Source organism: Delphinapterus leucas, chromosome 10 (genome assembly GCF_059928025.1).
Source record: "Delphinapterus leucas isolate spDelLeu-1000000601 "Yukka" chromosome 10, BTC_Dleu_Yukka2, whole genome shotgun sequence".
Classification (NCBI taxonomy): domain Eukaryota; kingdom Metazoa; phylum Chordata; class Mammalia; order Artiodactyla; family Monodontidae; genus Delphinapterus; species Delphinapterus leucas.
In genome coordinates this window covers 102,123,799-102,601,499 of record NC_143138.1, presented here as the reverse complement: position 1 = coordinate 102,601,499, position 477,701 = coordinate 102,123,799, and the positions used below count along the sequence as shown (strand labels likewise).

Genomic DNA, 477,701 nt, shown 5'->3' with positions numbered 1-477,701 from the left:
CATGGGCTTCACACGTGTCAATATCATTTCATCCTCTAAACGATCCTGTGAATTCAGACACTTTATGCCCATTTTGCAAGTGGGAAACACAGGCACTGAAAGCTCGCAGTCCTAAACAGCAAAGCCAGGCTCCGGGCCCCGCCGGCTGGCTCCTGGGCCTGTGTCCTCATCCCCCCGGCTGCGCTGCCTTCCTGAAGGCGGCAAGGCAAGACTGGGCGGGTGAAAAATGACCTCCTTCTCTGTCATCACTCGCCCCCATTACTGGCTGACCTGAAGTAAGGTGAAATCACCCTGACGGAGGTCAGAAACCCCATCAGGCCTCCGTGTCACTCTCCACCTCTCCAGCTCGATGGGGTGACACACCCTTAGGTCAAGTTGCAAGGAGGGTCAAGCACGGCCCTTGGTACTTAGGTGCCCCTTTTACGTGTGTCCTGGCTCTTCTTTCTTTTGTGGGATTGTCAGTCTGAATGTTTCGGACTGACGTGTCTGAGAGGTCCTTCTGCTCAGTGATGCGTTTTCACCAATCCCCTTCATCACCGTCCTCCACCTCCAGACCTCGGGCAAGGCGCGTCCTATTCCAGAGGCCCAGTTTCCTCACCTATCGGATGATGAAATCAACACAAAACATGGATTTTTATGCAAACTAATTGTTCTAACATTTAGTTCTCCTCCCACGCTACACACTGTAGACTTCAGGGTCTAGCAACCCTGAAAAAAAAAGAGTCTAAAAATAGGGGCTCTTAAGTTGAGACTTGGTCCTAGTGATAACAGTTTTTCAAAATCTCAGGAGAGCTGAAATTTTAACCGCATTAACAACGACAAAAACAAAATACCTCTGATTTTTCCTTATGCTTCAAAAGCCAAAGGAACCTAAGATTCAACCAAGTTCTAGAGCGTGTGTCCCCCACTATTACAGTATGAAAAGCATGTTAAAATAACATGCAACAAACGCTGTGTTGAAACGGCCAGCATTCCCAAAGCAACTGCTGTAATATAAGAGCCAAACAAGCACATTAACTCACTGGGGTCTTATCTGTTTGCACAAAAGCCAGTAGAGCCTGAAATCTTATTTCAAGACGCCCAAGTGGCAGAGCCAGCATCCTTAACTCATGGGAAACTGCCCTAAAGGAAGATGCGATGCCAGTCCTTGCTGAAGGGACTTACTGTGGACTATTCTTCTTCAACTCAAACAAATAACTCCCAGGAAACATACTGGGGGACGCACAGTCCATCACCCTGATGCCTGCAGTAGCGGAATCCTGACGCACAGCGAGGTCCGGCTGGGTCATTGTCGGGAAGCTCTGCAGTCAGCCTCTTGCCAGAAAACCCTGGGGGCCCCTGCAAAGGCGTTTGGCACTCAGCACTAACATTTCTTTGAAACCAACAACAATATTTTTTTGTAATCCTTCAAGCCAGTGACTGTGGGGCTGCAAACCAGATAATGAAGCATTATGGGGGAGAATTCATCTTAATGGTTCACCCACTGATCCCGGGAGGTAGAGACAGCTCAGGCCCCAAGTCGGTCCCTGCGTTTCAAAAAGCTTTCAGTGCTCACTCAGCATGAGATGATAAAGAATAAAGTTTGCTCGCCATTAAAGCTCAGTAAAAATATCTAGCGGACCACACTGTGATTTCTTAGGCAGAGAAAATCAGCTCTGCTCTCCACATTTGTTCACTTATCATGTCTACCCTGCCTGCCTCCAAGAAGGGACCGGCCTGTATATTTACACACCATGGTGAGAATGAAATGCACGAAAAATTCCTCTTTCCATCGTTCCTGGATGTTGTAAATGCCGATTACAGGACCATGGAGAGTCAGCATTAAGTCAGAAATTATTGGTAATTGCTGTGTCTTTTCTCTTTTAAGGAAAATTACTCCTCTTGATTTTTTAAAATAAATTTTATTTATTTATTTTTGGCTGCATTGGCTCTTCATTGCTGCGCGTAGGCTTTCTCTAGTTGTGGTGAGCAGGGGCTACTCTTCATCGTGGTGTGCGGGCTTCTCATTGCGGTGGCTTGTCTTTGTTGCGGAGCACGGGCTTTAGGTGTGCGGGCTTCAGTAGTTGTGGCACGTGGGCTCAGTAGTTGTCTTTCGTGGGCTCTAGAGCGCAGGCTCAGTAGTTTTGGTGCACAGGCTTAGTTGCTCCGCAGCATGTGGGATCTTCACGGACCAGGGCTTGAACTCGTGTCCCCTGCATTGGCAGATGGGTTCTTAACCACTGCACCACCAGGGAAGTCCCACTCCTCTTAATTACTTAATAGAACTTGGCATTTTCTCAAATTCATTTTTTTCCCAGTTGTAATTTGTAGGAAAGATAACCAAGTGAAACTCATCTGAGGACCTCATTTTGTATTTTTCCCTGCAATACACTGTAATTAATAGTTGTTTTTTTTTTTTCTTTTTCTTCTTTTCCTGAAGATCCAATATTCTCTCGCTGGCCAGGTTGCAGTATGTAAACTGTATGTGCCCAGCACTGCCTACAAACAGCTCCCGTCCTGGCTGTTGGTTACAAAAGGCCGACAGCAGTGGGTTTTCAGGAAGTCTAGCCAAAGGTGTCAGACATCCCGGTTTGGACTCCAGGTCACAAGGAAAGGGCCATTTGGGGTGCCACTGACTAAGAAATACTCTATAGAATGAAGGCTGGTCCCGCCCAATGTGGATGAGTAAGTACCTCCCCAACTTGGATGCAAAGTCCGGTTAAGCGTATGAATCCAGCTTGTGAGATAAAGCAGCCTTTCATCACCAACACTTTTCCTGTGGAGAGCAGAGATGTTTTTTAAGAGAATAAATGCTCGACATACATCATAGCTGTATTACGCTAGCTCCTTATGGGTGTTAAAGATAATGAGTTTAGCTTGAGTCCATGACATGCAAAATGGGTTTTAACCAGCAAAGTGAGAAGGAAGACCGTGGGGTAAAGGATGGTCTTCAGACCTGAAGTCGATGCAAAGGTATTTCCCCTTTCAAACCTCTCCCTCGTTATGGCTTTGATGCCAGATAAGGCTACAGGATCTACCGGAGGAATACTATTGTGACCGAGCAGGACACTATGGGGTCTTTCTAGAACAGGACCAACACCCATGTCCTCTGCCTGCCTTTTTTTGTCTGTAGAAAAACTTTAGTCAAAGAATACATTTAATCAGAGAAGTGAAAAAATGCAGAAAGAAAAGCAAACAATCAAGCAAGACAAAATAATAACAGTTTAGCCATTAACCAAAGTCAAGGACCTTTAGCTCCTCCTCAATGGCGATAGGTAATATTCTGACTCATGTCCTTTGAGCTGTTTTGCAGCTACTGAAACCCTCATCGGGTGGGAGAAGTTAACTGCCTGCTGCCCGCAAGCCCACAGACCCCAGACCAGCTGGAACCAGAAGGTTGATTATGCCGACTCCCGATTACCTCACCACCAACCAATCAGAAGGATATCCACGAACTGACCACGCCCCACAAACCCCTTCGCTCACCTTGTCTTTATAAACCTTTCCCTGAAAGCCTTTTGGGACTTTGGGCCTTTTAAGCACTAGCTACCTGACTCCTTGCTTGGGGACTGCAATGAACGCTGCACTTTCCTTCACCCCAACCTGGTGTCAGCAGATCCTGCCCCACACAGAGGTCCTAGCCGTTGTCATTACTGTCATCACCCTCAAGGGCAGCCCTCCTGAGGCTCCAAAGGCGTTCACTTCAATGACACTTCATCCAGTCATCACAGATGACAGCCGCTGCATGCCTGGACGGCCAGCATCCTGTTTCCCACGGGATGCACTCAAGCCCAGGCCTCCCCACAAGTAGCTCCCAAATCCCCTCGTCATTGTGGGGCTATCTTCTCGTACCACCCACAGCACCAGTTTTGCATCCGTCAGAGTCCAGGGGACAGAAACCTCAGGGTAATTTGATCAGGGAAGGTTTAATACAAAGACTTTTGAACGATTTAGGGGGGATTCAATACTAAGAAGGGATAGAAAAAGGATTCTCAAAAAAAATACCCTTGAAAGAGACACACTGTGGGGCGTGGGCCCTTCCGAAGACCGCACTTCACGCTCATCGGAGCTCTGCTTGCAGCCGGCTGGGTGCCCTGGGCTCCAAAGGGCCTACAGTCACCAAGTCAAAGGCAGGCGGGGACCTCAGGCAGGAGCAGCAGGCAGGAAACCTCCCACCTGGGGTGGGCGAGGGTGCTGAGGTTTGGGGCAGGGAACCGCTTCCTGGGTCGGCGAGCGGTAAAGCCTGGCCAGATGCGCACAGTGCCAAAAAGTCAGCCGCCAACAGAACCCGGAAGAAAATCCTCCTCCGGCAGCGCCCCCCACGCACCCTCCATCGACAAAGCGACAAAGCGAAGCATCATGCCAGGCGGCAGATGAGGTAGAGTCCAGTCTGGATCACAGAGCTGGGCCAGTGGGGTGCAGCGGGGCCAATATATTGGTAACACCGGAGTGATGTAAGCGCAGAAATGCACACCGTGTGCTGCCTTCTGTGGAGGAAAGGCTGGGAAGAACTCTGTGCATCTTTGCTTAACTCTGTGAAAGGACACACGGGAATGATCAACCTAGAAAGGAACACAAATGGTTACATGGAGCCCCCAGGACGGAGATAAGGATGGAGAGAGCAGTGAGGTGACAATTTCTGAAAATAGCTTTGCTTTTTTTCCTTTTGTCCGTGTAGCTTGAGGGATCTCAGTTCCCTGACCAAGGACTGAACCCGGGCCACGGCAGTGAGAGCGTGGACTCCTAACCACTAGACCACGAGGGAACTCCCCTGAAAACAGTTTCTTACGCGGTTTTGACTTTCAAACTGTGTGTCCAAAAAACAGAATTAAAAAAACAAAAAGCAAACCTTAACCGGTCTCACCATAGATCCACCATCACTAAGGACTAGCTGGTCCACTTCAGAGGTGGAAGGGCTTCCTGAAAACGCAGTTACCACACCCCCGGGGGGCAGCACCCTGAGAGGACAGGTTCTGTATTACAGGGTGCAGGCCACGCTTTGAGCCAGCGTCCACTGTGTGGTGGTGTCACCCCCATGGTCAGCACACACAGGTGCAGAAACGACGGGCGGTGTGGCTCCTCTCACCATTACACCCAAGGGCCTGCGCACAGTTTTTACATCCCATCCCAGCAACTCCGAGCTCTGCGTGTTTGGAGGTCTTAGATCCTGGGCGCGGGGGCGGGGGGCGCTTCCACCGGAGGAAACGGAGCGATGGTCCTGCTCAGAGGGAGGTGGGACGGCCACCTGGCCCCTGGGCTCCCTGCTGCCCCCAAACCACCAGGAAGCAGTAGGGTTTACTCTACTGGCTGGACGGGTGGGTCCAAATGCCCAAGGGGAGCGTGGGCTGTGGCCACCCAGTGGGACAAGAAGGGTTATGTCTGCAACCCACGGGGTCCCCTGCGGCACCTCTTAGTACGTCCATGCGCAACAGCAACAGCTAACGCAAAACTACAGCAACCAAAACAGGGAGGACGCTTGAAGACTCGGACCACTCGGGATGATGGTTTGACTCATTCCCCCAGACACGGAAGCCTGGCTGGGTCATGGAGTACGGCTGACCCCTTAATATCACGGGTTTGAACTGCGAGGGTCCACTCATATGCAGATATTTTTCAGTGGTAAATACTACACACAGGGTGGGGTGGGGAGGGTAAATTAGGAGGTCGGGATTAACACATACACACCACTGTACATAAAACAGATAATCAAAGGACCTGCTGTCCCAGGGCACTCTACTCAGTACTCTGTAAAGGCCTATATGGGAAAAGAATCTGAAAAAGAGTGGATCTACGTATATGTATAACTGAATCACTGTGCTGTACACCGGAAACGAACACAACTTTGTAGGTCAACTATACTCCAATATAAAACGAAATTTAAATTAAAAATTAAAAAAATAAAAACAAACAAAATACTACAGTACAACACAGTCCGAGGTTGGTTGAAACCACAGATGTGGAGGGCCAACTATAAATTATAGGTGGATTAACCCCGACATTGTTTAACGGTCAACTGTATATTAGTTTACATTTATGCGACATTAGACGTTTGCTATTGCTTTATTCGCACTTCTGCTTTGGTTGTCTGTAGTTCTGTATTTATGCAAGCTTTATCAGGTTTAGAAAACGTTGCTAGAGTCACTTCATAAAAAAGAATTTGTAAGTTTTCCTTCCATTGCTGTGATCTGAAACAGTTTAAGTAGCATAGAGATTATCTGAAATGTAAAAGTTTGCAAGAACTCCTCTATGAAAGCAACACGGACCTGGCAAGGTTGATTATTTTTTCTATTTCTCTTATGGATATTTGTCTGTTTAAAATCTCTGTCTCTCCAGGGGTCAGTTTTGGCTAATTATCCATTTTGTCTAGGTTTTTCAGATTTATCTGCATAAAGTTGTTCAAAGTAGCATTGCTTTACATTTTTTTCTTCATTGTAATAGTTTCTTCCCTACTATCATTTCTTATTCTGTGTGTTTGTGCTTTCTTTTCATCCTGATTTGGTTACCTGTAGGTTAGGCAACTTTATTTATCTGATTCTCTGACAGCACCTCGTTCGAATAGGGCCCTTATTTTAGCGGCTCCTTTCTTTCCCTTCGTCACCAGGCCTCCGGGAACCTCCCGTTTCCAGGGTGCTTCCCTCTTCTCCGGAAGCGGGGCTTCTGCACCTCTGGTCTCAGAACTTTCTCAGTCTCTCCCCCTTGATTCCGAAGCGGCCAGTACTCTCACCCACCGGCCCTCACGTTTCCTCTGAGGGTCGGTCTGTCCTTACGGGTGTGAACCCTAGTTGATGACGTTTTCTCTATTCCGTGCAGTCCTCACCTGGATCTACATTCTGGTGTGAGATTCCCTGGCAACTCTGCTAGTCCAAGATGTTTGTTTTCCCACTGACCTCTCATTGAGATTTGTGATCTTTGGTCTTTTTTGGTTACACTGTAGGTCTGGGCTATAGATGGTTTTGTTTGTTCTTTTTCTGAACAGTTCTCAGGATGTGGGAAGAGATTCCGATTTAGGTGGCCTCCATTACCCCCTGGTGGGTTTTTTGTTTTTTTTTTTTTGCGGTATGCGGGCCTCTCACTGTTGTGGCCCCTCCCGTTGGGGAGCACAGGCTCCGGACGCGCAGGCTCAGCGGCCATGGCTCACGGGCCCAGCCGCTCCGCGGCGTGTGGGATCCTCCCGGACCGGGGCACGAACCCGTGTCCCCTGCATCGGCAGGCGGACTCCCAACCACTGCGCCACCAGGGAAGCCCTCCCCCGCTGGTGTTTTTATTTTAGAATGTTTTGTTCCCTATTAACCCCGCGGAAGATGACACCTGAAGAGATTTAGTCCCCATCTTTCAGATTTAGATGGGACTTTTTCCATACAGGACACCGGTCACGTCGTGGAGGTGCAGGTGGACCGTGGTCAGAAGGAATAGAAAGGGGAGAAGGCAGTTCCCTAAAAGGGCCTTAGAAGTCTCAAAGTACACATCAGAAACGGGGAAAGCATCCTTCGCGACACACCTGCGTCGGCAGCCGGTGCATCTTTACTGCAGACCCACTCAGCGCCGAAAGGTGAGGTGAGTTCCCGCGGGAGGGGAGTGCTGAATGAATACACCCAAGGAGAGGCTTCTCAGGTGACGCCGTGGCTGCCCTGGGCCACCAAAGTGGTGTCACTGTTCATCCCAGGAGCTCTGGCCTAAAGTCAGACTCAGGGGTGCCCCACTCCCCCAGGCCCCAGTCCCTACCAGAGTCACCAAATCTGCTCAGAAACTCTATGGTTTCCAACCATCTGTTCCTTATTCACCAAAACAACACCATCTGATGGCAAGCACATCAGAGGCCACCCATACGACGGGCCAGTGCACAAACGTCATCAACTGTTGCATCTTTTATAACATCAGGATATATTAAGGAAAAAAGGAAATACAATTTACACATACAAACTTCAACTAAACGGTATGCTGCAGAACGCAACAGAGTTCCACCGCTACAGACGTCTGGGAAACGTGGCACAGACTATCTTTCGGAGACTTACAACAAATGTCATCTTTCTAAGAGGCTCCTGAAACAGAGCAGGACCCTATGGTCCTTGCCCCCCATGTCCTCAGCCTGAGTCTTGTCTGTAGAAAAACTTTAGCCAAAGAGTAAGTTTAATCAGAGAAGTGAGAAAATGCAGAAACAGAGGAAAACCGCCAAAGGAGACCAAATAACAATAGTTTAGTCATTAAACAAAGTCAAGGACCTTTAGTCCCTCCTCAAGGGTTATAAATAACCTGAGCCATATCCTGCGAGCTGTCTTACAGACACTGAAACCTCCACTAGGTGGAAGAAGTGAACTACATGATGACCAGACCACAGTCATGACATAAGCTGTCACAATTCCTGGAACTGGCCTCAAAGAAATGGGAACAAACCGACCCTGGAACTGAAGACTAGCTGTACTTAAAACAGTCAAGATGATGCCTGACCAGACCACTGCAGGACCGATCTCAACACGACTGTCAGAGCCGACTGTGCTGTCTCTGCCTGGAGCCCCCTCCCTCTGTCTATAAAAGCTCTTCTCCACTGATTGTCACGGGGGAGGGAGTTGACCTTTGGACAGGCGTCTGTCCCCCACCGCCCCCTCCCATGCTGGCCTCCGAAATAAAGCAAACTTTCCTTTCCACTAACCTTGCCTCTTTATTGTCTTTTGAGCTGCGGGCAGCCGGATCCCACTTTTGGTAACACTCTGAGACGTCCTGCAGGACAGAGACAGTTTAACTCTGATCAGACCTGGCGTCTCCTAGATGGCTTCCACTGTGAAACTCTTTCTTCACGAGGGCCACCGAATAACACTTACAGACTGTTTGGGACACACATCAAAGATCCGAACTAATAAAGTTACCATAAAAAGAAAAAAAAATCTGAACTAGGTAACCGAGAAACATGCCCAAAGACAGGGTGGGAAGGAGGGAGACTAAATGCTCAATTATAACTGTTTTGGGGTGGTGGGATTGTGGGTGATTTTTTTTCCCCCTGCTTGTTATGAATCTATTCTTTCCAAATCCTCTGAATGTTAAAAACATATTTGATGAAGTTAGAACACAGTGATTAAAAGCCTCCAGCCATCGCCCAAATTATTCCTTGAATTAACAAGGAAGCGGCAGGACCCAGTCTTTCCCTGCCTCTGGCTCGCGCCGCTTCCCTAGGTCTCTGATCTCACCGTGAACCACCAAAGTGCACTGTGCATTTCAGCACTAAGTCTCCTTCTTCGGGCGTTGGTACTCATCTATTCACCCAACGAACACTGGCTGAAGCCCTCTGTGCCACGTGTTAGGATTACAGCTGTGCAAGGACCTGACCTTGTTGACGCTCTGGCAATGGAACAGTCACATCACTGAATATACAAGTATGCAAACGCATTGCAGAGAGCTGAAATTTGATGCAGGAAATAGAAGCTAACTCAACAAAGATGCAAGGAAGAGCATCCTACCTTCGGGGAACGGCCAGGGTCATACTTGCACAGGCCCGGAGGCAGGGGGAACACGGCTTCCCTGGGCGTCTGAAGGGCTAGTGTGGCTGGAATGAAAGGGGACAGCGAGGGTCAAGGGCCAGAACATGCAGGCCTCACAGCCCACGTCAAGCGTCTTCTGTTATTTTCTTTTTAATGGCTTCAAGCAGGCAGCATCTTAAAAAGACCCTTCTGGTGCCAGTGGAGAACGGGGTCGAGGGACCCACCGTGGAGATCAGGAGCCCAGGTACCGACCGGGTGACAGACAGACAACGGCCTGACAGCAGGTGAGAGATGTGAAGAGGCACAGGTAGATTCAAGAACACACAGGAGGTAAAAATCAAGAGGGCTAGGGACTTCCCCGGTGGTCCAGTGGCTGGGACTCTGCGCTCCCAGCGCAGGGGGCCCGGGTTTGATCCCTGGTCGGGGAACTAGATCCCGCATGCACGCCGCAACTAAAGATCCCACATGCTGCAACGAAGACCAGGCGCAGCCAAAATAAATAAATATTATTAAAAAAAAAAATCAAAAGGGCTTGGTGACAGCACAGACTTGGGGAGTCAGGGAAAGGACAGGTGTTCCAGAACGATTCCTAAATTCTAACTTACACCCCTCACAGGAATGCTATTCATCAATGCGGGGGGCCCAGGGAGGCCCCAGCTCCACCTTGTGTGTCCGTGTGCGACCATGGATTTGGTCCTCCTGGAGAGAGTTGCTACTGAAAGATCCAAGGGATGTGGGTGTTGGGAGCAGAGGTCTGGGCTGGAGATTCGAATTTGGGAATCTCTATAGGAAAACAGAAAGCCAGCCGAAGCTGTGGGCTTGTGTGACGTTGCCGAGAAGTAGGAAGAAAGGAAGAGGGCTTTCTGCGTCCCTGAGTCCAACACGTCATGGCTCCGGGAGGGGTGTCAGCCTGCAAAGGAGACACAGGAGGGGCTCCCCACCTCCTCCCCCGGAGAGGAAGGAGAGAGTGTGCGACCAAAGACACCACATGTTTCACGAAGGGACGTGTGAACAGCGTTGAAAGCTTTGAGAGGTCAAATAAAACGTGGGCTAAAGGACACGGTCAGTGAGCAGGAAACAATCTCGGAGAAGTTTCACTGTGTCACCTGCATCCCCAGCTAGATTCTCGGTGGCAGGCGCAGCAGAGCACCAAGCGAACAACTGTCCACCAGTTTGGGAGGCTGACGATCTACACACGCTCAGATCAGCCAGTGGTTCTGCTGTGACCCCCGCCCCCTTCCAACCACCAATTCGTTTTCGGATGCATCTTGACGGGAGCAGTCCTGTGCTGGCCACCGGACACACAGAAGGGGACCACATGCACCCTTTGCCCCAGGAGCTCGCAGTCTGCTGGGGAGACAAACCCGAAACCCAGAGGACGGTCGCACCGCAGCACTGGCTGAGCGGCTCGGGTGCCCCGAGCGGCAGGTGTCAGCAGCCCCGTGTGTGGTGGCATCGCGCGCTGAAGCGGACCCAAGTATTCCCAGAATTCCGGGAACCGGCTCCCCTCCCTCGGAGGCCCCCGAGGGCTTGGGAGAGGGACGGCCTCCCCACTGCAGAGACCTGAGACCGTCTTCCCACAGGGACCCACTTCTCTGTGAAGGGTGGGCCACAGCCCATTATGGCCGCTGACGTCAACCTCTTTGTGTTTCCCACAAACTAGGTCTACCAGTCTTACTTGGTTTTATGATACGTACTGAAACTTTTAAGGGGTATTCTCTGGAACTGAATCTGGCTCGAGGAAAGGAGAAACAGTACAAGCCAATCACGTCCCCACAGAACGCCTGCTCTCCGCAGCAACAGAATTCCTTCCCTGGCTTCCACATCACGTGATGGGGTCCGGGCCCTTGGGTGCTTCTCTGCCCCCACCAGTCGCTCCCAGCCCACCCGCACACTTTATACGGTCCACCTCCTGTCTCTTTCTAACTCAACGAAAGCACAAAATTTTGTCGAAAGTTGCTAGAAATTATAAATACCTCTGAAATCTTCTACCAGTGCCTACGTTGTGACGTGTACCTTTATCTTAAGCCGTCCATCAGCATCCTCAAGTTAATGTCTTCCCGGAAAGCCGGAGCCCACAGCAGTCACGACAAGGGATGGGCCACCCTGTCACCTGGAGACCTCTGTGTGTGGCCAACAGGGAAACTGCGGGACTTCCCAGAAAAAGTAAGAACTCGAGGGTTTTGAAGCATTTATTTGATTTCTCCAAATGATCACAGCTATGGTTTTACATCAGTAGAGTCTGTTACTACTTACACACAGAACGCATAGGAAAACAAAAGCACTTCTTTCCTCCCCAAAGTTACATCGTGGGTGCCGGGCTTCCTGCGAGCGAGGTGGCCCTTGAGGTCTGAAGAGCCTGCATTCAAGACCTGGTTCTAAGTGTGTGAAACGACTCGAGGTGAATGACAGTGCCCCAGAGGAGATGGTCCCACACACGACCTTGGCATGACCGCAGGCGGGTCACACGGTGACGCCCCCCCACCCCCGCTCGCTGTGCCCGTTCACCACCCTCACCTCACGCCGATTCATTCTGCAACCCGCTTCCTGGATTACTGTTGTTGTATTGAAAATACTTACAGAAGGACTCGTTTTTCAGGCAGGAAGGGTGATGGTATTTTACAACGGACTGTAAGATGCATGCTTACCTGTAGCGACATAGCTTCGTACGGTGCTGAGTCAACACCTAGGGTCATGTTTAACATCTGCTGTCTTTTCAGCTCATCTTAAAGAAAACCAAGAGGTTTCTGCCGCATGCAGTGCGAGATGGAAAAATCGCTCTACACAGGATGACTGAGGATGTTTTTAAGCAAGATGTGCACACCATATTAGGATGAACTTTATTTTTACATTGTTGTGCAATCCATTCATAAACTTAAAAAGAAAAAACAAACATGATTTAATTGTTGTCCCAGAAAAGATGTCTGTGATGGTACCAACTGCTTTCTCTAAGGGTCACCTGCTGAAATAATTTGTGACTTGAGCAAAATGCCCCACGTGTATCTTGACAGCGAGAAAGGATGACACACATCCCGGTGATGCTCAGCCTCCCACCTCCTGTGCCAGGGCGTGAACCACAGGTGCCCACAGCTGCAACCCTGGGACGGGCTGGGATCCCGAGAGCGCAGTCTCAAGAAAGCTACATGGGGCCACAAGCTTTCCAGGAGCATCTGCTTCCCAAACGAGTTCAGGGCAGCCTGGCTCCAGGCTCCTCCAGGGAACAGTGTATCTTTTGGGAACACTTATTCCATGACAAGTTTGGAAACAAAACACAAAGACTGATGAAACCTCACTGACCAGAAGCCAATCCAGCAGAAAGTTGGGAACACAGGGAAAGACTCCCCCCACTTTAGGGACCCAGCCCGGTGACAGTCTGGAGGTGGGGGTCCCGAGTGGCCTGCAGAGAGAGGGCACCCTTCCCACCGGCTCTACCCAGCTTGGCTCTGTTTCCATCAGTGACTGCCCTTCGGGAAGGGCGACCTGGTGTCAATCAGCCTGCCTGCATCTTTTCTGGAACAACCTGGAGTTTACAGTTAGATCCTACGATTGGTACAGAGGGTGAAGAAAAGCCGACATACTTAATATGTTATCACTTTACTTCAACTATTTGTCAACAGTAACACTGAGAGAGTTTGCAAATACACAGAACACAAAGTGTGGCCTCGTGCCTGACGCCAGAGGACATGCAGTACAATTCGATTGTTCCTTGTCATCACAACGCCCTTTAAACCACAAGACAGAGAACGCCTCGGGAGCGGGACTCTGGAGGGAAACCAAGGAGTTTCGGGGTCCGCGGAACCGGGGAGCCTCCCACCAGCCCGGCCTGGACCAAATCAGACACGCCCGTGCTTTTCGTTTCTCTCTTTCTGAGCAGATGAGAGAGAAGGATGACACGGGCGGGAAGATAAAGGCGGGCAGGTTAAAGTCACACTTCTTTCAAAAAAGGAAAAAAAAAAAAAACCAAAAAAGCTAAACTCTAGATTGCTGTACTTGCTCTCTATGGAGATTAACAAAGTGCTCGGTTTGCAGATTTGCTGGTTTGGTGACCTGGATGATGCGACAAAGGGGGCGGTGGGCGGGCAGAGCCCCGGCCGCCGCCAGGGTGGGCCCCCCTCCGTCGTCCCGCTGCCGCCTGTCCAGAGCCCCGCGCCCGCGGAGTCCCGCGCCAGCTTCGCCCTTTCTGGAAGAGCTCCCTGCCCGGCAGGTGCCGGGGGCGATCCTCGGGTCCACGGCTTAGGGGCACAGCACCGGCTGCTGCAGTGGCTCGAAGGGCTGAAACTACAAAGTACGGCCCGTGGGTGACTCAGGCACAGAACCAGGCGCACGCGGCGCCGGCCCCGGGGGAGCGGATGGTGTCGCCACAACATGGAAGCGACAAGAGCACAGCGGAGAGTCATGTGATGCCCCGGCAGCCGCCTGACCGTGAGGAGGTGGCGGGGCCGCACTGGCGGGGCCGGGCACTCGTCGGCTGGGGTCAGATGGGCCACGGCGATGACACGGGGGTCGTGCTAGCACACGGCCACATGGAATCACGATGATCACGGCCACCACTCAGAAAACAAAACGGGAAACACACACACCGCCCTGGGTTGCTAAACGCTAAGAGAAGCCTTCGGGTTCCGGGGCGTCTGCCTGCTGCGGTTGGAAACAGGATGAGGGAGCTATGGTGCTGGGGACACAGGATGAGTTGGTCGTTTTCATGTTGGAGATGAATACCTCGGCCGTGTATGGGGCCCCCCGCAGAGGGCTCTGAATGAGTGCGCATTAAATCAAATGCATACAGAAGAAACATGGATCATGGAAATTCACAGTTATTGCAGCCATTAAAGTGTCTAAGAATCTGTAACCAATAGTCCAAGGCAACCAGTTCTTAACTAGCTGTCTCGAGTTGCTACTGTAGAGTTTACTGCATTTTATCTATTTGCTTACCTGAAATAACAGAGCAGTTATAATACTGATTACTTATGTTAGGCTTCTGTTAATAAAATAAGGATTTATACAAAGCAATATCGGACTTTTAAAACAGTTAGATGCTATGTTACTTGGCACAGTTAGTAATGATCGTGTAAAGATTTCCGCCAGTCCTAGGGGGGCTTCTCTTCTTTTTATGAAAATACGGAAGAATATGAATTTTGTCCCTAGCATTTAAGTTTTTGGTCTACCCTCTCACACGTTTGTCTAAGGTACTGTCTTCCTATCAGGTAAGTGGAGCTCCTTGTAAAGTCTATATTGCTAATTTCGTGGACTGAAACGTTTGCCTTTCACACACAAATACTACCTATACAGTATATATATATATATATTTATATATTTATATATTTATATTATATAAAGTTTACTTACGTATTTTCATCAACCATATCAGGTCTACTTAATTTTTGCCCATTGTCAATAAAAGAGCAATAATGCAGCAAGTTTTGGGTTTTTTGTTTGGTTCTGTCTCTGGTTTTTGTGTCGTCTCTTCTTTTCCTAGGCTGGGCTCTCATCTGCGTGTATAGTGAGGGAGCAGAGAGCTGAGGGCTGCAGGGGGGTCAGGGCGGGGAGCTCAACAGCTGCTTGGCCGGCGGCACTGTTTCAGGGCTGATGGTGGCCGAGGCCCACCTCCCGGGCTGAGGCGGATGGAGCCCGGGGCGCCACCGCTAAATGAAACTGGGGACGGGGTGGGGGGGGGGGTTGTTCCCTGTGACACAAGCCCCGGGGCTTGGGGGGCTCCATCCGGGCCGGGAGCAGACGGGGAGGTGGAAACAGAAAGTGCCCTGGGTCTGGTCTGGGGCTGCCACCCCTGGGCGCGCCTGTGTGGTGTGCACTTGTTCTGAGGGGCCTGGGGCCCCCGCCCAGGCTGTCTACACAATTGTGCTGATGCCGCTGGGTTTGGCCTTGCTGCTGGGGAGGGGTGGCGGGGCAGGGGGCTGCCCGTGGTGGTGCACGGCATGGCCCACGTGGCCCGGGTGGCCGACGTGGGCCGAGGGCAGCGGCGGGTGGCTGTGCGCGTGGGCCCCGTAGGCGGGCTGCCCCCCATGGGGGCCGTGGTGGTACTGGTGTGCGTGCTGGATGTGCTGGGGCGGGTGGTAGTGGTGGTGGTGATGGTAGGGGGGCGGGTTCTGCTGGAGGGGGCAGTACTGGCCGTGATGCCCGTGCACTGGTGCCTGCAAGGGGCCTTCTGTGGGCCCCTGGGGGTGGCCGGGCGAGGGATGAGGCGGGTGGGGGGGCGGCTGGGGAGGGGCTGGGGGCAAGTGGGCCTGGGGAGGGGGCTTCCCTCTCTTACTCCCAAATAAGGAGCCCAGGAGGGAGGAGGAGTTGGGCATGGCCTGGTGTGGGCGAGATGGACAGTCTCGTGTTGATGTAGCTCTCCGGCGCATGTGAGGACTGCTAATGATGGACCCCTAAAAAGGAAATTCATAGAAACCAAAATTAAAAGAGCTTAGAGCACTTACATCAGAATGATTCTTAAGAAATGTCAAAAAAAAGTTCGCCCACTGACTGCTAAGCCTTAGTTCAACTCGCTAGCCGCAGAGGCCGGGCCGTGTGAGTCTGGACTCAGGCGCCACCTCCAGACACTGCCGTGCAGGTCGGCTGGGGGGGCCAGGAGGGGGCCTTCGGGGAGAAAGGTTGGGGGGGGGGGACGCAGCCGCTGCGGGTCAAAGTTGACCTCTGCTCTTGGCCTGATGAGCACCCTGTTGCCGGAGGCGGCCGGAGCTTTGAGATCAGAACCGTGTGTCTGCGGGTGTGTGCTGGGTAGGGCGGGGCGGGCTAGCTGCGTGCAGGGGAAGGGCCAGTCCTGCCACCTCCTGCCCTAAGCTCTCCTGGGTCCTCTCAATGTCCGAGAGCGTGTGCTCTGCCTGTGCCGGTCCCGAGGTTTCTGGGGAGGTGGTGAGGGGGACAGGAGGGGCTGGGCACCGCCCAGGCATTTCACTGCGGCTACCTACTGCAAACCAAACACGGGAAAGGAAGGAAACAGAAAGGTCTGCAAGCTGAGGTTAGATGTGAACAGGGATATCGAGATGGCTGGAGGATGAATGAAATCTCATGAAATCCACACTGAATTCCTCTCGCTCTCATGGCTCTCCTCCCCCGAGCTAACTGAGCAATTCCGTGGTGCCCTGACTGCAGACACACAGCAATCGAACCTCCAGGAAGGAAGCGATGGGGATGGCGGAGCATGGAAGTCCCGAGGTGGCAGAACCCGACAGCGAGGGGGCGGGGGAGGGTGCCCGGCGGCCGCCGCCTCCGGCCCAGGATGAGTGGGAAGCCGGGGTGTTAACCATGCTCGGGACCGCGGGGATGGGTTAGGCGGACACTAAACCACAACATCCAGACCCACCCCCTCCGTTGCAGCGCAAACAAGCGGTGAGGGGCATGGGAACGCCAGGCGGGCGGCATGCGCGGACGAGGCAGGCGGGGGGTCTGAGCCTCTGTGCAGAAGGGGAGGAGGAGGAGCAAAACAAAAAGACACCAGGAGGCGACACACGACAGCCAGCTGGACGGGGGCTTCCGACTTACTTCCACATTGCTCTCTAGCGATCCCGCACTGCTGCGACGCCCTCGCTTCCCTGCCCAGAACATGCAATACCACAGGTTAGACGCGACACGGGGCGGGGCGCTGCCGCCGGATGGCCCGGGGGAGCCGGTGGCAGGGCAGTAATGAGTTAACAAGACAATGGGGTTCTTAAAAAGCAAAAAAAAAAAAAAAAACAAAAAAAACAAAAACTTTTTCAACCAGCCCAACTTTAACCCCCTCTCCGGGACCAGGAGCCTGGGGGGAGGGGCCTCTGGGGGGCTGGGGTGGGCACACAGGCCCGGCTGACCCCGAGGTCCAGGCAGCCTCAGCCGCCTGCCCGCGGGGACGGGCAAGGGCAGCTCCTCCCACAGCTAAGACGAGCTAAGCGTGGTCCTGCCCGGCCTGACCTTCGGTGGATTTCACATACGTATGTATGGACATACGCACGCACACGCACGCACACACGTCTGCCTCCCCGGCTGCTGGTGGGCCTGAGTTAGGAGACTAAACTCCACATCCTCCTTCTCCTGGTGGAGCAGAGGGGCCGCACCCTGGGGCCATGTTTGGTTTGTGCAGTGTCTGGCCAGGGACAGGGATGCTGGGACTTCCTCCCAGCCCAGGGCCTGGAGTCCTCTGTGGTCACGGCCCACTGGGATGCCACACGCGTTCTCCAGTCGTAAGCCCTCACTGCCAACGCCTCTGTGTCCCCCGCACATGGCACGTAGCAGGCATGCAACCTGTGTTGGCTGTGCCAGAGGAGACTGAGTCTTCCTCTTGGTTCTGGACGTCCAGCGCCTGCCCTGGCCCCCGCAGGTCCCCCGGACGACTTCTCCAGGCATTTCTGCAGGACACCAAGGCTGAGGCAGAGAAGAGGCTCCAAGACGTTCTTCCAGTTTCCACCTGTGCAGGCCTGGCCAAGCCCCACAGTGCAGGACGGGTGTCCCGCTGTCCACACCAGGAGGAGACGGAAGCTCTGGCCGATGGACTGACCGGCTCAGTCCTCACAGTGAGCAGGTTCACACCGTGTCTGCCCGTCCACCTGAGGCGGGAAATCTTGGCCACGCTGCCTTCTGAGCTGGACCCGGGCTGGACCCAGGAGCCTGGAAGATGGAAGCTGCTGCCTCGTGCCACCCTGTGGCCCACATCCCGGACCCGCGCTGGGTGGAGAGGGTGTGTCTGGATCCTTCCGGCCTCATGGTGGCAGCTGCGCGTGCCTAGGACAGGCCCTTGGGCCTGGGCTCACAACGGCAGGCTCAGGGGAGCTCCGGTGACTTTGCCTTGCCTGCTGACCCCCAAACCTGAGTTCCAGCTGGGAGCCTGGGGTCCACTGAAGGCCGCGCTGGACCCTGGTCTCAGAGCCCACTCGGAACTGCGCCACACAGTGGATGAGGCTGCTGAAGACCACGGACCACCAGGCGGGAACTGGCCCTCGTTCCCAGCTGAAAATGACCCTTCCCTTCCTCCTCTTTCCGCCGGTATGAGAAGAGGGGTGACCTTTCCTTCCTGCCTTCGGTCCCAACACGGTGGCCCGGGGACATGCAACAGAATTAGAGTCCAGCCTCCAGAAGGGGGGCTCTGCAGCTGGAGGCGTGACCCTACCTGGCACGCCGTCCACTCTTTGCCTCAGTTTCCACATCTGTCCACTAGGCATGGCCCCCGCTCCCTGGGATGGCTATGCTCAGACCTCTGCTGTCCTTGGGGTGTCTCAATCTGCACTCTAGCCCCTATAAGGCTGGGGACACTCCTCTGACTAAGGACCAGGAACAGAGAGGGAAGACAGAGGCCCCGCCGGGCTAGCAGCGCGCTCCAGCCGGCCTGCTTCTCCCGACAGGACTGGGCCAGGCCCGGGGCTGGGGGCTGTGGCTTCATATGCTGCCCCCGCTGGAGCTGAACAGGCCCCCCTCCTGCCCGCCGTGGGCCAAGACTCAGGAGAGCTCTAACTTGGATGTCTTGGAGTGATTCTGAGTTTCTCAGACTTCACCTTTTCAACTTCTCAACTCAGCAGGAGATACGGGATGTCCCCGCAGGAGTCCTCTGCACTCCAGTCCCAGGCACGCCCGTGGACACCTGCCCACAGCAGACGCACGTGTGGGTGTTTGCACACCTGCATACCACCTACTGGCGGAGGAGGAGCCGGGCCAGCTGCTCCCACTCACGTATCCCCACCACTCCTTCCTTGCCTGCCCTGTTTGGGGGTCCCCCCCAGCCATCTCCGGCTCCTGCACAGGCCTCAGGTGAGCCCTGCCTCAGCTGGCGCCTCTCAAGGGCCAGAGCAGGCCCTGCCAGCCCGGCCACGGACAGCTTGGGAGCCACATCCAGACGGGGCGCCCAGTGCGGCTCTTCCCAGCATTCCTGGCTTCTCAGCGTTGGGACAGCAGGCAGACAGGGCTCTGCCCGAGGCCTCGCACCATGGCCCTAGCAACACTGAGGGTGACAACAGCCAGCACGCAGGCCAGGCCCCACCCCCAACGCTCTGCGGGTATTGACTCTCACAGATTCTGGAGGGCAGCGCTAGTCCCGCCTGCATCTGGGGAACCCAGGCCCAGAGGTGTAACTCGACCAGGGCCCGGAGCCAAAGACCCCGGAATCGGCGTGCTGCGCGGCCCTCTGATGGGCTCTGCTTGGGAGGCCACCCCGAGCGTGGCCCCCACCCCAGGAGAGGCAGCCGCTGGCCCACTGGCTGCTACACGTGTGGAGCGCCCATCGTGGGACAGCAGGGGCTGCTTTGGAAACTGGCCGCCAGGAGCCGCCAGCTCTTCCCTAACAGGTGCAGGAGGTGGCAGTCTTCCAGTTGTGCCCCGGGTAACGACAGCAGACCCCGCGGGTCCGGGAGATGTCCTGTCCGTGGGGACTGGTGTTGGGCAGCTCGGCGGGTGAGGGGCTGGGGGCCTCGGGGTCCGTGGACAGTGTCCACTGTGACTGGCTGATCTGCGGCAGGAGCTAAGGCTCAGTAGTCGCACCTGTGTCAGAGGTCCTTGTGGGTCCTTGATCTCAGGCTGGCAGGGCTCTGGTGCCACTGAGGCGAGCAGAGGGCCCAGCTGAAGGAAGACCACGTGGAGACAGGGGGCGAGGCCTCGCAGCTCAGCAGGGGGGCCGGGCTGGGGGCCAGGCACACCCCCCCCCCCACCGCCTCTAGGAAAGTCTGCCGCCCCTCTCTTCCTGGGCCGTCAAACCACGACTGCCTCCCAGATCCCAGAGGCTCGTGCCGGGCCGAGGGCACATCCCCGGGTGCTGTCTCCTGGATGGATGTGTGGTCGCAGGTCTGGGGCAGCTGCTCTGGGAGCGATGACAAGCCGGCTGCTGGGCGTCACTGTCCCGAAGGGAGCGGCTGGCCCTGAGCCTCACCTCTTCCCGACAAGCCCATCTCGGTCGGGGCACGGCGGGTGCGGGAGAGCTTTGCCCCGACCCAGTCCAGCACATTGGGGCACGTCTCCGGCATGTTCCGGCAGGCAGCTGGCATTGGCCCGTCTTCCTCTGGAGGTCGCAGGGGGGCTGTCCCAGCCTGGGGCTTTGGCGGTCATCAGGGCTCAAACACCCACCTTACCGCCTTTGGTGCAGGGGGCACTTTCCCGGGGATTCTCTTCACGGTGGTTTAGGACCTGAGAGGACTCGCTGCCTGGAGTCCTTCTCGGCTCAGAATCCCCAAACAAAAATGGCAACGGTAACGATAAACAGAAATCAGCCAGACCTCGGGGCTCCGCCCTTCACATGGCCATGCGCCCGGGCATGCAGCTCTGTCTGGCCCCTAAGCAGACAGTGGACGGCTGAGGCCACTGCTACCCGAGGGGGCTGGGCAGGACCCAGAGAGGCCAGAACCTGCCCCACTGCACAAACTCAAACACAGGCCCTGGGCCCCCCGCCTGCAGAGGCCCCGAGCAGTCTGGTTACGATTAGCTGGGTGTAACAAGCCACGGGGAAAACCAGTGGTTCTCAACCACAGCAATTCTGCCAACCAGGGGTGGTATTTCTCCCCCAGAGAGCACCTGGCAATTTGGGGGGACATTACTGGTTGTCATGACTGGGGGGTGTTACTGGCATCTAGTGGGCAGAGGCCAGGGATGCTACTAAGCGTCCTGCACAGAGCAGTCCCCACAGCCAGGAATGGTCTGGCACAAGATGTCAGCAGAGCCGGGGTTGAGAAGCCCTGCTTGACTCTCACGCTGGCCATGCAATTCGGATTTTCACTATGGAAAAAAAAAATGACAAGACAGAAACAAAGAAAAAAATCCAACTCAAAAAAAAAAAAAAGAAAAGAAAAACATTCTGGGAAATGAATAAGCTGAAGGGAGGGATGGGGTCATCAGCAGCTTCTCTACGGGGCCCAGAGCTGGTCAAGCGGTGATGCCTGAGGCCGGGGGCGTGGGCGAGGCCCTGGTGGGGAGGGGTCTGCTGGGCCCTGGAGAGGAGGAGGCCGGTCTCAGCCTGAGAGGGTCTTCGCCAGCAGAGCCGCGGTTACGTCAGGCTCCTGCGGCTGGGACAGCTGGGGCCTTGGGGTGGGAGCCTGGGGTCCTGGCACAGCCACGTGCCCCCGTGTCCGGCTCCCTCCGCTCCGCCGCAGCCCCTGAGCTTCCTCATGGGAGAAGCTGCCTGGCTAGATACGCCTAGTGGGGGGCTGAAGAGCCGCCGGCGTGCATCCCCTCACCCCGTGGCTCCTGGCTCCTCCGACTGACAGCGCTGGCAGGCAAAGCAGGCTGCAGCAGCGCTCCCCTCCCCACCCCCCCAGCCGAGGTCAGGCAGGGCCACCAGCAGAAGCTCCCTGCTCACTGATGCTCCACGCACGGCCCCCGCCCCAGGAAACCTGGGCGGCTCGAGGGGTGCTGCTTGCTTGCACGCACACTAAGAGGCTGGCAGCGAATCAGACACACACAGAAACAAAGAAACAACAACGAGAATCACGTTTCCGCCAGGGCTTTCCCCTGACGTCCCAGGGCCAGGTGTGGCCGCGTCTCTGGGCTGGACAGAGGCCCGGGTTTCCCAGGAAGGGAGACCTCTGTGGGGAAAGCAAGACCTGGGACAGTGGGAGACGGGGTCCCAGACACAGCAGCAAGGGCTTCATTCCATCTCATTCATCAGCATGAAGCACGGGGACGGGGCAGCAGAGTGCGGGGGACACACCCGCCAGCGGGGCCCGACGCACTCTGCGTGAGAGCGAACCTCAGAAAACAAATAAGAGAATAAGGTAAATAAGCAAGGGAGACCAGGGATAACCTCCCGGCTGTCCTGCCTGTGACCATTCGGCCCCGTTTCCTTTGGCTTTGGGGGACACCCTCTCCGCGTGGTCACATGCTGCTGTGGTTTGGGGACGGCCACCCAAGTGAGCTCCGTCCGAGCCCCTCCACTGTCCGAGCCTCCAACACAGCCCCTTCCGGCCGACGCAAGCCCCGCCGGCCACGGGCGGCCGAGTCCCGCGTGCGCTGGGTAGGGGGCGGCCCTGGGCCCGGCTCTTACCCGCTTCTGAGAGGTCGCGCAGGGAGCTGCTAAGGGCACTGCGCTTGAGGCCCTCGCCGCTGGCGTAGCTGTCATCCAGGCAGGCCCGACTCAGTGTCCCGCCGCCCGGCTCCTTTTTGAGGCTGGAGCACTGGGACATGCTGGGCCGCACGACGCCCTTCTGCTTCTCGAGCTCCGCTGGAACAGAGCCCGAGGGGCCCAGTGAGGGGAGGATGGCCCCCAGCCAAGGGTGGCTTGGAGAGGGCAAGGGGCTGGGCCCCCCCCGGAGGGCAACGCAGACGACTCGGGGGGCCCTCTGCTTAGGGTGGCACCGGGCTGAGCTGCCACCTCCTTCCAGGGGGCAAGTGAGGGGCAAGGTCGTCTGGGAAAGGGCAGGAGCGACGGCACCTGTGACCAAAGGGGCTGAAAGGAGACCCCGGAAAGGAGGCTGGAGAGGCCAGAGTGCCCGAGGTCTGCAGGAAGGTCAGTCACTTTCCTAGGAGGTGGATTTGCCCACGTCTGGAGAGGAGTTAACGCGGCCTGGCTGTGGATGGAGGCCAGGGGTGGGGGCACCCATGTACCTCCAGGAATGAGGCTTAGAGCCAGGAGAAGCGGGGATATCATCGGCTTTAATGAAAACCAGGGGATGGCCCTAGCCCTGACCCCTCCGGGTGGTCGGGTGCAGAAGACACAAATACCAACCACGGTCAAGTGCAAAGGGCTCAGGTCCAGGGCTCTGGACACGGGGTGACCATGGCTCCGAGAGGCCCCCCCCCCCTCAGGGCACACAATGTAATTCCCCGGGCAGGACAGGCCTGGGCCTTGGAAGCCCGGCTCCCACCCAGAGACCCCTGCCCACCCCTCCTTCCTCTGTGCCGCCTCCCGTGACCTGGGCAGGTGGGCTGCCTGGTCACGTGGCCGTGGGAAGGCCAGAAGAGGCCGAGGGCGTCTCACCTCTGGGCTTACAGAGTCACTGCAGCCTGGCCTCTCACCACTGTCTTGGCCCCCAGATGGGAGGCCACGCCTGCACCCTGCAGGCCCCCGCCAGGCACCCGTGACTTACTCTCTATCCTGTGCTTTTCCATCTCCTGCACCTCCGCGATGGACTCCCGCAGGTCATCAGTGAATTTCTTCCGGTCTTGAGGATTGGGAGCGTTAAAGTTTATTAGCACTTTGATGTCTGCTCCGGGGACGGCGGATGTGAGCCGGATGCCGTTGGGGTAGTCTGCAGAAGGGGAGGAGAGCGCGGGCCTCAGGGCGGGCCCTGCCACCTCCTTTCTGGCTGGCAAAGGACCAGCGGGTCTCCATGCAGCCGGGGTGTGGGAGCACGCTGAGGCCAGGCTCCCAGAGGACGCATCCCTCCAGGGAGGAGAGGCTTCACGGTGCAGCCCGGAGGGACCACCAGGCAGTCTCTGCCTCCTGACCTGGGTCTGTGTTTGCTCCGTGTTCAAGTCGAGGGCAGATCCGACTGATCTGAGGCAAAGCCAGGGCCCTCGTTCTTCCCCACCGGAAGGGCGTGGAGCCTGGACTCTTTAGGTCAGGATCCTTGGTCACTCGGCCAGGCGCCAAGCCTGGGAGGAGGGGGAGGTGGTGTCCCCGCTGGGGGACAGTCTTATCCAGTCACTTCGGACACTTCTCTCCTCTCCCGACTGGTCTCCAGGCCACCAGCTCCCTTGGGGTACACTGTGGGCACCCCACACCCAACAGAGCCTTCTGCTCAGACCTGCCCGGTGCCTCCTCCGTGCTCTCGGGGTCTCTGGGGCTTTGGCATGCCGGCAGCCTCTCTCCTCAGTGGGAATCGCGCATCCACCACTGAGTGTATGAAGGCTCTTGGCCCAAACACCAATCCTACCACGGTTCAGACCTGGGTCAGGGAGGGGACCTCAAACGCCTCGAGGCCTGTGTGGGTTTCCTCAATGCAGGAAGCGGGCAGGGAAAGACTGTGGCTGCTGACTCTGTGGAGGGTGTGCAGCCTGCTACTGCCCGCCATCCACCCAAACCTAGCTTTACAAGACGAGCCACGGATACCTGAGCCTTATGGGGAGATGTTAGTATGAGCTCAACGAATTTAAAATAAAGTTCAAATATAACATAACTGAGCTGCGACCGACCAGGGGCTGCCAGCTTGAGACCCCGGGTGCGAGGCATGTCCTACAGAAGGTCGGGGTCGGCTCTCACTAGCACTGCCTCCAGGGCTGAGGGCTGAGCCCCGGGAACCTGAAAGCGGTCTGGGCGCGGCCTCTGCCTAAGGACTCAGTCTGCCCGGGCCGCTGCTGAGTGGTCACTACCACCGTACCCCTTCCAAGAGGGGCCTGCCGGTCAGGACAGTGCGCATGGCACCAGCCTCCCTGGTGCTGCCTGGGAGAAATCAAGGCAAGCCCGCCCTTCCGGCCTGGGGTGAAGTGATGGCGGGGTCTGCATCCTGAGCTCCTCATAGGCATGTGAGAAAAGAGGAGGAGCTGGCAGGTCCAGTCCCGTTTAGCACAGAGAAGCCCTCAGGCACTGTGTTCTGGGATGGCCCAGCCACGGGTCCCTGGCACGTTTCAACCTGCAGAGGCAAGGCGGATGGGACAGGACCGCAGGACCTTGCTGCTGGACACGCCCCGATGCTCCATTGTGGCGGCCCTTCCCTTGGCTCCTCCGGAACATGGGGGGCAGCAGGACGTCCCCCACCCCACCCCACCCCAGGAGCACTGGCTCAGCCTGCAGTTCGAGGTCCTCCGACAGGGAGGGGACAGAGAGGGAGAGAGGAAAAGGGAAGGGTGTGGGTGGCGGGAAGGAACAAGCCCGAAAGGACCCGTCAGCGGGGTTGCAGGGGCGGCCAGCTCCCCTCCAGGATCCCCAGGCCCAGGACCCACTCACACCCAAAGGCCTGAACAAGCACCGCCCCTGGGCCACGGGTTGTCCTGGCCTTTATGTGAAAGGCCTCATCTCATCCTGAGGCAGGCACTACCATCACCCCATCGATGGACCAAGGGAACCAGGCCGGAGAGGTCCAACAGCCAGAACACATGGCGCTGAAACCTGAGCGGATGGACCAGGGCTCTGCTCGTGACCTCTGCCTGCAGTCTCTCCGGCACGACCCTCACCTGATTGTTTGGCCATATCTGTATATCACCTGTGCCTTTCACTCGATGTTTTCCTATCAACATTTTATCGCTCTGCACTAAACTTAAAAATCTTATCACCTGCAAGAAGTAACGGTAAAAGTAAACCCGGTAAGTCCTACATACGATACTGAATTCTCCCTGGTTACCCCCAGCCAGCAACCTGCCCTCTGTTAGGAAAGTGGGAATTAGAACCCCGGAGAGGCCGCCCTGGGGTCGTCCCTGATGGAGCCAGGAGGAAGAAGAGGGGACGGCGGAGGAGAGCTTCCTCGCTACACGGATGGACCAAGTGAGGCCGCCTCCTGCCACGGGGTGCAGACCATGTGCGGACGGGCCCAGGGACTCACTCACACTGGCTCTCGAAGAGTAGGACCTGCATGCCGCACAGGGAGAAGGACTGTCGGAAGCTGTACGTCACAGAGTTCTTCTTCTTCTGGAAGATCTTGGTGACCTGGGGGCAGCCAGAGACAGAGGCTGAGCCACTGGGCCCGAGCGGCCGGGAGCAGCCCTGGGCGCTCAGGACTCTAAGTGGGCCCTCAGTTCGAGTTCTCCTGTGTGAGGACCCTCCTGCGGTTCCAAGGTCAGGAGGCCCGCGGGGCGGGGGAGGGCCGATACAGGGACGGACACTCACGCCCGACATCCCCATGCACGGCCCAAAGGCACCGTGAAACCCTCTGAGAGATGAGTTCTACAGAGAAGGACACTGAGGCCAGAGGTCTGAAACGATCTGCTCAAGGTCAGGAACTCTGAAAGGACTTGAACCCACACATCTAGATTCCAGCCTCAGGAACCCGAGAAGAGCAGCTGGTCCTCAATCAGGTGGGGAAAGGGAATAGGGTCTTGGGCAAGAAGGGGGCCTGCAGGAGGCAAGAGCTCCAAAGGGCAGGCCCCCTGCTCCCTGCGGGAACATCTACATCTGTGCGACCTGTTTTGGGGCAAGAGCTCAACTTCCCTTTGGGGAGCCCACCTCTGCCACGTTCAGCCCATTAGTCCTGGGGCTGAGACTCAGGCCAGCGAGACAGCACCGCCCCCGCCTGGCCCCAGGGACGGGTTTGGGCAGCAGCGAGACCTCTGCTCAGTCTCGGGAAGAGGATTCCCCCGGCGGCCGAGGGGACAGGATTAGGCCCGGACCTGCGGAGGCTGACTCTCCCTTCCTGGATGAGCCTGCCTGAGGTGGGAGCCCGGGCAGCCGACACTGGGCGCAGCCGGGGCCACTCTCCCAAGCCGTTCTGGGGTCTGCACACCCAGCCCCTCACCCGTGGGGACCACGTACCACCAGGAGGTCATTGAACAGGAAGATTTCTCGCTGGTGCAGCCCAAGCTTCTGGGGCTTATTTGGGTCTGGAACCTCGAAGAGCCGGCAGTAGCAGACCAGGCGCCGGTGCGGCAGCGAGAGCACCTGTGTGGAGGGGCGGCGTCAGCTCCACGCACCCGTGGGGACGAGGGACTCCCCTACCCTGCCCTCCCTCGGGCCTCCGGAGGCCCCTGCTCCAGGGAGACCGCCTTCCGACTCCTCTCAGCACTGAGCTCGTGGAGCCCCCGCCATGAACCACGCGTATCTTCTGAGCCCCCAAAGCACCTGTCATGTGCGCCCCGAGCCACACACATAGGAGGCTGCAGAGCCCGGGCTTCCCCGCCCCCAGGCCCTCCTTCCTGAAGGCTCTCAGCCCCGACAGCTGGGTCTGGAGGAGCCCTGCAGGGTCCCGAGCCGGCAGTCACCACCTCGAGGGGCTGCTCCCTGCCCTCTGCACACGCGGCCGTGGGCACACATGGCCCTACGTGGGGCTGCTCTCCAGGCCCGAGCTCAGCGACCCACAGATGAGAGGGAGGGGACGCGGGCCCAGCCTGGTGCCCTCAGGGGGCAGCGCTGTCCGTAGCAGAGTGTGAGAAAGGAGGGCAGGACGCAGGGCTGGGGAGGTGGGCGAGGGCAGGTCACGGGCGTGCCGGGGGTCTCAGGCCTTCTGCAGGGGCAGCTGACCCGGCTGCCAGGGTGGGGTAAGGAGCAGACCACATGACGGCCAGCAGGCACAATACTGCCAGCCCTGGCGGCGAAAGGGACCCGAGAGGCACAGCGTGGGCTGGGTGGGGAGGGGGAGGCCTCAACGGCACACCAAGGTCACCTGTTCAGGTACAGGGTCTCGGGGCCGAGGGACAAGTGGGATCTCTGAGCTCAACCGGGCCCAGACAAGACGGGAGGGGACCACCTGCTCTGGGCCTGACAGCACAACCCTCCCGCGTGCTCTCAGAGATCTGAAGTGGAGATAACTGAAAATCAAATTTCTTATGGCTCTGGAAATTAACTCATGCAGCCAGAACTGTGGGTCTGGGAGCCACGAGCTGCGGGGGAGTGGGGATCACGGAAGGCGGAAGCCGAGGGGAACTCACACAGCCGAGCCCGTGGTGCAGGGATCCAATCTACAGGGGGAAGCAATGAACAAACAAGAAGAGATGTTAATGTTCCAAATACACATCTGGGCCCTGACAGAGACTCCGGGGTGACACCCCACCCACAGCGCCTCCCAGGGCGCCCCCAGTGGGCTCTGACGGAGAGCCCAGGCCGCCAGGGAGCCACTGCGCAGCCCTGGCCATTGGTTTATTAAGAACCTCAGATTCTCGTCAAAGGGGACCCAGAGAGAAGGGTTGTGACTCCCTTAAAAAGCCCCAAACCTGACATAATCCACCAACCCCACCTGGAAGGGAACAGGTTCCAAAGGCACTGCGGCTACTGGCCAAAGCCGAGCCAGCAGGGCAGCCTGGGGTCGCGGGGCGGGTGGGTCTTGGGCACCCCGGGCCTCACGCGGCACCCCCCATGGGGACGGAGACCACCTACCGGCTTCTTCCCCACGATGAGCTTCTCCACCTTCTGCACCTGCGACACATGGTCCTCGTTGGTCTCCAGCTCCCGCTTCCGGATCCGCTCGTAGATCCCGATCAGCATCTCCCGGGGGATGTCCTCCCCGTCGTCCACGCCTGGTAGGGGACAGCGGCAGGGCTCACCCCAAGGCACCGGCTTCTAAACCAAATCCGGACAGCGGTCCCCCTGCCAGTCCCCAGCTGAACCAAAGGCCTCCAGACCCACCGCAGCTGGCCCTGCCCCATCCACCACACGTGTGCTCGGAGCCCCCGCACCAGGGACCAGGCTGGCACTGCCCCCGGATGAGTGTGGAGGGGCCTGTGCCACCTTGCAGCCACGCCCAGGGGGCTCAGCACACACAGCCCCGCTCAATCCCGGCCGCCGCCCCGTGGGGCAGGCACCACAGTCCCCATTGCACCGACGGGCTGGCAGGGGCCTGGGGATGGGGCTGGGGTGCAGGGAGGCTGTGCGGATGGGGCTGCCCGGCCCGCATCCTCACTTTGCCCCTTGTCGGCCTGACTCATGGTCTCTCTGAGCTACGAGTCCTCTCCTCAGTGACACAGGCCACCAAGAGCATGGTGACTTTACAGGGACCAGGGCAGCTCACGGGGCCACCCTCACACCCCCGACACGAGAGCTCAGGGGGTCTGAGTGGCTGCTGTCCCAGTTCTGGGACTTGAAGCCGGGTCGCTCTGACAACAAGCTTGCGCCCTTTCTGCTGCACGGCCCCAAAAGTGCTGTCAGGAAGTCCCAGCCCCGCTCACACCAGAGACGCGAAGCCCCCCCCCCCCCCCCCCAGTGTGCAGGCTGCTGGCGGTACGTGAGGCAGTGGGACGGCTCAAGCCCTCTGGTGGGCTGTCCGGCACCACCTGCCAGTCAGAAATTCAAACACCCTTGGGCCCACTGAGTGGATCTGGGGGATTTGTCCTGTGGGGCGTGACACTCAACGCAGCGCTGCTTCCAAATCGCAGAAAACGGGAGCTAACCCATTTGCACACTCACAGGGGACTGGCTAAGCGGTCTGCATACGAGGACTCCTGCGACAGGGATTACTGTACACCCGCAGGAACGAGGAAGGCCACGGCAAGCCTTGGCAACAGCCCTTAGATTTACTGAACCAAAGAGTGAGGCGCCGAGCGGAAGAGGGTCAAACCAGCCGTGCACATTTGTACCGGCTCCCACGAGAAGCTCTGTCTGGCACAGCAGGGACTCAAAGCCGATGACCTCCAGGGATGGGAAGGGCCCTGCTGTGCACCTTTTATGCTTTCTGGCTTTTTTCTAATTGGCTATTTTTTCAGAGCAGTTTTAAGGTCATAGCAAAATTCAGGGGAAAGCACAGAGAGCTCCCATATACCCCCAGCTCCCCGACAATCAGCACCCCGACCAGAACGCTGCCTTCGTTACAACTGAAGAACCTACCCAGTCACCAGAGTCCACGGTTCACACGAGGGTTCACTCTTGGTGTTGTCCATCCTATGGGTCTGGACATATGGACGAGGCCATGTGTCTGCCATTATAATACCGTACAGAATTTTCACTGCCCTAAAACCCCCTCTGTGCTTCTCCTTTTCATCCCTCCCCCACGACCACCGGCGACCACTGGTCTCTTGACCGCCTCCGCAGCTTCGCCTCCTGCAGAATGTGGCGCAGCTGGAATCAGGGTGCAGGCTTTCAGATAGGTTGCTTTCACTTAGCGATGTTCCTTTAAGGTTCCCCCGTGTCTTTTCATGACTTGGTAGCTCATTTCTTTCCAGTGCTGAATAATATCCCACTGTCTGTATGGACCAAGGTTTACCCATTCATCTACGGAAGGACAGCTTGGTTGCGTCCTAGTTTTGCTGAATACGAATAAAGCTGCTATAAACATCCGTGTGCAGGTTTCTGTGTGGACGTAAGTTTTCAGCTCATTTGGGTAAATTCCAAGGAGGGCAACTGCTGGGTCATGTTACTTCCTGGTTTTTGAACTATGTGAGGATAGGACCCATTCAAAATATACATTTAAAAAATCTGAAGGCAAATAGCAATAAAAGCAAAATACCGCTTGCCTGGCTTCCAGGGTCCTCCCCTGCCTATCCCTGACCTCCCGGAGGCCCCCCCTGCTGCTGGACCCGCCCGACACACTGAGCGATTCCAGAGAAAATGTGTGTCCGGTGCATGTTGGGGCAGGGGGGCACTCTCTAAAAAGAACAAGCTGGGACGTGTGCTCAGCGCAGAGTGCCGACCTGGCTTTGGGAGGCCAGCGTCCTGCCTCCTCTGACACACACTTGCTGTGTGACCTTGGGCAAGTCCCCTCCCTCTCTGAACCTTCTGAAGCTCAAGGAAGATGGGGCAGAGAACGCTAGAGTCCCTGGCTTGAAGAAAACAGGTGATTGGTGGCAACAGCCCAGGCTCGCAAGAAAGAATCAGTGGCTTCCTCTCCTGGTTCTGGGGTGCTCAGCCCCTGCCCTGGGAACTGGGGCGACAAAGCCCCCCCTCCCCCAGACTGCCGGGATGGCGGATGCAAGATGCGCACAAACCATGAAGCCGCAGATATGAGGGCGGCCGACCGGCAGGTATTTGACCCAGCAGCCCTGTCTTCCCCCGAGCCTCTGTCCACGGGCCTCATTTCTGTCTCATTTCTCACACAGGAGAGGCCCCAGTTACATGGCTGAGCTGCTAAACCAGAGAAAAAAATCAGAGTCCCTTAAGCTCCCCAGGGTCGCCAACAGCACGCAGCTCACGGCCAGCTTTCCCGGCAGCTACACAGCAACCGCCTGCATCCAGGGCCATGGAGACGCCGTGGAGACCAGACCAGACTAGGCCCAGCGAGGAGAGGGGCTTGAGGTGGCAGAGAGGAGGGGAGGGGGTGCAGCCCCCCGGACCATCAGTGTCCACTGACCGCCCTGCTCCCTCACCTGTTCTGGCGACTGGATCTCTTATCAACGAGGTTCCTAGGAACCACAGCTAAGACCTGCCCCTCCCCGGGGCCTACGGAGGGCCGCACGGGGAGGGCCCTGAGCCCAGCTCCCTGCGGGACCGCCTGTCAGGGTGGGGCCCACCCCCAGGGAGCGCCAGCACAGACCCTCCGCTCTGGGGGACGCGACGACGGAGCAGTTTTACAGAAATGAAGGACAAAATGAGAAATTTAAACAGCTCGAAAAGTTGGACTTGATTCAGATCAGTTGTTTCCCTTTTATAAAATTATGATGCCATTTCTAAAGGGACTTCAGTCCCTTACAGCTGTTTCCCAAGGACAGGGACAGTCCCCCAGCCCGGCACTCCACGGACAGGAGGGACCTGCCAGCAGCAAACATGGAGACAGCCGTTCCCTTTTCCATCCCTCTCCTGCCTGGCGACACAGGAGGAAGCCTCCGTCTGGCTGCCCAGCCCCTGGTCACCTGCCCTACATGGGCCCACCTGCCAGGGAGGAGAGGGCAGCCTCGGGCCCTGGGCCCAGCCAGGAACAGCTTGGCTGGAACCCACAGTGGTTTTGCCTTTTCACGGCACTCGTTTTCGTAAATGATGCCCACGTGTGACAAATGCTACCGGTTTCCCGCTTACACTGATGACATAAAATTCCTTTTAAAAATACATACGTTTCATAAGAAGACAAAACCAAAAAGACAAGTCTGTTCCAAGAGAACAACTGAGGGAGGGGTATGGTGGGCGATGCTGTGTGGGCAGCAGTGATGGGGGCAGGACAGTGCCAGCCCCTGCCCGGCCCCCATCCCGTCCCCACCCCCCGTGCTCGGAGGCCCCGGGGCGCCCAGCACCCAGCTTGTGGTCCATCCTCCCTCTGCCCCTGCAACCAGGCCTGGATCCACCGTGTGCGGCCCGGCCCCGGGCGTTGAGCCCAGCTGCGCTCTCAGGCCTCTGCCCTCTGGCGCCCTGGGCCTGCGGAGCCCTGCAGTCCTCTGAGACAACACGCCGCCTCCCCCTCGGAGTGCCCCCACCACAGCATTCAGCACCCTCTACGGGAACTTGCACTGCGTGGGCTCCTTTGGGAAGGAGCCCCACCCCTCCCCACGTGAGGCCGCGCTGCGCGCACCTCTGTCAGGTGCGTGCTGGCGGGGAGGGGGCGGGCGTCCCGCCGCAGCCAGGGCAGCTCACCTCGGAGGTTCTTGACGAAGTCCTCTAACTTCATCTTGCGCTCGGGCTTGACATTGGGGCTGTACATGTCGGTGTTGAGCAGAATGATGGCAAAAGCCAGGATGAAGATGGTGTCTGGGTTCCGGAACTGCCGCACCACCCCGGGGTTGCAGATGCAGTACCGCTGGCTGGGGGACGACGGGGTGGTGCTTCAGCCAGGGCAGGAGGCCAGTCCGCCCCTCACCCATGAGCGGCCCTAAACAGCTGAAGCTGGTCACTGACCTCGGAGCCTCCGTCTTTGGTACACGGGAATGTCGCCTGTCTGGCAGAGCCGGCCCTGACCGTCCACTCACCACCCCCCCACCATGTGAGTTAAGTCCCACCCGCCCGTAGTTCGGCCGGCATGTGGCTGCTCAGGGCCAAGGACCACGTCCCTCGGCCCCCGCGCAGCCACGTGCTAAGTTCTGGCCAATGCGATGTGGGCACCTTCGAGGCTGTGCCTTAAAGGCAGGGGGTGCCCTGCGTGCTCTCTGCCTGCCTGGAACGTGAATGTGATGGGTGTTGAATCTGCTCCCGGGGACCTCAGATGACAGGAGCCCAGGCCTCCTCCACGCCAGCTCAGAGGGCGGCCCACTTCCGGGGCGTTTCAGCCACGGCAGCTGTGGCGGACGTCTTTGCTGCGGCAGCCGAACTAACAGCCTCGCTACAAACTGCCTCACAGAGTCATTTGCTCACATCCTCACTGCCTTGAATACGCCCCACACCCCACACCCCACAGTTCCCTCCACTGGCGACCTTGTGCAGGGGTAGGTGGGTGGGGCAGGGATGGAGAAGAGGAACTGGGTGGGGCACCGTGACCGTGACCAAGGTCCACAACCCGCAGGCAGCAGCCATGGGCGCTTAGACGATGTGGGCTTCAATTTCGTCTTCCCTGTTAAGTGCCGCCCCCTCCAGGAAGCCCTCCTGAATGGAAGTGTCTGAACGCTCCCCTCCCAGGGCCCGGGGTTCCTCCTCCTGCGACCTTGCTCCTCTGTGAACCCACCACCCCTGCTGAGCCCAGAGGGCTGGGTCTCCCACACCCAGCGCAGGGCACGGACTCCCTACACGGCCAGTGTGCACACCATCCCAGCATGGAAGGTGGCGCAAGGACAGCCTGCCTTGACTGCAAGCTCTCTGGGGGGCCAGGCGCTGGGCAGAGTGCACCCACACGGCCTGAGTGGTTTAATCCTTCCACCCCCTCCAGGGTAGGTGCGTTCATCAACCCTTCTCTACTGGCAAGTACGTGAGGCACAGAGAGGTTAAGTAACCAGAGCAAGGTCACACAGTGGTGCAGGTGTCAGAACCACGCCCTCTGCGTCACTGAGGGAGCATCTGCCCCTGTGAATGAGCAGACGAGTGATGACACAGATGGACTCACGAACCAGTGGGGACGAGAGGACCACGAAGACGTTCGAGGCCCTGGCTCCAGCACTGAGCCGCACAGCACGTGTTAGAGGAGGGGCTGCCGCCCCCCGCACCCCCGTCCCCTGATGGCTCATGGCCACCTGACCCTGAAGGGGGGGTCTGCCCTTGAGCCTCGGTCTTTGAGCGGGGACGCTTTTTCTACCTGACACCTGCCCCGCCCCCACCTGAAGGCCTCGATCAGCCGCTCCACCTTCTGGGCCTCCCCCTGGACCCGGATGTGCGCCTGGAACTTCCGGAGAGCCTCGTCCAGCTCCATGGCGGAGAAGTCCATCTCGTCCACCACACAGCTGAAACGAGAGGAGAAGGCCCCGTCAGTGTCCCCTGCCCACCTTCCCGCCGGGTGCAGAGGCAAGCACGGCCCGCGGAGGGCAGAGGGGGCACAAGGGGTCAGCGCAGGGAGGCCCGAGAGGGAGGGCGGCCGGAGTGGGCTCCCTTCTCCACAGGAGGAGATGGAGGTCTGGGCACCCACTGGCCCTGCAGCCACCGCGCCCTGGGCCTGCCCCTCACGTCAACGCTTTCCCGGGCATTTCTGCGGGGCCTCTGGAGGCGCTGTGCTGCCCTCACCTGCCGATCCCACAAGGAGGGCAGAGCTGGGGAGGCTGCAGGTCACAGGTACCTCTTATCACAGCCCCGCCCCCAGCACAGCCTGCTCCTGCCTCTGACCATGACCCCGAACAGTAGATGGGTCTGCAACAGGGACCCTCGCCTGACCACCCCCGGTGGGGCTGCAGAGACCCCGGCCGTGGGCCCCTCTCCCCTGGGGCGACGCTCTGAGCACTCAAGGCTGTTGGGGCAGGGTGAGGGCAGGGGCCCGCAGGACAATTCGTTGACCAGCATCCGAGTAGGGATGCCTGGGGGGGCGGGTCTCGCTGCTTCCTGAGGCCGCTGCTATTTTCTGATCCGAGGAGAACAATGTGCGGATTTCCTACGGACTCACGAGCAGCTCGGAGGGGGTGTGGGGGGAGAGCACGGGTGGCTGCAGGGGAGGGGGCCAGACCACATGGTCTTGGGCCCCATTCACGGAGCAGCTAGCATGCTCTCCTCGGGCGGTTCCTCCCGGATTTCGAAGGGGGAGGGGCACCAGCCACACTATGAGGGCGGGGCCAGAACAGAATGGCAGGGCTGGGAGAGAGCAGCCCAGGCGGGACAGATGCCACAGCCAGCCACAGGCCAGGCACCGCCAGCGGCTCGCTGCCTCTCCGGTGTGTGTGTCTGTGTGACTGAGAGAACACTAGTGTACATATATGTGTGTGCACGTGGGTGTGTCTGTATGGGGGGGCACCCAGGCCAGACCCCCCGCCCCTCCCCGAGCCTGGGTCTGCTCACCTGTGAAACAGAGAGGCCGCAGCCCACGCCCCACTCCTCCCAGGGGCGCCCGGAGGCGGCAGGTGTGTGTGGCCAGGCCACCCTGCCGTTTTTGCTGAGGGTCAGTCTTTACCCTGCTCTGATCCCGTTCCTGGCCCACCGGCTGGGTCACCCATCCGCGTGCAGTGTCTGGGTCGGCAATGTGCCCACGGCAGGCCTGGAGCTGCACCCCCAGGTCCCGACAAAGGGGAGCAGGGCACCTGTTCCAAGCCGGCCTCCTGCTGGCCCTGGCTCCTTGTCTGCGGAAGGGGTTATGGACCCCTGACACCCCCGCGGACGACGTGAGGACACAGCCCGCACGTAGCACCTGCCCAGTGACCACAGGACCCAGGTGTGGTGGCTTTCTACTTGGGACAGTCTGGAGGAGGACCGGGGGTGCAGGGTACGTGTGGGCAGAACTTCTCAAAGCTGTCAGCAGTTCCCAGGGGGCTGGAAACCTGTTCTTCTGCAGGGTTCCAAGTAGCTGAGAGTCTATGGCCGCCAGCCTGGTGGGACGCTCACCCCATCTCCCGCCAGGAGAGGGAGGAGGAGGGGGGCTGAGCCCCCCGGTTCCCCTCCTGCTGCCCCTGCGGGAGGTTGGCAGGGCATCTCCCTGTGTCTGGGAGTCAGAAAGACAAAGGGGAGCGGGGCACCCGCAGCGCCACTCACTCGAGCACGTCGCGGTTGAACTGCTTCTGCCGGTTGCCCAGGAACTCCCCGATCATCTGCCGGCTCAGGCCCTTGCGCTGCAGCAGGAAGTGGGCCACCCCCACCGGCGTGTCAGGCACGAAGCCGCGCTCGATGAGGTACTGGACGCCCTTCTCGGGCTTCCTGGGGGACAAGAGATGGGCTCAGCCGGGCGCTCCCACCCCTCCAGCTCCCCCAGCCCTCATTCCCTCCTCCTCCACGGCACCCTGTCCTGCCCCACCCTCAGCCCACAACGCAGGGGAACCGGGATGGCTTGGGCCCTGCAGGAGGGCTGGGCCAGCGCAGGAACACGGAGGGTGCCGGGGGCTGGGGGGGGGCACAGAAGGGCCCCACCCCTCCCCGCTCCGTGGTCCCCTCTGTGCCGAGCTTCCAGGCAGGCTGGAGGGCCCCGCCCAGCACACGCTGGCCGCCTGTGGCACGTGCTCCGTGCCGTCACCGTCTGAGGACCCTGCACACCAACTCAGTCCCCACACGACTCCCTGGGGTTGGCGCTTGTCACCTGTGCTGCCCGACAGCCATGTGACCTTGCTGGGGACTCGAGTGCCCGTGTCGTGAGACTTGTGTGTTAACACAGTCGGGCGCCTGGAACGCTGCACGCAGTAGGTGAGCAACGCCCGGAACGCTGCACGCAGTAGGTGAGCACCGGGAAGGTTTAGGATAAACCTCAACGGACGGCAGAGGACATGGAGGCGCAGTGCCGGCCCCACCTGCAGTCAGAGGCCTGAGGCGGGGCTGTGCCGGCCCCACGGGGCTGAGCATCCACCCAGACCAGGAGCCCGGGGGCCGGGGCGCCCTCAGGGGCTGAGCAGTGAGCCAGCAGGTCCCTTCTTCCCGTCGGCCTCGGGGCCTGGTACCGGCTCAGCTGACCTCACAGGGAGGCAGTGGTCGAAAGAGACAGGGCAGGGGGAGGCGCCACTGACCCCTCCCTCTGCACCTGTGACCCTCGGAGGGCGGTGTCCTCCTCTGACGAACCCGGAGCTGCGGAGCCCTTGGGTATACCCGGCACCCCACGCCTTGCCCCAGTGGTAGAAGTCAGTGTCCTGCTGACCCCTGGGGGCATGGAGGTGAGGGCCAGGATCCACCTGCCACCACCAGACGTGCGCTGACAGCGGGTCCCGCAGATGCCGTATTTCCACACGCAGGCCGACCTCCAGCCTCAAGATGACCCTGCTATTTTTATCCCAGGTGGCCACACACCCCAACCTTGCGCCCAAGAGCTGGGCAGGGAGCGACTGCCGGCCGCCTGGGTCCTGGCACAGAAGTGGTCACCGAGTGGCCCCGTTCCCCCCACATCCCCGTCCCTCCCGGCAACCCTGGGGTCTCCACCCAAGAACCGCCCCAGCCCCAGGCTCTCCAGGCACTGGGCTACTGGTGCTGATACAGCACCGGGGGTGGGGTTGGGGGTGGGGCGGGTCGCGCTTCCTCACCGCCAGCTCCACAGCGGCCCCCGCAGGACCCCAGCCCATACCTGACCGCCCCCCACTTCCACAGTAGCCCACAGATGTGTTTTCTTCGGCCCACACGACGTTAACAGAATTCCAGTTGGTCGCCAATGTTTAGAAACCGGGAGCTTGGATTTCCGGCTTCTCTTGAGAAGACAGCGTGGCAGCCCCCGGCCTGGCTCCCATGTGAAAGTGACTGGAGAGCCCCCTCTCGGGCGCCCTTGTCACCCACCCGGGCCAGCCTGGCCCACCGAGGCCCTGACACCATGCCTGGTCCAGCCCAGCCTCGTCCTGCCGCCCTGGGGTGGCTGCTCCCCTCTCCGCCCCAGCTGCTCCTGCCTGTGTTCACAGGCCAATGGCATGCAGCCTCACAGCTGCCAGGCCCACCCTCAGGGCCCACAGCCTTGTGGGAGGGGCAGGCTGCGCAGGGGCCGTAGGATGAGGACTCCCCACGGCCTAAGTGCCGCATGCCGACTCTGTGCCGGGCGGCACTCTGGATGACAGCGGCGAGCATGGCTGGCCTCGAACGCCCAGCACGACAGCTGCCACCGCCCAGTCTGAAGGGCAAAGTGGCCGAGCGAGGGTGGGAGGGGTTCTGGCAGGGGAGGCAGAGGCCTTCTCTGAGCAGGTGACACAGTGACAAGAGCGCTCAAGGAGCTTTTTGGTGGAGGCAATGGCGAATGCAAAGGCCCTGAGGTGGGAGTGGGTTTTGTAGGCTCGAGGCCATGAGGCTGCTCCAGGGCTCAGAGTAGGGCCCTGGGGGCGGGGCAGCGGGGTGGACAGGCCGCAGGGGCATCTGGCTCTCCTCTGAGTGGGATGGGAAGCCTGGCATGCTCTGAACAGGGCAGTGGAGGGACCTGGGTGCCCGTTTAAGAAGCCGCCTCTGGCTGTTCTACGGGAGCCCAGGTAGGAGACCCTCGCAGGCACCCCAGCACTGGTGCAGGAGTGGGGGAGGAGTGGCGGGCTCAGGACACCGTCTGGGGGCAGCGATCACAATATATGCTAGTGAACCCGCGTGTGAGCCCGAGGGCTCCAGCTCTCAGCCCGAGGCCAACGGGGCAGGAGCCGCATCCACCTGGCACCCTTCACAAGATGCTGCAGGAGAGGAATGTGGACTGACCAGGCCACGACCAGAGACCAGGGGCTCCCAGCAAACTGAGAGGAAAGGTGCTGCGGCCGGAGGTACAGGCAGGGGTTCGGGCGGGGGCTCCAGGCTCGGGATGCGCGCGGCCGGCAAGGGGAGTGATCTCCCTGACCGTGGAGAGCCAGCACTGATGTGAGTCCCTGGCCCGCAGGATCTTGCTGGCCCCCAGCTGCCCCACGTGTACTCCGTGGGCCCTGCTGGGCAGGGGTCCTGGGTCCACTGGCCCCTCACAGGGCTCTGTGCTGACCGGAGCAGCCCAGATGTCCTGCGTGGGTAAGTCACACACTCGGTCTGCTGCTCACCCACAGCCCTGCCCACCGCCCTGGGGCAGTGAGGGGCACTGGATGGGCTCGGGCCGAGGCAGGAGGGTAGAAGGCACGTCCTGTGGGGCTCCGAGATCCCCCAGAGCACCCAGGGGGCCCCATGGAAAGGAGCCTCTGCCTGCCTTGTCCCTGAGACACTTGATGAGCGCAGCAGGCCTGGCCAACACGCAGCGGACCCGGCGAGTGAACAGAGAAGTGCACTTCGCAGTGACAGAGCCCACCCGACCTGGCAGACGGGCTCGCCGCCACCCCCAGCAGTGGCTCCCCCTTCCCTGCCTGCGAGCTTTAACGCGGCTCCAGGCCCTCGGGACTGAAGAGGCGCAGCCTGGGGCCCTGCTGACTGTGCACCCTCAGGGGCCAGCGGGGGCCCGGCCCACACAGCGCATGTCCGACCAGAGAAACAGAACGTGCTGTGTCTGGGGCTGGGGTCCACGTGGCTCTGGGAGGGGCTGCTTTGGCCCGTGTTCCCAGGACTCTGCCCTAGAACCTTCAGGGCCTCCCAAGCCTGCAGGACAAGTTCTGGCCCCTCGCCCCTCATCCACTTCTCCATTCACCCCAGGCATCCATCCAGCGCCTGCTCTGGCTGGGTGTGGCACCAGCACACCTGTGGTCTAGACAAAGTCCCTGTCCTTGAACACACATCCTCACTGGAGCGCGATGAACTCCCAGGAGAGACACTCACAGGCATGGCTCAGATCCCAGCTCCGCTCTCTGGCTGGGTGACCTAGGGCAAGTTACTTAACCTCCCTGTGCCTCAGCCTCCCCACCTGGGTGGTGGGGACACTGACAGTGCACACAGCAGAGTCACTGTGCAGATTAAATGAGTTAATGCCTCTAAGCCCTTGGAAAACACGCTGGTTTTATGGCTGTTTAAGAAAAGGGTCAGCACTAGGGCAGAGCTAAACCAAGGGGAAGCCGTAGTGACCACAGAAGGCCTGGACTTCAGATGGATGGGGTGAGAAGGCGCGGTCCAGAAAGGCCTCCTCGGGAAGGTGGCGTTGAACCTGGAGCCAGGAAGGAGGTCCCTGGGGGCGGGAACGACCAACGCGAAAGCCTTACTGGACACGTAACAAAACGGGGCACACCAAGGGGGGAAAGTGGTGCGGGGGTGGTGGTGGGATGAACTGGGAGAGTGGGATTGACACGTATACACTAATATGTATAAAATGGATAACTAACAAGAACCTGCTGTATAAAAAAATAAAATTCAAACAAAAAAACGGGGCACAGAAAGGCGGAGTAGCTGTGCACCAGGCTGTCCAGCGAGGGAGAGCCAGGTTCTTACCCCTTTGCTCGTAGAAGCCCGTAAAGTTCCACTCTATGCTCCCAGCCCAGGGCTGCAAATCTGCTCTGCCCACCTCTGCGCAGCCAGCTCTCCCCATCTCTCCGGGTTCCCCTGACGACTCCTTCTCTAGCTTTCTGACCTCCACCCTCCAGGACCAGCATCAACGAGGTGCAGAGGCGACATTTTCACCATCTACACCTGACGCGCTTCTGCATCCCGGGCCCCCGGGCCTCTGCCCCTCACCCCCACTGCCCGTCCGCTGGGCCTGCGAGCAGCCTCTGCTGTCCCCAGGTCCAGCTTTTCTCGTCGACTGTGCCAGGTGAGCACGTGCAGACCACAGTGGTGCTGCCCTCCTCGCACCTCTGTCCTCGAGCCTGAGCCCGGGGCTCTCGGGAGGCGGTTACTACAAGGCCGGGCTCTGCACCTAAGGACCACCCACCTGCCGGAACCCCTCTCCTCCCAGCAGGGTCTGCAGGGGCCACAACGGCTCCTCCTGTCACTTTCACTTGCTATAGCAGCTGAAGAGACATGGACGTGGGCGTCTGCCCGGCACCCTGTTGGCCTCTGGATTTCCCACACCCGCCTCGAGCTCCGCCCCCTGATCCCACGGGCTGCCCGTACTCCCAGCCTGGACGGTCAGAGTGCTGCACCCCGCTGACCACGGCGAGCGGTTCAGAGGGCGCCGGCGGGAGCCTCTCTTCCTGCAGGGCTGCCATGAGGCTGGACCACGAGCCCGGACTACTGGCTGCCCTCCTGCCCTGAGGGCGCGATGGTGGGGCACGGCCAAGAGATGCCCAGTGGCTTTTCAGGTACACGAACCAGTAAGGCCCCCTCTGCTTGAACCAGTTTGATCAGATGCCCATCACTTCCAATGAAGAAGGGCCTGATGCACACTGAGACCAGCACGGGGTCTGCACAGACACCGGCAGCGCCCGAGGATGCCCCGAGGTCGGAGGCCGAGCCGTCCCCGTGCTGTTCTCCCTGGCCGCAGGGGCGAGGGAAGGACTCACCAAGTTCAGCACCCAGAGGCCCTGCGCCCGGACGTGCCCTTCAACTCCGGAATCTAGGCTCGAACCCCTCCGATATCCTGCAGAGAAGCGGCCACCTCCCGTCGGCTCGCACACCGGCACGGCCAGCAAGCCCATCGCCTCCCCGCACTGCCTATTTTATCCAGCTCTGATTTTCACAAAGTTCTTTCTGATATTAGAAACCCAAGCTGAACGTGGCTGCCGGGGTCTTTTTCGCACTCACCCCAGAGACAAGGTGGAAGAATTACCCTCTGGCCCTCATGCACTATTGGTGTGAACGTAAACTGGTACAGCCACTGTGGAAAACAGTATGTAAATTCCTTAAAAAACGAAAAATAGAGCTACTATATGATCCAGCAATCCCACTCCTGGGCATATCCAGACAAAACTGTAATTCGAAAAGATACACGCACCCCTATGTTTGTAGCAGCACTGTTTACGATAGCCAGCACGTGGAAACAACCTAAATGTCCATGGACGGAGGAGTGGATAAAGAAGATGTGGTACAGATATATACAACGGGATGTCGGCCGTAAAAAAGAACGAAACGTTGCCATTTGCAGACCTAGAGCTGATCATACTTCGTGAAGTCAGTCAGACAGAGAAAGAAAAATAGTACATGATATCACTTGTACGAGGAACCTAGGGAGTTCCCCGCTGGTCCAGTGGTTAGGACTCCGTGGTTCCACTGCAAGGGGGCCCGTGTTCGATCTCTGGTCGGGGAACTTAAGATCCTGCAAGCCGTGCAGCGTGGCCAAAAATAAATAAATAAGTGGAACCTAAAAAATCATACAAATGAATCTATATACAGAACAGAAACAAACTCACAGACATACCGTAGAAAACAAACTCATGGTTACTAGGGGGAGGAGAGGGGGGAGGGAGGGACAAATTAGGAGTATAGGATTAGTGGATACTGGGAGTTCCCTGGCAGTCTAGTGGTTAGGACTCAACGTTCTCACTGCCATGGCCCCAGGTTCAATCCCTGGTCGGGGGACTAAGATCCTTCAAGCCGTGCAATGAGGCAAAAAAAAAAAAGAAAAAGAAAAAAGAAAAGGATTAATGGATACAAACTGCTATCCATAAAATAGATAAGCAACAAGGGTTTACTGTAAAGCCCAGGGAATTATATTCAATATCTTGTAACAGCCTATAATGGAATATAATCTGAAAAAAAAAAAACCCAACTAAATCACTTTGCTGTATACCAGCACAATATTATAAATCATCTACACTTCAGTTTAGAAAAAACAGAAGGAACTGGCATGGCTGGAACACCCGTGGGGCCTGCCCCGCACTGCCTCCCTCCCTGAGGCCCTCGGCACCAGCCAGCCCAGACCCGCGACAGCACTCTGAGGGTGGCGTGGGCCGGAGGAGTGGCTCACGTCAAGGGGAATAGGACCCTGATCTGCAAAGACCCAACTCAGAGTGCTCGTCAGAGAGCCACAGTCACCTAAACTGCCAGCACGTCCCGCACCAGCGGACGGCCCGGCACAGCCAGCACTTCTGGTTCTGCAGCCTCGAGCCAGCGCCTGGGGTCCCGCGGCCGGGCTCCCAGCAGCCACGCCTCCCAGGCCACCGTGAGAATTTGGCAAGATGCTGCACACGAACTGCTCGGCACCAGCTGGCAACTTAACACGCATCTACGCAGGCTGGCTGTCACCACTGTCCTCTTCACTGGTCACAACAAACGTAACGCCCAAGGCGCACGGAATCGGGGGCCCAACCCGGGCTTTGCCGCTTACTGGGAGGCTGGCCGATCCCCGAGCCCCGTGGATGTTGGAAGGATGGAACCTCGGAGCACCCCAGCCTCACGGCAGGGCTCTCTGCAGCAGCTCCAGCGGGCAGTGGCCGGAGGAGCAGGCAGGTGGCGGCCCGGTGCTGGGCGGAGAAGACAAGACCCGCCTCCAAACCAAACGCAGGCCCTGGGCGGGGAGGGACCTCGGAGGCCAGGTGAGCAGCTCCCTGCCCGTCAGGAGTCCCGGCACACCAAGTAGTCTCCAAGGCCCGACTTACGTGCTCCTCAGACAAGAGGCCCTCAGTCCCTTCCGACGGCACCATTTCATCAGGGGCGGCTCTGGGGATGAGGACACTCGTCCAGAGTGGGGAGAGGGCTGGCCTGGCCCATGGTCACCTGGGCCCGCGCCCGAGGGCAAGAGGGAGGGGCGTGAAGGAGCGGAGGAGGATGAGGTGAGGGGCACAGGAGCAGGGCCCTCCGTGGGCAAGCAGGTGACAGGCCCGGTGAGGTCCCGCTGGGTGCCCCTCCGGGCTGTGGGGTGCGGACCCCAGCTCCCACCGCTGTGGCGGACACCGCAAATATGAGGCTCCGCCCCCTGGACTCTCAGTGCACACGTGAGGCCCAGTGAGCGGGCGGGGCCACGGAGGCCATGCTCCAGGCCGCAGTCCCTGCACTGGGCTTTACGAGGGTGTGTTCAGGGGCCAGGCGGCGGTGGCGTGAATCCCAGTCTGGCCATCCACCGACCGTGGGACCTCGGGCAAGCTACCTCTGGGCACCTCACCTCACCCAAACTGTAAAGCGGACTAGTGACGGTCCCCTCCCTACGGTCTCCCGTGAGCACGGTGGGCTCGTACAACAGCACCGGGCACGTGTCAGTGCACGCGGGCATCAGCCACTCCCGTGCTCCATGCTGCTCTGTCCGCTAAGCCACCTCCTGGGTCCTCTAAGGCCCGAGCCCCAGGCCCCCTGCACTGGCTCCGGACGCAGGAGCCCCGCGGACCACAACAGCTGCCATCCGCTGCACCCTGGACAGCGGCTCCTGGTTTCACAGTCTCTAACCCTCATTACGCCCTGTGGGGGCAGGAACCTCATGGCCAGTTTCTGGGCGCAGCCAGCAAGGCTCAGGGTGCACGGAGGTGCCGAGTCCCTGCAGCGGATACGCTGAACTGGGGCTGAAACCCTCCTGCCTCGGCTCCCGGCTCCCGGCCCCGGCCCGGTGCCCAGCGCTGTGAGCCGGATGTGCAGTCCTGGAGCCTGGGAGGCGCATCTGGATGCCAGGCAGACTGCGTCAGCCTCCTCTGTGGCCCCGGGGACAGCCCCTCCCCACCACCCTATTTCATTTCTCGGGTTTCATTTGTTTTCCCTCTCTCCTCCCCAGCCGGCTACTCACCCACTTTGGATCCAGCGCTCAGGCCCTCCACATACCCCCTGGAGGGGGCGGGTGTCTGTGCTGGAAAGCTCCCTCCCGGGAGTGGGTGGGACCTGAGAACTGTTTGAAAGGCAGCCTGGGTGTGGGCCTGGGTAGGGGCTGGGGAGGGAGGGAAATGGTGGGGGGAGGGGAGACCCACAGGGAGAGCGTGCAGAACAGAGGTGGGCAGTGGACAGGTGGAGGTGAGAGAAGGGTGCCAGGAAGGGAAAGGACAGAGGCGCTAAGGTCCGGCCTCCGAGGGAGGGGCCCCGGCCTCGGGCAGCAGGCTGCTCAGTGTGCATCCTCGCCCAGCGGCTCCAGGGCCTGCTCAGGGGCATCCGGCTCCCAGCTTCGCTAGCCCCGCACAGGGCCTGGCCCTCTATCTACTCGGGTCGGACCGCCAGCCCTTTCTGGGCCTGGTGAGACTTGGGAGATGGCCGGTGGCCACAGCGCTGTGGTTGCGCCTTCAATCCTCCAAACAACCCCCTAGGTGGACAACCAAGGCCGAGGAGGAGAAGACTGAGGACGGCCGGAGCTTGTAGCTGGCACGACCTCCCAACACCTGCCCCGCACGCCACTCGGAGGAGCCAGCCTGCCACCCGCCCCTCTCTGCATGCGAGACCCGCGTCATCCAACGGCGGGCTCTGCAGCTGGGGGACCATCCTGGACCCGCACTGCCAGGGACGCAGCCGCCAAGCACGTGTGGCCGGTGACCGCCTGCACTGCGGCTTGCCACCGGGGGAGCTGGACGGACTGTGGTTACCTTCAATCTGAACTTAAACACCATCTGTGGCTGGACCTCACCTCTGTCCCTCGACTTGTAAAGGGGCGAGGTCCCCCAAGCTCAAGGGGCTCCAGTGCAAAGTCCACCAGGAGTTTTCATGGTCTTAACGAGCTGACTCTGCAATCCATGTGGAAGAGTAACTACCAACAAGGGCCAAGACCACTTCTTAAAAGAACAAAAGTGTGGTTTCTGTTCTAATACAAAAACATATAAAACTGAAAGTCTGATGTTGGCAAAGGAACACACAGAGCCTCTACCCACTAGCGTGGAGCATCGCAAGGGTCTTTCTTCTGTTCAGGGCTGAGTCCAGGCCCTCTACACAGGGCCTGGCATGCAGCAGGTGTTCAATAAATATGCGCCAAGTGAACGAAAGGATCCAAGCACAGGCCCTGTTCACGTAGGAATTAGATGGGATTTCAAGTCAACAGAGAAAGGACAGACTACTCAGGACACCGTCTGCGGACAACCAGCTAATTTACAAAGAACTATAAAAACAGCACCCCTCACCTTGTACCGTTCTCCAAACCAAACGCCAGGTTGAAGTCCTAAAGGATATAAAACAAAACTAAGAAAGTCCTGAAGAAAATATTTTAAAACTATATTATGACCTGGGGCGGAGCCTTTTAAAATAAAACATAAAAAAACAAAGTAATAAACAAAGAGAACACTGATGAATTGACTACATATCTATAAATATTGAATCATTATGTTGTATGCCTGAAACTATGTTACATGTCAATTCCACCTCGATAAAAAAAACGCAAAAAAAATTAGTAACTTCTGACCAACAAAGCATACACAAAGTTAAAAGATATATAATTAAAACCCACTGAACTGTACACGTTATAAAGGTGAATTTTATGGTCTGTGAATCCTAGTTCAGAAGTTTAAAAAAAAAAAAAAAGGCCAGTGACAGGAAAAAAATATTTGTAATTACAAAGGATTAGTATCCACAATATATAAAGAACCACTTATAAATCAAAATGAGAAATAACATAAAAATGGGCAAAAAATAGAAACAGGCATTTTGTAGAACAAAAAACCCAAATGGCCGAAAGACACACATACGGATGCTGCATCTTAGAAGCAGGCAGAGAAATCCAAATTGAAACAATAGAGACACTATTTCTACGCTTTGATTGGGGTGGGAGACAAGGCTGAGTGCTGTCCACCGTGTGAGGAAATGGGCCCTCCAGGTCCAGCTTCAGGCTCTACGTCAATGGACAACACGCCCACGTGAGCCCCAAACACCGCCTCCTCCAGCTATCCCCTTCCCCAGAGACTCGGGAGCGTGTGGGAGGGGCAGGTCCACGGTCACTGTCATGTGGTTGGTGACTGTGAAAACATGGGAGCGAGTGGCCAGACCACCCTGGACAGCCGCACGTGGACCCCACGTAGCAGCACACAGACCAGGTGGCCCACGGCACCAGTGGGAATGGCCTCCAACAGCAAACCGCGTGGCAGCATCACAGGGGGGCAGTGTGTGTGGCCTGGGCCCAGGTAACGTCAACAGGGGCCACGGGGACAGCAGAGAGGCTCGGACCCAGCTCGCCACACGTCTGGCGCTGCTGAGCATCCTATACACCCGCTCATCTCCAACTCACACTCCGTGAGGTGGACACTATTGGGCTCAGCGCCACCATGCAGATGAAGCTGCCGTGGTAGAGACCGAGCTGCCCAGGGACACAGACAGGAAGTGCAAGGACCGGGGTCTGCACCCAGGCGGCCTGGCCTGGAGCTGCGCTCTGGACCACACATGCACAGAAACCCTAGCTTGAAGGCTTTCAACTTCTACGCAGAGCGGAGAGCGTATTCATGCGTTACAGGTGTAATTAAAAACTAACAGAGCCAGAAAGAACCTACAGAGACCAAGGCTGCTCGGGTGAGGGATGCAACTTTTTCTGGCCTCCACCCGTCCACCCAGCTGGGACTCCCACGTCAGGACACAACGTCTGCCAGGGACGAGGGAACCTTGGGCACTGGGGGAGCCCCCAGGTCATCCCAGCCTCCCCCATGAGGGTCCGAGATGATCAGGGAACTGGCTGTGCCTGGAAGCAGGTGGGGGCAGGCTTTCGGGACCGACCTCAGGATGGGCTTGGCAGCTCACGACCTCCCCGTTCAGCGCGCTGTTCTGGCCACGGACTGCGTGGCAGTGGGACTGGTCCTCACATGCAGATGGAGTCTCAGGAGAGCACCCCTGGCAGATGTGACGGGTCCAAGACTCTTAGTCCTTAGCTGATCGAGGACCAATGACGCCCAGCCCCTAGTGGCTCCTGTGGGACTGCACAGTTCCCCCATGCCCGCCCTTCAGGACAGGTCGCTCTGAGTCCCCCAGCCGGCACTGCCAGTTGCACCAGGGATGGCTCAGAAGTGCCCCCCAAGACTCTCCACCCCCATCTAGCAGAGGAAGCGGGGAGCAGGGAAGCACAGTGGACAGGTGTCAGTAGCCACCAAGCAGGCTGGCCACATCCCCTCCACGTCCCCCTCCCCGGAGGAGCCAGTGCCAGGCCGGCGTCTGGTGACCCCAAATCCAGAGGCCCTGTGGATGGAAGTGAGGAGAAATCCGAGGTTTAACAACCAGAGCCGCCAGTGTCCTCTCCGAGGGACTGCTCAGCCCGCCTGCCCTTCCACTTGCTATTTTCAGCTGTGCTAAGAATAGTGAGCTTTAAATACCAGCCTCCTGCCCCAGACCTGCTCTAAAGGCTGCCCCGACGGCGCCTCGCCAGAATGTGGCGTGGCGGCCATGCCACGGACCCAACGTACAATCTCCCAGAGGGCGTAGGGCCTACCAGTGCCCTGCTCCCGGGTGCGGGCCCGAGTCCAGGCTGCACGGACACGGGCACGGACCTGCACCCGGCCCGCCCCTGCTCAAAGACCCCCGTGCCCGCACCACCCAGGGCCAGACGCGGGCGCCAGTGCAGTACAGCAGGCGCCACACCATGCGCCCCCCACCCCGGCCCCACCCCGGAGCCGCCCCTCATCCCGCCCGGGCCGCCGGCGGCCGGGGACTCACTTGTTGAAGAGGTTGAGGCCGATGCGGTAGTGCCGCCGGCGGATGACGTCGTTGCTGAAGGTGGGCGAGTCCCAGCTGTTGCGGGTCTCCTTGTGGTAGGTCTGCTTGCTGAGTGTCTGCTCGCGCAGGCTGTCGCGGGACGAAGACTCGGAACTGCAGTTGATGGTGTCGTTGGAGTTGGACGTGCTGTTCAGGCTGTCGTTGTCCCCATCCGAGTAGTCCGACTCGGACTTGCTCTGCCTGTTGGCCGAGCCATTGATGGCCAGGTGGCCATCCAGGGGCCTGGGCGCCCGGGCCCGCGGCTCCGGCTCCTCCCGGGGGAGGCCCCTGGGGGGCCCATGGGGGCCGTGCTTGGGGCTGCCCTGCGGCCCGCCCAGGCCGCGCTCGTAGGCGCTCTGCCTCTTAAGCGAGCTGCGGTCCGAGCGGTCGCTGAGGTCCACGGAGCTGTCGCTGGGCGGCTCGATGGTGAGCAGCGGGAGGTGCTCCCCGCGCAGCCGCGGCTCCTGTGGCCCCAGCGAGGGCGTGCTCCGGCAGCTGGTGTCTGTGTCCCCCTTGTCGTCCTTGTGGGCCAGGGCCCAGTAGTCCTGGGCAGCACCCCCGGGCCGCAGCCGCAGGTCCGACTCGGCGCTGGACGGCCGGCGGCCCGCCTGCATCGGGGGCAGGGGTGGTGACAGCTCCTCCTCGTCGATGTACAGGGTGACATCGCTGTACGAGGCGGTCATCTCGTCCAGCTGGCGGTGCTCGGCGCCATGCAGGGCCGGCGAGGGCTCGGCGTCCCGGGTCCGCCCCACGTCGGGCACGGGGGCCCCCTCGGTGTGCAGGCTGCGGCAGTTGAGCGCGTCGTCAATGGACTCGGCCAGCGACTTCACCTGCCGTGAGAAGGCGTCCTCCAGCTCCGTGATGGCATCTGCGAAGTCGCCGGCCGGGGCAGGGGCCTGGAGGGCAGGCGGCGGGCCCAGGTCTCTGCACTCGGCCGGCACCAGGGCCTCCAGCGGGGCACCCTTGTCGGTCACTGAGACCTGCTTGCCCTCGAAGTAGGAGCTGTGCACCTTCTCCGGCCCCTCGAAGGAGAACTGCATCCTCATGTTGGACAGCACGATGCGGCGCGACATGCGGTTCTCGGACATGGAGCTGCGCAGCCGCTCAAAGTTCTTGTTCATCTGGTACTGGCGGAAGGCTGTCTGGATGGTGCGGGCCGCATGGCGGGTCACGAGGCGGCCCCCATACTTCCGTTCTAGCATCTCCACCTGCGGGGGAAGGAGAGGAGCGTGAGGACGGCCCAGGAGGCCCAGCACATCCCAGGGGTCAGACCCAGTTAAAGCAAGTGTTCCCTGCAGGACTTCTCAGAACCTTTAAAGGGTGGTGGTTTCCCAAAGTTCTCTGGCCAGAGTAGCCTTTGGCCCTGGTGTACCTAGGGCATGCAGTTGAATGAGACTTGGAGGTGGTGGAAGAGGTGCAGGCAGCCCCTCCAGAGAGAGGAAGCTCGTGGCAGGTGCAGGTTAAGAGACCGGCCCGAGGGGCTTCGCTGGCGGTCCAGTGGTTAAGAATCCGCCTCCCAATGCAGGGGACGTGGGTTCGATTCCTGGTCAGGGAACTAAGATCCCACACGCCGCAGGGCAACGAAGCCCACGCGCTGCAACTACTGAGCCCGCAGGCCACAACTAGAGAGAAGCCCGTGCGCTGCTACGAGGAGCCTGTGCGCTGCAGCAGAGGACCCCGCACACCGCAAGGAAGATCCCACGTAATGCAACTAAGACCAGATGCAGCCCAAAAAAATAAATGAATGAAAGCGAGAGACGGGCCCGAGACCCGAGCAGGCCCTGGGTGCTGAGCACTGGCCGCAGGCCTCCAGCCCCGCTTCCGCCTGCGGCACTGCCCGAGGGCCTGGGTCTAGTCCTGGCCCTGCCCTTGGCAGTGGAGTGACTCTGAGAAGCCTTGGACCCTGCGGTTGCTCAGTCCCATCAGACGGACCTCGCAGGGCAGCGGTGGGCACAGGTGAGACAGGCCCTCGGCACGTGCCAGCTGGGGGCTGAGGAGGTGCAGGACCCTCAGCTGCACTCCTGGGAGGTGTAGACAGTTTGTGGGGGGCCCCGAGTCCCCTCTGTGACAGATGGGGAAACTGAGGCCCAGAAAAGGGGCCCAGCACACCCCTGGAGGCCTCCAGACGCAGAGCGGGCTCTGTGAGCCTGGTGATGGGGCCGGGCTGCATGCAGGCAGGGGCGCTGGGACTCCCGTGTGCCACGTGGGCCTGTGAAGTCCTAGACTCATGCTGGCCGAGGACTCCGGACAGCCCCCAAGGGCCGCTCCCCGTGCCTGCTTCCCGAGTGAGGCCAGAGCCCGCTCTTCAGAACCCGGGAAAGCCCAGGATAGGGAGCTGGCTGGTCGGCCAAGCCGAGCCCTTGGGTGCTGGGCAGAGTGGCCCCTGATGTGGGCGGAAAGGCCTCGGGTCCCTGGGAGTGAGGTGTGCTCACATCCCGAGGGGGCAGAGCACCGCTGTCTGCTCCATGCAGGCGCCACGCCCACACCGGTGGCAGAGGGACAAGGTCCCCACCCTCAAGAGGCCAAGGCCGTCCAGAACAGAGGCACACGCGTCACTGAGCAAACCCCAGGCCATGGCTGAGTGGGGCAGACGGCTGCTCAGAGCCGCCTGAGGGTGGGCCGGAAGGGGGAGGGAGGCTCCGTGCCTCACTCAGGACTCAGGGTGGGTCCTGGTCTCCCTGAGGGATGCCAGCTCGCCCCCCCAGCCCCGCCCGCGACACAGACGTGCAGCTCTCCGGGGCCCACAGGAGGGGGAGCGGCAGGCAGGGCAGAGCGGCCCCTCGCACGAGAGGAGTTGGGGGGGCGGGGTGAGGATCAAAATGACTTTTCAAAGCCCGGCCCTGGAGTCAGCCAGGGCGGGTCTGTTTTTCCTCTCGTCCTGAAGTTACTGAACGGCATCCAGAGAGATGACCTCACTTCCGCATCTGTGAGCAGAGTCTGTTTTCTGGGTTTGGAGTGGAGCTCTGAAAGTCCACGGCGCCGGCAGAGGGCCCACGGCTGAGCTCTGGGAAGCCCTCTCCTCTCCGCCCTCCAAGGCCTGGGCTCCGGGCCCCTCGTGTGGGGAGGAGGAGGGGCACCGCACAGGTCAGAGTGCGCTCTACGGCTCCTTGTCGCCTTCTGACTCTGGATCTCGCGACCCCAGGGGCGACACTCCTGGCCTGAGACCGTTCCCCAAGTCTGGGTGGGGACAGGAGGGACTTTGGGAAGGCAGACGTGGGCTCTGTGCTGCGTCGGCAACGCCCCCTCAGCCCCTCCTCCCGGCCTCCCCCCAGGGGACACACAGACCCAGGTCCGCTCCTACTCAGCTCCCGGGCCCACCATGGCCACTCATTCTTCCTTCCGGGCCAGAACCAACCCAAGGCCCAGTCTGAACGCTAACTGGGGGTGCAGGGCAGGGACCCCAACCTGTCTGTGCTCACCTGCTGGGCATCACCCTCACCTGACACAGCGTCTGGTCTGCAGAGGGACCCCAGGAAGTCCCCCGCCCCCTGCAGAGGGGGGCAGAGGCTCTGACAAGTGAGGGGACGAGGAGCTGAGAGGCTCACCCTCCCACAAAGCTGAAGTGCCACCCTTGCCAACTCAGGCCTCCTGCTCAGACAGGAAACTGCCAGGAGGTGCGGAGGCTGAGGGCCAGCAGGCACTGCACGACCTTGCACTGGGCTCCTTCCACTAAAATGGGGCTCTGCGTCACCCAGACTCTACCCCCTCGTGGAACCGGGCACCCTACCTTCAGCTGGAAACTCCTGGGTCATCTGTCCTGTTCCTATTTTCACCTTGACTGCCAGGAGGCTCAGCAGAGAGTCGAATGCTCGGTGGCCCTCAGCATCACCTCCCCACCCCTCTCCTCTTCCCGGCCATCCTTTCCGCCAAGTGGTTCTGCCTCTGGCCTTCGTGCCTGCTGTTACCTCTTCCTGGAAGACCCCGTCCTCAAACACCCAGTTCTGATACCACCTTGGAGAGGTCCCCCGCACTAATCCAAGCTGTCTCCTCCCACAGGTGCTCAGCTTCTCTCCCCTCTTTCTTCATCCCCGGAGTTTGTATCACGCTCTGGAATTAACCTGTGTCTTTACTGTTAACCTGTCTCTGGACCACAGCATCTGCTTGAGGGCTGGGGCTGCACTCTGTTCCCTGGTGACTCCCCGGCGCCCAGCACGGGGTCTGGCACACGGTGGGCATCGGGCTAATGTGCGAGGGATGAAAATGAACAGCTGTGGCCACATCAAGGCCGCAGGAAGCATGATTACCTCCACAGGCCTCTCTGAAGTTTTAACCTTTCCCACTTCTATTTTAATGGTCCTGCTGCAGACGTTTGGTACTATAAACTGTTTTTGATCCACTTTGGCTATGGGCGAAACTGATAAATGGAACAGAGGCCCCTGCCGTGGGCCTGGCCACGAGGCCAAGCGCCACGAGGCCAGGGGTCTGTTTGCTCCCCAATATTTGCCTGACGGGGATCATCTGCTTCAGGCTTTGGCCACTTGTGGGCCCCACCCCCCGTCAGCCCCAACTCACGGGCGGACAGACGAAGACCAGGGCAGGTAGGCAGGGCTGTCCACGGCCACAGGGCAGCACCAAGAACAGGGAGAGGGGGCCGGTACGGACCGTGTCGGGGGAAGACCCGCCCTGGGCAGTACCCACACACCGCACCGCTCCCCGCAGAAGTCTGGGGCTACACCAGGCCCGGACCTCTGCTCTGTAAGAGACAAACAGTTAGACTGGGGAGCAAACAGAGGGTCCAGGCCAGGGTAGGTGTGGGAGGTGAGAGGGCAGGGCGACTTCTGCAGCCTGGTGTTTGAGGGGCTGCCGGGCAGGTCCTGCAGCCAGGCCGGGGCAGAGGCAGCCGCCCGGGCTCACAAGGAGACGGTGCACAGCTCAGGGCACAGGAGCTGGGGACGGCGACAGGCAGGCCGGCCCCGCACGCCGGCAGCCTGGGGGTGCTCCTGAAGCCTGGAGCTTTCTGTCAGAGCTTCACACAAGAATTCTCGGTGCAGTGCCTGCTACGCGCCTGCACTCTGAGGGGCTGGGAGCGAGGAGCCTCTGGCCCCTCATGAGCTCTCACTCCCTCTGCCCCCCACCTGCCGCCCAACCGGGACCCCTCCCCTCTCTCCCATCAACCTAAGAGGCCAAGCGAGCAGGTCATGCATGCCTGTCGCTCTGTACACACGTGCCAGCCCCACAGTGGGTCTGGGCCAAGGTTCCGGGGAGGAAGGGCAACCTGCAAGGAGGCGATTTCCCCCAGGACACGGGGCTGTACACTGAGGGGTGGAATGAACAGCCTGGCCTCACTGGCTGGGGACGGGCTCGCTGTTCGGTTCAGAGCACGTGCTCTTTCCGTGAACTGACCGTCCCCTCCCCGAGGGCCCCTCCTGCAGACCTCCCAAGGTTCAGCTCTCTCCTGGATCCCAGGACCTCAACGGCCGCCACGGAACCCACGCGCACTGGTGGCACCAGGTCCTGACACCCAGCGTGGGCCCCGGAGCCCAGCGAGGAGGGCTGTGAACCGGGCAGAGGCCGAGGCCGGACAGGAACGTCCCACATCGGCTCCTTCCCTCGGAACCCTCCGCGTTTCGGGAGGAGCCAGCCCGGGCTGAGGCAGAGGCCACGTCCGCGGGGAACAGCCCCTGCCTGGGCGCGGCTGTGGAGCACACGGGGTCCCCCGCGGCCCTGGGCGGCCCCAGCAAAGGGCCGCGTCGTCCGAGGCCGCGCAGGCACCGCAGCCTCCCCCAACCCCCAACGCCTCTCCCCCGTGGCCGGCCGCCTACCTGCTTGTCCTGCAGGTCGGAGGAGAGCTCATAGCTCTCGGAGAGGGACCGTGAGCGCTTGATAGCCTCCTCCTCGGCCTGCTTGCGCAGGATGGAGGTCGAGTGCTGCAGCTTGGGCCTCCGCGTGCGCTGCTGCCCGGGCGGCCCCGCATACAGCCCATAGGCGCCCCCTGGCGTGTGCTCGGAGTGGTCCGGGCCCAGGCCGGAGCCGGGCGCCGAGGGGCCCTGGTGGTAGGCGGAGGGGCTGTCCAGCGACGTGCCAGTCTCGCTGCTGGGGGCCTCGCCCTCGACACTGCAGAGAGAGGACGGGCCTCCGGTGAGTGGGAAACCAGAGCCCGGGGCCCCGCAGGCGTCCCCCCACCCTTCTACAGGTGGTCCCCAGGGGCGGCGGAGGCCGAGGGCCGTGACCCTCGCCTCCCCTTGCGGTGATTCCACTTTCTCTGTACAGCTCGCCCCTCCTCACAGCCAACACCCCTCCCTGAAGGACTCTGTTCACTGTGCGTCTCCCACGGGAAGGTCGGCCCCGTGGGTCCGCTGACGAGCCCAGGACCTCGAGCGGGCCCGGCCCAGAGCAGGTGCCTAGTGACATTCACTGACGGACAGCGGGTCCCGTCCCCTCCACTCCCTCACTCCCACTGCCTGGTTTAAGTAAACCACTCTTTTTTATAAAAAAAACAAAAAACAATAATTAACAAAATGAGTCTTCACTGCATACCTACGGGAGGGTCAGGCATTGTGCTGGTGTTTGTTATGGGCTGAACTGGTCCCTCCCCACCAACATTTGCATACTTCAAGCCCTAACAGTTAGCCAGGCACCTCAGAATGTGTCTGCATTTGGAGATTGTCTTTAAGGAGGTAATTGAGTTAAAATGAGGTCATGAGGGTCCTAATCAAACTGACTGGTGTCCCTGAAGGCAAGATTAGCCCTCCGGAGGACAGATTATTAACCCCTTTTCCAGGTGAGGAGACTGAGGCCCACACAGCACAGGCCTTGTCCGAGGTTGCACAGGTAGAACTAGGTGAGTTGGGATTAAAGCCCAACACCGGGGGCTCCCCTCCACCCCACCGCCCTCGTCCCAGGCCTGTGCAGATCCCTCAACCTTCCAAGTGCCTGGTGGGGGGACAGAGGGGTGGCTTACTCATCCCGAACTCATGACCTTAGAAGACCTGGGACACAGAGAGCAGGGAGAAACATGCAACCGAGTTTCTGGCAGCTTCTGGAGGCCTCTCCCGAGGCGCCCTGCCACTCCCCGGTCCATCGGATCCCTGGGGCCAGGGTGGGGTCCCTCTGGAAGTGGCCCAGAGGAGGGAAGGGCTCACAGACCCCGTGAGCTACAGTCCGTCCTCCAGAGTCCTGCCTTCAGAACAGTGGGAATGCCCTGCATTCAGCAGCCTCTGTGACCGGCCCACCTGCCCAGCTCCTCTCCCACTGTCCCCACGGGTCCCAGGGCCTGCAGAGCCAACTGCCCAGCATGTAACATGCCTCCTGGGGAGGGGGCATGGGCACGGAGGCCCTGGAGCCAGCACACCCCAGCCGGCCTGGCTGTAAAGCCCAGCACGTGCTGCCCGGCAGGCCGTCTAAGAAGAGTGCAGGCCTTCCGCTCTGGCCCGCGGGGACACACAGCGGGTCTCCTGCAGCAGAGGACGTCCCAGCCGGTGCCCAGGAGCTGGAGTGTGATGAGGGTCCTTCCGCGGGGAAGAGTCCTGGGTGCCTGGCCTCAATGCGGCTGTGAGTCAAGGGCTCACGCTCATTGCAAGGCCTGGCCCCTGTCCGTGACCCAGGTGGGCCGCTCTCGGTGCCCCAGGCCCACCACCACTCGAGACCCTCCTTGGCCGCTCGTGGTCACCCGGCAAGCAGCTTCCTCGGGGCCTCGTGGGCCTGTGTGGGGTGGCGGACGGGGACAGGGACGGGCAGCACTGCAGACTCTCCCGTTCTCCTGATAAGGCCCACCACCCGGGACGGACAGCTGCAGGGGAGAGTGAAGGAGCCCACGGGCCCCAGAGGTGATGGACGCCCCGGAGGTGCCCGCGGCCGACCGGAGCCCCGGCCTGCGCCACGCCTCCCCTGGAAGCACTTCTGTCAGAGCCTCTTCTGTCTTTCCCAGCAAGAGGGTGACAGCAAACAGAACCGTGTCCTTGAGGAGAAGCAGCCGGGGCTCAGCTCGCCAGGATTTTAAATCATCTCTGAGCCCTGAGTCTGCAGAGGCCACGGAGACAGGGCGGGTTCTGTGCAGGTCCGAGCGGGAAGTCCCTCCGTGCCTCACGGGCCCCTCCTGCTGGGGGCCTGGACTCTCCCCCAGCGCCCGACACCCCCCGACAAAGGGGGTGTCCACCCTCACAGGGAAGGGGTTTGGCCCCTTACCCCTACCCCGCCCGCGCTCACCTGATCTCGGAGCGACGTGAACAGGTGTCAACAGGTGAAAGGCCGTCCCCCTATCCCCCCGCAGTGGGCCAGGCCGGGCTGGTCTGGCTGGGGCAGAGGGAGCTGAGGAAGGACAGGCAGGGGACTGCCCCCGACCCACGGCCATGCTCTGCCCTGCGGAGGGGCCAGGCCTGGCCGCCCGCCTGAGCTCATGGACAGGACATCTGTGCGGAGTCCCTCCGTGTGGAGGCTGGGCCCCAGCAGGAGGGGCGCACTCGGGATCGGATGGGGATGGAGGTGCTTGGGGGGATGCCAGGGCTTTCTGGGGCTGTGCCAGCCCGGGGTTCCTGCTCTGCCCATGACCTGGCTCCCGACCGTCTCAAGCCAGCAGGTTTCAGAAGGTGCCTGGTGGAGAGGGCCAGGCCTCCTTCCAGGCCAAGAGAAGGGGCTGACAGTCACCTGCAGCCTCCTCTCCCCTGTGAGCCCGACCTTCGAAACACCCCTACCTGCCCACTTGTCAGCAGGTGTTCCAGGCCACCGCCACCACGGCTCCCCGGATTATCACTCATGCCCCCGCCTCTCTTCTCCCCACGGCAGTCAGAGCAATCCTGACCAAACGGGAGCCACATCGAGGGCCTCCCTGCTCCCCGTCACACTGGGAAGACACCGTCCTTCTTGCAATGCCCTTCAGGCCTGACCTCGGCTGACTGCACGCCGGCCCCTCTTCCGCCTGCTCATTCTATTCCAGCCTCACTGGCTTCCTTCCTCCCTCCTCCAAGGGGCCAGGCAGGCCTCAGGGCCTTTGCCCTGGCTGTTCCGTCTGCCTGGGACGCCGTTCTCCGGATCTCAGCACGCACCACACCTTCACCTCCCTTGGGTCTTTACTCAGTGCCGCCTTCCAATGAGGCCCCCACTACTCGCCCAAGTTAAAACCACACAGCCCTCTCCCCAGCATCCCTAGTCCCACACTCAGTGGTCTGCCCACCAGCACGCTGTAGAGTGTGATGTATTCTTCCTGTCTTTCCTTTGCCGTCTGGCCCCCCACATCAGTATCGGAGCCCTGTGAGGACATGGGTCATTTTTCTGCGTTGCTGGCTGACGCTCCCCAAATGCTGACACATGTGCCAGACTAACGGGGCCCAGCGACACCTGCCGAGTGAGTGCAGGCACTTCCCAGGCCAGCCACCTGCCGGTCCCGGAATGTGGCTTCTTACATCACCCCCGCCGGTACACCCCACCTGCCCCAAACCTAACCGGTGACGGTCGCCCATCACCATGCAGTGACGGAGCCAGAGTCCTGAGCTGAGTCACCAAGTTAGTCCCTCCCCGACGGCCAAACCCCCCTTGGGGACAGATGGAATGGGGCCTCACCCCATTCCATCTGTCACCAAGTCCTGCCGAATCTACGTGAATGGGGTCCCTTGAGCTGTGCAGTGTGGCAGCCCTTGCACGCCCCAAATCCAAACCTCAAACCATCCCGATTAAGAAATGGCCAGGCCATCCTACTGCAACCAGCATGACTCACTGTCCTCCAAGAAATGAGTGGAAAAAAGCGAGCAGAGCACGTAGTGTAAGAACCCGTCTTGAGCCAGAGAACATCACTCCTTCATGGTCCCAAACACAAGCGACACGGTATTAGACACCGAGAGAGTCTCCTTAACCACAGCCAAACCCCTGGTGAACACAAGGACAACGTCTGACGTGAAACGCCTGCTGACGACAAGCGCGGGCAGCAACAGATGCTCTCAGGACACGCTGCTCTAAATATTTCAGGGCAGCAGCTAGACCTGGTCATTGGCCTTCAGTCCTGCAGGTGCTTGACCGGAACCCATGGAGACGTTTACCCACATCCTGGAGCTCAGGGCTCGAAGCCCCTCTGTCCTGGTTAGCACTCGCCTCTGCCCCCAGCTCCTTCCTGGGGGAGAAGGGTCTGTCCCCTGAGCAGAAGAGGCACCCCACAGCAGGATGCCCACTGCAGGCTGCCCCAGGGACACAGATCTCTGGCCCGGCGCCCAGCCTGCCCTGCACGCCTCTTCCTCACCACCGCGCTCGACGGACGGGAGCTCCACCTCTCGCCACCCAGGTCCTCTTTCTCTCTTGGGGAAGCTTCTCCCAAAGCCTTTGTCCATCAGCCAGGACCGGACACCCCCGAGTTGGTCCTCAGCTGCACACTGGAATTCGTGATCATGCACAGACTCCCGGGCCATGTGCAAATCTAGGAATGGGCAGGCGCCTTCCCAAGTCCCTGCCATTCCCTGACAGTTTAGAGTTTCCGGGACGTTCCATGACAGCTAAGGCTGGTGCCAGCGCTCTGAGAAAACGCTCCTGATCCAGCAAAATCCCTTTTCTGGAGGCCCACGCGAAGGAAATAAGACCAATACGCAAAGAGGCGAGTACGAGGAATTCCACCGCAGTGTTGTTTCTAATTATAAAAGCTTGGAAATAATCTAAGTGCCTGTCAACAAGGGATTGATTTAAATTAATTATATATCAATATACTGGAAACAACGTCAAGATGGGGGAAGGTTTAGCTTGATGGCTGTTCTTATGAAAAAGACTGGGGGACCTTTTTGGCTGGCCTGAGTTTAATACAAGCCGAGAAGTCAGCCACTAACAAGAACGAGTAAAAAGCCAGAAGCAGACCCAGCCCTACCGTCCATTACAGGTATCGGATCATAGCAGAAGACCGTCTGAGCCCCAGATGGGTTCTCAAGCCTGGGCGCTTTTGCTCCCACCTTCTCCCGCCAGCCCAGGACAGACATCGCTAATCCATCACAGACTCCCTTCTGCACGTCTGCCAGCACGGCGCACCACACGACCACGATGGACGCCAGCTGGGGGCGAGAGAGGCCCCGTCTGCCAACCCCAATTACAGCACAAGGCGACCTCCCACCAAGGGCTGAGACCGTGTAGCCAGGAGAGCAGCAGCCAGAGGGGATATGAGGCCTGCGGTCAAGCCTCTGACGGGCTGACAGGCAGAGGACAGAGCAGATCCTGCTGCAGACAGAACTGTGACCTGCATCGCCCTGCTCGAGAAAAAATGCTCTCATGTGGTCAGGGCTGCTCTGGAGGTGATGAGCTCCCCGTCACTGGAGGTGTGCAAGCTGCGGCAGGTCAGACACCTGTCAGAGGTGTGGCTGAAGGACTCCTGCACTGGCTAGAAGCCGCCATCCATCTGCACCCCGCTGCCCTTCACTTGCATTTCTTGGCCTCTGAGGCCACACCCAGGTATCAGCTCAACTCCCACTTCCTCTACAAGGCCACCCCCGCCTGCTGCGGCCCCCCGCTCCCGCACTCCCGGTCACCGTGGAGATCACCTGGGCGAGTGTGTGTGGGGTCCATCCACCCCACTGGGAGTTCTGCTCTGTGAGGGCTCAGTCCCTGAAAGCCTCAGCCTCCGGCAAAGACCGCGACCCAAGACTGGCTCCTTCCCGAGAGGCCAAGCTCCGCACATGCACAACGGGGCCCCGAGGCTACAGGGCAGGAGGGGGCTGTATGTGTAGGGGAGCTGCACACAGAGGCGGCCACAGTGGCCCGGCCCTACCCACACCAGCCTGGGGACGCCGAGCTCTGCGTCGCCGAGTTACCCCGGGCTCCTCCTCCCCTTCTCCAGTTTTCCAAACATGTCTTCTTGCACTAGAGGCTGGTCTGTGTTATGTTTACGTGGGGAAATGGCTGGATCACAGCGCCCGGAGCTTCCGACAGCCCTGGGATGATGGAAACCACATAAGAACAGAGGACACATTTGAAGCCTCTCCGCCTCCTCTCTGCCAAGCGAGGGGCTGGACGGGCTCCTGGCCGCCGCCTCCTAGCCAGACGTCTGGGCTGGAATTCTGGCTCCACTGCTCACCAGCTGTGTGACCACAGGCAGGAATCCTTCCGTGCCTCAGTTTCCTTTCCTGTAAAATGGGGGCGATTAGAGAGCCAACTTCACATGCCTGCTGTGAGGCTTTACAGAGTCGGTACAGGAAAAGTCCTTAAAAGTTGCTCGGCTCATAAAAGCGCTTTCTGATTGCTGTCTCCAGTTATTCTCTGCCTGACAGGGCCTTGCCTGCATGTGCCAGCAGTTAGAAGTGGGTCACCTACCCTGCCTGCTATAGGGCCCCTCCTTCTGCGGACACCCCCTGCAGCACTGAGCCACGGATGCGGGTGAGGGGCTCCCAGGGGAAGGCAGGAGGGCCCTAGGAAGGGGCCCAGGCCCCACAGCCGAGACGCCACATCCTGACTCTAGCTGGGGAGAGTCAGGGCAGGGGGCCCTCAGCCTCTTGAGCCACGGATGTCTAATTATGGCCTGTGAGGTCATGAATGACTTTTCTTAAGAAAGATGTTAGAGGAGGCTCGGGGCAGAAGCAGGAACCCGCTGCTCACCCCCAACACTGATGGTGCTGAAGACAGAGACACTACTAATGTCTGCATAGTCAGTGCTGTTCTGAGCTGTACGTGGAGCTCATTCAGTCCTCTTGGCCGCCCAACACACCCCATAGGCACAGAGAGGTGGGGCCCATCCTGAGGTCACACAGCTCACGAGTGAAATCAGAACCCAGGTAGCCTGGCCTCAGAGACGACAGACGTACGCCCCGTGCTTCTATGACTTCTGAGTGAAACACACACACACACACACACACACACACACACACACACACACACACACACACACGGGTTTGGTTATACAGCAGCAACTCTCCTCTGTAAACCTGCTGGGTACAGGAGCTGTGTTGGGTGTTTAACCTACGTGGCCTGTAACCCAACCACCATCCCTGGGGACCGAGGCGGTGAGGGTGGGTGGGTGCTAGGCCACTGTCCCTTCTGTAGATGAGGAACGTGGGTCTGGTGGAGCTGAGTCACTGGGCCAAGGTCACCCATGCAGGGGACCTGACCCCAGGCGGGTGCACCTGCCAGTTGGCGGCCCAGAGAAAGCGGGTGCGGTTGACATGCCGGGGGCAGAGCTGGGGTTCAGGGCCTGGGGCTCTCGGAGTCGTGCATGGTCATGAGATAAGCCAGCCCGGGCTGCGTGGTGCCAGCTGTGGTCACGGGACATGGAAAAGCCACCCTCTTCCGAGTGGGCCGGCCCCACACAGAGGAAGAGCGATCTGCAGGCCTGCCCGTGGTTAGACGTCCAGGGCTCTGTTCAGGGTTTCTGATTTCCAGAAAGGGAGTCCAGGCCAGAGATAACTGACGCGCGGCCTCGCAAGCTCCCCCTGGGCTCCTGTGACTCTGCTGCCTACGCCACGTTAAGAGGTGTGTCGCCCAGGACGGGGAGGGCACGGTCTTGCTCTGCGCTAGCTTCTGGGGGAGGAACGCAGGCAGACCAGGGCACGGTCTGGAGGGGAGGGGAAGGGGGCAAGGAACTGGTGGCCGTGTCCTCCATCCTGGGGCAACAAGAGCAGGCAGGTCTGAGGGGCCACAGGCAGTGTGAAGGCAGCCCAGAGGCTTCGGGAGGTGAGGCGTTTAGCAGTTCAGCTACTGGGAAGGGCTGCCTCGGGGCAGTGCAGGCGTTCCATCAGGGTCTGGAAAACCAGTCTTCAGGGACTGCTGTGGCTTGGGGTGGGTCGTCACCCACATACACCCACCCAGCGTGCCACGTGGGAGCCCTGGCACAAGCTAAGTGCATGTATTTAATCCCTGCCGTGGCCCCGCTGACGGGAAAATGGAGACTCAGGGTTCAGGGCTCGCCCAAGGACGCAGAGCTTGAAGCAGAGTCAGGATGCAAGTGCAGGTCATCCTCCCAGTCCTTCCCACTGACACATGCCTGGCCCCGAGGAACAGCATACAAGGACACGGGGTGGATGTGAAGGGAGAAGTGAGTGTGTAAAGGGACAAAGAGCTGGTGTGCCAGCAAGACGGGGGCAGAGGGCTTCCCCAGGGGACCGGGGAGGCCGCACCTACGCTGCTCACCCACCCTCCTCCCTGGTCTGGGTGGAGGCAGCATCTCCAGGGAGGACTAAAGCCTCGCAGCCTGGACCACAGTTGGTAAGTGGTCCTCAGTGAAGACGGATGCCTAGCTGGCAACCGAAGGGACTTATGGATCCCGGCGGACACCCCTAAGCCCTTCCCTCCCAGGGAGGAGAAGCTGGGCACCCCCTAGACTGAGGCCGGGTAATGCTAGGCACCTCCCCTGGTGGGCAGGTTGGGTCAGTGTGACCTAGAAGGACCTCAGGAGGGCTGCAGGGCTGGTGGAAATCTGGGGAGGGTGGATGGAGGGCCGGGCGGGCAAGTCCACGGGGAGCACGCAGGGCCTCCAGACCCCGCCGAGGCCTCAGACAGAGGGGCTGGGGGAGGCGGGAGCCACATCCACCTCAACGCCCACCTAAACATCCAAGGTCCCTTTTGGCTGCTTAACGAGGAGCCCCATATCCAAAACGAGGAAGGTGACGAGCTTTCTGGACAATCTGGAGGCGGCCCTAGGGCTTGGCAGGCTCAGGAGAATCAGGAGAGTTCCTGCTTTTACCCAGTTCCTACACTTGCTTTAATGAGGCTCTACAGTGATCACAAAGGAACTGAATAAACGCATGTCCAGCCCCAGGCGTACCCTCTTTGCTGCCCAGCAGACCCCTGGAACACAGGCCCCGCTGAGCTCCTGCGTGGCCCCCACCCGCCCCTGCAGTCGCCCCATCTCAGCCGATAGCAACTCCATCCTTCCAGCTGCTCAGGCCAAAAATCTGACGGCCGCTCTTGGCAATTCTCTTTTTCTCACACCCAACTCCCCGTCTGTCAGCAAATTGGGCCGCTCCACCTTCAAAACAGAGCCAGCACCTGACTGCTTGGCCTACCCCCCACTAGCCTCACCTCTTCCCTGCCTTATGGCCACAGCCTCTCCAGCAGGCTCATCCGGCCCCTCTCACCCCTCCATTCAGCAGCTGGGATCTGTTAAAACACAACTCGGACCAGGTCCCTCCTCTGCTGTCCCTCATGGGGCTTAGAGCCAAGGCCTCACAGTGACCCAGAAGGCTCTGCAGGACCGGCTGTCCCCCTGCTTACCCTTCCTCCATGCCCCCTTGGCCATCCCACCCCCACCCTGCTGGCCTGCTGGCTGTTCCTCCACATTCCTGACACTCCAACCGCAGGGCCTTTGCACGTGCTTTCCCTCTGCTGGTGTCTTTTCCCAGACGTCCACCTGGCTCACTCCCTCACCTCCTTCAGGTCTCTGCTCAAAGGCTGCCCGAGTCTCAGCGAGGACCCCAGCCCTCCCCCAATCTTCCCCTGCTGCACCTCTCTACAGTGGTATGCCACCGCCTTGCCGCCATCTGTGGGAATGTCTGTCCCGTGACATCTAGGCCCCAGAACAGCACCTGGCACACAGGAGATGCACACACTCTGAACGACCCCTACCAAGCCAGGGAAGCCTTTTTAAAGAAACCCAGACTCCTGGGGGCTGCTCTGTCTGCCACGTGGACCGCAAGGTCTGTGGGAGCGGGACCTGAGCCCGGGTGGGCACCAACTTACAACAAACTGTCTCAGCCGGGTTGGCTGGACCCAACCCTCAGATAAGGTTTCAGATCCCGGTTGGGGATGGCGGGATACGGAGCCACTGAGACCCAAAACACATCCAAAGTGCCAATTTCAATGCAGAAAATCCACGCAAACATGACTCAGAACTGTCTAGAAATAGGTTTTTAAAGGAAAGCTGGAAGCTTTTCTACCTCCCCGCCCCTAACTTTTGGGCTCAAAAGGGACAAGGACCCTCTGGCCGGACACTGACACCCCTCCCTCACGAGGTGGTGCCCAGGTGACAGACACGAGATAACTGCAGAGGGCCTGGGGCACGTGGCCCCCAAACCGGGCTGGTCCCTAGATTCCCTTCAGAGAGTCGGCAGCCGATTCCCACCCAAGTCTGGAGATCCCGAGAATTCAAAGGGTCAGCCAGCAGTGCGGCCCCTGAAACGGGACTTCAAAAAGAGCCCCGGCTGGTTGTGACCTGTGGCCTGTTTGGAATCCTGACTACCAAGCCAAGCCCCCCGTCAGACACAGAGGAAACGGGGGCTCAGCAGGAGAGACCCGGCCACACCCCTCCCCTCCCGCCGCCCCACAGTCCTGGCTCTGGAAGCCCACCCACGGGCAAGGTGCACACCTGAGGCGGAGGGCCTGAGTCCAGCTCACGTGGCTCTGTTTGGTCTACACAGAGCAGTGGCCACCATCTTCTTTTTCTTTCTCAAGTGAGAACTAGGTACCAGGAGTGTTCACTCACCCGAATTTCTGGCTTTTCTTAGATAAAATCAGAAGAGATCGCATTCCTGCGTGGCCTCCATCGCTGAGCTCAGAGGCAGCCACCTGCAGTGCCCTGGGCCCCTGCCGGCCGCCTGCCTCGTGGTGGACGCCTGCCTGCCTGCCCCGCAGGTGCCGAGGGCACAGAGCCGCAGCCACGGGCCCAAGTCCCCCGGAGGGGTGACTTCCCCTGGCCTGACCTCAGGTTCCCACCAGTAAAACAGTCCAGCCAGGGCCCTGCAGCAGTGGCCTGACGGCTCAGTTCCCTCCAGGGCCCCCAAGGGACATGGCGTCTGCAGGCCGAAGCCTAAGGATTTGGCCTGACCAGCTCCCTTACTGAGGCTTTAAATATAGCCACATAGCTAATAAGATAACTTACTACAGAGTTTTGTTTTTTTAAAAAAAGAATGGTGATTTTAAAACCTCACCGGTTTTAATCTCTCTCAAGATTTTCTCTGGACCTGAAAAGTCTTATTCACCAAACCATGGATGGGGCAGCTGGGCTGCATGGGGACCGCAATGTAGACCCCAAAGCAGCCGCCCATGGGAAGGTCTGTCCTCCCTCAGAAGCCCCCGTGCAACCCCCTCCCCCAGGCTGGTCACTTCATTCCGTGAACTGAAGCCAACTATATGACACACCCAGGTCAGGGCCAGGGACGCGGGGGGACACAGACGATGACGACGGATGGCGTTAGGAACAGTCATGGGGGTGCATCAGGCGCCCGAGGCGGGAAGCTTCCTGGAAGGCACAAACCCTCTGCCAGGACCCCAGGCGGAGCAGCGGGTGGCGGGGGAGGGCTCTTCCCGGCTCAGGACACTGTGTGTGTGGAGGCTAAGCAGCGGAGCTCGGGGTCCACTGTGTGCACAAGGGATGGGAAAGCTCAGTCTGGCGGGACACACACGGGGCAGCAGGAGCCAGAGTGTTCAGGGCCTTGCAAGGCTTGTCAGGGAGGGTGCAGTGGACCGTAGGGTCGGGGCAAGGCCAAGGGAGGGTCTAGGGTTTACCTGGGGTGGGACGGATGGCAGTGGCACCCTAGAAAGGGAACGCTAACTGTGGAGCACAGGCCCCTCAGCCCCTGAGTCACTGCCTCCGCCTCCCCCCATCCTTCCCCTGCGGTGACCCTTGGGAGCACAAGCAGGCCTTGACGACGGGATGGGGGAAAGGGCTGGTCCCAGGGACAGTGATGAGCCAGAGGTCACCGAGAAGCTGGGGAGGCTAAGGATGGGGCTGAGAGGGCCCGGAGGGGAGGGAGGGAGGGAGCTGGGGCAGAAGGAGGACGGGTGGGTGAGAGGAGGGGATGGGCGGTGGCTGAAGGGGCTGGCGCTCCAGGGAAGGCCTGTGGTGTGCGAGCCAGCAGGGACCTGGGCACACCTGAACGGTACAGGAAAGGGCCCTGGAGGAGCACCAGAGGAGAGGGCCCCAGCAGGTAGGACCCGGCAGCCCGGTAGGACCTCTCCCCTGCCTTGCTTCTCCGAGGGGCCGGGGCGGGGTGGTCAGTGGGCTGCCCCCGACCCCCAGCTAGCTGGGACTCGGGCAGGGCCAGTTTCGGGAGCCCGAGGTCTGAATTAGACCAAAGCAAGAGAAATGGGGTTCACTCCGACCCTGTGTCCAGCTGCAGGGAGGGCTCGCAGCCCTGACACTGGCCCTGGGTCTCCACCCCCGCGCCTCTTGGCCTCTGTGACCCGCAGACCCCTCGGATGGCCCCTGAGCCTGGAACAGCCCCTCCCAAGCCGCCCAGCCACCGTCCTCCCTGACGAGGGCGGACAGGTCGCTGGCCCGACTGCCCCATCACCTCCGGGGAGAGGGCCGTGGCCGCAAAGCATCCGCTCCCCTGCCCCGAGGCGTGCGCTGCCGGGGATGAGGTCCAGCTCAGCTCCGCCTCCCGCCTCCCGGGCTGCAGACTGGCTCTACTGGCACCAAGGCCTCCAGAAGTGGTTTTTATATACGTATAAAAATATAGGGCTCAGAACAATGAACTTCTCAGAGTGGGAGGCTATTTTTAGAGCCCTGCTAACTGCGCCAACGTTCAGCATCTCCCCGTCAGATGCTGCTGGCGAGATGGGCCTCGGGCAGGAGCGGGGTCTCCTCAGGACGCGAGCGCATCAGGAGAGGGGCGGTGCTGGGATGCCCGAGCTGTGGGGCATGGGGGCCACCGCACGGCACTCCCCACCCCAGGTCCCGAGTGCCCACACGGCCCTGCAGGGCACTCACCACTCTACAGTGTCCCGACGGGAGTCGGCAAGCGTATGGGCGGGTGGCCCACACCCCCGGGTCCGGCCGCCCTCCCCAAGCCTCAGTTTCCCACTTGCAGAGCAGGAGCGAGGCCGCCCCCTTGGGGGTATGGAGTCGGGGACCCGTTGCCGGGCAAGGAGCCCTACAGACAGCCAATGCCGAGCCTAACTGGACAGGAACCCCTCCAGGGCGCGGGGCAGCGCCCTTCCTCAGACAGGCCTGTTGTCACCAGCGCACGGCCAGAGGGAAGGAACAGAAGTCCTCTACGCAGCCAGGCCCTCGCCCTGTGAACATATTTCCAAGTCGCTCTTCCGGCCCTGGGGAGGTGGCGGCTCCAACATCCCTGGCGCAGGCCTGACTCCTAAACATAAAGAACGGCTGTCTACCCGCCTGCCTGCCGGAGCCCGGGCTGGACCTCCCGGCAGCTCATCGTGAGTCACTCCCATTAAAATAGCCGGGGGGGACGGAGGGTCAGAGGTCAGCACCAACAGCCTGCAGTCAGATCCAGCGAAGGCCATCCCATGGGGCTCAGGGCACGGCAAACGCAGGGCATAAAGGCCACCCTGGCAACAGGGAAGGGAAAGGCGTTCTGCAGCTACCAGCCCCACCTTCCCCCACCTCCACTGTCTCCACTGCATCGAGCAGGCTGGTTATCTGACTGCCTTTTCTCCTGCATCCTGTGTCTCTGCCTTGGAAAGCTGGGTGGGGGCTGCATGCTGCTGGCCCCTTGCTCAGGCCCCCAGGGCTGACAACAGGGCTCGGGGAGCTCAGTGAGCATTTGCTGAATGAGTGAATGAGTGATGCTACACGAGCGATGCCACCAGTGGCTAAGGGGCCCCAGTGAATCTGGGAAGTAGCATCCCTCGTTTGTTCGCTTATTCACTCAACAAACACAGAGATGAGAAGGATGAGGCCCACTGGATGATCAGGATCCAGAGCTGGGCATCAGGCGAACCTCCCAGCCTCCCCTCCCACACCTGTGCCCTCTCTTAGCTACTCCTGGACCAGGGGCCGCGTGCCCCTAACTTTCCCTGTAAGACCTTTGGGCGCCGCCCTCAGCCCCTTGGCCAGGCATTTCACTGGGGCCGCCTCAGTCAGGCCCAGCAAGCCCGCAGCCGGGCTCACTCCTCCCTCACTTACAAGCGGGGGCACCGATGCCTGGGGCGGGGGGCAGACTCATCCGACTCCCCCGACACACCCACAGCCGTGACGGGGCCTGGGACTCTGGATCTGTGCCCACGCCTGCTCCCTGGCCCTGCCGCCCGGCCTCGGCAGCACCAAACGGCCGCAGACTCGGGCGAGTTTCTCTGAGGCAGAGACGTGTGTTCTGCACCCAGAAGGCCGCTCCCCAAGCCTCGAGGCTCAAAGGAACAGGGGCCGCGTGCAGGCCACCTCTGCCCGCGCCCACCTCCCCAGCCCTGGGAGGCCTGCTGGCCGGCCCCGACGGGGCCTCAGGTGGGAGGCAGGCACAGGGACCCCTCCACAGGCGGCAAATGTGCGCTTTTACCTGGGCTGGAATCCAGCTGGCGGGGAAGCCACAGGCTCGGGTGGAGGCAGGGTCGTGGGGAAGGGGTGAGGGCCGACACAGGGCAACCCCCAATCCAGCCCAGCCAGGGCCTCCGCTTGGCGAGGGGCTGCTCATGTGGCATCACCAGCCGTCCCAGGGGACCCCGACCTGCCTGAGGATCTCAACCCACATCTCAGGGACCAGAGCACCAAGCCAGGGGACAGGCCTAAACCAAGGGAAATGGGGCCTCTAATGACAGTCCTGCAGCCAAACTCAGGACGGGCAGCCTTTCCAGAGAAAGGCTGGAAAAAGCCTTTTATTCTCCCCAGTGCCATCTGGGCGAGGACCAAGGGAAGGGTGAGGCCCAGCCATCTGGGACCCTGCGCCTCACCCCCAGGACGGCTGGCTGGGAGGCCTGGCACCCACCCTGCCACTCCTCACATGGGCACCTGAGGGGCAGAGCTCTCTGGGAGACAAGGGTCTCTGCAAGGGGAGCTCACGAGGTCTCAACACAGAGCTCCAGATGGGCAGCTAAGGATCAGGCCACATGGGCCCATATTCCAGCTTGGTAACAATCAGACGGAGCTGGGCGGCAGCCACACCCATCAGAGGGCAGGCGTCCTCCCACCGCCACAGTCCTCACCACTCCCTATAGCCTGCCCACACCTGGCCTGCTCCTCTCCCTCACACCGCCTTCCTTTCAGAGCATCTGCATTTGCTTGCCATGCTTGCAAAGGACCAACATTCACAACTCAAAGAGCAGGAAAGTCAGATCTGCAGCTCCGGGATCTGCTGTTCCCAAGGAACCCGATTTAGAACACCAAGTCCCGAGGGGCAGGGTTCCAGAATTCCCACAGCTCTGCACAGCGGTGGGAACGCCCAGGCCTGCCACTCTGCCGCACCCTCTGAGCGTTTGATTTTTGCAAGACCCACCGAAGTGGGTCCTCATGGCTGACGATCCACAATCACATAGCCGTCATGGCCACCAAACTTCAACTCACCAGACGTCCTCCTTCCTCAATGTCATGCGGCTAGGATATAACTTAAAAAGCGTTCACCCAAACCTGGATGCCCAGGTGACGTCCTGGGGTTTGCCCACCCTCAGCAGCCCCCTTCACCCGTCTGTGAAAGGAACGGTGCCCTGCAGCTCGGGAAGCGCCCACAGGGAGTGTAGGGCGGCTCTGGGAGGAGGTCAGACCAGGTCGAGCTCCAGCTGCCCCACTGCCGGGCTGAGTGACCCCGGGCAGGTGACCTCACCTCTCCAGGCTTCCGCTGGCTCATCTTAGCAATGGGTATCACTCCTGCCTGCTACCCAGCAGGCAAAGGGGAATCAAGTGAGCACAGGCTTTGCCAACTGCAAGCCCCCGTGTGAGCACGGGGGGTATTTCTGCTCTGCACACGGACGGACAAGGGCTTGGCCAAGAGCCTTTGCCGGGTTTGTTGAGGCCGGAGAGAGATGTGGGAAACGTGGTCTCCAGTCCAGCGCCAACCTAAGCACTACCTGCTCGGGAACCAGGAACACCTTGGTGCAACGCACAGAGTTTCATCCTTTCACTCCACCCACAGGTTATCTGAAAGTTTACGACCGCTCCCCTCACCGGGATCTCATGTGCACACAGCATCACCTCTTCCCCGTGTGTATTTTCTTCTTGGCCACTTCCTACAACCTGCCCTCTGCCAGACACTCATCCCGGGCTGAGCCAGGGCGGTCCTGGTTGGTTTTGACCGTTTGACTGCATGAGGATGACTGGGGCTTCCAGTCCCTGGGCGCACTCGGAAAGATTTTTCCAAACAAACACACACACACACACACACACACACAGACACACACACACACACATGCATGCACACAGCCAAAAATCTTCCCAGCTGAGCCAAATTAAATACAGAGGCCTCTAGTTATTTCCATACGCGCAACATGGACTTAAATAAAGCAGTTCTCTGTGGCAGGCTCCAGCAGACTGGGCTGGGCCGGGCCCCAGGGACCCTACCCACCCCCCTCCTGGCAGGGCAGGCAGGAGGCACGAGCTGGGGAGGTGGCTCGGGGGAGCGACCGGGCAGAGAGGGGACATCCGGCATGCAAGCCTCCCGTCTGCAGTCCACCCTGTCGGCCAGGGCCCGGTGCAGGGCCCTCTCGGAGCCCGGGACGCTCTCGGTCCAGCTGTCCAGTCCCATCCTAGACAGTGGGCCACCAAGCTGTTCTCGCTCCCTCCGCTGCGAGAAAGCACTTTCCAAATTGCAAATCATCCAAGTCCTTGCCGACCTAAAATCTTTGTCACGGTCCGACTCCCTGGGGCAGTGCCCATGCCCGCTCCCACGGGGCCCTGCCCACCCCTCCCCTTGTGCTCCAGGCTGTGGCACTGTCCATGCCCTTCCCGGGGCACTGGGCGCCCATGACGGAGGGGGCACAGCCCATAAGAGGCCCCCGGACGCCCTGCCCGATAGTGAGCTGACCCTGGGACGGGCACACACGTTGTGCGTCTGTGTCCTCAGGGCCAGCACATCCTAGGATGAGTGAAGGAAGGAAGGAACTGACAGTGACAAGAATCACTGCACAGCAGCAGGTGACAGCCACGCTCCCAGAGTGCTGAGCATCTCACAGGGAACTGACTAACCATCCAACAACTTTTTCCTTAATAGATGTTTACTCTTTAGAGTAGTTTTAGGTTCTCAGCAAAACGAAGCGTCGAGTACAGGGTTCCCATACACCCGCCCCGACACGTGCACAGTCGTACCCCCATCAACACCTCCACCAGAGCGGCACCTCTGTCACAGTCGGGAACGCGTGGACACCGCGCCGTCACCCAGGGGCCGCAGGTCACTGAGGGCTCACGCTCGGAGCTAAAGGTAGAGGCAAGTGCTCTATCACCTATCCATTTAGTCGACAGAGAAACTGAGACACAGAGGTAATGTAACTGAGTGAGTGGGGGAGGGGAGAAGGGGGGAGGCCAACCAAGGCACCGGGCCGCCGGCCGATGGGCCACTGTGTTTCACACCCGCACCTCTGCAATCTCTTCCTCGGGAGGGGGAGCCCACCCCCCTTGCCTGCCCCCCGACCCCCTCCTGCCTCTCAGGACCTGGACGTGCAGCATCGCCGACAGGCCCCCACCCACACGCGGCAGCCGGAGCCGGAAGAGCAAGGGCCTAGGGAAGGATGCTGCCCCTCAACCTCCTGTAACAGCGGCACACAGCTCTCCCCTGTCTGGCACCTGGCAAGCAGGAGCTGCACGACCTCGGGCAAGTGACTAGGCCTCTCTGTGCCTCAGTTTCTTAGCCATAAGATGGGGGTGTTGTCCAGCTCACAGGGCTGCTGTGAGGGCCACATGGTAACGCACCCAAGTCCTCACCTGGGGCCTGAGAATCAGGACATGCTGGGGGCTGCGTCCCACGGTGCCACGGGGACCGGGTGGCTGGAAGGCGGTGGGTGGGTGGCAGTGGGAAGAGACCTTAAGGGGAGGCCTTTGCTCAGAACCAGGCGTCAGACCATGTGACCCAAGACCAGCCCCCGCCTGAGCAGAGTGCAGGGTGCGCTGACTGGGTGGGCACCGGTTCAGAGCAGGAGTGGGGTGGGACTCGGGCATACTGTGGCTTTTTAACTGAATCTGGTTGCGGGCCCTCTGTGTGCCCAGCACTGTGTCAGACGCCGGGGCGGTGACAGTGATATGTTAACATGTTCCTAAGGACCAGACCAACTCATATTTCCTGAGCACCCACCGTGTGCCAGGCTGAGACACAATGCAGGGCGGTGAGGGGGGGGTGGGTGTCAGGATGACTCCAGCCTTCTATCCGGAGCCCTAGCCAGGGTCGGGCGGGGAGATCTGGGGAGGGGAGGCCGTAAGGAGCCGGGGTAGAAGCCGCAGGACACAGAGGAGGGACGAGGGCCTGGTAGAGGCCCCGGGTGGGAGAGGGGCTGGCCACGAGGGCTTGGAAGGAGCTGCAGTGGTACATGTGGATGTCTCTTAAGCCAGAGGAAAGAGCACTTGGGGGCCACGTGTCAGGCCATCCAGAGGCCAGGCAAGATGAGAGGCCACCGTGTGGGGGGACAGGGGCGCAGAGGCCACTGCTACCCCACCACCGGGCGAGGGCAGCCCCGGGGCAGCAGGCAGGGCCCCGTGGGGACACTGGGCACGGAGCCCAGTCCTGCCTGGGGGCCTGCGGGGTGAAGGCCAGTGCCTTGGGCATCCCACCCGACGACCTGACGGAGGGGCCTCGCACGCCTGGCCTCCCCCGGGGGCTGGCGCCACTCGGGTCTCAAGGCCGGGAAACCGGGCCAGGCTCTGGGTTCCCAGGCTGGGCCACCACAGCCAAGGGCCATTGGAGGAACGCGGATGTGCCCCAGGGACCCACCCCAGCCACACGACATCTCCACTGCCAGACGTGAGGCTGACCGCACGACAGGTCCTTGATTTAAAATCAACAAAATGTCTGGGATTTGCCTCAGAATAATCCAGAGGCAAGGAAGTAAAACTGCCCATGGGAGCCATTCTGCCATTCTCTCTACTTTGGATATGTTTGGAGTTTTCCATAAGAACGAGTTTAAAATAGTGCCAAGAATCTGCTGTCCACATCAAGGCCTAGCATCTTCCTGGGCCATTCTGCCATTTTTACTGCATGGGGGAAAAAGCCCAAACCCTGCACATTTGATTTATGGCTTTGAGAAAGTCAAGGCCGGAGGGAACAGAGAAGCCGCATCTGCGGGGCCGCACCTCGCCCTTCTCGCGGCAGAGGCAAGAGCCGTTTCCCAATCACTTCCTCTCCGGCCCCAGCACGGCACTGAGCTACCCTGGGGCCTGTCCAGGGTCTACACGGGGAAATAAGACCGATTCATAAGAACCCGGGAGCAGCCAGCAGTTCCTGAACAACTGCCACCAGCCCCTCCGCGGGGGAGCCGTCCTGACACTGTCAGGGGACCCGGAGGGCCCTTCTCACGCCGGGTGGCCTCCCGGGCCAGCAAACATGTTTATGAGATGCCAGGTCACTAGCCAGAGCTGCAAGGGTGCCGCACCCACTGCGACGTGGACTCTGTGCTCTCCACACGTGGCTGCTGGGAGAACCCAGTGCTGCTGTTTGGCCTGGGGTGGGGGTGGGGGGTCCCACACATTCCTGTCTGCCCCCCGCCCCTTCCTGCCTCTGCCTCATCCTCCATTCTTGAAAGCCCAAGCCCGCGCCACAAGAAGGTCAGGGAGGGGGAAAGATATACTTTAACCTGAAGACCAAATCTACATTGTACAAAACTTGAATATGTTATTTTCATTTTCTCGCCTCAGTTTCCTTGTCCGTAAAGTGGGAATAATACTTCACAAGGCTCTTGGGAGGTTCAAATAGGATAAGTGTGTGTGTAAGATTCAAAGGCCACCCGAATGTCAGATATTACCATTTTTATTCTGTGGCCCATTCCAGTCTGGATCAGACCTGTGCCAACTCCAGACCCACCAAACCCAGCCAAGCCCTTCCCCTTCCTTGCAGGTGCCCAGCTGCACGTTTCCCAGTCTCTGGGCAAAACACTCCACTGTCCATCCTCCGTGGGAGGTTTCAATCCTCAGCTGTAAGCAGAGGCTAGGAGCACACACACCAGCCCACGGGGCGTGTCGCCCTTCACCAAGGCTGCGATCTGGGTCCTCCAGTCACTGCCGCCGTGCACCACGAGCAGCCTTGGCCCTGCCTGCAGTCAAAAAGAGGGGCCATCCACTCCTGTCGAGGAACAGCGCCGTGGAACCCCTCAACTCTGAAAGAGCGAGAAGCTACCGTCTACCAGGTGTTTACATTACACGTTTAAGCACTTTAAGTGGATCAACTCACGTAATGAGCTCTGTCACTCACCTCGTGCAAATGGGGAAACCAAGGCACAGAACGTCTAAAGAACATTCCCAGAGAGTGTGAGGCCCAGGGCAGGGTCACAGGCTACAGTATCTGCCCCCCAACCGCTAGACCAAACATCCTCCCTCAGCAAATGACCACAGGGGTCCCGCGGTCTTCACAGAGGTGGAAACCGAGGCCGAGAAAGGGGACGTGACGTGATGCCTGACGCCAGGGCTCCCAGGGATGCCTCCTCTCTCTGGAATAATCAGGATAATAATCAGGATAAATAATAACACTGACAATGACCATAACTGATACTTACTGAGCTCTTTCTATAACACGGTAAGGCACCGTGTTTCACTCGGACGACTGCATCCAGTCCTCACACCACCGAGCCTCCCAGCCAGAGACAGAAAAGCAAACACCGTTTGCTTCCATCTTCCATCTTCAGGCATCGGGAAGAAAGTGCACACAGTGGCAGACAGACATGGACCCTGCCTGGACCACAGCCGTTTCAGGAAACCCAGACGAGGAGGCTGCCTCCCAGCTGGGACTCTTTCAAATTTTCCAGTTTTTTTAATGGTCCTTCTCTCCTCCCATGGGATGGAATTCAACAGCCCACATGCATGTGTGTCCCCTCATGACGTCAAAGGCCATGCCCTTGGGCTTCCTCACCACGCACAGGCCAGCTATGTTCGCACGGGTCCCTCAGCAAGGCAGGGGAAGTTGGCTATTGTCCCTGAGACCCCGTGCCACACTGAGACTGGCCTGGGAGTAAGCGTGCTACCCTCAGAATGCGTCAAGTACTTGGGACCAAGGGCATCCTCCAGCATCCTGCTGGAGTGTCTGGGGAAGTAGCTCTGGGGTCTGTCAAGACATTAGGAGAATGGAGAGAGATGTCATCAACCTGCCTATAGCTGGCACGTTTGGGGACACGCTGGGAATCCTCACAGCAGGGGATACTAGACTCCTGTTCTGTGGTTTGGGAAAGATGCAAAAGGTTCTACTTGCGATGTGACATATTTTGCTGAAGATTATTTAGTCCGAGAGGGAGCAGAGCCTGGCTGTGAGGAGTGCAGACCTCAGAGCCAGGCAGACGGAGTTCAAAGCTCAGCTCTCGGGATTACTGGCTGGTGACCCTGGGCAAGGCATGTAACCTTCCCCCAACTGAAAGATGGGCCCAGCAGAAGCTCTTTCTCATAAACTGCTTTGAGAACTAAGTACTTCGTACAGAGTTCACCAAATGGCAACCGCTGCTATCGTTATTATTATACCAACCTTTGAACAAAAAGGAAAAAACAATGTCGTCATAGTTTCCCCATCTATACAAAGAGGGAGGGGACTCTGGCCACGGTTCTACACCTGGGCCTTAAGTTCACATGAGACTGTCTTCGTGTTAGGAAACTGCAAACCAAGGAAATGAAATGGAAAGAATGGTCCTTTCCATCAAGGAGCAGAGAAGCTACAGCCATGTACGAACAAGGCATTAAAAGCTATTAAAGTCAGAGCAACTAGGACCAGGCCCAGCGCCCCATGCAGACTCCAGAAACCAGCAAGAAGGAAAGCGCTGAGGATACGCAATGATGGGCCGAGGGCTGCCGTTCCTTGTTGGGCATGTACCAGGGGTCCTCAGTCACCAGGCAAAGCTGCACAGGCCCCACTTCACAGATGAGAAAATCCAGGCTCAGACAGGGGAGGCAATATATCTGAAGCCACGCAGCTGGGAAGAGTCAGGGTTCTGTGCAACCCCGAGGTCCAGGCCCCGGGGCTCACGGCTTCACACGAGTAGTCTGGTTCCCCTACATCGAGCCCCGGGCCTGGCAGAGCAGGTGCTTGGTGACTGTTTGGTGAGTGAATAAAGGAACACAGGAAGTGTGACGTGGCTGCCCCTGGGGCTGCACACGTCTCTCCAGAGAACACAGTGCCCTCCGGGCCGGAGAGCGTGTACATCCACGGGTGCACTGCTCGCCGTGATGGCCGAGCACAAAGCACAGCCGGGGGCTCGGGGGCACACGCCCAACCCAAGTGCAGGCCCAGCAGGCAGACGAGCAGCAGTTACCACGCCACGTCCTCCACCACGACTGCCACCACTTTCCCCTCAGTAGCCACTCACGCAGCAGGAACAGCCAGATTCTCTAAGGCCACACCGACGACTTCTTCAAGAGCTGTAATGGCCTTTAAACTCGTTACGATTTGCTTTTTGAGAACAAATGATAAATCACACTCAACAGCCTTTGCACACCCTCCCCTCGCCCCCCAGGAACACACAGTTCCAGGGCACCCGGGCTATCTCCACAGGACTCTCTCCTGGCTGGGTCCAAACCCATCAGCCCTGTGCCGTCGCCTTGCCTCCGTGCTTACTGGGCGGATATTCCACACGTCACCATAATGCAGAGGAAATTTACAAAAGAGGAAGGAAGAAAATCCAATGGGTCCCTGGTGGTGGGAAGCACCTAGAGCTGACCTGGGCCAACTGTGCGTCTGACCGAGGACGGGGCAGCCAGCGCAGCGAGGGCTTCTAGCCGCCCGCTGGGAGGGCCTCGGGCCCCTCCATGAGCCAGCAGCACCACTCCCTGTCACAGATGGGGAAACAGAGGTTCGCAGGGTGTGGAAACTTGCATAAACTCACAGAGCTGAGCTGGGGTTTGGAATAACGGCTGTCTGCCTCCCCAAGTCCTTCTTCCCTGACGCCCTGAGCCGCCCTGGACCCACGGATTCTCCCAGCAAACCACGATGGCACATTCCAGAGCCCAGCCAGATAACACCCGCACACGCGCACACGTGTATACTGAGCGCCTGGAGCCCTGTCCATACTCTTCCAGAAGGACCTATTTGTCCAGTCATCACGCTGTTTGACTGTGCAGCCGGCAGTCCTGTCCGTGTTTCGGAACCAAAGCTGTGTAAATATTAGCACAACCAGCTCAGAGTCCGACTTCCTTGAGCGAAAGCCCAAGGATGGCGGCAGGGCTGGCAGGGACCCTCCGCAGGCCTCCATCAGATCGTGTGGGTTCTACTCTGGGCTCACCTTATAATGCTCTGGTCATGCCCCTGGATTCCCTGCCTCTATGTGCCCATGTGGAAAGGTAGGGTGGGAGAGGCTCGAAGAGCAGAGCACCCAGGACAGGTGCCAGGCATGCTGTTGGCCGGGGGGCGCGGCCGTGCCGGGACAGGTTGCCTTGGACCTGTTACACGTTGGGGGTGTCCCGAGGCCTCTGGAGCCTGCTGGGTCCTCTCTGTGTTTAGAGACGGGGAGATGGCCCTCCTGGAAGGACTCTGGGCTGGGGGCAAGCTGGCCAGCCCAAGGAGCACCCTGCTAAGCCACCACAGGCCAGGGCTGCGCTGATCCTCTCCCGCCCTCCCCCAGGCACTCCACAGCAAATGGGCCCCACCTGCTCGGAGGCCCGAGGGTGAGCTGCGGGCTGGGCCTGAGTAGGGCTTAATCTCCAGGGCACCTGGCCCGGCAGAGACCAAGGAGGAGCAGCTGCTCATCACCAGCTCTGACCGCAAAAGGGCCCAAGCAGGCTTCTCTGTATCTGGAAGATTTAGACTGGCTACACGGAGGGACTTCCAATGAGAAGAGATGCAGGACGTAGGAACATGCAGAAGAGGTGGCCACGGACATCCCAACGGGAAGGGTGGCACTGGACAAGTCCTAAGGGACGGAGAGACTCCTCAGGCTCTCTCTGCTGGCGATGGAGGAGGCCCAGCCAGCAGAGCATGCCGACTATCGTGTCCCCGCCAGCCTGTGGCCCCAGGAGTACAAAGACTCTGAGTTTTGCTCACTGCTGTGTTCCCAGTGCCTAGAGCAGGGACTGTATACAGCAGGCACTCACACCACAGAGCCCTGGTGCGGACAACAGAAGGCACAACCTCAGTTTGCTCCCCTGCAACATGGGGATGCGGTACCGCAAGGACAAGAATGCAAAGGAATACGGGGTGGACAGCTGCGCACGGCAGCGGCACCGGCACGTGTGGGATGCGAATATCATGACCTCCCCCCACCCCCCACCCCCACCCCACTCTCGGAATGATGCCATTGACTCCAGACAGCTGGTCCTGCAGCTGCAGCCTGCCTGGCCTCCGCCCCAGACGCAAGTAGCCATGGTCCCTGGGAACCACACCCCACAACCCCACGTGGAGCCTCAGTCCCAGGGCCCCGGCCCCTGAGATGAGGTTGGGGGGCGCGGAGAGGAACATACATGCGTTCTCAGCGCAGCTGCCAGACACACACTGCAGAATTTCTGAACTCAGAGATCAAACGGCTGAAGGTGGGCTCCCGCCGCAAGGGGCCTGACACAAGCCAAGACAGTTTGTCAACAAATCCCCTCCGCCCCACAGCCCTGCTCCTCCGGGGGGCCTGCAGACAGCTCAGGGGGCAGCTGTGCTGGCGGGAAGAGCGAGGAAATCGATATTCCCAGCACATACACACTCTCTCCCTCTCCCTCCATAAACACAGGCCCTTGGACGCTCAGCCAGCCACCCGCAGGCCCCGAAGAAGAAGAGGGATGATCTCTAGGGCACACACTCATGCCCGCCAGACTCCATCCCGGGCCGCACCAGACACACGTCAACAGACGCCCCCAACCCGACCAGCGGCCCCCTCGCAGCCCTGCTCAGACACAGCAGCAGCCACATAGAGCTCGACCTTCCTGCTCCAGGTGCACCGGTGCACTCCCAGGCGTCCCCGCCAGAGCACACCCGGGCACCTGCGCACAGCCCCGCACACTCTCCCCGGGGGCCTCCCGACAGAGCGGACACAGGCCCAGGGTCCAGCATCAACAGGCCTGACACCTCCGCCGGCCTGCCACCAGACACAGCACAGACGCCCGCTTACCACGCTCCCTCCCACAAACTCCCGGCCCCCTGCGGGCCGCCTGCGCCGGATACCAACTCCCAGTGGTCTCCCCACGAGACTCGCCCACACGGGCTCCCATCCGACAGTCGCTGACGAGCGCGAACGCACACTCTCCCCCGTTCTCGGGCCGCTCCTGGCCCGCACGCACACTAACGGGGAGCGCTGCCCCCGGAGCCCCCCAACCCCTCGCTCACACTCACTTGGACCCGCGTTGCACGACCGCACAAGCCCACCCCGCTCAGCCGGCCGCCCCGCCCCGGCCCTTACCCGCTGTCAAGCTCCAGCTCCAGCAGGGACTGCGTCCGCTCCGAGTTGCAGTGCAGGCACCACATGGCGGCCGCGGAGGGAGCTGGCGGGGCCGGGCGCCCGGGACCCAGGCCGGGCCAGCGGCGGCCGGACCCGGGCCGACACCCGACCGCCCGCGCCCTGCCCGCCCGCCACGCGACCACCTCGGGTCGCCCGGCCCAGCGCCCGCAGGTCCCCGCCGCTCCCGACCCCAAGTCCGAGCCCCAGGCCAGCCGAGTCCGCCCCGCCGCCGCCCGCCGCCCGCCTGGCGCAGCGCAAGGCCAGGCCAGAGGAATGTGGCCCCGGCGGGGGCGGGGCCGGGGCCCTGGGCGCGGGCGCGGGCGCGGGAGGAAGGCGCGAGGGGCGGGACCGCGGGCGGAGGGGCGAAGGGCGGGGCCGTGGGCGGGACCGTGCCGCGGGCGGGAGGGAGCGAGGGGCGGGGCCGCGAGCTGGAGCGGGATTCTCCCAAGGCGGCATCATACCCTGTCCCAGACATAGGCCTTCTCCTGGGAGGACTGCGCCCTCCCTCCAAGACGGAGCCTCCAGTAGCCATATGTCCCTCCCAAGCGTGTAAGCACAACAAATACAAAACCCCAAACCAGCCAACTGCAGCCTACTCCGCCAACGGCGCCAAGCTCTGCCACTCCTGACTTTGGCCTCAGTTTATAAAACGGGGCTTTTGCTTTCCCAGACAGGGCGGGTCTGGGCTCTGACACCCCTGCCCTGGAGATGGGGAGTGGGTCCCAGCCTGAGGCTGGGGATACCCTTTAGGGGACTTTTTGGGGAGGATCTGATGGAAGCAGCTTCTTTCTCCCTTAGCCCACCCAACCCTTTGCTCTCCCCTCACCCAGAGACAACTTCCAGATCCCCACGGCAAGCTTAAAGTAGTACTAATTAGCATTTTAGAGCTTTTTACTGACATTTGGTCCTCAAGACAACATTGTGATGCAGGTGGAGTTATTACTGACCCCACTTTCCAGAAGAGGAAACTGAGGCTCAGTTTACCGGGGTTAACTCTGAGAGGCTCCCAGGCTGCACAGCTCTCCCTCCTAGAAGCGATCACGCCTCGCTGTTCTCAGTTTGCACATTTTTTGTATCGTCTGTCCTCCGGCTCCTTGAAGGCAGGCACAGTGCCCAGCACCCACACTTGTGGAATGCCCAAATGTAGTTGGGAGACCTCAAGCAGAAAGACACGATCAAAACCCCACCTGTCCTGGGCCGCCCCACCCGCAGGTACATCTCCTGGAGGGCCAGGCAGCTGGCAGGTCTGCAGGGGTCAGGAAGCTGTGGGAAGCCACACATGCAGGGGCATCCGTTTGTGCCCTTCTGACTCTTTCATTTGGAGGGGGTGGTGCGACGGGCCCGTTGAGGAGCATTATTCCCAGATGGGGAACTGGGGCGGGTGGAGAACAGTGGAGGGAGAGGGCTGGGCTGGCCCTGCTTACGGCCGGGAAAGGGCAAGCCCTAGAGCCAGTTTAGTGCTCCAGGGTTCCCAGGCGGGAGGCTGAGCAGGAATCCACAGCCCATCTCCACATGCCTCCTCTTCACTTTTGATGTTTTCTTTGCTACATTAGAAATAAATGAAGACCTGCGAAGGAAGTCCCGTGCGCCACCTGAGCGGGGCAGGGGTCCCCAAGTGGGTCTCGGAGACGGCGGAGGCCTTCTGGTGTTGTTTGACCCCGTGACCGCCGGGGCCTTGACCTGCGAGGTTGGAAAAATTACAGGGTGCACAGGTGGCCTCGGCTCTACAAACAACCAGCTGGGTGTTTAAAGCCCTAAGTAAAGGCGAAATCAGACGCGTGGGAGCATTTTTTTTTTAAACAATAAAGGTCATCATTCGGAAAAAAATAAAATAAAAATAAATGAAGACACAGGATGAGAGAAAATATTTTCAAATTATGCATCAAATAAGGGTCTAGTATCCATACTAGATAAAGGACTCTTACAACTCAATAATAAAATGGCAAATAACCCAATTAAAAAATGGGCAAAGGACCTGAGCAGACATTTCTCCAGAAAAGATATATGAATGGCCAATAAGCACGTGAAAATTTGCTCAACATCACTAGTCATTAGGGAAACGCGAATCAAAGCCGCAGTGAGGTGTCACCTCACGGCTACTAGGATGGCTGGAATCAAGATGGACAAAAGCCCCTCCACATAGGGTTCTGGAAGGAGAAGACCTTCACATGCTGCATGCTGGCTGGGGGTGGGGAGATGGGAGGGGATATAGTTGATAGGGTTGAAACAGTCCAGTTGGGGAGCGGGGTGGAGAAGTCCCACCCCCACTTGAACTGCCCTCTAAAAATAGGCTGTAATAAATGGAGCCAAGAGCGTCGCCCCTCAGCTGCTGGAGCGCTCCAGACACGGGCTCTGACCGCCTCACGACCCGGATTCTCCAAGAATTCCAGGCACTTCTCCAGGCCCAGGGCCTCACCGCCCGCCAGGATAGTCTTGGCGACATAGTTCCGGCTGGGATTTAGAAAAAGGGCGTTGAGTCTCCCTGTAAGCATTTGGACTACCAGAGGATGGAGTCCCTGGAAACCAAATGCCTCTTCATTCTCTCCTTTTATCTTCCTGCAGAGTGTGACTTCTGCTTCTGGCTCTCAGTTAATTTCCTCACAGATTAATAATTTAAGGAATCGTGAGGCAAGTGAGAAAGCCAAGCCTGGAGAGGTAGAGAAAGCCAATTTTTCTGCTGAGCAGAAATGACTAGACTGGGTAGAAGTCTTACACGTGCCATTTGGGCAAATTGCTTAGGCTTCTGAGCCGTAGTTTCCTTAGCTGTAAAGCAAGGCTCATCAGCCGTCTCTCCGCTGGCTAATCCACCGTGCCCTTTCCTTCAATTTAGCAAACATGCACCAGCGCATATTCCAGGCTGCTGTTGGGAGGCACAGTGGGGAGACATTGCCGTGACAAGTGTCCCTGGGGATGATGTTATGACAGTCTGGAGGAAGTCGCCCGTAACTCTACCCCACAAGAGGCTCCAGAGGTGAAGGGACATTTAGGCTGGGCCTTGAGAGATGAATAGGAGCCCACCTAAAAGGCTGGAAGATGCAAGAAGTGCATGAAAATGTTTACTTTCACTGTATCGTCCTGGGTTTCAGTCCTAACCTACTTGCCTTGGCCCATTTCACACGCCCCCAACCTGACTCCATCCCCATCTCCTGGGCCTCTGACAGCCTCCCGTCTTCCACTGCCTCCTTGCTCTCCTCTGACCAGACATGTGGCACGCATGCCCCCAAAGGCCAACCTTTGCAGTCCGTCTCCCAGAGGCCTCCTCCTGTGAGGCCTGGTCTGGCTCCTCTTTCCAGCCCTTGCCGAACCTCAAGCAACACTCCCCACTGTGCTGGCTGGTAGCCAGGACTTGGGTTTCAGCTTTCAATGTGACTTTACCCAGAAAGCCACCCTGACTGGCCCCCCAATCCAAGTCAGAAACTCCCTTTAATGCTCCCCGGTTCCTTGCCAGGGGCAGAGGAACTGTGCTGTCCTTGCCAGGCAGAGCTGGCCTGCGTCCTTCTCTGCAGCATCCCCTGTGCCCACTATAGGGCTGGGACACCAAGGTGCCCAGGCAAATCAATCAAATGCAAACTAAGGCCTGGGGGCAAGTCCAGCTCCCTGCATGCTTTTTAAAATAAAGTTTTATTGGAACAAAGTCACACTCATTCCGTTACGTATTGTGTACGGATACTTTTGTGCCACAACAAAGTTGAAGAGAGACTAGGGCTCGCGAGCCTGAAATATTTCTTCTGTCTAGTTCTCCACAGAAAAGGTTTGTCAGCCTGACATAATGAAGCTCCCCTGAGGGAGTTTTGCATTAGCTCCACGTGAATTCTCTGGCTGTTCAGCCACCCCCCAGTTCCCTGCATCAGGGCTGTGGACGAGATCTGGGAAAGAGAGTCCACGTGCCATGGGGGAAGATGGTGATCGAAACGATAGGGCCAGGCCAGGCAACCTTCAGACAGATGGCCACAAGATGGGACCATCCACTGTTCGGAACACATACTTACAGAGAGAGCTACCTGCCCAGGTGCACAAAGACGCAGGTCCAAGGGTATTAGTTGTTTGTAACAGCAGAACGCGGAGAAGGACACAGACAACATCTGTCAATTGGTTATGTAAACTGTGGTACAGAGGAGCCCTACGTTAAAAGAACGGCAGCAGCGCTGTACACACTTGTAGCAAACGGTCTGAGACACAACATCTTGACAAAAAGTGCAGACAAGTGTGAAATGTACAGACAATAAAACATACAGAACACTAGTATGCTTACGTAGCACAATACGCTCACAGACTGTTTCTTAAAGGAGACCCAAGAAACGGGTACTGGTGGCTGCCGGCTGCCTCTGGAAAGGGAAACGGGGGTTCCAGAGATTCCTGGGGACACGGCTCTGCCCTCTAAGCTTGGGACACAGGGTGGGAAGGAGGAAGGAGCACTTTAGAACTACAGTGTTTGCAAAATTTTAAATAATTTTTTTAAAAGTCAGGGAAACGAAGAAATCCATGATAGACGTAACAATCCAAGGGACTACATGTCTTCTAGCATCTTCTAGGAGACTCTGAAGCCCACCAGAGCCAGTCCGCAGAGGCCCCAAAGGCCAGACTGTACTGAAGCCGCCTCTTGGGCCACTCTGTGAGAGGTCGTGTCCTATGACAGCCATAAAAACAGGTTATGGTCAAGCCCATCCGAGCTTCTCTCCTAGTGTCTGTTGATCACTAGTAAGTTACTCTTTGCATCACTGAAAGGATCCTCCCCATGTCACAGCCACAGCTCTGTGACCCTCCCTCCAGCCCAATCCTTCACTCCACAGACAGGGAAACTGAGGCCCAGAGAGACGAAGGGATGAGCGCAGGCGTGTGGCCAGGTCCTAGAAACAGTGACCCTGACCCAAGCGTCCTACCTGCCAGGCCACAAGCCCCCGCTGCTGGGATGGCATGGCAGGGATGGGGACTGTCCAGCATACAGCCTGCGTGTGGGTGAGTTGTGGGTTCCGTATGGAATGGAACTTATTTATCTGAGTGTCGGATGCCATGAAAAACCACAGACACTGCACAGAACAGAGGACTCTGTAGCGTGATCTCTCTGGGAGCCCAGTCAGCCCCCCAGAGGAGAAATTTCCCAGGTAAATAAAGCTGCTCTTATTAAGTGCCAAGTTATTTTTAAACTTTCAACCAGTTTTCATAGAAACCTCTGCAAACCACGGACTTCCCTAATCTTACTAAACAAAGTAAACAAAATGACCCTGGGATAACTTATCTTGGGAGCCTGCGGTCACCCGGAGGTAGTGTAGGGTTGTTTACCGTGAACCAGACTATTTACCTGCTCAGGTACTACCTTGGTGACAACTAGCCCCTGACTCTTTCCAGCCCCATTCCCAGCTACCATCCCTCCCATACAGTGACTCCCAGAATGCACCAAGCACTTTCCTGCCCCAGTGCCTTTGCTTATGCTGCTCCCACTTCCTGGGTTGCCCTCTTCATCTGCTTGGCAACCTCCGACTCAACCTTCAAGGCCCAGCCCAAATGCCACCTTCTCTTTGAAGCCTCCCCTAGTGCCCCCACCCCCCTAGGCTAAGCGAGAACCCCTCACCCAGGCTGTGGGCACCTTGAGGGCAGGGACAATGGCACTCCATCACTCTCCCAGTGGTGGGGCTCAGGTGCGACTACTGCTTCACATAACCGGCCTGGTTCCAGACACCTGTCCTGGCACCAGGGGAAATGGGTCCCAACCACAAAAAACTCACTGGTACTTGGGTTGGCCAAGACCTGACCCACGCTGGTGAGATGAAAGCGGCCTTAACGTTAGCGTACCCTAGAAGTTGAGAGCCGGAAGGAGTCACCCAGTGACCCAGTGCAGCCTGCTCTTACGCAGATGAGGAACCTGAGTCCTACAGTCCCCAGGCCAGCCTGGGGCACAGCCAAGAACAGGGCATCCTTTCCTCAGCTCCTTCTCACTGCTCTGGCAAAGGAAGCCACAGAGGTAGGGAACCATTGTGGTCGGCGGTGTACGGAGCTCTTTTCTTGTGGTCTTTAAATGAACACTAAGAATTCGATGCAGTTGTTATTAATGCCAACAGTTGACAAACGGGTGAACAGTCCTGCAAGGGCCTGGGAAAGCTCCTCCAGGAGGGTTACAATAATGGGACCACATGGTTGGGACACAGGGTCAGATGCAAGAAGAAAGAAAACCCCACATGGGATGGGGTGGCTCTGTGGAGCTCTGACAAACCTAGCACGACGATCCTCAGTGACTGACAAAGCCAACAGAACAGCCAAGAATGATCACCTCCTCTAAGAAGACCTCCTAGCTTGGATCCCCAGAGCACTTGTCACCCCTGCAGCACAGCAGATGCTGGTTTGTTATAAAAGTGAAGGAAGATGGGGGTGGCGGCCACAGGTGAGACCGTGCTCACCGCATCCCTCCCCAGTCTGGGCACTCGTGGGGAACACCCCCTCTGCCCTCATCCCTCTGCTGGGCCCAGCCAGATGAGCGGAACTGCTTGTCCTGAAGCCCCGGGGAAAGGGCCTGCAGAGAACAGACCTGCGTCTTCTAAGTGCGGCCACTTCAGTTATGAGCCCATTCAAGTGGATGGGAAATGGCCATTGGCCGGATTTCTTGCAGGATTCAAGGGGCCTGACAACATCAGGAAGAAATTCAGAAGCAAAAAGCTGAACTGCTTTCACCAGTGATGGTCTCCTCCCTGAGCCCCCTCAGCCCCGAAATTACCCTGTTCATCACACTCCCCGTCAGGGAGCCCTGCCAGCCCCAGGACACAATCAGAAGTGCCCCTCACACTCAACCCTCTTTTCCTGGCTGGTGGCACAAAGGAAGCCACCGCCAGATCTCAGGGAGGGAGGGGTATGCTTATGCCGAGTCCCTCCCTCGGGGACAGCTCCAAGAAACTGGCTCCAGACTGTTCTAGGACCGCCCCGTGCCCACTCTCTGTGCCTGAGAACTGCCTAAGCCGCCCCCAGGTAAAGCACACCCCCGTTCTCTCCATCGTGTCTAATTCCCTTTAAAGCCCATCTCACCGCCTGTTTATCTGGCTCAATTACTTGTTCCCTTGTTTACTGTCTATCCTCTACCAGAATGAAGCGTCACCACGGTGTCCCCAGCACCCGGAAGGCGCCTGGTCTACAGCACGTGCTCAATAAACAATGAACAAACAAATCATGTAGAACCAGATTCATTCTGCTTCAGGGCCAGCCACGGGGCCAGCCCCCTCCATGCTACCCACTCACATCCTGGTCCTATTCAGTCTGAGCCAACGCCCCTCTTCTCATGAAACTGGTGTTCAGAGACACTGCTTCTCATAACCAGGGTGCCCAGTACTTAAGGAACCTGTCAGCTAAAGATTCTCTAAAGAGAGGTAGCCCTGGGGCAAAGCGAATGACCATTCTTGAGGCATTTGGGTTTCTTTCCCAGGAGCTGCGTTTCACCTGCAGGGCCCACCTGCACTAAAAGGGGCAGAGAGGGGGCTGCTAGGCCTTGCCCTGCCATGGACCACCCCACTGGCGGCACTGATTCTTAACTGTCATGCCCACACCGCTACCAAGGGCCAGCCCAGCCGAGCCTCAGTGGCCCTCTGCTTTAATGAATAGAACGTTCATTTATAACAAGTGCTTGGGACGCCTGTTTTGCAAACGGATGCCACTAAGTGCTCCGAAAACAACAGCTTCTCTTAAGTGGGTTAAACATTCCCCTCTGCAATCGTCTTTATGTTATTGATTTAAACAACCCCTTCTCTGGTCCCGGTGGGAGGAAGACTTCGACCAGCCTGACCCGGCTCCACAGATTTGGAATCAATGGGTGCGGGAGATGTGCAACATCTGATTCACTATTTGAATAAATAGATAACCGGCACATGTGCGTTCCTGAACGTGACCAGCAGCTGCCCCCCAGGCACAGCCTGGGTGTCTCAGAGCATCCGAGACACATCAGATGTGGGCCCTGCCCTCGGGAAGTTCGGTGGGGAGGGGGCGGGAGGCAACTCACATCGGTCGGTGCCAGCCCTGCTTCCAAACACGTTCACGCAATTCTCTACAAGGTGGGGTCACATCTCAGTTTCTCACAGAGGCCCTGAAGCCCAGAGAGGGTAAGTAATTTGTCCAGAGACACACAGCCCATAAATGATGGAGCCGGGAGGAGAACCCAGGAGAACGCTGTGTCCTTGCCCCTCCACCAGCAGTTCTCAGGGTGTGGTCCCAGAACAGCAGTAACCGCAGTCCCAGCTGGGAATTCTGAGAAATGTACATTCTCACCCTCCAGGTGATTCTGACATCTGCAGAAGTTTGAGGATCTCGTACTGTGCCAGGGCACTACAGTGGGTGATCAATGCAACCATGGGATCAACCTGGCACAGAAGCAGGAATGACCGTGAGCTGATGGGGTGGCCATCAGGGAGGGCTTCCTGGAGGAGGTGAAGCCTGCATCGGGATTTGTGGCATGAATGGGAGTTCACTGAAGGGCACCCCACGTACAGGGAACAGCATATATGGGAGCGTGAAGTGTGCGGATGGGTGTGCTGTGAGGAATGAGGCCAGAGGATGGGGCTGGGGTTTCATCCTATGGGTGTGTGTCGCTGGGGAGGAAGCCGGCAGAACTGGCCTGGGTTTATCCCCAGGTGAGTTTTCCCAACAACCACATAAACACCTGTATACCAATTACTTAATACTATTCTTCGTATCGGGCACACGTTATATCTGCTCCATCTGTGAAAAGCCAGTCTCGCTGAGCATAAATTGAATTTTCCCATAAAAAGAAATCACCCAAACCAATACACTGTTATAAAATCCTGCTCAGATCTTGTTATCAGAAGAAGGCCTATGCTTGAGGCTTGCTCTGTCTTTCTTTAAAACAGAGATTAGCAAGTATCGAGAATCCACGTTACAGAGGGCAGCCAGAAAACAGAAGAAGGAGGCTCTTTATGTTCTGGTAGGGAATGAGATACAAGATATATTATAAGTGAAAAGGCTAAATTTAGAATGCTGTATGTGCCTAACAAAAAAGGGAAGAAGAATACACACACACACACACACACACACACACACACACACACACCACGCTGATAGACACGCAAAGTATCTCTGGATGGTGTTTACCTCTGGGGGGCTGGGGCTGGGAGAGGGCTCACTGTTTGTCTTGTAGCCTTTTATATCTTTCACTGTTTAACCATGTGACACATTACTTCCTATAAAATAAGGAAATAGAATTAAGCTTTTTTTGGAGTGATAAAGAGGCATTAAAGAGATATTAGCCCCGACCAACACTCTGGGCTCAGTGTAATTGGAGGGGCTAAAAGAACTCCAGGAGGGGAAGAGCTTTCTCCCGGGTCCGTATGATGGGCTCCGTGTCACCCAAGGCAGCATCTACGGCTCACCTGGAATCATTTCACGCCCACCTGTGGCCTGGGTCTTACAGTTCCAGAAACCCAGGAATCTGAGAGTACGCTCTCTGCAGCAAGAAATAACGCCCTGAAGCTCATGAGGAATTCACAGCACCCTGAGGCTGCGGAGGGCTGTCTGGTGCCACGGGGACTGAAGGCGGGGTTCCAGGGCCCTGGTCCCCTCCCTCCTCTTGGGAACAAAACCTGGCTGCTGCCTCACTGTGCACCTCCTGCATTGTGAGTGAGGAGAAAAGGTCCCCGGGGGCACCTCCTGCACGCAGGCGGGTGCCTGCAGCTGGACGGCCGCTATCTCTAGGAATCACTCATCAAGTCCCGTTATTTAGTCCATAAGGAAATTGAGACACAGAGAGGTTAGTGGCTGGAGGCCACTCAGCTGGCCGTGGCAGAGCTGGGATTCCGACCTGGGGGACCATGTGTGAAAAGTCTAGGGCTGGGGGGCTTCCCTTGTGGCGCAGTGGTTGAGAATCTGCCTGCCAATGCAGGGGATACGGGTTTGAGCCCTGGTCCGAGAAGATCCCACATGCCGCGGAGCAACTAAGCCCGTGCGCCACAACTACTGAGCCTGTGCTCTAGAGCCTGTGAGCCACAACTACTGAGCCCACGCGCCACAACTACTGAGCCCGCGTGCCACAACTACTGAAGCCCGCGTGCCTAGAGCCCGTGCTCCACAACAAGAGAAGCCACAATGAGAAGCCCATGCACCGCAACAAAGAGTAGCCCCAGCTCGCCACAACTAGAGAAAGCCCACGTGCAGCAGCGAAGACCCAACACAGCCAAAAGTAAATAAATTAAATTAATTAATTAAAAAAAAAGTCTAGGGCTGGGAATAGAATCTGACCCCATGAAATAGTAACGCTCGAGGCCCACGCTGGGCCCCTCCAAGTTCCTGGAGCACATCCGCCAATGAGCATCCCTTACACAGCACAATCCACAGACAATTCTGGTCTCTCTGGTAATTTCCATAAATGACTGTAATTTATGTGTTAATAGCACAGATATCAAGGTTTGGAACCCCCTGGAGTGTTAGAAACGTAATTTGTAATTACAAGCACACAACAATTTGTTCAATGTCAGCGATGTGTCCAGTAATTATCACGCTGGTGAAGAGGAACCCATATCGAGTACAGCGGGGTGCACGGGGGCCAGGGACAGAGAGCCAGCGCTGGGGGTGCTGGGCTTGGGCCTGCGCGGTTTCCCTCAGGGCCACGTCCTATTCCAGGATCCCTCCTTTCCCTCCCGCAGTGCCCCGTCCTGGGGGCATTTGCACCCGGTGGGCCTCTCACGGGGCTCGGCCCTGCCTGCAGGCACCCAAGCACGGACAAGTAGGCACCCCTTCCAGGGGGCATCCCTAGAGGAAACTGCCCCCTGCCCTCAGGAGGGGCCCTGTGTACGGGCCTGCTTCCTGTCCTTCCTGGGCAGTCTGGGGACAACGCTACCTTCCAGTAAATTCCCTCTTGCTTTGGTCAGCCAGCTTGCTGTAGGCTGCTTGCAATCGCGGCTCCAGCTTCTGCCCTTGGTCTCCCTTAGTGACCACCCATGGTTCCGAGGCAGGGATGGCTGGTTGCACTCCCAGTGGCAGTGGGTGCCCTTCCCTGAGCACCAATTCGGTGCTGGGTGCTCCAAGGGACTCCCATCGGGTAAGCAATCCTTCCACCTACAGAGAGGGTACCGTCCACATCTTACAGAAGGAATAGGACTCAAAAGGACCAAACCACTTGCCCAAGATGCCAGATCACACACCAGCCTCGGGGAGCCGGGATGTGATACCAGCGATGGGCCAGGTGTGAGCGTTCCCACTCTGGAGCTCAGCCTCTGGTGGGTAGGGCACGTCTTCACTCAACACACGTCGGCTCCCTGTGCTTCCAGCCCCCATGCCAGTTGCGGGGGCCCCGGTGGAGCAGGGGAGGCACTGCCAGGCCCTGCAGGCCTCCTGGGTGCCCAGCCCTGGCTGGGCCAGCATTCCTTGGGCACTCAGTGTGTGCTGGCGCACGCCCACCTGGGAGGGGGCACCTCATTATCTGCATTTCACTGGCTGAGGCTGCAGAGCGGAGATCTGGACCGCAGTACTCCCCTGCAGAGGGTGGTTTCACCCAGCTGTCCCCCTGTCAGGCTTGGTGGCAAATTTAGATCGGCTTAAAACGTCAGCTCAGGTCACAACTGATGGATGGTCCTCGGAGGGGATGAAAGACGGGGTGCTGGCAACTGCGGGCTGGAGCCACCGAACCAGCAGTCTGGGTGCCACTTGGGGTGCGGGAGAGGGCAGGGGGAAGCGTGGCCCCGCCCCGGCCTGACAAGAGCTAGACCCAACCCCACCTGACGTGCGCTGGTCCCTGCTGGGCCAGCCCACCGGTCACCTCTGAGGGGCTGGCGCCACCTGTCGCCCTGCTGGAGAACTGCAATCTGGCCTTCCCAGCCCCAAGCCTCCTGGACAGGGAGGTGCCCAGCCACGGGGCAGGTGCCCAGAGGGGCAGCTGAGGCAGCCTCTGGACCCCACGGTAAGCTTCCTCATTCAGATCTCCTCCTTCCGGCACAACCTAAGACACCCTCCACCCTGCCGCCCCCATCCCCATCATACAGCAGGAGGGCAGCTGGACTGCAGGAAGCAGAGCCAGGACTCAAACCCAATTTCACTGACATTTCTATCTAACAAGTCACTGACCTGCTTCGAACCCTGGCTCCTCGCTGCTTAAGAAATAAGCAGCAAACTCCTCACCACGCCCACAGCTCCCATGGATTCAGCCTCTGCCTGCCTCTGCCCTCCGTCTCGGCTGCAGCCTCATACCCGGCAAGTTGGCTCCTGCCCCTGGGCCTTTGCACGTGCTGTTCCCACTGCCGGGTGCATACGTCTCTCTCTTTTCACCTACTTATCCCTGACTCCACTTTCAAGGAAGCCTTGCCTGACCTCCTTACAGGCCCCACTGAGCAAGTCCTCCCAGCCCCTGGTCCATGCTGTTCGTGGGGGCATTTCCCTCTCCTTCACTGGACACCTCCGTGAGGATAAAAGTCACGTCTGTGGGACTCACCATTTATTGCCAGCCTGGCACACACTAGGTGCTGGAGAAATATATGTGCATGAGATGAGTTCATATGAGTTCCTGTCCCCAAATCAACACGCCTTCACAAATAAAGTGGCCCTGCTCAAGGGGCTGGGCACAGAGGTAAGGGTCCTTCATACTTGAGCTTTGTGGGGAGTATTAACAGATGCTAAAGTGGAGGGTCTCTGCTGAGGAGTCCTGACCAGGAGCAGCTAGAGCTGCAATGTGGATGCATGCACATGGTCTCTGAGCCATGGCCCCGTTCCCTCTGAGGATCCACTGGGCTGGGTTTACCCAAGCTGCTCCCACAGACAAAGGAGAGTGTTTGGAGCTGCCTTTCCCCTGGGTTTACCAGCAGCGTCCTGGAGGGAGATTCTAGAAAACCGAGCAGAGGGAGACCGCGTAAGTGGAGAGCAGAAACCTCACCAGGCACCTCTCCTTCACTAGTGAGCATGCAGGGCCTGCGTGTGAATTTGGGAAAAGCGCCCTCTTCTGGTGGACACAGCCTCTCAGGCCTGTGGCTTGCTAACAGTGCATTCTTCCTTTGCCAACTGCTCTTGTGCAGTGCACAACCTGAACATCTGCACACGGGCAGCGCCTGGACCTCTGCCCCACTGGGTAACTGGCCACCCTCCCGACACCAACGGTGGATCCTGCTCTTGCTTCAAGGGGGCAGGGAGCCTTTCTGATGAAGCCTCCTAGTCACGCACATAGGGTACGTTACCACATGTGGCCACCTGCTGCCTTCCTTTCTCAGAGGCTGGGAGAGATAAAGCCCTGCCCCCAGCCCTCTGGGAGCTTTCCCTGGCAGAGATAAGAAGCCGGCAGGTCCAGGAGTCACAAGGCCCACAGAGAACATATCAGTGAGACTTAGCGCTGATCTCGGCTGTTTCCCAGAGAGCACCATCAAAGCTCAAGAGGAAGCAGTGAGAACTCCAGCCTACATCACGCGCTTCTTCCCTGGGCGGGATGGGTGAGGCGTGGCTTGCTGGGTCCTCAAGAAGATAGACCCTTGGTCCACTCACTGGGGCCACCACGCGCCCTGGGTTTCTGCACTGAGTCGGGAGCCCAGAGGAGGCTCAAGGTCACCCGATGGACAGCTGGCAGCGGGCTGGGCCTCAGCCAGGTCCCCAGGCTCCACCCTTGCTCCAGACCCAGATCTGCTGCAGTGGGGAGGAGGGGGAGCCGGTCTCCAACTGGGCCTTCCCTGGGCACAGAGGGACCGTTCTTTGCAGCTCAACAATCCCCCTGTTTGCCCCGTGCCAGGCTGCAGCCTCCCTCAAGTCCTGCTGACGAGGAAGATCTGGTGCCAGCATCCACAAATATGCGTGCCTTCTGCAGGGAAGCAGCCATCAGGCTCTCTAACCGGGTGGGCGGATTTAAAGGCCCAGAGGGAAGTCACAGGATAGGGGCAGAGCAAGTTGCTGGGTGCTCTCTTTAAAATATGGCAGAGGAACAAATATATACATAGGAACATTTCTGACCAGATACCCCCAAAATGCTCATCCTGTTTGCTCTGGGGAGGGGGCGGGGGGCATACATCGTTTGCACTGTATACTCTTATAATGTTGAACATTTTACCACGTGCCTGTATTTCCTAAGCAAGTATTAAACTCATAGGAATAAATGCATGCATAAAGCCCAGGAAGAAAAGAAATGCACAGGAGCTCAGAAATTCAGAGGACGCAGTGAACTCAGGTATTGACCTTCCCTGTAAAAACAAAAGCTAAGTGCCGGAGTGCCTTCTGGGAGTGGACGTGTTTGGAAGCCCTTTCATGCACGGTGGCATTTCAGAGCAGCCTGGAGAGGTGGGGCCTACTATTGTCACCCCACCATGGCACGAACGTGGAGACAGAGCCCAAGTCTTACCCGTTGGCCTAGGCTGAGCTGGGCCCAGAGCCGCTGGCTCTTGTTCCCGCCCTGATCCCCCCCCCCCCCACGCAGCCCCCCGCAAGGACCTAGAGTTCTCAAAGAGCCCCAGGGAGCAGCAGCTCTGCGCCAGAGGGACTGTGCCTTTGGGCAGGGGGTGAGCAGAGCCTGCGACTTCCGGGGTCACGTAGGCAGCCTGCTGATATGCTGGGGACCGTCCTCCCAGCCCGGGCCCCAGCTGGGCCATAGCCCATCTCCGAGCCTCAGTTTCCTCATCTATTAAATGGGCGAATCTTCCCTCCCTTGCAGGGTTGGAATAAAGATCACCCGAGGGGAGGTTCCCGGCACATAGACGGTGCTCAGCGCACACCCACTTCCTCTCCCTCTTCCCTGCCCCGAAGACTCCGGGAGCACGAAGGTACCGGCCATTGCGGGGGGGGGGGGGGGGCACCAGGATCTGGAAGGCAGACTGGAGGTTGGCAGTGCCACCACCGCCCGCCCCCCCAGTGGGCAGGCCCGACGACGCGGAGTCCCTCGGGAACCGGTGGGCAGGTGCGTGTACGTGTGTGTATGAGCCCGGGTGAGTGTGCACAGGGGCCTAAGACTGGCAGGTCCTTGCTCTCGGCCGCCGCCCTCCACCTCCTGGCTCTCGGCTTCCCCCAACAGACCCAGATGGAAAGAGCTTGTGGGGGAGTGAGGCGGGGACATTTCATTTTCCAGACAGAAGTTCCCAGAGCTGGGCAGGGAAGACACAGCCAGGGCCCCCCGGGCCCTCTCTTACCTTGCTCCAGTGCCCCGGCTGCGGGTGTCCTGAGGCAAACAGTGCAGCCTCGCTGGCCTCTGGGGGTCTCCTCCGCAGCCCACAGAGCTGAGCTCCCTCGGCCCCCACGGGGGTCTGTGCAGCGGACGGTGCGGGTCATAAGCCCTGAGCCCCTGCTTAATCCGCCAGAGCCCGAGTCAGCGCCAGCTGGACACGTGACGGGCCCCACAGACCTGTTTGTCAGGAGTGGCAGCTGGTCCAGTGGGGGAGGGCTGGCCGCCCTGCCCTGCCCCCGGGTGCTGTCCCTGCTGGGGCTCCCAGGCCTGAGCCTGCGGTCCTGGGCTCCTGCCTGCCCGGGAAAGGTATGAATATGCGCGGGGTGGGGCGGGCAGGGCAGGTAGGGGAAAGGGACACACATGTCACCAAACGGCGCTGGGCAGGCTGGGAAATGGGGTGTGCGTGCGTGTGCGTGTGCGTGCATGCGTGCGTGTGGGAAATGGGACCCTTAACTCATGCCCTTTACTAACATCAATTCCTCGTAGATTAAAAATCTAATGCAAAAGGTGAATTCATGACCACAGGGTAGGAAAGGATTCTTAAAACACAAAACAAAAATAAAGTGAAAGTGGGCTTCCCTGGTGGCGCAGTCGTTGAGAGTCCGCCTGCCGATGCAGGGGACACGGTTTTGTGCCCCGGTCCGGGAAGATCCCACATGCCGCGGAGCGGCTGGGCCCGTGAGCCATGGCCGCTGAGCCTGCGAGTCCGGAGCCTGTGCTCCGCAACGGGAGAGGCCACGGCAGTGAGAGGCCCGCGTACCGCAAAAATAATAATAATAAAAAAATTTTAAATAAATAAATAAAGTGAAAGATTTGATAGAAATTAAGAACTCTGAGATTAAGATGTTCATTCCAAGACCCCAGGAAAAGTGAAAAATGCAAGATATTTACAACATATACAAATGACAAAGGACTGGAATCCGGAATACCTAAAGAATCCTCCAAATCAACAAGAAAACAAAAAGACAGCCCAAGGTAGGCAAGAAGCTTGAACAGTCACCTCACCGAGGAGGAGATCCAAACGGCCAATAACCGTACGAAAATGCTCAACCCCATCAGCAGTCAGGGAAATGCGGATTAAAACCATTACACGCCCACCAGGAGAGCAAAGACGGCAGAGACTGACAACAGGTGGTGCCGCTGGGAGTGGGGGGCGACTGGACGGAAGGACCACAGTGCTGGTCTGCTCTATGACATTGAACATGTGTGTCCTGTGTGGCCCAGTTCCAGACAGGTGCCGGAAAGGAGGTCATACGTGCACTAGGACGTGGGCAGGTTCAAGAACACAGCCCCGAACTGAAGACACCCTGTGTGTCCATCACAGAGACTGGATAATAAACGGTGGCCTAGCGATGCAGTGGAATACGAACAACATGGCCGTGACGAGGACGAGCAACAGCTCCTCGTGACTTTAAGAAGAAGCCAGACCTGGAGAAATATCTACAGCTTAAGTCTACGTATAAACGAGTCAAAAATAACGGGCTTCCCTGGTGGCGCAGTGGTTGAGAGTCCGCCTGCCGATGCAGGGGACGCGGGTTCGTGCCCCGGTCCGGGAAGATCCCACATGCCGCTGAGCCTGCGCGTCCGGGGCCTGTGCTCTGCGACGGGAGAGGCCACAACAGTGAGAGGCCCGCGTACCGCAAAAAATAAAAAAAGAAAATAAAATAAAATACTTTGCCAAAAAAAAAATAAAAACAAGGCCATGTGGTAAAGAGTTGTTCAGACAGGTGGTAAGACAGTGACAAGAAGAACAGTATTATCACAAGTGTCAGGATGGTGAGCACCCCTGAGGGGCAACAGTTGAGGGGGAGCCCACGGGGCGGGGCAGGGGGCTTCTGGCAGCGCGTCGTCTCGGGGCCCGGGTGGTCTCACAACGTGTGCGTTCCTCTTACTTCTGCTGAAGCTGCTGTATGCCTGTCTTTTCGCCTTTCTGTGTGACAGGTCACCTGTCACATCTAAAATAGAAAGGTACGTGTGGTGTGGCACGCAGAGGGGACAGGCAGGGACCCCAGCTATGACGGCAGTGCAGACGTCAGTGCAGCAACACATAGGGCACCGGAGCTGGAGGGGCATACCTGCTGTTTCATTTCACAAACGAGAACCGAGGATCAGAGACAGGAAGGAAACTGCCCAAGTTTGCACAGCAAGTGGGAAGCCAGCAGGGCCAGGACCGGAATCTAGGTCTCCCGGAGCCCAGACAGGGTGAGGGGGCTCCTTCTCATCCCCCTTTACAATGGAAGAGTTCTTCCATTGCAAAGCAGCTTTAACACCGACCAGGGCAGACTCATTCTTTTTAGCACTCACTGAAATTCTGTTTGTTTACTTTTTTGTTGCAGGTCTCCTGCTGCTGAAATCAAAGCTCCTGGAGGGCAAGGCGTTTTGTCTGTGTGGCTCCTGTGCTATCATCACAGGCGCTCCATAAATATTTGCTGAATGAGAAAATCAACAGAGCTGGCATTTCTATTTGGACTTTGAGGCCTTAGGAATACTGAGTGGCTTCTCAATATCCCCAAAGGAGAAAATGGAAACTAGCTGTATGACATTGACACACTTTCCAGAATTACCTTCATAACTGCCTTAGGAGATTGGCCCTGTCATCACTCCCATTTTAAAGAGGAGGAGACTGAGGCTCACGGAGGTGCAGGAAGCTAGGGAGCTGAGAGCTGGGACTGGAACCCATCCCAGCGGCAGGCTGGCCCTCCGCTGGTCCATGCACCTGACACAATCAGGATCTGCGGCTTCAGCCCCTCCTCCCGGCCCCCAATCCTTACAATTTCCAAAGTGCTTTCCGGACTCTTTCAAACTTCTTCAGCTCAGGGAGGGGAAGGGACTTGTCTAAAGCAACAAGGAGTTCAGCTCTGACCTCAGGGCTTCCCAAGTTAGTGTGGCCGACAGTGACCCCAGTGCTCCGGGACTGGCCATAAGACTCTCTATTTCCTTCTTGCTTCACGCCAAATCCTCAGGCCCCTTGGCCAAGTCCAAATCCTGGAGCAGCCGGATAATGGAGTGTTCCCATAATACCCCGAGGCAATTGGCTTTATTAAAACAGCCTGGCACTGAGCATTTTTCCAAACCTATATTACCATCCTGATAGCTTTCACTAAGTCCTCAGATTAAAAAAAAAAAAAAAAAAAAAAGTCATTGGCTCCGGGAGCCCTGGAGCTAAAATGGCCGGCCCTCCAGGGCATCGCGCGTAACCGAGGTACAGGAGTCTTCTCCACTGCCGCAGCTTGCATACCTCCAATGAGGACAACTCACTGCCTTTTTTCTTGTTTAGATCCACCTCAGCTGAGCACAGCAAAGCCTCACATTAGCCCCTGGCGCTGGGGACCCGCAGGTGCCTCAGCCGCTGTGCCGCCCTCAGGGGATTCAGTCTGGTAGACGACGACGAGACTGTCATCCCGACAGGACTTCCTTCTAAAGAGGCAGCAGATGAGGCCCAAACGCATGTACCTGGTCACAGGACCCCTTTGCAAGCCTTCCTACCTCCGTCCAGACAGCCCGCGTGCATTCATGGGGTCAGTCCCCTCTGAGCACCCTAAGCCCCCGCGCCTCCCCAGGCCATCTGGGTGCGCAAACTGCCAAGCTGTCGGGACACTAGGGCCCAAGTCACGGAAAAGACTCCGGCCAGCGGCGGGTGGGGGTATGCAGCATTCTCAGTGGGTCCCACTGGCCCGTGCGGCTGACATCATTGCTTTGATATTACGCTTCTAGAGCCTTCATACACATTAGCAGATGGGTTTGTGGTTTCGAAGATGAAATGGGCTGATACAAGTGAGACCCCGTGAGAAGGTCGCGCACGGAGTAGATGCTTAAAAGGCGCTTGCTGGGTGTGAGCCGTACTCATACTGGATCAGAAGGCCACATACACTCAGTTCTCTGAAGAGTCACCGAGAACTTGGCTGCCTGCACCGTGCCTTTCCAAGCCGGCACTTGTGTGTTAGGGCCACTGAAGAGCTCAGGCAGTGGCGGGCGGGTGTCCTGCATTCAGGCCTACCTATGTCCCTGCACGCTGTCCCCACCCCCCAGTTCAGTGACAATGGGACCCCCAGGGGAGGCAGACACAGAGACTCTGGGCAGATTTTGCTGAAGAGGTGACACCAACGGGTGAAGGCTGAGCAAAGGTTTCTGGGTGGCGCAGGTGGGGTGGGCATACCTGCAGGAGCCAGGACGAGCAAGGGTGAAGGCTGGGCCCGGTGGGAAGGCAGCAGGCACTGGAAGATGCCGCCCCCAGAAGCGGGTCTGAGTCACACTTCACAGTGTGGACACCAGGTCTGAGCAATGGCAGTAGGTGGAACCCTGGGCCTCATACAGGGACCTGCCCCAGTGCCTTCACCCAGCCTCTTTCATGCAAGAAACATCATCTCCTGATAGGTGCAAGCAACCCCATTCCCTACCCCCTAATTATGAGGGACGGGGTGGGGTGGTGATGAGACGTCTGGTCAAGCCTCCCACTACAGGCCATTCCCTACCCCCTAATTATGAGGGACGGGGTGGGGTGGTGATGAGACGCCTGGTCAACCCTCCCACTACAGGCCAAATTCATAGCCTCCCTAACCGATGAGTATTCAGCTCCAGCTTGCACACCCCAGTGACGGGGAGCTTACTACGAGAACAAGGGATGCTTGTGCTCTTCTAGGGACGCCTAGGTGCTTAGCACCCCAGCAGTTAGAACGCTGGTTGGAGGAAAGCTGAGGACACAGAGGGTCCCAGTGCTGGCTTGGCCTTGGCATCCCCTCTGCACAATGGGGCAGGGGCATGACTGAGCTCACGGTGTCGTTGTGGGGCTGGCAGCCACGGGGTGAGCAGAGAAGTGCTGGAAGGGCAGGCAGCCACGGGAGAGGGTGGCAACTCTACTCACGAGACTCAAGATTACTTAATGTCTGCAACCTGTGCGGGAGCCAGGGTTCCCCTTCCTTATCCCTCCACTGCAGGGACCTCTGGGGGGAACACCGAGTCCTCTGAGCCTTCCCCAGGCAGCAGCTCCCCAGGGATGGCTAGACTGCTGGAGAGCTGGGGACACTGTGTTGCTGTGTGACCTTGGATGTGTCCCTGCCTCTCTCTAGCCTCAGTTTCTCCATCTCTAATAGGAGACTGGCCCCCAGATGCCCTATCCAGGGCTGATGCTCAGTGGCTGGGCCGTGGCATTGTGGCCCCTGAATACCTCTTAGCTTGTCCTTTCCTGTCTCTGGGGCGTCTGGGGCTGCTGCTTTTCTCTCCTTTCAAACCCAACTGCTGCACATGGGATCTCTGGCCACACATGGTTTCAGAGGCTTGGCCACCGTGCCAGCCCAAGGGAGGAGCCAGGCATAAAGCTGGGGGCAGGGAAGGGTGACCAGAGGTCACCTTCGTTCCAAGTTGCTCCCAGGGGCTGTGTAGGCTGGCACACACGCTGTCTGGTGGTGCCTGACCACCGAGCGGAGCAGGGGCTCCCCAGTGCAGAGCAAGTGCCCCACACCCACCCCATGACGGAGCATGCCCAGAGTTAAACGCACAAAGCTGACCAGGCAGAGGGGACCGCTGGCCTGCAAGCCTCATCTCTCGGACAGGCCCGGGGGAGGGGACACCCACTGTCATCTTTCTGCTCCGTTTGCTCTGAAAACAGATCAGCTGTGACAGCCGAGAGCTTAGCAATTTAAAGGGGCAACTGCGTGGCAGAAACTTGGGAGGGGGCTGTCCCCGTGACTGTGGGGGGGGGGCAGGGGGACAGCCTGGCCACACCTCTCGCAACCGGCCCTGCCTCCTCACAGCCCAGGGGCAGCTAGTTTGGGCAGGGCAGGGCTTTCCCGCACTCAGAGCCCCCTGGTTCATGAGGGCTCTCCCCCAGGCTGGCAGGTGGAACGGGTGTCCTGATACCTGCGACAGCCCCATCGTCACTTCTCAGACTCCTGCTGCCTCCTGCCCCATTTGGGACTGGGTCCGGAGATCGCAGTGGCTCTTCCAGCCCCCAGGCACAGTCCCTTAAACCGACTTCTCGCACACTGGGGGTCTGACCCAGGGGATCCCCAAGACTACCAGCCAGCCTCTTGCCCACGTGGTAGTGGGAGGAGGGGCTGCCCAAGGTCACGCAAGGGGTCGGGGCAGGGCTGAATTCGGGGCCAGCCATCCAGCCCACCCCAAGAGCGTCTAACTGGCTCACAGCGAATTCCTGAGATGCCTCAACCTCCCGCCCGCAGGCTCCGGACCCTGGACCCGCGGCAGGATTTCTCCGCGGAGAGGCGGGAGCATGGCGGAGGGGGGAGAAAAGGGAGAGAGTGTGTGTCCTGGGGGGCGGTCAGCTTCCCCCTGCGACCCTCGCGACCTGGGTTCATGTTTCCCAGCCCAGGCAGCCAGCTGTATAGACGCGGAGACCCTCAGCCCCCCTCCCCCCAGATCGCGCCTTCCATGTCCGCAAGGTTTTGGAGAAGCGATCCGCAGAGCCGCGGAGGCTCCATCTCCTGCGACCCAGGGAGCGACACCGCAGAGCCCCGGTTCCGAAAGCCCGGCGCCGCCCCCGCCCCAACCCCCCGAGCCCGGCGCCGCGAGCGCCCGACCCTGCAACCCTGGGGCCCGCCGCGTCCCCGCGACTGCGGCCTCGGCCCTCGTCCCGGGCCCGGCTCCGCAAAGCCACCCGCCGCCCCCGCCCGGTTCCCGAAAGCCGCTCGCGCGTCGGTGCACCGCGGCCTCCGCCGACCCCCGGCCTGGCCCCCGGCCCCCGGCCCCGGCCGCCCCGCCCGCTGCCGCGCGCGTCCCCCGCCGGCCCGCCTCCTACCTCGCGGGGCCGCCCGCAGCCTCCGAGCGCGCGCTGTCCCCGCCGTCCCCGCGGCGGGCAGGAGCGCGGGCGGGCGCACGGCGCGGGGGGGCGGGCGCGCGGGAGCCCCAGCCCGAGCCGGAGCCGGAGCCCGAGCTCGAGCCCGAGCGCCGCCGGCCGGCCGGCCTGCTTCCGCGCAGTGACCTTGGCGTGCGCGGCCTCTCCGCGCCCAGCCTCAGTTTCCCCGGACAGGGGTGTGGGCGCGGGGACGGGTGCCGCCCCGGCCGCCGACGTCACCCGAACCCCGGCCAGTTGAGGGCGCCCGGGTCGGTGGGGCCGCCCAGGGGATAGGCCGGGGAGCGGGGTCCGCACAGTCGAGCGCGGCGGAGGGGCGCTGGGGCCCCGGCCTTTCGCTCAGACTCCCCGAGACCCCCTAGGTAAACACCTGGGAGCCGCAGCCCCAGGCCCCTCCCACGGAGAACTGCGGTCCCCGCCGGCCATGCCCAGCCCCCTCCCCGAAGCCTCCCCAGTTCTCAGATGTGAAGACCGAGGCCCAGAAAGCAGCGGCCAGAATCGCACAGCGCGGTGGTGGGGCTCTGTGTCCCCTCCAGGACGCGCGCTCCTGGCAGTTTGGGGAGGGGGGTCCGGGCCTGCCGGCGCCGCCCCTTATCCTACAGCAAACATGGACTCGGCACCCACTGAGTGCAAGGGACGGGCCTCGGTGGGGCGGCACGGCCTCGGAGAGGGGCCAGTTCGTGGGGAAGGAGTGGAGTAGGCAGGAAAGGCCTGGCCTGGAAGGGGCAGGAAGGGGGAGGGCACTCCGGGAAGGCTGTACCCAAGGTAGAAGCAAGCAGAGGAAGGCGCGCTGCCCGGTGTGTAGGGAGATTCTGACAGCCCTGAACACCAGATTAAGGAACGCTTCGTTTCGTGGGCAGCCGGGAGACCCCCACCAGGTGGGAGCAAATGCAGCCGCAGTCTGGGCTGGGTTAGGGCGCGCCCCCTGGTGGCCACAAGGGGCGAGACAGGAGGCCGGGGGACGGGCCGCAGTGGTCCAGCCTGGCGAGTGATGTAATGAGTCAGGAGACCGGAGTCTCTGCGGGGCTCTGACCTTGGGCAAGGCACTTCCCCTCTCTGGGCTTCTGGAGGGGGGAGGGAGCCTGACTTTCCACTCTGAAATGTCATGACCCTGGATATTGGGGCCAGGTGGAAGTAGGCAGTGGACCCCCCCAAGGAACAGGCAGATCAGAGGTGAGAGGTAGACATTCCGTTCAGCACTTTATGAGGTTAATTTCATTTACTTGAGGTGTAAACTATCATCCCAATTTCAGAGACAAGGACAGCGCAGCACAGAGGAGGTAAGTCAACTGCCCACACTCACATGGCTGGCTAAGTGGCTGAGCTGGGATTTGAACACAGGCCTGTGGGGCTGCAGAGTGTAAGCTAAGGTGGGTGCCTGACCACCTCAGTCTCGTCTCGCAGCATTTATGAGCACCCGAGCTGCTCCTGGAATATACAATGCACTGGTGATGGGCAGAGACGGATAAGGAACGGTCCAGCTCCCGGTGGGTCTTCCTCACCATTGGTGCACACAGCAAACAAGGCAGTGGTCCCCCTGGGGGATGGGCTTTCAGGGCGAGGCATGAGCCCCTGCCGCCCCCCCCGAAACCCTGTGTTACACTCTCCTGTATCACTGGACATTTTGTTTTTAAAAACTACGAACTAATTTTATAATTTCAAAAACTTAAAAAAAAAAAGAGCTCTTGAAGGAAAGATTCTTGTAGTTTTAATAATTAAAAATGCTTTCCTAGAGAAACTCCATCCTTTTGTTGTCAGTGCCAGGAGTGAGTTACCTGGCTGGCAGGAAGGCAGGTGAGGGACCTGGGAAGAGCAAGGGTTTTAGAACCTGTTCAGCCTGGGCAGGTCCCACCACCTTTCTGAGCCTCATGTGAATTCATCTGTAAAACAGACCTGATGATAAAAATCGTCACCCTCCCTCCTTTCAAAGGCTGCTCTGAGGATCAACTGTGATAATGTGTGAAAAGGTTGTGTAAAATGTACTGTATAAATATTTGTATTCCCAGGAGCTGTGGAGGAAAATATTGATAAATTTAACTATATAGAAATGAAAACTTCTAAATGGAATAAAACATACCACAAAGTCAAAAAAGACAAAGGGTAAACTTCAAAAGAATACCTGCAGCACATATGACAGAAGTTAATTGAGGAAAATGAGATGAAAGTTACTTTCCCGGATACGTAAAAAACTCTTTCAAAGCTATAGGAAAAAGATGACTAACCAATTAGAAAAAAGAGCAGAGGACGGAAACAAGCGGCTCAGGGAAAGATACTCAATCTCACTTGTAATTAAATGCATATTGAAGAGATACAAACTGAAACACAGCATGCTTGTCATTTTTTGTGTCTACCAAGTTGGCAGAAAAGAACAAGTGTGATGATGCTTTTGCTATTGAAGGTGGGAGGAGATGAATGCACCCAAAGTACTGGAGGGTGAGGTGCAAGATGGGGCGACCTGTTTTTGAAGGGTGATCTGGCAAAGCCATCCAGCATGCTGGCATAAAGACGCAAGGGCAGCGCACACAGCAGTCTGTGTCAGTCAGCAAACTAAGAAGAGAGACACCTCCGGTGTCCGACACTGGGGGAGGGTGAGCCGGCACCTCTGGTGTCCGACACTGGGGGAGGGTGAGCCGGCACGAGCACACCCACAGGCCGGGACTTCACGGGAGTATCTCCAGGAGGCATTTCTGCTGAAAAATGCAGGGGACAGGGCTTCCCTGGTGGCACAGTCGTTGACAGTCTGCCTGCCGATGCAGGGGACACGGGTTCGTGCCCCGGTCCAGGAAGATCCCACATGCCATAGCGGAGCAGCTAGGCCCGTGAGCCATGGCCGCTGAGCCTGTGCGTCCGGAGCCTGTGCTCCGCAACGGGAGAGGCCACAACAGTGAGAGGCCCGCGTACCGCAAAAAAAAAAAAAAAAAAAAAAATGCAGGGGACAGAACACTGTGTATGTTGTGATCCCTCTTGTGCACATTGTAAAAGGTTATACACATATGCGTACTGTAATTTCCTACTTCTTCTCTCCGAGAGGATACCCACATACCCAAACAACACCTGCTATTGATGGCTGCCTTTTGGGAAGACGGTGGGGTGTGTGCAATGCGTGTGGGAGGAGCTCTTACTTTTCATTTGATACTTTTCTGAGGGTTAGTTGATTTGTAAAAAGTCGCCAGGGATTATCTGGACATAGGCACAGGCTCGCGGGCTGATTAAATCTTCTTTATGTGCCTTTAAAAAATTAAGCAACTGTCTTTAAAGTGAATAAAAATTATTGGAGTCTTCTTGTTACCTAAAGTGCGCCAAAGAGGGATTGCTCGACAGACGCCTGTTATGATACATCCGTCCGGTGGACACCTACGTGGCGGTCAAAAAGGATGCAGCTTCTGTACATGACGGACAAGGAACAATCTCCAAGGTATTTTTGTAAGTGGAAAAAGCAAGGTGCAGTACAGGGTATGGCGTGTTACCTTTTATGTAAAAAAAGAGCAGGGTATAGGGTACCTGCTTGTGTGTGGATGTGTTATCTCTGACAACGATGCTTAAGAAACTGGTACAGTGGTGCCCTGGGGAAGGGTGTGGAGAATTGGGGGCCAGGGTGGGTAGGAGAATGGCTTTTCACTGACATGTTCCATTTAAATAGTTTTTGCGCCCTCTGCGTGTACTACTGCTTAAGAAAATTGTGTTTTAAAAAGAACCATTTCTGAGACTGCACGCGTAGCTGGGAGGCCTGCTCTGACTCGGGCTGGGGCTAACTCCCTGTGTGACCGCGGGAGGATCGTCTTCCTCTGAGCCTCGAGGTCCCCTCAATCGAGCAGGCAGGAAGCCTGAGATAAGGCAAGTGCCAAGGCTCCGTGCAGCTCTGACGTCAGACCAGACCAAGAACCTTCTCACTGGAACAGCCAACCTGATGTGGAATGCTGCCAGGAGGTGGGGCTTCCCGGCCTTGCGCTGTGGGAGCGGAAGCCGAGGGTCAGCTTCCTTGGCCTATGGAATGCATGACTTCTGAGGCCCCTCCAGGCTGGCCACCATGCTCTTCCCTTTTCCTTCTCCCACCCGCCGCGCCCTGCCTGGAAACTCCTGGTTCATCTTTCCTCTCCAGATCAGCCCTGGCAACAGTCCCGTCTGTCTGGTTGGAGATCAGTTCCTCGGAGCAGGAAGAGACGACCCAGCACTGGGCACCCATGTGGGAAGGAGACGTCAGTGGGGGCAAAGCCTCCTGCAGGGAGACTGAACCACTTACCCCACCGGGGATCAGCCATGGCCTTGATCCTGCCCCTTTCCTCTCCCCACCCCCTGTCGTTACCCAGAACGTTCCCCATTGCCCAGCAAACCAAACTGACGCTCTTCAGCGGGACATTCACGGTTCTGCACTTTCTGGCCTCAATTTATCCTCCTAGCCCATCCCTCCACCCATCATTGTCCCTTATTTAAAGCAACTTTCAAAAATACAGCTTCAGGGCTTCCCTGGTGGCGCAGGGGTTAAGAACCGCCTGCCAATGCAGGGGACACGGGTTCGAGCCCTGGTCTGGGAAGATCCCACATGCCGTGGAGCAACTAAGCCCGGGCGCCACAACTACTGGGCCTGTGCTCTAGAGCCTGCGAGCCACAACTACTGAGCCTTCGTGGCACACCTACCGAAGCCCGTGCGCCTAGAGCCCGTGCCCCGCAATGAGAAGCCACCACAATGAGAAGCCCGCACACTACAATGAAGAGTAGCCCCTGCTCTCCACAACTAGAGAGAGCCCGCGCACAGTAACGAAGACCCAACGAAGCCAAAGATAAATAAAATAAATAAATTTATATTAAAAAAATACAGCTTCAATCACATCCCTTCCCTGTTCAAAACCCTTCTAAGGCTTCAAAACCCTTCTAACCCTTCTAAGGCTCCCCATGACCTGGAGGATAAAGTCTAAGCTCCCAGTTCAGCACCAGAACTAGTTTCTGCCTCCTGCCCACCCCCCCATCTTCAGCTGCTTCCCCCAAAGTCAAGCTACACTTAATGTCTTGTGAGTACGCCACGCTGTTTCACAACCCTGAGTATTTGCACATACTATGCCCTTTGGTTCATCAATATACAAAGAGTTCTAACAAATCAATAAGAAAACCATGAAAATAAAAGTGTCCAGCTGATTTAACTAGGTAGCTCAGAGAAGAAGAAATACAAAAGGCCTATAAACATACAAAAAGATACATAACCTTACTGATAAAGAATCGCATACCATAATAATGAGATACCATTTTCACCCACCAAATTAGTAAAAATTCCTGAAGAGTGCTTTTCGCCTGTTAGCTCAAGTCCAAACCCATCCTTAAGATCCAGCTGCAAAAATGTCACCTCCTCTAGACACCTTGGCTCGCACAGTGCCCTGTACAGCCTGACACGGTTCTTAGAACAGGACCAGGCACGTAGGAGAAATTCAGTAACTGTTAGGTATTGATTGTAAAAATAGCCACTGCCACGCCGTCCTGTAATCATCAACTAATGACACTCCTCATTGCCCAAAGTCCCCGAGGGCGGGGTGCAGTAGGAATCATCTCTGTTTTGCCAGCATCAGTACAGCGCCTGCGACAGAGCCGTGCCCAGTAAACGGCTAAGCACTGGGGACAGGTGAGGTGCGTGAGCGGGAGGGACAGCTGGAGCCGGGAGCCGGCCCTCGGGGCTGCTCTGCTGGGGAGAGGAGATGCTGCGGAGGAGGGGGCCGGGTGCAAGGCCGGGCGGTGGGCACACGTGGTGTCCACTCTGCATCAGGCAGGAGCTGAGCTGGGCTCTCTACCCACACTGTCTCTATTGCTCCTGCTTCTAGAGACGGGTGACGCCCCCTCCATTTTACAGGTGAGAAAACTGGGCGGGTGCTCAACGACTTCCTAAGTGGCTCTTATTTACTCCACGCGGCCTCCGTGCTGGCTTGCGGGAACTCACAGATGCACGGCTTTGGACTCATCGCTTTCTCTATAAGGGCCTCTACTTGCCCATCTGAGAGATGGCTCTATATTAAGGGTTTCTCAAACTTAAGAACTGGTGGACCCCTAAGAATACAGTTTGCAACGTTCATCAGACCCCACTTTAGGGAACAATGAATCCAGAGCTAAGTGACACCACACTGGAGGGTCCCTTGAAGACCACGTGTTCAAAAACAGAATAGGAAAGGCAGCCGCAGAAACCAGACAGCAGAACTCAGTTTTTAGAGAGCCGTCCAGGTGGTCTGGAGAAAATGGAACCCTCATACAGTGCTGGTGGGAATGAAAAATGGCGCAGCCACTTTGGAAAACAGTTGTGTGTTTTTTAAAAAGTTAAACAAAGAGTTACTATCTGACCTGGCAATTCCACTCCTCGGTATCTACTCAAGAGAAATGAAAACATATGTCCACATAAAAACTTGTAAGTGAATATCCCTAGCAGTATATTCGTAATAGCTAAAAAGTAGAAACAGCCCAGATACCCATCAACCAGGGAAACAACCTAAATGTCCATCAACTGGGGAAACAACCCGAATGTCCATCAACTGAAGACAGTAGATAAACTACATGTGGTCTATCTATACAACGGAGTCTCAATCAGCAAAAAAAAGGAATGAAGTTCTAACACCTGCTACAGCACGCCTGAACCTTGAAAACGTTAGGCCAAGTGCAAGAAGCCAGTCACAAAAGGTCATTTACTAGATGATTCCATTTATATGAAATGCTCAGAAAGGCAACTTTATTGACAGAAAGAAGATTAGTGTCTGTCGGGGGCTGGGGTGGGACAAAAGAGTGATAGAAAATAGACACAGATTTCTTTTCAAGATGATTTGAAATGGTTTAAAATCATGGTGACGATTACACAGCTCTGGAAGTATGCTAATCACCGTTAAATTGTACACTTAACACCAGTGAATTTCATGATACAGAGTAAACCTCGGTAAAGCTCCAAGAAAACCCATTATGACTAAGTGCAATGCAAGATTCTGGATTGGGGAAAAACTTGACATAAAGGACATCATTGGGATAATTGGTGAAATGCAACTCTAAATTGTATTTTATTTATTTAGTTTTTACTTTTTGGACACACCCTGTGGCATGTGGGATCTTAGTTCCCTGACCAGGGATTGAACCACCACCCCCCCGCATTGGAAGCTCGGTGCCTTAACCACCGGACCGCCAGGGAAGTCCCTAAATTGTACTTTAGATCCTAGTACTGTGACCGTGTTAAGTTTCATGAATTTGGCTATTAGACCGCAGATATGTGAGAGAGTGTCCTGGCTCTTAGGAAACATGCTGAAGTATTATTTAGGAGTAAGAGTCATGAGCTTGCATGTTTTTCTGTTTTTGTTTTTTTTTGTGGTCCGCGGGCCTCTGAGTGTTGTGGCCTCTCCCGTTGCGGAGCACAGGCTCCGGACGCGCAGGCTCAGCGGCCATGGCGCACGGGCCCAGCCGCTCCGCGGCATGTGGGATCTTCCCGGACCGCGGCACGAACCCGCGTCCCCTGCATCGGCAGGCGGACTCTCAACCACTGCGCCATCAGGGAAGCCCCAGGTTGCATGTTTGCGATGACCTCTCAAATAGTTCTGGGAGAAAAAAATGTTTTTGTGAGAGACTGAAATCTGGTGAAATGTTACTTATGAGGAAGTGGGTGAAGGGTACACGGGAGAATTCTTTTTTTTTTTAATTCTTGCAGGCCTTCTTCAAGATTGAAGTTGTTACAAAGTAACTCGTAATGAATCCACGCGTAAAAATATTACTGAGTGGAACTTGAATACCCCTGAGAATAAATCCATGGCCCCCAAAGGAGAAAAGGCGCTGATGCAGTTCTGAACACACCTCCCACAGGGGGTGTCCCTGCTCATCCCATGTCTAGGTACCCTCCCACACCCCTCCACCGCCTGGGCGCTACCCATCCCATTCCTGGAGATTCCACCGATTCCCAGGCTGGGAGCCCCTGAATTACTTTAGGGGTTCTTGCATCCCATATACGCTGCTGGTAGACCAAACAAATACTATGTTTCACACATTAACATCTTTCAAACTGAAACAGATGCTGTGCGATGAATAAAATTCATAGACTTCACATTCATCTAAAATGGGTTCTCAGTGGCTCACTGTGATTTTTCAGCCACGGATACTAACCCTCATGTGCACTGGTCGGGGGGGTGGTACGTGTGGGATTTGGGGTGATGAAAAGGCACCCTCCCTTTACCAGAAAAGCCTGGCAAAGTGCACATGGAGCCATCCCAACTCCCTACGCTGCTGCTTCGTGGCGGGGAGGACAGGGTTGGAGCGGCGGGGGGGAGGCCCTAGGGCTCCCACCTCAGCAAGTCTCCGGGGGCCTGGCGGCCCAGTTCCCACTCTGGCACTGCGTTTCCCCAGCCCGCCTGCTCCCAGCGGGTCGGGAGCCTCTAGAGGGCAGTTACTGGGATGGGGCCGAGTCACTTTGAGTCTCAAGTGGCCAGCACCAGGCCTGGGTGACCATGAAGGTGAGGGCTGGGTGAAGGGGGCTGGCTGGGGCCAGTTGACTCCTGGCTCTCCACTTCTCAGCCATGTGGTCACTGAGCACTTGGAATGGGGCTAGCTGGGGAGCTGACTTCTTTAAAATTTGAATTATTTTCAGTAGTTGACATTTAAATAGCCATCTATGGCCAGCGGCCTCTGTCCCGGGCAATGCAGCTTCTAGAGGCTTAACGGAAACACAGAATGGAGCCGACGCAGAAGGTGAGCTGGCCGGTTGGGACCCCCTCCATTCCCAGCTGGGATCTGGGGTTCCCCCCGCCCCAGCAAAGCCTGGAATGCCTGGGCAAGCCTCACCCCCGCATCTGGCCTGCTTCTGGGACTCGCCCGCTCAGTGGGCACGGAGCTTCCTGCAGGGTGTGTGCCGAACCAGGGGCTCTGCATGCCGTGGCAACGTAAGGGGTCTTCAAGGGTAGTTCTACCGGGTAATTTTTGGCTCTGTATCCAATGATTTAAGAACTAGCTCCCCTGACCCCAACCCTTGTAAGGTAAGAACCTGGCAAAATCCTAATGACGCATACTCTGTGACTGCAAAATATGGCCACAGATTCCCTGCATCCCGGTACCCAGGCCCCTCAGCTCTGAGACTCGTCCCCTCCTCCCACAGGTGGGGTCCGTCTCCCCTCCCCCTGGCCATGGGACTTTCATTGCACAACAGAATGTGGCGGGAGGGATGGTTGTCTGAGTTCCGAGGCTGCACCTCAAGAGCCTTGAGGCTCCACCTTCGCCCCCTTGGAACGCTGCCCTCAGATGCCATGGCCGCTGGCTGCCCACTGAGGGCCAAACTGCCGGGGGGGTAGAGAAACAGAGGTGCCCCAGCACCAACTGCAGCCATGTGAGTGGGGCCACCTGGCACCTTCTGGTGAGCCCAGGGGGACCAGCAGGGCGGCCCGGGTTCTAGCCGGCACAGTCACACACTGCGGTTGCAGCCACGACATTTGGGGTGGTTTGTTACACAGCAAACACTAACTGAAACAGGAAATGGCACGTCCATCACTAGTGTGGCTGCCCAGGGGTGGGGGGGTGGTCACAGCTCAGGGCCCAGCCCACGCCCCAGAAGGCAGACCCAGGGACCTAAAGCGTTCCCTGGAGGGGTGGGGGACCCACAAGCGGTGTCCCGGGCCCCAGGGGAACTTATGTGCCCTTTAAACAGAACAGAGTCCTGAGCGGGGCTAAGGGTGGCAGCCTTTGGGAGACGCCTGCACCCTGCACCGAGCTGGGCTCTGATCGGCCTGAACTGGCCGAAGTGCAGAGGGCTTCTGGGTCGGCAGTGCCCTGCAGCCCAGCCTCTCCTGGGGCGTTTACGGGACAAGGTTACAAAGCCCTTGCTGTGGGTGGGTGTCTTTCTCCCCTTTTACAGGAGAGGAGACAGACTCAGGAGCAAAGGCGCTTGTCTGAGTCACCCTGCCTGTACTTGCCCTCCTCCAGATCCGGCTTCTGGGTCCAAAAGCCTCCACACTGCGGGCAGGGGACACTCTGCAGACACTCCTCCAACTCCCAACTGGGGCCACAGGGGAAGGCAGCAGGACACTGCCGCACCGGGGACGGGGATACCGACCCAGCCCGATGCAATGAGGATGGGGGCACGCGGACCCCCAGAAGAGGCCCGGGGAGCTGTCAGCAAAGGACTCCGCCTTCAGCAGCCATGCAGCCTCCAGAGGCAGGCACCACGGGGGCCCTTCTCCCATAACTGGCCCAGCAGATGACGGAGCAGTGGCGGCGCCAGCTGGGGGCCAGCTGCCACCTGGGAGAGGGGACGCCAGGGATCATGGTCTGACCTCCTCATCGCTTGGGCAGTGCCTGGCACACTGCAGGTGCTCAGCGGAAAGATTTACCAATAGAGTAACTCACTCGATCCCCTCCCAGGGCAGGAAAGGGAGTCGTCGGGGAGGGGACGTCCAACCGCCCAGTGGGAAAGAGATGCCCCAGAAAATCCCATCCCGTGGACAGGGTGTTCCATCAATCCGCTCAGTGACCCCTGAGGTGGTGATGCAAAAGCCATTTCCCAGATAAAGCAACTGAGGCCCAGAGAAATGAGGTGACTTGCCCAAGGCCATACAGCCTGGACGGCGGAGCTGGATCTTGGGCCCAGCTTCCTGGGATCTATAGCTGTTCGTCCCTCTGAGTTGACCATGCAAAGGAAGGAATCGTCACAGCCAACATTCACTGACACCTGTGAGGTGCCTGGCACTGCACCCGGTCCTTTCAAGGTTTTCTCATTTGCCCACTCTGTGAGGTAATAGTAGGTCCATTTTGCAGATATAACTGAGGCCCAGAGCAGCTCTGTGGCTTGCCCTAGGTCACAAAGCAAGGCAGCAGGCCATCTAGGGCTGGTGCTCACGCCGCCAGACTTCCCCAAGTGGCGACAGCGGGGCAGAACACGCTGTGCCCCCAATGCCTTGGTTTCCTCTTTTTGCAAGGAAGGTGTGGGCAGAATGACCTCTGACCTGGTGTGATGTCATCAGGAGGGTGGGACTCTCTCCTGGGAAGTCTTAGGGCTGAAAAGGGAAGTGAGGAGCGGCTGTTTCCCCATCCCGCCCACTCCCCACCCTGGCCCTTTGCCAGGTGGGTGGTCACCTCCCTTTGACCACCTCCTCCGGAAACTGCCCTGGAAGTGCCCCTGTGCCCACAGCAGGAGCATAAAGCCAGCCTCCAGCCCCAGAGCCTCACACCTCACACCCTCCTGCTAAGATCGCCCCAATCCGAAACCAGGAGGCACAATAATGAATACACACATATATGTGTGTGTGTGCATACATACTCACACATTACTGTATATTTTCTCTACTTCAGGACACATCACAGGAAAGCTGGGCTGGCAGTGTTTTGGGACCAAGGGGCTGAGATGCCCCGTAGCTGTATCCATCGGGGCTGCCCTCCTCTCTGCCTGCGTGGCACCAGCCTCCTGCCCATCCTCTGCCTCCGGTCACCCCTGCAATCCATCCTCCATCTGAGGTCCTGAGGCATCTTCTTTAAACGCAGGTCTGATTACCATGAGGCAGTGGAGCAAACGGTTCAGAGCCGGGGCTTCGGGGTCAGGATGATTTGAGGTGTGAGGACATTTGTTAACGATGTGAACTTGGGCAAGTGACTATCTCCCTAAGCCTTGGTTTTCTCACCTGCAAAATGGGGATTATAAGAAACCCTAGCCTATGGTGCTGACAGGAAGGGATGGTGCAGGTCAAGTCGCCGAGCACAGCGCCTGGAGGGTCTTATCAGATCACAGCGGGGAGGCTGGATGTCTGTGCCTGCCCGGCCTCCCAGCTCACTTCCAGTAAGGCACTCCACTTTTCTCTGGGGGATCCCCCTCCTCCACTCTTAGTCTATCTAATTTGTGTCCGTGGACTCCATCCCTAACTTGACAGTATTCCGCCCCCTTACCAAAGTGACTGGTCCAGGGATGGGCATGTGACCCGAGCCTGTACTGGGAGTTTGTTGGAACCGTTTCTGTTGGGGTCACTAGCTGTCAGACTACTGTAAACCTGGAGCTGTCAGTCCCGTCACGAGCAGAGATACTGCCTGGGAATGAAGTCGGGAAAGAACAGTAAAAGACTCCAGTGTGTCTGACAAATAGTTTGAGCTCCTGAATCAAACTGTACCTAAGGCCCTGTCTGTTTCAGAAGTAGAAGGCAATAAATTCAGCCTCAGCTTCAGCCAGTCTGGGTTTTTGTTTGTTTGCTTTTATCACTTGCCACCGAAAGAATACTGGTTAATCTAACCTCCCTGCTCAAAAGCCCTGATGGCGCCTCTGTGCCCACAGAGAGAGCACAGCACTCCGGGCTCGCGGCCCACCTGCCTTGCTTTCTGGCCCCAATCTGGCCCTCATCCCTTCCAGACCCAACACCACCCAACTCTGACTGCTGCTCCCCAAACACACGGGGACCCGACCTACAGAATCCACCCACCATCTCCTCCCTCTCTACCTGCCCACTCCAGACCCAGCACAGGTGCCTGTGCTTCCCTGAAAACCTCTCCTAAATGCTACCCCCTACCCCCGAAGAGCCGCGGCCATCCAGCTCTGGCCTGCTGCCACGCTTGATTATATCCCTCGGGCAAAGGCCACTAGTGCTTTGCTTTTGTCCCACTGGATCTTTTAGGAAAAGAACACCCTGGATTGACTTGGGATTTGACAAATTCAAAATCTGCTCTTAACTCACCAAGTGCATTTCCTGAACTTCAGGTCTCACTGGCCTGGTGCCTGCCCTCAGGGGGCATACACCCGGAACCAAACAATTTCCCATTTGTCTCAAATCCATGGTTGCAAAAACGACAATTTAAAAAATGTTACAGTCAGAGGGAGAACAGCAGTTTTACTCAGTGTAGTCACTGACCTTTACGGAGCCACTGCCACGTCATTACACGTGGACACGCCCAAGTATGAGGTTGTTTCATCCTCACCTTGTGAAATGCTACCTCATCTTGCAGAGGAGGAAACTGAGGCTCAGAGAGGCACAGGGGGCTGCCCGAGGAGTCACAGCAGCCGAAGGGGGAGCTGGGATCTGACCCTCCATCTTCCTGCTCCCACCCTGGCTTATCTCGGCCGCCCGTGAACACACTTGAGGAGCAGTTTAGAAGGGGTTTAAAAATTCGCCGCTTAAAGCTCAGTACCAAGCTTGTTTCCTGGCTGCCCGGAGCGGGTGGCCGTCCATACCCACTGCGGCGTCGGGGTCCCTGGCTTCACAATTCACACCTGGCCTCTGGCTCTGACGCGCCCCTGTTTTGCAGGCATCAGGTTTCAGATTTACCGTGTTTGCTGCCAGTGTGAGGGGAGGCCTGGTGGTTAGTCTTCTGGGAAGGTGTTTCAACACGCAACCGCTTTGAACACGGTGACTTCCCCATGCGACCCTGCCACGGGGCAGCCCTGCAGCCTCCTGATGGCAGAGCAGAGGCCGCTGAGCCCGGCCAGAGGGTTAGCAGCACCTTCTAACTTTGCAGGGAAATACGATTGATGGGCGTATTTAGAAAAGGCTTGTTCTAATCAAGCGCCCGGTTCATCCCCTGCAAACAGGGGATGCGGAGCTTCCAGGGGCTGTCGTGGCCAGAACGAGGCCAGATGGAGAGTTACAGGCACACAGTAGGTGCTCACTAAGTGCTCTCTTTCTTGTCCTCACAGCCTAGAAGCCGGGCCATCTATCACCCAAACACAGGCCCTGTCGCTCCCTCACCGCCACCCCCCAGGCATCCTGACCTCTGAGCCTGGGCAGGAGCTCCAAGAACCCAGCACAGCCAGGTCAGTCCCACCGTGTGCGGATCCTGAGCTGACCTGAGCCCCAGACTGGACCCCAGGGCACCTGCTCCCTCACTTCTCATTCCCCAGGCCAACTCCAAGACCTCAAAGTCTAGCTGAGCTGCCACCTCTTCCAGGAAGCCTTCGGGGAACCCGTCCGGATGTGAACTCTGACATTCTTCCTCTGGGCTCCCACCGGCCTTGGAGCTCACCCCTGCTCAGCTCTGACTGCCTGTGTCGTAACTTCCTCTTTTCCTGTCCCATCTCCCCCAGGGCACTGTCAACATCCCAGGACAGAAAGAGCATGCGGCTCGCCACAACCTGGCCCTGCAGCCAGCCCATCGCAGGGTTGGGGAACACTCCCGACATGCCAGGCACCCAAGTGGAGAAGGCCAAAATGAAGACAGTAGAGAGAAAGCGGCATGAGGGTTGAAAAGTCCAAACCCATTACATAAATTGAACTCCTGGATCCAGCCATTCCTGAAGCTAGTTACCCCTAGACTTTTCAGTTCCATGAGCCAGAGGAGCCCCTTCAATGCATAAGCCTGTTTGTTTTGGATTTCTCTGTCACTTGCAACTAGAAGGTCGTCTACTATGAGGCTTGGCGAGGTGACCTGAAGCACCCAAGGCCACATATCCAAGAAAGCAGCAGAGTGAGGCTCACACCAAAGTCTGCGCTCTCAGCCTGCTTCAGCAGCCTGACCACAGCCCAGCGTCCAGGCCCAGCACTCTGGGTGCAGCCCAGAGACCCTGCTCTGCCAGGCCGTAGCCCTCTCACCTGTTTCCTAGAAGCAGGTGACGTCACGCTGATAGGGATTTCTGGGCACTGGTTTGCTCATCCATCAACTGCGGCTAACGAGGACTCCTCCTTCACAGACTCTCAGTGAAGGTCAGAGGATGCCTCACGCTCGCCTGGCCCACACGGGGGAGGGACTCGGAGCGGAGGCCACGGTGTGGACCCTTCTTCCCTCCCTCACCTGGCGGACGGCCTGCAGACGCGGTGCTCAGCAGACCCCCACCCCAGCTCGGGGGCCACACGGAGCTCCAGGCACACCCTGCCCACGCCTGGCCGGTCCTCCTGCCGTGGCAGTAGCCCCACTTCTGGGCAGGGGTCTTGAAGGCCGAGCTGCTCTGGCTCTCTGATGGTGTAGGTGAGGGTCCTGCATAGCTCCAGCTCACTCCAAGCCCAGGGGAGGGGCTCCAAACAGGATGAGGCCAGCAGGCCTCTGGGAGATGGGCCCAAGGCGGCTCCGTGGACTCCGTGTCCCACCCAGGCCATGCCCCGGGGGAAAGGGTCACCTGGAAAGTATCCAGGCCCGAGGAAAACTCTCCGAGGATGTGGGCTCTTCAAGGTGTGGCAGGGAAGGAACACCCATCAAACCCGAATGTATCTGGTGACCACAAAGCAGTCTCCTTTCATGCTCGAGCAAGCGGAGCCTGACCTGGCCCCCACAGGCAAGAGTGCAGAGCCGGGACCCCCCAGCGTTATGAGACCCTAATGTCTACACAGCCGTGACCCCCTCACTCGGAGCGTCAGGAGGAGGGATGGTTGAGCATGAGGACTGATTTTAGCAGAGCCAAGTTGAGGAGGGTCACGTTACAACTGGGACTTGGTCTGGGGACTTCCAGAAGTTTCAGGGGAGGGAGCGGCTGGGATGCCCTACATCCTTCCTCACAGCCCAGCTACAGACACGGAGCTCAGCCCCACTCGCCACGCTTCTGCTCAGAGCTCCAGGCACCCACGACCCTGCGCCACGCAGGCCCTCTCTGCCCGCCACCTGCTCTCCAAGTCAACTTCACACCTACTTCTTGATTTTTTAGTTTTGCTTCATCCTAAGCATTGATAACTGTGAAATCATCAATCTGGTATGCCAGCTGGCTGTGTTTCAAATAGGCCACGTGCACCTATGAAAATAAATCACATCCGCCCTGGTGCCCCTTCCCTGCTATCCATCCCCCTCCCCTGACTTTTTGTCTGGTTCGTTTGTCCCTTTTGGATCCCCAGACAACACAGTGCTTGGCACACAGTAGGTGCTCAATAAAAGTGGAATCCTTGAACTTATGGACAAGCGAGGTGCTGAGACTGCAGAGTTGTGGGGTGCCTGGCTCCTGACTCCACGGCCTGCGCACAGGCGAGGACAGGAGGCCTCGGGAGTGAAAGCAGCTTGTCCGAGGCACCGGCACAAGCGCCGGCCCCAGAGCCCCGCATGCCCTCGGGGTGGCCTTTGCCCGGCTGGACCAGCGTGCATCCACCTGGCCAGGCTCCGCAGCTGTGCCCTGGAGCCCAGCAGAAGCAGCTCACTGCTGGAGATGCCGAGCTGGGGGCCGGAGCCCTGGGCTCTGAGCGGCCTGACCACTGGGGTCCTCCGTGACGCCTGGCCCTCTGGGCCATCAGGCAGCTCTATGGATGGGTCAGGGGAAGCCTTCGCTGGCCCCAGCTCAGAGGGCAGCCTTGGAGCTCTCACTCCTGTAGCCAAGCCTCCTCCGCCCCAGTCCCTGCTATCGGGGGCTCATGGGGCAGCAGCCCCTCCTCAGGACTGGAGTCCAACCCCTGCAAAGGGAGAAACAGACCCAGCAATGGGGTCGTCATGGGATCCACTGACCCCTGTCCCCTGTACTTCCTGCCCCGACGGAGGCTGCATGATGCACCGAGGGGCTGGGGGTAGCTCCAGGTTCAAACCCCAGCTCCCCTATGTACTCCGGCCGGGGGACGCCACATGGACGCCCTCACGTTACCAGAGGTGACAGCCATTCTGCTTCCCAGTTGCTGTGAGGGTTAGAAGGGGAAGCAGGACACAGCGGGGAATCTCCCCGAGGGGCAGGTGGCCCAGGTCCCCTGCGCGCCAAAGGGGATTTCCCGAGGGACGGCACCAGCGCCACACTGAGCTGCTCATTCTGCGTGTACAGAGCTGCCCACCCACCGGGACTGTCCCCGAGTCCCTCCCGCCCCGGGATCTGCAAAGCCTCATGGCTCCATGCTGCACCATTTCAGAAAGAAGGTGAAGCTGTCGGCGGGGCTGGGGCTGCCGAGGGGACACGCGCTAGGCCACTGCGGGGCCAGTGGGGGGAGAGCTGCCCAGGCAGTGTCCTCTCGGGACAAAGCTGACCCTGATGGACTGACAAACAGGAAGCCCGGGTCCCAGAGCCCGGCGAAACCTCCTGCACCCTCGGCCCAGTCTCCCTGTGCTCCAAGTGCGGGCTCCTCGGGCGAGGGAATGGGGGGGATGCACCGACCACACTCTGGGGGCCTCTGGGGCCTCAGTTCACTTGGCTGTGAAGTGGGCCTGGGCCAGAGTTCCTCTTTCTCAGGCGGGAGAGCGGGTCGTGGGGCCCCAGGCAGAGAACCAACCGGCCCGGGTGGGCTGAGGGGCCCTGGCTGCCCTCCCTCCAGGGCGTGGGGGTGGGTCTAACCCCCAGGGGAGCGAGCAGACTTCCCTCCTGCAGCCGTGGCCGCCCTTCCAGGCAGCTGTGGGGAAACACCTGGGGCACCTGGGCCAGCTGGGCCACACCATCCATCCAGGCAGTGAGAAGGCACAAAAAACAGTTCCAAGAAACAGCTAAAACCCCAACGAGCGCGCCAGAGACCCTCACCCCAGCCGCTACCCCAAACACTGACAGCCCCTCGCAGGTCACCCAGGTGGCCGAGCCCCTCTCCCTGCTCCTGGGCAGGCGGTGGGTACTCACAGTGTCACCACGGAGAGGGCGGCGGTCTTCCTGGAGCCCCAGCACCCTGCCTGCCTCCGTGGCCCCTCGGGACCAGCTGTGGGCCCTCCCCCCGCAGGGCCTGACCGACTTCCTCCCTGCTCAGCCGGCGTCCAGGAAACCACGCCCCGGGCACCCTGGGGCCCCCGCCCGCCCCCCACAGGGCCCGGACACTGCCCAGTGGGCTCTTTCAAGGTCTGGCCCGTCCAAGGGGCCCCAGACCAGGCACGTCCCACGGGCTCTGCTCAATAAATAATACAGCTTCCTGCCTGGCCGGTCTCTCGTGGCCGATCGCGTTTCGGGGCCACTCGAGTTTCGTCGAGGCTGCTTTGTTCAGAGCGCCGGCCCGGCTGGGTCTCTGGCCACACGGAGCTAACACTCTCACTGTGGGCCAGCCTGAGCAGGCAGGACAAAGGCGTGTGACAGGTGGCCCTGGAGGACACTACCCTACTTACTCTGAAAGCTGCTTCAGCCCAGAGGGGATCGGGGATGGCAGGGGTGGGGCGGTCAGCCTGCCTTCCTTGTGGCCGGGCGGGTCTCTGAGGCCTCCACACGTTCAACTCCCCGTGCCCACACCAGTGGGGTCACCTGGAGAGTCCCTGGCCACTCCCCACCACTGTCCGGCCCATCCCCCATTCCTGGAGGCCCTGCCCAGGCCCCTCCTCCAGGAAGCCTTCCCCACTGTGGGACCGATCACTGCCACCTTCTGCCAGTCTGTCTCCTTGGGGTATCCATCGTCATCTCTCTCCTGACTGGTCTCTCCAGCCCCGCCAGCCCACACCCTGTCCCCTCCACCGTCTCATTTCCTCACAGCAGTGATTGTTTTAAAACAGAAAGCACGTCATGTCATTATCCTGCTTCAAACCCTGCCCTGTCTCTCTTCCAACCTCAGTCAACTCTCAAGTCCTCAAAAGAATGTGGTCCTGGACCCTGGGGACACCGCATTCCTTCTCTCCCTGACCCTTGTCTCTAACATTACGCCTCTGGGTCTTTGCACCTGCTGTGCTCGCTGCTGGAACGTTAGTTCTCCCCCAGCTCTGCACAAGCTCACTCCTTCCTGCCGTGCTCAACTCAAGGCCACCCCCTCACACAGGCCTTTCTTTTCTTTGCCTTGTTTTAAAACAGGTTCATCCAGATACAACTTGCATTCCATAAAATTCACCCATTTAAAGTGTGCAATTCACGGGACTTCCCCGGCGGTCCTGTGGTTAGTGCTCCGCACTTCCACTGTGGGCGGCACGGGTTCGATCCCTGGTCGGGGAACTAGGATCACGCATGCCTTGCAGCACAGCCAAAAAAAATAAAAAATATAAAAATGAAGTGTGCAGTTCAATGGTTTCAGTATATTTAGAGTGGTGCAAACAACACCACCATCTAAGTCTGGAATATTTTCATCATCCCAGAGAGAAACACCCATTAAGCAGTCCCTCTCGGCCCCGCCCAGCCTGGACAACCACTAGTCTATTCCTGTGTCTGTGGACTTGCCTCTTGTGGGCGTTTGTGTAAGTGGAACCACACGCTCTGCGGCCTTTCCTGACTGGCTCACGTCGCTTAGCCAGGTGCTCCAGGTGTGTCCGCGTCACAGCGTGTACCAGCACGTCACTCCTCTTCACGGCTGCGTCACACCCCGTTGCACGGATGGACCCACTCATCAGCTGAAGGACACTTGGGGGTGGCCTTTCTGGACCACCCAGGTCACGGGGCCCCTCCTGCCCCTTCGCTCTATCACGCCTCCCAGTTTAACCCTCTTCCCTGAATCCCTGTCTGAAGACCTCTTCATCTATTTGTTTTACTGTTGGTCTCCCGTCTGAACCTCAGCCCTGTGAGACCCTGGCCGTCCACGTACTCACTGCCGGATCCCCAGGGCGCGGCGCACAGTAGGCAATCAGCCTTTCCCACGCCTGCTGGGGTTGCTTGGCCCCCGTCATCCCCCCTGCCCGGCTCTCTGAGGGCAAGCGCGCTCCCACCAAGAAAGGTCTCCCCAGTGACCCCGAGAGGGAACTAATAACGCCAGGCCCGGAGCCCCAGGCTCCTCCTCTGCCCTGGGGATGGTGCCCCTCCCAGGTGGATGTGAGAAAGCAGCGTGCCTGCACAGAGACGATGGAGCAGCGCGTGATCGGGGGCGGGGGGGGTGGGCAGGCCTGCCGGGCTGAGGCTCAGGGAGGCCCACGTATGAGAGGGGAGAGAAGCTGCCAGAAGAATCCACATGAGCTTCGGGCAGCGCCCAGAGCAAGGAGGCGGCAGCTCCTCTGCCCTGCCTGGGATCTCCCGCCCTGGCTGCACTCGGCTCTGGTGCCAAGAGAGGGACCAGGAGAGCCTGGCGTGTGTCCACAGGAGAAGGAGGTGAGGAGGCGACTGGAGACCCCGTCCCCAGCCTCAGGGAGTCCCGGCCACTGCAGGCTATGTCAGGACAGGGGCGGAGGTAGGCCGGGGGCCTGAGCACAGGGCCAGCACCCCCAACCCAGAGTGGGGGGTGGCATCAAAGGAAGAGAAGTCCCAGCTCCAAGAGGGAAAGGATCTCCACGACCGAGAGCCGGCCAGGCTGGGAGGCAGCGAGCTTCCCACCCCAGGACGTGTGCACGCAGGCTGCCCGCTGAGGGGCATCAGATGGCTAATTGTCCGGGAAGCTCCCTGGGAGCTCCCGGAGCTTGGCTGCCAGCTGCTCCCCTGCCCTCCTCCCCAGATTCACCACGGTGGGGGAGGGGCCGGGGGCAGGGTCTGCATCCCAACTGGGCCGCCCCGCCCCCCTGGCAGCTCAAATGCCCTTCTGGCCCACAGGGCACAAAGCAACCTCTCGTTCCCCAAATAATGCCAGGTGCACCAGTGATTTTCCGGCCCGACCCCAGAGGCTGAGGGTTACCTGCAGCGCAGAGGAGGGGCTGTAACAGACAGGGCCCCACGCCGGAGGTGGGCGCTCAGACACGGGCCCGCACATGGCACCCACCCTGCAGGCAGGCCCGCAGGCATTGACTCAGTTAATTTCAGAACCACCCTAAAAGTCACTCCCGTGGTAGAAAGGGCTGAGCTGCTTCCAAACTCTGGGCAGCCTGACTGCCAAGCCTGACCTCCCCCGCGCCCCATCACAGTCCTCAGTACGCAGACGACACTCAGAGGGAAGGCAGGGGACGGGGTCAGTGGTGCCGAGCTGACAGAACCCTCTTAGGATCTCCCCAAGAAGCCCGCCCGGCTGGCACCGCTCCTCTCACTCTACAGGAGAGGAAACGGGCCCGAGAAGTTCAGCATCTGGCCCGTGACTGCACATCTTACAACCTACCGCTGCTGGCCGGGACGCCGTGTGCCCAGCTCCCGGGAGATCTGTCCAGGAGACGCCCTGAGCCCAGGGGTCCCCTCTCAGGGACCTCAGGACAAGTCCCAGGGATCCTGCCACCGGCTTCTTGGCTGCAGCCACCGGGGCCCTGGGCAGAGGGCCAGGGAGGGCCAGCCAGCGGCCTGTTCCCCACTCACCTCGCGCTTTTCCAGACGTGAGCGGCCCAGCCAGGGCGACCGGCACACGCGGAGGGGAATCTGAAGACGCAAGTGGAAAACTATGCGCTGTCCGATCACAACCCTCCAATTTGTCCCTGTGGCTGCCGCCAGCCCCGCCTGGGGCCGCAGACCTGCTGACTCAGGTCTCCCACCCGCCTCCGGCAGCCAAGGGGGCTGGGATCCCACCGAGGGCCTGCTCCAGCTGTCTGTCCGTCTGTCTCAGGGAGTGGCCTTTACCCTCTTGGGGGCCCTCCAACAAAATGGGGTGGGGGCTGCACAGAGCAGAGCGTGTGTGCTGAAGCCTGGAGCCCACTCCGTGCATCCCACACCGGGACCATCCTCCTTGCTGACCACACAGCACCCTGTACTTATGGGCTCTAAGTGGGGGGTTGGGGAGAACCCAGGGCCAATTACGGTGCCCTCACCCACCCCAAGCCGGTCCTCTGTCATTGACAGCCAGGCGGCCACCCTGCCAGTGTGCACACTGGCCCTGCACTGCAGGCCTGCCTGTCGCTTCTGTACGGCCAGCAGTGCCCACAAACACCGAGTGGGCACTGACCTCGAGCCCCAAAAGCCCTCGGGTGGCTGTGCAATTACTCCCACCCTGAAGATGAGGAAAGGCCTGGAGAGGCCAGCCTGCAGGGCTCCACGAGGCTGGGCTGCTTATCCTCAGAGCTGGTGAGCCCCTGGCAAAGCGTGGCAGGGCCTCCCAGGCCCGGGCCCACTGCATCCTGTAAACAACCCTTGAGGCTTCCAGAGTGCCAATCCCGGAAACCGCAGGAGAGAACAAGACGCAGGAAAATCCTGCTGCGGTTACAGGGAAAGGCACCCAGGGACTCACCCCCTGCTTGGCCTAGCCTCCAAGGTACCCGCCTGAGGAGGTCTGTCCCAGGGTTTGAGGAGGGACAAGCGGCTGCTGACTCACTCCAGGGGTGAGCTTTCCTCTCCTTTCCTACAGCCAGCCTGCATCCCCACCCAAGAAAAAGCCTCAGCCCTTACTGTCTGCCCTGTTTCCCTAAAGCCAGGCCCAAGGCCCGTCCCTGCAATGCCTCTCACCCACCCATCTACCCAGGATGAGGCCCAGGGTCCCAAACACTCTCCCCCAGCAGCAGACACAACTGTGGTCCTGGAAATGATAGCTTCTTATCACCGTGAGAGCGACCTGGGTTTCTGGGTTTCCCTTTTCCCTTTGGCTGCTAGGAAGCTCAGCAATTTTCATCTCAACAAAAGGACCTCAGGACCCTGCATATCTCTATTCTGTTCTATTTTTTTTTTCTGCTAGGTCATGACACCCTGTTCTAAATTGTGTTTTTCCTGATCCTGATGTTTTATTATTTACTTTATTGTAGGTATTTCATGTAAGTGGTCACAAATATTCTGGGAAGGAAAGAAGGAAGGAAGGCAGGAAGGAAGGAAGCAAGGGAGAGTTTATATAGTTTACATACCAGGTAATGAGGGAGGGAAGAAAGAGGGAGGGGAATCTTCCAATCCCTTATCCTTCCTAAAACCTCCCCTTGAAGTGAAAAACATGCCCAGAAGGAAGGTGTTATCCAAATAGGTGGGGCCTCTAAGCGCTTCCCAAGCCCTCAACAGATGTGGAGCCCAGCCTTGTCTGAGATCACACAGGACCCATTGGTCGCTGCTCCTGGCTCTGAACTCTGTCAGCAGCTGCCGAGGCTGGAGCCAACCCGGGGGTGGGGCTGGGATTGGTGTTGTGGGGGTGGGGGGAGTGCCCCCTCCCCAGGGGCGGAGCTCCGCTCTACCTCCTTCTCCACCCCCACTGCACCTGGTTCTGGGCACCCCCCAGCTCACGGAGCGGAGAAGTCAGCAGCTACCTCTTACCCAACGCTGGCTGCACGCCAGGCTCCGCCCTCTGTTCCCTCACTTAATCCTCCCTTTGAGCCTCCAAGGATCTGCAGGTGGGAAACTCTGGCCCGAGAGGTGAAGCCACTTCACCCTCAAAAGCCAGTGACCCTGGGCTGCCTGGTGCCCAAGTCCGGGCTCAGCGACTGCGCGGACAACAGTGTGAAACAGTCCTGCCCGCGTTCTGAGCCCATCTCACCGAGGGGTGACAGCAAGGGAGGCTGGGGACGGGCCCAGGTCACTCAGATGTGCCCAAGGCTGGTGCGCTCTGTGATAAGCGCAGTTCCCGTGCACGCTGGGGAGACTGCCAGCCACACCGAACCTGCACCTGCCAGGCATCCTCCGGGGCACCTGGGCACCCCGGACGCTTGGCCCACTGTCCTGCTCCCTCCCCATCAGAAGCTCAGAGGAGAGCGCCAGGGTGGCCTTTCGTGCCTCCTTCCCTGCTCCCCCAGGGCGGGCTGCCCTGGACCTCGTAGAGCCAACGCAACTGGCCAGCCCAGTGGCCGCTTGCCTCTGCCCGCTGGGGCACAGCCAGGCACGGCTGCATACACACGCACACCCCCTGGTACCTGAGGGTCCTCACGGAGATGCAGTACTTCCACATAAGGCTCCACACGGCGCTGCCGCCGCCCTTCATGCCTGGCTAGGGGGGAGTGGGCAGCCGAGGGCCCACGGCGCTGCCCTCCGGCCCTGGTCCGCTCTGGCTGGGGGTCTGGCTCTCAGGTCGCTTCCTTCTTCATGGTGGGAAGAAGAAAGAAAAGGCCCAAAGCCTGGGGGCCTGGAGGAGGCGCTGGCTCCACAGGCCACCGCAGGTCCCAGCCGCAGGCCGTGCAGTCCCCGGGCAGCTGCTTCAGACCCTCCTGGCTGAGCGGCCCTCGTGCACCAGACCCCGTGGCTCCTGCACAACCTTCGCCGGCCTCCTGCCAGGGGACGGCGGTGGCCCGGGGCCAGGGGAGCAGTGAGTCACTCAGGGCGGGCTGGGTGAGGGGCGTCCGCCTGGAGCCCAGGGTCTGGTCCTGCGTCCAGAGGCCGGCCTGGGACTGGGACTGGAGAGGCTGAGCCCGAGGAGGGAGGTGGGCGGGGAGGCAAGGGCGGGCCCACATCCTCCCTCATCTCCCCAGAGGCCTAAACCCAACACCCGCCCGCTGCAGCCCTAGCCCTGCCCACCGAAGCTCTGGCCAGGACGCGGAGAGGGGCTGTCTGCTTCCTGGGAGAGCGCCAGCCCTCGAGGATCTCCGTCTGGTGGGGGAGATGAGGTTTCCAGCCCTGGCCAGGCCACCTCCCTGCTGTGTGACGAGCCTGGGGGTGGCTTGCCCCTCCTTGACCTCAATTACCTCCACCCCACCCCCCCGACCTCAGCCTCATGGAGCCCTGAGCACTGGCCCAGAACTGACTAACCAATTCTCCCAACTGCTTTCCCAGGTGCATTTGATCATTAGCTCCGTTTTACACGTGAGGGAAGTGAGGCACAGACAGAGGCGGTCAGTCACCGAGGCCGCAGACCTAGGAGGTGGCGGAGGTGGGATGTGAGCCGTGCGATGGGTTCTCGGAGCCCGCACTGGAGCAGCCAGCGGACGCCAGCTGCTCCGTGCACAGGTGGGGCAGCAGGAAGGTCGGAGGGCTGGGCCCCTCTCAGCAGTTGTGGGGTCTGGGCCTGAGCCGGGTTTGGGGCATTTCCAGGCAGGGCCCCAGCTGGAGCCTCTGCCCTCGCCCCCTGCCAGCTGCTCCCAGGCCCAGCCCAGGGCAGGCAGCTGGGGCTTCCCAGGCGAAGCCCCTGGGGACAGTGACTCACAGCTCAAGGCCGGTGCTCACAGAGCCCACTTCTCCCAGCCCACGGCCCCCAGGAAGTCCTCCAGAAGGCGGGTGGGCCCAGACCCCAGCACCCTGCAGCCCTGAGCCTCACACCCAGTTGCCAGTGCCATCATGTCCAGTGGCCGTCAGGGCCCCCACTTCACCCATGAGGAAACCGAGGCTCAGAGAGGGGCATCACCTGCCCACAGACAGTCAGGGAGGATGGAGCTGGGCCTGACCGGGTCTCCGGGTCAAAGCCTTGTTCCGTCCCTGGGCCCCCCGCCCTGGCCTGTGCAGGATGGGAGTTCTGTTGTGGATTCCAGCCCGATTCCCACAGTGAGGACAGCAGCTGCACGCTTGTCTCTCCCCCAAGCCAGGAAAGAACTTTTTATCTGAAAGGAAGATAGGCTTCTACAAAGGCCATGGCCTCCCTGGGGGCCTCATGAACACAAATTCTCACTCTTCGTTATCAGACACCACGACAGTAGGCCCCTACCTGCCACAGGACCTCCTCCACAGCACTCTGGGGAAGTGGCTGCCCATCCTCAGCTTGAACACCCTTGAATACCCCCAGTGACAGGAACCTCACTACCTTTCAAAGTTGCACATTCCATCACGGGCCTCCACTGACCTAGGGAAACTCTCCTTTGGATAGAGCCTCCCTGTCACTTTTCATACTGGCTTTACTTCCTGTGCCACACAGAGCAAGGTCTCCCTTCAAAGGTCTATCGGGTCTGTCCTCCTACTAGTGGAAGTTTCCTCAACATCTTTTGTGGGTGGGGGCAGGCTCTGTTTACACATCTCTACCCACCCCTATATTCACACATCCATTCACCCACCCACCTGTCCGACTAACCATCCATGGACCCATTCATCCATTCACATGTCCACACACATCTCCCTCCCTCTGTTCCAGTCATGCATCTGTTTATCCTCTTATCCAACCTCCCCATCGATCCGTCCATCCCCTCAGCCATCTACCGCCTCACTCACACCCCACCCCCGGCCTGGGCCCCTGTCCCCACAGGGTCACGAGGCGCAACAGGTGGTGGCAGCAAGCTCTCCCTCCTCCTGTCTTCCTGAACCCTCCTCCCTGCCAGCCCTCGCCTCTTGCTTGGTCCCAAGGTTTCCATCCATGACCTGTCATGTCCCTGGCAAACTGGAGCCTTCTCTGTCTCTGCCCCATGCCTTGTGTGGCCCCCAGCCTCTGACTTCCCATGTCTCATGGGTCCTACTGCCCCAGGCTCTGGGGCAGACCCCCTGGTCCTGGGCTCAGCACTGACGCCCAGCTGGAGGAGTATTTGTCACAGGCTTGCTCTGTGCCAGACACCAGTCATGGCAGGCACCCGGTAGAGGGGAGTACGTGGCCCTTTTGCCCTGGAGGTGATCTTAGAGAGAGTGCCATTTTTAAGACCAGAGGCCCAAGACCCTTGAGGGGGCCTCCTTCAAGTCGCTCTCGTCCTGGAGGACACACCTGTCCCATCACCAAAAGCTCTGGAGGTCCTGGGCCCCATCCTTCATTCCTCCTCTTGGCTGTGTCCACCTGGTCCATCTCCTTTCCAACAGCACCGAGTTAGGGCTTCCCACCCTCCACTTTACAGATGGGGAAACTGAGGCCAGGGGAGGAGCACGGCTTTCTCAGCTCCCAGGGAGTCACTTGCTCCTCAGAAGGCTGCTCCTTGGTGAGGATGGGCTGGGGAGACTGTGTGAGGGTTTAGGAATCCCTTGGGACACAAGAGGAGCTCACCCCATGGGCCCACCCAGCAGGGGCCAATCCAGGCGCCATCACCCATGCTCTCCTTCACCGGTGGCCCTTGACGATCTGCCTTTTGAACCCCTGGCAGCCCCACTCCGTGGCCATCACTCTGGTCCAGCCTCGTACCTGAGCTGCACATGGCCCTGCACTGGCCTGATACCGGCCCCAGGGCTGATGGTAGTGGAGGCTGTCACATGGCAGAGGGCCCGGTGGGGTGGCCTGGGGGTGTACAGGGGCTGCCCCACCGATTCCACGCTGCGCCTGTCATGTCCCCTCTCTGCTTCCTCCATCCCCGAGGGGTGGGTGTCATTATCCTCATTTTATGGATGAGGGCACTGAGGCTCCAAGTGTTGCGAGGTTTCCTGATGCCGACTGTGGCTTGTCCTCGAGAACGGGGGCAGACTCCTGGTTCACCTCTGAGGCCCTTGTCCCTACATGCATCGTCCGCTGAGCCTCAGTTTGTTCCTCTGCGCAATGGGACAAGCATCCCTCCCCTCCCGGCTGTGGTGACAGATAAGAGCTACCAGGCCAAAGAACCGTGTGACCCTGGGTGTGAGACTTAACCTCTCAGGGCCATCTCCTGCAGGACCGGTGAGCCCCCGTCAGCATCACGTTGAGAGACCCTGGCACCGCTGGGCATGTGTGAGGTGCTCAGTGACTACTGTCCCCCCTCCCCGCCCCCGCAGGACACGGGGCCACAGCAGCAGGCGGGGAAAGGGCATGGAAACCTTCACACCCTCCGCTGGTCCCTCTCCCAGCCTCACGGCCAAAGCCAGACTCTGCGGAGAGCTGCCCGGGCCTCCACCCTCGGCCCAGTGACTCACATGGCCCACTGGGGGTGAGGTCACTGCCGCCCAGGCAGAGAAAAGGACACACCTGTTCCCTGGGAGACACCAACGCCACGGTGCACTTGGCCTGCGAGGGCTTCTGCTCGCTTGAGGGAGGCAGCAGCCCGGGGGGGGCAGTGGGTGAGGACCCGGCCGGAGGACGGGGGCTGGGGGCGTGGCCCGCCTCTGGGGGCCAAGTGAGGGTCTGCGAACCTCAGTCCAGCCTCCAGGCCCAGTGGGCTTTGTCCCCTCTGCTGGCATGGTGAGGGGCGTCCGTGGTCTTAGGGCTCTGAACCCCCCCCAACTCCCACCTCTGACTTAAGGGGCTACTCCATGTCGGCCTGTCTCATCCAGCAAATGGGCGCCCCCAACCCACTCCCTGGCGGTAAGCTGGGGGTGATGGGGTCTCTGAGGCCAGACCTCGGCCCCCTCCCCCTGGCTGGGTCCGTGCGCAGCCTCTGCAGGCTCACCCTGCCTTCCGCCAGTTCCGTCCCTCCCCGACCCCCCATCCACCATTAGGGTCCTTCCAGCACCCAGCACCCTCCCCACCGCTGACCTCGCCAGGCAGGCAAGGCCCCTTCCCATCTGCCACCTGCACTCCACTCTGCTCTGGGCCATGGACTGCATCCGCAGGCACCCCGTTTCCGGTGGGTGTGGCCAGTGGGAGGCATGGCAAGACCACAGGCGGAGGAGCTCACTGCCCCACCCCCTCCTGTCCCGCGCCCTCTGCAGCCGCAGTGCCTGGTGCGTGGTCTCTGCGCAGGGCTCTCTCTGGGTTCTCGTAAAGGCTCCCTCGCCCGCCCTCGGGCCCAGGGAAGGCCCCCCTCCACCGTTGCCAGCCTAGGTGCTACACCTTCCCCTTAACCCCGCCCCTGGGCACAGACCCCCACGGCCAGCACGGCCCACCAACTCCTAGTGGACCCGCTGTTTCCGCCAGGTCTCCATACACTGCCCTTCAAGGTGCAACTCAAAGGCCACCGCCTCCAGGAAGCAACTGTCTGTTCGCTCCTTCATCCATTCCACACGTATTGATCGCCAGACACCACGTGAGGACTCGGTGAGGAAGACGGGGAGCCTAGGTAGGGGACCCTCCGGTGGGAGGGATGCCCGGCACCAAGCGAGCAGGTAAACAGAGATGACGTCGGCAGCGATCGGGGGCCTCAGGGAAGAGAAACAAGGCAGAGCTTCTTGCCATGAGCTCACCCTGGTCCCACTCTCCCGCCCACATACCCCCCATTCGCTGGGCCCGGGCTGCGGCCTTGCTCACCCTGCAGTACCCTGTCTGTCCCTCTGCCTCTGCTCTGAGAGCCTGTGGCGGGGCGGGGAGGGGAGAACATGGTGACTCAGCTCTCTGCACATCATCCGAACCAGCCTCACAACAGCCTAAGTAGCAACAGTCCTTACCAGGTCCGTTTTCCACAAACTCACAAACCGCGGCTCCAACACCTTGCCTGGGATGATACCCAAACCCAGCGCTGCCTGCCTGACTCCACGGCTGAGCTCTTTCTCCTGCTTCAGGCTGAAAGCGAAGTGCGTCACCGTCAGCTATATTTGCAGACTCTTCCAGTGGTGCCCAGAGCGGCACCCAGCACGAGGCCGGTGCTAGACCCCCCGTCAAGTGGGCTGAACATCAAAGACCGTAATCGTCCTGCTCCTTAAGCAGCGTGTGCCTTGTGGGGAGGGGACCCCGGATGCCTCTATTTTCCAGATGGGAAAATGGAGGCCCAAGGCTGCTAAGAGCGTTCGGTCACATGGGATCCCGAGTTCCGCCTTCTCCTCTCAGGCCCAGGAGGCCACTCAGGAGGCAGGTGTGGGGCAGAAGCCAGAGAAGAGTTTCAGCAGGTCCATCGCAGGGGGCCACGGGGGCCAGCGGCCGAGCCCCCGCCTGGGCATGCAGGGCCTCGCTCTGCCTGCCAAGCCGAGGGGAGGCTGGGGGCGGGGGCAAGGGCAGAGCAAGGACCAGGGAGCAGCTGCTGCTCGGACCCAGGTGGTGGCCCAGGAGGTGGGGACGAGCGACTGGATCCTAGAGCCACTCACCAAGCAGAGCCAGCAGGGGCTGCTGACGGATATGACGGGGGGAGGGGGAAAGAGGCGCGGAAGGTGATGCCTGGGATTCTGGTCTGAACTACCGGGTGGATGGGGGCTCCACTGATGGCAATGGGCACATGGGGAGCAGGCATGGGGGGTGATTGGGTGGGACAGAGTGGTGAGGACTACAAGGGGTCTAAGGGGAAAATCGTTGCTCTGTGGGAATGAAGGCTCTGGATTTTCAGAAGTCAGAAATCCAGATTTTTTTCATAAAGGCTCTTGGGTTTTAGATGTTTGTGATAAATTCAAATTTAAAATGCCATGTGGGCTAATCCCGTGCACACCAAATAAAGTACACCTGGAGGTGTCTGGCCCTCAGGCTACCTCTTGTACCCTTTGTTCCTTCTCCCCCCCCCCCCGTCAAGATTCACAGAGCTGCCACTTCCTCCAGGAAGCTGCCTGTGATTACTCCAGCTCTAGAGGTGCCTGTGCCTCCTCACAGCACTGAAACCACCAGATTGGCAGTGACTTGAGGGTGGGTGTGGGTTTGCTTATCAATTTCTCATGCCCGCAGCAGACACTCTGGCCGAGAGCAGGCGTTATTGAATGAGTACCTACTGAATGATTCTCTCTCTCCCTTGATCCTCCCACCTTTCATTTGGCAGATGAGGAAACTGAGGCCCAGAGAAGGGAGGTGACCTGTCCACGGTGGGCTCTGGGGCCAGGGCCTGCTTGCTGTCCAGCCTGTTTGTCAGCTGCCCCCGAGACTGGGCGAGCAGGAAGTATGAAGGTGATTGCACAATCTTACCAGGTTTTGCCACCCGAGGGAAAAACAAGATCCTGGGCAGCCCCTGAGTGTCCAGGGAGGGTAGGGAGCCCATTCCAGGGCGACGGGGGCCACCCACTGGGGTCAGGGCAGAGCCAGACCCCTAGGACTGAGCATCGCTGTGGGTGGCCTGGCTGTGGACAGAGGGACCCCCCCGAGGGCGGGGTCTGACATCAGTAGTCAGTTAAAGTGACGGCCAGCCCTCCTGGGCTCTCTTCTGAGAGTTCCGACCCACTTCCCTTTTGGCCCTGGGAGGGCAGACTGTGCCAGGGACCTTCAGGGTCTGTGCTCAGATCTGCCATGTAGAGAAATCAGATGACGGAGGCGATGGAGGCCCAGCACAGTTCCCAGCACTGGAAATGGAGAAACGGAGTCTCCGAGGTGTGCAGTGACCTACCTAAGGTCACACAGCCTGGGGGCAGCAGACCTGGGGTCCCGACTCCAAGTCCTATATCCTTTCCAGGCTGCTGAGCTGCACTGGCCCTGGCATCTTGACAAGCCACCCCCCACACCCTTCTCCCCCACCTCGGAGTCCTCATCCACAAGACAGGGAGAGAAGCAGAAGCCGCCCCCGCGGTGCTCTGTGCACAGCAGCGCCCCTGAGGGCCGACGCTGTGTGAACGTGCTTGTGGTGTGTGTGCTGCGTGCAGGCTCGTGACTACAGGGCCACACTCTTCTTAGCTTCTGGTCTCTGAATGGTCTGGGTGCGGCAACCTTTCCAACCTCCAAGGAGACACATCTCACTTTCATCCAAGAGAAATAACACCTAGTGGTTACTGGGTGCTCACTGGGGCCAGTGCCCTACGCGTGATGAACTCAGTGAATGCTTAGGTTCATCCTATAAGGCAGCTTCTATTATTATCTGCAGGGCGTGGAAACCAAGGCACAGGCAGGTTTACAGACATGCCCAGGTTGATACAAACAGGAAATGGGAGAGCAAGGATTTGAACCAATTCCGCTCCCAAGCACCCACTATAACCACCATGCGACACGGCTGTCCTAGTACGGCATGGAAGTCCTTCTCAAGGTCTAACCTGAATCCCCTTTGCTGTAGGCTGTGCCCTTCCCTAGCTCCTTCTTAGGCGAAGGGGAAAAGCTCCGCCCATGTCCCCCATTCTGTGCTGAAAGGCCTAAGTTCTTTGGCCCCTGGCTCCCAGCTCCCTGGGTCCTGGCATGCGGGTCAGGTTACCCCAAACAGGAACCCTCCCCTTGACTCTGTGTGTGTGTGTGTGTGTGTGTGTGTACAGAGGCCTGGTGAGGACCGCACCACCCTGGGCCAGGAGCTCACCTCCTCACTTGCTTCCCTGCATCCTGTTTCCCAGCGCCCAGCCCTGTTGGGGCGAGGCCCTGCCTGAATCTTCTCTGTCGCTCATCTCCGTGCACAGGCAGTTCCCAGGGCCCTCTCCGTGGACGTTATAGCGTGTAATACTACTTAATGTTTTCCTTTAAGATCAACTGCTTTAAAAAGCTGCACCCTAGTCGGATCAAGCTTCTAGGTCTAACTCCCAGGTTGTAGGAACTACAGGAGACAGAGGAACAAGCTGACGGGCGGGCAAAGCCACGGCATCCGGTGGAGGCACGTGGTTCACGGCGGGACTTTAAGCCAAGGGACTTGAAACCGGCTTCCAACTAGGTTCAAATTTGCAAGAATGAAAAGTTAAACAATGCGCAAAACGCCAAACGCACTGGCTTTCGCCCCTGAGTATGGTTATTTCAAAAGGAAACTTTAGATCACTCCCCTACGTGGAAAACTAGTATCACTTGCTGTAAGTAGAAGGTTACCATGAAAACAAGACAGTGTGATCCGATTTCAGGAGGATTCTGTGTCCTGCCAAGGGTGCCTTGCAAACCTGCCCGCCTCTGTTCCGAGAAGCCCTGGGCGAGAGGTGAGCGCCTGCACTCTCGCCCTGGGCCCACCGGGGACACTGGGCTGCAGGTAGGTCCCTGAAACACCTTTCCTCACCTTCCGCTTCTCGTGCATCAGGGAGGGAGGGGTGGTGAGCGTCGGAGCAGAGCCCCCTCCTCCCCGCCCCCCCGGCAGCCGCAGTCTCCGCAGCAGAGAGGGGCTCGGTGGGGACTCAGCCTCGGTGGCAGCCTGGGCCCTTCTGAGTCACACAATCCACAAGCTCAGAGCTGGGGCACAGATGAAGAAACTGAGTCCCAGGCAGGGCAGGCACTGCCCAAGGTCACATGGAAAGTCTGGGCGGGGGGAACCAGGAATGACAAAACTCCAGGTTTTCTGACCTTCATGATCATGGAACCTTGTTCACAGGTATTCATTGAGCACCGACTGTGTGCGAGGCACAGAGGATGGGGGGCAGGGGTGAACAGGACAAAATCCCAAAGAGCTGACACTTAGAGGCGGGGGACAGAGGACAAAAGCTAGGCAAACGAATGAGATCATTTCCGATGCTGCTAAGGAGGATAAAGAAACCAGGCTGGAGGGCGTTAACGACGGCGGGGAGGTGGAGGCGGAGATGCCACTCAGGCTGAGGCCGGAAGTGCCTAGAAGGAGGGAGGAGGAGACCTGGGGCCAGGGCGCGCCAGAGAAGCAAGAGCCTGAGCACAGGCAACCAGCCCTCAGCAAGTCCTGACTCTTTTTTCAAGCTTTGTATTTTGAGTTAATTTCAGACTTACAGAAAAGTTGCAAGAAGCCTACAAAGAATTCTGTACACCCTTTGCCCAGATTCCCCCCATGTTAACAGTGTATCCTATCGTATTCCTTCTCGCCATATGTGTGTGCGCGCGCACACACACACGCTTGCGATCGGAATTCTCTGAGCGTAAGTCGCCCCCCTCGAGCCCCTGCTACGTTGACGTGTTCCCTGAAAACAAGGACGTTCTCTGACATAACCGAAGGACAGTTCTCAAAGTCGGGACATTCACATTGGTTCAATACTGCTATCTTATCCTCAGATCTTATTCAGAGTTGCCAGCTGACCTAGCGGACGTCCTCCACGGAGAACAGTCCCTGATCTTAAGCCTCTTTTGCAAACATGCCGAGGGAACTGTGTTCCCAGGACGGCCTTTAAGGAGAGCACCAGTCCGGCCCATTGGGGGTGGACCATTCAGCCCACGGGCTGGCTCACTCAGGGCCTGTGTGTTGGATCCTGAAGCCAAGGGGAAATGAGCACCGTATACACACCTCTGTATTTCTGACCCAAGGGAAAAAGTTAATAAACCTTTAAAATGGAAAAAATGATTATGAAAAGAGCCCACTGTTACTCGATCTCTTCGCACGTTTCTGTCGGCCCTCATAACCCACCCTGCAGGGCACAGGTTGCAGCCCCTTGAAATGACCGTCCCCGCTGCACAATAACGCAGGGTTGTAAAACAAACAACAGCCTGTCTTTATGTGCAATTTCGATGTTTTGTTGGTTGCTTGATCGCTGAATTTTTGGGGGCCAACTTAAATTCCACACCCAGGCTGAATGCCTCACTTGCCTCACCCAGATCCCAGCCCTGCCCACCCCACGCCACCCACGTGGGCTTTGCTGCTGTGCACATACTTTGCTCAACAGAGACCCACAGTAAGCCTGAGAATGGGTCCTTGTACCCACTTCACGGATGAAGAAAGGGAGGTCCTAGAGAAGTCTGCCAGCGCTGCCATCACAAACACCATAGACTGGGTGGCTGAAACCACAGAAATGCATTGTCTCACGTTCTGGAGGCCAGGAGCCTGAGATCAAGGTGCTGGCAGGGTTGGTTTCTCCTGAGACCTCTCTCCTCGGCCTGCAGACAGCCCCCTTCTTGCTGTGTCCTCACATGGTGTATTAGGGCTCTTGAGAAAAAAAGAACCATTAGGATGTACGTGTGCGTGTGTGTGCATAACTATATACACACGTGTATATAATTATTTATTATCCACACATACACACACACACACATATATATATATATATATATAAATACATAGATGTATTTATTTACTATAAAGAATTGGCTCGTACTGCTATGGAGGCTGACAAGTCACAAGATCTGCAGCTGGTGAGCTGGAGACCTTGAACTTCAGAATAGCTAGGAAAGCTGATGAAATTCTTCTAGTCCTAGTGCCAGTAGGCTTGAGATCCAGGAAGAGCCAATGTTTCACTCTGAGTCCAGATGCTGGGAAAAGCCTATGTCCCAGCTCGAGGACGGTCAGGCAGGTGTAGTTCCCTCTTATTCAACGTTTTTGTTCTAGTCAGGCCTTCAACTGATTGGACGAGGCCCACCCACATTGGAGAGGGCAATCTGTTTTGCTCAGTTTAGTGATTTAAATGTTAATCTCATCCAGAAACACCCTCACAGACACACCCAGAATAACGCTAAGCCAAACATCTGGGCGCCCCAGGGACAGTCAAGCTGACACACGAAATTAACTGTTAGACATGGTCGTCCCTCGGTGCGTGTCTGCGTCCTAATCTCCTCTTCTTATAAGGACACCAGTCCTATTGGATGAGAGCCACCTAGTGACCTCATTTCACCTTTGTTGCCTCTTTAAAGGCCCCATCTCCAAACACAGTCACATTTTCGGGCACTGGAGTTATGGCTTCAACATATGAATCTGCCCCCATAACAGGCCCTGACAGGAGAAGGGTCTCAGCTCAGAAGCACGCAGGCCCGGCTCTTCCCTCCTCTGAGCTGCCTGGATACGTGGAGCCCTCAGGCAGGCTGACCCATCCATCCGATGGCTGCCAAGACGTGGCTGAGGTGCAGACGGTCACTCAGTATGGATTAATCTCACGTGCTAAGTCCGGCAGTTATACTGAAGGCAGGAAGTGTCTGTCGGGGGATCGCAGTGGGGTCTCGTCCAGGCAACAGCATTCCCCTGAATAAACTCTCCATGACCCATCTCCTGCCACCCTCTGGCACCAGCGGGACCTCGCTAAGACACAGAAGGCCTCCAGCAGGGGAGAAGCGGTCATTCGGAAGTCCGGAGCCCCGGAGCCCACCCACGCCTGCAGCGTCCGCTTTACACGCCCTCTAGATGCACCTGGCAAGGACACACCGGTGTTCCACCCGAGGACATTCGTTCCTCTCTCCTGGGCCAGGTTCAGCTCTGGCTGCTTGATTCTTAAACATTCACCGATTATTCGGCCGAAGCTAAGCTTCTCAAGGCCCCCGGCCACTGGGCCAAAGTGAGCCTTCGGCGTGTTTCTCACCCACGCCGCACTCTGGTCCAGCTGGAGCGCCTGAGCCAGGAGGACACATTTTCGGGGAACAACGGGCATCCTGCACCGCCCAGCACGCCCAGCCCTTCCTGCCTGCCCGCCCATGGCGCCTGGGGACCGGCCCTCCCGCACGGGGTGCAGTGCCGCTGGAGCCCCTGTGTCTCTGGTTGGCCTCACGGGATCTCTGTTGCTCACCCCCAAAGACTCTGTCCGATACAACGCTCTAGCTCCACCACCCTCACTTCCTCTCCATGCCTTTTCTGCCAAGGGTACTGCTTCCCTCTGTTGGTGGGAAAACCCCCTTCAGCCCTCAAGACCCGTCTCTGCTCTACAAGAACCCCTTCTGGCTTTCCCAGCCGAAATGCTTGCTCTCTCTCCTGAATAACATTCACGCTTTCTTTGAACTTACTTCATTAATGAAAAGAAAACCCCCCATTTACCCAGAGCCAACTGTTTCCCAGGCACCCTCACACGCATTAGGTCCTCTTCCTAAGTCCATTTCAGCTCAGGACCTGAAGGTCAGAGAGCAGAAGTGACTGGGGTGTCACTGTGCCCTGAGACGGTCCCAACTGTGATGCTCTAATGAACAGAATGCAAGGGAAGTGACGCTCTGGGACTTCTGAGGCCTGGTCATAAAAGCTGGCATGCCTTCTACTTGGCACTGTCTGCCCACACCCCATACCCCAACCTCCTGTCTCTCTTTTTCCTGGGACACTTGGTCTGGGAACCCAGCCACCATGCTGTGAGGAAGCCCAGGCCGCATGGGGAGGTCCCGTCTAAGTGTTCAGCTCACAGCCTGCAGCAGCTGTGAGGTGAGTGGCTAGGTGGGCGAGGCCTCTGAGGACCCAGCCCCCAGTCTTCAAGAAGCCACATCTGATGCCGAGTAGGACAGGCCCCACCTAAACTGCAAACCTGTGGGAAAAACAAACACTGTCATCGTCTGAAACTACCGTAAGCGTGCGGTAATTTGTGACGGAGCCACAGCAGGCGGAGAAGCTGCCCAGAGCCAGAAGGGGCTAGAAAGTGAGGATAACAAGTGCGGCTGGGCCGCTTCGTGGAGCTGGTCACGTGGAGTGCACTGACCACATCCCCCCTCTGTGACCTTAAGAAGGTCACTTGCCCTCTCTGGGCCGCCGTTTCCTTGTCTGAAACATGGGGAAAAGAACAGTATCTATTTCAGGAGGCTGTTGAGAGGACTCACGGAGACACCGCGCGCGCAGCATTCGGCACCTAAACGAACACCCACGGAAAGTAACAGCAGTCCTAACGATGATCTAAGGGACCGGCCACATCGGATCCCCAGCCGGCTGATGTCAGCGCCCTCACTGGCCCCTCAAGTCACAAAGCCTCAGGGGCTGAGCCTGCCGGCTGGGAGCAGACGCCTGGGCTCCAGCGTGTGTGCGGGCACCCTGCAGCCTCCGACCAGCCCTGAGTCTCTGTGCCCAGCTTCCCGGGCTGTGTGCTCAGAGCTGCCAGGCCACCGCGTTCACTGACTGTGGCTGAGGTTGGGGAACCCTCTTCAAAACGAGTGTCTTTACAGTGTTTTCGATACACCTGGCCTCTGTTATTTCCAGCAGAAGGGGCTGGTGAAACCTGCCCATCAGGGAGCAAGTTGACAGCTGGTCTAACCCGAACTAGTCCTACATCTAAAAGCAGATGGGGGTACCCACCACGTGCTTGGAGGGGAGGCGCCAAAGTCAGGGTGTGGGGCAAGAAAACACGGACTTACAGTCACCCTTGAAAATTCGTTACCACGGAGGACCTGGAACTACACAGACCGAGGGAACGGCACGTGCTGTCTCAGCTTCCACTCCAGGATGCCTGATGCTGTGCAGAGCTGGGGTGCACACCCACACCATTTACAGTCTTCTCCTCTCCTGTCCTCTCTCTCTTTCTCTCCTTTATACATTATCATCCGGCTTTTAATACCAAGTGTAGGTAAGAATGTAGAGACACGGGACCCTCACTCATTGCTACTGAGGAGGTGCACTGCTACACCACTTTGGAAAGCAATTTCGCAAAGCCCAGTAAAGTTGAAGGCACTCATATACCGCCCTGGTACAAACTCTACACACACCACACGTGTGTGCAAGGAGTGAAGGAACCTCCCTTACTGCAGCCCTGCCTGGAACATCAAAAAAATGGGAAACCGCCGAAATTATCAGCAGCAGAACAGTGGAAGACTTTACACCAACAAAAATAAACATGAGAACTATGCACAGCCACACGGATGACTCTCACCAATTAAATGTGGAGTGAAAAGAGCAAGTTGCATCTTGTAGAGCTATCTGAACACCCATGTTCACAGCCGCATTACTCACAAGAGCCAATAGGTGGAAGCCACACATGTCCGTCAGTGGATGAAGAGATAAACTAAATGTGGTTGACACACAGAATGGAATATTATACAGTTTTGAAAAGGAAACAAATTCTGACACCCGTTACAACATGGATGAACCTGAAGGATATTATGGCGAGTGAAACAGGTCAGTCACAAAAGGACAAATCCCGAATGACTCCACTTATATGAGGTCCCGAGAGCAGTCCAATTCATAGACAGAGAGCAGGATGGGGGGGGTGCCAAGGGCTGGGGGAGCGGGGTGGGGAGTGAGTGTTGAATGGGGACCGAGTTTCAGTTTGGGAAGATGAAAAGGCCCTGGAGACGATGGCGGTGATGGTTTCACAAAAGTGTGAACGTACTTAATGCCACCAACCGGTACACTAACAAATGGACAAGATGGTCACTTTTACGTTATGTGTATTTTACCACAATTCAAAAGTTTGGAAAAGCAAGTTGTAGGTTATGACACCATGCATGTAAAGTTCTAAAACTTGTGGAATGAGCTTTGTGTTAGCCAAATTATAAAAATGTGCATGTGAAATAAACACAACAAATGGGCAGGGTGGGGGCACTACTGCTTAGGTTTAGCTCTGGGGGGATCGGGGTGAGATGGGATTTGAGGGAGGCCCACAGGGGCCGTCCACCGCGTCATAACAGTTTGTTTCTGAAGCCAGGTGACGGGTATACCACTCTCTACTTTTTCTTCCCACCTGAACTGTTTCACTAACCAGAGTGCCCTGAGGTCCACCAGGCTCTAGGGCCTGGGGAGCGGGCTCTGTGCCTCCCAGGATGGGCTCTGGGCCAAAGCTAGGGGCTCTGCGGAATGGCCATCGCCCCAGGCACAAGGCAGAGGCGCCAAGAACTTCCTTTACGCTTTCTAGTTGAAATAAGCATCTCTGCTCCTCCTGGAGCCTCAGCCTCTGGCAGGGCTCCAGGATTATTTTACATGAATTTAAGATCACTAATGAAGAATAATTAACAGCTTCAAGGGAGCCTGGCACACCCTGTGTTTAGAAGTGGTTAATTATGCATTGTCTGCAAAACGCCCTTTTCATACTCGAAAGTTTTGGGTTGCTGTTTTAAACAATGGAATATGGCATCAGGAAAAAAGCCAAGTGGTTCCATGCGCCAAGTTCCTGGGGTTGGATCTCTTTGGACAGAGGTGACCACGGCTCCCTAAGCCCCCTACGTGAGGTGCCTTAAGTGCTTCCCTGGCACTGACACTGTCAATCCCCCGGAGGGGCCATGGCAGGTGGGCCAGCTCCCTCCCCCACCGTCGGCGAGCAGTCGGAGTCCCGCCAGGATGCGGTCTGGCCATAAAGCTGGAGTCTCTCGTCCACCTGACTGACGCATCACCATTATTTATGAACACTAGTCAATGGAAAGAGGACTGTCCCCAGCCCCGAGCATCTCATTTGCCAGTCGAAGCTCCTTGGCTGGCCCTGTGCAGCCTGTGAAATCCCTCGGTCCCCCTGACAGACCATGTGACTCTGGGCCAGCCACTTCTCGCCCATGAGTCTCTATTTGTTCACCTGGAAAATGGGACAATTACGTCCTCCCCTTCACGGGGTTGGTGGGCTTAGAACGATGCCTCCCACATAGCGGGTACTCCGTGAGCCTCTGCATCACACGGCCCACCCGGCCTCCCTTTCTAGCCTCACTGCCTGACAGGCACCCTACACTTTAGCCTCATCTGTGACCATTTCTGAACCACGCCAGGCTCGGTCCTACCTCCACACGTTTGCTCATGCTGTGCTCCCTGCCTACTGTCCCTTCCTTATCTGAAAAAATCCTGCTCCTACGTTCAGGCCCAGCTCAAATGACACCTCCTGCAGGAAGCCCTCCTAGATTTCTCCCAGGCCAGACGGCCTCCCTCATACTGCTGGTATCTTTGTGCCACCTCTATTTATCCCCCATCCTCAACTTTCATGGCTTGTTAGTGGGTCTCTTTCCCCTTGTAGGCTGGGAGCTCCTTGAGGACTATGTCCCATTTGTCTTCTGGTCACAGTTGGGCCTTGAGAAAAGAGCACCTGCTCTGAATAAGAACCTCCCATGGTGGGAGGGGCCGAGGGGGCTCTCACTGGTTGGCCTGGAGGCTGAGCCAGGTCTCTCACAAGCACCACGTGACTCCCAGAGGGACTCTCAGCTTGCTACTCCCACCCTGAGAGCCCCTCTGGGCTCCCCACTGTACAAAGCAGGAGGCCCAGCCCCTGGTCCTAGACGCAGGTCCCCAACGCCCCTCTCAGCTCCACGGCTTCTCACCACCACCCAAAGACACATGCCCTTTGAAAGCCTCTGGGGTTTTTCACATGCCTTTCCCTCTGCCTAGAACACCCATCTCCCCACCTCGGCCCAGCCAACTCCCGCAGACACTTCGATGCCCGCTCAGCTGTCACCTCCCCCATGAAGCCCCACATCCAGATCCACTCCTCCTACCGTGTCCACCTGAGCCCCTGTGGGGTGGGGACATGCTTCCTTTATCCCTCTTGCCTCAGGACCCTGGCACACTCCTCTCCTGAGCTGCGGGGCACTCGAGACAGAGTCCACCTTGGAACAAGAGAGACCTGGGTCCAAATCCTGTGGCCACACTTACGTGTCTGCCTGCCCTTGGGTCTCACCTGCTCAAAGGGGGGCTTCGACGCCCCTCTTGCAGTAGGGCTGAGGATTGACCAGAGTGTAAAGTGCACCCTCGGCAGACACTTAATAGCTAACAGCCAGAACATTCCAGGTGCCCCAGGCCCACAGGAACAAGTTCCCAGGATGGTGGGAAAGGCTGGTCCACCTGCACGAGTGGAAGACGCCCCGGGGAACAGTCGGTGCTGATCAGAAGCGGGGTGGGCCTCTCTCCCTGGCACCCACCCAAGAGCGGGGACTTCCTTTCTGAGGCTGCTGTGAGACCCTCAGGACCTGCCCCCTTCGGAGAAAGCCTTGGAAGAGAAAAGAAAAGTTCCCACACTTTCCCAGAACGGCTCGCATACTAATAGCCACGGACTTCTCAGAGTGTGAAATCAGGAAAAACTAATTCCCTCAGGATAGCCGGTATTCTAACTCCCTCCTCCAAGGCCTTTAATTACAGGCCGTTGAAGCCGCCCTTCCTGCTGGCCTGGGCACCGGTGTTCCTCAGCCAAGGTGTGTGTGTGGACAGAATGCACGTGCGGAAGACACTGTCAGTTTTACTAACATTCGGGGTCATGCCCGCATCGTTTCAGGGAGTAGTCCCCAAGTGCCGCTACCCGTCAACAGGTCCAAATCCCTAAAGATGGGGAAATTGGGGCTCAGAGAGGGAAAGTGACCTGCCCAAAGTTACAAAGCAAGCGGAGGGACTTGAACTTTGGTCTCCTGACTTTCACACCAGGGATACCCTCATTCTGCCCAAGTAAGGCAGATACCCTCATTACTCCAAGTGTGTCTCAGATCTCTGCTTGGGATGGAGGCCGTCAAACCCCTTAGTCACATGAGCCGCCAGTGAGGTCAGAGGGCATGGACCCTGGCGCGGCCAGGCCAGGGTGGAGGGTGCCCTCCTGTGGGGTGACAGTGCTCCAAGCAAGTCCGCTCCAGGGCGATTCTCAGCAGCAAGGAACAATGAAACTCAGCGCATGGTCACAGAGCACTCGGGGGTGACCCCTTCTCCGCAGAAATGCTACCAGCTTCAGGGCTGGAGGGAGAGGAGGGGACAATTGAGCCAAGTTGCCCAGTGGCCCAGAGCAAACGCCAGTGGGGGCCCTGCCCCAGGACGAGGAGGCCCCGTGGTCGCCAGGCAGGGGACGGGCCCGCCAGCTCGGCTGCCCCAGGGCAGAGGCCCTCCCGGGGCACGTACCTTTTATAGACTCCGTGCAGCGGCTGCAGGCACAGGAACTGCCAGTAATCCAGGCAAAGGGCCTTGAACTTGAGCATTTTCGCCTTTCGGTCTCCTGCCGGACCCCCGTGGCACCTCCACCGAGACTTGGAGAGGGGCTGAGGGAGCTGGGGGACGGGCCGCTCCGGCCACCCCGGTCCCCGCTACCACAGTGGCCCCACTCACATGGCCCGGTGCTGCCAGCCGCCCCTCCAGCACAGCCTCTGATACAAAGAGCAGCGCACACAAAAGCCCAGCGACTCCTCCGTCAGGCTTGCCCAGGCAGCCTCAGGCTGCCGCCGCCGCGGGGGGCTGGAGCTTCTCGGGGCTTCCCCGGGGGTCCCCGGGGCAAACGGGGGCAGCCCTGGCTGTGCTGAGTGGTGGGGGCCCCCGGCCCGTCATCCTGGGGGCCTGGATGCTGGGGCTCCTGACGGCGGCTCCGAAAGCTCCCTCTTCCAACTGGTCCCCAGGTCCCCAGTGGCTGCGCCGGACCTGGCCGGGCAGTGGCCCTGCCGCCTGCCTGGCCTGAAGTGGCCGAGGCTGGGAAGACCAGGGGTGTGGGGTGCAGGCAGGGAGGGGGCGAGGTGACAGATGCCGGCCTCCTCGCCAGGTCAGTTATGTTTGGCGGAATCCCTGCTCGGCCCCGAGAGCGGAAACTCACCACGTCGCCACATGGTGCATTGGGAGCCGCTGTCTCTGAAAGGCAGCGGAGAAAGACTGACAGGGCCACCGTGGTTGCCTGGGTGACAGGGACACATTGATAAAATCTAAAATGGAACCTCGATGACAGCCGCTCATTGGCTGCCGGGAGGGGACTCCTGACGCCGGGGGCGGGGGCGGGGGGCGCCTGGGCTGAGGGGCCGTGGCCAGCGGGGCATTGTCAGGCAGGGACGGGGGCCACGGGCAGAACCGGTGGCTCTGCGGCCCAGGACCCAGTGTCACAGTGGCCAAGCAGAACCACTGGGCCCCTCCTGGCAGGTCTGGCTTCTACTCTGGGCACCCTGCGGCCCTTTCCCAACACACTAGCCACAGGGATCTCAAACGTCCCTCTCTGCTCTACCCGGTGCCCCTGCTGCTCTCAGAATAAAGGCCAAACTCCCGACTGCCCTCCGTGCCCCAACTCCTGCCGACCGTCTGGGCTCTCTGAGGCTCCCGACGCCCAGCCCCCTGGCTCCCGTCAGGTCCCTGAAGCCACCCTCTCTTCCAGGCCTTCCAGGCAGTGCCCTTGGCCAGAGGTGCCCTCCCCGGCCCCTCTGCACCCACCGGATGCTACCGCCAGCATCACGTCCGAGCCCCCTGCACGCCCTACCCTGACTTTCTCTGCCAGACATGCCCTCCTCTGAGATGATCCGTTGATTTACTTATCTGCTCCAGCCCCCAACTGCAGCGCAAGCATCCCGGCCCTGCCTGGCTCAGGGCAGCACCTGGCCCACTGCAGGCACCCCATCATTTTGTTGCAGGAGTGAAGGGTCCTGGAGAGCGGGACGGAAGGGTCCTCCTGAGCACACCACACTCACCCCGCCTGCTACTTGGGGTCCCTGGTCTGCTCAACACTGTTGACAAAGCAGTGGTCCCATCGCATCCTTGTGAGGAGGGCTCGCTCCCCCTCCCCCAACCACAGATGAGGAAACAGAGCTCAGAGAAGACCCCATCACCGTGTGTGAGGGACGACGTCCAGGCCCATCGGCCTCAGACAGGAGTGGCTGCCACCAGAGTGCTGGGCCTGCGTGTCCTGCGCCGGCGGCCGGGCATCCAAGGCTGGGTGCGGAACTGGGCCTGATCGCAGCACCCCCCGGCAAAGCCAAAAACGAAGTCACCGGCCTCAGGAGGGAGTCTCCTCCGTCCGCCATCTCGGATGCGCTGCCTCTAGAGCAGTGGCTCTCCCCCCGGGGCGATTCTGCCACCACCCCGTGCCCCAAGAAACAGTGGCCATGCCTGGGGACACCATGGGTTGTCACAATGGGGAGGGCGGCGCTACGGGCCTCTAGTGGATTTAGAGGCCGCCAAACACCCCACAGTGTACAGGACGCCCCCCTCCGCCGGGAGTGATGCAGTCTAGCGGCTCTGCAGGGTGGCTCTCCGTAGGAAGTGCCGCCGTGGACGGCAAGAAGGGAAGGACGTTCGCGATGGCTCAGTCGAGCGGGGAGCGTGAAGCCCAGTGAGGGGACGGGCACGGACAGCATCATCAGGACGGCCGAGCTGGATGCAGCGTGGGGCACAGTCCACCAACCCAGCCTGGGGAGAGGGGAGCTGCTGGGTAACTGCGCTGGTGACGAGGCAGGCGAGGAACGAGGGCAACATGGCGGTCTGCCGAGGGTGAGGGGCCTGTCTGCCAGCCTCCCTGAAGGGCCGTCCGCCCTCCCCCAACAGGACATCAGCTTCCCTCTCACGCCTGTGGCAGAGGAAGCCGGCTGTTCCTTTGAAAGGAGGCAATTACTGGCTGGCACCTTTGTTTCTGAATTTCCCAGGCTGTAAGCAGGCCTCCAGAACCTCCGTGGGACTGGCCACCAGAGCCCGAGGGCCGGCTTTCTCAGAGGCTCCCACAAAGCAGCAAAGCCAGCGGCCTCACTGCGCATAAAGGGCAGAGGTCAGGCGGCCGTGCCGGGAGGGAGGGGGCGGCTGGGTCTGGCACCAACAGTCCTCTGGTCCTCAGTTTTCCTCATCTGTGAAATGGGAACACTAAGCTGGGCTCTGCCTATGTCCCAAGGGGATGAGGACAGCTCTCACATAGCACCTGCTGCTTCTCAAACGTGCCGGGCACGCTCCACCTCTGAACCTTTGCACTGGCTGTCCCACTGTCTGACGCTCCCTACTCCAGATAGCTGCACGGCTCACCCCTCGCCCGCCTTTCCTGCCGCTGTCTGGTTAAACAGCGCCGCCTCCAGAAGGCCCTCCCTGACTACCCTCCCATCACTATCCCCTTTACCCTGCTTTATTTTTCTTCATAGCACTTGTGGACAAGAAATGTTGCTGGCACTTCAGTAAACACTTGTGGACAAGAAATGTTGCTGGCACTTCAGTAAACAGAGAATGCTGCTGCCATCAAGCTGTCAGCCACTGTAGCAGCCCCTGAAGGTGCACCCTGAGGGGATTCAAGATGGAGAAAAACAGGACACCCGCCCTAGACAGTGGAGATGCACATCTAAGGAATAAGTTCTTATTATTCCTATGGGACTCTTGCATTGTCCCATACGTAGAAAAGCCCTAAAATCACTAACTTGAGATGTCTGGGTTTTTGTGATTAGCAGTCATCTCCGACGGTAGAGCACATCTTTCCCAGCAAAAAGCCCTCTACCTCCTGGCTTCTCCCTCCCCTCTTGGCAGCAGGTCCCTCAGGGCTGTCGCAGAGGCTGTCTCCCAGGCCACAGTCCTCAGTGAGGTCCAGATAAAACATAACTCGCAACTTCTGGGCTGTGTGCTTTTCTTCAGTCGACACGCTTGTCACCACCTGACATATCATATTAAAACCCGATTTCTCTGTGCGTTTGCTGCCTGACACAGTAGCTCTGCAAAGGCAGCAGGACAGGTCCCTGTGGTTTCCTTATTCCTCCCACACCCACAGATGCTCAGGAAATAATGGCTGAGAAGCAGAGGGGGAAGGCAGAACCAAGGGGCCCTGATGTCTTTGCTCTCTGAAGGTGCAGGGTGTCATTGCCTGTGAGGTCAAGTGTGGCCAGCCTCAAGCAGCGGTGGTTACTGTGGCCAACCCCTGACCATGACCGCCATCACTTATGTGCCCGAACTGGAGTGAAGCCGTGGGTGTGTGTGGACCCACGTGCAGAGGGACGGTGTAAGGGTCCGAGTGCCGAAGTAACGGAGTGCGCAGATGTCCGGGAGTCTGCGTGTGTGTGTGTGTGTGTGTGTGTGTGGTTGTGCAGGAAGTGTACACACAGGGGCGAGGGGTGTGCTACAGCATCAGGCAGTGTTCACACCAGGATCTGGGTTCAAATCCCAGCTCTGCTCACCAGCTGAGAGTCCTGAAAATGTGACGCCTGTAAAATGGGCCTATAGTTCTGCGCGGTCGTGCAGAGGTGGGACGCTGCCAGCGTTCTGCCAACAGAAGCGACAACCCTTACTGCTATGTGTGCTGTGGCTGCAGAGCGTCCATGTACGGGGTTACATGAGCGTGTGAACGTGTGTGGACCCCCCGATTCTCCGTCCTCCAGCGGTGCCCCTGAGGGTACCCAGCCCCGAGCTGCTCAGGGAAGCCGCGCCCGCGTGCCCACCCCCAGCCCTTCTCACAGCCTCAGCCGCCTCAGGCATCTAGCTGGTCGCTAGACCACTTCATCCCCATATAGCGCCTGCCACCCGACAGCTGGGGCCCAGCCCCTGCTTGACGGCTCCAGTTCGGGGGCGCACTGCCTTTGTGCAGAAGCTCCCTCTCACCGAGGCCGAGCTCCCCAGTGGGACTTGGGTCTGCCATCCGCCCACCCCCTCGCTTTCCAGGGCCTGGGTCCACATCCACTTCTCAGGGCCTCACAAAGTCTGCCCTCTCCTGGGAGCGGGCATCCCCAGCCCACTTCTAGTCACCCCCACGTGTAGCGCAGACGTCCCCTCCCAGCCCACCGTCCATGCCAACCCCACTCAGGACCAGCTGCCCATTCCTGGTCTTCCATGCCCACCTACTGCCCCATCCAGGGGCCTCCCCTACACCACAGTCTACAGCCCTTCCTTCTGAACATGTCTTACAGAAACATTAACATACAAGACCCTCAGACCACCATCCCCACTTCCACCAAGTACAGTGTGGAAACTGATAGACACTGTCGGCTTCTCCCTTGGGCTGCAGCCTTGGTCGTCATGGGAGCCACGGCTGTAGGCCAGCCCTCGGGGGACCACCAGCCTTGAATCTCGGAGGAACTATGGGCTGAGCCATGGTCCAGGAGGGACCACTTCTACCTGGACTTGTTCTCAGGGGATGTGTCAGCACTACCTCTGGTCCCTGGGGGAATTTTAGGGCCAAATGGGGGGCTAATTTCCCCCGTGGCCTCTTGGGGCCGACCCTAGGTGCTGTTGGGGAGAGTGGGCCAGTGGTCCTGAGCAGGTCCAGGGCGGATGGTACAACAGTACCTGTATCGGTCAGTGGAGAGGCTGCTTCCGGTCTCCAGGGAGCTCCTGAGGTGGCAAAAGTGAGACAGGATTACCGGTGACCCCAGACAACAAGCCCCTCCCCGGGGGGCCATGCCAGCGCAGGCCATGCTGGGTGGTCCCAGGTCAGGTCCTGGGGTAGGTGAGCAGCCCTGGGGAAAGCCTGTGGCCCCCGCATGCAAGAAACCATGTGCTTTTTTGTCCTCTGACAGGTCAGCCAAGACACCGCCCTGTGCCCACCCCACATGCCAGTGCAGGGGCTCAGTCCCAGGGGGCCCTTGGCAACGACAAGTCCAACTGCTCCCTGTTCAATGGGGACGCCGAGGCCCAAGGTCCCACAGGGAGTCTCCCAGCGGAGGCTCTTTGCAGGCAGAGCTGCACCCTGGGGTGTGGCCTGGGCCTGCCTGCCAGCTGGCAGGTCTGTCCACAGCCCCCGACCACAGACAACCCCTTCCCAGCATGAGCTGGCCTCTGCCCCCTCATGCTCCTCTCATCATTCCTGCCCCAGGGCCTTTGCACTTGCCGTTGCCCCTGCAATGGAATGCTCTGTCCCCATCACATCTGACAACTTTCCAACTCCAGGAGGCCTTCCCTGTCTATAGCAGCCCTCCCCCGCCCTTCGGTACCCTCGCCCCCGACTCGTTCTCTTTCAGAGCCCCACGTGAAACAGCCTGAGTCATCTATCTGTTTGCTCATTCACTCCTGTCTGCCCGTCAGAGTCCCCTCCAGAAGGCAGGGCCCCGTGTGTCCTGGTCATTGTCCCACTGAGGGGACCGGCCATGACGGTGCCTCCTTTGATCTGTCACCTGCTACAAACCTGGTCAGAGGTGGGGAGGGGAGTCAGAGTGGGGGGGCCCTGCTGAGGCCCCACAGACGCCCGTGAGGAAACAGGCTCCGAGCAGGTAAGTGCTGTGGGTCCCCTGCTGTACAGCCTGGGTGGCACGGAGACTCAGTGTGTTTGCCTGAGACCAGCATGTCCTCCCCAAAGAGGCCCGGACCACGGGCAGGGGCCAACACCCCCATGCCGGGAGCCCTGGCAGAGAGGCTCGGGGTCCTGCTGTGGGTCTGGGCTGCGAGCCAGCCCACCTGGGGTCAGATCCCACCCCACCCCCGACCAGCCACGCGCATTTGGTACAAGTGCCTCTCTGCTCAATGTCCTCATTTGTAAAACAGAAACGCGAGTACAAAGCTCCTGTGGGCAAATAACTGATCTGAAATGATGTCGAGAAACACGAGCCTCTGCCGGCTCTGCTTGACGCCATGCCCGGTGACCGGGCCTTCGGGCCCGGGGTGCCTTCCACGAGGCAGGGGCCCAGCTCCCCGGCACACCCCGTCCCTGCCCTCCTGGGCAGCCGCTGCTGTGACACAGGACACGCCCCTGGAGGCCGTGTCATTGGGCTACACACCTCTCCTCCGATGCCACGCTGCTTCCCACGTGGGCCACAGCCCTCCGTTGTGGGTGCCCCGCATGCCTCTCCCCACCCAACACCCAGAAGTCCAGGGCACCTGCTCCGAGTGGGCCTGACCTTGGCACCGTGGGCCTCGCCCTTCTGGGCCACCGCTGGGAGCCCACCACGGGTCATCTGAGCTTCGGCCTCGCTCCCTGACCCTCCTTCCACATCCCCGCACTGACCTGTGATTCTGCTACTTCCTGTCCGGCTGAAGCATCGTTGGTTGCCGGACCCCACGTGCAGCAGATGGGATGCCCCAGAACCTGCCTCAGGCACACCCCATTTCTCCAGCGTCAGCTGAAGAGGCTACAGACGGCTCCCCCCTCCCCTGGAGCCAGAGCCCACTTGGGGCCACACACCATCGGCTCAGCACCTCTGCCTGTGTGTCAGCAGGCCTGGCTGGGGATCACAAAGAACAGAGGACATGAGGGATGATGTCAGGATGCCCTCGAGGCACTTTGCTGGACTGTCACTGCCCTGTGCCCACTCTGGGGTGGACAGCGGCTTTCGAGGATGGAGAGGGCGGGGCTGGCAAGACAGGCCTTCCCTCCCTCCCAGGCCAGGAACCGTGCTGGGACCTGTGCTGGGAGAGGTGAGGAAACCTGGCCTCCTGGAAGCCCCAAGTCTGGACAATCCCCCAGCTGGCTGCTCAGACATGGACATGCCATGCGAGGTAACACCAATGTGATGTGACAGGGACACAGCCAATGGTGCTGGGGTTCCTGGAGGGCACTCTGCCCAGGCCCAGGGCTGCCCTCCCCAGCTCCAGTCCTGCTCTGACTACATCGTGATAACACAGCACCATCTCGTCCTGCTGCAGCCAGTCCACCTAGTGAGTGCTAGGTTCTTTCTCCAAATGCTTCCTCTCCTAACCCCTGCGTGAACCTCACGAGGCACATGGAATCATGAACCCCCTTTACAAAGGCTGACCATGCGGCCCAGGGGCTCCCTGTACATGGAACACCACTCCATTCCCTGCCTTTCCATCCTGTAGCAAACTCCTATTCACCCTCCAAAACCCTGCTCAAAGGTCAATTCCTTTGTGCAGACTTCTTTGCCTACTTTATCCCCCTAATCAGACTCCTTCCTTCCTTCCTTTTTTCCTCACTCCCTCCTTCCCTCCCCGCTTCATCCCTCTCCCACTCCTTTAATGACAGTGAATATTTTTTGAGCAGTTCCTATAGACTAGGCATTGGTATTAACAGTTGACCAGTGTCACCTCATTTGGTTGTCAGCACAGCCTGTGAGGGAGGCACGGGGACACCCCACCACATTGTGACACTCGGGTCCAAGATACGGAAGGGTGCACAATAATTCCCCCCCAGGCAGTAGTGTCCACAAGGCACACACGTGCAGACGGGGACCCTCCCAGACGTGCAAGGCTGACCTGGCCTGCTGTGGCCCAGCTCTAAACCCTGTGACAAGCGGTGGTCCCTGCCTGGGTTCCCCATTCCTCCCCACCCATGTCCCGCCCATCCCGGGGAACCCCTCGGTGGCCTGAACCCCTCGGCAGTCCCCCTCTCAGTGTGCTGCGGACCCTGACAGCCCAGCTGGGACTGGCTCTGAATGGGGACCCAACCTCTGTCCTGTGCCCTACCAGGTCCACGCAGCCTTGCTGGCCACAGACTGAGGCCCACTCTGCCCGTCACCCTCCTTCCCCGCTCAGCCCAGCTGCCAACAGGGGGGGCACGGCCCAGCGCCTGGATTGGAAACCAATGGCCTGGGACATGCCGGAGTGCCTCTTTGCCTCAGCCTCCCCATTTGGAATGCGGGGCGGTGGTAACAGCTCCACCTCACACAGTCACTGTGAGAAAGGTGAGGTGCGGCCCACGGAGCAGAAGCGCCTTGTATACCAGAAGGTGTAGAGCAGGTGTGTCTGCGGTATCACATGCTATTGTATGATTACATCCAATAACGTTTAGTGAGATGTTAGAGACTAGAGGTTACAACGTGAATTCTAGAGCCAAGAGGGCCGGGGTTCAGATCCCAGCTTTGCCACACACTAGCTGTGTGACCTTGGGCAAGTTAATGAACCTCTCTGTGCCTCAGTTTAGGGTCCTCTTTTATTGTGTGTCTTAGGAAGATTAAATAGGTTAATACATTTAAAGCACTTAGAAGAGCGCCAGGCACAGAGTCAGTATTCCATAAATCCAGCTACGACCAGTATAGAACTCAAAACAGGAGCATATTATGTATTATATGAAGGTGTGATATGGACAGTATACGAATGATCTTAATGTGTTGTATTAACACACCAATTCTATATTAATAGATGTTTGTTTTACCCACATATCTAAAATCCTCATTTACAGGGGAAACGGGCTCTGAGTGGCGACCGCGCAGTACCATGGTCTCTTTTATTTATTTATTTTTTTACTGTACGCAGGCCTCTCACTGCTGTGACCTCTCCCGTTGCGGAGCACAGGCTCCGGACGCGCAGGCTCAGCGGCCATGGCTCACGGGCCCAGCCTCTCCGCGGCATGTGGGATCTTCCCGGACCGGGGCACGAACCCATGTCCCCTGCATCGGCAGGTGGACTCTCAACCACTGCACCACCAGGGAAGTCCCATGGTCTCTTACTGAGGTGTGGTGGTCCCACGTCCAGAGCTCTGTCTGCTCTGCTGGGCTGCCGCTCCTCCCCCAGCATCTCTGGAGGCCCCTGGACCAGGCTCGCGGACGCGGCACTCTGGGTCAACTGGGCAGGGCTCCAGCCCTCCTCCCGCCTCCAATGCAGGCTCCGGGGAAACAGCCCCTTCCGGCCACCCTGGACAAGGCGACTGCCCTGGGGACAGTCCCTCCTGAAGCCCCTGTCCCCAGCCCTACGTGACCGGGTTCCTGGGGAGGCCACTTCCTTCCCACTCAGAGTAAGCGGGCTGCTCCAGTCCTACTCCCTGGCATGGCTCCAAACGGCGGCCGGCCACCTACAAAGCTCAAGGAGGGGAAAGACGGCTCTGCGCTGTGAGTCAAGAGAGGGTCCCCTGGATGCGGAGGACGGCTATGACTGGCAGGGCCCGAGGGGGCTCCTGGAGGGCTGGTCAGCTTCTGCTTGGGGGTCTAGGTGCCAGTTACGTGACTGTGTTCAGCTTGTGACGATTCAACAAGCTGTACACCGGATTTCAATTAAAATTTACATTAAAAAAAACAACCAGGGCTTCCCGGGTGGCTTCCCAGCAGCTGTGTGGGCTTGGGAAAACCCCTTCTCCTCTCTGGCCTCAGTTTCCCTCTGCTGAATGAGGGAGCGGCAGTGCTTCCATCCCTGGCCGTGCGGTAGACACATGGACGCTTCTAAGAAATACAGATGTACTGACGCCTGGGTCCAAACCCCGACGGATGAGTCAGAACCTCTGAGGGCTGTGCTCCTGCACCTTGGGTGTTTTTTTTTGTTTGTTTGTTTTTGTTTTTTAACTCTTCACTTTGAAATAACCACACATTCACAGTAAGTTGCAAAATAAAATGTACAGGGAGGACCCATGCAACCCTCCCCCAGCCTCCCCCAGTGATAACATTGTGCACAAAAAAATGTTGCCCACCATCAAGCCATCGGCCACTGCAGCTGACCTGACAGTGCGCCCTGAGGGGATTCAGGATGGAGAAAAAGAGGAGACCGGCCCTAGAGAGTTAAGATGCATATTGAAGGGTAATTTCAATGAGCCCAGACTCTTGCATCTTCCCATACACAGAAAAGCACTAAAATCATTAACTTGAGAAGTCTGTTTTTTTGTGATCAGTAGTCATCTTTTGATGTTGCGTGCATGCGTGCGTGCATGTGTGTGTATCTATGCAATTTCACCAGATGTGTAGCTTTCTGTGACCCCCCACGATCGAGTTCCAAGACGGTCTATCACATGGCACTCGCATGCCACCCCTCCCTCCAGAGCCACACCCACTTCTCCCCCAATCCTTCACTCCCAACAGCCACCAATCTGTCCATCATTTTGTCATTTCAGAATGTTATACAAACTGAATCGTACAGGATATAAGTTTTTAAGACTGGCTTTTTTCACTCACCATAATTCCCTGGAGGCTTATTCAAGCTGTTCACGTATCAACAGTCCCTTCCTTTTTACCGCTGGGTAATATTCCACAGCATGGCCGTACCACAGTTTTTTTAATCCACCCCCCCTGGGAAGGACATCTGGGCAGGTTCCAGGCGGGGGGATTGTCAGGGATAGAACTGCTATGAACCTTCTCCTACAGGTTTTTGTGTGAACGTAAGTCTTCCCTTCTCTGGAACAAATGCCCAGGAGTGCCACAGCCAGGTTGTCTGGTAAGAGTACACTTACTCTGAAAACCCCCCACCAAACTGTCTTCTAGAGTGGCTGTACCCTTGTACATTCCTAGCAACAATGCAAGAGGGATCCAGTTTCTCTGCATCTTGGCCAGTGTTTCGTGTTGCCCCTACTTTCACTTCCAGCCGTTCTGATGGACATGCAGTGAAACCTCACTGTGGTTTTAGTTCAAGTTTCCCTAACAGCTTACAACGCTGACCATCATTTCATGTGTTTATCTGCCACCTGCCTATCTTGTTCTGTGAAACAAAGGTGCACCTTCATTTTTAAAAGCTGCCCAGATGGGTCTAACATGGAACCAGCTAAACCTCTAGGGCCCTCCGAGCCTAGAAAGTTCTGTCAGTTTTACTTTCTATTTTTAAAAATTATTTATTTATTTGGCTGCGCTGGGTCTTAGTTGCTGCACGTGGGATCTAGTTCCCCGACCAGGGATCAAACCCGGGGTCCCTGCATTGGGAGCATGGAGTCTTAGCCACTGGACCACCAGGTAAGTCCCAGTTCTGTCAGTTTTAAAAAGAACATGTTCACTGGTGAAAGAATTCTTCCTGGCACACTGTGCTTTCTGGAAGGGCCCTAGGGCGGGTTCCAGACTGCCAAAGGTGGCTCTGAGCCATTGTGCTCAGGCCAGAGGGTGACTCTGTTTGTTCCTGAGAAGAAATAGGGAGAAAATAGAGAGAGGGTCAGGATGGGCAGAGGGCGGGCTCTCCACGTAGCCCTCGGCCAAGGGAGTCTGCTCAAAGCCCACAGGGGCCTGAGTGGGCTGGCTGGCAGGGAGCAGTGGGTGAGGGCATGGCCTGGGAGGGACGTGGGGCAGGGCGGCTCCAGACTCTCATGGGCCCTGGGTTGGAGTTATTTGTGGATTTAGCCCCATTTCCAGAGGGGCAGGGGAGGCCGCACGCCTCCCTTTTACCAAATAATACATAGCCACTGCGTCAGCTATGGAAAATAACAACAGAGCACAACAAGGAAAATAAAGTAACCCGCCTTCCCAGCTCCCTGGGGATTTGCCGGTGTTGTTGTCTGAGGCCTCTCTAAATGTGTGCCCGGGACGGGGACTGGGCCTATGTGTGCTGTGGTTGCACAAAAGTACATTCTGTTCTGTGGCCCGCACTCCCCGCTCACTTAACACTTCTCCGTGTTTTTAGGTCGTCAAACATTCCTCTGCGTCACCCTTTGGAAGCGGCCCGGAACCCTGGGTGCACTCCCCAATGCCCGCATCGGGGTCAGGCCTGGTGTGTCTCTCCCCATCCTTGGCTGCTGGGCTGTCCTGTCAGTGAGGTCTCTGTGCAGGCAGCGGATGTGCCTCTAGAACCCATTCCTGGGATTTCTGGGTCAAGGGGAGTGATGTTTTCACGGCTCTGGGTACACATGGATGCAGACCCAGTAGGCTGGACCAGTGCTCTTAGGGCAGTGATGGGGGTGCCTGGCCATCCCCAGGGCTCCCGAAGTTTCTGTCTGGGGCAGAGCCTGAGCACCCCTGCTCCTGAGCCCCCAGCCAACCCCAGACAGAGCGCCTGTCCGGGGTGGGCTCACCCCTCGCTGCTGCCCTGTGTGTCGCTGTCCCCCTTCTCCTCTGGGGCTCTGGAAGCAGGGACACAGAGAAGGTAGGAGGTGGCCAGGCTGCCCCGAGGTCTCGTCCCATTATCCCCGAGGGCCGAGACTGCTGTCTCATGTCACCTGCCGGGTGCCCCGCTCTGGTGTGCCTCAGACTTGGGCTCGTCTGTGGAATGGGGCCGCCTCTTGCCTTGGAGACTCCGGTGCGGCTCCCGAGAGCGGACGGACAGACGGACAGGGGGCGCCTCGTAAACCAGACCGACCTGAGGAGCTGCCCTGCTGGCTCCCCTCCCCCACGTCTAGCTGTCTCGCCCAGGCCCCCAACGCCTGCCCTGGGCCTGCCTCTGAGAAAGCCACAGGGGCCCTGCCCACCCACCCGGCCTTCCTGTCCTGGCTCTGGGCCCCAGACAGCCCTGCCTGCAGGCACAGTGAGTGACTGTCCCCGGGCTGGCCTCCACGCCCCTCCGTCCTGCCAGGCTGCCCTGCCCAGGAGCTCAGCCCGAGTCTGGAAAAGTCTCCGCTGCGGGGGGAGGGGGTGTCTCTGCCCAGGGCCCCCGCTTGCGGACAGAGGTGTGGAGAGAGAGCTAGGGCAGCGGGCAGCGGCCCTGGGGTGAGACCTGGGGCGGGGGGTACCAAATCCCCCTCTGGGCCTCATCTGCACCACAAGGAGGTTTGTCTAGAGAAGGGATAATTAGGGGGTAATGGTGGGGTGTCTCAGGCCACTTGGGACAAGGATTTGTTCATCGCCCCTCCACACAGCCCCCGCCTTGTGCCCAGCTCTCTGAGAGCATCATCCTCACTCATGTCACCCTAACAAGGAGCCCACTTTACAGATGAGGAAACTGAGGCATCATCAGATCACAGGGAGAAACACTGCGAGTAAGATGCATGGCTGCCCATGGAGGGAGGGGCGCACCCCAGCTAGGTCTCTCCGACCAGGTGTGTGAGCCAGTGCGGGGCAAGGGCGGGGCTCCCTTCGGACACAGTGACTCAGCCCAGACCTCGGCTCAGCGGGGGCAGCGTGCAGGGGGTCAGCCAGGGCAGGGTCTGAGTGTGTTCAAGGGGAGGGTCCCGGAGTGGGACAGGGAGGGGCACAGGGGGGCCTGGCTTGGCGAGGGAGCCTCCCTGGCTGCTCCCACCTGCCGAGAAGCACCCCCGAGACCCCAGCACCCAGCATCCCAGCTTCTTCTGTGACCCCGAAGCTCCCACCAGGATTCTCTTCTTGAGGCAGAGCAGCGGCCGAGGGTGCAGGGCCACCGGCCAGGGCATGTCCTGCCTCTCCTGATGCTGGGAGTAGGGCTGAGGCCTTCCCACTCGGCCAGGAGCCTGGCCGGGCCTGTGGCCAGGGCCCTCGGGTGCCGTGTCTGGGAGCCACATCCTGTCTCTCTTGGACCTGGTTCGCTGATGGGCAGGGAGCACAGATGCCTCAGTCCAGCCCAGCCGGGAGGGGGTCCGACCATGCTGGAACTCTCTTCAGATGCCAACATGATCTTATTTTACCCTCAAGCCTGCCTGGGGAGCTGGAGTTTCGTAACCCCATTTTACAGATGAGGAAACCGAGGCTCAGAGGGACTGAGACCTGCCCGAGGATCCCAGCTGGCAAGCGGCCACACCAGCTCCTGACCTGGGTCCCCTGCCCTCTGCTCCAGAGTCCCCACTGTCCACAGTCATCCAGGCAGCTGACCCCCAACCAGGATGTCCTGACCCCACTCACCCTGAGGGTGAGGGATGTGCTCAGGCTCATGTTTCCTGACAGCATCCCTTCCTTGGGGGGGGGGGCATCCCTCAGATATCCAGAAAACAAGCCAATTCACCCAAAACCAGCAACCTACAGACTTGACAAATTTAATTTTTAAATAGCTAATGCACTCTCGTAGTTCATAAGTACAATAAAAAAGATATCCAGGGGAAAGTCGCCCTCCGAAAGGTACCACGTCCACCAAGGTCCCCCTGTCCCCCAGGGAGTCCCACCACGAGCTTCTTGTGCCTTGCCACAGAAATTCCTAACGCAGACACAAGGATGGGGCCCTGCCTCTACGGCCCCTCCAGGGGCTGGGTGAAGGGCAGCCGTCCTCTGTGGCAGGGCGAGGTTGGGGGACCCTGCCTGCTCAGCGCCCCTGACCTGGAATGCTGGCAAGGGCACGGTGGGCTCCGCCCAGCCGCCTCCCCTTCCAGGTCTGACCTGGGGCCCGCCGGACGGCATCCCAACCACCAACACGCTTTCGGATCCATGCTGACCTCACACGGTCGGACAAATACGCATACAAGACACCTCTTAACTTACATCTGAAACTCTCACAACATTGTAAATCAACTATATTTCAATGAAAAAAACAAGAGACCTCTGAACCATCACACATGCACATGCTCGCACAGCACACGTGCACACACGACTGTAGGCACGTATGCGCGTGCAGGCCCTCCTGCGGGCGGCTGGAAGCACCTCCCCCGTCCTCGGGCCTGGTCTCGGGGTCACACGCAAGCAAGAGTCCAGCTGGGATGTGCCCCAGGCCCTGCACTCAACAACCACAGTCAAGGAAAATCCGCCAAGGTCTTTCCATGCAAACCGGGTGTGTTAATTCCCTTTAGTTGAATGAAAGTTAAAAACAACATGGAATAGTTCCAGAACTCCCTGGAGCTGGGGGCTTCTGGGGAAACTTCAAGGGGAAACCGAGGCTGGGGCGCTCGAGAGCAATGAGGCCGCTGTGCTGAGCGCCAGGCACCGCCTGGCTTCTGTCCTCGCAAACGCCCTATTCTCTATTCAGGAGTTTTGTTTTGTTTTAGCAGTGGTCTTCACAGGCCTCACAGGCCTCACGGTCTCCCGGCTCAGCCTCCTCCGTGCTGGCACCGTGGCCGTGCCGTCCACATGGCCCCGTTGCTGCTCTGCGGCACCATCTCTCTCAGGGTCTACCGAAAAGTGCGGCGGGCCGTGCACCGGGGGACGGCGCTAACCCCTTCCAGGCTTACCGGGATGTGGGCCTGGCCCGACTCGGGCGCAGACGGAACGTTTGTCCCAGCAGATTGTCTCCCATGTGGTTCCTGCGGCCACGCCCCCGTGGCATCTCTCACACGCCCTGCACTTCCATGACCCAACCGCTGGAGGTCCCCTGAGGGGTTGGTGTCTCCTGGAGGCCCTGCAGAGGAGCAAGCTGGGTGCAGAGCTGGGAAGGGGCTCATCCCCAGTCTCAGCAAGTGAGGGCTCCTGGGTGCCTCTTTGACTGCAGGGCGTGGGGACTGGGGAGTGGGTGGGGCAGGAGGGAAGGGACGGGAGCTGGGTTTGCACAGCTGCTGGGGGACCTCAGCCTGCAGCAGCAGGAGGCCGACCCCAGCTCTGTGGGGGGACACTTTCTCGAGGGCTGCAGGGGGGCCTGGAGGCGGAGCCTTGGGGACCATCAGCCCCTGGGTCCACGGCTGTGGTGGTCCCTGGGTACAGAGGGAGCCCTAACCCACCCCCTCTGTTCACGAGGAGGTAGAGAACTCAGCCTGGAGGCCACGGGCGAGGGCGTCTGTTTCAGGGGCAGCAAGATGCCATCACAGCGTGCGCTGTACCCCACGCGTCTGGCCTCTGCTCAGGACGCAGACTGTTCTCCTGGCAGATGGCTGAGCCCGGGCAGAAGGCCTTGGGTGCCCTCGGCCCACGGGGTGGCTGGCGGCTACAGCAGAGGGGAGGATGTACCCTTGGCCAGCTGGGCAGAGCTGAGCCCCGGGGTGCAGGGCAGAGTGGGTGGATGGAGAAGCAGCGTCCTCACTGGGGCATGAGAGTGGGGGCATCCCAGCCTCTGACCTGCCCCCCCAATCTAGAGGCACACCAAGCTGGTGCTCCCCGGCCCCTCCTTGGCCCCCAACAGGCATCTCCCTGCACCGGGGGGCCCATCTTGGTGATGGCACTGCCACCCACCCAGACCTCTGAGCCAGACCCCTGGGCACGGTGGTCTGCATGCCTTTGATGCCTTCCTCTCCCTGCCGCCCCCCGGCCTCAGGCCGACCTGCAGCATGCACCCCTGTCACTCTGCTCCGTCAGCTGCCTGGGCCCCCCCATCAGACACCTCCATGTTTTCCCATCATCCCGTGGCGGCGCTGGATAAAAGGAAGAGAGAAAATAAACTTCAGGCTGAAGCCAACAGCGTGGGGCATCCTTCACTCACTGACACTGCAGCTGCTCCAGGCCAGAGGGCCCAGCTCAGGGGCCACCCCCTCCGTGCCCCCCCCCCAGAGGCTCCACCCTCAGGCGGTATAGGGAGACCTGTGGCGCAGCAACTGTCCCCGGGTGCTGCTCCAGGAGTGGGCACCCAGCGGCAGGCCCGGTGGACGCAGGCAGGCGGCAGTCTGGTGGGAAAGCTGGGATTGAAAGGACAGAGGCGGGCAGTGGACAGAGGCCAGGCATGTGGGCACAGGAGGGAGCAAGGGGGTGGGGAGGCGGAGGGGGCAGGGAACGGAGACCCCGCAACCTGATGTCAGAGAGACAGACGTGGCCCTAGGCGAGGGTGAGCAGCCCTGCTGTCCCCAAGCCCGACTCTGCGCCCTGGCTTTCCACCGGGCCACCCCAGGGAGAGCCCTGCCTTCTCCGGTATCACGTCCCTTCTGGACCTGGGGCTCCTGAGCCGGGACACCTGTCCAAGGGCTAATGCGAGGCCAAGGGCGTGTGTGTGGAACAAGGACCAGATAGAGGCAGGGCTGCTGGAGGGTGGGGCCTGCCCAGGACTCTGGGGTTGGGAGGCTCCTGAGGCCAGAAGGGAGGGGCACCAAGGGGCTGAGCCCAGGACCCAGCCCCTGCCTGGGAGGTCTGGAGCTGAGCCCTGCTCTGCCTTCAGGGCACTCTGTAAACTGGGAAGTGCGGTGGACAAACGTGAGGGTGCTCTTTCCTACAGCTGCAGGATCCCAGGCATCATCGCCCCTGCCCTGGCTGAGAGGCTGCTCCCGCCTGAGCACCCACGTGCTGTCTGCAGTCACCTCAGGGGCCGGGAATGGCCCATTTTACAGATGGGGACGTGAGACCCGCAGCCGGCAGCAGGGCACGCCTGCCCCCAAGGGGGAGGCTCGGCACAGCCAGGAAGGGAGTCCCCTCCGGAGGTGCTGGTGAAAAGGGTGTGAGGTCATTCTGAAAAAAGTGATGAGTTTTCTTGGGTAACACAAAGTTCCCCAGGCAGCTTTTAAAAAATTTTTAGTATATACCACTGGGAAAAGAGGGAAGATGAAATAACAAGAAAAAAGATTCTTGTTAATAGGTCCCAGCTGGCTAAGAAAGAGGGAGATGGGAGAGCCTGGGTGCGGGGTGGGAGGGTCAGCCAGATTCCTCGCGTTAGGGGCCCCGCGGGCTTACCCAACACACGCAGCCACAAAGCCCTCCCCTCCCAGCCACAGAGCCCCTGGAACTCGGGGCAATGACTCCAGGCTCTGCTCCGGGGCCAGGGCCCAGCCACCCAGCCGAGGGCTTGCCTCCCTGGCGCCTGGCTGTGGGCGTCCGCCCAGCGCTGAGTTGAGGCTGCCAGCTCGGCATGCTGCCCTCTAACTCGAAGCATACCCGGTGCACCATCTCCAGCCTCAGTTTACTGCCCCCTCCCCAATAAACACACATTTGAACCCCCTCCGAAACGCGCAGGGCAGTGGCTCAGGTGGAGCTGACCCCGTCCGCCCAGCTCCAGGGCTGGCGAATCAGCACACGGCCTTCTCGGGCCATGGATGTGGTCTCAGGAATGACCACGAACCCCAGGGCTCACCAGCAGGAGGTGAGGGGTCCTGAGGGGACCAGAGCCCCCACGTGGGAACACATCCCAGGCAGGAGGCAAGCAGGACATGGCAAAAAGAGCGCTGGAGCCCCCAGACCCAGCCACGCCGAAGCCTGAGCCCTGGGCCATTCGCCAACAGTGACCATTAAAATCACTTCCGACTTGAGTTTCTGTCCCTTGCAACCCAGAGAGTTCTGGTTGATACACTCCCTCCGCCCCAGCCGGGCTTCCTTCCCCTTCCCAGGTCTGTGTTTCTGAAGTCCCAGCCTGTCCCCAAGTCTATCCCTGTGCAGTGAGAGTCCAGGAGAGGAAGGTGACAAGGATATTTATAAGTTACAGACCCATCATGTGGGTCACTGAATCCTTAAGGCCATCCCGCAAAGTTTCAATTATTGGCCCCATCGTACTGAAAGGAAACCTGAGGTTCAGAGAGGTTAAGTCATCTGCCTCAAGTCACACAGCCACTGGGCAGCAGATAAGGGATTCCATCCGAGTAGCTACTGAGGCAGGGGGTGGTAACGGGAAAAGGCCCTGATCACCCCGATACCTCAGCGCCCACTTCTGCTCGGCCCAGCCGGTTTCGGGGAGCTCGTCCGAGGTACCAAAATCGCTCAGCAACCCCGGAGATGGTCAGGGACTAAAGCCCGACCAAGGATGAGGGATCTGAGGGAGGCCAGGGCGCCTGTGGCCATGCCCCCTGGACTAGGTAGGGCCGGAATTGATAACAGAGCAAATGTGAGAAGACACTTGTGTTATCTTGGCCTGGTGAGGCCTTCGAGAGCCGGCCTGATGATTCCAGGGAGAGCCGCACTGATTAAAAACGTATTGCTTCCCTTGTTAACCATTCCAAACAGATGCCGGGACCAGCCTGATGAGGAATGAAATTAGCCACACTCTGACCGCCGCCCGAGGAGCCCGGGGGTGCTCCGATGGGACCCTCTCACGGGGACTCCTCCGGGGTCATGCACTCCCGGGAACAGGGAGCAGGGGGCATCTCGGGCTCCTGGAGCCCTCAGGTCCCCAGCTCATCCCCTGGAAATCAGATAAACTGGAGGGAAGGCCAGGGTCCCCTTCTAGGTCTGTCCAGTGAGCCTGGTCCCGAGGTAAGGGTGGGCCGGGCCCCGAGCCGGCACCACTCGCGGGCTGGCTTGGACCCTGCTGCCCGCAGCCTCGCCGGCCTCGTCCCGGCTGCCCTGCAACTCGTGACGAGTCCCTCTGCCAGAAGCCGAGCCACTGAACGGTCAACGTGCAGGAGGACAGACCCATCAAGAACACGCGCTTGCTTTAACCTTTCAGTTTTAGTCGGCTGCATTAATTTTAGTCTTCAAAATGGCACTCGAAGGAACGGTCAGTCTGCGTCTGTCCCAGCTCCTGCTGCTGGGTGGGGGAGGGACGTGGGGACCGAGGGCGGGAGAGCCAGCTGCCCGCACTACCGCTGTGCTGACGGCACTGGGCAGCAGGGCAGTCCCGCAGGTCCAGGGAGCAGGCCGCCCGGCCGAGGGTAGCTCGGGGTGGGGGCCAGGGAGCCTGGGTCCCAGCTCTGCCAGACCCTGCTCCAAGGTCTCAAACTGGGTGCCAGGGACTGGCCAGGCCCCAGCTGGCAACTAAAGGGAGGAGTCTGGTCCCAGTGCCCTGGTGGGGTTCAGCCTTGGGGAGAAGGCTTGTGACCACACAGGCCTCCCATGGAGGCACTGAGACAGGGTGTGGCGTGGTCGCTAGCCTTCCTGTCCCACAGTCACCAAGGGTCCAGTCATCAGACCCAACACCTGCCCCAGGCCTTTTTTCTCCAATTAAACTTTTAATTTTGAGATAACTGTAGATTCACTTATAGTTGTTAAAAATAATACAGAGAGATCCTGTCTATACTTTACCCTGTTTCCCCCAACGTCCTGCAAAACTACAGGACAACATAACCAGCACAATGCTGACAGTACCAGCCACCATCCTGGACAGATTTCCTGTTTCATGCCTACTCGTGTGTCTCTGTAGCGGAGGGAGGGCTTAGTTCCACGTGGTTCTATGCGCATGTTCACGTCAAGACGCGCAATAGTTCCGTCACCGCAAAGACCCCTCGTCCAATCCCCCATCTTCATAGCTCCAACTTGTGCTACCCTTTCTCTGGTCTAAAATGAAGTTCATGAATCATATGATCTATCTACACACATATTTTAAAACAAAAATCAACAGAATGCCCTAGTTGTAACAATACAGAGAGAAAAACAGGAAAGCACTTTATAATGAAGTGACCTGCGTATTAGTGGTGGGCACACAGGGAGGCAGTCAGTCGCCCGCCCCTCTAGGTGACAGCGGCTACACACCCAGGCGGGTACAGGGGTTTGCTCGCCACTCGGGTGCCACGAGGGACGCCGCCCTCGGTGCCGTGATGCTCTCAGTGGTGACAGCTCTTGGCAGAGCTCTGAACATATCAGAGTCTGATCTTCCCCCTGACTGTGAGGACAGCAGCCGCATTCCTGGAAAGGTCAATGTACTGACAATCACGAGAAATGTGTTTAGTGGTTTAGGTGTCATGTGGAGTGAGGCGCAGGTTCAGATAACCACGCGCGGATTTTCACTTTCATGAGGATCTGGGGAGACATTCGCAGGTCTCGGCTGTGCAGGGCTGCCCCCTACACCCTAGGGAATGGGCTCCCCGGGCTCCACCAACCAGACACCTCTCCTTGCATCCACCCTGAATGCCGCCCACGTGCCCGGCGGCCCCTGCTGAAAGCCCCTAGCACACTCTCTAACCCCGCACTGGCAACTCCACCTGTGTCTGTGTCCTCTGGGCAGGGGTCGCTGGCCCCCAGGATGCAGTCCATGCCCAGCGCTGAACAGAAGCTAATAAATGTGCCAGCAGAACGGATCTGGACCGACAGCCAGCCCAGGACAAACAGGCTGCTGGGAGGCCTGGTGTGATCTTATCCTCGGATGCCCCAGGACCAGACCCGCCCACCTCCGCTCTCCTGCCGCAGCTTTGCTTCCTTCATGGAGACCACTCTGCCAGCCACCGGTCAGGGCTTCCCGCTAGAGGGAGAACATCACCTCCTTCAAGGGCTCGCTGGTTACCAGGTCCCCCCAGTGGGCCCTCAAATCCAGAACTGCAAAGCAGCGATTGGAAACTCTTTGTGTAACTGGCTGGGTGGTTGAGGCACTTCAACAATAAAGTATTTACATCGACGCACAGAACTTCCCCAGAAGGACCCCGAGAAACTGGACACAGTGGTGGCCTCTGGGCAGAGGGACAGCGGAGGAAGGCGCCTTTGCACTGTGTACAGACATTTTTGTACCATGTGGATGAATTATCTCTCAATTATACGAATAAACAAAGAACAGCCAAAAAAGATGGAAGCAGGTATTATTGGTGTGATTAAAAACTTCTGAGCACCTACTGTGTGTCACGTACCCCCAAGGACCCAACTCCTTGGGCTACTTGTATCCTGGAGGACTGGGTTCTGGTGGGGAGACCAGAGCCTCACGCCCACGCCCCCCTCCCCTCCCCTAGGACAGAAACTTGGACAAGGCAGTGGGGGCATCAGCCAGCAAGTGTCCAGCAGGCCCAGCCCTCCCCAGACAATGCCAGGGGTCCTCGGGGCTGAGCGGCCCATCAGCAGAGAAGGAGGCTGAACTTCACCACTCACACCTGCCTTTATTCAAGAAAGGGTAAATCCAAACCACAATGAGGTGCTACTTCACACCCTGAGGACTGCTATCACAAAAACAAACAAAAAACACACAACAAAATAGCAAGTGTGAGCGAAGGTGTGGAGAAACTGGAATCCTTGTGCAACGGTGGTGGGAATGTAAGAGTGCAACTGCTGTGGAAAACAGTATGGAGGTTCCTCAAAAAAGTTAAACATAGAATTACCATATGATCCAGCAATTCTTCTGGGTATATACATAAAAGAATTGAAAGCAGGGTCTCAAGGATATATTTGAACACCCATGTTCAATTATTCACAGTGGCCAAAAGGTGGAAGCAACACAGGTGTCCACAGACAGACAAATGGATCAACAAAGCGTGGTCTATACACACAATGGAATATTATTCAGCCTTAGAAGGAAGGAAATCCTGACACAGGCTACAACGTGGATTAACCTTGAAAACATTATGCTAAGCGAAATAAGCCAATCACAGAGAGAAGAACACTACGTGATTCCACTTATATGAGTCCCCAGAGCAGTCAAATCCATAGAGACAGAAAGGAGGATGGTGGGTGCCCGGGGCCTGGGGCCAGGGAAGGGGGGCTCGTGTTCAGTGGGGACTGAGCTTCAGTCTGGGAAGATGAGAAGGTTCTGGAGATGACGGAGGTGATGGCCGCACAACGGTGTGAATGTGCTTAAGGCCACCGAACTGCGCGCTTAAAAACGGCTAAACTGGTAAATTTTATGTTATGTGTATTTTACCCCAATTTTAAAAAGAAGGTTATTGGTGTCTTGCCAGGCCAGGGCCTACACGGATGCCAGGAAACAAAGGCAGGGCCTTGCCTGGGAAGGTCCCAGTCGGTGGGGGAGACAGAGAAGCAGGTGGCTGGGAACAACAGAGGGGCCTGCACTGTGGCAAAGGGGAGGACCAGTGACGGGGAACTCGGCGAGGAGACAATTTGCCTGGGGAGTCGAGAGAGAGGCGTGATCGCATCTCGAGGTCTGAGGTGAGGGGGAGAAAGGGCCCTCCCGGCAGAGGGACCAGCAAGGGCTCTCCCGAAAGGGCAGGCAGGACGGGCGTGGGGTGGGCCTCTGGGGCCCTATTTGAGGAGTGTCCCCGCTTGAGACTGTCAGCTGCAGGCGGCAGGGCCTGGCCCAGCACACAGACTGGGTGCTTGACAACCACCGTGGAGTGAGTGAATGAATGACGGTGGATGATGACCGCCCCCCGGGGACCACAAGTGATACACAGGACGGGCTGTGTGTGAAAGAGCCAGAATGTCTGAAACTCAGTTTCTGCTTCTGGTAGGCCCTGGTCCCTCTCCCCTCCACCTCCTGTGTGAGTCCGCATAACAGAACCATCAAAAGCTGACCCTGCTGCTCTCGTTCCAGATGAGGTCACAGGCCCAGAGAGGGCAAGAGGCTGGCCCAGGGTCACACAGCAAGGCAGGGGCAGAGCTGGAGCGCAGCATCCTTCCCCTGCTCTGTGAGCTCCAGGGAGGGCCAGGGCCTCAGAGACCAAGGGGGCAGGGGTGAGTGGAGGGAGAGAGAGAGAACAAGAGCCAGTGAGCAGGTGGGCGGGGGGGGGGTGCGGAGCAGACAGCGGCTTTGGGGAAAGCAGCAGCCTCAAGGTGAGCCTGGTGGGCACTTAGCACCTGGCCACAATGCCTCCTAGGTCCCTGCAGGTGGAGACAAAACCAACGTCATCCGCAGGCCCCAGGTGCTGGGCTCCCTGCCGCTGCCAGACAAGGCACCCTCAGCGCCCTGGACGAGGGCCGGAGCCGTGGCCACGTTCTAGTTCCCAGGGGAGCACGCATGCGGGGAGGGGCAGAACCCCGTGGCCGGGGGTCAGGAACCTGATCAGGGACAAGGCACCAGGGGCTGTGTCTGTCACCCGGCTCTGCCTGGCCGCCCACTGGCCCTGCTGTCGGCCCACCTTCTGTGTACCTGCGTCTTCCCTCAAGGGCAGACAGAATGGGACTGCTGAAGACTGGGGTCTGTGGAGGAAGGACAGGCCCCACAGGAGATGCTGCAGGAAAGCGCTTTGCCAAGGGCGGGCGGCAAGGACGAGCCCCACCCCGGTCCCGGCTTGGTAGCATCCCTCAGGCGAGCTGGGGGTCCCTCTCCACACCCCTGGGCACCGGCCAGACCGGAACTGAGTGTGAAGGTCAGCCTCACGGTGGAGAGGGGACGGGTCCCTCTCACCCGGGCCACAGGGCTGCCTGGCAGGCCACGAGCCGGGGCCTCCTGGGGACCACCCTGACTCCCGGGCCGGCCCTGAGCAGACCTGCGGGCAGCAGCTGCCGACGGCCCCAGGCGGTGCGGAGGGCCGAGGGCCTGGAATGAGGACGCTGTTGCTCTCCGGGGACGCGTGTGCCCCGCTATGGGCACAGGAAAAGGATGGCTGAGAGCCCTGCCCGGCCTCCCTACCCCCAACTTCCTTCTACAGTCCAGCGATGTAACTGCGGCCGCCACCTCAGATCAGAGTCCTCCGTGGCTGCCCACGGCCCCTGCCTGCAGGGAGAGCCCCTCCGCCTCCTGTCCTGGCCCCGCCCACACCTCCGGGCTCACCTCTCACTTCCTTGCTCACCCTCAGGGGTGCGGGGCTGGAGGCAGACCCGACCACTTTGAGTAAAAGCCTGCGGTACATCACAGAGCACTAGAGCCGGGCTCTGGGGCTGCCCTGTCTGCGTGCAAGCCCAGCTCTACCCCTCACTGGGGCAAGTTATTCGGTGACTCAGTTGCACTGTCTGTACAAAGGGGATAACAACAGCCCCACTTCCCAGGGTCTCTGTGAAGGTCAAATGAGCTAGCGCCTGCAGAATGCTTGCAACCTGAGGCCTGGGGTTTGCATACCTGGAGCGCCCTCCCCTCCTTGACCACCTGGCAACCTCCCTTCACCCTCCACGCCTGCTGTGGGTTGCAGGAACACTCCCCACCTCCGGGTCATCGTCCTGTCCCGGCCCTTGGCACTCTATACTGACACCGTCTGTTCATGGCCTGCAGGCTGCCAGAAGGCAGAAACTATTTCTTACTGGGCTCTGCGCCCCCTCGCTTAGGGCAATGCCTGGCACAAGATCCCTCATTCATTCAACCAACAAAGATTTACTGAGCAACTACTATATGCCCAGTGCTTTTCTAGGTGCTGGAGATGCAGCAGCTAACACACTGTCAACCTCTCTGCCCTGGTGCAGCTGACACTCTAGTGGCCAAGATGGACCAACCAACCCCCAAGTAGGGACACAGCGGCAGGCCAGACGGAGACAGTGCTGGGCAGGGAAGGGGCGGGGGAATGTCGGGGTGGGATCTGCCATCTAGATTTGGTGGCTCCAGGCAGAGTGAATGAATGAATGAGCAAATGAATGAATGAATTATAAATGAGCGCCTCACTTCAGCCCCCTCCCCGCCAGCAGCTCCAAGAGTCTCACACACTCACTGCAAACTCCCTGCAGCCCGACTCCCTGCGTTCCAGTAGCAGGAAGTGACGTGCCCGTGTTAGGTGTAGTTACCGTTGGGAGGGGGCTGACATTAATTAAGACACCATTAATTAAGCTGTCAGTACAGTAATGGCCTCGGTTGTTAGCAAATTTGATTAAGGAACTGACTCTTGGAGGCCTCACGATTTCCCCATCTCATTAATAAATCTTCTCCCGCTCCCGCTGTCACCCCTTCTCCCGTTCACTCGGCCACCTCCATCAGTGCCTGAGCTCCCAGGTGGGGACCCGCCTCCTCTCAGTGCCTACGCAGTCTAGATTCCAAAGCTCTCTTGGGAGCCCAAAAGGTGGAGGGGAAGAGACTGGAGGACAGGGAGGCGGGGAAGGGATGGGGCGGGTCGCTGGCAGGGCTCCTTCTGGAGCACGTGTGTCCAGGCCTGCTGTGCGGCATATTGAGGGAGGGATGTACCGCCAAGTGCATGGCAGGAAGCAGCCATGAGACCTCAGTCAAGTTGCTACCCCTTTCTGAGCCTCAGTTTCCTCCTCTGTAAAATGGGATCATTAACACCCCACTTTATGGCAGTGGCGAGAACCAATGAGGCAAGTGGCATGGGAAGCCTCGAAGCCCAGTAGTGCAGCTCTGATGGTGGCTACGGTGGTCCTGGGCTGGCGTCTCCAGCTGTCCTGAAAGTTAAGCATCTGGAGACACTCAACTCCCCAGCCCTCCCCACACTGAAAGCCCGGGGAACAACAAGGTTGGAGCGGCAGGTGCGGGATAACCCTGGTTCTGGTCCCCAAATCTTTCTATAAAGCAGTGTGGCCCCTCCTCTTCAGCCACCCCCTCCCCAGTCTCTCTGCAGTCTCTGGTGCCTGTGGGTTTGGTGGCAGCACGTGGGGGGGGGGCGGCCTGGGTGCTGTGTTGCCAGACTGTGGGCACCTGAAAGCCAGGGCAGCAGGAAGAGACCCGCAGGAGGGAGGCAGGGGGCCCACAGTGCCCGACGGGCTGCCCTTCCCACAAGCCCAGCCCCTCTCCCAGTTGAGCAGGTGAGACAGGCGTGGTCTGTGGGTCCTTCCAGGGGCCATGTGTTAAAAATGCAGGTTCCTGGGCTCCCGGCAGACCGAATGAGTCTGTACTGGTATCCAGGAGGGGTACTGAAATCAGTATGGTAGCTGTGTCCTCAGCAAAATCACGATCGGATAGGATTGGGCAGTGATGCCAAGGGAAATGGTTGCATCTGTGAACATCAACCACAGCTGTGCATCAAAATCACATGGAGAACTAAAACGATCCTGAGGCTTGGGCCCTCCCCGGACGCATAAACTGGAATCTCTGGGGATGGGACTGAGGCATGGGAGTTTTAGAAAATTCTCCAGTGCTTCTAGCGCAGAGCCTGGGCTGAGACCCCCACCCTCAGGCCAGGACACTCCAAGTTTCCTGGGGAGCTTTGCTGAGCCTCAGTTTCCCCATCTCTAGAATGGGAGTCTTAGTGTCCGCCCAGCCAAGGCTGCTGTGCGGATTCCACCGAGACCAGGCACTGGGCCTAGTGCAGGCAACATCCGACGTCACATTTCACCCTGATGACACCCCCTCTCCCCCGGGGTTTAACAGTCCCTGAGCGTTGAGAATTTCTCTGACATCGGGCTCCTGGGCCCAGGCAAAGGTGTGGCAGAAAAAAGATGGCTGCCTCGGACCTATTCCCAGCAAGAGCAGAAGTTCCATGCCGGGAAAGGATTTACTATTTGTTTCCCAGAAAAGCCGGGGCCTTGTCACAGGGAGGGAGAACTCTGGCGTGTTCTGCTCACATCAACAAACCAACCCGTGGGCTTTTCCACTTAAAAAGCAAATAAACATCATAGCCAACCACAGACCCAGGCCACCTTTATGACCCCAGGGGCTCCCGCCCGGCCGGCTGACACAGTGGCAGGAGCAATGTTTCCTTTCCTTCACGCTCCGTTAGCGAGAGAGCTGTCTGTCCCCTGATGGAGGGGAGTGGGTGCTGCTTCACTAGGGGCTCCAGGGGCCCTTGTCATGGTACAGGGGGGTTCAAGGCCTTGGAATGCCCCCCAGATGTCCCCCTACATAATGTTCCAGGCCTCACCTTTCTAGTCCGGAGGACTGAACCCAGCCTGAGGGTCCAGCTCTGCCTTCTGATCTTACAAGGTCTGAGGTCACTGAACAGCCCCAAGAGGCCTGGCCTGCGCAAGGTACCTAGGGCAGGAGGGGACGTGGGTCTGTGTCTCAACCCCTATGGCTTCCGGTCCCAGAGGAGGGGTCCTGTGAGACCAGAGACCAAAGGCTGCGCACCCCAGAACAGAACATCGCAGAGCCCCGGCGAGCTGCGAGGGAAGCTGGCATTCTAATGTGACGCCCCAGGAAGCCTGGCTTAACTAGGCCCAGGCTTGGCTTTCCATAAATACCCGGACCTGTGATGTCACTGCCCCGTGCAGACTTTCACAGCCTCTGCCGCTGGCCTGGGGCCCAGCAGACAGGTGTTTGCTTCTGGCCCACAGAACACCCAGGTGGCACAGAGGGACACTGTTGCTCCCTGCTCACAAGGGCAGGCTGGACCTTCACCTGTCCCTGGAGGGCACAGCACCCTGTGCCCACCCTGACCTTCCTGCCAACCTTCCATCAGCGGTGACTGAAGAGCCGGGCACGAGAAGCATTTTCCAAATGGACACAGGTGGGCCGTACCAAACGCCACAATGGTAGCAGCAGGTCGGGGGACCCTGTACGTAGATTTGGGGTGCTACGTACCCTCAGAGACAGGGAATTTTACAGCTCAACAGAGTCCTGCTGACTAACAGCCTTTCCTCATCGTCACCACTGACAAACACCTCCACTGCAGGGAACAAATGCTGGCATCTCTGCCTGGAGGCCACCTCCCTCTGCAAGCCACCTGCACGGCAACCCACCCCTCCCCGCACAGAGCCCCCGCTCCAGCTCCAAGCTGGGCTGCGGCCCCTCTGGCCTCGAGTCCCAGGCATAAACCTGCCACCTATACTCACAAATAGCGTCTTCTGCACGCCATCCTGTTTGGGGGCAGTTTTCCCTTCTCTCTCCCTCTCCAGTGGTGAAGGCTCAACGTGGTTGGAAGAGCGCGATGCTCAGGCGAGAAGTGGAAGGGAATGAAATTAAATCGAGGGCGAGTCACATTCCCGGGGGTGGCAGGCTGCTCCACGGAGGCTGGGCCAGGAGCAGGGGGTGGCAGCAGCGGGCTACGGGGGGCCCAGGTAACGCAGGGCTCACGCCGAGCCTGGCAGCCTGCGAAGACGTCGAGTCATCATGGTCGCCAGGTTGGGCGGGGGGGGGGGGGGCGTGGGCCTCGCTGCTACCTGAGACCACCTCGGGCTTTTTCCCTCCCGCACATCCGGGGTGGCGGGGCGCCGCGGGGAGGGGAGGGCTGGGGGAGTGTCCGCACCCGCTTTGCTCTCGCAGCATCCGGAGGAGGGACCGGCGCAGAGACTCCCCCGCGCCCCAGGAGCTACGTAGTGCGGCCGCGCTGGACCAATCGCCGAGGCGCTCGTCGCCATGGCAACCGCAGCATCAGGCGCGGCCGCCCAGTGGCGCCCTCGCTGCAAAGTCACCCACCAGGCGGAGAGCGCCCGCGCCACGGCCGGCACTCGGAACCTGGAAATCTGCTCCCAAAATGCATGCACTGCCCCGGAGCCTACGATGACGCTGCTTCCCAGGGTGGCTTCTCTGCCTTTGCGACGGAGACGTGCGAGGCACGGAGTGCACGGGGTTGGCGCCCTGGAGTCAGGCCGACAGATTCCCAGACTGGCTCTGCCTCTCAAAGGCCCTAAGATCCTGGGCAAGCCGCCTCTCTTCTGGGAGCCTTGATCTATGATACTGTAAACTGGGATCACAGCAGCTGTGTCACAGGGTTCCAGAAGGGCTTACCACACACATCAGCCGTACGGATGCGGAGCTGCTATCATTCGTGCCGGCCACGTCCTGGGGCTAGCGGAATCTCTGGTCTAGCTGTGGTGCCCGCTCATTCATTTAGCCACTCACTCACTCATTCCAAAGGCACTGCTGTGGGACTGGCAACCCAGTGGTGAATAAGGCAAAGTTACCCGCCCTCATTCTTTCATTAGAATGCCCCGTTTACATTCTACGGGGGAAACAGGAAGTCAACATGTAGTCAAAGATCAAACATATGATTTTGCATAGTAATAAGGATCAGGATGAAAGTAAAGCAGAAGGCGGGAGGGAGGGGGAGGGGAGGGGAGGGAGGGAAGCCCCCTCCCTCACATCAGAGGTGGGGGGGGTCAGAGAGGGCACATGTGGGCTGAGACATGTATGATGGAAGATCTAGCGGGGAACATTCCAGGCAGAAAGAAGATCTAGTGTCAAGGTCCTGAGGCAGAAATGAGCTTAGTGTGTTTGAGTACCTTTGAGGACGCCAGTGTGGCTGGAGTGAGTGAGTCCCCGGGAGGTGACGATGAGAAGGTCGCCATCCATCCTCCCCACCCAGATTCACTTTAAACTGATCAGAGTCTGTTTCCTCACATGTAAACCGGGAACTCCAAATCTATTTCATATATATATCTAATTTTTAAGCGCATTATAATCCTAATAACAACCTCAGTGGGATATAAGATTTTACAGAAGAGGAAACTAAAGCCAGAGGTTCAGCAACTGGCCCAGGGTCACACAGCTGGTGGGCGGCACACCAGGGCAGTCTGGCTCCAGAGTCTCGGCACTTAAGCTCTTGCAAAACTTCCTCACTGGGACAATTACATGAGCAAATGGGTAGGAATGCTCCGGCCCCTTGGTGGCAGCTCAGAAGGCCATTCTCTCCTTCCCATTTTCTCTGGGCTTTCAGACCCGCTGAATTTAGGTGAAGGAGGGTTGCTGCATCGTCTAGTTTGTTTTAGTTTTTCCTTTACAGTGGCGGAAACAGAACTCAGAGAAGGCAAGTGACTTGCCTGAAGTTGCACAGCACAGAGTGGCAGGGGTGGGACTGGGAGCCAGTTCTGGCTGTACACCCTCACACGGAGCAGCAGTAGAGATGAGGGCTGGGCGACGGAGGTGAAGGGCATCAGAGCTGCAAGAGGCTTCCTGAATCACACCTGTGAAGGACCCATCTTCCTCCAGCAGGTACTTCACTCCCCGAGAAGAAGGCTGTCAGGTAAGTGGGCTGAACTTGTGGCAGAGCCCACCCACCACTCTCCCCACTGCAGCTGCACAAGATTTTAAGAACAACGCAAAAATCACAACAACTATGACCACGAGGCTGGTTTTGTTTCAGCTCCGATGTTTAGTAACTCCTCAGAGGCTCCCCACTCAGAGGGGGCTCACCTCCCTGCATGGCAGAGCCAGGACTCACACCCCCATCTCTGTGGCTTCCAGGCCTGGGCCCTAGCATCTCTCCTCAGGACCTCCTCAGAGTGGGGATTATTTTATCACATCCGTTTTCCAGAGGAGGAAACTGAGGCTCAAAGGAGTGCGGTGGGTGGACCTGATGGCAGGGCCGGCTCCAGTGTCCCTTTCCTGGGTCTCCACTTTCAGAACCCTGGAGCCTCCCTGGGGGTCATGATATCACCTGCACGCCCACTGCTTTTTGACACTTCCTCCTCACAAAGTTACATGTGTGTTTCTTACACGTTAGTCTGTTATTTCGAAATAAGGCAAATGGAGAAGACCTCGGAGTTCAGACGCAAATGCCAAGACTGTAGGTGTTTACAAGGCACGTGGGTAGGTGCTAGATTTCTGAAGGTGGGTTTCTAGCACACGGTCAGGTGCAAGGGAGTCTCCAAAAATTGTCGAGCTGAGATTAGAGACCCACAGCCTTGTCCTTTCGGGAAGTGAAAAAGGTCACTCAGCAAGGGGGCGTGCCCACATGTGCAGGCGTGTGTGTGTGTGTGTGTGTGTGTGTGTCGCGCGCTTTGCCTGCATCACACCAAGCCTGCACCATCACCATCGGAGGGTGGGTTTGTCAGCACACTTTCCGGATGTGAAGGCTGAGGTCATGAGCGGGTCCAAGGGCACACAGTGAGGAAGTGGCGCTGCAGGACTTTGTACTGAGCGGTTGGTGGGGCTCTCCCAACCGTAACCAGATGCCTGAGGTGGGGAGCACAGGTCAGCCGGCCTCTCCAAAAGCAGGCTCACCCACCCACCCCCTCCTTCAGGCCTGGGACTGGGGCACATCGGAACTGGCGTTGGGACAAGTCCTCACCCCAGCAGTCACCCACTCTCTGGGTCACTCCGGAAATGCCGGCATTCACCCCCTGCCCCCCACCTGGTCACTCTGGACCCCTGGAAGGAACCCAGACTGGGAGGAGAAAGCAGAGGACAAAGGTGGTAGGGAAATGTTTCACACTCAGGGCTTCCCGCCTCCACTGGAAAATTCCACCCTGCAGGCGGACAGGCACATTCACACAGAGAGCATACTGCTCCTGCAACCTGGGGCCACTGCCCCCATCTGTCCCCACCGTGAAAGGAGCACAACAGCGTGTGATGGAGGAAGGACACAGAGGGCTGGAGCAGGGAGTCAACAGATTCCCCAGGTCACGGGACCTTCCAGGCCACTGCTGGCGGGGGAGGGGGTGGGGAGGGGTCCCAGCATCCTCCCATCTACATTCTGACTCTTCAAATCTCAGAATCACAAATCCTTCAAGGCCTGGAATTTCTTTTTCATTCTTGCTTAAGCTTTACAGTTTAAAGGAACAATCTTAAATTCATAAATAACATGAAAAGCTCTTCTCCTTAAACAAAACAAGGTCCCCTTGACCACTCCCCCAATTCTCACTGCCGTAGCCCACCTCTGCAGAGGTGCCCACTGTCATCTGTCAGGATGTGCCCTCCAGAACGTTTCCTATGCATTTAGCGACATACACACGCCTGTAGGAAGCATCAAGTACTGTGCAGGCCCTAAAAAGTGGTATTGTATTAAGCTACGAAATTAAAAAGTAAATACACCGAAAGGCATAAAGATGCAGACAGTGAGCTCCGGGTATGCCCCACCCACTATGAGAGTTGCAACCCAGTGGGTCTGATGGCAGCCACGGCCACCTCTGCTCCATCCCCACACCAGCCCCCCTCCTCACACCCCACAGTGAACTCACTCCTGTAGCAAATCTCTCCGTGCAGTTTTCCTACGGAGCTAGGTACCCACAAACGGCAGGAACACTCGTGCATGCTTCTAGACTTTACATAAACGGAATCACGCCACGTGTCATTTTCCATGAAGCTCTTTCGCCCTCAACATACACTCAGGACACTGAATCCTGGAATCCCTAATCCACAGGCTCTCCTGTGCAGTTGCCAGATCACAGGCGTGGACTCGGCTCTTGCAGCTGGGGAGGGGTCCCACAGGCTGTGAACAGCCCTGGCATCGCCGCCCCCGCCCCACCACGTTCAGGGAGCTGAGGAAGGGAGCAAGCGGCCACAGCAATGATCTCTGAAACGTGGGCGGGCTTCTGGGGGCTGGGCACACCCCGTCTGCTGTGCACCGGTTACTACCCGTGTCCTGTCCCCTGTCCTGGGGGAGAAGGGGTCCCTGACACGTGGCTGAAACGCAATGGCTGCTGGTTCTTGGAGTCATTCCGGAGCCCCGGCTGACGGTGATCTAGAAACCACCTGGCTGGCATCGGTCTCTGTGCTCCCGCTGCCGTGCCAGGATTGCCAAGGACACCCGGTCCCAGGAGCCCGCCCGGGAGAAGCGAGGGAGCCGGGGCCCCGCAGATGCTGGTGGCACTTGGGATGTGCTGGCGGGAGGGAGGAGGCATGGAGACCAGCGCTGCAGGGTGTGTCGGCTTCTGCGGGACTGGGACTCGACTTGGCATCCTGATCACCCAGAGGGCGAGAGCAAGCGGGGGCAGAGGGTCCCGGGAGCCTCCACTCAGGAGCCTGGGAGCCAGTTCCCGCGGGATGCAGGGTGGGTGGGAAGGTGCAGGTGGGGCAGCGCTGGCCGGCCCAAGGCCCGCGTGGGAGGCAGAAGGACCAGCCCCAGACGCCGAGCCAGAGGTGAAGGGTCCGAGCGTGTGTGGGGCGGTGGGCCCCTCCCTCTCCCAACACGTGCGGTACCCCCTCTCCGCCCCCCTCAAGCGGCTGCACCTTCTCGGCAGGCAGTGCAGCCCGGCGGTCAAGACCAGAAGCCACCTCTGCCACTAGCTGTGGGACTTGGGGCAGGTGACCCAAGCTCAGCCTCTTCCGAAAGCCTCAGCTAGGCTGGGCGTTGCTGCTCTCGAGCCGGGCTGGGCCTGGAGTCGGGAGACCCGGGCTAAGGCCTCCGCACACCCCCCTCGCCCGCCGCCGGGTGCAAGTGAGAGCAGGCGGTGGCCCCCGCAGCCCCGGCGGCCTGTACAGACCCCACAGCGGCTCCCATTTCTCACCCTGCTTGTATTATTTGATTAATAGTTTCCTCTAAGTCTAAAATAATTTTAATTTAAAAGCAAAACTTCCAGTCACTATTACAAATCGTGTACCTGACAGGCTGGTTAGACCACCGAGAAATATTCAAATAAATATGGTTATGAAAGAAAAGCTGCCCACCTGAGACCCTCCCTTGGCCCCGGGGTGTCTGGGCGCCCCAGCCTGGGAAGCCCCATGCTGATGCCGGGGAGGCGGGCAGGTGGGCACAGGGCAGGTGGCGGGGTCGGCCCTGCTCACGGGCTGGGTCAGGGTAGACTGGGGACCTGCTTGTGGCCACTGCTGGGCTGGTAACTGCTCCCTTCCTTTCCAGAAGGCTCACCTGCCCTTCTGTGTGTGTGTCTGTGTGTGTGAGGGTGTGTCTGTCTGTCTGTCTTTGGTGATTTGCACTGCTCCCTGGGACAGGGCTGAGGTCTCTGAGATCCGTATGAAGGGGGCAGCACCCCCTATGCCACCTGACAGCATCTCTAGGGGCTGGTCTGCAGGGCTGGTCTCCTCCCAGGTCCTCCTGGGAATCTACAAGCCGAGCCGGGCTGTGTGTGCGCTTGACGGCCAGGAGTGCAGAATCGCGGCCCCACCCCCGGCCCGGGGGCCAGGACTGTTCCCTGATCACAAAGCGGCACTAATTCTCTACCCACTTGCTGCTTCATCCATAAAGCGCTGACTGATGCCGGCCCCGGCCAGGCAGTGGGGGTCCAAGGTGAGAAAGAGCCACGTCTCCCGCCTGGAGGAAAGGAATGGGCACATCCTGGGGCTGTGGTGGCCCGCCACCCGTCTCCCTGCCCCGAGCCGCCCATCCTGCGTTCACCCCTGCACCCCCTCGGCGCCTGGGGTGTGGGTGGGGCTGACTCTTCTCCCGGCTCAGGATCGGCCACGGGACTCGAGCTGGGCCCTGAGAGGAAGCCCGACTTCACTGGTGTCGTTGGGAGAGAGAACCTCTGGACTTAAGCTTGAGCTCAGATCTGAGAGATACAAGCTGGTGCTTCACACAGGCCCCTGACAAGGAGCCACGCTGACAGCGGAAGAGGGGCAGCCCTGGGGTCGTCACTGGAGCCTCTGGATCCAGCGACGCCTGAAGCTTTGAGGTCATGTGAGCTGATAATCCCATTTCACTTGGGCCAGTCTGAAGTGGGCCCTCTGTCACTTACAACCCAAAGTCCCAATACCTGTGCCTTTTAACAGTTATAATTCTGAGAGAATATTGTAATATTGAGTGACTGTTTCCATAGAAGTTACACAGAATATAAGTATGAGGGAAGGAGGGGTAAGTTCTTGGGGAAAAGGAAATGGGAAGGAAAAGTGGAAGTTTCCTGAAGGGCAGGATGTGGACGCTGAGCCTCGAAGGGTGAGCAGAAACTCATCAGGCAGACAGTGCATGGAAAGGCGTCACTTGCAGATGGAACAGCGTGTGCGAAGGCGTGGAGGTGAGAGGCAGAGACTGATGAGCCCCAGCCTTTGAGGGCCTTGGGCTTCGGCTGAGGGGAAAGGGGAGCAGAGGAGGGGCATGTGAATAAACCTGTGATTAAGCGGATCCTTCATGGGGGATGCGTGGAGGGGGGATTAGAGGCTGGAGGACGGTCCCTCTGGAGGGAGGAGGAGGGGGAGGCCTGCACACAGCGTGGGGTGGGATGGAGAGAAGGGGTGTCTTGGGGAGAAGTGTGGGTGAGGTATGCGGACAAGGGCGACACCCAGGTTCCTGGCTTGGGCACTGGGTGGCGGGCGGCACCATGTACCTACACTGGGACACGGGAAGAGGTGCCCGGTGGAAGAGAGATGACCCTCCTCTTTGGATGTGTTGGGATGCGGTGCCTGGGGGTCAGGGGGAGCGTCCAGGAGGCTCTAAGGGTCTGGCTGGAGGCTCAGCTCTGGGGGAGAGGGGCGGGAAAGTGTGACGGGTCAGGAGGGGAGGTCGGCAGAGCCCTGGGGATACAGACATTTAAGGGGAGAAGCAAAGGCCAGCAAAGGAGGTGGAGAGACCCGGTGAGCCCCGGGCCCTCAGCTGCAGGCTCTCCCGCAGCTCACTGCCCAGCCCCCGCCCTGCCCGTCCTCCCTGGGGGTCCATCAACCACCCTGTCCTGTCACAGAGATGCAGGCCATGTCCCCGTGTCCCCCAGGGCCTGACATGACACAGGAACGACATTTCTTAGCAAAAAAAGAATCCGAAGTAAGCTCTAAGCTTTCTGCTCATCACGGCACTATTTACAACAATAAACAAACTAAAACCCCAAACAAACAGGAAGGTGAACGCCCAATACTGAAGCTGCTAAAAACACATGATTCCTGGGGCTTCCCTGGTGGTGCAGTGGCTGGGAGTCCGCCTGCCGATGCAGGGGACACAGGTTCGTGCCCTGGTCCGAGAAGATCCCTCATGCCGCGGAGCGGCTGGGCCTGTGAGCCATGGCCGCTGAGCCTGCGCGTCCACAGCCTGTGCTCCGCAACGGGAGAGGCCACAACGGTGAGAGGCCCGCGTACCACAAAAAAAACAAAAACAAAAACACATGATTCCTGCCTGGCATGGGGCATCAGCCAGCCTTCAAAAGGGATGTTGACAAACAATGACATTAACGATTGTTAGTTAAAAAAAAAAAAAAAAAAATGTAGGTTCTCAAAGTGTGTATTCGGTACAAACCTAAGAATGTGACCGAGACACAACCAGAAAAACACCACCACAACAGCTGGCCCTCGAGTGGGGGTCACTGATCGACTTTATTTCCCTTTTCATTTTCATTTATTTTTCAAATGTTCTGCAGCATACTTAACTATAATATGCGAAAAATATATTATTACAAAAAGTTCCCCAGTCATCTAAAAGTGACTGAAACACCAATGATCTATCATATAAGGATAAGGAGACAGGTCCTGCGGGGCACAGCGCGCAGGTCTGGGGTCGGATGTGGGTTTGAACCCTGGCTCCACGCCGCCTGCCTTGGGGCCCAGCCCCGCTCCCTGCTCCCCGGGCGTCCTGTCTGAGGACCGGTCCCACCTGGCCACTGGCAGGGGCTGCTGGGAACACCCTGGGTTGGGCGCCGGCAGCGCCTGGCAGCAGGGGCGCCCGTGACCTGTATTCCCCGAAGGTGGCAGCATCCGAAGGGGTAGGAAGGTCAGGGCACTGAGCAGGCGGCCCTGGAACCCTGGGTGCAGCTGGCTGGGCACCAGGCCACAGCCCCGAGGCGTCCTTACTGGACTGAGTGCCCCGGGGTTGAGGACAGCCCTGTCCTCAGAGCCCCTTTTATAGCTTTCAAGTCGTGTTGTGGGCGTTACCCAAGTGGATCCCCTTGCCACCTTCTGACTCAGGTGTCGTTTCCCCATTTTACGGATGGGGGACGAGGCTGGACCACCTCTCGCCCTACCTGTGAGACTGTCCAAGATCGTCCCGGCCCGAGGGGCATGTGGGCTGCAGCCCAGGCCAGGCTCCTCTGGGCTGCAGGGGGCAGGGCTGACCCAATGGCACCTGGGCCCTGTCGTCTCCTCTCCCCCACTTCCAGGCAGCCATGGGCCCAGTTTGGTCACATGTTCATCTTTACCCAGGAAGGGGGTACTTGGAAGGAGGCTCCTCTCCAGGCCAGTGGGAGCCTGGTCTGGCTGGGGACCTGGAGAGATGCAGCCCCACCCGGTCGGATGAAGGCTGCTCAGGCAGACTGGGGTGGAGTCAGCTGGGGGCCCAGCAGGCATGGACTCTGCCATCAAACCTATCAGCTCAGGTCCCAACCCACCACTCACCTGCTGTGTGACCCCCGGCAAGTGACTACCTGTCTCTGAGTCTCAGTTCATACCCTGGGAAATGGGAAAAGCAGGGTCCTCCCAGAGAATGGACACAAGGAGGGTTGCCGGGCACACAGCTCATCAGAGCTGAGAGGCCTATCTGTCTCCAAGCCGGTTCAGCCCTGGGGAGTGGCCTGGAGGAAGCTGAGTGCACAGAGCTACCCCCAGGGCTGGGAACCAGAGCCTGTCTTTTTCCTGGGAGGGGCCAGGGTCCTTCTCCGTCCTGACCAGGGCTACCTCCCATTCCCCACACTGTGACGTGGCATCCTGCACAAACGCCAATCAAGTCCAGGCCTCCCCAGATTCCCACACCTCCGCCACTCCGCTCACCTGCTGACACTCATCCCTTCCCCCACTCTGCTCCCTGCCTTGTTCCTGCCTCAGGGCCATTGCACATGTGCTCCCTCCATCAGAAGGCACTTCTCCCAGGTCTCTGCACATCTTGCTCTATTCCAGTCTCAGCTCAGAGCTCACCTGCCTGGGAAGCCTTTCCTGAGCACCCTTGCTGAAATGGCCCCCCAGATGCCCATTTCATTTCATCCAGAGCATTTAAAATGATCCTGTTTAATTTTTTTTTTTTTCCAACATCTGTCTGCCCTCAAGAGAATGTCAGGTCCACAGGGGCAGGGTCACCATCTCTCTGGTCACCACAGCATCCCTCAGTGCACTGATGGGGCCTGCACACAGTAGGTGTCTAATAAATGTCCACCGACAGAAAGGATTAATGAATGCCCTCAAGCCATGCTCCCTGGCTCGCCCCCAGCTGCATCAGTGGGAACACAGGTACACCCTGTAGCTTCCCATTATTTCCACACTCCTCACCCTTCGCGGGTTTGGCAAACCCCCCACCCCAACGAAGATTCTTCCAACAGTGAATCTGCGCTGGGTAATTATGCGTGCCTCCACACTAATAATAGGTCTTGTGATTATGGTTTATTTCCTGTGATTTTAGTTAATGGACCAGATGGAATATTTGCATCTGGAAAGTTCCCCAGCTGTTTCGGGGAGCTCCCAAATTTGCTGCTCACGGGAGAAGACGCTCTTGGTGCAGGAAGAGCCCCAGAGGGCGGGCAGGAGGCCTGGAGGCAAGCCCTTCACCTCCCTCGGCCTCAATCTCCTCATCTGTAAAATGGGACGATAACACCTGCCTCACAGGGAAGGAGACAAAGAGCCCAAACCTCCATCGCCACGATGACCGTCAACATGCTAGGACCTCTGCACCAGTATCCAAGTAACAGTTTTCTTTAAACGGACTTTTTTTTCACTTGAATGCATTTTAAATTCATTTATTTATTTATTTTTGTCTGTGTTGGGTCTCGTTTCTGTGCGAGGGCTTTCTCTAGTTGCGGCGAGCAGGGGCCACTCTTCATGGCGGTGTGCGGGCCTCTCACTGTCGCGGCCTCTCTCGTTGCGGAGCACAGGCTCCAGACGCGCAGGCTCAGTAGCTGTGGCTCACAGGCCTAGTTGCTCCGCGGCATGTGGGATCTTCCCAGACCAGGGCTCGAACCCGTGTCCCCTGCATTGGCAGGCAGATTCTCAACCACTGTGCCACCAGGGAAGCCCTTGAATGCATTTTAAAGGGAAACTCTTTCACTACCCGAAATGGAAAACCAGGGCCGCCTGCCTTACACGTATCTCGTGGGAGCGCCTCTGAAGCTTCGCAGCACGCCGATGGGTTTTTGTGGTCATTGTCTGTCTCGCCCAGTGGGTCGTCAGCTCCCTTGTCTGGCTGCTAAAATGCTGAGCCCACGGTGCTTAAACCAGTGCCCGGCGCATAGTAGGTCTCACTCAGTAGGTGGTAAAGGAACCAATGGCTGAGGTCTGCCAGCAGGGGAACTGAAGGGTCCAAAGGAGCCGGCCATCCATGCGTTCGTTCATTCTACACTATTGAGTGAGCACCTACTGTGCACTGGAGCCTGCTTGGTGCAGGGATACAACCGTGAACTGGGTGATGATGTCCCTTCGGTTCCGCTCGGGCCCCACAGCTCCTTCCTGGCCTTGGTGCCTGGCTCCTCCTGTCTCCTCATCGCTGGCCTCCTCTGTCTGTGCTCACACCCTGGTGGGCCCATCCAGCCCCCCGGCTTTGTAAACCACCCACTCGCTGATGACGCCCATGGTTATGCTTTTAACCTCCACCTCGGTGCCAACTCCCGACTGGAGGTCCTGCTGCCTCCGAGTTGTTTTTGTTCAGACGGACATCCAGGAGAAGGCCAGCTCGCCAGGCCTAGTGGCCGCCCTGCCTGCCCTGATGGCCACTCCTCTGCAGCCTTGTTCTCTCGGCAAACGACCACCTAACCCTCCCAATTGCCTCTCCTCTCTCACACCCCAAGGGCCTGCTCTGACCTCTACCTGGCTCCACACCCCACTCTGGTCCCGGCCACCCTTTCTCCCCTGGATGACAGTGGAAGCCCCCCTGCTCCCCCGATTCCCACAGACTATCTCCAGATAGCAGCCGGACCACTCCTCTGGCTAAAATTAAGTGAAACCATGTCCCTGTTCAGCACCCTCCGGGGCTCCCACCTCGCTCAGAACAAAAGCCAAAGTCCTTGTAGTGACCCACCAGGCCCTTTGTGATCCTCTCCCCCTGCCCCCTCCCCCTCACTGGCTCTTCTCCTGGCACAGTGGCCTTTTCTTTCCTCCAGTCTGCCAGGCCCTCTCCTGCCCCAGGGCCTTTGCATGTGTTGTGCTTTTTGCCCGGGGGGATGTTCAGAATATTTGAATATACGCTCAGAAACACCTCTGATACACTGAGCATTTTAACTCCTTCATTGTAGGTCCTGGGGGTGTCTGAGGGGGACCGGGGGAGGGACAGGACAGCAGAGCTCCAATAGGGGCCAGTCTGGGGGCTCAGGCACAGTCTGCAACTTCTGACATGAACCATATTTCAATATTTTAATGAGGGGGACATGCAGACCGACCTGACTCCCTGTGTCTGACGTGGGCTGGGGAGAGATCTCCGATTTGGACCCCTGGGCCAGGAGGCCCACACCCTCCAGTGCTCGGCCAGGGACCCTCTTGTGAGAAAGGGCTGAGGCTGAGCCTGGGCATCCACGGTCCCCAGGGCTGCCTTCACCAAGAGCCACGCCCACGGGGACAGCACACGGGGACCGCACTGAGCTTCACCTCCCACAGCTGGCCTCCGATCCTGCTGCCTCCCCCAGAGGGGTTTTTATATAAGACACAGCTGAGGGGGGATGGCAGGGCGGCCATCCTGCCATGGGAGGGAAAGTAGGAAGCCCACTCTGGCTAGGTGAGGGACCCGGTGAGGACCGTGGTCGGGGAGGGGGACCACGGCCTGCTCAGCCCCAGCCAGACCCCAAACGGGTTTCCTTACACGAGCTTCAGATATTTGCGTCCAGGGGTTGCCGAGGACTAACTTGGATGGCTTGATGCAGTTATTATTTTTCACTTTTACTTTAAAAAACATACTTTTATAATACATTTGCAGGATTCAAAAGCGAAAATGTAAAAGGTGTATAGTGAAGGCTGGTCCCCAGCTCTAGCCCCACCTTCGCAGTTCTGCGGCTCCCATCCACAAAGGCAGACACTTCCATTAATTTCTTTGGCAATCTTCTTGTGTAGGCATTGGTTTTTGTTTTCAAAAACAAGCAAATATGGGGCAAAGAAACTGAATAGACATTTCTGCAAAGAAGATATACAAATGGCCGATAAGCACATGAAAAGATGCTCAGTATCGCTTGCTGCTAGGGAAATGCAAACCCAAACCACAGTGAGAAACTACTTCACACCCACTAGGATCAAAAACAGACAATAACAAGTGCTGGTGAGGATGTGCAGAAACACGCTGCTCACAAACTGCTGGTGGGGATGGAAAATGCTGCAGCCACTTTGGAAAACAGTGTGTCCATTCCTCAAAATATTAAACATCGAGTTACCACGTGACCCAGCAGTTCCCCTCCTAGACACATGCCCACGAGCCCTGGACACATACATTCACACAAAAACCTGTACAGAAATCCTCACAGCAGCATTATTCACAACAGCAAAAAGTGGAAACAGCCCATATGTCCCACTGATGATGGATAAATAAAATGTCCTATATACACACAACGGGATATGATTTGGTTATAACGGGAGCGAAGTACTGATAGATGCTACAACACGAATGGGCCTTAAAAACACGGTGCTGAGTGAAAGGAGCCCATCACAAAAGACCAGGATTGTAAGATTCCATTTACCAGAAACGTCTAGCAGAGCTGGAACCACAGAGATAGAAAGTAGACAAATGGCTGCCAGGGGCTGGGGGAGAGTGGGGACGGGGGTAATGCTAGTGGATACGGGGTTTTTTGGGGGATGACAAAGATGTTCTAAAATGGAGGGTGGTGATGGTCACACAAATCTGAATATACTAAAACCCATTAAACTGTACACTTCAAATGGGTGAACTCTATGCTATATGAATTACATCTCCGGCTGTTAAAAAATAAGCAAATGTGTATCAATAACACATTCCCCCGCGTTTTCACCTGGCCGGCCCTTCCCATCACTCAGGTCTCTTCTCAGAGAGGCCTCCCTTGCCTACTTCTGTCCCCTCCCCCTCCATCCTCAGAGCACTTATCAGTCTCTGAGAGCACCTTGTCTGTTTTCTTCATTAAAGTGTTAGACTCCATGAGGACAAAGCGTTCTGTCTGTTTTATTCACTGATGTAGCCTCAAGGCTTAGGACTGTGCCTGGCACACAGCAGGTCCTCAAAGAGTATTTGATAAATTAATGAGTCTGTTTACGTGATGGATTAAGTTGCTGGGCTCCTTACTTGGGTGATTGGTCCTGCCCCTCTGCCACCAAGCCTGCTCACTTTCCTCCTCTCCCCCATCCCCTTCCCTCTGCTCTTGGCCTCCTTGAGAATACCCTCATTTGCAGAAGCAGGGGCCGGGGCTGGAAGGTCCTGGAAGGGCGGTGTGGGCCGAGCCCATGATGCTCCAGGGTCCTCTGTGCTGCAGACTCGCCGCTGCTGGCCTCTGACTCAGCCGTTCGCCCCTCTGTTCGTGCCCAGCTGTTCCCCAAGACCAGGCCCCCCGCCAGCCTCCCTTTGGACTCAGGGGAACTCAGAGGGGCACGTTTGGGAGGTCTGTAGGGACCTTCCTGAGAAAGCCACGTCCTCTGCAGAGGTCGAGGATGTTTGGACCTCCCGCAAGGTCCTCTCTTTGGTCCAGGAGGCTGTATGGAAGATGGACAGGCATAAGGCTGTCTGGGTGGGGCGGGGGTGGGCAGGGCCTGGAGCAGCCCAGCCCAGAGCAAGGCAGCTGGTGAGGGGGAGGTCAGTAACCCCACGCCCTACAGCCAGTCCTGAGACCCAGAAGGCAGGGCTGAGACCGGGAGAAGGCCAAGTGCAACTCCTTCTGGGGTCAAGCTGATCTGTGCTGTATAGAGTCGAAACAGAATGCCTCAAAAGGGAGTGAGCTCCCTGTCACTAGGAGTAATCAAGCAAGGATCTATCAGGGGCAGAAGAAGGCCTCAGGAGCCCCTTGCCTCCCTGAGGACCACGGATCCTAGGGATGTTCCCATGAAGTTCTCAGGGAAGTTCTGGGGTTGGTCCAGCCTGACACCATGGGTGTAATACTCAGACACACCAGCAGAGGGCAGCAATCGGCTGCTACATAGCCCTGGAAAGGGTGGCCTGCGCAGCCCCAAAACCTGGTACCCAAGGAGATCCAGAGACCCAACCCACCCAGCCCCCCGCCTCCAGCCCCCTGGTCATGCCTTTGGGTCCCCATCCTGCACTCCCGGTCTGGGCCTTGTTCCCAGCTGCCATGCCCTCTCCCACCATTGACGGCCCCAGATCCCCCTGCTCCTAAAGCCTTGTGCAGACCCTAGCCACCAGCATGGGCTCCCAGTTCCAGCGCTGGCTCCTTCCCACACTGAATTCTCAGCCCAAATGTCACAGGCGCAGGGACCTCCCTGACCACCCCCGGGCAAGCTCGCTCCGGTCCACAGGCTCCTGTCTCAGTACCTGGGTTGTTGTAGCACTTCCCAGCCAATAAATGGACCTGGTGATCTCCACCTGTGAACTGCATCACTCCTCGGGGCCCTGCCCGGGTCCTAAGTCCTACACGACCCTCTGGGGGAGTGGCTGAGCTGCCCCTGGTCAGCTGTCGCATCTCACCTGAGGACACTGAATTCAGCATTTACCAACTTCCACCTATTAGGTATTTTTCACCCAAGACGTTTTGAGGGCCTGTCTCCCACGTCCCTGTGGGGTGCCTGTAAGCCAGGCCCTGCCCTTCCTGTGCTTGGGGAGCCCCCCCCCCCAACCGGTCTGACGACACCAGAGCCCCAGGTTCAGGGGGAGCACCGGCTGGACACCATCTCCTAGGAGGCCGCTGGCCCCAACGAACTCAGCTTCCAGACGAAGAGCGATGTCTCAGGGAGGCGCTGACACTGCAGACCTGGGGAATCGCCCACCGACCCTCAGGCCCCTTGTCTGCTAAAAGGGTGCAGGGCAGCACCGCCCCCGCCTCTGAGGTTTGCCAGGAGGAGGTGATGACAGGGGAGGGACCTGGACCAATGATCTGGGGCTCAGGGCAGTTCCTGCCGCAGACTCACCTTCTCAGACCCATAGTACAGATGCAAAAACTGAGGACACAGAGGTCAGGGGCCTGCCCATGGCCCCAGGACTGGCAGAGGGGCGCAGGGATAAACTCAGGCCGACTGGCTTCAGCAACCACAAGTGAGTCCTGCACCCTCCAAGCTGTGTGACCTGAGGTAGAGCACGTGACCTCTCTGGGCCTCTGCTGGAAATTCAGGGAGGGTGGGAAAGTGGACTTAAATCACGGGGATGCACTTCGATGGTTCATGAACACAGACTCCAGGGACATCAAATCATTCGCTAGGAGGTACCATGCCTGGCGCACGGTGGGCGCTGTGCTGCTGTTTCATGCTGGTGGACACCATGACCATTAGTGTGAGCTGGGACGGGGCCAGCATCCTCCCCTCCCCGCCTGTCCTGGCTGACTGCAGCTCAGTGAAGATGCTCCACTAGCAGATGAGCTAGAGCTGCCTCCGTCCCCGCCCCTCTGGGGCCTAAGGGCCTTGTGCAGCCCAGGTGCTCGGCCTTCCCCAGAGGTGAGCCCAGCCCGTCGTGGTCCCTGCCCTTCCCGAGCCCCCTCGTGGTTCCCAAGGTGTGGCCCCCTAACCCCAAGCATCGAAGCATCGAAGGTGAATCTGTGAGAGCAGCACAGTCTCAGGTCCACCCCCGCCCCCCGAACCAGACCCAGTGGGCCGAGCCTCGGGGCTCGCACAGGGCTCCTTGCTGATGATAGTGATGGGAAGGCGACGGCACAGGCTCTGGCGGAGGACGGCTGAAAGATATTTTAGAACCGCATTCCCTGCTTACTTGCAGGCCAAGCTCACTTCCTGCTCAGTGATAATCACTGCCATCCCCCCACCCCGCCCCAGCCAGCTGGGGCTTTTTCCGCCACTCCCAGGCGCTGGGCAGGCCTGGCGGGAACGCTGAGGACGCAATCACCAGCCTTTTAGGAGCTAGGCTTGTGAAGGAGGTGCGGACGTCTCCTCTCTGAGGATGCTTAGCGGGCCTTTCGGCAGGCAATTTGCAGAGCACTCCAGATGCCTCAGGACAATGGGGTCTGATTGGCAGGGGAGTGGGAGGGGCCAACAGCTGCTGCTTCAGAGCAGGGAGAGGCAGGGGACAGAGGGGCGGAGGCACTGAAGGGAAGTCTGGGGGGTCCTGCAGACGCCTGGTTTCATCCTAGAGCCCCAAGTAAGAGTGCTGAGCCAGCTGCACAGGAGACTGGCCGGGCAGGAGGCTGGGGTGAGACAGGAAGGAGGTGGCAAGGTACACATGAGAACTCAAGTCACCCGGTCACTCATTCATTCATTTGCACATCACCTCCTTGGAAGGCATCGTGAGGGAGTGGCAAGGGCTCTCAGAATCATCCAGAATCCATGTTTAAATCCTGGCTCCTCCACTACGAGGGTCCCTCTGCTTCAGTATCCACATCTGTGAACCGGGCTTGGTACGAGGGAAAGAAAGAATCCTACGGGCAAGATGTCCGGCACCATCCTGCCCCTTAGCAGGTGCTTACGGAACGCGGGCTCAGCTTTCCTGCGCCTCTTTCATCTTAGTCATTCTGACCTCTGTTGAGTACATACCATGTACCAAGAACAGACCTGGGCAGTGGGAGATGGACAAGACCCCCAGCTGGGCCCTGGCACTCAGGGAGTTCAAAGGAGGCAGGGGGCAGTGAGGGGAGGCCTCTAGGTGATCTCGGGGCAGGGGTGAATGTTCAGAGAGCTATTCACTCATTTAGTCACTCATTTCTTTGCTTATTCATCCAACAAAATGTCTTACGTCACTTACGTTACCCTAGGGCATAGGGTACAGACCCTTCCCACAAGGATTCACAGTCTAGCAAGAATCAAGTATTTTTGGAACACAGAAGGCAAGAAGCTGACTCAGCATCAGGAAGGCACCAAGAGGAGGTGCCATGCGAGGTGGGTTTTGAAGGATGTATAGGAGTTCCCTGGGGAGAGGAGATAACTGAGGAAAGCACCCTTCCAGAAAGGGAACAGCACGAGCAAAGGCATAGTGGCTGCCTGCCTGGTGCTTTGAACGACTGTCCTGGCAAAGGGAAACTCACTTGGCTCTAGGCCAGAATACTGTCTTCATGCCCCAGGGAGGTACAGAAGCAACCCCAGCTGCGCTCAGGGACCAGTTCTGGGCCTTTGCATTGCTGGGGAGAGAGTTGTCATTTATTGAGTATCAACAGTGTGCCTAAGGTACTCTCCCTAAGTGCCTGAGGCCTTGACATACGTGGCCTCCCTCCCTCTTTGCAAACCTTTGAGGGTGTCCTCCTGACTCAGGAGGAAACTGAGACTCAGAGAGGGAAGGTGATGTGCCCCTCAACACTGCTGGTTGGGAAGAGCTGGGATCCCAGTCCGGTCTGCCCGACTCTGGACCACGCTCTTCCCCGGCCCAGCATTTGGACGTGGATCCAGTGCCCTCCCGTCACTAAGTCCTCCGGATGGGACCTGGACTCTGCCTGGCTGCCCACCCGTGCGCCCCCCAAGGACCTGCACCTGGGGGTCCGAGCTGCTGACCACACCCGTTTCCAGATTTCACGCCACTGCCCTGCTCTAGACGCAGTCTTTCCCTCTGTGAAATGGGCCAGGCCCTCAGCTCTGCATTCCCGGCACCCACTCCCCGCTCTCCACACCCACAAATACAAAACCCTGATAAACCATCTCTGGGCCTTTAAGGGCCTTTTATATCTCCAGTCATGCTTTTCTCTACATTTTAATAAGCTGCTTGCAAAGCTGGTGATTGATGAGTAAGAACAAGGAGGGGCTGAACATTTTTTTTCTTGGGATCGCTTCTGGCTGCACACTGAACTTTAAATTGATCAGTAATGTGCAGGCCCAACATTAATTATCAGCCATTTGTCACTGGGGAGGCGGGCGCCCATGCCCCGTTTGCAGCCTGCTTCTTCAGGACCAGCTCCGGGCACTGTGGGAGATGCCTATTGGCTGGCTGGAGCCCCGGTCCCCAAGCCCTGTGGGGGCTCCTGGAGGCCGAGACCAAGCATCCCAGGGCGATGGTGCCTGACATCTATCCTGCCCCAGGTGGCCCATGGCCTGACCTGACCCTCGGCTGGGCCTGAATAAGGTAAGGGGATCTCAGGAGACCCCAGAGTTTCTTCGTTCATTCAGCAAACACTGATTGAGTAGATATTATGTGCAGCCATCTTTCTAGCACTTGGGGCACAGCAGAGAATAGGACAAAGCCTGGATCTGGGGAGGCTGCTAACACAATAGGGAAGTTTGGGGATGTCAGAAGAAACACTGGTAAGATGGGGAGGCTGGGGGAGGGCAGAGTGACCCACTTAGATGGGGGCTGGGGAGGACCTCACTGAGGAGGGGAGTGTGGGAAGGAGCCATGGAGTTGTCTGGGAAGAGCATTCTGGGCAGAGGGAGCGGCAGTGCAAAGGCCCTGAGGTGGGAGCACGCCTGGGGCGTTCCAGGAACAGCGAGGAGGCCAGAGCGGCTGGCGCAGAGGACGTGAAGGGGAGAGGACATCAGAGGTAACAGAACCGGCTGGTGAAGGCTGAGGGAGCCAGGGAGGATCCCCAGGGGGGGTGGGAAGGAAGCCTCTGCTTTGTGCTGACAGACAGTGGGGGGGGGGAAGGGCAGGAGAAGGCGGACAGGAGGAAGAGACCCCCAGGGTCTCGAGGGAAGACCCACCAGACCCCTCAGCTGGAGGAGGGAGGGGAATCAAATGAGGCAGAGGGGGACCATGGTCCTCATTCTGAAGCGGGGCTTGGCCAGCTCCTGCCTCTTCTCTCCTGATACCAGCTTTCCTGACACCCAGGCCTTTGCACGCACTGTTCCCTCTGCCCACAACATCCTTCCCTTCTCATCTGTCTGGTGAATGTTCAGCCTCAAGTTCCTATCGTCTGGGTGGAGGAGTTACTCCCCACGCTGGGCGTGGCTCCCCAAGGTGAGGGGCTCCCCGCCCCCGCCGCCCCTGCAGAGGATGGGGTCTCAGCACAGACCAGCCCCCAGGACTTCTCCTGGAGCCCTGCCTCTCAGATCTGGAGCTGGGTCAGGGCCCGGGTCACCCATCCTCAGGTCAGTAGTTGGGGGTGAGGGTGGGGGACACTCGGTACAATGCCACCAAGTGCTGATAGATCCAGCAAAGCCCAGAATTCCAGGCTGGGCGAGGCTGAATCTCCAGCTGAACTCCTGCAGAGCCTCACATTTTGTCCATCAGTTGACTCTACAGGTGTTCACTGAAACCTACCCTGGGCCGTGGCAACTAGGAAGCAAGCAGGAAGGACAGTGCCTGCTGCCATGGGGTGGGGGACAGGCAGTAAAGGCCCGCACAGGTGCACTAAAGATCCTTGGAGAGGCCGTCAAGTGCTGGGAAGGTATAAGGGGGTGGTCAGTGGGGGGTGCCCCTCAGAGCCTCCTGAAGAGCTGAGAAATGAACAGGCACAAGGCACCAGCCATGCCAAGACCTAGGGCACATGTGGTCTGGACAGGGAGCAGCAAGTGCAAAGGCCCTGAGGTCAGAGGACACCCATGTGCTCAAAAGGCTGCAAGGGCAGCAGAGTGTGGGGGAGGGCGGGGGGGAGGGGGCTCAGGGAGCAGAGTGTGGGGGAGGGCATGGGGGGAGGGGGCTCAGGGAGTAGAGTTTGGGGGAGGGCATGAGGGGGAGAGGCGGCTCAGGGAGCAGAGTTTGGGGGAGGGCATGGGGAAGGGGTTCAGGGAGCAGAGTTTGGGGGAGGGCATGGGGGGAGGGGGGTTGGGGGGAGGGCATGGGGGAGGGGGGTTGGGGGGAGGGCATGGGGGAGGGGGGTTTGGGGGACGGCCGGGCCGGTGCAGTGTGAGGTCTGGATTTTACACCTAATGCTGTGGGAAGCCACTGTTGGGTTTCAAGCCCGTGACACGATGTGGTTTGTGTTTCTAAAAGCTCCCCTGGTTGCTGAGAGGGTAGAAAGGAGCCAGGGGACCAGGTGGGGGGGCCAAGGTGGGTGGGGGATGGTCACGCCTGAGGAGGCACTAATGCAGGAGCCCCAAGTTCCAGGGCAGGCTGCGGAGGGGAGGTGCTACAGGCTTATGAAGTCCAGGAGTCAATAAACAGACTAACATGCCGTTCTCTCCGCCCAGATCCTGGGAGAGCACTTCACAAGTAAGCGCTTTCAAGATGACTCCCGGGGAGGGAGGGAGCGAACGGGGACGGGAGCCCCTCATTAGCAGGTGCCTCATAAGCCCTGCCCAGGCCTCGAAGGCGACCAATCCCCAGAGGCTTCCCATGGCCACACCTCTCTGAGAAATGGGCACCAAAGCATGGGCGTCCCGGGGTCTGTAAGCAGGAAGGGAGCAGACCGGTGCTGCGCATGGCAGTACTGCGCCGCCCCATCCCCGCACGGGACGGGGACCTTGGCGGGGGGAGGATTTGTCGGCTGCCATGACAATGAGCTACTCACATCACAGGCTGCAGTTGTCACCTGCTGGCTGCTGGGTTCTCACCCCTCCCGGCCCTGGCACACGCACTTCTCCCTGAGGCTGCGTGTTCTCGACCACGTAATAAACAGACTCTTTGTGGTCTGCCCCGCCCACTAAGGTGAGCCCCGGGAGGGCCGAGGCTTGGGGCAGGTCATTCAATTCCGTAGCCCCAGTGCTGAGGACGACACAGCCTGCCACTGCCTGACTACAATCACGTTTAACCCCACAACATCCCCAGGGCTCAGGAGTTTCCGGAGGAGGAGGAAACTGAGGCCTGAAGAGGTTCGTCACTTTGTCCAGCCAGGGGGCTTCCCCGGGGGGGTGACCTCAGAGGACGCTCCGAGCCCAGCAGAAGCACAGCTTACTCCCCTGCTCTGACCCAGACTCAGCGCCTGGGGCCCTGCAGGGAGCGGGGGAGGTATGGAGGCTGGGGGCCCCTCCCCGGCCCGGCCGTGTCCCCAGCCCACCCCGGCAGGTCAGCTTGCGGAAGCGGCTGCATCGATCTCCCTAAGCCAGAGCTGTCTGCTCACTCTGATACTATCGGCTTCCCATTAAATGGATCAATAGCTTCCACTGGCTTCCAATTTGTGTTTCCAGAAATTCATCTCCCAGACACCTTTTTAATTAACTCCCCTCCAACACACCCAAGGCGGCCATAGATCGCCCACGACAGGCCATGTCTGCAGACCACGGACCACGAGGCTTGAGCCTCAGGAGAGCTGCAGGTGTGTTTAAAGCCGACCGATCACAGTACCCCCATCACTGGCAGAGCCAGCCCCGCGCCTGGATGCCATGTACGTCTGTCCCCTGCCCCTCTCCACAGCCCGGGGAAGGGACTGGGTCCTCCATCACAGAGAGAGAGCCAAGGACTAGAGAGGTCAAGACAGTGCCCTAAGGCCCCCCAGCTGGCAAGAGCTAGGGCAAGTGAGCCTTTTAGGGCAGGCGATTTGCAAAAGCCCTCCAGATGCCGCAGGACCATGGGGTCTGGTTGGCAGGGGAACAGCAGGGGCAAGCAGCTGCGGCTTCTGGGCAGGAAAGGTGGCGGCGGGGCATGACCCCAAGAGGGTCTGCCTTCCACACCTGTGGGCCCCCCCCCCCCCGCCACGAGGGCAAGGGCTTGTGCCTGTCTCCATCACTGCTCCATCCTCAGTGCCTGGCACGTGGTAGGTGCTCAGTAAATCCTTGCTACATGTACAGTAACACTTGCCAACAGAGCATTCCTTTCGTGCCAGGCATTGCCCTGTGTACCCTCCTACATTATCTTATTTAACCTTCACAGCAATCCTCAAGGTGGGCACTGCTAGTATCTTCATTTTCTAGGTGGGAAAACTGAGGCACAGAGAGGTAAAACGACTCGCCTAAGGTCACACAGCTAGGGAGTGGTGGAGCTGAGATTCGAACCCAGGCCATCCGACTCAAGCTGTGCTTATTAGTCACTCCACTCTCCCTTACCTGCTCCCCCAACCTGAAGGGCCGGGACTGTGTCCTGCGCCCCGTGTAACTTCCTGACACACACCCTTCGTGTAGATGTGCTTACTGAATGAATAAATGAGTGAATTCTGCGCTCCCTGCTTTCTCTGAAACACAGCACAGTTGACCAGTCTGTGGGGGCAAACCTGGAATGTTCCAGGCTGGGGATGAAGGGGAGGAAGGGGGTGAGTCCCCTGGGGGGCCCTGAGGTGACAAACCTCCCGGTGAGTGCACGCTGGGGGCCATCACTAGGGACCCTCTGAGTCCACCCGAACTCCCTCTCACCAGTCCCTTTGATCCAGGTTCTCTGCAGTCTATAAGGCGGGTTCAGAGCCATGATTTCGTTTTTATGTGGAGTCTTAAAACTTTCTAGTAAGTGGATTACAGTTACCCAACATGCAGGCAGAAACCACCCACTGGGGGCCAGAGCTCAGCCCTGGGTCTCCCCTTGTCCTCTCCCCCCACCAGCCCCCTCGGCCTGGCTCTGGACTCACTTGCTCTCAGGGACCACAGGTGCGGGGACCATCACGGCTCCGCCCGTTCATCCCTCACCTTTGGCCTCCACCACATGCTGACCTGGACAACACTGGGTCCTCCTGAGGGGAAAAGCCTTCAGGCACCCCCCCCAACATGTGGCAGGGTTCAGGGGTCTTCCAGGCACCCAGCTGGTGGGGGATGAAGTGAGCGAGGTGGGTGGAAGGGACTTGCGAGGGGGGAACCCCTCCAGAGCTGCCAGATCTTCTGAGCCACCAAGAGAAGACAGAAACCCAGAGACTCATCTGAAATCTTTTGGTTTTCAAATGTCCATAGGTAATTCAACTGTAAAATTAAAAAATTTAAAATTTTAACTTACACTCTGCAGACCAGAGGCCATTTTCCGGGGGCTCATTTGTGGCTTCTGTCCACTCGGGGTGAACTCTCGGCTTGGCACTCAGGGCCTTTCACAGTCTGGCCCTTTTGAGTCCAGAGTGAACTTCTAGTCCCCTCTACCCAGAATGACGCTGCCTCCTTCAGGAAGCTGTCCCTGACTGCTCCTCCGCCCCGCCAGGGCATAACCCGCCACGACCTTCGATTCTGCGCACAGATTCTCCTGCCCAGGCCCCACCAGCAGCCGAGGCAGAACCTGGTCTGGAGCCCAGGGTCCTGACCACAGATCCCAGGTCCCTTCTGCTGCCATCAAGGATAGTCAGCAGACAAGATACTGCCCGGGGACAACCAACCGCTCCCCGGGACCCTACCCCGCCAGCAAAGTGCAGAGAAAATAGAGGAAAGACATTTCAGGAGCATTGGGAGTCCCATAAAACACACAGTCAAGTTGACATTTGCATTTAAAAATATCATCCAGTTACCAAAAACTACACCCCCCATGCACACATATGCACTCCCCCTGCCACCACTCTCCTTCTGCACACCGCCCCCCCAGCCCCGTGTCCATTCCCCCTCCCCTAGCAGGGCATGAGGCTGACCAGTGAAGTATGGCCACGTGGGGGAAGGTGTGTAACAGAGCAGGACGCTATGAGGCCTTCCTGGGACAGACCATGCTCCCTCCCCCAACACCATGTCCTCCGCCTGCCTCTCGTCTGTAGACAAACTTTAGCCAAAGAATAAATGTAATCAGAGAAGCGAGAAAATGCAGAAACAATGGAAAACAGTCAAACAAGACAAAATAATAACAGTTTAGCCACTAAACAAAGTCAAGGACCTTTAGCTCCTCCTCAAGGGCTATAGATAATATTCTGAGCCAGGTCCCTTGAGGTGTTTTGTAGATATTGAAGTCCCCACCAGGTGAAAGCTACTACATGATGACCAGACTGTAGCCATGACATAAGCCACTCCATCTTGCACAATTCCAAGAACTGGCTTCAAAGAAGTGGGAACAAAACAACCCTGAAACTGAAGATTAACCGTACTTAAAACAATCAAGATGATGCTGATCAGACAACCATGTGACCAATTTCAAGATGACGCTGATCAGACAACCATGTGACCAATTTCAAGATGACTGTCGCAGCTGACTATGCTGTTCTGCATATAGCCGCCCGCCCCCCACTCCTGGCCTGTGCACCCCTGAAACTCCCCTTAAAAACTCTTGCCCCCTTATCCACAAAGGGGTATTAGTTCTCTGGGACATGAGTCCACCTTCTCTGCAGGATTGCCGGCTTCCTCAATAAAGCTGTCTTTCCTCTTACCCACACTTGTCTCTCAGTGTTGGATTCCTGAGCCTCAGGCAGCCGGACCTGAGTTCGGTAATAAATGGAGAGCCAGGGCTTCCCTGGTGGCGCAGTGGTTAAGAATCCACCTACCAATGCAGGGGACATGCGTTCGAGCCCTGGTCCGGGAAGCTCCCACATGCCGCGGAGCAACTAAGCCCGTGCGCCACAACTACTGAGCCTGCGCTCTAGAGCCTGCGAGCCGCAACTACTGAGCCCGTGTGCCACAGCTACTGAAGCCCGCGTGCCTAGAGCCCGCGCTCCGCAACAAGAGACGCCACCGCAATGAGAAGCCTGCGCACCTCAGTGAAGAGCAGCCCCCGCTCACCACAACTAGAGAAAGCCCACACACAGCAACGAAGACCCAGTGCAGCCAGAAATAAAAATAAAATAAATAAATAAATAAATGGAGAGCCAGCCTCGCCTGAGGGAATGGCAGAACCGCAGGACTGGGGGACCTGGGTCCCTGGGTGGCTCTGTGGAGCAGAGCCCTGGGCTCATCCAGGCTGCTTCTGAGCCCAACCCTGGACTCAGTAGAAATGAGCATGGATCCACTGCCTGGAGCCCTGAGCTGAGTCCTCCAGGAGGTCCTCCCTGCCCCCGTCAGCACCCAGGCCCACCCTCCATTGTGACCTCCCCCCAGGACACCCACGGTCCCTGGTGACTCTGCCTCCATGCCAATGCCTGAGGACACAGGGCCACGCTAAGTCTTCTTTTTATTCCAGACCCAGCACTGGGCCCAGTGTAGTCAGAGACTCCATTTTTGAGCGCTTACTATGGTTTTGAGCTCCTTATCTCATGTTATCCTGACAACAACCCCATGAAATTGTACAGGTGAGAAAGCTGAGGCCGGGTGACATGCCCCGAAATGCACGGTAGCGGGAGGTGGGGCAGTGATTGAAACCTGGACCCCCGCACGCCCTTCCTTAACCACTGGTCGGCACTGCCTCTTGGCAGAGCAGGGCTAATCCATGGCGAGTAACTAGTGAAGAATAAATGATCATATTCTGCCCTTGCCTCCTGGAGACCAGGAGCCTCTCAGAACCAGAAACGAATTCCTACCCATTCCTACCCTGTGGGTTAGCACAGGGCCAAGCTCTGAGCACGTGCTCAAAGTATTCATAAAACGACTGGCTGAATAAACACCTTGGTGGTCAGCCGTCTCCAGAAGTTAGAACATCTGGGAGGTCACAACCTTAAAATCCTAAGCACACACTCCCCCCAGTACATCATGTCAAGCCTGTGTGAGAAGAGACACCGCACGGCAGCTCTGTGGCCCACTGAAGTCACCCAACCATGCGGAGTTAGCAGGAATAATGGAAGTAGTAAAAGACTCGGGTGGTTTCATGGAAACGCTTAAATCTTAATGAAATGCCAACGCAAAGTAACAATGAACATGTAAAATGCCACAAAGCTGGCATACCCCTGGCCGTCTCTCATCGCCTGTGTTTTTTTTGATGTGGGAAAGGGGTGAGATGGCTCGGGTGACCCCCCAGCACCACGCTGGACAGAGACCTGGGGCTTCCGCACACCCCCAGCAGGTGTCTAAAGACAGTCATCCAGGAACTGAAAGAAAGTCCAAGCCAGGGCCGATCAGAGCAGTGGCTGGAGAAAAATAAAGCCAGTTCCCACTTCTAAGCTTGTGCTCCAGACCCTCTAGAAACCATCCAGGTAAGTAAAGGCATAGGACATCACCCACATGAGCACCATCCCCGTGGCCACTACAATTAATTGAGTGCCTACTATGTGGCCAGCACAGTTAGATGCTTCCCACGTGTTTAACCTTCCCAGCAACCAATTCAGGTAATCGTTATCTCCGCTGTATGCATGAAGAAACTAGATAGGCTCAGAGAGGTTAAGTCACTTGCCCAAGGTCACACAGCTGGTGAGAATGGTAGGATTAGGACCAGGGATTTGCTCAGACCTGAGCTGGAACCCCAATCCGGCAGCTGGTACAATGTCTGCTGGCGTCATGGTGGCTGTGCTTTCTTACCACTTAGATTGGTTTTGCCAGGACTTCCACTGATGGTCGGAGACCCTGCTACTGACTGCCAGACCCCACAGAACTCTGAGCCGGTGGGTCTGATACTCCAGGGAAGCCCCTCTGGGCATGGACATGGTGGTGGAGTTGTGGCTTCACTACCAGCTGGCTCAGAACCTGGCCAGCGAGATGCATGAGGACTCACCCCCACCCCCCGCCACTCCATGCACCAGCCTGGCCCACCTTGGCCCTGAGCAGAGCTCCCCAGCCCCCCACCCAGTGAGCCCTGGGGGACCAAACCCTTCATGCTGCCACTAATATCACTGGAGCTTTTAAATCTAGAAAACTATAGAAAAGTACAAAAGAAACAAAAGTCACCCATAGGCCCACCACCTAGAAACCACCTCTCTGCCTTTTTGTTCATTTTCTCCTAGGCATTTTTTCAAGGTATTTATTTTTTACCTAACTGACACACTGCTGGAGTTTTAAGTTTTGCCTTCACTTTTCTAGTGAATGTAACTTCACGGGCATCCTTCCACCTCATCTTCTTAAAACCCTAATTTTTTTTTTTTTTTTTTTTGCAGTACGCGGGCCTCGCACTGATGTGACCCCTCCCGCCGCGGAGCTCAGGCTCCGGACGCGCAGCCCCAGCGGCCATGGCTCACGGGCCCAGCCGCTCCGCGGCATGCGGGATCCTCCAGGACTGGGGCACGAACCCGCGTCCCCTGCATCGGCAGGCGGACTCTCAACCACTGCGCCACCAGAGAAGCCCTTAAAACCCTAATTTTTAGCAACTCTCTTACACTCATACACGTGGCTGTAGTGTCAACTATGAAACGAAACATCTATTTTTAGACAGCAATGTTATTGGTCGTATTTTGTGATCATAAAGCAACGTGGCGAGGCATCCGTGTTCTTATCTATGAGGAGTTCCTTCAGGAGCATTCCAAGAGGCAGGATTACGGGTCAAGCCCGTGGTTATTTGGGGATACTCAACACAAACGTCCACGCTGTCCTCCAGGCTGCAGCAAGCGTGGTCCTGCGCTACTTTCCAGCCGCACACACGCATCTCCCCTCTCGCACGAGGGCATCCCCTCATCCTGTCGTGAGTCAGTCTTGGTGGGAACCTCCCTCCCTAGCTCGGGCTGGACAAGCCCACCCCTCTGAGTCTGCAGTCCTGAGCTGCCTGGCTCCCAGGCAGAGAAGCTCGTGCTCCCTTGCTGGTCAAGTCTTCCTAGAGCCGATAAAGCTTCAAAACACCACAGCGGCTCAAACAGGGCAGGCTGCACGGAGATAAGCAGCCTGTGACAGAGTCTGTACAAATCACACAGAAGAAACAACAGCCTATGGACATCACAGCCCCACTGTGGGGATGGGGGGAGGGACCTGCAGGTTACGGCCCCCCAGTCGGGAAATGCTGGGAAGGGAAATATGACGGACAGTGGACGTGGGTGGGTAGGGTGTGGCCTCCTCCAAGCTCGGGGGTCACACGGCCAATACGTCCCTCTGGGGCCCTGACCTCAGACACAGACCTCCAGACAGCAGCCACGGAAGGGCATGTCCAGAGAGTGGGTGGTGTGTGGTGGAGGGGTTCAGACAGGGGCTGCCAGGGTCCTCACGGGCCCTGGGCTCCAAGGCCAATGCTCAGACTTACACAGAGGACCGCCCACCCTGGGAGGCAGGGGCAGGGGCAGCTGGAGTTACAGCTTCCTCTCCCTCCTCCCCTCCCTCCTTTTACACGCATCTGGATGGCGCGGCTGGGGGTGTACCGGGCTCTCCATCCATACGGCCCCAGCTCACCTGGGCAGTAGCTCTCAGCCTGTTTCTTTACCTGAAAACACTGCACCTGCCTCAGGGGGTCATCACGAGGATTCAAGGAATTTTTGTTTATTAAATGCTTACAATGCATCTGGGCACATCGGATGTGTTATATATATAGGCTGTTCTTTTTATTTTCCCTAGGTTTGAAATATTCTATAATCTAAAACCCCCACACAAATGTAAACTGGTGTCGCCACTATGGAAAACAGTATGGAGATCCCTCAAAAAACTAAAAACAGAATTACCATATGACCCAGCAATCCCACTCCTGGGCCTATATCCAGACAAAACTACAATTCAAAAAGATACACACACCCCTATGTTCATAGCAGCACTATTCACAACAGCCAAGACACGGAAACAACCTAAACGTCCATTGACAGATGAATGGATAAAAAAGAGGTACATATACACAACAGAATATTACTCAGCCATAAAAAAAGAATGAAACAATGCCACTTGTAGCAACACGGATGAACCCAGAGATTATCATACTAAGTGAAGTCAGTCAGACAGAGAAAGACACATATGATGTCACTTAGATGTGGAATGTAAAATACGACACAAATGAACTTAACTACAAAACAGAAACAGACTCACATATACAGACAACAGACTTGTGGTTGCCCGGGGGTGGACGGGGGAGGGAGGGATCAGGAGGTTGGGGTTAGCGACGCAAATTAGTATCTATAGGATGGATAACCAACAAGGCCCTACTGTACAGCACCGGGAACTATATCAATGTCCTGTGATAAACCATCGTGGAAAAGAATATGAAAAAGAAGGTATGTATGTGTATAACTGAGTCACTTTGCTGTACAGCAGAAATTACCACATCGTAAATCAACTATACTTCAATACAAATAAAGTAAGGAAAAGTAAAAATAGAAAACCCCCATATAATGGCAGCTGAGTGATTCCAACAGGGTGTCTGGACAAGCCGGTCCACCGGTTCCTGCTCCCTGGCCCCCACCAAGCTGCCCTGGCTCTGCCTTCGCGGGCCTGGTCCTGCACCCACTACACTCCTGCCCGCGTGGGCATCCCCCCACCCTGACCCATCTCTGATTCTCTTTTAGCCAAAGTTGGCTTCTGTGTCTTGAACACAAAAATGCTGCCTGATACCCCATCATAGGCACCTTCTGGGCTGCTGAGCCTCTGACACTAATGCAGAGGGAGGCCACTGCCGCAGCCTGTGAGATTTCCACTCTGTGTGACTGCGGTTTGAGATTTACGCTGGGTGGGCTGGGACGCCAATTAAAGAGGCGATGCCCATGAACCCGTCTTAAAGAGCTTACCAGGGAACAGCCTCCTCGCAGTAAACAAGGATGAGGGGGGCTGGGGGATGACTGCACCCAGCTGTCACCCCATAAGAAGAAACACAGAGGGGCCTGGAGGGACACAAAGAGGACGGTCCAGGGAGCAGGCAAGAAGCAAAAGGGAACACCGGCCCCGCCTGCCCAGCCAGGCTGGAGACCACATTCCCTGCAGCCAGGGCTTGGGGTGTCCTGACCTGGCCTCTCCGGCCCCTGCAGCACCCTCCCAGCACACGCACGGGTGAACAACCGCGCTTCCTGGATGCTGACCGCAGCCTAGCTTCCCGACCCTTCGACTGGCAGCCCCCGCACCCTACCCCCCATTTTCCTCATTGTGGCAAAGCCTGCAGCAACTCCCGCCGCTCCCGCCACCCTATCTCTGTAGTGTTGCTCTGGGCTCCTTCCTCGAGACCTGCCCAGACCTGTGCCTCCAGACTTTCCAAGGATGTGCGTGAGCATCTAACCCCGTCTGAAAACTTCTTTCTGCTTCAGAGAGCTGAGTGTGATAGACCCAATGTTTGTGTCCCCAAATTCATGTGTTGAAGCCCTAATCTGCAGTGTGATGGGGTGTAGAGGTGGGGCCTTTGGGAGGTGATTAGGTTACATGAGGTCGTGAGGGTGGAGCCCACATGATGGGATTAGTGTCCTTAGAAGAAGAAAAGCAGAGGCCGGAGTGTTAGATGTCTTCCTTTTCCTTTGTCTGCACAGCAGGAAGGCAGCCGTCTGCAGGCCAGAAAGAGAGCTCTCACCAGACACTGAACACACCAGCACCTCCACCCTGGACAGCCAGCCTTCACAACTGGGAAAAATAAACTTCTTTTGCTGAAGCCACCCAGCCTGTGGGATTTGGTCACAGCAGCCCGAGCTGCCTAAAACATGGAGTGACTCTGTTTTCTGCAAACTCCCCAGCCTTTACCCTGGGCAGCCTCCCCGCCTCCTCTCCCTGCCCGGCCCCTCCCCCTCCCCACCGCTCCCTGCACCCGCCATGCCTTTGCATATGCTGGTCCCTCTGCCCGGGCTGCCCTTCCTCCCATCCACCTGCCAGCTGGACCCTTACTCAGCCTGAAAGGCAGAGTTCAGTCGCCCCCCTCCCCTGTCCCCGGTGTCCTTCCTCACATCTTCTCCCAGCGCTGCTGGTGCACGAGTTAGCGGCTTCCTCCTGGGTCCCCAGCACTCAGAATAGCACTTGCAAGGGCAACACGCACCACTGCTGATGGAGTGCCCACCAGATGTCTGGAGCATTCTCACCACTGGGAGCCCACAGGGAGAAGCGCAGCACACACAGGCCGGGAATGCCGGGAACACCCAGCTTACCAGCCAGCCCAGCTCACTGCAAGCTGGATGACCTCACGCAATTCCGGACCTTCTCTGTGCCTATCTGAAAAGTGAGGCTGTCGGGACTGCTAACACCTGTGAAGGGCCTGGCATAGTACCCTGAGCAGAGTACCCAGCCCACAGTACCCTGCACACAGTACTCAGCCCATAGTACTCTGCACACAGTACCCTGCACATAGTACCCAGCACACAGCACCTAGGATAGTACTCTGTACACAGTACATAGCACATAGTACTCTGCACACAGTACCTATCACCTAGTACCCAGCACACAGTACCCAGCACAGTACCCTGCATAGGTCTTCAAGTGCTGCATAGGTGCCAGTGATCATTCTCAGTGGACAGACAACAGACAAGTAGACCTACGTGCAGAAAGCTCTGCCCCAGCCCTGAGAGCTGTGAAGGGGACAGTCTGTGTAGGGTGGTCAGGGAGGGCTTCCCTGAGGAAGTGACACCTGAGTGGAGGTGGCCTCGACACCTCCAAGTAACTCCCATGGCAGATACAGAAGCCTCTTAGGCTGTGAGTCCAGCCGTGGCAGGCCAGGCGGTCCACCCAGCAGAGGAGCATGTGCTGGCAGGCAGGGATGCTCACAGGGAAGGAGCAGGGGCCGCAGGCTAGGAGAGTTCCACCACCCTGCCCCCACGTCCCTCTCCTGAACTGGCTGCACAGGCCTGGCCTCAGGGCCCGGGCCCAGCGCACAGTAGGCATGGGAGAGGCAGGGGCGCCTGAGGGACTCTGGGGGAGCTCCCAAGAGCAGAAGCCCCCCACCTGCACCCCTCATGTCGCCACGAGGCCAGGGGAAGCTGAGTGAGACATGAGACAGCGCTGTCACGTGACTCAGCGTCTGCATCTGCCCAATTTCCTCTTGCTGTGATTAAAAACCAGCCGGAGCATCACAAACTCTCCCTGGCTTCGGGCTGCACAGCTGCACATCCATCACTGGGTGGGAGGTGGCCAGGCCTGAACCGCAGAGCCGCTCTCGGCCGCAGCGGGTGCTCTCGTCTCAGGCTCCCGCTGAGCACCTGGCGCTGCAGGGGTCCCTCCAACGCCACCCCCCCCAAGGAGGGTTCCGCTACCAGCCCCTCTCACAGTGAAGAAACTGAGGCTCAGAAAGGGCAAGTGACCAACCGAGGTCACACAGCTTGTAACTGAGCCCTTGTCAGCTGCCCCTTTGCCCAGATCCAGGGCGAGGGGAGAAGGTAGGTGGCAGTAATGAAAGGGCTGTTGCCGGGCAGGGGGAATTCAGTTCATTTGGGCGGGTTCCATGTTGAAGAGCCAGCGGTTAAACACACAGGCCCTGGAGCCAATCGGCCCGCCCTTGCTGCCGCATGACCTTGACCCACTCCAGGACTCTGGGCCTCAGCGTGTGTGTCTGTAAGATGAGGCTCACACCTGCCCGCCTTGGGATGGGGAGTGAGGGTTAGAGAAATCACAGCAGGTGCGGCACCCAGAGGAGAGCTCACCCATAACCAGGAGGTGGGCAAGGCCCTAGGCAGGGGTGGGGTGGCCAGGGGGCAAGACCCCCACCCTCTAGGAGTCCCCGTCTCCTGAGGGTGATAAGCAGGCATGGACACACTGCAGGGAGGGGAGGGGTGGGTGCCAGCTGCGAGGGGCCCATGTGGCAGGGGCTCAGCAAATAAAAGGAAAGCCGAACCAAAGAGCAACCTGGATGTCCCTCGGTGGGGGACCAGCTAGATGTGCTGTGAGGCATTCCAAGCTGCAGGTCACAGGTGACATGAGGAAAAGTTCCGGGACCGCAGGGCCAGCTGCAGAACCCTCCGACACAGCACGACTCTGCTTGTGGGGGAGGGAACTGTGCACGGAACACTGTCAGCTTAGCGCGTGTGGTGCCTGAAAATGCACAGAAAGCCTTGTGAGGACACAGTCCAGACGACAGTGGGTACCTGTCTCAGGATGAGGGTCCAGCCAGAAACGGGTCCAAGTCACAGTGTTCCTCAGAGGTCTGGACCCACAAGATGTCCTCTGGCGGGGGGTTCCCATTATTCACTCCGTGACCATGGATAAGTCTCCTCTGTGGTACGTTTCCTCATCTGTAAAGAGGGCACCGTGCTACCCCGTCTTGCCAGGGAGGGACACGCTGGCAGCTGGACCCACGCACTCAGAACATCTTGGCCCCAATTACTGCATCCATGGCGAACAACAAATGCCCAGGGCCAGGTGCCGGGAGTGGGCACCTACCATGGGCCACAGCTGGCCCTAGGCCCCTTCCACCAGGTGAGGTCGGTACTGGGATGGAGAGCTGCTGAATGGTAAACACCCTGGTCTGGTTGGTAAGTCGCCATTGCCCTGAGCCCCTCCCACAGCCTGGCCACCTGCGTGGACCTGCTGCCCACTTTCCTACAAGTCAGCAACTGATAGGTTAACATCTGGTGCAGCGGGAGCCTCCAGGAACCTGCGAAATAGTTTACCCGTCGCCTACACTACAGCCCCTGCCTCTCAGCTTTTCCCCTGGCCCAGTGTCTAGGGAAGCGGGCCTTCAGGGAAGGAATGAGGGGCCTTAGGGGTGAATGAGGGGTCCTGTAGTACTTTAACCTCTTTGCCACTTCTCCCTGGAAGATGAACCAGCCAGAGGCAGCTGTAAATCCTCCTGGCTCAACGGGGAGCAATAAAAGAACAACAGTGACGGAAGGCCTACGATGTGCTAGGCCTGGCGCTGCCTGCCGGGGGTGGGTGGTGGGGACACTGGAGGTGACCGTCCGGGGCCCTCACGGACCAGGGAGGCCCGGTGGGGCTGTGTAGCCGGGGCGTGGGCTGGACCAGGGTGCAGTATTTTTGGCTTTGAGCACCAAGTGTTCTTTGTCACAAGTACTCGGACTCTGCCAGTTTTCTCTCGAAAGCAGCCGCAGACAATACGTAAACAGATGAGTGCGGCCATGTCCCAGTACAGCTTTACCTACAGAAACAGAACAGAGATTCCAGATGTCAGCTCGCACACACACAGTCATGTGATCTTCAACAAGGGCGCAAAGACCACTCCATGGTGGAAGGGCAGCCTTCAACAGATGGTGCCTGGAAAACCGGATTCCACACACAAAAGAATGAAGTTACACCCATACCTAACAGCATATACAAAAATTAGTTCAAAATATATCAAAGACCTAAACCTAAGAGATAAAACGATAAAAATCTTAGAAGAAAACATAGAGGGAAAGCTTCATGACAACGGATTTGGTAATGACTTCTTGAATATGACACCAAAGGCACAGGCAACAAAAAAATGCTTAAATTGAAATTCATCAAAATTAAAAACTTCTGTACATCAAAGGGCACAATAATAGAGTGAAAAGAAAACCCACAGAATGGGAGAAAATATTTGCAAATCACGTATTTGATAAGGGGCTGATATCGGACATACAAAGAACTCCTAAAACTCGACAACAAAAACCCAAATAATTCAATTCAAAAATGGGCCAATTCAAAAATGGGCCTGAATATACATATATAAAAGACCGATATCCACAGGAAAAGATGCTTGACTTAGGGAAATGCAAATCAAAACCACAGTGAGATACTTCACAGCCGTTAGGTTGGCTACTATTAAAAAAAAAAACCCACAAAATCTGAAAACAAACAAACAAAAAGTGTTGGTGAGGATGCTGAAAAACTGGAACCTTTGTGCACTGTTGGTGGGAATGTAAAATGGTGCAGCTGCTCTGGGACATGATATGGAGGTTTCTCAAAAGATGAAAATAAATCAGCCTGTGATCCAGCAATCCCACGTTTGAGCATACGCTGAAAAGTGAAAACAAGCTCTTAAAGAGACATACGCACACCCATGTACCAATATTCACAGTAGCTAAAACGTGGAACAACCCAAGTGTACATCAATGGATGACAGATGAACAAGGTGTGGTCCATCCATACATGGAATATTATTCAGCATTAAAAAGGAACGACATCTGACACCTGCTACAACACGGATGAACCGTGGGGACGTTATGCTCAGTGAAACAAGCCAGTCACAAAGGACAACTACTATACGATTCCACTCATATGAGGTCCCTAAAGGAGTCAGATTCATAGAGACAGAAAGTAAATGGTGGGGTCCAGGGGCTGGGGGAGGGGGAGGGGGAGTTAGTGCTTGATGGGTTTCAGTTTGGGAAGATGAAAGGTTCTGGAGATGATGGTTGGTCATGGCTGTACAACCATGTGAGTGTTCTTAATGCTACTGACCTGTACACCTAAAAATGGTTAAAATGGTAAATTTTATGTCATGTAGTTGTTTTTTTTTTTGGCTGCACTGGGTCTTCGTTGCTGCGCGCGGGCTTTCTCTAGTTGCTGCGAGCGGGGGCTACTCTTACTTGCGGTGGTGCGTGGGCTTCTCATTGCGGTGGCTTCTCTTGTTGTGGAGCACGGGCTCTAGGTGCACAGGTTTCAGTAGCTGTGGCACACGGGCTCAGTAGTTGTGGCTTGTGGGCTCTAGAGCTCAGGCTCAGTAGTTGTGGTGCACGGGTTTAGTTGCTCCACGGCGTGTGGGATCTTCCCAGACCAGAGCTCTAACCAGTGTCCCCTGCGTCGGCAGGTGGATTTTTTTTTTTTCATAAATTTATTTATTTATTTCTTTGTTTGTTTTTGGCTGTGTTTGGTCCTCATTGCTGCACGCAGGCTTTCTTTTAGTTGCGGCGAGCGGGGGCTACTCTTCCTTGCGGTGTGCGGGCTTCTCATTGTAGTGGCTTCTCTTGTTGCGGAGCATGGGCTCTAGGCGCGCGGGCCTCAGTAGTTATGGCTCACGGGCTCTAGAGCACAGGCTCAGTAGCTGTGGCATACGGGCTTAGTTGCTCCGCGGCATGTGGGATCTTCCCGGACAAGGGCTCGAACCTGTCCCCTGCATTGGCAGACAGATTCTTAACCACTGTGCCACCAGGAAAGTCCTGTCATGTAGATTTTTACCACAATAAAAAAGTAAACAGAAACTAAAAAGTGTATGCCCACGTGAACACATCTTTTAGTCCCTCCAACCCCATCCTTAAAAGGGATCCAGGGAACCAAGGGGCTCAGAGCTAAAGTTTCCTCAGCTGTAAACCTGCTTCTGCCAACAACTGAAGAAACAAACTTTTAAAGGTAGTTCCATGGTGATGCAAGCAGAGCGAGGGAGCTGATTGTGGGGTATGAACGGCGAGTGGAGATAATCTCAGATGCCTTGATACCATCACCATGCTGCAACTCACGGTTTATGATTTAATACAGAGATTCTAATAAACTGCAAAATCAGCTTAAGACCAGAAAAGTTCTGTTTTTTTCCACGACTGAGGCTTTTTAGTAAATAAATGGTCAAAACCTTTCACAAAAGAAAGAAAAAAGCAGCCAGTGGGCTGGATGTGGTGGTGGTTTCTAGACCGCGGTGCAGAGCATCTCGGACAGTCGGACTGCGCAGAAGGCGGGTGTAGAATGAGGGCGGCTGCAGACATAACGCTCATGGTAGACGATGACGAAGCTGATCATGGGCGGCAGGACGACGTGCGCACCCGGATCCCTGACTGCGGCACACGCTCTGGTTCCCGCAGGGTGACGTGCGCACCCGGATCCCTGACTGCGGCACACGCTCTGGTTCCCGCAGGGTGACGTGCGCACCCGGATCCCTGACTGCGGCACACGCTCTGGTTCCCGCAGGGCAGCACAGCACTGCTGTCGGCCTCTGTAAGTATCCAAGACCATCCGCACCCAACCTCATCGGCTGAGCACAGCCTCCCCAGTTCTCTGCAGCCCTGCCTGGGAGGCGGCCAAGGACTGGGGGGGTGGAGAGGGGTCCGTCCCCCGCGGCTCTCACCTGCCCGGGAAGGCTCTGGAGTCTGTTTTTGGCCACGGCGGCATGTTCCTTGGAAGGCATCCCCTTTGGCACAGGGACACTGCACGCAGGCCTGCCGCCAGCCATTCCAGCTCAGGGACCAGGGTGCACATGGGTCCGGCCAGGCAGTCTGCAGCAGCAGTGACCTTCAGGGCCCAAGAGACAGGCAAGGGCCCTGTCTTCTCCTGCCTCCCTCCCGGCCTCACTGAATCCTCAGAGCCACTCTGTGAGGTGGTGACCGTCACTGCATCCAGTTTACAGGTGAGCAAACTGAGGCTTTGGGAGAGAGACCTATTGCCACCCAGGTCTCTCTGACTCCAGCCTGGGTTCCTCATGCCTGCCCTCTCCCAGGGGATCGAGGGAGGGTCCTCATTCCAGATCCCAGCTCTGTGGCTCTTAGGCTGTGTGCCCTCAGGCAGGCATGGAACCTCTCTGGGCTCCCTGCACGGCTCCCCAAGGCCACACGTGGCACACACTTCGTTAATGTTAATTCTCCCTCTTCCCCTCCCTGAGGAGGGGCTGCTCACTGTCTAGAGGGAGGAGGCATACATTTAATTATGAAAAGCTCACCATGTGATCTGCGATGGGGTTGGACAGAGCGCTGAGCAGAGGGATCTCGGAGTTCCGGGGAGCGAGCGGGGGTAGGGCCAGCTGAGGAGTCTTGCAGACAAGGAAGCAGGGCCCATGAGACCCTCACGGCCCCCAGGGGCACAGCCCAGGCTTCCTTCAAAACGATGGTGATATCACCCACCTCAGCTGGGCTCCGGGCAGCCCTGAGCCGCGAGTTAAATCCTAGCTTCCCCCTCTCAGAGAATGTGCCCCACTAGGTTAGGGATTACACGTGGACCCAGGGAACCCCAGATTAAACGACATGCAAACAGATTTAAACAGAAGGCAGTTTTGCTTAAGTCTCACCTCCTGCCTGCGTACCCCCGGCGCCCTGCAGCCCCTGGACCACGAGTTTCCCGTAGTCCTGCATCCCAGACAGGGACGGCATCTCAGCATCGTCACACTGTCATTCTCAGATATGATGACAGTGCCAGCTGCCCCTTATCCTGCACCCACCCCAGACTCTCTACACCAGGGGCGAGCAAACCCCCGGGCCACCTCCAGCCACCGTCTGTTTTTTGTAAGTAATGCCCATTCGTGCACGTTTCGTCTGTGGCTGAGACAGGTGCAGGATGGAGTGGTGGTGACGGAGCCCGTACGGCCCGCAAAGCCTAATCCCCATTCTGCGCCTGTCTCATGGACTCCTCATGGCCTCCTGGAGAAGCCAGTGTTAGTTTTCTCGTTTCTCTGGAGGAACCCAGAGCTGGGAGAGGAAAGGCCAGACCCAGGGAGGCAGGGCTTCTGTCCTGTTCCCAGCACACAGGGCAGGCTCGGGTACAGGATAGCTGCTTGGTGACTATTTGCTGAATGGATGGGGGGACGGATGGACAGATGGATGGATGGCTGGGTGATGACGTGGCTGAATGACTGAGCTCGGTGTGGAGTTTGAGGCCACAGGGACCTTCCTGGTGGCCTGTGGGGATAAGGCACTCGCTGGCCTGGGAGGCGGTAGCCCTGAGCAGAGCTGTGCGTCAGCGATATGCCCGGCATCTGCCAAGGTCTTGGGCAGCCAGGACACAAGAGGACCAAAGCCAGCCTGAGAGGACAGAGCATCAGCCTGACCATCACGTGCAGCCAGGCAGGCACAAGACAGGCTGTTCTTGTCTCTGGAAGAGGGCAGGCTTGGGGGCCTGGTCTGGGCAGACAGAAGGGAGCTAGCAGTTCCTGGCCCACAGGAAGAAGGCACCCTGCTCCACGAACGCTGAATCAAGGGAGCACGGCCAGGACAGGCGCTGAGCTGGGCCCGCAGGACCCCCGGCTGTGACACGGAGGGGACGGACCAACCACGGTCTGCCTCGTGCGCTGGTGACGAGCAGCCCTCCAGAACCTCTCCCGGCCTCGGGGGACCGCTGAGGCAACAGGAAGCTGAAAGGGGACCTCCTTCTAAATTAAAGGCCAGGCCTGTCTAGGCTGGGTGGAAACCATCCAGGTCACCCAGGGGCAGCAAGAGCTCCCAGCACCTGTCCCGGGCCAGGCTGCCCACAGGGCCCTCACCTTCCAGTGGGGAGACAACAGTTAGCCAAATGCAACGGGTGGTGACATGCACCGTGAACAGCAACCCCACCCCGGGGAAGGGGACGAGGCTGCAAATGAAGCAGGCTGCCCAGGGGCGGCCTCTGTGAGATGAGGCTGTCTGTGAGAAGACCTGAAGCAGGTGAGGGAGCCACAAGGTGCCTGGGGGAAGGGCAAGCCAGGCGGCAGGCACTGCCAGTGCAAAGGCCCTGGGGCAGGAGCGTGCCTGGAGCCCAGTGAGTGACAGGAAGCCCAGGAATGGCTGAGGCCAGATAGTCAGGGCCGTGATGGTTACTGGGAGGACCTTGTCTCTGCCGTGATTGAGGAGGGGCCAGGGCAGGTGCCGGAGCAGGAGGGTTTTATCAGAGTCACTCTGGCTGCTCGGTGTGGAATGGGATGACTGTGGGAAGGAAGGAAGGAAGGAAGGAAGGAAGGAAGGGAGGGAGGGAGGGAGGGAGGAGGGAGGGAGGGAGGGAGGGAGGGAGGGAAGAAGGGAGGGAGGGACCAATGAGTGAATTAATTGAAAGAGAGGGGGTGATGGGGACAAGCAGCCAGGCAGAGCTCCATGCAGAGCTGAGGGCGGCCTGTGGGCCGCGCGCCCCTCACCATGCCCTGCAGGTGCTGCCCGATGCCTGCGGCACTGGGGCTCAGGGCAGGCCTCCGGCGAAGCCCAGCCCCCAGCTCCCCTGACTGCCTTCACTTTGCTGCCGTGGACCCCGAAGCTCAGAGATGACAAGGTCACAGGAGCTCATCACTGGACACCTTCACAACCACAAAACCAGGCTCTGGGCCACCGAGGGGCCGGCAGCGTGCCCACTCCTCAGACACCGCAGGAGCCACTTCCGAGTCAATCACATCTAGAAAGAGAGCCTGGAGAACCTCGGGACGCAGCCTGGGGCTCTGCTCCCCTGGAGCTCCCGTGAGAGGGGTGCTGGGGCTCCCTTGGCCCCCAGGACAGGGCCAGGGTTCACCACGCTCACAAGTTTCATAAAGACCATTCAAAGCCCTGGAAATCAATTTCCCCTAGGATGACAATTACATGTTAAGTAAGACACCCACTGAGCAAACGATTAAGAAAAAACCCAGCCAGGGAGGCTCTGTGTGGGCTGATTCTGAGACGTGGGCTCAGCACGAAAGGCCTCGGAAGGCATCACCGGGCAGTGATGAAGGAGGAACTTGTTCTGATATTTGTGTCCCCACTACACCCGCGATCGATTTCAGACCCGTAACCAGCATCTGCATGAAAGGCAGTCTTCGTCTTCTCAAAATAGGATGGTAACAGCACCACCGAGGGCCGGAGAGGGAGGAATCAGACATCCTCAGGCTGGGGGGCTGGCTGCAAGGGGACGTGGCCCGTGGCCTCGGTTGGCCCCTCACGGGCGAGGCTGGCCTGGGTCAGTGGCCAGCACGCAACTGGGCGGGCTCAAGTCGCCATGTGGGCTGGTGACTTCTGAAAGGTTGCAGGACAGCTGCACCTGCGGCTATCCTTTGACAAGTGACAAACCTGAGTGGCGGGTGGTGGGGGGGATGTGAGTAGCACCCCCCTCGCACACTGGATCGAGAAGGTGCAGGCTGAGGAGACGCCCAGGCTGTGACGGGCCAGGTGGGCTGGCAAGTGTTAAGAGCTCAGGAAAGGGCACTAGTGGAACTGTCCTTAGTGATGTAACTGGCCTAGGTCTCGGGGACTGACCCTGCCACCTGACCCCATCCCCAGGCAGCCACTGATTCATAAGAATTCATTTGCACTTTCTAGAGAGAAACAGAATCACACAGCACATAGTTTAGCCTGGCTTCTTTTACTCAGCATAATTATTTTAGATACATCTAAGTTGTTGCATGTATCAACGGCTCGTTGCTTTTTACTGCCAAGTAGAATTCCATTGTATGGATATACTACTGTTTGTTTATCCGCTCATCAATTGATGGGCGTTTGTTTACTTCCACTTTTTGGCTATTATGAATCGGACTGCTATGTGCATTCGTGTACAAGTTTTTGTGTGAACATGTTTTCATCTCTCTTGGGTAAATACCTAGGAGCGGAATGGCTGGAGCATGTGGTAGGTATATGTTTAACCTTTTAAGAAACTGCTAACCTGTCTTCCAATAAGCTTACAACAGTTCACATTCCCACCAGCAGATCGTAAAAGCATCAGTTCCTCCACATTCTCACAGGCACTTGCTATGGTAAGTCATTTTAATTGTTGCCATCCTAATAGGTATGTAGAAATTTATGTCATTTTGGTTTTAATTTGTATTTCTCTAATAGGTAATGAGGGCAAGCATCATCCCTTTAACAGAGTCTTTCCCAGAGCAAAAGTTTTTAATTTTTGAAGTCCAAGTTTTTCTTTAATAAATTGTGCCTTTGGTGTCAAGTCTAAGAACTTTTTGCTTGGACCTAGATCTCGAAGATTTTCTTCTATTTTTCTTTCCCCTAAAGGTTTTATAGCTTTATATTTAAGTCCATGATCTACTTAGAGTTAAATTTTGTATAAGATATGAGATTTAGGTTGATATTCATTTATTCAGCCTATGGATATCTAATTGCTTTAGCACCATTGTTGAAAAGGCTATTTTCTCTCCATTAAATTGCTTTTGCAGCTTTGTTAAAAGTCAGTTGGGCGTATTTCTGGGCTCTCTATATGTTCCATTGGTCCATATGTCTGTCCTCCTGCCAATAACACACTGTCTTAATTACTGTAGCGATATAATAAGCCTGTAAGTAAGTAATATAAGTAAGTGATTCCTCGTCCTTTATTCTTCTCTTCCAAAATTGTTTTAAGTTATTCTAGGTCCTTTATCGCTCCATATAAGTTTTAGAACAAGCTTGTATATGTCTACAAAATCCTAGATAGGATTTTGGTAGGAACTGCATTAAGCCTATCGATCAGTTTGGGGAAACAAACATCCTTACTATGTTGAGTTTGCCAACACAGTCCATCCATAATCCATGAACACGGTATAGCTCACTATTTATTTAGGTCTTCTTTGCTTTCTTTCATCTGCATTTTTATGTATCAAATCCTGCATGTGTTTATTAGATTTATGCATAAGTAATTTATTTCCTTGTAGAAATTATAAATTGTATGTGTTTTCAATTTTGGTTTCTACATGTTTATTTTTGGTACGTAGAAATGTAATTTTTGTGTGTGTTGATCTTGTTTCCTGCTACCATGCTGAATTTTTTTGTTAGTTCTAGGAGGGGTTTTTTTGGTAGATTCTTCGGGATTTTCTATGTAGAGAATCACCTTTTCTGAAAATAGGGACAATTTTATTTCTTCCTTTCCAAACGATATGTCTTTTATTTCTTTTTCTTTACTTATTGCTCTGTGATATGTTAAATAAGAAAGGTGAGAGTGGACATACTTTTCTTGTTCCCAATCTTAGAGAGAAAGCATTCAGTCTTCATCATTAAGTATGATGGTAGCTGTAAGTTTTTTGTGGATCTTTAAAAAGTTAAAGAATGTTCCCTCTATTCCTATTTATCTGAGAGTTTTAAAAACTGTGAATGGTGGAGTTCCCTGGTGGTCTAGTGGTTAGGATTCAGCGCTTTCACTGCCATGGCTGGGTTCAATCCCTGGGCAGGGGACTGAGATCTGGCAAAGCACACAGTGCCACTTCCCCAACAAAAAAAATTGTGAATGGGTGTTGGTTTTTTCTGCATCACTGATATGATCATAGGATTTATGCCTTCTTTAGGCTGTTGAGATGATGGATTATGTTGATTGATTTTTGAATACTGAACCAGCCTAGCATATCTGGAATAAATCCCACTTAGTCATGGTATAAATTATTTTATACATTACTGGATTAGATTTTCTAACGTTTTGTTTAGAATTTTTGCATCTACGTTCATCAGAAAGTCACGTCTATAGTTTTCAAAGTCCAGAGTGCTAACCATTACACCTTGGGACCTGTTTGTAGTTTTCTTTTTTTGTATTTCTTTGTCTGATTTTGGTAACAGATAAGGCAGGTCTTTAAGAATGAGCTGGGAAATATTCCCTCCCTTTCAGTTTTCCAGAAGATTTTGTGTAGAATTCATGTTATTTCTTCCCTAAATGTGTGGTAGAGTTCACCAGTAAAAACATGTAGGTCTGGAGCTTTCTTTGTGAGATTTTAAAATATAATTTCAATTTCTTTGATAGATGTAAAGCTATTTAGGTTATCTATTTCCTCTTGAGTGAGATTTCTTAGTTTTTGTCTTTCAAGGAATTCATATATTTAAGTTTTTAAATTTACTGGCATAAAGTTATTCACAATATTCTCTCGTTTTCCTTTAAATATGTATCAAACCTGTAATGATGTCATTGTTTTTATTCTTGGATTGGTAGTTTGTGTCTTTTCTCTTTTTTCCCTGGATTAATCTATCTAAGGATTTATTACCTATATTGATCTTCTCAAAGAGCAAGGTTTTGGTTTCATTTATTTCCTCTATTGTCTGTGTATTTTCTGTTTCATTGATTTCCACTCTGATATTCATGTTTCCTTTCTTCTACTTACTTTGGGCTTAATTTGTTCTTCTTAAACAACAACAACAACAACAACAAACCCCAAACTTGTTTCTTAAGATGGAAGATTCAAGATCCTTCCTCTTTTCTATTATTGGCACCTAGTGACCTAAAATTTCCCCTACGTATGTATCCCTTTAGTAGCATTCCACAAATTTTGATATGCAGTGTTTTTATTATCATTCAGTCAGTAAGACTTCGATTTCCTCGTTCACCCACAGCTTATTTAGAAATGTGTTATTTATTTTCCAAATATTTGGGGATTTTCTTGGAAATATTTCTGTTCTTGATGTTTAATTTCACTGTGTCATAGAACATACCCTGTATGATTTGAATCTGTTTAAGTTAGGTTTATCACATAGAATTTGGTCTATTTTGGCAAACAATCCAGGTGCACTTGAGAAGAATGTTTATCTGCTGCTGTTGGGTGGAATGTCAAACAGGTAAAGTTGGCTAAGGATGTTGTTCAAATCTATATCCTTACTGATTTCTGTCTACTTGCTCTGTTCTTCTTTATCAAGATTGTTTTGGCTATTCAGAGTCTTTTGTGTTTCCATACAAATTTTTAAAATATTTGTTCTAGTTCTGTGAAAAATGCCATTAGGTACCTTGATAGGGATTGCACTGAATCTGTAGACTGCCTTGCGTAGTATGGTCATTTTAACAGTACTGATTCTTCCAATCCAAGAACATGGTATATCATTCCATCTGTTTGTACTGTCTTCAATTTCTTTCATCAGTGTCTTATAGTTTTCTGAGTACAGGTCTTTTACCACCTTAGATAGGTTTTATTCTTTTATTCTTTTGACGTGATGATAAATTTTATTCTTTTGACGTGATGATAAATGGGATTGTTTTCTTAATTTCTGTTTCTAATAGTTCATTGCTAGTGTATAGAAATGCAATAGAATTCTGTATATTAATTTTCAATTAATATGCAAAATTTTAAAAACCAAATTCATTGATGGGCTCTAAGTAGTTTTCTGGTGGCATCTTTAGGATTCTCTATGTATAGTATCATGTCACCTGCAAACAGTGACAGTTTTACTTCTTCCTTTCCAATGTGAATTCCTTTTATTTCTTTTTCTCCTCTGACTGCTGTGGCTAGGACTTCCAATACTATGTTGAATAAAAGTGGCAAGAGTGGGCATCCTTGTCTTGCTCCTGATCTTAGAGGAAATGCTTTCAGCTTATCACCGCTGAGTATGATGTTAGCTGTGGGTTTGTCATATATGGCCTTTATGATGTTTGCCCATTATTTGAAAGTTTCAGGCATCCCATTCAGTTTGAAGCCTGATTTTAAACATCAAATGGGTTTTGTTCTCCAGCAAATTTCAGGGAACCCTGGGGGATACTGGAAGTTGATCCCACATTATAAGCACAGACTCCCTTCACACCTGGACCTCCTCCCCATGCCCACAGCACGGTCACCTCTGCTATCTGAATACAGGAATGGGGAGGGGGTTGAAGCTTTGTTTAGAGAAAAGAAAAGTAGACCTGTTTGTATTGCAACCATTTGTTATTAAAATTTGATGTCAACGTTAGTGGCCCAGGTGAACTTACATGAGGAGATAACACCCTACACATCTAACCAGCTGGCCCCGTTAGTGCCTGCTCTGTCCAGAGGGCCGGTGGTGGTGAAGGGAAGGCTGGCCAGGGGTCCTATCACTCTGTCCAGGCTGTATCAGGCATGGATACACTTGTGTCCCCAGAAGAGAGCGCTAGAATCAGCAGGAAGCTAACTTCTTGTCAGTGGGAATGTCCTGAGTGGTGATGAGCTCTCCATCACTGGAAGGGTGTAACCAGGCACTGGATGATCCCCTAGCAGGGGTATCATGGGGGAGGCTGAACCAGATGGTGCTCTCTGCCCCTTCCATGTGGCTCAGATCCCACGACCTTGAGCTGGGATTGAGAATCCGGCCTCATTAATCTGTAAACCCTTGCTCCTTGCTAGGAGTGCATTTCCATGGAAATGCCAGTGAACCGCATGGTCCCGCTGCATCTCCCTGCATTGTCCCCTGTGGCCCTGGGTAACCAGCACCCTTGCCAGGACTGGCTCAGCCCTGCCTCTCTGAGGGGCCCAGGCTGTGCCTTATTCAGTTACATAACTGGCCGCTTTGAAGAGCCATGAGTCACACAGGTTAGCAAACTAGTTCAAGGTAATTTATGACTCTGGGATGCTTGGGTTTCTAAATACAACAGACAACGACAAACTGCAAAGGCTTCAAACTCCTTCCCCAAGGATAGAGTGCCTGGCCCGGCCAGGGCAATGGCTCCGATGGCCCAGTTTGCAGGGAGGGTTCACACACTACCAGCCCGGCCTAAGCCACTGTGGGTCCTGGCGAGGCCCACCCTTGAGACTCAGTGAAGACCACCTCACCTCCGCCATCCTTCCCTCCTTCGCCTCTGCTGTGCACGATAAGGTGACAAGGATTTTTCTCCTGCCCTGTGGCAGTGTAGAAACTGCACTGCATTCAGAGTTGTCACATCCCAATAGGCTTGTCTTTTTATGATAATAATATTTATTTTGGGTAAGTCAGAATTCAGGCAGGAGAAACTCTGTAACTGGAAATCAACTACCTGCCCACTGCTGCCCTTGAACCCCCGGAGGGTCCTCTGCAGCCCCTCCTGCAGGTCACCTTCCTGTCCACTGCCTGTGCCCTGAGTGGCAGAGCTGTTTCCCACTGTCTGGAGGGCACTGTGGTGCCCGCCATCTCCTTGTCCCCATGCCCTTTGCACCGTGACTGGGCAGCTGCCTGAAGCATCACAGGTGAGGTCCAGTTTCCCAGCCTTGAACCTGCCTCCAGGACTTGCTCTGGCCTCTGGCCAACAGGTGTGCTGGAAAGGACACTGTGCCAGTGCCGGGTATAGGCCTCAAGGGCCTTGTGGCCTTGTGTGCCCACCCTCTTGGGACTCTGTCACACCATGTGTAACATTCTTCTAGCCTCCCACAAGAATGAGGGACACGCAGCCCAGTCACCACCATCCCTGGTCACCTCAGCCAGCAGCCAGCTGACAGCTGACCCCCAGCCGCAGGCAGGCCCTGCTGCCCTGCTTGACCATGCACACTTGAGGGAGCCCAGGAGACCCACCCAGGCTGCTAGCTACTTGGCTAGTAAACGGTTATTGTTGTAAGCTGCTCCACGTTGGAGTGGTTGTTACGCAGCAGAAGCTAACTGATACAGGCACTGCAGAATTCTGAGCACACAGACCTCCATGCACAGGCTCTGGGATTTATGGGCAGAGGCCTGGCTGCAGACAGACGGACTGGCATTGAGGCTCTCGCCTCCCTGCCCTCACATTAGCCATCATCCAGGCTCTGTCCTACAGATTGGTCCCCAGGCCTCAGTCCGCACTGTTACAACTGAGATACAGTCCCCCTGGCATCCCTGTGCCCAAGCCCTCTGGGCTCCCCTGCTTATGGGCCCTACTCAAAGCCTTCCAGTGGCTTCCTGTGACACTCATGATGAAATCCAACCTCCTCACCCCACCACACAGCACTCACAATCCCTGCTCCCCTCTCAGCTTCCTGTCTCCCACCCTCTCATGCCATTCCAGGCACACTGGCCTCCAACCCACAGAACCCAGCCCTACCCCAGGGCCTTTGCCTGTGCAGCTCCCTGGGCTGGAATGTTCCCTGGCACCCACACAGCTCCTTCCCCACTTCCTGCAGGTCTCTGCTCCAATCTGCTTTAGCACACAGCCAGCAGACTGCTCCTTGTCAAACGGCCCCTGCCACCCTCCAGGCCCTCCTGCTGCTCTCTTTGTCTTCAGAGCACCTAGCACCTGGCCCAACAACGCCCAAGCCGTGAGGCCTCCAGTGGGAGCCAGCGAGAGCTAGGAAGGGGGCGGGTGGTGAGGAAGGTCAGCCTGGGGTCCTCCAGGGCAAAGAGCCTGGGTGTCCTGCAGCAGCCCGCCTTCCTCTCTGCCAGACACCTGACGTGCTTCAGCCACTTCTAGGAGCTGGGGACTCACTCAGCAGCACAAGCCCAAGCCCAGATTTATGGCTGTGGCACAATTGCTTACAAGCCTCCCGTGGGTGACACGTTTGTTGAAAATACCTTCACTTAAGGTGGTACTAGAGGTCTGTTCCATGGAGCATAGGAACCCCTGCTGTGTAAAATACTCTAAAATTAAAGACCCAGCATTCAGGGCCTTTCTCAGAATTGGTAGAGCTAATTCTCTCACTGTAGGGAGCAAGGACTCCCCTACAGCAGGCGGGAGGCCCCACGGCTGGCCTGGCCTGGCTGCAGAAGTTGGGGAGGGAGTTCTCTGGGGCCAGGGAGGCCCAGGGCAGGCCCAGGTCCACCACGGATCCAGGGCTCAGGGACAAAGCTCTTCTACACTCTGCAAGGGGGGACAGTCCCCATGGGGTCTGAGGCCTCAGATCAGTCACTGGGAGGCAGAGCTGGGGACCATGTCCAGGTTTGGAGGGACCACGTGGCACTGTGGTGAGTAGCACGCATCTGGAGCCAGGCAGCCTGGCTTCACACCCCAGCCCACACTCAAAGCTGCTGAGTGACCCTGGGCGCTGATCCTCAGCTTCCTCATCTATCAGATGGGCACAAACGGTGTCTCCCTACAGGGCTGTGAGGACCCCATGAAGTGCTTATTTAGACCAGGGCCTGGCACATCACAGCTGTCATCATCGTTATCCTCTTAGGGTTAGGGTCTGGGGGCCTCCAAGAGCCTCTCTGTGTGCGAGACTGTCCTGGAACCTGGGCCCTCCTGACCCTGCGGACGGGGCAGGACAAGGATCTGGGCGGAGACGGCAGTGGGCTGGACTGAGTGCTCGCTCCTGGTCATGGGTCAGAGAAGGGAGGCCACCTCCGTTCTTGGCTCAAGACCTCTGAGTGGGGCCTGTGTCAAAGGGCCAGGAGGCAGGGAGGAGTAGAGGAGGCAGAGGCCATGACTCCGAACCCCGCACAGCAGGGCTGGAGCCCTCCTGGCAAGGACAGCCTCTCTGATCCAGGTTCCAGGGTGAGGGGGGTGCTGCTCCCAGAGTTCTCCATCTCGCTACCAGGTCAGGAGCTGGAGTTCACTAAAGCACAGGTGCTTTATTGTCAAAAGGACACGAGGAGGGATGCTGCAGGGGATGAGAAGCAGAAGCAGCGAGCACCTCTCTGAGAGGCGCCTTAGGGGAAATGTACCAGAAATGTCTCCGCGGCGGTTCAGGGGAGCCCACAGGAGAGAAATGGCAAGGCAGGCTGGGGGTCTGACCCCTCCACAGCCAGCCCCAGGTCCCAGCCCACCAGCCCTACTGTGCGCAGCCGGACTTCCAGAGGAACACAGACCCTGCCCTCGGGAAGTCCCGGCCACCCTCCACGTTGGATCACCCCACATGGTCATACAGTCATGATGGACTCAGCCCCTCCTCCATGCTCATGTTTCCACAAAAACATCCAGGGATCATGACACTGGGCGTTCTGGGGTCCTCGCACACACCAGAAATTGCAACGGTAAAAAGAGGGAGACAGGGAGAAGAGACAGACAGAAGCAGAAGCTTTGGGTGCTCACAAATCATCAAAGGTCTGAGAGCCTCAATACTGAGGAATTTTAGAAAGGCTTCTTGATATGAGACTGGAGAAAGGAGGCCCATTTAGTCAACGGTGCAGGAAAACTGAATATCCATGTGGGAAAGTGAACTTGGATCCCTACCTCACACCTCACACCACACCCCCAAGCCAAGTCCAGACATGTTAAAAACCTGCAGTTGGTAGTGAAAACTTTACAACTTTCAGAATAGTTTTCTATGAGGGATTATCTTTCTACATTTGGGGCTGGGAATAATTTCTTAAACAAGGAACAAAAAACTCACTAGACATAAAAAAAAAATGGATAGATTTGACTACAATAAAATGAAGAATTTCTTTTTACCAGAAGACAGGAAAAAGACAAACCACAGACGGCAAGAAGACATTTTGAATATGCACAACGAGCAAAGGATTAGCATCCAGAGTATATACAGAACTCCCAGAAATCCACAGGAAAAAGAAAAGCAAGGAGCCAAAAGCCTGGAGCAGGCGTTTCTTAGAGAAGGAAACAGGCACACAAATGAAAACATGAAAATACGCTTGGCTTTACTAATGCACGGGGAAATGCAATTAACATCCCAATATTTCACTGCATGCCCACTAGACTGGCAAAAAGTGAGGCATCTGACAATACCAAGGGCCCAAGAGGGTAAAAGACCTGCTGGAATATCTAGGTACTGCTGATGAGAGAGAAAACTGGTATAACCACTGTGGAAATCACTTTGGCATTTTCTTGTACATGGACCATTCACACACCTTATAACCCTGCAAGTCCCCTCCTGGGCATGACACAAGGCACGAGCAATAAGATCTCCTAGCAGCATTGTTAATAACAGGAAAAAAGAACCCAGAAAAAACCCAAAGACTCATTGACAGGAGAACGCAGAAATAAATTGTCGAATAGTCACAGAGTTTATTTTCACACCAGTGTAAACTAGCTACAGCTACACACAGCAGCATGAAGAAAGCTTAAGAAAGGCAAAATGTTGATTGAAAACTGCAAATCTTAGAAGTCCACACATAGTGTACCATTTTTATAAAGCCCAAGAACAAACAAAACAATATATTGTTTAGATAGATGTAGTAAACCTATGAGCAAGAGAATGACAAACACAAAATTCAGGATAGTGGAGACTCCAGGGTGGGTCAAGATTCAATCTATTAAGAAGGTCCTAGTTCTGGAGTTGAGTGGTGTATTCACAGATGTTCATTATTTTACTATCCTTTATAATGGACAAAATGCATTAAATATTACAAAGACACAGGCAAGGAGAAAATAGAGGAGGAACACAGTGTGGATCCAGACAGATCCAGTATTACTGATTCCCTGTCACACAGTTCACTGTTTTCTCTTTGCATCCCAGCGGGTACCCAGAGGCCAGACCAGGAGGTAGAAGAACCTGGGCCTGTTTCTCCATAAGCCAAATAACAGGCTGCACCAGGAATGACAAGTGGCTGGCACGCATTAACACAGGTCTCCCTTTCCTCACCCACTGCAGACATTACTAATGGATTGCAGCACTCTTTCACATTGAGCACATATGCAGCTTTGGACTCCTGCTCAGCTTCACACTGCAGGGTGTCAGTGACGGTCGATCAAAGACAGAACACTAAATGATGCCTGACTTGGAGAGTCCAGCCAGCTCTGGCCTGGAAGATTTGAAGCCCAGCTGGTAGGCAGTAGCTGCTCTGAAAGCCAGTGCCTCTCACTGGCTTTGGACCTGATCAGTGGAACCTCAGTTGCTACAGTGCCTAACCCTGTGGCCTCCGTTCTCTGGAGCCCCTTGCTGCCCCCCTGCCATCCTCCTGGGTCCCCAGGTTGCCAACTGCCCAGTGGGCAGGCTCATGTCTACACAATGATGGTGAGTTTCGCCGGACTTGAAACCAGCTCCACTAGCACAGAGGGCCAGGCAGGATCATCGTTACCTCTAGTCTCCAGGGCACATCCCTGCGGAGCCTTATCCATCCCCCCAGACAGAGGGACTGCGCTCCTCTCTCCACCTTTGCCTCCTCAGGCCCTAGGCCTTTGTCCCTTTGTTCCTGTCCTCCTCCTGCCTGGGGAGCCCCCATCTCCCCCGGCCCCCCATCTGCTCCCTCCCCAGCAGGAGTTAACTTCCTTCCTCTCGACGTCCAGGATGCACAGGTCAGCTTTCTCACGGAGAACTTGTGTGCCGGGTCAGGGTCCAGTTTCTGTGGGTGTCTATCCCCCCAGTTCAGGGACCCCCTCAGGGTCCACCTCACAACTGGCATGAAATTAATAATACCACCAGGACAACAACGATCCCTCAGAATAAGTGAGCTTTTCCAAGCCCGGTCCACTGACTGCATGAGCCTCACACCAGGGAAGTGGACAGTGGGGGACACGCTTCACTTCCCTTCGTAACAACCAGAAAATCAAGGGCCATGAAGGGGCGTGACTTTCCAGCATCACGCCCACTTTCCCACCTTTTGGGGGGCTGGGAGCTTTCCTGCCACATCCCATCAGGGCCGATGCCCCAGGCCTGTGTGGACATGCGTCCCTCCCCAGCACAGGGGACGCTGAGTGACCGGGGTCACTAGGCACCGAGCAGCGGGCTCGTCTGGTCTCACCCTGCCCTGAAGACTATTGTAATAACACAATCATATCCGAGACATTACATCCAGAGGCATGGTGTTTTGGGTGATTCATCTCGCTGCCATTTTATTCATCTTATACAAATATTAAATGGCTGCTGGGACTGTGGGCATAGGACGTCTTAATTTACTAGAAAGAACTGTGGCAGGTTCTTAGGAAACGAGGACAGGAACTTAAGGCATCCAGACATCTCCAATGAACAGACAAAGTGGTCTCCTGCTGCTTCACCCCCAACAAAGCCAGCCACGTGCCCACACAGGGTCCACCTGACCCCCAGGCCACAGTGCGCCATGACACCCAACGTGTGGAAGGGCCTGGAACCTGCTATAATCGTCACCGTCCAGACTCCAAACACCACACTCTGCTTTTCACCTGCGAAGGCGCCGAAACAATACCGCTTGGGTTCACAGGAACACCGATGCCAGGTGTTCATTTCTGGTCCCGACTGCTCCCGGGCGCATCCTCTTTCAAGCCTTGGACGCTCTGGGCACACTGCTTCTTTCTCTATGATTCCCCCACCACACCGCTAGCGGGGGTGGGACTGGAAGCTCGCCTCCAGATGCTTCCTCAGACAAAACTCGTTGCCCTTGGAAGGCTCCTGCCCACTACTCAGAACAACGGACAGTCCTGAAAACTCCTAACAGCCCATAGCAGGTGCGCAGTGTGTAAGAGAAGCGCGGCGGCGCTGTTAGCACGCACGCCCGAGCTACCGTTACCAGGCAACCGTTACTGCGAGACCGCGAGCGCACATCGTTAACCTTAGCACAAGAAGGCTACCGCGGCGATTAGAGGTGGCCCGGACGGCGGTCCTCGCGGCGGAGAGCGCAGTAACAGGCGGCTCACGGCCTTCTCCCCGGGGCTCTCCAGGCCCTCCCGCCTCGGGCCGGCGGGGGAGCTGGGCGTCCCGGGGGACAGGCTGCGTCCCCCCGGGCCCTCGCCTCGGCTGCCCACTGGCCGGGCCCAGGCCTTGAGGTGGCGGTGAACCTCTCCCCATCCCCGCCTGCGGGACCTAGTGGCGGCAGCAGTCTGCATGGGTTGCGGTCCGTGGGACCTGGCACACGCTCCCCCCGCCTCCCGTTTGCGTGCCTTGAGGAGCCTGAGGGCCGGCTGGGTCCTGGGCTCCCGGCACCCTCGGCGATGACAGCTGGGCAGGGTCTGGAGACCTGGCCCTGAGGGCGCCGCCAGCTGAGATCTGCCTCTTCAGCCGGGCCTGGGCACTGGCGGGAGGACCCAGACGGATGCTCCCAGGCACGTTACCCAGCCCCCGCAGGGACCCCCTCCTCTTGGCCAGGCTTGGACCTCGGAGGGCGAAAGTCGAGCCTGGGGACCTTGCCCTTTCTTGTCAGAACATTTGTTTTGGTGGAGGGTTACAGGAACCTCCTTCCCTGCCCAGGTCCTGACCTCAAGAACAAAGGATCTGACACCGAGAAGTTCTCAACAATTAGCCACGCCCCTCGCTCACCTCTGGGGGTTTTTAAGGCATGAGCCACCTGTCTCCTTGCACAGCCCTGCAATAAACCTTTCTCTGCTCCACACGCCGACATTTTCCTATTGTTTGGATTCACTGTGCATCGGGCACATGGACTTGCATTCTGTAACAAGTGGACATTTGTTGGGTGCAAAAATGACAGTAATGAGACACAAAAAGCAAGCCTTGAGGCTGGGAAGGGATCCCCAATCCTGTCTTCAAACAGCAGGTCTTGCTCCTTTCTGGTGTGGGTAGGAAGGGAAGAGGGGCTGCCATGAATTCTTTTGTAAACAAAGGACAACAGGGGGCAGGAAGAGGATGTGAGCCGGCACATCTCAGGAAACTGAGCACAGAGGACACAGCGGCTGGACCCTCACCCTTGCCCTCCGGGGCCTCACACCGTCTCCTATGCCGAAACAGGGTGAGCAGCTCACAAGTTTCCTCGGAGAGGGTGGTCACATGACCATGGCCAATCAGCATATTCCATCCTCCTCGGCTACTGTGATTGGCTCAGGGCTAGGCATGTGACTAGTCAGGCCCTACGGGTCAGGCCAGGCACTGGAATCTGGGGAAGAGAAGCTCTATTTCTGTTGGGAGCCGAGGGGACAGGACACCAGCCTGTGACTGTTGGCGACCCTCTGGCTTTCATAAAAGGGCAGCCCATGTGAGGGTGACACCAGTAAGCAGAGCTGAGAGGTCGGGAGAGAAGATTCCTGCTGACTTCACTGAGCACCCAGATACAGCCTTGCCTGAAGCTGTCTGCCTTTAGACTTCTTAGTTACATACATTGTTCTCTCCCACTTTGCTTGCTAGTTTAAACCACTTTGCGCTTTCCGTCACTGGCTGTCAAAAAAAATTCTGACCGTTCCTTCCAGATGGCTAAATGGGGCACCCGGCACTGCCACAACATGGATTTAGGCTAGCTTCAAGAAAGAACTTCCAGATAACACTACGAGACTCCATTCTAACTGGAGATCCAAGTGGATCTAAGCAGTATCTGTTGAGATACATTACCCCAATTAATCCTCATGGAATTAACCCAGTTAAGGTAGCAACCGATGTCCCCATTTCGGAGGACAAGACTGAAGCTCAGAGAAGGGAGGTAGCTGGGCTGTAGCGACGAAGTGTGGCCGCAGACAGAACCCCCAGATCCTGCGGTTTGAACTCGGGGAAACCACATGGTATGGCTGGGCCATGGGATGGGGCTAAGGCACCCAGCGCCCCGGCAGCTGCTGTGCGGGCCTGAGACATGGTGACCGCCACGCGGCTGCTCCGAGACTCACAAAAGCAATTCACACTAAAGACAGGAGGGGCACCTTCCTTCACCAGCCCCTCACACACCCTCCCAGCTCCCCCCACACCCAGCACACCTTTCTCTTGCTTTGTGTGACAATTAGAGTCATGCTCATGTGACCACAGGGGCAGCCCCCCATCCAGGGGCTGCAGCTGCTACAGGGGAGGTCAAGCAGCTCCTACTGACCCCCACCTCCTACTACCATACCTGGGGACCTCTCCTTCCTTAGGGCCTTGGGAGACCCTATTCCCCACTGGCTCACCAGAGGTCTTTTCCAGAACATGCAGAGAACCTCACTCAGTTTGGAATGAAATGTATCCAGTCCTGCCCTTTCCACATCTCCCTTGAAACTCAGCTCATGTGCTCCTTTCTCTGCATCGCAGCCTTCGTGGCTGCCACAGGAAGAGACCAAGCTGACACAATTGACAGCTCAGCCCTGGAAGGCACATGTGAGGTGAGATCTGATAGCTGGGAAACTCTGTTTACAAGGGACCTTGCTCTTCATGATGTAGAGGCTTCAGAAGCCCCCTTCCAGGGTCTGGAAGCGGTGCTTGGGCCAAAATGAATACGCAGGCACTGTGATGGCCGGGGGCTTCTGGCCATGGTGGGGGTGGGGCGAGGTCCCTGAGGTTCTAAACGTCCACTGTGTGCAGGCTCAGGGTGCACAGAGAAGAGAAGGCAGAGGCCTGCTCCGAAGGTGTTCACAGACCAAATGTGGTCGAGCCAGACAGGCAGACAGGGCACCATAGCACCTGAGCTGCCTTCACGGGTGAAGGGGACAAGGGCAGAGACCCAAGTCCTCTGGGGAACTGGTTAGGGACAGAAAATTTTCAACTGAGACTTGAAGGCTGTATCAGTTAGTTACACGTTTGGCTGAAGTGACAGAAATCCCTACTGAGAGTGGCTTAAACTATGTAGGCATCTAACATTTAATGTTTAAAGACAATGTAAGAGGGGACTTCCCTGGTGGTGCAGTGGTTAAGAATCCGCCTGCCAGTGCAGGGGACATGGGTTCGAGCCCTGGTCCAGGAAGATCCCACGTGCCGCAGAACTAAGCCCGTGCGCCACAACTACTGCGCCCACAAGCCACAACTAGAAGCCCACATGCCTAAAGCCTGTGCTCCACAAGAGAAGCCACCGCAACGAGAAGCCCCCACACAGCAACGAAGAGTAGCCCCCGCTCGCCACAGCTAGAGAAAGCCCGCGTGCAGCAACGAAGACCCAATGCAGCCAAAAAAAAACAAATTTTAAAAAATGGTTAAAATGGTAAATTAAAAAAAAAAAAAGACAACGTGAGAGATGGGAGGCCCAGAGGTAGTCTGGTGGCCCAACAATGTCATCAGATGCCACCCACCTCTCTACTGCACCACTAACAGAATGTTGGTGTCACTCCCTCATGGATTCAGGGTGGCTGCCTCTGCTCCAGCCATCACCTCTGCATAGTTAACACTCAAACCAGAAGCAAGGGGGTACCCTCTTCCCTGTGCAGCTCTTTCTTTTCAGGAAAGAAAATCTCTCATAGAAGCCCCCACAGACTTCCTCTAGTATGTCACCGGCCAGAACTGGGTCATGAGCCCTTGTCCTGACCAATCACTAGTGAGTAGGGGGGAAGCAGCTGCCATGACTGGCTTGGACCAACTGTGATTCCTCCAAATTGAGCATCCACGGGAAGAAGGCGGGGTGGCCTGGGCAAAGGCTGCTGGGTAAGCAACCAACACCATCTTGCCATAAAGGAGAAATGCACAAGGGAGCTGAGGGTTCAAAGACAAGGGAACAGGAGAGCAGGAGAAGCTGCACAGGCAGAGGTTCAGAGGTGCCAGGGATGAACTGGGGGCTCGGGATCACCGGTGGTTCACAGCACAGGTGGGGAAGGTGGGCAGGGCCTCACAGGAGGTTTTCTGCCTGGAGAGAGGCAGGCCCTGTGCAACGGAGAGCTACTAAGAGTAAGAGAGCGAGTGCAGGAGCAGATGGGAAGTCACGGTGCACGGAGGCCCCTGTGCTTAGGAGCTGGGCAGAGCCATTCAGTGACGGGCAGTAATGTTGCTAATAGACTCCAGACAGATGACTGTAATTGACAGGAGACTGTAAACATGACCTTGGGGAATGAATGAGCTGCTGGCAGCTACCTGTTTCTGGATATTGGAACGCACAGACTCAGCCCAATTCTTAGACAGCGCTGCCATCACACCTGCTTCACCCACACCTCTTCTCTCCCACCTGCCCCCAGCCCAGCCTCGGGCCCGCACACCCCAGGGCGCCCAAACAAGCCAGCACTTTGTGTTATAATTTACACAGGGCGCCCCCATGTCCGAGGGCAAGGGTGACTGGGTTCCAGTTTACAGAGGAGAAAACAGAGACTGGACGCGGGTGAGGGGCTCACTGGTGAGCTGGGGGGGTGGGAGTCCAATCCACCATCCCCTTTATGACTTCAGAGCGGGACAGCCTCCCCACCCCCGCCAGGATGCTTGCTAGATGGGGAGGTCTTTTCTCTACACAGCGCTCAGCCCTGCAGAGGGCACACGTAGGACCCCACAGACATGTCAGTCCTCCCTTATGACCTGGGTGGGCCTCCTGGGCCTGGCATGAGGAGTGCCCTGACCCATGGAGACCACAGTCCGTGGGTGCACACGTGGGCAGGTGTGCCCAGTTAAGGTCCCCCAATGCCCAGACAATCACATCCTGGAATTGAGGAGGGTGCAGGGGTCAGGTGGCCATCTCCAGCCTTAAAGGGCAAACTGTCATCATCCAGGGGGCTGATTTTTTAAATTAAATTACATATTTACGACCCAGCAGTCAAGCCCCTTTGTCAGCAACTGCGTAAGCTTCAGCCTCTCAGCTTTTATTCCTCTCTGGGACTGAGTTCTTAGCATCAAATTGAGTCCAATTATGGACATAAATACTGTCCCTTTCATGTGTCACCTTCAGTATAAGAGGCCGCCCCAAACTCTCCCTCCCTTCCCCTTGTCAACACCTCCACAGATGCTGGCAGGGCTCTTTTAATGCAGTTCTGCACATTTGTGAGCTAAGGATTTAGAATGACGAGAGAGGAGGAGCTGCCCCACAGGAGGGCAGTGCAGGGTGGGCTGCGGTGATGATTCACCTGTAAAACCTCAGCTGGCAGAAGTGCCAGCAGTAGCCACGGGCTGAGCAGGTGCAGAGTAAGTGGATTAAGTGTTTATCCAGCAGCCTCTGGGATGGCCGGCCCTGGAACACGAGGCTAAGCGTGGAAGAGGGAGGGTCGCCAGTGCCTGGACCCCCGCCTTCTAGAAATCGGGGTTATGTGGCTTTGAAACCAGGACACTGGAGTTCTTGGGGGCTCCACCTCTTGGTTAGTTATTAAAAGCAAAAGGAGCCTCAGTTTCTTCATCTGTAAAATGAGAATATTGAAGTCTCTCCCTCTTAGGGTGGGAAGGGGGATTAAATGGGGCGACCAGTAGAGCACAGGAGCTGGCTTGGCTGGGCGAGCACCCAGGCACGCCATTGCTGTACAACCACTGTCTTCCAGGATCGACACACTTCTCCCATGAAGTCTCAAACAGTAAATATTTCAGGCTTTGTAGGACCTACGGCCTCTGTCCCAATTACGGCCCTCTGTTGCTGCAGGGCAAACGCAGCTTTTGTCCACGCTCTCACCCCTGCTCCCTCATTTTTAAAAATTGAGATATAATTGTCATGTATCATGGTGTTAGTTTCAGGTGTACAGCATGATTCGATATCTGTCCATATTGTGGAATGCTCACCACAGTAGGTCTAGGTAACATCCAGCACGACACAGAGTCACAATGTGTTTTTCCTTGTGACAAGAACTGTTAAGATCTACTCTCTTTGCAACTTCCAAATACACAACACGCCGTTGTTAATGTTCGTCGCCCTGCTGTACAGGACATCCCAGGACTTACTTATGGTATAACTGGGAGTTTGTACCTTTTGACCTTTTCATCCATTTCTCCTTCCCTGCCCCCCCACGTCTGGCAACCACCCATCTGTTCTCTGTGTCGATGAGTTCCGGTTTGTTTTATTTCAGATTCCACATATGAGATTGTATGGTATTTGTTTTTCTCTGTCTGACTTTTTTCACTTAGCATAACGCCCTCAAGGTCCATGCTGTCGCAAATGGCAGGGTTTCCTTCTCTTTTTACGGCTGAATTAGATTTCATCTCACACACACACACACACATCACATTTTCTTCATCCATCCATTTCTCTCTGGACACGGAGGTCGTTTCCATGTCTTGGCTTTTGTAAATAACGCTGTAAGGAACATGAGGGTGCAGATACTTCTCGGCATGGTGATTCCCTTTCCTTCAGATAAATACCTGGAAGTGGAATTGCTGGACCATACGGTAGTTCTTTTTAATTGTTTTGTGGACTTTCCATACTGTTTTCCATAGCGGCTGCGCCAAGTTCCATTCCTATCAACAGTGCACGAAGGTTCCCTTTTCTCCACATCCTTGCCAACACTTGCTGTTTTTTGTCTTTTGATGACAGCCATTCGGACAGGTGTGAGGTGATACAATATCTTACTGTGGTTTTGATTTGCATTTCCCTGATGGTTAGCAATGCTGAGCATCTTGTCACGTACCTGCTGGCCCCGTGAATGTCTTCTTTAGAAAGATGTCTATTCAGATCCTCTGCCCATCTTTAAACTGGGTTGCTTGGTCTTTTGCTGTTGAGTTGTATGCGTTCTTTATATATTTTGGGTATTAACCCCTCATCAGATATGTGATTTCTAAATACTTTCTTCTGTTCTGGAGGCACCTTGACCCCTGCTCTCTGGATGACGGGGTCCAGGCACTGGGGAGGTTCCGTTTTTCACCCTTGTGTTTCCAATAGTGGGCGGGGCTGTGTTCTGATAAAACCGTACATGGCCGTGGATCACTAACCCCTCTTTTCTAGGAGGCCAGCTACAAGGAGCGTGGTGGGTGGGCATGATTCCCCTGAAGTCACTGGGCAGACAGTCACGTGCTCAGGAATTCACATCTCCTGGCCCAGAAGTGATGGGCGATTTGTAAAGGGAGGACCTTGCCGCTAAAACACTGAGCAGGTACTCTCGTTCCTTGTTGGAACGACCTGGAAACCAAGTTGTGGGGAACAGGGAATTCCCTCAAGTCACAGAAGCTCAGTTGAGACTTCCTGGGATGCTGTGATGGGCTCCGAGCCACTGTCACTGAGGAGGGAAGGGCCTCAGGCAGGGGCGGGAGGACCTGCTGGACTGCACTTGCCCTGCTTGTCAAGGATCAGCTCTGTGATGCGGGGCACATGTGCTTTGCTTTGGGCATGTAATAGGAGAGGTTCTTTGGGGAGGACTGGCTTTTTTCTCTGGTTGAGGGCCTACTGTGTGCCAAGCACAGCAGTCCTCTGACTCAGGGTTGGAAAGCCGGGCACGGAGAGGTCGGGGAACATTTCCAGGTCCCACAGCTGGCAGGGGCAGAGCTGGGGTCTGACGCAGACCTGCCGTCCAGGCCACACTCTCTCTCCTTTCCCCGGAGCCACCATGATCCCACACATCAGTGTCCCTCAGAGAGGCCTGGGGATCGGCGCGGGGAGCCTCCCTGCCTAACAGGCCAGGACACCGCTGTGACAGGGAGGCCGGGGCGCTTCCCGAGTCCGTGATGCCCAGAGGCTGCTCTCAGTGAGGGGCCCAGCGCACACACTCTGGGCTGAGTCCTGGCTCTGTCCTAGGGGCGCCACTGTGTCCTCCGTGCCTCAGTTCTCCTGTCTGTGTGGTGCTGGAATCAGCAGCCACTTCACAAGGTTCTGAGGAACCTACAGAATCCTTGAAGCAGCGCCCAGCACGCAGGGGCACCTTGGGGTCATCTGTACTGGTCTTCTTACCTTTTCCTCTCTCCTCTGCTGGATGAGAAGGAGACCTAGTGGGGGCCAGGCCTGTCCTAATTCTCACCCCCACTCAGTGTCTAGCAGGGAGCGGTGCCAGGCTCGACTCTGTCCTCTGCTCCCCTGGGCATCACTGTTCCCGCATCTCGGTTGCCTGGAGACCGTCTTCCAGAGGCCTCTCTGTGTCTCCCCACCGCCTCACTGGCATCCCCCCCCCACCCGGGGGTTCTTCCAGCGCCCTCTGGCCCTTGGTCCCCGCACCTTCTCCGTGCTGGGTGTGAGTGAGGTGATGGACATGCTGTCTCTCCTTGATGGTCTGGGGGAGCCCGATGCCCCAGTCCAGCCCACGGCCCCGAGAGCCCAAGGTGGGGAGCAGGGCTTGTCTTCATTCATCCGTTAATTTGCTCAGAGATTCTTAGCATCTGCTTTGCTGGGTGGTTACAGGGGACAGAGAGACAAGGTGAACGCAGGGGAGCCGGACAGAGATGGGACATCAGCACAGCATGAGGAGGGGGTGAGCCCGAACTGGTCTCATAGCTCCTCTCAGCCTTGGTTTTCTCATCTTTAAAATGGGGACAGACTGTTGTGAGGTGAGCGGCAGCCTGATCCACTGCCAGACACCGTCCTACGTGCCTTAGAAGCAGGAACCCACTTAATCCTCATGGAAATCTAGGGGAGGTGCCAATGTCATCACCCCTTTCTGCAGGTGGGAAACTGAGGCACAGAGAGGTGAGGTGACAGCCCGGGTCACAGAGCCCAGGCCGTCCAGCTCCAGCATCCGGGCTCGTGGGCAGTGCCCGTGGCGGGTGTCCCTTGTCTCCTTTACCCTCCACTGGGACCCACGGCTGCAGGCTCAGCTCACAGTGATTATTCGTGGGGAGCAGGGTGGGGGCACACTGGGGGCCCGTTTCTCTGAGCACTGCTTTCCCAGGAGGCAGGCAGCTCAAGGAGCTGTGCCGTGTTCACTGCTGGACACCCAGGCCCAGGTCCAGGCCGGCCACACTGCAAGGCCTGAATCAGTGTGTGTTGAGTGAAGACCTGAACATTTGTGTGTCCCTGCACTGTGCCCACCGTGTCCTCATCTCCACAGCACTCCTGGCTGCACGGCTGTCACCTCCATCAGGCTCTCCGCTAGGGACAGTCAGGGAACCAGAGCTGCGCAGCTGGAGACAGGGAGCCTCCAGGGGCCTGTGGCTGCTCCAGGCCAAATCACCGGGAGGCCTGGCCAGCTTCCAGGAACAGCAACGAGCTCCGTCCCTGGGGGTGTGCAAGTAGGTGTTGAGGGGTGTTTCCTGAGGGCAACTCAGCACCTGATGGGGCGCTGGGGCTCAGGCTGCTTTCATCATCCATTCCAGGCCTGCACCCCTGCAGAGAGTCGGTCGTAAAAGACACTGACCGTGTGGCCTGGATTAAGCTGGTTCCCTGCTGTGTGACCTTCGGCGGCCACTGCCCTCTCTGTGCCTCAGTGGCCTCATCTGTGATAAAGAACTAGAAACAGGGCCCCAGGAGGGTTCACTAAGCCACTCTCATCACCTTCCCCATCACCACAGAGGAAAGGGGGATGGAGGCCGGCTACAGGGTCGCAGCCCCCAACCCCCCACACCTTCTTAGCCACTGTGCATGCTGTTCCACCCAGCACACGCACACCCTTCCCCGTCCCCACCGGATCACACTGTGGAGGTGCTCCGAAGCCACCCCAGACCCCAGCTCCCCTCCCCCATCAGAGGTATCGCCCCTTCTCCTCGAAGCCCTCCACATCTGGCGTTAGTTGGTCTCTTGTGGACAGACACCCAGGCTCCCTCCTCCTCACAGCACCCTGAGCCCCCAACCTGGGACCAAGCACACAGCAGGTGCTGACGGCAAATTTTCTATAAATACATCCTGTTTTAAACCAGCCTGAGAGGATACTTTGCAGACACTTAGAGTAAACAAGTTAACAGATGAACTGTATACCTTTTTAACGTGTCCTTAATCGGCTGAATACTTTCATGTTAGAGTTCCTTTCCCCCATAAAATCGCAGGCTTCAGAAGTAGAAGGCATATAAGAAATTAAACAGAGCCAGCCACCCAGGAGGCCCTAAATATCCATCTCCCCACATGGACAGCTCAGGCCAAGGCTTGAGCAAGTCCTAGTCCCTGCTTTCACACTGTGTATGAAATTTGGTTGGTTTTTCAAATTACGTTTTTATACTTGTCAGCCTAGCAGGGAACCTGTCAGTTCCAAACTCATCTTTCTAGGGATAATCATGTTACACCACGCATGAGACGGCCTGTTCCCTGAGTTACCTAATGAGAATCTGCAGATACTAGCAGGGAGAGAGTCAGTGCAGAATATTTCAAAACAACCTACGTCTCTGGGATTGAGTGGGGCTGGTGCCCCAGGAAGACATCAGCTCCTGGCTTGTTCAGTCCGGAGCATCTGTCTTCCTGTGTTAGATTTCCAGAGAAGCGCCCAGAGAAGAGAGTGGGCTGCAGCTGAGCTTGGCTGTCACCTATGGAAGGGTGGGCTGGAAATGTCAGGCAGCTGCGGTCCTGGGAGCAGCCGGACCCAAGGGAACCACAAGAAATGTCCCCTCCAGGACTGCTGTCCTACTTAGGAAAAGGCCAAGCGGCTGTAACACAGGGCCTCACAGCAGAGTGGCAAACGGAAGCTGGCATCCGTCACGCTGGGTCTGGAGGCCGACAGTCCAGGACTGGTCCAGGAAGCCCCTGTCCCTGCTGCCCTGTCGTCCCAGAGGAGTTGCCTCGTCCCCACGAGCAGGACGGAGCTCCAACCTCAGAGCTTATGTTTCCAGGGTCAGGACAGAGGGAGAAGCAGAAAGGGCCTGCTTCTCTCTCCTGAGACATACTCTAGAGCTTGTGCACGTTGCTTCCCTACCCGTCCTCGAGGGAGAGCTTGGTCACACAAGCAGCCTCGCCGCAGAGGAGGTGGGACCTCTGTAGTCCCGGGCAGCCGCGTGACCAGCGGAAAGTCAGTGTTCGGTGCTCTGGGAAGTGGACAAGGCTACTGGGAGCCACCCGGACCCCTCGGCCCCGCCCCTTCTAGTGCGCCCTCCCACCTCCCCACCACTCTGAACCCTGAAGTCATGCTGTATGAAAGACTGTCCATCAAATTGCACTAAGTAATTCATAATTCAGGAACCAGCTAAAAATCATGAGATTCTGGGTGCTTATCATGAGTTTTGCTGGCAAATCGCTGGCGGGGCTCCCTTACTGACGGAGGCTCTCGCCCCTGCCCCCATCCCGAGCCCCCTGGACACCTGCAGCCAGACGCGTCTTGTCCAGTGGAAGGCAGCCGTGTCACTCCCTGCTCGTGGGTCCCCTGCTCGTTAGAAAAAAACCCAAAGCCCTCCCTGTGGGACTGAGCTTGGACTGATGAGGGAAATAAGCACAGCCATGGCCCAGCCCAGGCCCGAGGCTCACAGAAGCGGAGGAGACGGTCTCGGGGGCTGAGAGCTCTGACATCGGAGCCGCCGGCTTCCAGGCCCTGAGCTGGGAAGCGAGAGTTTGGGGCCACCGAACACGGTGCACCAGTGGGGGGTGGGCCTGGAAGCAAGCGGGGCCGGCCCAGCCCCTGCCTCCCAGCGTCGCTCCCCATTTCTGTCCTGCGTGTGCCTGACACCCCGGCTTCCTGCCGCCCGGATGCCTGCTCTCCGTTTCCTGTGCTCAAACCCAGGCCTCTGGGCCCCTCCCAGATGGGGAAAGGGGAAAAGGCCCGACTCCTGCATGACCGTCAGAAAAGCCAGCTGCACAGGAAAGCGACCCCAAGCCTCTCCGGGGGGCCACGCCCACCCCCCTTTCTCCGATTCCCCACACAGGCTGCTTCACGGGGCTTTGTTATCCTATAATGAACCTCTTGGTCATAATGAACACAGGGCACAGGACCAAAAGTTCCCGCAGTCCTTCTGGAAACGTTCGGTGGTGTTCGTGCAGGAAGGCAATGCACAGTGTCTGCATTTCTGCCCTGAGTGCGGCTCCCAGCCTTTTCCCCTCAGCACCGCATGTATGGCTGCTGGGAGTTGCCGGGATAATTCTTTAAAGTCATTATTGCATTTAGTTGTTCTGATGAACTCCAAGCACCACGTCACTCCCTGCTTCTCAGACTGCAGCACACGCAGCCCCGATTCTGGGCAGGAGGGTGCAGAACAGAGCGTCTGTGTTGCAGCTTTCTGGAGCATCGAGTTCAAGGTGAGGAAGAACCCAGTACTTGACAAGAACCGTCCCCTCCCCACCAGCACGGAAGAAAAGACAGAGAGGAGCGGGGGAGGGGAGCGCCCCAGGAAAGACTGTCCAGCCTCTGCAGTGACACCCAGGCGGGGGCCAAGGGGCAGACCTGCCTCAGTCAGCTCCAGTTCGTCCTCGAAGCTCACCAAGGAGATGCTGGATACCCTCCTGACTTGAATCTCGGGCAGAGAACAACCCCTCGTCCACTGGCATCCGTGCACACAGCGCGCACATCCGGCCCTGCTCCCGCTCGCAGGAGGGAGTGTGTGTCCAGCCCCGGCCCACCTCCCGCACCTGTCGCCAGGCTCCTGGCTCCCCGTCCTCTTGCTCTGCATTTAAATGCAGGGAGTGCGGTCCGCCCTTCCTCCGCCGTCCAAAAGGGGTCACACTGGGCTCACTTTGCTGTGACGCTTCTTGCCCGGCAGCCTGAAACGTAGATGCTTTCTGATAAAGTTCGAGAATCTCCCAGCCACCCGCTGCCGGTTCTGGCTGCCAGAGGGCGAGGCGGGGGTCCCAGCGTCAGGGTACCCAGGAGGGTCCCGCCCTGGGGGCGTGCGGCTTTCTCTGAGGCTCCAGTGTGGCAGCTGGTGCTGTGGAGGGAGGGGAGGCCCCAGGCCCCGCCGCAGGGCTGGGCTGGAGGTGGTGGTCCTCGCCTCCAGGCTGGCTGGGGGACCGGTGGGCTCTCTGGCCTCTGCCCTGACTCCTGGCGCTCCTCAGGCCGCCCACTTTGTCCTCGTACGGCTGCATGGGGACGCGAGGCTCCTCTGCCCGGGAACTCACGCTGGGGCCCAAGTCTGCAGCTGTCGTGTCCGTCTCATCCTCAGAGAGGAGATATCCTGGCTCAGGTCCCAGGCTCGATCCCCTCCTGGTGGCCGTGCTGCAGGGCAGAGACCAGCTGCCCATGTGCCCCGGGCCTCCGTGTGTCCTGCGGCCTGTAAATGGTCCAACAGGTCTCCTCCGGTCAGTCACCTCAGATGACTTTATGATGTTGGGTGATTTAAAACCTTCATGCTGTGCACTTCATGGAAAAGTGCCTGGAGGCTGGAGGAGCTCTGCTGAGTTTCCTTAATGACCCTGATGGGCATCTGGGCCAATGTCACCTTGGCGAAGCTACCTCGGCCAGTGGTCCTGAGGAGCCTGGAACAGTCCACACGAGCCTCCTTGTCAGCAGGGAGGCCTCAGTGAGGCCCTGCACCACGGTGACCTGCTAGCTACACTAACTGACAATATTAACTAACAATGCTAACTATGCTTACTGTGCTAATAAATACTACCTACACTACCTATACCAACAATTCTAACGATACTAACTGTAGTAAAAATACAAAAAAAATTCAGATAAAATGAGAAAAAGAACAAAGAAAATAAAGAAAAATGAAAGAGTAGAGAAAAAAGAACAAATAAACAAAACGGGTAAAAAGCAAAAAACAAGCCAGCTGTGGGTCCAATGCCATCAGGTCACCAAAGGCAGCTTCCTGGGCTATAAAGACCCAAAACCTGGGCCCAGCAGGGACTTCTATAGGTTTTCTGTGAATACATCACAGTGGCACCTATGAGGTCAGAGCAAGAAACGGACCAGTCACAGCTGGGGATAAACCACAGTGGTTTTCTCACTAATCGGTCTCAAGACCCCTTTACTCTTTAACAAACAAACAAACAACCAAAAAAACAAACAAAAACAAACAAAAAAAGGACCCAAAGAGCTTTCTGTTTATGTGGGTTATTCAAGATTGATATTTACTTTATTCGAAATGAAAACTGTAGGATAATCCAGTGGCCTTTTCATTTCTAGCTTGAAAATCTGTAATAATTTTTGGCTTCTAAAGACCTCATAACATAGACACTTGAAATATTAAATTCTGTTTCCTTAAACTCTGGTCTCAGAATAATACTACAACTCAACTGACATCACGACACTACAGGAAAATATTCTGTTGCATGAGACATGGTAAGGTAAGTATCTTTATTATTTTTGTTATTATGTCGAATACATAGTATTTGAAAACCTGGGATGTTGAGGGGTGATTCCAGAACTTCCCCTTGTGGAGCTCACAATGCAACTAACCCACACAGAGGAAACAATGAGAATAGAATTCAAATGGGAATTCATTTACTATCAATTCCAAGAACTGTCGGCTCCAGGAAGTAATGCATATGAAGAAACTGCATGGAAGAGGAGTAGAGACCTGGCCTGGGTGTGAAGGTACATTGTTAGCATCTATACAGCTGAGAGGAAAATAGCTTTCATCTGATTTTCTCCAGTAAGATCAGGAGATTTCTCATCAGAAACCTTGGAGGCCAGACGGCGTGGGCTTGATGTATTCAAAGTGTTGAAGGAAAAAAAGCTGTCAACCAAGAATCCTATATCTGGCAAAACTGTCCTTCAAAAATCAGGGAGGAATTAAGACCTTCCCAGATAAACCAAAGCTGAGAGAGTCCTTTAGCACTAGACCTGCCTGCAACGAGGCGCGTCCTTCAGGTTGAAATGAAGGACACTGGACAGTAACCCAAAGCCTTGTGAAAAAATAAATACACAGATGATTAGAAAAGCTGGTGCTATTGTAACATCAGTTTGTAGCTCCACTTTTTATTTTCTACCTGATTTAAGAGATTAATGTAATTAAAAACCCAATTATAAGTCTGTTTTTGGACGCGAAATGCGTGAAGACGTAATTCTGTGACATCAGTAACTGAAAGGGGGTGGGGTCAGAGCTGTAGAGGAGCAGAATTTTTGTATGTTATTGAAGTTAAGCTGGTATAACTTGGCATTAGAGTGTTATAACTTTCGGACGTTAAATGTAATCCCATGGTAACCAGAAAGAAAAGAGCCATAGAATATACACAAAAGGAAATGAGAAGGACATTAAAATCGTTCACTACAAAAAATCCGTTAAGAGCAAAAGAAGATGGCCATGTAGGAAATGAGGGACAAAAAAGCCATAAAGTGTATAGAAAACAAACAGCAAAATAAAAGAAATAAGTCTTTCCTTATTAGTAATTACTTTAAATGTAAATGGATTACATTCTCCAAACAAAAGACTGATTGGCAGACAGGATAAGAACCTAGGATCCTACACCATGATCAAGTGGGGTTTATCCCAGAAAAGCAAGGATTCTTCAATATATACAAATCAATTAATGTGATACACCATATTAACAAACTAAAGTATAAAAACCATATGATAATATCAATAGATCCAGAAAAAGCTTCTGACAAAATTCAATAGCCATTTATGATAAAAACTCTCCAGAAAGTAGGCATAGCGGGAACTTACCTCAACATAATAAAGGCCATATATGGCAAACCCACAGCCAACATCGTTCTCAATGGTGAAAAACTGAAACCATTTCCGCTAAGATCAGGAACAAGACAAGGTTGCCCACTCTCACCACTTTTATTCAACATAGTTTTGGAAGTTTTAGCCACAGCAATCAGAGACGAAAAAGAAATAAAAGGAACCCAATTTGGAAAAGAAGAAGTAAAACTGTCACTGTTTGCAGATGACATGATATTATACATAGAGAATCCTAAAGATGCTACCAGAAAACTACTAGAGCTAATCAATGAATTTGGTAAAGCAGCAGGATACAAAATTAATGCACAGAAATCTCTTGCATTCCTATACACTAATGATGAAAAATCTGAAAGAGAAATTAAGGAAACACTCCCATTTACCACTGCAACAAAACAAATAAAATACCTAGTAATAAACCTACCTAATGAGACAAAAGACCTGTATGCAGAAAACTATAAGACATTGATGAAAGAAATTAAAGATGATACCAAGAGATGGAGAGATATACCATGTTCTTGGATTGGAAGAATCAACATTGTGAAAATGACTATACTACCCAGAGCAATCTACAGATTCAATGCAATCCCTATCAAACTACCAATGTCATTTTTCACAGAACTAGAACAAAAAATTTCACAATTTGTATGGAAACACAAAAGACCCTGAAGAGCCAAAGCAGTCTTGAGGGAAAAAAACGGAGCTGGAGGAATCAGACGCCCTGACTTCAGATTATACTGCAAAGCTACAGTAATCAAGACAGTAGGGTACTGGCTCAAAAACAGATATATAGATCAATGGAACAGGATAGAAAGCGCAGAGATAAACCCACGCACCTATGGTCAACTAATCTATGACAAAGGGGGCAAGGATATACAATGGAGGAAAGACAGCCTCTTCAATAAGTGGTGCTGGGAAAACTGGACAGCTACATGTAAAAGAATGAAATTAGAACACTCCCTAACACCATATACAAAAATGAACTCAAAATGGATTAAAGACCTAAATGTACTATAAAACTCTTAGAGGAAAGCATAGGCAGAACACTCTAGGACATAAATCACAGCAAGATCCTTTTTGACCCACCTCCTAGAGAAACGGAAGTAAAAACAAAAATAAACAAATGGGACCTAATGAAACTTAAAAGCTTCTGCACAGCAAAGGAAACCATAAACAAGATGAAAAGACAACCCTCAGAATGGGAGAAAATATTTGCAAATGAAGAAATTGACAAAGGATTGATCTCAAAAATATACAAGCAGCTCATGCAGCTCAATATAAGAAAAACAAACAACCGAATCCAAAAATGGGTGGAAGACCTAAATAGATATTTCTCCAAAGAAGATATACAGATTGCCAACAACCACATGAAAGGAGGCTCAACACCACTAATCATTAGAGAAATGCAAATCAAAACTACAATGAGGGCTTCCCTGGTGGCGCAGTGGTTGGGAGTCCGCCTGCTGATGCACGGGACACGGGTTCGTGCCCCGGTCCGGGAAGATCCCACATGCCACGGAGCAGCTGGGCCCGTGAGCCATGGCCTCTGAGCCTGCGCATCCGGAGCCTGTGCTCCACAACGGGAGAGGCCACAACAGTGAGAGGCCCGCGTACCGCAAAAAAAAAACTACAATGAGGTATCATCTCACACCAGTCAGAATGGCCATCATCCAAAAATCTACAAACAATAAATGCTGGAGAGGGTGTGGAGAAAAGGGAACCCTCTTGCACTGTTGGTGGGAATGTAAATTGATACAGCTACTATGGAGAACAGTATAGAGATTCCTTAAAAAACTAAAAATAGAGCTACCATATGACCCAGAAATCCCACTACTGGGCATATACCCTGAAAAAACCGTAATTCAAAAAAGAGTCATGTACCACAATGTTCATTGCAGCACTATTTACAATAGCCAGGACATGGAAGCAACCTAAGTGTCCATCGACAGATGAACAGATAAAGAAGATGTTGCACATATATACAATGGAATATTACTCAGCCATAAAAAGAAATGAAATTCAGTTATTTGTAGTGAGGCAGATGGACATAGAGTCTGTCATACAGAGTGAAGTAAGTCAGAAAGAGAAAAACAAATACCGTATGCTAACACATATATATGGAATCTAAAAAAAAAAAAGAAAAAGGTTCTGAAGAACCTAGGGGCAGCACAGGAATAAAGACGCAGACGTAGAGAACGGACTTGAGGACACGGGGACGGGGAAGGGTAAGCTGGGACGAAGTGAGAGAGTGGCATGGACATGTATACACTACCAAATGTAGTGTATATATTTTTTCACCCCTAATGACGGATCATCAAGATATATGAAGCGAAAATGGGCATAACTGAGGGAGAAATAGTCGGTTCTACATAAGAGTTGGAGCCTTCAATACCCCACTCTCAGGGATGGATGGAACGACCACACAGAGGATAAGTGAGGAAGTAGAGGACTTGAACAACATAATGAACCAACCAGATCTAAGACACATGTGACCCTACCCACCAACAGAGCACACAAGTACACATGGGGCCTTCTCCAGGACAGACCACGTGTTAGAGTACAATTTATGTCTTAGTAGATTTTCAAAGATAGATATCATACAAGGTATCTTCTCCAACCACAGTGGGATGAAGTTAGAAATCAGTAACAGAGGAAAAGTGGGAAATTCACAAATTTGTGGAAATTACACAACACACTCAAAAGAACCTTGTACCAAAGAATAAATCACAAGGGAAATGAGAAAATACTTAGAGATGAGGGCAAATGAAACAGGACATAAAAAACTTAGCAGTGCTAAGAGGGTAATTTATAGTTATAAATGTTTACACTAAAAAATAAGATCACAAATCAATAACCTAACTTTATACAACTTGGGGAACTAAAAAAAAAAGAACAAATTAAACCCAAAGCTAGCAGAAGGAAGCTGACAATAAAGATTAGAGCAGAGATAAAATAGAGAATAGGAAAGCAATAGAGAAAATAAACAAAACCCAAAGTAGGTGCTTTGGAAAGATTAGCAAAGTTGGCAGACTGTTAGCTAGACTGACTAAGAAAAAAAGAGAGACAAATTATTAAAATAGAAGTGAACGTGGAGACATTATCACTGACTGTGGAGAAATAAAAAGGATTACGAGCAACTGTACCCTAACGAATTGGATAACCTGGATAAAACGACAAATTCCTAGAAATACAAAACCTGCCTAGACCGAGTCACAAAGAAATAGAAAATCTGAATAGACTCACAAGTAGTAAGGTGACTAGATCAGTAATCAAAAACTCTGGACAAAAAAAAGCCGTGGACCTGATTGATGGCTTCACTGGTGAATTCTACCAAATATTTTAAGAAGAACTTACTCCAAGCCTTCTCAAACTCATCTAAAAAAATTCAGGAGAAAGAACATTTCCAACTCACTCTATGACGCTGGCATTGCCGTGATACCCCCCAAATATCTCTGGCCCATCTTCTAGACGGTCACCAGAGGATTTTTCTAAAACATCAAGCCAGAGGGAATTCCCTGGCGGTCCAGTGGTTAGGACTCCACACTCTCACTGCTGAGGCTCGGGTTCAATCCCTGATCAGGGAACTAAGATCCCACAAGCTGTGTGGGGCGGCCCCAAAATAAATAAAAATTAAAATAGAAACAAAATAAAATCTCCAGCTAGATGGGTTCTTCGCCAAGTGACCTGAATCCGGTTCCTGTAAGATCTTTCTATTTCCTGTTGTAAAGAGAGGAGCAATGGTGCCTCCAGAATCAGGCTGAACACATATGCGCCCCATCCAAGAGCCTCAGCCCCCCAGGGATGGGCCCCACAGCAGATAGACACAGCTGAAGGGAGTATTAGTGAACTGAAAGGCCATCCTGAGGAAACGGCTCAGGATGTAGCACACAGCCAAGGAGATGCAAATTAAGAAACAGGCCCTGAGAGACAAGAAATCTCGGGGTGGGGGGAGGGAAGGGAGGATGGAAGACAGCCACGTGGATGTTCCCCAAGCTGGGAACAGCTTGCCTCCAATCCTCCCTCTGGATTCCAAGGAGGTGAGTCTCCAGAGACTGGTGGAGGGAGGAGAAAGGAGAGAAGGTAGAAGTGAACTGAATGGTACTTCCTGTCACACACTGTTCCACCAACAGCCTCTTCTGACAGGCCCACTGGCTGTGGGCTGAGATCTTTGCTCCCATTTCATTCACTGTATCTCACTGGTCTTCATGCCCTTAGGGGTTAGCATACAGAAGGTGTTTGTTTCTTTTTTTAATATACTTATTTATTTTATTTTTGGCTGTGTTGGGTCTTCGTTGCTGAGCGCGGGCTTTCTCTAGTTGTGGCGAGCGGGGGCTACTCTTCGTTGCGGTGCGTGGCCTTCTCATTGTGGAGCACAGGCTCTAGGCGCACGGGCTTCAGTAGTTGTGGCACGTGGGCTCAGTATTTGTGGCTCACGGGCTCTAGAGCGCAGGCTCAGTAGTTGTGGCACATGGGCCTAGTTGCTCCACGGCATGTGGGATCTTCCCAGACCAGGGCTCGAACCCGTATCCCCTGCGTTGGCAGGAGGACTCCCAACCACTGCGCCACCAGGGAAGCCCCCAGTATATGTTTAATAAAGACTGCTGAATGACTGAAATTTGAGGCCCGGAGAGTTCAGCGTCTGATCCCTGGTGACACGAGGGAAAGATGAGGAGAAAGGATTTGGATTCAGAGTTGTCTAAATCCAGTGCCTCTGCTCCTTCCATTCCATGGTGCTAAGAAAGATTTTGCTCACGTCCTAGGCCACCTGCTCAGCCTCTCGTCCAGGCTCTCTGGACACCGGACATCCTGCCGGACAAGGCCCCCAGCCCTTCTCTCTGATTTGGAACCAGCTCCCAGTCCATCCTGGAGGCGAGCGGTCAGCTCTGTTCACCCGGCACAGCAAACATTCCCAGCTGCGTTCAAACACAGTAAGGATGGGCCTGGAAATCTGCATTTTCAACAAGGACACCAGGAATTCTGACTTGGAAAGGTTTGGTATTCCATGTCCTGGCTCCCAGGGAAGCTGGTTAGTATTTCTCAGCCTCAATTTCCCAGAGCTGAAAAAATGAGGCTAATAATTCACATGCAGGGGTGGGGCTGGCACAGATGAGGTGAGGCCCCGACCCACAGTGAACACTCGTTAAATGATACTTAATTCCTACCGGTGAATATGAGTTCATTTCAAGGGGTTGATGAGAGCCAGGGAGAGAAAAAATAACTCTTTACCGTGCAGAAAGTCCTTGCATCTTAAATACAGTATCAGCACTCCTTCTGGGGCCTCCACGCAGCTCATCATTCTTTTCAAACTCCAAACTCTGCAAACCTCTCCTCTTTCCCACTAAATAAGTCATTAAAAGATTCAAAGTCTGGGCCTCGTAAGCTTCCCCTGGAATGGAGTGAAAAGCAGACACGTGCTCCCCGGGCACAAGGAGCAAAGTCCTACGTTTGCAAAATGGTCAAAAATGAGTCATTTCATTTGTGGAAAATGAATATATCTGATCTTGCAAATGTTTCGCCTCGGGGAAAAGAAGTGCATGTGAATTCTCAAACAGCCTTCTCCTGGAAAAGCAGTTTCCTACTGCTCGGGGAGGCTGAGACAGCCAAGCAGAAAGACAGTGCCTCAGATCATTGGAGTCTAAAGAGAAATAACCTCCCCATGAAGGGGCCCTGGGGAGGGTGTGAGCAACAGGGTTCAGTTCCTTAACATTCAGCAATCAGCTCAGGGCGTCCATCAATACCTCACTTTGCCAGCCTAACGAAACCCAGACGTCAAAGGTGGCCCCTTGGGCTTCCCTGGTGGCACAGTGGTTGAGAGTCCGCCTGCCGATGCAGGGTACGCGGGTTCGTGCCCTGGTCCGGGAGGATCCCACATGACGCGGAGCGGCTGGGCCCGTGAGCCATGGCCGCTGAGCCTGCGCGTCCGGAGCCTGTGCTCCACAGCGGGAGAGGCCACAGCGGCGAGGGACCCGCGTACCGCAAAAACAACAAAAAACCCCAAAAAGGTGGCCCCTTCTGCCCACTATTTTTAGTGAGGCTTTGTTGTGGACGTAGGGATGTGAAGGATTCTCCACTGACCAAGGTGAATGGTCCACTTTTCTCTTTTCCTCCAAGTTCATGGCCTGAAAACATTTATGGGTCCTGAATCCAATAAAACAAACATTAGCTTGTCCATGTTCTATATGCAAGATATCACGCTGGGGCTCCGGGGATACCTAGTGATACCAGGTAAATTCATTCCACTAAGGCCCTTGCTGCCTGCCGTGTGCCTGGCAGGTGCTGGCCTACCTGGAAACGACCCAGGGCCACATCCGGGGTCCATTACTCTGCCTGGGGAAGTAAGACGGGCTCACATCACTAGGACGCAAAAGCAGCATGAACTTGGATATCAAAAGCAAGCACAGCAGCCACAGAAGGCAAGGATGAAACCGAGCAGGACCCTGCGGGGCTCCTCCTGGGCAAGGAGCCTCTCTGTTCAGCCTCTACGACCTTCCCTGAGTTCCAAAGGGCAGTTCAAACAGTTGCCAATCAGGGCAGGGAGGGGATGCAGAGACGCCAAGAAACAACAGTGCAGCCTTGGGGCGGGGTCCTGGTTCCCCCTCAAGAGATACACACAACAACATCTTTGAGCTCTTTACAGAACTAAAACCCCTACAGATGGAAGACGTCAGCATTCTTCATTCCAGAGAAGACCACCTGAGGTCAGATTAAAGGAACCAGAGAAACTCATCAAGAGACCACGGAGACCAGATTAAAGGACTACAGGTCCCGCACACACTGTAACCCTTATCAGCGACCCCACCTTTGAACCATTGCTATAAACCTCCTCACCAAATCCTCCCGGGAGGAGACAGCACAGTTTTCAAGGGCAGGAGTCTGCTGTGTCCCCCTTTGCCTGGCAAAGCAATAAAGCTCTTCTTTTCTACTTCACCCCAAACTGTCTCTGAGATTCGATTCGGCACCGGTGCACAGAGGCCAGGTTTTCAGCATCAAGGGGTGGAGGGGAGGACAGCACTTCATCCATGCCCCCCTCAATCCCCCCAAGCTGCTGCCTCCCTCAAAGTTTCAAGGGGAGAAAGGCGCAGGTTTGCCCCGTGGAGGGGGCAGAGGAAACGGCACGAGTCACACGCACAAGCCAGAAGGCAGGCAGGGAGTCACTGGACGCATTTAGAAGGCGAGGAGCACCGCCGGGTGGGAGCAAGCAGGAGGTCGAGGGGGACTTAGTGGAAAACCAGACTGCACAGGTGGGAGGTGCCGGCCGAGGGGCAACGGGGATCGTGGAGGAGAAGCAGAGGGTCCCTGCTTCAGAGCACTCCCTCTGGCGGCCCTGAGGGCCGAGGGGCTACGGAGAGGCCACCCGGCGGGGTCTGGGCTCACTGACAGAAGAGACCCCACGACACTCTCCCCTGGAAACCCAATTTTGCAGCTGTGCTGGGAGGCAGTGACCTGAGCATGGGGAGAGGACTGGGACCCATCAGGGGTCATATCTGAGCAGCCTGGCAGCTCCTGGTCCTGAGCAAAGGGAGGGCTGTGTGTGCGTGCGTGCGTGTGTGCTGTGCCCACACCGGCGAGCAAAGGGTGTGACATGTGGCCAAGGCCTGATGCCGGCGTCCACGGCCCCGGAGCTGAAACGCAGGATGGAGACGCAGTCCAGACCTGAACACGGCACCTTCAAGTCCTGACAGTTTCCACCCACGACCCAGGAGTGCACACAGCCAAGCGGGCTGGAGCCATCGGGGTGAGGTCCTCAGCCCTAGAAGAGCTGAAACGCAGGCTTCTCTGCCCGCGCCCCCATCAGTTTTCTTCCTTGCCTGGCGCCTGAGCGCCCAGCGTCCTGCCGAGAACCTTCTAGCTGGAGCTGGGAGCGTATGTTCACGCTGCACTCCGCCACCCGCGTCTCGAGGCCGTTCCTGTTCCCGCCAGGCAGCCAAGAGATGCAGCTCCGGGTCCCTGCACACGTCCTCCCCCCTCCCCCGAGGGGAGAACCCTCCTCCCTGGGCCCGGCTCCAGGGTCAGTGCCTTCAAAGAACCACCTTCCCGACACCCCTCCATCACCACCACGAGATGCTGAGGCTGGAGGTAGGGGACTGGCTGGGCGCCCAAGCTCTTCAGGGCCATTCGCTGGCCACCTCGAGGTTCACTCATCCTACACACACCTCCCACCGCTGCTCACGGGGAGCCCGGCTGGACCCACAAGTCTCAGGAGATCTCATTGCAGGGCCCCATCTCAGCCGCAGCACCTTCTGGGTGAGTGTGTCAGGCAGAGAGGGGGGTTCTCAGATCTCAACGGGGCGGGGGACGGGACCTCACCCCCCCATCCGTGAGCCAATCCCCTTCCAGTGTCATTGCACACCCCCAGTGCCGGGACGCTCACTGCTCAGCAACCCACCCTCAGCTCGGACGGCTCTTGATTTTTAATAAGAGGTCATACACGGGTACAGTTCACAGCCCAACAACAGCACAGGGACTCAGGGGAGGCTCGCGGCCACCCTGTCCCTGCCTGCCCTGCCCCCCGCCTCCTGAGAGAACATTCTGTGGCTGCCTGTGTCTCCTGCCCTTGCCCCAGGATGTAACGTGAGGCCCACGCTCTCCTGCACCTGGCTCTGGTCACGGACAGCAGCCCTGGGCCTCTTCCCCGCCGGCAGCTGAGAGCACACTCTTCTCTCCCAGCTGCATCACTGGGATGTCCCTGAATGCCCGGCCGGGCCTCCTCCTGCATCTCCTGGACACCCTCTGTCCCTCAGAGCGTCTCCCCCAGCCCCTTCAGGCCCTCATCCTTGTGACACACTGTTCGGTCCCCTTGAGTGTGTGTGCCTCTGCTTCCGGCTGGGACCCTGCATGACTTGGGGCCACCAGCCCCAGGCCCCCTACTGGCCCCGCCCGTGTCTCCTGGGCTAAGCCACAGCCGAGTGCGTCGGGTATTGACTCCTCCCCGCGATGCAGCCACCTTCACCTCTGCCTCTGGCTCCGCAGGCTGCCCAGAAGACCCCACCCTGCCTGACACTCCCAGCGCCAGACCTGGATGAGCATCTCCTCTCCCCAGGGTGTCACGGGAAGGTACCTACCATCCGGTCTGCAGCCAGTGGGCCTCGGGGCCCCTGTGGCTCTTTAACTGCCTCCTTGTCTCTCCTTCCTGCCCCCACTCTCTCTACCACCCATTGTCTCCCATCTCCCATGGCTTTCTTGGCTCCAGCTCAAGCCTTGAGACCTGCTGCACCAGCCCCTGGGCTGAGGCACTAACACCCTCCACGTGGTCCACTCAGAGCCCCCAGCTGGTAGGGGTGGGGAGGCAGAGGGGTCTCCACCGCAGGCCCCGAGAAAGTACCATCAGTCTGCTCCACGCACCCTGGAGAGACACTGCAGTCCAGGCTGAGAGCCCGTGCCTCCACCAAACTCCCCAAAGACTTGCCCCACCTGCCCAGCCTGGCCTCAGGGGCTGTCTGAGCTGAGACGATTCTGGTCCTACGTGGGTCACAGCCCAGGCAAACCCGGTCACCATCAGCCCCGATGGGAAGGAACCACCACCCGGTGGGGTGAACTCCGTGAAGGTCACTCAAGGACCAGGAAAGCCGACGCAGCAAACTGGCGCTCTAGCTCCAGGACCCCAAGCCAGCACAGCACGGCCAAGGTGCCCAGGTGGCGGGCAGAGCTCTGATCTGGCCAGACCCCGTCAGAGAGAAAGCGAAGCACATGGTTTCACCAACGCCACCCACTCCCAGGACAGAGGCACAGACGGAGGCTGATGACACACATACCTGACGCTGCGGGAGCTTTCTCCTTCCGACCTGCAACGAGAGAGAACACACGCTTAGAATGCAGACCCTCCGCTGCCGGGGACCCACGCGAGGATGTTAGACGTGGGGCCCCTGAGCCCCGCTGCCCAGGATCCCTTCTCCAGCCTCAGCAAGCTGCCCCCTACCCAGCCCCAGGGCCACCTCTAGGAGCTTTAGGGCTCCTCTCCCACCCCCCTCATGGCCATCACTTCGAAGGTAATTGTTTTTACAGGAGTTGGGGAGCAACAGTTCCAGAACTCTGTGTCCAGGCTCTGCAAGGCAGCACCCAGACCAGTGAATGAACGAATGCGCGTGGGCGCTGCGCTGGCCTTGCTGCTGCCCCTGCTTGGTATTTGCAGCGTGTCTCCCCACTCCCAGCTCTATTTTCAAGTGCCCAGAAATCAATTACACTGCTTTACAAAGGAGACAAGGCTCAATGTCAAGAAACCAGACAAGAAGATCGTATCACGCGCACCTGAACTTTCACATAGACCGAGAAACACGCGGAATCCATCAACAGCGACGACTTCTGCTCTATAAGCCGAGGGAAAGGGACTTTGGGATTAAACAGCTCAGGGCAAAAGAGGCTGGCGGGCTTCCTGGGCCTGAACAAGCTAAGGGCTGCGAGTAAGCACATTTGGGACTCTAATCCCTGAACATCCCAAACTGGATTTCATTGCCAGAGAGCCTGAGAAATAAAAACACGCGTAACCCAAAGTCAGATGACTTTCCTTTCAGCAAGTTGCCTTTCCAGTCATCTTGAAGACTGGCTGCATGGCCCCCTCAGCACAGAAGCCAGGGGGTGGCTTCTCCCACTGAGCCAGGCTGGCTGACCTCAGGAGACTACCCTGTGCCCCTTCCCCCTGTCTGCTGCGTCGGAGAAGATGTCATCCCGGTTGCCTTTCAAGCTGACTGACAGGCCGGTGCAGGACCGTGTCTCCGGGATGCCAGCAGCTGGTGGCTGCCCATAATGCCATGTCCACGGCTCTCGCTGTAGCCACACAACGCCACAGGCCATGGAGCGTGTCTCATCGTCACGCTCAGGTGTCTGTGTCACAGCCACAGGCCACATCCCGTCAAGCCTCGGGTGCCACCAATGATGACGACGATGAGACACGCTCCTTATTCAGTCCTCACTGTGTGCCAAGCCCTGGGCTGGGCCCTGATGCATGTAATCTGTGATTTCCACAGCAACCTGGCAGGTCCAGCACGGTCCCCGCTGAGCACATGAGGGACTGAGGGTCCCAGAGGCTAAGTGCCAGAGTCACATGACCGGCCAGTGCCCAGGTACATTTTGAACCCAGATATGCGAACTCCACCCTCTTCCTGCCAGGCTGAGCTCCCGACGCAACCTCAGTGGTCAGCAAACCCCATTCTGCCGTGTTCAAAGTCTGGGCAGAGGTGACAGGGCTGGTGACGGAAGGGGACACGGGTTTGCAGGTGTGTGACTCCTGATCAGGGACTGGTTACCCAGGGATACTGTCATTTATAAGAAACGTGTATTTACATATTTGGTCTTTCAGATGACCAAAGTGTTACCAAATGCAAGTCCATGTGCCCGACCCACAGTGAATCCAAACAATAGGAAAATGTCGGCGTGTGGAGCAGAGAAAGGTTTATTGCAGGGCTGTGCAAGGAGACAGATGGCTCATGCCTTAAAAACTCCAAAGGTGAGCGAGGGGCGTGGCTAATTGTTGAGAACTTCTCGGTGTCAGATCCTTTGTTCTTGAGGTCGGGACCTGGGCAGGGAACGACGTTCCTGTAACCCTCCACCAAAACAAATGTTCTGACAAGAAAGGGCAAGGTCCCCAGGCTCGACTTTCGCCCTCCGAGGTCCAGGCCTGGCCAAGAGGAGGGGGTCCCTGCGGGGGCTGGGTACCGTGCCTGGGAGCATCCGTCTGGGTCCTCCCGCCAGTGCCCAGGCCCGGCTGAAGAGGCAGATCTCAGCTGGCGGCGCCCTCAGGGCCAGGTCTCCAGACCCTGCCCAGCTGTCATCGCCGAGGGTGCCGGGAGCCCAGGACCCAGCCGGCCCTCAGGCTCCTCAGGCCACGCAAACGGGAGGCGGGGGGAGCGTGTGCCAGGTCCCACGGACCGCAACCCATGCAGACTGCTGCCACCGCTGGGTCCCGCAGGCGGGGATGGGGAGAGGTTCACCGCCACCTCAAGGCCTGGGCCCGGCCAGTGGGCAGCCGTAGCGAGGGCCCGGGGGGACGCAGCCTGTCCCCCGGGACGCCCAGCTCCCCCGCCGGCCCGAGGCGGGAGGGCCTGGAGAGCCCCGGGGAGAAGGCCGTGATCCGACCCTCACTGCGCTCTCCACCGCCAGGACCGCCGGTGGTGGAGTGTGGCTTCTAACGGCGGAGCTAAGGCTCTCGCGGTAACCTTCCCGCTCTCAGGCTCTCGCGGTAACCTTCCCGCTCTCAGGCTCTCGCGGTAACCTTCCCGCTCTCAGGCTCTCGCGGTAACCTTCCCGCTCTCAGGCTCTCGCAGTAACGGTTTTGGTTGCGCAGTAACGGTTTTGGTTGCTCAGTAACGGCCGAGCGCTATGGGTCACGCGCCTGCCCAAGCCCCTGTTACAAAAATATATTTCTCACATGCAACTGGTCTTCATCCACAGTTTCCTGCTCAAAGCTTCCAAAACCCTTGGAATTTCCGGAGAGATAAGAGCAGTGGGAGCCGCACACAGGGGGACAGAGCCCCCAGTTTGCCACTCAAACACCCAGGCCCACTGTCACAGGCGGATGAGCCTGGGCTCCCCTGGCAGCACCCAGCCCGCCCCTTGCTCTCACCAGCGGCAATGAGACAGGAGGTAGTTCCCAGCTGCCTGAGTGTAAACCCCTGTCCAGAAGGACCCCGGACTCCCTCCAGGCGGGCATCAGCGCCCACCATCAGGGCCACACTGCCTCCACACTGGCAGGTGATGAAGACAGGAACAGACCTTGTGCCCTCTCCCCTAGGGGCCGAGACAAGGTCAAGCCAGCCCTCTGTCAGCTGGAGAGTCTCCAAAGCCGTTCTCAGGAAGCCCTGGCAAAAGCCGGCACGGACGGGTGAGGTAGGCTGATGCCCGATCAGCGGAGCAGGTCAGTAAAGCTGCCTGAAGCCCCCTGTCTCATGCAGAGGGAAGGGTGGCTTCCACAGGAGACGATGCATCCCACGCCCGGAGCCCAGCAAGGGCCTGGCACCCAGCAGGCTCCATGGCAAAGGCTGCTGTGTGAACCCATGATGGAGTTGGCCCAAACCTCACACACTAAAAGCCACACACAGCAGTCACATTTACACCAAGGACAGCACATTCAGAGGACCCTTGGAACTCCAGGGCATATCGCTGTCAGTCCTAGGACAGAAAGAGCAACGAACAACGCAGGGGGGCTGGGCAGATGAGGCCTGTGTGCGCACAGACGTGGCACTAGCGGGGACTGGGCAGCAGGCAGCGGGAGCCTCCCAGAGCCCTCTGGTTTCCTGCCCACGAATGGGAACCAGGATCAGGATGACTTCCTAAACTGGCAGGAATGGAGGTGAGGTCACAGAAGCAGTCTCATACCTCTTAACCCAACCTCAGGGGACTGTCCCCAGTGGATCATCCAGGGCCAGGATGAGGCTTTACATGTGTGATGCTCAGGTCAGAGATGCCTTAGTTTGGGATGCTCTAGACACACCTGGAGATAAGGATTCTGCCACAAGGAGTCTACTTGGGAGGTGAAGGCAAGGGAAGTGAGAAGACAAAGAGAAGTTGCTTAGTTACGGCTGTTATCAAGCTGCCCCCCACTGTGGGAGCCCCCACTGCAGGCAACAAGAATTGGTCCACCAGGGAGCCCTGGGGGCCAGTGCAGAGTTCCCACCCAAGGGGCAAGCTGCTGCAGTCCTAGCTGCGTCTGCTCCTAGGGGACAGTAAGTCTCCACACTCCAGCCTGCCACACAGGAGGCCAAGGGGTCTCCAGCCTCAAGAGAAGACCCCAGGCACAGAGGTGCTGGCGGTTGGAAGTGAGAGGCTGGGGTGAGGGGCTCTGCAGCCAGTGCTCCCTGGCCTAAGAGAGAGCCCCCTGCCGTCCTTATGATAACACCATGGATAACTGAGCCGCCATGTGGACTTCACAATGTCAAGGGTACAAGTGATCATTTCGTCCTCTTGTTTCACTTCTGTGGCGGACCCTGCAGACTGACTCATTCAACATGTGTGCCAACCCCTCCTTCCATGGCTTGCATAAGTTAGCCTCTGGAAAACTGAACTCTACATTTCTCAGACACCCTTGCATCTAGAGTTCGGCAGGTGACCTGAGTTCCTCTGGACAGATGTCTATGTAAGATTTAAAAGGTGGAAGCAAACAACACAGGGTGGTGGAGGGATGGGGCTCCTGGCTGGCGAGGAACAGAGGGGTTTGGGCCTGAGCATTACAGACAGTGGGGTTTCCATGGCAACAGGGTCAGGTGGGGGTAGGCGACTGTCCAGGCTGTGTTGTCCCTGGCTATGGGGCATCCAACCTTGGTCCCCTGGTAGTCCTGGAATCTCAGTCCTAACACCCAGGATTAAGTCCTCTCCTGCTCAAATCAGAAAGAGTGGATTCTGTCGTCTACAACTAATCACTGTGACTGATACAAATTCAGATTCTGAAATCACCTCTATTGTTTTTCTTGTGTGGAAGAAATACAGAAACGTTTAAGATAAACAAGTAAAAATCATCTGTAATCCACCACCTGGAGGTACTGAAACACACCGAGACACATAGTAATCAAACTGACAAAAATTAAAGACAAAGAAAAATTACTGAAGGCAACGCGGGAAAAATGACAAATAACATACAAGGGAACTCCCATAAGGTTAACAGCTGATTTCTCAGCAGAAACTCTACAAGCCAGAGGGAGTGGCACGATATATTTAAAGTGATGAAAGGGAAGAACCTACAACCAAGATTACTCTACCCCACAAGGATCTCATTCAGATTCGATGGAGAAATTAAAAGCTTTACAAACAAGCAAAAGCTGAGAGAATTCAGCACCACCAAACCACCTCTACAACAAATGCTAAAGGAACTTCTCTAAGTGGGAAACACAAGAGAAGAAAAGGACCTACAAAAACAAACCCATAACAATTAAGAAAATGGTAACAGGAACATACATATCGATAATTACCTTAAATGTGAATGGATTAAATGCTCCAACCAAAAGACACAGGCTCGCTGAATGGATACAAAAACAAGACCCATATATATGCTGTCTACAAGAGACCCACTTCAGACCTAGGGACACATACAGACTGAAAGTGAGGGGATGGAAAAAGATATTCCATGCAAATAGAAATCAAAACAAAGCTGGAGTACCAATACTCATATCAGATAAAATAGACTTTAAAATAAAGAATGTTACAAGAGACAAGGAAGGACACTACATAATAATCAAGGGATCAATCCAAGAAGAAGACATAACAATTATAAATATATATGCACCCAACATAGGAGCACCTCAATACATAGGGCAACTGCTAACAGCTATAAAAGAGGAAATCGACAGTAACACAATAATAGTGGGGGACTTGAACACACCAATGGAGAGATCATACAAACAGAAAATTAATAAGGAAACACAAGCTTTAAATGACACAACAGACCAGACAAATTTAATTGATATTTATAGGACATTCCATCTAAAAACAGCAGATTACACTTTCTTCTCAAGTGCACATGGAACATTCTCCAGGATAGATCACATCTTGGGTCACAAATCAAGCCTCGGTAAATTTAAGAAAATTGAAATCATATCAAGCATCTTTTCCGACCACAACGCTATAAGATTAGAAATCAACTACAGGGGGGAAAGAAACGTAAAACACACAAACACACGGAGATTAAACAATACGTTACTAAATAACCAAGAGATCACTGAAGAAATCAAAGAGGAAATCAAAATATACCTAGAAACAAATTACAATGAAACCACGACAATCCAAAACCTACGGGATGCAGCAAAAGCAGTTCTAAGAGGGGAGTTTATAGCAATACAAGCCTACCTCAAGAAACAAGAAAAATCTCAAATAAACAATCTACCCTTACACCTAAAGGAACTAGAGAAGGAAGAACAAAGAAAAACCCCAGAGTAAGCAGAAGGAAAGAAATCATAAAGATCAGAGCAGAAATAAATGAAATAGAAACAAAGAAAACAATAGCAAAGATCAATAAAACTAAAAGCTGGTTCTTTGAGAAGATAAACAAAATTGATAAACCTTTAGCCAGACTCATCAAGAAAAAGAGAAAAAAAAAAATGTTAGGGCTCCCCTGGTGGCGCATTGGTTGAGAGTCCGCCTGCCAATGCAGGGGACACGGGTTTGTGTCCCGGTCTGAGAAGATCCCACATGCCGTGGAGCGGCTGGGCCCGTGAGCCATGGCCACTGAGCCTGTGCGTCCAGAGCCTATGCTCCGCAACGGGAGAGGCCACAACAGTGAGAGGCCCGCATACTGCAAAAAAAAAAAAAAAAATCTAAAAATAGAATTACCATATGACCCAGAAATCCCACTGCTGGGCATATACCCAGAGAAAACCATAATTCAAAAAGACACATGCACCCCAATGTTCACTGCAGCACTGTTTACAATAGCCAGGAGCAACCTAAATGCCCATCGACAGACGAATGGATAAAGAAGATGTGGTACATATATACAATGGAATATTACTCAGCCATAAAAAGGAACGAAATTGGGTCATTTGTAGAGACGTGGATGGATCTAGAGACTGTCATACAGAGTGAAGTAAGTCAGAAAGAGAAAAACAAATATCGTATATTAACGCGTATATGTGGAACCTAGAAAAATGGTACAGATGAACCGCTTTGCAGGGCAGAAATAGAGACACAGGTGTAGAGAACAAACGTATGGACACTAAGGGGGAAAAGTGGTGCGGGGGCAGTGGTGGGATGAATTAGGAGATTGGGATTGACATGTACACACTAATATGTATAAAATGGATAACTAATAAGAACCTGCTGTATAAAAAAATAAATAAAATAAAATTCAAAAATTCCAGAAAAAAGAAACAAATACAATCCATACATCAAAAAAAAAAAAAAATCTGTAATCCACCACCTGGAGATACTGTAATATTTTTGCATGTTTATCTCCAGGCTTTGTTTTTTTATTATTATTTTTATATAGTCAACATGATGCAGTTTATATCATTCTATTTATGCCAGCTCTGCTCACTTAATGTGGATTATCAACATCCCAGGGGCCTTGTCCACGAGGCCTTCAGCTCCCTAGAGCAAATCAGGTTCCTCTCCATCCACCCTTTTTTATTTATTTTTTTTAAATTACTGTATTGAGGTATAATTGACACAGAAAAAGCTGTATGTATTTAGATGACTTTGGAGATAAGTATATGTCTGTGAAACCATCACCACAATCAATGCCATAAACACATCCATCACCTCCAGAAGTTTCCTCCACCCCCTTTGTTTACTGTTTTTTTTTTGTGATAAGAACACTTAACAGAAGACCTATCCTCTTAACCAAGTTCCAAGCATTTAATAAGGCATTATTATCTCTGCGGACTATGCCATGCAAATCTCTAGAGCTTACTCATGTTGCATGACTGAAACTTTGTACCCTTTGACCATCACCTGTCCATTTCCCTCTCCCCAGCCGCTGGCAGACACTGCGCTACTCTCTTCTACGAGTTTGACTATTTTAGATTCCTCATATAAGTGGCGTTATGTAGAATTTGTCCTTCTGACATTTCACTGAGCATCACATCCTCCAGGTTTATCCATGTTGTGACATGACGGGATTCCCCTTTTTTAAGGCGGAATAATAGTCCGTTGCATGTATATATCATGTCTTCTTTATCCATTCATCAGTCAGTGCACATTTAGGTTGCTTCCGTGTCTTGGCTATTGTGAACAATGATGCAGTGAAGAGGGGGGCAGATACCTCCTTGAGATCCTGACTTCAATTCCTTTGTGTACATACTCACAAATGGGGTTGCTGGATCATATGGTAGCTCTATTTCTAATTTTTTGTCCAGCTTTGGTGTCAGAATAACGCTGGCTCATGAAATTAGTTCAGAAGTGTTCCTTCTTCCAGTTTTTGGAAGAGTTTAAGGATTGGTATTAATTCTTATTTAAATGTTTGGTAGATTTCCCCTGTGAAGACATCTGGTCCTGGGTTTTTCTTTGTTGGTTTTTCTTTTATTGTGGTCCTGGTAATTCAGCTCTTTCCATCTCCATATTTATTATTGGTCTGTTCAAGCTTTCTATTTCTTCTTCATTCCACGTTGGTAGGTTGCATGTTTCTAGGAATTTATCCGTCTCTTCTAGGCGGTCTCACTTATTGACACAGAATTGTTCACAGTAGTTTCTTACAGCCTTTGTGCATAGCATTCTTTGTCCCTGACTCTGGTGATGTTGTTCAGTAACGTCCCAGAAGTAGAAACACTGGCTCCATCAGAGAGCATGAATATGGTTAAGGCTCCTTCATACACAGGGCCACACTGCACCCCGGAAAACCTAAGCGCCACCACCCTTGAATGTGAGGGCTAAGAGACAAGAGATGAGTCTTTAGAGCAGCGGTGCACATGGATCACCTGAAGATCTGATTAAAATTCAGACTGTGATACAGGAGGTCGGGAGTAGGGCCTGAGATGCTGCATTTCTAACAAGTTCCCCGGAGAATCCCCCCAGAGGCCCTCAGCCTGCCTGCTCTTTCCTGTCAGTACCTGGGCTCCATACTGACACAGCCCCTGGGCACCTGTGCCTCAGCCTCCAAGGCAGCAGCCCCAGCAGCAAAGCCTGTGCTTGTTTCCACTCTGCTTGCCTCAGGCGGTGTCTCCATTTGGCTCCCAACTCCAGGCTCCATGACCCCTGATGTATGCGTGGTTCTTAGGGGTTCTGAGTTGGGTTCTCCACTTGGTGTGGGGTGAACTTATCCCCTCAGACCCAGGATGCTGCACCGCCCTGGGTGGGGTAGGGGACATCTGTGACTACCTTTCCTGCCTGCCCTATCTCTCCTCATCTTATGCCAATAGTACCTCTTTTTTATTTTGAAGACCCTCAGCTACCTACCCAGCCTTTCCTAGTCCACGTGGCTTAGGGGAAGTTAACCCTCTATAATACCAGAATCAAAAGGTGAGCATATAACCTAGTTCTGGCCAGTCAACAGATTTCATCGCCTTCGTTTCAGTCATCTGTTTGAGGGTGAACATGTGACCTGGGCCCAGCAAACCCATGCCAGGACTTACAACAGAACTATCGTGGATGAGAAGCTCTCTGCCCTCTGCGGGGGCTGCCAGGGCCACTACATGCAGCTCACTGCCCGGAGAGTGAGGCCAACATGGAGAACAGGGCTAAGGTAACTCCTGAGGTCATAATTTGAGCCCCTAGGTCAAGCTGGACCTGAAGCTGACTTGAGCTGGATGGGGGTGGGCCACCCCAGAGCTAGGACCAAAGCCATCACAGAAAGGCACCAGCTTGGGCACTGAGGCTTTTTTGTGTGTGTGTGTGTGTGTGTGTGTGTGTGTGCGCGCGCGTGCGCGTGGGTGCGTGTGGGTGCGTTCAGCACAAACTAAGGAGGCAAGAGGCTCCAAAAGAGAAACCCCACGAGTGTCCATAGCCACCTCCCCACACACACACATCACCCACACGCATATGGGCACGGCACGCACACAGTCCAGGCCAGGGCAGCGGGGTTCATGGTGGGGGGACTGCAGCCGACAGAGAGGAGGGCCGCTCCAGTCCCACGGGACGGTTTACAACATTGCTGGTATCTTCGCATGAGATGCAAAACAATAAAAATACGAGACGCATTCGGCAACTGTTAAGTAGCTTAATGGGAGCGTGAGTCAAAACAGCGTTTAAATATGGTACAGCGGCCGATTTGGAGTCTTTAGACAGCCTCTAAACAGCCTCGTGTCTCTCATCTCTCCTCGGGGAGGAAGTCCACACTGTCGTCACTGTCTTTCTCATATGTGAGTACAGGGCCTTAGTATGCACCCTCGGGGGGTCCACACAGGAGAGGTGGCCAGGTCAAGGTCACACAGCTTATAGGGGCAGAGTGGACACGCAGACAAAGGTTGTCTTACTAAAACCCTGGGTTTGACTCACCACCAGAGGCAGGTTTCCCAGGAAGCTGTGGAGGCTGAAACTGCAGGGCCCTCACTTGTTTGGTCCCTTCTCATATCTGACACGTAATTCTGGGGTCTTTTTCTTTTTCTTTTTCTTTTTTTTTTTTTTGCGGTACGCAGGCCTCTCACCGCTGTGGCCTCTCCCGTTGCGGAAGCACAGGCTCTGGACGCGCAGGCTCAGCGGCCACGGCTCACGGGCCCAGCTGCTCCGCAGCATGTGGGATCTTCCTGGACCGGGGCACGAACCCGCGTCCCCTGCATCGGCGCCACCGCTGCGCCACCAGGGAAGCCCGGGTCTTTTTCTTAAAAAGCGCCACACCAAACTATATAAGTTCTATGATTCAGGCCTCACAAGGTATGAATCAGCCCCAACTCCCAACGGACCTGTTTCCCACTTCCTCTCCCCCAATCCCAAGCCCAAGGGCGCTGTCATCAACTTGAAATAAGTACTGAAAGGCCTCCGTTTCCAGGGTATCTCTGCTCAGCCTCATCTGCAGTTTCTTCCCTATTTCTGATGATTTAGACACTTGTCATGCAAACGACATCTACAGAGACCCATTCTGCGAAATGCTTACACGCCTCTTTTCAAGGTCTCCTGCATCTTAAAATAAAACCAAATCCTCCTGCTTCTTCCTGGGCCAGTGCTCGGGGTCCCAGGCTGCAGAAAGGGGAGAAGCCCACGAGGAGCTCCCTAGCCATCCACCTGGTGAGCCACAAGAGCCGCCCCCCACTCTTGGCCTTGGGGGCCCCGTCCCCCGCCTTCCAACCTGCCAGGGCTGGAGGAGGTCTGGAAGTCACAGTTGCAGATCCAGTGCTTGGACCTGACTGAGTTTCCACCCAGACATCTCCTCTCTACCTTCAGGCTTTATCAGACTCTCAAGGGCGTCTCAGTCACCAGACTAAAGGAACACGCCTGCCCTTCCCACCCTAGTACAGAGGGGCCCCCAAAGCTGGCAGCACTAGAAAATAGCGCGGGGGCCCTTCACAGGGGCTGCTGCCCTGCCCAGAACCACGTGGGGCTTCTTACCTTCCTGCCTGGAACAGGTGACTCTCAGCATCCCTGGGTACCCCACGCCCCCAGGGTTAAAGAGGACCTCACCTCTCTCAGGGTGACATGACAGAGGCTAATGATTTTGCAGAGCCGCTTGAAAAGTAACGGTGATGGTAATAATAATAATTTACTATTACTATTAACAACTAACATTTACTCAGCACTTACCACATACCAGACCCTATTCTAATCAGTTTACAGGTATTAACTCATTTAATCCCCACTGCACCCTGGAAAGAAGGTAGGACCTCTATTTCATTTAACTCTTCCACTTTGGGGGCTACTTTGTTTTAATTGCAAAAGGAATACGTGCTCCTTGGAGCACATCTAACAGAAGAGGCACGTGCACAGAGCAAGTTCACAGTATCCCCGTGCCTGCTCTCTCCCCGTCCATCCCGGCTCCATTTCCCCTCTCTCAGCACAACCAGGGCGAGTAAATTCATGCACGCAGCCTGTCCTTATGCCAATACATGCAAGCACATATCAGAAGGCTCTCTTAGAATTAGCTTCCCCATTTTGTGGATAACAAAATGCAGCTCAGAGAGGTGAAGTGACTTGCCCAAGGTCACACAGCAGGCAGACGGAGGAACTGGCACTACTTGACTCCCAAGTTTAATGGCAAAGCCTGTGACCTTACCCACTAGCCTCCACGAGTCATCAGCTTCGAACCAAAGGAGTAATAATAATCATAACAAAAGAAAACAGCAGGACACATTCACTTAGTACTAACCACGGCAGCGTTTCAGGTGCATTACACACATCCACCTAGACTTCCCCCAAGTCCTGCGAGCTGGTCCTATGATTTGCACAGCCTCCCCCCAATTTCACAGATGGGAGAACCAAGCCTTCAATGAGGGGAGGCCACTGGCCCGGGTCACACAGCTATCAGCAGTGACAGACCAGGATTCAGACTCAAGCCCTCTGACTATATCAGCCCAGGAAGGCAGTTGGGTGGGAAGGGGCAGGGCTTGGTCCTAAGTCAATGGACAGAATGGCCACTGTCCCCATCCTGAACTCACATGGGCTTTTTACAGTGCCTCCCACTGACCATCTCAGGGCCTTTGCACACTGGGGGGTCCTCCCCTCCCCTAGGCCTAGATAATGCCCAGGGCTTACTCAGGCCCTGGATGAGTCCCTGGGTAAATCCCCCCGCTCCCCGCTGAATTCCTGAAGCCGAGCAAGGCATCTGTGCACAGCTGACATGGGATTAACACATGTTCAGGGAACAGTGCTCAGTGAATAACGTGTTGCTTCAGTGGGAAGGCTGAGCTGGGCTAAGGGGACACAGTGTGTGAAGGACCCAGAGAGGCCCTGGGCATGGGCGGGGAGTATGGCAGGGCAGCAGGTAGGGCCCAGCAGGAAGAAGAACAAAGAAGCAGATTAACGAGAGAATGCTTTTTCCTCCTCTCTCATCATGACGGACACTGAGGTTTAACGAGTCCAGACAGTTCTCTCCACTACCCTTGTTAAAATCTTCACCAAAGAGCTTCCAACTCCCAACAAGAGTGCGTGAACGCTCTGAGTTAGGATACCGCCAGCAGAAAAGGACACTTCCAATACCATGGCCAGGCTGTCCTGACCGATGAGGCCGGAAGCTGGGTACCCCAGGACCAGCGCGTGGAATTACACGGTCAGCCGGCTGTCCGCTCCGGTGGGGAGAAGCCCAAGAGATTTCCTTCTGTAAATGTTCAGTCGTAAAAGATATTTGTGGCAAAACAATTGGTAGTCCTGGATCATGTTGAAGGCAGTGAACTGGAACCTTAGAAATGGTCCAACCAAAGCCACTGCCCTCTTTAAACCCGTCTACTGTCCCCTTGGTGAGAATTCTGAACTCTTTCGGACTGATGATTTTCACAGAGGGGGGAGGCGCTCAGAATGACAATTACGTATCCCAACAGGCTCCATCAGATCCTGAGCAAGCGTTGTATCTTCAGTGGCGCTGATTTCAGCCTCACACACCAGGCCTCGCTTATCTCCTGGAAACTCTTCCCAGCAGTCATGCCATCAAGCTCCAGGGATAGCATGGGGATGGGTCCTTGAGAGTGAGACCTGGAATTCTGGGGGCTCCGTTTGTGAAGGAGACCAGTTTGTCTGCTGAGGACCCCTAGCCGGGGAGGAGTGGCCGGCGGGCCTGCCCGCGGACTTGACACGGCTGCCCCAGGGCAGGGGAGCAGGTAGAGTCAGGGAAGCCACGCCCCACAGCCCACAAGGGGGGTAGAGATTGTGGCTCTCCATCACAAAAACTGTTCAGTAACTACAGGTGTCTCAAGACGGATGGGTGTACCTAAAAAAATAGAGCTCCCTGGCCCTGGAGGCATGCAAGAATCTGGGTTGGTGGAAAGGGCATGCAGAATTAAATGGGGGACTGGGCCGTCTCCAAGGTCCCTTAGACCACCAGGAGAAGCCAGGATGCTAAGATGTGACTATTCCTCCCTGTTAAAGCAAGTCCAGAAAACTCCTCCCGGCCGGTCAGTGCCAGCCAGTTGCGAGTGGACTGTGTGTTTTGTAGGTAAAATAGCTCCACGTCGTCACATGTGCTTCTGTCGATACCTGTCATTTCACAGGAAGTATCTGCAAAGCCCGGCTCGCTGCTGGTCCTGGGACGGATGTCAGCAAAGCTCAGCAGGGCCCGCCTGCTCGGGGCTGAGTGTGCGCGAGGGTCCCCAACGGGTCATAGCGGGGAGCAAGTGTCCAGGCCGAAGGGTCAGAGGGGGCAATGAGAGAGGCTTCTGGGAGGAGACCTGAGGGCAGCCACCTCCTGGACGACAGCCCCAAATGTGTCTTCACTCCTCCAGAACCGGGGGAGGGTGCGCAGGCCCCCCAGATGCCTGCAGCAGGAGAGCTGCCACTCGTCCCCATTTGCTCATGTGTCCAAATCACATTTTGAAAAAAAAAAAAATGTTTGACACTTTCTTCTTCCCTCCTTCCCCCGCCGAGACCTCCGAGGACGGTGAGGTCTCAGCCTCCGGCCTGCCCAGGTGGGTGGGGGCCGGGGGCAGATGCAACCACAGCCAGGAGGTGCTGGAGCAGGGACACACACAGTGGGTCTGTCTTCCATAAACGGTTGCTGAATGGAGGAATGAGGTGAGGACAGCAGTGCCAGGTGTGGGGCTTAGCGCTGAGAGAGAACATCCTGGAGCAGAGGGGTGACAGGATGAACTGGTGTTCCCGCAAGAGGACCTTAGCCCCTAGCAGTGGGCGCCAAGTAGACTGGGAGGGGCTGAGAACCGCAGAAATCACAACGACCAGCGGGCGAAGTGCCGCGTGCACTGAGGTCCTTGTTCTGAGGTCTCTGTACCAATTACCTTGTTCTTTCCTCACACGATAACTCTGCGGGGAGGGGGGGACTGCCAGTGTCCCCTTTGTACAGATGAGCAAAGTGACCTCCCCGAGGTCACACCGCAGGCATGTGGTAGCTCAGGGCCCTGCATCAGGCAGGACGGTGTGTCCCTGGGGAGGTCCCTCAGCGTCCCAGGCCTCAGTTTCCTCATCTGTGAACCGGGAGTGATAAATGCCCATCATTCAGGTGGTTCCCTCTGACCCCAAAGACTGTATGATTTTTCCACCGCTCTGCAGGCAAAGACCGCCTGGGAGAAACCCTCACGTGCCTCGTTATTTTCAAGAGGAAGAAAAAATAAAAAAAACCCAAATGATTTCCTTGAAAGGCCAGTAGTAACCCAACTCCCTGGCAGTTTGAGTCTTTTCCTTTCCCCAAGAAGTCTGGAAGGAATTACATAGTGTTGACAAAATCTGGAGAACTTCCAATGACTAGAGGATTCCCCGGACATTTCAGCTCCAGATCAGTCACTATTGAAACAAAATCCAATAGTCTCCTCGACGGGCACCTTGCTGGGAATTTTTCATGTACTGCAGCCACGTTAGGTGTGTGAGGAGATGGGCAGACCCCTGGCCTTTGTGCCCCTGCGCCCCCTCCCACTGGCACAGCTGAGCCGCTGACCCTTGCCCGCCCCCGGGGACCCAGCCGGACAGAGGCAGCCCTTCCTCCCGGCCTGGACCCCGCACGGGGCAGGTGTGGCCTCAGTGCCCTGGGGACCAGACCCAGAGCAGCCTCACCCAGCTGGATGGAGGGCCCACCTGCTCCTGTGGGAGGACAGAGCCTGGAAGGGTGGGCTTGCAAGTCCTCTGCCTCCTGGGGCTTCCGAGGACCATCCCAGAGCCCTGTGTGGTCAGCGTGGCCCGGGGCTCTCATCCTGGAGGCCTCGGCCCTGCCCAACTCCCAGAAAGTTCTGTGTCCTGTTTCAACAAGAGGGTCTCAGCCTACCACGAGAATGCACATGGGCTGAAAACCACGCCGACACGGTCAGCCTCAAGCTCTTCCCGGGGCTGAGACCCGAGTACCCACCAGCCCTCTCGGTACATCTGCTCAGAGGCCTGATGGACGCCTCAACCTCAGCTGGATGAAGTGAACCCACCACGGCCTTCCTGTTAGGGAACCACTGACTGAAACCGCCCACCTTGGCCAGGCCCACTTGCCTGAGCTGTCTCACAACAGCAGGTCCGATAAGCATCACGGTGCTGTCACCGAAAACTAACAGGGAGAATTCGGGAGGGGCCAGAAGGAGGGAGGAGACGCCAGCCCATAATATGTCCTGCCAACCTCCCAGAGTCCTTCGCGCTGGAATCCATCTTGGCTTAGCCATGCGCACGCCACCAGGAAGGACCCTGAGTCAGAATGATTGGCTGGAGACAAGCCGGAAGCTAAGCTGAGAATGAACCCGAGACTGTGAGCCACGTGGCGGGGCAGTCCTCCGGGGTTCCCTCACCCTGCTGCTCTCCGCCCGGGTGCCCCTTCCCCATAAAGTCGCTTGCTTTGTCAGCACGTGTGTCTCCTGGGACAATTCATTTCCGCCTGTTAGACAAGACCCCACTCTCGGGCCCTGGAAGGGATCCCCTTCCTACAACGTCCCCGTCTCAGCTGGGCCCGACCGCCTCCCCAGGAGCTCAGGCCCGACAGCAGGGTCAGCCCGGCCCCCCCTGCTCTCACGCCCTCGTCGCATCCGTCAGCCGATAACTGGTGGCTCCACCTTCAGAATCGCCCAGGATCCGCTCCTTCCCCACCCTCACTGTGCTCACCGGAGCCGACCACCGCCTCCCCCTTTCTCTAACGGTCGTGGTCCCCTCCTCTGCCCTCACCCCAGAGCCTGCTCTCCACACGCAGCCGGACGATCCCACTCAGCCCACGTCAGGACGCATCCCTCCTCTCCACACCCTCCGCGGCCGCCCCTGAGGGACAGCCTGTGTGTCCCAGGCCTCAGTGACGGGCTGACCTCCTGCGACGTACTTCCCCATGTCCACGTGGCTCCCTTACCTCCTACAGGTCTGTGCTCAAGTGTCACCTTCCCCGTGAGGCCTTCCCTGGCCTCCCCCTCTCACCATACTGATCCCGGGCTGGTCTCGGTTTGTCTGCATGTGACGTGTCGCCCCCAGGAGCTGGCCACAGTCATTCCTGGCTCTGCCACTGACCAGCTGTGTGACCTTGGATGAGGTACTTAACCTCTCTGTGCCTCTGTTTCCTCATCTGTAAAATGTGCCTTCACTCCCAGCTGCTGTGGAAACTGAATGAGTTACTACACACAACAGTCTGGGATATAGCAGATGTCCGATCAGCTTTCGTTAAGATCATCACCACGCGCTATGGGCCAGTGGTCGGGAGGCCTGGGCTCTAGGCCACCTCTGCCCCGACTCTCCTTGTAACCTCAGGCAAGTCCCTTTCTCTAAACGCCATTTCCTTTAGCTGCAAAATGTGGGGATTAGCCAAGAGGTGGGCTGGGCCCCTGGGTCGCCCACTGCCAGGGCTTCAACCACCCTCCACGGGATGGGCCCTCCCTGATCTCCACCCTCTGACCCCAGCTGCCACCCCGCAGTGCCACCAGGACATTCTCAGGCGGCTCAGACTCCTGCTGCCAGACCAGACTCCCGGCTCCTCCCTTCCTGTCAAGTCCCCGGGCCCCTCTGCTTGCCCCTCTGCTTCCCCCTCCGCTTCTCAGTAACCCGTGTCACCACCCCCTGCTGAGCAAGCCAGAAGCATCCCCTGGGTCCTCTCCTTTCCTCTCCCCCAACACCCACCCTTCGCAGACCCCTCTCAGCCCACATCTAGGATGCCCAAGTCCCCCCACACCCACACCCACGCTGAGCCAGCACTCCCTCCACCCTGGACCTTGCACGAGACTCTATCTTTGAGAAGGTTCCTCCCTCGCTGTTTGAGGGCTGGCACCCTCTCATCCTTCAGGTCTTGACTCGGAAAAGCCTTCCTGACCCTTGCCTTCCCTTGTCACACCCTGTCACACCCCCTCTCCGAAGCTCTTGTTTGTGTACTTGTTTATTTTCTAACTTCTGCCTTGAATCTCAGCTCCAGAGGACAAGAGTCCCCTGTGCCGTGCCTGGCACACGGTAGCACCTCAGCAAATATCTGGTTATGAATGTACAACGTACGATCACGGCTGAAGTTATGGCTTGATTACCTCCACAGACAGGGAGATCATTACCAAAGGGAGACTGTCCATTCCATGGGTGGAGATGCCCACATATAAAGGCCAGAATGTTACTGTAGGTAAAAGGAGTAAACTGAGGCTCAGAGAGGAGAGGGAGTCCCTTAAGATCCCAGGACAGCAGGGATGGCATTAGAGCCACGTCCTAACTGCTGGACAGCACCGCTGATGCCTCAGGAGGTCCATTCTCCCAGAAGCAGGTGTCTTCAGGGGCCTAGTGGAACCCTGGCCTGGATGCTAACTGTCTGGCCCACTTTTCCAGGCATACTCCTCTTTGTTCCTTCCCAGGGCAGAACCGCTGCAGGGCACGTGCCCCCAGATGGACCCGGCCCCACTAGAAGTGCCCTTCAGAGGAAATATTGGGCAGTGGGCTTTGCCATCATAATTCACTCTGGCTTGGAAACTGCTCTACCTGAGTCTGACACAGTCACGAGGATTTAAAACAGGTGATCACAAGTCCTTTCAGCGCTATGGGAGAAGGTTTATTCCTCTCCTCCTCGCCCCGAACGGCACAGGGGGAATCATCACAGCCTCTCTGGATGTTCCACAGCTGCATCAACAGGCGGGCAGCCTCAAGGGGGCCGCGGGCAGCCAGACCCCACGCACCAGGCAGCCACCCAGGGCCCATCTCAGGCCTGGAGAGTGAGGCCCCAGGCAAACTATTTCTGGGAGGAAGTTCGCCCCACTGTGCAATTTCCGCTCATGAGGAAGTTCTGAGAATATGAGTGTCCTTTCATAAGAATTTTACAATTTTGTCCTTAAATGTGACTTCAAGAAGGAGTTGCTTTCTTAAATGGGAGCCATTACATCAGACGGTCAAGTTCACACTCCCTCTCTTGCCCCTCCCTCCCTTCATTCTGGAGGAAAGGAAACTCCCTCTCACGGGGACTGACTCTACACCAGAGCCCTGGCCAGGAGCTCTCAGACACGCAGTGACCCTGACAGGTATGGCAGTGAAGACCTGGGGCTCAGAGAGGCCTCAGGCCCCAGGGCAGGCCATGACCTGGCCCAACTTCCACACCAAGTGTTCATGGAAATCAAGCTGTAGAAGCCAGTCCCACAGCTCCGCTTTATCACATCTTTGCACTCTTAGAACCGAGCACAGCATGTGGCACACAGTAGGTGCTCATAAGTAGAGTGGGCATGTGAGAGAGAAGCCACTGGTGTGGCAGAAGTGAGCCAAGACATGGAGAGATACACACACACACACACGCACAGACACATGCACACAGACACCAGGTGCTTGACGCCTGGACTAGCCTTACCTGATGCCAGACCTTTCCCTGAAATTCTCAGTCCCATGAACTAATACATGAATCCCCTCCCCTCCCCCCCACTTTTTATTTTAACATCTGTTTAAATTGACCTTCCTGTCCCTTGCAAGAGTTCACATGTAGTTCAAATGCATAGGCGTGCCTGTGTGTCCCCTTCCGGACTCTTGGCTTCGGCCGAGCATGGACGATCCACTTTCCCTTCATCCTTCTACAGCGTGTTCCGTCTCCCTGAACCTTCTGGCTTCTCACTGCCCCATCCCCCCAGCCCCCAGGATTCCTCTCCTTGTTTCTAACGCTGTGGTCAGCTGTTCCCAGAGCAGGGCCTCGGATACACTGGGCACAGTCCTTACTCAGGGCCTTTGCACCTGCCGCTCCCTTTGCCAGACTTCCACGAGTCCTGCTCCCTCCTTGACTCCAGATTTGATCAAACATCACCTCCTCGAGAAATCCGCCCCGGCCACACTGCCCTAGAGGGCCTCTCAGTGCCCGCAACTCTGACGGCTTCCCCTGCTCATTTTCCTTCGCTGCACTTATTAGCTCGGCCTGAAATCACATCCTACTCATCTGTGGATTATCTGCCACCCCTGGAACATCAGCACCGTGAGGGTGTGCCCACTGAGCCCGGCACTGTGCCTGCTCCGGATGGAAACGCTATAAAAATGCCGAAGCCTGAGTCTGAAAGAGATCTTCTCTTAGACCATGAATTGTTACAGAAATTTGTATAAATACGGTCATCATTAGAAATGAAAAGTCTGACCAAAAGGGCGTTTACAACCGCTTAAAATACCCCACACCTGGGAAGAAGTCATGAGGGGGTGGGAAAATCTGGGAAATTGGGCTCTTCTGCGTTTAAAAGACTTGCCTACTTCACAGTTCAAAAAAAAGACTCGGGCTTCCCTGGTGGGGCAGTGGTTGAGAGTCCGCCTGCCGATGCAGGGGACACGGGTTCGTACCCGGGTCCGGGAGGATCCCAAGTGCCACGGAGCGGCCGGGCCCGTGAGCCATGGCCGCTGAGCCTGCGCGTCCGGAGCCTGTGCTCCGCAACGGGAGAGGCCACAACAGTGAGAGGCCCGCGTACCGCAAAAAAAAAAAAAAAAAAAAAAAAAAATCAAAACATCAATAGCTTGGGTTGGAGGCTCCTGGAGCTCTGGGAGGACCCGCTGATCAGCCTGGCTGAGACGTCTCAGGCATTCTCACACGCAGAGCGAGCGTCTGGAGGATGAGCCGCCAGTTCTCTGAGACCCGAGGACAAGGCAGAGCTGCTAGAGGAAGCGCCACGGCTGAGCCCAGCGGGGAGGTGCGGCCCGAAGACGCTGCCACGGCGGTGTGATCCTCCCCCATCGGTGGTTGGTCAGAACGCAGCACGCCCGCCCCACCCAGGGGCCCAGCTAGGCCCCTCTGTGTGGCCAAGGGGCTCCGGGCGGGGCTGCATCCATCCAGCCCGGCCTCGGCCACACCACCCAGGGCATACGGGCTCTGCAGCTGCATCCCAGGGACAGAGAAACAGGAAGAGCGCAGCGCTGCCCTTCTCCCCTCCAAGACGGCGCAAACGTGCTTCAGCTCTTCTGTTACATTTCTCCTTCTTTATATTAAATCTCGGCATCTTGGACACCGAGCTTGGAGGGTTCCTGAGGCCAGCTGGCCCGGCCCTGCCCTGGATGCTTCAACATCCTTGTGGACTTACCAACTTCACAGAAGCAGCAAATATTTCTGAGAAAAAACAAAACTAACAACGTGCTTCCGGGCAGTAATTTTTCAGCTGCCGGTCACTTTCAGACCTGCTCCTCACAGGGGTGGGGACCCCGCCGACGGGCCATCGACCCTGGAGCGCGGGCTCTGCAGCCGCGTGACCCGGGGCCACCCCAGCCTGCAGGTCCGGCCCCAGGGCCCCAGGGGTGAAGAGAGGACAGCAAAGTGCAGCCCGCGGGGCCAGGCAGCAGGGACAAACTCCCCACCCTCCAGCCCCAAATGCCCCTTTGGGAGTGGGGGGAGCTGCAGAAATCTCCACGCCCACGACGGATGCCAGGAGTCCTTTCATCAGCCTCCTGCGACAGCCTGCAGGCAGCCGGTGCCCTGACGTGGCTGCCAGGGTCCTCTCTCGATTGCAAATGCACACCCGTCCCCGTCTTCCCCACCCTCTGTCACCCTCTCACGGGACTCAGCCCTAGGAACTGCATTTGCCGTAAGAGAGGGGCAGCGTCCAGCAGCAGCCGTGTGGTGCCAGCGATGCCCGGGAACGGGTCTGTTTGCTGCTTCGTAACAAGCAGCTTCAATGACTACGGATGGCTGAACCACGTCCCCGTAATGGGGCCAGACAGGCTCTAACTTCCCTTCGAAGGATTAAAACAAAACAAAGCAAAACAAAACTGTGCTCAGGCAAGAGACCAACTGTCCGCAATCAGCATCCATTTCTAACTGGCATGAAAGAGGCCCTTCAGGCAGACACGAGCCCCATAAACAAAGTCCCAACAAAGCCCCAAGCCAACTCCGTAACAATGATAATTACTGTCACCGTTATTATAATAGTAACTTGTATTTTAATAGTCCTTTGCACTATAAACAAAAATCACGGCAGACATTTAGAGAGAACTGGCTGCACACAGGCGGACAGCCAAGTCATCGGAGGAAGCTCACCCATCTTCGGGGGACAAGTGAAGCCACAGCTTGAAACCTGGGTAAGGGACCCAAATAAGAAGCAGAAAAGTTAAAGCCCAGCCCAGCCCGGGAGGTCAGAGAGGTCTGCCTGGAGGAAGCAGCCTCTCTTTGGAGCCTGGACAGGATAAGCAGACCGTTTCTAGGTAGAGAGGCAGGAAGGGTTCCCAGGAGAAGGGAACAGAATGAGGAAAGGCGGGAGCAGAGTGCTGTGTCGGGGGAACTCCAGGTACTCAGCATGGCTGGAGTCCAGGGATCCAGGGGGATGGGAAGGAACACACTGGCAAGGTGGGTACAGAGCAGGCACCACAGTCTGTGCAGAAGAGTTCGGATTTTACCATGAGGCAACGGGACGCACAGACAGATTTTACTTATTGTCCTCTGTACTGTGTGTGTGTGTGTGTGTGTGTGTGTGTGTGTGTGTGTGTTTCCAGCTGAGGAGGGACGTGTGCTGCTGTTCAGCCTCAAAAATATTCAGACATTGCAGCCTCCGTCGCTCGTCTGCTGCCCCCTGGAGCCTGGCGTCCAAGTACTGCAACTGGCTTTTCATCTCTTAATTCTTTGATTAGGAAGAAATCCCTAGAAACGGAGGCACCCTGGGTTGTGTCTTGGCTTGTGATGATTTCAGAGCCACCTGTGAGGTGTGGGCAGGGCTGGCTCCTCCTCAGGCCTCCCTCCTCGGCGTGCAGGCGGTCGCCTTCTCCCTGTGTCCTCACGTGGTTGTCCCTCGGGGCTCTCAGGGTCTTCGTCTCCTCTTTTTATGAGGACACCAGTCCGACTGGAGCAGGGCCCAGCCACATGACTCCATTTTAACTTAGTCACCTCTTTAAAGGCTTCATCTCCAAATACTGAGGTCCTGGGGGTTAGGACTTCAACATACGGATCTGAGGGACACCGTCCAGCCCATACACAGTTGGATCAGTCACTGGGAGGCACCAGCAGGGGATGGGAGGGAGGTCGGGGTATCGATTCCCAGCTCCCCTACTGCTCGGCTGCAGATGCGTCAATAACTGTGTTTCTCCACTTACAGCCCTAGCGTGAGAAGCCCCCCAAAGCCTCTGCTCTCACTGGGTCCTGGTGACGCGGCCCCTCCCAGGCCCCCTCAGCCGGCGGGCTGCCAGGCCCCGGTGCTGCACTACCCCGGGTCAGCTCTGCAGCGCCGCCCACACCTCTGTGATTCGCCCCTTTGTGAGCCTCCCCTCACTCCCCTTGAATGGACCTGCTGTCTCCCGCCAGGATGCTGAGTGATAATCGCCATCCCACTGGCCACCTGCTGCTCTAGGCTCATTTCTACACGAATTTACAGTCGTCTGAAGCCTGTGATCCCAGAGGAGCAGTGCCCTCCTGAAACTCCAGGGTACAACCTCGGGGTGGACGGTCTGTTCCAGAGATTGAGAGGTGGGAGTCTATGTTCCCCACATCCCCAGGTGCCCTGACCAGTGGAAACACATTTGAAATCATGAGAGCGAGCGATTTCTAAGGTCAGACATCCACAGGCAATCAAGGTGAACCCTGACCTGAACCTCACACCTCATACAGGAATGAACCCTGCACGGATCATGGGCTCACCTGAAAAATGGAAACCCAAAAACCACTTAGGAGAAAACCAAGGTAGAACTGGCGAGTCTTACGCTTGACACTGAAAGCACGACCTACAAAAGGAAAAGTCAGTAAGTTGGACCTCAGTGAGTTTATCATTTTTGCTTCGTGAAAGACGCTACAAAGAGGAATGCAAAGGCAGGCTTTTTACGGGGACGAGTATTTGCAAGCCACACACCCGACAAAAGAGTGGTGGATATATTTATCCAGAATATAGAAAGAGTGTGCACAGCGCAACAGGACAAAACCAACCAGCTTAACTAGAAAATAGGCAAAAGACATGAATGGACACTTCACCTAACCAGACAGACAGGTGGCAAATAAGTACACAAAAACGTTCAACGTCACTGCTGTTAAGGAGACACAAGGGAAAACACGGGGAGATGTCACCACACACCTATGGTAAAGACGAAAATCAAAAATCGCATAATGCGGGCTTCCCTGGTAGCGCAGTGGTTGAGAGTCCGCCTGCCGATGCAGGGGACACGGGTTCGTGCCCCGGTACGGGAAGATCCCACGTGCCGCGGAGTGGCTGGGCCCGTGAGCCATGGCCGCTGAGCCTGCGCGTCCGGAGCCTGTGCTCCGCAACGGTCGAGACCACAGCAGTGAGAGGCCTGTGTACCGCAAAAAAAAAAAAAAAAAAAAAAAATCGCATAATGCCAAACGCCGGAGGGAATCTGATGGGAATGCAGGACAGTGCGGCCACTCCAGAAAAAGACTTCGGCGGTTTCTTATAAAAATAAACAAGCAACTAATACACAAACCAGCAATCACGCTCTTTGGGCGTTTATCCCAGAGAAACGAAAACCTATGTTCACACAGAAACCTGTTCAGAAACATGTATAGCAGTTTTAGTGTAACTAGAAACAACTCAGATGCCCTTCCATGGCATCCACAGCGCAGAATGCTACCCAAAAGGGAATGATCTACAGCCACTTGGAGGGATCCCAAGGCCATTATCCAGAGTGAAGAAAGCCAATCCCAAGAGGTTCCATACTGTATGCTTCCATTTATCTAACATTCTTGAAATGACAGGATTACAGAGACGGAGACAGATGAGTGGTTGCCAGGGGTGATGGAGGCAGAAGGAGGTGAGCGTGGTTATGAAAGGGCAACATGAGGGACCCATGTGGAGGTGTAACTCTTCTGTATCCTGACCGTGGGACTGGATGTGCTACAGTGGCCCATCGCTCTCTCTGTCTCTCTCTCTGTCTCTGTCTCAGAATACTCACCCTTGGAGCCCGGCCACCATGCTCTGAGGACGCCCACGTCACAAGGAGTGGGTGTTACAGCCAACAGCGTCAGCTAGACGCCGAGGAGGGTTGTAAGCAGTCTCCCAGCTCTCCTCGCTTCCTTCCAAAGATCATGCGCGTCCATGGTAGGGGTCCAGGTGGGCGTGACAGAGGGCAGCAGACCCAGCCCAGAACCAAGGGCTTGTCTCAGGCAGAGACACGCAGGGGTCATCGGGGGTGTCCTAGGGCCGCTGCAAACGGGACCCCTGCCCCCGAGGTCTGCCTCCACCTGGACCTGGAGGGCGGCCTGGGCCTGGGTGTCTACGGATCACAGGCCGGGATGGCAAGCACTTCAAAGGCAACCTCCCCTCGTGCTGTAGAAATTGCTAGGTTTCTTGGGACCCACAGAGAAATCTTACCAGAGATGCAAACGAGCCCTCATCTTCCTTCGGTAGAATGGGACGTGCCTGCTCCGTGCGCACAATGGGATTTAAAACATCAACTCTGCCAACCCACGGGTGCGTCCGCAGAGGCATGAGGGGCACCTTCCTAAAGGCGGCCTCCTGCCAGGGAAGGCAGGAGGCCCTGGCCGGCTGGAGGATGCCTGCCCGGCCTGGAGCAGGGAGAAGGCCCTCTCTCCATGAATCCTCCCTTATCTCCGCTCTGGAGATAGGAAACACTGCCTGGCCTGTCTCCTGCAGGGAGGGGGCTTCCACACAGCACACCCCCAGGCCAGCATTTACGGTTCAAACCAGCTTCAGGGCGAAGCTGCACACGTGACTTGGGAACCCACTTCCGACAAGGCCACAGGGCCCCTGGGGCCTCAAGTGTTCCTGGCTGGAGAGTGACCAGGGCCCGATGGAGCCGTCCCCGTCAGCGGCACCCTGAGGATCATCCAGACCCAGGCCCTGAGGTCCTCACGATGGTAAGAGGCAGTCACTAGGTGGAGCCCCATGTTACAGATGAGAAGACTGAGGTTCAGAGAGGTGACCTGCCAGGCATGGGCTGCTGTCTGACATCTGAACCAGCTAGGGATCCATGTGCCCCTTTGACAGGCGGGCACACTGAGGTCCAGAGGTGGCACAGAAGAAAGTCAAGGCCACATGGCCTTGTGTTGCAGCGGTAAGAGCTGATGTTCTGAACAGCTGTTTGATGAAACTTTTTGGTGACCTGGTGTCCTGTCAAAGCTGTGAAGGTCCAGCTTCTAAGCTCAGGCAAACCTTCTAGTGGCCCACCACCCTGCTCTTTCACCCCAGCCCCGCTCCAGCCCACCCCTCTCTCCCAGCCCACCTGCCAAAGAAGGGCCCCGGGAAGTGAGGGCTGCCCGTCGGCCAGCTGCTGGGTCCAACCCATGTCCAGCATCACTGCAGGCCAGTCCCTGAGCTTCAGCACAAGGCTGGCTGTGAGGTGGGTGCGAGTGAGCCCCCCAGTCAGTACAGGGGGAACTCTGGGCTCGGAGGGCCTGAGGGACCTACCCAAGGTCACAGGGCTGAGAGCAGCTCCCAGTGCCTGCAGCCCAGCCTCCCCCAGCCTCTCTGCCGGGAGGCCTCTGCCCTGTGACCCCAGAAAGGGTTTCTATTCCGAGCAGCATGGTCTGAAATGACAGAGAAGATGACCCGTTCCTGGGGAAAATGGAGCAGAGAAGCGCCGAGCCCATCCAGAACAGAGGGGGCCAAGTGGCCTGTCTGTTTCTCTAATTCTAACAATTTCCGCTTATTCCCCCACAGAGGACCTCTGTAATTTACCCCGTGGTCAGCAAGCTTATCCGAACATTAAAAGTTAATTTGCTCTCTGCTTCTCCTGCCTGTTATAACCCGTTTGTGGGCTTTTTTTCCCCAAAAGCATAAGCCCTGCATCCTTGTAAACATAAAATATTTAATTGGCAATTCCAAGGCCTGAGCTGGCCGATCACCCTCTCCCGGGGGCTCTGTGCGGCCCACGGCCACGGCTCAACAACACGTGGGCCCCTCGGAGACCCAGTCTGAGAACTCGCCCACTGGGGCAGGCGGGGGACAGGGAGGCACTCGCCCAGGGTCAGAGGCAAATCCAGCACCTGGCATTTGGTGGGGCGGCTGGAATATTCTGCAGCCACGGGGACTCCTGTCCTGATGCTCTGGGCAGCACTGAGAAAGGTCCGTGTGCTGACGGGGCAGCGGCACGGTGGATGCTCAGAGCCGGACCCTGACACAGGCCCTGGTCCTGAATTCCGACTCCAATGCCAGCTGGCTGTGCCCATGTGTTCCTGTAGGATCCTGAGCAAGTCCTCCAACTGTCCAAGCTTGTGCTCCTTGGCCATAAAGTGGGGTGAAGACTAACCGTCCCCAGAGCATTGTGACGCGAGGAGTGTGAAAGCTTAGGCCCCGTGCTCCCAGAGTGGGGTTATTATTCTGAAGAAAAGCTGAACCCTGTATTTTCTGCTGCTGGGTAAGAAAAAGCACACTGATGAAAAAACTTACTAGGAGGAAATACACCAACGTGATAACAGCACGGCTCGGGAAGGCTGATGGGCTGGGGTTTTTTTTTTAGCCTAGACTTTCTAAACTTTCTGTCGTGATTCTATCCTGCACTGATAATAAAAACATATTGACATCAAAATAGTGCATCCGATCATTCACGCAATCAACAGGCACGTGCTGCCTGCAGGTGGCCCTGGGAGAGAAGTCCAGTGGAGCAGGTGACACAGAACAGACTGAGATGAGCCTCATGTCACAGAAACTATGGGGTGGGAGGAGGCCCCCGGCCCAGTGCAGGGTGGAGAGGGGTTGGGGAGCAAGAGGACTTCCTGGAGGAGGTGACATCTGTCCCCTTCTCAGAGAGGGGGAAGACATTTGACGGGCCCTTGTGGAGAGGTTCAAGGGTGGACAAGGGGGCTTGGGGCTCAGAAAACACGACGTGACAAATCTCCATCCCAAGGTGTGGGCCAAGTACCCCGACTTCCTTACAGGGGACACCAGGGGTGGGGGCCACACACAACCTCTCTACAGAGTGATGGCCCCTCTGAGCCACGCCCCTCAGGCAGGATGGGCCTGCATCCAACAGCCCGGAGGTGGGACTCCGAAGCCTACCTCACAGCGGAGGCCACCGAGGCGCGGAGCTCAGGGCCCCGTCCGGGTGGCTCAGGGCACAGCGTGGACCCAGACGTGTGGCCGCCAGCGCTGCTCGCTGCCCTTCTCCACCTGCTTGCAGGCCGGCCTCTCAGTTCCCTCCCCAACCCCGGGCTGCAGAGGCCAGCCCCGCGGTCAGCCCGCACTTGGGGCGGTCCCACGCTGTCCGCTCAGGGGTCACCCAGGCTTCCTTTGTCAAAGTCTGCAATGGCTACCGGAAGAGCTGCCCGCTGCCCCGAGGGGCCTGCTGGCCCAGAGTGACACCCCCTCCCCAGGCCGCTCTGCCCCCAGCTGGCTGCCCTCACAGCCCAGGCAGCAGGGCTGACACGGCCTCCGAGGGCATCCTTCCCGCTGCTCAAAGCCCCCCACAAGAGCCCCTTCCCTACAGGTAACTGGGACTGACGGCAGAAGCAACCCTGCAGTATTCTTTCACCCCGGCTTTACTGGGTATAATTGACAAATAAAATCATATCTACCTAAAGTGTACATGATGATTTGATAAGCGTACATCATGAAATATTTACCACAATCAAATTAGCTAACACATCCACGACCTCACAGCTAACTTTCTTTCCGGGGGGTTGTGGCGAGGACACTTAGAATCTACTCCCTTAGTAACTTTCACGCACGCAATATAGTATCGTTAACTACAGTCACCAGGCTGGTGCTGTACGCTGGATCATAACTGGAAGTGTGTGCCCTTTGGCCAACATCTCCCTCTCTCCCCCACCCCTAGCCCCTGGCAACGACCATTCTACTCGACAAGATTCTTCATGTAAGCAATACCATCTTTCTCCACCCGGCTTATCTCACTCGGCATAAGGCCCTCCAGTCTCTTCCGTGGTGTCAGGAATGGCAGGATTTCCTTCTTTTTATGGCTGAACGGTATTCCCAACAGCCAAGCTAAGGAAACAAGCTGAGTATCCTTCCACCAAGAAGACGCGGCACACGGACACAGTGGGGTGTTACTCAGCCGAATGGAATTCTCGGGACCCACACCCCTTACCATTAGCGAGCAATCTCCCAAGTTGCTTCAGCTGTGAAAGGTCTACACACAGAAAACAGACTGGCAGGAAATTTCCCCCAATGTTAACAGTGTTTGCTTCACTTCAATGGGGCCCTCCCATGATTACGCTGTTCTATCTGCTTCCCTGGACTCTCCAAATCTGAAACAATGATCATGCGTCACCTTTGTAACTGCCAACAACAGCTTTTTAAAAGGACTTGCATCAAAATTCAGGGTTGGGGTCTTTCTCAAACGAGGCAGTTGAGGTGGTAAACTAAGTCTCCAAGGTCACAGGGCTAGTGCCCGGCAGGGGAAGGACTGAAACCCAGAAATGTCTGGCTCCTGTCAGGCAGGTGGTGGGGAGGCAGGGAGAGGCATCAGAGGAAGCTCCCGCTCCCTCTTGCAAGGACGGGGATGCTTGAGGAGAGATGGTGGAGCGAGAAGAGGGATCAGCATGGGGGTCCCCACTTCCAAAGCCAGCCCGACACCTTCACCTGACATCTCACACCTTCCCACACTGTGTCACACTGCCTTTATTTCATCTGCTCTTTTCAGTTATTGCCTTGCTGTGTGATTCTGGGTGAGTCACTAGACCTCTCTGTGCTTCCATGTCCCTGTTTCTAAGTTAGAGGTAATGATTTCTTGGGACGATCAAGGGAGATCATGAGTATGAAAGCTGCAGCACGGGCCAGGAAACAGAAGTGTGTGCAGGACGGGGAAACTGAGGCAAGACCGCATCCCACGTTTCCTGAGTCCCACCTACTGCACCCCTTCAGGAACAAGAAGCCACACTGAACTTGCCTGAGGAGGGACCACCTATGATCATCTCATTTCATCTTCACAACAAGCCCGCAAGGTGAGTCAAATCCTTCCCACTCTGTAGCAGAGGGGACTGGTGGTCCACAAAGAAATAGAACTCAGCTGGCCCAAGGCACACAGCCAGGAAGGGAGGTGACTGGAACTCACCCTTAGGGCCTCTGACCTTCCCTCCGCACCTGCCGACTGACGCTGTACTCCTGCAGGCTACTTTGCTCTTTTAAAGCTGGGCAGGAGGCCGGGAGAGGGGACAATGGGAAGGGCTGATTTAAGAGGATTTCATGCGCAAAGGGCAGACCCCCATGGTCACAGGCAGCGCCCTGGACAGAAGCTTTTCTCGTGATGGTTTAAGACAAAGCTTTCTCTGTAGGGGAAACAGCGTTTTCATTTCCAGGATTACAATAACATGGGATGTGTTCTAAACACCACAGCAAAGCACCCCCGCTAATTCAGCCTCAACTCCATGCCTCTGTGTTGCCAAGTCAGTTCATTTGTGATCACAAACACTGGCATTCTAGATAGTTTTGCTACATCAAACTCCTACTGGTAGGACAAATGGAGAAAGAAGGGGGGAATCATCATAGAGCGCTTTAGAAGAAATATTATACTATTTTCCAATCCACAGTGACACTTCAGCCAACTGGTAGCCAAGTGGTCCCAATAGGAGTCTTGTTGTAACAAACAGACACTGTCACCATCCATCTACCCATCCATCCATCCATCCATCCATCTACCCACCCACTCATGCATCCATGCATCCATCCACCCATCCATCCGATGTACAAAAGTCTATGCTAGAACCTCACACCCATTAGGATGGCAACTATCAAGAACACAGAAAATAACAAGGATGTGGAGACACTGGAACCCTGGTGCTCTGCTGGTGACAATGCAAAATGGTGCAGCCACTGTCAAAAACAGTAATGGCGGTTCCTCAAAAAAAATTGAATATAGAATTACCAATTGATCCAGCAAGTCCACTTCTGGGGATATGACCAAAAGAATTGAAAGCAGGGTCTCAAAGAGATATTTGTGCACCCATGTTCATAGCAGCATCATTCATACTAGTCAAGAGGTAGAAACAACTCAAGTGTCTATCAACATTTTTTTTCCTAAGTGATGACAGATAAACAGAACGTGATCTATACATACAATGGAGTATTAGTCACCTTAAAAAATAAGGAAATCCTGACACATGCTAGGATATGCACGAAATGTAAGGACATTATGTGAAATAAGCGAGTCACAGAAGTGCAGACACTGTATGGCTCCACTTATACAAGGCCCCTAGAGGAGTCAAATCCATAGACGCAGAAAGTAGATGGTGGCTGCCAGGGGCTGGGGGAGGGGGAGGGGAGTTAGTGGTTAATGGGGACAGAGCTTCAGTTTGGGAAGATGAGAAAGTTCTGGAGATGATGGTGGTGATGGCTGCACAGATGCCACTGAACTGGACACTTAAAAGTGGTTAAAGTGGTCCATTTTATGTTATGTGTATTTTATTACACAAAAAAGTCTGTGCTGGATACTTACTGTGAGGGGAGAAAGAACCTTGTAATGATAGTAATGACCATTTCTGGGAGCGCTCAGGGTGCCAGCCACCGTTCTGAGCGCTGTACCGGGCAATTCCTCCTTTGTTCCCCACAGCGCCCTGTTAGGTGTGTGCCTTAATTACACCCATCTTACAGGTGCCTTCTCTGCCCATCTCCGTGTCCTGTGAGGGTGACTCACACAGATTCATCAGCTGGGCTCCCTGCGCTCTTGTCTGAGCTCTTCTAGCCAATGGGAGGTCCCGGCAGGAGACAGAGGCTGGCCGTCATCGCTCTGCTCCCCACCTGCCGGCCTGCAGCTTTGCCTCCTGCCCTGAGCATGGAGCCCCATCAGGCAGGCCTCTCTTGGAGCTGCAGGGCTCACAGGGTTCCTCTAATACCAGACACGCACACACAGACACAGGAACGTGGGTGCCCACACATGCACACACACCTTTCAGGCTGACAGTAGTAATGGCTCCCTGCTGCCGCTTGTCCCTGGGTGCTGCACCAGCCCCGCTGGTTTCCTTGACCTTACTCACGCCTCTGCCAAACATCCCTCGTTAATCCTCCCTGCGAGTGGGCCTCGGTTTCCCCGGCACCCCCTCACCCATCTGTTTGCCCACATGCCCAGGACAAATTCCTAGTTGGGGCCTCCACAGACTGCAGAGACCCCTGATCCTATCTGGAGATGCCTGCCCTCCAGGCCTCCAGCAGACAGGGGTGTGAACAGAGTGCCTGGGACACAGAGAGCGTGCAGGAGTGTAAGGGTCAGTCATCCTGAGAACAAACAGACCTCACTTCAGCAGCACTTGCTGTGCAAATCACTAAGATGCATGGGCCTGATCTGGCAGCTTAGAGGCAAGTCCAGGAACACATTTGCTGAATAACAAAGGATTGCAGTAAACTGACAGGAAGGAGCTGCCCATTAGCAGAAGACTGACCTTGGTCACATGGCCCTAAGTCCAAAAATTAACCCTTCCTTCTTCCCTCCTTCCTTCCTCTCGTATTTACTCAGCACCCACCACATGCCAGGTGTCAGGAATATGCCCATGAACACACAGGGAATCAGGTGGGTATCTGCAGGGTCTCACCAGGGGCATACCCCCGCCCCACACTCAGCCTTCCTGACCTGGACCCCTGGTCTGTGTCCAGGCCACACTGATGGTGGAACAGGGCTGCCCCTCAGGGCGGTGCCAGTCCACTCCCCCCCCGCCACCCATGTGTGAAACCCCTTCCTGGGTGGGTATTGTCCAGACCTCGGAAGTGAGGGGGTAGGCATTTTCCACCATAATGGGCCACAGTGATAGTCCCTGCTGGTCAGGGAAGATTACAACCCGAACAAAGCCCAGGCAGGGCCGCAGGGAGTGGGTGCCACCTCCTGCATCCCTCACGGCCTCCGGTGTGACTATGATAAAGAAAACCCTCGGCAAGCAGCTCGGGCATCAGAGCCAATGCTGCAGAAAGGAAGCAGGCATCACGATGAGCAGCTGTTCCCACCAGGTCCATGGGAATTCCAAGCCGGGAAAGACTAAGGAACAGTGACTGAGCCACGCCTGGGAGGACGCAGCATCACGTCGGGCTGGACAACTTGCAAAGCCCTTTCAAACTATCCTCACATTTCGGCCGCCCCCAACAATCCCAATCTTATCAGGCAGGCGCCGTTCGTACCCTTGGCTTACAGTTAAGGAAACAGGGGCTCCGAGAGCTGAGGAAACTCGCCCAGGCAGCTGGACGCTAGTGAGAAGCGGCTGAGCCGAGCTTCAGTTTTCTGATCTCCAGAACAGGGACAGTGATGCTTGGCTTTTAGGAGGCTTGTAAGGACTGCACGGGATGCATGGGCGTGAAAGCCCCTTAGTGCTGGGCCACTTTGCGGGACGCTTTTCATGCTCTTCTGTGCTGCACACTCTCCCACTTCCACCCAAGTCACTAATTTTGCACAGAAAATGTCCTCCTGCTCATACTGCCCACTGCCCCCAAGGGGAATCGGGCCACTCCTGTCTAAACAGTAAGGACATAGCATTAAGGTGAGACAGCATCTACCTCAAAATGGAGCCCCCCTGAAACACTAGGGACTATTCTGTGCCACAAATTCTCCTCCATGTGGGATACAGCAGACTCATTCAGCCACTCAGCCCATCAGAACCACCAGACAGGACTATAAACATTCACCTGCACCAAGACCCAGGACTACGAGACTGCTGCCACACAGCTTAAACATGCCTCCTATTCGTACAGGAGATGCTTCCTGGCCACCCCATCCATCTCCCCATCATCCATCCATCCCTCTACCCATCATGCATTCATCCACTCACCCATCCATCCACTCACCCGTCCATCCATCCATCCATCCAGTCTCTCATCCATCCCTCCATCCACTCACCCGTTCATCCATCCATCCATCCATTCACCCATCCATCCAGCCACCCATCCATCCAGTCACCCGTCCATCCATCCATCCACTCACCCGTTCATCCATCCATCCATCCAGTCACTCACCCACCCATCCATCCATCCATCCATCCATCCATCCAGTCACTCATCCATCCATCCATCCACTCACCCGTTCATCCATCCATCCATCCAGTCACTCATCTATCCATCCATCCATCCACCCATCCATCCATTCACCTGTCCATCCATCCATTCACCCATCAATCCAGCCACCCATCCATCCAGTCACTCATCTATCCATCCAACCAGTCACTCATCTATCCATCCATCCATCCACCCATCCATCCATTCACCTGTCCATCCAACCATTCACCCATCCATCCATTCACCCATCCATCCATTCACCCGTCCATCCATCCATCCATCCAGTCACTCATCCATCCATCCATCCACTCACCCGTTCATCCATCCATCCATCCAGTCACTCGTCCATCCATCCATCCATCCATCCATCCGTTCACCCAACCATCCCATTCACCGATCCATCCACCCATCCACCCATCCATCCATTCATCTGTCCATCCATCCACTCACCCATCCATTCATCCATCCATCCAGTTACTCATCCATGCAGCTATCCATCCATCCATCCATCCATCCATCCAACCATCCATCCATCCATCCATTCACCCATCCATCCATCCATCCATCCATCTATCCACTCATCCATCCACCCATTCACCCATCCATCCATTCACCGATCTAACCATCCATCCATCTATCCAGTCATCCATCCATCCATTCACCCATTCACCCAACCATCCATCTATCCAGCAACCTATATGCCAAGAACTGTTATGAGGCACTGGGGACCCAGCACTGAACAGGACAGAGAAGAATCCCCACCTTGTGGAGCTGTTGGACTCATGGAGGAGAATAATAAACAAGTGAAGACATCAGCACAGCAGTGGAGAACCCAGAGAAGGGCATGAGGGTGATGTGATGGGGTAAGCTGGGGGCACTATACAAGGCAGGTGAAAGATGAGGACATTTGTACGTCCACAATCCAGCTCATACCTCCTCCGCTACCTTCTGATTTTTGTGAGCTCCACTATTATTTTTACATCATCCAGGTTATCCAACTCACATTCTGCTCACAACTGGATTTCCCATTCGTTCTGTATATATGTGGATTAAATGTTCAGCACCAGTCTTTTAATTTTTATCAGCATCTCCTTTCCTGGATTCTTCATTCTGATTCATCTGCAAACCAAACACATTTCTCTTGTTTGTCCATCTTTTTTTTTTTTTTTTTTTTTTTTTTTTTGCTGTACGCGGACCACTCACTCTTGTGGCCTCTCCCGTTGCGGAGCACAGGCTCCGGACGCGCAGGCTCAGCGGCCATGGCTCACGGGCCCAGCCGCTCCGCAGCATGTGGGATCTTCCCGGACCGGGGAACGAACCCGTGTCCCCTGCATCGGCAGGCGGACTCTCAACCACTGCGCCGCCAGGGAAGCCCTGTTTGTCCATCTTTGAGGAAGTCTGCCTATTGCATTTATATACAAACAAAAGCAAGGCTGTGTACATACATTATTCTCTTGTAACACACCCTTTCCCCTCAGCTCAGAACCATGTGGACCTTTTTCCATTCCTCTCTGGCACTGAGTCGGCAGAGGTGAGGCGAGCCTGATATTTCTATCCTTGTAGGTGACGCGCTCTTTCTGCCTGGATGCCTGGGGGATTCTACCTTTGGTCTGAACGTGGACACATCTTGGTGTTGAGGATTTGATCAAATGATTCCAGAACATCGACTCAAGCAGGGCTTGTCCGGCCTGCTGGTGCAGCTCTTCCGTTCTCCGGTAGTAAGAACATCACGGGGAGCATCTTCTGTCTGATTGTTAGGACCGTCAGCTATGCTATGCTACGAGCATCACAGGAGTTTTCTTCTGTACCTGCTGCTTCTCTTCTAATTGCTTCTACCTCTTTCTCTCTTTTTCTCCAGCTGCATGCACTCTGGTTATCTTTTCTTCCCTTTCTGACACTTCCTCCATTTCAGCAGTGCTTCTTCTGTTCCTTGCTGCTCCTAATTTATTTACCTGCTCCTTAAAAATACCACTTTGATCTTCAATTCTTTTCCTTAGGTCTTCAATCTCCCTTTTCATCTCACTCTGATTCTTTTTTCATCTTCTAATTTTTGAGCTCTCTAACTGGAGTTCTTAAGTTGCTTTATAGCATGAAACAATTATGAGAAATTTTTATGTTCTTTGATTTTTTTTTTAATTTTGAGGTGGGATTCTCTCTTTGTCTATCATCATATTATAAAAATTTTCAAACAGGGAGAGCAATTAAAAATAGCTTTAGGGGACTTCCCTGGTGGTCCAGTGGTTAAGACTCCACGGCTTCCACTGCAGGCGGCGCAGGTTTGATCCCTGGTCGGGGAAGTTCTGCATGATGCAGGGTGTGGCCAGAAAAGAAAAAAAAAGAAAGAAAAGAAAGCAATTATTCTAGCAATGGTGAAGAGATACTTAAAAAAAAACTGAATAGAAAACGGCTTTAGGGGACTTCCCTGGCAATCCAGTGGTTAAGAATTCACCTTCCAGTGCGTGTTCAATCCCTGGTCGGGGAGCCAAGATCCCACATGCCTCGCGGCCAAAAAACACAAAACAGAAGCAATATTGTAACAAATTCAATAAAGACTTTTAAAATGGTCCACATCAAAAAGAAAAAAGAAAAAAACGGCTTTAGGTTGAACCTTATGAAATTGTGGATACGTGACCATTTTGATCTCTAAAAACCAGCAATTTCATGGTTCAAACTAATACCATGAAAACTCAGTTAAATACTTACTTACTTTTTTTGCTAAAAAAAATAAGTTACCAGGATCACCATACTTCACGCCTAAAGATTTCAGCCTGCATCGCGTAAGGAGGACATTATCCGATAAAAACCATGATTCTGTGTTGGTTACTTATCTGTCCCTTCCTTCCCTCTGTCTTGCCCTCTTCCCATCTTCCTTGCTTTATTTTATCCTAGAATGCGTCTACACAGCCCATTTCCTCTCACCGACATTCCCGCTGGCTCTGATGTGGTGGGCCTGGATCCTCCGCTCTCTTGGGGGTCTGTAGAGCAAGGGCTGAGTATCCGGGGTCCCAACCCCTTCCAAACCCGAAAGGCTGCAAGCAGGAGGCAAAGAGCTCAGGGGGACGGTGTGCAGCCCTTGTTAAGACACCCAAGCTTGGGAACCAAAATCCCAGGTCATACTCTCGCCCAGGGCAGCAACCCCGAGTCATCTGGAGCTGCCTGCAGAGGGCTGGGATAGCCAGGGAGGTGGAGGAGGGCATTCCAGCCCTTTCTGCCCTCTACCTGAGGCATCCCTTCTGCCCCTCTCGCCTACCCTCTTTCTATCATTCAGGGCTCAGCTAACATGTCACCTCCTCCAGAAAGCCATCCATGTTCTCCCCAAACTGAGTTAGGGGATCCTCCTCTAGACGCCTAGTGCCCTAAGGGTTTTCCCCATCCCTGAGGGATGTCATAGATGAACTATGCATCTATCTCCTCCTGTTAGGCTATGCAGGGAATGGGTCTGCACCACAGCCCTGCCGTGCAAGCACAGGGCCTGACACATACTTCAAAACATGCAAAACACAGGTGGTGTCAAAAAACTTGTATCTGGGACTTCCCTGGTGGTGCAGTGGTTAAGAACCCGCCTGCCAATGCAGGGGACATGGGTTCGATTCCCTGGTCTGGGAAGATCCCACATGCCGTGGAGCAACGAAGCCCGTGAGCCACAACTACTGAGTCTGCATGCTCCAACTACTGAAGCCCACGCACCTAGAGCCCGTGCTCCGCAACAAGAGAAGCCACTGCAATGAGAAGCCCGCGCACCGCAACGAAGAGTAGCCCCGGCCCTTTGCAACTAGAGAAAGCCCGCGCACAGCAACGAAAACCCAATGCGACCAAAAATAAATAAATAAATGAAATTTTCAAATAAAAATAAAACTTGTATCACCAATAAAGAATGTGTATCAAGATTACATAAAGACATACATTAAATTACAGTGAAATTAAGAAATTCTGAAAAAAAAAAAAAAAGAAATTCTGTCACCACAACACCATAAATAGACTGCAAAGACAAAACTCAGAGTGGGACAAGATAGTCACATACATAAATCTCACAAAGAACTCACATCCACAATGTATATGTTTTAGAACCTCCCACAACTCAGTAACAAAAAAAAAAGACAATTTGTTTTTTAAAAAAATAAGCAGGGCTTCCCTGGTGGCGCAGTGGTTGAGAGTCCACCTGCTGATGCAGGGGACACGGGTTCGTGTCCCAGTCTGGGAAGATCCCACATGCCGCGGAGCGTCTGGGCCCCTGAGCCATGGCCGCTGAGCCTGTGCGTCCGGAGCCTGTGCTCCGCAACGGGAGAGGCCACAACAGTGAGAGGCCCGCGCACCGCAAAAAAAAAAAAAAAAAAAAAAGCAAAAGGCCTGGATAGACATTTCACACGGAGGAAATTCTAAAGGCTGGGAAACCTCTAACAGATGTCCAATATCCTCAGTCACTGGGAAAATGCAAATGAAAAAGCACAAGGAGGTCCCGGTGTACACCCATCAGAGGGGCTAAAATCAAACGTTGAGACAGGAACTTTAATTCTTCTTTGGTGGGAAAGCAAAAAGCTCTTTGGAAATTTGTTTCTACGAAAGCCTGCCCTTTGCAATTCCACTCCTAGGTACATACCCAGCAGACACGTACATATGTGCCCGCCAAAGTCACAGAATATCTAACGGCAGTGAAAGTGAACCAGCCCCCAATTACACACAAAAACATGCGCCTCTCACACAATGCTGAGTGAGAGAAGCCGGACCCAGGAAATATACACTGTGTGACTCCGCTTAATACAAACACAAAAACACCCACAACTCATCTATGCTGGTGGAGGTCAGGACAGTGATGGGGGTGGGGTAATGGCTGGGAGGGGGCATGAGGGAGAATTCTGGGGCATTGGGGATGTTTCCCATCTTCATCTCGGCGGTAGGCACATGGGTGTATATGAATGGAAAAACTCAATGAGAGTGCAGCGGGGATGTCCCCTTCACTCTGTGTAGGTATGGCTTAAGAAAAAGTTCTAAAATCATAGGCAAAACTAAAAAAATTCTATTGTACACATTATGTAATAAAGCAAAGCCAGGAGAGGGTCAGACACAAGGACAGTTGTCACCTGTGGGGGGCAGGGCTGGGCAGCAGCCCAATACCCAGCACTGTGGCCACATCCCCCTCACACGCCCTGGGCCAAGGCTCCCTCCTCCTCCCATCTCGGGGCACCGGAGTGGAGCAAGGCCATCACTGGGCTTCACTTCATGTCCTGCAGTGGAAGGTCACCAAGTCACAGCCCAGCAGTGTCAGACGTTTGCTGTGTGACCTTGAGCAGGTTGCTTCACTCCTCTGAGCCTCGGGTTCCCAGTCCTTGGGCCCTGTGGGAGGGTGTGTCAGCCTTGGCGGGGTGTTGAATCCTAGCTCCGTCAAATGCAGGGATGTGGCCTGGGGGAGTGGCTATACCCGGCCCCCCCACCCCGGTCCTCAGTGGCCCCATGAGTAAGTGGGGGTTTTAATAACACCCCCAGCTGGGGGATCCAATGAGGTCTCACAGGTCCCGCCCCCAGCACACAGGAGGCCCTCAATGAGGGGAAGCTGCCCTTCTCCCAGGACAATCTCTGCTCTGCATCCCACCTGGTCCCCCGCGTGCCAGTGGGAGAGGTGTCGCACGAAGCTATCGGGGTTCCCATCTCCCTGCGCTGCCCTGGGGACCCCCGTCTCCAAGCATCCCCTCCAACCACGCAGAGGCTCAGAGCTGCCAGACCACCGGCTCCTTCCCTGGAGAACTGTGCTCAGCCCCAGGGAGCAGGGGACTCATTCGTGCCAGGGGAGATTACCCTGGGAGCTCCGGCAACCACTCTAGATGATTCCAACTTACACAGACGGAGCCAGGTCCCTGGAAGCTGCAGGCCCACCTGTCCCAGCCGTCAGAGCCCACTAAGGGCCTGGGCGCCTCTGCCCTGACTTTCCTTAACAAGGAGAGGGCGCCCAGCAAATCTCCGAGGGCATGAAACAGCATTTCGGGAGTTTCAGGAAGGTTTCCGTCTCACGGGGACATTCCTGGGAGGACGAGGGGAAGGATGCAGGGCTCCAGGCCCTTTAGACAAATGCCATCCATGTGGAGGGCATGGGCTGTTTCGGATTAAAAGGATGACTGCCTGCTTAATGACTCTGGGAGGTCTTGGGGGAGGGGGTCAGCCCCTGAATCCATAAACACAGTGGGACTGACACCAGATACATTCTTCCTGGTAAGATTCACTCAACAAACATTGCCACTCCATCCCTGGTACCCACAGGGTTGGTGCTGGAAACTGGGGACAGAGAGGCAACAGAAGTCCCCCAGAAAGTAGGGACCTCGTGTGCTTTGCCCCCTGCTACAGTCTAAGTGTCTAGCATATAGTAAGGGTGCAGTACAGGTTTGTTGAGTGACTAAGCCATCTCCCCCCTCAGGAGCTCACAGTAGGTGGACAAGACAGAAGAACAGGAGAGCAGCGCTCCTGCCTTTGATGGCTGCATGCTGGGAAGGCACAGCCTGGGGAGGTGAGTACTGAGTCCCTGTTTTCATGCCTGTGGTGACAGGGGCCTCACTGCCTGCTGGACAGCACGGACCAAGGAAAGGCTTCCCCACAGTGAGCGCCTCACCCTTTTGTTCCAGAACCAGGTATTTCCAACGATTATGTGTTCCATAAAGTCTCCTGAACTGGGAAAGGGAGGAGGAAACACCCCTGCCAGGTGTCTTTCCTCTGCAAACCCCACCTTCTCCCTGCCCCCATTCATCTTACAAAGACCTCAGATTCCGGGGCCTCTCAGGTATCCATCCTCCAACCCATTTAGGAGCATCTCCCCTGACAAGTCCCTCCCCCAAGGTAAGAGCCCAGCAGGCCTGGGGAGGATTCTCTGTCCTTGGCTCTCCACAGGCCCCAGGAGAAGGTCCATCCCCTGAGCAAATCCCTGAGAGCCACACCAGGTCCCGGAGCTCTGCCCCACCCCAGTTCTGCTCAGTAGCTGAACTCAACTCAAATCTAGCTGCCCAGCCTCCAAGCCTTTGCCCTTGAACTCACCTCTCCCTGGAATGCCCTCCCTCACTGCCCCCCATCCAAATGGATGCAAGTATTGAAAGCCCGCCTCAAACGCCACATCCTTGCAGCCACAATCTCTCTGCTCCAGCTGCCTGTTCCCACATCCCTTCGCTTATGCCCCACAGGGCCCTGGTCTCATCTGAGCACCTGTGGGTTTCTTGGGAGCGCAGCTGCTCAAACTCACCGAGAGCCCTGGGGAGGGGGTGTGGTTGAGAGCACTGGCTTTGGAGTCACGCCATCTAGAACCTGAATGCCACCTCTGCCACATTTATGCTGTGTGGCCTCAGAGACAGATTCCTTAACCTCTTTGAGCAACAGTTTTCTCATCTGTAAAATGGGGACAATTGTACTTCTTACCAAGATTATTGTAAAGGTTAAATAAGTCAAAATCCTGGAACACAGCCTCACACACAGGAGGTTCTAATAAAGGGGACATTAATAAGACTAACAATAATGATACTATGATTCCATAAGCACCTGGTGAATTTTCATGAATGCAAGTGAAACCGCAGCTCCCACTGCCCCTGCACCTCGGGGGCAGGCCTGTCCCTCATCCACGCCTGACCCTTCTGTGCACAGGCCCCGAGTTGAGCAGGGCTCAGGAAATGATTATAGCAGGAAGGCAGGCAGGCAGGGGGCAAAGGAGGAGGAAACCCCCTCCCATAACTGATAAACCAAAAGGTAAGACAAATGCCAAAGAGGCCAGATTTTACAGCTCCGAGTCCTAACTGGAAATCAGAGGAAGAAGGTGTCTGCCAGGTCACACACACACAGACACACACACACACACCCCGAGGGGCTGGGCTGCCAATCCAACGCCTTCCCCTAAGCCTGGCAAAATGCAACTCCGAGGCGAGGGTGGGTTTCTCAGGGGACACTGACTGGCCCCCGCCCACAGGCACTGGGTGGCCTGCCGGTCACCATGCCCAGCCACTGCGTGCTCCCCACACCTTGCCACCCCCAGCAGTGCAGGGCTGGGTGTGCTCACCTGAGACGGCCCCTGCTGGATCATACACCTGCAGCCCCTGCACATCACTGGTGCCATCCAGGGTGCCCCAGCATCCAGGTCTCTGTCCCCCACAAGGATGGCTCATCATGCATCCACACAGTTTCCTCCTAGGTGGGAAGGGGCCTCGCCTGGCCTACCCAAGGGGGAAGCAACTCCCAGCACAGCAGCCCAGGCCTCGGGGCATCTCCTTGTGTGCTCACTGATGGCTCCACTGCACGGGGCACCAGGAGGGGCCTGGCCCGCCGAGAGGCGGTACCCTCTGCCCAGATCCCTCCGCCAGGCTCTCAGCAATCTCACTTTACATACAGGGAAACAATGCTCCAGGACATCAGAGAACCAGACTGTGGGCTGCAGGGCACGTGAGGTCAGAGGCCCATCCACATCTGTGTCCCCAGAGCCACAGAGCCCACTTCAGCCAAACCCAGCAAGTGTTTCCTGCCCTGAATACATCACTAATCACATTGATCGACGGGCAGCAAATCAATCAAGGAGGTCAAGGTCACAGCAGCCCTCCTATTTTATTTGCTCCCCTGATGCCCCACCCTGGCTTCCTCCACCACGAAGTAGAAGGCGTTCCAAGAAAACCACAGAATGTCAAGTCCCACAGGGCTGGAAAGGATTGAAAAGTTCTGTCTCAATAAAGTGCTCCAAAAAATCAACCGTCCTACCCCGAACAAGGTAGGAATCTCCTCTGCTGCATTCCTGAAGGATGGCTGTGAGCTGCTTCTTTTCTTCTTTATTTTTTTTTAACATCTTTATTGGAGTGTAATTGCTTTACAATGGTGTGTTAGCTTCTGCTGTATAACGAAGTGAATCAGCTGTATGTATACATATATCCCCATATCTCCTCCCTCTTGCGTCTCCCTCCCACCCTCCCTATCCCACCCCTCTAGGTGGTCACAAAGCACCGAGCTGATCTCCCTGTGCTATGTGGCTGCTTCCCACTAGCTATCTATTTTACATTTGGTAATGTATATATATGTCCATGCCACTCTCTCACTTCGTCCCAGCTTACCCTTCCCACTCCCCGTGTCCTCAAGTCCGTTCTCTACGTCTGCATCTTTATTCCTGTCCTGCCCCTATGTTCTTCAGAACCATTTTTATTTTAGATTCCATATATATGTGTTAGCATATGGTATTTGTTTTTCTCTTTCTGACTTACTTCACTCTGTAGGACAGACTCTAGGTCCATCCACCTCACTACAAATAACTCAATTTCGTTTCTTTTTATGCCTGTGTAATATCCCATTGTATATATGTGCCACATCTTCTTTATTGTGAGCTGTTTCTTGATTACCTCAGGAATGAGCAGCTCACTCTTGTCCTTTTTAATGCTCTATTGAAGTATAATTCACATACCATACAATTCACCCACTTAAAGCCAATGCTATTTAACTTATTCACAGAGTTCTGCAAATATCACCACAATTTTAGAACATTTTCATCACCTCAAAAAGAAACCCTCTATTCCCCCACACTTTCTCCACCCCAGCCCCCGGTAAACTACCAATCATTCTGTCTCTATAGATTTGCCCGTTCTGAACAGTTCACATAAATGGACTCCACGTGGACGTCTGTGTCTGGCTACTTTCACTGAGCATCATGCTTTCAGGGTCCATCCATGCAGTAGCACATGTCAGTACTTCACTCCTTTTTATGGCTGAATAATACTCCATTGTGTAGATGGACCACATTTTATCTAACCATTCATCTGTCACTCATCACGGACATTTGGTTCCATGTTTTGACTCTTATGAATACTACTCTTGTGAATTTCTGCATACAAGTTTTCACAGGGATCTATGTTTTCATTTATCTTGGGTGTATACCTAGGAGTGTCACTGCCAGGCCACACATATGGTGACTCTACGTGTAACCGTTCGGGGAACCGCCAGGCTGTTTTCTACAGGAGCTGCACCATTCTACCTTCCCACCAGCACTATAAGAGGGCTCCAAGCTCCCCACATCCTGGCCAACCCTTGTCACTGTCTGTCTTTTGGATTACAGCCATCCTAGTGGGTGTGAAGTGGCATTTCATTGTGGTTTTTACTTGCATTTCCTGATGTTGAATGATGTCAAACATCTTCTCATGTGCTCACTGGTCGTCTGTATACCCTGTTTGGAAAAAATGTCTATTCAAGTCCTTTGCCCATTTCTTTAATGGGCTGCCTGGTTTTTGGTTGTTGCTCTGCTCACGTTTCTAGTTGGGTTGCTTCTCTTTTGATTATTGGATTGTAAGAGTTCTTTACATATTCTACATGCAAGTCCCTCATGAGATCAGCAAATACTTTCTTCCATTTCGTGTGTTGACTTTTCACTTTCTTGACAGTGTTTCTTGACGCACGGAAGTTTTTAATTTTGATGGAGTTCAATTTAACTTATCTATTTTTTTCTTTAGTTGCCCAGGCTTTTGGTGTCATATCTAAGAATCCTTTGCCAAATCCAAGGTCACAAAGACCTACGTCTATGGTTTCCTGTAAGAGTTTCATTATTTTTAACACTTACATTTAGCCCTCTGATCCATTTTGAGGTAGTTTTTGCTTCTGGTGTGAAGGAAGAGTCCAAACCCAGTCTTTTGTATGTGGACGTCCAGCTGGTCCAGCATCGTTTGCTGAAAAGACTGTCCTTTCCCCTAGGAATGATCTTGGCACCCTGAGGAAATAGCTGAGCACAGACGTATGAGTTTATTTCTGGAATCTCAACTCTGTTCCATCGCTCTCCGTGTCCACCCTCGTGCCAATACCGTAGAGTGGAGATGACTGTTGCTTTGTAGTGAGTTTTGAAGTTGGGAAGTGGGAATTCTAGGCTGCCTCTTTTTCAGTATTGTTTTGTCTCTCCTGGGTTCCTTACGATTCCAGTGAATTGCAGGGTCTGTGTGTCACCCCAATTCTTGATCAGTATGAACCCGCAGGAAAGACTGCACCCAGGGCTCCTGTAAACTTCCATGTCCTTCACTCTGAGGCAAGTTTTTCAGCCATAAAAGATCAGATTAAACCTGATCAAATCCAATCAGCACATTTAGTCATTACCAGGCTGTAACTCAAGTGACCGCTGCCCTGTGAACATGCCTGGTGTGACCAAGTCCCCAGACTGGGACTGAAGAAAAGAGGATGGAGAAGACATGGCAGGCGCTGGACTCCTGGGCCATCTCGGGAACGGCCACCACCCACCCCACCACCCAAGCCAGGGACAATGACCCCCCGGCTCAGCATCACGCTAACCGTGATGATCACGCTCTGGCTCCCTCGGAAAAGCAAAGGACGACGATGGCGTGATTTTTATGTTAAAGATATTCTAAGCCTGAACGGCTTACGAGCCCTCAGTAGCAGGCAGGGCAGTCTGTACGTGTGAGGACATTCATAAATGCCCCTCTGCGGCCAGGGCAGGGCGGCAAAGCTACACGGATGATAAAAAGCCGAGATATTACATAATATCCTCGGCACAGACACGCGGAGGAAGGCGAGATGCAGCCTCTGCATCTCGTCCCCAGTACCGCGGGCAACGCGTTCACCCTGCTCATCACATCGTTTCAACTGACTCCACGACTCCGTGGGGCTCAGGGGGCCCTTGACGGCCAATATCACTGCTTCACTGCTGGGGAGCGGCCGGGCGGGGGTGGAACCCACTTCTGCCAGGGGCTCGCTGGGTTTCTGAAAAACATCTTGTGACTTCCAGCCTGGGCACTGGGTAGGGCAGGGCCTGCTGGCAGAGCTCACGGAACAAACGTCCTCAAGGCTCCAGAATAACGGGTCCCGCAAACCAACGTGCTGCTTTCAGCTCCCGGAGCCTGTTTTCTTCACGATTCATGAATGTCCCCGAAACTGGGGCCGGGGGCTGTGCCTGGAACTGGTGGAGCCACGCCCTTGGAGCTGGACCGCCTTCAAGAGTCCTGTCCAGCATCCCCTGGAACCAGGCTGAAGTGGGTCTTCCCTGTACATTCTAGGAACCTACCCAAAGCACAGAATCACCACTCTAAGATGCAAAACACACTGGTGGCGACCAGCTGCGCCACGGCAGATTAAACATACAACAATAGCATACATGTGACACGATTACAAGAAATTCCGAAGCCACTAAAAAGGCTCTATAGGGACTTCCCTGGTGGCACAGAGGTTAAGAATTCGCCTGCCAATGCAGGGGACACGGGTTTGAGCCCTGGTCCGGGAAGATCCCACATGCCGCGGAGCAACTAAGCCCGTGCGCCACAACTACTGAGCCTGTGCTCTAGAGCCCGCGAGCCACAACTACTGAGGCCCGCGCGCCTAGAGCCCGTGCTCTGCAACAAGAGAAGCCACTGCAATGAGAAACCCACGCACTGCAACGAAGAGAGCCCCTGCTCGCTGCAACTAGAGAAAGCCCATGCATAGCAACGAAGACCCAACGAAGAAAGGAAAGAAACAAAAGAAAGAAAGAAAGAAAGAAAGAAAGAAAGAAAGAAAGAAAGAAAGAAAGAAAGAAAGAAAGGAAGAAAGGAAGAAAGGGAGGGAGGGAGGGAGGGAGGGAGGAAGGAAGAAAGAAAGGAATGAGAGAGAGAGAGCGAAAGAAAGAAAGAAAGAACCATCTTCATCAAACGTGAGTCCCACACACCACTCGCCTATGTGACCTCCGTGAGAAGCACGAGGTCAGGTACGTTTAGGGCTCCCTACCTGGCAGGGAACAAAAGACTTACAAGGGGCGGTGGGGTACAGGAAGGGGCTGCAGCAGAGGTGTGGGCAGGGTGAGGGGAGCCAGCCGGGGATGCTGAAGCTCCCAGGGCTGGCAAAGGCGGGGAGCTGCTCACCCCTCGTCCTCAGGAACAGGGGAGGGAGCGTGTACAGACCCTGAAAGGTTCACCAGAGAGAGCTCCTCAGCAGGAGCTGTGGATGGAGGGACAGGGGCACAGCCCCCCGGCCCAGCAGGGAGGGGACCGGAGCAATGGACACCCCAGCCTTACTCCACTCTGCCCACTGATCCCAGGTCCGGGCCTCCCACGGGTGAGTCAACAGGAGCCAGCGATGGAGGGCATCCTCCCCGGCACAGAGCTCGGGGGAGGGCAGTGAGCAGAGGGGTCCAGGTGGACAGGTGAATCTCGGAGAATCAGGACACGGGCCCAGCAGCACACTCGACAGACACGTTTAACTCCGTTCACTCCTGCCTCTTCCCGAAGTTACTGACCTTTCCTCCTGCAACATTGGGTTCCCCTGACCTAGAACAGTTAATGACGTAGGACAAAGCGTATCATTCAGTAGGTGAAATGAACCTAGTGCACGGACTGTATGACCTCAGTGTGGGGACAGAGGGAAACCTGCATTGTGGACAACTAAAGAGGATTTTCATTTTGTCCTTAGCGCTTCTTTTTTTGCCCCCGATTCAATGATTTTTAGTAACTTTCCTGAGTGGTTCATTAATCAGCTTTAAAACATTTTCTTCCCCCAGTAAAGACCCCCCACGCCTAGCGACACACGCCGCACCCCTCTCATCACCAGCCCCCCGCAACCGCGAATCTACTTCCGCCTCCACGGATTTGCCTGTTCTGGACTTTCACATGATGGAATCGTACAATAAGTGGTCTTTTCCGTTTGGCTTCTTTCACTGCACACCACGTTTTCAAGGTTCACCTGTAACACAGGATGTATCTGTAGTTCATTCCTTCTTAAGGGCTGAGTCACCGTGCACCGTGCACCACACTGTCTGTGCATTCACACCGCTTACCAGAGCATTTCCACCCAGAAACCAGCGAGAGGAACCCCCCTCTCCAGAAAGACAGCCGAGTAGGGGAGGCACTCCACGGCTGTGCGAGCAACCTCGGACCCAACCAGCTCCAAACTGCCCCAGCTTGGAGGCAGCTTGGAGGGGTTGGAAAGCAACCCCTTTCCCCAAGCTGGCGCCTGATCACTATCATTTCCTTAATACCTTCCTTTATGTCAGCTCACTTTTTAAACTTAAATACATTTATTTTGAAAAGAAAATTCATACTTACTCATATTCACACTTTAAATGTAAAAATACTATCACTTGTCTGAAAAGAGCAAGAACCACCCCCCCAAATCAACACCATGCAAACACGACAACCTGGCTCCAGGCTATGCTGAGCGGTTCTCCCTCAGGGAAGCAGGTGCAGGGAAGAGCTAGAACAAAGCACCTTCTCAAGCGGGGCGGTGGGGGGTGGGTGGGTCGAGGCCTCTAGAAGCAGCGGTACAACTGCTCGCCCACCACCCAAACGGAAGGTGCACCTGCCGCTTCTGAGGCCCTGTGCTGCCAACTCTGAAACTCCGGCTTCCAGGAGCCCCAAGTGCGGAGGCTCGGAACCTCCCAGAAGCCGTGGTGGGAAGCTCCCGCAGAATCCCTGGCGTCTGCTGGTCAATTCCTTCCACGTGCACCCATGACACTCGGAGGCGTGCCAGGCCCCGAGCAGACATTTGGGGCCGGGGCGGCAGTGGTGGAAGGGCAGTCTGGATCTGTTCTGACTTCTAGGTCCTTGAACGTTGGGCCATTTCTTATTCCCATGAGTCACCCCAGGGTTGGGCTCAGCGCTGAGTATACAGCAGGTGTTCATTCAATGTAGAATGAATGACACACAGATGCGTGGATGAATGAGCTAGCTGGTAAGAGAGAAAAGACAGGCTAAAATGACCCACCTGAAGACTACTCACACAGTGAGAAAGGGGCTGAGTTCTGAGCACAGCGCCTCTTGTCAGGAGGTGAAGGAAATCTCGGTGGACAAGGCAGCTTCTGGGCTGATTTACAAACAAGACGTTTAACCTCTAGTGATGGTGGAAGGGGAAAAGTTTTAAAAAGACACAGGAACAGAAGCTGGGAAAAGAGGCTCCAGCGTTCCATCCGCCCCTGAGGGACGGGGGCAGCAGGGAGGGCTGTTTGGGGAGGCCCCGGAATGCCATCCTTAAGGCTGTGTTTGGATCCTGCAGACAGTGGGAGCCACTGAATGTTCTTGAGCGAGGGTGGCCTGATCAGACTGGGCTCTAGCATGACTCGTCCGGCAGCAGGTGTGCAAGGGAGGGAGACTGGAGACGGGAGGACTCCCCCCACCACCTCCACTCCCATCCCACGCCCGGTGACTTCTACACTTGCTGAAACCCTCCCAAATCACCGACAACACCTCCTTCTCCCAACCCACGACGTGCCATTATCAGAGGCCCCCCGACTACCCCCTCCGACGTGCACCTAAGATCACCCGCTCTGCCCCAAGGCCACCACGCCGCCACGTGCCAGCAGCACCTCTCCCTGGACCACTGCACCAGCCACCCAACCGGTCTGGCAGCCCCTCGGGCCGTCTACAATTCCTTCAGCCGCAGGAGGGGCCTCGTAAGCCACGACACACCACGTCACCCCCAAATGCCGACACGAGCGCCCCAAGGCTCCCCTTCCACGCCAGCCCCCCAACGCCTGCTCCCAAGTTCACCAGCAAGAGGAAGCCGAGGGCAGCAGGCCGGGACCACCGAGCGAGCGGTCACGACGCCTATTCTGTGCAGGTGCAGGAGTCCCTCCCTGAAGCCGCTCTCCGTGATGTCACCCCCAGGGACTCCCCCAAGCTGGAAACATCTCCAGGGCCCCGGTGGCCCCAAGCTGGGATGGCCCCATGGCCTTCGGGGAGGTGGCCCCATATGGCCTCACGCCGGCGGGAAGGAACAGGGAGCAGAACACCAGGCGGAACGCTGCCTCATTAACATTCGTTACGGTCTCACCAACTGCCCACCCCCGGCGGGTCCTGGGGGAACCAGCGGAGGACAGCCGTGAAAAACGGACTCATTAAGATGTTAAATAATTCAACAAGCAGCCCCTGCCAAACCCGCGCGCTTTCTGCTCTGCAGCGGCATCAACGCTCGCCCAAGGCCTGGCCACCTCCGCAGGCCCGCCCAGCCCAGGGGATGGTCCTCGCCGGCCACGTGGCCACGGGGCAGCGGGGCACCTGTAACAAGGAGGGAGATGGCGAGCCTTCATCTGCAACTCATCGCTCATTTCAGCAAGGCCCCCCGAGGTGCTCACAGCTTATTTCAATAATGCTGATGTCGCCCAAGGCAGTCGGGGAACGTGACTTCGGGACGGGAACATGTCTGTGGAGAGAGAACCCAGTCGGGTGGGGCTTGGGCCAGTGTGGCCTGTCCACAGGGACAGCATTGCTCCACTTCGGGGCCACATCTTTTGAGAGCCCCAGATTTCAAACCTGGAAAACATCGCCTAGGACAGAGGGTGGCCTCTCACCAACACTGGGTGTCCAGGGAAGAAGACATCCTAATAATTATTGAATTGAGCGACTAATTAATAATCAAGCCTATTTTCTGCAAACTGAGGGCTAGCCTGAAAGCAAGGGCTGACTTACTTCTCTGGTTTCTTTTATTGTCTCGGAGCAGTTCCCCGAAAAGCAGCACCGGATTTGTCTGAAGGTGCATTTCAACCTTACAGAACCTTCTCCCCAAGTGTGAAGGGCATGGCCCACCTGGACGCCCACATCCTGGGACGTGTGGCTAAATGAGCCTTGGGGACGTCCGGCCACCCGCCCCTCACACGTCCCTTCATCCAGATCCGTGTGGATGGGCTTTGGCTGCCAACTCCCGTTGCTATAATTAGCTGCCAACTTGGGAAGGCTTGTTTCTTAAACCGGCGTCACAAGCCACTTACCCCGTGGGGAAGAGAAGATGCGGGGGGCGGCGAGGAGTCCGAGGGAGGCCAGGGAGCAGGGGGCCAGTAGGGGCCACAGTGTCTGGCTCTGAGGCCACGGGAAGGCCTCCAGCAGAGACCGGCGAAGACGGGGTGGGGATAGAGGGGGCGTTTCTACCCCTGAGCGCTGTGCCAGGCTCCCGGGGGCAGAGGCCAGGCCTTCCCAACCTGGCCAAGGTGGGATCACCTGGGGGCGGTGCCCAGAGGGTCATGCCTGCCTGGCCATGGCCCCGGGGTGGGCACGGGGCCCAGGCTTGCCTGCTCCCTGGCCCATCGGCCTGTGCAGGCCCCTCTGGCTCAGTGAGAACGATGACAGGCCCAAGACCCTGCAGGAGGAGCCAGAGAAAAGGCAGAGGAGGGACAGAGCACCCTCACGCTCAGCCCTACAGCATCTCTGTGAAGCAGGTGGGGGGGCCCCCTCCGTGTGAGCAGCAGAGCCGGGGGTCCCACCCTTGCAGCCCACCGGCCACCTTGTGCCCCATTCCCCACGCGACACTGGGTCCGGGACCTCGTGAGCTCACGTGGCGCAAGCTCCCGGGGCCTCCGGGAACAGATGCTCGGGGACCAGACGCACGGTGGCCCTCCCAAGCACAGAGGCAGCTGCAGTCGGGGCCGCACGCGGCTCAGGGACTGACTCCAAGGGGCTCCTGCACCAGCATCTGCCCCAGAAAGGACGTTCCGCCTGCAATCCGTGATGTGGGAGACGAGGCTCGGCGCCCACGGTGACGAGGTTCACAAGGGACCCCAGGGCCAGGCAGCTGCCAGATCCGGCAGCTCAGTGTGTTCCGGAGATGAGCCGAGACCCGCCCAGGGGCCGGAGCCCCAGAGCAGAGAAGCAGGAGGGAGAAGCAACAGCCGGCCCAGCCCACAGCCCGGCATCCCCAAGAGGACTTTCTTTTTATTGTGATAGAAGATGCCTAACATGAAATTCACCATTTTGCAGTGCACAGCTCGGTGGCATTAAGTACATCCACGTTGCCGTGCAACCATCACACCCTCATCTCCAGAACCCTTCACGTTCCCAAACTGAAACCCTGTGCCCGTTAACCACTAGCTTCCCATGCCCCAGCCCCTGGTACCCACCATCTACTTTCGGTCTCTATGGATTGGACTGCTCTAGGGGCCTGGCCTCATATAAGTGGAATCATACACTATTTGTCGTTTTGTGTCTGGCTTATTTCGCTGAGCATAATGTCCTCAAGGTCCACCCATGTTGTGGCAGGTGTCAGCATGCCCTTCCTTTTTAAGGCTGAGTAAATATTCCATCGATAGACCACACTTCCTTTATCGATTCATCTGTTACTGGACACTTGGCTTGCCTCCACCTTTCGACTATTGTGAATAGTGCTGCTATGAACATGGATGCACAGATACCTGTTTGAGTCCCTGCTTTCAATTATTTTGGGTACCTGCCCAGAAGTGGAATAGCTGGCTCACATGGTAATTTTACGTTTAAGTTTTTGAGGAACCGCCATACTGTCTTCCATAATGGCTGCACCATTGTGCATTCCCACCAGCAGTGCAGAAATTGGAAGGCGCCAATTTCTCCACATCCTCGCCCACTGGAAAAGAGTTTCTAGAAGCAAACTCTGGGGTATGAGCTCTGTGGCAGGCGATGAAAAACATTCCAAGGTCAAATAGGTTTGGGAATCAGTGGGCATTGTTTCTTTCCCACAGGACTCCTGAGAACTGTTAATACCCCTGTGAGCTCAGGGACCAGACAACGTCAGTGCAGCTGCTCCAAACTCTGCAGGCTTTCATCAGACTTGCCGAGGAAGCTGTGCTCCGAGAGGGTAGCCCAGGGACTGGCCAGTCCCCACGTCACAGGCCCACAGCACAGTAAGTACAGAAACTGAGTCAACATTCAGAAACTTTTGCGGCCATCTGACGTTGCCCCGACATCCAAAGCAGGATTTTGTATTTTACCAAAGCATCCATCTCGATGGCTTGAAAATAAAAAAAGGAACTGGGGAGGGGGTGGGGGAGGGCGTCCCCGTAAACGTGCACATCAGGAGCTGGTCCGCCTGCCCGGCCATGCTTTGCAAATAATCACCCAGAATGTAATCTCTTAAGGAAAAAATAAATGCCTCGCGGCATAACTGGCCTCTTCCGAGCTGGAGCTGCACAGGCAGGAGGAAATCACGGAACGACAGAAGCTCAGGTTTAGAAGAACCCCTAAAAGGCTCAAGTTCTCCCTCTGAGATGCAAATCCTCTAGATTGTAGGCAAGTGGCTGCCCATCCTCTGCCCATTCCCCTCTGCTGGAAAGGGGGGTCCCCAGCCCTTGGGCCAGCCTCCTCCTTCCCTGGTGAGTGACAAGGCTTTACCACACACTGAGCAGAACCCTCCTAAGCAGAGGGACTCCCGGTGGCCGAATTCCTCGGGGCTGGCAGGCCTCCCATGTGAGAAGGAAGCTGGGAACGGACAGCAGAGGCGGGCGGGTCCGGCCCTTCCCTGCCTGTCACACCAGATCCGGAATCCAAGCTTCTACATACAAGAGATGGAGAGCGTGGCCCTCTGCAGAAGTCAAAACAAAGGCATTAGACGGAAAAGGAAAAGCTTATTAATTTTGGGGCCGTATTCCAGACTCCACACCTGGCCCATTTCAGCATTTTCTGAATTGACAGACTCAGACAGAAGGAGGGAAGGGAGAAGGACATCTTGTGCCCTAGAAATTCACTGCCCCGAGCCACCTACCAAGGTGATGCTGATTTAGAATCACAGGACATTAATTAGCTTTGGGAGGAAGAGGGAGGCCAGCGCCATGTGGGGTTCAGAGCTGGGCTCTGGGGCTGGATGGTGGGGCTGAGTCCTCACCGGGCCACAGAGCCACTGGGCGACCTTGAGCAAGTTACTTAACCTCTCTGAACCTCTAGTTCTTTATCTCAGCAATGAAGACAATAAGAAGCCTCCTGAGACTGCCGTGAGGCATAACTGGAGGAAGGCAGGAAGTGGTCCATCCAGGGTGGCACAGAGCAAGAGGGGGTGACAGGGGCCCTCAGAACTAGCATCCCTAACTCTCCACCCAGGCTGGAAGTCCCCACTACAGCTGATCCAACCAGAGGGAGGGAGGAGACCGGCCCTACCCCGGCCCTCCAGGTCAGAAGGAAGAAAGATGCTCGCCACACCCAGGTACCAGGCCCGGGAGGAGCACTGAAAGGGCCTGAGAAATCACGGGTCTTCGGCAGATCCAGGGCCCAGGCCCAGCGCAGCCGGGATGCCTGCGCTCCCAGGAGAGATGCAGGACGGGGCGCTGCACACGCATGGGGGCTTCAGCCACCTGACTTCACCCAGCCGCTTTTCCATTGTTCCCAGGTGCTGGAATCGGCACCATTTACATACTCTTCGCTATTGTGTTAGGCCAATATTATATCCACTTCTGCAATGCCCGCCAGAGTGCGGTTTAGGGTTCAACCAGCGCTCAGAGTCACACAGTTGTCTTAGGCCACCGTCCACGGAAAAGGACCCGAGACGGAGGCACAGCTTCCTGGCAGGGCTCCTCCTCTGTGCAGCCACCTGGCACCTCCACCTCTAGGGGACCAGTCAGGTGCGAGGAGGTGAGATACACACCCGGCAGGTGTGGAAGCTGCCCTAGTTTGAAGCCTTCATGCCCCATGGTGACCAGCACCTCCGCTCACAGCCCCACCAGCAAAGCATCCAGGCTCCCAAGGGACATGGCCAGCCCAAGAGCCACCGGGCTCCCGAAGCCCAAGCCTGGCAGCCCACCAGGTACGTAGGGCCCCAACCCGTCCAGGTGCAATTACCAACCAAGAGATGCTTTACCTCAAGCAATGCTGCCTAGCAACAGAGGTGACAGTTACCTGGTTCCCAGGAAAACAGCTAGAAAGTTAAGCAAAGGTCAAATTCTCATGCAAAAGAAAGGGTTCCCATAATCCACACCTATGACTCTTGGTTAACACCATTACACAGACGTTAATGCGTTTATGGCCACTAGGATTGGCATTACCCCATGGGACACGAATGTCCCTTTTATCCCCTAACCAAGTAGACTTCCCTTCTGACCAGTTCATTTTATGGTCCCCACAGTACCTTTGGATCCTGGGGATTTAATGTAACTTTACATTGAATGACATTCAATGTCTGTGTTTACTACACCAAAGACAGAACAGTATTTTACCAGAAGCATTTCCCTCCCTCTAAATGCATGACATGAAGAGTTACCACTAGATAGGATTTTATTAGATTTTGTTATGATTTGGGCCTACTTTTCTCTCTTTGGAACATATGGGCAGTGTAAAAACGAAAGTTCATCAAATAGGATTCAATATGCATATATTTACTAGGCAGGCTGTAAGCGCCAGAAACACTTCCAGTCACACGTTCAGCAAATATTCATTCATTCATTCACATGTTAGAAAACATGTGTGAGACACAGGCTGGGAGAGACTAAGAAAACAAAACAAGGCCCCTGCCATCAAGAGTCTCAAAATGGGGATTCAGAAGGACACATAAATAAGTGGCTTCTCAGGGCTCTGATGAAGGTGTATCCACAGGGCAATGAAAGCAAGGATAAGAGAGAAATTGCCTCTGCCTGGTGAAGGAACAACTTAGCTTGGGTTCTGAAGAATGAATAGGAGTTCCCTACATGAGTGGGCATTCTAATCAGAGGGAACAGCATGCGCAAAGGAACGGAGGCAGGACAGAGACTCAAAAGCAAGAAAAGCTTTGATGATCTAGTGCATAGGATGCAAGAAGAATCTAGAAAGGCTATGTGATTCATTAATTCATCAGTTCTTAATTAGACAGGCAAAATAACTTAGAGATTAAGAACGTAGACTCTGAAGCCAGTCTGCCTGGGTTTGAATCCCAAATCTGCCATCTAGTACCTGTGTGACCCCGGATTAGTTACTGAATCTCTCTGTGCCTCAATTTACTCATGTGCAAAATGAGAACAACCATACTCAGATCACTGTTCATTCATTCAGCAAATAATTGCTGAGCACCTACCGTGTACCAGGAATCATTCCAGGCATGGGGAGACATCAGGGAGCAAAACGAAGATTCCTGCCCCCTCGTAGCTCACGCTCTAGTGGGGGACGGGAGAGGGAGCAGAGGACGCGCAGTAAGACAGGAGGGCGGAGGGGTGACGAGGACAGATGGTGCAGGGCCTGCGCCCACGCACCCTGGGTGAAGCGGGAGCCGTGGGGCCCTGAGCAGAGAGGGTCGAGGACTGACTTGGGTCTCATCGGACGCTGTGGCTGAGGGCTGAGCCGGGAGACCACTTAGGAGGCTGGTGCGGGCGTGGCCCAGGCGTGGGTGGGGAGGGGTCGGATTCTGGGCTATCGTCCTCCCGCAAATCTGGAGCCCACCCCCAGGCCCAGCAGCCTCCCTAGTGGGGTGAGGCCAGGAGATGCCTTCCACCCTGACCCTCCCGGCCTCCCGCACTGCCCACCCCTCACCCGCCCCGCAGCAGGAGCCCGCACATCCTCCCATTCCCCTCACTCTCGGGGACGCAGCGGCAGGAGCTGTGATTTATTCACCCACGAGCCCCAGGCAGCCTGGCTCCCGCTAATAAATGAACTGAAAAGTCAGTCTTTTCTGCCACGAGCCCCAGGCAGCCTGGATCCCGCTAATAAATGAACTGAAAAGTCAGTCTTTTCTGCCACGAGCCCCAGGCAGCCTGGCTCCCGCTAATAAATGAACTGAAAAGTCAGTCTTTTCTGCTCCCAGCACTACTGAGAGTCCCAGAGCCCGTCACGTGGGAACAAGGTGATGCTTTGATGACACTTGCTAAGAAGTGCAGAGTTGCTGTTTCTTCACACGGCTCACGGGAACACCCTGTTGTAAGAACTTCCCAGAAGCTTCAACTTCACTCAAGATCCCCATTTAGCAGACAGGGAACGACGGAGCAGAGAGAAGGAAGGCTCTGCAGACGACCTTGCTGGGCTGGGACCGAGCTAGGCTCCTCCAAGGCCGGGCCCACCAGCCAGCCTCCCCCTCCGCAGGCACTTCGCTCCAGGCTCTGCGAGACCGCACCTGCCCAAACCCTGACACCAGCTGCATGACCCTGGCCGAGTCAAGTCCCTGCAAAGCCTCCCTTGGTCAACCGGACGCAGGTGGCAATGACGACCTAGGTGCAGGTGGTCAGAATGTAGAGCAGTGTGCGTGAAAGGCTTGGTGAGAGGGAGACATGAAGAATTACAGCAATGACTTTCACTGACTTTATATGGAAGTAGACCTTGGAACTTTGCAAAGCCAAAATCTTACTGTGACTTGCAAAAGCCTTAACATCTTTAAAAAAACAAACTGATCTGGTTTTAAAACATTACCAACCCCTTTGCATGGCCTGCAGTGTGCCACATGATCTGTCCCTGCTGGTCCCTCCCTTTCCAGGTCGTCCCTGTCACCCCTGCCCTCCAGGCTTCAGACTCACTGGCCTCTTAGTTTTCCAAACAAGAAAACATAAGCTCACCTCAGGGCCTCTGTGCATGCTGTTCTCCCTGCCCAGAGCCGCCCCCTCCACGCAGCCCCTGCCAGTCTCCGTCCCTGTCTTTCCTCAGACTTCAGCGTAAACATGAGTTCCTCAGCAAGCTCTCCCAGGCCGCTCCGGCTAAATGCAGCCCCTCACACATTTTCTCCCTGGGGTGCTGAGGACAATTTCTTTTCAGTCTGAGAACTCCCTAAGAATGTCTGTCTGTGTTTCTCTGTTAACCACTAAAGCCCAGCCTGGCGCCTGGCACCTGGTAGGCACGGGTACAGATTATAGAATAAATAATGATGTGACGTTAGTTGGCACCACTGGTGCACACATACAGAGAATTGCATACACTGGTGTCAAGTTCTGGGTTGCCTGCGTTCAAAACCCCCCTTGCCCTAAACAGCCCTTAGTTACGTGCCAATTTTTTTTTTTTTTTTTTTTTTTTTTTTGCGGTACGTGGGCCTCTCACTGTTGTGGCCTCTCCCGTTGCGGAGCACAGGCTCCAGATGCGCAGGCTCAGCAGCCATGGCTCACGGGCCCAGCCGCTCCGTGGCATGTGGGATCTTCCCGGACCGGGGCACGAATCCGTGTCCCCTGCATCGGCAGGCGGACTCTCAACCACTGTGCCACCAGGGAAGCCCACGTGCCAATTTTTAAGGCTAGAGTATTGTTTCAGCTTGCCAAGGTCTGAGCATCACAACATTATATCAGGACTGTATGCCCTTTGATGTATATACAATACATTATGATAACAGCAGTTGGCACAAACTGATTGCTGCTTAAATGTTAACTATCACTACCATTGCCAATATCATACACACAGACCGTTCAGCCCTCCATGTGTCCTGAGGGCACAATGGGCCAGCCACAGCTGTCATGGGACACTGAGGTGGCAGCCCCCACCCCAGCCCTCAAGCTGTTCACAGCCTCCTGGGTGACAATTTAAACAGCAGAGCAAGAGATGAAAGAGCGATGGAGGAAGCAAGCCTGAGCTGTCCCGACTGCCCAGGGTGACCGTCACATGCCTAGACCACAGGCCAGTGCACGAGACACAGGGGAGACGGCTGAGAGGTCAGCAGGGGCTTCGCCAAGGAGAACCTCACCAAGTGGGACTCACACTCATTTATTCATTCGTTCATTCTCCCCTCAAGCTCACCAAGTTTGATCCTGCCCCTGGGCCTTCGCACAAGCCATTCCGCCTTTGCTGGAATGCTTCTCCCAGATCCATCCCTGACTTCTCTTCTGCACGGCTCAGCTCTCAACTAGAAAGTTAGTTTCTCTGAGAGCCTCACTCAGCCCAGCTCAGCTCAGTCTGGATGACTCTGCCTGGATCTACCACTTCCTAGCTGGGTGACCTCGGGCAAGTGACCCAACCTCTCTCTGCCTCACTTTCTTCACATGTCAAATGAGAACAGGAATAGTACTTATGGCGTTGGTTTGAAGTTTGAGTTAATATGTGTAAAATACACAGAACAGTACCCGGCATATAGTAAGCGCTCCCTCTTCTCTCCCTCCCTCTCCCTCTCTCTCTCTATATATGTATACACACATCATTGTCCCCTGTGAAGTGGGGATTATAATGCCTTCTTGGCTTTCACTATCAAATCCAATAATGATTATGAATGTTTTTATAAACCGTAAATTGTTATGCAAAGATAATCCTAATGTCATTAGACCTGGGTAATTCTAGTACCAGCAACCCAAGCCAGGTGGCTGGGAGGGTGAAATGAGGTAAACGTGCAGTGTTCCGCACGGGGGCGGGCACCTTGAGGGGTGCTATTTAAGTGTCTGCTGTGATTATCGCCGACAACGTGAAACAGACGCTCTCAATGTGACTTCTGGGATCTGAATGGCATTTTTTAAAAATACAAGCTTCCTCCAGCTCTTGAAAACTGGGTGTGTCTAATTTTATGCTTTAAAACTTTGGCATAGATTGCATCTCTGTGCCTGTGCGTCTGTGTGCCTGTGTGTGTGTGCATGTTCATGTGTGGTCTTCCTACATGCGGGCTGGCTTGTCTCTCCCCGGGGGAGGCATCTCCGGGACACGCCCACTACCAGGAGGACAGAACAAGGCACCACGGCCCATGGCTCCCCTTTGGGATGGAGCCCACTTTCCCCCGCAGGTCCCTTCCTGCCCTCTGTGCCCCCTCCATCCTGTGCAACCCCACCAAACACACACACACGTGCAGCACTGTCCCTCCACATGCCAGGTACCACCAGACTCTGTACCCCTACTCGTGCCGTCCTCCTGCTGGACCCCTTTCCCAGGCCCCCCGAAGACCCCGACTCGCTCTCCCAGAACCACCTCCAAGCCCCCGTGGGCCTCCCCAGGCCTGCTCTGCCCACACCTTCCCAGCTCCGGGGCACTTCCCACACGTCCCTCCCCCCGGGCAGGCGTCCCCTCCGCCCTCTGGACCGTCCTGGTGCTGCGGAGCTCCCGGGTGGGGTGTGGGCGCCCCGGCCCTGTGCCAGCAGAGCAGTCCCTGTCCTCTGCCTCGACCGGGTGGTCACAACCCCAGGTCTCATGCACTGCAGACCCGCCCTGCCCACCCCTAGGTGGGCTGTGACGTCGCTCCAAGAGGACTCCCACGGGCCTTCCCTTCCCCAGGAGCCCACCTCGATCCCCCGTGCTGGAGGCACAGAAACATTCTCTGAATTTATTTCCCCTCCTTGTTATCTTGTCCTGTTGCTGCCAACATGAATACGTCCTTGCATCTGGACAAGAGGGGTTACTGGGGTACCCCCAAATCATCCCTTCTGGGGGCTGGTCTGGCTGGGATAAAAAAAAAAAGAAAAAAACTCCCAGGCAGGTTATGTGTGCAGCGATGGCGGGCTGGAGTGACACTGCCCCGCGGGAGGCTGACGCCCAAATCACAGCTGTCCAGTGCCCTGCGCCTCGCAGCTCTCGTTGTGCTTTGACGAAAGACAGAAAACGCGAGTGTTCCTTAATTCTTTCCCAGCATTTACAACTAATGAGAAACACATCCTATCACTCCGGTCCTCGTGGCTTCTCACCATGAAAGCCAATAAATCTCCCTCGCTTTCCTGCGACCGTTGCTCACGGGATTTATTTTGAAACGTGGTGTGAGTTTGCTGGCAGCCGGCACCGCGGCACTGGGGCCAGATGAAAGTAGGGGGCGTCCATGTGGGGAGCAGGGGCCCCGATCCCACAGGCCTGGGGCGAGGCTCCAGGGGTCCGATGAAACGTGCCAGCCGTGTGTGTCTGTGCGTCCGACTGCCTTTGAGGGAGAAGATCCATCAGGCTCCTTTGTGGCATGGGAGACCCGGAGAAGGGCTCAGAGGGGGCCCCCCATCAGAAGTAGGACTGGGCTGCACGGCCCCTCCCTCACCCGGTTGGGGGCTCCATTGACACCTCCCCTACACCTGCCTCTCCAGGGAGGCACTGGGGCCCGGATCTCCCACAACGCTGGGGTCAGAGGGAGTGACCGTACCCTCCCAGCTGGTGGTCTGCGGGTGCCGGCCATGTAAGGACCTGCAGGCACCTTCCTCCGTCGGCTCAGAGGAGGGGAGAGCCCAGATCCATCGGGAAACATCCCTGCTCACAGGTGGGATCTGTGCACCCCATACCACAACAAAATCCCCGATGAGACGGCCCAGGAGGACCCTCTCTGGGTAGATGCCCCCCATTGCTGGGCCTCTCTCTCCAGTGTCCCCCAATAATCCGAGCTGGTCACGGGGTGCTGGTGGTAGGGTGATGAGGGCTGGGGGGGGACTGGGGGGCTGGCCACTGAACCAGATGGGGCCGTGAAAACGTGACAGCAAGAGGAGGGCATTCCGTTCTGAGAGGGGAGGGAAATGCTGTCTGCTGTTGCTGAGGCCACCCCCGTCTTAAGGCTCCAAGCCTGCTGCCCTCTCTGCCCATGGACAGGGATCCAGGCCCCTTGGCGGCCTGGGCAGCTGAGGAACGAGCCCCTGGTGCCGGTGACAAATGGCCAAGCACATTATTCTTGCATCTGAGAAACATGTTAAGTCACTGCCACTGTGGCTTTACAGACCGCTTGTCATCTGAAGGTAGGAGGCAGTAACAGACTTGGGGGGTTGGCGAGTGCACAGCGGGGACCCCCTGGGGAGGCAGGTCTTTAAAGCCTGCTCTCACACTGCCCCTCGGGCTCATCTGCGAAGCAGGCAGAGGCAGGAGAGAAGGGCCCCGCCGCTTGGGGACCCTCCGCAAGAGACACAGCTGCTTGATGCCTTTGTTTCCTCCCCCAAGGACCCGCTGAGGGTGGCCGTGGCCTTGCTGGCACAGCTGACATCTGCTAACCGCCACTCCCCTCAGCCTGATACAGACAAGTTCAAGGCGAGACCACTCTGCCAGCTCCCAGGCGGACAGTGGGCGGGAGACACGGCCCTTAGACGGGCAGCTCAGCAAATCAGAGCCCAGATCCCGGTCTGGATGTCTCAGGCACCCCAGCCCCAGCGCTGCGTCCCTCACAGCCTGGCCATGCGGGACTGGAGACCCTGACGACCCCCATCTGCCAGAGTTTTCCAAGTGAAACCGGCTACCCCGTCTCCTTAGCTGACATTTCCAGGGGCTGGGCCTCCTGCCAGGAGTGGGGCCCATGTCTCTGCCCTGCTTTCACTCGTAGGGAAACTATGGCTCCAGGTGGTCCTAAAGGCGCCCCAAACCTGTCCTCCCCACTCACATCACCCGGAAAGTCTGGAGAGTTTTTCAAAAAGAAGAAAGGTGGTGCCTCGTGTGTATTAATTCACTCCAGCCACACATCGGCCCCAAGAGGTGGGTCCCACGTTCACCCCCATTTGTCAGATGAGGAAACACAGCACCCAGGCTGTCTGGCTCCAGACCCAGGCTCTGAAGGACCACAGCCCGTGGCCTCCTGAGAGGAGCCTGGTGGAGAAAGTGGAAGAGAGCTGCAGTCGAGTGAGGTCTCCTGAGACCCAGGTGGGCCCCCTGCAAGCCTCCACTCCTCACTCACTCTGCATCCGCCTGCACATTCTCCAGCAGCCGGAGGCTTGCCACCTTACAGAGGCCTTCACCCCACCTTCAAGCACTTCCCTCTGCCATCGAGCTGAGACCCCCTCTGCCTTCTCAAGGGAAGCACATCTGCTCCCTCTGCCCGTGACACCCCCAACACACACACACACACACACACACACACACACACACGCAGACCTGTGAAGGTGCCGACTCCACGCAGGGCCTGGGCTGGGGCCGCGACACAGTGGAAGGGGCAGGGCTGCCGCCTTCACCTCCCAGGCTGGCTCTCTGCACCTGGGGCTTCTGGCCTCTGCTGGACGCAGCCCGTGCTGCCCTCCTACCCCTGCTGGCCGGACCTCGAGTGTCCCGGGGGCTTTGGGGAGGGCGGTTCTGCTTGTCCGTGGCCGAGGACCTGGTCTGGAGACCCCAGGGTAGCCAGAGGCTGCTCCACACTTACTACCAGCCCCTGATGCTCCCCACCGTGGAGCAGCTTCCTGATGCTGGAGGGATGCTCTACCATGCTCCCCTAGATGCCTTGTCCCGAGGCGGGGGCCGTCTCTGGGAGACCTCACCCTGTCCCCCCACCCAGAGCGTCTCTGCTTTTCTCTGATGTATACATCATGGTTCCATAGAAGGTTTCATTTGGAGAGAAGGTTCTGCTGATAAAAAATTTAAAATATAAAAAGTCTGGAAACCTCTGCCATCCAAGGTCCATTCCTATGCATGGACTGCCCTGAGTCAGGGTGGCCCAGAGCAGTCGCTCAGGCAGGGGACTCAACCCCTGTGGCATCCAGCTTGGAGGAGGAGGGAGGATCGGCTGACCCCCGAAGGCTGCCACGCCAGCCGACAACAGGGTGGAGGGCTGTCTGCACATCCGGGGCCCGCAGGTCGCCCCAGCCACGGCCAGCTCAGAACCTCTTGGAGAGAGTGCGTGGGACCACCCTTCTGGAGAGAGGTCTTCCTCCTGTGGGTGGTTCCCAGCTACAGATGGCAGGAAGGAGGGGCTGCTGGCCTCTTGTCTCCCAGAAGCATCAGCAATGGTAGAAGCCGAGGTGAGGCAGATGTGCTTCACCGGAGACGGCAGGGGCCGAGGGCCAGGCAGCCACGCTCCCCCAGCGCCGAGGGCCCTGAGACCAGAAGTTCCGAGAACAGCCTGACCATCAGGCTGATTCTCCTCCTGCAGGGCCTCCTCTCACGGTCCAGGATAAGCTGATACGGGTGTCCCTTGTCCCCCGACGGCCTCCCTCGTAGAAGCATGTGGATTTGCGGCTCTCCATTCCTGGGGAGGTAGTTTAGCAGAGAGGGAAGTAGCTCAGGACAGCGGGTTTCCACTCTGCCTCTTCCGCTTCCCCACTGGGCGGCCCTGGGAGCCCCTGCATCCTTCTGGGCCAGGCTCCCTCATCTGTAGATGAGGCTGCACAGTGATCAGGAAAATCGAACGGCAGCTACGTCCTTTCATTTCTCCACACGTACCTGTGCAGCACCTGCTCTGTGCCAGGCGTTACTCCAGGTGCTGGGGACACAGCAGTGAGCCAGGGAGGGGGCGGCCCCGCTTGTGACCAGGGCTGAAGACCAATCCCCAGCCGGTCTCACCCCACGCCTCGCTGCTGCTTTCTAAATAAGCAGCTGATCGAAAAAAGGAGCTGATAATTAAATACAACGCCATCTGTTTTTTTAACACCGAGAGATAGGTCCTCTACGCAAGTGCAGAAACAGCTGAACTGCAACAGTTACACACCAGCAGCCCAGTGATTATCAGTTAGCGTAATTCACCCATCATTCCCACATCGGGCCCTGGGCTTGGCACACGGTGGTGCGAAATAAACGCGTGCTGACTCAGTGAATGCGGAGGCCCACTGTATCAGAATAATGTAACCCCAGAGAGCGGACAGCAAGCCTTTACGCCCTCGAGCGTGCGACCCAGGCACACGTAACACTGATGCCCGCTTCTGGTCCCAGGCTGTGATAAACCCGTGGCCAAGGGCTGTCAAGAGAGAACAGAGGGCTTCCTTCCCCTCCAGACCTCCCAGCTATCAAGACCACCACGCAAACATCTCTCAGACAACACAGCACTGGGAAAGGTACCGCGGGGCTCTGGGGGTGGCAGTGTGTGTGTGTGGGGGGGGCTCCTGTGACACTGCCAACTGGGAACCCCAGCTCCACACCCACTGAGGAATCCTTAGCGCCAGTGGGGTCACACAGACCGAGTCCACAGTCTTGGGGAGCACCTATTGCTATGACGCCACAAAGCAAATGGCCCCAATTTAGTGGCTTAAAGCAGCCACCGTTTATCATGTGTCACAAGTCTACAGGGTACCTGCGTCCTGGCCTGGGCTCCGCAGATCTTGTGTCTGCGGTCAGTGGGCAGCTGGGCGGAGGGCTGGCCGGCCTGGGTTGGCCCAGGAGCAGTGACTGGTAATAGAGACAGAAAGCAGGATGCTGGGTGCCGGGGGCTGCGGGAGGGGTATGGGGGGCGTTAGTGGTTAACGGGGACAGTTTCAGTTTGGGAAGATGGAACATCTCTGGAGATGGATGCGGGGATGCTTGCTCAACAGCGTGAATGTTCTTAATGCCACTGGAAACTTAAAAATGGTTAAGGTGGTCCATTTTCCATTATGTGTATCTTATTACAATGAAAAATAATAAGAAAAATAGGGACTTCCCTACAAGACAAAAAATAAGAAAAATCGGGACTTCCCTGGCCGTCCAGTGGTTAAGGCTTCGCCTTCCAGTGCAGGGGTGCAGGTTCATTCCCTGGTCAGGGAGCTAAATGGTCCACATCAAAAAAAAAAAAAAAAAAAAAAAGGTCTTTAAAAAAAAAGAAAGAAAAAGAGTAGTGCAAAGGAAATACGGATGTGGCAAACGCCGTGCTGGTGCTTTTCAGAAGCCTCCTGTTACAGACCCAAGTCCAGTTGAAAATCCTCTCAGCCTGACACCATGCCCTGCGAGGCTCAGGCCTGGGGGCAGGCAGTGCCCTCAACAGGACCACCCACTGCCAGTGGGGCAGCCCGGCTGCTGTGTGCCCCCCACTCCCCAGTCTGCAGCCAGGTGCAAAGTCTTGGCGAGCGAGCAGAAGGCAAGGTCAGGACAGGCTCTCCCGGGTCAGATGAGCAGCTTGCTAACTAGCATGACTGACGTGGGAGGGGGTTCTCACCGGGCCAGAGGTGGCGCTCCCGCCAGGATCCTGCAGACCGCCCTCCCCTATACGGACAGGTATGAACGGCTAGGAGGCCCGGTCCTCGTGGGGCTGCAGGGCCCGGTGCCGTCTGCAGGGGGTGGAGTCTCGCTGACCTCTGGACCGGGGCTGCTCCTTGAGTCCTGCCCCCCCGACCCTGACTGCTCTCTCCAGGAACGCTTCAGAGCCGGCGGCTCGACTGCGGTTGGCTGCCTGTGGGCAGAATCCGGCCTAACTCCTGCTTTCCCTAGATCTCATCCACAGCCGCCTTGACCTCCAAAGGCTACTCAAATGCACCTACAGATGTGCACCTGCCTGGCTGGCTTTGCCCCATACCTCCCAGACATCCCAGGATGTTCTGGGGCCCCATTCCGTTCCCCCAGGTAACACGACCCCTGAGAGCCTGTCCCCCTCACTTCCTCCACTGCCCAAGCCCTGCCTCTGGACCCCACAGGTCAAGCCCCCAGCCTCTGTCCAGGGACAGCCCGAGGCACAGGCGGGGCCTGGGATGGACGCCTGGGTTCCCGTGGCCCCGAAGCCCTGCAGGCTCTCAGGCCACCTGGCCCGACATGGCGCTCCCCTCCCCTCTGGCCTCACCCTGCCAACAAGTGCTCTGCTCAGTCCTCTCCTTTCACCCAAAGCTGGGCCAGACGCTTCTCTCTCAGAATTTTCACTCCATGAGCCTTCACGCGCGGTTAGGGGCGTCACAACCACTGACGGCCTTGATTCCATCACATCAGCAGGCTTCTCGGTTCTGTGTCAAGTAGAAATTTGATAAGTGGGCCCCATGCAGATCTCAGCGCAGACTTCCAGGATGAGAGGCGGGGCTCCGGGGCCTTCTTCTGGGCTCCCAGCCACCCCAGGGCCACCCCAGGCTCGTTCCTGACCTCCCGCAGAGGCAGGACTGCCTCCCAGGCCCCAGGAAACGCGGCCACAGGGGCTCCTCCCTGGGCCCAGGGCTCCCACTGACCCTGCGGTCTTCCGTCCACGAGCCTGGGCCGTCTGCTTGACCACCCTCCCCAGCATCCTGCCTGCGGTCAAGGCCCAGCTTGTGACAGTGCAGGCTCCTAACGCCCTGGATCAGGAACCACGCCCCCACCCCACCCCACCCCGCGCAGCGGAGTCACCAGGACTGGGGTATCCCCACCTCCAGCTGCCTTTCAAAAGCACAGGCAGGGGATGCTTTGGTCTTAGAAACCGGGGCTCTTTCCAAGTTTCCTACTGCATCTTTGCAGCCATTGGAAATTCAGACTCTGCGCTAATGCAGAAGGACCTGGGCTTCTCCCCCGAGCTTCCTAACGGTGGTTCTCACCAGATCACCGCCTGCTGAACAAAGGCGCATCCCCACGGGCCTTCAAGGCTGCGTGTATTCTAGCCTTCCAGCCTCCTCTCCCCGCCTCCCACCCTCACTCCACCTGTGCCCAGACCCCAGGCAGTCTGAGCCCCTCTGGTTTCTAATCAGGCTCACATGTCCACCCCTCAAAACCTGCCCCTGTGCCACTAGAGATGATCATACTAAGTGAAGTCAGACAGAGAGACAAATAACGTATGACATCACTTGTGTGTGGAATCTAAACTGCGACACAATTGAACCTATCTACGAAACACAAACAGACTCACACACATAGAGAACACACTGGTGGTTGCCAAGGGGGAGGAGCCGGTGGAGGGATGGAGTGGGAGGTTGGGATTAGCGGATCTAAGCTTTTATGTATAGAATGGATAAACAACAAGGCCCTACTGTACAGCACAGGGAACTATAGTCAATATCCTGTGATAAACCATAATGGAAAAGAACTTTTTAAAAAGAATGTGTATGTGTGTATGTATGCGTATATATATATATATATATATATATATATATATATATATACACATACACCAGCTCCTAGACCCCCCATGGAATGGCCATCTCTCTCTCTCTCTCTGCTGGGAGCCCCCCACCCTTCAAGACCCGTCCTCACCATCCCCTCTTCCAGGGGACCTTTCCTGATGGCTACAAACCATACACGGTGTCCTGCTTCCTCAGAACTCTTTTCCACCCTGTAACAAGGATGGCTTACATTTATTGAGCTTCTCCACCTGTCCGGGGAGGCCCCCTCCTGCACTGTCACCTCCCGCACATCTGAGTTCTGAGACTTCATTCTGTTATGGACTAAGTATCCTGTCTGCTGCCGCTGTGGTTAACGTTGTACAGCCTGGCTCCACATTGCCACAAACAAGCTACAGGAGGACATTTCCTTCTTGGCCTTTCTAGGGCTGGTCACAAGCCTTCGGGGACACCGCAAACAGCAACAAAAGGTCTGTGGACTCAAAGAAGACAAGCCAGGTCCTCTGGTTTGGACCGACCACAGAGGGGATGCCGCCCACACCAGCCACCATCACTGCCTGTCTGGACTGTTGCAGTGGCCTCCACCCTCAGCCCCCCAGGCTCTTCCCCATGCAGCGTCCAGGGTGGTCCAGATCCAGATCACGTCCCTCCTCTGCTCAGAAACGTCCATGGCCCGCCCCTCCCTGGGGTAAAAGCCAGAGACCCCCTCGCTCACCCTCAGCCACTCGGGCCTCCTTGCCATTCCTCCAACATGCCAGGTGCATGCCTGCCTCAGGGCCTTTGCACCGGCTATGCCCTCTGCCTGGCTCGCTCTTCCCAGATAAGCACTTAGCTCACTCCCTCACTTCCTTTAGGTCTAAAATTCCAACAACGTCTCACCCACCCCAGTTCTCCCTGCCCCTGCTTTCTTTTTCTCCTCTCCACATTTCCTGTCTAACACACTAAATATTGTCCAAATTTATCTCAATTACTATCTGTTTCTCCCCACTGCAGTGTAAGCCCGTTAGGACAGGGATTTTCTTGTTTTGTGCACTGTTGTAACCGCTCAGCACCCGGAATGATGCCTGGCATAAGCAGTAGGTGCCCGATAAATATTTCTTGAATGAATGAATGGTGTCGGCTGAAAGAACCCAAGCACACAGGAATACTTTAAATGTTGCTGTGATTCCCAGCCTGAAAAATGCAGGGGAAAACCTCGAGAAGCTGACTGTCACAGGCAGGAACCAGAGGACGGAAACCACAGTGTTTACACACCACCATCTGAAAGAGTGAAATATCTGGAGCCTGGGCGAGGAAAACAAAGGTCCTGATGAGGACTGCAAGAGATTCCTGAATTAAGGGCCCAAGCCAGGCATCCTCACCTGCTCAGAGGGCTGAGCAACAACTCCTGGACCTCGTGCCAGAATTAGAGACCGGGCAGCAGGTTCAACAAAAGCATCCCTCGGGGCTGAGTGCCGAGATCACAAAGCCCCCAAAATGGGGGATTTCTGACCTCAGGTGGCTCGCAACTTAACAAGCACAGCAGCAGCAGCAAACACAAACCCCAGCTCACTAGAGATCAGATGCTATTTTAAGTGCTTTGCAAACATTAACCCATGTAAGCCCCAAACAGCCCTATGGGGTCGGTACCACTATTATTCCCATTACACAGATGTGGACACTGAGGCACAGAGAGGTCTAGTAACTTGCCAAAGTGTACAGAAGCTGACATCGTGAGTGGCAGAGCCCAGATTCGCACCCAGAACGTCAGACTCCAGAGAAAGTGCAAGGCGCCCAGAGAAAGGGCATGACACCCCCTGGGCAAACGATCCCTCCCTGGAAATAACCCCTCACCCCCAGACGGCGTTTAAGATGCAACTCCGGCCAACTCAGCTTGCATGTCGGTTACTGGGTGGTGCAGTGACACCAAGGAGGGGGTCGGAACAGCTCGCACCAAAGTCAAATGGAGCCTCAGTGATGCTTTATTATAAAATGCACTTCGGTACTGCCTTAGAGAACATGAAGTTCAACTCCATTTTCATGAAAATTACATCCATCAAAATATTCGATAAGGAACAGTGTTTGATTTCTAAAATGCAAGCTGTATGTGCGCACCGGGCGATAAATGTAGTGATGCTCTTAAGCAATGCTCTATCTCTGAAGCATCAGGAGCCTCATTTCTGGGGAGATCACGGCCTGCGGGGTGGCCATCGTGTATCTGTGCACTCGGCCTGCACGGCCTCGCGCCTGCTCCCCGGGGTGGGGGCCGGTAGACGCCCAGCAAAGGGTGCTGGAGGCTGAACTTGGAGGGCCGAGCAGATGGGGCACTCCCAGCAGTGCCCTGGGCCGCTCTGGATTCCTGCCCACCGCCTGCCACCCCTCCTCCCTGCTCCGCGAGCCCGGAGTGGTTCTGAGCCATTAACCGCCTGCAGCTGGGCCCGGACGCAGGCCTCGTGGCTCTGAACCCGAGTCTCAACACGATTTCAACATCCTGACAAACGTCCACATGGAACAAGCCACACCCATGCAGCCCTCGCCTGGCTCTGCCCTCCATGACCCTGCACACCTGGAGACACATCCAGAAGGGCTGGGCTGAACCTCCACGACCAGCAGCTCTAGGAGCTGCATCCGTTTTAGTTAAAGACTAATTTTCTGGCACTGAGGAAGGAACCAGGAATGGGTTATAACCTTTCCAAACCTGCTGGGTTTCACCAGAGAGCAGGCGGGTGGGAGGGAGACACAGGTGTCGGGTCCAAGGGAGGGAGAGGTCACCGCAGCCTGGGTCCCGAGGACGGGGCCGGTCCCTGATCCTGGGGCAATGGGGCGCAGCCGTGGACAGGCCTGTATGTGAAATGCGGAACTGGCGCCTGGATTCCAACGGCTCCATCAGCCCAGCTCCCGCCTCCGCCCGGGGTTTCCTCCAGGCCGAGAGCCTCAACTCACATGGGAGAAAGTCTGTACGAAGGACAGGTGGCTCGGGGACCCAAACAGTAAGAAGGGGCTCTTCCTGGTGGCTGGAAAAGCTTCGCAGGGTTGTAATGACTGAGTTGCTTCCCAAAATGAGGAGCCTGGTTTTCCAACTAGCTTCAAACTCTTAGGCCAGTGGTGTCCAATCAGAGGCAATTTCCAACCCAACCCCAGGGGCATGGGTAATGCCCGGAGACATTTTTTCATCGATTTATATAGTTTTAAACAAAACTTGCATATATTTAAGGTGCATGACACGAGGATTTGATGTACATACAGAATGAAATGATTCCTACAGTCAAGCTAACTCACCATCCCCTCACAGTTACATTTCATCTGTGATGAGAGCCCGAAATCTACCCCCTCGGCATATGTCCTGTGTTCAATCCAGTCCTACCTAGTAGGACCATCATCCCTGTACCTGAGATCTCTAGACTTGCCATCCTACATAGCTGCAACTTTGTGCCTGCCTGGAGACAGTTTTCATTGTCAAGACTGAGGAGGGCGTGCTACTGGCATCTAGAGGGTTGAGGTCAGGGAGGCTGCTAAACGTCCTAAGACACACCCGGTGGATCCCGGACAAGGAGTTGATTACCTGGTGCAAGACATCAAGGGGCCCAAGGTCGACACACTCCATCAACAAACAGGTGGACCCTTAGCTGAAGTTGTCTCAGGAAAAGAAATAATAAGAATTACTATTATCTTATAACACAAAATATTATAATGTGCTTCTGTTAGAGAAGATGTAAAAGTTCAGGAGATGGATGTGATCGTTTCACAAGAAGTTAATGTACTTAATGTCACTGAACTGGACGCTGAGAAATGGTAAAAATGGTATACTTTATGTTATGTAGACTTTACCATGGTAAAAAAAATCTACAAGTTATGTTATTTAATTACATCGCATATATTACCTGATTATAATCACTTCATAATGCCGAGTGTGCCATACGCCAGTCCCATCATCGCCGGGTCACTGGTCCCGTCCCGACCCCCACTGGAGGGGCACGAACTGAAGCCCAGGGGGTAGAGTGACGTGTCCATGGCCCAGGTGAGGAGCCTGGCAGGCTCTGAACCTGGCACCATCCCACTGCTCCTTGGGGAAAGGCTCCGTTCTCATCAACCCCAAAGCAGCCTTCGGGACAGTTCACTCAGCAAACAGCACTGCCTCTGTGCCAGGCCCCGGGGAGGCAGAAACCCTGCCCCTCGGGGGTCTGGGCCACGCTGGGGAGCCAGAGCGTGGACCAGGAACAAAACCCAAGGGGACACGCACGAAGGCACGTCCGGTGGCAAATGCAGTGGAGAGAAGCCAAGAGCAGAGCAGTGACAGGAACCTAGGGGGACAGGCACCCACTGCGAAGCCATCACCGGAGTAAAGAGCTTCAGGGGCCCGGGATCCCCACCCCACCCCCAGGAAGTGGCCCCCACTCCTTCTCTACTCCTCAACCGAGGACCTGCTCCTGCCCTGGCAGTCTGCCAACCTGCTGTGTGTTCATAGGCAAGTTGCATAACCTCTCTTTGCCCAGTTTTCTGTTCTGTAAAATGGGGATGCTAACCAAGATGTCCTTCAGTAAATGGATGGATACATAAACTGTGGTCCATCCGTACAATGGAATATTATCCAACACTGCAAAGAAAGGAGCTATCAAGCCGTGAAAAGCCATGGAGGAAACGAAGTAAAAGCAGCCAATCTGAAAAGGCTACATACTGTGTGACTCTGACTCTGTGACGTTCTGGAAAAGGCAAAACTAGGAAGACAGTAAAAAGATCAGTGGCAGACAAGGGTTGGGGGAGGGGAAGAGATAAGCAGGTGGAGCCCAGGGGATATTTAGGGCAGTGAAACTGCTCTGTGTGATACCGTTATGGTGGGTCCGTGTCATCACACATTTGTCCAATCCCACAGAATGCGTATCACCAAGAGTGAACGCTCACTAAACTGGACTTTTGCCACTAATGCAGCAGCAGCGTTGGCTCATGAGTCGTGATGACCGTGCCCCCCTAATTCAAGATGTTAATAAGAGGGGAAACTGGAAGGGGTACACGGGAGTTCTCTGTACTCAATGCTGAGTTTTCCTGCAAATCCACAATAGTATTTAAAAATTGTCTATTTAAAAAAAAAAAAAGATTAAAAAATGTAGAACCTGGAGAAACTGACAGAGTCAGGGGACGGGAGCCAGTGAGAAACAGAGCCAATAGGGGAACCGAAGCATCTCACCGCCAGCTCTGGAATCGCACCCTCTCCCGCACCCCGCTCACCAGTAGCCACTGCCAGAAACCTACGGGTTCTTCTGCGGTTCTAAACATCACCCCCTGCCCATCTGTGAGTCTTGGGCTTTGCTCACAGCGGCCCCCAAATCTGGGCTTCTGACCACCTCCACCCACCTCCCTCGCCCAAGCCTACCATCCCTCTGCTGGGCCACCGCTGCAGCCCGCGTCTTTCCTCCTTACAGTTTCCTACCACGGCCAGAGAGGTCCTCTAAAACGACGGCTTGGACCTTACTCCACAGCACGCAGAGCAAAATCCCACCCCCCTCCCGAGTCCCCACCAACCGCTCTGCTTCACCTCCACGCCCCTCAGACATGCAGGCACTGGCACGTGACGTTTCCACCAGAACACGACTCGGCGCATAGTCGGCACTCAGCAAACACTGCTGAACATCCTAAGAAATGAAAAGCCGCCAACGCGCTGGACAGATGTTGTCATCTGCGTCCTATGGATGGGATCAGGGAAGCACTGCCACCCCCGGGGCCTGGGTGATGATGAACGCTGTGTTTAAGCCGTAACCGTTCAGGAAGCGCATGCTAACTTGATCGCAGGAGACCCGTTACACTGTTGCCGTTCAAAACTCAGAGCTTTGGAACCACCTCCTCTGGTCCTTAGGGTCCCCGGCCCACCGCTGCTCGTCCTCTCCTGTGGGAAGCCTCCATCCCTCTCCTCCACCTGCGGCCACTCTGATTATTGATCGATGCCGGGAGGGGGCTGGCAGGACACCACCGTCGAGCTGGGGCTGCCCAAGGGACAGCCAAAGGGGCCCAGCTGTTGTGGAGCTCAGTGGGAGGACTTTCTGCATATGCAGTTATTAATGACTTTATTTATGTACCAATATTTAGTACCGCTTGCAATTAAGCAGATCTGCTTTCAAAATGGCTAATTAGAACACACGCTGGCAGGGAGAACGCACAGCGCTCCAGCAAAAGTTGGCCCTGCCAGAGACGAGCCCAGGCGCTGGATCTCAGGGAGCGGCCTTGGCTCCCAGCCCCGGAGGGCCCTGGCAGTGGGGAGTGAGGGGGGGAGAGGTGGGGGGATGGAGGGAGAAGGGCAGGAAAGGTGCAGTACTCAAGCCAGGAGCCTTAATTTGTACGATGCTTGTTAACTGTGTTCTCTGGCCTGACATTTTCTGCTACCTGGAAGCCAACAGATAGGTATGGGGCTGCCTTATCCCAGGCTGACATTTTGGGGAGAGCCCACGGAGGGAGCCTGTACGGTGCTGCGGAAACCCAGATCAGTATAGGTTGGTGAGTAAAACTGTTATTAATCACCGATGGGCATCTGTCCTCACAGCAGCGTCACTGATTTCCACCCGGTAAGAGGCAAGGCTTTCTCTCCCATATTTTTCACTGAGTGACCAATTTTGGTCAGAACAGGTGCTCGTAGTAAAGGTGGCGGAAAGCCCTAGTTCCTGGGGGCATCGTTACCAAGCCTGGCGCAAGTCCCAGCATCCCAGGTGGTCTGAGAACTAGTGTCCCTCGCAGGCGCCTGAATCCGCCTTCATCTACCTGACCCACAACTCATGTTCCTATTCTGTGCCAGGCACTGAGCCAGAGCTGAGGACACGGAGACCAAGATGGCCCAGAGGCTAACCCTGACCTTGACCCCAAGGTCCTCCAGGTGGGTGACATGGACATGGAAACAGACAACCACACTTCCCAGAGACCTGGGGAACAAGGCCCAGCCGGGGAGGCCTCCTGGAGGAGGTGGCTCAAGGCTGAGGGGAGGTGGGTCCTCTGGGCCGAGCAAGCCCATGGAGGCAAGAAGTGCGTGGTGGATACAAGGAGCCTCGGGACTGGCCCATCCTGGTCCCTGGGGGCTGGCCTCTCACCCTCGCTTCCACTGCCCTCTGCTCAAGGCCACCCACCAGAGGCCGCCCCGACCCACCTGCCTTAAAATGCAGCCCATCACTCCCCACCTCCCAGCCCTGCTGGACATTCCAATCCCCACGGACCTGCTTCTCTCCTGAGTGCCTGTCCCCCCACTAGGACAGGGGAGCCTGGGGGACAGCACAGAACCTGATACCCAGTGGGAACCCCAAACACAGCCTGGATGAACAAGTGAGGAATAAAGAGCTTCAAATCCACCTGCAGCCCACGGGGCCGAGCCGCAGGGCTCTGCCAGGACCCTGGGGAGGGGAAGCCCATGGGGACGATGCCTCCACCCTGTGCGGAGGCAGGGCTGCCCCGTGCAGGCGAGGGGGCACTGCTTAGCATCAAGAGAAGCCGAAAATCAGGCTTTATGTGAAATCTCCTGATCTGTAAATGTTTCCAACTAATTCAGATTTTAAATTTATATCTCTGTAGGTTGGGTGTGGTCTTGGGAGCCCAATTTGCCAACTCAGAGGGTAAGGAGAGCAAAAGAGGGAAGAGGGGTTTTCACAGCAGAAGGGATGCAGTCTGATTTGCATATGGAAAGATCAGCCCAACCAGCTAGAGTGGACACTGTGGTGGCCGCCAAGGTCCCCCCTTGCGACGAGGCCCTCGTGCCACTCCTGCCAGGGCTGCTGCCTGCCGATGGCTCTCAGCTGAGTCCCTTTCGGGGAGCCACCTCTGGCCAAGGACATGGCTCCCTCCCCCAGGGGCAACCACATCCAACGTCTGGTCCATGCAGAGGGACAAAGGCCGCCTCCCAGCCTCTATTAGGGACATCTCTGCAGGGTCATCCCAGCTCCAGAGCTCCTGGCGCATCGCTGTGGAAGTCACTGATGGGATTATGTCCCCCACTGCCCTCTGCTCCCCTCCCTCCGTGACCACCTGCACTGCAGTAACTGGTGGGTGTGTGTCTGTCCCCGGGCTCCTGGGGCAGCCAGCTCTGTTCCCTTCATAATCCATGATGCTCCAGGCTCCAAGCCTTGTCAGGTGTGACCCTGGCTGCTGCATCTGGGCAGGTCAGCTGGGAGCCAGCATAAAAGAGCCCTACTCTGGGGCTTTGTGGATTTGTAAAGTATCTGTCCCATTTTTTCTTAGGCAACTTTCGTAAATCATTGCATTTCCTATCTGGGGAAATCGGCAGCTCCTATGACAGCACGAAGCCGCTTTGCACTCCCTGCTGTAAACTCAGGTGACGGGAACGAGGGTCTCTTCCTGTGGCTGTAAAATCGGGTCTGGAGCAGGCCAGCCCCTCCATGTGCTGGGTGTCAAGGGCGATGAGCACCCAGACCTGAACCCCAAGTACCCTGGGCCATCAACCGCATAAGCAGACAATGATAAATAACAGCAATCATCACAGTGGCCAGATTATACGGACCACAACCTACAGGCCAGCGCCTCACCCTCAACAATCTTCTGAGGTCCAAATACTAAACGTATTTCACCGATGAGGAAACTGAGGCACACAGTGGTTTACAAAAGCACTCAAGGTCACAGTTGGTCCCGGAAGCCGGCGGGTCTGGCTGCGGGGAACAGCCCACGCTCTGAGCCACGAAGCCAGTCCAGGAAGCCCACTCCAGCCCACCCGCCCATGGGGGGCCCTTGCAAGAGCAGGTGGGAGCCGGCCTTCCAGAGCTCGCGGGGGTGGGCACCAGGCCCTCCTGACGCTTGGCAACCACTACATCCTCCCTCCACGCCAGCAGGGTGGGCTCATTCACCCCCCCCATCACAGATGAGGAAACCGAGGCACTGAGAGGAGTCGGGAACAGGCCTCCTGGTCCCCGGCATCTCCCAGGGTCTCCTCTGGACGTCCCGGCAGAGAAATGGAAGGAGAGACCCCACTCCCAGCTCAGTGGGGACAAAAGAGACCCTTCCCTCTAGGCACAGGTGGCCCCAAGGAACAGGGAAGCCAAGGAGAAGGAGGCAGGGCGTCTCCCCCACAGAGGGGAGGCTGTGGGTTGGACCCCTCCTCCATCCAGTGTACAGACATATCTGGAGCACACAGATGACCCCACAGGGTCCCCAGCCCCCGAATGCCCACCTAAGAGAGGAGGCAGAGCCCAAGTCCCCGCAGCATCGCCACAGTGCCACAGCAGTGAAACCAGCTGGGCCTGCAGAGGGGCCGGAGGAAGCACCAGGAAGGCTTCCCAGAGGAGGTGACATCTGAGCTCAGTCACTGACCAGCAGGCAGCGGGGGAGACCAGGAACCTCCAAAGAGCTGTAAAGCCAGGAGGGGCAGGAGGAGCGCCATGAGGAGGTGAGAATGCCCCCCACGGGCGTGGGCGTGCAGACTCGGCCCCACTGCAAGCACGCAGCTGGTGCTGCCTTTCAGAGAACAATCCCTCGCTGCTGGGGTAGATGCGCCCTGTGAGCAGTGGCTCCACTCCTGGGTGTGCATCCACCCGAGGGAAATGCCCACATGGGCCCCTGGGTGCCACGCAGGAGGATGCCGCTCACCAAGCACCCCCTGCAGCAGAGGCAGCCTGGGTGTCCGTCCCGCAGGAGTGGGTGGTGGGGTGCAGTGGACGCCCACTCCCCAGGCCCAGAGGATTCTGACCAGGGAGAAGCGACCAGCTGGGCGCACAAGCAAGGACACTGAAGTGCCTCAGGGCCGGTTTCCGGCAGCAGAGGGCTGCTCTCAGGGGAACCTGCGAAGCGGGGGGAGAGCAGGGGCTCACGGGGGTCTGTGCGGCCTGATCCACGGGGTCTGGATAGTGGATGCACCAGAGGTGTCCTGCCTTGGGGCGGGACCAACAGCTTTTGTGGCCCCATCGTGGGTCACTGGAGCCCAGATGGGGCTGTGAGGTCTGGGGGGCTCCCCGGGTGAGGACCCCATCACCCAAGGCATCTCTCCGGAGAAGGCCAGCCGCACCCCCATGGCAGTGGCTGGTGGCAAAGGGATGTATGCACAGGAACCCTGAGTGCTGTGCGCACAGAGGAAGGACACAGAGAGACAGGGGCCCCGAGAGGCAGAGGAGGGTGGCCATGATTCTTGGGGGACCAGGAGGGTCTCGGGGCCGGGGGAATGGACGGGCAGAGCCGGAGAGAGGCCTTGGCTGGTAGCGGTGATAAATGCACCAGGCCAGCCCGGTGTCATGAACTCACCTCCCCAGCCCTGCGCGGAGGCCAGAACAGGAGAGGGAGGCTGTGCGCTGTGCACTGCACAGCAGGGGGGGACACCTGCCCCCGGCAGCGGGGTCACTGACCCCGAGAAGCTCCCAAACCAAACAGCAGCCCCGAGTCTGGAGCTGCGAGAGCTCTCAGAAGCGGAGTTAATAACCGGAGCGGCGGAGGGCCGTTCATCACTGTCACCCTGGGCGCAGGGCCAGGCGGCCGAGGGCACCCACTCCACATGAAGAGATGGGACACCCTCTGCGGGGGGCAGGCCGGGCCCGGGGTGGTGCAGGTGAGGTCGGGCTGCCCAGAACCAGCAGGGAAGGGAGAGAACGCCCAGCCACACGCCACCGGTCACTCATGAGTACTTCCCGAGGGCCCACTGCGTGCTGGCTGGGGTTTCAAGACGGAGTTGACAGAAGGAACCGGCCCTCGTGCAGCCCACGCGCTGGGGGCAGCAGGTGACGAGCAAACGCCCAGGACGTGCTGCGCAGGGGTGCGCTGAGAAGGAGAGCAGGGCGGAGGAAAGGGCTTGGTGGGGGGCGCTGGCATCTCAGGGGCCCCCGAGAGGATGAGAGGAGGCCGGCCACATGCCTCTTGGGCTCAGAGCCGGCACACGGGGATGAGGGGGTCGTGCGGCTGCCCTGCAATCAGCCCTCTCTTCCCCCGCGTCCTCTGCACAACACAGACACCAACACTACCTTGGCCGGTCATGTGGAGGCAGCGTTCCTGTGTCTAAAGTCTCTGGCACATCAGTATACGATCCACTGAAGCACTGCCGCTTCTGGGGACACACCCAAAAGGATGGGAAGCAGGGTCTCAAAGAGACATTTGCACACCCATGTTCACGACAGCATTATTCACGGTAGCCGAGAGGAGGAAGCAACCCCGGCGTCCCCGATGGATGGCTGGGTAGACAAAGAGTGGTCCATCCATACAATGGAATATCATTCAGCCTTAAAATCAAAGGCAGTTCCGACACCTGCTGCAACACGAATGAACCTTGAGGACATTAGGCTCAGTGAAATAAGCCCGTCACAAACGACGGCTACTGTATGATCCCACTTATATGAGGGCCCTAGAGTCAGATTCGTAGTGACAGAAAGTAGAATGGTAGGTGCCGTGGGCTGGGGGAAGGGGATGGGAGTCAGTGGTTAACGGGCACAGAGTTTCCGTTTGGGAAGAAGAAAAGGTTCTGGAGATGAGGGTGATGGTTTCACAGAGTGTGAATGTACTTACTGCCACTGAATTGTACACTTAAACATGGTTAAAATGGTACATTTTATGTTATGTACATTTACCACAACTTTTGAAAATAAGATAAACAAACCTCCTTGGGAAAAAAAAAGTACTTCCATACACAGTAGGTGCTCAAGTAACACCTGTTTCCTGCCAGCCTCCTCCTCACCCTAAGGACAGAGAAACAACTGCCCAGAGCAGGGGCACAGGGCCCGGGGCTGAGCTCTCAGCCTGAGAGCCAGGGCTGGACGAGGAGGCCTGCAGCCCAGCCCTTCCCTGCACTCGGTCCTCGTCCCTGAACTGCCAGCCAGGGAGGCTGCGTGCAAGAGGCCAGCGCAACGCAGCCTTTGAACAGGATCCTTGAGATCAGAAGATCTGCTGGAGTGGATATAAATAGCCCAAAGCTCCCAGTCTCGGCTGCTGAGCCAGCATCGCGGGCCTGACGGCCAAGGGGACCCAGCAAGCCTGGCTCCAAACTCACCTTCAGGGAGCGGCCGTCCCGCAGGCCCTGCAGCAGAGCCACATCCTCGCCGGCTCTCCAGGCCTCAAGTTCAGGCCCCGTGCTCCACCCCCATCTTGTTGCCTGTCACAGTTTCTCTTTCCAAAGTCAAACTGGTTTTTAAACCAAAGCAGAATCAGCAGCAGGCCCCTCCCCTGGTTTGCTGGGTAAGGACTCAAGGAACCAAGGGACAGGGGGGGCACACCTGGGTGGAGCACACCTGGATGTGGACACCTGGGGTGTGGGGGGAGGGGCAGAGCTGGAAGCAAACTGTAAGAACACGCCCCCTGGTCTGTGACCCCAGTCTGGGGCCCAGTCTTGCTTTCACACGATCCCCATGATGAATCTCACCAGTCTCAAAATCAACCTGCAGATACAGCACCTTCAAAACACGTGGCAGAGGCATTTTCCGGGCACGCAGCACACCCTTCTCTTCCCCATCTCCCTCCCCCTGGAGAGCGCCGACTGTGGCCGCTCTGCTCCAGGATCCCCCAGCGGCAGGCTGGCACTTACGAGGCTTGGCAAGTGCTAGTTACCAACGGATAAATGACGAATCTATGGCTAATTCAACACACGGGGGGGAGGAGAGGGTCAGATACAAGCAGCTGCCTGCAATCTCTGTCTGCCTCTCTGCCTCCCCCTCTGTCTCTGCCTCTTCTCCCACCACCCCAGGCAGTGCCCTGTCATCAGACACCCACCATCCCCTGAGGGTCAGGGTCCAGGGGACTTGGCCATCCCTCCACCTCTGTATCTCACACCGTGTGAAGTAACTGGCCCTCATCTGTTGAGCGATTAAAGTCAGCAAGTATCGCAACACTAGGGTCCTGGGGGGACCCACCTCCACCCCCACTGGCTCCAACGCTGAGGCCTCGGGCTCCCAGAGATGTGGTCCAACATCTTCAAATCACAGCCGCAAAACCACGCTCTTCGTAACCTTAGGACTGACTAAGAGGGATCAAAAGTCAATACAGTTGGCCTTTGAACAACACAAGTTAGAACTGCGCAAGTCCACTTACAGGCAGATTTTTTTCCTATAGTAAATACTACAATACTACACAATCCATGGTTGGTTGAATCCATGGATGTACAACTGCAGATATGGAGGGCTGACTTAACTTAAGACACAGGTTTTCAACTGCACGGAGGGTCGGCATCCCCAACCCCCACATTGTGCAAGGGTCAGCTATACATTAACATGGACTTAAGCACGTGGTTTTATTCTCTCATGTAAGAGTCTAGAGGTGGGTAGTCCAGCCTGTATTGGGCAGTTCCCCCCAGGTTGTCAGGGGCCCAGCCTTCTTCCAGCTCACTGTCCTGCCATCCCTACAGTGCAGCCATTGTCCTCACAATCCAAAATGGCTGCCTGAGCCCCAGCCATCACATTCTCATTCCAGCCAACAGGAAGGAGGAGCAACAGGCAAAGGACCCACCTCTTCCTTTTAAAGACACTTCCTGGAAGCTGCACACCACACTTCTGCTTACCTCTTATTGGCCAGAGCAGTCACATGGCCATATCTAACAAGCAGGGAGGCTGGGGAAGGCAGTCTTTATTCTGGTTGGCATCGTGGCCAGATTAAAACACAAAAACGCACCAAAAACGCTAAATGCTAAAACGCTTTAATGCTAAAGAGAAAGGGAAAGTAGATATTGGGAGGCAGTTACTTGGACCATACATCCTCCCCACCTAGGTCAGGGATCACCCCCTTTCCACCTCCAAGACCCCTTTTACTATCTTCCCCATAACCTGCTAAGTAATTATGACTGAGAACTCCTGCAGAGTGAGCTCTCCTCCCCCTCACCCATGCTGTGCTGACCCGCTCTGTCCCATGAGGAGGGCTGTGTCGCCATTCTTATGCCCACTTGCAGGTGAGGAAACCCGCCCAGCCTGCTAGGATGGGGCCAGAACCCAAACCCAGACCCGGGTGCTCCCAGCTCAGCAATTTTTATTAATCAAACTGCCCTTGGCAAGTTGGGGCATGAGAGGTCCACAGCCCTTGACCTCCCCGTGGGATGGAGCTAGCTGCCTGAGAAACACCTGCCCTGGAGGTGTCTCAACTGTGGAAAGTGCCCCAGTATGCCGTGCAGGACTGACTACACCAAAGCTGGCCTTTCACAGACAGAAAGCCAAGCTCTGCCTGTGGTATGGCCGGACTGGGCTGAGCCCGCAGGCCCTGGAGGCCCAGACCCTGGCCGGGGTCCTTCTCATTAAACCAGGGGCTCAGGGCGTCCCAACTGGGTGCACAGAGAGGCCCCCACCAGCTTGCAGGCAGGGGAGGGTACAGTCTGCTTCAATCAAATGAAAGCAAAAGAGAGCCGTTCAGGGAGAAAAACTGTGAGCTCTGGCTGAAGCTGTCACCTCGAGCGACATCAAAAGCCAACCCCTCCCTAGAGGGACATGGCAGGATCAGGATGTGGAGCCCCTGAGGGCAGCGCGAGGGGGGTGCGCACTCACCCGGGGCTCACTGTACCGCCCCCCCGACAACCGCCCTCGCCCCCTGCACGGGGCAGGGGGAGGCCGAGGGGCATCTGCTTCCCTGCACCCCTACCCTCCCAACCCCACACACGTCCGCACGTAAGGAGGCTCGTAAATGTTTGCTGAACGGGACCTGAAGTGAAGCTCAGTGGAGACAAAAGACCCACCTCTGCAGGTAAACAGCCCAGGCAGAGGCAAACAGAAGCCGCCCTTCCCACCCCCTGGTCTCCTCCCACTGAGGGGACGGGACTTTTGGCATCTGGTGAATGAAAATCTGGGAAAATGGTGATGAATCAGCTCCCCCCCACTCCACAAGCCACCCTCACCCTCAGGGACCAAAGTCAGCAGGTTTCTTAATAAGAAGCCCATGCCCCATGGATGCCGGTCCTACGCGGCCACTGTCCTCTCCTCCTGGCCTGGGGCTTTCAGGTTTCTGGGGGACGAAAGAGAAGGGGCTGACTGAGTCCTACCCATGGGGAAGGGGCCTTTGCATGCCTTGTCCAGACCACTGCTAGCAGGACCACCCCCGCCAGAGGCCACGGAAACATGGGGGAGGCCAGCTCCCATCACCACCACAGCCCAGCCATGGGCAGAGCCGCAGAGCTCAGCCAGCCATGTCTCAGGACCACAGACACAGAGCAGAACATAAAGAACACAGGTTTGGGAGTCACCCAGGCCCGGTCATGTCCGGCCCTGCCACTTACTAGCTGTGCAACCCCCAGCAAGGCACATCACCACTCTGAGCCTCACTTTCCTCATCTGTAAAGTGGGGCCACACAGCGAGCACACAGCAGGTGCTCAGTAAACGCCTACTTCAGCCCATCTCACAGTGGAGACCCCCGTACCAGGAAAGTAACTGCCTCAAGAAGAAAAGCAGTGAAAAGCCGGCTGCAGGTAAAGACACCGGCCACTAGACTTCGATGAGTCTTCCCTGCCCGAAAGGAGTGTGGGCGCACATCCGCACAATAACCGTATCTGTATATATTTATTAATCACGTGCAGGCACAACTGCACGAATGTCATTCGTGTCGCAAAAGAATCCAAGAAAGGACAGTGGAGGCTGAACTTAAGGATCAATGGAAACAGAAGTCCCCACATTTTTCCCTGCACCTCAAAGGATGGTATCATTTGCCCCCAGGGGTGCACACACTCCATTTCGCAGACCCTGGACTTGCGCACGTGACAACAGTGGGCTGATCTTAAACATCTCGTCTTTAATATAAGCAGTTTGCATCCTAACGGAAGCGTGATCTGGCGCTGCCTGCCGGATGGAGCCTAGAGGCAAGCACCCCAGCAGGGCACAGTCAAAGTAAGTCAGATGGGAGGCCCCAGGGGGCCCAGGGCTACAACACAGATCAAAGAAAAGGCTCAAAACCACAGAAAGTTCCAAGATGGGAGCCGGTCCCTACCGGACACGTGGGGTTTCTAGAGGCAGGAATGGAGGCGTGGGAAGGGTGTCTAAGGCAGAGCGACCAGCATGACCAAAGGCACGGAGTGTGAAAACTGCACAGTGCCACCGGCCGCCCCACCCGGGGCAGGTTTCTGAGCAAGAAGGAGCCTTCAGGGAAACGCCGCGTCTGTGCCAAGATGCCCCGGGAAGGGGAGAAACAGAGAGAAGGGAGGAGGGACATGCATCTCTGGCAAGCAGGGGCTCCGCGCGCTCCAACCCCATCCCCCCCACCGTGCACGAGCCACTAGCCATGTGATGGCTCTGCCCCCGCAGGCAGGAGCTAGTCTGTGGGATCCCCCAACCCCTCGGAACAGCTTCCGCCCACGCAGGAGTGACGCCGCTCCGAGCACCCAAGATGCCGGGGGAGGGGGCGGGAATGAGGGCGCCGCGTTCTTAATTACTGCAGTTATCAAAAACGCATTAGCGGCGATGATTTCCTCCAGACCCCCGTTCCCTTCCCCGGATGATCTGGCTGCTTCGCCATATGGCAGGAGTTAAAAATACAGCTCAGAGTGAGGGGGCTGCAGACGGAGCGGGCAGGCTACCTGAGCAGTGGGGTGCGGATCGGGTCAGGCGGGGCCTGGGAAGCACCCTCAGCCGAGATGCCCAGCTCCTGGTGGCCTGTGGCAGGACAGCGCCCTTCAGACACACAGCACCGCAGAGGGAGACCCACCAGGGGCAGGACAGGCTGTCACCCGCCACGCAGGGACAGGAGCAACCCTTCAGCAGCCTTAAGAGGTGGAAGTGACAGCACAAGGCCTGGGCACCCCGAAGGGGGGGCGTGAAGATGGCTGCAAATCCTTGCTTCTCCTCCCACTGAGGGTGCAGTCCAAGCCCCTCCCCTGGAACCTGGCCTTCGGATCTGCTTGACCAACAGCATGTGGCAGAAGTGACCTTGTGGTACTCCCAAGGTCAAGCCATGAGAAGCCTCACATCTCCCACCAGGCCTTGGAACACTGGTTCTGGGATCCCTGAGCCCTGTGCTTGAGATGCCATGTGCAGATACTCTGGTTCACAGGGCCAGCCTTCCAGGTGTCTCCACAAGTTCCCTGATACGTGAGTTAAGGTGTTTTGGACCCTCCAGACTAGTCCATCCACTATGTGAATACCACTGAGTAACTTCCACTAATAACACAGGGAACAGAAAACCCAACCAGCCAAGCCCTGCCAACCCCTGCCCTACAGAATCCGAGCTATAATAACAGGGGGCTTGTTTTAAGCCTCTAGATTTTAGAATAATTTGTTACTTGGCCACAGATAACTAGAACATTCATTCATTCACTCATTCACTCATTCATTCATGCAACACATATTCATTAAAACCTACCCTGAGACAGGGCCCCCTACAAAAACAGCAGAGACAAATAATTCATTCTCCCTGTCCCCAGGGGAGCTTCTGGGCTGGTTCCTCAGAGCCCACCCAGTTTGTCTGGGTCCACACCCACGTTCCCATCTCCCAGTTTGGCAGCTTCCTCTCCCAGGCCCGTCACTTCTGGGCTCACTGCCAACACTCCCCTGTCCAGTGCCGGCCCCTGCCTTCATTCTCTCTGCGTGAGGAGAGATACACGGGACGGTCTGCCTCTCCAACAGGTTTTATTTTACTCTAAAAGGTCCCCTAGATACTAAAAGAAACAAGAGAATGAAAATGGTGCACTAAATATCTATCACAAAGGAAGGTAGTAAGGGAGACGTAGAGGAGGAAAAAAAGACAGAAAACATACAGAAAACAATAAAGTTGGGACTTTCCTAGTGGTGCGGTGGTTAAGAATCCGCCTGCCAGTGCAGGGGACACAGGTTCAAGCCCTGGTCCGGGAATATCCCACATGCCACGGAGCAACTAAGCCCGTGCGCCACAACTACTGAAGCCCACGCGCCACAACTACTGAAGCCCATACACCTAGAGCCCGTGCTCCGCAACAAGAGAAGCCACCGCAATGGGAAGCCTGCATACCGCAACAAAGAGTAGCCCCCACTCGCCACAACTAGAGAAAGCCCACGCGCAGCAACGAAGACCCAACGCAGTCAAAAATAAATAAGTAAGAATAAATTTATTTTAAAAAATAGGAAAAAGAAAATAATAAAGTTGCAGGTGCAAATCCTACCTTATCAACAATTATATTAAATGTATGTAGGTTAAACACTAATCAAAAGGCAGAGACTAGCAAAATGGATTTTAAAAAAACATGTAATCCAACCACATGGTGTCTACAAGAGACTCACTTTAGATTTAAGACACAAATAGGTTGAAACTAAAAGGATGGAAAAAGATATTCCATGCAAACAGTAACCAAAAGAGAACTAGAGTGGCTATACTCCTACCAGACAAAGTAGACTTTATGACAAAAAGCTACTAAAGACAAGGAAGGATACCTTATTACAATAAAAGGGCCAATCCATCAAGAAGACATAATAATTGTAAACATATATGTACCAAACAACAGAACCCCAAAATACACAAAGCAAAAACTGACAGAAATGGAGAAACAGACAATTCAACAATAACAGTTGGAGACGTCAATACCCCACTTTCAATAATGGTAGAACAACTAGGCAGAAGATCAACAAGGCAACAGAAAATATGAACAACACTGTAAACCAACTAGATCTAACAGACACCTGCAGAACACTCCACCCAACAGCAGCAGAACACGCGTTCTTCGCAAGTGCATGCAACATTCTCCAGGACAGACCATATCTTAGACCTTACAGCAAGGCTCAATACATTAAAAAGGAACATATCACAGAAAGCATGTTCTCTGAAAACAATGGACTGGAATTTAAAGGGTCCCCTAAAATGTCTAGATGACAGCTCTCATGGGGATGTGCTTGGCTTATCATCGCCCAAACCATGACTTTCCCCCCTCCTTACCTCCTTACCTGGCTCACAACAGGTGCCGGGGAGGATGCAGGTCAGCCTCTGGGAGGGAGCTGAATGGGGTGGTCAGGGTGACCCCCAACATCCCTTTCAGGTGGAGGATTTTTACACACCTGGAAGTTTGAGGACTGCTGAGCCGGGGGACAGTAAAGCCTCTAAGAAGTCTCGACAGAGCTGTGCATAGGCAATGGGTTGCCAGGGTAGGGTGGGGGGACGCTCCAGAAGCCTCTGCTTTGCTGTAGGGAGCCCTCGTTCTATTTTAATAGCATTAAGTCCCCACAACTTTAATACACGTGAAGAGGCTGTAGCTGAGGGCTAAAGGGATTGTGATGGCACATCTTACAAAGGGTTGGATTCAAAATCAGCTACATTAGATGTGCAGAAGGTGGGTGGATAATAGAGAAACAAATGCCAAAACCCAAGTCATCTGATTCTAAATCCCATGACTTTTCTCTAACATCAAATTTCTTCTCGTCTTAGAAAGAGGGAACAACAGTGATTAAAGTTAGCAAGAATGAGGAGTACTCTGCATGGACACATATTAAGGATTTAATGCTCACAACCCCTCTCGGAGGAAGGTGATGCTTTATAACCCCATTTTATAGGTGAGGCACAGCCAGGACATGGCAGAGGGAGTGGCCTGACCCCAAGTGCATGTCCTGACTATTGCTCTGTCCACATACTACATGGGTACCCCGACCAGGAGCTGTCTATAACCCCAAGCCACCCCCCACTCACTCACCAGTCCAAGAAACACTGCAGAGACAAAGGCCAACACCTGGATCCTTTCCTTCTGCTAAAGCAACGATCTCTCCCTCCCATCTGGACAGGCAGTTGTTGGGGGTAAGACAGGACGGGGCTCATTCCTTCCATCCAAAACCCACGTGCTCCTGCTTGCCCCCAGCACCCCCGCGTCCTGCAGCGTCTCCTGCAGCCCCTGCCCGCTGGTCCCCGCCTCCCCCCAGAGCCAGGTGTCCCGCCCACACCTAAGTGCCTCCCCTGAGCAGCACCCTCCAGGGACTCCTGTCCCCTCCCAATGTCCCTCGGGGCCTCCCCAGCCTGCTGGCCTTGCCCAGCCCCACCTGTGGGTCCCCTCTCCCTCCTCTCCTTTGCTGTCCCCTCGGTCACTCTGCTGCAGACACGCCAGCCTCCTCGCTGTGAATGGACCACGCCAGGCACACTCCCTGCTCAGGCAACCCCAAAGGGAGACCCATTCGCTACTGTCCCCACCAGAGACACTGACGTCAGAGCCCCAAGAGGTTCCTTCCATGTGCCAAGGGAAGCAGGAAGAGCTGGGCCTCCAGACCAGGGCCCCAGGCGGGGTCTTACCCCTGGCTGACCACACGGGCCACCTGCCCGTTGATGTTCAACTTCAGGCTGTCAGGGACCCCCTCAGTCTGCCCCCAAATCTCATCCACACATGTGCTCAGTCCTGTAAGGGTCCCTGGAGGCTGCCCTGGTACCACTGCACAAGGGCTGAGGACTTGTCACTCAAGCACTGAGGCCATCCGGGAGGACAGTGGGGTTTCATGGGCACCTCATGCCAGCCTTGCCCCACTGGACACTTCACAGGCACGACCTACCTTGACAGCCCCGCCAGATCTGCCACCCAGGACACCCTCCGTGGAAGCCCCGCCTTCTGGCTGCAGTGAGCCCTATTCCCTGCGGTTCAGAGGCAAGGGCCAGGCCCAGGAGCCTTGAGGCTCCACAATGTCTGACACTCTACGTGCTGAGAAAACAGGCCATTGAAACCAACAAGATGGGGGGGCAGAGCCGGGAGAGGGGCACAAACACCAGTCCTCCCATTCAACCAAGCGCCCAGTGTGCCCTGAGGGACTCACATGCACAGAAAGGCCTGGGGTTGCCTCACCAGCAGACCAGCAAACGCACACATGTTTGGGGTGGGGAAATGGGCCAATTCAAAGTGAACTGCCCGACTGGCTGGTGCCTGACAGCTTAGGAGTCCCTCCCCTGCACGTGTCACCTCCTGCCCACCACTACCACCCCGCTGGCGGGGGCCACCGCCATCATTTTTGCCAAAAGGGGACTCAGGCTCCTGGTGGTAAAATAACTTCCCCAAGGTGACCACAGTGAGGGAGAGGCCAAACCCAACATACAAAGGGAAAAGCCAGGGCTGTCCCTGGGTAGGCAGTGGTGCTGGGGGCAATTTTGGTTCCTGGAACCAAAAGCCTGGGTGAGCTGACCACGCACGTCCTGAAACGGCCCCAAGCGTCTCTCCAAACACGGACACCACGCAGGAATAGCTGTGGAGCCACAGTGCAGACAGACCTGGGTGCAAATCCGCCTCTGTCGCTGGGTAACCGTGGGCAACTGCTTACCCTCTCTGAGCCTCAGTGTGCACATCTGCAAAATGGGATGGCGGCAGTGCACGCATGTCACAGGGTTGGGGCATCAGCAGAGATCCCAAGGAGAAGGTGGTCGGCACGCGGCACCAGGAACGGCTTGGTCATTTCCGTGTTTAACTATAATTGAAGCGCCCTAAGTTTAGGTGCCCAGAGCACAGGATTTCTGTCCTGTTCCTTTGTGAATCCTGTCTCCTCCAAGGAAAGCTGAGCATTTCACATCGAGCCTCAAACAGAGCACAGCTTGGTTTGGGGGTGAGCCAGGTTTGTTCACCACCTCACCCCCCCCAACCCCACAAGGCTGAAGTCTGGGTTCTGAGCAAGCGCCCTGGGCTGTCCATGCCCGTCTGGGCCTCGTGTGGCCCACCGTCCCCGCTCCCAGGCCTGGCAAAACCACCGACAGCACCTCCCTACCTGAAACACGCCATGCGCCCCCTCCCCGCCTTGGTGCTCCCACGTGTGCGGTTCCCACGCCCTCCCGGATGGCCAGGCACGTAATAAACAAATACTGCACAACCTTCACTATAGCATCTGGGGGGTGTTCTGCCTGGTACAGTTCTTTCAACTTTTCCATAGGTTTGAAAATGTTCATAAGAAAATGCTAGGGAAAAACAATCCTTAAGGGTGCTGTCAATACCCTATTCCTCCCCCGAGCCAGCGTTCACCGCGTCCTGCAGTGCCAGGCACCCCGCAATCCCTCCACCTGGACCTCCTGGAACAGGGCCACCTCCCCATCTTACATGGGCACTGGCCTCTGGGCACCCGGGGCAAAGCCTGCCTTACTTGGACGGGCCTTCTGCTGGGAGGGGGCTGAGGCTGACGGGGTCCTGCAGACCCAAGCAGGGCTTAGCTGCTCGGGTGTCATCACGGAGGGTGCCCACGAGGCTGGGGGAGGCATTTGAAAAACTCCGGGCTGCAGCTCCCTACTCAATAAAAGATAAGCGCTTAGCATTTGTCATAACTGGTCTGGCATCTCCCGCCAACAGGTCAGGCCCCTGGAGGGGCAGGATTCAGATGCCAAAGGCCTCGCCGCCTCGGGATTCCCAGCCAGGCCGTCACTCTGTGAAGCTTGGTTCGCAGTCGGGGCGATTTCCACTGCAGCCTGGCCTGCGTCTACATGGGGCAGGGGGTGGTAAATTGGAGGCCCCCTGAATTTCCAGGCCACGGGCACGGCCCCGGGCTGCCTCGTGGCCTCGTCTGTAGCTGCTGCTCCATTTCAATGAGGTCCATTTATGCCCCTCCTTCCAGTTCCTGCCCAGCGCCCGGCCGGTCGGCTCGTTTTTTCTGCTGCTCTGTGGCAATTACACGGATGACACCCTGACAAGCTCAGAACAGTGCCCTCCCCAAGTTGGGCAAAGCATGGCTCTTTCTTACAGAAACAGAAAGCCAAGAACAAAAAATGAGATCAGCTGTCAAAATAATGTCATCGACAGAGGAGCTGACAAACAGCCACCCAGCTGACCAAAACTGCTGATGCCCCCAAACTCCCAAATCCGGGACTCTTCATCCCGGAGTCCACATGCTCACAGGGCACAGCCCTGAGGTCTCTGCAGGCACAGAGGCCCGAACCCGGACAGCGGAGGCGAAAACAGAGCAGGTCTCCACTTCACACACCGCGCTGCCCCATCTGTCTCAACCTGAGCTAAATAAAGATGCATCCCACGATTTAGCCTCCAGGTTGTAAAAGAGTCATCTGCCTAGGTTGTCAGATGGCTGGGAGAGAGCTTCAGGGAAGCAGCTCCTTGGCCTTCTGCGGACTCTACCATCTGCTGGAGAAAGAACGGCTTGCCCCGCTCCCTTGGACTTGAACACATTTCATCCAGCAGGGACCAGGCCCCGCCAATACGCTGCAGCCTGTTGCCAGCTGGGGGACGTCCTCCCCATCACTGGCTACTCAGCTCTATCTCAACTGGGAGAACAAGAGAATCATTGAACGAGAACGTGAACGCAGTATCTCCCTCTGCCACTCGCAGATCACAAAAGCCCGCTCAGCCTCTCTTGGTCCCCGCTCTCTGCTCCGAGGGGAAGAGGAAATGGAACAGAAGCGGCCAGGACCTCAGACCCTGTGGCCCAGGCCTGGGGCTCCGCGGCTGTTCTGAAGATGAGCGCGCTTTCAGAGGCTCCTGGCCAGGACCCGCCCCAGGACAGCAGCTCGTGTCCCTGGTCCGGCCACACCCTCATCACTGGCCACCCTCGAGCTTCCCCGCCAGCTGATGCACCCCCGTCATGGTTAATGTCAGCACAGACCAGAGGAGCGCTTGTTTGGAAAGTCAACAGAGACTGAATGCCACTGGAAACCTCCCCCAGAGTGAGTCACCAGCTTGGAGCTTCAGAAAAACGTCCTCTCCAGTGATGTGACAGCATTCAAGGGCTGGAGGGGACGAGAGCACGAGGGAGGCAGCTCCACAGGCCTCTCTAACCTCTTCGGGCCAATGTTTACTTCTGCCAGGAAACCCTGGAGGAGCAGAGGCTGGGAGGGAGCGCCTCTTTCCATCCTGGTCCCCTCCACACGGCAACCTCAGGTGATGCCGAGGACCCGGCCTCGGTGACAAGGGCCCACGAGGCAGGACAAGGACCACACGTGCTGGGCTTCCTCCAGCACTGGAGGCTGGGAGTCCCGCAGGATCCCGGGAGGTCTGATCACTGGGCAGCACGTAGGGCAGGTGGGAGACGGGTGAGAACAGAGGGCCTGGAACCAGACACCCGAGCCCCAGTCCCGGCTCCACTACTGGCCAGGTGAGAGGGCTGGAGCCGGTCGTAGGACCTCTCTGAGATTCAGTCTCCACATCCGTAAAATGGGAGAGGCAACCGTTCCTGCCGCGTGGGAGGGCTGGGACCATGAAATGAGCTGGTAAATGCAAAGACCTGGAGCAGTGCCGGGCACACGGGGCGCCCTCACGGATGGAGCCGGGACGCACGCACCTGCCTCCTGTGCATCTGGCTCTGGGTGCTCACTGGTACCAGCTGTATCAGCCCAAGCTGACTTTCTAATGGAAAACACAGGGGCCCTGATCAACCGCCTGTGCCTTCAGCCACTCAGCAACACCTGCTGAGCGCCTATCATGCGCCCGAATCTCTACAGGGACGGGAGGGGGCAGTTCCAGAAACATCATTAGAACGTAGCTAACTGAACACTGGATGTGAGTTCTGATGTCAGAAGAGAAACAGTTCAATACCCAGTGTAACCAAAGGCATCCTATTTCTTTCCTTGTTATAACCCTGTTTTCCCCAGAGCTGAGAAACTCATGATGACATCCTTCAGCTGTGGTCAAAAGAGGACTTCCTGAGAAAGGGTTTAAAGGTCTCTGGGCTTAAAGGTTTCCCCCACGCCCAGGAACCCTCCTGAGGACTGCCTGGAGGAGGTGGTACAGAGACTGCTGCAGTCCCAATGTGAGCCTGTCCCATGGCATCTATCTGTACATGCCCCAGCAGGACACTGTGCCTGCCGGGCATGCAGGGGCACCCTGTCCAGTGGCCAGGGGCTCCTGACTCAGGCTGGAGCAGCAGGAGGCTGTTTAGGAAAGGGGAAGCCAGGCCTGGCCTAGCCTGCATGCTCGCCAGACCCTCACCCACAGGGGCCCCTGTCTGCAGGTGGGGCGGGCCTGGGAGATGGTGGGCGCACCAGCACTGAGGAAAGTGGAGCGGAGCGCCCCAGCAGGAAGTAATCCCAATGGTGCCGGCTCCAGCTCGAACTGCCTGTCACCTTGGGACACCCACACACAGAGGTTCTAGTCTCAACTGCAGGAGGCCAACCCCCGCCCCAGCCCAGCTTCTGGGCCATCTCCTCCAGGCTGTCACGCCCCCAACTCCACATCCTCTGCGTGGACGCTGGGCCCCCAGAGGTCTCACCCAGCTTCTCAGGGAGTGCACTCGCCTCCTACCTGTGCTCAATTGGCCCCCGCCCCCAAATGAGAACCTGCCTGACAAGGGAAGAATGTGCATTAAGCACCTACTGTGTACTGTTTCCTCCACTCCCGTTATCTTCACTTAATCCTCAGAAAGAGCATGGGAGACAGCTATGCTCATCCCCATTTCCGTGCATTAGACGCCCTGAGGCTAAGAGAGGTGACTTGTCCCACAGCCTCCGGGGCCAGCGCAGAGCCAGCCCTGGGGCCCATCCACCTGCCCATGTCCCCTTCCCCATGCGGGGCTGTGTATTCCCTGCCTGGCTTCCCCACTCTCCCTTTTGGGTCTCTAGCACATCACTAATGGTTCCACATACAGTAGGCGCTTAATAAAAGCTGGTTGCTCTCAGGGGGTTAGTTACCCCATGCTCCTTAGGCATAAATCATTTTCTCCATGGATGGGCAGGGCCCCCCCAAATCCAGCTCACTCCCCTCACACTACTGGGGCCGGAAACCCACGGATGTGACCCACCGGCCCCATGCAGGGGCCCTGTGGAAGGCGGGTGGCTCCAGCAACCTCCCTGCCCAAAGACTGGGCAAAGACGTGGAGCAGGGACATTGGGCCTGGAGTGCTGTCTTGAGGGGGGACCCCCAGTTCTGTTCAATACACTGGAGCCTCCCAACCCCACTCCTCACTCCTCTCGTGTGGCCCCAAAGCCGCAGCACCTCCACTTCCAGGAGCTTGTTAGAAACACAGCCCGCCCCAGACCCACGGATCAGAATCTGCGTTTCAGCACGATCCCCAGGCACCTGTGTGCACATTCAAGTTTGAGAAGCTCCTGTCCACCTAGAACGTGGGCCAAGGCCTGTGTTGCCACCGTTTCTCTGGAAAGGGATACTATCATAGGCTCTGAAGCCAGGCTGACAGAGCTGGGGACTCAGGAAACAAGTCCTGTCTCAGCACCCCGAGCTCCCTCCAAGGCTGCCACCCAGACCAGCACTGGGGGAGTCCCCACACAGACCTCTCAGCATCTTCCCACCGATACCTGGTCACCAGAGGCGACTCTGAAGGCAAAGAAGGAATCCATCCCCAGGACGGTGCTGTGAGGCACCTGCCGACAGTGCGTGTCCCTGTTCCCTAGGAAAGCGGGGCGTGTGTCCCAGCCCTGGTGCGTTGCCTCCCCAAGCGAATGACGACTTCACTGGGCCCCTGGCTCTTCCTTAAGTCCTTGCCTGAGGGGTGAGGGCTCAGGCTCTGCAACTAGCACCAGATGACCGCTGAAGAGACCAAGTGACAAAGGGGTCTTGGAGACACCAGAGAGCCGGGGGCAGAGCTACGGAGGCGGGGGGGGCTGTTCTTTCTCTCAGTGCCGCCAGCTAGGCGCGATTCCATGCCTCCCTCCTCCCTTCCAGCATAAACAGAGTGCTGAAGTGTGCCAATGGCCTGCCACCACAGAGCCACCAGGCTCACCCACGCCCTGACCCCACCCTACAACGCTCCTCTTCCAGGGCCCCCCAGAGCCCAGAAGCACCGCCCAGAACCATGCAAGAAGCAGGGCGGTAGCCCTGCGCACACAGCCTGCACAGCCCGGCCTGGGGCAGGGGGGACACGGGGTCTCCGGTGACCAGAGGACCAGATAACCATACCTGGAGTCCTGGGAATCAGGAGCCCCTCCCCCGCAGGATTTTAGAGTCAGGGTTAACTCCTCCCCCATCACTTCTGCCCACCCCCAGCCTCCCCAGAAACGTGACCTGAAGCTGCGGACCACCACCACTCCACCCTCGCAACACACACACACACACACACACACACACACACACACACACACACACACACACACACACACACACACACACACACACACACACACACACACTCTCTCTCTCTCTCTCTCTCTCTCTCTCCTCTGCCTCGCCGAGATGGGCGCCAGGACTTCTGCGGAGCCGGGCCGCGCACGCGACTTCGGACCCCACGAGAGGCAAACGCGCGGCCAGGACGCTCTGTCCAGCGCGGCCGGGCAGTCCCGCCCCATCCCGTCCTCTGCTTAATCCTCGCTCCGACATAACCCCGGTAATCCCGGGGCGAGGCGGGCGGGGTATTAACCCGGAGACCGCGAAGGAAGAGACCGAGGAGTCCAGAGGGAGGAGGGCTCGGCGCGTCCCGGGCTGGAGGCAGCACAGAGTCCCTTCAGGAGGGGTGCGACCCGCAAGTGACCCAGGCCCGCTCGAGGGCGGGATCTGCGCCTGACGCGGCCCCTGCTCTCCGGGTCTAGAGTCTCCGAGTCAGGAGTTCTGGTCCAGCCACCCAAAGGCCCAGGGCTGCGCCGGGACGGCCCCCTGTGGCGAGGCCGACCCCACATCCAAGCTCCCGAGCTCCTGGGTCGCTGGAGCCCGAGTCCCAAGCCGGCCGGCCGCGGAGAGCCGGGCGGGCGGGAGCGCCGGGCAGCGCCCCGGAGCCCCTTTCCCTGGGAGCTCGGTCCCGCCGAGCCCGAGCCCCAGGTCGGGCCGCGACCCCGCCGGGGGTACCCCGGCTCCCCCCAGCCGACATCCTCCACGCCCGGCCCCGAGGGGAGCGGGGCCCCCCAAGAAGTTCGCGCGCCCCCGACACGCTCGCCGCCCCCGGTCCCCACTTACTTGTCGCGGCGGCCTCCGAGCTCCGGGATGGCGCCGAGCGGCTGCGGGCCGGGGCCGGGGTCGGGGCGGCGGGCGCACGCGGCCAGGTGCCGCCGGTGCCGCTCCAGCAGGCCGGCGTTCTCGCGGCTCAGCCGCGCCACTTGGCGCTCCAGCTCCTCGATGCGCCGCCGCCGCCGCGCCAGCAGCTCCTGCTGCGCCGCGACGATCCGGGTCAGCTCCTGCAGGTACTCGGCCGCCTGGCCGGGGGGCTCGGCGGCGCTAGCCATGGTACCCGCCTCAGGCGCGCGGGCGGCGGGGCGGCGGCGGCGCGGCCATGGCTGCGCGGCGGTGACGGCGGCTCCGCGCGGCGCGGCGCGGGGCTCGGCCCGGGGGGCGCGGCGCGCGGGGCCGACGCGGCCCCGCCTTGGCGCCCTGCTCCCGCCTCCGCCCGCGCCCGCCCCCGGCGCCTCCACGCCGCCCGCGGCCCCGCGGACGCGCCGGGCCGGACAGTGCGTGGAGCTGCGGCCGCCGCGGGCGTGCGAGGAGTTTGCAAAGTGCCGGCTGCAGCGCTAGGGGAGCGGGAGCCGGAACCTGGCGGCCGGCGCGGGAGGAGCGGGCGGGAGGGGCGGGCGGCGGCGGAGGGAGGGCGCCGCCTGCCGGCCCCGCGCCCCACGCCCCGCGCCCGCTCCTGCCGCCGGGGTGCGACTCGCGCCTCTGCATAGCCGCCTGGGCCGCTCAGATGTACAAATTTCACAAAGTAGGAATTCGGCCAAACAGACCTTCCTACTACGTATTGTCAGCCGACGACTGAGCTGTGAATAGGAAAATAAGGAACTCATAAACACTTTGACATTTTTTCTAAGTCTGATAAAACGCGCGGTTCATTTTGTTGTACAAACAAGACAAGTTTCCTAGACTGTTCCTTTCCTAGACTGTTCTAGGCGGTTGGCGGCACTGAGGCCTCCACGATGTGGATGTGGACCAGCCACCAAGGCCCAGGCAGGCACCTTCCACTCACACCCAGGGTCTGGTGTGATGGGCCTGCAGGCCAAAGACCCACTTCAAAAATGGCACGGAGACTTTAAGCAGTTTATTTTGCCCCTGAGCCTCAGGTTCCCCAGCAATAGTATTTTCTATTTCTTGACTTTTTAAAACCTTTATCATTTTCATAGTCTAAATTTCCTTAGGGCTAAACATTATTTTTCTATCTTCTTGAAGAGTTCGGTTATTTCCATAGTTTCCTGTTTTATAGCAAATGCATTTAAGGCTATAAATTTACCTCTGGGTAAAGCTTTAGCTACATCTCATAAGTTTCTAAAATATTATAATAAGTACATTTTGATGATACAGTGTCTCTTTGTTAAGGCTGGCATCACACTGGCTTTGATAAAACTTAGTATCCTATACCTATGTTTGTTGATACCCCTTTATCTCCAGGAGAGGATAAGCCCTGCATGGAGAGACCCTGGACCCTCCAGGGCCCTAAGGCCTCCTTGGGTGGCCGCTGGGCATGGCCTATGGAGAGGGAGAGAATGGCAGTGGGGCTATTTAGAGGTCCTCAAATTCACCAAGCACTTTCACTAGGCTACTTGTGATGTTCTAGAAATTAATATTATTTTTATAAATCCTGTTATTATTTTGTGAAGGGCACAATTATATTACATCCTGCTTGTGTGTGTCAACCGTGTTTATCATTTCAGTTTACACATTGAAAATACACGAAAATCTTTGCAATCCTGTTTTAATATTTCCTCATTTTATAAAGATAACAGGAGCCTTCCCAAAAGGGATATGGCCTCGGCTTCTCTTGACTTATTTGGGAGCCCTGACCCTGGGGTCACACATGGGGTCTCTGCGAGTTTGGGAATGAAGGAAATTCAGATCTAAATCCTGGGGCATGTGAGTGAAGATTGTGGGGGGAGAAGATGATTGGGGGGAGGAGTAGCTTCCCCTTCCCCCCACCCAACCCCATTTGCCTGTCCCCCACCCTCACCCTGCAACCCGCTTCCAGCAGTTCCGGGTTGAAGCTGACCTCACACTTCCATCTCCACGCTGCCTCTCCCCCAAGCCCCCAGATGCAGTGAGCTGATTGACACCACCCCCCGAATGAAAGACTAGACTCTGGACTCTCAGCCACCCAGATGTCCCTTACAGTCTCCCCACGTAAGCCCATGACATAAGAGCATTGATGGGCAAGGTGGCAGAAGTGGACAAGGAGGGGTAATGCAGGGTGCTTTAACACACCTGCAACACGAAGCAGTGAAAACACCTGCAGGCTGTCCAGTTCAGACACTGCCTCTCATCTTAATTCCCACAGGGTACAACAAAGGAGAACCGTGCAATGGACACTGTGGTGGCCAACCGGACCCCCATTTCAGGACGAGGCTCTCATCCCCCACCAGCCAGACATGTTGGCATCTAACGGCTCACAGCCACATCCCTCTTGGGAAATTGCCCTGTGCCCATGGAATCTGCCTCACCCAAGGTTATGTCCCCACTTCCCTGAGGCCGGACAGTGACTGGTCCATGCAGGGGTACAAGAGCTTGGTGCCCTGTCCAAACTTGGGCAACCATTCAGGGTCATCCCAGCTCCAGAGCCCCTGATAGGACCCTCTGAGGCCTCTGCTGGGATCAGACCCAGGCCAGCCCTCCCCCTGCCCAGCAGTGCTCCTTCACGCCCACGCTGTGCTGGTCCTGAGAGCTCCGCCAGCAAGCCTCCTGCACCAAACCTCCTTTCCCCTCCCCTCCCGACTGTGTCACCCACTACTTGGACCTTGTGATGATTTATGGGATTTCTATGCTGTTCAGCAACTCTAGTGAAAATCTCCGTGCTTTGTATGGAGAGAGATTTTAAACCTGAAAAACCAGTAATAGGCTTTTCCAATATTATCATTACATGAATACAAGGCCAAGGAGTTTACACTGCACTGCAGGAAAAAAGATGTAACTATGTACTCTAAAGAAAATAGAGGTAACAAAAATTTGGAGGAGGAGAGAGGGGAAGGGGAGGCATATTATGGCCATCTATTAATTTTTACTATTGTTATCCACATTCAGCTGCTCAGGAAGACCATCTATCTTTTTAATATCACCATTTGTTGAAGAATATTCATTTTTCTCCTTAAAAACCTTCCTCTGAGAGCTCTCTGACTCGCTGTTGTAATTTGGCTTGGCGCTTCCTTGGCCTGCTATGCAGCTGTCATTGGCGATTTCCTGGCATTACTCTTCTGGAATGGGTCCATGCTCTCTTGGATCTTATGTATTCTCTTTCTTGGATTCATTTTCTATTTTGCTGTGTACATCCTCTAGCAATTGTCCCAGAGATGGCCCGGGGGAAGGTCTTTGAGTCCTTGTGTGTCTGAAATGATTTATTTTGCCCTTACACTCAACTGACAGTTTTGCTGGGTATAGAATTCTAGGTTAAAAATCAATTTCCTCAGAACCTGGAAGGGTTTGCACCATTTTCCTCTATCATCTAGTGCTGCTGATACTAATCTAATTCTCTTTCCTTTGAGGAAGAGATTCTCTTGTGGGGGGGGAGGGGGACTGCATCCAGTCAGGACTTTTGGAAATATGGTGGGGAGCATTTTTGATCATCACAATGACTGGGGACAGTGTGGTATTCAATGGGCAGGGGCCTGGTATTTAATGCAGGGAAGTCCCATCTAACAAAAGCTGCCCCGCTCAAATTGCCAAAAGAAGAACAAAGTTGGAGGGCTCACACTACATGATTTCAAGACTTATTATAAAGCAGGAGTAATCAAAGCAAGTGGTCCTGGTGTAAAGTTACACAAAAAGGTCAATAGAATAGAGTGCAGAAATAGACCCACACGTACGTGGTCCATTGATTTTAACAAAGATGCCAAGGCAGCCTAATGGGGGAAAGGATAGTCTTTCAACAAATGTTGCTGGCACAATGTGAAAGAATGAAAACTCATACCTGTCGGCATGTACAAAAATTAACTTGGAATACAGTGTATACCTAAATGTGAGAGCTAAATATATAAAAACTTCTAGGGAAAAAAACCACAGGAGAAAATCTTAATGGCCTTGAGTTTGGCAAAGATTTCTTAAGTATGAAACCAAAAGCACGAACTCTCAAAGAAAAAAACATCAATAAACTGGACTTCATCGCAACAATAACAAAAAACCTTGCTCTTCAAATGTCACTGTTAAGAAAAAGATGCGCTTCCCTGGTGGCGCAGTGGTTGAGAGTCGCCTGCCGATGCGGGGGACACAGTTTCGTGCCCCAGTCCAGGAAGATCCCACATGCCGCGGAGCGGCTGGGCCCGTGAGCCATGGCCGCTAAGCCTGTGCGTCTGGAGCCTGTGCTCCGCAACGGGAGAGGCCACAACAGTGAGAGGCCCGTGTACCGCAAAAAAAAAAAAAAAAGAAAGAAAAAGAAAAGACAAGCCACAGTATGGGAGCAAATATTTGCAATATGTGCATTCAACAAAGAACTTGTGTATAGACTATATAAAGAACTCTTATGACTTAATAATAACAAGACAAACAACCCAATTAAAAATGGGCAAAAGACTTGAACAGACATTTTACCAAAGAAGATATATAAATGGCAAATAAGCACACAAAAAGATGCTCAACATCATTAGTCATTAGGGAAATGCAAGTCAAAATCACAATGATTTACACATGAAACCAAAATCGTAAGGAACAAAAGAAAAACGAGATAAACTGGACACTGTTGAAACGAAAAATTTGTGTGCTTCAAAGGACATCAATCAAGAAACTGAAATGACAACCCTCAGGAGAAAATTTTTCTGAATCATACATTTGATGAGATCCTTGTTTCTAGAATACATAAAGAACTTTTACAACTCAATAATTAAAAATGACAACCCAATGTAAAATGGGCAAAGGATCTGAATAGACATTTCTCAAAAAAATATAATAAGTACATGAAAAGATGCTTGACACCATTAGTGATCAGGGAAATACAAATCAAAACCAAAATGAGATACCACTTTACACCCACTAGGTTAGCTAAAAATACAGAAAATAATAAGTGTTGGCAAGGATGTAGAGAAATGGGACACTCATACATTGCTGGTGGGAATCTAAAGTGGTGCAGCTGCTTTGGAAAAGAGTCTGGCAGTACCTCAAACATTTAAGCATTTATACCATATGACCCAGAAATTCCAGCCCTAGGTATATAGCCAAGAGAATTGAAAACATACAGCCTCACAAAAACTTGTACACAGATGTCGTAAGAGCATTATTTATAAGAGCTAACAAGAGGAAACAACCCAATGTCCATCAGTTGATCAGTAGATAGATACAATGTGGTCTATGCACGCAATGAATATTCTTCGGTAATAAAAAAGAATAAAATGCTGACACCTGCCACAACATGGATGAAACCTGAAAACATGCTAAGCGGAATACGTCAGTCACAAAAGACCACATATTGTAGGATTCCATTTACATGAGATGTCCAGAATAGGCAAATCTATAGAGACAGAAAGTAGATTAGTGGTAGCCTAGGGCCGGGGGGTGGGTGAGTAGTAGGTAGGTGAAGATCTCTTTGTGGGGTAATGAAAATGTTCTGAAATTGATTGTAAAACACTGTGAATGTACTGAAAATCATTGAATCGTACACTTTTAAAGGGAGAATCGTGTAGTATGTTAATTATATCTCACTGAAGCTATTCAAAGAAAGAAAATACACACACCATATCTGCTAGAATGGCTTCAATTAAGGAGTCTGACCATTCTTCCCATGTCTCCACTGGGGCTCATCTGAAGCGGGTAGGAGGCGAGGAGTTGGGTAACCAGCTTCTTCAGGCTAAGTGAGCATGCAGCCCGCCCAGGAACTCCTGACTGGCTGGGGCCCCCACGTAACTGCCGAGGAAGCCTTGCCTGCCTCACCTCAGTGCTCCTGTTAACTTCTAGCTAGAAATTGTCATCTTACACTGTGAGTGTGAGGCCTGTTCTTTCTTGATTAGCAAGTGCTGGAGGGGTGTTGAAGACCCATCAGCAGGTGGCCAAGTGCTTCTCCTTCCTACAATCAGGATTGAAGGGAAATGGCCCTCTCTGCCCTGCCACCCCATGATGTTTAATGCTCTTTGGCCCACATCTCCTCAAACAGCCTTGGGGACTTTGTCTCAGGTGTACCAGGGCCCCAGATGTGTTGTCCTAACGTCCCAGCCTCTGCCTTTTCATCTGTAAAATGGGGATAAGAACATCCGCTGATGTTGGAGGCTGTGGAATTCAACATCCCTCTGAGGGGCTGCAGTTATTATCACTCCGCGGTCTCTGTAGGAACGGGGATGGGGGGCTCTAACAGTCCTCCTCATGGGAGGAGCATGCCCAGTGGGGGTCACCGCATCCAACCTTCCCCTTTTACAGACGGGGCGCCTGCGACCCTGAGACAAGGCCGCCCCTTTAGCCGCTGGAGCAGAGCTTCGGCAGCCAGGAGCCTGTCAGGGGCCCAGGAATATGTTTGAGACGGGGTAGAGGAGGGAGGAAAAAGACACACTGACACGTCAGAATGAATAAATGTTTAATTAAATGTCCACAGAACAGAACATCAGTCAACTAGTCAATTGCATCTTGACTCAGCGCCATATAGTTATATATAAATTCTATTTAATGAGGCATGTGGGTGCTTTTTAATCTGTCTGCCGTGACACGGTGTGGATGTGCCCACAAAGGTCCTAGCAGAAGGCTTAAAATAGCCCTGCCAGGAAAAGGAGGGGGTTGCCAAAGAGCCCTCATTCGTTCATTCATTCATTCTTTCTTTCTTTCAGCAAGCACTGAGTCTGCGGGGCCAGCAGAGGCCAAGTGAGGGGCCCTGATTCTCCCTCTGGGATCCTGTCCTGAACTTGATTCTCCATCCGTCCCCCCAGGCTCAGAGGGAGCAGGGCAGGCCTGACGTCACAATTCACCCTGTTAGCCGCAGGGCAGGATAAGCACCCAGACCTCCCGCTGGGCCTCTGCGGGGAGGGGGCAGGCCCGCATCCCCCTGGACCCTCTCCCGGCTCCCCATGAATGTTTACACAGCTGACCCTGGCCTCCCCCTTCCAGAAGTCTGCACGGAAGCCCATTACAGATTCGTGGGGCACTGGCTGCATCTATGATTAGGAGAACAGGGTTGTTCTAATTTTAACATCACTCCCTACTACCTCAACCGCCTCCCCTCCCTGTCATTCCTGTGAGGGAGGTTTTCACCTCCCTGGAGCGCGACGCAGCCCCAGCTCTCTTGTCTGTTACTTGGGATGAGTCATCTTTTGGAGAATTCTCCATGACGTGGGTGGCTTGAACCACTTGTTCCGGGGTCCCTGACAGACACTTCCCCCATTAAGCTAAAACGCCGACCCATTTAGCACCTGGAGCAGGATGGAAGCTGGAGGCCACGGCCCTGTTAACCATGACCCTGAGAATGAAATCCAGCTACCTCCCCAGGTCGGCCAAGCCCCGCCTGCTTGCTGACTCATCTCCCCCAACTTCCCCCCTCCAGCCTAGGATTGCCAGATACAGTAGAGGTTCCCAGTTAAACTGGAATTTCAAATAAACAACAAACGATTTTTTTTAATATAAGTATATCCCAGGCACCATTTGGGACATACTTATACTAAAAAAATCCTCTGCTGTTTACCTGAAATTCTAATTGCAGACATTTAACTGGGTGCCCTATTATTTTTATTTGCTAAAACCTGGCCACCCTTCTCCAGCCACATTGCCCCCGTGCTGTTCCACAGTCAGACCAAAAGCACTCCCACCTCAGGGCCTTTGCATACGCTGTTCCTTTGGCCTGGCATGCTCCTCCTGCCCCATCTTTCTTGATTCCTTGGCTCTGAGATCTCAGCTCAAATCTCACTGCAGAAGAGTCTTCCCCGACCACCAAACTGATTCAGGGTCCCCCCCACCACGCCATCATCCTCTCTCCTACCATCTGGCTTCTCATGGCACTTAGCACTATCTCCGCAACCGGGTTATCTATTTATACTTTTTCCATGTCCCCCACTACAGTGCCAACTCCATGAGAGAAGCCGAGCCTGCCAGGCAGAAGGCCAGGCACATGCATGTCTATTGGATATGGCTGAATATTTACAAACGCCCCTGCAGGAGAGGTTTCACACTGCCCACAGTGCAACTGAGGAAGTTGAGGATCGGAGCAGTGGACTACCCATCCTTGGTCTCTGGCTGGCCCTTTATATGCCAAGAACTCTTCCCAGTACTTTCCATTAATTAACTCATTTAATCTCACATCAGCCCAAATGATGGAAGCACCATCATTGCCTCCATTTCCCAGGTAAGGAAACTGAGGCACAGAGAGGTTCATCAACTAGCTCACGGTCACACAGCACATGAGAAGCAGAGTCAGAATTTGAACCCAGGCCTCCTGGCTCCAGAGCCTGCACATAGAAAACAGTGGCCTGGTCCAGCCCTTAACTTCACTTGCTTAAGTGTTTACAACAGACCTGCAGAAACCCTGCCCCAGACACATAACCTCAACATTCTCCTGACCTCTGCTACACACTTCCCTGCTACTGCCACTGCCCGCCCAGCACACACACACACACACACACACACACACACACACACACACACAACTCCTTGTCCTCTCCCTGGTCATCTTTGCAAGCGCTGTTCACCCTTCTTGGGAACCCTTCCCTCTTTCTCTTGTCCACCAGAAAAAGCTGTTACTATTCCACCAAGATGCCTGAGCAAGTGTCCCCTCTTCCAGGCAGCCCTCCCTGACCATCCCCTCCCCTACACTTGGCTAGGCCTCCTCCGAGCTCCCTCAGGACTGCTCCCGCTCTGGCCCTGGTCTAAGCCTGGGCTGTCTCCGCATGGGACATGAGGTCCGGGAGTGCAGGGAGGGGTCGGAAGCCTCCTGGGGCTCTGCAGCCAGTGCAGGCTGGGCTTAGAGGGTGAGTGAAGTTCAGGATTGCGAGGACCATCCCTCCCATCAGCAGGGAACCTCAACTGCTTTTGTCATTTCTGTCCTCAGCAGGACTTTGGTCCCCATCCCTGGCTGTGCCAGGCCGACTGGAGTGGACTCCCCTGGGACAGAGATGGCCACAGTCAGGGCGGCTGGTTCAGGGAGGGGCTTCCAGAAATTAAATCCCCGTTGGGATTTTGGCTCAACAACTCTTACAACCCACCCAGAGAAAAGCACATAATGCCATTTGCAGCAACATGGGTGGATCTAGAAATCATACTGAGTGAAGTAAGTCAGATGGAGAAAGACAGATATCATATGATGTCACTTCTGTGGAATCTAAAAAAAATGAGACAAACGAACTTACTTACAAAACAGAAACAGACTCACAGGGTTAGAAAGCAAACTTGTGGTTACCAAAGGGGGAGTATGGGGAGGGAGGGATAAATTAGGAGGTTGGGATCAGCATACACACACTACTATATATAAAATAGAAAAGCAACAAGGACCTGCTGTACAGCACAAGGAACTCTTCTCAACATTCTGCAATAACCTATACGGGAAAAGAATCTGAAAAAGAATAGATATGTATAACTGAATCACTTTGCTGTACACCTGAAACTTATACAACATTGTAAATCAACTATATTCCAATATAAAATAAAAATTAAGAAAAAAGTCTTGGGAAGAAAGAACAGCAAATTGAAAACGGAGCTGGCAATCAGCAGAGGGGCTACAGGTGATGTTTCTTTTCTTGTCTATATTTTCTACTTCAATTAACTCAGATTACTCTGTAATTAGAAAAGTGCACACAAGTCACCTGGGGGTCTTGCTGAAATGCAGGTCCTGATCCAGCAGGTCTGGGGCGGGGCCTGAGAGTCTGCATTTCTAACAGGCTCCCGGGTGGCGCCCACACTGTTGATCCGAGGAGGACCAGAGTTTGAGTAGCGTGGCTGTAGGGTGTTAGAAGAGGGAGTCGGAGGGGGAGGGGGAGGGGGGAGTGAAAGGAGGAGGGGGAGGGGAGGGGTGCAGGAGGTGAAGAGGTAGAAGAGAAATCGCAGAAGAGGTGAGACTTCTGCCCTGAATGGGGAGCCGGGCAGGGGGAGAAGGGAGAAGAGACAAACAGAAGGGCAGACCGGCCCAGGGGCTGACGGGAGCATCCCCAAGGCCCCAGCGGACCTGGGGTGGGAGGAGCCAATGAGGCTCAGATGTTCCGAATCAGTCAGGAAAGTGGGGCCTGAGTGAACTGCCCTTCAGAGCCTCACAGCGGCATGCTGGTTAAATCGGGCCGCCCAGCCCCACTCAGCTGTGGCCTCTGAGGTTTAGCCTCTCTCCTGCCAAGAGCAGGGCAGCCCCCGGGGGCGGCAGCTGTGCTCCCTGAGGCTGTGGATCCAGCGCGCGGGTAGGCGGGCAGGCGGGGCCGGGTGTTGGGTCTGCTCCCTTCCTGGACCCGCAGCCTTTTGGAGCTGGGGCACCTGATCAGAACCGAGGGGAAGCTGAGACCCAGAGAGGGGAGGGGACTGGCTGGACAGTCAGGGCCGGAAGCAGAAGCCTGGGGGAGCCTGGTGAAAGGACCAAGGGGCAGAGGTGAGGTGAGTGCACGTGTTTTCCCCAAATAGAGCCCGTCAGCTCGCCTTGGATGAGCAGTCATCCTATTGGCTGCCCTGAAGGGATTCCACTCACACAGACACACTCCTGCTCTGGCACACTCCATGGCTCCCCATTGCCTACAGGGGAAGTTTCACAGCTTTTCGTGTGCTCCCTCATAGAATTTGGGAAAAATTCTATCCCCCCCCCTTTCTATGTTGACACCTGTTGTATACTTTTATCAGTAGGAAGTAGAACATATGAAACAATTTACAGGATGAAATACAACGAGGATTAACCATAATTAGAATATTTTATGACAGGACTTGATAAAATAGGTTTTAATTATCAAATTAAATAACCTACTCCGAATCTGAAATTATGTGAAATTTTACTGAAAATGGGTTTTAATGTAGGTCGAAAAGTGAGAAAGCTAAAAGAAAGTCCAGTTAGACTGGGAAGAATTAACTTTGCTGACTTCTCCTCTCTGGATGTCCTGAACTCAGAACATCTCAACCCAGTCACATGTGCCCCTGGGGAATGTTACAGGACCAGGGGTGGGGGTGGGGGTGGGGGTGGACAGGAAGCCTGGTTTGAATATACTGACCCCAGTCACCCCAAATCAGTATTTCCCCACATCCCCTAGCTTGGGAGCCAAGAGCTTTTTATACCCAGAACAACATGCCATAACTCCATCCCAGATGGGTGAGGATTGGAACCCAGGCCACATATCTGTTCCTCCCCACAGGAGGCTAGAAGTGTCTGACCTTAGGCTCAAACTGGCCCCTCCGCCTAGACATCCATTGTTCCCGCCTGGTTCTGACTCGCCTCCTCCCTGGAGCCTCTTCCAACCCTCCAAACCACCAAGGTCCCTTTCCCCACCTGTAGAAGGTGCTCTGAGCCTTGTCTGTCTCTCTGCCCCTCCACAGAGAAGGCCCATCTGACTCATCCCTCTGCCTTCTGCCCTGCCAGCTCCTTGGGAAGCAGGGCGTTGATAAAGGCTGCCAACAGCCCCTGGAGGTGGTAATAGCATCTCAACCTTCCTGGCGTAGGGAACAAAATTACCGACTTGACAGCCGACACGAATCTGTCTCCAACTGGGGTGCCCAAGAAACAGCCCTTGATCATTTTCCTTTGATTTAGACCATGAGCGCCCATTCCCCTCCCCACACGGATGGTGAATGTCATTTCAGTGGTTCCTGAAAACTTAACAAACTGATCACAGTTACACACTTAAACTTCTTACCTCTGCCCATCAATCTCCTCACCCTGGGCCCCTGGACCCTGTGGGCAGTAGGGGCAGGTAGCTGGGGCTGCAACATTTGCCTACTTCTGCACTTTAAGATGCTTCAGTCCCAAATCAATACTTCTGAAGGAAAAAAAAAGATACATTCTAACATACACAGCATCTTTTAGCCACTCCCTCTGTGTCCGGTTGCCAGAGAAAAGATGATACCTTCACGTCTTTGGTTATAGGTGAGCTAAAACTAGTCCTTTCCTGCCTCTAAAATGAGGGGCTTGGAGTAGATTAAGGAGGACGATGGGACTCCTCTCCTCTGTCAACACCAGCTGACTGGCTGTGGCTGCCGGGATGCTGGATTGTAGGGAATCTGAGGCAGAGTCCTGCTTGAGCAGGAAAGAGTGCTGGGAGCGATTGGTAATGTCTGCCAGGGCCACAGGAAGGGATTGGGGAAACACACGCATTTTACCAGTCATGAAGAAATTCAGAGGTTGAAAACTGGTGGCCTGAGGGCAGGTTTCTTCGGCCCACACAAGCTTTTTTTAAAATATTTTTTAAACTTTAATTTTATTACCATTATTTATAAGGTGGAAGGTTTTACTGCCCCCCCAAAGGATTTTTGGAGTCTCTAGAAAACTAGAAGAATGGGCCCCACTGGGCTTTGTCCCCACCTGGCAGCTGGAGGTCAGTGGGTGAGGCCATGCACTCAGGTCGCCAGCGCCCAGCCCCAGCCCCTTGCATTCGGGGGCCGCCTGCCTGGCCCATCATCCACATTTGTGAGCCTGGACCTGATGGTTGATTTGCTTCAGTTGGCCACGTGAGCAGTGACAGGGACTCCTGGGGAATGTGTCATGGCCCCAAGAGAGTGACGACAACTGTGTCTAGTCACCAGGGAGAAGAAGGCAGAGAAGTTCATATTTACTGAGCACCAAATGTCTGCTCACCACCATGCTGGGGGTTTTAATACAGGAGCTCATTCAGTCCACACGGCACACCTACGGAGGAGGTAGTGTGATAATTACCACTCTGCAGACGGGGAAACTGAGGCTCAGAGAGGTGACAGGAAGTACTCAAGGTCAAGGTCCCCCTGGCTGGTTAGTGGCACAGGCAGGAGATCTACCCGGTGCCTGGGTCTTGTCCACCAGGCTCTGGGCTGCTGCCCTTGGCCTCCTGATGTACCCCTCTGTGGAGAAGGACCCAGAGAGGGAGCCGCCACTGCCCTGGAGCCATTACACCTTGCAGCTGTGGAGCAATGGGAAAATGGGATTCCACTTTCCTGGTTCTTATAAATTTATTTGCCTTCAGTAAATACTCCCCACGTGAAAAAGCGGTCACCTGACGAGTCTGCTAATGAAATCTTCCACGGAAGTTTATGTGCTAATTACATACAACATAAAACAAAATAATAGACAATCCACCAAACGCATGGTTCCCGGCTTTGTTTTCTTCCTTTCTCTCTCTCTCTCTGAGATTGCTCACTTTATGTGATGTTGAAATTGTGGATCTAGACAGGATCCTTGAGAATTAATCATAGGGTGAAAGGCCCACGCCTTTGACTAATGCGTCCTCATGACCTGTGCCACTGCTCTGGGGAGGCGGGGGTGGTGGTGGGGGACGACCTTGACTTCCAGGGCCGGGGCCTGATGTGCTACTCAGGGGTGGCCCCTGCTAGTCCCTTCCTGTCTCTGGGCCTCAATTTCCCCATCTGTATGATATATGATGAGGGAGTTGAACAATAAGAAAAAAGACAACCCATGATTGCTTTGTGTTAATGACCTTGACTCTTTTGTTACATTTATTTATTTATTTATTTAATGACCTTGACTCTTGACCCCTCCGTTCACATCTGTGGCTTTGCAGCTTCTCCCAGCCAAGGTAGACTATTCCTGAGCCTTGATTCTAGATTCAGACTCGTGACTGGTTTTGTTCAAGGGACTGGAGAGCACAGGCTAGCAGGCCCGTCCCAGCCCAGCCCCTGGGGGGCTGTGTGTGCCCTCCTGCCCTCTCGCTCCGGGTTGTCACCATAAGCAGGACGTGTCTCACCCAGCCCACTGGGGTGACAACAGGATGAGAGCAGCAGCCCGAGGGTGAGGTTGACTGGGCCCCTCCCAAGAGGGAGGAAACCGGGGCCTCTGAGGTGCCTGCCTGAGTGCCTGGCCCAGGCTCTGAGCACCAGGCGCCCTTCCAGCCTCTGCCAGGGCCACTGGAAAGCCCTGTCCAGCGGGATGGGCCAAAGGGGCAGCCCTGGGCAGAGCCCAGGAGAAAACAGACTGAAGGTAAGGGGCCACAAGGCTGCAACCGTGTCAATCAGACTCTGTGACAAGTGGCAGAAACCTACCCTGAAGGGCTCAGCCAGAAGGGAATCCATGCCACGCTTTGTATCAGTCACCTACTGCTGCAACAACACTGCCTAACAAACTGTCCCCAAAGTCAGTGGTTTGTAACTATCATCGTTTACTCTCAAGGTCACAAGTCTGCAGGTCAGTTGGTCTGGGATGGGCAGATTTGTCTCAGGTCCCTCTTAGATGTCTCTCCTCCTCCTGGGGCCAGCAGCTACCTGGGTTTCCTTGTTATTCTGTCAACTGCAGAAGGACAAGGAGGGTGAGCAGAAACTGGTGAGGCCTCTTTAAGCACAGGCTCTGAACTGACATGCGGTCACTTCCACCCACTTTCCGTTGGCCAAAGCAAGTCACGCGACCATGGCGCCCCCTCCATGGGGGGAATGCAATCAGCCTCTGGGGGAGGCACTGGGAGGCTGAGGGCTGGGATGAGCATGCAGCCCACCTACCACCTCTTCCCCCGGAGCCACTTGGGGTGGCAGGCAGGCCAGATGCAGACGGGGGAACACTGCAGCGCAGGGAGGGAACACAATTCCGCTCTAGCCCCAGAGGCGGGGCCTCACCCCTGGCCACCTCATCTCTAAACTCCATGTCTTTCCCACCCACCTGGATGCCCAGGTTCCGGGCTGTCTCATAGGTGGTATTTCAGACCTCGAGACGTAACATTTCCAGTATGCCCCCCACACCAACACACACACAGAAAAACAGGGGGAGACAGAGAGAGACACACAGAGTTATTTTCTGGCCAAACTTAGGAATTCTGGAGGAAAAAAAAATCGATATGCAATACTATAATTTTGGCGCTAAATGGTGCTAAAAGCATTTTTTGGCACCCTTTAGAGAGTGAAAGTTGCTTGGTTAGTTTGGGAACAGAAAGCTGAAGCACGTCACCGGGTTTTGTGAACGCCCTCGCCTCTGGCTGGGTCTGGTTGTTTCTAGCAGCACATGCTTTAAGATGACTGAGATGTCTGGGGAGAAGAGAGCCCAAAACTCTTGCTCGCATGCCTGGGCGTCAGGGGACGCCGTCCCGGGTTGGGGTGCAGGCTGGACACGAGGACAGCCCAGTGACTCTGGTGGCCCGACCGTCCTTGCCGGGAAGAGCCCCACCGGGTCTGCTGAGCCGGCATTGATGGGACGGGAGGTAAACAGGGCACCCGTCCCTTCAGGGCACCGTTTCACCAGCTGCCTGGGACATGGCCCCTCTGTTCTGGCCCCAAATGTAGTCACATGTTGGCTTCTAGCAGCACGAGGGGCTGCGAAATGCAAATTTTGCGTTGAAATTCCGGCTGCTCTTTGCCCAGCTCCGCGTTAGGGGCTCAGACTCCGAGGAGGCCGGCAAGTGATGTCCGGGACAGCTGGTCTCCACCAGCAGCACCTCTGGGTGGCCTGCGACCTTGGGTGGCTACCTGTCTCTAAGCCTCCATTCCCACCCCTGTGACACGTGGTGCCAGGCCCTGCCCCACGGCGCACTCAGGATGACCCCGCACGAGCGCCCCGTGAAGGCCGCAGGCAGGGCCTGGGGCTGGGAGGGCCAACCCTGAGGGGCACAGGGTGAGGGGCCGGGGGACACAGAGGAGGGGCTGCCAGCAAAGCAGGGCCAGTTAACTAATGGGGCCGGTGTCCGGCTGTGACCAGGGGAGATGGTCTCAGGGGCGGGGTGGTGGACCCAGAGCTGCAGAGAGAAGGGGACGGCTGGAGAGGGAGGGGAGCCGAGAGGCCGTCTAGGTGACCCCAGTGATGTGTGGGCAGGGCTGCCACGTCCTCCGACAGGGAAGGCCTGTCTGGGGGCCTTGAGCAGGCAGCTGTGGGCAGACACTACGGCACCCCGCCCTGGTGCCTGCCGGTCCCTCAGGGGTGGGAGGGAGGCTGGGCTGCCCAGCTAGAGAAGAGAGGCTGGCAGGACACAGACCTGCTCCCCAAATGCACACAACGGCAAGCAATGTCACCAGGCCCGAGTCACTTCTGGGCAGGACGCATGTGATTCCGGCAATAATCACGCTCATCTTAAGAAATTATAGAGCTTTATTAAATAAACCAGGTAGAAACGCGCCTGTTTACATCCAAGTTGCCAGTCTGAGCTCAAGTAATATGCAAGGCACAATTCTTCCTGTCTCCAGCTTTAAAAAAATAAATCGCATGGCCCAGTCCCAAAGGGCTGAGGCGGATTCACGTGTGCAGCTCGGGGTCCACGCCTGCCAGGCTCCGGGCCTTCCTGGGGGCGGCACGGCACCCCGGCCTCAGGAGGGGCCGCATCCTGGAGGTCTCAGCTGCTGTGTGGACGAGGGCTGGGAAGGAGGGCGTTTTCTGAGTCGCCCCCTCCCCGGCCCGTCCTGGGAGCTGCCTGGAGGGAGGTCGTCCCGAGGGGCGGCAGAGGCTCAGATCCGCGAGGTGCTTTGTACAGAGGGAGGGACAGAGGACATGGGTCTGTGCGTGGGCGGAACAGTGGAACACAAGGAGAGTCCCTGTCTCCAGGCCAAGGACATTTCCCAGCTCCGATTCCGAAGTCCCTGTGCTGATAGCGAAGCCAGGACAGGGAGGATGAGCTGGACCCCCCGGGGCCGAGTCCAAGTACACCGCTCGGGAAACAAAGCACCACAAAGGATGGCCATCCACTCACAGTGGCCCGAGGCGGGCAGGAGGCCCAGCTCCCAGCTCCCCGGCGTCTCGGGCGCCCCCGAGGCTGAGCCGGGCGCCCTGGCCCCGGTCCTGAGGCTCCTTGTGCAGCGACAGGGCGGCCCCTGTCACTCGTGTCTGTTCGCTGCAATCATTTCCCAGCAGCAGCCCGACGAGGGGAAAAGTCCAGTTTCCATAGAGAGAAGAACCCACACAAGTAAAAAATCCAATAGAAAATCCTTTCCCTGAGACCACTGCTATCACAGCATCTACAGACCCCTACTCCACAGACTCCCACCGGCTCCAGGTCCTGAGAAGGGAGCGATTTTAGAGACCAAGAAACTAAAAGCCGAAGTGTACATCGTCCCGAAACCCCAGACAACCAGGTTGAGGAATGAGCCAAGGTCTTTGCCTTTGCAAGACTCTCAGTAGAAAACGACAACAAAAACCCCCAGACAACAAACTTAAACTCCTACTTATAAGAACAAGCTCGTGAGCATGGCCTAAGCTACAGTTACAGGAAGAGGGGCGGCGGCTGCGGCCGGGCTTGCTCCAGGCTGGACCCAGCAGGCCCGGCCCTGGGGTGGTGGAGGCACGGGGGTCCTGGCCCTCCTGACTAGTGGGAGGGGTACACACGGCTCCACAGCCCCGAGGGAGGGCTGGCTCTGCGAGCAGGAAGCAGCGCGTTGAAAGGCGTTGGCGATGAGGCAGGAACATCTAGGGTGGGAAGAGAGCCCCGGTGAGCAAGGAGCCAAAGGGAGACCTCTACGTTCCTCACACCCCGCAGGGCCTACGCCAGACAACGGCTCCGAGGGGCTGCTCTGCTGCCAAGCTACGCCCCCGGCTCCCGGGCCAGCGCACGAGGCCCACAGGGGCCTGCTGAGCTGCGCACGCAGCGGCCTGGACCGTGACCCTGACCTCCTGGCGCGCACAGCCTGCCAGGTCCCAGGATCCCACGGTCACGTCCCATCCACAGGACACACGGGGAGCGGGCCCGTCCATCTGGGCAGAGAAAGCTGCACAAACAGACTCCAACGTGTGCGAAGGGTCCGGAGTGCCCAGGAGGCAACGCAAAGCCCCCAGCGTGGCTCCAACAAACCGGGGAGGGGTGTGCTGGGGGACGCAGTTAGCAAGGCGAGCGCCCACTGCAGACACAGCTGGATGATGAATCGGAGTTGACGTGGGGAAGCGAGCTGCTGGGCAGTCCACGGCTTTCCCTGGGGTCGCAGGCCTGAGAGAAGGCTGTGATTCTAGGGGTCCAGGATGCATGTAGGATCTTGTTACCCCAGGAACACCAACCTATATACACAGTTGTGTCCTCTTTCAAACAACTCACGGAGCCCTTGAAGCCAGGCCATGGCCCCATAGGTCAGTAGACACCCCCTCAAGGATTCCTTGTGGAGGGGAGAGAACCCTTGAATGGGAATCCGGAGACACAGGGATGCCACGGACAGCTGTGCAGGTTGGGTACTGCACAGCCTCAGGGGACACCACTCACAGAGAGAGGAGACCCTGGGGTTGTGCAGGGGTCACCAGCGCTTCAGGACCACCAGAGGCAGGGGCACCGCTAACAGGAATGAGTCCAGTGATTCTTCTCCATCCGACAAACACCTCATCGGGACCCCCAGAACCCTCCCCTCTGAGTCAGCCCGTCCAGCCCCAGCTGAGAGCCCTTCGCGGTAGCCCCAGCGGGTGGGACCCCGGCCCCACACGCCCACCCGCAGAGACAGGGCTCCCTGGCCCCAGCCCCTCCGGGACCAGCATCCGCCAGCTCCCGTTCCCCCACCAGCTCGCAGGCCTGCCCTCTGGGCCTCACAGCCCAGCTGCAGCTCATGCCCAGGGCCAGGCCTTCTGAGACCTGGGGATCCTCCCCCGCCGCCCGCCCCTCGGGGTGGCTACTCACAGTGCGGGCTGTGCCGAGGGCTGGCTCGCGGGGAGAGGGCCGGCGGTGTGCTGGGCTCCCGGGGTGTGCAGACCGCGTGGTAGGCTGCGAGACGCACGGGTGGTTAGAGTGGGGGTGGGGATGGGGGAGCAATCGGGGGGTGGGGACACGGCACGCCCGCCTCACCTATGATCGTGACCGCGGTCGCGGCCAGCAGGGCAAACAGCGTGAAGAACATGACCTGGTAGGAATCCAGGATGTGCTGGAAGAGGCCGGCGCCGTCTGTGGTCCAAGGAAAGAGAGTTACCAAACCGTGTGCGGAGCCCCTCACGTCGTGTGCGTGCTCAGAGGGTGAGGGGCCCCGGGCGAGAGACACATTCTGCATTTCTGCTCCTGCAGCCTTCAGACTCCCGGTTCCACTCCCACCTGGACCACTCTGCCCGCCCCTTCTGCCAGGTCCCTCCCAGCGGGTGTCCCGTCCCGTAACTCACGAGCACCAGGTCCCCGGCGATCCATCACGAAGGCCACGGTGACGGGGATGGTGATGGCCTGGTTAGTGGTGGGGCTGGAGAAGGTCAGGGTGGTGGACAGAGGCCCCTGGCTGCCGGCTGTGGGGTCCGAGATGCCGACTGTGTAGGTGACGAAGCTGGGCAGCCCCAGAGACTTCTCCTTCACGAAGGCCAGCACGGCCGGGGACCCTGACTTCACCTGGGAGAGACGTCAGGGCTGAGGGGCACACCCCACGTCTGCCTGACACACGTGAGCTGCCCTCCTGGGCCCGTGGGCCGATGGCGCGGACCCTACCAGTTCCCGCTTCCCAGGCAGGTGGGGAGGCCTGGGCACTTCTGACAGGCGTGCAATCCGCAAACTCAGGGGAGCACGCTGTCTATGCTGGGGCATTTTTAGGGAAAGGACAAATCAGTATCATGGAATTCTAATCAAGAGCTCCTTAAAAAAAATGCTGCACTGCGTGAGCGATCACCAAACTCCAGCTTCCCAAGGGAGCAGCCAGGAGTTCTGTCCATGGCCCGTGGCCAGCAGCCCAGCCTGGGGCCCAGCAGGAGCTCCACCACCAATAGCAACTTCATGCCTGTGTCACTGTGAGGACATTCAGCTATGTTTGCCGCAGTGAGACCAGAGAAGGAGCCGGCGGAGACACCAGCGAGCCCTTCGCACATCACCCCAACCTCCTCCCGGCCTGCCGGGCCGCAGGACCGGTGTCCTGCACCACCACTCAACGGAGGGGGATACCCAGGCCCAGAGATGGGGACATCATCGTCCCCAGGTGTGCGGCATCAGTGGATCAGTGATAGGTCAGAGGTTAGAGCTTTTCTTCCTGCCCCTCGTCAGCGTGCCCTCCTGCCCTGGATTCATTCATGGACACGTGACACGTTCGCTGAGCAGATGCCGTGTGTCAGGCGGGCCCTGCACTCAGCGCCTCCCCGCGTAAGTCACTTCCAGCCGGGGAAGACCGGGGGCAATCACAACCATTCACACGATTCTACGGGCCGACAGACAGCAGCAGTGCTATGGGGAAAAGGGTCAAGGGACTTAATTTTTAAAATGTTTTTAGTTTTTTAATTTTGCGCCACGCAACTTGCAGGACCTCAGTTCCCTGACCAGGGACTGAACGAGTGCCCTCAGCAGTGAAAGTGCGGAGTCCTGACCACTGGACCACCGGGGAATTCCCTTACAACTTTTAATTTTAAAGAGAGGTGGTCCAGGATTGCCACACCCCAGCTGGTCCTCCCTGCCTCTTGGTCCCTCTGAGGCCTTGGCTCCTGCCTGGTCACCACTCACCTCCAGGTTCTCCAGAACTTCCATGGCACCAAAGACCTTGACCTCGGAGCTGGTGTAGTGGTTGCTCAAAAGGATTTCAGCCTGGTCAGTGTAAAGCCCTGGGCTGAAGGGCACCTCGGCCCCGACCTGCTCTCCGGAGAAGTGGCTGCCTGGGAGAGAGGGAGTGACCAGCAGTGCTGTCCTCTTCAGGCTCAGGTGCTTCAGCTGCTTGTCCGTAAGCCTGAGCATAGTCACCGAGCAGAGGTACCGGCCTGTGGAGACAAGGGCGTTATTCCACCTCGTCTCCTCTCCACCTAGGCCCTGATGCTAACCCTGCTCCCTGGAGGACTCCTACCCACCCTGCAGAGCCCGGGTGAGGCATGCCCTCCTCCCGGGGCCTCCTGGGAAGTCCCTCTTCAGTGCCCCCCTCCCTTTGGACACCCTTTCTGTGACCAGCTCTCCCCCTCTCTGTCTCAGAATCCTCTGTTCATGGATTCCCCTGGGGCAGGAATGCCTGCTCCAGCTCTGCATTTCAGGGCCCGGCCAGTCTGGCTCAGAACAGGGCTGAGGGAATGGTGAACAGATACCACGACCCAACACTGGCCGTACGTTGAGTGGGGCTGAGCCCCAGTACCGCTGACGCCCCAGGTGCGGCAGGAAGTTCTGTGGAGGCCTGGTTGGGACTATTCAGGGTCCATGCCTGACCCACAGTGGGTAAAAGAGCTGAATGAACACTGTTGAGTGGTGCCTTGGAAAGCTCCAGATCCAGGAATCAGGATACCTGGGTTGGGGTCCCTCCTGTGCTCCCACCAGCCAGGCGCCTCTAGGTGAGTCCCTTCCATTCCTCCTCTGTCCCCACCACCAGCCAGGAGGCCCCAGGTGAGTCGGCTTCCTTGCTGACTCTGTTTCCCTTGTCAAGCGGGGGTAACATCGCACCCCTTGTGGGGCTGTGCTGGTGAATCCACGGGGCCCGGGACCACCAAGTGCCTACTGTGTGCTAAGCCCCAAGCTCAGGTCTTGCACACAGTGTGCCCTCAGGATACACCGCCTGTATCCCACACGGCAGCCGGGGCGCTGAGGATGCTCTTGCGCTGCTGCCAGAGGGACAGAGACGCAGAGTGAACCAGGGAGAGGAGGGCCTCGCCTGGCCCCTGGGAGCTGCAGGCCGGTGGCAGCGGATTCTTAGAAAGAACTGAGCAACATGTCAAATGGTCATCCCCAGCCCCTCTCACGACAACACTGACAGTCTCGTTGCACGAGCACGGGACTCAGCGTCTCGGCATGTGCACGAGCTGGGCACTGTGCAAGCTCATCCCAGGGCCTGTCCTGAGTACTCAACGGCATCCGGTGAGGGGTGGCCCTCCTCTTAGAGTGACCTGGTGACACTCAGGTCACTCCACTCGGCCAGCACGCCGCTCCAGCCCGTGGTGCCGGCTGCCAGTTCCACGGCTCTGGTTACCAGTTCCGTGGAGCAGTTACACTCCACAGACGCCCATGCCCTCAACTACCGGTTGAATCAAGTCCCTTGCATCCCTCTCAGAGCCCCGTCATGCCAGCAGAGCAGGGCACCACCCTTCCCATGTCACGAGGGAAGCAGCCTCCTCGCCTGCAGGCTCTGAGGCAAGAAGAGCAGGAAAGGCCTGGAACCAGGTTCCCAACTCTGAATCGAGTCCTTTCCGCCAGGACTCGGAAAGCAGCTGGGAACTGAGAGCAGCTGGGAATGCCAGCCCCTCCCGGCGGCTGCAGGGAACCAGAGGCCGGGGTGACGGCATCAGTCCCCAGGCTGGGCTCCTGACGGATACCGCCCCCTGGACAGACGGCCATCGCGGGCCAAATGAACCGCAGGCGAACCTGCCACGCAGGTCAGTGTTCGCTACCAAACCCCGCAGACTCACCCAGGGCAGCATCGAACTCTGGTTCTACGGTGAAAACCTCACGGGCTGGGAAGTCGAAGATGTCTTGTTTGAACTGTAGCTGGCAGCCGAGGAGGGATTCTGGGTGCAGGGCTGCGATGCTTTCCACCTGGCCGGGGGAGCACTCACCTGGAGACGGGAGGGGGTGAGAAGGCCGCGCACCCAGGCCCCCGAGGCCCCCACCTGCAGAGCCCCAGCACGAGGACATGAGAGCAGGCCACGTGGAGGCTGGCCGGCCCGAGGACCGGACCTGTGCCCACATTCCTCCTGATGATGCTGCAGTTTATAAAAGCTGAGGACAAATTACTCATTATGTGGGAATGGGGGGCATCCTGTAGCATGGGCAATTTCAGCGTTTTTTCAGAGCCCACATCCAGGGGCACGGCAGCGGGTCGAGCCCGCTAGTGCGTGTTGTCTGCTCCTGTCAGCAGGGAAAACGGGCGATTTATCCCTGGACATCAGGAGGGCACTAGTTCCCCACTAATACCCTGAGCATCGTTTGGGCAATGGCACAGTGCTGTCCACTTGCACTGGAGCAGGGAGAGAGGTGACCACGAGGCAGTAGAGGTGCATCAGAACCACGACAGTGGTATTGAATTCTACCAGTTAAGTGGTTTTTTAAAAACAGCCTGTATTGATGCATTTATTTCCGGCAGCTGCTGTCCAGGGCTGTCACAGGCAGGGGATGAGGTCGAACGTTCTATGCATGACTTGGGAGAGGTAATTATGAAAATCAAAATCGGTGGCGAGGCCTGCTAAGCCACATTTTCTGGGATGAATAGCGGCTTTCTCCACTTGGGTGCCCTCGGGCTGACGTTGCACCTCCAACCCAGAAACAGGCAGTTTCGCAGCACTGGGCTTTCAGGAAGATCCCTTCACTGCCTGTGGAGGACTCGAATTTCTAAACAGCTGGAAGGGGTGGGCCAGCGGGGGTTAAATGCCCGCCTCGGAGTCAGCGAGTTTGAGTAGGAAAAGCAGCAAAACCCCATCAGAAGGGCCCGAGGCCCCTGGCCTGGCAGGGCCCACGCGGGACACACGACCCCTCACTCCTTACCTCTCAGGTTAGAGCTCCGGTCTCCCACAGTGACCATCACTTTGGAGGCCGCAACCTCCTGGAAGCTGGTCTGGACGGGGCGGGTGTACCGGGCCACGATCCTCTGAGGGACGCTGACCACTATCTGGGGGGGAAGACAAGGCAGGCCCTTGAGAGCTGACCATGCAGGCCGAGCGCCTGGGACGCAGGTACTGCCCTTCCCGCAGTACAGGGGACAGGACTGAGGCTCCGAGGCTACGTGAGCTGCTCAGACGGGGCAGAGCTGGACTAGACCCAGGCTGGCCTGACTCTCCCGGGAGCCGGCTGCCCCAGCAGCGGGGCAGGGCGACACCAGGCCTGAATGCAAGCAGCAGTCGGGGCGGGCTGCAGACTTTGGCTCCCCTGTCAGTTATGATCGCGTCTCTGCACATCAGTTGGGTTGCTTAATCTTTCAGCAAAGAGAGAAGGATCCATTTTACTTCACTGCCATTTATTCACAATAAATCAGCCTGACCAAAATGCAGACCCACACGGCCCAGTGGTGGCGGCCGAGGCTCATCTCCCCAAGTTATCTCCCGGCTCACCCCTCCCATCTAACCACTGAGCACCTTCCTGAGGCAGGACGAGCCTTCCTAGGCCGGGTACCCCTTCCACCCTCCTGCAGGGCCAACACTCCGCCCTGCATGCCCAGCTGTGGGCCACCGCCTCCCGGTGGAAGGCCGTCTCCGGCTCTGGGCAGGCGCCGAGCACTTCCTGCCCCCCACGGGCCTGCTTCCACCAGCACGTGAGTCCCTCGAGAGCAGGGACGGGGTCTCACTCCTCCCCAAGCTCCCGCAGACCCCGCAGCCGTGGCTGATGCTGAGCTGGAGGGCCGGCCCATCACCCTCCAGACTGACCGCAGTCACCTGCACCCCTGCCCGGGTCCTTCCCGCTGCCCCCCCTCGCCTTCTCTGCTCCTGACTTCCGCTCTGCAGTCTCCTGCCCTGTCCTCCTCCACACCTGGCAGAGGGCCCCAGGCCTGGTCCCGCTCCCTCCTGCTCCGGTAGGCCCTGCGTGTTCCCGCCACCCCCAGGGCTTCAGACCCACGTCTGTGCTGCAGGCACCCCACCCTCCGCTGTCTCTGGCTTTGGGCCCCGGAGCTCCAGACGCGCCGGCCCAGTTGCGTCACCACCAGCCCCACCTGGAGGAGCTACAAACACCTCAAACTCCCCATCATCCTCCCCCCACACTGGCACCTCCTTCTGTGCTCCCCTCTCTGCAAAGGGCCATCCTCCCCCTTGTCGCCCCAGCCAGACCTGGAGACTCATCCCCAAGGCCTCCCTCTCCCAGGCCCCGCCTCCAAACGGTCACCAAGCTCTGATGACCCTCCCTCCGGAGTCTCTCCAAACCCACCCTTAGTTTTGGCCTCCCCAGGGGTGCCAGTGAGGGCCCATCCTCTGTCTCTCAGCTGCCACCCTGCAGCTATGCCCCCTCCCTCAGGCTCTTAGACTCAGCCAGGCACCAGGCAATCTTTCCAAACATACTTCTGATCTATATCACTCTTGCCTTTAAAAAATCTCTGATGAATCCCTACTGTGTCTGGCATCGGTTTCAACATCTTTACCCCGAACAGCAGCAGCAGCTCATACCCACGGAGCACGTGCTCTGTGCCGAGTACCATTCTAAGGGCTTCGCACACATTAATGATTCATTTAATCCACACAACAATGTTAGCCCCATTTTTACCAGTAAGAAAACTGAGGCACAGAGAGGTCAAGTAACTTACCCAAAGTCACACAGCCTCTCAGTGGCCCAGCTGGGATTTGAACCCAGGCAGCCTGGCCCCAGAGCTTAACCACTGTTGTGATCTGATCGCAAAGCTAGCCTCCGCTCCCACACACCCCGGGTTCCAGCCCCAGGGCTGGCTCTCGAACCCTGCCCACCTTTCCCGTGCGGTGCCCTCCTCTGCCAGCTCCCCCAGCCCTGCCCGGCCACCCTCCGGGGCTTCTTGGGGGTGGGGGGGGGGAACTGCTTTATTCGTCTCAAGGTGCCTCTATCTGCACTGGGCTCGCCCGCACTGCAGGGTCGCAGCTCTAAACACACCCGCTATTAAGTTAAACTGCTAGATTCCACAGGGCACACGCTGCTCTAAAAATGAGACGCGTGGAACGCAGCCAGACTGCTCATCGATTCATTCTCGGCTGGAGATAAACAGAAGAGAGAGCGGTTCTGTTCACCTCCAGAAAGACTCAAAAGGTGACTTGCTGGGGGAGTTTAACTTTGCCGGTGATGCCAAATCGCTAAGCGGGACCACCTAAGGCCGCGACTCCCGGGGGACGCCCACGCAGACAATCCTGCCCCCAGGGCTCAGCCGAAGCACGTGGGCGCGGGGATCACCCCCCAGGAGGCCGCCTCCGTCCTCCCACCACTGTGGACTAGGGAGCCGGCAGCCTGGGAGGGGGAACCTGCCCCCACCAGGCTCACGAATCCCCATCCGCCTGCCTCCTGAGGTGCTGCACCTTCCTTCTTCCTAACAAACGGGAATCAGTCAGTACGGAATCTGAGAGTTCCACCCCAAAAGGCTCGGCCACATGGGCCCCAAAGCCCCACCTCCTTGTAGGTCTTCAGGTGCCCGGCGAGCTCGTAGTAAACGGTCACAGATCCCGCTTCCCGGGCCACGGCCACGCCCGTCTTGGGGTCGACGTGGAGGATGCTGCGGGCTGATGAGCTCCAGGTCCCGGGGATGCCTGGGAGGGGAAGCTGCACGTGACCCCTCTTTCCCATGACTGACACTCCAGCCACTGCGTCTCACCTGGGTCACCTGGGCAGTGTCCTCGCCACCCCCAGCCCCACGCTCCACTGTCCCACCGCTCGGCTCCTGTCTGCGACCACAGTGCCTCCCTGCTGGGAATCTCTTGGTCATTTCCCACCCTGGGGTAACCCGGGCGCTGGCCCCCCAGGGCCGGCCCACTGCATGCCTCCCCACTGCACCGCCCCCACCCGCCCACCCTGTTCAGCAATCCCGTTTGAACAAACAAGGCGGTGGCAGACTCTGAGCTGTCACTAGACGGCGGTCCTCAGTGAAGAGCCAATCTCGTCACATGATAAACGCAAACAAAGGATTCAACAACCACATTCTATTTGTGGCAAATAATACGTGCTGTTGTTTAAAGGCAGCGTGTAACTTCCTTTTACAATGAGTTTAATTAGCTTTAAAACAAGGGAGCCAGTTAGGAAAAAATTAAGTAAATGATTGCACGTGTGGCTCATGGATGCACGGGTGGTGCGGACAGTCGCCCCACCGCTTTGCGGCTTCCTTGGCTGAGGTTCCCTCCTAGAGGCACCTGCCCATGCAGCAGCCCCGCCAAGAAGCTCAACACCGAACAGTCAGGGACTTCCCTGGTGGGCCAGCAGTTAAGACACCGCACTTCCAGCGCAGGGGGCGAGGGACCAGGGCAACGATGATCCCACGTGCCGTGTGGCGCGGCCGAAACCACAACCGAACAAAACACCTAACAGTCAGCTCCTCAGCTGCACCGGCCACGTTTCCAAGGTCCCGTGGCTCGTGGCTATGGGGGTAGACGGTTTCCATAAGGGTGGAAAACCCCTACAGCGGGGGCGGGGGGGGGCAAGCTTCTCTGTAGAGGGCCAGATTGTAAGTCTTTGGGGCTGTGTGGGCCCGAGGGTCTCTGATGCCACCACCCGGGCCGGCAGATGCGGCGTGAAAACGGCCACTGATGACACGGAGACGCAGGGGTGTGGCCGAGCACCAACAAAAGCCTGCTGTGGAAGGAGGCGGCAGGCTGGCTCTGGCCGGCACAGCAGTTTTCCGACGTCCGCTCTAGAACATCACCAAGCTCCACGTGCACACCTGTCACAGCGGGCCGAGAGCCCCGTCCCACCTCCCAACCACAGAGATGGTTCCCTCGGCCAGAATCTCTCGTACCTTCCAGGCTGACCAGAACCGTGGCCAGACAGAGGACGTCCCCCACCACCACTGCTCCGGACAGCTCGGGGGAGATGGCCTGCAGGACAGGCAGCGGGACGAAGTCAGAGAGGCCGCCGTGCGCCGCGTCCCACGCTCTGAGCAGTGTCAGGCCCACGCTGACCGCGCGGACCACGCAGGTGTTGTTGGTGGCGCCCTTCCCGATCTGCACAAACTCGTCCCTGGGCACAGGAGACGTGGCTCTCAGTCTCGGGAGAGGCCCCAGCTCTGAGGGAGGAGCCAGCGAAGGGCCCCCGCACCCGCCCACTGTGCCCTGATGTCACCCGGGTGAGGCACCCACAGGCCACACCGACCTGATTCACCCACCACCCGGGTGGGGCGGGGGGACCCACAGCCCAGACAGGATGGCCAGCGTCACCATCCCCCCAGAGGAAAGTGATGTACCCTGTGCTCTCGTCCCTTCCCAGTAGGGAACCAGGACACTCGGGGAGGCACAGGCTGCCTTCTGCCGTGTTACTGGGACCAGTGACATCGCCCCTGCTCGCTACCTCATCTGCCGAGTGGGGCTGACAATGTACCCACGTCACAGGCTTGACGTGAGCCGCAAACCCAGTCAGCAGCTGGAAAGGGCTTAGGCCAGCAGCCGGCACATGGGCACACGGGGGGCACTCAGTGACGGCAGCCCCCGCGGGGCCGGAGGGACGGCTGGGCTGGGCAGGGGGAGGGTCAAGGTCTCTGCTCCATTGCCTCCCTGCCCACACCCCCGAGCCCTGACCGCTCTCTCGGAGATGGACGCTCCCCGCCACACAAGGCCCGAGTGACTTCTGCAGGGGAGCTGGACATGGGGCGCCGTTCCCTCCAGGGCAGCCTTCGCCCCAGACCGGCAGATGCCCTGCTGTGTGCAGAGAGCGCCATGGCATGCCAGAGGCCCTGGCGACCACAGCCTCAGTTGGTGGCCCCGGGGACTAGGCCACGTTCTCCACGTGAAAGGTGTGGACACAGCAGCCTGGAAGGGTGACCCGCCCAAGCTCACGGGCCCCATAAAGGGCCGAGCCCGGCTTGAACAGGGCCCAACTCCAAACCCTGCTCTCCCGGGGCCCGGCCCTGGGTGTGTTCAGCCACAGGGGACACGTCTGCTCCAGGGCCCATGGGAAGCCCACGTTGCAATGGTCACCAACACCGGGACATGAGCTTCTGCGCCCAGAGAGGACTCTCTGGAGCGCTACTCCTTCCTCCTAGGTCTGGAGCTCCTCCCTCCTGCTCTTAGCTTGGTCTGCGTCCCCCAGGACAACGGTTCCTAACCTTTAGAATCACCTGAAGGCCTCGTTACAGCCCAGATTGTTGGGCCCTGAGAATGTGCATTTCTGAGTGTCCCAGGCGGTGGTAATGATGCTGGTCTGGGGACCACACTTTGAGAACCGCTGCTCCAGTAGACTCAGACATGGGGGCAGGTCTAGCCTGAGGCCACAGCTCTCTTTCCTGGAGACCACCCCCTCTCTCCTCACATTAGGCCTGAGGCTGCATTTGTATTTAAGAAGCACCAGCCAAAAACAACTGCCCTTGGAGCCCAATGGGACCTGGTATCCAAACCCCACTTCCTGGCTGTGTGGCCCTAGACAAGTGGCTTGACCTCTCTGGGCCTCTACAAATGGGTGACAGCGAGGAGTTGGCGGGACGGCACGCAGAAGGGCCTGAGCGTTGGAAGGTGTGTGTCTTCTCTGACCAGCTTTTGTAGCAGGTATAACTGGTGCTCTGCATCCACTGACCACAGGGCCAGCCCAGCGACCAGGGCTGTATGCATCTCCCCTGCAGCCCAGCCTTCACGGCTGCACAAAATCTTACTACAGACCTTCCAACCACAAACCCCAACATCTGGGTTTTGCCTCCTGCCCATTGGGGCACCTCTGCTGAATGACTGCGTGCCTTCCGGTAATACAGACTCTCGGCCACGCCTCCCCTTGCTCCTGATGCCTGGCCGAGCCCGGTGCTTCCCCCGTGGCCCTGCGAGCAAGGCGCACCCCCTGCTCTTGGGAACCGTGAGTAACAAACTCTCCTCTCAGGGGCGCTGGCCTCTCCGCGTGGCCATCAGTCACCTGCGTGAATCAGATCTGGGTCTGATCGAGACGTGACTTCATGTGGGGAACGAGGGGGGCCCACCCCTACCTGTTAGTTGCAAAGTTGAGGACAGAGTTGTGGGCGTGAAAGATGTCTCCCGAGTTGTCGTGGAAGTGGACGGTGAAAGTCACGGTCACTCCCAGGGGCAGGGCTGCCAGAGCCTCCTTGTTCTGGGTGTGCAGGGCGGGGCTCATGGAGATCCTCAGGTAGGAAACAGGGGACACCTGGGGACAGTGAGCAAATGCAGTGACAACTGCGCCAGGAACACCTGTCTGAAGAGCCCCCTCCCGAGAACGGACGCCTGCCCCTAGCCAGTCCCCATCTCAGGAGGCATGGGGGCTGGACCGACTTGGGGTCATGGAAAGAGCGGCTCAGCCCGCGATGGTGGCCCCCTCCTTGCATGACGGCCGGCCTCGCGCTCAGGAAACCCAACCCACAAGAGTCAAAAGCCATGGCTGTGACAAATTACATCATTATTCATGTTGCAAAAATATCCTCTGGGCTTTGACTGCTCAGCTCCTTTGGAGGACCTGGCTCCAGGCATTTAAACTAGAAACAATGCCCGCTCGGACTTCAGGGGCAGCATTGCCTGGGGGCCTCCGTACGCTACAAAGCTGCCAGGAACAGACGCCCCAGTTAAAGGGGAGACGGGAAAAGGAGGGGATGATGGGTTTCGGGAACCCTAGACAGCAAGCTCTTTAGACAGCAGACTTGGTTCTCTGACTCCAGGTAAAATCCATCCTGGTCGAAAAGCCAGCCCCCAAAAAGCCCAGTTTCTTTGACGAAGATCAGTGGTGCAGTGACCGGCACACAGCTGGTGCTCAGTACTATCTGTTGACACAGGATGGGTGGTCAGTCACTTTCACTTACTCGAAAACTAGGGTGGACGGTTCCCTGCTAGACACCCATCTTGAAACAAAAAGATGTTAGGAAGGAAATAGGCCCACGACCCAAGCAAAATCTAAATATTACAGTGGTCGTGTATTTTCTCTGTCATTGAGGATCAGTTGTGCAAAGAAAACTCTGCTCAGGATAAACCCCAGGACCCGACCCAGGGACGCCCAAGGAGAAAGTCCTGTCTCTGAGGAGCACAGAATGGCAAGGGGACACGGGAGTGCTGGCTGGGACTGGAGGACACCAACCCGGGCCAGGCCGACGTGGGCTAGAACCCAGAGCCTGACTCTCAATTACCGTGTGACACTCTGAGTCTTGGTCTCCTTGCCTGTAAGACGGGTCACCTCATCCTACGAGGTGCCGTCTGTAATGTAATGGTTTCTGGGTCAAGAGCCAGCACACACATTCAATGCTGACTGGTCAGGACACTGGAGTGCCAGTCCCAGAAAACCATGGACCTCTCTGGGCCTCAGTTTCCCCATCTATGAGACGAGGTCATTGCCATCAATCATCTCCAAGGATCTTCGGCTCCGACATCCAGAAGATGCAGCTTCTCACCTAGGACCTTTAATAAACTCTTGCAGACAATCTCTTGGCTGGAAAGTGAGTATATTCACTTACACAACTGCGAGGGGAAAGCAGTACTGCTGATTTTATTACTCCAAAAAGGAGGCCGACGTGAGCCTACCTTGACAGCCACGATGATGGTCTGGTTGGCCCCAAAAGCCTCTTGGGCGGTCACTTCGACCGTGGATGTCCCGATCATGGACCCCGACACCAGGAAGCCTTTCTCATCAACGTGCACGATGGGAACCTTCTCAGGCCCATCCAGGACATGATAGCTCAGAGAGGCGGCGCCATCCCTTCGGAAAACAAACCAGACCCGTGTTCACAGACAGCAGGAGTGTCACAGCAAGGGGCCCGGGGTTTGGGAGTCCCGCTGCTCCAGGGAGAAGAGGCCCAATCTCAGCCCCGCCGTGCACCAGGACGCTGTGCGCCGCCCGCTGCAGCTCATCAATTGCCAACAGGAAACCTAATTTGTAAAACCAAAGGGTTCCAAGGAGAGCGGCACCTGCCACGAGCCGGTCAGTGGGAGGGAAGGATGCGGGAGCTGAGGGTCCCCTCAGCAGCACAGGCACTTGCTGTCAAAGACCCTTCCACGGTAGACTGGCTTCAGTCTGCTGAAATAAGGCAGCCTGGTGCAGCGGGAGGAGGATGGGGCTCTGAGCCGGATGGAGCCCAAAGGCAGGCCCGACAGCCCGCTGACAACGGTGCATCTTTAGACACATGTGTCCCCTCTCTCGGCCTCGGCTTCCTCAACTGTGAAATGGGAGTTATGGCCTTGCCCTGTCCTATTTCCAAGGGCCAGTAACTGGATAAAAACGGGCCACTTGCTAAGAATGTGGTTTGGAAAACTACTGATAATATGCACTGGGGAGAAGACAAATTATGCAGTATTTTATGCTCTTTTACATATTCATTGATGTTATAAGGAAAGAAAGGAAGGAAAAGCCTCCCAGGCCTGGCCCCGCTCACCCTCTCTCTGTGCCGCAGCCCCACAAACGCTCTGCAGATGACTTTAAGCAAATGTCATTGCTTCTGCCTCAAGTTTCTCCTCCCTCATCAACCCCAGCCTCTTAACCTCCTATGCATCCTTTAAGTCCCAGCTCCAGCATCTCCACTGGGGGCGTGCCTCCCCGGATCCTCGCGTGGAAGGCCTTCCTTTGGGCTGTGGCTTCAACACTACCTCGTTTCATTACAGCCCTTCTCTCTCTACACTGCCCTCTTCCCCACCGGAATCCTCAAGGGCACGGCTGTCACCCACCTCTGACCTAGAGCCCTGCACGGAGCCGGGAGCTGACACTTTTGGCTGTGCGTCCCCCACGTGTGTGTGTCTCTCCAGTGGTCCTTACAATGCCGAACTTTGCACCCGCAGTTCACACACAAGGCACCACTACCCAAAGCATCGTCTTAGAATGCCGGGCAGGAGGCAGGTTTGCAGGCAGGCTTCAAAACCCCGCTTCTCTGCGTTCATGCACGTCCCCACCACCCAGCAGGGGCCGAGATCCACATTTTCACGAACCCCCAGGTGACGCCCCAGCTCCTAGACTACACGGAACAGCAAGTCTTGAAGACACAGGGGCATTCGAGAAATTGAACACCTCCAGGCTGGCACTTTTCCCCCTCTGAAGCAGTGGATGTCCGCAGAAAGCATGAGAGGTTCTGGGCCACAGGGAGAAGAGGGACCCACGGGGAGACGCCGCAGATGAGCAGGGGACGTCCACAGTGACGGGAGGAGGGCAGAGGCCGCACCCGCTTCCAGCGCGACGCCAGGAGGGAGGTGCGGCTCGCCCGAGGCACCCACGGCTCCTGACGACTTAGACAGATGAGCCGTCGGATGTGAGCACAGCTTCGCAACCTGGATGAAGCTGCGTTGAGTCACGTACCTGTTTGTCTGGAGCTTGACAAATGAGTTGGGCGACATTAACACGTGTTCTGCTTCTATTTCAGGGTTCAGCAGCCTCAGCTTTTCAAACACCTGGAAGAGAGGGGGAGTTTTGTTTCCTGTGATCCCTGGAACCACGTCCAGGGTCACCCCAGGGTCTCCCAGGGGTGAGAGGGGCCGGTGCCAGCACCCGTCATGCAGCTGGTGATGTGGTGGCGAGGGCTGAGCTTTAAGAGGCCGAAGGCACGATGAGGAGGGACAGCAGTGCGCTGGTGAAGCCCCTGGGGCTGCTTCACAGAAGCACGGGCCTCCCCTGAGCCCTCGGGACATATGTGTGTGGAAAGCGGCAGAGTGACGGGGCCCAGGGTCCTGCTCGGTGATGCTGCCAGGACGGAGCCTGGAGAAAGCTCTCAATTCGCCTCTCAGAGAGACATGCTGCTCCTTACATGCCCCTCCCAGATCCACCCCTTCGGCCCTGCCTCTCACCCTCTAGCCTGCCAGGCTCCGGCAGGATCCGCACAGAACTGGTACGGGGTGCCTGGTGACCTCAGGCCAGCAGCCGATAAACCCGATGATGTCGGATGGACTCTAATCCTGCCACGGAGGCAGCCCTTCCCTGGGGCTCCAGACCCCTCTCTGCACACAGCCTGACGCGCCCAGCACCCTTCAGGTACCTATCTCCAGGGACCCTCAGGGTTGCTGGCGTGCTTGGCATCTGAGCCTAGATGCCAAGCACAGCTTTGGCTCCCCGCTGGCTTCTGCTCCGATCAGACCAGCTGGACGCTCCTAAGGGCCTGTGTCTAAAATCATCTGATCTGATGGATGATTTTCCAAGAGGAAACTGGCCTGACTCCCCTCCCTCCACGCACCGCCATGTTCTGACCGTACACTCAACCTCGATTTCCTCATCTGTAAAAAGGGTCTAGAAGTAATCATCCTTGCCACGCTTGTCTCACAGAGCTGGGGGATTCGTGCGACACGACGGAGTGGCAGTGCTTCCTCACAGGGCACGGAGCACGGCCTTGGGAGCCAGACCGGGTTCTCGAGTCGCGTGAGCACTTCTGCCAGGCAGGCGGCACGCAGAGTGAAGCTGCCTCACTGATTACATATCTCGCGGGAAATACACGCACAGGCAGGTCCCCTCCCACTTTCCTTAGGCATGGACCTCTGTGGTCCCTCTTGAGATGGACATGAAGGTACAAGGGGGACCTTCCTCTCCTGTTATGTGACCGGCAGAAAAGCACCACTGCCAGCACCATGGTGAACGGCCTCGGTGCCAGGGAGACGACAGGGTTGGGGGGCCTGTGGTACTGGGGGGCACCTCTCTATCAATGGGAGGTTGGCCCTTATCTCTTGCTGGTTTTGCCGTGTGGCATCATGCCATGCATTCATACTGGGCTTTTAGACAAAATCTTCCTATTTTTAAATGTTGGCAACAAATAAAAATTGTTTCAAAGCCCTGAGTGAGCCAAATAAAACACCTCTGTGGGCTGGATCCAGCGCCTCTAAGTTTCCGATGTGCTCAAAACCCATCTGCTGTCAGCCAGGGACACCGCGGTGCAGAGGTTAGACGACCTGACTGAGGTCACAGAACTTGGCAGCTGCAAAGCCCTGTCTTTAATTTCAGGATAGGTGTCAGAGCTTGCTTCCTTTGTTTTCAGCTAGGAAGAGCATGTATTTCTGTGTTTCTATGTGTGTATTTGTCTGTGTGTGTGTGTGTGTTTGTATGTGTGTGTGTGGTTTGTGTGTGTGTCTGTGTGCGTGTCTGTATGTGTGTATGTTTGTGTGTATGTGTGTGCCTGTGTGCCTGTGCAGGCAGGGGTGAGGGGGGTTGGCAGACAGGCGTTTCTCTTTGAAATTTGTTTCTTTGCCCCTAGTGAGGTATGTGCCTGGTTTAGAAATGGTTTGCTCCTTCCTGAAGAGGGGCCTTGAACCCATTTCTTTTCTCATGATACTTAGGGGCTGCTATCAGTTTTTCTTTGCAATTTAGGGGAACCCAGACATTACTGAGCCCCAGATTAGCAGAATGGGGTCCCTGAAGCTAAAAATGCTCTTCGTTGTTTTTACAGAGGGGCCCAGAGGGGGCAGGGGTGGTAGAGAGAGACGTGGGTCGAGCCCTGGGATGGACAGGGGTGGCTGGGCTCGGGTCCTGCCTGGTCCGAGTCCTGCTGGGTGCCCCCTCGAGGGGCTCTGAGCAGGCCACCTCCCGTCCTAAGGCTCGGTTTCCATCAGTGAACGATGGGTCGCACCCTCTGTCTTCCAGGGCACATCCCTCGAGGCCTTTCAGGACCCTCTCCCGCCCACTCCCTGGGACCCGCAGGGGCACTTCACCCCCAGGGCTGCGGGCCCATCTAGGGCAGCTGCACCAGCAGCCCCTGCCCTGCAGGCTTTGTGGGAGCCGGCCTGGGAAGTGGGGAGAGTGTGTCTGCTTCTGCTAAGTGCATCACATGTTTGTGAAATATACAGACAACTAAATGAATGCCCGGCTCAGACAATTTTCCAGCCTTTTCGCCCAAGAAGGCACCCCAGACTCTGAGCTCAGAATTATCTGCTATTCTGGGAACACATTAAGCTACTTCAGACCTTCAGCCCTGTTGTGCACATGCCAGGCCCCCCAATCCTGAAACGTACCCCCTCCGTGAAGCCCTGGGTCACCTCATCTCTGGGCTCCCACAGCACCTCATACCCCCAGCCCCAACCCCCAGCCCCCTGACATGTGCCCACAAGGCCCCTGGGAGGAGCAGGGCTGCTGGGTTGGCCTTTGCTCTCCCGCTAACAGTGGCTTCTGCCCACCCGTCCTTTACCTGGATTTGGATCTCGTCAGAGAGTTCTTTGGCGAGGCCCAGCAGCTGCCCGGCTGTGGGGTCCTGGGCCTTGACCACCACCCTCAGCCCGGTGCGGCCCTTCACCCGGCCGTGCACGTTCATGGCGAAGTTGTACTGCGACGGCAGCCGGAGCGATGCCTGCGACAGATGTCAAAAGTGTCCCCAAAGGGCAGAGCCGGACAGGAGCCCCAGACCCCCTGCACTGCCTGAACGCTCTCATCCTGCTGCCTTCCCGCCCCGTCAGGGCCTGCTACCTGGGGGCTGCAGCCCGTGGCCACCTCAGCACGAGCGCAGGGCGCCCCATGCTGCAATTCATGTTCACAGTAGCCTGTGAAAGGCTAGGCCAACCAGCGTCCTCACACAGGACTTCTCCGAGCCTCGACGGGCGGGGGGTCAGGCGAATCACCAAGAAGTTAGACTTGGGGTGTTCCCCCCCAGAGCCCCCGTCGTGGGCTATCTGTGAAAAAGTCACACGTCCGGGTACCACGGGGACAGTCTGGGGACGGGACTCTGGTCCCATAGGGTCGGGGGGAGGCCCTCGTCCTGCACTAGATGAGCTTCAGGCAGCCTCCAGGAGACCCCCATCCCATGCCCGGCCCCCGCCCCCCCGTCCATGGATAGGACAAGAAGAAACCCCCAGCACCAACCCCACTCGGGTCCTGCGTGACCAAGGCCCACACGGGGTGGCAGCCGGTAGTCACCAGGGCCGGCACCCAGCCCATAGCCCACTGGCTGGGCGACCCCGGGCGCGTCCCCCCTCCTCACGCATGGGCTCCAGCTCATACAAACGGGGGCAGCACGTTCTCTCCAGCTGAGACTTAGGGAGGGGCCGGGGACCCCCTAGGGAGGCCTAAGGGGACAGGGGTGGGGTCCTGGGATAAACCTGGAGAAAACCCCAGGGCTGCCAGGCGCCATCTCGGAAAGGGGGTCAGAAGCTACAGACTGGGGACCCCGACCAGGACCCCAAGACGTTCTGGAACTTCTGTGACGTCCCCACCAGGCTGTCGTTTTTGCTGCCTTCCGCTAGCAGGTCACTAAGCCCCTGTGCAGCACAGCTGGTCGGCAAGAATGTGCTTAAAATGAAAAGGCTGCGGACTGTCCTGGGAACCGCGATGGGGGAGCTGGGCGGCCGGGTTCCTGGACACGAGCAAGACTGAGAGGCCGGGAGGGATACCGGGGAGGGACAGTGTGGCCGCAGCCTTGGGAGAAGGAGTCAGGGAGCCGCGAGAGGGCGTGAAGCGCAAGACACGTGGTGAGAACCCTCCCACCCCAACACTGTCTGGGATGGAGTCGGGGGACTCTGGGAGGGCGGGTACCTCGTGGTGCCGCCCCCGGACGTCCAAGATGTCTCGCTTGGTGACAGACCAGTGGAAGGTCAGGCCCGGCACGGCATTGCCGAAGGAGAAAGGGTTCTGGTTGTTGGTGATCCCGGTGACGTAGACAGGCATCTGCAGGGAGAAGCCAGGCCCGTGACCGCCGGGGTCCAGCGGCCAGAGCCCCACCCCCCGGACGCTCCGGGGCACTGCCTGAGCTGCCGCCCGCTGCTGGGTGCTTCCCCGTCTCCGCGGGGCAACGGGAGCCACACCCAATTCCTCCCTAAGTAGCGGCAGGCGCAGCATAGGTCCCAGGAGGCCTGACGAAACAGCAAAGGACCGAGCGGAACACAGCACCAGCCCCGCACCTCCCGTCCTTCTTGGGCCGCGGGCTGTCGCAGCTCGGCTGGGAGACCCCATTCCTAAACAACTGCCTCTAGCTCTGGGACACCTGCAGAGCCCCCAGCCCCCACCACACAGCTTACCCTGCTCCCCTCTTTCTCAGTCTAGCGGGGGTCCCTGCTCACGAGGGGTGGACTCGGTCTCCGACAATCTGAACTGACCGAGCGCCGACCAGAGGGAGCATGTGGAGGTGACGCAGCGAAAGGCAGGGACGGACCTGAGCCAGGCTGTGGGTCGGCGCCCCGTCCCGCCGCTTGCCAGCTGTGCAGACGCCCTAAGCCTGCCACGTGCACGCCTCCTCTTCTGTGACACGGACGTGACCCCGGAGCTACCTCTCGGGGCTGTTATGTGCACCATGTGGACTAATACACAGAAAGCACCGAGAAAGCTACACACCGTCCACACACCGGCTCCTGCGAGGTGCCAGGTGCTATTCTAGGTGCGGGAGGGCGACAGACTGGTGGAGACACAGGCATCGCCTGCTGACGGCACCCACACGGGGCGACAGGCGTAAGCGCCGTGCGTAAGAGGAGATGGCGCCGTTGGGGAGAATGGCAGGGAGCCTTTGGGTTGCAGCAGGAAAGGCAGGGGAGTGAAGCTGGACCCCCAGGTAAACAGGGTTCAGCAGGTGAAGGGCATGGAGAACTGTCCCAGCAGAGGGAACAGCTCATCCTGAAGCAGAACTCAGGGCCTGACCCCTGCCAAGAGGCTGCTCCGAGAGCTCAGACAGGAGGGCCTGCAGAGGTTCCCGCCTCACCTGGGTCTCCGTCCTCATCCGAGTGATGGGGGCACGGATCCTCACGGCCTGGAGCAGCAACACCTCCACCTCCACGAGGTCCTAGGAAAAGGGCTTTGGGGCTCAGGCTGACTGTGGGTAGGCGCTATGTGCTAGTGACGGGAGTTTCGGGAAGGGACACCACCCCTCCCCCAGGAAGGAGGCTCCTGCCAAGGCCAGCTCAGAGTCACGTGGTCAGAAGGCACCCATAATGTTCCTCTTGCCTAGGAGGCCTGGCTTTGCGGGTGGCTCGCCCCACGTGGAGCTGGCTGCTGCCTCTTCCCTGCCCCTGGGGGTGCCAGACTGGTCCTCTGAGCCTACAGACCTGTCCGATCCAGATGCTCCAGGTCAGCACTGCAGAGACTTGGGGATGCTGACCAGGGACTGTTCCTCTCTAGGCCAGGCAGCCCTCACAGGACAGGTCTCCAGACCTCCCAACCCCAAATCCAGCCTGTCTGTCCCTGAGCAGAGTACTGGGACAAATGCAGGAGCCAGGTACAGTATGATTAGAATAGACTATATCCTCCTTCATTCTGAATTCTATACTCCTGTTAATTTGGCCAAAGACTAACTTTACTGGCTTCTTTGTAGCGCTGCTGACACATGCTGAACCCAGGCTACTAAAACCCTTAAGCCCCTTTTTCATACACTCATGTGAGCCCATCTCCTGTGCCTTGTGATATGGGCTAACTCCTGGCACACAGTAGGTGCCCAGCTAGCATCCCTTCCCTTCCTTCCCTTCCTCCTTCTCACCGCTGTCTTCCCTTGCTAGTCCTGGACTATTCCTCGGCTTTGGGAGCTGATTCTTACGGTGACCCGAATCGCACAGATGGAACCGTGAGCTTCTGACCAGAGTCGCATACCCTTCTGGGACACGCGGACCTCAGGGCCTCAGGCTGAGCCCCCACCTGCCTGGGCTCAAGGAGACGCCTTTCAGATGGAGCTGGCGGTGCAGCCTTTCCATCTACCAAGGGGCACCGGGGCCTTCCCCCGGCCCCTCCCCCAGCCTGCCAGATGGGAGACGCAGAGAGGTGGCCCAGTGAGCTCAGCCTAGAGAGGAGGGTGGCCAGGAGGGACTGCATGGCCTTGTGTCCTCTAGACCAATCCCCAGCCAGTTGCTGTGTCAGCTGTGTCAGCCACGCGGGCCCCCAGGAGGAGAAAAACAAGCCCATTCCTGAGGCTGCAACCCTTTCTTTGGAGAGGAACAAAGCAGGGCCTCCTTGTTCCTTAATTTTACTCTCACATGCCCAGTGGTTTCTCGTCTTTATAAAATAGATAGGTAAACTTGGAGTATCCACCCAGTGATTCAAAAGGACTTTGTGGCGTAAGCCGGATACTTGGAGAGAGAGTGGAACTGCTGGGAAAGGAGTAAATCGATGCACTCAGTGTCGGGTCAAGGTCAGCCCCACCCCCTCCAGAGGGTCCCAGCGCCCCAGAGCTGTGTGTTCAGGTGCTCCTAACTCGGCGGTGCTCCCGGACCGCTGTCAGGAGCCCAGTTCCTGTCCACAGCCACACCACCCAGGACAAAACGCCCCCTTCGAGCCGGGGTCCCAGCGTGGCCTGATCACCAAGCCGACGCTCCCGCAGGTCACAGCAGGCCAAGGGCACGGGGAAGAATCCAAGCACCCTGAGCTCTTCTCAAGAGGGGGACATGCTCTGCCCCGTCCTTCCCAGAGGCCCACGGAAGTGCCTGCCCCTGGGAAAGGCAGAAACGATCAGACTTAGAGACACCTGCTTTCACCTGCTTGGAGTCAGTGCCACCGATATGGGACAGGGGGACCCTGCTGGGTGAGGCTTCCCCTGAGTCGGCCTCCAGCATCTCTGCTGACCCAGGAAATTGGTCAGGAAATGTCCCCCACTCCAGCGAGGAGGCGGGGGAGATGACTTGACTTCTAGCCGAGCAAAGATACTGGCGGATGACTCAGGCTTTCTTTTTCTCTTGGAAATATAAATCCAGGTCCGAAACACTACTGGTGTCCAGTTACCCTCGTGTACAGCAGCCAAGTCAGCACATGCCTCCAAAAACATACACCATAACCCAGCAAGCGTGTCAGAGCCTAGAGCAGCCCAACTCTGCTAGGAGAACATCTCCAAGCCCAGCTGGAAAAGAAGACCTGAAGGCGGGAGAGCTCTGATGCTGGCAATACTAGGTCGGGTCCTAGAGCAGCCGTGTGGTGGCCGTGGGTCACTAGCCCGTCCCTCGGGCCCACCACCTGCACACGGGCAGAGCAGAGGGTCCGGAGAGGACTCGGGGAGGCACGTAAAGCAGAGTCTGCTGTCACAACGGCTACTGTCAGCCTGCACTGGAATGGCCCCAGGGCGTGGGGCTTGGGGACCCTGCCCCTTAAGGAACAGCCGGGGAGCCTGAGTCTGGAGGAGGGCAACCTCGGGGGTACGAGTGCAGGGCTGGCCCTGGTGGGGGTAGGTGACAGGCAGGGGCTTGGGCTCAGAGGGCAGAAGCAAGACCCTGGGAGAGGGCGGCCCTTGGCAAGAGCCCCAGCCCAGCAGGCAGGGCTTCCTCCCAGCCCGGGTCACCAACCCCACCAGCTACCTGGGGAGCGGTGAGCCTCACCCACGAGGCTGTGTGCAGGGCAGATTCGGAAGGTGCCCGCCGCAGTGCAGCCCATGCCCTTACCTGTGACACGACGACGAGCCTGCCGCTTTCGGCATCCACGGCCTGCACGACCCCCGACACGGCGCCGTGGCCCACGGAGAGGCCTCGCACAAGCCCGGTGCTGCCCACCAGCGCCACGCTCTCATTGCTGATGGAGAAGAGGATGTTGGACTGAGGCTGGGGGCCGCCCTCAGAGGTGATCTGGAGGGAGAAGAGCAGCGCCCGTCAGCCCGTCCCCCGGCCGGCCCACGCCTCACCCTCGGGGGCAAGGGTGCCAACACCCCAGCACTCTCCACAGCTCGTTCTGAAGCCCCAGGCAGGGGACACGGCCGCGGGTGGGGTGGGGGCGTGGCCTTTGGTTCCTACCTGCATCGTGGCCCCGATAATCAGCGTCACCTTCCTGGGTATCAACCTAAACGGGGGAAAGACCTGGGTGTGGAGACACAAGGGAGAAAGGGGTCCGTTGTGTTCCAAGCTCCTGTAGCCGGACACAGTCACATTCAATTCCAGAGAAGCACGGTGCGCAGACATCACTCCTCTGAAGGGGGCGCCGGCAAGCGCCTGGGGTCCCGGCCAAGCCTGGGGGAGCCCGAGCAGTCCCCACGAGACCTCATCCCACCCCTGGGCCTGAGGATCTGCGGTTCTCAGGGCCGTGTTCTGCTCCTGTGGAAGCTACCTGGGAACTGTAGAAATGCCCACTCCCCGGCCTGCCCCAGCCCCGCCAGTCGGAGGTGGGGTCCTGCAATGTGTTTCAACAAGTCCCCACGAGATCTGACACATGTCCAAGCTTCCAACCCACTGCTTTCGAGATTTCCCCAACTCCTCTTTGGAAGGGGTTGTCTCTCCACTAAATGTCTCCAGATTCCTACTGACTAATTGCCTTAGAAGAGCCCTCTACTTCGACGGCCTCAACGTTTTCCAGAGGAGGAAAGCAGGACTCGAGGGGCAGGGACGACGATGCCCCCGTCTCTGCAGCAGTGCAAAGCCCCCAGGTCCTCCTCCTGTACCCCTACAACCCCTGCTTTGCCGTAAGGTGTGCCAGTCGGCCCGGGGCTGCTTTGTGCGTGAGGAGTAGTCTCCGTATGGCTGCGTCATTTATAGGCAGACAGGACTTTCTTCTCAGCAGTAGGAGAAAGGTGCACTGCCATCTAGAAGCACCAACCACATCCGCCAACACCAAGCCCACCGGCCCTATGTGGCCGAGATGGTGGAGGAGGGGGCAGGACCAGTTTAGTGCTGCCGAAGAAGAAACTTGGACACGACTTCCTGGCCCTGGCGGCTGTGGGGCTCCCGTCACAGCTGAGACGGTGTCGGGGCCCTGGAGCTCCCTCACCCAGAACGGCTGCTCCCGGAGTTCCCTCGAGGAGCGCACCGCCTCTAAGGCCCCGACTGTCAATGGGCACCTCTGCACACGAGCCCAGACCGGTCCGCACTCCTCCCCAGCCACCCCCTTGCTGTGCGGCAGTAGCTCCCCTCCCCTGAGCCACACCACACCCCCTCCGTCCCGGAGAGACTGAAGTAACCCAGGCCCCTCCCTCCTGTGGCCCCAGGTCCCCGGGACCAGCGAAGGCCCCCTTTTCATCAGAGGACACAGTAGGGCAGTTTAATACGGCCCCTCCACGTGGCTTCCTGAGCTGCCCCTGAAACGCCCAGCCTATCACAAAAAAGCCCCAACATGCAACAGGGGCTGGGCCGAGGCCATGAAGCATGAAGAGGAACAGCTTTACCTCAATCTGCTGTGGGGCTGAGTTGATTCTCTGTCCAGCCTTATCGGTCACGGTTGCAGTGAGACTGGTCTGGCCAATGGCCACGCCGTGGACGCGGAACACGGCGGTGTAGTCGTCTGGGGCCTCGTCGAGGGCCCTGGAACAGAGGGAGGGGCTGGGACTTCTTCCCCCGACAGACCTGTCGGCAATGCCCTGAGATGCCCTCCTCTGACCCCTGATCCTGCAAGGACTCACACCAACGTGACGATCTGGGAGGCTGCCCGGAGCTTCAGGTCCATGAAGGCCAAGTACTTGGCCAGGAAGGGCTTCTTGTGGAAGTCCAGCACGCGAACATATGCCTTGACCGTCTTCCCAATCTCCACCTACATCAAGGGGGACAGAGACTCAGGGGTGGCCTTCGAATGACCAATGCCACCACCTGTGGTACCCTACGGCTCTCCGCAAAAGCATCAACAACCTCAAACCCACAGACCCAAGTTGGCCTTCAGGCTATCAGCCCATCAACAAATGAAAATCGGTCGGTTACGTGCTTTCTGCATTCAAGAGGCCTCAGGGATACGTCGATGCGTAAATGACACATCCCACTCTGAGAGAACTAACAGTCTTGCGGGGGGGGGAATAAATTAGAAGTATGGGATTGACAGATACACACTACTATGTATAAAGTAGATAAACAACTGGATTTACTGTATAACACAGGGGCTACATTCAATATCTTATAATAACCTATAATGGAAAAGAATCTGAAAAAGCATATATATATGTATAACTGAATCACTTTGCTGTACACCAGAAACTAACACAACATTGTAAATCAACTGTACTCCAATAAAAAGAGAGAACTAACAATCTCCTTAGAGAGATAATCCATAGCTTAGAATAGCAACAGGCATACAGTGGGGGTTAAAAAAGTGCTCAGCGACCCAAGAGTTCATACGTGGCACATAATATATACAGTGAAAACTCTGGGAAACATGAGTCAGAAATGCTTAGTGAAAGAACTCAAGTCTGGAAGCAAATCACCAGAGGAAATGAGCTCAGAGGAGGACTACCTGAGGCTAAGAGAATATTGACTTTTAAGGAGTCCAAGTTGCTTGAATGTCCCCCTCTAATTACCAACTATTCCCTCCCCCCAGGAAGACAGGACTCTGACAGCATCCCTCTTTAAGCCTCACTGCAGTTACTTCAGGTATTTGGAGTACTATAAAATCCCTCTTTACATTAAAGAAAAGCCTAGATCTATTATGTATTCATTTTGCAAAAGCACTCGGCATTAGTACATCTTATTCATTTGCCACTGAAATTTCTGAGAATCCAAAACGTACATACTGGGGAGAAAATTCACATTCAGCAATGCATGTACCGGGCTGGTTAGTAACTTGCACCAGTCAGAGGACAGGAATTCCCAAGCTGCAGCTAACGTGGGGACAACTTCCAGCGGGATTTACAGGCAGGTTTTACAGGTGTCAACTGAGATGAAGACGGATACCCTCGGAGGCCGCTCTGCACTGAGCCCAGAATGCTGGGTGAAACAGCACTGCGAGCTGCAGGTGGACAGGAGGAAAACACCCCCTGAACCCCCATCGTTCTCCAGGCCTCCGCAGGGAGGGAGCCATATCGGGAAGTTGACACTGACCTTGTCCACCACGCGGATGTACAGCTCCTGAATGTCCGAGACATAAACGTCAGCCTTTGCCGGGGCCGGGAAGGCTAAGCACAAGTCGTGGATCATGATGGTTGAGGTGCCCGGGAGCAAAGGGTGCACCTGCAAGGTCAGAGGTGGGTGTGGTTACATAGCTGCTCACGGCAGCAGCCTATCGCCCGTGGGACACTGTCTCCCAGAGACTGCAGACCAGGGCTTGGAAAACCCTAATGTTGCCCTGCCCACCCCTCATCACGAGCACCCACTGCCAGCCAGGGGAGGGGCTTGGGATGTAAAATGTTAGCGCCAGGATAGATTTCAGAGAGCATTTATTTCAACTTTGCACAATTTACAGAGAAGAAAATGGAAGCTGCTTCAAGGTGGGGGTGGTCAGAGCTTGGCAGAGTGAGGACTCACACCCAGGGTTCCATATCTCCCGTCCAGGTCACCTGCCCCTGCAGCTCCCATAAGAGAAGAGCATCCCATGGAGTCTCCTGCGAAACTGCAAGTCGGGGGCTGGTAGAGTGTGAGGCCACTGCTTTCCAAACGAAGCTCTCACTGAGAAACCCTAATCTGTGCCCACAGACTCTCAGAACCTGGGAACGGGCCGAGGAGGCCACCAAGTCTTCAGTGCGAGCTCTCTGAATCTTGCCCATCCCCACATTCACCTCTACCTCTGCTGTGTTTGCAGTAGAGCCCTCATAAAATGTTTGGAGTGCAGGAATTCATCTAAGCTCCTGTTTTCCACGCTTTCACTGCCAAAGGCCCCCTTTAAGTTTTCTTCTCTCTCTACCTCCTTCCAGGGATCCCACCTTCAGAAGAGTCTCTCCCCAGACAAACTGCATCATCACCACTCTCTCATGTTGGGGATGGACTCGCAGTAACTTGTCATATTGCTTAGGCGTGCATCTCAACTGAGTGGTCTTGGGGGCTGGGCAGGTGGAGGCATGTCATGGAGCTAGTGGGTGGGCCCCGCGGCTGCCTCCCATCCCTACCTGGCCCTGGCTTTGCTGCCTGAGATTTGTGGTCTTATACTCACTGGGGGTGGGAGATGGGCGGTGGGTACAGTGAACTGCTCAGTGTTGGCAAAGCTACAGTTTCAATGTCAAGAACCTGTGGGGGATAAACGTCAGGAGACAACCAAATGCTATCCTATTGCGCCCAGGTTAGAAGCCTTCAAAGGCTGCCCAGGGTGAGCCCACATCCTTAACACATCCTGTAAGAACCTGGCACGATCTGGCCCTTGCCCAGGACTCTGGTTTCACCGCAAAACACCCTCCCCCATGGCCATCACACTCCAGCCAGCTGGCGCCTGTCTACCTGCCTCAGGGCTACACAGTCCACCTTTGAGATCTGGGGGCTTGTCCTCCCCCTGTGTCCACCTGCTGGCTCCCACCCTCAGTCCCATTCAAGTGTCCCTCCTCGATAAAGTCTCCCCTGATCCGGAAGGTCGGGACCTTCGCCTCTCTGCTCTCTTCTCCTGCTGCAGCTGTACCGCTCTTCCCTCCAACTTGACGTAGACCTCCCTGTGCACCCTCCCCCCAGGCTGTCTTCTCCCCTAAGGCAGCCTCAGGACCGAGCCTCACACCTGGCCGAGACTCGGCCTCTGCCCAGCGTGCTGAGCACGCTGAGATCCAGGGTCACAGCTCCAAGTCGCTGGTTAACGTAAGGAGACCTGCACTTCCACCAGCTCAGCTTCAGTCCTGGCTTTGTCGACACTTGGGAATTTTTGTAAAAAAGGGGTCTGCAAACCCCAGGTACCGTCATCTACTTGGGAAGTGCTGATTCTGGCCCACATCCTTCAGTGAACACATGGGGAGACAGGCCCACCCAGGGTGGGAACCCAGCCTTGAAGGGGCGGCACTGGGGAGGGAACACGGTGCCCGAGCCCCCAGTTTAGGGCTTCTTCTCCCACACTCAGCCACTTCCCAGAGCTGGATGCCACCAGCAGCCAGAAAGGAACCATTGGGCAGGGGAGGCGGCAGGGGCTTGAGAACTTTGCCAGCAGCACTGGGCTCACAGGCACATCCACAGATGAAGGGGGCCCAGGGTATTTCACACAAGGACTCAAGTCACTTAATAAAGATTCCAGAGTGGAAATCACGCTGGCGCTCCGAACAACGGCTGTGTAGTTTGACCCAGGGCCACGCCAGCCTGGTATCAAATACGCCGAGGACTGGGGGCTGGAGGCCACAGGGCTCCAGTTTTGCGGAGGACGATTCACTTGGCTTATTACACACCCCCCGGAGAGAACCCATTTAAAAATCACAGGGAGAAGCAAGAGCTCTAATCTGATCCTCCTGCAAAAGTTGCCGCTGTCAGGAGCGACGCGTCCTTCATAACACAGAGAAATGACGCGCTCACTGTACCGACGGGGCCAGACCCGTGTGGGGGGCGCATGGAGGCGTTCCCTCTTCTTTTTCTCTCCTTCGAAAGAGCCACTTTGTGCATTTTAAACAAAGACATAAATGGCGGTGGGGGAATCGATTCCTTTTCCGCTTGATTTCCCAGCAGTTGGACGTCCAGGCGCCTTCCGGATGATGGAGCGGGAGACGGCGTCAGGCTGCCACCCACCAAAGGGCCACGTGGCCCGTCCGCACATCGGCTCCTGCCAGCCCACTGGACAATGAACAGTGCTTTACGGGCGTGCCCACCCGTCACTCCAGAGACAAACCACTGGAGGAAACGAGGGGACGTGCCGGCCAGCAGGTGGCACAGGGGTGGGGGTGGCGGGGGAGGGATCCTGTCCACCCTCCGACCGTGTATGTGTCACCACCCTCTTCTCCAGGCTCCAGACCCACCTGCTTCCTGACGGACGTGTGAGGGACGCACGTGCAGGAGGGGAGGTGGGTAAACCCATGCCCAGCATGAATTCTCGTTCCCAAGGGGTAAAGGTGCCCACTGAGAGCCCAGGAGAAGTCCTGTCATCTCTTTGGAGACGGGAATGCATTATTGTGCATTAAGATGCCATGTGTGGAGCCAGGGGCCGCTCTGCTAGCGCCCTCCACCTGCACCCACCAGGCCCCGAGGGGCCGCTGCGTCATCACGGCCCCTCGCTTCCCAGGGCCCATCACACTTCACACTTGTTCACTGACAGGTGGCATCTACAGAGGAGCAAGGACCCTGAAGATACTTCCGAACATCACTGGCACCATCCGCTTCCATTTCCCATGCGTGCCCGTCAATGTCTCATGGTAGCCAGGCCGTGCCATGTGAGAGGGTGGGGATCCATGCCCCCGGCAGACATGGACGCCCTTGAGGCTGGTGGGGGATGACCAGGGTCACACTGAGATAAGAAACTTCATCCAAGGGTCCCAGCCAGCCCGGAGGCTTCCCGCAGGTGAACACACCGCAGGCGGGACACACCTGAGTTCACACCCCACGGCTACCACTTACCACCTGCCCCAACCCAAGGAAGGACCCCCTTCTGATGCACCTCCTCAGAGGTACAACGTCACCGTGACCATCTGCATATCCCAGGACCCAGAGAGGCCCTGTCTGCTCCCCGCTGAATCTCTGGAGCCTGGACCAGGCCTGGCAAGTGACGGGCACCCACCTTTGCAGGGTGAATGCGTTAATGAAAGGCGTGAGGGCTCAGCACACGCTAGGTTGCTTCCCAGCTGCCGATCTTATAATCACACAGCTTCTGCGTGGAGGGCTTATTTTGAAATGTAAAGAACTGGTGAGAAGAAAGAAACCCTGAGTTTAAATCAGGTAAATGCTCCTAGCCATGTAAACTAGCCAAGAAGGAAAGAGAGGTGCATTGCAGAGGGTTTGGGTCTGTGTGAGCCTGCACAGCCCTGGGTGCATGGTGGGGGCATAATCACCCCCCCCCACAGTCCCCGTGCAGTGCGTGAGCGCCAGACTCCCTTCCAGAGACGCTTGGAAGCTAACACACACCACCAGCCGTTCTTGCCTCCAAATGGGTATCAATAGGAAAGAAAGAAACAATTCTCTCTGAGCTAATTGAAGAAATGTTGTGGGCTTCCTCACCTCTGTGATTAAAGGAGATGAGGATGCTGCTAATTAGCAGATGGAAAATGCCATAGAAACGTGTAAACGTCCTTCAGAAACAGCCCTCCGAGAAGCTGCAAGGAGCTGTCATCGGCTGTCAGCACTCCATGAAAAATCCCTCCCACGCTCTACAGAAGAGGCAAAGGGAACCAGAACCCGATCCCACCTGGGGCCGCAGTGGTCTCTGTACAGGCCTGAGGCGGGGGAGCAGAGAGCCTGGCGGCCAGGGCGCCTCCAGGATACCTTCTGGGCAAACACGATCCTGGTGGATCGGGCACTGAACGCCAGGCACAGCTGGCACGTCCTGAACTCGGTGCCAGACATGTCCTGGGGTCGTGTCTGCAGTGGGGCACTTAGCCCCACTCAACAAGAGCCACGGAGGATGACACATGTGGGCGAAGGCCAGTCCTACAACCTGGAGAGGGAACTGCTATAACTCTTTGGGACCGTCTGTAAACTGGGGATGTCAGGCTTGTCTTGGCCGGGAGAAGCCTAGAGTCTGTTGCTGACAGGGGCTGCGCATTGTAGGACGTTGCTAGACTAAGCAGGGGTTCGTAGGTTTCGGGAAAACTGACTCTGACGCTGGAATCCCATCTTGAGTCAGACAAGCATGCTAGCCTCTGTTTGAATGCCTCCAGAGACGGGGAGCTCACTACCTGAAGCAGCAGCCTAGTCCATCACAGACTGTCAGAACCTCTTGTTCTTGGAAGAAGGGTCTCTCTCCGGCCACAGGGCTGCCCTCAGGGCTCACTCAAAACGTGTGGTGCAAGGTAAATATGAGTAAAAAGGTGCCCAAGTTTTGTTGGCACTGCACACATTTTTCTGAACTTGAAATTTCCCTTTTTTATATAACAGGGGAGTTATTTTTAATCTCCAGAGGTAAAGCAAAAAACGGCATATTTCAAGCAGTTGGAATCATTTACAATTTGAGGCTTTCCCTTTAATGTTAAGGATTTGACAGTGAACACTTACTTGCATGGAAGAGGAATGGCCAGGGAATTATTCTTTCTTTTATAGAGGGAATATAAGTGCATGGGGGAGAGTTTCCTACCATCTCAGGCATCCAGCTGCCCCCAAGCTCCCTCTAACGACACACATTTGTCCACAGGTGCCGAGAGATGGCTTTTTCTTGCTCTGATCTATGGTGATAAACCCAAGAGGTCCCAACATCTGTAATTCTGCCTCTGAGAAAAACAGGAATGTTATGACGTGCTTCCACGCCCTTCACCGAGGGGCTGCACTGTGAGAAAGCATCCTTCCAACAAGACAGCTAAAGACCAAAGTCACCCACTGGAGGAAGGTAAGAAAATGTTAGGAAAACAAAACAACAAAAAAAACTGGATCATCCTAGAAAGACACATGCTACCAAAACTGACTCAAAAAGAAATAAACAATCTGGATAGACATGTAAGAAGTGAAGAGTTTGAATTCATATCAAAAACTACCCATTAGGAAAGCCCGTGACCAGATGGCTCCACTGGTTAACTCTACCAAACATTCAAGAGTTACTGTTACCAATTCTACCCAGACTCTTCCAAAAATTAGAAGAGGGAACATTTCTAAGTCATTCTATGAGGGTGATATCACCCTGATACCCAAACCAGACAAAGACATCACAAAAAAGAAAATCTCAAACCAAAATCTCTCAGGAGTATGAACATAAACTCAACAAAATACCAGCGAACTTTAGCCAGTTACACGTAAAAAGAATTATACACCATGAGCAAGTAGGGTTTATCCCAGAATGCAAGGTTGGTTTAATATCTGAAAGCCAATTAACGTAACACATGATATCAATAGAATAAAAACCAAACAAAAAAAAGATTATTTTAAGAGACACAGAAAAAGCATTTGACAAAATCCAACACCCTTTCCTATGTGTGTGTGTAAGAATAGGGAGGTGATTACTAAGGTATTTGGGGGTTTTTTGAGGCGATAAAAAACCTAAAACTAACTGTGGTAATGGTTGCCTGCATCTATGAGTACACTAAAAACCACTGAATTGTGACATTAAGTGGGTGAATTGTATGGTATGTGAAAGATACCTCAATAAAACTGATATTAAAAATAATAAAAGTTGGCGAGGGTGCGGGCCAGCTGTCCCTTAGCTACAGTCTCTGCCGTCTAGTTTACCGCAGTCCCCACCACGCCCTATTACCTCCAACGCTGAAGCTAAGCATCTGGTGACGGTTAGCCCAGCTCCTCCCCGCATGTTCCTCACACCCTGCTCATTTGCCTCACTTACTCTACACCTGTCCCACTTCAGGGACAACTCATGTTGTGGCCACTGTATCAAGACAGTCAACAGATGCAAAAAGAAAGTCAGAGAAAGGGACCAGTGGGGAGTCATGGCTGGGAACCCTGCAGAGAGTGTAGTGACATACTCCTAATTCCCGGCGAGGACACACATTTACTGCACAACCACGGGCAAGGCAGCCGGGCTGTATTTCTGAAAGGAGATCGTGGGACCAGGTCTCTGTGAAGGCTAAGTCCCTGGAATGCGTGTTTTGTGCTCTCGCCAGTGGTGAGGGCTCCCCCGCACGGACAGGCAATGCTGAAAGCAAGTGCGGGCGGCAGGATGGCAGGATGGCTCTCCCCTGGCTTCCCTGGCTGCACCACAGGAACCCCCACCATGCGTCAAGCACGGAGTGCCCCCGCCTCTCTCAAGTCCAGGACAAAGTCTCGCTCGGTGCTGGGATGACTGGAAAACTCCCCCAACGCCTGGCAACCAGGCTCCACCAGGGGAAAGCAGGTCTTAGGCTCTGAGCAACCCAAAGGCCAGAGCAGAGCTGCAATTTCAGGACACCGCATGGGTGTCACGGTCTCTTGGTTCTTGGCTGCCTGCAATTGCGACTCACAGCTGTGGTTTGACACACTCAGCGGTCAGAGTTTCCTTTTAAAGAAAGTTCAGTTTTCACGACAGCATAACAACTCACTGTGCCAATATGCAGACATTTAGGACGTTGGAGTCTGTTTGCCTTTACTCTTTGTTATAATTATAGGGCGATTCTTTACAAATAAAAAAAACTAAACCACCTAAATGCTCTACAAGGAGAGAATGGCTGAGTACAAGTGACTGTGAGAAAATAATCAGCCAGCCTACATAGCAACACGGAGAAAAAAACCCTTAGAATAAAAGCACTGAAAAGAGCAGAATGCTCAATTCTCCCACACCATGGGCACAGCTAGGGAGAGGGTCAGGGAAGGAACATGGAGAAACAGAAAAAGCTGATATGTCTTTAAAGGCAATTTCCTTATGGTTCTTATACTGGCACTCATGTAATAATATTTTCATCTTAATTGAAAGGAAACCATTTAAGATGGAAATATTATTACTAGGTAATAATTATTATATATAATTATTAAATCCAATTAATTAATTAATTATTAAATTAAATAATAATTATTATTATTACGTAACTACAGTGCGGGTAGTTTGTGGAGATGGAATACAAACCACAAAGGTAGCTCGTGAGTTTCACAAACAGCGAATCAGGGAATCTGAAGACTGTTCAACACACCAGCCGAGACTAAGGGCCAGCTTCGGCAACAGTCTGCTCGCTAATATGAAGAGGAAGGCGGGGGCAGGGCCCCACTCACCGTGGCGATGCCCCGGGCTTCCTGATAGGCCACCCTGACCACATCTGCGCTGCTGGTGTTGAGGAAGAAGTAGCCAGAGCCTTCTCGGACGTGCAGCTCTGCCTGTTAGGAGGGGCCAGCTGGTGTCAGAGGCCTGGGGTCCCCCAGGGGTCACACCCAGGCACTGGAGCAGGGGGGAGGCTGTACCTGCACGCCCGGGTGGTTGTAGATGGCCACCTCTTCTGGACTGACCCTCACGTCTTCCACCAGCAAGAGTTCGATGGAGGCCGACACGGGCATGAGGGGATGGTGCTGAAGGGGCAAAGCCAGCACTGTCAGATCCAGGGGGGCTGGGGGCCACCTCAGGCCAGCCCATGGCCTCCCCCAGAAGAGCAGGACGAGTGGCCCCAGGGGCTGGCGCCCCCCCTCCCCGGGACCTCGTCATGTCGGGGACACGAGCCCAGTAACACCCATCGTGCTTTGAGACCACAGCCCTGCGAGGCCCCCCAAAGTCCTGCCCAGGTGGGCGCCCCATCCCACCTGCCAGGCTCCCGGGATGGACAACTCACATGCACCCCAGGAAAGTGGGACGGCGTTGCAGGCAGTGGGAGCTGCGGGCTTAGGGGATGGGAATGAACCAGCTGGGCACACTCAGCTGGGGCCGTAAGTCGGGCCGCGGCAGGGAAGAGGCTGCGGCCGAAAGGCCTGAGGGCCCCCAAGGCGTGCGCCAGAGACGGCATGTGGCGAGGCCCCTCTGCCTTTCAGCTGGATCCCCCCGTTGCCTGTGTGCAGGGTGTGCAGCGGTGGAGACTGAGGCAGGGAGCCTGGTAAGGAGGCACCCCTGATCATGGAGCGGGGGGTGACCGGGGTGCAGCCCAGCGAGGGGCTCAGGACCCTGGGACGCCGGGCACAGCACAGGAGAAGCAGAAGCAGCAGGGCTCCCCGGCGCCCAAGGGCTCTGGTCAGTACCGGCTGCTTCACTCTGGCCATGTCCAGGTGGGACTGCTGGTAGCCAGTGGCAGTGGCAGAGATGGCCGTGGTGCCCGAGGCCTGGTGAACTGAAATGGCCTGCAAACCTGAGTGCGGGAGAGAAAGCGGCGTCGGGTTTGGGCCCCGCTGCTGTATCTGTGAGGCGGCCCCTCCTTCCCTCTGTCTAATTTGTAGCTTTAAATCTCCCACAGCCCTAAAAATAGGTGATGGGCTTCGTTTACACTGTGTGCACCATAAGAGTTAACGGGCCCTGAGCAAGGTTCCCGGGGCAGCTTAGAGGAGCTGGAGGAGACAGCTCAGCTCCCGGCCGTTGAGGAGTCTGTGATGGCAGCGTCACAGGGCGTCGGCGCCAGGCCGGTCTGTGTACAACCTGGGGTTTGAGATTCAGCCGCCGTGTGCCCCGAGCTGTTTCCCCATCTCCCACACAGAGAGGCCATTCCTACGTCACAGACGTGTGAGGATTAAAGGAGAGTCCTGAAGCTCCCTGAGCTTTCGTCCTGGACAGAGGGGGTCCCAGCCCTCCACCCACAGCTGCCGGCCCCTCTCGGCACGCGGCTCGTCTGTCTGGGGCCACCGCTCACCACCCGGCTCACCGTGCAACTTCTTTTGGCCGCTCCCATCGTCCCGGGACACCAGCTGTAAGGGGGGGTCCAGCTCGATGCTGGCCAGCGACGGCCTGGTGGACTCCCACTGGATGCTCAGCGAGCTGAAATTGTCGAACCTGCGGCCCTGCTGGTCATAGGCGGCCAGGTCCAGCAGGGGGTTGCGATGGCTGGAGACTGGAACCTGCAAGAAGCCGAGGTTACCCGCTATGGCTGCACCCCAGACTGGGCGGGGTCGCCCCTGACCACACGGTGCAGCAGACCTGCCAGCTGCCTTGTAAGCTCGTAGGGGTCCCGGTGAGCCAGTGGGGGGCAAGTCTCAAACGGATGGTCACTACTGCCAGCCAGCAAGGTGCCCCCAGCCCTATGCAACCTGGCCTCCTGCTCCAGTCCGTGGTCCTCAACGGGGGCCTTGGCGGGGTCTGGAAGCATTTTTGGTTGTCACACTGCAGGGGGCACAACTGGCGTCTAGTGTGTAGAGGTTGGGGTGCTGCCGAACACCCCAGGGTGCACTGGGCAGCCCCCCAAGAAGGGGCGATCTGGCCCCAAATGTCAGCAGTGCCGAGGCTGGGGGGCCCTGCCCTCGGCCTCCCCACCCAAGCCAGGCTGCTCTCCTCCACTCAGCCCTCCCCTCTCCAAATCCTGCCACCTCCCCCCGCCCCATGCCCACCTCAGCCCCTCCAGGATGCCCCGCCTCGTGGTTCAACAGGAACGCCAATTACACCCCAAAGTGTCCCAGAGCCACTGGGAGGGCAAAGCTCTCAGCTGGCCTTGACCACCCCAGTGATGGGGGCTGCCATCCACCCACTGAGGGTGAGGACGGGTCCCGGGGGAAGGAAGGGACAGAGGTCCTCGGTGGCTGAGTGGCAGGCCCCTAGGATTCCACTCCAAAAGCCCACCTCCTGCTGCGCGCACCTGAGCATCTCTGCTCCCCAGGGCCCGTGGGGGAGCGGCCTCATTCCCCCAGACCGAGGTTCACCCCGCCCTCCCGGCCCGAATGGATGCCCGGCTCCCACAGCCTGTACTCAAACCCACCTCCGCCCAGGCAAGTCACCCACTTTCTGGAGTTTCTCCACGTGAAGTGGGAATTGCACGAGATCCTCCTTCCAGGGCTCTGTTTTAAATAAGGGTCGCATGAGAGCATTTTAAGGGGCCTGGCTCGTGTCACTCAGGCAGGAACCTGAGCTCAGCAGTATCCATACTTCACCAGGCACGGGTCCAGGAGGAAGGACTGAGCTTCTCTGGCCCTTGCAGTCAGGAGTGAGGGCATCACTTGCTTTGGCCAGTGAAATGTGACAAGTGACTCGTGACAGTTCTGGGGGCAGAAGCTTGAATGGTTAGAACGTGATCTGCCAGCTCTGCTTCTCTGCCCACGTTCAACTTGGGGGCCGCTCCACCACCCAAGTCTTGGAAGGAAGATAACGATGAAGTGGGGCCCCCAGCCCACTGCGATGCACACACTGCGTGAGCGAGAAGTGAGCCCTTACTGTGCAGGGGTGTCGGTACTGCCGCCGAGCCCACCTGGCCCGCCTGATGCAGTCAGCAAACTCCCACCTCCCTCGCCCCCAGAGAACTCTGGACCAAAGCAGGTCCCAAATTCTAAATGCAGGTCAGCATAATCACCTGGGAATGCAAAGGAGTTTACAACCATTGTGGACACGAGTCGGGAGCTGTGACTGTGGGCGGGGAGAACAAAGTGCGTATTCTAGAGGCCCCACTCTGTCCCCCAGATGCGACCCGGGGTGGAAAACTAACGTCCTTCCCTTCCTCTTCCTCCCCAGGGCAGGGCGGGGCGGCGCGGGGGTGGGGGGTGGGGGGGAATGAACGAAGCATCAATCACGCTCGCAGGTTCACTGGTCCTGCCAATGGCAAGAGCATCATCCCCAAACGGGGAGGCTGAGGCTCAGAGATGTTATGTTGCTTGCCCAAGGTCACACAGGTTTAGGGGTGGGACTCTCTGGTCTGATTTTAAAGCCCACCGGCCTCGCCAGACGCTGTGCAGCCTCTCCCCAGCACACGAGTCAGGAGGCAGCTCCATTCAAGCCCCAGCCTGTCACCTCCTGGCAGTGAGCTGCACGGCTGATGCCCAGCTCAGAGGACTGGGGTCAGGCCGGAGTGCAGTCCCATTTTGTCACTCCGACAGGTCAGCCCCGTTTTAGTGCCTGGCCTCGCCAGTGACCGACTCTGCAAACACGTCCTGGGCAGCCTCTGGCTTTGGAGACGTATAAAGTGAAACTGATTTGCACCAGGATGTGTGGCAAGGATATATCTTCCTCAGGGTCCCCTGGTGAGACCACAAATCTCAGGGGCCACACCTGACTGGCTTGCGGCTCTGGAATCCCAGCACGGATGGATCACAAGGCAATTCTGTGTCTGAGCAAAGATCTACAACACACGAGAGCCAATTCAGAGCTGCACTCGCTGCCTGACCGGCATCTTTCAGCCAAGAGACAACCCCGGGCTGACCCCGAGGTCACAGCCGACAGACGGCCAGACTCGGCTCCTTTAACGAGTAGCCAATGTTTAAGTACAGGAGAGGCACGTGGATCTGTTTTTTCCTTTGAAATTTAGAAGGTTTGGCCAGCCTGGGGTTGAACAGGCTGGAGCTGAGGGGGCTTTGGAGGAGCACCCGCTGTTCAGGGCTGACCATCCTCCCGGCCCTGTCCTTGGCACCAGGCACGTGAGCCTACAGAATAAGGGCAGGGGGCGGGGGGGGGGGTTGGGGAGGGGTCCCTGGATCACTCATCCATCCACCATTCACTGAGCTCCCACCATGAGCTGGGCCCTGAGAGAGAGACTCACAAAGATGAAAATGAGTACCGGCACAGCTCGGAGATGCTGCGCTTCGCAGATCCCTCGTTTTTACAACCTGAAGGTTCGTGGCAACCATGTGCTGAGAGATTCTGTCACTGCCATTTTCCCAACAGCATTTGTTCACTTCATGTCTCTGGGTCACGTTCTGGTAATTCTCGCAATAGTTCAGACTTTTTCATCATTAATTATATGTACTTGTTAGGGTGTCTGTGACCAGGGACCTTTGACGTTACTGCCATGACTCACTGAAGGCTCAGAGGTCGGTTAGCATATTTTAGCTATAAAGTCCTTTTTAATTAAGGTCTGTACATTGTTTCTTTAGCCATAACACTATTGCACACTTAACAGACTATAGGATAATATAAAGGTAGCTTTTATATGCCCTGGGAAACCAAAAAGTTCCTGAGACTTGTTTTATTGCGATATTCGCACTGTACTGCAGGGTCTGGAACCGAACCCACACTGTCTCTGAGATCTGCCTGTGCGTAAATTCTACAGCATTAGTTGATGTTGGGTGCTTGGGGGTGGGGAGGGGGAGAAGGGAACCGCATAGGAAATGCTGAGTGGGGACCTTCAGATAAGGTCTAAAGCTGAGGAAGGCCCCTCCCCGCCCCCGAGAAAGTAACGTGTGAATAAAGAGCTGCGGGTTCGGGAGGGAAACAATTCCAGCCAGGGGACAGCAAGCCAGAACACGGGGCTGCCCCAGCATCCGAGCACTGATCGCGGGGGGAAGGTGACGGGCGGTCTCGGGGCCTGCAGGTCCCCCCTGACTCCCTATGTCCGTCCGGTCCCGCTTGTCCCCCGCAGGAACTCTGGGTGTCATTGTCATCACTCAAAGGAGGCAGCTGCGCAGCCGGTGGGACTCAGGCCGGGCCTGAGCCGGCTCCCCGGCACACACGCGGCGGGCCCAGCAAGCCGGGTCTTCCAAGCGCCCAGACTTATATGACGTCTTTCTTTCCACAAGGGATAATTTGCTGAGCACATAAAAGTGATTTAAAATGTAAAACTTTCAGGACATTCATCTCAATAGCCCCCAAAGTCTTTTCCTGAACACGCACATATTTTCACCTTAGGGAAGACGGTCAGCCGCTCCATGACATGCACACCCAGGCCTGGGACGGGGAGGATGCGGCACCATGGCAACGAGCCTGCAGAGGGGCCCTGGGCTCTGAGCCCGGGTCTCCTCCCGCAGGAGGATGCTCTCTGCAGGCCCGCGGGGCAGAGGAGAGGGCCCTGAGCCGCACACACAGACTCCTCACTTTAACCAGTGCCATCGAGGCCCCAGTCCTCACGGGACCAGCGGAGGGGCTCACATGCCTCAGAGCTGAGGGGTCAGTGAAGCCCCCCACGATCGCCAGAGCAGCGGGAGAAAAAGCTGAACTAAGCTCACAAGGACAGGAGGCCCAGAGGCACGGGCCAGATGGTGGGCTTGTCCCCAAGTCCCAGGCCCTGGAGTCTGGCGCCTCCCCTAGAGCTTCAAAGGGATGCAACTTGACCAAACAGCAGCAGGAGCCGACTCCCAATCTCGCTGCCCCAGGCAGGCAGCTGGACACGCCCCGGGGCTGACTGCAGGCTGGGGCTGGGAGAGAAGCAACTGCAGGGCTGCCGAGGAGGCACCGGACTTGGAGCTGGACAGACGTACAGAGTTCTGCCTGCGGGTCCAGCCCTCAGGGACGAGGAACAAAACACACACAGCGGTTCTGATCACTGTGTGGGCAGCAGGGATGCAGAGACCCTGGGCTGGCCCCGGGGCCTTTGCACTTGCTGTTCCACCTGCCTGGGGCACCCTGAGCTTGGCCCCTCTTGGCTGGCACCCCGAGCACGGGCGTGAGCCTATGTGCCCTCCTCACAGGGGCCTTTCCCTGTAGTCTGAGGTCCCCTGTCTCCACAGGGCTTCCCACCCGCCCATCCACCATGTCTGCTGTGGGCCTCCTGTCGGCTCCGAGGCCCGAGCCTCGCCTGCCCTGGGTACTCTGCGTTCCAGAACCTGACGTGTGCCCGGCACAGGGGGTGAGATCCAACAAACGTATGCTGAGGGATGAGACGAAAGAAGCCTGGTTCCCTTCCAAGAAGGGCCGCAGCCGGCCAGCAGGGCGTGTGCATGCCTGACCCTGACCAGGGGGCTTCCAAATCCTCCACGTCCAGCCGTCCGGTCTCGAGGGTCTCAGGGGTGGAGGCTGGACTGCTGTCACCTCACATCCCTGCTGTCAGGGACCCCAGTGACTTTCTTCCCTCTGCTCGCAGTGACCTTGGAAACACAGCGCCATCCCCCGCACCATGGAGAAGACTACAGCCAGCCACTCCCTCTGCAACTCCTGCCTTGAGACAAGAACCCCACCTTAACAGCCTCGAGCCACACAGGAAAGCGACGAGATCTGTACAGACCGCCAAGAGCCCGCGCAGAGAGGCGGCAGAGTCCGGGCACTGCCACCAGCAGCTGTGACGCAGGGGATGCCCCACCCCTCCAGGTCCCAGGCCCCACTTGTCACACGCAGACAAGTGCCCACCGGACAAGGCGAGCGTAGGGCTGAGGGGGCAGCACCGGGCGTCGCCTGGCCTACCCACGCCGCCTCCCCAGAAGGCCACTCACCACCTGCTTGCTCTGCTGCAGCAGCGGGCAGGACAGGTCCAGCTGGGGGCTGGCGTAGACGGGCGCCAGGGTGAGCCTGGAGGGCGGCGCACACACGAACTTCACCACAGCGGGCTCCAGCGCCGGGAAGGGGTTCGTGATGCTGGGCCTGTTGCCCACCGTGAGGGCGACGACCTGGCGGAGCAGAAACAGCCGTCAGACACCCCACGCCTGAGTCCCTGCTCTGCTGAGAGCCCCCGGGACTCAAATGTGCTCTTCTGCACGACTGGGATGGTGGTGATGCCCGCATCCCAAGCGGGTTACAGTGGTCCAGCGACACACGCCCAGGAGAGAGCTCCCTCAACGTGCAAGAGACCTTCCGACAGGGGCCCTGGCACCCTCTACTAACAGAACAGAACCACTGCCTGCTCCTGGGCCCGAGGAAGAGGTGGGTCGGGGGAATACCGTGCAGCTTCCCGGGACCCTATGAAGACCCCAAGGCTGATGAGCAAACTGACAAGCTTGTGCGTTTTGAATGAGGAATCCAGAGTGACTTGAAGACACCCATCACAACGAGGTGTAGGCGCCGCAGGGTGTGTCTGATGGACTGAGCCCCTTGGGGAGGGACCAGCTGAGGGCTACGGAGGGCGGGGCAGGCGAGCAGGTGCTGAAGCCACAGCCCTGCCCTCCTTTCGCCTCTTAGACAAGCTCAGCTGGAGGCTGCAAAGACGGAAATTAAAGGTGCAAGAAAAGACACGGAGATTTATGTTTGCTTTCAGAGCTGGGACCTCAGAAATCAAGCCCGGCCCGCGTTTTACGAGCAACACGGCTCACGGCCGGTCCTGAGGGAGCGGCCCCCGGCCCCTCAGTGACACTCACTTTCACACGCCAGAACAGTCGGCCCAGAAGCCCCTCAACCTTCCTGACCACGAGGCAGGACAGAGGGCAGTGTCCTGGGTGACCCCCAACACCCCAGGAAGCGACCCCAGAGCAGCAGGGTAGGGGGCCCTCAGGGCGACCTTGCTGAGGGTCCAACCCCTACCGTCCGAGGGGGACACAGATGACTGAGCCAAGCCAGGGATAAGAAAGTTCTCTACGTTCATTTTTGACTAAGTTTATTCTTGTTGTGGTATTTATTATTATGTCTTTATTTTTCTTATTCTTCAATTGATTTTGTAAAAAAAACAATGAAGCCAGTGGAAGTGGGCCTCTCACTGTGCATCTTTTCCGCTCACACCCAGCCGGTCTCAGTGTGGCGGTCTTCATGAGGGTGCCTGGGGGCCGGTGTGTGTGTGTGTGTGTGTTTTAACATCAACGGACATGCTTTGTACTAGTAAATAAACACAGAAAGGTGTTCACTTCCCCCAAGAAAGGGGCTCTCTCCTATGTTCTTGATTCACGCTGGCCTCCTCACCCCTTGCTTTCTGTTTCCCGGCACCCTGGGAATGGAGGGTTACACCCCTACTATAACCAGACAAGTGTGCAGCCCTGAGCCTGGGACGGCCAGGCACAGGGGAACGGAGGAGCGAGCTGCTGCTCTATCCAGCCGATGCCGGCCCTGCAGGGATCACAGGTGCATTGTGCTCAGTCCACCCAGGCTAATTTTTTTGGTTTTCAGCATTAAAAAAAAAAATCAAGACACTTCATACACCTGAAGTTAATATAATATTGTAAATCAACTATATTTCAATCTAAAAAAAAGATTTCAGAGAAAAAAATATTGGGATTCTCGGTTCATCCTGAAACACCGAAAAGATCTGCCCACGCTGGGTCTGCAGTCTCACTCATTTATAATACTGATACTTGCCTGACCCTGGAGGCCTCCGACTTTGCAAGCCCGATCTCATCCCACCCGGACTTGACAGTGGGGAGTGCTGACGCCCTGGACCAAGAGATCGCCCCGGGTGTGGAAAGAGAGGCAGGACTGGCCAGCGTGTAGCGCGGTCCCAAGTGCCGCACCCCGCTAGGCCCAGATGGTGCTCACGTGCTCACTCAATCGCCCACCACCCTGATCCTCAGTCTGCCTGTCTGTGAAGTGGGTACAACAGCCACGGCTGTCTCTCAGGGTTGCCTCGAGCAGTTAGATAAGATAATGCTGCGAGGCACAGCGGGGTGCTTGGGGGACGTGACTTTCCATCCCTCGCTCTGGGCAAGGCGGGTCTGGGGGTGGCCGCCCGCTCACCTGCTCGCCCAAGACCTGGCAGGTCACGAGGATCCAGTGTTGCTGGTGATTCCGGGCGGCAGGGGGCCCAAAGAGAGCCAGACTGACGCTGTCCATGTCCTCAGAGGTGACGTTGCGGAAGAACTTGGAAGGCTCCAGGACCCAGGGCCTGGGGCCCTCCTCGAAAAGCATCTCTTTTGAGGAGCCGAGGGTCACCAAGGCGACAGAGGAGGGGTCCACAGCCTGTGGGAGAAAAGAGGGGAAGCGTCAACGTCTCCCTGGGAGAGGCGAGCCTGCCAGGGCTGGGGTGGCTCACTCTCTGGTCCTTGCTTTACTTGGTGCTGGTTGTCCCGCCAGGAAATGATCTGTTTGGGCGTCTGTCTCCCCAGCTGGCCTATAGGCTCATTAAAGGAAAGGTGTGTCTGTTTCCTCTCGTATCTGCAGCGCGATCTCAACCACATGAGAAATGAAAGGCCTTACAGACAAACTGAAGTATTTTTAAAAGAGTAAATTACAACTACGCTGTGATACTATCTCTCTGCCATCTGATTAGCAAAAATCCAAAAGTCTGAGCACACACACTGCTGGTGAGTCCGTAGGGAAACACATACTCTTTTATAAAATTAATTAACTTGTTTTTTGAGATATAATTGACATGACCATTATATTCATTTCATTAGTACAACATAGTGTTTTGATATTGGTATATGTTGCAAAATGGTCACCACAATAAGTCTGGTTAACATCTATCACCACACAAAGTTACAATTTTTTCTTCTTGTGATGAGAACTTTTAAGATCTATTCTCTCAGCAATTTTCAAAAACAGTATATCGAGAAACGTGTTCTATCCCGCTGGGGAGACAGGAAAATGGCACAACCCCAACAGAGGGAAAGTTGGCAATATCTACTAAAATGACAGTCATATTTACCCCTTGTCCAAGCAACATTCCATCTAGGAATGGACTCCGAAGATATGCCTCCATGAATATATAAAATATACACACAGAGCTACGCATTACAGTATTATCTTAAAGAGTAAAAGCTTGGAAACAGCACAAACACCCACCAGCAGGGGCCTAGTTAGGTAAACTGTGGTCTATCCATACGATGGAATGTCAAACAAAGATCTTCCCGTGCGGATGTGGAGAGATTTGCAGGTTATTTCCTTTATTTTCCAAGCAAAGAAGCAAAGTGCAGAACAGGATATCTAGCATACTACCTTTGAGTAAGAGAGGAACGGGCAGGGCATAAGAAAATATAATCGGGGCTTCCCTGGTGGTGCAGTGGTTGAGAGTCCGCCTGCCGATGCAGGGGACGCGGGTTCGTGCCGCGGTCCGGGAGGATCCCGCGTGCCGCGGAGTGGCTGGGCCCGTGAGCCATGGCCACTGAGCCTGAGCGTCCGGGGCCTGTGCTCCGCAATGGGAGAGGCCGCAATGGTGAGAGGCCCGCGTACCGCAAAAAAAAAAAACAAAAAAAAAAACATATAATCATTCTTGCTGACTTTTGCAAAAAGAGACACTGAAACTGTAAAATAGAAACTAATCAAAATAGTTTTTGACAAGAGGCAGGGAAGAGATGGAAGTGAGGCTTCTGGGTGTACTCTGAATACAGGTTTAACTTGGGAACCACATAAACAACTTAGACAAAAAATAAGGTTAAAAAAAGCAAACCCTAGGGCTTCCCTGGTGGCGCAGTAGTTGAGAGTCCGCCTGCCGATGCAGGGGACACGGGTTCGTGCCCCGGTCCGGGAAAATCCCACATGCCGCGAAGCGGCTGGGCCCGTGAGCCATGGCCACTGAGCCTGCGCGTCCGGAGCCTGTGCTCCAAAACAGGAGAGGCCACAACAGTGAGAGACAAAAAAAAAAAAAAAAAAAAAAAGCAAACCCTAAAACTGAGAAGAAATGGAAACAAATGATTCTACCTGTGACAGGTTGATCATCTCAATGCTGAGAAGACCAAACCTGCATCAATCCCCTCTTCTTGGACTAATTGACCTTAACCTCTTGTGCTTCCCAATATCTTTTAGGCCAAGAGTTGCAAACACCTGTTAGCCCCAAGGTCCAACTCTGATTGGCTGGTAATGGCTATGGGGGTGGGGATCTGTGCTCCTGAGGCTGAATCAGTGCTTGGCAATAAAGGCAGCCAGGATTGATTAGCAATGTCTGCGGTGGGCACAGACGGGCACACACAGAAGCTGTGCCTACATTAGAGCAGAGTCCACAAAGGCAGAGTGACTTCTCGTTCAGAATCGCCAGTGTCCTAGGCACGTGGAGGTTACCAGGAACCCACATCCAGTGAGTCCTTGACAGCTTAATGCCCAGAACACACAGAATACTTGACAGTTACCTCCAGGCCCGGCTCCCCCAAGCCCTACTCACCTGGACCCCTTAAAGCCCTGTGAGTGCTCGTGCAGATCAGGGCACAACGACCCATCTCAGACCCTCTGCAGCGGAGACCCTGTGGGGATGTCATGAGCCTGGGCTGAGCCAAAGCCTCCCCTACCCAGCCAGTGCCAGCCTCCCCTGTTCCCTCCATTTTGGCCCACGGTGTTTGCCAGCCCGCTGCTGCGGTCATCTCTGCTGACCTGCTCATCAGACCCCTGATGCTCCGCTCAGCTCTTTCCATGCTCTCACCCCCACGGGGGCTGCTTCCCACAACTGCCAACAGCCTGAAGCCCTCGCAGGTACAGACTGATAACCACTCAGCTGTCACCGCAGTCCTGGACCTGGAGCAGTGCCCCAGCCAGATGCACCTCCGTATGGAGAGGGAATGTCACTGCATGACAGCCTTAAGATGTCACATACCCTTGAGGATGGAGGCAGGTCGGGGCAAGGTGATGATCTGCCGAGGCCTGTGGGGCTCAGGTCCCCTTGGTTGGGTGCTAAACCCTTAGTAAAGAAAGGGTATCACTTGTCAGTGAGAATTCTGTCCTTTTGACTTTTTTTTTTTGCAATATGAGTAATTTTCTGAATTTGCTGTCAGTTAGCTCTCCAGGCATCCCTCCCTGAACACGTGTGCACAGGTGTGTACACACACACAATTCCGAGGAGCCTCCCACAGACTCTATCTTGCTACGTGCCCACCAAAGAAACCATCAACAGGGGCCTTTTCCTGCACGTGATGAGGGCCTTTGGCCCTTCCTCCCTGGACCACCCGTCCCTCCTCCAGACAGCTGCACAGCCTGCTCCCGTGCTTCACTGAGGCCTCTGCACAAACCTCCTCCTCAGGGAGGCCTTCTTGGATCCCCCGTCCAAGGCAGGACCTCCTGTCACCTGTTACCTCCCTTCCCAGCTGGACCGCCCTTCTCACCACCTGCCATCACTTCCTGTGTGTTCTTAAGTGCATTTGCTTCTCTGTCCCCAAAGCTAGAATGAAGCTGTCACTCAGCTGTGTGACCTTAAGCGGGTTAATGTCTATACGGCTCAGTCTCCCGTCCTATAAAATGGGTACAATGAGAACCCTGCCTCATGGGTTATCGCAGATTCAAGGGGGCATGGATGGGAGCCCTCAACACACATGTAGCATATGCTCAGTAAATGGCCCCCACTACTGTCAACTGTCACCCCCATTTTGCAGATGGAAAGAGTGAGGCCCAGCAAGCAGAAGCAACTCGTCCAAGTTCACCCAGCTGGCGGGCCCGGGTCTGTTCCGACTCCAGATGCCCTGCTCTCACCCGTCTCATCACCACAACCAGAACAGCTCTGCTATGGACAAAGCAGGTCACTGTAAACCTTGCAGGAGGATTTCTTCCTGACCAGCCCAATAGAAAGACTGTGCAAAAGTACCACACGTCCTATAATTAAAGCTGGAGAATGATCAATTATCACCTTGCCGTGTAATTCTCTTCCCATCCAGGCATAAAAGCGTCACCGAACCGTGTGCAGGGAGATAGGTTAATAATCAGCCTGGCTAATGAAGGACACTGATAAATCGTACTGGGGGCGTCAACACGCAGATACCAGAACAGGCCAAGCAGGAGAGGAGGGGCCCTGTATCGCAGTCGAGACCTTCTCTCTCAGGGACTCAATTTCCTGGTTTGCAAAACAGGAGGGCGTCTGGTCATCAAGAGGCCCTTAGCACCAGCAGTCCGCGTTTCCAGGAGATGGACTACCCGCCTCAGTCCAGGATCCAGAGAAAAGGAGAGGGGAGGGGAGGGGAGGGGCAGTCAGAGGTGACAGTCCCCCCCTGCCGCCCCGGCACCTGGCTGACCCAGAGGCTCCAGGGTGCACAGCCCACGCTGATATCACCGGGGTGAAGGAGCCAGGCGGGGACCCAAACCCTGGCACTCCAAGCTCCCAAAGAGTAACCCGCAGGTGGGGCGACAATGTACCCCAAACTGCTGCAGCCAACCAGGCTGAAGAGGAAGTGGTGTGTTGGCCGTGAAGGGAGTTAGGGAACTGGCAAGACAGCCTCCCTCTGTCTGCGGGCCAATTAGACAGAAGAGGTTACAGGTAAGTCGGGCCGGGGGGTGGGGTGGGGTGCTGGCGAGTGGCACCTGTTAGATCTGGGGAGGGTCTTTCTTCTGCCAGTGGGGGGCGTCCTTACAATGTGCTTCCAAGACACGGCCACTCACCCTCCCCGCTAGCAGCAGGGGTCTCATGGGTGTGACTGTCCTTCCCTGACCTCACCTGCTGCCCACTGCTGCATGAGAACGTCCAGCTCCTAACGCATCTAACCCTCGCTCGACCTGACCCAGGGAGCCTCCGCAGTCTCATGCCTCACCCCGAGATACACACACTCCTTCTGGTGCCCCACCAGCCGAGCTTCATGCCTTCACACTCTCCTTCTGCTTCTGCGTTCATAGGTGACCTGTGCCCACGGGACTCTTCCTTACCTCTACTACACTCACTGTGTTTGTCTGCACGTCTGCATTCCTCACAGATGGGCAGCCTCCCAGGGCACAGAGGGTGAGATATTTCCCTAGATCTGTCTCCCCACCCTGAGCCTTGTACTAACAAAGCACCAGGGACTGTCTGCAGAGTGAACTGGCAAGCACAGGCTGGACAAGAACTGGTAGCTGCCTTTCCAGTTTCCACACTCCTCTCTTCCTCAGAGAAAGAACTTCCATTTTATTAGGGTGGTAAACTGCCCAGCTGAAATGATTCCCCAGTCTCTTACAGCTAGCTGTGGCCAGCAGATGAAGTTCCGGCCAATGAGGTGCAGGTGGAAGCTGCTCTTTTAAACTTCTGACAAGGCTACTACAGGAAACTAACTCGGCTCAGAGATGAGCTCTTTCCCCTTCTGGCTATATGGAATGCAGATGTGATAGCTGCAGCTCCAGCAGCCACCTTAGGGCATGAGGCAACTTTGAGGATGAAATCCACATATTAGGACGATGAAGTAGAAAGACAGAAACCTGGGTCCCTGATGACTACAGAGCTGCCACACTAGACCTGTGTGAAACCTCTCATGTGAAAGAGGAATAAACTCTCTATTCACTAAGCCACTGTTATTTTGCGTTTTGTTACTCGTATATACACCTAATCTTAACAGATATCAAGGCACAAGAAAGATGAGAGAAGAGACACATATCCTGTTCTTTTCCCTATAATTTCTCCAGTCAGGAAGCCACCTTTATTGGGGACATGTCCTCCTTATCTTCATCCTTACATCCCAGCTTGGGACAGTGAGCTCAGGGGTTGGCCCCTGATGCTCCACCAAACACCCAGATAATCAGACCATGTGGTCATCTGGACAAGCACCCAGGAGGGATCCTGAAGAACCTCCTACCCAGGCTCCGTCACACGGCTGGCTGTGGCAGGGCCTCCCCAGGATGACCGCTGCCATCTTAGGGATTTTAGTTTTCTCTCAGCCCTGCTCCCTGAGCCCTCTCACCTCCAGGGTCCTGATCAGTGAGAGGATCTTGACCTTTCAATTTTATGCTGCCATCTTTCCTTCCTCTGCCCTCCCTATCACCCTTTCAACGCTTTACTTTTTCCATGGCATGCATATACAAAATACCTTACTTACTAGTTTATTTCCTGTCTGTCTCTCCCTCTGCCTCTGCTACAATGTCAGCTCATGAGGAAAAGGATTTCTGTGTGGTTTTTTGCACTGTTGTACCCCTAACGTTTAGCGCAGGGACCGGCACCTATAAGTAGGTATTCATATATATTTTGGTTTGGGGGATCAGGAGACCTTGGATTCAGCCCTAGCTAGGTAACCCTGGACACATTTCCCCACTCACTCCTTCTAAATTAAACAACTCTTCTCAAAAAATTAAAAACAGAACTACCACATGACCCAGCAATTCCCATAAATACTTATGGGCATTTATCCAAAGGAAAGAAAAACACTTACTTTAAAGGAAACCTGTAACCCATGTTCATAGCAGTGTGATTTACAATAGCCAAGATATGGAAACAACTTAAATGCCCATTAATGGATGAATGAATAAAGAAGATGTGACATAGATATATAGATATAGATATAAGTATATAGATATAATAGAATATTATTCACCCATAAAAAGAAGGAAATTCTGCCATTTGCAACAACATGGATGGACCTTGAGGGTATCACACTAAGTGAAATAAACCAAGACAGACAAAGACAAATACCTTATGATCTCACTTATATAAATGGAATCTAGAAACAAAAAAACAAAAACCACAAACTCATAGAAACAGAGAACAGACTGGTGGCTGCCAGAGGCAGGAATTGGGGGCAAAATGGGTGAAAGTACGAACTTCCAATTACAAAATAAGCGAGTCCTGGGGGTGTGAGGTACAGCATGGTGACTCTAGCTAATAAGGCTCTGCTGCATACGTGAAAGCTGCTAAGAGGGTAGATCTTAAAAGTTCTCATCACACACACACAAAACTTGTAACAATGCGTGGTGATGGATGTTAACTAGACTTATTGTGGTGACCATTTCACGATAGATACAAATATTGAATCACTCTGTTGTCCTAAGGAAACTAACACAAGGTTATATGTCAATTATATCTCAATAAGAAATCCACAACAACCCTTGGTTGTCGTCCGCTCTGTATCAGGCAGTGTGCCCAGGGCTAGGGGTGCAGCGATGAAGAATTCTTATGTCACTGAGCTAGCTTCTAATGGCTGAGGGGGAGAAGAAAATGCATCCCAAATCAAGGGGACCAGAGCTATCCTAGCGGCTGGGACTGGTGCCCGGGAAATGCAAGTGCTGACTGGCCCAGCCTGGGAGGCCCGCCCCACAGGAGGGGCAGGCCCACGCTCCCCGGGCCGCCCGAGCGAGGCTGCCTGGCCGCACCCTGGAGGAAGGGCCAGGTCTTCCTTGTTCACACAGTAACAGCTAACCCTTACCGAGCGCTCAGCACCTCCTAGGGACGGTTCTCAGCCCACTTGGTTCGTGAGCTCAGCTCATCGTCACCACAACCCTGGGAGGCAGGTGCTGTATTAGCCCCATTTACAGGCAGGGAAACTGAGGCCCAGGGAAATTACATCAGCCAAAGTCACAGAGTTGGTGCTGGACCTGGATTGAAGCTCGGGAGTTGGTGTCAAACAAAGGCAGCATGCTCTGAGTAGGAACACTCTAAATGCCTTCTGCACGAAGACGCACGGGGGACCCAGACGCTGACGGTTGCCTGGCATCAGGTGAGGGGCACATCCAGACCTGACCCAGGCCCCGAGGCCCCAGAATCTGCACCACGTGCCAGGGCCATTGTCCCCCGCAACGCCAGGGTTCTGTGGAGACCCTGCAGGGTGAGTCTCTACTGGACCAGGAGCCCCTCTGTCCCGATCCGTGTGGGAATCATTTCATCCACAAGGATGTCGGCGCTCACTGTCTGCCACCAGGGAGGCCCTGCCCCTGCTCCATACTCCTAATTTCAGCTTGACAATCACCTCTGTAGCTGTCCCCAAAGCTATTCTGAACAATCAGTGTTTTGACACACATTCACCAGAGCAGATGGATCATTTGCACCAGGGAACGGGGGGAGGGCAGGGCCTGGGGCTCACCTTGAGGGGCAGGTAGGCGGCAATGGTGATGCGGGCGCTCAGGTGGATGTGGCCGTGCTTGTAGCTCACGAGGAGCGCGGTGTAGCCCTGGGCCTCTGCCCTCACCGTGACACCACTGCAGTGCTCAGGCCCCGGCCGCAGCCTCCCTGCAAGAAGAGAACCACAAGGTCACTGAGACCTTGCCTCTGCCGGGAAAGACAGGACAGGCTGACCGCCCTCTTCCATTCTGGGCTTGAAACGAATCTTTTTAACTTACCATTTTAGAGTATAATTCCCATACCAAAGAGCACATGACACATTGTAAGCACACAACTCACAATTTTTCCCCCACAAGCTGAACACACTCTGTTTCCAGGACCAGGATCAAGAAGCAGTACGACCTGCACACTACCCCTGGGATCTCCTGTGGACCCTTCTGGTCAGGAGCCCCGCCCCAGAGGAAAACCACTGTTCACTGACTTCTAAGAGCACAGCTGAATTCTGCTGGCTCTGGACTCCATACGAAGGGAACCGCCTTGGTACCTGCCCCCTTCAACTCAACACTGGCGGTGAGATTCCACCTTACGTTTCGCACGCTGTAGATCTTCCATTCACATGTGTGCGTTATGCTGCCGTGTGAACAGACAGCGTTTTCTCCACGCTACAGGTGCCACGCGGGGCTGCGACGAGTCGCGCTGCTGTGCGCGTGTGTGCGTGTTTCTTTGCGGACGTATTCGCCTCTTCGGAGGGGTGCACCCCGAGGAGTGGGAGTGCAGGTAGTGGGAGTGTGTGCTCAGCTTCCCTCATTATCGCCAATTACCTTTCCCAAAGTGGCTGATGGACTTACGCTGCCTCTAGTGGCTGTGAAACATCCCTGCCAATCCTTGGTAAATATTTTCCATCTTTTACAAATTAAAAAAAATTCTGGTAAAATACACATTAACATAAACTTTTACCACGGTAACAACGTTTCCAGTTCAGTGGCATTAGGTACACTCACACTGTTGTGAACCACCACCCATCTCCAGACCACTCCTCATCTCGCAAAACTGAAACTCTGAACCCATCAAATATAACTTCCCAACGCTCACCCCCTCCAGCCCCTGGCAACCACCATTCTACTCTCTGTCTATATGAATTAATGCTGCTATAAACATGGACATACAAGTATTTCATCAAGATTCTGCTTGCAATTATTTTGGGTATATACCCAGAAATGGGATTGCTGGATCATATAGCAGTTCCATGTTTACTGTCTTTTTATTTTTTTTGGCCGCATCGGGTCTTAGTTTTGGCACACGGGATCTTTCATTGCGGCACGCAGGCTTCTCTCTAGTTGTGGTGTGCGGGCTTCTCTCTCTAGTTGTGGCACGTGGGTTTTCTCTCTCTAGCTGTGGCACCGGGCTCCAGGGCACATGGGCTCTGTAGTTTGTGGCATGCGGGCTCTCTCACTGAGGCCCGCGAGCTCAGTAGTCATGGCACGCGGGCTTAGTTGCCCCAGGGCATGTGGGATCTTAGTTCACCGACCAGGGATCGAACTCGCGTCGCCTGCGTTGGAAGGTGGATTCTTTACCACTGGACCACCAGGGAAGTCCCCCACGTTTAATTTTTTCAAGACCCTCCATACTGTTTTCCACAGTGGCTGCACCATTTTACATTCCCACCAACAGAGCACAAGGGTTTTAGTATCTACACATCCTCAGCAACACTTGTTTTTTTCTGTCTTTTTGCTAGGAGCCATCCTAAAGGGGTTTACGTGGTATCTCACTGTGGTCTTAATTTGAATTTATATCATGATTAGAGATGATCTTTTCATATACTGGTTGGCCATTTGTGTATCAGCTTTAGAGCAATGTCTATTCACATCCTTCATCCATTTTTTTCATTAGGTTATTTGTTTTATTATTGTCAACTTGTAGGAGTTCTTTATATATTCTATAAATTTATTTATTTATTTATTTATGGCTGCATTGGGTCTTCATTGCTGCGCACGGGCTTTCTCTAGTTGTGGCGAGTGGGGGCTACTCTTCGTTGTGGTGTGCGGGCTTCTCCTTGCAGTGGCTTCTCTTGTTGCGAAGCACCGGCTCTAGACACCTGGGCTTCAGTAGTTGTGGCGCACGGGCTCGGTAGTTGTGGCTCGTGGGCTCTAGAGCGCAGGCTCAGTAGTTGTGACGCACGGGCTTAGCTGCTCCGCGGCATGTGGGATCTTCCCGGACCAGGGATCGAACCCATGTTCCCGGCATTGGCAGGCGGATTGTTAACCACTGAGCCACCAGGGAAGTCCCATATATTCTAGGTATGAACCCCATATCAGACATATGATTTGCAAATATTTTCTCCATTCCATAGGTTGCCTTTTATTTTTAAGACTTTTTTAGAGCACTTTTAGGTTCACAGAAAAATTAAGAGAAAGGCACAGAGATGTCCTACGTACTCCCTACCCTCATATATACACAGCCTCCCCCATTATCAACATCCTCTCCCAAAGTGGTACACTTGTTACAACTGATGCTCCTACACTGACACACCACAATCACCGGAAGCCACAGTTCACATTAGGGCTCCCTCTTGGTGTTGTGCATACTATGGGTTTTCACAAATGTGTAACGACATGTATCCGTCATTATAGTATCACACAGAGTATTTTCTGGGCTCTCTATTCTATTCCATCGGACTGTAAGTCTGTGCAAATGCCACTCTGTTTTGATTACTGTAACTTGTAATAAGTCCTGAAAATGGGAAGAATGAGATCTCCAAGTCTGTTCTTTTCTCAGCATTGTTTTTGCTATTCCGGATCCTTTGAGATTCCACCATGAATGCTATTTTTCTGAATTCATTTTACACCTAAGAGTTCTTCTGGTGGAATCTTGAGGGTTTTCACATATAACATCATGTTATTTGCAAACAGATAAGTTTACATCTTCCTTTCCAATTTTGGGTCTTTCATTTCCTTTTCTTGCTTAATAGCTCTGGCTAGACTTCCAGTATTATGCTAAAGTGGTGACAGCAGGCAACCTTGTCTTGTTCCTGATCTCAGGGTAAATAAAGGCTTTCAGCCATTCACCATGGAGCATGATGTTAGCTGTGGGTTTTTCTTATATGGCTTTTATTACGTTCATGTAGTTTCCTTCTATTCCCAGTTTGTAGGCTGATTTTGCCATAAAAAGGTTTTGAGACTTGTCAGCTGATTTTTCTGCATCAATTGAGAGAATCATGCGGTTTTCTTCCTACATTCTGTTAATGTGATGTATCACATCAGTTTTAGACTACTGAAACAGTGCATTCCAGGAATAAATCCCACCTGTTCATGGTGTTTAATCCTTTTAACTGAATGCAGTTTGCTAGTATTTTGTTGAGGATTTGTCCATCCACGTGCATAAGGGATATTGGTCTGTACTTTTCTTGTAGTATCTTTGTCTGGCTTTGGTATCAGGATCATGCTAGCTTCACAGAATGAGTTAGGAAGTGCTCCCTCTAATTTTTTAGAAGAAGGATAAGTGTTAGTTCTTTAATTCACCTGTGAAGCCATCAGGTCCATGGACTTTCTTTGTCAGGAAGCTTTTGATTACCGATCCAGTCACCTTGCTAGTAATGAGTCTATCCAGATTTTCTATTTCTTTGTGACTCGGTCTAGGCAGGTTTTGTATTTCTAGGAATCTGTCGTATTACCCAGGTTATCCAATTCGTTAGGGTACAATTGTTCATAATCCTTTTTATTTCTCCACAGTCACTGATAATGTCTCCACGTTCGCTTCTATTTTAATAGTTTGTCTCCTCTTTCTTTCTTAGTCAGTCTAGTTAACAGTCTGCCAACTTTGCTAATCTTTCCAAAGCACCAACTTTGGGTTTTGTTGATTTTCTCTATTGCGTTCCTATTCTCTGTTTTACCTCTGCTCTAATCGTTATTGTCAGCTGCTTCTGCTGGCTTTGGGTTTAATTCGTTCTTGTTCTAGTTTTCTAAGCTGCACAAAGTCAGGTTATTGATTTGAGATCCTGTTTTGCAGCTCAAGCGCTTGTAGCTATAAATTACCCTCTTAGCACTGTTTTGCTGTGTCCCTAAGTTTGGTACATCCTGTTTCGTTTTCCTTCATCTCTAAGTAATTTCTAATTCCCCTTGTGATTTCTTTGACAAAATTGTTCTTTATGAGTATGTTATGTAATTTCCACAAATTTGTGAATTTTCCACTTTTCCTCTGTTACTGATTTCTAACGTCCTCCCACTGTGGTTGGAGAAGATACCTTGTATGATATCTACCTTTTAAAATCTACTAAGACATAAGTTGTACTCTAACACGTGGTCTGTCCTGGAGAAGGCCCCACGTGCACTTGTGTGTTGTGTTGGTGGGTGGGGTCGCATGTGTCTTAGATCTGGTTGGTTCACTGTGTTGTTCAAGTCCTCTACTTCCTCGCTCATCTTCTGTCTGGTTGTTCTATCCATCCCTGAGAGTGGGGTATTGAAAGCTCCAACTATTATTTAGAACCGACTATTTCTCCCTCAGTTATGCCCATTTTTGCTTCATATATCTTGATGATCTGTCATTAGGGGTGAAAATGTTTACAGTTTTATCTTCCAGCTGTACTGAATATACAGTGTTTTCGTTGTCTCTTGTAACAATTTCTGATTTAAAGTCTATTTGTCTGATGTTAGTATAACCACCATGCTCTCTTATGGTTACTGTTTGCATGGCATGGACTGTCTTTTTCAATCCTTTCATGTTCAAATTTTGTGTCTTTTTTTAAATTTATTTTTTATTTTTGGCTGCATTGGGTGTTCGTTGCTGTGTGCGGGCTTTCTCTAGCTGTGGCGAACGGGGCTACTCTTCGTTGTGGTGCATGGGCTTCTCATTGCGGTGGCTTCTCTTGTTGAGGAGCACAGGCTCTAGGCGCACAGGCTTCAGTAGTTGTGGCTCGCGGGCTCTAGAGCACAGGCTCACTAGTTGTGGCACACAGGCTTAGTTGCTCTGCGGCATGTGGGATCTTCCCGGACCGGGGCACGAACCTGTGTCCCCTGCATTGGCAGGCGGATTCTTAACCACTGCGCCACCAGGGAAGTCCCAACTTTTTTGTGTCTTTGGAACTAAAATGAGTCTCTTATAGGTGGCATGGCGGGATCATACATTTTTATCCATTCTACTAATCTGCCTTCTGTTTGGAGAATTTAATCCATTTACAGTTAAAATAATTACTAAAGACATTTCTTTTACTCTGCTGTTTGTTTTCTATATGCCTTCTGGCTCTTTTGTCCCTCATTTCCTGCTTGGCCATCTTCTTTTGCTCTTAGCTGATTTCTTGTAGTGAATCACTTTACTGCCCTTCTCATTTCCTATTGTGTATATTCTATGGCTATTTTCTTTCTGGTTACCTTAGGATTACATTTAACATCCTAAAGTTATAATGGTCTAATGCCAATTTACACCAGCTTAACTTCAATAACATATAAAAACTCTGCTCCTGTACAGCTCTGACCCCACCCCCTTTCAGTTACTGATGTCACAGAATTATACCTTTATGCATTGTGTGTCCAAAAACAGACTGTGTTTTTTAAAAATACATTAGTCTCTTAAATCAAAAAACAAAAAGTGGAGCTACCAACTGAAGTTACAATAGCACCAGCTTTTCTAATCACCTGTGTATTTACTTAATTTCTTCACAGGGCTTTGTCCTTCATTTCAACCTGAAGGATGCCCCTCGCTGCAGCCAGGTCTGGTGGTAAAGGTCGCTCAGCTTTGGTTGATCTGGGAAGGTCTAAATTTCTCCCTCACTTTTGAAGGACAGTTTTGCCAGATATAGGATTCTTCGTTGACAGCTTTTTTCCTTCAACACTTTGAATACATCAAGCCCACGCCATCCGGCCTCCAAGGTTTCTGATGAGAAATCTCCTGATCTTACTGGAGAAAATCAGATGGAAGCTAACTTTCTCGGGCTTCCCTGGTGGCGCAGTGGTTGAGAGTCCGCCTGCCGATGCAGGGGACACAGGTTCGTGCCCCGGTCCGGGAAGATCCCACGTGCCGCAGAGCGGCTGGGCCCGTGAGCCATGGCCGCTGAGCCTGCGCGTCCGGAGCCTGCGCTTTGCAACGGGAGAGGCCACAACAGTGAGAGGTCCGCATACCACAAAAAAAACAAAACAAACAAACAAAAAACTAACTTTCTCTCAGCTCTACAGATGCTAACAATGTACCTTCACACCCAGGCCAGGTCTCTACTCGTCTTCCATGCAGTTTCTTCATATGCATTACTTCCTGGAGCCGACAGTTCTTAGAATTGATAGTAAATCAATTCCCTTTTTGTGTGTGTGTGTGTGAAGAAGCGCTCTTTAATTGCGCAGGGATGGCCCACAGGTGTAGCAGGAAGGACCACACAGAGGACACCTGGATTCCAGGTCTAGCTTTGCTCAAGCCAAGCGGTCCTTGCTGAGTTACTTGTTATAGGAATCATCACAGAGAGCTAGGCAAACAGAAGGCATTTGTGTTTTCCTCTTTTAGTCCCTAGATCAATTGTTTCCAGACTCCAGTATTTTCCAGACCAGCAAAATTGTTCACTTTGTCTTATTGGACTGCTCGGTGAGCCGCTGGAACAGATAATAATCATTTGTAATTAGAACATCAATTCTTTGTAGGTAAGTCTTTGGGTTGTTTTAAAAGCCCTTTAATAGTAGTTTCCTTTAACTCCCAAAGAGACTAAATATTCCTCCTGTTATTTTCTTGCCTCTATCCTTGTGCCAGTAAGGCTTTTTCAAAAAAAATACAGAGCACAAAGGAAAATTTGGGGCCAATGAATTCCTATTTAAATTCTATTCTCATTGTTTCCTCTGTGTGGGTTAGCTGGATTGTGAGTTCCACAAGGGGAAGTCTGGAATCACCTCTCAACATCCCAGGTTTTCAAATACTATGTATTCGACATAATAACAAAAATTTAATAAAGATACTTACCTTACCATGTCTTATGCAACAGAATATTTTCCTGTAGTGTCGTGATGTCAGTTGAGTTGTAGTATTATTTTGAGGCCAGAGTTTAAGGAAACAGAATTTAATATTTCAAGTGTCTATGTTATGAGGTCTTTAGAAGCCAAAAATTATTACAGATTTTCAAGCTAGAAATGAAAAGGCCACTGGATTATCCGACAGTTTTCATTTCGAATAAAGTAAATATCAATCTTGAATAACCCACATAAACAGAAAGCTCTTTGGTCCTTTTTTTGTTTGTTTTTGTTTGTTTTTTTGGTTGTTTGTTTGTTTGTTAAAGAGTAAAGGGGTCTTGAGACCGATTAGTGAGAAAACCACTGTGGTTTATCCCCAGCTGTGACTGGTCCGTTTCTTGCTCTGACCTCATAGGTGCCACTGTGATGTATTCACAGAAAACCTATAGAAGTCCCTGCTGGGCCCAGGTTTTGGGTCTTTATAGCCCAGGAAGCTGCCTTTGGTGACCTGATGGCATTGGACCCACAGCTGGCTTGTTTTTTGCTTTTTACCCGTTTTGTTTATTTGTTCTTTTTTCTCTACTCTTTCATTTTTCTTTATTTTCTTTGTTCTTTTTCTCATTTTATCTGAATTTTTTTTGTATTTTTACTACAGTTAGTATCGTTAGAATTGTTGGTATAGGTAGTGTAGGTAGTATTTATTAGCACAGTAAGCATAGTTAGCATTGTTAGTTAATATTGTCAGTTAGTGTAGCTAGCAGGTCACCGTGGTGCAGGGCCTCACTGAGGCCTCCCTGCTGACAAGGAGGCTCGTGTGGACTGTTCCAGGCTCCTCAGGACCACTGGCCGAGGTAGCTTCGCCAAGGTGACATTGGCCCAGATGCCCATCAGGGTCGTTAAGGAAACTCAGCAGAGCTCCTCCAGCCTCCCGGCACTTTTCCGTGAAGTGCACAGCATGAAGGTTTTAAATCACCCAACATCATAAAGTCATCTGAGGTGACTGACCGGAGGAGACCTGTTGGACCATTTACAGGCCGCAGGACACACGGAGGCCCGGGGCACATGGGCAGCTGGTCTCTGCCCTGCAGCACGGCCACCAGGAGGGGATCGAGCCTGGGACCTGAGCCAGGATATCTCCTCTCTGAGGATGAGACGGACACGACAGCTGCAGACTTGGGCCCCAGCGTGAGTTCACGGGCAGAGGAGCCTCGCGTCCCCACGCAGCCGTACGGGGACAAAGTGGGCGGCCTGAGGAGTGCCAGGAGTCAGGGCAGAGGCCAGAGAGCCCGCCGGTCCCCCAGCCAGCTTGGAGGCGAGGACCACCACCTCCAGCCCAGCCCTGCGGCGGGGCCTGGGGCCTCCCCTCCCCCCACAGCACCAGCTGCCACACTGGAGCCTCAGAGAAAGCCGCACGCCCCCAGGGCGGGACCCTCCTGGGCACCCTGACGCTGGGACCCCCGCCTCGCCCTCTGGCAGCCAGAACCGGCAGCGGGTGGCTGGGAGATTCTCGAACTTTATCAGAAAGCATCTACGTTTCAGGCTGCCGGGCAAGAAGCGTCACAGCAAAGCGATCCCAGCGTGACCCCTTTTGGACGGCGGAGGAAGGGCAGACCGCATTTAAATGCAGAGCAAGAGGACGGGGAGCCAGGAGCCTGGCGAGGCTCCCAGGGCCATATGGGGCCATGAGGGATGCATCGTGCTGCTCTGAGCACGTTTGGCGTTTCTCTGGGGGGCGTATTTCAGCATTTCTGTCAGGTGTGTCCCAAGGAGTGCAGGATTTCACCTCCGGTCCTTAGCACCTATGTTCAGCTTTCGTCACTTTTGCCAACTATCCTTCCCAAAATGCTGTGTCGAGTCACACTGCTACTCACAGCTGCACCGCATCCCTGCCAATACTTGGTATTTTCCACCTGTTTAAAAAATGCCATTCTGGTGGAATTTTAGTTTTCTTTCCAAACATTTAGAAAGAAATCATGCTGTGAAGCTCCGCAGACCTGTCCCCTAGATTCTGCAGCTAACATTTGTTTCTGTTTCTCTGCTGCATATCTATCCACCACCTCCCCATCCATCAGTCCATTCCACTTTCTTATGCTTCGAAAAGTGAGCCGTGGGGCTTCCCCGGCAGTCCAGTGGTTGAGACTTCGCCTTCCAATTCAGGGGGTGCGGGTTCAATCCTTGGTCGGGGAGCTAAGATCCCACATGCCTCATGGGCAAAAAAAACAAAACACAAAACAGAAGCAATATTGTAACAAATTGAATAAAGACTTTAAAAAATGGTCCACATCAAAAATATCTTAAAGAAAAAAAAATGAGCCGCAGGCATCAGTACACTTCATCCTAAACGCTTTCGCACACACATAATTATCTGCAGGTCAGTATTTCTTTAGGGTTCTTTTTCTCTTAAGGTCAAATTCACACAGGTGAAACGCACAGATCTGGAGCACAGCACGCCAGGAATTCTGACAAATGCAGAGCTGGGACCTAGGACTGTGGAACCCAAACCCTGTCCACTGTTCTTTATTCCGGGGACCTCCTGGCTGCAGCCTGTGGACGCCCCTCCAGGACGCCCGTGGGGTGATGGTGCAAGCAGCAGGCTCCTCTCCTGCCATTGGTGGGCCTGCCTCTCCCACACTGATGTTCGCTTCCACCCTAAACAGTGGCCTCACTGGGGACACAGTCCATAAAGCCCAGTTTCTCCTGGACAGTCAGAGAGGATGCAGCAGCACCTCCAGGGAAGGATGTGAATGCGATGATGTCCAGGGACGTTCTGTGACGTCCAAGCAGCTTCACGCTCAAACGGCTCTGTGAGTGCCGACAAGCACGGTGGCGGCGTGGAAAGCCGCTCGGTCCCACAGGCGAGCCTACAAACACCTCTGCTGTCAAGCTTCCTGAACTCTGCCAGCATCACGTGGTCACTCCTCTGCTCCGAAACCAGCGGTGGCCCCCACTTCTGGCCCCTGAGGTCCACGCCCCCCCAAGCCCCCCGTGATTCCGGATTCGACAGGTTCCGCCACGCCAGGCCACTGTGTGCACACACACCCCACGGGTGTGCCTGCGAACGCTGCTCCCCGCCCACTCTAACCCTGCCCAGAGCGTACTCACCATCGGTCCTTGGTTTTCGTCACCTGCAATCGGAGGGCACTCCCTGGGTTGGCTCCCCTGGGAGGCCCTGCTTCCCGGGGGACTAAGGATCCAGGGTCAGTGTCAGACACACCCAGCTCCATATGCCTCGTGGCCCGGGAACCTCACGGGACCTTGGGCAGCGCGACGCAGCCTCAGTCTCTTCGTCTGACACGTGACCCAACCACAGCCCCTCCTACCACGGTCGCTGTGACGCCTGGTGAGGTCACGCACGCCAAGTGCACACACCACGCCCGGAAGGGTTGACACCCTATAAGACGGTGGCTGAGCATAGCTGCCACCATCACCACCGATATCACTGCCCAGCCCTGCAGGGGGTGCTTGGCTTCGAGGGCCCTGGAGGGAGGGACCGTGCAGTCACTAAGGTGTTATAATTCTGTAACCCGTCAGAACCCCTATTGACAGTGTATCCTGAGCACCTGTAACATTCCAGGCACCGCGACGGGCATGGTGACATGCGCCTCTACTTCGGATGACACCCGTTTTAGAGATGTGGAAACTGAGGCTCAGAAAGCCGAGTGACATGCAACCACATGGCAGTAAGATCCAGACCAGACCACTGCTGATGGTGGACAAGGGGACAAATGCCATTTCTCAGGCTATGACCGTGCTGCTGGTTCAGCCCCTGAATTAGGAATATGGGGCAGCCCACGCTGAGAACCCAGGCCGTCGGCCCCGACCCTGCCGTCCGGCGGCCGCTCACAGCGCTGCTTTACCTGGGAGCGGCTGGAACACGCCCTGGTTCTCCATCTCCACCGCCAAGTCAAAGTGGGAGCAGTCGCTCAGCGTGACCACCTCGTCAGCCCCACCAGGCATGAGGCCGTGGATCCTCAGGGGCAGCTCCAGGCTCTGGCCCATGCTGGCCTCCACTGGGCACGGGGCGAACTCCATGCCGCTGGGCTCAATCACGTACACCTGGAGGACAGGGGCGTGCATGGTTGGCAGGCTCCTCGGAGGAGGAACAGCCACTGCTCAGCATTCCTTAGACCCTGTGTATGAGCACTGAGGACCCATCGGTGAGAAGCCTGAGCTTGGGGGACACGGTGGTGTGTACTGGGGGCAGGGAGACCTTCAGGACAGAGCCGTCAGGGAAGGCCTCCCTGGGAGGGTGCTGTAGAAGCTCAGATCCGGGAGCCATGTCAGAGGCAGCCAGACAAAGGTCTGGGAAGACGAGACGGTCCGTGCAAAGGTCCTGAGGCACATACGGCTCAGCGCATTGGAGGAACATAAAGAAGGTGAGTGTGCAGGGTGAGAGGGGCACCACCAAAAACAACACTAATACTTACACCACACAAACTTCTCACACGCCAGGCTCTGTTCCAGGAACAGAATGAACTCATCCCATCCTCTCAGCCTCCTTGTTAAGAAGGTTCTATTATCAACCTGTCTGCCTGATGAGGAACCTGGCACGGGAGGTTAAGAGCCTGCCCGGCTGGAGCACGGTGGTGTCTGGACCAGGCAGGCGGCCCTGGAAGCCAGGTTCTGACCACTACACATGCTCAGGAACTGTCCTCAGGCTCTGGGCTGAGCAGCCAGGTGAGAGGGGCACATTTACTGCGATAAAGAAGCTTGGGGGCAACCTGGTCACAGATTATCCAAATACTTGACAATTGTGCTGCAGTTAAGGGGTCTCAGTTACAACCCTCCTTACACGAGTTAGATGGATCTTTAGGTAGGTGCGTGTGGATCGAAATAAAAAGAGGAGAAAAACCTGTACGTCAATGTCCCAAACAGTGTAGGAGACGGTTGGGGATGGACGCACTGTATATGGAGCTTTCATGTCAGCCCTAAATGAGGTAATAAAACAGGCTGAGATCAGGGTCAGTCGGTCAGGAAAGAGTTGGGGTCCGGAGGCCACCAGGTGGGGCTGGCAGAGGCTCGGCTGCAGGTGGCCACTCCCACCTTCGGCCTTTGCTGAGTTGGTCCCACGTCACTTGGGACGAACACCAGGTGTAGGGGCCCCATGCAGGGACTCCCGACTTGGACCTGAACAGGAGTCAGAGGAAAGGAATGGGGCCAGTCTCTTGGAGTCTGGGAGCTTTCCCTTCACTGTGAATTTACAACCCAACGCCCAGTGGCCCCTCCAACTTGGAGATTCATAGCTTTCAGGTTGGGGGTATCTTCTAGAATGACTCCTTTGAATACCTCGTGTCTCTGTGTCCTCTGGTCTCCCTTCCAGAAACCCGGCTGGTTCCATCCCTGCCTGGTGTGGGATGGGACGACCATGTCCCTGAATTGGCCATGAGCTCAGGGGCAGGGCTGGACCTGACACCCGATGCCCTCACCACCACCACCAAAGCCAAGTGCAAGGCCAAGGGCGAAAGGGTGTTTCTGAATTAAGCCTGAGGCTGGTTAAGACGGTGGCCGCAGACCACCACCCGAGCCTCCCCGCGGCCGACCTAGCCCAAGGTCTTACCTTCATCTCACCGAAATGTAGCGGGTTCTGCACATCATGTGCCTGGATCACACTGAGTCCAGTGTCACTGCCTGTGGTCATCACGCCCTTGACGGTGACCGTGGCAACCACAGAGCTCGAGGAAGACCAGCTGAAGTTCCCACTCCCACCGTGGGCCTAGGGAGGGAAACCATCATCAGGTCAGCCCACCTGCCCGTCCCTTGGTCCCTCTCTCTCTCACACGCAGTCGGCATCGCGCCACCACGTGGTGACATGTGGCATCAGCCAACGTGTGGCTGGCACTGCCTCTGCCCCTCGCTCTCCCCACCCTGTCTCTTTCTGGTCCTCATATTCTGGGGACCTTGTGGCTTACAGGCGCGTATGCAAATGCCCATGACAGCGGCCCCAGGACCCAGGGGCACCTCCCGAGCTCAGGCTGGAATGGGAAGACCCGCGCCCCAGAGCCGGGTGTGGGACTCGGCTTCCCTGCCCACTCCTGACATAGACCCCTGCCCGCTTCGAGTCATCTGCCGTGAAGTCAAGGACAGCCCAGAGGCTTCCAGACCAGGGGCCACCATCCCAGGACCCTAGAGGGGCCAAGACGGTGACACACCTGAGTGAAGAGGCAGTGGGTCCCAGTACCCACACAGGACACCTGTCCTCACTGCCGTGAGACAGCAAAAACTGATGGGACGGGGCAGGCCACATGGGCTCTAGCCCCGACGGGCATCGGGCCCTGCCACTAACGCCAGGTGGGCACGTGAACAACAAAGACCAAGAACACCTTAGATGTGACAGAGTTGGAGATGCCTTCCCCTCGAATTCCAAATTTTTCTCTAAAGATCTTTACACTGTTTCCAGAAAACAAAAATTTTTTACAAAAAGAAACGTGTGGAAGTTAAATCCATGTTCAGGACTTTCTTTATCATGCTTTCTTTACTATTTTTCAAGGTTTTTTCCTAATTACCAAAATACACTGCTGTGACAGAAACCTCAGACAATACAGAAAGCATAAAGACTCTGATTTTGAATTCTCTCCTGACCACTAGAAGGTAATTATAGTAGAAACAGAATGGACGTAGAACCCCAACCCCATGGAGACACCCAAAGGAATGCACCCAGATGGGGTCTCACGGTTACCTTTATCGTGTACTGATAGGCGCCCGTCTTTGGTTGCCAGGGAAACGTCAAGATGCTTGGATAGAGGGTGATGGGGACATGGATTTCCACCTCCTGCTGGTTCCACACAGGCACCCGCAACGTGTGGACACCTCCATCCTGCAAGGGGGGGAGGGTGCCATATGCCACCATGACAACCAGGTCAGCACTCAAGCAGGCCCCCGCCCCTCCCTGGGGACTGGTCCCCAGGGTAGATTTTTCAGTTGTGGGGGAGTGGGAAGGAAGATGCCAGGTACCCTGTGGCCTTCTCCATCTCCATGGAGACGGCTTTTGGTGGCTCTGCAACAGCCACTCCAATAAATGCTGCTTCACTGCATCCTCACAGCACCCCTGACGGGATGGACGTGGTTATCCCCAGTTTACGGAAGGGGAAACCTAGTCATGGGGCGTGACAGCAACTCGCCCAAAGGAGTCTCCCTTTGGTAGGAATCTCTGCCTGGTTCACAGGCCGTTTCTGCCGCTGCCAGGTCCGGGAGAGGTTTGTGTGGGGTAGCAAGATAAGAACACCCACGCCAAGCTTCCAATCGGTAAAATCTGCTCCCACCGAAACCGACTGGCCTTTTAAATACACGGGGAAATTTTAAAACTTTGAAGAATCCAAGCACCCAAAACAGCCGAAGAGATGCTCGTGGGTCCTGGTCAGTGCACGGCTGGACACACGGGCCCGACACTGCTCCCGGCAAGGGATTCTACCTCCAGTCCCAGAGGTGCAGGCTCACTTTTACAGGGGCCAGCAAAGGGCAGAGGGAGAGGGGCTCTGGCCCAGCACAGGGACAGGGGACAGGCAAAGGCCAAACCCCCCACCCCCAGACACCACTGTGAGCCCAGAGCAGGAGGGACCCCCGTCGTGCCCACGACAGCAGTGCACTCTTGGGGTCCCGACTCCCCCGGGCTCATGTCCAGCCTGGTTTGACATTTCCATCTGCGAAAGTCCCGGGGGGGCTGGGGGGGCCGAGGGAGGCGCCAACTTGCCTGGTCCACCACGGAGGTGAGGGCGGCCTCGATGGCCGTCTGGCCCCTCTTTGTCGCCCTGACGTGATGGTACGACCCGTTCTGGGAAGAAGCCAGAACCTCAAAGAACTCCGCAGGGAGCGTGGTTTCGATGTGGATGTTCTGGAAGGTGAGGCAGGAAGGTGAGAGGAGCTTCCAGGACAACTCAGGGACGTTGGGACGCAGGAAAGAAGCCATGTGGCCCCCAAACAGCAGCCAGGCCCTGGATCTGAGCTCTGAGTGCTCTGGCCTCTGACCTCTGACCCCTCCCAGGCTGCCCTCCCCTTGTGACCCGAGGACCTGGCACTCGTGAGCCCGAAGGCTACTGTTGGCTCTCAGACCCTGCGGTCCCAACAAGGAAACCACCAAATACAAAAAAGGACATCAAAAGCCCTTAGAGCTAATTTCTCCCAAAATGGTGATCGACCGAGTCTTTGTCTAGTAACGCAAGGAAGGCAGTGGCTTCAGCAGAGAGGCTGAAGGGGAACCTCGCCCGCTCCTTGAAACCTCAGACCCCACAAGGAAGGTCCAGAGATTCTCATGATCCTGGGAATTTCTCACAAAGGACCAAACACGGCCGAGACTTCTTTCCACCTGCCCATTTGTGATGCTCTTTCCAGAGCCAGGAAGCTACTGAGCTTGGCCTCAGTCAAGGGGCCTTCCGGACAGGTTGCAGGTATTCCTGGCCCTGAGGCTCTGCAGTGCTGTGAGGTCCCCAGGCTAATGAGGAGGGGCAGGAGGGCAGCGGGCAGACGCCACCTCCGCAGCACTGCCTTTGTGACCCTGCTGCCAGGGGCCTCCTCTCCCAGCTCCAGCCCTGTAGGAGGCGGGGCCCCTGGTGCAGACGCACAGGCTGACAGGCCCTTGAGACGCCCGAGGGGTCCCACGACACTGTCTTCCATGGACCCAGCCGCACCGTTAGGAAGCACCGCAACTCAGCCTGCCTGCTCAGGGCCCCCTGTGTTTGGGGGCTGCTCATTGGGCAGCTGCTCCAGGAGAGGCACCCCACCCCCCAACCCCATCAGGCCCGAAGGGAGACTCACATCCGACAGGTAGACCTTGTTGCCGGACTTGTCAAGCACTTCGACGGTGATTTCGTACAGGCGGCCGGTCTCGAACACCCACCTGCCACCAGGGTGGACTGTGAACCCTACAAAACAGGCAGACACAGAGCCTCAGTGCTGAAGCCACAGGGGCCTGTGGCTGAGGGAGAGGATGGCACCAGGCCTGGTCAGCACCGAGGCCCCAAGGCCGCTCCTCTGCACTCCTCCGGGGAGGAACCAGCTGTGCGTGACGGTGAGATCTAATGCCCATATCAGGCCTGAGCCCTCAGAACCTGAGCTGACCTCAGATGCACCAGGACCAAACATTCCCCACCGGCTGCCCCAGGGCCCATTCACACTTGACCCTATCCACGGTGGCTCTGACCCACAGTGAGACGACACTCTGAATCCACAGTAGGTCTACACTCTGAGTCCATTGTGAGTCTGTGCTCTGAATCTATAGTAGATCTATGCTCTGAATCCACAGTGAGTCTGCACTCTGAACCCACAGTAGGTCTACGCTCTGAGTGCACAGTAGGTCTACACCCTGAATCCATAGTGAGTCTACAGCCTGAATCCACAGAGAGCCTACACCCTGAATCCACTGTGAGTCTACACTCTGAATCCACAGCAGGCACACACGCTGAATCCACAGAGTCTACACCCTGAATCCACCGTGAGTCTACACCCTGAATCCACCGTAGGTCTATACTCTGAGCGCTCTCCCTGTGAGCCGGCCCTGCCCTCCCAGGCCTCCAGCTCTGTTCCCACACACGATGCCGCCAGCTGCTGGCTGACCCCTGCAACGCCACGTGCTGCCCACCTCCACACCATCGCCTGAGCTGTGCCTCTGCCAGGATAGCGAACCCGCACAAGAGCAGCTTCTGAGAGAACGCCTGCCTCGAGCACCATCTCCCAGAAGCCCTTCTGCTGCACTCACGTTTACTTGCTCTTTACCACTGTCCTGTCACCATCTGTTTGCAGTGGTCTCTCGCTGCAAAACCAAGCACAAGGCCCCCACTTCCCTCCTCCAGACTCCAGTGCCCCGCACGTGCCAGACAGACGGAAGGTACCAAGGGTTCTGAGCAGATGGCGCTCCCAAGACACACAGGGCCACCCTGCCCGAGGTCACTACATGTCAGCGTGGGTCTCACCCAACAGCAGCCTCACTCAGCAGCCAACAAGAGGACCAGGGGGCTGCTGGGCATCAGCCAACAGCTCTCTCACCCGAACCACCTCAGGGCGCCCAACAGGAGAGGCGGCTCAGGCCCAGGTAACACGTGTGTCCAGACATCTTTCCAGGGGTTGTTTCTACGGCAGTTCCTGGGCCCTGGCTGTGCCCGTCCGGGTCCTCCAGGGCTGTGGACTCCTCCCCTCCTGTCTCGGCCTCGAGCCTCGCCCTCTTTTCCACCAAGGCATCTTCCAAACGTCCATAGCCATGGTGAGGTCTGGGCAGAGCCCTGGTATAAAACCAGAAGACACAGCCCTCCCCCACTCTACCCTATCCTGTTTCTCTCCCTGCAGAGCTGGCCACCAGCTGACCTTGGTCTACCCTCTGCTTATTCTGTGCACAGACAGGGGAAGGGCTGGGGGGGGGCAGTCCCAGGAAGGGCAGGGTGGCACTGATGTCCCCGGCCTCCCCGCTGGCAGAGCTGGCCAGAGTGAAGCATTTCCTGGGGGGCTGTTACTTTTATTTGACTTTTTAACTCCAGTGATCACAAACGACCCAGGATGCCCACACTCACCCAGGTACCCGGGTTCCACCACGTAGATGGTGCTATTGGGTAACCGGGAAGCGCCCTGCATGCGGATACCTGGATTCTGAATTAAGGAACAAATAAACCAGCTGGCAGGCGTCGGCTTGGCTCCCGCAGCTTCGTTATCATCAACATCACGTGGGGAGAAGAGGGGATGGGAAGGTCCCGGCCTGAGGCCATGCACAGCACTGGTCGTTTCCATAATCAGCGACCACAGGGCACTTCCTCCACTCCAAAAGGGGGCCCTCTGCAAGGACCCTGGAGACCACCCGGGGCATGCGAACAAGTTGGGGACACATGACAACCCACACGCTGGTGTGGAAACAGCCTCGGCCAGGCCCCTCAGATGAGACCAGAGAAGGTTCCGGAGGCGGGGTTGGGGCTCCTCTCCGGCCACCACCCCTCACCTCAAAACCTCTCCAGCAAGTCTCCCCAGAGGTGAGCGATTCCGCTCAGCTGGGGTGGGATTTTGGTCCTTTCTGATTTTCAGACCTTGAGGGAAAACGGGGCTATTTTTAGCCTCGGCAAGCTTTCAGGGAGAAAAGTGACTTGACTTCCAAACAGCACATCTCCTGTGCAAGACACGCAGATGCGTGCGCGCTGCCCGGGAAAAGGATACTCCTGTGGCCGAGGACCAGGTTGCTCTGTCCCAGCTGCACTGCGGTGACCAACGATGTGTCCTGGGCCAAGACCGCCACGGGCCGGCCCGGGTCTCCCTCGGGGCCCCAGATGTTGTTCTGAAGCTGTAGCTCGTACTGATCGGAGGGCATTGAGAGTTCTGGTCACCCAGAAACAAAGCAGAACAGAGAGGGGAGAGAGAGCAAAAACAGGAAATGTTAAAAGTCAGTGTCGCCTCCTTCCCCCACCCCAATCCCTGGACCCCGCTGTCAGTACAGCTGCTTGATTTTTTCGCTTCATTTTTTTTCAGTGCTTTAAATTTTAATATTATTCTCCATGGCTGTGGACAAAGCTGACACTCTCCATGAATTTTTCAGAGGCAATCACTTTTTTGTGGATGCCATGAGCAGCTTTCTTTTTTAAAATTAAGCACAGCCTGTGACTCAAACTGCCGCTGCTGGCAGGATACCGACATCAGACCCTTTCCTGTTCATCACGGAAGCAAGTGAAGTCGGCTTCTGCATCGAGGGGCCCAGGGTGGGGCTCACTGGACCTAGGCGTCCTTTGGGGGTTTCCAAATAACCCACTCGCTGTGCCTGCGTATGTGGCCCCGTTCCAGCCCTCTTGCATGAGACAGGGACAGGATGCAGGGACCACAGACAGCTTCCCTGCTCACCACTGGGGTCCCAGGCAGGGGCTGCCATGGGAGGCGCCCAGGACAAGGATCCTGGAGGAGTTTCAGCTAGAACATCCTTCAAAACTCCCAGGAATTCTGAAAGGGGGGCAACTTGCCCACCTCTTGTCCCAGGGTATCTGTGTGTTCCAATAAGTCCCCAAGAATGTGCCCTGGAACAGAGGGTTCTCAAAGTGTGTTCCCTGGGCCACCAGCATCACCTGGGAAACTGCAAATAACTGGCCCCATGCCAGACCTGCTGAACCAAACTCGGGGGATGGGGGAGGAGGGGTGTCGGGGGGGGCAGCCAGCACTCTGCATTTCCACAGGCACTTGCTGGAACTGAGAAGCCCTTCCAGTCCACACAACCCACTTCCTGGTCTCTAATGGGGAAGCCCAGCCATGCTGGGTTAAGACTCTTGTAGACGATGTACCCAGTGATCAGAACACAGCAGCAGTGCATCAAGGACACACGTCGTAATAAAATAATAAGGTAACGCCACTGCTCAGAGAGCAGCATTACCCGGTGTTGCTTCAGGAAGCACTAGTGTCCTCCCTTGTTTAACATTCTGCAAATGAAAAAGGCCCTTTCAGGAAATAAATAGACCGACTCTGGACGCATCTTGCACCACATGATGTAACCCTATTTACAAAGCCCGAAGGCGATGAAGAGAAGGGCCTGTCTGGCGGACCCCTTCAACACCTCTTTTTTGTTTTTTGCGGTACGCGGGCCTCTCACCATTGTGGCCTCTCCCGTTGCGGAGCACAGGCTCCGGACGCGCAGGCTCAGCGGCCATGGCTCACGGGCCCAGCCGCTCCGCGGCATGTGGGATCTTCCCGGACCGGGGCACGAACCCGTGTGCCCTGCATCGGCAGGCGGACTCTCAACCACTGCGCCACCAGGGAAGCCCTTCAACACCTCTTGTATTGCAGGACCTCACTACTTCTCAGAGGCACTGAACAAGGAAGGCTTTGTGGATGTGAAAGGTCCCCGTCTGTCCACAGGCAGAGGAAGACAGCTCCTGGGGCCCCAATCCAGCCCTGCTATCACCCGCTGAGAGTAACGGGTCATCCTGTAGGCTGCCCTTCCATGGCCAGGAGGCCCACGTTCTCCTAGGAGACCCGGTCTCTGACCCCTCCCGACCCTGGCTGACCCCCCAGATGTGCTTCTGATTGTCAGAGCCCCCCACTCCCACCCCATGCAGGGTCCGGGGAGGACCATGGAGCTCCGGGGGCGGTGGGTCCGAACCCAGAATGACAAGGAGCCCACTGCCCTGCCTCCGAGCCCAGCCCATCAGGCGGCCCAGCATGCACTCGCCCTGGGAGACCACGGCTCAGGAGGCGATGGGTCCTTTACCAGCTGAGTCTTGGACGCAGGAACCCCTGTCCCACACCCGTCCTTTTTCCAACCTCAGCACAATTTATCCCAGTAATTTCCAGCATTCCTGTCACCCGAGTTCTTTTCAGACATCGACTCCCTCAGCCAGCTCGTCCTCCCCACATCTTGTTTGGTCTAATAGGTTGGTTACTGGGCCGGGCACATCTACAGCACCAGCACCAGGCACTGAGCAGCAAGGGGAGAAGGCTGTGCCCCCTCTCTGTGCTGGGAACGCTGCCCATGGCTTCACAGACACCCCTCCTCCAGGCCCCTCTCTTCCCTCGCCTGCCCCACTGGCGGGGGTGTCTGCAGGTCATCACTGGAGCTCCAGGCGGGAGGAACCCGGGCAGCCCCCTGACCACTGCAGCCCCCCAGCAGTGCCCGCAGTACAGAGTAGGGGCTCTGTAAACGGGCCCGAGAGAAAGGAAGCCCCTACTTAACGGAAGGCAGGCAGACGTCGGGAAATAAAAATATGGAAGGCAAGAAGGAACATTACATGTTTAAGGAAGAAAGACTGAAAGAAAATGTGAAGAACTAATTTGGGGTAACTGCCCTCTCACCTGTAATTCTCTGAACCTTCTGCGGGATGCCGTGCAAGACAGGGGCTTGCCAAAATTCATGTTCCCTGTAATGATGTCATGCCCTGACTTTCCTGTCTAGCAGCCAGTTAAAAATGACAGTGATGGGAACTGTATCTCAATTAAAAAACAAAACAAAACAACACAACCCATCAAAACAAAGGACAGTGAGCTTCCACCTGATGTCTTGTTCTCGGTGGACCTTTGCAGGCTCCTCCCCCATCTGTTCCCCTAGAGCATCTGTCTGGAATCCACTCCAGCCCTGTGGCACCCGTTACCATGAGTCACGTAGGTGTGTTTATTTCTGGAGGCGTTTTCCATCTCATTACCACACAGATGCAAGAGAGGCAGCTTAACTACTTCCTGTCCGGGGGTATCTTTCATGTGCCCCGTTCTTTGACTTCTACCGTAGGTCAGTGAGCAAACCCCAAAGTTCTCTGGGTGTCTTGGGATGTGCTGTCCATCTGGGCCATGCACCAAAGGGTAAGCTCAGAATCCCTCTTTATTAAATCCCCTCTAACCTCCCTGGTGGGGGCACAGCTCCCCGCCCTCATCTGCCCTCACGAAGGGGCCACCGGCCCTGCCCTGGGAGAACAGAAAGCCCTTCCTGTGCTCCTCTGGGGCCCAGCACCACACGACCCTGCAGGACTGATTAAGGCCAAGGACCCGACGGCTTTGTGACTATCAGGCAATCTGTGCCTTGGTTTCTTCGTCCGTAAACAGGGTATTAATACAACCCACCTCACAGAGTTGCTGGGTCGTAATGTGAAAAGCACAACACCTAGGAAACTCTCATGATGGTCAGATGTTCCAGACTGTCTCCATCAGGCCACAATGTGTTCGAGACGGTGTTTCTGAGAAGCCCCTGTGGGTGCCCTCTGGCCTTTCAACTTGTCTCCACTGCGTTCCTCCTGAGGACGCAGTGGCAGGGTCCTGAGAGCTCCACCTCAGAGCCATCTCCCCTTTAAGGGTCTCAGAAAGCCACACCCAGGTTCGTCCCTTTGCTTTTAGACTCGCTTCCCTAAAGTCTGCGGTGCACGCCAGGCTCTGGCCAGGACCCCCAGCCCAGCTACGTACACAACCCGCCTGCATGGTGACAGGGGCTAAAGAGCTGGACGCTGCACGCCCAGCACACGGAGACACTTGGAACCCCCAGTCTACTGCCCTTCAGCAGGGCGCCCCGTGTGGGAGAGAACCAGGCCTCGGGGCAGGAGGGGCCTGTCCTCGGTTCTGAGGCCTCCCCAGGGCTGCAGCGCCCTGCCACACAGTAATGACTGACCAGACCCACTGCCCTCAGACTTTCAGACCCAACTATGGACGAAGCCCAGGCTGCTCGGATGCTGAAGCATCGACACGCTTCTTAACTGATGCCCTGTATTACAGACAGAGCAGCCAGCAACCTGGGGGAAGCACCTGCCCAGACATGCGTCCAAGCGCTCGGGCCTAGAATGGGACACTCTTATACCCGAGACACTAGATGACCTGTGCTCTGACCAAGAAATGTGTGTAAACTAAACAAAAAGATGATAACGATAGTAATTCTTAGAAGGCTTGGTGCTGCATTAAGAACACTCACCACTGAAAATGCATCACATGTACATGGCACTTTAGAACTTCCAGAAAAAATCCACGTCCATTAATTCATTCTGCCCTCAGCACAGGCAGAAAGGCTTTGAGGGCTCCAAGAGAGAAACTGAGGCCCAAAAGGGAGCGGCGTCTTGCCAAGGCTGCCCAGCAGTCAGTGGCAGACCCACTGGCAAAACCCAGTCCAACGTGAAGCTCATGGCTTCGGACATTCTTAAAACAAAGGGATATAAACCCAAAAAGATGGAAAGCAGGGTCTCGAAGAGATATTTGTACACCTATGTTCATAGTAGCACTATTTACAACAGCCAAGAGGTGGAAGCAAACCGAGCGTCCATCAATGGCTGAGTGTCTAAAACGTGGTCTATACAGACAATGGAATGTTATTTGGCCATGAAAAGGAAGGAGATTCTGACACCTGCTACAACATGGAGGGACCTTGAGGACATTCAGCTCAGTGAAATAAGCCAGACACAGAAGGACAAATACTACATGATTCCACTTATACGAGGTCCTGAGAACAGTCAGATTCACAGAACAGAAAGTACAAGGGTGGTTGTCAGGGTCTGGGGAAGGGGGATGGGGAGTTCAGTGTTTGATGGGCACAGGGTTTCAGTCTGGGAACATGAGAAAATTCTGGCGATGGATGGTGGTAATGGTTGCACAAAATGTGAATGTACTCAACGTCACTAAAATTAACACTTAAGAATAGTTAAAATGGTAAATTTTAGGTTATGCCTATTTCACCATGATAAAAAAGGGGAGGCGTTGCCATGAGTACCGAGCTGAGCTGGTGACCCACCTGTAATCTTTCCTTGCCTGATCTTCTGCACCTTGTAGCGGATGGATGTCCCCACCATGAGGTAGACGTCATAAGCTGGGTTCAGAAGGATGTTCTCCAAAATCAGGAGCCTAACCTCCGCGGGGCGGACGTTCTTAGCGTGAGGAAGAGAGGAAAGGTGAGGTGAGCCCGGAGTAGGGGTCAGTGTGAGCAAGAGAAAGGGTGTTTAGAACTTTTCAGTCTGCTCATGTGGGCACAGGGAGGTTAGGGTGAGAGCACAAGGCAGCACCTTTGGACACCCCAGAACCCCAGGGGAGCCCTGTGTTACAGCAGGCAGCCATTTAGAGGTCACTGCCAAAGTACACCAAGCCAGGAGTGATGGCTACGGATACAGAGGCCACTAGGGGCCCAGGGGCTCCACCCACAAAAGCCCCAAAGGTCCGTGCTGGGGGCCGTACTCCTATTCCTGGCGGGACACCGCCCCTAGGGCACTGCACAGATAGCAGACCGACACACGCAGGGCTTTCTGAGAAAGAGGCTTATCTGCCTGCGCAGAGGGGCCCACAGAGGGCTCTCAGGAAGCGGGGGCGGGGAGGACACCGTCACAGCCCCTCTCCTCACTTGAGCGCGCCTGTTTCTTACAGAAAGGAGTATATACCCGCCTCTGGTGCCCTGACTCTGGAAGCTGCTGCCAGAGAACGTGTCTCCATGCCCGTCTCTGGTGCCCAGCCGTGGGCTCTTGGGTCCCGCAGGACCGGAACCAACGGAGAAAGAGTTCTTAATCAGCTACCAGCCCCAGGGCACAGCAGAGAAACCCGATCTTTCTGGAAAGAGGCCCATTAGCTAATCATCACAGCTGCACCTGAGGGGTGGCTTCTAATTAAACACACATCTAAGGGCTGACAGTAAACCCTTCCTGAGGCCTTGGGGGTTGGAGGGACATACCTTCATGCCCTCCCTCTGCCCCACTCCAGAGCACCGGCATCTCTAGGAGGGGGGCTCTTTTACATGTCTAGGACCCCAGCTCTTACACCTAGTGCCCTGGGTTTTGCGGCTGCCGCCCAGGGGATGCCCCTGGATCACCTGGCCCTGGGGGCCCCTGGGCCCCACAGGACCATCAATCAGAGACAGTGCTTGGGCTACGACCCCCGACACTGCACACACAGCTGACTGACACCCCCCAGCCATTAGGTGGAAGAGGCCTACCTGCTGGAAAGAGGCTTTGGCCTGGAGGGCAGGCTTCAGGGTTGTCACATGTAGGGTCTACAGAGGGGCTCTCGGGGAACGGCTGGGTACATTATCTTTGTACCCCCATTGCCTCACTACAGCTCGTGGCATCTCCCAGACAGGAGCCTGCACCCTTGTCTGGAGCCCCAATTCTTGTGACTGCCGCCCAGGAGACACCTCCAGATCCCCTGGCTCTGGGGGCCAGGGAGGCTCTGCTCACAACCCCAGAGGACTGTACATATGTGCGTCCTTTAAAAGCTGTTGTCTGGGGACTTCCCTGGTGGTCCAGTGGTAAAGAATCCGCCTTCCAATGCAGGGGACGCGGGTTCGATCCCTGGTCAGGGAACTAACATCCCACGTGCCGCAGGGCAACGAAGCCCGTGCGCCTCAACTAGAGAGCCTATGTGCCCAAAGTACAGAGCCCACGTGCTCTGGAACCCACGCGCCACAACTAGAGAAGAGAAAACCCGCACGCCACAACGAGTGAGAAGCCTGTGCGCTGCAACTAAGACCCGACAGCGGCCCCAAAATAAATAAATAAATAATAAGTTAAAATCTAAAAAAAAAAAAAAATTAATTAGAAGAAAAAAAAGCTGTTGTCTGAGGGCCTGGCTTCTAACCAGTCTGGGTCTGGATCTAGGTGCTGACTGAGATCCTCCCCTTCGGGACAGAGAAAGACAAATAACATATGGTCTCACTTACATGTGGAATCTAAAACACAACAAAACACCCAAGCTCACAGACACAGAGAACAGATTAGTGGTCGGCAAAAAGGGGGTGGGCAAAATGGGTGAAGAGGGTCAACAAGTACCAACTTCCAGTTATAAAATAAATAAGCCCTGGGATGTCGTGTATAGCATGCCGACTATAATTAACAATACTGTACTGCATATCTGAAAGTTGCTCACTGCATAGATCTTCAAAGTTGCTATCACAAGAAAAATATTCTCCGTAACTACATATAGCGACAAATGTTAACTAGACTTATTATGACCATTTTGCAGTACATACAAATATCGACTCATCATGCTGTACACCTGAAACTACTATAATGTCGTATGTCAGCTACACCTCAATAGACAAAACCAATAAGTTAAATAATATCTTTGATACGTTAAAAAGAAAAAACCACCACACAGAGCACCCACCTTGGGCCGGGCTCTGAGGTGGGTGCTTTCCACAGGCAGGACAAGGCCGCCTTTGCAGCTCAGCGGGAGCCCGGTCCCAGCCCAGCCCTGTGCCCCCACGGGGCCCAGGACACAAGAAGACAAACTCCCCAAACACTAACAGCAATCCCAGGCGCGCTGCAGGACGGTGCCGAACGCGGCTGCCTCACGTTTCCAAAACCCTCCAGGATTCCCAAACTACGGCCAAACCGCTGAAGAGAGTCAATTCTCATCTGTCACTTTAGAAATTGATCAGCAGGTGTACCGCAAACTTCCTGCTTGGGCTGCAGGAACCAGGCAAACAAGAGGAAGACCCCAGGTCTGCAGCTCAAAAGGAGGCCCAGGCAGGGCAGGCCTGAGCCCACAAGAACCAGGAAGGAACCAGGCCTTGGCTAAACCCACTTCTCGCTGTCCTTTCTGCCCCTGCCCCACCTCCACTCCCAAAATGGGGCTTTGATGGAGAAGCAGGTGCTGGTGAGGCCAGACGATGGGGGGAGGGGGGGTCCAGAGTCCGAGCCCTCCACACGTGGGACCAGGCAACCAGTGTCAGGGCTGAAGGTGGGGCACAGGGTGAAATGGCTGGTGCACCCTGGGTGTTCCAAAGGCTCGGATGTGTCTCTACAGCAGGACAGGGGAGCTCACTGAAGATAAGCTAGTTGATGTCAACCCCACTGCTCCCGGACCTCCCTGGAAATTGAGGAGAGAAGATGCCTTGTGACTGTAGAGGTGGCGGCTCTGGTGCCCCGGCCACCTGTTCCTAAGCCGTGGCTCACACCAGACACCGTTCCCGGTAGGGCATCTCCTCTCTGCTACTAAATATGTGAGGGAACCAGTCGTCCAGATCCCGCCCCGGAGCGCAGGTGCCCGCCTGCGCCCACCTTGTACACGGCCTCCTGGATGCGCGCCTTCAGCTTGGAGCTCCCCGTCTTCATCCCGGACACCAGGATGGTGTCCCCCTGCTTGGCCGCCTTCTCCATCTCTGAGATGTAGGAGGGAGGGATGTACGTGGACTCCAAAAAAGTCAGGATGCTGGAAAAGGAACGTGCGGTCAGACCTGACGCCTGGAACCCAGGAACCTCACGCACTCACTCTCCAAGCTCCTGTGCGTGGTGCCAGACCCCAGGTAAGTGGTGCTGACCTAGTCGGTGCTGCCTGGAAACCTGTCCCTGGAATGTCCTACCTCAGAATTGTCAACGTCCCTGTGAAACATGCAGATTCTCGGCCCCGGCCCGGCCCTTGGTCTGCACGAAGCCTGGGGATCTGCATTTTATAAAAATCCCAATGTGATTATGATAAAAGGCAGGCACTGAAATTTGAAGACCGCCCGCTCAGTCGAAATGTTTTGGTCTCACAGACGTGAAAGGTGAGGCTCACGGAAGCTGAGAACAGGCCCAGGACCACAGGTCCAGCCAGAGCCCTTCAGGGCTCCCCAGGAGTCCCAGCCCCCTTTCTTGGCCAGCTCCTGCATCTGGGAAATGGTTCAACGACCACGCCCTCCAGTGTTAGAAATAGGGAATCACATCGAATCCTACCTTCCCTGGGGTTAGGCTGTGGGGAGAAGGGAGGGAGAATTCAGGATGGGGTGGAACCCCCAGAGCACAGGCTGGTAAGCGAGGCCAGCCTGAGTCTCTCCCTGGCAGCCTGCGATTTACAGATAAGCCCCCCAGTTCCACCCGAATGAGAGCAGTCAGTCGGACACGCTTTCATTCTCCCCAAGATCTGCCGGGCGCTATACTACGCAGTGATTTATTTCCTTGCCCAGTTTTACGAGGTGTCACACACTGAATTTAATGAAAATCCAGGACACTCTGGTTCCAGCACCCCTTAGCACCTTGGACTTCAGTCGGCATTCGACTTACATGCCGGGTGCTTGGAAGCTCCAGGGGCTGTCAGGGCGGGAAACAAGCTTGGTGGTGCGAGCGGGGCAGGTAACCAGCATCCCCTGAACATCTAGTATGTGCCGGGCCCAGAGAGGGGCTCTCACCCCCGTCAGCGTGCTCGCCCACCCTGCCACCCTCAGAGGTGGGCACAGTGACACCTCCATCTGCTGCAGGAGGAAGCTGGTGCTCAGGCGGTCACAGTCCTTGATGACGGCCACAGGCAGGACATCACAAGGCCGGGACCGGAATGCAGGTCTCTTGGACCTAAAGCCCACATTCCTGGCTTACTGAGACTCCAGAAATTCCAGAGCTCAACCAGAGACAGAGGCTGACAGCCCAGCCCCCAAAGAGCTCTGACCCAAGAGGGCAACCTGGCTTGCACAGCGTCAGGGCATGAGGGTGCCCGCCGTGGAAATGGCCGTGAGCTGAGCCTGGTTGTGTCCTGGAACCCTGAGCTGGACTTCTGAAGGTGTAAACAAAAGGCCAGACTTGTAACTCCCCACAAAATACTTATCAATTGCAAGGGAGTAAGAAAGTGACTTCAGAGCAGGGCACCTGGCAGACCCCACCCTACCCAAGTGAGGACAGCGAACAAAATCATGGATGGACCAGCAAAATCAGGATACGACGCAACGAGAATACGGAACCTCGCCTCTGTGACGTTCCTGCAGAGATGCAGGACTCTGGGTATAATCAGGAGGGACGTCAGATAAACCCGAAACGGGGGAGGGTCTGTAAGATAACTGGACTACAGTCTTCATGAGTGCAACGTCCCAAACGTCGAAGAAGGACCGAGAAACTCTTCCACGCTGACGGAGACTAGGAGAGACAGGACGACATGCGGCAGGTGACCCTGGGGGTCATGTTCTGCTACAAAGGATACAATTAGGATAAACCGGCAAAACTTGAACAAGGTCTTGTGACTGCGGGCATCAGTGTTAATTCCCTAATTGTGATGACCGTCTTGTCGATGTGCAGGAAAACGTCCTCAGAGGTAGTAAATGCACATTAAAATAATTGGGGGCTACGGGCACCAGGGTGGCAGCTTGCTCTCAGATGGTTCGGGGAATCCACTTTCTGTACTACACTTGCAACTTTTCTGTAGGCTAAAAATTGCTGCAAAGTCTTTAAAAAGAATAAGTCTTCCTCCCCCAAAAGGGACTATACTCTAACATTTTTATAATACAGCACGAGGCAATGCAGCAGAGCAGGGGACATTAGCCCAGACCTTGGGTCTGCACCAGCACCGGCCAGCAGAACCTTCTGGGATGGAAATGCTCCACGTCTGCCCTGTCCAGTGTGTGGTAACACCAGCCACACAGCTAACGAGCCCTTGATATGTGGCCAGTGCATCAAGGATCTGAATTTTCCACTGTACCTAGTTTAAATTTAAACAGCCAGGATAGGGTACACGGCTACCACACAGCACTGTGAGAATCTATACACACCTGAGTTCAAGTTGTAGCTCCCCCCCTTACCAACCTAAGGCACGTGGACAGTGGTACGGAAGCCACACGGCTGTTGGGGGGACTGGCTGAGTCAAGATGGGTAATGAGTCTGTCTCACAAGGAGTCCGCCTGCAGGCCCACTTCCACCCCCGTGCGGGGGAAGGCAGCCTCCTGCGCCTGGAAGAGGTCACTGCAGGAAGGTGACCCCAGCCGGAACTGTCTCCCCGTTAGCTCACCCCCAGCGGGGCCGCACCCCGCCCCTCGTCTGCACCCCGGGACAGCTCCCAGTGTCTGGGACGAGCTTTCTCTTCGGCAGCTGGACAGCCCAGCCTCCTCGACGATGTCCCACAGAACACGCCCCCGTGGGCTTCACAAGCAGCAAGGTTCCTGCACAGCCGTGTGAGCCCAGAGGGGTGATGATGACGGAAGCCCCCAGCCCACGTGGAGCCGGCGACAACCCCCGTCCCGCCTCCCTTCCAAGGCAGGCGCCTCTTACCGGAGCGCGTTGTGGGTGTCCGAGTACCCGTCGGCCTCTGTGTCCTTCACGATCATCCAGTCAAAGACCAGCCCGGCCAGGGTGCTGAACGTGTTTCCTGTAGGAGCAGAGGGGCGCACCCTAGTTATCCCCCGGGGCCAGGGGCAGGGGACATGCACGAGCCCCTGCAGAGCAGGCAGCACTGCCTGCAGCCTCCGGCCTCCATTCAGCAGGGAGGGAGGGAGGGAGGGGAAACGAGGCTGAAAGGATCGGGGTCACGTGACCGTGAGGAGTGAGCCCTGGCCTCCCGGGGGAGCCGCTGTACCTCCTGCCTGTGCGCACCCATCACCCCTCACGCGGGGAAGTGCTTTACGGTTTAGATGGTGGTTCCTGAGACTGTCACTCACTCCCCCCTCACCACCTCCCTGTGCTGGGAAAGGAACCCAGGCCGTGTGCTTTCACGTGCCCATCCTTGCCCCTCGGCCGAGATGCTGAGACCCCAAGTCCCGGGTAGAGGAGGTGGACGCTCGCACAGCCGGCCTCGGCTCTGAAGCCCTGGCTGCCGTCCGCGTGCCTTGGACCAGACGCCAGAACACGCGGAGGCTGGCACGTGACTGGGCGACCGCTGCCGGAGGAGCAGGACTCAGGGAGGGTCTGAAGCCCTCCGTAAACACCTTGTCACGGTAACTGCAAGACCTGGTTCTACGCAGACACCCGGGAACAGGGCGGGGGATGAAAACTGGGGGCTCAAAGGCCTGATCTGCTGGGAACTATGGTTTGCTTTTTCCCCAGGTGAGGTTGATTTTACATTTTTTAATTGGCTCCCATCATTTCAAATTAAGAAATGCAGTATACTGTATATCCAACTTGCAAGTTCAAAAGTCTGAAGACCCCGCTGCCTGGGCCCTGCTTCCTCTGGTGATGAGAGGCTGGCTCAGCCTCTCCAGCTGGTCTGTCCCACTCCCCACACCACACCCTACCACCCACACCCACTCCATCTCCATCATCTACATTCCTGTCTGGCCAGCCCCCAAAACAGAGCATCTGGGGCCCAGGAAAGCTCTTTCTTCACTGCAAAGCACAGAGCATTTACAGTCAGGCCCCACCCCACCTCTGACGTCTCAGGGCTGTTGAGATCGACAGGAGAAAGTGCCCCCAGCGAGGTGCCTGGGGGGTGCCAGCCAGCTCAGGGGCAAGTACGGTTCAGCACGGCCTTCTGAGGACGAGAAGACCGAGGCTGGGGGAGGCCTCCTTGGGTCTCTTAACCTGGAAAATGGAGACAGGAAACCCTGTGTTCATCCATTTCAGTGGTTACGCTTGGAGCTCTGTTTTTCAGAGTCAGAATCCCCGCATCTCTGTCATGTTCAGATGTGAGGGGAGGGATGAATGTGGGATCATTCCTGGAGCAGAAAGCATCCTGGGGCTTCCAGAAGTTTCACCCACATGGGCAGGTGCGCATGCAGGACCAGCTGCCTAATTTGCAGGGCTGTATGCAAATGAAAACTTGGGGCTCCTCATTCCAAAGGCAGGGAAAGCACCAGAAGGAGGCAAGTCAGACTTGGGAGAGTTGGAAGGAGACAGAGAAAGCCCCAGGCACGGGGCTGGCTGAGGGGGTGCTCCCTTGGGCGGGTAGGGACACTCTAGGGTGAGTGCAGACCCTTAGAGGTACCCAGAGGCCCTGCCCTGCAATTTGGGGTACACATGGATGTGCCAGTTACAGGGGTCCCCTCCTGCCAGCCACTGGACCAACACACTGTGTCCTAGCTGAGCAGGCTCTGTGGAAACTGAGTCAGGCATCTCTCCTTCCCGCTCTGCTGATCCCCACGCTAAGCCCCGGTAGCCTGTGTATGGATATGCTAGGAAACCAGATGAGGGTGGGTGAGAGGCTCACTCCGGCCAAAATGCAGCCTCTAGAACGGACGTGCCCTGGGACAGGGATGGCCTCTGCCACGCTCCACCCCGCATACCCTGGGGACACACGCCTATCCCAGGCCCCCGCTGGGGATGGAAGGTGGCCGTAGTCACAGGACAAGGCTGGGGAGGGAGAGGACAGGCAGGACCCAGGACACCAGGGGACAGGGCACAGGTGGCCAGGAACCCAGCCCAGGAGGCAGGGAGGTGGCAGGGAAGGAGGATCTCAAAATCACTGAGGCTCCAAGTCCCATCAGACCCCACTCACAAAACACGAGTACAAAAATAAATTTATTAAAATTTCAAGACGGCAACAGTGGAGCATTAAACCAAGCCTGGGGACCTTTGTAGCACGAGAGCCTGTGTAAAGCTGGCCCTGACGTCTGGGTGACAAAATAAAACCACAGGAGATGGCACGTGACCTGACTACAACTTCCCAGAGTGGACAGTGGGCAAGGGCACCTTCCAGCAAAACAGGCTCCAAGACCCACCCACACATTCAGCAGGAATTTGCACGCTTGGAGGTAGGGGCGGTTCAAGAAGCTTCTGCCTAGAGTTTTGCCGTCTCTTTGAAAAGCAGCTATTATGTACTCCTGAAACTAACACAACATTGTTAATCAACTATACTCCAATATAAAATAATAGACCTACTATGTGCCAAGTGCTCACATTAACAAGGAAATCCCAGGGCCCAGTCTCCGGAGGCTGCACCCCCTGTCCTGGTCCCAGGAGGGCAGCCGGAAAACACTAAGCAATTCAACTTAACAAACATTTGCTGGATGCCCGCTGGGCCCAAAGTCCAGTGTCAAACAAAGAATGAAGTGATCCCAATTCTGCCCAAGTGCGGAGCCTGACAACGAGTAAAAAGTGCCCCGTGCCCCCAAGGCTGGGCTTGCGAATCACTGAGGGATTTCAAGGAGGGACAAACTCCACCTTGCGAGAGCCCTGGAGGAGAAAATATTAGAGGGGATGCCCAGAGGGCCTGGGTTTCAGAAAGCAGAGATCCGGAAGTGGGAGTGGAAGGTGCTCTGAGTGGGAGGTGAGGCGTGGCATTTGGGGGACCGGAGCCGCCCAGCACTGCCCGGGCACCAGGTACATGCGGGCTGGGAGAGAACTCTGAAAACATTAACTCGAGGCAGGAACCCTGCAGATGGCCTCAGGCCAATAAAGTAGACCCCAGCCCCTGGTGCAGACCACGGTGCCCAGGAAAAATGCAGCAGCTGGAGACAGGCAGTGTGGCCTAGTGGACAAGAGTTCCAGCCCCTGCTCTGCCGCCCACGAGCTGCATGACCCTGGGTGAGTCACTGAAGCTCTCTAGGCCTCAGCTTCCTTGTCTGTACAATGGGCTAATGTATAATTATCATCCACCCTCGTGGGGTAAAAGACTACACTTAGGGCTGGGCACCTAACAATGTTTGCTGAGCCACAAGCAGGTTAAAAAGCAAACAGGCACCAACCTAGATAAGGTACATCCCTTCTGAGACTGGGGGGCCCTCCAAGGTTATGAAGGTCCAGTTTGTCTTTACAAAGGAGACTGACCAGTAGGGAGGATACAGGCTCAGGACAAAGGAAGAGGGGATTTCTAAGGAACTAGTCCAAGTGCTTCTGGGTGGGGACACCCTCACAGTGAACAGGGAGGCAGGGAGTGAACCACCTGGTGCCACAAAGGTGGGCCTTGACCTGGGCTCTTCCTGAAAGGCCAGTGTATGCAGGCTTGGGTGAGCCAGGGTTCCCCCCGCAACTGGCCACATGCACCACCAAAACCTTAGGAGTGGGAGGACTGTGAAACGTGATCCCCTAGGGCCACGGGGCACCTGTCCCACACAGGAAGGCCAGGCAGCCACCTTCCATTCCTGACACATCCACCAGCTGCCCAAGGGGAAAAACCAAAGTGACTTAAAAATGAATAAACTATAAAAAAAAAAAAAAAAAAAAAGATGGAGCATAACAAGTGATGGTGAGGATTTGGAGAAACCGGAACACTCATGCATCACTGGTGGGGATGTGAAACAGCACAGCCACTGTGGAAACACTCTCCGGCTGTTCCTCAGAAAGGTACATATAGAGTTGCCCTTTGACGCAGCAATTCCACTCCTGGGTGTAGACCCAGGGGAAATGAAAGCCTATGTCCACACAAAGACTCGAACCCATGTTCACAGCAGCACTACTCACAACAGCCCAAAGGGGGCAGCAACCCAACTGTCCACCAACTGACGGACGGATAAACAAATGTGGTCCATCCATACAACGGAACATCACTCAGCCGTGAAAAGGAACGAAGCACCGCCACAGGGCACAACATGGGTGAACCTTGACAACATGCTCAGTGAAAGATGGCAGACACCAAAGACCACACACTGTATGATTCATTCATATGAAAGCTCCAGAAGAGGCAAATCTATACACACAGAGAGTAGATGAGTGGCTGCCAGGGGCCGGAAAGAGAAAAGCACAAGAACTGACTGCTAATGGGTGTGGGGTTGCATTCTGCAGTGATGAAAATGTTCTAAAATTAGACAGTGGTGACGGCTGTACAACTTTGTGAATATACTTTTAAAATAAACCACTGAACTGTACACTTTAGATGGGTAAATTTCATGGTATATAAATCTCGATAAAAATAAACAAAACTTGGGTCGTGGGGAGGGATAGATTGGGAGTTTGGGAATGACACGTACCCACTACTATATATAAAATAGGTAATCAACAAGGACCTACTGTAGAGCACAGGGAATTCTGCTCAATGCTCTCTAATAACCTATATGGGGCAAGAATTTGAGAAAGAATAGATACATGTATAACTGAACCACTTTGCTGTACACCTGAAACTAACACAGCATTGTAAATCAACTATACTCCAATATAAAATAAAAATTTTTTAAATAAACAAAACTTTATTTTTTAAGTGACAAGACAGGAAATAGACCAGAGAGGTTAAGAGCAGGGGTTGGCACACTATGGCTCTTGGGCCAGATCTAGCGCCCACCAGTTCTTGTGAATAAAATTTTATTAGAACAGCTACGCCCATTCATTCCACACTGTCTGTGGCCGTTTTAGAGCCACGCTGACACAACTGAGTGGTTGCTGCAGAGACGATCGGGCCGGCAAAGCCTAAAACAATTACCCAGCCCATCACCGAAAACACGTGCTGACTCCTGGCTGAGAGGGAACTCAGGACCCAACCAGGCCAGAGCTCAGATTCTGGCTCTGCTGCGAACCAAGGACTAGGATGTGTGTGTGCCTGGTCTGTGTGTGTCTGTATGTGCACTGTGTGTTCTCTCTCAGTCTCCGCTCCTGGAAGTGAAACGAGTCAGGACAGGTGAGGCGCCCAGAGACGCCCGGCTCCAGTGAGCGGCATATGACCCCCGCCACCGCGTCGGGCAGGTGAGCTCCCATCAGCTCGCTGCACAAACTCCGCCTCGGTGCCCTCTGCCTCAAGACCAGGCACAAATCCCACACCTGACACAAGGCCCCTTTATATCCTGTGTCCCTTGGCCTCTCCAATTTCAGTCTCAAGGACGAAATGGGGTCCCCGCCTGGCAGACCCCACATCCCTCGAGGCTCAGTCAAACATGCTGCCTTCTAAGAAACTGTTCTGACCCCTGCCCTCCACGCCCCACCTCCAAGCCCCCTGGAGTTGCTCCCCCACCCAGTGGTCCCTTCACACCCTGCACCCAACGTGATTACAAACCGCACCTGCCGGGATGCATGTGGGGCCTGATCTACCCGTGGACCCCCTGGCCCGAGATGCTAGGGGCACAGGCCCAGTGCGCCCGCCCCACCACAGCAGTACCCCAGGACCTGGCAGACCCAGAAGGCAGAACACACTCCATGGCCACCCAGCGCACTGAGCACCCACCACACACCAGGCGGGGCTGACCCTTCACACTCACAGGTCCTCGTGACCAGGTGAGCATCATTATGTCAGCTTCACAGATCAGAGGGGAGTTCAGGGAAGCTGGGCAGCTTAGCCGATGAATGAATACAGAGCGGAAGGAAGGCTCGGACGGATGCTTCGAAACACTGATTCTGCCCCCAAGGGACATCTGGCGATGGCTGGAGAGATTTCTGGTTGTCACAACTCAGTGGGTGCTACTGGCATACAGTGCATAGAGGCCAGGGATGCTGCCAAACACCCTAAAATGTACTGGGTAGTCCCCACCACAAAGAATTATCTACCCCAAATGTCAATCCTGCCTAGACTGAGAAACCCTGATCTATAACAATGTTTTGAAAAAGCCAGGGCAGGGGGGCTAGAGTGGTCAGGGAAGATTTCAAAGACAAGGTGAGTCCTGGCTTGGACGTGAAGTTTTAGAAGATCCTTCATCTGGAAGATGCCTTTTGCCTGACCTACTTTCTTCAACAAGAACCTTAACCTACAAATTTTCCCTTTGCTCCTTGACCAAGAGGTCAGGTTACAGCCAAGATAGTCTGCCAACCAGCAGAACAGACCTTCCACAAAGAATCCCAGCCCAGAACAAGCCAATGTTCTGCTATGAGGTGAAGGATGGTACGTGGGGCCGGCAGCATAGACGTGCTCTCTTACACACACACACACGCGCACGCGCGCCTGCGTAGGCTGCAGTCTGGATCAGGAAGCCAGCCCCAGACCCCAGAGCCTCTGTTGTTCACAGCAGTGACCCCGTGAGCCCCTCCCAGCTGTGCACAGGCACGGAGCTGGCCTCCAGGCCCTGTGGAGAAGTGGCCGTGGCCTCGCTGCCACCGTGGGCCTGGCATCCACTTAGAGGTGGTCCTGACCTCTTCCACGTTGCCCCCCTGGCCGGAGCAGCCCGCCTTGGGGGAGAGCGGGCCGCACACGAGGAGAGGAAGAAACAGAGCCCGCCAGGCCAGTGGCCTCACCTTCCGAGTCCAGGGCCTGGATCTTAAGCTCCAGCGGGGAGTCCTCCAGGTAGAGCTCGCGGGTGGTGGAGACGATCTGAATGCCGTGGATGAGGTCCACGATGGCGTCGCAGCGCAGGACCTGGCCGGTGGCTGCAGGGGAGGGAACACAGGGTCAGCCGGAGGGCGGCCACCCCACCTCCAGCGCCTCGTAGGTTGGACGGTCTTATTCTTCGGCAAAGACAAGGGAAACCAACAATCCCCCCCAAAAAACGGGGCTGGAAGAACCGAGTCGACCCTCAGGAGCTCCACGAGGCCCGAGAATCAGCACGGACGTCCAGGAAGTAAGGGCCTTCCAGACACTTTCACTGCCCATCTTGTAGTTTTCCACCGCGAGCGCCAGCGTTTAAAGCTGCGTGAAAACACTCTTCCTAGAATTCCTAGTTTTGCTCAGTGTAACCACTGAGCTAAACGACAAGGGTTCTGGTACGATGAGTTAGCCTCCAAAAGGACGATGCTGTTCTGAACGCCTGTCCCTACCCTGAGATTAGCAATTACACCCGGAATTTGTGCGTTTGTGTGTGTCTGTGTTTACACTGCAGCTTTTGCATAAGACTATCGACTACACTATAGTACAAAAAAAGAGTGTGCACGTCGACACGGATTTCTTACTTGCTCCATCAATAAGACACATAAACGGCATTACCTGGAGAATCCTCTAACGTAAAAAATAACAGCTTGTGACACGAAATCATTCCGACCATTCTCCAGGCACCATATAACTACTTGTACACCCTTAACTATGTGAGAAAGCCATTCAACCCCATTTATCAAAAACCTTAAAAATATTCATAGGCTGTGACCCGGTAAAGCTGCGAATCTATCCTTGGCAGGAAATAACCTGAAAGAACCCAAAATTGTTCCCCGAATGAAACTATTTATTTTCCTATATGACACTGAAACAAACATCTGAAAACAATCTGAATGCCTCATATAAGGGAATGCTTATAGCACAACCTCTGGTTAAGAATATTCTTCAGCCATTAAAAATACAGAGTGAAGTAAGTCAGAGAGAGAAAGACAAATACCTTATGCTAACACATATATATGGAATTTAAGGGGAAAAAATGTCATGAAGAACCTAGGGGTAAGACGGGAATAAAGACACAGACCTACTAGAGAATGGACTTGAGGATATGGGGAGGGGGAAGGGTAAGCTGTGACAAAGCGAGAGAGTGGCATGGACATATATACACTACCAAACGTAAGGTAGATATAGCTAGTGGGAAGCAGCCGCAGAGCACAGGGAGATCAGCTCGGTGCTTTGTGACCACCGAGAGGGGTGGGATAGGGAGGGTGGGAGGGAGGGAGACGCAAGAGGGAAGAGATATGGGAACATATGTATATGTATAATTGATTCACTTTGTTATAAAGCAGAAACTAACACACCATTGTAAAGCAATTATACTCCAATAAAGATGTACAAAAAAAAATTCTATAATAAAATGGGAAACTTTTCATACCATGTTAGGTGGGGGAAAAGCATGACAGAAAATTCATTGTTTTCTAAGCATCTTACGACCATAATATGGCAAATTAAATATGGGGAAGTGAAACATTGCACAACTTTCTTCATTTTGAATCAACGCCCATTAAGAGTTATTTTGGTAACAACTAATAACTTAGAAATGAAAGCCAGCCTCCACGGGAGGGCAAGCAGGACAAGGTTGTGGCAGGAGGGACCAGGGTTCACGTTGCCTGCTCAGTGTCGCCCCAGCTCCATGGGCGTCCTCAGACCCAACAAGAGAAGGGAAAGCGTGGCCATGGGCTCTTCCGTCCCTGTGGCCCGAGGCCTCAGCGGGGTGTTTCCAGCCGCTCAGCCCCCATCCCCACCAGGGGCCACGCGGCGCACTGGCAGGCCTTACTGATGTCTTCCGCGAAGATTATGCTTGTGAGGCGGGCGGGCTGGGACAGGCGGGCCTGCACCACTGCCTTCTGGGAGCACTGCTGCTCGTCCAGGCCCAGCGGCTCGATGCTGGCCACCTCCGGCCGGGTCGATGACCTGCGGCGAGAAGAAGAGAAGTCACCCTCTGGAGCCACCGGAGAGGCAGGGCTGGGACCAGAAGCCAGAGCCGCAGCGCCCCCCCCCGCCCCGATCTGTCCCAGACTCGCAGGACAGAGAGGCCAGGCTCCACCAGCTTCAAACCCAGTGGAGACAGGCAGCCGAGGCCCCTCTAGTAGGAGCAGGACATCCTGAGGGCGAGGACCTCCCCCCCACCTCCCCCCTACCCCAGCCCTGAACATATCACACAGGCAGAGAGTCACTGCTCGGGACACTGGAAAACACCTCCATGTTCAACAGTCACCTGACAGGACTATTCCAAGGAACTGGAAATAACTATTGGTGGGAAAAGCGCCTACGGTCCCTGGGGAGGAGGAGAGGCCAGGTACCTGCTGACCTCTAGGCAGGACCTGGCACACGGCAGCCTCCCAGATGGTCACCTCCATCCCCAACAGGCCCTACAAACCCAGAGCTCACCGACGGGAACCTTGGCAACAGGCACAAGGCCCAGCGCACGGGGCCGAGGTAACAGGGAAGGTGGGCGGAAGCGCAGGTAAACACCTTCGCCACGGAGGGAGGATGGGTCATACTTCACAGAAGCGATGGTTAATCACCCTGCACCCCGAGGCAGGCAGAGAGCGCCGGACATGAGAGGGGATGAGAGGCAGAAGCAGATGTCTGGCAAACGCAGAGACACCCAGAGACTGTTATTAAAATACAGAAGCGTGCTGGGGGAGTGTGGTGGTTAATTTTACGTGTCAACCTGGCCAGGCCATGAGGTGCCCAGCTACCTGGTCAGACATTATTCTGGGTGTGTCTGAGGGTGTTCTGGGATGAGATTAACATTTAAACCAGCAGACTGGGTAAAGGAGATTGCCTTCCCCAGTGTCGGTGGGCCTCACCCAATCAGTTGAGGCCTGAATAGAACAAAAAGGCTGACCCATCTGCAAATGAGAGGGAGTTCCTCCTGCCTGAAAGCCTTCAGAGGCGTGTATACACACACACACACACACACAAACATACACACATATTGTTTCTCTGGAGAACCCTGACCAATACAGGGAGGCCAAAGAAGATAACGAAAGAAACTATCTACCATGTGTTAAGCCCAGAGCCAAATACTTCTGTCCATCAGATCACTTAACCCTCCAGTAGGCCTATATGGGAAAACCAAACCGAGACTTGAGTAATTCTGCAAAGCCACAAAGCTGTGCGTGGCAGGGCCAGTGATCACAGCCAGGTCTGTGTGACTCCAGATCAGACAATCCTCCCACCACACGAGTGCTTTCCCCAGGGTACGGAGCACACAACACCAGAGAGCAGTGAGGCACTGATGAACTATCTTTAAATTGACTCTTTATGTCATTTAATTACTACACATTCATTTTTAATTGTTTCAGGAAAAACAAATGTATCAAACTTATGAGCTCCTAAATGTTAATACTGAAGAGGATGTCCGATGTTCAAAAAAGGAGTCATTTTGAAGGAAACAGTAAGTTTTCGTATACGTGGTACACTGAAAAGGCAGCACTCTGACAGTGGCATTCCCAGGACAGCTGTGAGGGGCGGGGTCTGTCCATCAGTTGCCATTCTCCAGTGTTTCTATAAAACAAGGACAGAGCGGCCTCTCACACTGATAGCTGGAGCTCTCAGAACCAGTCTGTCCCCACACTGGCTGGGGAGGACCCACATGAGGCACGGAGGGAAGGGGGGAGAAGGCACGTGGGCCGCACCAGCTCCCTCAGCCTAACCCTCGCGGGCTCTGGGCTCATGGCCCAGGCGGCAGGACGGGTCCAGGGAGCAGGGCTCAGAGAAGGCGGGGTCTGCACAGAGCTGACAGCTGAGAGGCCCACCCAGAAACCGGCTCCGAAGGCCAGGTCACTTGGACACAGCATCACGTTCTGCCGAGGAAGCAGGTCCGGGATCAATGGCTTTTCTGCCGGAAGAGCCTTCCTCTGTCTCCAGTTTAAACGAACGGCCGCTGCTCAGAAAGGATGAGAGCTGCTCCAGCTTGCCCACCTGGTCGTTCTGTGCATCTCAGCTGGTGGTCAGCACGCCTGCCCACCCTCCCCACTCATGGACTCGCCTTAAGGCCCACGGGAGGAGCTTCAGGGGCCTCCCCAGGCCCCTGGCACAGGCAGTGATGGTGACACGGCCTCAGTCTCTGTTGAGAAGGTGAACGCCTAGGGCAGCAGGGTGCTGCCACTCGCCAGCTGTGTGACATTGAGCAAACAATTCCACCTCAATTCTCTGTGCCTGTTTCCTCAGCTGTACAATGGCAATAAAAGTGGTACCTGCTGCAAAGGGTTGGGGCGGATTAGATAGGATGACAGATGTAAAGCTCTTACTGCAGGGCGTCGCACATAGTAAGCTCTCCAACTCAGGCACCAGAAGGAGGTGCCTAAATGAAGGGCTTCTGGCCCTGAGGTGTTTGGCGAGATTCTGACCATAGACCTTTGCTTTTTAAAGAAAGTAAGAAAACATGGGCCCTTCTAGATTGTGATCGTTCATGTGTGACCTGTCCATCCCCTTCCCTGAATGAAGCCTGACCCTGATCCCTGCTGGTGGGGCCCTACCCCCAACCGCAGACATCCTCAGAGCCACAGGCAAAGATTCAGGCCCGAAGTAGGGTTCACCGCTGGCAAGAGCCTGAAGCTCCCGACTTCGAATCTAACCTCTGCTCCAAAGTTCTCCCTCCCCCAGCTTCCCCCGCATCCCTCCACTGATGCTGACCCTCCACTTCTCGCGTCCCTCCCACCAGCTCTTGTGCGGCCCGGGCTTGAGGGCTCATGGGAAATGGTAACTCTTCCACGGACCCATCCCTGACCCTCCTCAACCTCCACTCAGCTCTCACAGCTGGTCCTCCTTGGGGTCCCTAATGCACCCATTCGTTCATTGAATCCATATTCATTGGGTGATGTGCAGTATTCCAGGTACCGTTCTAGGTGCCGGGGACACAACGAAGTACAAAATACACATTAATCCCCACCTTCACGGAGTTTACGTTTTAGTGGGAGGAGAACAAGGATAGACAAAATGAGTGAGTGAAGGTGGGATCTCAGACAACAGTGCTATGGACAAATAGAAGGCACGGGAGGGAAAGGCTGTAGTTTCCAACTGGATGGTGAAGGGAGCCTCCCTCAGAGGGGACATGTGAGGAGGAGGGGCAGACACAGGATCCCTGGATATCTAGGAGAAGGGCATTCGGGCAAAAGCATGGGCGAGTGCAAAGGCCCCGAGACCATGGCTGGCGTGATCCTTCTCCCTGTCTGACCCCCTCGGAGACTGTGCGTGAGGACAGCACCCGTGCGTGCTCATTTCTTGCCCTCACAGAACCCAGCATAAGACTCTGGTGCGAGTTTTTGTAGATGCCCCTTATCAGGTTATGGATTCTCTCCTACTCCGAACTTGCTGCAAATTTCTATCATGAATGACTGTTGAATGTTCTGCGCCTACTGAGACCATTATGTGGCTTTTCTTCTTCATTTTGTTGATACAAGAATTAATTGTTTATTGTTGATCAAGCAATTACACTGATTGGTTTGTGTTAAACCAGCCCTGCATTCCTGAGATCCACTCCACTTGGTCATAATACAACACCCTTTTTATATGTTTCTGGATTTGATGTGCTGCAATTTTGTTAAGGAATTTTGTACTCTGCGTCTGTGAATTTCTTTTGCTTATAACGTTTGAGGCTGGTTTGCAATCAGTGTAACGTTGGCCTCATAAAAAGGAGCTAGGAAATGATTGTTCTTCCTGCCTTTCCTGAAAGAGTTTAAGAAGGATTTGTACTATTTCCTCCTTAAACGTTTCATAGAAATTACAAGTGAGGCCACCTGGGCTTGGAGTTTTCTATTTTTTTTTTTTTTGCGGTACGCGGGCCTCTCACCGCTGTGGCCTCTCCCGTTGTGGAGCACAGGCTCTGGACGCGCAGGCTCAGCGGCCATGGCTCACGGGCCCAGCCGCCCCGCGGCATGTGGGATCTTCCCCGACCGGGGCACGAACCCGTGTCCCCCGCAACGGCAGGCAGACTCTCAACCACTGCACCACCACGGAAGCCCTGGAGTTTTCTTTATGAGAAGGTCTGTCATTATAAACTTAATTTTACCAAATGTCCTAAGTGGACTGAGAGGCACCAAGGGCTCTCTATGCCTGAGAACCCTTCCCCAAGTCCTGCACAGGAGGTGGGGAGCCTGCAGTTCAGTTCTGGGGGGCATGTTGCTTCCTCTCCTCTCGAATTGCTCACCCACATCCCAGCGGGACCCCCTCTCAGATCACAGCAGCTCCCGACAAGGGCCCCAGGTGAGCAAACCCAGGGTATATATACTGCCCCCCCCGCACACGCACACACACGCGCACACACACACACACACACACACACACACACACACAGAGCTGGGCAAACAGGAAGCAAGGCAAATGTGCACACGTGGGTGTCATTCCGGCAGGGGACCCGTGTTGGGTTTTGGCTGCCCAGACTCCATTCCCCCTCCTCAGTAACAGCACCCAGCTTTTTTGGGGGTGCTGCTCTCCTCCACCCTCAGACCATGAGGCTCCAGGGCACCCATGCTCCTTGGACCCTGGGAGGCAGGTGGCTGGGGCCTGGCCGATGGGCTGTGCATCCGCCTGGATGGAGGTGTTCAGACCCAGCGTGCAAGGCTTGACAAGGGCTGCAGGGCTGGACCCCGTCCTCTTGCTACCCCAGGGGGCACCCGGCTGAGGCCCGAGACCAGGCCCTGCTGAAATCACTGAGCCCTGTGTGCAGCCTGAAACAAACTCTGCCAAAACAACATCCCTGCTTTATTTAAACTATTTTGGTTTGAGTTTCCTGTCACATGCAGGAAAGTCAGGAGAGTTGAGACAAATGAAATCCCCTGACTGAATTCTTCAAGACTTGTGGCCTTATTTCGTTCAAACTACTGGTACTATATTTTTTTAAAAAGAAAAAAAAATTGTCATTTATTATGTGCCTACTATGTGTCAGGCTCGAAATAAAACATATCACAAGTGTTTTATTTGCCTCCCAACAGTCCTATTGAAACCCCCCATTTGATACACAAGGAAACCCCTGCACGGATGTGAAGTAACCTGCCCAGGGTTACATTCCTGGAAAACACCTCAGTCGGGCCTGGCTCTAGACTCCTGGTCCAGACACCACCTCCCCCCTTGTGGTGAATGCACCCAGATTGTTCAAAACAGAGCTAATGGCCTCCACCTACCTGGGGCTGCCCATGGGAGGGCCCAGGCTGCCAGACCTCAGTGAAAAATGGCTCCATCTCCTCAATCACCCCTTACCCCACATGCAGCCTTAATACTGCTTCTTAATGTGTCATCAACTTCCCTTAAATGCTACTGAGCCTGGGTAAAACAGCCATTGATGAGACGGTCTGGCACACTTCCCGTGCATCCCAGGACTGAGCTGAGTCTGTGACCTGGTTTTGAATGTGGTTCTGCCGGTGAGTGGGGAATAACATGCAAAGTATGCAAAGGAATTAGAGGAAAAACTGGTTCTGCTATTTGGTTCCCTCTGTCATCCCCACCTGCAACATTCAAAGTCCCTGCCTCTGGACTTGGGTCTCTGGCCACCCACCGGAGCAGCTGCCTGGACACCTGCACCTTCCGCCCTTCCCGGCCCCCCATCCAGTTACATCCAAGTAACCTTCGTATCTTTTTCTTACTTTTTTCTTTTATTTGTTTTTTTAATTTTTTTTAAGATTTTTTTTTTTATGTGGACCTTTTTAAAGTCTTTACTGAATTTGTTACCATACTGCTGTTTTCTGTTTTCCGTTTGGGTTTTTTGGCTGCAAGGCACGTGGGATGCCAGCTCCCTGACCAGGGATCAAACCCGCACCCCCTGCATTGGAAGGTGAAGCCTTAACCACTGGACCACCAGGGAAGTCCCTTACATTTTTCTTTTAAATTGATTCTTCTTTATTGAAAACGTACTTTATTTATTTATTTATTTATTGGCCGTGCCCCATGGCATGTGGCATCTTGGTTCCCCGGGATTGAACCTGCGCCCCCTGCAGTGGAAGTGCCCCGTCTTAACCACTGACCCGCCAGGGAAGTCCTGAAACAATACTTTAAAAGGAAACTTTATATCACTAGTGTAAATAGAAAGCCTATACCATTTGCCATCCATCTGAGGTAACAATAAAAACAAACAAGAATCGAAACAATGTTACTGCATTTGGGGTGGGGTGGGGGACACTGTCACCCCCAAAAAAGAAACAGGCAGGTATTACAGGGTATTAGGAAAAGCAGAAGGTGGTTGTAGGGGCCGGGGGACGGGGAGGGGTTAGCATTTAATGGGGACAGAGTTTCAGTTTGGGAAGCTGAAAAAGTTCTGGAGATGATGGTGGTAATGGTTATATAACAGTGTGAATGTCTTGATGCCACTGAACTGGACACTTAAAAATGGTTAATTTTATGATATGTATATGTTACCAAATTTTTTTAAAAAAGAAAAAATGGAAACAACATGTTGGCACCAGAAATGAATTTTTTATCTTGAGGGTGTCTAACGGGACAGGGGAACCCGGGGACAGGGAGGGTCAGGCCAGAAAGCTACAGTGGAAAAAGGAGAAGTGACAGTTGTGCAAAGAAGCAGTGAGTGGGGGCAGAGGAAGACACAGCCCTCCCTCCACCCACCGGCCGGTCCACCCTTCCCTGCCCCCCATGACAGAGGCAGGGCCTGCAGGGCGGAAGCCACCTCAAGGGGCAGAGCAGGCTTGGGCTGGTGAGGGGGGGGACCCACAAGGGAAGCAGGAAGAAAACCACCCACGGAAGCAGGATGGAACATCTACCCAGCAGCATGGTGCTCAGGCACTGAAAACTTAAGATCATGAAGCAACACAGAAAAACAGCTGGGCTTTAACACTTGCTGGTGGTTGGTAGAGAAGGAAGTTCCCAAGTGACCTGAATAACCAGGTTTGAGGTTTGTGGTGGTGGTGGGGGGGTGGAATAAGTGATCAAAAGGAAAACAAAATGGTGACTGACTGTGTTACAGTCAAAGGATTATGGGAGACTTCCGTGGTGGTCCAGTGGTCAAGATTCTGCGCTTCCAATGCAGGGGGCGTGGGTGTGATCCCCGGTTGGGGAACTAAGATCCCACATGCCACTCGGCCAAAAAAAAAGGATTATGGGATACTTCTCTTTTTCTCCCTTTTCCCAACTTTCTCTCTCGTGTCATTTATATAAAGGATGCCTTAAAAAGAAGCTAATGAAAGATGCTTTGGAGCCCTTTCAATAACATGAAATATCAAAAAAGAATCAGGAGTTTGCCACATAACCAGCAATCCCTCGTTGTGACTGGAGGGATTCAATCAGGTCTGGCCAATTCGCCAGAGGCTGCAAACCCCTGAAAGAGGTGGAACAGGGGGCACGGTCCCAAACTCAAGACCATCACTACTTATACGCGTCCCCCAGAGCACTGCCCTCTCTGAGGTTCCGACTGAAACGTGAACAGTTTTAACCTGATGCTCTCTACAGTTCCCCTGACCTTAAAATTGCCTGATTATTTGATGCTGTAAAATCAAGAAACAGGAAAAGCAGACTTAAAGCCCCTGGGGCTCAGATACGCAGTGATTCCAGTAAAGTGGGAGCTTGGCCGAAAAGTCCAAGGATGAGCAAAAACTCCCCCAAGGTCCAGGAAGGTTTTCACTTTCTCTGTTCTTCACCTCACAGACTCCACAGTGAACCCCTTGGGTGAAGAGGCTATTCTCCTCCCAGGTGTAGATGAATGCAGATAGAAAGCTTGCCTTTAGGCCCACGCTTAAAACTCCAGAGGGGACTCCTCAAAACCTAAAGCAATACCTGACTGAACTAGGAAGCGCACACTAAAAATAAGGGAAACATTTCCAATGCTTGACTGACAGAAGCTTTTCCTGTGAAGTTAAGGGGAAAATCACAACCACCAAACACCTCCAAGACACTTAAGGTAAGCAGTTACACATTTGCAATAAAAGCTATGGATCAGATTCAAAACAAGTTATAAGATACTTAGCATCCCTCTGATGCATCAGTGATTAGGAATGTTTTTTTCCCTTCCTCCTCAGAAACTATACAAGTAAATTAAAATCTACCAGCTCTTCTCAGAAAAGAAAATGCAGTTAGGAAAAAAAAAAAAAAAAGTTGTTACTTTAGAAACAAAAAACACAGCTCTAGAATCTCAGAGGAAGCAGCATACAAATACACCGAAATGGATTCATTTGAAGCCAGCTGTTTTTAATAGCCAGCTTCCTCTTTCTTGCCCCCCATATCAAGAGAACAACTTCAACCAGAGAATGAGCACGATCACCTGCAAAGTGTGGACTAACAGGTGATCTCCCCACACCAGACAGGGCCCTGGACAGGGATGAAGAAAAGTTAAAGAGATGTGATATCAAGCCAGAAATACGACCCTCCAGAGGAGGCAGGCACTAAACCCAAAATGCATTTGTCTGATGTGGCGTGTCCTTATTTCAGGAGGTGACCTTCAGAACGCAAATAGGTACTAGTAATGCACATAAGCTAGAAAGTCTGAGCTCCGGCACCAGGCTCGCGGATGTGCACGGATGACTATCCGAACAGACTTAACACACGTTGGACTCTCTGTACTGTGATCACACCCTGTTACACTGTCTAGCCTTGAAACAGGGAACCAAAGGGAGTTGCAAGGGTGTAGCGCGTGGGGATCACCCCCTCCTTTTCATCTCCAGCAAGGTGGCAGGGAGGTGTGGTAGGGCCTTGGTCACACCCAGCACCGCCTGCACCCTGCTAGGAATGAACCTGCTCGGAGTGGAGCCCCGAGGCCGCTTCAGGCTGCTGCTCCTCCATCTGAAGGATGGAAGGGCTGGACCACATCACCCAGCTACCGTGAGGTGGGGCGGACCTCTAGTTTCATTAGCTCCTGGGGTTCCCAGATCACATCCCCCATAAAAGGTGCAGAACTCCTGAGTCCCCCCAGAAAGCTAGGGATCAAGGCAACCCTGCTCTGTGGGCAACCTGGGGTGAACCACCAACCATTCCCTTGCATCTCTCATCTGTAAAACAGATGCACCATCTGTTAAACACCTAGGGCTTCCTCCGAAAGACCTTTCATCAAAGGTTTACGTTCCTCCCAAAGACGCTGAACGACTGATTCGACTCCCACATACACCTTCCCCACTTCTCCACAAGCCCAATTCCCACACCAGTCCGGCGCCAGGGATGAGTCCCGGTCACCAAACTCCGGAAAGCGGCGTCCCCAGTCTAGGTCTCTCTGCAGGGCCCTGACCACCTCTCCCGGAGCCTGGACGAGAAAGGCGTGCGACCACGTGGACGCGCATCCCAGGACCAGCAGCGCCGGTGCGACCCTCTCCCTCCGGCAGGAAGTCCCTCCGGAAGCCCCGGGGCGGGCAGGGCTTCGCTGGCCCTTCGCCGCGTCCGCCGCACGCCCTCCGCGAGTCCCGCCGACAGCAGGGCTCCCGTCCGCATCACCTCCCGGGCGGGCCCCCTGCCGCCAGAGCGCGCGGAGGCCTCGGCGCCGCCATGCGCAGTAGGGGCGACCCACGCGCACGCCGCCGGATCACGCACGACCAGCCGCCAGGCCAGTGGCCGCCCGGCCGCCAAGCCGGCGCCCGGGAGCGCGCGCCGGCGCACCTGCTGCGCGGGCCTGCTGGGGGCGCGCGGCTCCCGGCCTCCTGGCGCCGGCCGGGCCCGAAGGCCACGCGCCGCAGGCCCCGCCAGACCCGCCCGGGGCCGCGGCCTCCTCCCCGCGCCCGCGCACCTGCAGCGCGCCCGCCCGGCCGCCCGCGCCCGAGGCCTGCCTCCCGCCCCGGCCCCGCGCTTGACCGCGCCTCACCAGCGGTAGCAGCCCTCCGAGGCCTCCAGCGTGAAGTTCACGCGCGTGGCCCGCGTGAAGGGCAGCAGCACCTTGGGGATGTTGAGCTTGGCCGCCGGCGCGCTGGGGCCCAGCGCCAGCAGCCCCGAGAGCGCGAGCAGAAGCGGCCACAGCCGCCGGCCCCGCGCCACCATCCTCGCCGCGCTTCACCTCCCGGGACCCGGAGCCCGGCCGCGCGCGCACGCGCTCCTCTCGTGCCCTCCGTCCCCGGCCGCGCGCGCCCGGCCGGCAGGTGATAAGCGCGGGAGGGAGGAGGGAGGGGGCGGGGCGAGGGCCGAGCCCTCGGGCCCCTTCCTGGGCCCCGGCGGGCCCTGAGCACTGGAACTGAGGGGACCGGGCTCCCACCCCCGGCCCCCGACCCTACGGGGCGGAGGGAGGGGCTGGGGAGCGCACTCGAGGCCACGCGGGCCTGGGTGAGTGGGATGGGGCGCGCGCCCGAGTCACCGTGGGCGGGGGAGAAGGGATGAGGCGCCCTGCGGCGGTGGCGCCCCTCGACCACGCGGGAAGCACTGCACGGTTTTCTGGCCTCCACACTCGTATCCCTGGTTTCAAACTCTTGGTTTCAAACTCTCGGGCGACACTGCACGCGGATGTGGAGCCTCTCAGCCGTCCCGCAGCCATTCATTCGGGCCTGTTCAGCGCCTCTGGCCAATGACCCTGGCCAGGGCCCAACAAACAAGTCCGCCAGGCCCCTGAGACCTTGAGCTCAGACCATCAACACACAAAGGAACAGGCCCCCAGGAAATCTGGAATGCGGAGCACATCCTGGCTCAGGCATCCAGTGGAGGGGCCCAGTTCCGCAACGGCAAATGAACTGCTGAAGCCCTGGGGGCCCTGTGGGTGCTCCTTCCCCCTTCAACCTCCTCCAGGCCTTGCCAGGGAGGCATCATGATCCCCAGTTCTCCAGGAGGAAACAGGGTGAGTTGGCCTGAAGACCACGCAGCTACGAAGGGCAACACTGAAGCTTTCAGATCACAAAGCCCTTCTTTGCGCTGCACCCACCGTCTTCCTGAAGCCGTGAGGAGGTTACCGAAAAGGCAGATTTAAGGCGCCAACACTGCCAGAGCACATCCTACCCCTCCCCCGCACGAGAGAGAGAGAGAGAGAGAGAGAGAGAGAGAGAGAGAGAGAGAGAGAGGGAGGGAGGGAGGGAGGGAGGGAGGGAGGGAGGGAGGGAGGGAGAGGGAGGGAGGGAGGGGGAGGGGCTCAGCATCACTGAATTGTGCGTGCAGAAACCCTAAATCTTAAATTCACTTTACAGGTTGTGCCCTAGGTTTGTAGTAGTCTTTGTCACGAGTTACAGGAGCGGGAGAGCTCTGCAGGTACCCTGTGCACCAGTGCCTTTAAGATGTTCACCTGCTGCGGTGAGGGCCCAGTCTAGTGGGAGGTCAGGAAGAGGCGGGGTAAGTGCACTGGGCCCTGCCTGTGTGAAGGGTCCAGGAAGTGTGCCCTGGATTGTAACCGGATAGGCACATGGATGCCCCTGCCTGATGAGGGAGGGAGAAGCTGAATTTCAATCAGGCTGGGAAAGGCTTCTTGGAGGAGGTGGCCCCTGGGCTGGGCATAGACACCTCACTAGGCTTCAGAGAGGCCCAGATGGTCTGAGCGTGCCCCTCAGGGGTCATCCAGATTTTGGATGGTGAGGAGGGCTGTTTGGAGATCACCCTCAAAGCCTAAAGGCCCCAGACCAGAGATCTCTTGGAGCTGGGCTCTTCCCTGGGTGGGGAAATTCCAATGGGTTCTCTTGTCTAAAGAAACAAGAGTTGTATGGACAAAGCAGCCTCAGAGCAGGTATCTGTGAGGAATTTTTAGTGTTCTTGTTTGCATGTTTTATTGATTCATTTTTTAGTAAATAACAGGTGAGTTTAAGCTAAAAAAGACTCAAAAGGGCTCATAGTAAAAGTGACTCCCCCTTACTGCCCCTCACCCAGTACCCTTCCCAGAGGCAACCAGTATTTTCTGCTTGTGTATACTTCCAGACAGATTTTATGCATGTACAAGCAAATACCTGTGTGTATACAGTTAAAATTCATGATATATAAAAAAAAATTCATGATATAACTTATCATGTTCCAATTATGCCCACTTAAATTGGCAAACCAGGAGCCTTGCCCAGCAGGTAAATAAATACAAAGGACTAGGCGGAGTATCAGGGATCTTAAGCCCATCTGGCCTGTTAGGATCATGAGTCCCTATGGCCCCATCTTTCCAGATCTTCTGATTATTGAGAAGAAATCAGTAATGTGGATTTGTAGATGAAACAGCTCAACTGTAAATGAATGCAACTGATTTATTAAAAACAAACATGCACACTCTTGGCCATTTATCCCAGGAAAATGAAAACGTATGTTTACACAGAAGCCCATACATAAAATGTTCAAAGCAGCTTTATTCATAATAGCCCAAAACTGGGGCTTCCCTGGTGGCGCAGTGGTTGGGAGTCCGCCTGCCCATGCAGGGGACACGGGTTCGTGCCCCGGTCCGGGAGGATCCCACATGCCGCAGAGTGGCTGGGCCCGTGGGCCATGGCCACTGAGCCTGCGCGTCCAGAGCCAGTGCTCCGCGACGGGAGAGGCCGCAGCGGTGAGAGGCCCGTGTACCGCAAAACAAACAAACTTAATAACCCGAAACTGAAAACAGCATAGAGGTCCTTCCACAGGTGATGGTTAAACAGACTGGGTGCATCCACACCATGGAATGCTACTTGGCAATAAAGGAACAAACTGTTGACACACTGGACAACTCAAATCTGCAGGAAATTATGCTGAGTGGAAAAAAAGCCAATCGCAAAAGGTTACATACGGCATAATTCCATTCATATAACGTTCTTGAAAAGCAACGTTATAGAACTGGAGAACAGGTGAGTGACTGACAGTGGGTGAGGGCCAGACGGGGTAGGGGTGGGGGGTGATGTGGCCATAAAAGGACAACATGTGAAATCTTTGTGCGGCTGGAAATGTTCTGTCTTGCCTGTGTCTATGGTAAATCCTGGTTGCAATGTCCTATGGGTTTTTTTTATTGTTGTTTAATTGACGTATAGTTGATTTACAATGTTGTGTTAATTTCAGGTGTACGGCAAAGTGGTTCATTTATATATATTTTTTTTTCAGGTTCTATTCCATTGTAGGTTATTACAAGATATTGAATATAGTTCCCTGTGTGTCCTATAGTTTTGCAAGCAGTCACCATTGGGGGAAACTGGGAAAAGGGTGCATGAGTCTCTCTGTACGTCTTAAATATGTCTCTATGTCTTTTTTTTTTTTAAAGAATCAATTTTATTTATTTATTTGTATTTGGCTGCGTCGGGTCTTCGTTGCAGCGCACTGGCTTTCTCGAGTTGCGGAGAGCGGGGACTACTCTTCGTTGCGGTGCGCGGGCTTCTCAGGCTCAGTAGTTGTGGTGCACGGGCTTAGTTGCGTGGGGTCTTCCCAGACCAGGGCTCGAACCCACGTCCCCTGCACTGGCAGGCGATTCTTAACCACTGCGCCACCAGGGAAGCCCTCTCTCTATGTCTTAAAACCGCATGTGAATCTACAGTTATCTAAAAAGAAAAAAGTTTAATTACACAAACAAAAAAGCAAACATACAAACAGGCCTAACAAAATAATCCGGGTGGACACAACTTGCTGGCCACCTGTATGCTTTAATTTAAGGCGGTCAGGAAATTTCCCCAGCAAAACACTACGAATGGGAAGCAACAAAATGATGGATAGAACATTTTCCCATTTGAGATGTTTCCCTTTCTTTATATTGTCCTTAACTCTGTCCCCCCTCCCATTTTCACTTGCCAGTGAGCCTGGTAAGGGACCATGTCGGGGCCCCGGGGTCCATGCAGCACCCTCCTTCTCTGCCTTTGGGCGCCTTCTCTGGATATCAAGTGCTTTATCTGAGAGTCAGGGAGACAGTGGGCATGGCCTGAGCAGGCCATGCTGCCCCAGGCACAGAGACCCTCAGGGATGAAGAGACCCCAGATTTGTCTACCTGATAAATAAAATGAGATAGGAAAATGACTTGTATCGGTGACTTCCACGCTCGGCATTTCCTACCACTCGGAAAAACCTTACAGTATCTGAGTACCATCTGTGCTGTTATTTCCTATTTGTCTTTAAATCAAAGTGTTTACGTATATTTAAAAAGGAAACTTTGTCACTCCAGTAAGGAGAAAAACAGTATCTGTTGCCAAAATAGAAGTAGCCATAAAATAAATACAACGAAACAAAGGGATGCCGTTAAGTTACAAGGAGACACTGTTTCCTGCCAAAGGCTCAGAGCCCAAGGCCTGTTCTCACCATTCAGAGGGAGAGGACCAAGCACTGGACGATAGGGGCCTTTCTTCTTGAGCGAATAAGGGTTGAGAAGGAATTTCAAAGGCAAGGAACTATTCCTAGTGGCATGTTGTCATATTAGAACCTATCTACCACCTTTTTTTTTTTTTTTTTTTTGCGGTACGCGGGCCTCTCACCGCTGCGGCCTCTCCCGTTGCGGCCTCTCCCGTTGCGGAGCACAGGCTCCGGATGCGCAGGCTCAGCGGCCATGGCTCACGGGCCCAGCCGCTCCGCGGCACGTGGGATCTTCCCGGACCGGGGCACAAACCCGCGTCCCCTGCATCGGCAGGCGGACTCTCAACCACTGCGCCACCAGGGAAGCCCTACCATCTTTTTGCAACAAATAGATTTTTTAAATTGTGCAGTGGAGAAGCTCAAGCATTCCCAAGAGTTGATAGAATAGTATACTGAAGCCCCAGGCATGACCGTCCAGTCCCGTGACCATGCGCCTGCAGCCAACCCCAGCCCTCACCCGTATCATTTTGCAACAAATCTGAGGCATCCTATCTCTAAAAGATAAGGACCGTTTTAGATGTACACTCTAACCACAATACTATTATCACATCTAAAATATGAACAATAATTCCTCAGTCATAAAATATGCAGAGTTCAAACTTCCAAGTGTCTCATAAACATCGTAGCTTCTTTTTCACAGTTTGTATTTTCAGAATCAGGATCCACGTAAGGCTCACACTGCAATGGCTTGAAATGAGCTTTTAATGTCCAGGTTCCCCCTTCAGCGCTCTTTCCCTCCTGGCATTGTCTGTGTTGCCCCTTTCTGCTGGAGTAAAAGTTTTTCTTTAGAGCACCCTCACTCACACCCAGCACACCCCCATATGCAGGACCCAGCCCAGCGGCAGTGGTTTCCCTGCCGCACAAGGCCGCAGCTACCTTCTGGTCACGGTCCCTGGGGACTGAGGAAAGGGGTCCCACTGTAGGCCTTCAGCACTGTCTCTGGGCTGGAAACCTCGACGTTTGGGGAAATAAAAAATAAGAAAAAGTCTGGGAGCATTGGAACAGTTTCAGCCTTGGCAGAATGCTTTCCCAAACTTCATCTTGTGTAAGATAATGGCGCCATTTAATTACAGAAATCGCTGCTTTTTATCAATGCGCAGACATGCTGCCTGCTCACAGGATCTAGTTTCTATCTGTGCTTTTACTCTCACTCAGGACGGTTTTCTTCCACTTGCCACATCCGTTCTCTGCCGGAGTCAGGGACTGCTTCGGCCAGTTAGCTGCCCCTGGACCACTGAACACCTCATCCTCGCCCACCTACTCCCTTCGTCCCCAAAGGCATCGCTATGGGACAGTGGCAGGAGGATAAGCTGATTGCAGCTTCATACCGTCAGGCCCCCTTAGAAGTTCTGGCACGTGCGTTACCCCAGCCGGCTAAGTCTGACACCAGCAGCCCTGGAGGGACACACAGGAGTCCTTAGACATCACTAGGCCACCAGAACTGGAGGAGGGTACGTCCTACCCCTGGCTCCCCAAATGGCTATTTCATGCCTCCAGTGTCGTACCTAGCTCATCAAACCTCTTAGGAAGGAAGATTTCTTTTAATACTCCTTTATAAGAAAAAATTATTTTCTGTAATAAACATTAAATGAGGGAGTTCCCTGGTGGTCCAGTGGTCAGGACTGGGGTGCTTTCACTGCCATGGGCCTGGGTTCAATGTTCAATCCCTGGTGGGGGAACTAAGATCCCACAAGCCATGTGATGTGGCAAAACAAAAAACAAAAACAAAAAAAGCATTAAATGCAACATAATAATGGCTGGGAAAAAATAACTTTTTTTTTTTTTTTTTTGCGGTACGCGGGCCTCTCACTGCTGTGGCCTCTCCCGTTGCGGAGCACAGGCTCCGGACGCGCAGGCCCAGCGGCCATGGCTCACAGGCCCAGCCACTCCGCGGCATGCGGGATACCTCCCGGACCGGGGCACGAACCCGCGTCCCCCGCATCGGCAGGCGGACTCCCAACCACTGCGCCACCAGGGAAGCCCCAAAAATAACTTTTTAAAACTTGTTTGATTGAGCTTTGTATATACAAGCAAGCCAGCAAAAGCAAGTTTTTAATTAAAAAAATAAAATAAATATTACTTAATAGCCAAAAAGGGAAAGGTAATAGATTAATAATTTTTAATGACATTAATGTATTTTTTAAAAACATATACTGACATATTGGCCTGTTGCAATAATAAATAATACCAGAGTGTACTGGTCCATTTAATAAATGAGAATAGCAACAAAGAAGAAATCTTTATTCTTAATCTAATATGAAAATTCAGTAAAATAGTTCAAGTAGAAGGTAAGATTTGCACTTAAGCAACAAAAATATTACCCCTTACAGTTTGCACTCTGTTTCACTGTCTTAAAATTTAAACCAGGTAAGAATCATAAGTGGGCTCATAGGATGGCTGAATAACAATAACACGAGTTGTTTTCTCTGTCTTGACAATCACGGTGCCATCATTGATCATTTCGGATCTACTGTTTAGGCACAGAAATGTGTACCGTGGTGGGGGCTGGAGACAAGAACTGTGTCTGAGGCAAATTCACAGGATTCCAAAAGTTACTCTGGAGACAAACACAAATCCATACGTATGGGGCCTACTGTGTAACTAAGAGTTTTCAGAATTAACATCCATGTAGAGTACATTGTGTGTTAAAGCATACATTTTTAAAGTGTGTAATTTTAATGTTTATATGTTATTAAAATTCAACAGTGCACAGGCAACCAAAGTAAAAAGAGATAAATAGGACCACATCAAACTTCAAAACTTCTGTGCATCAAAGGATGCAATAAATAGAGTTAGAAGGCCACCTGTAGAACGGGAGAAAACATTTGCAAGTCACATATCTGATAAGGGGCTAATATCCAAATATAGAAAGAACTCCTACAACTCCACGACACCAATATAAATAACCCGATTTAAAAAAAAAATGGGCAAAGGACTTGAATAGATTTCTCTAAAGAAGATATACAAATGGCCAATAGGTACATGAAAAGATGCTCAACATCATAGCCATTAGGGAAATGCAAATGACTTTTGCATGAGATCTCATCTCACACCCATCATGATGGCTACTATTTTTTTTAAAAAAAGGCAAAACCGGAAAACATGTTGATGAAGATGTGGAGAAATAGGGATCCCTTGTGCACTGTTGGTGGGAATGCAAAATGGTGCAGCCACTATGGAAAACAGTATGGAGGCTCCTCAAAAAAAAAATATAGTTACCATATGATCCAGTAATTCCGCTTATGGAACCCAAACAATTGAAAGCAGGGTCTCAAAGAGATATGTTCATAGCAGCACTGTTCACAACAGGCAAAAGATAGAAGCAACCCAAGCATCCATCAATAGATGGATGGACAAACCAAATATGATGCACACACACGATGGAATATTATCCAGCCTTGAAGAAGGGAGTACTGACACATGATACGATATGGATGAAACTTGAGGATATTATGCTCAGTGAAATAAGCCAGTCACAAAAAGAAAAAGAAAAAAAAATTCCACTTATATGAGGTCCCTAGAGCAGTCAGATTCATAGAGACAGTCGGACGGTAGCTGGGAAGGGGAGCAGAATATGCCACCCCAAAACGTGCCACTCTCACATGTGGATCATTCTGAACTGGAGACAGTCGTGGCCCAAAAGACTCAGGAAGAGCTGTGTACCTCCCTTAACTGCCTAAAAGAATTAGAAGGCATGGTCATGGAACGGAGCTGCCACCAGAGATAACCACAGAGTGTGGGCTGGCGTGATGAGCTGGGCGTTTGGCAGGGCCTGACCCTGTCATCCTGCAGGGCCTGACAAACCTGTGTTCACCGAGCACTTGCTCTTCCCAGCTTCCTGTGACTTGTCTTCCTCCCCTGGAGCCCCAGAGCCCTAGCCCTTCACCTTAGTTCAGCCGGCACACAAGCCTCCATTGCCTGTCTTGGAACCTCTCATGTCTATGTGAGGCTCCCATAAGTATGACAATAAATTTGTTTTTCTCCTGTTAACCTGTCATATGCCAATTTAATGAACAGACCAGCCAAAAGAACCTAGAAGGGTAGAGGAAAAATATTCCTCCCCTACAGTTGCCAAGGGCTAGGGGAGGGGGAATGAGAGGTGGTATTTAATGGGTATGGGGTTTCTGTTTTGCAGGATGAAATGCCTGGAGATTGATTGCAAAATGATGTTAATATGTGTAACGCTAATGACAGGGAAGTCTACTCAATGCTCTGTGGTGACCTAAATGGGAAGGAAATCCAAGAAAGAGGGGATATATGTATGTGTGTGGCTGATTCACTTTGCTGTACAGCAGAAACTAACACAACATTGTAAAGCAGCTATACTCCAATTTAAATATATATATATATATATATATATATACACACACACATACTTAACGCTAATGAACTGCACACTTAAAAATGATTAAGATGCGGCTTCCCTGGTGGCACAGTAGCTGGGAGTCCGCCTGCCGATGCAGGGGACGCGGGTTCGTGCCCCGGTCCGGGAGGATCCCACGTGCAGCGGAGCGGCTGGGCCCGTGAGCCATGGCTGCTGAGCCTGCGCATCCGGAGCCTGTGCTGCGCAGCGGGAGAGGCCACAACAGCGAGGGTCCCGCGTACCGCAAAAAAAAATGATTAAGATGGTAAACTTTATGTTATGTGAATTTTACCACAGTTAAAAAAAAAAATTTTTTTTTAAACCCCTTAACAGTAGCCACAGCAATTCTTTAGAACTTAAACCTACAGAAGTTTGCGGGGATTTGTGTATTTTATCCCTGTGTGCTAAATAATAAATACACAGTGTGTATTTTATCACTGACATTATTTAATATTGCCTGTGTGTGATGGTCATAAAAACCAGACAAGCTTCAGTCCATCTTGTTACTGTTTTCAAAATCTCTGTGGACAATGCACCCTCATGTTGCAGGCGGCCCTCCTGCCCACCTTGGGCACGGCTGGCTTTGAGGCCTTTGCAAATGCTGGTCAGATGCTGGCTCTGCTCCCTACTGGCTGCGTGGCCCTGAGAAGTTAGTTAGTTACACCTTCATTGAGCTCCTCACGGTAGCTCCTCATCATTTCACGTACAGCTTCGCCAACGCAGTGATCAAGAGGAATTTTGTTTTTCCCATAACTTCCCATATGTTCACTGAAGGGGGAGCCACAGTTTTTCTGTCAACCTTGCAGCAGCCCTCAGATTGTCTGCCCTCCACCTGAGACACCTATCAGAGGGAGGGCGACTTTCCGTGTGATGCTCCAGTCTCCCTGCCCACGGAGCAGGCTTACTTAATCATTGAACAGATCAGCCAGGTAAGTTTAGCTAAACCGTTGACAATATCACAACCTTTACATTACGAAGGTACACATTAGACTGTGACGAACTATAATGTCCTTAAGTCATAACCTGACTTGACTGGATAATTTAGGTTTTGTGGTTTTGCAACCATAAGAAACTTAAATGAGCTCAAGGTTTAATTAACTGGGGGGAAGGTGTCTTTCCTGCCATTTTTACCACGTGGGCCCTGAATGCTTCTTGTATGATTGAGAAAGGCAGTGTCCGGAGGGAAACTAATAATAAAATTGACACAAGACACATGAACAGGAGAAAAAGAAATAAATTTTAATTTGTGCTCATAGAGGTTTCATAGAAATGGGACCTAAGAAGTGGCCAAAGCAAGCAGCTTTTATATTTTTTAGACAAAAGAAACAAATTTGAGAGGAATTGACAGGAAAAAGAAACTTAGGCTTTGGGTACTTAATTAGGGAAGACTCTAAACAGGGTTTGGGTTTGGGGTGGTAAATTAAAGAAGTAACAGGTTGTTTGTATAGACTCGCGGCCCTGAATTCCCTATTTCTGGCAATAAGGGTGTCCTTCTACCTCCAAGTGCAGAGAGTGGACCTTTCACATGGGAAATTTATTTCTTGCTTTCAGGAAGACAGAGAGGAGGGTCACAGTGCCCCTCTTGTATCAGCTATGTCTTAAGTAACTTTAATTCAAGATAGTCACTATGCCATTAAGGCATATTTGGGGGTGGCCTGCCCTGGGTCCCAACAGCAGAAATCATCTTTATTTGAGATTTCTTACTTTCTCTCCTACCATTATTATCTCATGGAAAAAAGATAAGTTTGTGAGACTAAATCCAACTTCTCTTCACTTCATGAGAACAAAAGACCCTCCTAGGGCTTCCCTGGTGGCGCAGTGGTTGAGAGTCCGCCTGCCGATGCAGGGGACGCGGGTTCGGGCCCCGGTCCGGGAAGATCCCACATGCCGCGGAGCGGCTGGGCCCGTGAGCCATGGCCGCTGAGCCTGCGCGTCGGGAGCCTGTGCTCCGCAACAGGAGAGGCCACAGCAGTGAGAGGCCCGCGCACCGCCAAAAAAAAAAAAAAAGACCCTCCTATCAGCCAGGGAATCCCAAGGGATTTAAGAGCTCTGTGTAAGGATCCAGGGTTAAGGACCAAATATTAGAATAAATGATGCTCCTAGTACTTTTATAATTTAGGAAATTAGAAGGGCTTTAGGAGCTCTGTGCCACGAACTAGGGGCGGAGACCAATTACACATTTCCTATTATTTCATAGTAGGCAAGTAAAACCAACCCCATTTCACAGATCTGGAAACTGAGCAAGGCCAGTGGCTTCTAAAAGGTCACATGATCACTTGGTTGGTAGAATAACACTTAAAACCCAGTTCTCCTGATATCCAGGCCAGTGCTAAGCATATTTCCAATGACATGTGGGGTTTTTTTGTTGTTTTTTGAAAAATATTTATTTATTTATTTTGGCTGCACTGGGTCTTAGTTGTGGCATGCGAGATATTCATTGAGGCATGCGGGATCTTTAGCTGTGGCCTGTGGGATCTTTTTTTTTTTTTTTTTAGTTGCAGCATGTGGGCTCTTAGTTGTGGTGTGTGGGATCTAGTTCCCTGACCAGGGATCGAACCCGGGCCCTCTGCATTGGGAGCGCGGAGTCTTAACCACTGGACCACCAGGAAAGTCCCGACATGTTTTTTTAAAAATGAGAATTCTTTTCCTGTTTCATTCTTACTTTGAGTGTGAGGTGTCCATGAGAACAGGAACTGGACCCATGTATGTTATCTCTTCCACACTAATTAGTCTCAGTTTGATTTTGCTCGGGTCAGTTCAGGGACACACCGAAATGAGGATATTAGTCATTAAAAGAGATTTAAAAGGAGCTGCTGTGAAGAGCTCTGTTGTTTTCCAATGCCAGTTTTCATCCCTGAGGTGGGATGAGACGTTTGCCTGTCACAGAACTCTGTGTGTCTTTCAGCAAAAATGGGCTGCATGTGGATGCTAAAGAGTTGACGTCCTGAGAAACGTGCGCTTCAAATATCACGTTCTTTTCCTCCTGGGCAGAAGAAAATGACACCCTGCCTGCACCTCAGCTTTAACTTTCCAGATGCCATTGTCACCTGTGATCTTTCCATCCTCACTAAATATCAAAGCACAAGACACAGGAATTGGGAAAGTGTTTTCAAGAGACCCAGCAAATGCACACTTTTATGCCCACTGTCATCTTACAGGCGAGGACACTGAGACCCAGAGACGTGGAGTGAGGTGCCCATGACACCACTGTGTCTGACTGAGACCTTGGCCCCAGGGCATGTTCCTGTATTTGGGGGCTGCGATTGAGGTGAGGTTAGAACACTCCACACACCCCAGGACAAGAGCATTTTGTTAGTTGGTTTAATTATTTCTCTTTTTAAAAAATCTGATCTTGTTTATTCATGTATTTATATTTTTTATTGAAGTATAGTTGATTTACAGTGTTTCAGGTGTATAGCAAAGTGGCTCAGCTAGATACATATATAACTATCTTCAGGTTCTTTTCCATTATAGGTTTTATAAGATATTGAATATAGTTCCCTGTGCTATACAGTAGGACCTTGTTGGTTATCTATTTTATACATAGCAATTATTTCTTTTCGGTCAGGGAAATGGACCATGTTCCTGCTTAAAATAGCTTCATGGTCTTTAGACCAATGACCGGAAAACTGTGAATAATAATTTTTTAAAGAAACATGATAGATTAGGCAGAACATGCTAGCTTCTCGAAGAGTGTCCATGGAATCCTTGTTCGAACATGAACGATAGGCTGTGACTGTGAGCACAGACAAGCTATAGCTCCGCCAGGGATGAAGGATTCATCACCACCGAAGCCGGCTGCTTGCTCTTCTGCCCCGCTCAATCCAGGATCTGCCTTCCCACAGCTTCCTTCCGTCCGTCGGCCTAAACTCTCCCCTCGGGAGCACCGCTGAGGATGAACCTGACACGGCCCTCGCCCCACTGCTTGTCCTCTACACTCCTGACACAGGCCCGCGGGAGAAGGGGACTCCGAGACACAGCTCAGCTTGAGGGTGAGGCCCCGATGCCACTCCAAGCCTGGAGGTCTGCACCCCAGTCCTGGATCCTCCACTACTGATGGCGGGGCCTTGGCCAGGTCACCTCGACTTCCTTTCTGTCCTGAGAGAGCTGACTGCGCACCTTTATTCTTTCCTGAAACAACTGCTCAGAGTTGCATTAATCAGGGTTCTCCAGAGAACCAGAATAGGATGTTCATGCGTGTGTACGTTTCAAGACATTTATTTATTTATTTACGTATTTATGTATTTATTTTTAAAGATTTTTTTTGATGTGGACCTTTTTTTTAAGTCTTTATTGAATTTGTTACAATATTGCTTCTGTCTTATGTTTTGGTTTTCTGGCCACGGGGCATATTGGATCAGGGATCGAACCCACACCCCCTGCATTGGAAGGCAAAGTCTTAACCACTGGACCGCCCGGGAAGTCCCTCAAGAGATTTATTATAAGGAATGATTCACATGGTTAATGAGGCTTACAAATCCCAACATCTGTGGTCTGCAAGCCGGAGACCCAGGAGGGCCAATGCTGTGGTTCAGCCCAAGTCCAAAGGTCTGAGAACCGGCAGAACCAATGGGGTAAGTTCCAGCCCAGGGGCAGGAGAGGACCCAAGTCTCAGCTCAGCACTCAGGCCGAGGAAATTCCCTCTTACTCAGCCTTTTTGTTCTATTCGGGTCTTCAGCTGACTGGACCGCATTAGGGAGGGCAATTCACCTTACTCAGTCTAGCGATTCAGGCGTTAATCTCATCCACAAACACCCTCACGCAGAGACCCAGGATGTTGTTTGACCAAATGTCTCGGCGCCCCCGGGACCCAGTCAAGCAGACACATAAAAATTAACCAACGTAAGAGCTACCAATTTTCCAGAAGCACTGGTTTCTGGGCTTCCCACAAATTATGAAACTTCCCTTGTTACTTTGCTTTTCATTCATTGCTTATTGAAAAGTAGGTGGTTTGATTTTCAAATACTTTTGAGATTTTCTGGATAGCTTTTTCATTTCCTTTTTCATCGTAGTAAATACACATAACAAACATTATCTTCTCAACCATCTTTAAGTGCACAGTTCAGTGGCATAAGTACATTCACGTTGTTGGGTAACAATCACCCCCATCCATCTCCAGAACTCTTTTCATCTTGCAAAACTGAAACTCTGTCCCCAGTAAACACTAACTCCCCATTCCTCTCTCCCTGAGCACCTGGCAACCACCTTTCTACTTTCTGTCTCTATGAATTTGACCGCTCTAGGGACCACATATAGGTGGAATTATACAGTATGTGTCTTTTTGTGACTGGCTATCTCACTGAGCATAATGTCCTCGAGGTTCATCCATGTTGTCGCATGCATCAGAATTTCCTTCCTTTTTAAGGCTGAACAATATTCCGTTGTCTGCAGAGACGACATTTTGTGTATCTATCATCTGTTGCTGGACACCTGGGTTACTTCTACCTTTTAGCTATTGCCAATAGTACTACTGGCACACAGGTGTAAAAATATCTCTTGAAACCCTGCTTTCAGTTGTTTTGGACGTATACTCAGAAGTGAAATTGCTGGATACAGTAATTCTATGTTAAATTTTTTGAGGAACTGTCATACTGTTTTCCCCAGAGCTGCATCATTTTACATTCCCACCAGCGGTGTGTGAGGGTCCAATTTCTCTACATCCTTGCCAACACTTGTTGTTTTCTGGGGTTTTAAAAATAGTATCCACCCTAATGGGTGTGAAAAATAGCTTATCTTTATTAATACCTAATTTAACATGATTTTTGAGAGTTATTTTATGGTCCAGCATGTGGACTATATGCAATGTATATTTCATGACTACTTGAATAGAATGTGTATTCTGCAAGCGTTCAGTCTATAAATATCAACTAGGACAGTTTGTTGACAGTGTTGCTTAAATATTCTATATCCTTACTCATGTTTCATGTACTTTTTTGTCTACTGAAAGGAGCTGTTAAAATATTCAATATTATATGCTAATAAGTTTGACAACCTAGATGAAAGTAACAAATTCCTTGAAAATCACAACTCAGTGAAATGGATACAAAAAGAAATAAAAAATCTGAATGATCCCTTAACTGTTAAAAAAAATTAAATTGTAATAAAGAACTTTCCCACAAAGAAAAATCCAGGTCAAATGGCTTCTCTAGGGACAGTAGATCAAACATTTATAGAAGAAATAATTCTAATTTACACCATCTCTTCCAGAACATAGAGGAGGCGAAGATGTTCCCTACTCCTTTTAGTGGGCCAGCATAACCCTGATACCAAACTCTGACAAAGATATTACAAGCAGAGAAAAGTACACATCAATATCCCTTTTAAACACAAAAATTATTAACAAAATATTGGACGATAGTTATAAAGCAGAAACCAACACACCATTGTAAAGCAATTATACTCCAATAAAGATGTTTAAAAAATATATTGGAATATAGAATCCAGAAATATATAAAAATATAACACATCATGACCAAGAAGTACTTATCCCAGGAATGTGAGTTTGGTTTAGCATTCAAAACTCAATCAGGGGGCTTCCCTGGTGGCGCAGTGGTTGAGAGTCCGCCTGCCGATGCAGGGGACACGGGTTCGTGCCCCGGTCCGGGAAGATCCCACATGCCGCGGAGCGGCTGGGCCCGTGAGCCATGGCCGCTGAGCCTGCGCGTCCGGAGCCTGTGCTCCGCAGTGGGAGAGGCCACAACAGTAAAACTCAATCAGTATATATCATCACATTAAGGAATTAAAATGGAAAAATCATATGACCAACTCATTAAGGCAGAAAAAGCATTTGAGAACATTCAACACCCACTCATGCTAACAGCTTTCAATGAAGTAGGAAGAAAACTAATAAAATGCATCTATGAAATACACATAGTTACCAACCTGCTTAATAGTGAAACGTGGAAAGCTTTCCTTCATATCAGCAACCAGGCAAGGATGTCTAATCTCACCACGTCGATTCAACACTGTATTGGAAGTTCTAGCCAGTGCAGCAAAGTAAGGGGAAAAAAAAGAACATATTGGGGACGTCCTTCGTGGTGCAGTGGATAAGACTCTATGCTCCCAATGCAGGGGGCCCGGGTTCAATCCCTGGTCAGGGAACTAGATCCCACATGCATGCCACAACTACGGTCCAGTAAAACCAAATAAATAAAATCAGTAAACAAATTTTTTAAAAAGAAAAAAAATACATTGGAGGAAGAAATACAGCTGTTTCTATTTGCAGGCAACATGATCCTGTATACAGAAAACCCAAAGAATCATAAAAACAAAACCAAAAAACTACAAAAACTAGTAAGTGAATTTAACAATGTGGCAGGTGATACGGAGGAGGAATTTTTCCTCTGCCCTTCTAGGTTCTTCTGGCTGGTCTAAGAATTAAATTGCCATGAGACAGATGAACAGGAGAAAATCAAACAAAATTTAATAACATGTATATATGGGAGAGACCAAGGAAAATGCAGGAATTCAATAAAGTGGCCGAATCCATCACCTTAAATACCATCTTCAGCTAAAGACAAAGAGGATGCTGGGAGAAGCAGTTTGGGACTTCAAAGGGGAGGAAGGCAATTCACACAGAGATAGAAAAGCACATGTTTGGTAAACAAGCTGTTGCTGGGCCAGGCAGAGACAATGGGACACAGAGAGGAATTTTAACCAACAGACTTTGCTGGGTTCCTCCTTGTGTACACACCTAGTTCACGTTATCTATAGTAATCTGTGGAGATAGCTCCCTTCCTGGAGCAGGTCCTCTATCTACATTCTTTTTAGGCCGTTAGGGAGATGTCAAAGATTCTTCCAGAATCTTTTGGGCCTTGATTATTTTCAACTTGAAATAATCCCATGCCAAACAGATACATATGACATGGCAAATTTTGCTCCTCTACACAGGATACGAGATCAACATACAAAATTTGAGTTTACATACAGTAGCTGCAAGAAATTGGGAACAAAAATGTAAAAAGACATCATTTGTAATACCATAAAAGTATCACATATTTAGAAATTAATTTGATAAAATAAATGCATGATTTCTACATTGAAAACTATGAAACAACGCGGAGAGGGTGGATACACCGTGTTCATAGATTGGAGGATTAAAAATTCGTAAGCTGTCCACCATCCCCAAATTCACCTACAACTTAACACAAATCCAAGAAAAAAGCTCAGTAGGCTGCTTAGTAGGAGCTGACAAGCTGATCCTAAAATTTACATGAAAATGAAAATGATCTAGAAGAGCCAAAATGATTCTGGAAAAGAACAAATTTGGAGGACTTCTACTTTTTTATTTCAACAAGCTTTCATGGTATTGACATAAGAATAGACAAATATATTTGTGGAACAAAATGGAGTCAGAAATAGACCCTCACATACATAGGCAACTGAATATTGACAAAGATCCTAAAGTATTTCAGCTGGGAAATGCAAGCTTTTCGGAAGAGTACACAAAAACATAAAAAAATAATTTGAGATACAGGCAGAACCATAAATCTCCTAGAAGAAAACATGGAAAAATACGTTTGTGACCTAGGGGCAGACAGAGATTTCTAAGTAACAAAACCATACAAGAAAAAAAGTGGTAAACTGGATTTCATCAAAATTTTAAATTTCTCCTCTTTGAAGACACCGATAAGAGAATGAAAAGACAGCCACAGACTTGGAGAAAATATTTGCAAATCACGTATCTGATAAAGGAATTGTACTCAGAACAAGAATGCTCAGAACTAAATAAGACCAAAAATCCAATAAAAAAAAATACACAACAGATTAGAGCAAACACTCCACCAAAGACATATGGATGGCAAATAAGTAAAAGAAGATACACACAACATCCTTACTCATAAAAGAAATGCAAATTAAAAGCACAGTGAGATACACTTACATAGCTATTAAAATGGCTAGAATGAAAAAGATGTATCAAACCCAATGCTGATGAGATTGTGTTGGAATTGGAATCCTTACGGAAAGCTAGTGGGAATGTGAAATGCTACAGACCCTTTGGAGATCAGCTTGGAAGTTTTTCATAAGTTAAACATATACATACTATATGACACACGAATCTCACTCCTAGGTATTTACCCAGTGAAATGACAGCATATGTCTCAAAAAGATTTGAATACAGATATACATATTGGCTCCCGTTGCTTTATCAAAAAACTGAAAACTCCCAAATTACCACCAGCAGAGTGGGGGAAAAAAACCCTGTGGTTTCTCATAGAATGGAATACGTCACAATAATAATAGAACAAGGTATTAAGACTTATAGAAACATGGATGAATTTAAACATAACTATGCTGAGTGAGGAGGGTGGCAGGGAGGGTGTGAAGGAACTCCAAGTGAGGGAGCCTGAAAAGGAGGCTGAGTAAGGAAGGTAAAAGGGAGAGCGAGTGAGGGAGGGAGGAGGGAGCCTGCGTGAGGGAGGGAGAGAGGGGGCCTGAGGGAGGGAGGGACAGAGGGAGCCTGCGTGAGGGAGGGTGAGAGGGAGCCTGCGTGAGGGAGGGAGCGAGGGAGCCTGAGTGAGGGAAGGAGAGAGGGAGCCTGCGTGAGGGAGGGTGAGAGGGAGCCTGCGTGAGGGAGGGAGCGAGGGAGCCTCAGTGAGGGAGGGAGAGAGGGAGCCTTCGTGAGGGAGGGACAGAGGGAGCCTGCGTGAGGGAGGGACAGAGGGAGCCTGCGTGAGGGAAGGAGAGAGGGAGCCTGAGTGAGGGAGGGAGCGAGGGAGCCTCAGTGAGGGAGGGACAGAGGGAGGCTTCGTGAGGGAGGGAGCGAGGGAGCCTGTGTGAGGGATGGAGAGAGGGAGCCTGCGTGAGGGAGGGAGAGAGGGAGGCTGAGTGAGATAGGTTTGAGGGAACCTGATTGAGGGAGGTGTAAAAAGAAAAAACAATGCAAAACAATGAAAGAAACGAAAAATTAAAAAAAAGAACACCTGAATAGAAGAAGCCAGACACAAAGGGAGGTATGCTGCATGATTGCAAATATATAGAAACATGTAGACAATGAAAACTCATCTATCATAATAGAAAACCCATCAATGGGTGTCTGGGTGTGGGTTTCAGGAGAAGGGCTAAGGGTGCAATAGGGAGGAATCACAAAGGGGCATCAGGAAAGCTTTGCCGGTGATGGATACCTTA

At 55.7% G+C, this 477,701-nt stretch overlaps 2 protein-coding genes across 13 annotated transcripts; both read right to left on the bottom strand.

Annotated features, from left to right (window-relative positions):
- Positions 1–12,266: 12,266 nt before the first annotated feature.
- IQSEC1 (IQ motif and Sec7 domain ArfGEF 1) lies at positions 12,267–342,707 on the bottom strand. Of its 10 annotated transcripts, XR_016394773.1 has the most exons (17): positions 342,363–342,707; positions 248,265–248,294; positions 147,447–147,491; positions 53,886–54,177; positions 48,085–49,331; positions 35,881–36,042; positions 34,032–34,154; positions 32,425–32,591; positions 28,312–28,451; positions 27,867–27,896; positions 26,755–26,880; positions 25,833–25,932; positions 23,438–23,599; positions 22,396–22,572; positions 16,950–16,999; positions 14,793–15,832; positions 13,614–13,727 (listed from the first exon to the last, which is right to left on the bottom strand). XR_016394773.1 is itself a non-coding variant. In XM_089919798.1 (16 exons), the coding sequence occupies exons 1-16, from the start codon at positions 342,626–342,628 to the stop codon at positions 13,683–13,685; spliced, it is 3,162 nt and encodes a 1,053-aa protein (XP_089775924.1). In that variant the 5' UTR covers positions 342,629–342,705; the 3' UTR covers positions 13,561–13,682. The 10 variants fall into 10 exon arrangements, 9 of the variants coding, with proteins under 9 accessions (XP_089775923.1, XP_089775924.1, XP_022418333.2 ...); XM_089919798.1 differs by lacking the exon at positions 14,793–15,832 and having other exon boundaries at positions 13,561–13,727; positions 342,363–342,705; XM_022562625.2 differs by having other exon boundaries at positions 13,610–15,832.
- A 15,712-nt stretch (positions 342,708–358,419) lies between these two features.
- NUP210 (nucleoporin 210) lies at positions 358,420–459,059 on the bottom strand. Of its 3 annotated transcripts, none has more exons than XM_022562566.3 (40): positions 458,832–459,058; positions 448,872–449,008; positions 446,968–447,099; positions 440,218–440,314; positions 437,272–437,422; positions 434,022–434,154; positions 429,008–429,166; positions 428,377–428,445; positions 426,632–426,738; positions 425,571–425,711; positions 424,560–424,697; positions 423,441–423,596; positions 421,741–421,939; positions 410,989–411,134; positions 403,064–403,285; positions 400,903–401,076; positions 395,490–395,682; positions 394,876–394,982; positions 394,114–394,218; positions 393,928–394,029; positions 386,308–386,436; positions 384,906–385,033; positions 384,672–384,807; positions 383,311–383,373; positions 382,966–383,145; positions 380,313–380,393; positions 379,157–379,288; positions 377,820–377,978; positions 375,017–375,108; positions 373,258–373,432; positions 371,724–371,899; positions 369,561–369,781; positions 368,225–368,361; positions 365,657–365,780; positions 364,585–364,731; positions 362,711–362,961; positions 361,402–361,618; positions 361,097–361,192; positions 360,932–361,015; positions 358,420–359,745 (listed from the first exon to the last, which is right to left on the bottom strand). In XM_022562566.3, exons 1-40 carry the CDS (start codon positions 459,002–459,004, stop codon positions 359,645–359,647), a joined length of 5,670 nt encoding a protein of 1,889 aa, XP_022418274.2. In that variant the 5' UTR covers positions 459,005–459,058; the 3' UTR covers positions 358,420–359,644. The 3 variants fall into 3 exon arrangements, with proteins under 3 accessions (XP_022418274.2, XP_022418272.2, XP_022418273.2); XM_022562564.3 differs by lacking the exon at positions 358,420–359,745 and adding an exon at positions 359,752–360,327 and having other exon boundaries at positions 458,832–459,059; XM_022562565.3 differs by lacking the exons at positions 358,420–359,745; positions 383,311–383,373 and adding an exon at positions 359,752–360,327 and having other exon boundaries at positions 458,832–459,059.
- Between the last annotated feature and the right edge of the window lie 18,642 nt (positions 459,060–477,701).

Bases quoted from the DNA above. Each gene is read 5' to 3' on its own strand.
- IQSEC1 (XM_022562625.2), bottom strand. From the start codon at position 342,628: ATGGCTAGCGCCGCCGAGCCCCCCGGCCAGGCGGCCGAGTACCTGCAG. The intron at 147,492-248,264 runs GTATGTGTGTCA...TTGCCACCTCAG, and splicing joins GAAAGCTCCCGCAGCGTCAG to GAGCTCCCTGGAGACCGGAA. The intron at 17,000-22,395 runs GTAAGAGCCGGG...TGTTCTGGGCAG, and splicing joins GCGCGACCTCTCAGAAGCGG to GGAAGCGAGGGCGTCGCAGC.
- NUP210 (XM_022562564.3), bottom strand. From the start codon at position 459,004: ATGGTGGCGCGGGGCCGGCGGCTGTGGCCGCTTCTGCTCGCGCTCTCG. The intron at 380,394-382,965 runs GTAAGGGCATGG...CCCTTTTCCTAG, and splicing joins GGCTCGTCGTCGTGTCACAG to GACCTCGTGGAGGTGGAGGT. The intron at 375,109-377,819 runs GTAAAGGACGGG...CCTCTCTTCCAG, and splicing joins CTGACGAGATCCAAATCCAG to GTGTTTGAAAAGCTGAGGCT.